A 576,716-nucleotide genomic window follows, 5' to 3' on the forward strand; every position below is an offset into this window, starting at 1 on the left:
AATATTCTTCGAGCTTCCACAGGCTGCCAGTATATGATGTTCTTGGGACACATATTTAAAAAATAAACACAAACTATTTTCCTTAGAAAGCATAATAAACTAATCTGTGCCATAATAATGAACAGGAATGCACACAGACAAATGAGGAAACATGTCTTAGTGGATTAATTAGAGTGCCAAATCTGGAGTCAGGAAGACCTAGGTTCAAATCCCGCTCTAGGAACTTGCTAGCTTTATGACTCTGTGCAAAACTTTAACTTCTCTCTGACTCAGTTTCCCCAGCTGTAAAATGGGGTTGATAATCCACAGATATTTATTAAGACCTACTATATTCCAGTAACTGTGCTAGGTGTTGAGGTTACAAATATAAAGAATGAAACACTCCCTACTCCCAATGACATTTTATTCTAATGGTGGAGAAAATAAGCAGTGATATCTACTTTGCAGGGGCAGGTAGGTGGTGCAGTGGATAGAGTGCTAGGCTTGAGGTCAGGAAGATTTTCCTGAGTTCAGATCTGACCTCTGAACCTTACTTAGGTATGTGGCCCTGGGTAAGTCACTTCACCCTGTTTGTCTCAGTTTCCCTATCTGTAAAATGACCTGGAGAAGGAAATGGCAAACCACTCTAGTATCTTTGCCAAGAAAACCCCAGATAGGCTGATAAAGAGTCAGACTTGACTAAAACGATGGAACAACAAGAAAAATCCAAAGAGATGACAGACATAGAGCATTTTAAAACCCTTGAAGTATTCTACAGATGTCTGCTTTCCTGATGAGAAACACAAGAGTTACAAAGATGCTTTTAAGGAAAGTTAACCTCCTAAGTCTGAGAAGTGGTATTCAAGCAGGGCAAGCTTCTAGCCAGAGGCACGTCTTGAATTACAACTTCAGGAAGAGGAAAGGGTCACAGGACGAGCGTGCTGAATAGGACAAGAGGCGATTGTAGATGCCGTTTTAGGTCCAGGCCCATGGATGGGCGTAAGGGGCTGGAGGTTGTCATGTGGTCGTTCTGAAACCATGAGGACAAAGCCTGCTGCTGGGATAAAATAGGGCCTGAGTGCTAGTGCATCATGGGCCTTGAAGGCTTTTCTTGTTGTTTAGTTGTGTCCAACTCTTCATGAACCCTTTTGGGGTATTTTTTTTGGCAAAGATACTGGAGTGGTTTGCCATTTGCTTCTCCAGCTCACTTTATAGATGGGGAAACAGGCAAACAGGGTTAAGTGACTTGCCCGGGGTCACACAGCTGGTAAGTATCTGAGGGCCAGAGTTGAACTCAGGAAGATGAGTGTTTCTGACTTGAGGCCTGGCACTCTCTCCACAGCGCCGCCTAGCTGCCCCACATTGGAGGCTTTAGCTCACTTCAAAGAGCAGAAAGTACCCTTTACTAGAACCCCCTTGCCTGTGTTTTTCTGACAGCTAGAATTTCTTTGATCTCCTAATGCTTGTTCACTCTTCCATTTTGTTCTGTGCTTTTGGGCTATGTCAACCAGCCTCAAGTGTTTATTTCTAATTCTCAGTGCTGGCAAATCACCCCCTCTATATACAGTGAGTTCCATTGTCCAGGAAAGCAGTTATTTAGATCTGGTGAAGTCCTAGATGGTTTTTTTTGTCCTTTGCTCAATTATTATCTTTAAAAGCAATAGAGTATTCAATTCGATGCCAGTGGTTACCCTGACTTCTGCCTCAGGGCCACCTTCCTTTTGCTCTCTCTGGGTTTGGTTAACTTTGTTCTAGTTTCATAAGGAACTGTGTCACTGTTTTATGGAATCCCCTCCAGTTCATGTTCAAGAATGTCCCTCATCCTTGTTTTCTCTGCTTTGTATGGAGAGCCCATCATGAGCCCTCTAATCTTGTCATCTTAAACCGACGCTGTTTTGATACCTGGTATTTATCACCTTGGTTAAGATGTCTTTTTACTACTCTGGATGGTTTCTGATGTTGCCTAGGAACGTTTTTTCCTTCCCACCCTCTTCTATCACTGATACCAGTAGCTTTCCTTTCTCTGAGTTTTTGCAGTTATTAGTTACATTTATGGGATGTCAGAATGATTGTGCTTAACATCTATTCAGTTAATGTCATGGCCAGGCTGGACCAAGATGTGGAGAGATAGCATCATGTAGTGGGTAGTATGTGGGGTCTGGAGTCAGAAAGACCTGGGTTTGAGTCTTATTTCACCAACCAGCTGCAAGATCCTGGGCCAATCCCTTAACATTTCTCAACCTCCTCTATAAAATGGGCATGATAACAGTAAGTAGCTCATGAAGTTGTTGGGTGATCCACTCAGACTATGTTTAAGATGCTATAGTATGATAGTATAGTTGAATGAATGAAAAGTCATTCCTTATGTGCTTATTGCTAAACATTGGGGATACAAATTTAAAACTTTCTTTAAAAATAGTCTTTGCTCTCATGGAGCTCTCTTTCTAATAGCAAGAGACAAACAATATATGATGCTATGGCATATATGAAAGGTAGATGGTAAGGTCCATGGGTCTGGATGGTACAAGGCAGATAATAATAATTATTATGATATTCTTAAGGACACCTAGGTCACACAGTGGATATAGTGCTGGGCCTAGAGTTAGGAAGACTCGTCTTCCTGAGTTCAAATCTGGTTTTAGACTAGCTGTGTGACCCTAGGCAAGTCGCTGAATCCCATTTTCCTCATAAAATCGAGTGGAGAAGGAAATGGCAAACCACTCCAGTATCTTTGCCAAGAAAACTCCAAATGAAGTCATGAAGAGTTGGACATGACAGAAACAATTGAACAACAACAACAACAAAATGATATTGTTGCTATGTGATTTGAGGAATTCCAGGAAGTTTTCCCTGACCCAATTATTTCTTCCGTCAGCCTGTTACTTACTGCTAACTAAAATCCTACTATCAGAAATTCATTCCTTTGGGCTAACTCCTCTTAAAATTTGTTCCTAGCTAAAGCCTGTTAAAATTACAAATATTCCGAGTGACATTTTGTAGCTTTGTAGATGTGCAATGTCTTGTATCTAGAATTAGAAAGTGAGGAGTAGCACATTGCACACTGGAGTAAATCCCAGCCCTTGGTTCAGGAGAGACCTGAGTTAGGAATCATACTTCACACACAAGCTATGTGCCTTGTTTAGCTTCTCTGACTCTCGCTTTCCTCATCTATACTAGAGAGATAATAATACCTACAGTGCCTGTCTCAGAGATCATTGTGAAGCTCATAAGAAATGTTCACAAAGTGTTTTATATACCTTAAGACGGGGTTCTTAACCTTTTTATGTCAGGAACTCATTTGGCAGTACAGTGAAGCCAATGAATCCATTCTCAATATACATATTTTAAAAAATCATCATTGAATGAAAACTATTGTTTAATTAGAAGTTAGTGAAGATAAAGATTTTTTTCCTATCCAAGTTCATGGAGTCATTGAAATGTATCTATGGTCCCAGTCTGTGGGATCCAGGTTGAGAACCTCTGCCTTAACATGTGATATGTGTCAGCTATTATTAGAAGAAAATTGGGTGAGATAGAATTTGGGAAACTGCCCAGAGTTTTCAATGATCCCAAGCTTCTTACTGTCTCAAAAGCTTATTGGTTTGACACTAATATTTTTCCTTGTATTGCTATATGATTGTGAAGTACAGAACACTTTTATCTCAGAAGAAATATAATGGAAAACAGCACAAAGAGCAATGAAAAGATGCATACTGGATATAAGAAGGCTGCTTACTACCAATGATGATTCAACATGAAAAATGGCAGAAAAAAACTTTATGGATGATGTTAGAAGGGAAACTGGGCCACTCACATGATTGAGGATGAGACAGCTGCCACATCAATGGACCTCCCAAGTGTCACACTGGTATGCCTGAAATACTAAAAGAACAAGAAGAGAGTTTTCATAATTTGGGGTAGATATCCTATAGAAGATTTATGGGAAAATATGGACGATAACCTCATAGGATAAGATATGTACATATGGCATAGTTATCAAGTTTAAGAACAATACTTGATGTTTATACAGTACTTTAAGGTTTTCAAAATGGTTTTCTAGGTATATATATATATCTATATATCTATATCTATATCTATATCTATCTATCTATCTATCTATCTATCTATCTATCTATCTATCTATATAGCTAAGATTAACATAGCACTGACTGTGTGTCAGGCACTATGCTAAGTGCTTTACAAATATAATCTCATTGGATCTTTGCAATAACCCTGGAAGTAGGTGCTATTGTTATGACCATTTTACAGAGGAGCAAACTGAGGCAAACTGCAGTTAAGTGACTTGCCTAGGGTCATACAGCTAGTAAGTAACTAAAGATAAATTTGAACTCAGGTCTTGAGGTCCTGTGCTCTGTCTACTGTGCCACCTAGCTGTCTTTATGTTGATTTGCATTATTATCTTATTCAAATTGCTACAACACCTCTGTGAGATAGATTCCACAGATACTGTCATCCCAGTTTATACAAATGAGGAAACAGTTTCAGAGAAGTGACTTCTCTATGGTTACAAGGCTGGTTAGCATCTGAGGCTAGGTTGAAGCCCAGGTGGCTCCTGATTCCAGCCCTAACACTTGCCACAGAATCGTTATGCTGCCTCTTCTAGATGACTCCAAGCTGGTAGAGATTTCAAACACTTTGGATGAGACGATCAGGATCCAAAAAAGCTTTCAGTGGCTTAGAATGAAGGGCCAAACCTATAACTTAATACATCAGTGGATCTGTGATCTCAGCAATAGAGATACTTTTCCTAACCGCTCAGATTGCAGCTGTCCCCTCCCGTGTAATTCTTGTCCATGTCTCTCCATGCATCCTTCAAAGATGGTTTACCCAATATACTGGAGGCTTTCCTACAGGTCTTTTTAGATTTTATGGGTTTCAGAGCACTGCCTCCACTGTTCAGCTTTTATCCCTTGTTCTCTTTACCTGACCAGTCCACCCTATTTTCCAATCTTACATTTCCTGAATGTCATCTATGCTATTTCTTACACACAAGTCGTCCCTAGTGAAAGGCTGCATTCTGTTTATGTCCACCATAAGTCTTTCAATTATTCTAGTTCTACCTTCTTCTATAGCACATTGGAGACTGAAGTGCTGGAGTTAAAATATGGTGCTTTGACTGTCAGGCTAAGGAAGATCAATCACAATACAACAGGTGGATGGTTTACTCTGCTTTTGTCTCTTTGGTGTCCTCCCAGTTCATCTTTAAATGTTCTTGGCTTAGTTAGGTCTTGAACCAGCTTTCCACTGGATCACAGAAGCTAAATTGGAAGGGACATGAGAGGCCAGCAAGGGTAACCCATATGGAGAATTCTCTGTATAGTGTTTTGGCAAAATGGTCATCTAGCCTTTATTGATGACCTGTAGAGAGTGTCTAACTACTCCTTTTCCAAGACAGTTCATTTCCACTTTGAGGTCACTCTGTAGATAGTGAGTTTTTCCTTATATCAAACTGAAATCTGCCTCTTTGTAACTTCCAACCACTGCTCTTCTAAGGCCAAGCAGAAAAAAAAAATCCATTTCCTTTTATGAATCACAGTCTTTCTTCCACAATGGCTCCCCCGAGTCGTCTGCTTTTAGCTAAATGTTTCCAATTCCTTCAATTGCTGTTCATGTGTTCTCAGTGTCCTTCACCTTTCTAGTCACTTGTCCTCTTTATTGATGCTTATTTACTACAGTTTATTTACTAAAATGTGATATTTAGAACTTAATACAATATTCCTCATGTATCTAAGTAGGGCAAAATACAACCGAATTATCACTTCCCTACTCCTGGATACTGAGGGCAACTAGGTGGTATAGTGGATGTGCTAGGCCTACAGTCAGGAAGTTCTGAGTTCAAATCCAGCCTCAGACACTAACTAGCTGTGTGATCCTGGGCAAGTCACTTAACCCTGTTTGCTTCAGTTTCCCCATCTGTAAAATGAGCTGGAGGAGGAAATGACAAACCATTCCAGTAACTTTGCCAGGAAAACCCCAAATGGGGTCAAAAAGAATTGGACTTAACTGAAATGATTAAACAATAATAACAGCAAGTCTTAGGTAGTAAAGCTTTTACTGCAACCTAAAGTTGTGTTAGCTTTTTTGGATACTCCATCGATTCCTATGTATCCTTCAAGGCTCAGGTCAAATGCGGTGGGGTATGGGCATAAGAAAACCCTGGGGTTGGAGTCAAAAGTTCTAGGTTTGAATCTTGGTTCAGCAACTTACCTTCTATGGAACCTTGGACAAGTCACCTAACATCTTTAGGCTTCTATTTCCTTATTAGTAAAATAAAAGGTTTGGATGAAATGCTCTTTATGGTCCACTCTAGCTTTAATCTTATGACTGTATAAATTTTACTTTCTCCAGGAAGCCAGTCATAAAATTCCTTACTTGCTCTGACCTCAAATACAACTTTATGCCTTTCTTTTGTTCTTATTATAGCCTATTTTACAATATTTAGTGATTCAATATTTAATGTATAGCATTTCATATTTGTGTATTTTTGGTTCTTAAGGGCAAGGACTATGACAATTACTTTTGTATCTTCCCCTGTCCCTATAATAGTGCTTTCAACACAGTATATGATTAATAAATAGTTGTTGATATAGGAATGGTTAAGCCTCTATAAATGCCATAGACCACCTGGAAAAGAGAGAGACAGGGCAACACCTAAGGAGTCTTCAAGAATGAACTCTGAAATTGGTAGGTAACAATTAATAGCCTCCTCTAACATTAGGCACAATCTCTTCCAGTTCCAAGATTTTATTATTTGTGATATGATGACTTGTTTTTTACTGGGATCTTGTTTTTTACTGGTATCTTCACCTTCCCTACCAACTCCTCATATGGCATGATCTCAACTTCGAAATGATTGAGATTGACTTTTAAGCTCTCTGGAAGTCCTCAGATGTCACCAAGTCCACTACTATTTGGCTCTTCCAGGTTTTAGGTCTTGAAGTTCATAGACCATCAAACTCAAGGAGTCCAGAAGTGGAAAGGACTTTAGAAATAATTTACCCCAACCCCCTAATCCTACTTATGAGAAAACTAAGGACCAAAAAAGTTTAAGTGGCTGGCTTTAGGTTAATTTATCAATTAATCAATGAGTATCTGTTAATTATCTGCTATAGGCTTAAGTCACTGTGCTAGTCACTGGGGATATAAAGATAAACATGAAGCAGTCGTTACCTTCAGAAAGTTTACATTCTAATTCGAAATCCAGTGTTCTCTTCATTACTGTTATATACATACGGGGCTTGTGTTTGCTGCATAGTCCAGCTTGGCCTGATGAGATTCTCTTAACAATTGCCAAGTTTCTCATAACTTCTGGGAGCTTGGTATTTTCTCAGTAAGCAAAATGACTGACAGAGTGGCTATTTATTTAGCAATTGCTCAATAAATATTCATTAAATTGAGTTGAAAATATAGCATGGCCTACCATGACTACTTCTTTTCCACCTAGGTGAGATAAGGGTGGATTAATCTTAGCTATTGTCTTTGGCCTATTCAGGAGGGCACCCTCAAGCTTGGAACATAGGGCCAGTAGTACAGACTGAGAGAGGGGGCTTCATGGTGAGGTCTAATTCTCCACAGTTCAGTTATGTTTTGACTATATCATTGGTTGATTGAAGAGCCCTCCAGATTGGGTTGAAGAGCCCCTTCTTAAATTGGTTGTTTAGCACCGGTTCATTCCAACCTAGGTAGCCAAAAGGCATTGGTGTAGCAAATCACGAACCTGAAGCCTTGTTTTAAGTGCTGAATCTGGTAGTTGGTATTCTTCTTTTGTTGAGGGCTCTGAAGGCTTGTTTTATTTCCTCCAGAAAATCTGCATGGGAGTCTAGTATGGAACCATGGCCAATCAAGTAGGGAAAAACCCACTGGCAGCTAGATCCTCCATTAGGCTTATGACAAAGCATACCTGGATGTGGTATTTTAGGAAGTTCATTGAACACAGATCTGTGTGCAGCTGGGTTTGGCCAAAGAAATTAGATACCCATACAGAGGTTCCATTAACTTTCTTGTTAGCATTGACTGGATGCTTGGTTCTTGGTGAGGCAGGATGTAAGTTCCAAGGGGTTACTTGTCATTCCTATAGCTATCCCAATGAGTTAGCATTCTCTGAAGACAGATGGTATCTGAAGACAGGATGACATTGGCCTATGCCAAAGGGAGATCCTGAGCCTAGAGAGTCTTTATATCCATGTTGGGTCCCTCCATCTTTCCTTGTGTGTCAAAGCAAAATGCCCTGACTTTAGTGGCACAAGTCTTATAGTTTTTTTGAGTTAACAGGTAGAGACTGGACACAAGTTATGGTCAGGCTGGCAAGAGCTGTCACTTGATAAACTGGTCCAATAAAGCTATTATACACCTGGAAGGGGAGCTCAACATTAGTTCAAGGATCCGAGATCAGAATCTAGATAAGCCAGCAAGGAAAGCGTCAGCAAGTATGTTCTGTGTTTCACCAGGAAACTTTCAATTTGAATCTGAACTGCTATGTTTCTGAACTCTGTAACAACAAATTATTTGAATGACCTGCCAATTAAAAAACCTTGCCAGATGCCAATTTTTAAATCTGTGGCAGATGTACATAGATTTAAAGAGCCTGTTTCCCTTGGGCCCTCTCCTTCAAATGGAATTTGTTGTTTTATCATTGTTAGGTAAAATATAGTTGCTTTTAAACAGTAGGCTTCACTTTAGCAATAATAGTTGGAAGTTAAGAATCGTGTGTGAAAGTGGAGAAACACAGTTGCTAAACTGATATGCCTAAAACACAGATCAAGTCTGGTCATTCCCTCGTCTTTAATTGCTTCCCATCCCATTGCCTCTATGATAAAATCCCAAATTTTGAGCCTGACATTTAAAGGCTTTGGCAATACGACTTCCTTTATAGTCTCTTTTCACATTTTTCTTCTTCATACACACTCTTCATCCCAGTTAAACTAGCCTGCTACAGGGTCCCTACACGTTACATTCTATCTACAGTCTTATATGTGAGCCTCATCTATGGAATGCCCCCTTTCCTTACTGATGCCTTGTAGAATCCTTAACTTTCTTCAAAGATCAGCTCAAGTGCCTTCTCTTCCATGATGAATTTCCTGATCTCCCACTCCCCAGGTATGAGTGTATTCTGCATTCTGCCTCTTTGTATATACTATATGTTGTATATCTTTGTGTGTGTATATATATAGACATACGACATATATATGCATATATTTGACAAGCTCCTCCAGGGCAAGAACTTTCATTTTCTCTCTATGCCAGGCATATGGTAGGGGTGCCTAGGTGGTACTGGGCCTACAGTTAGGGAGACCTGAGTTCAAATCCAATCTCAGACACTGACTAGCTGTGTCAACCTGGATGAGTTACTTAATCTCTATTTACCTCAGTTTCCTCATTTGTAAAATGAGAATAAGAATAGCATTTATCTCCTTTGGGTGTTGTGAGGATCAAATGAGATAATACACGTAAAATGTCTGGCACACAGTAAGCGCTATACAAATATTGGTTATGATGATGATAACGATAAAGTATTTGTTATTGAATTGAATGGATGCAGAACGATGCAGCCAAAATAAACGCTTGTAGCTATAGGAAATCCATTTGACTTATTAGTATAAAAATGTGCATTTGTCAGAAAATGAGTTGTTTCCCATTAGCTAATTTTCCTGATAACCAAAGCTTACCGCTTCAAACACCACCAATTACAAATTTTTAAACCATTTTTAATGGAAATGTTGCTATGTTCCCCACAGCTGCCAAAGTGGTATTTCTAAAGCCCAGGTCTGACCACATGGCTTTCTTGCTCAAAAAAGTTCCATTGACTCTCCATTTCCTCCAGGAGAAAAACATGCTCCTTTCTTTGCCGCATAAAGTCCTGGCTACATTCTATTTTTCCAGAGTTATTACATGTTACATTTCTTTACACAAGCTACATTCCAGCCAGACTGGACTTATTTGTTGTTTCTTACATATAACATTCCATCTCCCACTCTGTGCCTTTGGCAGGCTGACTGACCCCCAAGCCTAGAATGCACTGTTTTTACCTTTTCATGGAAAAATCTCTGCCTCACTTCAAAGCTTGGCTCAAGCAGGACCTTCTAAAATGAAGCCTTTTTATGCAGCTAGGTGGTAAAGAGGATGGAGCACTGGATCTGAGTGCAAATCTGGATTTAGAAGCATGGTAGCTGTGTGACCTCAGGCAAGTCACTTTGTCTTAGTTTCTTCAACTGTAAAACGTAGACAATAATAGCACCTTTCTGCCAGGGTTGTTGTGAGAACCAAATAATATTTGTAAAGGTCTCAGCACAGTGCCTGGCACATGGCAAGAGCTATATAAACATTAGATATAATTTTTATCTCCTCTCCACTCCCAGATGCTGGTGCCTCATCCTTCAGAAATACATTATGTTTACTTTGAATATATTTTGTATTTATTTATGCAGTGGTGGGATTTGGTCCCCATCATCCCCCCACCCCAACTTAGCTGATGTAATCCCAGAAAGCAAGAAGCATAACAGAGGTAATGAGTATTAATGTGTTAATGAAGTATCTACCTTATTACTTTATAAAGTAAGAAAAAGATTCCTTGAATTGGAAGGGGAGGATGACATTGGTTAGCTGAACATTGGCCAAACTCCTGCTAAGTTTACCAAACCCTGGAGACAAAAGAGCATTTTAAAGGCAGGAAATAGCTTTGTGTAGTGTCATCTATGATTCTTGCAGGGGGGCAAAAAGGGGATTATTCATTTTTTTCCCCACTACCACACCCCATTGGTCTTACTATTTGCCCGGTAGGAGAAGGACATCCAGCAAGAAACGGAGGCACATCCTCCTTAGGAAGATACAGACACAGAGAGGTGGTACTTCTAAGGTAGGGACCAGCTTCAGGGAACATAACCACAGGGATGGAAAAAAAAAAAGAACCAACCGTGGATGAAAGGAAAAATTAGCCTTGGCAGTTGGGAGCTGTCCAGCAGAGTCACAGATCCAAGGAGATCAGTTGAGCTACCTTCCCAGCAGAGATGCTGCATACAGGGGAAGGATGCATTGAAAATAAAAAGCACATTGAAGCTTTGCAATACTAGAGGTGTGCATTATCTTGGCCACGTGTATTTCCTACATGTGCGCCTCACTATCAGAATACATTAAATTTATGCTCACTCTTACTACTGATGGTGTGTGTAATTGTGGGAGAAGGTGACTAAAGTTTGTGGCAGGGAATGCTGTAAAACTACTATTCTTACTATTTTCTTAGCAAATGCCTTTGCTTTGAGCTAATGGCGTCTTCTGGACTATTAAAGGTCAGCTTATGAGGGCTATGCCATAGGTTACCTGGCTGTACCTCCCTTGGGGGCACCACCTGCAAAACTATTAGTGATGAGTTGGGAAGAGAGATGGGGGGGCAGCTTGCTACGTTTTTATTTGTATGTCTTGTCTGTACAGATAGTAAGCTCCTAGAGATCAGGGGCTGTTTCATTTTGTCTTTGTATTCCTGGTGCTTAGCACTGTGCCTCATGTGCAGTAGGCATGCACAGTAGGTAAATGTTTCTTTGTTTATTGGTTGCTGTATCTGTCTCCTTAAATAGAGCATGCTGATCATAATTGAATCTTTTCTTGATGACTCAGTGTCATCATTAAAATACAATTGTATGTTATACTGTGATACAGTGATTCCCTCAGATAACTACCATGATGCATGGCATCATAGATCCAGAGCTGAAAGGGACCTCAGAAGCCAGCTTGTCTAACTCTCTCATTTTACAGATAAGGAAACATAGTTACGTGATTCATCCAAGGATACATGAGAAAATAATAGAAAGGCAAGAAGGAATCACAGACAAACAGGACAACTTGGAAAGTTGTATGTTGAATTTATTATATACTTAAAAGGAAAAGCAAGCTCTACATAATAGAGATGTGCAGTTTCATATATAATCCTCTTCTGCTCTATCACATATATGGAAATATTCATTTTAATTGGTGTTTACTTTCTGAAAAAATAAATGGAAAAAATAAGACTAAGGAAGGAAATATGTATGTATATAATTTCTCTTACAGACACACACATATGTATATGTATTCATTCTTAGCCTTTCTCTTAGTTTCTGTCAAACCCTGAAAACAAATGACCAAAGAGTTGTGCAACCATGCCATACCAACTGCCTAATACACAACTCCAACTGGTTGTGCCATATGCATTCCAAACTTAATAAGTCTATGACAGAATTCATCATTCCCTACCTTAAATCTATCTCCTTCAAACTCCTCTCCTTCTCTTGAGGTGGATACCATCTTCCTTTAAGTCATCCAGATGGGCTCATCTGTGTGTCTTCCATTTCCCTCACTTTCAGTATCTAATTAGGTGCCAAATCTTGGGGATTCTGCCTCTACAACAGCTTTGACATTTCCCCCCAGCCCTACATTCAGAGCCACCATCTTACTTCAAGCTCTCTTTCCCATATTATTGAAGTAGTCTCTGAACTGATTTCCCTATTTCCAGTCTCTCCTGCTTCTTATATAGCTGCTAAAATAATTTTCCTAAAGCAAAGGTCTGATTAATGTCTCTATAATCCTCAATAATCTTTGATTTTTTGAGTGACTCTAGGATTTTAAAAAAATCCTAAGATTTGTTTTTAAAGTCTGTAACAATCTAGCTCCAGTCTAACTTTTCAGGTTTTTACATGCTATGTTCCAGAAAAATTGATCTAGTTGCTGTATCCCAGATTCAACATTCTATTTCCTGCCTTCATGTTATCTCCTACTCTCTGTTTTGTACCTGGAATGCTTTGCCCCCCTCACCTCCACCTCTTAGAATATTTCAATTCAGATCAGGTACCATGTAACTTGTAACCTTTCTTGATATCCATAGTTGGCAGTACTCTTTCTTTCCTCAAATTCTATGGCTTTTTTCCCCCTTCTGTTTACTTGTCAGAAGGTAAAATTCTTGAGGGTAGAGACAATTAAAATGTTTTTGTCTCTGTATACTTGGAGTTTGGAACAATGCCTTCCACATGGCAGGTGCTTAATAAATGGTTGTTGAATAATTAAACTGAATGCTGAAATTTTAAAGAAAGGGGGTGCTTTTCAATTTTTATTCAGGTTCTACAGGGAAGACTAACTCCAACTTTCTAGGCAGTAGGAAATGCTGCTATCCTAGGTGGATTCAACCAAATGACATACAAGGAGACAATTTATCTTTTTTTTTTTGGCAGAGGAAAGAATAATTTTTCTCATCTAAGACAATCTCATCTCAATCTAGAGGAGACCTACTTGTGATCAGAAACTTATTTATTTTCATGACTTTACGAAGAGGTCAGGTTGACTCTAGGGTAACAGAACCCAGGGCAAAATCCAACGGCTTGGTCTACAGTAGGAGAAAATTAATATTAGAAAAAAAAGACCCGCTAAATTTTGGGCTGCCTTGAGCACATAGTAAAAGACTTTATTCTTGTGTCTAAGGATGCTTTGGCAGAAGCTCTGCTCTGGGGGGGGATGTGCTGACCTTAATTAAAGACCTAGGTATTGTGAAGTAAGGAATGAATATCTTCCCCCACCTTCCTTAGACCATAATATTTTAAGAATAAAATTTTAAAAGAGCTGAACCCCCTTTTTCAGGTTACTCTCTTCCCCCTACAGCAACCTCACAAAGGTAGCAAATTTATTTTAAAAGAACAAAGGGCCTAAGGGTCTCCCCCAGAGAGTTATGCTCTAAGGTTTTTCCTCTTTTCTGTTTTATCTGAAAACTTCCTCTTCCTTTTCCCCTCAGGTGCAAAGAGCAGCTACCTCTCAGCTACTGTACCCCCGAAACCGACGAAATAGAAGTGTCCCCTGATTTTCTACCCTTGACTTGGCTTCGTTGAAAGAAGGCTGACTTAACCAGGGCGTGGAGCGGGCACTTCAGCCACAGGGTGGCGCGCGAGAATTTCCTAGGTCCAGACTGGCCACAGCTGCTTCTGCTCTCCTTTGCTCCTCTTCTTTCCCTCTCCACGACTCCCAGCAGACAAGTCCCCATCTCCCTCCTTCCACTCCCCTCCCCCCCAATCTAGCCAAGGTGGATGGTGGACTGAACAGCTCTTTCGCTCTAGAGGCTGCACTGGACAGCAGCCACGCCTGGTCCATGTGTCAGGGGGGTTGCTGCTTCCCGCGGGCGGTTCCCTAAACTCGGCTCCACCTCCTCCTGGTCTAGCCACCTCCTCCTCCTCCCCCCTCCACCTTCATCACCTCCTCCTCCGCGCTCCAAGTCTAATGCATCCCCATTGCAGCTGCGGAGCTGAGCAGCAGTGCCGGGGCGGCTGGATGCGGAGCGCGCCGGCGGTGGCAGCGGGGAGGGACATCAGCAGCACTAGCAGCGTCTTCAGCAGCTGCCGCCTCCTCCGGCCCCAGTTGGGCTCGTCCGGCCCTTTGCAAGCTTAAAAACAGAGAGAACAGGGAGGACAGGGGCACGGGAGCAGTCCGTAAAAAAAGGCGGGGGGGGGGGCGAAGGAAAGTGCGTGGCTTGTTTGTCTGTAGGAGGCGAAGTGGCATACTTGGATTAGGGCGTGGGAGAGGGGAAGGGAAAGGCAGCTGCCTTTGAACTCGCCTGGGCGCACTCCCGGACTCCTACAAACATGTACTTGCGCAGAGTTGGGACTGGTCCCCGCGGGAGCACGCGGGTTGTCGCCCCGGCTGGGGTGTGTGAAAGCGCGTGTCCAGGGATGGAGATGGAGAGATAGGATGGGCGCACAGCTCGACCCCCGCAGCCCAAGCCCAGCAACGCCCCGGTGACTTACTGAAGCCCTGTGGCTAAAGCCGCGGAGCGGGGTGGGCTGGTGGGGGTGGTGGGTACGCTGCCCAGCGGCCCTCTTGCTTTTCTGCACCTTCTCCTTGAGTCGCTCATTCTCCACTTTTCATCCACCCCACTTCCCACGAGGGGAACGTCATGTCCAAGGCTACGGGGGGCGCAGCGGCAGCGGCGGCGGCCGCAGTAGCAGCAGCAGGGGCGGAAAGTTGCTCCAGTCCGGCCGCCTCCGCCGTGGTCGAGGACCTATCCAAAGTGTCAGACGAGGAGCTGCTCCAGTGGAGCAAGGAAGAGCTGATCCGCAGCCTCCGCCGCGCAGAGGCGGAGAAGGTGAGCGCGATGCTGGACCACAGCAATCTCATCCGGGAGGTGAACCGCCGCCTCCAGCTGCACCTTGGCGAGATACGCGGCCTCAAGGTAACCGCCCAGAGCGCACGGAGAGGGTCCGGGCTAGGGACGGCACTAAGACAATACACCTCTCTCTCTCTCTCTCTCTCTCTCTCTCTCTCTCTCTCTCTCTCTCTCTCTCTCTCTCTCTCTCTCTCTCTCTCTCTCTCTCTCTCTCTCTCTCTCTCTCTCCCTCCCTCCCTCCCTCCTCCATCACCCCTTCTCCGCCTCTTTCCTTGCTCCCTTCTTTGCTTTCTCCCCTTCTCTTCCTCCTCCCTCTCTCCCTGCAATTTCTGTCTCTCTCATCTCTTTATCCCCTTTCCTCCTTTTCTCTCTTTCTGTCTCTCCATTCCCCTTCCCCTTTCTCTCTTCTGCTCTTTCTTATTCTCTCTAAGTTTCTTCCCTTTCTTAGATGAAATTATGAGAGATCGTGAACAAAACAGGAAGGTATTATCGAAAGTTTTTCGTGGTTAAAACAAATGACCTTTTTGTCACCTCTAACCACTCTCTTTTGTTAACTTTTCCTAACTTTGGTGGCATTTGGTTTTCGATCAACTTCTAAACTAGCAGGCCCTTGGAGCCCTTGTCTCGTCTGGCTTTCCTATCACTAGAGAGGGGAGTGAGGAGATGGAATGGGTGATTATTCCTGGAGCTGTGTCGAGGCTCTCCTTCTACTTGGACAGAACAGCCGGGAGATCTCAGAGCTTTCTCTGGGAGTAATGAAGGTGTGTTCCTGCAGAAGAATATTTGCACTTGAGAAAGTAAACTAGCAGCAAGGACAGTGTATGTACATGGTTGGACAGTGAGGCTGAACTGCATAAGAAAAGGAAAGCCAGAGTTGTAAAACTTAGGGAACCAGACATAACAGCAGATAACTGGCAAAAATAGCTTTGGACTGCAGGATGAGACTGGGAAACAGTTAATCTGCTCATCTGAATGCCCCATTATAAGAACACTTTCCCAACCACCTCCAGCAACTAGGCTATCTCTTCTTCCAGAGATACTTGATCAGATTAGAAATGGACTTTAGGAATCATTGCCACCTTCCCTTTCTATTCAAATGTTTTGTCTCTTGTTGAGTTTGGAAGTAAGTACTTTCTGGATTAAACTGTTGTTTATTTCCCCAGTCTACCTGATTGTCTAATCCAATCCCCAGGTGCACTGGGTGACAGCTTTCCCAAGTGTCAAATTCTGATGCCTCCATTTTGGGCAAAGACTCTTTTTGACTTGGGAGGGGAGTGCGGTGAGGGAGTAACTTTTTTTTTCCATTTTAAATAGAAAGTGCCAAATGAATGTAAAAACCTCCTTACTTGCCTAACTGAAGACTGATTGCTGGGAAGGCTCCTGGTTTAGCTAACAAATTTCCTTTCTGTATCAATTTGTGAATGGTGCCTCCATTTATTCCTTCCTCTAATTGTTCCGGCTTTGTTTATAGGAAGCCAAATAATAGATGAAATGACTTCAGGAGTAACTTGGAGTAAAATCATACACACAGATATTGTTCTCTTCTCCTTTCCCTTATTATTATACCTTCTGACTCCAAATTGCTCAGTTGAAGAAAAAATTCTAGATGAAAAAGAGTAGAAAGGATAGAGAAAGCACATCAGACATTTTCTTGACTTGAATGGTGTGTCATGTTAAAATGCTGCAGTGATATGGCAGTCATAATGGGGAGACTTGAAGTATGTCAAAGCTGTCCCTTGATCTGAAAAGGAGGTATTCCGAGACAATCCCAGAATGTGTCCTTCTCTTTGGTCCATTCATTCAAATAGATATCTACTTATTGAGCACTTGCTGTATGTAAGTGTTAGGGATACAAAAATACAAGACAATCAAAGAAGTCTGATTTGTTGCAGAGACCTAGCCAAGGGAGAAATTGGTTGATGACCACCTTCCCCCATTTAATTATCTTTTATACTTTTAGCCATAATGTAACTGAGAATTTGTCCTTTTAATGATACTTGCCCTCCTTTCCTTTAAACTAAGCATTGACATTGAAGTTCAATAACTTTCAAAAGATGCTTTCAGACTAGTTTTGAAATATCAGTATGCATTGTTAGACCTACAGTGATCCTGAATCATTTCCAGCATCCTTACTTAGGGAAACAATGATTGAAATCAGCGTTGTTTCTAATATACTTAGGGAAGCAGTAGTTAAAGTTAGCTTTACTGGAGGCAAGGTAATATTAGCCCAGTGACACCTAAGTTTATAGCCTATGAAATCTCACTAGAATAAAAATGCTGCCTCTTAGTGCTGTGCTTTCATAAGTCACAGTCTAGATAAGTAGAGGCAGAATGGTACAGTGGAAAGTGTGCTGTGGAGTCTGAGTACCTTGGTTCTAATCCCAGTCGTACTATTTACTACTTACCTTTATTATTCTGGGCAAATCATTGAACCTCTTTGGTCTTCAGATCCTCTTCTATAAAATGAGGGGATTTAACTGGACAGCTTCTAAGGGCTTTTCTATCTCTAAATCCATGAACCTATCATTGTAATAGGCAGTTAGTTATACATCGGGACAGATTTCTGCCCTTCCTACCCCACCTCAAGGTAGCATCTAGTGGGGCATAGCCATACAGATATAAGATGTGTAGCATTAGATGGGCCTTGGTTCCATGTCCTTGTTTCTTAGTAATCTAGTTAGGTCTCTCCTTGAGGGTCAGAACCAGATTTCCCCTTGAATTTGATTCCTTCTGTTATTGATACCCATGTCCTTTCTTGTTAAAAGTGATAATCTCTAACCTAAATCAAATCCAGAGTGGACATTGATTTCTGGGAAATAGTTTCAGTTTATTATATGCATTTAAAAAATGGAATGGAATGGGATCATCACAACTAAAATATTTACTAATGCTGTAAGAAATTGAATAATTTGAGAATAATGTCTTCTGCTGCTAAGATGATGATTGTTCCTTTCTAATTCTGAGGCTATAATCACCAGTTATCTCAATATCAGGAATAAGGGCATAGAAATAGTACATTCTCCCAAATCTGTTTCTTTTAATTTCTATTCTCATCACTCAGATTAATTAAGGGTCTCATTATCTCTTCAAACTGGCTTCTTCTCCTTTCTTTGCTTCCATCAAACTATTAGTCTTTCCTACATACTATTGCCAAATTAATCTTCCTAAATCATGTCTTCTCATGTTTAAGAATCTTTGTTGGCTAATTAAAGTTAGACTCCTCAGCCTGGTCTTGAAGGCTATGCAAAACATAGCTTAAGTTCACCTTTCTGGCTTTATCTCCCACTATTGACATTAACATAGATTACCTTCCAAAATTGTTATTGGATACATTGTTCTCCTGGTTCTGCTCACTTCTCTTTGTATCAGTTCATAGAAATTTTCCCAGGTTTCTCTGGAATCATCCCCTTTAGTTCCTTGTTCCTTATTTATCCTTCCTGGAACATGTCTTAGTTTTTTTCCACATCTGCCACTTTGCTGATTCTAGTCCCAACTCCTGGGAAAGCTCCTCCTCTTCCTCACTTCCTTCCTTAGGGAAACTGCCCAAATCCTTCTTTCTTGTTTAGACTTCCCTCAAGTATCGCCTCAATGTTCATGATGCTGAATGAATTGTATATCTTCTGTTGCTGTAAAATAACCAAAAAATTTTCAGAAAAAGAACCAACTGACTTGGGAATTAAAATTGATCTTTTGAAACATAAATATGTCACACAAACTTCTGATGGAATAAGTGATGGTTTTTTGGTGTTAGATGATAGGAAAGGCAAGTAGTGAATATAGAATTCAATCTGGTGTGAGGAAGAGCTAGGTATAGATTCTACCTTGGACAAATTATTAGTGTCGTGCTGAGCAAGTCATTCATCCTCTCAGTGTCTTCATCTCTAAAATGGGAATGATAATGGTATTATACTTATTGTATAGGTTCTTGATGAGGATGAAAAGAGATAATGTGAAGTACTTTGTGAATCTTAAATGACAGTTCTCATAGGAGGTAGCTCTTAAACTTTTTTCTGTCTGCTTAGACATTTGGATAGCATCTATTGTCTGGCAGCAACACTGAAGAGGCAACTAGAGCCTTTTAAAAACAAAATGCAGCCATTAAAGTAGGGCTTAAAGAAGCTTGCTTAAATGCTGGATCAACAAATCAATCAGTGAGCACTTATTAAGTTTCTGCTCTGTTCTAGGCACTGTGGTTTCTCAGATAATCTTAGTGTTAAATGTTCTAAATTGTACCTCACTCTCCAAAAAAGTGACTGACATTTTTTCCCTCAACCATAGTGTCAGTTCCATTAACTATTCAATCCAGGAGGCTACATGATAATTATAAATTACCAGCCCTGCCAAGGGCAGAGCCTGACTTAGGACAGTCCACTGGTAGTTTAGGTTTGATATTGGAACAAAATGATCATTCAGTATTTAATAAGAGGAGATTTATTTAAGTTGTCACAAGGAAAAGGATAGTTGAGAAGAAATGTCATGGAGTACCCTTTGGGTCGATTCCACAGATCAAAATTCTCTTGCCTGAGTTGCCCATTGTGATATTGAGCTATTTGGTACTCAGGTGATGAGAAAGTGATCTCAGCAGCCAGAGCCTTTAGCTCCTTGAGCCAGCCAAGTCTTCAGTATGGTCTTAACATTTTTCAGGGGAAAACCAGCTTAAATTACATAGGGGGATTGGAGTGGGGTAGATTAAGATATTACTCCTACCACAAATGGTATAGTTTTCAAGTTAAGAGTGATTTGGATGAGAGAACATGATTGGAATTTATACTAAAATGCTGGAGTTGAAGAAAATACTGAAGGTTTTTTTCTGATTAAAAATGCTTAGTTTTATTTAAAATAATTTTTCATGATATCTACAATTGCTGCTTTTCCATAAATTATCTATAACATTAGAGATTCTATTCTCTATGTATTGATGACCAATATAGAAGAGACAGTCTAAAAATGCCTTTTAAAAACTACCTGTTCTGATGAGGTATGTTTTTAGCTTGGCCATTTCAGTGTTTGAGATTGCTAGATTTGCATCAGTCTACAGGCTTGAAAAAACTAGAGTAGTCCCTGTGTTAATTAAATGTTTAATGAGTGCCTGATGTGCACTATAATCCTTTGGGGGAATATAAAGAATTCTGGGAAGTGGGGAGTATGGTACCCCTGCCTTAGTGGAGTTTACAATCTACTCGAAGAAATGACTCATGATTGGATGAAATGATGACTAAGAATTTAATAAGCAAATAAAACGTGTCATAAGATTCTCTACCATCTATAACTTAAAACTGTAGAGTTGCACTAAGAGATAAAGTAACTTGGTTTGCCATTTCCTTCTCCCCCTCATTTTACAGATGAGGAAACTGAGGCAAATGTGATTAGGTGACTTGCTCAGGGTCACACAGCCAGTAAGTGTTTGAGGCTGAATTTGAACTCAGATCTTCCTGACTGAAGTCCCCAGTGCTTAATCCACTGCGCCACCTAGATGCAAGGTCATATATTGAGTATAGGTCAAAGCAGGACTTGATTTCAGATCTTTCTGATTCTAAGGCCTTTTATTCACTACACCATGTTGTTTCTTATTCTTTTTCTTTAGGCCTTGAATATACACTACTACTATTCATCCCATGATGAAGTGAAGGTTGTAGTTTGATGGATGGTTTTGAACTAAATTTTTAGGTTGTGTGAGGGTCCATATCTAAGTCATCTTGGGTTTATGTAAATGAAAGGTAACTTCTTTTGGGTTTCCAACTGGATTATTGGATGGTGCTAGACCATACACTGTCTCTGCTTTGTTCTTGACCCACTTACCCACTGTTTAGGAGGGAGATGCAATTAGAGAGCAAGGAGGGCTCAGAGGGATTATGTGAAGGATCAAATCTCTTCTGGAGGGCATTTGGCTATTTCTGTAGTGGCTGGCATGTGAGATGAGTTGGGGGTGCTTGGCTATTCGCGAATGTGTGTGTGTATGTATTCTCAAAACTGACTGACCTAGTCTTGATATTTATGGTTTCAATTTCCATTATTCCTAATTGCCTTCTAGTCATCACAGTCATCCCACTTATCCCAGGAATTACCCCTTCCCCCTCCCCAAATTCTTGTAATTGAAATTTGCTCCCAGCAGTTTGGTACCCAAGAGATTTGCCTAGCCTGCCAGGATGGGAATTGTTTGACCCTATTAATGTAAAAATGAGAAAACCTTTGAAAACCTGATTTCATGAATGGCTCTCCCTGTCTCTTTGCAGGATATTAACCAGAAGCTTCAAGAAGACAACCAAGAGCTGAGGGATCTTTGTTGTTTCCTGGATGATGACAGGCAGAAGGGAAAAAAGGTGTCACGAGAGTGGCAGAGACTGGGCAGGTATACGGCTGGGGTGATGCACAAGGAAGTGGCCTTATATCTGCAGAAACTGAAGGAACTTGAAGTGAAGCAGGAAGAGGTTGTCAAGGAGAACATGGAACTCAAAGAGCTCTGCGTGATGCTGGATGAAGAGAAAGGTGGCTGTGCTGGCAGTCGGAGCTCCATTGACAGCCAGATCAGCCTGTGCCAGCTCACAGCCTCGACTGCCCCCTACGTGCGGGATGTGGGGGATGGCAGCAGCACCTCGAGCACGGGGAGCACCGACAGCCCTGACCACCACAAACATCATGCAAGTGGCAGCCCTGAGCATCTCCAGAAACCCAGGGCTGAAGGGAGTCCGGAACACTCAAAGCACAGGAGTGGGAGTCCAGAACACCTGCCCAAACCAAGGGTTTCTGGGAGCCCAGATCACCAGAAACAGCTCAAAGGACCCAGTCCAGAGCATCACAAAACCATAGTCAAGGGCAGCCCTGAACAGCAGAAGCACACGGGTGGTAGCCCGGAGACCCTGCCAAAGCATGTGATCAGCAGTAGCCCTGAACATTTTCAGAAGCACAGGCCTGGCGGAAGCCCAGAACACCAAAAGCACAGCGGTGGTAGCCCCGAGCACCTGCAGAAACACATCTTGAGTGGGAGCATGGAACACCTTCCAAGAGTGAGAGGGACCAGCCCGGAGCATCTCAAGCAGCATTATGGGGGCAGCCCAGAGCATCACAAGCACATGGGTGGAGGAGGAGGCAGCAGGGAAGGCACACTTCGGAGGCAGACCCCTGACGACATGTCACCTCATCACAGGAGTGTATACAGTGGAATGAATGGTGGGTCAGTACGCGCTATGGGCACCTCTTTTGCTGGAACTACAAACTAGGACCAATAAATAGCATGCCAGTTACACTTTTGAAATGAATAATCATTCTGGGAGGGGGGAAGGATGAAGGATTTATCTAGTTATGACTCTATTGAGGTAATTTTTTTTTTCATTTATAACAGCTAAGTAGTTGATTTGGGGCCAGAGCAGGGAGATGAGAAATCTCACTGTAGCGTGGGGTGTCCAGCATGGAATGTGTGGGTATTCCAACTAGTCTGGAAATTTAAGGTAAAGGCTGGGGAGTCTAAGAAACCTGTCAAACCCAGCCATGCTCTTACTTACCTGTTTTGTCTTGTTGCTGAAGGATTGCCAAAGCTTATTATTTTAATACTACTATTAAGCATATTTGTATAATGAAGTTATCTATGTGAATGTGAAAAAAGAATGAAAAAGGTATAATTTTGCTAGCAGCTAGTTTGATACTTATTTGCCTAAAAAAAAACCAGTGTGTTCCTCATTACACTGGAGGTTGTGCCATAAATCTGGGCTTTTCAATGCATTAAGTTGCTTCTAGAATACATTTTAAATCTTCCCCATCCCCCACCACAATCAGTCAATCAATTGTTCTCTGTTTAAAGGCTTTCAGAAGGTTTTTAAAGGAGTGCACACTCATTTAATTATTAAATGCAAAAGGACTTTTTTCTTCCCAAAGGGGAGGGGTTTAATTTTATCCCTTGAAATGTAGTATGGTACAGTGGAAAATCAATCGGTTTGCAATTAGAGGACCTGGTTTCAAATCCTAACTATGCCTCTCACCACAAAGTCACTGCACCATATTCAGCCTCAATTTTCTCATCTCTAAAATGAGGAGATTGGACTAGATGCCCTTGAGGTTCCCCTTCAGGTTCTACATCGATGGTCCATGATCCTTTAAAATGAACAGGCACAAACTCTGGTTTCTAGGGCATGGTACACCTTGAATTTTCAGAGGCAACAAACCAGAGCTCACTGCCGTTTCCCTCAATAAAGTAGCTTCATTTTCTGCATCTTGGTTTTGGAACCACATTGAATTTGAGAGAGAAACTAGTAATACTTAAAAAAAATCCTTTTATGCTACCTTTGGTCAAGTTAGAATGAAAGTGATTAGTAAGGAGGTTACAAGTTGGCTGGAGGTCCAACCCTTCTATCCCCAGTCGCCCTCTAAAATATTAGTGGCTATTCACTTCATTTAAATGCTGCTTCAAAGACTGCATGAGGGAGGCTCTGATCAGCGTGGAAGGAGACTGCCAATTTTAGTGGTGACACGAAGGGGTGAGTTTTCAATATTGTACTTGAGAATTTATCCGTTGGATTCCATTTCATCTTAATCCTCCTCTCCTGGTACTGAAAATTGACTCCTAAAACTCATAGCTTCTAATGCATTTCTTTCAAAAGCGTAAATAAATGGAAGGAGAAAGGGTAGCAACGTCCCAGGAAGACATTCGTTGGGCAGTTTATGTTTGGAGATGGAGGCTAAGACTGAGGCCACATCATTTGTCAGGCTGTGCCTTCAAGCCTGTCCGAATAGCAGATTGATTAAATTTCAATCACTCCTTGTTTCTCCTGGTCTTTGTGCGGGAATTTTGGGTTTCTTTTTCCCACAACAAGCCAAATAATTTTGATTTTAATGTTACTTATTGTGATGGGAAAAGTTGGCTAGGAAGTTCGACTTTAAGAAGGTATGGACAAACTGGATGAAAAATTAGTAGTACTGTATTTTTCCTTGTCTTGCTTTGCTACCTTACATGTGAAATATAAATATGAGAGAGCCTTGCTTGAAAAACAATAGCATTCCAAAAAAACCCATGCCAAAATGGATACATTTAGAGCCATTGGGTCATTTCACAACGAGGCTCCCTTATTCCAATTAAATGATGATTTTATGGTAGTCATAAAAACCCATACTATGGCCATTCCTTCAAGAACACATCTAGTGCATAAAGCAAGGTATATTTGTTTAGGAAAGAACCATTAGAACAAGACTCTGGACTCATGATTACATGGATTCAGATATATTTGGCATTTCAGATCATGTGTCCTGGGCCCCCCCTTCCCCAATAAGCAAGGATACATTTAGAACCATTGGTTCATTTTACAACAGAATTCTTCTAAATATCACATTTTATGCAGCAAAAATCTGACAATATAGCCTAACTAGCCTGTAGTGCATGTGTGTTCTGCCCTGTAACACAGCATTCCCATGTCTTCTTGCCCTGTTTGCAAATATTTCAGGTCTATTTCAAGTTTATATTTAAGCTATTGCTCATTACTGAGTTACCCTTACCAGAGAACATTCAGAGTTTAGTTTCTAGGCTCTCATTATATTCAGCATATAAGTGTTGGGGGGAGATGGGGCAGTGTTTAACTTGGCAGTCTATGCTTTTTGTTGCAATTCCACAATGTGCTGATTGCACTACACTCTGGAGAATGGAAGAGAATATCATGTTCAGAGGTTAGCTCTAGAACAGTGGCATCCAATTCAGAAAGAAACAGGGCCACTAAATCACCCATAATGAGCCCTTTGGGTCACATATTGACTTAGAAAACCACATTAACATTATATGTGTTCTACTGTGTTTTTGTTTATTTTGTTAAATATTTCCCTATTACAGTTTAATCTATTTCAACCAGCACTCAGGAGTATTGTGGGTTGTTTTTGACACCTTTTCTCTGGAATATCAAACATGGCTATTCAAACCATGATAATTTTGGACAGATATATTTTTATTATGATAATTAACTGATAACTCAGGGGAAGTGACCTTGTTTTGTGGTAGGTAGGGAGAAATGAGACTGAGATGAGAAACTTGTCCTGGACAATTTATCAAGTGGGGAATGGACAAGATGTCATTCTTTCTGGTATCTTACATAAGAAATAAGTGAACATTGGTGGAAAGGTCATGTTGGTACCTTACAAAACTAGGTTTGAGCATCTTCAAACCATGTTGAGCTTTCAGTTGGGAAATAAAGGGACAAAGCAGCTTATACGTGTGCCCGTCAAGATTTTCCCTTTGTTAAAGCAGCAGGCCTAGTCTCCAAGTGAAATGTGAAGTGGATGAGAGGGTTCTTCTCTTTTCCCCTTATACAAGTCTGTCTGGTGGTTGCTCATTTAGTCCTTGTAAAAAACAAACATTCAAAACACACCATGAAACATTTTATTTTTCAGATATTTTACTCTGCTATCTTTAGGCAAAATTACAATTTGGGAAAGGCCATTTTGAAAAAAGGAAGTTGATGCATCATTCTTGGTGTTCGTACACGAAAGCATTTTGGTTGTGGCTTACTGCATTTTGTATTTGAAAACAAAGCTATCAGCCCCACATAAGCTGTGCTTTGTTAGCATGAGCTAGGCAGACTTAGTCCCTCAGAATGGAATTTTCACTCACCTGTCTCCATGGGGAGTTGGGATTATGTTTAGGCCTTTTAAGGTTAAAGTGCTCATCCTCCTAAAGCCAGTGAACTCAGGAAGCCAGCTAGCAGATTGATGGGCCTTTGACAAGGAACTTTCCTGAATAGGGGTAAGCTCTGTAGTTCTCTTTGTTAGAGGCTGGTCATCTTGCTTACAGTGCAGGTGATTCAGGTTCTTTAGCAGCTGCTTGGTTTGGGAGAGGGCAGTCTTCCAAGTAGGGATCATTTTGCTGATCAGACTGTCCCAAAAAGGAGTTTCCCACCTGGAGATTTTGAGCACCCAGTTGCATTTGCAGGTGAAAAAGATGGCAGACTAGCTGATTTTAGGCAAATAAATTGGGATGAATGCAGAAATCCAGGGCGTATTTCTTTTCCATCTTTTAAAAGTGATTGTTTGAATCCACTTAGCCAAAAGAATTAAATATAGTTCTTTTTAGGCTTTGATTTAAAGCCTTCCGAAGTCTGCTTCTAGCCTCCCTTTCTAGCCTAATTTTTTATTACTGTCCGTCATATCCTCTATGTTCTAGCCAAACTGAATCGTTAGCTATTGCCTAAATTCAGTCTTCCATCCTCTGCCACCCTACATTCAGGTAGGCTGTTCCCCTTGCCTGGAACATATTCCCTTAGCTCTAACTGTTAAAATTCCTCTTTCCCCATCAAGGCTCAGTTTTTAAGCCTTCCCTGATCCCCATCATAGTTGAAAGTGTTCTTTACCTCCCTCAAAGTTACTCTAGATCTCTCCTTTGCCCCATCGCTCCTTAACTTGTATTATGCTTACCTGTGTACATGTTATATGCCCTGTAGTAGACTGTAAGCTCTTTGAGGGCAGGGACTCTGGAGTTTTTTTTCCACTTGTGTATCACCAGCACCTGACACATCACCTTGCACGTAGCAAGTGCTTAATAAACGTTTATTGAATTGAAATCTGTTGGTTTTAATTCACTTTCTTATGATGAAAAACTGCTTCCATTTTGATTTCATTTGTTGTAGGCTTTCCCGTTGAATTCGGAACCCTTCAAAGGTTTTGCCTTCTAGCAAATGCCTTGTCAGGGTAATAAGCTCTCTCTTCCTTAATTGTTCAGGCTGATCCTCTGCCACTTATCATGTTCAGTTTGGTTTGCTAAATGAGTGGTACTAATTAAGGGGGAGGAAGGGATGTCTGAGAAAAGAGATGGGAAGGCACAAGTCTCTCTCTCTATTCTTCTATCCCCTCCCATTTCTGAGTGAGCCATTCGAAGAAACAGGAAGTGTGGATGAACAGGTGCTGATCCCATGATGCCAGCAACGGTTCCATTTGTCATGCCCCTGCTTAAAAATCGCCAGTGGCTCACTATTGCATACTGAGTAAATTTCACACTCTTTTGCCAGGCAGTCGAGATCTCATACAATTGGGTACCATTTTGTTGCTCAATACTCACTGAGCATTATTTTTCCTGCATGCTGTTCCCCAATTAAATCAGGTTTTGCTCTACTGACATGCACTTTTCTGCCTCCATACCTTTGTCCACACTGTTGCCTGTATTTGGAATGTTCAATAGGTGCTGAAGTTCTATACATCCTTTAGATCCAAATTAAAATGCCAACTCTTTAATGAAGCCTTTCCTAATCACCTTTCACCTCTAACCTCACTTAGCAATTTGTTTTACACTTTTCTAATGTGCTGAGCTGTTACGATTTATTTTTAGTTGGCTATATGCCTGCCTTAATTCTCTCCTAGGCAGCTAGCTCCATAGGGATAGCAACCCTATCTCATTTAAGCTTTATATCTTCCACACAGTGCCTAGCATAATCCTCTGCATGCAGTAGCTGTTCAACAAATGTTTGTTGAATGTTTTAATGAACAACACTCAGTCTGCTTCCTTCTGGGAAGGTAAGTGTAGGATGAACTTCTTCCCCAACTCCCCAATTCATCATTCAGAGGTGAATGACCTTTAGTTAGGAAGACAGCTTCTGAGATAAGACTGCCTGATAAGATGCACTATTACAGATTTGGTTAAGGATATAGATTGTTAAAGTCGTTTTAAGCTATACCTGCAAAACCTTCATGCAGAGTTAAGACTTTACTCTGTGTGCTTCCATTTCTGAGCCATCTACAAAGGTGTGGCAGGGATGTGTTGGGCCCAGCTCTTAGTGGCTACTATAGGTTCCCAAAGTGGGCCATACTTCCCCTTGGGGGGTGCTGGAATGATCCGGGGGAGGCAGTAGTAGTTTGAAATGATGAAAATTTCAAAAAATCCATTAAAGGGTTAAAGAAAGTAGATTTCCAGAGCAATGCTGAATAATTTTTTTTGAAAGGAGGCTATAGGCCAAACAAGTTTGGGAACCTTAACCAATTGTTAAGTTTTCAGTAGGAGCATTTACACCTTGGAAATCAGCAAATACTAAAATCTAGGGCTTGGTTTATTGTTCTATTGTTGTTTAGACTTAGAAAAGTGATGGAGAAAATGTTAAATGTTTTCCTCCAAGACCTGGTTGTTAAAGGTTTTCCAGCACACCCCTGGGTGTGAGGAGCCTGTTGTGATGGAGAAAGCCCTGGAGTGGAAGGGCTGAGTCTAAATCCCAGCTCTCACACACTTGTATGACTGACCACCTGGGACTAATCACATTGCCTCTATGAGGCTTCATTTTCCTCATCAGAAAGCCGAGAGAGTTCAGCTAGGTCATAGGATAATGGGTGGTCTTCTAGTATAACTTCCTTATTTTATGATGAAGAAACCAAGTTCCAGATAAATGAAATGTCTCACAGGCAATAAATCACATAGATTTTGAATATAGTTTCTCCAGATTCAAATTGAGGCCTTTTTCTACCGTGTCATGTTGCATACAAGTTCCATTTCAGTTCTAACTCCCATAAAATAATTCATGTATGTTTATAAATTTTGCATTGGGAATGACAATATACGTGTTATGTAGATGAAGGCAAAATGTGCAAATTTTCCTGTGAAAATGAATGCCTTCTGATTTCTCCCCTCAAGTTGTGTTTTCCTAAGTGCTGTGCTATATTCTACTTTGCATTAGTATCCAAGTAGTGTTAGGAGATCTAGAGGAACGCCTGTATCACATGAGGGTAGACCCCTTACGGAGCATTTATGGGAGGACATAGACAAGAGTATTAGAAGATGAGAAGGTGATGCGTTACATTCTATACCACTGGAGGGAAGGGTGCATATTGATGGGATTGCAGAGCCATTGTGAATTGAAGCGTGCTGTATGGAAAATTCTCCATTTTATAGGTCGTTTTTGGATTACCCTAAGCTACCTGGTCTTCTGTTTGCTCTCTATGTTTGAGTTATTAATGAGCAAAAAGCAAAACTTCTGACTAAAATGGAAAGACCCAGTTGGCTGGAGATTTGACAACCCATATGCAGAAAAACGCTCAGTGACAGTTTTCTGCTGCAAAGGTGCCTGGGAAATAAACAAAGATGCAGTGCCTAATGAACAATTACTCTTATATATCTGTCACTTTTGTAGAAAAATGTGGTATCAGTATCTCACTGGTGTGTGAATATGAACAGTAGAAATCACTTTTCTCTTGGGGAAATATGCCAACAGTTACAATTATAGAATACCGTAGCTGATTTTAAGTAAGGTCTCCTGAGTATGTTTTTTGTTTGGTGCACCAGCTTATTTGATGGTTGAGAAACTAGGTAATGGTTTATGTTCTCCAAGCTTAGCTGAATGCATTTATGAACAGCTTGTTCAGTTTTATATGACCTCAACTTAAGACCTTTGGAAAAGTGAAGTCAATTGTTGATTTGTGTTGGTTATGTAGTCTGTGATAAATAGATGATAAGAATATTACTTGATGGATTAGATAAATGATGGGAATGTAGTTCATTGTGAGAACATTGCATGATATCTGTGATGTTGCTTCTGAAAAAAAAAATTCTAGTGAAACCAGAAGCGTTATTAACGCATTAACAAAAATGTCGTTGGCTTTAAGCCAGTATCTTTTTTTGTATCTGGAGGACAACTTCTGCCCATAAGAGCCTTGTTATTTAATGGAAATATTTTCATGTTTATTTAAAAGTGGTTGTGTCTTACACAGTTAAAATAACCAGTTGATTGGTTCAGTACAGTCAAATAGCTGTTTGGTTCAGTTAATCAGGCAAAATGTTTTACATTTAAAAAAAAGCATTTTGTAGATTATAAACTCACCTGTTTGATGATCTTTTCTCTCTTGAATGGATTGTGTTGTTGCCATGTTGACCCAGTTTAAATCAGTTAACACGGTTTTATTTTTTGGCTCATCTCCTCTTTAATTATTATGCATTTTCAAAGATAAAATAGAGAAAATAGGATAATTGAATTAGAAATGCCTTGATCTTTGAAAAAGAAATAATTTAGAACAAAGCATATAGAAAGTAGAAGTCATTTAATTTAATCAAATAATGTCCTTTTATCAATGTTAGTTATAATAATAATAATAGCTGGCATTTGAGTAGCACTTCAAGCTTGACAAAGCATTTTACAGTAATTGATGCCGGTGGATAGAGCACTAGGCTTGGAGTCCGGAAGACCTGAGTTCAAATCCAACCTCACATTCTTACTAGCTGTGTGACTCCGGGCAACTCACGTAACCTCTGTTTATCTCAGTTTCCTCATCTGGAAAATTGAGATACTAATAGCACTTACTTTCCAGAGTTGTTATAAGACCAAATGGGATAATAATGGTAAAGCACTTAGCACAGTGCCTGGCACATAGTAAATGCTATATTAATGTTAGCTATTATTATTACTATTATTATCATTACAAATGTTATCTGAGTACTTTATAACAACCCTTACATGTAGGTGCTATTAGCACCCTTTTACAGATGAGCTAATTGAGGGCAAAATAGGTTAAGTGGCTTACACGGGCCATAGAACTAAGTGTCCCAGTACAGGCCCAGAACTCAGATCCTCTGAACTGAAGTTCCAGTGCCCTAGCCATTGCATACCAAATATGCATACATGTGTGGTTCTTGCATCTAGCAGTGTGATAATTAATTTTAAATTGTACATTTTCACATGGCAACAGCATTTTATTCTAAAGTAAGGTAGCAACCAAACAGGTATGTAAACACAGTTTTGTCATTTTATTATAAAAACAGTGGCATCAGGTCTTCATTTATCTGGAATTTTTAGGTAACAAGGTTTTCATGTAAGGGAATTTCCTAGAGAAAAACTTAAAAAAAATTTAAATGATTTTCATTAACTCTTTGTTGGATTATTTTCTTTCTAAACTGTATTGGGCCCTTCTATGCGTTCTTAAACAAACTTTTAAGAAAAAGGGGAGGAACCTGTAATTTTAATGGTTCAGGGAGCTGCTTGTAAGGGGTCACCCTTTAGCAAGGTAGAGCCGCAACTATTTAGCACTTTATAGTCTTTAGAGAGTTGCTTGGGTGGTGCAGTGGATAGCTCACAGGCTTTGGAGTCAGGAGGATCTGAGTTCAAATGTGACCTCAGACACTTCCTAGCTGTGTGACCCTGGGAAAGCCACTTAACCCCATTCTTCCTCATCTGTAAAGTGAGCTGGAGAAAGAAGTGGCAAACTGCTCTAGTACCTTCACTAAGAAAACCCCCATTGGGGTCACTGAGAGTTGGATGCCAGTGAAAGGACTCAGCAACAAAAAAGGAGGGACTTAGGTGTTTTGGACATCCAGGCTGGTTTTCAATAAGGAAGGCAATTTAACCTTTTTTGATGACAGGCTTATCATGATGAAAATGTACTATTTTACATAATGGAATATTTACAGGGACTATTGAGGTGTGTGTGACTATTATTTTTCTTGCTTGAAAATTTCCTATTCTGCTTTTTGTGTTCTTGTATATGCTTTTTAATAGTTTTTTTTTTCATCTTCTCTCACTCTCAAGTTTTAGCCATCACTATGCCTTAGTTCAGGAGTACTCTCTATCACACTTGAAATTTGCTGATTCTATTATGTTGTGTGAAGGGAAGCCAGTTTGTTAGGAATGTTTAAGAGTGAACAGGCATTGAGTTGAGGACATTAGTGGCTTTCATATGAGTAAGTATATTCCTGATGCTTTTTACCAATTAAGTCAATAAGTACTTATTAAGCAAGCTCTCACTGTGCTAAGCACTGAAGATAGAAAAAAAGGCAAAAATATAGTTCCTGCTGTAAAGAAGGTCACAGTCCAATAGCAGAAACAATATGAAAAAACCCCACCTATGTACAAACAAAATACATACAGGATAAATTGGAGAAAATCCTGCAGAGAAGGCACTGAGGTTAAGGAAGGTAGGGAAAGTCTTCTTGCAGAAGTAGAGCCAGGGAGCCAGGGAAGCCAAGAGGCTGAGACGAGGATGGAGAGAATTCTAGGCACTCAGGACAGTTAGTAAAAATGGCCAGAGTTGGGAAATGGAGTGTCTTGTGTGAGTAAGAACCAAGCCATCTTCCCTTCCTTCTCCTACCCCAGCTTTTACAATCTTGCATTCAGTCCCAGCACTATTAAGACACAATTACCCTAAGTTACATCCAACGCCCTCATTTTCCTTGGCCTCATTATCTCTTCGGCATTTGAACCTATAGGCCACCTTTTTCTCTTATGGCTCATATAACTAAACTATTCTAGTTTTCCTGTTTTTCTGACCATCTCCATTTCTTCTTCATTTAGACTTCACTGTCCTTTATAGTTTGATTTCTGACTTTTTTGTTGTTGTTCATTCATTTTTCAGTTGTACCCAACTCTTCTTGACCCCCATTTGGGGTTTTCTTGGCAAAGATACTGGAGTAGTTTGCCATTTCCTTCTCCAGCTCATTTTACAAATGAGGGAACTGAGGCAAACAGGATTAAGTGACTTGCCCAGGGTCCCACAGCTATTAAGTGTCAGTGACAAGATTTGAACTCAGGAAGATGAGTCTTCTTGCCTCCAGGCCCAGCTCTCTATTCACTATACCACCTAGCTGCCCTGATTACTCAATTTGAAATTCCTCTCTCCAAGGTTACTAATGATCTCTTAATCAACAACTCCAATGACCTTTTCTCAGTTTTCAGCCATCGTGACCTCCCTGCAGCATTTATCACTATTGATTGCCCTTTCCTCATGCAAACCTTCTCAGGTCTTGGTTTTTATAACATGGCTAACTCCTGACTCTCTTCCTACTTGCCCAGCTGTTCCTTTACAATCCGCCTTGAGGGGATCATCATCTTTTTCCACACCCATGTGTGTACACTGAGATTTTGTCTGACTGTGGACAAGCCACAGAACCTTTATATGCCCCATACATTGCCCTAAGACATGTAAAAAAACACTGAGGGTTGCATATTATCTTGGTGGAAGGAGTTTCCACAAATGGCATTTGTCATGATGGCAACATAGTATCACAGATTCAGAGCTACAAGGTATTTAAGAGTTCATAAAATACAAACTTCTTATTTATAAATGAGGAAAATATAGCCCAGGGAATTTAAGTGACTTGATGAAAGACACAGAGGTAATAGTCATCAAAGATAGGGTTTCTCCATCAATCTTTACCCTCCAAATCCAATTAATTGTAACATTCCATCAATTTTATATCCACATTATTCACATCTGCCCTCCTCTCTCGGTCCCCAACCACCATCCTAGATCAGGCCCTAATCACCTGGACTATTACAATAGCCTCATAATTGATCTCTTTACTTCAAATGTCTCCTCCCATCTGTTGCCCAAAATAATATTTCTAAAGCACAGGCCTGATCATCTCACTGTCCTGCTCAACCGTCTTCAGTGGCTCTCCATTGTCTTTAGGCCAAAATACAGATCATCAGCCCAGCTCGACTTTCAGCTTTATTTCATATTATGTACTTTCTGCCAAACTGACCTGCCAGCAGCTCCCTGAACTCCCAGCTGTCACCTCTTGTGCATTTACACAAGCAAGTCTTGTTTTTGTCTTTACATTCCCACTGCCTAGCACCAGAACTTGCACATAGGCATTTCATAAACATTTGTTGAATCCAATTTAATTCAGACCTGTATTTCCAAGTGTCTGCTAGACATTTCTACCTGCATGTCTTGGTCCCCCTTTTGCTGGGTTTCTAAGACCCAATGTTATTTTTCCATGACACTGCCATTCACCTGTGCTCAAGAACTTTCTCTTTATTTCGGATCCTTCTCTCTTCCTCATCCTTTACAAATCTAATCAGTTGACAAATTCTAGAAAGTTGATCTTGTAATATCTTTCATATGCACCCCTATCTTTTTAGGAGTCTGTATAATAATAAAAGTAGAACTGCATTGGTTTTATACTCAGCGTCTCTGGGTTTGAATTTTTAGTTAGCTCTGCTATTTACTAGCAATGCTAGTCCAGGAAGGTTCACTCACTCTCTCAGAGCCTCAGTTTCTTCATCTATATAATGAGGAGTTCAGACCAGATAATCTCTACGGATCCTTTCAGCTCTAAATCCTATAGTCTTCTCTCCATTGCCATCATATGAATACAAGTTATCATTACCATGTGTCTATATTTCTTTAGGAGCTCCTAACTGATCTCTTTCCCTAATCTTTCCTCCCTCTAGTTTATTTTCTTTGCATTATCAGACTTACTTTCTTTATTCAGAGATCTAAGCATGCCAGGCTCCTTCACAACTACTCACTCCTTAGCCACTACTCCCCTATTTGTAGTGTTTCTTGGTATTAGAATGTAAGCTCCTCGAAGGTGGATACCTTCTTGCTTTTGTATTTGTATCCTGAGCACTAAGCATGGTTTTTTAAAGTACCTGGTGAACACATAATCAATGCTCCTTCCTCCCTCCCTCCTCCTCTTTTTCCTTCCTTCCTTCCTTCCTTCCTTCCTTCCTTCCTTCCTTCCTTCCTTCCTTCCTTCCTTCCTTCCTTCCTTTTTTTCCCTCCTTTTCTTTGTTTCCTTGTATACTCTCAAACACCTTGATCTACAAACTTCTTGATCTACCAGTTCGCCTTTATAGGTCTGTCCTCTCAAATGTCAGTAATTACAAGGGGTTCCAGAATGTGGACAACCACAGTGGTTTGTTTACCCAGTACTCAACTGCCTGCTCTTTCCTATTCAGAAATCATGCAGCATGTATCATTTCCTTGATTGTCTCTACAGCAGTCCTTCACAATACCCTGTAAATCTGGGCACTCATATTTAATTTAAAAAAATCATTTCAGAGAAAAAGAGACTGAGTCACAAAACAGGTAGGTACTGGCTTCCCCAACGACTAGGACAAAGCTGGGCTCAAGAACTCAAGAACTTCCAGGAAACATGATAGGACATGAAAATATTGACTTCAACTATACTTTGTTCTATATAGACAGATTGATTTTGGTATTATTTTCATAAGTCATATCCTAATATAAGGACCTAGGACATTTTTAAAAATTATGATTCTGCTTAATTTAGGACTCTTCACATAGTAGATGATGATGATGATGATGATGATGATGATGATGACGATGACTATGATAGCTAAGATTTGTATATTGCTGTAAGGTTTGCAAAATGCTTTACTCATGTTATCTCATTTTTTCAATCAGCCAGTCAGTCGACAAATACTTGTTCATGTGCCAGACACTGTGGTAGGCACTGAGTACACACAGACAGTGATGAAATTGATGTGTGTTGAATTGCTTTGTATGTTACTTGGGAGGGCCAGTTTGTATTAGATGTTGAGGTAACGTTTCCAAACTTATTGTTTCTAACTTCATTTCAGATATCCTCGTGAAGCTCAGGCTCTGTACTCACTATCCCAACTTTACACTGGCTGGATCCCCACATGGGGCTACCATCTCTTCTCTCAGGATTCTAGGGAGCAAACCTGAGATGCTGGAGGTGGCTAAGAGAATCACTTACAAACACCCATACAGTGTGTTTCCTAATGTCATTTAGCCAATTAATATCTACCCAATATCAATTAACGAATGAACAACAATTAGCTTATACAAAGTAATATTTACTGAGAAGGCATACCAAGGACTGATATACAACATCCCTCCAAAAATTGGGGTCACACTCTCTGATAAGTATATACAAGTGAGCTCAAGCTTAGGGAGCACATGTGGTGAATGGGGTTATTTAGAGCTCCTGCTGGGTGGAAATCCTCTTCTCCCTTCCAGGAATTTCCTTGAAGTGAAGCTCTTTTTGGGCTTTGAGGGTTGAGGTTGTTGTAAAGTTTTGAAGCTGCCTTTCGTCAGTGTATCTATTTGGTCCTTAGCTCTCATTAGCTACTGTTACTCTGTATATACTTTTACTGTTAACTGTTAGAGATGGGAAATCCAGATCCTCCAATCTTTCAAATTTTGCAGGGTCTTCATTTGGCTAAGGAGGTAGGGGGGAGGAGAGAGACAGACTTTCCCCTACCTCTTAGAGGGCTTCCTTGAAGTCTTTAGGCTGGCTTGATATTGGAATACTAGATTCTATGCTGGCTTGCTATTTTATTTAAACCCTGCAGGGCATGGATTGATTCTCTTCAACCTCAGTCAATAAATATTTATTAAGTGCCTACTATGTTCCACTGAATATACGGAGAAAGAAAAAAAATGCAGCTCCTACTCTCAAGGAGCTTCCTGTATAATATCATTTTATTCCATACAATGGCTGTAGCTATTTAACTCCTTCCAAGCTGATTAATAAGTTTTCCTTACTTATTTTATACTTTTGATTGATTGATTCAATTGAGTCAGTAGGGATATCACACCTATTTTATACCCTTTTAAAAACACTTTATACCTTTCATACCTATTTTATTCCTTTGATTGAGATTCTGTAACTCAATCAAAAAAGTAATTTCACCTGAAAAAAATATTGTCAATTATGTTAATTGGGGGTGGAGGTGAATGATTTCATTGAGATATCTTGCCCTTCTGTATTGGAATGGGTGGACCTTCACTCTCATATTTGTATATTTTAAAATAGGCTGATTTTTAGCATTTTATAGATCTGATTTTCAGTGTCATTAATAGACCATATGATATTTGAAGATGAAGAGAGGACAAAACTCTAGTATAATTTTAAAAAGGGCTTTGGTCAAGTTACTACATTTTTTTTAAAAGACATAAATCGTCTTCTCTTTAGAGTGCCATTCAAGTGCTTTTGGCAGAAATAACAGTCTGCTCTTTCCAGTACATTTGATACTTACCCAGCAAAGAATAATAGAAGACGTAGAGAAGGGATAATAGCAGAGGAAGAATGTACAGCTTATAATACAGTCCTTGCAGAGGCAATGGCTTGTCCTTACTAGGAGAGACTGAACACAGACACACAGAAAATGATTTTTTTCTTCATAAATCAACAAATATTTATTGAGACTGCTTGGTACTATGGGGGGAGAAACAATAAATATAAGGCACTTATACTTAAATATATTATAAACATGTTAGAAGTAAATATAACAGTATAATATAGTAAATATACATTATAAATAACATATATACTTAAATGTAATTCTGTCAAATTCTGTCATTGTTGAAACAAAGTCTAGATTTTAAGGTTGTAGGATCATAAGATTGAAATCTGGAAAGAATCTTAGGGAATGTCTAGTCCAATCCCCTCATTTTATAGCTTTGGAAACTGAGGTTCAGAGGGGAAAAGTGTCTTGCCTAAGGTCACACAGCAAATAAATAACAGAGCCAGGATTTGAACCCAAGGTCTCTGACTCCAAATCCAGCATCTACTTTTCCACTATAACTTGTTGCCTCTCGAATGAAACATTTAAAAATAAAATATACATCCTGGGCATTGTGTTTTCTCTTAAAACTCTAGTGCTTTTTAATCTCCAGTTATTTTTTTTTGGGTGGGGGGGATGGTGGGTGGGTGGGAGGTTGGTGAGGGGAGCTAAGGTATCTTAGGAACAAAATTAAGTCCAGTTTTCACATCAAAACTCATTTTCCATTTGTCGAATCTGCATGCACTTTTTGTTTTTGTTTTTAATTTTAAATAAATCTTCCTTCATGAAATAGAAAAAAATTCAGGGTCTTTGCTTGGAAGAAAAGGCGGTGTAAACAATATTCTCGGCAGTTGCATCTATGCCATCCAGCAACAGCCCCTTAATGGAAGCAACATTTCCACATTGATGGCTAAAAGGACTTTTTGTCTCAAATTTCAGCCTCTCCTTAGGGTTGTTCCTCCTTTGACTTCACCCAAGCTTTATTAATAATTATGTTCATTTTCTCATCGGAACACTTACCAGCTTCTCACTTCAAGAACCTTTCTTAGGAGAAGGCAGCAATACCTGAGCTTATATTTACTAGCTATGTGACCCTGAGCAAGTAGCTTAGCCTCTGTCTGCCTCAATTTCTTTAACTGTAAAATGGGGATCATAATAGCACCTATTCTCCAGGGTTGTTCTGAAGATCAAATGAGATGTTTGTAAAGTGCACAGTGCAGTGCCTGGCACATAGTAGGTGGTCAATACATTTTTGCTTCTTTTCCTTCCTTTCACAGTCCTTAGTGCCTTTCCTCTGAGACTATGTTTAGAGCTTGTTTATACGTAGTTGTTTGCTCACTGTGAGCTCCTTGAAAGCAGGGAGTTCTTTCTCAACCTTTCTTTGTGTCTCCTGTCCCTAGCACAGTGCTTGTCACATAGTAGGAATAAATACCACTTAATTGCTTAATTGCTTGTGTCAACGTCAAAGGAGGATTTTCCCTTTTCTTAGCATTCTTTTTATACCTGAGTCAGACAAGCTCCTATTTCTGTTGCAGCTTCTTTTTGCATAATACATTAACTGCATCCATCTTAGTCTTTCTCAAACCACCTTCCAAGGAGATGAGCTTCAAGAAGCTATTGATGCTCATGGAGTAGTTCTGCCCATTTAGATGCTTTATGAGAAACTCAAATGACTTGACTTGCACATTCTCAGTGGGGACTTGCTGAACACCAGGAAAGGTATATAGATCTTCGCCAATCTAGCTGATTGATCCCATCAAAAATTGTTGATTTCTATCATGAGCCCAACTCAAATGGCCGACAGCTGACTTTTCATTATCGACTGTTTCTCCCTTTTCCTGATCCTTCTGCTGGATCTTGTGCTTGGTTTCTGTCTTTAATATGGGTTTTCTGTCTGAGTGTTATGACCTCTTTTCCTGGTGGCCTTTCCAGCAACTCCTTCCTTCACCTCTTCCAGTTCTTTCTGAATCTCCTCCAGGACTGATACCACGGTTTGCTGCATTCCCAGTGGTAATGCAAGGCCAAGCTGTGCCGTTGTGTAGGGGAGACATTTTTATAAATATACCAGATAAAATGAGTTTGGAGACCCAAAATGATTTTTGGTTTCAGAAAATTTAATCTTTCCTTTCAGCCACATGGAGAAAATAAATTTCCTGAATTTTAAATTCAACATGAGGAACAATTATAGAAAATTTTCTTTTATCCTATGTACTCAAGGGATAAGATTTTCCTGTTATTCTGATATGATCTGGCCTATTAAGGTCACTTCAGGGGCTTGCCTCCTGGTTAGGCTTCACTAGTCATGGATTCTCACATGACTAACTGAAAAAAGTCTTAGATGGATGAAGTTGGTTCTCCTCATTTTGGTGTTCCTTCTATTTTTCTTTTTTTTTTTTAAATTAATTTATTTTGGTTTATCCATAACCACTTCCATAAGCTTTTGAGTTTTAAATTTTTCTCCCCCTCCCTCCCCAAGATGGTACACAATCTGATATAGGCTATACATATACATTCCTATTAAACATATTTTCACATTAGTGATGTTGTAAGGAAGAATTAGAACCAATAGGAGGAACCACAAGAAAGAGAAAACAAAACAAAACAAAGAAGAAAAAATAGGAATCCTTCTATTTTTCTAACAGAAAATGTTTCTCCTGTCATTGTAGAATAGCACTAAGAGTAGCACTAGGCATTCATTCATTCATTCATTCATTCATTCATTCATTTATTCATTCATGCAACAAACATTTATCAAAGACCCAATGCTTACAAGGTACTGTTACTCCACCTAGGGTATAATTAGCAAGGGAAGGAGTATAAAGACATTTAAAAATTATTTATTTTATTCTGAACTTAAGAAATAAAACAAGCATTTCCATAAGATAGTAGAATAGAAAAAAAGATGATTGTACATGAAACTGCAAATCTATTATATACAACTTGCCATTCCTTTTAAATATATAATAAAGTTAGCATGTAACTTTCCTTTTTTCTCTTTTTTTCTCCATCTTCCCAGAGATAGCTACAATTAAACACAACTATGTATATATATGTACGCATACATATATATGTATATATATATATATACACATATGTATATACATGAAAAATCATTTTATGCGTCTATTTATCAGTTCTTTCTCTGGATGCAGATAGCATCTCCCTTCACAGGTCCTTTGTATTTAATTTGGGTATTTCTAATAGTCAAAATGACTCAGTCGCTCGAAGTATAAAGATGGTTTCTACTTGACTTTTTATAAGTTTACATATTTTTAACACCAGAAAAATCTTGCTCTCATGGTAAGTGTAGGTATTTTTCTTTTTGTGTGATAAATTGCTTGTGATAAAAAGTCTCTAAAAGTAAAGACCCGGAGGAGATGATTTTCAGAAGCAGCGAGAGTACAATTAATAAATGTTGCTTAAGATGAACAAATCCTCGCTGATATTAATACCATGTGTGTTTGAAGTTAGTATTAGGGGATGGTTCAAAAATACTCTATCTGAATTATGGATTGATTTTTATTCGGGGGTGAATAACCTGCAACCTTGAGGCCACATGTGGCCTTCTGGGTCCTTGGGTACAGCCTTTTGACTGAGTCCAAGTTTTACAGAACAAATACTTTTATTAAGGGGGTTTGTTCTGTGAAGTTTGGATTCAGTCAAAGGGCTGTACTTGAGGACCTAGAGGGCCACGTGTGGACTTGAGGCCCCAGGTTCCCCATGCTTGGACTGCAGAGAGGCCTTAAGTCAAGATGATTAAAAGTCTGGAAATAATGCCATGTTGTCATTGGTTGAAGGAATAGGGGTTGTTCAGTCAGGAAGAAAGAAGATAAAGGAAGGGCAAGATAGCCACTTCCAGTATTTGAAGGGTTGCCATTTGGGAACCTTGTTCTGTTTGACTCCAGAATATAAAACTAGGAGCAACACTTCCTGCACCAAGACCCCCGATTATTCCACTTAGGTGTTCTTATGATGAGGCTGATCATGCTATGTCCAATCTTCACATTCCACACACCCATATAATCCTCTGAACTGAAATGGAGTGGAATCTGAGCAGTCTGTTGGTGTGCTCCAAGAAGCAGAAGGGGTAGAGACTAGCAGCCAGGGGACCAGGCAGATGGCTCTACCAACTGCTACCAAGGAGTTGTATTTTTTTAATAACTCAGCTTACCGGAAGCTTCACTAATTAAGCCTGTTACACTGATTTATGCTACTATAGGCAGAAGTAGAGAGTGCCTTCATTGCAATCATGATGGTGTTTTAAAAGGTTGGAATGTCTGATTTAAGAGTTTCTCGGCATTAACTACTATTTGCTTATATTTATAGACTTTCCCACAAGCATTTTGTTTTTCTTTGTTTTGTGTAAACATTTTGGGCTATTAGGATTTCCCATGCTCGTTGCTTCAGGGTCTCTGTGGTTTCCTTAGGTAGTACTTGCTGATGTGTACATTTTACCAAGCAAAAGAATGGCCATATGTCGTTAATCATATTTGCAGGTGCTGAAATATATTTGGGCCTAACTGACAAGTAAAAGAAGAGTCACCCAGCTGAATGGAAAAAAAAATGGAATGTTGACTCTTTCTTTTCAAACAAAGGCAACATGCAGGTACCTATTTCTGTGGTCTAGTGGTTTGGAGAATTCCAAAGGCCAGATACATATGGTGAGGGTGTGTTGTGCACTTGCCTGCTTTTGATTGGTAGGATGAGATTGCTTATTGCTTTGAGATCCAATGGCCAATGCCTTGGTTGCAGAGCCAGTGCAGAGCTTGGATGGATTTAGTCCCTCATTTTCCATAGGAGGACACTTTGGAAGATAGAACATTTACCATTATGATCAATTAGTGAGCTAGGAATAAACATTATCCAGGTGGTGCCTTATGAATAGCATTGCAGCGTGGTGACGACCATGAGAAGCCACTCAGAGTTCAGCTTGATTTGCTTTGGAAGTGCAGACATTTTAGAAAGGGCGTATTTTCATAATCTCTATTTCACAACACGTTATGTGTAGATTCTTTTTCAATCTCGATGACTCAGATTCTCTTTAAAAAATGTAAAACTCCAATGCTTAGCACAATGTCTGGCACACAGTAGGTGCTTTATGAATGTTTCTTGCCTATTGACTATTGACTGAAACTTTGATTGGGGACAGTTTTTTTTGCCTTTAATTTTCTTGGCTTTGTCCTGTTGTAGGAATCTGAGATTTTTTCAAAATTTTGAGTTATGTGTCTATCAGATAGTGGAACTATTCACCCTACTATTCCTCCATATTGACATCACGTGATTCTTTTCATTTGGTTTCTATTTATCTTGTACATTCTGATTACTTTATGCTGTCTCCCCCATTAAAAACTAGGATTCCTGAGGGCAGGAACAGATTGTGCTTTTTCTTTGTATTCCCAGTACTTAGTTCAGTGCTTGTTGATTGATTGACATCTTCCATGTTCTGATTAGCCAGTGTTCACAGTGTCTACACAGGCATGTGTGCCATAGTCTGTCTCTCTCACTTGCTACTCGATATGTCTCTTTCTGCTTCTCTCTTTGTTTCTCTTTTTCTTTATCTCTACCACTCTTTTTCTCTCTCAAAAATGTACTCAGTAATTTACAATCGTGTGAAAAGGCATGCCTTAAAATTTTGAGTCTATGTGGGCAGAATGACAAGACATTCCTGTAAGTTCAAATGCACATTCTGATCTTTTTGCAAGCGAGTGAATCCCTGTTGATTTGGCTTTTGGGACCTGGAAAAATTCAGAGGAAAGTTTTGATTATAATTTAAAAGCAATAAACAAATAAAATAAAACTTAACCATCCCTTAAACTAAAATTTTATCAATGTAAAAAACAACTTAGAAATGTATATTGTTATTTAAAATAGTAAACTTCTTAACGTTGTGTGGAGTTAAAATTAGTGAGATTGCTCTATTAAATTCATCATAAAAAATCTTCCTTAAATTTGTGTCTTGAAAATAGCACATGGTGTCTAGTCCTAGATCTATTACTAACTAGCTGCATGACTTTGAGTAAGTCATTTCACCTTCCTGGATCTCAATTTCCTTATTTACTAAATGAGGGAAATTAGGTAAGATTACTTGTAAATGAGGGGGTTGGTTAAGATGGTTTCTAAAATTACTTTCAGTTTTTTTTAGGCAATTGGGGTTAAGTGACTTGCCCAGGGTCACACAGCTAGTTAGTGTCAAGTGTTTAGTCTGAGGCCAGATTTGAACTCAAGTCCTCCTGACTTCAGGGTCGCCACTCTATCTACTTTGCCACCTAGCTGCCCTTATTTTCAGCTTTCTAAAAAATGAAAATGGAAAGATGGAAGAAAATAGTATTGATAAAAAATGAATAAAGTACCCTTATTTAAATAGAAATAAATACAAGAAGATTTTTGTATTAAAACATTTTAACAAACACTTTTTGTCATTTTTTAGTGTATGCTTAATTTTTTTTTCTAATGAAAGAATAATCTCATTTCAGGGGTACAGCCTACATTTCAGTGTATATTTGAATTAATATGGTATATTCCTATTCTCTTAGCAAATGTTCAATATAATAAAATAATGTTTTGGAGAAATAACTGTATTAGTCATTTACATTTCACTCTTCCAGATTTCTGGATGTATTTATTGGCTTGCTTACGCCAAATATTGCCAGTGTGGTAGTAGAGCATCCTAGTTGTCTATCTTTGATTCCTCTCTCTTGCTCTACCACCAATTGCACTTTTCTGCCATCATAAACTTCCTTGATGATGTCCTTTACTTGTATCCTTTGGAATTCTTCATTGATTATGTGTTACGTGTTGCTCATACCCACAATGTACCTTTGCATTGTCTCCTATGTGATACTCATCTTTGGTTCTTTAAAGACAGTAGTGTTCCCTGGCTTACAACCATATAGCAACACTGGGAAAATGTTAATATTGGAAAGATGGGTCTTTGCTTTCATGAAAAACTTGGGGTCAGTAAAAGAGCTTTGCACTTTCCCAAAAGCAATCCAACTCTCCTCTTTTTTTGCAGTCCTGGAGTTAGCTCATAGTCCAAGTCAAGTCAAGTCAAGAAGCATTTATTAGGTACTTACTATGTATCAGGCACAGTGCAACATGCTGGAAATACAAATATATATGTCCAGAAAGACATACCCTTCCCTTAAGGGGCTTAAATTCTAGTTGGGAAAGATAATAACATAAAAGGGAGAAGAAAATGTGTGTGTGTGTGTGTGTGTGTGTGTGTGTGTGTGTGTGTGTGTGTGTGTGTGTGTGTGTGTGTAGGTAGAAAGAGATGAACTGTACTGTTTGTTCCAGATATACATATTGTTGTACAAAATCTATCAGGAGTCCATCCAGATACATGTTGAAACCTAGGCAATAGACATTCTTTATACCCTCTTGGTCTTTCCTGTATGGAGAAACATGTTGGGTGCTCCTTCCTCCACCCAAAAGGCAAAATTTTGGAGAAGCCGAACACCAGTTACACAAAGGGAGCAGGCAGAAACAAGTTAGTTGCTCATTGCATTATTGGAGGCAATTCCTGAATGGATGAGATCACAGATCTGTTTGGGTATTTGTTGACTGTGTGTTTAGAAAATAAAAAAAAAAACCTTACTTTAGTCCTAAGAGAGCAAACCAGTTTTAATGAGCAGGTGGTAAATAAGATTTGTGTTATGTTGTTTAGTTTTTCTCTAACTTAATCTGCTTGGTCTTAACCTTTTTAGTTCCTCTTGGTCTTACCTATGTGGAAAAGCATGTTGACTGCTCCTCCCCAAAGGGGGGGAGGGAGGAGCACTTTTTTTTGTACACACTTATGTATGTATGTATACATCTTCTCTTTTTCCTGATGCCCTAATATTTCCAACTGATACTTGTACAGGTAGAACTACAGAATGCTGTATTGAGGCTCATAAATGAAAGTGAAAGAGGAGCATTTGCTGTATCAAAGCAGTTTCATTGGGCATCATTATTTGGGCTAATCAAGCAGACACACTCTCAAAGTAATGTCAAGGATAATAGAGATTTATTATAACAAATTAAAGGCTAATCAGAGTGAAGCCTGAGATAAAGAGTACAGCAAAACAAACACAAATGAGGATAACAAGGAAACAGGGTCTGGTGACATACTTTCAGTGGGTTGGTGATCTTGGGAAATAGAGAGCTGTGTTTGTTGGATTTGCTTTGTACTTACTAATCGGTCAATCATCTGGCATTTATTAAGCACTTTCTGTATGCCAGGCACTGTGCTAAGTTCTGGGAATAAAAAAAATGTAGTATTCTACTTTTCAGAGTACAGTCTACATATCAAAATGTATCCAATGTTGTTTCCTAATATGTGTTGCTTTGGCAGCTGCCTGTCATATGTTGCCCTTGTCCTGCTAATGCTTAGAATGACCTACTTCATGGCTCTCCTTCCTTCTTTCAATTTCTCAGTCTTCTGATTTTTATTGGACATCTTCTAATCTTCCCGCTCATGGGTCCCTGGACAGGGAGGTTTTTCTGTGATCAGTGTGTTCAATTTTTATGAATACAGATTTATATCCCATTTAATCCCCTTCCTTAGTTATTTTTTAAAGCAAAGGTTATGCTGATTTAATGGTTTCCTTTAGTGGGAAGTTTTACAGTGAAGGAATCATCAGTTGGAAAAATTCATCTTCTGATGAGTGTTCTTCTCTATCAGTAATGAAGATGTTACAAGGTTTTCAGGGCAGGACCATTTATTGCCCAGGAGGCAGAAAAATACCACTAAATGAAAATCAATAAAACTAATTCCGTTCAAACAATAAAGGCAGAAAAAATAACCCTGGAACAGGCTGACCCTTCTGTTGGCCCACTATAGTCAAGTTAACCTAATTTAGCTATTAGTTTGATTCACTGACGTGTTTTTCTCTTAGCAGTTTTTTAACTTTAGTTGTTTTTTTATTTTTTTACTGTACTGATGGTATAGAAAATACATCCCAATGTGTTTATGGTTTGTGGATTTTTTTTAAGTGTTTAACTTAGAGCAAAATTCAGTCTTAAGAATTTTTCTCCAACAAGGTACCTCCGTGTATATTAGGGTCATACAAGGATTACTTAATACACATGACCACGGAAATAGACTTGTTCAATGACTTTCTGATTGTCATTGTCAACTGAGGTATAAAATGGGGGTATATACTTAACAAAGGTATTTGCCATTGACTTAGAGGCTCCCCCACACAGACCAAATAGAAGAAGAATTTTCTTTAGTTGGTGAGGTTCTCCAGATGCTGGTTGTAGATGATGTCAATTGTATCAAGCTATAGATTCCTTTCTGTGAGACCCACTACCACTGAAAAGAGAAGATCTAATGATCTATAAAAGAAGAGCCAAATGTGTAAAAGCATCCTGCTGTCCAGACTATGAAATGCAATTGGAAGGGACACCCATTGAGTTTGTCTGTCAGTGTATTTGTATGGGCAGGCACAGCAGATGGACAATGAGCTGGGTCGGAATTGAGTTAGAGGAAAGGAGAAGGATAGGTAACTTTGGGGACATTGAATAGGGCTTTCAACAATTTCAAGCTGTTCCCTGTATTTTGGTGATGCTTTATGGCCACAAATCATAGTCCACCATGATTGGTATGGAGTCACAATTGTAAGTGGTCTGACACGAGATGGATAGACCCATGAGAGGCATAAGAAGGCTTCAGCATGATCAAAGATGACATGTGTGCTCTAAATGGTATAAAAGATATCCAGAAGATTTAAGATTTAAAAAGGAGGTGTGCCGGTTATGTAGCAAAAACAAGCAAAATACTACATATCTGCTGAATATTAAGAGACCTAGAGGAAGACCTTCAGCATGTTCCATAAATCCTCTATGACTAGTATTTGGGGGAGGGGCATAGATAACAACAACTACTAATATTTTACGTCATTTTAAGATTTACAAAACGCTTTAAATGTGTTAACTCTATAGGCAAGCATTCCATTGGCTGAAAAAGTATGAATAGCCCAAGATCGGCATCTTTGAAGGGAATATCTACTAATGATGTTAATGATGTAACCAAGTTCATGAAAATTAAAAAAAAGATTTTACTGTTCAGTGTCAATTGAAACAGACAGCTGTGTTTCAGAGAGGCTGGCCCCGTCCCTATTCATCAAACCCATTATCTGCTGACCCAGAGAAACACTACCAGATCCTTGAATTATACTTTCCAATTGTTCTGGCCTGGTCATGGCTCAGGCCAATTCCTTTATAATTTAGGTTCAATATTGGAGCAAAATAAGACATTTGTAGGTCATTCAGTACTTAAGAAAAGGAGGTTTATATAGTTACAGCAGGGGAAGGTTGTTAAGTAAAGGTAGGCTGGCGAACTCTTTAAGGTGATTCAGTTGAGCAAAACTCCCTTTGTGACTGACCAGCCAAGCATCTAAGAGTCCTTCCTCAAAGCTTGATTGCTTTGAATTCAGGTAGTGAGAAATTAACATCAACAGTCTAAGCCCTTAGTCCCTTTAGCCAACCAATTCTCAAGGAATGTCTCCTTACTTTTTAAGGAAAAACTAGCCCAACCTACATGGGAGAAGGGGTTAGGTTATGCTCCTACTATACCATTGTACTTCTTATTTGTAATATTAGAGGTGTCAAAGAAAAAAATGGAATCCTAGGATCACTGGAATCTAGTTCATTCTTTTGTTAAGGATATTTTCAGTTCCACACCCCAAGCACAAGTTTGGAAATCTTCCCCTGAAGTTTATCCTCTTCTGTACTTGTATTTTGGTCCCTCATTTCGTGATTGGTTTTGGGGATGCCAAGTATCCAAAAGATTAATGGTTTAAAGAAAACAGTTTTGCTTTGCAATGTGGTATACAGGAAGGATGCTGGATTGGGGTCAGGGCACCTGGCTTTGAATTCTGCCTCTCGCTACCTATGCATCCTTGGGGAAATTGCTTAGTGTTTCTGGGCCTCAGTTTCCTCATCTTCAGAGGGAGAAGTTGGACTAGACAACCTCTGAAGACCTTTTAAAATTCTAAATCTGTGATACTATGCTTGTTGTGGAACCAATGTATGATTATGTCTGATATTTTATAGAAAATCACAACTGAGGTAAGTGACTTAGGGAGGGAGCTAGGTGGCATAGTAGATAGAGAACTGAGCTTGGAATCAGTAAGACTTATCTTCCTGAGTTCAAATCTGACCTTAGACACTTACAAGCTGTGTGACCGTGGGCAAGTCACTTAACCCTGTTTGCCTAGTTCCTTATCTGCAAAATGAATTGGAGAAGGAAATAACAAATCACTCCAGTATCTTTTCCAAAAAAACCCTAAAATGGTGTCGCAAAGAAGGGACACGATTTGTTGAGATTACAGTTGGGAGAACTGGTTCGGGTGTGAAAGAATTCACTTAGACCTCTGTAGCCATTGGTGATGAGTTCAGGATGGCCCTCAAGAATGTTGGGATGCTCCTGAAATGATGAGAAATAGACATGTGGGTCCTAGTATCCTGAGAGAATTCACTTGGACAGTCTCCAAGTTAAAGAAAGGCATTTATTGGGGTGATGTACCCAAGTGGGCCTGCTCCCCCATAAGGCAGAGCTCCAATAGGCTCTACTCCATGGAGGAGGCAGAACATAGGCTGCTGGCCCTGCTCCCCTAAGGGAGCAGAATGGCCCTGCTTTCAGTAGGAGGCAAAGGTGGTTAGCCAGGTCAAAGGTATGGTTTAAATACAATTTTATGGAATAGGGGGAAGGGAACAAGAGAGTGGAAGGAGCAAGTATGGCTTCAAAATGCCTAGGATATCAGGTAGTCCAGAGAAGTGAAGAGAACAGAAAAGAGGAGGGGAAGAATTGTTCTGGAATTCAGGGTGTTTTGTGAAAGCACAGATAAGTCGATGGTAGGGGCTTCAATGCATAGTCTTCTTTGATCACTTTTCTGGCTGGTCACATTCTTCATCTTATCCCCTAGCTTGCTCCATCTGCCTCAAGCACTCTTTTCTACCTCATCAGACTCAAAAAAGGACTGACTTAAAGTGACTTGGCCTGTATTCCATTAACCCATAGTTTGCCTCATTTGGGCTTTTCATATCAGCCACTTTTGCTGCTTTTCCCATCTGTCTTTACTCTCCGTGACACTTTTTGATCAGTTTTTAAACACAATAGTTTGTAAAGCCAGGTGAAGCAACAGAGAAGTTGATTTGAGTTTCTTAGGTCTCTTTTCTTTCAGCTGTAGCTTCTCTACTGAATTATGGTTGGTAATTAAGATCATTTCCTCTCTTTAGTTCTTGCAGTGAATTCTTGGGATGGGGAGATGGTGTTATGAGGATAGTGAATTTGTTAGGAGCAATGCAGACAATGAGCTAAATTGCCTATTCATCAAAGATGCAGAATTTTAATACAATGAGGGATTTGTACTCATTGGCAAAATGGCTGACACAGTGTATCTGATGAAGCCAGCCCAGGATGAAGATGATGTTTGCATTTCTATCTAAAGCAATTTATATATAGAAGTTCATTACTTAAGTGACCACAGTAGATTCCATAAGACTAAACGACTCCATTGCCAAATGTACACAATAGTCAGGAGAGTTTTCATTAGGTTTATTCAGGCTAAGACACTGGGGATTTGGTGGCAGAAGTTTCCTAAACCGTCCTCCTTATCACTTTTTGTTTGAATCCACTAGCTCTGGTCCATCTGTAAGATGGTTTTATCTGAGCTAATGACCCTTTGGGTCTCAACAGATTAATTTCTTTTTAGTTGGTGACATTTCTGAAACTTGCTGGGATGCAAGAGCCAACCCATCAAAATTACTTTTCCCCCATTCAGGCTTCTCCTGGTTTATCCATCTGTTTATCCACACCTTCAACACCAAGTTCGTCTATCAGTTCCATCATGGGAAATGAATATGGTATACTAGGAAAAGTATTTGACTGAGAGTCAAGAAACCTGAGTTCTTGTTCTGGTTATAATGAAACAGCTGGGTGAACCTGGACAAGCTACTGAACCTTTGTAGGCCTCAATTTTCTTTTATCTGTAAAACGGCATCAGAAAAGATAATCATATGCAACAATAGTAGTAATTCTCATGACCCTTTACCCCTGTCAAAATTGGTCCATTGAGACTGGCTCACACGCGTATAGTGCTTTAAGGTTTGCAAAGCACTTTACATGCATTATCTCTTGTGCTCCATACTGCATCCTTGTCTGAGGAACTACCAGTATTATTATCCCCATTTTATAGATAGGGAAATTGAATCTCAGAGAGGTTAAGTGACTTGCCCATTGTCACACAATAAGTGTGACTAGTGTGAACCATTACTGAGTTCCTTCTAAGAAAGACAAAATTAGGCTACATGAGCATGTTTATTTCTCTCAAATCTGGTGGAATATACATATAGAGATATTCATGGGAGTTCATTGTGGAAAATAAGCCCAAAGACAAATAGACAAAGGGGGCGGTAAGTCTTCAGAGTAATTCTCTCTCACCCCTCCCTCCCTTCCTTGCTCAGGATGCCTGTGTCAGCCAAAGTTATAGTCTCTATATTTGTTAACCATAATAAAAGAAAGGAATTTCTTAATTGGATAGATTGTAAATACAATAATATAAGAAAATGTCAAGGTGTCAATTGAAATTATAGATCCAGGATGTCTATGTTTCTTTTATCATTAATGTGACTCTCTCTCTCTCTCTCTTTCTCTCTCTCTCTCTCTCTCTCTCTCTCTCTCTCTCTCTCTATATATATATATATATATATATATATATATATATATGTATACATATACACACATATATATATATATATATATTATAACATAGCATAACATGTATCCGTAAAATATGAGGATAAGAAATAGTCTCATTATTCAAGATAGTGTCCGTTCAAGGCGTCCCGCCCTGGACAGTCACAAACAGAAGAACGCTTCTGATCAGCTTCATCTGGTCTATTAGTTGCTGACACAAAAGGGGCATTCTGGGTTCACTCAGAGAGCAAAACAAAGCATAGCTGTTATGCTAGAGCGTACAAGACATTATGGTAGGTTAAGCTCAGAGTGGGCCAAAATGTCTTTCTTGGCCAATCCAGGTTTTAGGCATTTCTCAGGTCTTGGGGCCAGAGCTCAAAATGGTTCTCACTAGCTTTGTCTTGTTCTCAGTCCAGTGCTCTTTCTGCAAAGGAGAGTTAAGTAACAAAATCCAGAACATAATAACCCATTAAAAATAACTATACAGGGGGCAGTGGATAGAACACCTGCCTTGGATTTAGGAGGATCTGAGTTCAAATCTGGCCTCAGACACATAACACTAGTTGTGTGACCCTGGGCAAGTCACTTAACCCTGTTGCCTAACCAAAAAAAGAGAATAATCAGACAAAGACACAATCCCTTTCTCACAGAGTTGCTGTGAGGAAAGCATATGGCAAATTCTAAAGTGTTATTATTATCACTTTTCAGAGCAACAAAAGTGTTCCAGTGCACTGCTTAGAAAACAGTGAATGGCCTGTGGCTGATTGGTGCCACTGGTAGTTGTGGTTGTAATAGTTCAGGAAGAGAGGGTATAGACACAGTCCAAGTTGGAAGTTTACTGACTCTTCTCTTGGAAGCAGAAAGTTAATTTGCACGATATAATTTGCTGGCTGTAAATTATTTATCCCATGACTATATTGCCTGAGTCTCAAGTGACTTACATTCCCTTTCTCCCAAAAAAGTCAGTTGCTTGCGAGGATATTGATTCAGGACTGAATAGTGTTTGGAAAAATCCACAGGGATACATATAGGAAATCTATTTTTTTCCCTCTAGATCTAAATGTTGGATAGTACAGAGCGTTCCCTGCTGAGCAATTCATAGGAGGGAAACCTCTGCCTCACTGGTTTCTTGTTCACTATTATTAGCTTTGGGGGAAAAGAAAGTTCAGTCTGGGTGAATCACAGGGAAATGGAAGTATTAAATCACAGGGAAATGGAAATATTACTCCAGGCTTCATTTTATGGTGAGATTTGGGGTAGATTTGTTATTTTTGGGTTAGAATTTTAGATGAGTATTCAATCCAAAGGGAATTAATTAGTTCTTACACTTTGGATTTGTGAAAGGGCAAAGATTCATATCAAGGAAAGTGTATCCTGCAATGGACTCTGGTTTGCTGCAAGTCCAAGTCAGTGATTTGTTGAATCGTCCTGGCAGGGATATGGTCCCAACCACCTACAAGGGCATATGGTTTAAGGGCAGAGATACTGAGCAGTTTATTTGCCATTTGTAAGATTTTTAGACTTTGTCCTTTTGCATGTGGAAAAGTTGAGAAACAATTGAGGATTGACAGAGACCAGGGACTTGGATTTTGGGTTGAGGATTGGCAGAAACAATGGACTTGGTCCTGGATATAGATATCCTGGAGGGTAAAGAACCCTGAAGAGATTCTGTTTGTTTGTTGCTGGAAAAGAGAGAGCTTGGTACCTGGAATAGGAATGCTGCCAAACTCAAAGGTAGCAGTATCAAACTAAAATATAAAAGGGACTAGGGTGAGGGGACACTAATCCATGTATAAAGATCACTATAGGCTGCATATTGACTTAGTTTTAAAATGTAATGTTATCTATATTTTGTTGTATTTTAATTTATTTTGTCAAATATTTCTCATGGTTCATGAAGGACTGGAGTGTGAAGAGCCTTGTGGCTGTTTGGTGCTTGACACCTTTGTTATAAGGGAGTGGAAATGGGGAGGTTTCCCATTGTTTGTAGGGTAAGGTTCTGGTTTTCCTAGGAAGAACCTGGCATTGCGTGTAGCCAAAGACTTCAGCTGAGTCAGGTATTGGAGTCAAAGGGAGCTAAGGTCAAACATCAGAGCCAAGATGAAGGCAATGGGGACTGCACTCAAGCAGTATAGCCACAAGCCCAGCTTAGCAGAGCAATCCCAGGGAGCCCAGTGGAGTATATGTGTGTGTGTATGTATGTACATATATACATATACACACGTATACATACATGTATATAGGGGTGTGTGTGTGTGTGTGTGTGTGTGTGTGTGTGTGTGTATGTGTATACTAGAGCAGCCAAGTGGTGCAGCGAATAGAGCACTTGGCTTGGAGTTAGGAAGATTCAACTTCCTGAGTTCAAAACTGGCCTCAAACACTTAATAGCCATGTGACCCTGGGCAAGTCACTTAACCTTTTTTGCCTTGTTTTTCTCATTTGTAAAATAAATTGGAGAAGGAAATGGCAAACCTCTGCAGTATCTTTGCAAAGAAAACCCCAAATGAGGTCACAAAGACATGGACATGATTGAAAAACAACTGAACTGAATATATGTGTGTATACACACATATACACACACATACATATGTTTACATATATGTGCATATCCTTGGGATATGTATACATGTATCCATACACACATACACATACATACCTGGGGCGGACATCAAACATCACAAAGACATAACAGGCTCTACTCTGTGGGGGTCTAAGTTGCTGCTTTACATGCATTTCCGTGTATATCTGGGAGGGGGAGTTCTCATGAAATCTCTCCGTATTTGCTCACTCTCTCCATTGATGATTTATGCTTACTAGAGAACGTGCTTTATGGTTATGTGCTCTAATATTAATACTTTTTATGCACTGCCAGTAAATGCCTTTGTTCTAAGCTGGCTTGTATTCTCTGGCTGGCTATTGAAAAGTAAACACATTAGTGGAGGCTCATATAATTTTAGGACCTTGGATAGAGAGTACCTCAGACCTCGAGGAGGTTGTGATAGAATGGGGGAAGGCACCACATAAAAGGAGGCTGAAGAGGTGTGTGTGTGTGGCAGGGGAAGGTACTTGGACATGGTACAGAAGTTAGTATGGTCAAGAGAACAATTTGGTGAGGATTGGAATGCACATGATTGACTCAGCCACTTTCCCACTTCTACTTCCTGAGGCAAACCATTTATGGAAAGTTAATCATTGGGAAATTTTTTCATACACCAAGTTAGAATCTTATGCCCTTCGACATTAATCCGTTGTTCCCAGTTGGCCTACCCAAGGGCTAAGCAGAACAAATCTAATCTTTCTGTCATGCGACGATCCTTCAAACATTTGAAGAGAGCCATTATATTCCCTTCAAGTTTCCTCTTCTTTAAGCTAAAACCCCCAATTCTTTTAACTTACCTTCACGTGGCAGAAGACTTTAGTGGTGACTAGAGACCAGAAGTTTAAAGAAACTTAGCACTGGACATCTTGTAGGAAAATTTGTCCCCATCCTCTTGCGGATAATCTGTCGTTCTTTTCACAAATGTATTCTCCCTGACCCTGTCATTCTTGTTCCTATCATGTTCAATGTCCACATGATGGGGTAGATCATCTCATTCTAGTTGCAGATCTGACAAGGGAAGTGGATGACAACAACAAGGGGTATACGATGGACCCAGAGGAAAAGAAAATGACCAGATTCTCAAACTCATTGATGTCACTTGTCACACCAGTTTCCCAGTCGTACCCTTTCATTCATGGAATACTCTTTGGATCACTGGGAGAGTACTTACTACATGGGACCATTTCTGGCCTGTTTGCTACAAACTGCATTAGAAGTGGAGAGAAGATAGATAGATACATGTATACATAGATAGATAAAGCATTTATTAAGTAATTATCACATGCTAGGTACTGTGCTAAGTGCTAGGGATACAAAACCAAGAAAACAAGATGGTCCCTACTCTCAAGGAGCTTACATTCAAGTAGGGGCAGATAAACATAAGGGAGTATTGTTATCAAGGGGGTGAGGGAGGTCTGGTAGCTGGTGGGGAGGAGGAGCAGTCTAGAGAGAGAACTCTAGGGGCAGCTCGGTGGCAAAGTGGATACAGCACCAGCCCTGAAGTCAGGAGGACCTCAGTTCAAATCTGGCCTCAGACACATAACATTCTCTACTAGCTGTGTGACTCTGGGCAAGTGACTTAACCCCAATTGCCTCACTTAAAAAAAATTAAAGAGAGAGAAAGAGAGAGAGAGAGAGAGAGAGAGAGAGAGAGAGAGAGAGAGAGAGAGAGAGAGAGAGACAGCGCGCACGTGAGCTGTAGGAGTGAAGTAAGAAAAGGTATTCAACTTCCTTGTACTATTGTTATGTTTGAAGCCGATGCTTGAGTCTTCTCCTTTGTCCATCTCATCTTGATGCTTAGGAAAGCATCTGTGGGCAGTGTGAGGATATTCCCCTCTCTGCTTTGTGTAGCAATGGGGAAACAAAATGTGTTTACCCCAAAATGAGAGTATTGTTGATAGATGGGGTTAGTAACTGGAAAGGACTACAGAATATAGGGAAGAGGAAGGACCCTAAGGTAAAGTGACAGCAAGCAGGCGTAAGAGAATTCTGGAGGGCTTTGTTTTTATCTTGTATGGTAGAGATGGGACAGAAAGATGAAATTTGCCTTGTGTCAGAAACTGATGGATTGGTTGGCAAGGCTGGGAAGCTGGAGCTGCCATCGGGAGTTGAGATGGGCAGGAAGCAGCCTGGCCAACATAGTATTTGTTGGGGAGGGAGCCTTTGCCAGAGAAGCCATCAGACTCCAAACTATGGCTTGAGGAGTTTACATATGCCTTTAGGAGTAATGGTTCAAGGATTTCTGATTTGTTTTCTTCCTTTTAATAAAACTTTCTTCTGTAACAATGTGAGCTACCTGCTTGCAAGTAAGGGATTAGTCTCAGTATACTGGGAGAACCAGGCAGGCATTTCCCCAGGTTTCTTGGTTGGCTGCGATGAGCCAAGAAAAAAATCCCTGAAAGCTTACTCTGGCCATTGTGTCATGAGAATCTGTTACACAAGGATTACTCAGTAATATCACAGGATTTAGAGTTTGGTAAATTTCATTTCAGAATTTGCCAGTTGAATGACAGAAGAGTAATTTATTTATGCTTTAATTGGCATTAAGCTAATATTCCCTTTCAGAAGCATTTATTGAATAAGTACGATGTGTCTGACACTGTGCTAACTACCAGAGATAGAGGCAAAAACCAAATAGTCCTTGCCCTCAAGAACTTTATGATGGAAATAACTTGCACCTGATTATTATAAAATAAATAAAAAGTAATTGGTGGGGGGAATTACTGATGACTGGGGGAATCAGGAATATATATGTCACCTGTGGCCTCACATTTCCAAATCTGGGTTTTTATGGACTGGGTTTAATGTTGGGGGTGGCTCCTTAAAGCCTATTTCTTTGGTTCATCCTATCCCACCCTCTCCACCTCAGTTTTATTTTTTCCTGACAAACACAGAATACGTTTTACCCAGGCGGCCGGGGGTGGGTAAAAACTTCAAAAGTTTTTGCCTTCCTGAGGACCTTAGAATATTGCTTACATTTAGGTCTCTTTGTTGTTCAGTTGTTTCAGTTGTTTCTGACTTTTTGTGACCCCATTTGGGGTTTTCTTGGCAAAGATACTGAAGTGGCTACCCATTTCCTTCTCCAGCTCATTTTACAGATGAGGTAACTGAGGTAAATAGGGGTAAGTGACTTGCCCAGGGTCACACAGCTAGTAAGTGTCTGAGTCCAGATTTAAATTTGGGAAGATGAATCTTCCTGACTCCAGGCACAGTGCAGTCCACTCTACCCACTGTTCACCCAAATAAAATAAAATAAAATACAGAATATTAAAAAGGGAAATAATTATATTGAACTGAAGATGTATTTTTTTCCCCATTCAAGTTCATGGACTCTTTGAAATTTATCTACAAGTCCTAGGTTAAGAATCCTTGATACTGTCCAAGCCCTTTATTTCATAGATTAGAAAAATGAGTCCCATAAGTTTAAATGACTTGCAAAAACTCACATAAATGGTGAGGGGGCTGAGCCAAGACTAGAATTTCTGTCTTGTGATTCCTAATTTAATGCTCTTCCTCGAGCCTTGGGAGAATTAGGAGATGCAAAACCTTCTATAGGCTGTCATCTGGCAGACAGATTTGGTTTCTGTGTTTTGTTTTATGGGGCTTTGGGTGGGGGTATATGAGAATCAGACAATCAGCGAAATGTGGTCACATGTATAATGCTTTCCAACATACCTCCTCTGATGACACTTTTTAAAAGTAGAAAACAAGTAACCTGGATGAGGTTTGTTTTGAGTCCTGGGACCTAGTTGGTAGCCTCCTGTATAATAGGAAGAGTCTTGGGACTTTTTTTTTCAAGTTTCCTGCTATCATTCTTTCAGATTTACCCTTTTTGGTCCATCCCAATGTATAGAGGCAGTGTGTATTAGCCTGCTGGGCATTGGCTTTTTCTTTAGGTCCAGAGCCCTGTTTTAGACACCCTCCCTTCCTCCCCCTGAGATGTTTGGGTTAATAATTGAAAAAAGGTTTCTTTTTGGAGAGGAGCTGAAGGGTAATGAGAACCTTTGTTTAGAACAAAGACAGTTCCAGTGGCACAGCGAATAGAGTGCTGGGCTAGAGTCAGGAAGACCTGAGTTCAAAGTAGATCTCTAATACTTGCTAGCTGTGTGACCCTGGGCATGTTACCTAAACTTTGTTTGCCTCAGTTTCCTCAGCTGTAAAAAGAAGATAATAATAACAGTACCTAGCTCCTGGGGTTGTTGTGCCTGGCACATAGTAAGCACTATATAAATGTTTATTGGGTTTTTAAAATTATTTTTAGGCTTCTCCCCGGATTGTGGGAGGAGAAGGTAGGTGAGTATAGTCCAAAGTTTGGGCTACTGGATCCAGGCCAAACAAGAATAGTATTATCTTTTAAAAGATAATTTAACATACTTAAGGCACTCTCTTAAGAGAGACCAACATAATTTTAATGAAGTAATATTAAAGAATAGTTATTTCAAACACAAAGATGTATCTTGAAGTGATTCCTCCCCACCCCCTACCTCCTTTTTCAAACCAGTTACAAAAGGAGCTCTCTGAATAACTGGGAAGGAAAAAAAATAACAACAACAACAAAAGGCCAGCTGCTATTAATGAAATCTTATGGTCAAATAGTTGGTCACTATAGCACAAGGACTAAAAGAAATCTTTAGCAGTTCAGATGAAATGGCATTCTAGATGAGAAAGCTTTTGGGCAGGAATTAGTGGTCAAGCAAACTATAGTTCACCCAGCAATTACTCAACAACTCGTTATCCGGGTCCTCCCTCCTTCATTTCCTTCTTCCTTCCTCCTGGTTTCATAATTCAGTATTTATAGGAGTAAAAAGAAAGAGCCAGTGAACTTTGTGGTTCATGTTTGTTTTGTGATTTGCCTGGGCTCTCGACCTCTGTTATGTCAGCATTAGCATTGTTGTTGTTTGTCCTTTACTTTCCAAGATGACCTGTGACATTACAGAATGATGCCCTCTGTGAATTGGATGTAAGTATGGCGGAGTTGCACAAAGTCGGTCTGACCCTGTCTTCCAGAGTCGCCTTAGTCCAGTGGCAGGACACGTTAAGACGACTGCTGATGGCCCAGGATGCAGTGGATGATCTTGCTGTGTTTTGGTGTCTGACCAAGCTCTCAGCACTCCCTAGCTCCTGCTTCAGCCACCTTCATGGCTATTAGAGTAAACTGTTCTCATCTGGCCATTCACATTCCATTGGGGAAGTCTTCCTGTTTTGGGGGTGGACATCCTCCTAACTCACCTACAGGTTTGAGGCCTGTCAGTTACCCTCAGGCTGGTTTAGACTCTATGCCAAAATGGTTTATTGGGGTGTGACCACTGTGCATGTTAGGCAAGCCATCACACCAGAGGAGCTAGTCCACTCCCTGAACACTGCCCTGTCGCTCCTTCACTACCACTATATAGAAAGAATACCGCCATAGTTATGATTGGACATTATATAAGAAAAAAATTAAGATCTTGACCTCTACTACAAGTAAAATTTCAGTTAAATTTATACTTATTTAATTTATACACCTCCTCCTCCTAGTCTTACACTAAAAGCCAAAATGAAAATGGAGCCCTACCAGTCAGAGAGAAGACCTGGTGAGATTTTGTTTCCTAATCTATAAAGTGGGGATAATTGGCAGTTTTCTAAGTGGCATAGTGGATAAAATCCTGGACAGGAAGGCCTAAGTTCAGATTTGGCCTTATACTCACTATGTGACCCTGGGCAAGTCACTTAGTTTCTGACTGCCTCAGTTTCCTCATCTGCAAGTGGCAATAGTGACCTCCAAGAGTTGTTGTGAGGATCAAATAATATTTGTAAAGCACTTTGGAAACCTTAACATAAATATAAATCTAGATATTGGTATTTTTTTCCTCATAGGATTGTTGTGTGGATAAAATAATATAACATAAGTAAATCACTTTATAAATTTTAAACCATTATATAAATGTCAGCTATCATTATATAATTGAAGAATTATATTCCGTTCTAGATGATACATTATGGGAAGGACTTTGACAGAGGAAGGGATAGTCAGTGCAGTGAAGGGTCCGGGACATTTTAATATTATGTCAAAATTATCTGAGGATCAAAGCAGATGTGTGCTGTTATATTAATCGTATGTGAAAATTACAGAAAGCATCAGACTGTGCCTTAAAGTGAAGTTTGCCAACCCTTTTGTTAGTCATAATTATCTTTTTCTTAATTAGGTTTGTCTGATTATTGGTTTCTTAAAATATGTACATATTTTAAGGATCACAGAGAAGTCAATTTTTGGAAAAGCTTCATTAAATTTGGTTTTACAGACCCTGTGTTGTGCTTGCTGAAGTGTGGGGACATATGGTATCACTTCTGATATAACGTGTTGCGTAAAAAAAAAAAAAAATCCCAGCAATAATATGAAATTTTCCTTGGTAAAAATTAGTTTTTAAAATTTAAGAATGTGATTGAAAATCAAGTGCCAAATTTTTGCTCCTTTCACTATGAAAAAGGAGAGTTTAAAAATAATAGCTTGAAAATGAGAATGACAGACAACCCAGTAAAATTAGCATTATTATCGAGCATAAACAGACTTGTAAAAGAAGTAACTTAAAATAATTTTGATTAGCGATTCCTCACAGATTTTTTGAATTAATTTTTTTTTCTAGGGCAGCATGTACATTCCTGCATAATTTGAAATTGACTTTCTATGTATTTGGAGCTGCTAAGAACAGAAGCGAACAAAAAGGAAGTAACCATGGTTGACATACTTCAAGCTAAGCATGGAGATTAGGGAAGCCAGGCTACTGATGGCCATTCCAGACAGCTCAGAAAGGCCTTCTAGAGGAGCCAGAAACTGAGGAATTGAATTGAATCGAATTGAATTCAACACATTTGTTAAATGCATACTGTGTGCCAGGTACTGCTGGGAGCTGAGAGAAATGGGACATCTCTGGCCCACAAGAAGCTTACAGTTTACTGGGGGAAAACAACAGGTATATAGATAAGTAAATAAGGTAGTTACAAAATAATTCCATGTGACTTTGAGGTTGAGAAGCAGGGACAACAAAAGAAAACAAAAACTAGGAGACTCAGGAAAGGCCGATTGGAGAAGGAGGCACCTGGACCGAGCCTTGAATAACAATAACAATCCTAACAAAAATAGATTTGATTTATATAGTGCTTTACAATTGCAAAGTGCTTTATAGACGTTATCTCATTTGATTTCATTTGAAGTGAGCTAGGATTCTGGGAGGAGGTGATGAAGAGGGAGACCATTCCAGTTACTGGGAGCACTGTCTGTGGAGGAATGGGGACAGCAGATGTTATGGGGAGCCCCAAGTTAGTCTCATTGGCTAGAATGTAGAGTGTATGAGGTGGAGTCATGAATAATCAGGCTGGAAATGTGAGTTAGAGGCAGATTTTGGAGTACTTTAAACAAACAAATACAAAATTTAAACAAAATAGTTTGTATTTTATTCTCGAGGAAAGCTTAGTTGTTAGGATGACCCACAGGCTTACTCTCTCACGTCCAGATACTGTAGACTTTGGCTTCTCCTTTGCTTTTTTTTCTCCTTTCTCTGTCTTGGGAACTCAGATTGTGCTGACTCACATCGGGTAAGTCAAGGCTTGCATCATCACTGGACTCTTTGTTGCTGCCATAGCATATAGTCCAGGCCCAGGGCTCTCAAGCACTAGGCCTTTTGAACTGCCTGGGTCCACATTGTCAGTCTCAACATTCAGTTATGGAGCCCACCAGCTCACTTATAGTAATGATGACTCTGATATCCACGACCCTAACGAGCCCAGGAATGTGGTATTAATGGGAATTTGGGGGGAATGGGGATTATATTCAGTTTTGTTTGAAGTTTTTTTGTTTGTGCACATTGATTTCTTAAAAACATAGGGGCAGTTAGGTGGTGCAGTGAATAGAGCTCTGGCTTTGGAGTCAGGAGGACCTGAGTTCAAATCCATCCTCAGACACTTAACACTTACTAGCTGTGTGAGCTTGGGTAAGTAACTTAACCCCCGAACACCTCACCAAAAAAAAAAAATAGCAGAGAGATAAAATAAAAGCCTGAATAGATGAGTGTTAATATCACTGTGATGGAACGTACAACTGAATTGGAAATATTGGTACAAATAGGAAAGGATTACTAACTATCCAACTTTTCTATGTCAGGTAGTCAGTAAACATTTATTAAGCACCTACTATGTGCCAGGCACTGTGCTAAGCATTGGTGATACAAAGTAAAAGATAGCCCTTGCTCTTAAGTTCATAATCTAATAGGGGAGATAGCATGCAAATAACTATTTAAGGACAGGCTATATACAGGCTAAACTGGAAATAATCAATAGAGGAAAGGCACCAGGATGAAGAGGGATTGTGAAAGGCTTCCTGTAGAAAGAGAGGAAGTGTGAAGTATCTTTAAAGATTCACTTTTATGACCTGAGTTGTTTTTCAGTTGTGTCTGACTCTTCATGATCCCATTTGGGGTTTTCGTGGCAAATACACTTGAATGTTTTGCCATTTACTTCTCCAACTCATTTGACAAATGAGGAAGCCAAGAGAAAAAGGGATAAGTGACTTGCCCAGGGTCACACAGCTAGTAAGTGTCTGAGCCCAGATTTGAACTCAGGTCTTCCTGGCCTCAAGCTGGGCACTCTATCCAGTGCTACCTAGCTGACTTATTCTTCTCCCCGTCTCAGTGTCTCACCTATGTTAAAACTTCTCCCCATCCTGTGATTTCTTTTTCTTTTCTTGACCCCTTCTCATTTATTCTCCTACTCCTTCCTCTACTGTACCACTAATTCTACTTGGAGATGGCCCAATTCCAGGCGATAATGGACTTTAAGATATAGCCACGTCTTTGGAGCAAATGGCAGAGGTGGAGCAGAGCTAGAGGCAATTTGAGTTGAGGAGTGTGAGGAAATGTGAAGTTGGGGTGTTGGGTGAGAGAGGGTGCTATTGGGTAGTGAAATAAACTTTGGACTTGGAGTTATTAGAGACCTAGATTTGAAACCTGCACCTGATACTTAGTAGATATATGAACATGAGCAAATAATTTGAAAAGGAAGAACAGAAACAAGTGTTTCCATGGTAATTTCCAGGGTGGAACCTCAAGGGACTAGAGTTCATCTTCATACTTGGAGAAAAAAAATAAATGGCTGCAGAGGGATGTTTGAGTGATTTGGTGTGTAGTAATCAAAATTTCTTTCCTAGGGAAAATGTTTTTTGTTTCTTTGTTTTATTTGAATCAGCATGGTGATCTAGAAAGATCAGAGTCAGAGAATCCAGGATTGATTTCTGGATTTTATACTGTCTACCTTTTGACCTTGGACACTTAAACTTTCTAAGACTTATTTTTAGTCTGCAAAATTTGAAGGCTTGATTTTGAACTTTGAAGTCCTACCCAGCTCATAATTTATGAACCTTTTGTAATCTATGACCTACCACTCTGGGGTCTTGGAGGGGTATATCTTTCAAATCATATCTCTTTTTTCTTAATAAATGTGAATAAATGCAAACAATGGTAGAATCTACTATTTATTTAAAATGCTAGTATTGAGGGAGGCTATTAAATTTAATGCCCATGTGATGATGTCATTCCCCTACTCCCCTTTTATTGGATAAATAAGGTAAGTGATCAAGTTGGGGAATTTGGTGAAAAAATTTAAAAAAAGATATATGGCTACAAAATTATGAGATTATTTCTGTGACTCTTTATCAATTTTGAGGCCATTTGTAAAAGAGGAGTTGCAAAAAGTTTTTTTAACCATTGCCATTAACACTGAATAGCAGTTGCCCTCTTTGCATGGAGAACACTTTGAAGGGCAGCACTTATATGGTGGATGAGTGACATTTGTTATGTTTGTTAAATCTGTCTTCTTAACCTGTATGTTGTGTCAGGGCACTAATTATGTTGAATATATATTGCAAGTAGGCAAAGGTCCTCACATCAGTGGCATTGAAGCTTATATTTCAGGAAATGAGACCTGAAAATATGGTTAATGCTGAATTATTCAGTTATCAGTCGTGTGGTCTAAATAGCTGAACTGTCTATTTCCTCATGTAAATATGTCTGGAACATCTTTTCTAATTCAGATGTATCATAGCCTTTTCCGAAGTTGTGAGAAAAAAGTCTTTTCATGTAGGTTGGGTTGACAGAAATACTGTCTAATGAGAATGTTTGTGTGTGTGGATTCATGTGTACATATCAGCTTCGTGACCCACCAAGCTGGTTAGATTCAAGGTCACGGTATTTAGAATCATAATCTCATTGGATCAAATTTAGAAGTTATGTTGTTCAGCTGTCTCATTTTGTAGATGAGGAAATGTAAGCCCCAAAGAGATGGAGTGACTTGCCTGAGGTCCCATAGTAAGTGCTAAGATTTGTGCCTGTCTACTTATTACAAATCCAGCACCTTTTACCACTGTATCACATGGTCTTGATTTTAAAATTTCAAGATAGAGAGACAAATCTTCTAAGAACTATTGGCTCCTTAGAGGATTCTTAAAATTATAGGATCCATAAATCTTGATCTAGAAGGGACTTCAAGGGCTGTTTAATCTGATCCTCTCATTTTACAAGTGAAAACACTGAAGACCAAAGACATGACAGACAACATGGTACAGTGCAAAGAATGCTGACTTTGGAACTTGTGAACCCACATTCAAATACTGACTGCCACTTACTACTGGTGTGACCTTGATTCACTTAACCTTCAAAGCTTTAGTTTCTTCTAATATCACTTTCTATTACTTAACCTCCAAGAGGTTTGCATTAGAGGTCCACATAGGTCTTTCCAGCTCTAGATCTGGAAATGACTTCCCTAAGGGCATACGAATTATAGGTGGTAGAACCAGGATGAGAAGCCAAACCTTCCAATTTGAAATCCAATATTCTTTCACTCACACCACATGGCCCATGATGAAAGCATTCCAATTTGTAGCCATAACTTAGTTAAAAGCTGTTGCCTCCCTGGGGGAGTCCTCATTAATAGATGAATTCTATGTTTTTAGTGGCCAGCAATGGGGAATATCTCATTTAAGATACTGCTCTAAAGTTATCTATGTTATTTTCTTTTCAGAAACTATTACCTATTATTGCTAAGCAAAGAACCACATAAAATGCCAATTTTATTGATGTTTACTGGAGGAGAATCAAGGCTACACATAGAAGCTCATTAGTGGAGCATTGCTGCAAGGCCCCAGCACCCTGGTCCTGACAAAGTAGAGCGTAGAAGGGACGTAGAAGCAAAGTTAGAGAATCTTTTTCCCTCAGTCACAGGCTCATGGGATTTAGAGCAGGAAGAGGCACTAGTGATTCTTGGCCATTTTTGTGTCATGGACCCTTGTGGTAGGCTGGTAAAGTCTGTGGACCCCTTCTCAGAATAATGCTTTAAAATTCATGAAATAAAAGGCATAGAATTACAAAGGAAACGAATTACACTGAAATAGTCATAAAACTATTTTTAAAAAAAGTTAATGGATCCCAGATGAAGAATACCTGAACTACTCCAACTGCTTCATTTTACAGATGAGGAAATAGTCCCCAAGAAAACATGATCACTCAAATCACGGGTCACAAGGCTAGCATTCAATCCCCCATCCTCTCACTCCAAATGCAGATGCATAGCCTGCTCTGCAGGGTGCTGTTCTCAGTAGCCAGGAGACAGTGAAGAAGAGGTTAATGTCAACACTGAGCAGCCCTGCTTCTGAAGAAGGGATTACCCTCTGTTGCTATTTTGCTTAGCGAGTTTGGCCTTCCTTGGCTTTTAGCACAATCCATTTGTGGCTCTGTAGCAGTACTAGACACACTGACACTTCTGCAGCCTTGTCTTCCGGAATGATGCTTAGCCACTAAGAAATGATGGAGCACCACCTGCCTTCCTCGAACTGCCTGACCTGCGAAACTGCCTGCAATGAGACGAATATTGAGAGGCAAAGTTTCTTGAAAACGGTGAGCTGCATACCATCTATGCTGCTCTAGCCTGGTTTTGTTCTTTGAGAGGGATTTTTGCCTTTCTCCATATTCAGGCCCACAAGAGTGAATCGCAATTTCAAACATTTGTTGATGGTTTATTGAATTCCTGTAAATAATTGACAGCCAGCCTTTCTCTGAAGAAGGCTCCCGGTGGCTATTGTTCTCTGTCATGGGGGAGGAGCCTCACACATTATGTCCTTTCTCTTTATGCACCAAAAATGTTGACTTATTATCAGTATTTTCCACTGATCTAAATGTTCTTTTATATTTCACCCAATTTACTTTTGAAAAAAAATCTTTTTGTCACTGACCAATGAGGAGCTTAAAAATAGGAGTAAACAGTCTCATCAGGGAAATATCTGATCCCAAGAGATGGGATGGTCAGGTTGTATAGTCGAGGTATAAAAAGAGGATGGTGTGACTGTTTCACTTCTAACCTCATGATGTCATGAGATAGAAAGATGGTTGGATATAGTTAGATTGGTATTAGATAACACATTTGTTAAGCATTTACTATATGTGAGGCAGCTAGGCGGCTAGTGGATAGATTGCTGGGCCCAGAATCAGGAAGACCTGAGTTCAGGTGTGGCCTCAGACCCTTTACTAGTTGTGTGACTCTGGGCAAATCACTTAATCTCTCTTGCTTTAATCCACTGGAGAAGGAAATGATTTGCTAAGAAAACTCTATGGGCAGTATTGACATGATATGGTCCATAGGGTCACGAAGAGTTGGATACGACTGAGCAACACCAATGTGCCACACACTGGGCATACCAGAAAAACAGTTCTTGCTTGCATTCTAAGTGGAAGGTAGTGAAGAAAGAAGGCATCAGAAGATAGGGAAAAGTCTGGAGAGGTAGTAGCTGAGCCAAGTTAGGAGTGAACTTGAGCAGGCACACCGTTCTATCCTCACCCCTGCTGTATCCTCTTCCTCAGATTGATGAATTCCTCCTCCATTTGAGGAAATGCTTGGGCACTGTGTTATGTGCTGGGGGAAACATATAAAAGCAAAGAAGACAGTCCCTGCCCTCAAGGAGCTTACATTCAATGAATGAAGGAAGAAAAGAAGTGCTTACTATTTGCCAGGTACTGTAATAAAAAAGAAGTGCTAGAAAGTGGGAAGGGTACCTACCCAGGACAATAGTGGAGAGAATACAGGAAGTGGCAGGAAGTCTTGATTGCAAAGAGATAAGGCAAAGGGCTCATCAGGCAGGTTTGGGGAGATCAGGGAGAGGAGACCTAGTTTCTAACTGAGGTGAAAATGGTCAGAGAGTAGAGAATGAGGCCTTGATGGGGAGACTGCAGGAAATTAAGAGATCAAGGAAGATTTCCTGTATCTTGGGTGAAGGGAATCCCATATTAAACAGGACTTGGCCAAGAGTTGTACAGCGTGGGCAGGCGTGGATGGATTGTGATTTGTATCATTGAAGAGAGTGTGCAAATTGATGATATCACTAATCCTTTTGAGCATTTGAGTTGAGAGCCCTTAATGGTGACCTGCTATTTCTTTTGGCTTTCAGAATAGCTAAAATATCAGCAAAAACATATAGAAAAATATTTTGATTGGGAGTGGGGAAAGAGAACATAAGTTGCCATCCATTTAAAGGGACAAAAAGTTTTGTAATAGTGGAGTGATGTATGATGTATGTAGGATTAATTAGATAATGCTATTTCTTTGGACATATATATTTAAAAACTTTGCACGAATTCTTTTCAATTTCCATTCAGTCAGCTTCTGATGGTTGCTGTTGCTGGTGCCACCTGACATTCTTGTTAAATGGAAGATTAGCAAGGGTTAGAGAGCTGTTAAAAACAGATTAGCCTCAAATTGAAGCAGGGCTATAAAGAATAGTTCTGGCACCTGGGCTGAGTCCTGCAAAATATGCTTAGGGATGACATCATGAAAACCAACCTCAAATTAATTTGTACAGGTTGGGGTACAGGGAGACAGAGAGTAGATACAGAAACCCAGGAAGCTAGGGAACTCACATGGAAGAGTCAATCACTGCAGAAATCAGGATATTGGACTCAGACCTTCCAGTAGCTTAATTTGTTCACTCTTTTTTGCTGTAACCTGTGGCTGTAAGCTTGATCCTTCCATTATGGTGCCTCTTCCCAACCCTGGATACCTATCTTGGCAGTGCGGCCAGGACAGTTTTTAGCACCTTGTTCTAATCTGTCTAGATATTTTAAAATCTTAATTTTATGATGCTATCTGTTAGCTATCCATTTCATCTTTGTCATGTGTAGACTTGAGAAGCATACTTTCTCTGACTTTCCTTTTTTTTGGGGGGTGGGGAGTGGGGTAGGGGAATATTTCTAGAATCTGTTGCTCACAAGTTGAGATGGTATCTGGGATCCAATTTTCTTACCTAAGCTTTGATGGAAGGTACTCTGGTACTTTTGAAGTGCTATAGAGTGACCTGTGACACATTTATTCTGATACTCTTGCGAAGAGATTGCAGAAAGTGACAAAGCATCACAGATGTAGAGCTGGAAGGGGCTTGAGCGGCCTTCTAATCCAATGCTCTCATTCTACAGATGGGTAAATTGAGGCTCATGGAGGTGAAGGGATTTATGCAAGGTCACATAGATACAAAGCATCCCAGGTGAGATAGGACCCTGGGTCCTTTAATTCAGAATAAATGCTCCACACTGCCTTGTTTGAGCTTTTTCTTGAATTTGGAAATACTTAGATGACTTCTGGTCAACTTCAGTAGGAATATCTTTACTGGTGAGGGGAAGTGCAGATTACTAGAAAGACCACTGCATTTGGAGTCATAAGACCCAGGTTTGAAATACTGGGTTTTAACTTCCTCATTAGTAGAACACAGATATTGAACAAGATGATTTCTAAGGTCTGTTCTAGCTCCAAATCCTATTATCTGTGTAGTCTGAAAGAAGCATAGGCGCAGGGTACTTATTTAAAATATTATGCGGAGTGAATACTATGAGAATATATATACCATAATATAAACATCTACAGGCATTTTGGCAGTTCCATGGAATTATTTCCCCTCCCTTTTTCCCCTCTACCACGTACAGTGAGTTCTGAGAAATTCTGCAAGCATGGCTTGCCATTTTTGTTATGGGAATCTCAAATGATTGATTTTAAGTCCTATTTCTAATTCTCTTTCCCTCCTCCCTCCCCCACCTCCGCAATCAGGATACCTTGTCTCTATATTCTTTTCAGGCTATTCAGGACTGTGAAGCTCACCCAAAGACTGTAGCACAAGCTGAGTGTGTGTTGCCTGGCAACCCAAGGAAAAGCTTTAAGGTTTTTAGATTTTTAATAATTCAGGGTTTTACTATTCATTTGCTTTATTAAAGTGAATTTGGTATTTGTGAAAGAATAGCCCTGGAGGGAGAGGAAACTGGGCAGCGGAATTATAATCCATTCCATTTTTTTTCACTCAAGGTATATGAGAAAAGGAAGTGAAGAGATCTTTGTCTTCAAGTAAGTTTTGATTATTGCCAATGATAAATCCCCCAACATGGTTGATATGTTTGAATTAGCAGCATTTGAAGTTATAATTATGCAAAACATGGTATTGGTTCCAGCTCAATGGAAACATGTGGTGTGAATTCAAATAACGCTATCACTTTAGGGAATTCGCTATTGACACAAATCACTACCCTATACCTGTGCCTTACTCTTGTGACCCTCAGACTTTGCTCTAACCATTCAGTACAGTATCTATGGGTGGGTCAAGGGAACAAGAAATCTTTCCCTTATACTGAATTCCTCATCTCTTTAAAGATGTATTATGGACATCCACATGACATTTGAAGGTGACAGTACTTTACGAGGACAACTCATTTGATGCTCACAACAGTTTTGTCCTTCCTCCTTTTTTCAATCAGGGCATGTGATGTCGTTGATGAGGACCACTCCTAGTGTGGGTATTCTCCCAGTTGCAGATCAGCAATTACTCTGTAATTTGTAGTCTCAGAGAATTGCCTGGAGAGTGGAGGGTTGAAGAAGATCAATGAATCCAAAATGATTACTCATTTATGTCAGAGGCAGGACCAGAGCTCAGTTCTTTGGAAGTAGCTTGGGGAAGAACACTGGACTCAAAGTTAGGAAGATTTGTTTGAATCTTGCCTCAGGCACTTAATAGCTATGTAAATCATTTACTCTCTCTCAGCCTCACTTTCCTCATTTGTAAAATGGACATAATAATAAGTACCTACCATACAGGTTTACTGTGAGGAATAAATGAGATCACGTATGCTAAGTGATTTTAAACTTTGAAGAGTTACTCTTCACCCAATGGTCCCCCTTATATGGACCACACCACACTAGTTCGTATCTCCATTTCACTGGGGTTGAGAGGTGTTAAGTAAATTGCCCATGATTACATGCCTAATGGCAGGATTTGAACCTAGATATCTCTTGATTTCAAATCTACTCCTCCCTATTTCACTTGGCATCTGCAACATCAGGAAGTAATGCCCACATTGATGGAATCACATACCCGTGGAAAGTATTGAAGGATGTGTTTCTTCATTGGCTTTCATGTTGGAGAGTTAGATTCTTGAGGTTGGGGCCATATTGGTTTTGTGGTGTCTTCTCAAGTGCCTGGTTCAGTGCAATGTGCCTATTTAGTATTCTATAGAAAATTCTTGATCTGCCAGGTGGTCCTTATAAGTATGTCTTCTTAAAGGTCAGTAATTACAAGGAGTTTGAGAATATACACAGCCACAGTGGTTTGTACTCAATTGTCTGCTCTCTCCTAGTCAGAAATCACACAGCATGTGTCATTTCCCTGATTTCTCCACAATGGTCCTTCACAGTAACTTTATAAGCTGACATCCATATTTAAAAAGCATTTATAAAAAAGAGACTGAGTTACAAAGCAAAGAAGTAGCTACTGTTTTCCCCAAAGACTAGGGGAGAGCCAGGCTGAGAACTTAGAACCTCCAGGAAGCATCATGAAATAACTTGCTAAACCTGTCAAATCACATAAGAATTTAAGAGGTCTGCATTTCCTTCCTCCCCTCCTTTCTTCCCTTCCTCCCCCTTCCTTCCCTCCTTCCTTCCTTCCCTCCTTCCTGCCTTCTCTCATCCTACCTGCCAATGGGACTGAAGGAAAGGCAAATAGTTGCCTCTGATATTCTTTGTAATAAACCCCTGCAGCAGGTCTGATATTTAAGGCTCCATTAGACCACACTGAATCTCAAGAATTTAGCTCAGGTGAAGCATTTCCCTCTACTTTTATAAAAATGTTTGTGCTAGAGAATTTTCAGTCCAAAAGTTCATTGTACTTTTTTGTGGGGGGTGAAGTTAGCATCAGTGATCGATATAAGGGAGCTTCTGGTGAGGAAAATCCTCTACTGTTAGCGATTGGCAACTATTCTGCAACTTACAGTCTTTGAGAAGGGGCTTAATTGATATTTGTTTGTTAAATTCTCTTTGTGATGCCTTCTTTACAATATTGAAGTGATAGCTGAAAGAGCTTTTTTCATCCTTCAATTTTCTTAAAGCATTTCATCAGAGTCTTTCCTTGATGTGGACCCACTCATTCATGCTCACATTTCTCCACTTGCCACTAATTATGTTCACACCAGAACTCTGCTCCATTGGCTTTTCCTGAGTACTCCCTTTTCCTGTGTCAGTCAGAAATCTCATATCTGCAAAGGCTTTGTCACGAGAGCCCCCTGGATACTCATATTACTCCATGGGAATTCACCTTAACACTTTTGAGACTATTGCTTAACATTACTACAGGACTTATCATCTGGATTCTAGAATTTTTGTCCTTCAAGTTTGTATTTTTCTACAGCTTCAGACATCTCCTTATGACTATGTCTTCCCTTACCAACTGTCTCACTCTTTCCCTTTTTTGTTTCTGACCATCATCCCTGGAATAAGGGCTCATTAAGTAATGTGGGAAAAGTAAGTATCCTATGCATACAGCAGACTAATTGTATGTGTGAACCATTTCCTCTCACTTTATTTCCTTTTTCTGGTTTGCTGAGTTCAGTGGACATGGGAGATATTTCCCACAAGTTGCTTCAGAGTACTTAAAAAAATAAAATTTAAAAAAAATTTTCAATGAATTAAAAAAAAATCCGTGTTATCTTCCTCCAACTCTGTTATTATTAGAAAACAAAACAAAACAGAACAAAGTATGCATAGTCAAGCAAAACTAATTCTTGCAATGGCCATGTCCAAAAAATCTATTTCTCATTCTACCCCTTGAGATCATTATCTCTCTGTTAGGAGAAGGGTAGCCTGTTTCGTCATGGTTCTTTGGAATCATTGTTGTCCATTGTATCAATCAGAGTTCATAAGTGTTATAAAACTTCAAAGAAAAAAAGAATTCCAATAAAATTCACTAAAAAAGCTATAGGTAAGGGTCAGCAACCATTTTGTCCACAGTATTTCCAAAGTGTTCTGAATGCCACAGGACAGATTATGCCATGATAGCAACATCAACAACCGTAATAATTATAGCTGAAATTTATATCACACTTTAACGCTTGCAAGCATTGTCCAAATTTTATCTTATTTGATCCTTACAATAACTGTTCAAGGTGAGTAGTATTGTTTATCTGCCTTTTTTTTTAGATGAGAAAAGGGAGGGTCAGAAGTTTGAGTGACTTGCCCATGATCACCCAGGCAACAAATGACAGATATAAGACTTGGGATTATAGAATTAAGAAGGGCCTCCTGAGCCCATTCCTGAACAAGAATCCTCTCTACAACATCCCTGTTGATGTGACCATAAGCTTCACCTCCAGTGGCATCCTATTCCACCTTGGGATAGCTCTGATTCTTTGGACTGTTTTCTTCACACCCAGACTAAATTTTGTAACTTTCACCCATTTATCCAACTTCTTCCCTTTGGGCTAAATCTTTCCTTATTCCAAATTCAGTACTTTCCCAGTATACCACCCTGGAGAGAGAAGATAACAGGTTAAATTCACCAAATGGGAGTGGATATGTGAGGGGTGGGTAGAAGAGTTAGAAGGAAGTATTGAGAGGACAGTAGTAATATTTGTCAAAGGAGGGTATTGAAGTGAATCTATGGCTACATATCAGCCTATATCAAGAAATGCATTTAGAGAACATGCTAGGCCAGAGACAGCAGTAACAAATGAACTACTGTGCCAACAGAGAGTTTACATCTCCAAGACTAAGAGCATGTGGTCAGTACCACACCATGAAGAAAAAGGGAAATTGGATCTATAAAATATTCATAGTGACCACTGACTTTCTTCTCCCTCATTTCCTTCATTACTGTTTCTTTTCATTATTTCTTTTGAGATTTGAGACCTTTGATTCCTTCATTTTTAATATATTGTCATAGCTCATCAATGAGCAATGAATATCCCTCCAATTATTTATCTTCCTCTATTTATATAAACAATGTTTCACGATTGTATTTGTCTTTGGTATGTAGCGATATGCTGGCTCCTAGGTAGTTTATACATTCTTTAGTTATTCTGAATGGACTTTCTTTATTATTTTCTCTTAGAAGGAACTTTTCTCTCTCTATGTATATACATACACACATACATATATATACATACATATACATGTATGTGTGTATACACACATATAAACTTACAAGTCTATATGTACCTTTATATAGATATAGCATTCACAAAATCAGCATTTATATGTACATGCATACATAAATATTGATGATTTTTACCTTTTTTTATATGGTTTCTTTACTGAAGCTATTAATTATTCTGATTAGTTCCTTGGCTAATGTTCTGGGGCTATGTAAATGATCACGTCATCTGTAAATAGGAGTGATTAGACCCCTATTTGAAGATATTTATACTGTTAACTGCTTTTTTTTTGGTCTGATTGCAATTGTTACCATTTCTGGAACTATTTTAAAAGCATTTATTAAGCACCAAAACATTCCAGGCACTGAGTTAGATGCTGGGGATACAAAGAAAGAAAGAAAAGGAGGAAGAAAAAGAAAGATAAAGAATCCCAGTCCCCAAGGAGTTTATTTATTTATTTAATTTTTTTTTTAGGTAATTGGGGTTAAGTGTCTTGCCCAGAGTCACACAGCTAGTTAAGTGTCAAGTGTTTGGTCCGAGGCCGGATTTGAAGTCAGGTCCTCCTGACTTCAGGGCTGGTGCTCTATCCACTGCACCACCTAGCTGCCCCTGAGTTTTATGTTTTTTCAAGAGAGACAACATGAACTGATAAATAGAAGTATGTCTAGAATGTTTTTACACGTATGTATATACGTATACACACACACAGACACACAGACACACGCACATATATATTTGTGCCTAATAGTTGCCATCTCTAAGCTGGTAGGGGAAGGGGGAAGAAAAGATGAAAAAAAGTTAAGTGATAACTTTATTATGTATTTAAAAGGAATAGCAAGTTGTACATAATAGATTTGCAGTTTCATGTAAAATCATCTTCACCCTCCCCCTTCTACTATGTTATGGAAATGCTTGTTTTATTTCTTAAGTTCAGAATGAAATAAAATTTAAAAAAAAAGACATTTAGCATGTCACATAAAATAAATATGAAGCAGTGGAGGCAGGTGGTACACTGGTGGAATAGGGAAGATTTCATGTAGCTGGTAAGAGGTATTCCAAGCAAATAAGCCAGTTTAGACAGACCAAAAAGTACATGAAGGGGAGTAATGTTTAACATAAAACTGGAAACCTGCATTGAAGCCAGGTGGTTAATGACATTAAATGCCAGTAAAGGAGTTTGTATTTGATCCTAGAGAAAATAAGGAGCCATTGGAATTGATGGAGCAGGATAGTGACAAGGTCAAACATATACTTTAGGAATATCACTTTGTCAGCTGTGTAGAGGATGGATTAGAGAGGGAAGAGAAGGAAATCCAAGGGTCCAATCAGGGAGGCTGTTTTAATATTCAGTCAGTAACAAGTGATGAAGAAATAATGGTAGGAAGAAGGGGCATCTTTAGCTTCTCCCTTGTGCTTATTAGAAAATTTTCTGGTGTTTCACCACAAATAATACTGATTTTTGTTTTATTTATTATTGTATTTAAAATGCCCCTTTACTGAGCAATACCATTACTAGGCCTATAACCTAATGAGATCAAAGGAAGAGAAAAGAGAACCCATATGCCCAAAAAATACTAATAGTACCTCTCTCAATTGGAGCAAATAACTGGAAACAAAGAAGGTCTCAGTAAATTGGGGAATGGCTTAACAAATTGTGGTATATGAATGTAATGGAATATTATTGTACCATAAGAAAAGATAAGAGGTGGATTCAGAGAAAAATGGTAAGACTTGTATGAACTGATGCAGAGTAAAGTGAGAACCAGGAGAATTTATACAATAAATTTATACAATAGCAACAGCATTGTAAAAAAAAAAGACAAGTTTGAAAGATTTAAGAACTCAGGTCAATGCAATGACCAATGAATTGTGACTCCAAACGCCTAAAGATGAGGAATGTTAGCTACCTCCTGAGAAAAGGGTGATAGGCAAGTTACAGGATGAATCATACGTTTTTGGATGTGGTAAATCTATGGATCTATTTTGTTTGTTTATACTTATTTGTTATGAGGATTATGGCTTTTTTTTTCCTTTTGCCCTGAGGGAGGGATATTAGGAGGAACTAGGAGCCAGCAATAGTTTTGCCAACAAAACAGAAAGAAGAAAAGAAAGAAAAGGACTTGTTGAAGGATTTTAAAATGCAGAGAAGAGAATGAAGGTCAGAAGGAGATAGACAAGTAGGATAGCTTTGAAATAAACATATTGAATTTACTATATGCTATATTTTAAAAGCAAATTGTATGTGATAAGAAATTTGTAGTTTTAAATATAATCCTTTGTTCTGTTTTGCTTTGCATATGAAAATATTTTCTTTTCTGAGGTTGAAAGTAAGGATGAACAAATCAAAAAGGAAAATTTTAGTCAATGCTTACTTTAAAAATTAAGTATAAGTGTGTTATATTTTTTCAAAAGGCTTTTCTGTAGCTATTCATATAATCGTATGGCATTAATTATTAATTTTAATATGATGAATTATGATGTTTTTGTAATGGAACCATTCTGGAGAAAACTCAGCTTGTTCATATTAATGAATTTTGTCATATCTTTCTATGATCTTTTTGTAAGAATTTTATTTAAAATTCCATTTTCATTAGCAATCCTCACCAGTAGTATTTATCTATAGTTTTCTTTCTTTTCTTTGCCTTTCGCTGATAGTATTATAATCACATTTGTCTGTTAAAAGGACTCAGAGTGCTTTCTTTCTCAATTATTGAGAATATGGATAACAGGTATTAATTTAAATATTTGACAGAATTCAGCTATGTTAATTTCAACAAAAGTAGCAAGGAACAATTTGTGGGAGGGAACAATGTGGGTTCTTAAAAATGTTGCAAAATTTCCAAAAAACAAGTTAGCCTACACTTTTCCTCCTATTTAGTTCTGGGTCCAAGTCATTGTCCATCCTTGGTGACTTGGTGATTGTATGCATTATACATCTTGTCTCTCTCTCTCTCTCTCTCTCTCTCTCTCTCTCTCTCTCTCTCTGTCTCTCTCTCTCTCTCTCTCTCTTCCTCCCTTCCTCCCTCCCTCCCTCCCTCTCTCTCTCTTACCTTGTATCCATTATATAAGTGGTCTCATGTATATATGTATAATGAATATAATACATGCATAATATATGTATATAATATATGTATATTATTCAGTGCAATAAATGACACATTACAGAAATGCAAATAGATGCCATATATTGCACAGTGTAATAAGTGACATCACACTTGTGTAATATGTGACATATTGTGCAGGCATCATATATAATCTATATGTGTGATATATTACATGTGTGCAATATATTATACACATTTATACATTACATACATTATGTTCTGATAGACTAACTCTTTGCATACTCTGGGCATTTATAAGCATTTTGAGGTCTTCATTCACTTTTTTTTTCTTTTGAATTGTTAGTCTGAGTTCTTTTGATTTTTCATGGATCTCACTGAGGAGGCCTGGTAGCTTTACTCGGCTTTATACAATCAGCAGAGTGTCATCTTCAAATGGTGAAAAGCCTTGCCTTTGTGAGTAACCTAATGGACAGATTCATTTTAGGTATAAGTAAACAACAATTTGTTATTTACATGCAGTAAATGGCCTAAAGGAATATTTGAAGGATATGAAAGTTTGTTGGTGAGGCAATCCCTTTTCCAGTGCAGCTAATAGCTTTTTTCTAACTTAATCAATGGGGCCAACAAAACATCTGAAGTCATGTGGCCATGAGACTCTAGGCATATGCATCACTTCTCTGGGAACTGAAATCCTTTGCAAACTTTTTTGACGGCCTGCCAGATTTTATGCTCTACTGACCTCATCAGCTTACATAGATTTAATTATCATCTTTATGATGATATTTCCCAGATTTATATGTCCCTCTGTAGTCTGTTTCTTGAACTCTAACCCTGTATCACTGTCTACGTGACATTTCAAAATGGATGCCCTAAAAATACTTCAAACTCAAAATGCCTAAAACAGAACTCCTCTTTCACCCAAACTCACCCTTCTTTTAAGCTTCCCTATTTCTGTCATGGGTACTACCATCATTATAGTTATGCAGGTTCTCAATGTTTGTTTTCATTCTCATCTCCTCACCCTCACCTACTGTAGATATCACATGCCAAATGAGGCTCAGGCCTCATTATCTCTCATCTGGTCTATTGTAATAGCCTTCTAATGGGGCTTTCTGGCTCAAGTTTCTCCCCACTCCAATCCATTTTCCATAGCTGTCAAAGGGATTTCCTAAAGCATGTTTCTGATTATGTCGATAATCAATAAATTCTAGTGAATCCATGTTAGCACTAGGATAAAATACAACTTTCTCAGTCTGGTCATCTTGTTATATCATTGAAGGCCCATTGGAAAAAGCTTTCTATCTGAAGGAAGATGAAATCACTTGTAAAACAAAGCATGCAAAGATCTGCCTGACTACCACATAACTCACTGGATTGTGCATCTGACTGCATTTCAGGTGCACTTTGCTGGGTTTCTTGTCTCTGCTCTGGGTAGTTGCTGTTCCCCTAGAATAGGTAACAAAGTGAGAAACATCCACAGGAAACCTAAAAATCTGTATATAAAACATTCACTCCACCCCACCCCCCAACTAAATATATGGTAGGAAGTCTAAGAACTTACCATCATTTTCTTTTTGAAGCAAAGATGCATCAGTCCTAGTAAGGTTAGTTTTCACTAGAGAATCAACCTGATCTTCACCTTGAACTAATTTTACTAATGGAGCAGGAGTGTGTGTATGTGGATAGTGGTATGATAGATCTACATTTTTCTTGTGACTCTTCACAGTGAGAATTTATGGCCCTTGATCCTTGCCTAGTGAAACCAGTACTAATCTCTACATAGCCCCTTAAAGCTTGTAAACATAATTCATATTTTATCCAATTTTATCTTTACAACAATCAGGTGATTCTAATGATTCTTAACATGTATGTTCCTTATGAGTAGGCATTGTTTAGTTCTTTGTACTTATATTCCTGGTACATAGGAGGCATTAAGTAAATATTTGATTGATAGTCAAAAAATCTTGGAGTGGATAATAGTGGAGCAAATTCTTTTTATAGTACATGGTCCGGTCATAAGCATCAGCCAGTGGAGTTAAGTGACTTTTGGCAATATTAATCTTCTAGTCATTTGAGTATTATCAACCTTCTATCTTTTCAATATTTGGTTTTAAATTTCATGTCTTTACTACTAGTTGAACACTTTCAGTTGGATGGATGGTATTTTCCTAATGAAACTGATGGGATTAATTCTTTACTGAATGAAAACACTTGTAAACAATGATTAATAATTAGTAAACTGATCCCAATTCTGAAACAAAGTGTCTTAGTCTAGTAATCTAATTATAATACATATATTAGACTCTGAAAGAAAGAGAATAAGGAGTTATTTTTTCTATGGTCTTACTCCCCTAATAATTAGATATTCGAAACAGCATAAAAACAGTAAATGACTCATTCCTTTTTGCAGATAGTCTCAAAACTTCATATTCATTTTTCCTGTATTTGTGCTATAAGAAATAACCCTGTTGGACCCTAGAATGTGTGGTCATTTTTCAATGGATTTATGCGAAATGAGAGTTCAATATGGGAAATGACTTTGTGACATTATAGATTGAATAAGGATAGAGAAGCTAATGAAGATTTGGTGGGGCCATATGATGCATCTTTTGTTTTTTTTCCCTTACTAATGGGCCACTTATGGTACCTGAAATATGCAGGAAAACATCACCCAAGTGATACATCAAGCTAGTGACAGTGTGCATCTTTCAAGTCAAAAATAGCTTATAGGATCCATTATTCTCATTTTTAATATATTATGATCACTTAAAAAATGCATTAAGCCTACCATGCACAATGTCTGCTATCTTTGCCTTGCATTAAAGGGTAAATGCCAACTGAATATTGCCTTTAATAGCAAGCTGAAAATATAATTATATCTCACATTTACATAGTTCTTGAAGGTTTGCAAAGTGCTCTTCTAACAACAACCCTGCGAATTAGGTGGTTCAAGTGTTACTGACCCCATTTTATGGTTGAAGAAACTGAGACTCAGAGTGACTAAATTACTTGTCAAAGGTTGTACAGAGGGGAAGCATCAGTGCTGAGATGGAAATACAACTCTCTTACAGCTCACCATTCTTTCCACTATGCCTCCTTGCTTTTTCTCTTTCCTCCGATACTTTTGGAGTTCTTGTTCAGTTCCAGGTCTTTTAACTTTTAATGTGTTGCCTTATCTGCTGATCCAATCATTTGGAAGTTTGGATCACACAGTTTGTGTGTGGGGAGTTCTAGGTGTAGGCCAGGTTAGAAAGGGCCTTAAAAGCCAAAAAGAGGGTTTTATATTTGGTCTTCTATATGAAAGGTGCCACTGGAGTTTATTGAATAGAGAGTGACATGATGCAACCTATAGTTTAGGATGGTCACTTTGACAGCTAAGTGGAGGATTAACTAGAGAGGGGAGATACTTGAGGGAGGGAGATCGACCAGCAGACTATTGCAATAGTCCAGGGCCTGGACCAGAGTGGTGTCAGTGCCAGAGGACAGTCAGGGCCATTTATGAGAGATGCTACAGAAAGAAGGAACAATACAACATGAGGTGTGAGAGAGAATGAGGAGTTGAGGATAGAACCTAGAGACTGGGTGGCTGGGAGGATGGTGGTATCCTTGACAGGAATGAGGAAGATAGGAAGAGAGGAGGATGGGAGGAGATGGGCTGTGGAAAATGAGTTTAGTTTTATACGTGTTGAATTCAAGATGTCTGTGAGCTATCCAGTTTGAGATGTCCAATAGGAAGGTAATAAACTGATTATTATTGAGGGGAAAGGAATTAGAATTCTTGCTTAAAATTTAACTGTATGGAGATATGTTAAAGCAACAGTATATGGTTAGCCTGGAGCAGAGAAGATTAAGAATGGGGATGATAACCATATTCAAGAATTTGAAGTACTGGGCTGTGGATCAAAGACTGAACTTGTTCTCTTTGGCTGTAGAGGGCAGAACTAGGAACCACAAGTAGAAGTTGCAAAAGAGCAAATTTGGGTTTGATATATGAAAAAAAATTACTTCCTAACAATCAGAGCTATCACAAAGAAGTATAGATTGCCTTGGGTGATAGTGGCTTCTTTTACTTGAAATATTGAAGGAAAGACTGAATGATCACTTGGGTAGATTGTAGATGGGATTGTTTATCAATTATGCATTGAACTAGATGGCCACTGTGGTACCTTCCACTCTTCAATTCTGTGATTATGATTCGGTGAAGTCCATCTTAACTGTGTTGTTCAGTCATTTTTCAGTCATGTCTAACTCTTCATTATCCCCTTATAGGGTTTTCTTGGCAAAAATACTAGAGTGGTTTGCTATTTCTTTCTCCAGCTCATTTTATAGATGAGGAGCTGAGGCAAACAGGGTTAAGTGACTTGCCCAGGGTCACATAGATAGTGTCTGAGGCTAGATTTGAACTCATGAAATAAGTCTTTCTGACTCTAGGCCCAGTGGTACTCAATTCACTATATCAACTAACTGTGCCTACCTTAACTGTATATATATATGTATATATATATATATATATGTGTGTGTGTGTGTGTGTGTGTGTGTGTGTATGTAGATTTATATATGTACACACACATACACACATATATTAACTGTATATATATCTATACACACACATATACACACATATATAAACTCTCTCTATACATACACACACACACACACACACACATACATACATATATTTCAAACAACTTTTGGTTATCCTACATAGACTCTAATACATGTTTTTTACCTTGAAATCATCACAACATTTGAACTTTATCTGCCTTTACTTGCCATAAAAAATTTTCACACTTTGACAATGATATCAGTTGGCTTCATTCTGTGGGGAATGGCCGCATGAAGGAAAGCTTTTCACCTGCAAGGATGGAAGCATATTACTAACTGGGATTTCCCTGTTTCCCTTCAACATCAAAGGAAAAATAAACCAGTTTGATGGAAAAAAGTTAGCCATGTGAAGAAAAAAAATTCCTGTTACTTATGCTGTGCTGAAAAAAGTCTTAGAAATGTGTTTCAGAAAATTTTTATGATAAGTTAAAAAGTCTTATCCAGTTTCACAGTCCGTCTGTCTCTGGGCAGTAGTGTTTATGTATGTTTTTGTAGTATATCCACTTTTACGTTCAAATGTAGCTTCTTTGTTATGTCTCTTGAAAATTAGGGAAATTAGCATATATAGAAGTTTTAGCCAGATTTCTTATTTATAGCTCACATTTCCATAGTACTTGATGGTTTAACTATATTTCACCTACATTAGGTTCATTTAATCTTCCCCATGATCTAATATCAAATAATGAACATTTATTAAGCACTTGTGATGTGCCATGCACGGCATTAGGTGCTGAGGATACGTATGCTAAAAATGAAACAATCGCCACTTGTAATGAGCTTATGTTATATTATGGGAAACAATATCATGCATACAGAAGTCTCAATACAAGGTAGTTAGTTAAGGAGGGCCCTCAAGCTGCCCTCCAGAAGGAAGAGAGGGACTCAAAAGGGAGGGCATTCCAGTCGTAAGAGTTGTTCTTTTTGCTCCTCTCTGGTTGCCTTGGGTCTATTGCTGTGATGAGTCCAGAAGGTCATTCCAGAACTCCCTCTTCCCCAGGCTCAGCTGTCCACAAAACCTGGCCTGGACTCCCATGCCCAGACCTCCAGCAGCCAGCTCTCTGCCTGTCGAGGCTCACAAGATGGTAGCCTACTGTGATACTCCTTTACGTAAGAATGGCAAAGAATAGACATAACCTAGAGAGTAACTGTAGCAGAGCAGTGCATTCTCAGGTCAGATGGCAGAATCCCTGGTGGGAAGATAAAGGCTAGAGACCTCTCTCCTCACCTGAAGGCTCTTATCTCTACACTTGAATGCAGAAGAAAAATAGAGAGGCCTCGTTGTCTGATTAGGGCCTTTTGCATTCTACATTGTGGCTCAGCATCCAATCAAAATGATTCCCCGTTTTTATGTGCTAAGTGGACCATAAGCAATACCTGGGAATGTTCTCAAGTCCCTTAGGCACTGTGTTATAAGGACTGGCCTTTCATTAGCCAGCGCTAGTTTCCTGTTATAAAAACAAAAGCGTAGCACAGTTCTAGAAAAACTATCAGGAGTCCTAAGGCTCAGGATGGGCTGAGGCTGGCAGGAAAAGTGTGGGATAATGAAAATTTGTTTTTTTCTCTTTTTTAAAAATTAAATTAAATTTAATTTAATTAAAAACATTTTAATAATTAATTTTTAGTTTTCAACATTCGCTTCCATAAGATTTTGAGTTTTAAATTTTCTCTCCCTCCCTCTCCTGCCTCCCTCCCCAAGATGGCATGCAATTTGATATAGGCTCTAACTTATGCATTCATATTAAAACACATTTTCATATTAGTCATGAGGCAAAGAAGAATTAGAAGTAATGGGAGGAACCATGAGAAAGAAGAAACAGAACAAAACAATAAAAACAAAGGAGAGCAAATAGTATGCTTCCACCTGCAATCAGATTCCAAAGTTCTTTCTCTGGATGTGGATAGCATTTTTCATCATGAGTCTTTTGGAGTAGTTTTAGATCCTTGCATTGCTGAGGAGAGCTAAGTTGGTCAAAGTCACTCATCACACAATGTGGTTGTTACTGTGAAGTCTTTCCAGGTTTTTCAGAAGTCTGTTTGCTCATCATCTCTTATAGCACAATAGTATTCCATTATATTCATATACCACAACTTGTTCAGTCATTCCCCAATTTATAGACATCTCCTCAATTTTCAATTCTTTGCCACCACAGAAAGAGCTGCTATAAATATTTTTGTACATGTGGGTCCTTTTCCTGTTTTTATGATCTCTTTGGGAAACATACCTGGAAGTGGTATTGCTGGTTAAAAGGGTATGCATAGTTTTATGGCCCTTTGGGCATAGTTCCAAATTGCTCTCCAAAATGGTCGGATCAGTTCACAACTCCATCAACAATGCATTAGTGTTCCAATTTTCCCCAGATCCTCTCCAACATTTATCATTTTCCTTTTTTGTCATGTTAGCCAATCTGATAGGTGTGATGTGGTACCTCAGAGTTGTTTTGATTTGCATTTCTCTAATCAATAGTGATTTAGAGCATTTTATCATATGACTATAGATAGCTTTAATTTCTTCCTCTGAAAACTGCCTTTTCATATCCTTTGACCATTTATCAGTTGGGGAATGACTTGTATTCTTATAAATTCAACTCAGTTCTCTATATATTTTAGAAACAAGGCCTTTATCAGAGACACTGGCTGGAAAAATTGTTTCCCAGCTTTCTGCTTCCCTTCTAATCTTGGTTGCATTGGCTTTGTTGGTGCAAAACCTTTTCAATTTAATGTAATCAAAACCATCCATTTTGCATTTCATAATGTTTTCTATATCTTGTGTGGTCATAAATTCTTCCCTTCTCCATAGATGTGACAGGTAAACTGTCCTTTGCTCTCCTAGTTTGCTTATAGTATCAGTCTTTATATCTAAATCATGCACCCATTTTGACTTTATCTTGGTATAGGGTGTAAGATATTGGTCTATGCCTAGTTTCTTCTGTACTGTTTTCCAATTTTCCCAGCAGTTTTTGTTAAATAGTGGGTTCTTATCCTAAAAGCTGGAGTCTTTGGATTTATCAAATAGTAGATTGCAATAGTCATTGACTACTGTGTCTTGTGTACCAAACCTATTCCACTGATCTACAAACTATTTCTTAGTGAGTACCAAGTAGTTTTGCTGATTGCTGCTTTATAATGCAAAAATTTGGTTTTTAAAGCTGAATTTGAGTCAGATAAAAGAAAGGCAAAGAAGGGATAGAACTATGTGAGTGGATGAGACAATGATAATAGATAACTGAGAGAAGGTAGAACTGCTCAACTCTTTTTTTTTCTTCTTTGAACAATAAAGAAGGGAACAGAAATGGTTAATAGGGAGGATATCCCTAAGATAAGAGATAGGAAGAGAGTACTTAGTAGTCCTTAATTAATGACAGCTTTCTGGTTCAGACATTGTATTATTTTAGATTACTGAAAATTTAAAAAAGTATAAGGGTGGGGTTGTGTGGGGTCATGACTTACCACTTCATCTGAAACTGATCTGAGTGTTTTAGTGGATTGTAAGCTTATCATGGGTCAGCATTCCGATATGGCAGCCAGCCAGGAAAGCTGGCTTAGTTGCATGAGAGCTATGTCACCCAGGTTTAAGATATTTCATCTGTGTTCTGTCCTACCCAGACACTCTCTAGTCTAGAGCTTTGTGTTGAGTTTTTTTTTTTAAATTTGTTTTGTTTTGCTATTGCTGTTGTTCAGTTGTTTTAGTTGTGCCCAACTCTTCCTGACCACATTTGGAGTTTTCTTGGCAGAGACACTGGAGTGGTTTGCCATTTCCTTCTTCAGCTCATCTCACAGATGAGGGAACTGAGGCAAACAGGGCTAAGTGATTTGCCCAGGATCATACACCTAGTAAGTGTCTGAAGCCAGATTTGAACTCAGGAAGATGATCTTCCTGATCCAGGCCCAGCACTCTACTCACTGTCACCTGGTGGGGGCATATGGGGTGCTCAGGGAGAATTAGCACCTCTGATATGAAGGCTTGCTGGGCCCTCTTCAGGGCTGCTTATCTACCTTTGGTGTCTACCTGTGACCCAACTCACCTGTGGTTCCAAGAAACTGTAGTGTGCAGTGGCCACATACTAGTCAGAACATCTTGACAGATGGGCTAAACCAGGTAGAGGGTAACTGACAAGTCTCAAACCCATCAGTGAGGTAGGAGGATGTCTACCCTAAGCATGTGAAGACTTCCTCTGGTAGGCAGATGAGAACAATTTGTTCCAACATCCATAAAGGCAGCAGAAGCAGGCTCTATGGGGTGCTTAGAGCTTGGTTAGACATAGAAGATACTAAGGTCATCCACTTTTTTCCTATCACTGGACTTCAATGACTCCGGAAGAGAGTGAAGCTGATGACTTTGTACAACTCTGCCTCACTTAAATCCAATTCACTAACAAGTCAAGACATCACTCATCACATTGTGATGTCGTTGGTCCTTTCTGAAAAGGAAGGACAAACAATGACATTCATTTGGTCAGAACTTTGGGAATAGATTAGATCACAGAAGAAATCTATGTGAGAAGAAGAAAAGAGTAGCAAGGATGTACTGGGTTTTGGGGGGTATTACAGTCTCTATTTAGGGAATCCCCAAAAGAAAGGAAGATATGAAGTATTGAGATATTGTTTACTTCAGACTTTAATCTTATTAACCCTTTTTGTGAGAAACATTCACATTTTTTGTAATGTTAATAGAATATTTTTAAATTTTCCAATCTAGATTCTTAATGTATGTGCAAGGTATAGAAAAAGGCATGATGATTACTGATTTACTAAAGAAAAGAGGGCCTATACCTCTTTTATCCATTTTTTATAATGGAAAGCTAAGAAAAAAAAATTCAAACTTATTCTTTAGGGACTAGGGCTTTTTACAATGGCAATGTACTCACCCTAGAATTTCAACTTCATAAGATACATAAAGTACCATCAGGTACCATTAGTACCATACTAATAAGTACCACTACCTTTTCCTAACCACAGTACATATCCTTTTCCTAGCATCATGTTCATTCTATCAATGTGTTTATCTTGAGTACCCATAGAGTATGAGATGTGGCTTTAGAGAGCAAATGATCCTAACCCTCCAGGAGCTCAGTTCTGTGCATTTCTGTGCACTTTTACAATTCTTGCTTACATGTCTCATCAAAATGTATTTTAATTTGCTCCTCAGCTGTTCAAAATGCTGATTTGAGGCAATGAGGCATTTCCATATGATGCTGACACCAGCATTTGTGTATGCTTACATCATCACTGGGGAAAGGGTTACAAGTGGGTTGAATCCAGTAACTCTGCCAAGCAGACCACCCAGACTGGAAATCCACAATACCTAACCTCTATCTAGACCTCAAGAAAGCAAGATTTCCTTTGCATTTCTTGCCATTGTTTAGAAAATATACACCTTGTGCCTCTATTTTCCTCAGATTTGTTGTTATCTTCATGATGATCAAAAACTTCAAAGAACTGATGAGGTCAGTCAAACTCATTTGGTTGAAACCAGGGGAATGACAAACCCTAATTCAATCTGATGAAGTGCAAAGGAGATTGTTGACAGATGAGGGAATAGGAGATGTTTTAGGCACTATTTAGAAACTGTTTTGGTATCAACCTGAGAGAGATTCAAGTAATTTTCCTTGCAAAAGATTTTGAGATGGAAGAAGTCATTAAAAAAAATAGCCAGACAGTTGAATAAAAGCTACAACAAAGTTGACCTTGACAGAACACTATTTCAAACTTGCAATTAATGTAATGTGACATAGAATGTTAGAGTTGGAGAGAATCTTACAGCTCATCTGGTTTAAACCCTTTCATTTTACAGATTAGGAAACTGAGTTCCAAGGGAAAACATTGATCAGCTCAAGGTCAAACGCTGAATATAAACTCCTTGAGTGTAAAGACTGCTTTGTTTTTATCTTTGTAGCCATAGCTTTTATTTTTTAAATGAATGATATTTTATTTTTTTCCCAATTACATTTAAAAAGAATTTTTTACATTTGTTTTTTAAAAATTTGAGTTCCAAATTCTCTCCCTTTCTCTCCTTCCCCCTCCTTGATACGGTAAGCGATTTGATATAGATTATACATGTGTAATCATGCAAAACATTTCCATATTAGTCATGTTGTGAAAGAAAAAACAGACCAAAAAAAACCCATGAAAAAAATAAAGTGAAAAATAGTATGCCTTGATCTGCATTCAGACTCCATCAGTTCTTTCTCTGGAGGTGGAAACAATTTTTCATCATGAATCCTTTGGACTTGTCTTGGATCATTGTATTGCTGAGAGCAGCTAAGTCACTCACAGTTAACTATCATGCAATATTGCTATTACTATGTACAATGCTCTTCTTAGCCATAGTTTTTATCACAGTGTCTTGTATACCATAGGTGCTTAATTAGTGTCTGTTCAAGGAAGGAAATAAGAATTTACGAAGCATCTACTTTGTAATGGGTAAGTGCTTTAAAGATGATATTTCATTGATTCTCATAGGAACACAGGGAAAGTAGGTGCTATTATAATCCCCATTTTATAGTTAAGGAAATTGAGGCAAACAGGTTAAGTGACTTGTCCAGGGTCATGCAGGTAATAAGCATCTGAGGCTGGATTTGAACTCAGGTCTTCCTAAATCCAGGTCTGACATTCTTCCCACTTTCCTCCCTCTAGCCACCCCCTACATAATTTTGAATCAATAGTTTCCCTTGGCAATATTTATTTTAAGGGAGAACTTTTCCCATAAATCATCCCATAACACTTCCCAATGTGGAATAATTGAGAGAGGGTTGGTCCTACAATCTTAAAAATCTGGGTTCAAGTCCTGCTTTTAACTTGTACTGTCTGTATGCCTCATGGGCAAATTCCCTAAATGTATCACTCTCCCAGGCAACTTCATAAGATTTTTCAGGTCCCTGCAAATTGCTGATCTACAGCAAGGGAGGACTTTTCTGTATCAGGAATTCTCCATACCAACAAAATCAGAGATATAGAACAAAAGACATTTCTCATAATTATCACTGACAGTTAAGGTCACTAAGCCTCAACTTTGATCATACTGTGTCTTCCGCTTGGATTTCATTTTCTATCCATCTCTCCCTATAAAAACCAGTTTCATCATTTAGAGTACAACTCAAATACCACCTCCTTCAGGAAGTCTTCTGAGATTCCATGATTCCTCCAACTGGATATGATTTGTCTTTTAAATCCCTATAGCACTCTGTTAAATCTCTCTTAAGATACTCATAGTATTCTGCCCAAAATTAGCATCATTTGTATATTTGTCTTATCTCCCCCCAACCTTCCAATCCCAATTGCCTTTGAGTTCCCTGATGTCAGGGCCCACATCTTTATAGTCATAAATCATCCTCAGCATCTTGCACAACTTATATTAAGTGTTCATTAAATATTTGTTGAATGAGTATACAGTTTCATTTTCTGTTTTTAAAATAAGGACCACGTCCACATAACAAAAACAGAGGAATTTGGCTCATTTGTTATACTAGAAGACATCATATATAGATCAAGCCTTAGTCTCACTGAAATATAATTGGTGGCCTACTAAAGCTTATTTTAACACATACCTTAATTTCCTTTCTTTTTTGCATTTTTCCCCATAGAAGACAACCACATGCTGTTTTGCCTAGTACTTAAAAAAATCTTCAATCACTCCTTGTAATTAAGGCTTTCCTAGGCAGCTGAAAATAAGTGCAAGGAAAACATTAAAAGAAAGTGCAGGGAAATGGAAATTGTTAAGTTAAGTTGCTTCTATCAGGACACATTTCCACATCCATTTCATTGATCTAAAGGTCAAGGTTGCTGAGTGACTGCAGACCCTCAACACAGTTATACTCTTTAGACCAAAAGAAGAGATAATTAAATGTCCTGGGTATGGAGGTATATATCATATGGGGCCATTTGTTTAAGGGCATAGGCAGTAAGTAGGAAATCATTTTAAGATGATGAAGCATAAAAGAAAAATCACAAAGATGAGATGCTTTCCAAGTTTCCCTGACAAATACTTTATGTTTTCTAACAAATTACACCTTGGTTGGTTTAATGCAATATATAAATACTTCTTGGTTGTAGGAAAGCTAGTGAGAAGACGTGGAGTTACTGTAATATTTCCAAATATGTTTTGGGTTAATGTTGGGTAGGTTATAATATATTCTCAAAATAGCCACAAGCAGAGCATATATGGTCTCTATCTATAAAATAAATTTCCTGAAAAATGTTTTGGACTTAGATTAATGGTTTATTTATGGATGAAATTCAACCGGGAAGGGAAGTTCACATCTATTGGATATTATAGCGTTTGATTTCTGAGACTAGGGTAATGAGCATGTTTGTGCTCAGGATATTAGGATGGCATGGTCATTCATCATTAAGTAAGCATAGCATTATAACTCTCAATGGCAAACATAGAAAGTCTTATGAGCTTACAAGTAGGAGGGCCCTCATCAGAATGATTGTAGGATCATATTTATATCTAACACCTAACAGAACAAGCCTTCTCCTTTAAGTTGAGTGTATCTATTTATTCTTTTATAATTCCCTACAGAGTGATGGGTTTTTTGCTAAATCACATCTGCTATTGACATGTCATTATTAAAAGATATAGCCTTTAAGAAAGTACAATTTGTCATTCTGTGGGTCATCTCAAAACTAAATGTCATGTAGGAACAATTTCCAAATGGAGATTTTGGACAGCTTTTGGTGAAACTTAGTCTGTGGATGAAGGTTATGGAGTTTTGTGATTTTGCTGAATGAAGGCTGTTGTTAACAGAAACATTAGTCAAATTTATCATCAAGCGTGATTTTATTTCTGTCATGGACTTTTCTGATGCCTTGGTATAAAGGCCAGACCTTTCTTAGAAGAAAACAGCTATAATTTCTGTGTTTCCAAGAGACCTACTAAAAGTCCATCTGGTTTTCATTCCTTCTGTTACTCCTTGTCCATCTCTCTCCTTTCCCAGCCCCTAGTCAGACAATCTTGGGTAAAGGAACCCAATGGTGACATTTAGTTTGGCTTGGAGAAGAAAGAAGTTAATAATGGCATCCTGAGGGACTGAAAAGATGGTATGGTTGGTGGCAGTAATATAGAAGGATGGAAATGAGGAAGCATAGAAGGAAAAGAAGAACTAGAGGAGATTAAAAAAAAAACCCACAGCAAAATAGCCCAGTTTGGGACATATGCAGTTTTGTAACATGTCAAATATTGCCAGCATTGGAGCAGGTCATTAAGGGAGCTGATAAAACCTCCTTCCTCAGAGATTTAAAAAACAAAACCTCTCAACATCTGTGATACTAATACTACTACTTCAGATGGCTTAACAGTTTCCCCCCAGGAAATGGGAAAGGAGCTGGTTTGATGAAGTAAGGTCCTTTCCTATTGTATAATAACAGCTCTCATTCATAGAGTACATATATCTGAGGTTTACACAGCACTTTTCTCATAGTAGACCTGTGAAGTAGGTAGTAACAATGGTATATCACTTTCTTGGTGCTTTAAAATTTATAAATGTTAGAATTTTTATCCCCACTTAAAGAAGAGAAAACTGAGGCTAGGAGAGGTAGAGTGAGCTGCTTAAGGTTATATAATGAAGTAAAAGTGAAAGCTGGAATTTGAACCATATTTCCTGGGTCCAAATCCAGGAAGCATTCCATTACACCATATTGTATCTCACCATATGTGGGTATTGAGAAGAAGCAATCACAATGTAATGTAGTTGTCCTAAAGTGTAATAAATTTATTCTTCAAAGAGGTACTTGAAGATCATTTTTTAAAACTGTTAAAGTCTAAAAGTGCCTAATCACTAACCTTATATTAAATATAACTTTATTTATTTTTAGTTTTCAACATTCACTTCCACAATTTTTTGAGTTCCAAATTTTCACCCCATCTCACCCCTCCCTCCACCCCAAGATGGCATGCATTCTGAATATCCCTTTCCCTAGTCTGTCCTCTCTTCTCTCTCTCCCCCCTTCTCTTATCCCCTTCCCCTTCTATTTTCCTGTATGGCAGGATAGACTTCTATACCCCATCTCCTGTATTTCTTATTTCCCAGTAGCATGTGAAAACATTTTTTTTAAACATATGTTTTTAAAACTTTAGGTTTCAAATTTTCTCTCTTCCTCCCTCCTCATCCACCCTCGTTGAAAAGGCAAACAACTCAATATAGGTTATACATGTGCAGTTATGCAAAACACTTCCATAGTATACATGTTGTGAAAAACTAACTCTTTCCATTAATCCTATCCTGCCCTCCCATTTATTCTATTCTTTCTTTTGACCCTGTCCCTCCTCAGAAGTATTTCCTTCTGATTACCCCCTTTCCCAATCTGCCCTCCTCTCTATCATCCCCCTGCTCTCTTGTCCCCTTCTCTCCCTATTTTACTGTAGGGTAAGACAGATTTAAATACCCAATTGAATGTGTATGTTATTCCCTCCTTAAGCCAAATCCTATGAGAATAAGATTCATTCATTCCCTCTCACCTTCCCCTGCTTCCCCTCCACTGTAAGAGACTTTTCTTTCCTGTTATTTTTTTTGTGAGATAATTTACCCCATTCTACCTCTCCCTTTCTTCTTCTCCAAATATAATCTTCTCTCATCCCTTAATTTTATTCTCCAGATATGACCTCTTAATCTTAAACTCACCCTGTGCTCTCTCTCTCTCTCTCTCTCTCTCTCTCTCTCTCTCTCTCTCTCTATATATATATATATATATATATATACATGTATATATATATGTATATATATATACATGTATATATATATACATATATATATATATATACATGTATATATATATATGTATATATATATACATCTATACATATATATATATACATGTATATATATATGTATATATATATACATACATATATATATACATACATATATATACATGTATATATATGTATATATATACATATATATATATACATACATATATATATATATATATATATATATATATATATATATATATACATACATATAATTTTTTTCCTTCAAGTACCCTAATACTGACAAAGGTCTCATGAGTTATAAATATCATCTTTCCATGCAGGAATGTAAACAGTTCAATCTTAACAAGTCTCTTATGATTTCTCTTTCCTGTTTACCTCTTCATGTTCCACTTGAGTCCTGTATTCAGCTCTGGTCTTTTCATCAGGAATGCTTGAAAGTCCTCTACTTCACTGAATGACCATTTTCCCCCCTGAAGGATTATACTCAGTTTTGTTGGGTAGGTGATTCTTGGTTGTAATCCTATGGCATTTGCCCTCCGGAATATTATATTCCATGCCCTGAGGTCCTTTAATGTAGAAGCTGCTAAATCTTGTGTTATCCTGATTGTGTTTCCACAGTACTTGAATTGTTTCCTTCTGGCAGCTTGTAATATTTTCTCCTTGACCTGGGAACTCTGGAATTTGGCTATAATATTCCTAGGAGTTTTCCTTTGGGAATCTCTTTCAGGAGGAGATCTGTGGATCCTTTCAATTTCAATTTTGCCCTCTGGTTCTACTATATCAGGGCAGTTTTCCTTGATAATGTCTTGAAAGATGATGTCTAGGTTCTTTTTTTGACCATGGCTTTCAGATAGTCCAATAATTTTTTAAATTCTCTCTCCTGGATCTATTTTCCAGGTCAGTTGTTTTTTCCAATAAGATATTTCACATTGTTTTCTAATTTTTCATTCTTTTGGATTTGTTTTACAGTGTCTTGGTTTCTCATAAACTCACTAGCTTCCAATTTCTCTATCCTAATTTTTAAGGAAGTATTTTCTTCAGTAATGTTTTGAACTTTCTTTTCCATTTGGCCAATTTTTCTTTTTAGGGCATTTTTCTCCTCCTTGGCTTTTTGGACGTCTTTTGCCATTTGGGTTAGGCTATTTTTTAAGGTGTTATTTTCTTCAGTATTTTTTTGGGTCTCCTTTAGCAAGCTGTTGACTTGTTTTTCGTGATTTTCTTGCATCACTCTCAGTTTTTCCTCTACTTCCCTTACTTGCTTCTCAAAATCCCTTTTGAGCTCTTCCAAGGCCTGAGACTGATTCATATTTTTCTTGGAGGCTTTGGATGTAGGAGCTTTGACTTTGTTGTCTTCTTCTGGTTGTATATTTTGATCTTCTTTGTCACCAAAGTAAGATAATATAGTCTGACTCTTTTTTGTGCTGCTTGCTCATGATCCCGGCCAATTACTTGAGTTTTAAACTCTTTGTTAAAGTAAGAGTCTGCTTCCAATGTGGAGAGTGTGCTGTCCCAAGCTTCAGGGGTTTGTATAGCTATTTCCAGAGATACTTGCAGGGACCTGTAAATTTTCAGTTCTTCCAAGTTGGTGTGATAAGGGGCGAGGTGTTTATTCCTTTCCTGACCTGTGACCACAAGTACTCCTTTCTGTCCTGTAACTGTGAGGAGGGATTTCTCTCTACTGCCACTTCAAGCTCCTCCACACCAGCGCTCCTCCTCACCCCAGCACCGCCCAGAACTGCAACCCAGATCCAAACACAGGCCAAGCAAGAGATTCCTACCTCAGCACTGGCAAAATAGATCCCTGAAATCCCTCTCTGATCAGCCACTGGATTCCCCCTCAGTCTGTGGGCTGGAAGCATCTGCCCCCCCAGGGCCACGTTCTTGGGGAATGGATCCGAAACCCTGCCTTCCTCTCTCAGCACCAACAGAACCAGATTTTTCCCACTGACCTTCTAAGTTGCCTTTGGCATTAGTGGATTGAGGATTCTGGAAATCTCCACAGCTGCCTGCTATTCAGTCCTCTAAGGCCTCCTCCAGGTTTGCTGTGGCCTGCATGCCCAAGCTGTGCTGCCCTGCGCTCCCAGCCAGACGCTATACACCTTTCTGATCAATCATCCAGGTTGTCTTGGGCTGGAAATTTGTTTCATTCTGTCTTTTTGTGGGTTCTCCTGCTTCAGAATTTGTTTAGAGCCATTTTTTAATAAGTATTTGGAGGGGTTTGGGCCACTAACCCTATATTAAGAAGAGACATTTGTGAAGACTATTTTCAGCCACACTTTACCATGCAAATTCAGAAGAACCCCCATTACGGCACTATTCATTACTACATAGATTTGTGTATGATAGAGGTTAAATCACATGCCTCAAAATGGAAGAGTTACATATTATAGGTAGTTGTGCCATGGCTGCCTTAGAGTCCAGATCCTGCCTAGTAAACTGAAGGGAGGGGAAAAGTTACCTTGTATGTAAGTAGAGTAGATGATTGCCAGTGTGATGAGTTTTCCTGAGTTTTAAAATGTCCACCTGTGCCTCTATTTTGCCATCATCTTGACCATGGTGAGTGGAATGTTTCCCGTTGTGATCACTCCTTTGGACTCCTGTTAATGCAATGATGTCACCTAGAAGTGGATTAGTTTATCAGATTTCATGTGCGATATAGGAGATTGTCAGTAACCAGTGGGAATGATGAAGGTCCTGGGTATCAGGATGTGGTCTGGAGGAAGAGATACTAAGGAGGGTGGCAATGTAGGGACAAAAAAAGATAAACTTCACTTTCTTAGTCTTGCCTAGGGATGCCCTTCTCTTGGAAATAAGTATTACAAACTTATAAACTTACTGTATGCATTAAAATGGGAGTGTACTGGCCTGCTTTCTCCTATTATCTTCTCCTGCAGAACAAAATGAGACACAGATATTAGAAGCCAGCCAGCCACTTTGACCAGTTATCCTCCAAAAGGGGGGGGGGATGGTTGATTGTTTCGTGCCTGGATCATAACAGTGTCCTCTTCAGTGCTTGGATAAAAAAAGAATGATGGAAAGACTAGACCAAGGAATTCCTCCAGCAGCCATTTATTATTTTGCTTTGGGAGAACAGGTCTTTTTCTTTTTAATAGTAATTTTGAGAGGGGAGAATATAAAATAGACAGAAAAGACAAGAAGTGTATTCATCCTTCTCTTTCTACCATCTTAAAAGCCATGCTGTCCGATTGGCCCTTTAAAATACCCCTTGGGATGGAGAGAAGGGGAACACACTATAAACAAGTTAGAGACAGGACAGGTATTAAAGGATGCTCTTTTCTTGATTCTGGAAGCCACATATATCCTGATGGGGTTTTTAGGGAGAAAAGATGGAACATCTCAGTAGAATTTAAGTTACTCACTGGGGAGCAAGGAGGTATCATTGGGTAAAAGTCATGTTTTACCTGAAATGCAGAAAGTTACAGCAACTTTATCTTTACCTTTCCCTGGATCATTTCAGAAAGTGACAGGGGATATAAGTGATATTACTCAGATGACTGTTTCTAGATGTTTCAATTTCTGGAAGCCAGGAAATGTCATTTTGATGAATGTTTTTCTTTTCTAACATACCAAGGAAACAATAAACTCTGGAAGGAAAAAAAGAAAGAAAGAAAGTTGTGCCAGAGGGTAGGAGAATTGATAGGCTTAGGGTATAGGATTGTATGTATTCCAGACCCAAAATGGGCCTTCTTTCTTGGGGTGCCAGCCACGCTCTAAGTCCCATGTCAGGTAGTGATTTCGAGCAAATCTCCACTATCGCAGAGTGGCAAGGATGGATATCAGATACTCAAGTTATGTTGGGTAGAACCAAGTGAGATAATGTAGATGAAAGTACTTTTAAAAAGTTAAAGACATTCTGTAAAGTGGTGATAGAGGGCTGATCTCAGAGTCAAGTGCTCAGACGCATTCTAGTTCTGTGTCCTGGTTAAGTCATGGAACGAACCTCTCAGTGCCCCAGTTGTCTCTTAAAAGAGTAAACATTACAGACATGGTACTGATCTGCATTTATAGGGAAGGAGTTTTCATGCCAGGAGTGCCAAGCAGGGATGTATCACTGGTTTTGACTAAAAAAATAAAGCAGAGGTCATTAATATCTTGGAAACTGTAATACCTTATTGTTTGATTTACCTATTTTAGATATTTACATGAATTGAGATTAATTTTAATCTGAGATTTGAAACTTTCAAAATCCTTCCCTCCCTTATAGATATTCTAGGCTGTGGCAAAATCAGGCTGGGCGTTAAATAAAAGAGTCTCTTTTGCCCTGTCACCTTAAGAAGTATTTTCTTCATTTGATGATTCTTTTCCTCTCAAGGTCAGCATGTTTTGATAGCACCTACTAAAAAAAATAATTCTCAAATATGTCCCCGTCTAACAGAACAAAATTCTTATCTCTCTGCTAACTAGTCTCTATGACTCTACCTATACAAATCTTATAGATCTCTTAAGATCTGGCCAAAGCCTCACCTATATTCTCTATGAAATCTTACCTGATTACCTCAGCCGAAATTGACCTTACTTGCTTCTCTAGCAATTATAGTCTATACCAGAGATATCAAACATGTGGCCTACAATACTCTCAAATAGGCTTGAAGTGAATTTAAATATGATTAGGAAATATTTAACATGATAAAAATACAACCAAGCATAAACAATATTAATATATGGTTTTCTAAGTCAGTTGGTGACCTGCAGAGATCCTTATATATGTTTTAGTGACTCTTGTTTTTATCTGAGTTTGACACCGCTGTTCTATACCATACAATTTGAATATTTACTGTCTTATATTATTTATATGGATATTCCTGAAGGGCAGATCTGGCCACATCAGCTTCTCTTCAAGAAGTTTCAGTGGTGGCCTGTTGATTCTAGGATAAAATGCAAATTCTTACGTTTGGCATTTAAAGCCCTTTACAATCTGACTTCAGGTTATCTTTCAAGGCTGATAACTTATTACTTCTCCCTCACCAACCCAATTCTCTAGTCAAACTGACTGACTTGTTCTTCCGCATACATAGCAGTCTGTCTCTTGCCTCTGTGCCTATTCATGGTCGACTATCCCCTCATACCTGGAATTCAATCCTTCCTTACCTTCATCTGTTGGAGTTCCTAGATTCTTTAAATAAGGTAGATATTCAACAAGCATTCATTAAATACCTACAGTGTTCTAGGCATTATGCTAGATATTGGGGATACTAAGGAAGAGCAAAACACATGCTGTCCTCAAGGAGCTTCCATTCTATTGGGAATGACAACATGCACATATCTGGGTACATGCAAAGAATGTGTATATATATATATATATATGCATATATATATATTTTTTTTTTGGGGGGGGAGTAGGGGCTAAAGGCACTGGCAACTGTGGAGATACACAAATTCTGCATGCAAATTGTAGAGCTGAGTCTCATTGGAAGCTAGGCACTCTTAGTGGCAAAGGGGAGAAGGGAGTACATACCAGATATAAGTAATAATTATAATGATGATGATGGCTTGTATTTTTTATGATGCATTACATTTTATGCATCACTTTACAAATATTATCTCATTTTATCCTCACAACAACCTTGGGGGGTAGGTACAATTCTTAACCCCATTTTATAGATGAGGAAACTCATCAATTCAATACAATAAACATTTATTAAGCACCTACTATGTGCCAGGCACTATGCTAAGTGCTGGGGATACAAATAAGAAAAGGAAAGACAGTTCTTGCCCTCAAAGAATTTACAATTTAATGGGAGAAGATAATACGCAAAAGGAGGCAGGAAAGAAGAGAGGAAACCAGGGGTACCTGGTATCTTGCTCTGTGGAACTGACACCAGGTAGAACAGCAGATACAAAGTGGAATGAGCTAAAAGTCCAATTTCTGCCCTCTATAAAAGTAGGCTTTAGGAGGAGTTTGGCACTCCCCGTTTCAACCCTTCAATCAGAAGGGAGAGACAGGGAGGTGGTATTCAGGCTTGAGTTAGAAACACAGTGATAAAATTCAAAGAGATGAGTTTATCCTGGGAAGGGTATCTTGTTCGTAGGAGTTGAAACAAGGCACAGCAGCTGATGCAAAGTGGACATCCACAGCATATTTCAAATCTGTCTTCCAATCAATTAAGCTATTGTTTTCTGACTGCCCACTTATCCTCCTTCTTTACTCAGTGAATAGAACCCTGATGGGCACTAAGGATTCCAAGAGGCATGCGATGTTGACGTTTAAAAATAGCATTTTTAAAATTTTGAGGCTACACAAGTTATCTCGCCCTGCCCTCAGAGGGCTTGTCTTTCTAATATCTGTCTACCCAGTACGCCTTGCACATTCTGTGTACCCCATGAATGTCACCCCAGACAATGTCACCACCATCTCACAGTCTACACTCAGTGCATCTAGACTTGAGATTTTTTTTTTTTAGGCGAGGCAGTGGGGTTAAGTTAGTTGCCCAGAGTCACACAGCTAACGAGTGTTATGTGTCTGTGGCTGGATTTGAGCTGCCTCCAGGGCTGGTGCTCTACCAATGTGCCACCTAGCTGCCTCGCTCTTGAGGGTTTTGGTGAAGAAGCTGTATCTCCTGGTGTTCTTCAGGGTCTACCAATCCCTTCCTGCTACTGAACTGGTTGTTCCCTTCCAGTTTATGGTCCCTTCAGATTTCAGCTCGATATTCTTTTCAAAGTGTGCTCACTTTCAGCTTTTCACCTCTGATTCTTCTTGTAGTCGTGTTCTATTAGCGTCTTGATGCCTTCAGTGCAAACACTTTCCTTTCTGCCCATAGAAGTTCCTCTGACTATCAATGAGGCAGTCACGATTTTCCTACAATTATGGTCCTTCCATTAACTCATGGAGTCATAGAACTATTACAGAGTTGGAGCTAGAAGGGATTTTAGGGTCCATCAGGTCCAATTCTCTCATTTTACAGGTGAAGCAATTGAAAAGAGTTTCAATGACTTGCCCATAGTCACAGGAATAGTAAGTTTCTGAGGCGGGATTTGTAATCCAGATCTTAGGTTACCCTGGCTCCACATTCAGACATCTATCCACTCTGCCACGCTGACTCATGACAACTGCCATCCAGGCAAAGCTACACATGCCTTTTGTGTATCAAAGGTCACAGTTCCCACTACATATTTTTTTTAGTAGAGAGTCATCCATTTTGTACATGTTTTTAGATGCCTAGTCATCTGCAAGGATAGAAATAAGCCTGCTATAGATGTTGCACATATGATTGATTGTTTCCACTGTCAAAACAAAAGGAGAGAAAGAAAATTGTATTTGCGTATGCTTCATTTGATCAGATACAAGTGAGAGTGCCTAATGGAGTACTTCGTGCTGTTTAGAAGTGCATAGAAGGCAGAACTTGAAATCAGAATGATATAGTTTTGCCTCTGACTCTTGTTAGACCCAGAGGATACAAAGTAAAAAAAAAAAAATCCATATCCAGATGAGTCCACACAGCCTGGGGTTTGTCAGAGGCTATCTGAATTGAAGACTTTTGAATCCAACACCTCCTATCCATTATATCACACTATTGCTCTAAATACAAAAGACACACAAAAAATACAAAGTAAATTCAAGGAGGATGGGGAGAATGCTAATAACCAGGTATTCATAGCCAGCTAATGAAGAAGACCTTTTTTAGGAGGTGACACTTGAGCTGAACCTTGATGGGTGGTAGAGATTCCAAGAGTCATATGACCTTGACCTTTAAAAATAGCATTTTTTTTGTTTTGAGGCTGCATTGGGGAGTCCAAGTCAACTTGCCTTGCCCTCAGAGCCAATGCCAGGATATTTGCAGAGGGCTCCTCTTTCTAACATCTGGCCACATGGTGTACCTTGCACATTCTTGAACTGTAATAGCCCTGCCTGACCTGTCGCTATCCCTCTGGGGTTCCACCTGGGTTTGCTTTGGCTCATTGGCCTCTGCTCTGGCTCAGCATTTTACAGTTCTGAGCATTTCTGTGTGTCTCATTACAATTTAATTTACTGCAGTCAGGTGCAGGCATAACTATGTTTCTACTGTTTAGTTGCCTCATCCTTTGTAGCTTCCCTGTTCTTTAGGCTCCTGAAACATTAAAAGGCTTCCATTTACCAAGTTATGACAGGCATGCTAGGGGGTTTGAAGCTGAGATGGGTGCTTTGCTAGTTTTTTTTTGCTTCCATAAAGGAATGCAAGGGCAATAGAATTAATTATTGGCTATGTGAAATATATTAACATACATTCATTGCTGTACTTAAAGGAACACTGACAATCAGGTTACCTGCTTTATTTTTTTCCATCAATGTCACATGGCATACAGAGCTTCAAGAGCTGAAAGAGACCTCAGAAGCCATCTGATCTCTCTTTTCAATTCAAAGATGGCTAAATGGAGGCCTAGCAAGGTTGTGACTTGTCTCAGATTGAACAGCTGGTTCATATCAGTGGCTAGAGAGATTTGAACCCATTTCCTCTGGTTCTAAGACTAGTTCTTTTCTCAGTCTACCAATCAGCTCTCTGTTTGACCTTACGTGTATAAGAGGGCCATTCACTTAACTTCACAAATTCCTAAAAGACATCACTGGCCCAGACATTAAAAAATGATATTCAAATTCAATTTTAATCAGTCACAATAAACACTTACTCCCACCTTTCCTCTTCTCTGCATAGTTTTCCCATTTTCCCTCCAAGGAGGTTGAAATTTACACAAATCCCACCAAGGGTTTAACAGTCATTGTTACACAATCAGGGCTGTGTTTGCCAGTCTCTGCACAGAATGCTGCATTTATAACCTTTGCAGTCACTCTCAAAAACTCCCTAGATTTGAAATCAGAAATAAACAGCAGCAACAATAAAAATGCTGGTGCTCTAAATGCTTCAGTACATCAGAGATCCATGATTTTCATAGGAGTGAGATGCTCCTTCCTCTTCCCCTCACAAACAGACTGCAAATTCTCCATGTACTGCTGTGGTTTTCTGTATGCTGCTAAGAAATCTGAAACACAGATGATAGGTGCAATGACATCAGGCAAAACTGGATGAGGTAGGGAGGGCATTGTGGAAAAACTCAGGTCTACAGACTGGGACCCTATGGTTACTAGCATAAATGGAGAAACTCCTGAAGGCAGAGATGGGCATAAGGGAAAATGAAAATAAATGGAGGCTTGGATAGGGATGGGGAGGAAATCAATGTACAGAAGTAGTTATCAATGCAGAGAAAAACAATGACCACATTTCTTAAGCATAAGCATATGGTTGTGTCTCTTGCTGGTTTTGGGTCAGTGCAGTGGGAAGATGCTAAAGAGATGAATATATCACAAGAACATATAGTGCAGTTGGTGTTGCCATTATTAGCTTCCTATGAAGAATAAGTTGCAAGTACTCTGAAGGATTGAGGTGTCCAGTAGACTAAGACTGTTCTTTGAGGTAACCAGTTGTTTGTGCCAGTGAAAGAAATGATCTGCTGAATCGAAGATGACAACGACTTTAGAGAAGCATGTTGAAATAATTTGGCTGTCAGGGTACCCCAATAGGTTAGGGGGCAGGCTGGTGTAGCAAATTGGTGACCCCATGGGTCCTAGGAAGTGGACGCCTGATGAGAACAGAACCTTGGGAGAAAATAGTCCTATAGACTCCAGACAAACCTAGGAATTAAATTGTATGTGGAGCTAGACTGTTACTGTGATTTAGTAAGTACTAAATATGTTCTTATATTGCCATCCTTTTCTTTCTGCCAGGTAACAGTGGCAGATGTTAGGGGCCTCTGGATTTAAATGTGGCATTCTTTTTCATTGTACTCTGAACTTACTACTTTTAGCCTCCCTAATTCTTCCTCTGCCCTCCCTTCTCTCATAGGCTTTCCTGTTTGCTTTCTATTTTTGCCCCTCAATTTTCTCTGTTTGGGTTCAGGGTTTTCTGTTTCCTTTCAGACTTATGGGGCTTGCTCCCCCCCCACACCCCTTTTTGTAAGACTTCTGTCTCCAGTTTCTTCTGCTATCATTATCCTCACATCCTTTGAAACTTTCGCAACCAAATAGGAGGGTGTGTGTCCTAGAAGGTTGTTGGGGAGTGTGAGAGGTGTCGGTGGTGTCAGGTATGATTTGTGGCAAGTTCCTGTCCATCAGTGGATGGTTCTGTTTGCACTTGGCTTTTAGTACTCCCTCATTCCTTTTTCGAGGCACCCTGAAGGCTGCTATTGGCCAATTTTGTTTTTATTTGAACTCTTCCTTTACTCTATGGTTAGTCTTTCCTATTTTAACTGCTGGGTTTTTTCCCGCCTCTATTTTGTGTTTTTGTCAACAAGAATTTTTTTAAGCACATGTGTGGGTCAAGCACTGAAAAGTACTAGGGATTCAAAGAAAGGCAAAGAAGTTCTTACCTTCAAGGAACTCACAGCCTAATGGGGGGAAACAAAATTCAAACAAGTATGTACTTACAAGATATATAACAAGGTAAGTTGAGGTAAACTCAGAGGGAAGGCACTGAACTTAAGGCAGACCAACAATCTATCTGTTTGTCTCCCTCTTTTCAATTTCCAATTTTCTTTTTTTTTGTTAGTATAATTTAATGCTTTCCCCTTCATTTTAGCAACTCTTCATTTCTCCTATTTTTTTTTTTGTGTATTCATTCTTTATTGTCTTCATTGTTTTTTTCTTCTTCCTTAGAGGCCGTATATTCCAACGTCCTCTTCCCCCTCCTCTTGCTGCCTCTAACTCTTTTTCCTATGGCATCTCTTTCCTATTCCCAGTTCTCTTGGGAGGCTTCTTTCTTAAGACTATTTTTCTTTCACGTTCCAGAGAAATTTTTGGTCTTTATTACTCTTTAGAACACCCCTATCTTACCATTTTTGACCTGTGAGTTAGGGTCAGGAGCAATACTTTATGAGGTGACTGAAGTAGGAGACAGGGAAGGAAGGAGTGGTCTTTCTCTTTGGAAGCAGCCCATTTTCTTCTTCTGTGACATTTTTACAGAGCAGTCTGACACATTAACTAACAATTATCTGTGGAATGTGAATTTCATCCAGCAAAGATTTAAGAAGAGTCCTATATAATTGGCTATGTGCTTATTTGAATTGGATAGGTTGTGGTTTTCCCACTATTCAAGGTCTTCATGCAAAGATCGGATGACCATTTATTTGATATATCATAGACAGGATTCTTGGTCACGTTCGGATTCAACTAGATAGCTTCTGTGATCCCTCCTAATGCTGAGATTCTGTGAAATGTTAGCTGGTGATTGTTTTGTCTTAATTTTGTTCACAGTTACAATTTAGGTGAGTTAACCATATTTGCATGGATATCTTCTCTTCCTCACACATTTCCAATACTCCAGTTTTAAAGAAGTTCACCTTCTTTAAAGATGAAACCTTCTCCCCTTTCCCTTGTCCTGCCCAGTATGATTTCCCTTCTGCGTGGATTTTTTTTTTAGAACTATGCTAAAAATTATTCAGATTTAACTTAATGTTTTTGGGACCTAAAGGCATTTGGATAATTTATATAGGGCCCTGGACCTTAAGAGAAAGTTTATGACTGAAGATAAAGATTTGGTAGGCAATAATTAAAGCTGTGGGAATAGATAATATTTATGAGGAAGAGAGTATGGCCAGAAAAAGGAATGGAGGAGGGCAAAAAAACCTTAGAAGAATACCCTTCACTTAGGGAACAGGAGGAAAAAGAAGTGGTTGGTAAGAATAAAAGTCAGATTAATTCAGTGTCATAGTGCCAAAGGAGAGTGTTTCAAGGAGAAAAAGGGGGTCAATAGTGTCACATGCAATAGAGGTTGAAGATGAGCAGGGAAAGAAAAACATTATGCTATTTGGCAGTTAGGAGTTTATTGGTGATCTTTTGAGAGCATAGTTTCAGTCAAGTGGAAGAGGTGAAAACCCAATTGCCTGGGTGGAGACAGCTTTAGTTATATCAGAAAGAAGTTGAGTTACTAAAAGCACATGGGTATATGGATTCTAGCTTTGTTACTTATTAACTGCCTTTGTGACCTTATGAAAGTCATTTCTCATAAGAACATGGATCTAGAGCTGGATGGGACCTCAGAGGCCAGGTAGTCCAGCCTCCTTATTTTGTAGATGAGGAAACTAAGGTCCAGAGGTGATGCTTGACTTGTCCAAGGTTACATGGTTGGTAATGATGAACTCTGTTTCAGGTAACTTCTATTTTACGTACAAAGAAGTTGAAATAGATCACTGAGGTCCTATTTAACTCTGAATTATTTTGCTAAAAAGCAGAGTTAGAACTAGTAGGATTTTTACTTGGAGCAGGTGGGACGTTCTCTGGGGTTCAGCCTGAGGAGAAGGAAATTTAACTCTAAGATATCCTGAGGTTTCTACCTAGTTTAAATGCCTGGGGCACACCTGGGCTTGAAGTATGCCCAGGACAGTGCTTTTTTGGCAACCTCTAACAGTCCCTCTATGGAACAGTGGTCTGATTCTCCTGCTGTACTCCCAGATGTTAAGAAATTAATGAGAAGTACACTACATTTTTGGCAGAGAATAAAAAGAGAGTGGGAATGATAGCCCAAGAAGTTTAGTAGAATGAAAGAAAGGTTTGTTTTTGTTTTATTTCATTTTTTGGATAGGGGAAAGCTAATCCTGTTGAAAATCAGAAGGGCCAGTGAGACCCTGTCTAGGGAGGACTTTAAGATAGGAGGGAAGAGTTAATTGATTGAATGAATCCCTGAAGGGATTAGGAGAGAAGGAGATACAAAAAATGGTTGAGGAGATAACCTTTCAAAAGAGACTACACTTCCTCTGAGAGAAGAAGAAAAGATTAGAAGATTGGTGAAGATACAGGGAAAGGTATAGTGACAGGTATTGGGAAGCAGGGACAAACAAACTGTTTTATAAAAATCAAGACTCAGGAAAGGTCAATTATTCATTTATTATTCTCAGATCTGTAAGGGGTAATATACAAATATATACTCAAGAAGGCAAGTATTCCAATGTAACTTGATTATATGCTAAATTACTTAGAATCCCCCAGATAAGGGCTCTTATTGAAAAATTAAAGAAAGGAGTAAATAGAAACCTCACTAAATTTTGCATTTATTAGTTTACTGTCTCCATAGGAATCCTTCTTTAAAAAAAGCAACTTGCTGTGCAGAACTAACTACCTGCCTTCCCAAAGAGTTGATGAAATTGCCATGTTAGAAAGAGCTGATAATTGGTCTTTAAGACTGACTATGAAAATTGATAGAGAGCTGGCCTCAGACTCAGGAAGAACAATGTTCAAGCCCAACCTCAGACAAATATTGGTTGAGTAACTCTGGAAAAGTCATTTAGATTGCAAGCTCTTCCATTGGATTGTGAGCTCTTTTAGGGCAGGGACTGTCTTTTGCTTCTTTTTGTAACCCTAGAGCTTAGCACCGTGCCTGGCACATAGTGATGCTTAATAAATGTTGATTGATTGATTAATTGATTGACAACTTCTCAATACCCTAGGAAATTGTTTAGGAATGGAATTTGTAGAGCAGTCCTAATCTGAAACAGTAGAGGGAATTTTCTTATGGGGAGTTCACTATAGAGATGAAATAAAAAGATCTGATCCCCAAAAGAGTGGTCACAGTATATACATACTTAGTAATCGGTGTAAATCATACTCTGTGCCATTTGCCTGAGGAAAATTGATTATCAAATAGTTGACTGAAAATTTTTGCGTGTGCAATGGGGATGAATAACCAATCAGAATCATTCAGCAACCATCAGGGATAATATAAGCCATGTTTTGGGGGCATTTTGCAGGCTAACTTTGTCACTGTTCATTTTAAGAATCCAAAAATGGGCACACTCTCAATGTACTATTTTAGGGACTGCAAAGATACCAGTTAACTATATTTGGTTCTTTTTAGCTTGACTGGCAAGAGTTTCGATAAATACAGGGATCTGAGCCTTATGCTGAGGCTTTACAAGTGCCTGCCACTTCCATTTGGTAAGCTTCTTGTGACTTTGGAAGTTGTGAAAGGAGTGAGTTGCACTGGAGCTTCTTCCAAAAGGATTGAAAGAAGTGTCAGGAGCCAATTTCCAAGTACTTCTGGTTGAATGCCATTTATTTTGACTTGTGTGCTGGAGAGTTATAAAAATTACTAGTAGTAATCCGTGAAGAAGAGTCAGCTTGTCAAAAATGAATAAAAGAGTGTGACACATGGGGTGAATGCACATGTTAGATAAAGTCCATGAAAAACCATCTTCCAGATACTCCTATTAGACATTAATTCAGTGTGCTCTTCTCCATGGTACAATAAGAAACACATATCCCAAATGCTTAGAAACTAAGTCATCTAACTTAATTTTCAAGGAATGTGACCAGGTACATCAGGAAACATCAACTGTTTGCTTTTCTTCCCTGACTCTTGTCTCTGCCTATATTTCTTGAGACAAAAATATCAGCAACCAGGACTATGTAGAGCAGAAATAGGGAAGCATTGAGAAAGGGCAGGAAGCTGGGAGCAAGGAAGGCAGAAATATGTTGGAAAAACAGCCCAATAAACTCACATAGACACTGCTTCTTCCTACACACCCAAAAGGTCAGTTGTTTATAGAAATATAGACTCCCATCAGTAGATCCCTAACTTTTATCCAAACAATTCAGAGGCCCAAACTACACACCACATAAGCAGAAACCAGTCAGTAGACACACCCATCCAAACACAATACCAGTTTTAACTGATCTTATGATAAGGTGAACTCTACACAGCCCAGGGGTGTTTTACAATGAATACCCCATTTCTCACCTTGACACCCCAAGGCCAAAAAATTAGAAATCCCTTAGAGGGACCAGTGAGGGAGATGAGACTGGCACTAGTCTTATTTGGAGAATGACTGGAGGTGGGGAATGTGTGAGAAGTATGCTTATCCCTTTCCCCTTTCAACTTTTCTGAAAAAACAACAACAACAAAAAACTAAGTGTCTGGAAAAATACTCTATTCTCTTCTCTGGCCATGGCAACCTTCCTACCCCTCATCTCAAATTTGGGGCTGAGAGGATCACATTCTTCTGGACGTACAAAGGTTCTTTAGGGCATAGTTTTGCTTCTAGTTCTAGACCAGGGGTGGGGAACCTGGGCCCTCTAGGTCCTCAAATGCGGCACTTTGACTGAATCCAAACTTCACAGAACAAATTTGTTCTGTAAAACTTGGACTCAGTCAAAAGACCACACCCAAGGCTTTAGAAGGCCTCAGGTACTCCACCCTTGTTCTAAACTATCAGTTTGGGGGATGAATGAGCTTCTGCCAAGTTTCTCCCTTAAAAAAAGGGAAAGGGAAAACAATTATATGATTTATATATAATATGTTATATTGTATACAATATATACAAATATACTATATTTATAAATAATAACCAGTGTAAGGTAATTAGAAGTATTTATATAGGAAAACTAACCCCAGTGGATAGGGCCTGAACTCCCAAACTATTTTTTCCTACTGTTCCCCAGGCCTAGCTTGGCCCATAATATTCTAGAGAGTTGGAACATACTTCCCCCTGGTGGTCACAAAAGAGAATGGCTTCTTTTGCCTCCAAATACTACTGCATCAATCTTCTACACTGTGGATTGTGCTCATTGGTCCATTTTACCATCTGAAGCCAGTCAGGAAACTTCTGGATGATTGACGGGTTTTTGATATTCCATCCATGTTACTTTGTAATCATTTAACCATCGTACATGATTTTTTCTAAAGTAAAAGTGTGTGTATATGTATGTATGTATGCATGCATGTATATATGTAGGTAGGTATGCATGTATGTGGAGGGCATGGAGATGGAGGGTAGGGGGGTGGAAGAGATACACTGAATTAGCCTATTCAATTTGAATTTATTAGCTCAAAAATGAAATAACACCCTTGCACATACTAAATGCTTACTAAATGTTTAATTGATTTGAAAGCACATTAAAAGCAAACCTATTTGTCACTGGTTTGCAAATGGAAATAGAGACTGATATGAATGAAAAAGAAGACATGAAGAACCTTAAAGAAATAATTGCTAACATTTATAGTTTACAAATTTTAGTGTTTTTTTTTAATAACTCTTTGAGGTGGACAGAACAATTATTATCACTCCCATTTTATGGATAGGGTAAATATTCTACCCAATACTTAGCAAGTAGCAGGTCTGAAATTGGATCTTAGATGGTTTTTCTGCAAATCTAGTGCTATTTCCACTCAGCCACAGTGTCTTGTCATGAACTGCAATTCATTTAGTCACCATCCCACTAATGGGGACCCACTTAATTTCTAATTTTTTTGTTTTATGTGGCTGTCACAAAAGATACTGCTAGGAATGTTTTGGTTCATACGGCACCTTTCTTTGAAATGGTTCAGGCAACACATTCAGTTATACTATACTTACCTGAAAATGATAAATTTGCCCAAATTAGCTTGAACTTCACCAGCGTCAAGGTGGCTTACCTGTCAGCAGTAATGGTAATTTGATTTGGCTTCATTTATCATCCTAATGATCAGGAGGCAAGGACTCTGGAGTAATCTCATTATTTGGACGACTGATTCATTTGTTGCTGATGTTAATAAGCGTCTTTTTTTTGTGGGGGGTAGTGGTAATTGTGTATGGTATTCACTTTTACTCTGTGACTAAGGAGGGAGAGATAACTGCACCTCCCTGATCTAGTTCGTTTCAGTGGTTGAAAGATATATTTTTTCAATCAACAAATATTTATTGAGCACCTATTCATTTATGCCTAATTAGGGCCAACAACCATTTTTATTGTGGAGGATACAAAGGGATTGGCCACTGCTCGAGGAGGACTTGTACTGGAGGAAACAAATAGCTAAGGAATGTTGATCTCTATCTCTTCCCACTGAGTCAAGATACTAGCTTGCTGCTTAATTGGTGCACGCTTAGTTTGTCTCATGGACTGTGCTTGGCTAAGTGCCCTTTGATCATTAAGTTTCTGTTTCTCAGTATCTTTGCCCTTGAATAACTGTTCTTCTGTAGTTCTTTTGAAAATTCTGCTTGGTCTTAAAAAATCCACTCACGGTAAGTTCCACTTGGACTTATTTTGAAAATACTTTTTAAAAGAAGTTTTTGCTGTGGAATAGGAGTCCAGGACTAGAAGTCAAGAAAGCTCGACTCTTGGCCCACTTCTGTTTATTCTCTCTGTGATCCTGGGTAAGTCCCTTCTTCTTTTAAAAAAAATATGTCAAATTGAGATAATACCTGCCACATGAAATTGTTTTGAGGCTTCAGTTAGATAATCGATGCTTAGAAAGCACTTTGAAGGGACAAAAACTCTACACAAATATGTCATTAAAAAAAATTATATATGGTTCCCATACAGAAGGATGAAGCCTCTGGGGCTTATGGCCCTCAAGCCTTAAGGCTGCTAAATCAGTACATATGTTGTTTTAGGTTGATCAATAAACCAACAAACATTTTGAAGTACTTACTCTGTGTTAGACACTCTACTAAGTTCTGGAAGTACAAAGAAAAAATGAAAACTGTTCTATCCTTGAGGAGCTTTCATTCTAATGGGTGTTACAATTTATCCTGCATACATTGTATATTTCTTCTTTGCCTCCAATTTACCTTGCATATATCTTTTTTTGCATATGGTTGTTTGCATGTTGCCTCTCCCATTAGACTGTGAGCTCCTTGAGATGAGGGACCGTCTTTTGCCTTTCTCTGTATCCCCAGCACTTATCACAGTGCCCGATACAGAGTAGGCTCTTCATAAATGCTTGTTGACTTGATTTGCTGATTTGATTTTCCATGTATGAAGAGTGACCCATTTGGCCATCTGGATGTAGCACAACAAAACTGTCCTTGTGCCAATGAGCTGGCTGGCAATTTTAATCAATTATACAAATAGATTAAGACCTGACAATCTGCTTCAGTTAGGACCATATAGGCATTAACCATCATAATCTTACTTTGGGTTAAATTCATTTTTTTTTTTTTGTAATATGTGAACAATACTAGTTACTAGGCAGGGCTGAAATTTTCTTTTGAACTGAACTGAAATCTTTTTCCTCTCTTTCAACATCTACCTTTCCTTTGATGAGTGCCCTATTCCCTCAGTTCCCTGGTGACTTCATGCCACTAGGCGCTGCTGTCCTCCTCAGCTCTTCCTTCTCACCCTACCTATCCAACCTCTTGCAAATCTTGTCTTTTCTACCTTCACAGCATCTCTCATACACTCCTTTTTCTCTACTTTCACACTCACTACCCAATTTTAGACCACCAGCATTCTCTTCTTTGTATTATGGCAGTTTTCTTCAGATTGATTTTCCTGCCTGAAGCCCCTTCTTTCCAATCCATTTTTTATTAAGTTGCCAAGGTGATTTTCCTTAAGTCAGATCATATCATGACCCTACTTCATAAGATCCATTGGCTCCTTATTACCTCCAGGATCAAAAGTAAAGTACTCTGTCATTTAAAGCACTTTTGTACCCTGGTCTTTTACTGCAGTTCTAGTATTCTTACACTTTGCTCCCTGCCCGCCTCCCCATCCTATACTTCAGCTACACTAGCCTACTGCTCTATCTCCCAGCTCCATGCCTTTACATTGGCTGTTCCTCATATTTGGAATGTCCTCCTTCACTTCTGCCTCTTGGTTTCCCTAGCTTTTTCTGGTACTGGTTCAAATTTTACCTTCTGCAGGGGGCCTTTTTGGGTTAGTCTTAGCTGATAATACCTTCCTCTCTGAGATATCTTTCCATCATCGTCTTTATGCATGTGAATAAAACTATATATGGCTATGCATACGTCACACACATACACACATATATTTATAGATATATAATATACTTTATGTATGTATATTACATATGCATGTGTTGTGTATGTATATGCAGTATATGTGTTTTTATTTATACATATGTAAGTGTGCATGTATGTGTGTATATATGTATATATATATATATAATTCATGTATTCATATATATACACATACATATATACATACATGCCCCCACACACTATATTGTGTGTGTTTGTGTTTGTGTATGTGTGTATGTCTCAACCATTAGAATGTGACGTCTTTGAGGGAAGGAAAGGGATTGTTTGTTTTCGCCTTTCTTTGTGTCCCTAGCATTTAGCACAGTACCTGGCAAACAGTATGTGTTTCATATATGTTTTTTGACTCTTTGATTGACTCAGTCACTGCCTGTGCTCTAGGCTTGTCTTTGCTTTCTTCCTTTATGAAAACCTGTTTTTAGCTAGTTGTCATTTGGCTAAGATCTAATAAATAAATTCAATAAAGTTTTCTTTGCTGGCCTATTATTAATAGCTTAATTAATTCTTCCTAACAGCACTTGAATTTTGTGGAAATAATGTCATATTCTAAAGGAATGACTAACTAATAGAATTTCAAGCACCAGTGATAAGCAGAGGGGAAGGAAAAAATGGAGAGCTGGGGGCTTTTCCTATTTCCCCTCAATTAATAACTGTAGCAACCATCCATTCTTCCTATTCATCAGACCATCCATCCATTCATCCATCTCTAGAGGGGAAAGGATTGTGGGTGTCCTCAAGCAATGGATAATTTTTAAAAAAACCCAACAACTTGTTTTTGGCTTTGGAATGTGTTTTTGTGTTTGACTTTGGATATGGGTGTGTCTGATGATCTAGGAATTCACTTCAAACAAAATAATGAAGGCATATTTTAAAGACTCAAACTTAGCAGGAACTGGGAAATTAGCCAGTTTCCTCATCTTATACCTTGCTCAGCTCTTCTCTGTAACCCACTAAATGCTTGAAATAGAATTCCTCTTTTAGAGGCAGAGTTTCCTTTCTTTCACATTTCTCTCTTGTAGGTTAATTGTTTGGGTTTCAGAAGACTTCTCTTCATTTAGAGCCAATACAGGCAACAAAGAAATCTGTAATCAGATGATTTGTTGCCAGCGTTAAACTTGAAAATTAGGCAAACTAGAGTACTAGTGATCTGTCTAAAGATAGCTGAGAATTTCACGCACTTTACTGAGTGAATCTCAATACCAACAGTGTTAAGACATAATTATTGCACTGATGAATGCTCAGTGCCTCTTTCTTGTATTTCTGGGAGATCTTGTGGAAAAACCAGTTCCTGTGTTGAAAACAAGGTCTAGGTAGGGTATCATTGATAAGAGCCATCTTAGAAACAGTGACTTCAATATTGATTATCACTTTTCTGCAGATGACTCACAGACTTTCTTTTTTAACCCCGACCTCGATAATTGTCATCTGGAAATCTCTAGTGGTATGTCCACTAGCTCTTCAAACTAAATAAGCCCAAAATGCTTTCATCTTCCTTACCGACAGACTCCAATGATTCCCTATTATGTCTAGCCATCAAATTTGCAATTTTCTATTTGGTTTTTAAAACCTTTCATAAGCTGATCCCTTCCTATTTTTCCAGTCTCTTTACACTTTACTTCCCTCCACTAACTCTGCTGCTCCTCAGCACTCCACTTCTTGACTTTGGACATTTTAACCAGCTCTCCCCCATGCCAGGAACTCTCTCCCTTCTCATCTTTGGTTTTTGGCTTCCCTGGTTTCTTTCATGTCTCAGCTAAAGTCCCATCTTCTGCAAGACGTCTTTCTAGTCCTTCCTCTTATCACTTTCCCTTAGAGATTTTCACGAATTTATCTTTTTTTCTCCTTTCTTTGTATTCCCAGCTCTTTCTATAGCACTTGGCACATAGTAGGTGCTTGTTGACTTCACACTCTGCCTTTCCTGTTATGTTTCCCATTTCTACGGATGCTCCCCTTGTTCTTTCAGTCATCCATGCTCACCACCTCAGTCATTCCTGACTCAGGATCATAAATCTAGAACTGGAAGGGATTTTGGAAGCAATCTAGTACACCTCCTCATTTTGCAGATGAGTGAAATGAGGCCTAAAGAGGTTAGATCAGTTGCTCAAGGTCATTCAGACAATATAACTGAATGGGGATTCAAACTCAGGTCCTATAACTTCCAGCTTACTCTTTCTTCTGTACCATAGCATTTTCCTGAAAATACCAGTAGTTTGATAATTTCATCAAAATACTAGGTGAGTTTAATTCATGATGACTTGTACTTACTGATTTCATGTTAGCTTATAATGATCACCAATTTATATGTGCTGACAAACCATATATTTAATAATACATTCTAGAATTTTCCTGGGGAACATTTGCCCATGTCTAGACTCCTGGTACTTAGCCTTTTCTCTACAACTACTCCAAGCTCACCAGAGATAGGTCTGTATTTATATTTGATAGTTCTCTTCATACTCTGAATAGTAATTCATCATGGCCAAGAAACTTGAACTCATTTAAAATAGCAAGATGCTTTTCCTACTTCTTCATTTATATCTGACTTCAGGATCCTTTTAAGCTACTCTTTCCAGGTTGAACTTCATTCTCCTTGATAGAGGTTTTTTTCCTTCCCCAAAGACCTATGATTTTATCATGTTGGGAATTCCTGTAAAATCCCTCTACTTAATTTAGATTGCTTACTCATCTGTAATTTAATTGTCTATAGAGAGATGCCAGGAAGCACTGAGAAATTTGCTGAGTGTCAGATAGCTACAAGAATCTCAGAGGTGGGATTCCAACCCAGATCTTCCTCACTCTAAGTTCTACAATCTAGCCACTGTGCCATATTTCCTTTTTTTTTTTTTTTGATAAGTAAGTTTCGCTTACTCTGCCTTGGGTGTTACATGTTGGTATATTCTTTTAATGTGGTAGCATCTTATTAATTTTTTTGTCTTCTGTAAACATTGGGTTTAATAAGGATAAAACTTCATTTCACTGGAGAATTCTATATGTATTCACATTTTTGATAGATCTTTCATGATATTTCCAGAACTTCATTATCTAAGAATTTTCCCTTCCCCATCGAATAGTCTTGCTTTTTAAAGTCTCTGTCTATGGATTCACATCATTTTTCTTGGAGCTTTGTGAAATCGGTTTTCTTATGCCAGAATAAGAGAGGCATTTGTGGTATAGTTGCTAGAGAGATGGCCAAACTTGGGTTTCTCTATTAACTTGGGGATCAAATATAAAGTCCTTCATTTGGCATTTAAAGCTCTTTATAACTTGGTCCCTTCATAGCTTTCCAATCTTTTTACCTTTTACTCCCTTCTGCCCAATCTATAATCCAGCAGTACTGGTTTTCCCCATACAAGGCATTTGCTACCTCCATGTCTTTGTTCTTAGCTGTTCCCCCATGCTAAATATACTCTCCCTCGCCGTCTCTGACTTTTAGAATCCTTGACTTCCTTTATGAGTCAAATCAAGTGCCCCTTCCTCCAGGAGTCCTCTTTGTTTCCCTCTGCCCTCTTATGCTACCGCCATTCCCTCTAAAGTTACTTTTCGTCTATTTTGTATCTATCTTGCGTGTTCTGATTTATATATGTTATCTCTTCCTTATTTAGAATGTAAGCTTGTTGATGGAAGGGTCAGTCTTTGCTTTTTCTTTGAATCCTCAGTGCTTAGGAGAGTGCATGGCACAGAATATGAGCTTAACAAATGCTTATTGACTGATTGCTGGCACTTCTGGGTCTTCCTATTGCTCCATGAAGCATAAGATACTTCCAATTGTTTAGAAAGACCATGTACTTCCTCTATGGAATCAACCTTGTGTTTCTTATGAAATGAGGTTTTGACACATACCTGGATCACATAAGATGGAAGCACCTATGTGGAAGACACCAGGGACCTTTCGGGAGAATACAGCTTACGATGTGGATAGGAATAGCCTCTTTCCATTGGCTGCATAGTTGGAATTGGCTACATCTTTAAAACCACAAGACTAAGGCAGCCTCTCTTTTCCTGGTGGAATCTAGGAATGAAGATTTCATGCATCCAGGGATAAAGGTCTCATTCATCCACAGCATGCACATTAAGACTAAGCTAAGTAGGGAAAGGACTGCTTTCTCTTCCCCCTATGCCCTGAGAAAAAGGCTCAAGGTTTTGGTTTATTTGCTTTGTCCTTTATAATTCTAGGTGCAGGGAGTACAGATCTGAACTCAGGAGCTCACGTTAGGGGGACCTCAAAGCCCAGATTCCAGGATAAATGTTGCAACCAGCCCAGCAGGAAAGCCCTGAGAAGCCAGAGTCCTAGGATGCAAACCCAGGGGGAAGGCTTTGGACTTGGAAGTTGATGGGACAGATGTCATAAAGGAATTGAGTTAGACTGTGAACCTAATCTACCTTCCTTCCCCAGAAACCAATTGGGTATAGAGGGATTATGCTACTAGTTGTTGAGGGGAATTTTTGTTTGTTCTTGCTAATGTTTTTGAAGTAAATATTCCTTTGTAAAAGCTAATCTCACTGTTAAGTGGAACTAAGGTGCTTTGATGCCTAAAATTAGGGTAACACATTTGGTGGGGGCTTGAGCTAGTGGCAGAGGCTAGACACCCGTCAGCATCTTTAAGAGAGGGAAATGGAATATATCTGGCCATGAGGCATCAGAGGCCAGAGTAATGATGGTTACACTTACATAGGGACAGACTAATCTTCTTGCTCAGTGTTCCACATTCACGGTAGAGATGGGTAGAGAGCCTCAAACACAAAATATCAAACAAGAAGCCTGATTTCCTCCAGCTAGTTCCAGTTCTCATCAAATGCCACAGCCTCTGGCAACCTGACCAGCTCAGGTCAGTTCATTTTCTCCAAATCTTAAAAGCCACAGATTACTGACTTCCTCCCTTTCTCACTTCATCAGGGTCTTTGCTCCCAGGTACATAAGGCCTTAACATGTCTCATTTGTTCCAATGCCTGGTATTCACTCTGAGGAAGATACTCATCTACAAAAATGTTCAGCTCAGGAAGGAGTTCCATCTACTGAGGGACCAGAACACCTCAGGCATGAGGTTCTGTAGCAGTGTCCTTGTTGCAGAATTTCCCAAAGGCTGCCTTTCTCCAATAACCTTTCTGACAACAGTGAAAGGCAGTGAGGAAGTGAGATCACCAGTGTCAGAGTCATCTCTGGTGCTGGTGGAAACAGACCGCGTCTGTTTCCAAATGGGAGTGGCGGCTAATAGATAGTACAGGGTTGGCTGGGCCACATCTGTAAGATTGTCGACTGCCTATTGCTTGTCCTCTTGCTTCTCAGATGTGTCTTAGCTACAGATATCTTGACATTTGATAATGAGGATGGATGGCTCTAGCCAAGGGGATTCCAAAGTTTTTACTGTATTCTGGGCTATGTTCTTGAGCCCCAGGCTGCCTCCATACTGGAGAAACAGCTACTGACATGACTTTCAGTGTTTCAGAATTTCTTCTCTTTCTCATTCTCTTTGGTTTCCACTTGCAAACCTACCGAATTTTCCTCCATTCCCCCCTACCTCCTCAAAAACTTTTTTTCTTTATGACTTCCTTTATTTCTTCTAACTTTTCTAGAAATTCTTATGTTAAAAACAGGAGTCTAGAGAATCATTTCCATGAGAAGTTTTTTTACCTTGAATCAGAAAAAGAATCCTGAAGCCTGATTCCAACTCTCTATTCAAACAGCAGGAATAACTGCTCTAGCACACACCTTCCAGTCCTTTGTTGGAAAAACAGATCAGTGAGATATAGCAGCTTTCCTCTCCTAGTATGGATGCCCAGGTGAGCATGACTGGAAATGTCCTTGGCCAGCATCCTTTTGATCGTGCTCTCTCACAGCTTGTGCACCTGGATGTCCCTGTGTCTGCAAAACATGGGTGGAGTTGTATGTCTGGGAGGTGGGCAAAGGGGAGTTGATGTATATGGCGTCTTTATTTGGCTTTCAGCTGTAATGTCATAAGCCACATTTGGATAATTAGCCATTGATTGGAACCAACTTAATGGTAGACCCTGAGGTTCCTCAGTTAAGAAGGTGACAGTGTGAGAACAACTTCATTCACTCAGAAAGCTTGGTAGGAAAAAGAGGAAACAAATTATTGCTGTCAAGAGGATTGTAGCTTTTATTTCAAATGCCTCCTGAGAGAGATAATCAGAAACTCTAGAGAGAGATGAGTCTGTTTCCCTTGAATGCCTGCTCCCGTTCTGATGGCATGAGCTAGAAACTATAAATAGGTATGGGGTGTGGCACTGTCAGAAAGGAACTGGGAGCTCAGTCCTTGGGAACTTCTGGTGTAGCTGATCCTTCTAGCCAGGTGGTGATCCCAGAATCTAGATGAAAGGAAGAATTCCAGAGGCCCAGTAAAGGAGGCTTGTTTGCTTTCTATACTCTTATGCCAAAAGAGAATCAAGATTATTATGTGCATATTGATGTTTCTTTGCCAAATTTTAGAGAAGACAGCATGGACCCCTTTGGCAGTCTGCTGAAGCTTATAGACCCCTTCTCACAATAATGGTTTTAGATAGTTAAAATTTAATACCTTGGATTACAAAGGAAACCAATTTATTGAAATAGTTAACAAAATATTTAAAAAAAATGCACACACCCTAAATTAGGAACCCTTGTTCAAATAACTAGTGTAAATAACCTGAATGTCCCCAGTGGGACTAAATAATGTCCATGAGTGCCAGTAAATACTACCTGTAGGCCTAAAAACCTTGATTAAACATTAGCTATGGAAAAGAAGAGAGGAAGGGATTGAAAAGGCGATGAGAAAAAGGAGAAAAGAAAAAGGACATATAGATGAATGGAGATTGTAGAGTACCATCAATAATGAATTTTGGTGTCATTTGCGGCCATCTGTGCTACATATTGCTTATCCTGACGTTATTGTAATGTCTTCTATGGGGATTACAATAGTCCTTTTTTAAAACAGGGATTTATGACAAGTATAGAACACTCTTAGGTATGTGGAGTATGATATTGGTTAAACTGCTTTATGCTTCCTGGTGCCTTTTCAACTTTTGTGCTATCCTCTTTGATCTCCATATATCCCTTCCCCCACTCCCCTCCCCCCCAATCTAATGTTGCCATTGGGCATCTAGCAGTATACAGTAGGCACTCAATAAATACTTTTTGATTGATTGATAAGAGGGTTGTTTCTCTTTTTCAAAAGGAATATTAACAAAGATGTTAGTGAGCTGTTAAAGCTGTGTTAGAACCTTATTGAAGCTTTCTTCTCAGTGTATCCAAAGAATGGCAAGAGTGTAGAAAGAAAAAGGGAGAACTCAAGAGAAAATAGATTAACAAACCTGTATTTTCTGTTGGGAACAAATACACTCATATTTCTCTCTCTGAGGGGATATATATGCAACCTGTGGGAAGGGGACTCTCTGTAATCTGTACTATAAATTATTGCTAATTTATAAAAGTCTGTTTTATATTCCATATTTTATAGTAATATACAATTAATATTATACAATAATATCATATAAATAAAATTATTTTATATTTTGTGTGAATTATATACACATGCTCCTACAAGAGACCTTAATGTTTTATCTATATAGTCAATTAACCAATCAACAGTAATTTATTAAGTGCCTACCCTGTGCTTGGCACAGGGTGAGAAAATGTACGGGGTATGTAATGATGGACAACATGAATTGAGACGTATCTTCTGACCTGACTTGTGATTTTTACAATTTGTATTCAGAGGTCATGCTTTTAAAATTGAGCATTTCTTCTCTTCTGCTAAAAATAATGACAACAACAAAAAAATCCCCAAAACTTGCCAGTTCTCTGGTTCTAACTGTTCCTGGCCCAGGCCAGGAATGGGTTGCAAGCCAGCTCACTGGGCAAAACTCTTAACAACCTGCTCTGCTATTTCTAACTCTTTAAAAAGCAAGAATCAAATTTGAGTCTGCTTTGATTAAACCTGTCAAGAATGATAACTGATCCTCTGCTGAGTGCCTTTTGCACCTGTCCCGTCCCATCCTGCCATACCTAAACCATACTTTAATTATATTGATATATATGTAATATATTCACATCTTACACACATCTATATGTATATTTTGTTCTCATTTCCTCAATGAGTAATTGGCTTGTTAAACTTGGTCCAAATACCTGCTGCTAGCATCCTGACTGGTACCAGATGGAGGGAGTTTGAGGCTCCACTGTGGCTGAAGCATGCTGGTTGCCAGTTTGAACACAGGAAGGCTTTAAAAGCAGAAGATTCTCTTCGAGTTCCATAGCCCTGTGAAATTGCCTATGATTTAGCATATTAACCTCAGAGGGAGAACAAAATATGCCATAACTTTGCTCCAGTGTGGAATTTAGTAAGTTGCACCCCATCCAAGAAATTTGCTCAAGTACCATATGAGGCAGCTCCCACAGCATAGCCTGGAAAACATGATAGTGAGACCCCAGTGTAGGACAAATAGCAAGGAACTATGTGAACTTGCCAGACACATTCTAGAGCACCTTATGTTTGACAACAGAGATTCTCAAAGAGTGCACTGAATGCTGTACTGTACCTTCTTCTTATACTTTACTCCTCTCTGTGGATTCTATGATCCAGTGACACTGGCCTTCTTGCTGCTCCTTGCACTCCCCCTCCCAACTCTGGTCATCTTCTCTGGCTGTCCCCCATGCCTGGAATTCTCTCCTCCCCTACCTTCATCTTTTGGCTTCCCTGATTTCCTTAAAGTCCCAGCTAAAGTCCTTCCTTCTGTGAAAAGCTTTCCTAATTCTCCCTTAATGTTAGAGTCTTTCCTCTGAGATGATCACCAATTTATCTTCTGTATATCTTCTTTGTACGTAGTTTGCATGTTGTCTCCCCCATTAGACTCTGAGCTCTTTGAGAGCAGGTATGGGTTTTTGCCTTTCCTGGTGTCCCAGTACCCTAGAATGGGACCTGGCACATAGCAATGCTTGTTGACTTAACTATTAGATGTGTAAAAAAAAGAAACTGGAAAACCTTTCTGGGCAAAGAAACCAACCTTTATTAAGAGAAACAAAAATGATGGTCTGCAGTCTATCCGCTGTGGTCTGAGACCATGAGCTACAAGAATTCACAGTTATTTATAATTCTGTTGATCCATGTATGACTTAAGCTGGGCAACTTATGGTGCAAATGATCAGTCCTTTTACTCAGGTGGATTAGCTCATGACTATAACATGACATAAGCCTGTGGCTTAAGTAGATCATGATATCTCAATTGCAGGTTTTATATTTGCAGGTCTATCTTTTGCATCATAGGTCAGGTCCACCTTTTACTCAGTATATTTTAATATAAAGATGATTATACTTGCACTTCTGAGATTAATTGACACAGGTATTTATCAGGGACAACATCATAGTTTTAGTTACACAGGTTTTCCGGGACTATGTTCTTATTGTAAATCACTCAAATCACTTCTTATCCTATTAAAATGTTTGTAGCTGATAAATGGTTACAAAGTAATGCAAAGCAAGGTACTCAAAGCATTGATTATTTGTTTTTCCCATTACAGATGTTATGTTATTTCAGCTAAAAATTTTGTAAATAATAATATTTAATATAAAGTTTACTTACTCAGCTCATGTATGATAAACATAAAAAAGTCATTCAACAACCATTTTTCAAGTGCTTATTATAGGCTAGGCTCTCTGCTAAGCCCTGGGGATTAAAAAAAGAGGCAAAAAATATACCTTCTCTCAAAGAATTCACCTTATGCTGGAGTATACAAAATATAAATAGCTAATTTGATAACATTATCAACATAAACAAAACCTGCCTATTATATATTTCTACTAACCTCAATTCATGTCAGATCTTGAACTTGCAAAGAATAAGACAGTTGCTCTTATTGAAGGAAACCTGTGCATGCACAAAACTTTCAACTCTCCCATAGTGTTGCCAAATTAAATGTTCAGTGTGCCATGATTCCTCAGGAATACTATGAATGTAAAGAATACTATACCATGAGAAAAAATATTCAAGAACCATTGCTTAATACATCCTAATGTGAACTATAACTTCATAGTATGAGTCAACATAGGACAAACTTTAAACACACACACACACACACACACACACACACACACACACACCCTGAGCTGGTATTAAGGTTTTATTCCACAAAACAACTTTTAGAGTGAAATCTGCAGTCAGTACTGCTTTTGCCCAATTTCTTATACCTTCTCTATGTATTGTCATAAATTACTAGATCTGGAAGGGACCCTCTTCTGACACATCCTTCATTTTACAGATGAGGACATTGAGACTCATCAAAGCAAAGTGACTTTCCCTAGGTCATGTGTAAATTGGTTTAGATCCAAATTAAAACCTAGTTCTCATGACTCCACATATTAAATGATGGGAAATTCATTAAAACAAACATTATGTGTGTCCTGGGGAGGCAAGAGGCATCCTTGCCCTCATAATATTACAATGTAGTAGAGGGAAATATGTAAATATGGCAACGCAGGAGGTCCCTCCTAACTTCATTCTTTAATGTTCCTATTAGTCGATAGCTCTTGGCTTATTGGTGTTTCCTTCAGCTTAAGAGCTGCCTGTTCCTTCCCTTGATTTTTCTATGTTCCCCGATCCCAGTTAGCTCCTTGGAAGGAAGATGGCATTTTCCTCCCTTGAACATTTGCTCATCACTCAGGCTCTTGGTTAAGAAGGACTAACTTTTTGCAAAACTACAAAATTAGAGCGCCTTGTCAGCTCATCCTGGGCCTGGACAGAAATATGCAGAGAACTAGATCCCATTGCTGTCTGAGTCATTGCAGATTGGTGTAAGTGGATGGAAGTACCCCTTTGTTGGGCGTGCACTTGGACTCAGGAGAACTGGAATTGCTCGCTTGTCTCAGATACAGACTTGCTCTGTGATCCCAGGACAGTCACTTAATCCTTCAGAGTTTCACTTTTCTCATCTGTGAAATGCGAATAATAATCTGTGTACTACCTTTCTCATGGAGTTGTCATGAGGAGGGTATTCTGTGAATGTATGCTAAGAGCTCACATTTAATAATAATAGCTAACATTTATATGGTGCTTACTATGTGCCTGGCACTGTGCTAAGCACTTTGCAATTATTATCTCATTTGATCCTCACAACCACCCTGGGAGGTAGGCACTATTATTATCCTCATTTTACAGAAGAGGAAACTGAGGCACAGAGAGGTTAAATGACTTTCCCAGGGTCACCCAGATAGTAAGTGTCTGAAGCCAGAATTGAACTCAGGTCTCCCTGACTCCAGGCCCTGGTGGGGTTTTAACTCCAGTCTTCCTGACTTTAGGCCCAGAGCTCTAGCCACTGTACTGCTCAGCTGCCCCATTTATGTATCCCTCTCAGGTTTCCAAAGCAAGCACTTTGCATACACTGCCTTTCTTGATCCTCCCCTCTTTGTTTGATTCTTTATTTCCCCCACATGACACATATACAGGAAACTCAAGTACAAAGTAGAGCATGAAAAGTGCATTAGAACCACAGGAAAAATGGTTTGCTGTCTGTGGAAGGCAAGCTTGCTTCTGAAAGGAGCAATCGGAGAGGCTTCAGGAACCAAAGGATGACCTTGAGGCATTGCAAGACAGTGAATTGTCTGGCATCATTATGTTTTATATGCTCTATTTCCTAGAGCTGAGAAGGGGAAACTTTCATCATAAAGCTAGGTCTGGGTTAGTGAGAATAAGAAATCCCAGGCAGTGGTTGCATGTGTTCAAATTTGCACTATTTGAAGTTACAATTATGTAAAATGTGGTAAATAGTTCCAGCCCAATGGAAATATGCAGTGTGATGTAGATTCAGAGCTAGAAGAGACCCCAAAGGTCATCTCATTTTCCATATGAGGAAACTATAGCCCCCCAAAATAGTTAAGGGACTTGTCTAAATTCACATAATTAGCAAGTGGCAGAGGAAGGATTTTGAACCAGGTCCTCTTGATTTCAAATCCAATGTTCTTTTCCCTGAACCATGCTGATATCTGTCATTCAAAAAGATTTTCAATTTTTGAGGGTCAACACTTAAAAAAACAGACTTTTCTGCTAAAGTGCTAGTTAAACAGAAAAGTAAATTAAACAGAATACCCCATTTCCAAGGTTTTCTGATTAAATGGGATTTTATTTTGTGATAGATTTCTGATCTGGTAATGCTATCACGCTTTCTAAGAAGCATTTCACAGAATCTCAGAACTGGAAGGAATGAAGAGGATGATAGTGATGGCTTATATTTATCTAGCAATTTAATGTTTACAGAGCCCTTTCTTTATATGTCCTATCTCATCTGGTCTTCACAACAACCCAGTGAGGTAGGGGCTATTATTATTTACAAATGGAGGCACAGAGAGGTCGAGTGACGTCCAGGGTTACACTGCTATTATTATTTACAGATGAGGAAACTGAGGCACAGAGAGGTTAAGTGACTTATCCAGGGTCACACAACAATGCTATATTGCCTGCCTCGGAGTTTATATAGTCAAACTAATACCTGGAAAGAATTCCCTCTACAACGTACTTGCTTGAGGACCTCCACTGAGAGTGTACTGACTTGATCCCATCAGCTCATTCTACTTTGGGATAATTCTAGTTGTTAGGAAGCCTTTTTCTTATATCAAGGCTAACTTTGCCTCTTTGCATCTCTTCCCCACTGCTTTTAATTCTGTCCTGTGGGATCAAACCAAAGACCATTTTTGAGTGACAGCCCCTCAGGTAGTTGAAGACAATGATGCTTTCCCTCAGTCTTCTCTTCTCCAGGCTACTATCACTAGTTAGTGCTTTTCAGTGAATCCTCACATGGAAGGAGAGATGGGGAGGGCAGGGAAAAGGTCAGAAACTGAGCTATGAATTCTGAAAGTTGCAGTCCTAATTGGACCAGTGTTCTCTAGCCTCAGAACATGCATCACAAAGGCAGTAGGGGTTTCTCTCTTCCCCTTTCCATGGCTGCCTTGCCTTCTGCCTCCCTGCCACTGCCCCCCATGGCTTTGCCCTTGGCTGCCATCTGTTCCCTTCTCTTGCCTCACTCTCACTCAAAAATTCCTGACCCAGTGGGAAATCCACCCTTTTCTCAGAGCTTCTGTAGTTTCAGTCATTCCTAGGGCAGGAAGAGAGCACTGTCTGCTTTGAGGTTCCAATTCCCAGAATTCACAGGTAGGTTTTGGGTCTTTTGCACTGTCTGCAGGGGAAACCAGCCTAAACAGCTGGTTATAGCCACATGAACTCCAGGCCTTGCATACTTCTTCCTAGCAGTGTGGTTTTCCCAGAATGATCCTTTCCAGAATGATAGCCTGCTAGCTCGTGGCTGTGCTAGAAATAAATTAACTGAACTACTGATGACTTTTCATGTACCTTTTTAATAGTGGATTACAAGAAGTGGTCTGACTAAGAGTGGGGAGTCCAATTCATTGTTTCTCTCACTGGGTATCCTAGGCATAGGCATAAGTGAATTGTGAAGTCCTTTCCATTTGAACATATTCCTTCCAGCCCTTGTTTGTTGAATGAGAGCAAACCTGGAGATCACTGTGAAAGGAAAGCATTTTTCAAGAAACATATAAGGAAATGGGAATATTTAGCTTGCTTGGGTCACCCAGCTGACTTAACACTTGTGCATTTTCCCCTGAAGTTCTCATGGATTGTCTATTAGCAGCAAAAGCATAATTCTCCTCCTACATTAGCATTGTGTGTGCTTTTTACCCACCCAGCATGGGGCACAAAGGTCTGTCAGTTTGGCTGCTCTGAAGAGTCATTTCTGCTAAATGCTTTCCCACAGTAGTGGCTTTGTCAGGCTAAATGAATGTTGGATTCATATTGTGCAGAGGCATCCTGTCAGGTCCACCACCTGTCTTCATTCTCAGAAGGCTCTGCTAAGACATCTGTGGTGAGTGCATACACATGTTTATGTCAATATATAATAGACAATTGCCACCTTTCTTTTACAGGAATTAGTGGGCTACTTGTTTGGTGGTGATTTATTTTGGCAACTGAACGAGGGACAAAGTTTCAAAGGTTCTGACAGATACAGGTTTGCACTCTGAAAGAAATATCAATTTCTAAGTATTACTTATATGATTTTGCAATGCCTTAGGAAACATAGAGTACTTAAGAGAGCGTATTAAAGTAGCTAGATAGTTCTCTGTTGGTCCCACGAATGATTATAAAAGTTGATTTAAAAAAGCCTCGTATAATTGGATATATGATTACCACAATATAAATCGTGAGGGAAATGAAGAAAACCTCACATTTCTGAAGAGCGTGGTGCTGAATGAGGAGATTATACATTTGCGGAAAGCAAACATAAGTTCCAAAGAGAATTATTGTTCTAATACTTTTCATTTAAAAAACTTGCAGAGAAAAATGATGGAAATGGGAGATACTATCTGGTATGTGGTGATAGCCCTCTAATTGCTATGCATTACAACATGGGGTTGCTTGTCCATTAAAGTCAGCACCCATGAAAACTAGAAAAGACTATCAACTATAGTTACTTATGAAAGTGTAAATTGATTTTAATAGCTTAATTTTGCTTTTCTAAGATTTTACTTATTGAAATGTAATGACTACAAAGAGTTAGCTTTGGTTTTCTCATTTGAGTGCTAGGATATTATGAGACTTCCTCCAAAGTCCTGGCTGTCTTGGAAAGGAGGTTGCAGTGGATTCTTGAAAAATAAGCTAGTTATCAACAATCTAATTGGGAAAAAAATATTCTAAATCACTAATAATTAGAGAAGGTTCTACCTTATACCTATCAGACTGGCAAGGATGGCAAAAAAAAAAAGAGAATGAAAACTGTTGCACAGACAGTATTGATGAAGCTGTGAGTTGGTTCAGCCATTCTGGAAAGGAATTTGGATCTATGCCCAGAAAGTTACCAAATTGTGCATACCCTATAGTGAAGCTATACCACTATTAAGCCTATACCTTGAAGAAATAAAGAGGAAAAGGATCTATATGTGAAAAAATATTTATAATGGCTCTTTTTGTGATAGGTAAAAATTGGAAACAAAGGGACTGTGCTACTGCTAGAGAATAGCTAAACAAATTGTAATATATGAATGTAATGGAATATTATTGTGCCATAAGAAATGATGAAATAGACAATTTCAGAAGAAACTGGGAAATCCTTTATGAACTGTTGAAGATTTAAGTGAATAGAACTGGAAGAATGGCAACTAGGATGGTGAAAGATGTCAAATTCATGCCACAAGAAAAACAGTTGAAAGAAAAAGAGATGCGTACCCTACAGAAGGGCAAGACTTAGAATTATATCATAGTTGTCTTCAAGTTTTTAAAAGGCTGTTAGACAGAAGAAGAATCAGACTTGTTCATCTCAGCCCAAAAGGGCAGTACTAGGAACAATAGATAAAAGTTGTAAAGAAATGTAGCATGTGTCTGTTTTTCTCATGTATGTTTTATATATATATAAATATATATATATATGTGCCCACGTGAATTTGTCTAATTGTATTCACAGAGAGGAATGAATAGATATCTATGCAATCTTGCCCACTTCTGTCCATTGGAGATTTTGATTCTTTCCAGGAGGGGAACAAGATATTAGGGCCTCCTTTGTTCTCCATGGAAAGGGGATACCAGTCTAGAATCATATCATTCTGCTCTACCTCACACCCTAAATATTAGTAGTCTAGGGGAAACAATTTTTAGGTTCATACTGATTTTCCTGACTGTTATTCCTTAATCAAGAAAGAGTGCTTCAAACTGTATTTGAAGGTTTGACTCCCTTTCCACTAAATGATATTTACACAAAGACCATCCAGGGGAGTGAATAATGAATTTGTCCATTTGTCCAAGCCAATTACAAAAAGAAATAAGGGAATTTACATAGATTAGACTATACCAGGCAGTATACAGAGTGAATGAGCTGTTCCACTGGGAACATATTATCTTTTTTAAATTTTTAAATTTTATTAATTTATTTTGATTTATCAACAATCACTTCCATATGCTTTTGAGTTTAAAATTTTTCTCCCCCTTCCTCTGCACCACCCTCCCTAAAATGGCACCCAATCTGATATAGGCTACACATTTACATTCCTATTAAATATATTTTCACATTAGTGAAGTTGTAAGTAAAAATTAAAACCAATAGAAGGAACCATCAGAAAGAGGAAACAAAACTCAACAGAAGAGAAAAAAAAAGATAGCAATTCAACTTCTATAGTTCTTTCTTTGGATATGGATAGCATTTCCCATCACGAGGCCTCTGGAGATGTCTTAGATCCTTGTATTGCTGAGAAGGGTTAAGTTTATCAATATTAGTCATCGCACAATGTGGCTGTTATTGTGTACGATGTTCTCTTGGTTCTGCTAACTTCACTCAGCATCAGACCATACAAGTCTTTCCAGGTTTTTCTGAAGTCAGCCTGTTCATCATTTCTTATAGCACAATAGTATTCCATTACATTCATATATCACAACTTGCTCAGCCATTCCCCAATTGATGGGCATCCTCTCAATTTCCAATTCTTTGCCACCACAAAAAGAGCTGCTATGAATATTTTTGTACATGTGGGTCCTTTTCCCATTTGTATGATCTCTTTGAGATATAGCCCTAGAAGTGCTATTGCTGGGTCAAAGGGTAGGCACATTTTTATAGCCCTTTGGGTATGGGGGAACATAATATTTTAACTGAGAGATAGTATGTATCTATCTACCCAAGGAAAAATTTCCTAAAATCTCTGTTGCTATTATTTTTCCTATATCACAGCTATGTTTTATGATATCTAGGTTGACAGATATATACACTTTTCCCCCTTTTCCTTTCCTATTTAGTTTAAAATCCATTTAAATTAAAATCCATTTAAATCCATTAAATTTCTAGCAATACAAGTCAATCCATTTTACCAGTCTGTTAGGGGCACTGTATCTCTGGCAAATGACTGTCTTTCCTCTCTTTTAAGTGGAGGTCCAGATATTCAAATCCCACTCTCAGTCACATCTTTCCCATCAACTATTCAGTTCCGAAGTCTGCCTTTCTCCTCTTAAGCTTTTGCCTTTGATCAGCAGTTATAATGAAAACATGACCTACATGTCTACAGTCTTCAGTTTCTGAGTTTTCTTTCCAGTATTTCCCCAGTCTTCAGATTCTGCAATATTAACTCTTTGACCTTATTCATTATAGTTACCTTGTAATCAAGTTGGACTTTACTCTTGACCTTTAAGTTTATAGGTTAGTTAATATACATAAAGTGCTTTGCAAACCTTAAAGTGCTATATAACGGTGAGACATTACTGTTATTATTTTCTCCTTGCTCTGGTCCTTGCTTTCCCAGTGATCAAACTATCCCCTATGACCAAACATCAACTTCACATTAATGTGTTTAATCCCTTCTGATCCATACTATTGACTTGTCACAATGGATAGGTGGGATGACCCTGAATGTATGATATATACTGAAGTGGGATATAGGAAACCAACAATTTTGAGTTCCTGTGGATTACTCCACATGGATTCTAAAGTATCCATTTGACTGACAGTTATTAATTAACCAATAAGCCTTTATTACTCACCTGTATTCTATATGCCAGGCACAGTGGTCAATGAGATACAAAAACAATAAAGGTAGGCAGTTCCCTCCCTCAAGTAAGTTATATTCTGTTAAGGAAACAACACCTATGCATATAAGTAAACATAAATAAATATGTTTGTGTTTATATATATATTTCATCTTATATGTACATTTGTATATTTTATATGTATATGTATGTATATATCCTATTTTTGTTGCTCAGTCATTTCAGTCATGTCTGACTCTTCCTGATCCCATTTGGGGTTTTCTTGGCAAAGATACTGGAGTGGTTTGCCATTTCCTTCTCCAGCTCATTTTACAGATGGGGAAACAGAGACAAACAGGATTAAGTGACTTGTCGGGTCATAAGGCTAGTAAGTGTCTGAGACCAGATTTCAATTCAGGAAGATGAGTCTTCCTAACTCCAGGCCCAGCAGGTACTCTATCCACTGCACTGCCTAGCTGCCCTATATAATATGTAAAAAATCTATCTATCTATCTATCTATCTATCTATCTATCTATCTATCTATCTATCTATATCTATATATCTATACCCTCCTCCTTCTCCTCCTCTTCTTCCTCTTTTTCCCCCTCCTCCTCCTCTCTCTCTCTCACTCTCTCTATATAGATATATATACACATACATATATTATATATATTACATATCTATGTGTGTATGTATATGTGTGTGTGAGTGAGTGTATACACACACACACACGCACACATACACAAGCACACTTTATGAAACGCTTAATGAAGGAAGTACCACATTGTGTTGAACCTTAAAGGTAGCTAGGGAGTCTAAGAGATGAAAGTAAAGGAGTGCATTCTGGGCTTTGGGAACAGACTGTACAAAGTCATGGAGACAGGAGATGGAATGTCATAAATGACAACAGCACTAGGACAGTTTAGCTAAAATTGAAAGCACATGAAGGAGAGTAAAAGTAGGATGGAGTCATACTGTGAAGGGTTTCAATAGAAGAGTTTGTATTTGATCCTAGAGGAAACAGGGAGTTTTGAGGAAATGATAAGGCAAGGACTTTAATAATAGCGCTTCGCTACCTATGTGGATGACGGATTGGAGAAAGGAGAGAGTTGTGGTAGGAAGAACAATTAGAAGGCACTTGCAATGGTCCAGTAGAGGGTTAATTATGCTTGAAACAGGGTGGTGGCTGTGTGAGTGGGGAGGAGGGGATAAATGTGAGAGATGTTGGGGAAGTAGAATTGATAAAATTTGGCAACTCTTTGGTTGTTGGGTGGGGGTGGCAAGTGAGAAGAAAGTTGAATTCGTCTCTGATTAGTAACCTGGGTGATTAGTCAATAAACATTTATTAAATGCCTATCACATGCCAGGAACTGTGCTAAAAGCTGGGAATATGAAAAAAAAGTGAAAAAGAATGTCTCTGCCCTCAAGAAATTTACAGTCTAATAAAGGAAGACACACAAAAGGAAGCTGAAAAGGGGGAGGGGTAATTGGTGTGTGTGTGGGGTGGAGGGAGTGGCACTGATGACAAAGTCTAGAAGAGGGCAGCCATGTGGGAAATGAAGGAATGAATGGTCTGGGTACCCTTCTTAAATGGAGGTTCTGGGAGGAGCTCTTCAACTCCACCCTCCCAATCAGAGGGAGGGGCTCCAGGAGCAGGGGCTGTAGATAAGGTGTGAGTTCCAGAACTTAAGTGACCTTGCAGGATGATGAGGTTCCTGGGCATGAAGGTGAAGTCCAGAGGAGTGCAGCTGGGTGGGAAGACTGGCTCTCATACTTCTTAAATGGGGGCTCTGGGAGGAGCTGTCTGTCTCTACACCTTTCATTCAGAGATGGTGGTACCCTTGACAGAAATAAGAAAGTTAGGAAGAGGAAAAGGTTTTTTTTTTTTGTTTTGTTTTATTTTTTTTGGAGGGGGGAGCAAATATAGTTAGGTATTAGAAGTACTGAGTTTAAGATCCTTATGGGAAACATAATGGGAAATACACAATAAATAGGTCATTCAAAGAGCATGCGGATCTTATGGAAATTCGTTAGAATAAAGAAATAATTCAGACTGGTTATTTGTTTTCATATAGACTAAATGCTTGAGTCATTGACTGCACCAGGAACTTGGGAGTCAGCCATGTGATATGCTCTGTCCTTTCTCCAGCCCATCAGTGGTGATAAATTACCAAGCATGTCTTTAAATCAGGCCCTGGGGGCTGGATCTGATAAAAAACTTCAACTGTGAAAATATTCACTTAATAAATTTAATCAATTAGATAGTAATGAGTGGAATTTACCATATATGAAACAAATCTAGGGCAGTTCTTCCCTCCCCTGTCTGTTATGTTCCTATTGGTTAAATTTAGAAAGTAATTATTTTTTTTTTCCTACTGAAACCAGTGTGGCTTAGATAACTGTAGTCTTCTTCACAATGTGTCAGAATTTCTTGATAAGGTTATGGACATGGGAACATCTTTCTTTAATACTGTTCAATTTTCTTACTGATGATTCAATGGCTTCTTATTATGGTATTTTCTAAAATGAGGTGAAACAGTGAGTTATTAAAGAGATAATGTGGGGAACTGGGTGGGACAGTCTTTTTTTTTTTTTTTGGCCAGGCAATGGGGTTAAGTGACTTGCCCAGGGTCACACAGCTAGTAAGTGGCCGCATTTGAGTCCTCCTGAATCCAGGACCGATGCTCTATCCACTGTGCCACCTAGCTGCCCCCGGGTGGGACAGTCTTAGACCTGGGTGAATATTTTTTTTTTAATTCAGAAGACAAAGTATATTTGGATTATAAATATATATTATCATCCTGAACCACAAAATGAGTGAATTAATTAATAAAGCATTTATTAAGTGCTATGTACCAAAGACTGAAGATAAAAAGACAAAGCTAAAGACAGTCTTTGTCTTCAAGAAGGTTCTATTCTAGTAAAGGAGATAGGATATATGGAAGAATAATAGCCTGGGAAGGATATTTCACTTTGGAACTGGAATGGTGAGTGTTGCTAAGGCAGGTATAGAATGACATACCTTTTCCAGTAGCAATTAGAGTATTGATTTGATTATGAGTCTGAAACAAGAGAAGCAATTGGTAAGAGGATACATATATGGTAACAAGGTGGTTAGGGAGAAGATGGCTATGGAGGTGAAGCATGGCTAGCACTGGCTGGCCCTGGTAGCTCATTGTCTTTGTATACTTTAATTTAGTGTTAAATGCTCGACTTTATTTCATTAGGAAGTCTAGCATTCTCTTCCTTGGTTACTATTCTTCTCTTCAAAGATTATTTAAATTACTTCCTCAACTGGTCTTCATTTAAGTACCTATTGTATGCAACAACTCTATTAAGAGTTATTAGAAGAGCAAAGGTAAATGTGGAAGGGTCCTTGCCTTCTAGAAACTATCCTGCAAGATGGAGCTTTGTCTTAAATGAAGAGATTGAATTCTGGGAGACAGATTAGCAAATGGTACCTTGTGTTCTGTTAGTAGAATATTTTATTTGAGCCCTCTGAGTCACTCATTGTTCATATATATTCTGCCCAAAACAAGATCTGAACTAGATGCACCCAATTGCTTCCCAGGTCTTTCTTAGTTTCAAGGCTCTAAAATAATCCAATCCAAACTGAGAAATAATTAATAAATTCCTATTATATGCAAGGCATTATACTCTGGGGATACAAAAACAAATGTAAAAAGTCCCTTTTCTTTAGATTAGTATAGATGGTTAGATCTCTGGGAATATAAATATCACATCTGTAGATGTGTAGCACAGCTGCATACTCTGGAGTTGTTGAGGTTTAGATGCTAGGGGTGCTGGGACCCCAAAATTGCAACATGCAGGACCTGCCTGAATGAATTTGACCCCAGTCTTCTTTCAGCCAAAGATAAGCTTTATTAAAGATGAGCTGGACTCTTAAGGAATCTGAACATTTGTGACCCTCATAAGGATGAGAGGGCGTGAGAAAGTCTCAGCCTCTAAATGGGGGCCAGGATGTATCTTACATACAGCCAAGTAATTTGGGGTGCCCGGAGGAGGGGCTGGGAGGAGGATTTTGAAACTGGGGTGACTGGGGGAGGAGTTACGGGAGAATCCCTCTGGAAGTGTCTGGGAGGTTGAATGGGGTCATCCAGGGCTAGGCTTTATTAGGGTAACAAAGAACTAGAAGATAAGGTTTAGAAGATAAGGAAGCTGTTGAATGAGCTCTGGATAAGATCTGGATAAAATATATGGGAAATATAACCCAGGGCTATAGACAGTAGGGGACTAGGCTTCATTAGGGTGTCAAAGGGAGATAAGGCCTAGGCCATAAGGGAGAGCCAGTTGATAGGAATAGTAATCAGGAGACTGCTAGAGTTCCTTGACTAGGTAAAGGTTCAAAGAAAGTTTAAGGGTTTTCTGGGGCCCATAGACAAATGGGACCCACATTCTTTTTGGGGTGAAGGGCAAAGGTCTCTGCTTGGGCCCATACCCCATCAGAATCATTGTCCCAGAATACACCTGGCTGCACTTCCCCTTGAGGATACAAGAAGTATTCTTGAAAGAGTGGGGATGTCTTCTCTCTGATGTCATTGGCTCACGTCCCCATTCCAATGTGTTCTCCCCCAATATTAACCACCAATGATTATTACTCCAATTGATGTTAACCAATGAACAATTAATTACAAAAGGATGTTAACTATAAAGATAGAGTGAGAATAAAAATTACAAAGCATTCTCTCCCCACCTCACCTCAAGACAGGAGGAGGTCATACTCTCCCAATCTATAGTCCCAGTCTTCAGAAAGCATAGGCTTACACTTAAAAAGCCTATCAAAAAAAGCCTTCAAATACCATCAAATTATTATCCAAATGTGGCATAGCTAATGGGCAGATAGGTTTGAACCTTTGCTACCTTTGGTTTAGGTCAAGCTGGTCATTCTTCTATAACCTCAATTGTGTTTGGCTTCTTGCACATCCCAATGTGGATTTTGGCTTCTGAACTTCTGGTGCTTGCAATTCTGACCTTTAGAAGTTCATAAGGTCATGTGGAAGGGTCCTTGCCTTCTAGAAACCATCCTGCAAGATAGAGCTTTGTCTTAATTGAAGAGGTTGAATTCTGGGAGGCAGATTAGCAAATGGTACCTTGTGTTCTGTTAGTAGAATATTCTATTCTATCCGTCTCTCCATTTTTCTCTCTAATATTCTATACATCTCCACTATTCCTTCACCTGAAGCAGCATCAGAGAACAGAGGCCCCTATTTATAGGCCACATGTTGGCTTCAGATGAGGTGGGCCTATGACCTTGCCTCATATAGAGACTTGTAGCATGTTGGTGTCACCTGAACAGCAGCCAGGTAGGAAAAAGAAAGAGAATAAGAGCCTTGCTTTGTCTGGTTAATCCTTTTGAATGGAGTTCAATTGTAGCTCTGCAGTCAGTCAATGGTTTATCTCTTCATCACACTCGGTTAGCCTACCAGAACCACTTATGGAAAGTCTATTCATGATCATTCAATTACCTGTCATTCTGTTTTTTGGTGCTTCCATACTCTTCCACAAAGGTGGACAACAGGCTGTACACACTGAATGTATTCTAGGAATGGAGTTCTATTGCCCAGACCCACCTATGTTACCCATCTTCCTCCATTTGTCTGCTGAACTCTTTCCTATTTTAATTCAATATCATTTTCTTCCCTCTGCGTCAGAGGAAGAAATGGCACTCTTCACTGCATCACAGAATTTTATAGCCTAATAGATCCTATCTAACCTACAACCCTGATTTTAAATTTGAGGAAGTGGAGACCCAGAAAGTTTTCAGTAAGTTGTCTAAGGCCATGCAATTTGTTTCTGGCATAGTCAGGCCTAGATTCTAGGCCTCCTGACTTTCCATGCAGTGAGCTCAACTCCAACCGTGATGCCCTCTTCTTGCCAAAGCTTATTCCTCTGCCTACTGCTTCAGTGGAGCAGTAGACTCAAAGTGTTGGACTTAGAATCAGGAAGACTTGAGTTTGAATTTTGCATCAGCCACTTGTTAGCTTTTGATCCTGGACAATCCTTTTGATCTCAGTTTTCTCATCTGTAAAAGGGGATAATAATAGTACATTATCTTATGGGATTGTTTTGAGCATCAAATGAGATAATTCCTAAAGAATGTAGATTTGCTTTGCAAACCTTAAAGCACTATATAAATGGTAGCTCTTACCATCCTTTCAACCTTCTTAGGGACCTTGCTGTCTCTGTCTTCTTGCTCTTTCTCTCTCCCTCTCTCTCTCTCTTTCCCCCCATCACTTTAATTCAATAATCATTTATTAAGTGTTTATTATATGCAAAGCACTTGCTAGGTGTTGGGCAAAATGAAAACTAGGCTCTGCCCTCAAGGAGCTCATATTCTCCTGGGGAGATAAGACATTTCTACAGATAAATAAATGCAAGTCAGTTTGCAGAGTATGAGAGTACCAACACCTGGGATAAGGAGGGGAGCTAAGGAATTTAAGAGGAAAAGGTGAGGAAGGAGTTTGTTCTGGACATGAGAGACAGTCTAGGAAAAGGCAAGGCAGCAGGAGATAGGATGCTAAATTTGGGGAAGAGGAAGTAGGCCAGCTTGGCTAGAATGTAGTTTGTGTGTGAAGGGGAGTAATATGAAAGAAGTCTGAAATAGCAGAGTGGAGTAAAGCTTGTGATGGGTTTTAAATGCCAAACTAACGACTTTGTGTTTTATCTTAGAGTTGATAGGGAGCCAGACAACGATGATGGTTGAGGAGGTGAGTACCGTGATCAGACCTGTTCTTTAGTATAATTATTTGGCAGCTGAGTGGAAGTTGGATTTGAGAGAGGAGAGGCTGGAATCAGGAAGATCAGTTAAAAAGGTGTTACTTTGCTAGTTTTCTTCCACAGGTACATTGGTATTATGTGTACTTCTGTCTTCACACTGGCATATTATTATAATTTGATACTTAATACCTGTTAACTCAAAATGGCACCCTTCCCTTTTGCTGTACTTGACTGATACCAAGGGATGGAGGAGTATTGGAACATTTAGGCAACAGATGCCTTTATTGATGATTATCTTGTCACTTGAGATGAGTTACTCTTCTTTAGTAATAGAGAGCAAGTCTTTCCGTGATTAATGAAGGTTGCCAAGAGTAATAGTGTCTGGGGTGCAGATACTCAATTCCTCTGGCCTCTATTTTAGAGAGACAGTCCTGGAAGGTTAATTATCAAGACTCATATTCCCTTCAGAGCATGCCAATTTTATGTTTTTCTATCATCTTTTTTTTCTCTTTCTATACATATATACATATTACATATATCCATATATACGTATATTTGTCTATCTATATCATAATGGCACTACAACTAATGACTTATACTTATTCTCCAAAGATCCTTACAGGTAGTTAGGTTAGAGTGCTAGATCTGTAGTCAAGAAGACCTGAGTTCAAATCCAGCTTCAAGCATTTATAATCTGTGTGACCTTTAGCAAGTCATTTAACCTCTGTTTGCTCAGTTTCCAGTACTGTAAAATGGGGATAATAATAGCCCTTACCTCCTAGAGTAGTTGTAAGGACCAAATGAGATAATATCTGGAACACAGTAGGTGCTTAATAAATTCTTATTCCCTTCCTGTTCCTCATTCTCTTTCCTTTGTCTGTTATATCAGTGAATAGACAGTTCATGTACAGTATTTATAGTATGTTTCATTGGCAATCCTAAGAATACACTTTGCAAACTTGTCCCTTCCTATTGGATTTATGCTGCCTCCATTTTTTTGTCTGGCTAGAGTAAATTCCTAAAGGGCAAGGATTGTGTTGATCAACTTGGTTCTTCCTAACAATGAACACTTTACATTGCAGAAAATGCATAATTATTTTGGATGTGGGATTCTCTCCTCCTTTTGGAACAAGCCCAGAGGCCTTTTAACCTCCTGTACTACCTCATTTCTTGTTAGTCTGCTGCAGTCTCCCTCCCAGCCTGGAGAGCTGCTAAAGGTTGTTTTGGGTCATGGCAGAAGCTAGCAGTAAAGGGAGTTTTTGGGTTCCTATGTCTTTCTTTCAGAAATATCCTACCCTGATGATGATTTGAAGGCATCTGAACACAGTGCTTTTAGGAATGATTGACAAGCTTACTACCCACCTTTTAGTGGGAACTCTCATGTTATGGAAATTATTCATTATGAGGGAGGTGGGATGAACAGCAGGAGACAAGGTCTTTTATACACCTGTGATTAGTAGTTTATATACCTGGTCTCCATCTCAGCACTTCTATTTGCAGCAAACTCATGACTCACTCATCTTTACCTTCACCTGCCACCTATCCTTTCCTCATTTCTTTCTTTCTTTCTTTCTTCGCATCCTTTTGGCAGGGATAGAATCAGATGCTTAAATATTTCCAAGGTATAAATGTAGTCATGACTAATCATAATACCATAACTGGATGCTTTTTAAAAGTCTGTCTTCTATATTTTTTACTTAATTAACTGGTAGGAAATAAACCATTTAATATGAATTACATTAAAAGTAGACATTTTAAGTTTTTTATTTATATAGCCTTAGTTATTTGTGAAATATTTACCAGTGCACCACTATATTGCTGTATAAACGTTACTTGAGCTCAGTATAATAGAAGTCTCAGGGAATGAAATCATCACCAGATTGGAGGCCCAAAGACAGCAGGATGATGATGATGATGATGATGATGATGATGATGATGATGATGATAACTGGCATTTATATAGATCTTTAAAGTGTGCAAAAAATTTACATCCATTATCTCATTTGAACTTCACAATAACACTATCTAAAGGCATCTCCAACTTAACAGTTCTGAAACAGAGCTTGTTATTTTTCCTCCCAAATCTCTTACTGTCGAGGATAAGACCATCTTACTCTTCATCCAAGTTTTCAACCTTGGAGTCATCCTCAGTTCTTCTTTTTCCTTCATCTTCCATTCAAGTACTTTGCTAGATACTGCCAATTCTACCTTCTTAGCATACATCACGTTTGACCCCTTCTTTCTATTCATAGTTACCACCTTAACTGAGGCCTTTTTTACTACTTGCCTATAGCTTTGTTTGTTGTTTAGTTGTTTTCTATCATTTCTGACTCCTCATGACCCCATTTGAGCTTTTCTGGGCAAAAATACTGGAGCGGTTTGCCATTTCTTTCTTGAACTCATTTTACAGATGAGGAAACTGAGGCAAACACGGTCAAATGACTTGTCCAGAGTCACACAGCTAGTAAGTGTCTGAGGCCGGATTTGAACTCAGGTAGCCTATTGGTTTTAAGATCAACTGAAAATTCCTCTGCCTGTCATTCACAACCTGTCTCCATCTTATCTTCCTGGTCTTATTTCACATTACTGCCTCTCATACAATGTTATACCTCAACCAAACTGGCCTCTTTACTGTTCTTCATATATGGCATTCCATATGCCAGTTCCATGCATATTCACTGGCAGTCCTTTGTGCTTTTCATGTATTACCTCCTTACCTCCACCTCTTAAAATCCTTAGCTCCCTTCAAGGCACAGCTTAAGCACCATCTTCTACATGAGGCCTTTCTTGGGTAAGTCATTTTAAGTTTCCCAGACTTAGTTTCTTTGTCCAGTAAAATGAGAGGTTTGCCAGGGGACACAATTACAAAAGTGAAGACAATTTCTGCCCCTTGAGTTTGCATATGAATGGAATAGGGGAGAAGGAAGTGGTGGTCAGGGAAGGACATTTTGGTTTGGAAAGGATGATGAGTAGAGTTATAAGGGAAGAGATTCAATGAAACATCATTTTCAATAGCAACAGTGGTATGATTTGATTATGGAACAGGGAAGCACTCAAGGCAAGAGGGATCCATGATGGCAAGCTGGCTGGCAGGAAGGTAACAAGGGAGTAAAGTGAAACATGGTGAGAACCAGCTTAGATGTAGAGGCCAATGTGAGGAAGTCACCAATAAGGACAGTGGGGCCTCAAGTTTGGAGTTCTGGAGGTGAGGCCTTGTAGGCCAAGTATGGTCTCTGAAAATGTGAGGCAGTATAGCAGGACCTCAGTGCTAAGAGTTCTGGAGATAAAAGTCTTGTAGAACGGGCTTGGATTCTGACAATGTGAGGTAGTCACCAATAAGGACAGGGAAAATGGATATTATCTGTCAAGGGAGTGAAAAGTATTATAAAATCACAAGCCATTAGACTTGTCAGCGACCTTTTATGTCATCTAGTTTAAATTCTTTGTATTAGTTCATGGCTAATTACTCTAATTGTTAGGCCCCTGAATTATCAATATTTTTGTCTATGTTGTTAATATTGGTAATAATGATAATGATAACATTGATTATAGCTTATGTACTCTTAAATCACTAAATTATGTGCGTCATCTCAAGTGGTAACAGGGTGCAGAACTGGGGGCACCAGTGATGCTTAAGTTGCATAGGAAGTGTGCAGTCTCATCTCTGCACAATTTGGGCTGTTTTGACTGACATAACTGCTTAATTGAGGTATTTTGCAGAATTCACCAACAAGCATTTACTGAAACAGCTATAGATTGGCAGCCAGCCTGTGCAGGTAAATGCTTGTTTTAAGGCTTAAACAATAAGAAGCCAATTTTAAAAGCATTTTTATTAGGTACAAAAATATTTGAGTTCAAAACCAATTATGCTAATAATGTTTAATTATTTCACTTTTTAAGAACAATGACAATTCTAAAATAGTTTTACTTTATATTGGTAATGCTAACTCAATAAAGATTTTTGTTTTGGCTAAAAACCATTAATGGTAATGTTGCTGCAAACTCAATGAAAAAAAAGGTATATTTAAATTAACTTTACCTCGTTGTAACACTTGAAAAAGCTTTTGTCTGTATTTGGTCAAGTGGAATCTGGTAAATTTTCAAATGGGCTGGTTTACATGTAAGGGACATAAGGCACATATAGCATAATGAAATAATGTCATATAGCCTAACAAAATAACATTCACTGTGTGCAAACATAAAATCCAAGCTTAACATAAAATAAACTCCATTTGAATATGACTAAGGCAGATTATCACTTTTATCTAAAAAGTTTTTTTTTCTGTGATTTCCAAAGGTCACTTAAATGACTGGTAATGAACAGAAAAAGTAAAATAGACAAGCCCTAAAGAGCACAGATTTTCAGTTCCAGTCTCTGCAGTGATATGAGTTTAGAATCTATCACCAAAGCAATCCTAAATATATATTTTTTTGCAAATCAGATAGGATTGTTTTAGTGCAGTAGGTTTTATTAAAGGCTTTCTTCACATAACTGAGAATATTCAGAAACTGAGAGAGGAAATGGGACAACTGCAACACAGAAGTCATGTAGGTGCATCCTGCTTAAGGCAGAGATAGAGAGCATAACCAATCAATAAATCAGTTAGCATTTATTAAGTGCCTACTACGTGCCAGATGATTTGCTAGCCTGGGGAGAGGGTCCTTAAAGTAAAATAGTCCCTGCCATCAAGGACCTTACATTCTTTTAGGGGAGGCAACATGAACACATATAAAAGTATGTGAAGTACATTCAAAATAAATATGAGGTATTTTTTTGGGGGGAAGCTGGAGGGATCACAAAAAGTTTCACATTGAAGTTAGCTGAGTCTTGAAGGAAAACAGAATTCAAAGAGGTGGAGGTGACCTGGGGGTAAGTCATTTAGGTTCTCTTAGCCTCAAATTTTCTCATCAGTAAAATGAGGGAGTTGGACTTCTAAGATCCTTTTTTAGCTCTAAATTGATTATTCTGGGATGCTATAAGTCAGAAGAGTTCCAGGTTCAAATCCCACTCTAGTACTTGTTACCTGTATGGCTATGGACAAGTCCTCTCATCTCTCTGGCCCATTGCTTCCTTATCCATATATCTGTGCAGGGCTGAGAGGAATGCAGTAACTACCTCATATAGTTAGGAAACTCAAATGAGAGAATGCATTGAAAGCATATCAATTTTGAACTAGAGCTGGAAGGGCCATGTATTCTAATGTCTTCATTTTATAGATGTGGAAACTAAGGTCCAGAGCAAATGTGATTTTCACAAGATCATACAGATAACAAGCCTCATGGACAGGGTCTGACTCAGAGTCCTCTAATTCTAGTCCCTTCTTTCTCTTCTTAATGCAGTATCCATAACTGTTATGTTAAACAGGGGATTCTTGTTCACCTAAAAAGTTGAGGCCCATTTACTTAACTGCTGTTTGACTCAGTTTCCTCATCTGTAAGATGAGGATAGTATTAACACTTACCTCCCAGGGTTGTGAGAATCTACATAGTAAGTGCTATATAAATATTAGCTTATTGTTCCATAAAATTTCCCTTGCTATTTCTAGTTGTTTACAAAGATTTGTCATCTTTTTTTACCTCTACTAAAAGTTTGGGATTTTAATTTTAAAGGTCAGGATTGTTTTTTTTTTAAGTAACAAATGTACTGACAAAAGTTTTCCTTTTTTTATATAGAAATAACTCCAGGAGGTTGTGTGTAAGCAGAATCTCAGCAGTATAGCTGTAGAATGATTGACTTTCCTCCTGAATGGTTTCCACCCACAGAAGACTCTCTTAATATGTGCTTAAAGGATTTGTTAGACATTGAGTATTGCAATATTAACTATGTTAACTGGACCACTTGGGTGATTGGACCAGCATTTTGTGTCCAGGAATAGAAAGCAGAGAAGTGTGTGTGCTGTGTGTGTTAATGTGTGTGTGTGTGTGTGTGTGTGTGTGTGTGTGAGAGAGAGAGAGAGAGAGAGAGAGAGAGAGAGAGAGAGAGAGAGAGAGAGAGAGATTAGTAGGTTATTAGCAGATTAGAGAGGCTGTGTAGACATGGAGTAGCATAAACAAGGATCTCACAGCCAAAAGTTAAAGACCAGAAATTCACAAGAATCCAAATCTAGGGGCTAGTAAATTCCAAAGCAATAGATCCAAGACTAGGAAAAGGGATGTCCTTACAGAGGAAGGTTAGGAAAACACAGAGAGAGGAGAAATATATGTAATGCTGGTAGCTATGGATGTTGTGTGTGGGGCAATTGGTCAACCAATTCTCATCACTGTCCTTTCCTCCCCACCCCATTTACTTTTGGATCTTTAATCATCCACACTCTACTACAACAATTAACTCATCTATTTTTTAAGTTTAGGGTTAATATATATATATATATATATATATATATATATATATATATATATATATAATTACTCCTCAGGGCCATATGGTGCTCTCATCTGCTACTTTATAGAGTTTATACTAAATGAAAAGTTAAGAATATAATTAGTAGCTCAGAGCCCCTAGCTAGGAAACTTCCTAACATTTAGGTAGAAATTTGAATCTCTTTCCTAATTTGAATTGTAGCTATCTTTAGCTAACTCCTGGCCTCTTAATTATTGAAACAAAAATTCAAGTTAGCAGAAATATTAATGTAAAGAAATGAATAGAATATACTTAGTATTTCTGTTAATGGACAGGCACTGGGAGGTCAAGTTGGGAGAGAAGCAGATCATTTGTTGGAATCTCTCACATTTCTTGAAGAGGTGGATACAGTCCACCCCAGTTTGAACCTCAGTCTTCTGATGAGAGATGCCCATAGAAGCCAATGGCCCTTCTCATCTTCTCCCATCTCTACTACAGCTCAGCCCTACCTTTTTTTTCCCTCCTTTTGCCTGGGCCATCAACTTTTTTCTCGCTTAGCTCTTACTGTCCTTCTCCTTCCTCTCAGCTTCTCTTGTAGGTTGTGTGAGTTTCTTTAAGAACTCTGGGGCATGACTCAATTCTCATTTCCACTTCAAATTACTCTCGGGGCTGAGGGAAATACTTGTCCTTCTGAACTACAAATCTCTAGATGCCAGTCAATTCTCAAACCCCTATTACAAAGATGATTATTTTATGCAAAGAATCAACTTGGGACATGCTACCTGTCTACTCCTTGTCCCTTCTATGGGAAACTTCATTCAGTTAGTGTACCTAAGGAGAAAAAGGTTTTTGCTGGTATTATTAGATTTGAGGCACAGATCCCTATTGCTTTGAAGTGTTTCTGTGGGAAGAAAGAGGGGCAGAGAGAGAGAGACAAAAACTCAGGTAAGATCCTCGTGCCTAATGGAAGAATGTGGCTTTGATTGTCTTGTTGACCTAAGTCATTCCTCCACCAGTTTACACTTTATGTTTTTCAGATGCTCTTGATGATTCACCCAGATGGATTTTCCCCCCTGCATTTATGTATTTCCCATTCTTTTGAACAACTTGTGCCCTGCAACTATGCTTGGTAAACCACTTGAAGCGGGACATAACTACCGCAGGAGCATGACTAGAATTCAGTTTCAGCATCAGGCTTCCTATCTCATTAACTATTCTGAGTCACCTGAGTGGTGGCTTTGGAGACAGAGCATGTGGGTTCAAATCCTGTCGGACAGTGCTATGTGATTAAGGTCGCTCTAGGTCTAAGCTTCCTTATCTGTAAAATGAGAGAATTGAGCAAGATGATTTCTGAGGTCCCTTCCAACTCTGTCTAGAAGAGCCTATGACTTCTCCCCATGTTGAGGGTGTGGCTCTCAGGACTCATTTATTTTACACACACATAGCAAAGTGAAGTGGGAGACAAGAGACTTAAGAAGATCCTTATACCTATGAAAGAAGAGGCAATAGCACAATTTTACTATAATGAACATACTCTTTAAACTGGGGGCTACTGTTTCAGGCCAGGACCAGCCAATAATTTTTCTAGTTATTGGAATTCCCTCAAAATGGGACTTAGAGTTATTGTGACAGGAGAGCAGAGGTAAAGAAATTTATGGGTATTTTGCCATTAATTTGTATGCTTACAAATCATGCACAAAATTCTTTTGCATTGGGGGCATGAGACCATTTCTGTTAGTGGACTGTGGTTGGAATTGATGACCTGGGAATCTTACCTCCAATGTTAGGAAACAGTAAGTATTTTTCTTGGCAGAAAAGATTCTATTCTCTCTCAGGCAGGAGAAAAACATATCTAATAATAACAAAAAGAGTTTGTAATTTAAACAATTTCCCATGAAAATTAGTAACACAATGATAATGCAATCTGCTTGTTTAAAGTGGGCCAAGAACGGCTGCATTTTCATCGAGGATAATTCCATTGCAGGCACCAAAATAGGACAATACCACATAGGAATGCAGTAAATATGAAATAAGGCTATTGAAAACATATTAATACATAAAATATTTATTGTACCAATTTCCCAGTGTTTACATTTAATCATTTTTATCATGTATCAGGGGTTAGCCAATTTGGTCTGAATTCTGAAAAATGAACATGGGATGTTTTGCAAGCTTGGCTTTTTTCTGAAGTGGTATCTCAGCGGGAATTACTGAGGAAATGCTTATTTGTTGTGAGGCGGGGGCACACAGCTGTAAAATCATAATGAATGCATCTCATAGCGGCACTAAAATGATCAGGGGACATGAGCAGCAAGAAATGTAATCAATCAAATGAATTAGTGTTGGAGTGTTAAGTGGAGGAGGGGTGATTGGAAGAACTTAGAAAGAGAAATATGTAGGTCTTTGCAACTCATTCAGTTATGTTACAATCAGAACACTTCTTATTACTTTGTGTTTTTTATAGTGATCTCAGATGTTTTCTTGCTTTCCTTTTACCACCTGCCTTTTGATGTCTAAAATATGTCTATGTCTATTAGCTCTAACAGTGATTCTCAAGTTGTTGTTGTTGTCGTTTATAGCATAGTTCCTAGAGGAATTTTGGCATGCCATGGCAGATTTGGGAGAGTTAGAAGATTTGGCACATGCCCATGTTTGCAAGCAGAAGTTCCATACCCTCTGAGGGTATTCCTCACCCTTCCAGAACCACTGCTCTATAATCAAAGATTCAAGAAGAATTAAAACTTTTGAGATGGAGGGTCTATAAACAGTAAATAAGTGCTGGTTGATTTATTGACTATTTAAAGGGCAGTTATAGAGCAGGGAAGTGTGAAGTTTTTCAGTGACATTTCATTTTATCAGAGTGTGAGAGGTCTGTGGGGAGGGACAGGAGTTATGTATGTTCTTGTCTTAAGAAAATTTAGCACAGGGCTTCGTGGATGATATTTGCTCAGTGAATTAGAGGGTTTGGGGCCTCTGGGGATTTGGCCACCTGGTGGAGGTGGATAGAGATTTAGAGGAGCAAGACCACAATGGTGAGTGAATAAGCAGGAGACCTGCCTCATGAAGATTTAGGGTAAAATTAGAGCTGAAAGGAAACATGGGGGTTATTTGGTCAAGCCCCCTCATTTTATAGATGAAGGAACTGAGGCCCAGAGAGGGTGAGTCACTTATGCATACACATAGGAAGTAGAAAAGCCTAGAATTGAAGGCCTGCTCTTCTGATGCTAGACTCCACATGCTCTTCTTCTGTGCCAATTTATTAATCAAGAAATATTTATCAGGTACCTACTATGTATATCACCCTAGCTAATAGGGATTTTGTCCTGGTAAAAAGAAGACAACTGCATATATAAGAATTGCCAACACGTATTGTAGGGCTCCAGCATGTAACTGTTTATACAGTACTTTAACATTAGCAGAGTCTTTTTCTCACAGCAACCTCATGAGGCGGGTGCCTCTCTCCCTGTCATGCTCCTCACTCTACTGGTCCCAGAGAATGGATAGGGAGAAAGAAGAACAAAGGATGATCAATGGGTGGAAGTTGCAGAGAGACAGACTTAGCTCGATATTAGGAACAGCTTTCCTGTGTAGAGGTGTCTAAAAGTATAACTGGTTGCCTTAGCAGCTAGTGGATTTTTCCGTCCCTAGAGATTTTCCAACAAATGCTTGGTGGATATAACAGCTAGTGTTTATATGAGCTTTAATGTTTGCAAAGCACTTTACAATTATAATCTTATTTTATTCTCACAACAACCTTGGGAGTTAGGCACTATTGTTATTACCCCCTTTTACAGATGAAAAAACTGAGCCAAACTGAGGCTAAATGACTCTCCTAGTGTTATACAAGCTAGTAAGTGTCTGAGACTGGATTTGAACTTGGGTCTTCTTGACTTCATGTCCAGCACTCTATTTTAACTATACCACCAGGCTCCCTGCATTGTAGAGGGACTTCTTGTTCAGTCACAAGTTGGACTGGACACCCTCCAAGTTCCCTTCCAATTCTGAGTTCCCCTAATTCTGTGACCTCCTTCTTCTTCAGGCTTATTGTTCCTACCAGGCAGCATCTGGCAGACGTCTGGGAGCTGGCACCAACAAGCCACACAGCTCAGCTTTAGGTAGTGTCAAAAGGACTGGGAAATGGCAGCATCATCTCCACTCCTCCATGGTTGGAACGCTGTGGCCTGTCCTCAAGAGCACATTCAGATCCTGAACATGTTTTAGGAGTAATACACTCGTGTGGCTTTTCTTAAAGTCATTGGCAGGTTCCAGAGGCACCAAGAGAGGTTTTGGAAGCCGCTTCTGTCCAGATCACTCAAAGCTCTTTTCTGATGTTGTGTTCAAAAATGATGCCCCATTGGTTGCTTTATATACCCAGCAGAGGGTAATCCTACACAGAAACATGTTTTCAGCATAGTCTGCAGCCATGCAGACCTAGCAGCAGACAAAAGAATATGGCGGAGTGAAATCATTTGAGATTTGTTAACTGTGGTCATAATAGAACATAGGAAGAGCAATGGAGAGAAGCATAGTGAGTGTGCATATTATAAAAAAGGAATTACATAGAAAAAGCAATGAGAAGAGTGTCATCAAGGAAATGTAGATGAAAAAAGGCAGATGTACTGGCCACATTGTGAATTTGGTTAACCAATGGATAACTTGAATATTCAATGGGTAAACTTGGCCTATTGAGTGAGCCTAAGGAACACTCCCAGTATGTTGGGTGGACCCCCTCTCCCCTTCCACCCTGGCAAGCTGATGGGAGTACATGGGTAGGAATTGCAAGGATAGGCAAGCATGCATATGTTGCAACCTGCATTATTTTAGGGGACAGCCACATTGATGAGATCACATAATGGAGAAATGGAGGGGTAGGAGGGAGACATGTTTTAGTCCTTTTTGCTCCTTGGGCCTTTGAAACACCATGTCGTCTTATTAGCCAGTGACATCCATGTTTAGAGGTAGTGGATGATTTAGGGGATAAGGCCTATGGGGTTAGTGCAGTGAAAAGAAGGCAAGGATAAGACAACTGATGCTGCTCGTGTAATTGGCTGCACTGCTGGTGTAATTACTGTTCCGATGCAGCGTGAGACCAGGGGGGAAAAACAACCCAAAAAAACCTTAGCAGCCAGGCGTTGGGCACATATTAACATTTTTAAGCACGAGGAAAGCTCGGAGCACCTGTATGTCTCTGTGGGACCTCAGCTCCTAGTGCTTTTATGAATGCCCTTAGTTCTTAGAAGAAGAGAGAATATGTTGGAAATGTTCAATTCTTGCTTTCTTGCACTTATTAGAATGTAGTATACCAATCTGGGGACTGTGATAATTGCTGCAATAATCTTGGCCAGTTTGTATTTCTGGAGTCTTTAATGAGAGCAGAGGATACTGGCTTATTAGGAATGCGGGTTCTAAGTGTAGAGTGCTGTCAGTGTTGCTTGGTAGGGGGCCCCCCTGCTGATATCTGCCTTGATTAGTCTTTCTAATGTTTGTGCCTGGACGCCACCATCCTACAGAAGAAACTTAACATATATACACACAGATTTGTTTACTAGAGGTGGAGTTTTGTTTTGGATCCAGACCTTTCGGCTGTTTGGAGTTGGGAATTTACTGCTCATGGGATGCACATCTTTTGAGCTTTAGAAATAAAATGCTGGAAAGCTGGTCTGGTGTGATGTTCTGGGTCTAAATCACCAGAGAGAATCTTTTAGCATTTCTATAGTCATCAAAGAGCTGGGATAGGCTATGTTCAGTGAGTGCCCATTTGCATTCATGAAGCTGGATAAATCAAAGGTGAGACCATTGTAGGAGAAAATTAAATTAATTAGATCTGATATAATATTAGCTTAGACTCATATGCAATTGACCTACTGAAAATCAGCTGATCTTCTCCATCCTCAATTAAATTTTATAACTATATTAAAAAATTTGACACTTAAGATAAAAGTTGGAAAAATGTGAATTCTCATAAAACCTTTTTTTTTTTTTTGATTTTAGGCAATTGGGGTTAAGTGACTTGCCCAGGGTCACACAGCTAGTGCCAAGTGTTTGGTCTGAGGCTGGATTTGAACTCAGGTCCTCCTGACTTCAGGGCCAGTGCACTATCCACTGGGCCACCTAGCTGCCCCTTCATGAAACCTTTTGCCACATACCTATAGAGAATGATTTGGTACAAGTTGTGGATCTAAGAAGTATGGCTCTTAGGTCAGAACAGCCAAGGAGGTAAGCCAGGGCTGACTGCTAGAGTTCAGGCAGGGATCTCTAACTACCATTCTCTTTGAGCTGTTCTCTGGGAAGCTTCTCTTTCTCATTGCCCGCTTTGGTATAGCCTCAGTTTTTTTTTTTTTGTTTTTGGGCAATGGGGTTAAGTGACTTGCCCAGGGTTACACAGCTAGTAAGTGTTATGTGTCTGAGGTCAGATTTGAACTCAGGTCCTCATGAATCCAGGGCCAGTGCTCTATCCACTGCGCCACCTAGCTGCCCCCTCATTGCCTGCTTTGGAAGAGTGCTATTCTCAAGTATGGTTACAGTCCTTATTTTTACTGAACTTAAGGTAGACCGTGTTTTAATTTACATAATCTAAATTACACACACATATGTATTATATGTACATATGTATGTATATAAATATATGTATATTGACCACATCTGCCTGTGATGTCATTGGCGAAGGGAGTTCATGTTGATAAGTCCCCCTCTATCATTGCAGAATGGTACGTTCTCTGCAATCTGGAGTTTTAGAGACTTTTGTATGGGGCATTGAAAAGCTACATGACTTGCTCAATGGTACACATCTACTATGTGTCAGAAATACTGAAATCTCAGTCAGAAACTTGAACTCCTTAAGGCCAGCCCATATCCACTCACTGGTTCTCACTGCCTCAGTCTCCTCATCTGTAAAAGGGTGATAATAATGACACATACCTCCCAGAATTGTTTTGAGGATCAAAGGAGATATTTATGTAGTACTTTGTGAACAGTAAAACACTATCTACATGGAAGCTGTTATTGCTCACATCATCATCATCATCATCATCATCATCATCATCTCTAACAAAACTTGAGAAATTTTTAGAAGCCATTCTGAATTTTTTTCTTCTAATAAGAAGGTGAGACTTCAGCTGGAACTGTAAAGAAGCTATGGAATGTAGGAGGCAGACATGAGGAGGGAGGGAGTTCCAGGGATGGGGACAGCCAGTAGGAATCAGGAGATGGAGTGTCACATTAGGCAAATGGCAGTGAGGCCAGTGTCACTTGAGGGCAGAGTATGTGGAGGTGAATAAGATGTAGGAAGACTGTGAAAGCAGGAAGGGGTCAAACAGGAGATTTAATATTTGATCCTAGAGGTAATAAGGAGCCACTGGAATTTATTGGATTGGGGTTGACATGGTCAGACCTGTACTTTAGGAAGATTGATTTGACAGCTCAGTGGAGGCTGGCCTGGGACAGGCTGGATCCTGGAAGATGAGCTAGTAGTGAGTAGACTATTTCAAGGGTCTAGGCATAAGATGATAAAGGACTATGCCAGGATAGTGGCAGTGTCAGAGGAGAAGAGTTGGAATATAAAACAGATATTAAAAAGGTAGAAATGACAGGACTTGGCAACTGATTGGATATGGAGTGTGTGAAAGAGGAGTTGAGGATGACATCTAGGTTGTGAGCGTGGATGACTGGGAGGAGGTAGCATCCTTAATGGTAATAGGGAAGTTAGGAAGAGAAGAAGGTTTTTTAGGGAAGATGATGAGTTTACTTTGGGATCTATTGAGTTTAAGATGTCTGTGGGACATCCAGTTCAAGATAACCAATAGCCATTTGGAGATGAGACTGGAGGTCAGGAAGGAGATTAGGGCTGAACAAACCTTTGTAGAAAATGAAGTACATTATTTTTTATAAAAGTAAAAATATTGGACAAAATATTTTTAATCTTCTTTTTACTGCAACTAAGCTGTCTAGATGCTGTCTTTCAAATTACACTTTCAATATCATTTTCCAGACCTGCTTTCAATCTCACCCAGGAAATATCTCTGCCCTGTGGCCCTCTCCTCTTAATGTTGAATCCCTGGCTTGGACTGCCATTTTAGGAGGTGCCCAGGATTTGCTCATTTCACTCCCTGCCGTATTTTTAATCCCTTATAAAATAGGTACTATTATCAACTCTATTTTATAAAAGAAGAAACTGAGGCTAAGAGAAGTTGTGTCTTGTCCAGAGCCATACAAGTGGTAAATGTCTAAGGTCAAATTTTACCTCAGGTCTTCCTGATTCCAAGTCTATAACTATAACAATAATGCAAGCTAGAAGCCTCAGAAGCATGTTAGGCACTATATTAAGAAGTATAAGATGTATAAGTATTTATATTTTAAGCTCTATAACAATTTTATTAAATTATTGCAGCATCACAGATTTTCAGTCTAGTCAAAGCCACAGTCCTCTCTGGATGGGGCTCACCTTAATATGGAAGAAAAGCTCCATAAATAGGCTTATGAAAGCTTCTTCTGGGTCAAATAGCATAAGTGGAGAGAGGGCAGGGGGCAGCCTTCCCATACTCTGCCCCATGGCAGGTTGTCAGGAGGAGAAAGGCTGACAGGGATGTTCACCATAATGTAGGGTCCAGCACAGAGCAGGGGAGTCTTGACCATGAGCTTTTCTAGCTTCTTCTAACTCTAGTAGTACCATCAAGGGCCATTATTGTCATACAGTCTGCTCCTGGGGTAGCTTTCTGCTCAGGAACTAAGGTCTAGGCCTAAAGGGAAGACAAGAATAGTTTATAACACGTGTGGCCTTAAGGGACCCATAGAGTCCAATTATCCACCAGAATAAGTTTTATAGCTTCTTCCAACTCTAGTGGTACCAGCAAGGACCAGGATTCCCATGGTCTTAATGGAGGAAGAGCTAGGGATTTTCATACAAGGAGAGGCCTGGCTTGGCCAGTGACAGCCTGCCACTGGGTTAGTTAAGTCAAAGCTTTCTCCTTTGGTAGATTTTCATATAGATGACTCTCAAAATCTGGTACCTCCTAGAGTGACAGGGGCCATGGAGTTGACATAAAAATGGTTCCGTTCTCCATTGCCTGGGTCTGGTTTTCTCACATGGTGGAAGGGTTGAGAATTGACTTTCAGTATGAGAACCTTGAAACACATTTCCAGTTTGTAGGTTCTGCTGATGCCTCAATTGTTGTGGGCCTCAAAGATGTTAGCAGCTAAAGCTGCCTGTAGAAGATGACTCCAGTCACCACGAAGACTTCCTCTGATAACCTGGCAGGCTGCTCAGTCAGAACTAGTCAAATGAACTGGCCACAGGTGGCTGCTGCTTAGCCTGCTGGTCCGCAAGACCCACACACTAGGCAGGCCATGGAGGCCCTGGGGAGTAGGGGCAAGGGCCTCAAGGGAGTGGGGGGAGGGAGGGAATCAGGGCCCCGAAGGTCAGGGTGGGCCAGGCCCCAGCCCGGGAGGGGCCAAAGGTGCGTACATCTCCTGTGGTGCCTCAAAATCTTCAATATGTAAGTATATTATAAGATAATCTGAAAGCTAAGAATTAGTATGTTATTTTTTTCCTTACTGATCTGTTGAATGATATAATAAGAAAGTTATTTAAATAAGAAAATGGACTACATGGATTTTGGTTCTGCTTCCCCTGGAATTTTGATGTGATATAAGTAATAATCATAATAATAACTAATAATAAAATAACAACAGTAATAATCTGTGATCCCCTTCCCACATGATGAAATGGTACCAATGCAATGTCGTGTTCTAGAGCAATGTCTCGGCTTCAGCATCAGAGGTAGGCCACTGTGGAGAATTGATCAGAGGATATGGTTAAGAGTTGCACAGGATGAAAAAGGGTGAATGTATTGGTATGGTTGAAAGGAATACCAGATGGGGCATGTCTTAGATCATTGAGGTGTTGAAATACTGAAAAATAATAATAATAATAATAACTGACATCTAGTGCTTTAAAGTTTACAAAATATTTTACCTCCATTTTCTCATTTTAAGAAGTATCAATGACTATGATAAAACACAATTTTATCGTGGTTCATGGGAACATTTTCTTTCTCATGCAGAGGTGTCAAACTCATGGCCTGCTGGGGCAACTGGCTGGCAAAACTCTTGAGTGGGAAGCAGAATAAAATGTGAATTGGGAAATATTTGAGAATAAATAAAAATTCAGTACAACATAGATAATAATAATGTTATGGTTTTCTAAGCCAATATAAAAACCACAGTGATCCGTGTCTGTTTGAGTTAGTCACCACTGTTATAAAGTATTTAAATTTCAGTAAAACTCCATATCCATGTTATAAACTCAAATTACACTGTCTTTTCGAGTAGCATAGTGACTAGCACGTGGTAAGTGCTTAGGCTGTTTATTGATTGATTAATTGATAGCATTTCTAGAAAATAAAGATAAAACCCTTCCTGAAGAACTGCCTTTAAAAGCTAGGGGTGGGGGAAAGGGAAGGAAAGATAGCAAAAAAAAAAAGTTGCATAACTTTATTATATATTTGAAAGGGATAGTAAGTTGTATATAATAGATTTGTGGTTTCATGTGCAATCATCTTTTTAAAATTCTCCTATGTAATAGAAATGCTTGTGTTATTTCATGAATTAAAAATAAAATAAAAATTAAAAAAAAAAGCTGTGATGGTTGCTACCAGTATGGTATTAGTAAGGTTTGGCCTATGACACTTTTACTTTAAAATAGTTGTGAAATCTCAGAATTAAGTTGCCTCCGGAATGCACTTGATTTGGTGTCAGAGATTCTGTCTTTGATATCTTTTTCTTCCACATATAAGCCATGTGACTTTAGGAAAGTCCATTTCCCTCTCTAAAATTGTAATATGAGGGATAAATGTTGGAGGGGATCTGGGGAAAATTGGAACACTAATGCATTGTTGATGGAGTTGTGAACTGATCCGACCATTTTGGAGAGCAATTTGGAACTATGCCCAAAGGGCCATAAAACTATGCATACCCTTTTAACCAGCAATACCACTTCCAGGTATGTTTCCCAAAGAGATCATAAAAACAGGAAAAGGACCCACATGTACAAAAATATTTATAGCAGCTCTTTCTGTGGTGGCAAAGAATTGAAAATTGAGGAGATGTCTATAAATTGGGGAATGTGGTATATGAATATAATGGAATACTATTGTGCTATAAGAGATGATGAGCAAACAGACTTCTGAAAAACCTGGAAAGACTTCACAGTAACAACCACATTGTGCGATGACTGACTTTGACCAACTTAGCTCTCCTCAGCAATGCAAGGATCTAAAACAACTCCAAAAGACTCATGATGAAAAATGCTATCCACATCCAGAGAAGGCTAGCAGACAGATAATGTTTCATTAAGGAAGTAGAGCTTGAGTAAGGTCTTGAAGGATGAGTAGCAATTGGATAGGCGGAGGGGAAAGAGGAATCTATTATAGATAGAGTAAATATGAGTGTAGACACAATGCCAGGAATGAGTATCATATGTGTGTAGTGAGGAGATTGACCTGACCAGTGCTGAACAATTTTTCTCACCAACAGATTGATGGGGGTAGGAAGGAGTGAATTATAGTGTTGTTGAAAACAAAACAAAAAGTGTTATTGTTTGGAAGAAAGGAAATGACCAACATACTGCTTTCATATTTCAAAATGGAGCAGTCTTTGGGGAATGCAAAGAACACTTATTTGATGTCTGAGAAGTAAGGTTAATAAATGTTTTTTTTTCATTCATTTCACTAATTCATCTCCAAGAAGTGAAGGCAAGAATTGAGAACATTTATTACATAAAAAGAAGCTAGCAGAGCTGTGATATAGGCAAGGCTCAATGAATATTCAAGAGAAAACCAAAGATATTTAACTGAAATTTAAAAAAAATTAATAAAAAATATCTGGGAAGGAAAACTGAAACCTTGGATGTGTGTCATCATGGCTTTTATAAAATAAAACTTATATTCTAAGTAATTTCAAATAGATAGTCACTGACACCCCTTTTTCCCATTGGCAAATTCTTCCTAGAATGTTCATTTTGAGGAAAGAGTCAGATTAGCCATCCTTCATTCTATGAACTTTGCCATGTTGTACACATGAGCGAACTACTTTTTCAGAATGGAAGCTCTTTGAAGGTACTGAGCATCTTTTTGCTTGTATTTGTATCTCAGCACTTTGCACAGTACCTGGCACATAGTAATTTCTTGATAAACATGTGTTGACTGATCAATTTGTAATTGACTTATCTTTGCTAAAATTCAGATTATTCTGACTAAGTTTGATTCTTGTTTCTAAGGATGACCCACTATTATCTGTAATCTTATTTTGGTTCGTAACTGATACTGCTATATGATAAAGTTCATCTTTGATTCAGCACTTTTAATTAAATACAACACCTGTTATTTAGACCTGCTGGGAATGATGACAATTTTACAGAACTGACATTTCAAACAAATATCGTTTTGGGGAAAGCCTCCTTATGTACACACTGATCTTTGGCACTGAAAGTATAGTCAATCTGGAATTTTAAATTCAGGACGTATGATACGCATGAATCTTTGACTTTTGTGTGATGCAACAGTAATTTCTTCTAAGGCTGATGCATTTCTAGGAAGGTTCACAGGGATAAGTAGACTTAATTGGGAGGTAAAATAATACTCCATGATTTTATTTGCATTCAACCTAGTAGTAGAATACCAATTTCCAGATGAAATTATTAAGCAATCTACAATAACAATATGAAGAAATTTTAGTGTAGACTTGTTGGAGTAGCAAGTATGCTAAAAAATAAGACATGATTTCTCTAGAAACTGTTAACTAGTGTTTTCTCAGTGTGATATGGAAGATAAATAGATAAATAATAACATTAATACCCTATAGTTGTATAGTGTTTTACATTATCTCATATGACCCATGTAACCTACCTCTGTGAGGTAGGAAAGGAATGTATTATTACCATTATGTAGATGAGGAAAGCAAAGCTCAGTGAAATTGACTTGTTTGAGATGTTAAGGGCAGCTAGGAGGCAGAGTTCTGGGCTTGAAGTCAGGAAGAGTCCATATCCGGCCTCAGACACTTACTAGCTGTGTAACCTTGGGCAAGTCACTTAATCTCTGTCTGTCTCAGTTTCCTTATCTGTAAAATAGGGATAGCTACAGCACCTACCTTCCTGGGTTGTTGTGAGGCACAAATGAGGTAGTAATCGAAAAGTACTTAGCACAGTGCCTGTGAGTGCCACATGAATGTTAGCTATTTTTATTATGAAAGCTAGTTAAGTGGGAAAGATATAATTTAAACCCAGGCCTTCTGATTTCCAGTCCTAAAGGTCTCTTTCTAGTATACATGTTGCCTTTCCAAATGTTACTTGGAAATCTTTCTGGAGTTAGGTTCCTTTAAGATAGAGAAAATGAAGCAAACTACATATGAGATTAACAGGAAAATAAAAAGGAAAATATATAGTAGCAATTACTTAATCGTGAATGTGGTGAGGACTTTAAAGAATGTAAATCTGTAGCAGTACCTTCCTTATGTATGTGTATGTACCTATTTGGCTTAGGCCTGAGAGGAAGCTATTTGGAAAACTTTGACCTCTATTGCCAGATTGGTTCCAGAGACAAGGGCACAACCCACAGATGCAAATATTTCCAGAAGATTATATAATTCCTGTATCTCCCTCCAAGATAGCAAAATCGACTTCAGTAGCAATGAAACCAATCTCACTGCTCCATGTAGCTCAGCAAATTGTATTTCAGCATTAGCTGATTAAAGTCATGGCCTGCGTTTTAATTGATTGGGTGGTTTAGCTGCTTAAAATTCAATATTGATATTTAGAAGAAGATGCATTGGGTTTGATTAGCGGATAATTTAATTCAGCATATGTAGCCTTGGACTTTGTAATCAGAGTTGCTGATTTAATAATGGAGTGCTTCTGGTTCATGGGGGACAATAGGTACCATAAGTAACAATTTGGGATTTGTCACATTTTCTTCAGTGCAGAAAATAATCTTTCCCAAGAAGAGCAATCTCTGACAGTGTGTCTCTTACATAATGTATTGTATTTTCCCAATCAACTCTTTTGAGATAGATAAAAACATGTTCACTTACATATTTTAAAAATATGGTGTGGTAGCAATTAACACAAAGCTGGACCTCATTAACTGATCTGAATTGTGTGTGTGGGGGGGAGGTAGGTTAGAGTTAGATGCAAATCTAACTGGTGTCATACTAATTAAAGAAAATGTAATTTTACTATTTTCAGGCATAAAAATCAGTAGCCCTGAAGGTAAAAAGGCCATAGTAGCTGATGGAGTTCTATTAGACCCAATTTAGTGACTTAAAAGGAATTGTGGTGTGGTAGAAAAAAATGATGGAGAGTCAGGATGCCAGGGTTCTAATCCTATCCCATCTCCTAGTGGTGAATCATTTAAACTCTTATCTCCCTAGTTCCCTTCCCTATAAAACCGTGATGAAAATAATTGCTCCATATTCTTCACTGGTCGTTCTGAGTAAAGCTCTTTTTACACTTCAGAGGGCTATATAAATGTGAGTTATTATTGGCTGGTTGTTGTCCTTCGTGCTTGAAGAGAACCAAAATGACATCACTATGTAGGGGTGAAGTCACAGCTTGTACTGCTGTGGCTGATCAGACCAATACAAGCTTGGAATGCTCTACCACAGGTCAGGCACAAATAGTCCACATGAACAATTGGAGTGGAGATGTGTCTAAATTTGCACATTTCATGTTTTCTTTGGAACTATTGTAATTCTGCTTTGCTCTTAGAGCACACAGTGCCTTCTTTAATGCAGGCACACCATGCTGGGCGGTCCTGTGCCAGTGAAATGTGAGGTATTATTATGAATTGAAGAAAGAGCAAATTGACATGAGCACGTGACTTGCTGATAAGGAGTTTGTTCTGTTTAACAGATTAAACATTTCAGGTCCCCACCCTTAAATCTTGTTTATTTACTCTGTTACTTGTTCTGAAAGCCTCTGTTTTCCTGCAGATTATGCCAAAATAAACCCTAGTCTCTTTCAGATGACAAATTCTGATTTAGTGGAGTCCAAATTATTGAGGTTTTACTATATCCATTTGCCCTGCTTTTTTTTTTTTATTCCTATATCTTCATCCCCTCCATGTACTCTGCAACCCAGTGATATTCCCTGCACAGGACACTGCATCTCCTGATTGAGCATTTTAGTGGCTGTCCCTTTTACCTAGAACTCTTTCCCTCCCACCTCTTTCTCCTGGTTTTCTTCAAGTCCCCGCTACAGTCCTACCTTCTGCAAGAAGCCCAGTTTTCCTTCACTTTAATGGCTTTTGCATTAAATGCATTCTGAGATGATCTTTAATTTATTTTGTATTATTTGTACATGTTGTCTTTCTCATTAGACTGTAAGCTCTTTGAGAGCAGGAACTGTTTTTTGCTTGTCTAATTATCTGCAGTACTTAGTGAAGTTGTTGTTGTTTGTCCTTCAGTTTCAAAGAAACCAATGACATCATGGGGTGATGTCTTGACTTGCATAGGGAGTGGATTTAAGGGAGTCAGAGCTGCACAAAGTCAATCAGCCTCACTTTGTCTTCCTGAGTCATCAAAGTCCAGTGGCAAGACAAAAGTCATGACAACTGGCAACGGCTCAAGATGTAGTGGACTGGTGGCTTCGATGTCTAAGCTCTAAGTGTCCCATAATGCCTTCTTTAGCTGCCTTCATGGCCGTTGGAACAAACTGTTTTCATACAGGGGGAGATTTTCACATGCTTGGGGTTGACATTCTCATGGTTTAGTCCATCCGCCAAGCATGCTGCAGTTCTTGGAGCTACAGGTAAGAGTTGGGTGAAAGGTGGACACCAAACGTGGATGAGCAGTCTGAAAAAAGGCTTGGCCAACCCTTACACCAGAGGGTCTAGTCCTCGCTGAATACCACATATACCACTTAGCAAAGTACCTGGTACTTGATAGGTCCTTAATAAATGCTTGCTGACTGAGATTTGCATGTGTTTATGTAAATAATATCATCCTTGACTCTCTACCTACACACACACACACACACACACACACACACACACACACACATATATATATATATCTGATTATATGAATATTGTCTCTCTTTTTAGAATGGGGGTCTCCTGAGGAAAGGGACTATTTTTGTCTCTTGATATCCCCAGCACTTAGCACAGAGCCTGGTGCATAAATACTAATAGATGCTTGTTGATTGAGTGATCACCCAATATGGAACACTGAAAGAGTATATAACCTTCATAATCTAGCCCCTTCTAACCTTCCCAGTCTTCTTAGACCTTAATCCCTGCCAGGTAATCTTTAATCTAGTGACACTTGCCTCTTGGCTGTTCCACAAACAAGATACTACCTCTCTTAGCTCTGGGCATTTTCAGTAACTGTCCCCTATGTCTAGACCTCTCTCCTTTCTCATTCTACCTACTTACTTCCCTGGTTTCCTTTGAGTCCCAACTCAAACTTCTCTTTTCCTAACCCCTCTTAATTCTAGTGCCTTCCCTCTCTTCATTATTTCTACTTATCCTGCATATGACTTGTTTGTTTTTCTTGTTGTGTCCCCTTTTAGATTGTGAGCTGTCTGAGGGAAGGGACTGATTGCCTTTGCCTCTTTTTCTATCTCCAGTATTCTGTACATAGTAAGTGTCTAATAAATGTTTATTTCCTATTGACTATATTTTTATAGCAGTTCTGGTTTTCTTTCTCTAGGTGTCATGCTTAATGGTATTTCTAGAAAAGAAGACCTGCTATAGTATTATCGGTGAATGAGCTCCCTTCTTTCTAAGTACATCCAGTAATACAGACAGGTAGCTTAAGAATGTGCTTTTTTTTTTTTCCTGAGATTGGAAAAGCTGAATATGAATGTGGCTTCTTTTCTTGATTGGAATAGAGCAGTGGAATAAGGATGGTTTTCCTTGTCTAGCATGATAACAGCATGGGGATTCTATCATTTTCTCTTCTCTTTCCTGGTCTCAGAAAGTCAACCCATATTATAAAGAATTTTTTAAAAGGAAAAGAAAGAAGAGGAAAAAATCAGCAAAATTGACAAGTACATAGAAAAAAATCTAAAAACATATGCAGTGTTCCTCACCTGTGGACCTCCTACCCTTGCCAAAGATGAGTTAGAAAGGTGCCTTCTTATAGCTCCTTCTGTAGGGCCATACTTAGGCTGTTGTTCTTTCCAGCTACATCGTGGTAGTCCTTGTGAATATTGTTTTCTTGACTCTGCTTACTTTATGTTGCATCAGTTCAGGTAAGTCTTGCCGTGCTTTTCTATATTATATCATCTTCATTTCTTATACCACAGTTTCCTTACAGAACTCTTCAAATTTAAGTGGAATTTAACAGAGCCAACTCGGGCACCTCAAAGAGGGAAAGGTTGCAGCGGAAATGAGCTGATTAAACAGTGGATATGAGACACTTATTCCCTTGTGTTATCTAAGATGCTCTTTACACACCATCTGCCTCAGTTTTCTCAAGCATAAAATGGGAATAATAATAATAGCACCTACCTCACAGGGGTGTTATGAGAATTAAATGAGATAATATTTGCAAAGTACTTAGCACAGTACCTTGCATATAGTAGGCATTTAATAAACACTTGTTTCTTTCTCTTTTCCATTACTGTAGTGGTAGAAAATGACAGTGTAGAGAACTTGATTGGAGAAGAGTAAGAATGGCAATATAAAGAATGCTTATGGTAACTTGCTATTATTCTCTTCAGCAAAAAAAAAAAGTTTATTAATTACTTATACGAAGCACATATTATATCACTCAAGTATCAAGCCCTTTGTACAGAGCACAGTTTTCAGCATTGGGGAAGATACACATTTAGACAAATGAAGGACATTGTCCCTGCTCTCATTGAAGTCATAGGTGAATAGGGTGATAAGGAACGTAGAGTGTACAAGTAACTACTGTAACACCTCTAAACTTAAACTTGCTGTTGCATGTTAAGTCCCCCATAAGGTGGCTACCTAGAATTCAAGGTATTCTATGAGTCTGCATCTAAATTATAGCTCATGAGCCCTCCCCAGTAAACTTACCTTAAGTAGTTACCCACGAGGCACAATTAGCTCAAAATATAGGCAGTTCTGAGATTGCATTGTGAGAATAATAGCTATAAAACCTCCCTTCTTTACCCCCCCCAATACACAAATACACCTCAGAAATACACACAGAGTTTGCGGAAAGAGGGAGCAAAAACTTAGTGAGGCACACACATGAGGAGCCCACATGTGCCTAAGGCAACTCACACCTCTGGCAGTTTAGGACCCGAGTGTTCTTTCTTTCTGGTGGTATTCTCATGCTTATCCACCCTGACCATGTCATCTCTGATGGGCAGGTCACTCAGCTGGGCTTTCTGGGTCTATTCCTCTTCAGAGCTCAACTCTTGAATTTTGGTGACAATTCTGGAGGTAGTGGGAGGCTGCCTGCTCCAACTCTGTGTGTCTGCCTAATTGTTACCCTACCTGTATTTCTGTCTCTCTTTTTGCTAATGGATACTTTGTCTTTTGGTGCATGAATACCTCTGCTGTAAGATGCTTTGACTGATTTGGGGGGGGTGAGTGTGAAGCAATCTTGTGCTCCCTCTTTGATGGTTGAAGTACAAGGGTCATGTACTACATAAAACTGGTCTCTTATTCAAATGTGCCTTGATTCACCACAAGGCTAGCAGGTTTAGCTTAGAGCTCTGTACTTGGAGTCAGGAAGACATAACTATATAAGTTTTGTTGCTCTTGTAGTTAAGCTACTGGCATGGCCAAGCTTTAGGCAGGCAATGGCTTTGAATCCTGTCTCTGCTGCATTCGTGGGTCTACCTCTGCCATCATGGGCAAAGCACTTAACCTATCTCTACATACCTCAGTTTCCTAATCTGTAAAATGGAGAAAATTATATCCGTAGTACATATGTCACAAAGCTGTTGTGAAGATCAAGTGAAGTGATGTTTCCTACCTGCTCCAGAAACCTTACTGGATGTACTGTGCTATATAAATGTCAGCTATCACTTATTGTAGAGGCAGGTTTCAAGCAACTCATCCACCTTATGACCTACGTTCTATACACACTCACAGCATTAGGGCAGATGTTCTCCTCTTCCTCTCTGGTCCTGCACTGACTACTGCATCATGATGTCTACCTCTGTTTGCTGCTGCTCTGGGAGAAAGGCAGGGAAAAAGGCAGGAATCCCTTTTCATGACTAGTATCACAGTGTAGGAGGAAGATCCTTGGCAGCTTCCATTATATTGGAATTCTATCGTGTTGAGGGGAGGGGAAAGAAAAATCTCTTTGAATAGAAAGGGAAGAGGAGAGAGAAAAGCAGCTAACTGGTGTAATGGATAGAGAGCTGGGCTTGGAGTCAGGAAGAGGTGTGTTCAAATACTGCCTTTGTTTCTTGGCTGTGTGACCCTGGGTGAGTCAATTAACTCATTCCATCCTCAATTTCATCATCTTTAAAATGGGGGCAATAAGAGCGCTGACCTCACAAGGTTGTTGTGAGGGTCAAATAAGATATGACGTATAAAGCTCTGTGTAAGCCTTAAAGCTCTACATAAATGCTAGCTACTACTATTACTATGAGAAGAATAAAAAAAAAGGTCTTTTGCCACTTTGTAGGGAGGGAAAGAAGGAAGCACATTATCTCTCCAGGAAAAATTAGGGGACTAGATAGAGAATTAATTTTAAAGGCTAAGCAAAATACCTGTATGTTCTCCAGCTTCCTGATTTCCCAGTGATGGGAACTTTATGACTATTCATCCCATATCTCAGCTGCACTATAAATAAGCTTCTGCCAACTGGCCTGGGAACCTGTCCAGTGCTTATGACGTAGTTTCTGTACAGAGATGTGTTCTAATGTCCAAACACATGAACTTTCTTAGCTTGAACCTGTTTGTAAGTTGGAGACTGGTTGCCTGTTAAGATACATCTCTGATTACTATGTTCTTGTAATAGGAATTCTCAGAGGTGAGAAAAATGATAGGACTATTTTAAAAGGTAAGAAGTCTGGGTAATAGAGCTATCGAGATTGCCTGACAACAGATCATAGCGTTTAAACCTAATGGGCAGCTTCTCCAATCATAAGTGAGTTTGTAAATGTGTTTTATGTACTTCAGCTTGCAAGCCATTAAGTGACACTGCCAGCTTAATAACCATAAAAGCTATCCAGACCATAGTTGGCATTATTGACTCGGTTGCTAAAATGCTTTATTGTCTAATGGCAGCATTTGTAATGTGACTGGTGAAATATTGCTTGGAGAATAACATGGTATAGTGGTTAATGAGAAGTGACAAGCCGTTTCTTTTCTGTGGTTAACAATCACAAATAGCCCTGACAAATAATTTGGACAGTAACTTGAGTCACCCCATTAGCATGTACACTCCTTGAGGACAGTGGGTTGTTTTTTTTTTTTTAATCTTATTTCGTATCCCTAAGGCTTAGCACAGTGTTTGACTCATAGTAAATGCTCAACTAATGCTTGTTGATTGACTGACTGACTGACTGTGCCCTGGGGGAAGTTTCCTGTTTCCCCTCATCAGAATCCTTTATCTAGCAAAATATGGAAAATAGCTTCTGGAAGAACTTCGGTGAATCAGGAAGGACAAGGTATGACAGCGTAAGTGAGTTGCATCTCTAGCTGGTTATTGAGGTGGGGAACTCTGTGCCAAGCATGGTGCTCTGCATACTGAAGACACTTAGCTAGTTCAGTGATATGAATTGAGTTGAAGGACCTGATGCTCCAAAGGATAACATGGGGCTGTAGCAGTAACTGATCCTGAGGTTCAGTCATTCCTGTCTGGGGAATAATCAATTCTGTTCCCAGAGTTTATGGTTTGTTTATAACTGGTCATAACATAAAGAGAAAGTGTCCAGTAAAGCAAGAAAAATGATAAAGTCAAGATCATTTGCCCCAAGTAAAATGGTATTTTTTTTCCTCTTTTTCCCTTGTAAAATTTGTCATAAACATTCATCAGCCTTCCAGGGCAACAGATTTCTTTCATGTGCTTTTAAGGGGTGTTCATAGCCTACCCATTCACTCATTCTGTAGAGTCCAATATATCTATTGACTGTATTTCTCAGGTGAGGCATATGTACATGTATACATACATACATACAATACATATATATACACATACATACATATATATACACACACATACACATACATATATACAATGTGTATATATATACATACATATATATACATACACATACATATATACAATGTGTATATATATATATACATACATATATATACAATGTGTGTGTGTGTATATATATATGTGTGTATATATATACATATATATATACACACACATACACACACACATTGTAATGAATGGTATGCTTATGTCATAAGCAAGGCTTTTGCTCCATGACACATAGTAGGTACTTAATAAATGCTTGTCGACTTATTAACCAGGCCCAAAACAAATCACCTGGGGAATGCGTGGGAAAAGGGCTAGAGGTGAAAGAGGAAAAGAGGAGTAACAGTCCTCTAAAAATGACATGCTCAAGAAGCTATTGTTTTTAAGAACTGAGTTCTATATCTTTAGCCATCGTCTCCCACTTAGTCAACTGTTAGGTAGTCCCCTAAAACACAGGATGTGGGAAACATCCTGGATTCCTAAAATCCTAGGGATGGTTTTGTCTGTGGGTTTGATAGAGGACTCTTAAAGCTTTTAGCTAATAAAAATAAGACTTTAAGGGATAACTTTTGAGACATCCTATAAAGTCATTTTACATAGTTCAATATGAATAACAGTATGTGTACACATACTATGGATGACAGTTAAATATACACACTGCATAACTTCTTATTGTCATATGTACTTGTCATGTTATATATACATATGTGTATGTGTGTGTGTATATATATATATATATAAAATGTACATATAGATATAGATTTAGATAGATAGATAAATATCCCTTTTCTTTTCATCCCCAGTGCTTAGCTTAGTGCCTAGCACAGACTGACCACTTAACAAATGCTTGTTAACTTTTAGACACTTTTAACAGTTACAAAGAACTTTATGTCTATCATTTAATTTGATCCTTTTCATAACACTGATGAGAAATTACAGATCAATGATACTAAATGATTTGTTTAGGAATGATGTATGTATGTAAATGGTAGAGCTGAGACTTAAGCCTGGGTGTTCTGACCCAGGTCCTGTGCCCTTTATATTACGTCACATGGCTTCTTTATATATTGATATGAATAAAATATGAAGTTGTATATAAGGATAGGCACCATGTTACTCTTATAAAATATGAATTTGTACACATGATATTTTTATCCCTCTAGATAACTTCATGTTTTATTCATAGGTATGTGATATTTTACTTCCTCCACTAACCTCCTTCCTCCTCTAATGCCTCATCATGATGTGAAAGTGACCTGTGTCCCTGAAGGCTACTACAGTAGCATGTTAGCTCTTGATGGCTCTATGCCCTGAGGAGGGTTTTGGGTATTATCCTGGTAGATTGTATGCCTTTGGTCTGAGGATCAGCCCAGACACATTTGGAGAGAATGATTGCAGGCTGACTTTAGAGAGATGAATTTTTTGTCCACAGCAAATCTTGAATACAATTTATCAAGTCACAGTAAGATTGCAATCTGTATCAGTGAAGGGAATTCTCATACTAACAAAAATCATGAATCCTTGATGTAGTGATATGTCATCTATTACTTTTCTTGGTCAATGTCTGTAGATGATAGAACACACTTTTAGCTGGTGGCAGCAGTAGAATTGGGAAAGGCTGTTGGCAACATGTTCTCAGTTATAGTCAGTTAATCACATTGGCTGAATATCTGTTGATTTTTGAGCACAGACTGCTACACTGAATGCTGAGGAGCGATACAAAAGAGAGGCTATTATCCCTACTTTAAAGTACCCTAATGAAAGGAGAAAGAACATAAACATGGAACAAATGAAGAACATTTTCTTTTAATTTTTTTCTTATTGTTCTTTATCAAAATCTTAGCTTTTGCATTGTCATTATTTCCAAATATATTCTTCCCTGCATCGTTATTCAGAGAATAAGAGAATCCCCTGTCAAGAATTAGAAAATGAAAGAAAAAAGTAAAAAAAAATTCATAAAACTAAACAGCATATAAATTCAATATAACAACATATGCATTGTACCATATCCATAGTCCTCTACCTCTCCAATGAAATGAAAGAGGTCCATTTTCTCATCCGTTTTTCAAGCCCCAAGCTTGGTACTTAAAACTAGGCTATGTTGTTTCAATTTTTACCTCATTTACATTAGTGTAGTCCAGGGGTGGGGAACCTGTGGCCTTGAGGCCACATGTGGCCCTCTATGTCCTCAAGTGTGGCCCTTTGATTGAATCCACACTTCATAGAACAAATCTCCTTAATAAAAGGATTTGTTCTGTAAAACTTGGACTCGGTCAAAAGGCCGCATCCAAGGACCTAGAAGGGCCACGTGTGGAGGCAGAGAGGCCAATTAGAAGGCCATTGCAACTGTCCACATGAAAAGTGCTGAGAATCTGATCCAGCATAATAGCTGTGTGGATAGAGAGAATGGGATAGATGTGAGAAATGTTTTGGAGGTAGAATAGAGTTGAATAGAAGAGGGCAGTCTCAAGTTATCACACCGAGATTGTAAACCTGAATGACTAGGCAGTTGGTGCTATCCATATTATGAAAAGAGAGAGAGCCCAGGAGGAAGTTTTGGGAAAAGCTAATGAACTTTATGTTGGACATTGTGAGACTGATATGTCTAGGCAGATCCCACTGAGGATGATCAAGAGGCAATTAGCCCTATCAAACTTGAGCTCTGGAGAGAGACTAGGCTTGCGTATATAGATCCAGATGTTGCCTGTATTGAAATGATAGTTGTACCCAAGGGAGGCAGTGAGATCACTGGGAGAGAGAAAGCATAGAAAGAGAAGAGATGAGGATTAAATGTTGGGGTAGACTTATGGTTAGAGATCAGGACATAGATGATAATTCAGCAAATGGATCTTGGGGAAGAGCAAAGCAAGCCAGACAGGTAGGAGGAGAACCAGAAGAGAGAATTTTCACAAAAACCTTGAGAAGAAAGAGTAAGCAAGAGGAGGGTGTGATCAGCAGAGACATCAAGAAGACTCAGAAAAGGTCCCTGCTTTTGACAATTAATGGATCATCAGTGACTTTGAACATTACATGTCTCTAACACAAATTGAAGATTTTCCATGCTAGTTCAATATCAAGGTATTTTTGATTGCATACTGAAATCGGAAGCCAGAGTGGAATGAGTAGAGAAATTAGTGAGAGGAAAGAAAGTGAAGGCTGATAGTTTAGATGTCATTTCCTTTTTTTTTTTTGAGTCTTCGTTCTATCTCCCATAGTTAGCATAGAGTCCCTGCACACTGTAAATGCTTAATAAATTCTTCTTGAGCAGATGATTCATTTGTGAATTGAACCTGTGACTTCACTGGGGTGGGAATTCCTCACAAGAAAAGGCCGACCAGTGCAGATCGGATTCTTCTCTGTGCCTTAAGTTGAGGAGAGTTGCTTGGGTTGGAGGTTTCACAGGTCTAAAATGTTAAGTGAGATTCTCAGGATGGCATAGTATGTGTTAGAAGAAGGGCTTGAGCTCAGATCTCCCTGACTTTGAGGTCACCTTTCTATCCACTTTGCCAAAGCCATTTCTGTCAATGAATAGTAGCAACAACAATAATCATATATTATTGTTGACATTTGCATAGTGCTTTATGGTTCAGAAAGTGCTTTACATATGTTATCTCATACATGAGTGGCTGGGACCTAGGAACCAATAGTGAATGATTCCTTTCTTTGGGATGTAAGGTAGATACAATGCTACTGCTCCTAAGATGACCATAACTAGTGAGATGGAGTTTTATTTATTTTTAATGTGTTATTTCCTCCCAGTTTTGTTTTCCTTTTTAAAGCAAATTCTCATTTTGTTTCATTTTCTTCAGGCTGAGTAACTGTGTTAGTAATTCGGAGTATCAGCTTACTGATATGGACATACGTACGTATATGTTTACATATTTTCTTGGGATACCCTTTGAGAGCAGGTGTATGAAGTTGGGCTCTCAGTACAGTTAGAAAACCTGTATAGGAGGTTGTGGGAGGAATCTTGTGTTTGCTTTTCCTGGGCACCTTTATTAGAATATTCATCTCCAGTTTTGTCAACAGGAACAGCTTTTATAGTCTTTGTAAACTATCCAGATTGAAAAAAAAAAAGAGTCAGGAATGCTTCCAGGAAAACCAGACTGGAAATAGGGCTTTACAGGGCCACTTTCAGAAGATAACTGTTCACTACCTAGGAAATAGGCAGAGGCAGTTGGTAGTGCACAGCGTACTGAGCATTGGGACTGGAGTCAGGAAGACCTGAGTTCAAATCCGACCTCAGACACTCACTAGCTATGTGACCCTGAGCAAGCCATTTAAGTTAAGTCCCTTAGCCTCAGTTTCCTCAACTGTAAAACGGGGATAATAATAGCACCTACCTCTCAGAGTTGTGAGGATCAAATGAGGTAATATTTGTAAAATGTGCTTAGCATAGTGCCTGGCACATTATAGACACTATATAAATGTTTCTTCTTCTTCTTCTTCTTCTTCATTGTCTTCTTTGTCTTCATCATCTTCATTGTTTTCTTCATCTTCTTTTTCTCTATACAGATACTTTGGGGGCAGCTAAGTGTTGCAGTTGATAGAGCACCAGGCCTGGAGTCAGAAATATCTGAGTCCAAAACCAGCCTTAGACGCTTATTAGCTGTATGACCCTGGACAAGTCGCTTAACCCCTATTTGTCTCAGTTCCTCAGCTGTAAAATGGGGACACACTAGAGAAGAGAACGACAAACTATTGCAGTATCTTTGCCAAGAAAACCTAATGGCCAAAAGTTCATGGGGTATAGAGTTAGATAAGACTGGCTAACAATTCAAATACTTAATCCCTTCCTCCCTTCCCCCTTTGCTTCCCTTTCTCCCCTAGGTAAGAGTCAGCAGAATGTAGTGGGAAGAACCCAAGACTCTGGGTTTGATTTCTAGCTCTTCATTTCTCAGTTAGATGCTTCTGGGTAAGTCACTTCTTCCTGGGTTTTAGTCTCCCTATCTATAAATTTAGGTACCCAGACTAAAGGATTTCTTTGGTACCTATGCTAACGTGGCCTCACTGTCTCACAGGTCAAACAATCATCTTTATGTGGTGGCTTCAATTTGAAATCCTTTTTGGAGAGATTGACAGAGAAAATAAAATGCATCCCTGATTTTGTTATCCAGGAAGGCTAGTGCCCATCTTAGCTCTTTTACATTTCACAGCATTGCTTATCCATGCTCCATAACTGGTCCCAAAGCCTTGGCTCTCCCTGTTTTCTATGGCAAGTAAGTATTCATTTTGTCATGTGTCAAGTGATGTGCCATTCATTTGAGAGTGCTTTCAATGTCCACCCAGAGGACACCATTATATGCCTGTCTTCAATAACCTATGGGCGATATTTTGAAATATTCTTTGGAAATAAATCCATTCTAATGACCTTGTATTTGTTTGTATGGCTATTCTATTGAAGTGTGAATTCCAGTGATAGCCTGTCAGCAAAGTGGCAGGAAAGGCCTTGTGGCAGTGAAATATGACAAACAGCACACTTTTTGTTTATTGGTGACATTACTTTTGTCCGATAGTGAATATCTGCTCTGGTAATTTAGAATAAAATATAGTGGTATGCAGAATAAGAACAAGGCATTTGTGTACCCCAGACACTGTCTAAAAAGTATACCTCCTTTTTGTTACTGGCTATCAGAAGGAGTTTTGGGTTTGAGGGAATAATTTCTGAGACTGAAGATCATGAGGCTGTCCTGCTCAGTTCCTAACATCTAGCAGCAAACACCTGATGACATCATTAAAAAAGAAAATGAAAACATTCATAAATCATTTAGCCATTTCTCAATTGATAGATGTCTTCCTCATTTCCATTTTAAAAAATTTCTATCAGAGAAAGAGCTGCTATGAATATTTTTGTACATAAAGGACCTTTTCCTCTTTATACACTTTTGAAGTACTATTGTGTTATAAGAAATGAGGAAATAGATGATTTCAAAAAGACATGGAAAGGCATGCCGAGTGAAGTGAGCATAACAATTTATACTAAAATATTAATCTTATAAAAATACAAAATGTTGAAGGCTTTTAGAAACTGATGGAGAAGAAAGGAGAACAATTTATATGATAACAAAAACACTATAAAAACAAGTAACTTTGGAAGTGTAAGTACTGTGCTTAACAGAATGGCCATTTATGATTCCAAAGGACTGAAGATAAAACATACTAGATGTTAAAGAGAAGTGATAGATATGTGTTCCTCAGTTTCCTCATTTGTAAAATGGGGACAATAATAAAACCTATCTTCCCCTAGGGTTGTTGAGAGGATATAATGAGATAATATTTGTAAAGTGCTTTGAAATACTTAAAGTGCTTAAAATACTATATGAGTGGTAGCTATTGTTAAAGGCAGATAGATGATACAGTAGAAGGCATGCAGGACATGGAATCAAGAAGACACTAACCAGTTATATGACCTTGGGTAAATCACTTTATCGGTCTTGGCCTCAGTTTTCTCATCTGCAAAATGGGGATAATAATAAAACCTACCAGGGTTGATGTGATGATAAAATGAAGTAGTATTTATAAAGTGCTTTGCAAACCTCAAACTGTTAAATAAATAAATATGGAGGTTGTACTATTGGATACAGTATGTAATAAATAGCAGTTAGAGTCAATTCTATGTGGCACTTATTCCCAGATGTTATCTTCCATCTTTGAAATAGGATGAGATTTTTACTTTTGCATAATTTGTTTAACAGTTTGGGAGATGAGAAAATATAAATTGTTTTTCAAATGTTTTAGAGATAATACAAGAAGTACTCAACTTCATGTCATTAGCATGATGAGTATGTCCACACTTGATTTTAAGAGAGGGAGTCTGCCTTAGTGGGAAGAAAACTGGACTGTTAGGAGATACCAGTGTTCATTTCACCTCAGGTTTACTAGCTGTATGACCTTAGTCAAGTCACTTTTCTTAGCCTCACTTTTCCCATCTGTAAAGTGGAATGATAATAGCTGTTGTGAGGGGCAAATGAGGTGACATAAATGAAATGATTTGTGGATTATAAGGGACCAGATGAATGTCAGCAATTTATAGCTTGGTTCAGTGAATATGTGGAATGGACTCTGACTGCCCACTATTAGCTGGGTGACTCTAAGTAGGTAAATCACTTAAGCTCATCAGCTTCCGTGGGTTTAATTATCATCTCAATACAGATGACTCACAGATTTCTAGATGGAGCCCCCAGTATCTCACCAGACCTGCAGTCCCACTTTATTCAGAGACATGTTAAATTCAGTATGTCCCAAGCTAAAATCATTCATTATCTTTTCCCCTAAAGTTTCCCCTCTTCCCTACTCCTCTATTTCGGTAGGGAATTCTTTGAGTCTCCCAGGTTCATTCTTACCTCTGTATGCTGTCTCACCCTACACATGCAGTCACTTGCCAAATCTTGCCATTTCATTTCTACCTCCACACCAACTTTTACATCCAAACCTTTCTACCACACAGCTACCACCTTATTTCAGGCCATCTTTGTCTCATGCTTAAATGATTGCAATGATCTCTTAATTCTGGCCTAAATCCTACACACTGATACCAAAATGATTTTTCTTAAGCACTCATATGGCCATATAACTCCCCCTTCAATAAACTCTGATGGCTCCCTATTTTAACCCTGGAATAAAATGTGAATTTGTCAATTTGCCATTTAAAACTCTTTATAACCAGGCCATAATTTATCTTTCTTCATTATATATTACTCTAGGGGTGGTGAACATGTGGCCTCAAGGCCACATTTGGGTACGACCTTTTGACTGAGTCTAAGTTTTACAGAACAAATCATTTTATTAAGGGGATTTGTTCTATGAAGTCTGAATTCAGTCAAAGGATGGCACTTGAGGACCTAGAGGGCCACATGTGGTTTTGAGGCCACAGGTTCCCTGCCCCTGCATTACTTTCTTTCCTGTACTCTGTGACCCAGGCAGTGGCCTTCCCTCTTTTTCTCACGGATGACCCCCCATCTCTTGGCTCTATGTCCTTTTATTGGACATAGTTTTACCTTTACCTCTCTGAATCCCTTCCTCCTTCCATCTCTTCCAGATACACCTTATGTATCACCTTCTGCAAGAAATCTTTGCTGATTACCTCACTGCTAGTGCCCTCTTTCCTAAACAACATTTTAACTGTTTTCTATTCAGTTGTATTTACTCTCTTCATATTTTTTCTGTTTATAATAATGTGCTCATTTTCTCCTGTTAAAATATAAACTCTTTGTGAGTAGGGATTGTTTCCTTTATTATATTTGTATGTCCAGCACCATGTTTTATAAATTCTTGTTAGTCAGGATTGGTTAGTCAGTCAATAAACATGTTTTAAGCACCTACTATGTTCCAGATAACCATGCCAAGAGCTTAAGTAATTAAACTTTCTAAGCTTCAGTTTTCTTATCTATAAAATAATATGTGCTATAGCACATCCCTAACTGTGTTGATATGAGATGATATGTGTGAAGCACTTTGTACTTAAAACAGTATATAAATATCATCTATTACTAACGGGCATTTATTGAATTCCTATTATATACCAAGCCCTGTGCTAGGCTCTGTATTGTATAAGAAGACAGTCTAGATTTTGCCATCAATTAGATGGATAGATAGATAGATAGATAGATAGACAGAATAAAGCCTTTATCAAATGCTTACTATTTACCAAGCATTTATCTTCTACTTTAATTGGAGAAATGAGACTAAAAGAATCATCGAAAGGTTAGGGCTAGAAGAAGAGAGCACAGGAGTTTTCTAGTTCAATTTCCCATTTCAAAAGTGTAATGGATTAGGAGATTGAGGCTGAGAGGGTAAAGTAATGATAGAATCTGAGTCTCTGGAGTATCAGTTCAATGATCTTTCCACTGCATCCTGTAATGATTGTGCTCTAAACTATATGGAATTATCTATAAGTACAAAAGAAATTCAGAGAAGGCAGAGATCATAGAAGAAGTGGGGCTTGAGTACAGCATTGAAGGATGAGTAGGAATTGGGGAGGGGACATTCTGGGCATGGGAAACAGCATGATCAGAAGCCTGTCTTTTCAAATCAAAATAGCAGCTATTTATTAAGACCCTGCTATGTGTATGTCAACATTTCCCAAACTGTGTCTCAGGGAAGCTTGGAGGTGTATATAATATGTAATGGAGAAATCTCTGACAAAATTTCAATGCTACCAATGTTTTCTTCTCGAAACTACTAAATTATGTATGTGTAGTGCACAATGTGATTTTTCTTTTTTCCTTCCTGTATATTATCTAGTAGAATTGTATCATCTTGACAGCAATGGAGGAATGATAAAGGAGAACTGAAGTACCAGGGTTGTGGGGGAAGGGGGAGAGGCTGATAACTGTTTTCTTCTTATCCTGGGAAATGTCTGAGAAGGATGGAGAATGTAGAAAAAATATGAAAGCTTTCCCTCACCTTGACTGAGAAGCTGAAAGAAAGGGACCAAAATGTGATGGAAGAACAGCGGTAAAGAGTCAGGAAGCACTTCATGGTTCCCCACCCCGACCCGCATCACTCCACCCAATCACAGCTAGCAGAAAGTAGGTAAAAGAAACTTGGTGTATGCATACGTGAGAGGTAAAAGGGGGGGGGGGACAGTTGCAGTCTCAAGAGTCTTCAGATATTTCAAATGTGACTTAATATTTACCTTGATCTGAAGACTAAAGACTACTCATTTCAGAGTTTTTGTTTGTTTTCCCATAACTTACAATAAAACCTTTCCTTCACAATATTGTGAATAGCATGCTTGTAAGTAGAGAGTTGGGCTCACTGTAATGGTGGATAGACACTGTCCAGACTCAAGCCGGAGTGGAGAATCTGCAGCCTCAAGGCCGCATGTGGCCCTCTATGTTCTCAACTGTGTGTGGCCCTTTGACTAAATTCAAACTTCACAGAAAAAATCATCTTAATAAAAGGATTTGTTCTGTAAAACTTGGACTCAGTCAAAAGGCCCCACCCAAGGACCTAGAAGGCCACATGTGGCCTCGAGGCTACAAGTTCTCCAACCCTGAAGGGTTTCTCCAGGTGTCCTAGGTAGCATATAATTCAAGAGAAATGAAAAAAAAATTCTTCTGAAGCATATTTGGGTCCTTCATATCATGATAGCAAGTCTCTGTAAAAAAGGTTACATATCTATCAAAACTATTGCTTAGGGGTGTCAATTTATTTTTAGTATGGTAGTAGTCGTAATTAGTAATAGTAGTAGTAGTAGTAGTTGTTGTAGTAATTAGCATTTATATAGCACTTCAAGGTTTGTGAAACGCTTTACAAATATCATTTATTTGATTCTCACAACAACCTTGGGAATTAGGTGCTATTATTATCTTCATTTTGCTGAGGTGGAAACTGAGGCAGGCAGTGGTTAAGTGACTTTCTCAGAGTCACACAACAAATAATTGTGTAAGGCTGGATTTAAAACATGACCCCGCCTCCAGCACTCTTGTCTGTTGAGCCCCCTAAATGCCTTATATCAAATGAAAATTCTATTCCTTTCGTCTCCTTAGTTCTTTATTTTTCTGGACTCCTGACTTGACCTCAGGGTATTTCATAAACCTAAACTCCTAGCAAAACCTTTATGAATTTTTTTTTATAATATATTTTAAGGTCCAAAGGGTTCTGTGGCCAGAAATTGGGAAAAAGCCACAATAAGACATTGTCTTTTCTGTAGAGAATAGTGAAGACCAGGAAGATTTGTGTTGATTTAGGGCAAGTCACCTGACTTTGTTGACAGATAACAAGTATGTTTTCTCTGAAATGGTTAGCATATCTGCTTTATCCACCTTCCAGAGATGTTTTTGAGGATGAAAGCTTTTTGCATATAATGAGGGCACTATTTAAATACATTCATATTTTTCACTTGGATAGGGAGATAAACTTACACTAGGAAAAAATCCTTCTCTAGTAGTTTTCCACTAGACAGTAAAAAGTCAACTTTTTTTTTTGTGGCAACTAAACAGAACTTATAAAATGGAAAGTCTTAAAAAGTTTCTTTCATTTATATTTACCCAAATATCTTAATACTTCATGAGCTGATATTTGTGAAAATTTAGTGCAATGCTCTGCACGTAGTAGTTGCTTAATAAATGCTATTTTCTTTCTCTTCCCTTTCCTATTTATGTTGCCTATCTTAAAAAAAAAATTCCTGAATTAGAATTTTCATCTTTTTCTTATATGGATTCCTCTACTTCAAAGAGCAAAATTTAGCTATCATATAATGAACAAATAGTTCAGACTACATTATCTTAATAGATGCACATAGTATGATAGCAGAATTTTTTCTTGTTTAAAAAAATAAATCCCCATTTCTTGGAACAAAGCCAAGTCAGTTAAGGCTTTTAGGTATTAATTATTCAATCTTTTTCTTTCAAGCCAATACATTTTAAGCAAAATTTAAAATTGCCATGGTTTCCTTATCATCCATTCCAGACACTTATCTATAAAGATATTTTTACAAAATAAAATCCAGATTAATTTGGGCTTTATTTGTGTATTAAGGAATACACATACTCTGGTGTGGAACACCTGAAATCATCTATGGAGCTGGCATTATTGGATTTAACATTGCTCCAATATTATTTTCTCCAAGTGAAACATTATGTTTTTCCTTCATAAATATTAATGTACAAACTAAGGCTGTCCATTTTCACAGGGAAGGTGAAGTGAAAAATTGAGCAATTAGAGAGCCAGTCTAGATTATTTGGGCCTTAGGCCCCTTTTTTCTTAGTAAGATGGTTTATTTTAATCTGAATTACAGCTTGTAGGTGCTTCATGAATGTTTGTTACATTAAATTAAATTTTTGGATTGTTCCTTCACTGTATAATGGGATAAGTAATTTTATTGGTAAATTAATTTTTTGTAAGCAGCCTAAAGGTCATGTTTGCTTTGTTTGCATGCTCTACTTTGCCAGGCTAAGAGTTTGGTCCTTTCCTGTTCCATGTAGTGGGTGAAATCTAAAATAACTCAGGAAACAAAACGTTCAAGCTTCTGAGCATATCAATTTATTAAGCAATGCATGCCAATTGCATAAATCCAGACCAGGCCTCCTCAGCTTGGCACTGGATACTGAAATCAGCAGGAAACAAATTTTTATGCATGAGAAGAAAACAATTAACAGCATATAAACCAGGATACAAGATTAGGCAGCCTGATTTCTAATTGGAGGAAAGAATAGGGGCTTCTGAGTTGTGAGGGGGAGAGTGAATGGGTGCAATTAGGGTTACGGTTAGGGTTAGGAAAACAGGTGCCCCACTCTGCTCCTCCCCAAGTGTTTGTATTCAGTCAAAGGAACAAGGAAATAGTAACTGATTGACCAGTGTAGGCCTGCTTTCAGATAAAACATATGGGTTGCTTGAAACCTATAATTGTGAGAAAACTACTTGCATCAATTTTTTGATCTGACTGGATTTCTTATTAGCATAACCTAGGTCCTTAGGTAAGAGTCTCTAAGCAATAGGTAAGAGGTGGTCTGGCTTCCCAACCACACTGGGTAGGTTCAAACAATGCAATAAAGTTTTCTCACAATTCCCACATTTGAATAAAGTTTTTTCACCAGACAGAAATTGGACTAGACCCATAACTGAATAGAAAGGGAACTGAGCTAGCTCTAGAATTGTCACAAGACGGAGTCAGTGTGGTTCACTCATTTCCCACAATTCCCTCACTCATATGGTCCTGGGGGCAATTCCAAGGGTAAAGGAGTCATTAGCTACCTTCCGGGACAGTGTTCAGACACAGATGTAGAAGGGAAGGTGGTAGAGAGTGTGTAGCTGAGGATGTAACTGAAAACAAACTTGAGTCTATAGTCATAGTAGTAAGTCAGGTACCAGGTATCTGGTCTACTGGGCTGTGTCAGAAGTTTTGCCTCAAAGCTGGAAAGAGGCTAAGAAGGGGCAAAAGCATTGAATAATGGAATGACCACTGACTCTGGCTGGAATCAGATCACGTGAGTTGGAATCTTGGTTTCACTTCTCCTTTGCTAGGTACCTTTGTGACTTCTCTGGGTCTCAGTTTCCTCTTGTGTAGAATGGGATGAATAACATTTGTTCCATCTGCCTCATAGGATCATTTGGAGAAAAGTGCCTTTAAAAGCTTAAAATGCTATAGAAATAGGATTTTTTTTTTATTCAACCCATTTCATTCTTTGTTTTTTTATGGTATTTCTTTCCTTTCCTCTATTGGAGCTTCTGACTCCTTTATATTTGCTTGTCCTCAAATCCTTCTATCATTTAGACATGAAACTTCAAGGTCATTTTTATCTACTTCATTTTCTACTTTGAATATCTGAACCCATCATATTTTCTACTATAAATGTTCTAAAACCTACTCCATCTTCTTAATTCTTACAAAGATGTGATCAAATGAGATAATTATTGTAAAGCACATAGCACAGTACCTGGCATATAGTAAGTATGATATAAATGTTAGCTATTATTTTTATTGTTATTTGCGGGTCTTGTGCTTCAGTCTTCTCTAATCTTGACTATTATAAACTGTAGTGCCTGGATTTCCTGCAAATATCAGATAGCTAATCTCTACTGGACTCTCACCCTAGCAAAATAATCCCACCTCTATTAGTTGAACAGTCAACAAACATTATGAAGTACCTCCTACGTTCCAAACACCATGTTAAGCACTAGGGATACAAATTGGTCCTCACTGCCTGTAGGCCAAATATTTCATATTGCACTCTTCCCCACAAGCTTTTCTAGTACTCTTAAACATGTCTTGTCTTTGTCATTATCTCAAGTACCCATCAATTGTGTTCCTTCAATTTTATGGCCTCCTCAGCACCCAGTTTGATTTAACTACTTAATAGCTTACTTTAATAAAGTAATATTTATTTTGAAGGCATAACAACAACAAATATTCAAACATTCCTCCCCCCCCAAAAAAAAGAAACCTAGGGGCCATAGTTCTCCCTATTCCCCTTCAATCTGGGGGTAGGTTACAGTACACAGTTTAACTCAATTCCTATATAGCATCAGTTCCACCTAGTTCTAAGTATCAAATGTCCCTGGGCTTGTGTCCCAGCATTCTGGCTTCTGAGCCTGCTGGATTGGCAGCAACAGCCACTCTAGAATTCTGGCTCCAAAGCCCTCATAGCTAGAGCCATATTATCAGTTGCAGAGTTGGACTTGGAGAGCTTACAGAGGATTTGCTCTTACAAAGTCAGATGAACCAGTTAAAAGCCTCAGATGGGGATTGTCTTCTGTTTTTAGATGGCTAAAATGAGGAGCTCTGCCTACTTGGACTAGGGACTGAGTCCTTCTCAAAAGATGACTTCCCCCTGTAGTCTGTTATCCAATGGGGGCCAGCAAGGGAGCGAGTAAAATTCTTTAAAGAGATGAGTTTAGTGGACTGGATTTCTGTTGAGCCCTTTTCAGGGCTGCTCATCCACTTTTGATGTCCACCTTTCGCCTAGCTCTCACCTGTAGCTCCAAGAAGCAGTCACGCTCTGGTAAAACCCTCTCCCCAGACTGGCTAACCCAGGTTGAGGATAACCAACAGGCCTCAAGTCCATCAGTGAGTTAGGGGGATGTCTACGTCAAGCATGTGAAGACTTCCCCCAGTGAAAGGGGCAGATGACAGTAATTCGTTCCAATGACCATGAAAGTGGCTGAAGCAAGCTCTGTGGATCACTTAGAGCTTGATTAGACATCCAAGAAGCCAAGATCATTCGTTGTATCCCCAGCCATTGCCTGTCACCCTGATTTTTGCCTTGCCACTGCATTTTGATGTCACTGGAAGAGAGATTGAGGCTGAAGACTTAGTACAACTCTGCCTCACTTAAATTCAACCCATGTGCAAGTCAAGATATCACCCTGTGATATCATTGGTCCTCTCTGAACAAAGGACACACACCAGTAATGACCACCTTAACATTAGAAAGGAACTTTTTGGACTTGGTGGTCATGCTAGGCTCCCAGAAGCCATCTCTTCCCATTAATGAGTTGATTTACTACATTAATCCCTTCATAGAAGAAAAATGTAAGATAAATTCTGAGTTTTTAGACCCAGAAAAGTCTATGAATAGACAGACTTCTTCAAATTGTAAATATATAATCAGCTTATAATAACCAGATATGGGAAGATATATAACTTTGCAAATGTGAAAAATGTCTATGGTTTTTCTGACCACAGGCTCTGTTCCTTTTGTTATAGCCTAATGTTTGTGGTTTGAAATAAAATCTGGTAGAATATAAGCTCCTTGAGGGCAATACTTATATCCCCAGTGCCTGGCACTATGTGAGTGGCACATAGTAGACACTTAATAAATTCTTGTTGAATTGAATATAAAAATTAAGATAATACTTCACACCACATTTAAAGCTCAAATTTAATGATTTAATAAGTAATATCCCCATGGATCTGCTCAGCTGATAACTTTAGCCAAAGACGGAGGTGTGCCTTTGGGGCTGACAGCAGAAAATTGAACCATCTGCAAAAAGGAAGAGTATAGGACATTCTGCTAGGTGATCCTTTTCTTTGTTATAAAAACTTATGGAAGTTTGCTTATGTTATGGGGGAAGTGGTCTTATAATTGTTTCTTAGAAATGGACAGTATTCCATATAGCATATTCTACCAGGTACCCAAAATTGAGTAATTAAAATTATTAATTAAAAGAGTAGGGAATGAAAAAATGACTTTTTGAGTCGACTCTATCTCTGTAAGCATATCCTGAGAGTTCCCTTTTAAGACGGAATCTTCCCAAGAATTTCCAAAAAAATTAATCCATTTTTTAATTGGCAAGGCATATTGAAGCCATTTGGGACCTTGTAGACTCTTATTTTCTTTTTAAAGTAATCTAAAGGGAAGTGTTGTTTTATTTGCTGTTCTACTTATTTTATTCCCAATTCGTTCATCTCTTAAGGTAATAATGACCTGCTGTTTTTTTTCTATATCTGAATATTACAGTTTTTTTTTACCTTGGAAATGATAAAAAAGAATGTATTTTGAAGAGGCTTACAAGGTATCTTAAGTTATTTTTCTCCCTCTTTTACTTCTGGAATTATAGATTTTTCCCTAAGCAGTTATATGGATATGAACACATTCTGAAAAGAGGTGTTCAAGTGACAACTTATAGATTTTCATTTCATAGTGTGAGGAAAGTTAAATAAATATTGGTGTCCTTTATGAGGTAAATAAAAGTCACTGAATTGCTCTTTAAATGTTTAATTCATTTATAAGTTTGTCTTCTTTGGGAGGTCATGTATGCATTCCTCATTTCCTCTTTTTTTTTTAGATTTGTTTACAGATCTCTATTTCCTATTTTGATATGTATTTTAGCAAACATTCATCCTTTACTTTTAAAATTTTCAGGTTTGCTGGCTTATAATTAGTACAGTATGTTTGAGTAATTGTTGGGCTTAAAGCTCAACGTTAAAAAACTGAAGATCTTGGCAACTGGTTCAATCACTTCCTGGCAAATAGAGGCAGAAGAAGTGGAAGCAGTGTCAGATTTTATATTCTTGAGCTTAAAGATCACTTTAGATAGCACTGCAGCAATGAAATTAAAAGATGCTTCTTGGAATAAAAGCTATGGCAAATCTGGACAGCACACTAAAAAGCAGAGATATCACTTTCCAACAAAGGTCCATATAGTCAAAGCTATGGTTTTTCCAGTAGCAATGTATGGTTATGGGAGTTGGAATATAAGGAAAACTGAGTCCATAGAATCAACACTTTAGAATTGTGGTGCTGGAGAAGACTTTTGAGAGTCCCTTGGACAGCAAATCAGTTAGTACTTAAAGAAAGAAATCCAGGCCATTCACTGGAAAGTCAAATACTAAGGCTGAAGCTTAAATACTTTGGTCACATAATGAGAAGATGGGACTTGTTGGAAAAGACTGATGTTGGTAAAGATTGAAGGCAAAAGGAAAAGGGAATGACAGAGAATGAGATGGATGGATTGTGTCATGGAAACAATGAACACGAACTTGGGCAGACTTCAAGAGATAGTGGAGAATAAAAGGACCTTGCTATGGTCCATGAGGTCACAGAGAGTCGTACACAACTGAACAACAACAGAAACTTGTTTCAATCAGTTAATCAATGGATATTTGTTAAGTGCCTATTATAGCTGCCTTGGGGCAGCTAAAAAAAGTACAGTAGATAGAATGGAGTCCGGAAAATCTGAGTTCAAATCTGGCCTCAGACACTTATTAGTGTGTCTCTGGGAAAGTCACTTAACCTTGCTTGCCTCAGTTTTCATCATATATAAAATGAGCTGGAGAAAGAAATGGCAAACTACTCCATTATCTTTGCCGAGAAAACCCTGAATGGAGTTACGAAAAGTCAGTCAGGACTGAAAAAATGATTGAACAATTATATACCAAGCACTGTGAGCCTGTAGGGATATAAATACAGTGAGTGAAACATTCCTTTCTCGATTACATACACACACACACCCTAAGTAGGGTGTGTGTGTGTATGTGTGTGTGTGTGTGTGTGTGTGTGTGTGTGTGTGTGTGTGTGTGTGTGTGTGTAGAGAGGGGGGTTGAGAAGGAGAGAAAGAGAGGAGGGTTGGAGAAAGGAAAAGAGGAGAAGATGGAAAGAGAGAAGGAGGGGGGAGAAAGAGTTAATCACAAAGCAGTATAGGAAAGTTGGGAGTAGAAGTTGAGGGAGTATTGGGAAAAGTGTCATATCAAAGGTGATGCCCAAGTTGCATCTTGAAGGAAGCTAGGGAATGTCCTGTATAATTAACAACAACAACAGAAAGGCTAATTTGGATGGATCGTACAATGCAAAATAGGGAGTGATGTTTTATGAGGTTGGAAATAATACATTTTTTTCTTTTGTTAATTGGTGTTTTCAGAGAATGTTTCCCATGTATTTTAGTTTTCTTTCTGTTGTCAAACTCTTGAGTATAATTATTTAAGTTCCCTAAGATTTGTTCTTTGACCCAATCATTGTTTAACAACAACAACAATAATAATAATGATAATGATGATGATGATGATAATAATAATAATAATAATAATAATAATAATAATAATAACTAGCATTTATACAGAACCTTAAGTTTTATGAAGTGCTTTACAGGTATTATCTCATCTGACTCTAAAAACAATCCTGGGAAGTAGGTACTATTATTACCCCTATTTTATAGATGAAAAACTAAGGCAGACATCTTTGTCTTTTCTTGTGTTTATGTTTCTTGCATTGATTATTCTTTTCATTGTGTTATGAACTTACTTTTTTTCTCCTTAGTTTTCCTTTGGGATCAGGAAATTTGTTTTGCTTTTGATAATTCTCTCTTTAGATTATCCACCCTCCTTGTTCTACCCTTTTCCTTATTCCTGCCTGTTTTCCCATTGAATTTGGTGTATTTTCCTACACTTAACTCTGTATGTGAGTATATTTTTCTTTTTTTGGTACAGATAGGAATCTTCATGCCCACCCCATCACCAACTCCCCTTACATTTATAACCTTTTCTTCTCACCCACCTTAATTATGTGAAATGAGTTTGTCCCCATTCATCCTCCTTTCTATATTAGTATATTTCTTTTACCTTCCTTTTTCATTCTGCATTTAAAAGCCTCAGATAAGAACTAATACATGCCTTGGTCCTCTATTTTTTCTTATTTAATCCTCTTAATTCCCTGTGAAAATGTTATCCTGAAAAATAATATTGTGAACAAAAATGTTAAAAAATATTCTGAGGGGATATATATTTCTACTCCCCCTGTTAAAATGTTAGTGTTGCATCCTTTCAAATTGCTTAGATAAATTTACCTCTGGATTTTTCTGACTCTTAAGAAAAGCCTATTTAGTCTAGGCTTTTCATAAGGAATACTTAAAAGTCCTCTATTCCATTCAAAGTATTTTTCCCCTATAAGAATTATGCTCAGCTTTACAGGGTGTTAGCATTGGTTGTAAACCTGTGTCTTTTGCCCTTTGGAACATTATGTTCCAAGACCTCCTCTTATTTAAGGTAGAAGCTGCCAAGGCTTATGTGATCCTGACTGTAGTTCTTTTGTGCTTGAAATCTTTATTTCTGCTTGTTGATGACACTTTTTCTTTAATGTGGAACTTACATTCCTAGGATTCCTTTTCAGTGTTTCTTTCAGGAAGTGATTGTTAGGTTGTTTCTATTTCAACTTTGTCCCTTGGTTCTAATAGATCTGGGCAGTTTTCATTTATAATTTTTTGAAATATAATTACCTTAGCTCTCCTTTGCAATGGTGACCACTTAAAGCTGAAATATTTTAAGTATTCATTTTACATCCCTCATATGATGCCAAGCCATTCATGTATGCTACCACCTTCTATCATTCATTTTCTTTTCCTTATTCTCCTTCAGCTGTCCCTCCTCCTTTTCCTTTTCATCTTCCTACTACATTTAAGAGAAGTTCCAAAAAAAATCTGCTTGTTTTCTAACTGCTGTCATCCCGCATGCCAAATGACAGGCAACAGGCATTATAGTATAATCTGTGCTTCTTAAACATTCCTTGTATCCTTATTTTTGCCTTTTTCATAAAGAGGGCATGTGTTAACTAGAGGTAACCTCTGCCTGAATTTTAGGACTATCAGAGTCAGTTATATCAGAGTTGATGGATGGCAATATCTGAAGGGAAAGTGTGGAGAAGCTGGGGAGATCTGGAAAAGTCTACAGAGGCTAAGATTTGATCTAAGTCTTAAAGGAAGCCAGGAAAACTAAGAGGTTGAGGTGAGGAGGGAGAGAATTTGGCAGAGGACAGCCAGTGTAAAGGCATGATCATGGGAAATTCGAGTTGGAATGTCTTATGTGAGGAATACCAATTTGTCCAGTTTAGCTGGATCTTGGAGTATGAAGAGTGGGGTCATGTGTTAAAAGACTGGAAAGGTAGGAAAGGGCCAGATTGTAAAGAGATTAGATGCTAAACAAAAGACTTTGCATTTGATCCTAGAAATAATAGGGAGCCACTGGAGTTTATTGTATAAGGAAATCATATAGCATATATTTGCTTTGTGAAAATCATTTTGGCAGCTGAGAAGAGGGTGGATTAGGGAAGAGACATGAGGCAAAGAGACCAATTAGAAGGCTTTTTGTAGTTGTCTAAGTGTTAGTGATGAGGGGCTACGTTAGTGTGGTAGCCCCGAGGTAGAGGGAAGGGGACATATACGAAAGACATTGTGAGATTTGGTCCCAAATTGAATTTGTGGGATGAGTTTGAGTAAGATGTCATGGATGACACCTTGGTTATGAGCTTGGGTGACTGGGAGTTTGGAAGTGCCGGGAATAGTAATAGATTAGCCTCTCGATCTCTAGGGGAGTTTAATAACTTATCCAACATCATGCAGAGACTATGTGTCAGCATTAGAATTGGAACCCAGTTCTCTGACGCTATAGCCAGTGTATTTCCCATTACTGGCTCCTCTAGGGCTAAATTTTATTTAATAGTTTTTAATATTTAGCCTATTTAACTAAATAGATTAAAAACAATTTAAATAGTCACTTTTCATTGTATCAAGATCAGTTTGTTCTTCAGTAGGCCAACTATGCCCTACTTGTTTACACTATTTGCTTAGTAATCCCTTTCTACACCTCAACCTCCACAGAGCCTCAATTTCCTCATCCACAAAGGCTTCTCTACCTATATAAAAGGGTTATTGAGAGGATTTAATGATATTTTTGTGTCAGCTTGAGTATTATTCAAATAAAGGGTATTATTTTCTCATCTAGCATTTCATTGGTACTGTCATGTATTTATGATATTTTTATTTTGTATCATATTTATTTGTATTAATATCTGCTCATACTTACTAGATTGTAGATTCCTTGAGGACAGAGACCATGTCTTATTTATCTTTATTGATCTTTTAGTACCTTGTAATTTGCTTAATAATAAATGTTTGTCAATTAAAGTAGTGACAAGGGAAATTTTAGCCCCAGACTAAGGTGAATTTTATTTTTGTTGAGGGCAAATTAATAACATTTATTTGATGTGATTTAAAAATAATTTGTTACTGAAATAATATGATTGTAGTGAAAAAAAGGAGAAATAAACATCAAACATGAACATCCCAAATACATAAAAAGAGACATCATCCATCGAACTGGAAAATCAAATTGTGATAGTTTTTACCTTCTTTTTTAAAAAATACACCTATCACCGATTTCCTTCATTGTGCATTCATAGATAATATGACAAAATGCACTCACAAGTGCAACCACAAGAAGGAAATTGTTGCATTTATTTAAATGACATCTATTTTATCCTTTGACTTTGGAAAAGGATGGCTATTTCTTTGAAAATAACAACAAAGCTGATGAAGAGACAACTAATTTTAACCCCAAGATAGATTTTAAAATACATACTCATGCTTAATGATTCTTTAGAGTTTTATTTATGTTTTCATGTAGTCAGTGAATTTTTTTTCTGCTCAGTTCAGAGCTACTTAGAGGCTGAGGTAAAATTTTTAGAGGGAATAGGGAGAGGTTAGGTATCTTCAGGAGAAAATGATCAGAGATCATGTTAGCTCTTTTGCCCCTGTGGTTCAGAGATGGTGATTTGCCTTCATTTTCTGTTCACTGCTTCAAAGTGTTCCCTTAGCACAAGGCTTTTATGCTTATTTTTGTTGTGGTGGGGTAAGGAGGTCAGGAACTGGAGAACAAGTAGCATTTTGAATCTCAGCCTTCATTCACTCATTCAAAAAACAGGTATTGAAAGCCATCTAGAGCACAGCCCTGTGTAAGAAGTAACAGAAAAGGTTTTGCCTTAAAGGAGTTTGAAAAAAGCATGCAACATCCAGAGAATAATTTTAAAATTACATATAAGAAAATATACATACAATAGCATAACTTCAGATATATGTAAGTCCATTAGTGAGAAACATAGATTGCTTCTCTTTGAGGCTTGTGTCTCTTTAAAATGAAGTAGAGTAGTTGAGAAACTTAAGTTGAAAAATCTTCTAAGAAAGGACATCTGAATAATTCAGGCTGACTGACTTTGTTGGTGGTGCTCCTTGGGTAGCATCTAGACTATTGTTATGAGTTTACTATAAAATGACTGTCAACAATTTCCTTTACTGCCCTTGTAAGATAATGACTCTTCATACAGGCTTATGTGCTCTTCTGGTAATCCAATTAAAGCAATGGAATGGCAAATATGTTAGAAGTAATGTGGACCTCAGTTTTCAAAATCTTCCTGATGGAGATGAAGAAGCAGGTTGCATTACACCAGACCTGCACAACTTGTAAACTCCTTTGGGCCACAGGTAGGTTAGACTAGAGACAGACTGATGACAATGGTTGGTTGCTGAGGGTCATATGACAAATATAGGCCACCTGCAATCCTTTGGTAGTCCACAAGTGGCCTGTGGACCATATGTTGTGTAAAGATGCGTTACTCCCAAGAGGATGGCACTTTTTAAAGCAAATCTGAAGGTGAGATAATCAATTTTTGTAAACCACTTTTGTTTGGAAAATTATTCAGTTCTTCCAGCTTCCATTGATACAAGAAAATAAGCTTGCACATTACAGTACTTTTTGTCCAATCATTTTTAATTCTTTAAAACAAACAAAAAAAGTTTTTTTGCTTTGCTAATAATACTTGTTTGGTCATAATCCAGTGTGTAGTACCTTGATTGCTCTATATCACCCATTGTTGTATCTCAGTCTAGGCCTGCCCAACTGAGAAACACCTCAAGTCTTAAAATTATTCCTCCCCTTCCAATTAAATACCATTTTTTAGTGCAGATTTCTCATCTAGCAAATAATCTAAATATGTGTGTAAGTCTGGGTTCCAGCCTGGAGTATTTGCATAAAACTCTCCAGGAGAGTAGAAATCACTGTTGAGTGTGTTATGAGAGCTTTGGAGAGCAGAGGCAGAGACAGTCTTCTTTCAGGTGTGGAGAGAGGACATTGCCTGTCTCTGCTATGTCTGCTGCTTTCCAAAGTTTTTTTTTTTTAATTTCTCCAGGAACTGGTCCCAAGGAAAGATCCTGTGTCCTCTCTTATAGCAACAATAAAAAGGAATGCCTTTCCTCTCCAGATCTTTCCTGCCAATCTTGCCTGCCCCCCAGAGGAATATCTCATTTAGTCCACCAATGAGGAAAGTCTTGTGCAAATGGTCCCAGTTTAAACCGTAGATTACATTCCATAAAACTAATTCACACTATGGCATTAATGTAATGAATTAACTGTCCTAAGGAGTATTTCTTTTGTGGAGCCATTTGTTAACCCAAATTGATGTCTAAAGTATAATGCGAGTATTTGAAAATAATTTTGAGGGGTGTATATCTTGCTGGTTTCTTTGTTTACATTAGAATTGGGTTCAGCAATTTTCACTCCAGTTACGAAAATCTGCTTCAGCAAGGTAAGGAGATGACGCCATGTTTTGTCCCATTGCCCTTTCCTTTGACAACATTTCATTATCATCAAAGAAATTTACAAAGAAAAAGGACCATAGCAGATTCAGCTTTGGGTTGAGGGCAATAGAATGCTTTCTTCCTCTTCTTTCTTTGAATTCCTCCAGCCCCCTGCCCCTGTCCCTGCACTTCTTTTCTGCCCTAGGTTTGCCTTCACTAGTCTCCATTATTTGAGTTGCTGAGCCCCAACAAAACCACCTTGGTGCTTGATCTGCTATATGCAGTCTTTAAATATCTTTTCATCAATCATCTGATAATAGGCTTTCCTTTCTTTCCCATCTGGTTCATACTCTGTTGTGAATAAAATCACCAGGAGGGTTTCCAGGTAATTAATAATCAATTTATTAATTAGGCTAGCTAAGAATCAATAAATTGATGGTCAGCGGTTTCTCTCAATAACCAAAGATGAAAACACCAAGGGAGGCTCTGCAGTGTCTTAAATCAGATATATTCTCTTCTGACAAGTGATTGGTGAACATTTAATGAGGAAGTGGGCTAAAAGTCTTCAGCTCCTCCTGCTGAGAACTTGGCTTGATCAGAAGCTCTGCAACCTCAAGAGATCTGGGCTAGGGGAAGCCATTTCCACTGGGACCTCTCTGGCTAATTTTCTCCTTCATGACCTGGGTCACCCTAAATTCTAATGAAGGGAATCAAGGACAGAGTTCCTCCTCCCAGGGTAGGGTCTTGCCCAGACTGGACTTTGTTTGTACTGCAAACAGAAATTAAGTTTCCTAAGTGAAACCTAATGAGTGGCATCCTGTCCAACCTAGTTATGGAGCTTGTGCCTTGAAGGCTAGAAGATAATCTACTGTTCCACCCTTCTAAAACTGTCTGACATTTTCAAGAGTTGGGTCTTAACAGAAATAGGAGAAAAAGGATGGATCACAAATTAATAATTAGTTATTAATAGAATAGTAAAGTGTTAATTTATCTCAACTACAAACTACAAACTGTTTGTTAGGATTTATTCACAAAGGAGAAATCATGTGTAAATTAAGAAATAAAATACAAAAATAAAGAAATCAAAAGTGTATGCTAAAAATGTAAAAATAATAATAATAATGATAGTAATAGCTAGTATTTACATAAGGCATGTTACATCATTTGATCTTCACAACAATCCTGTGAGGTTGGTACTATTATTACCTCATTTTACAGATGAGGAAACTGAGGCACAGAAAGTTTAAATGACTTGCCCAGGGTCTGAAGCAAGATTTAAATTCAGGTCTTTCTGACTCCAGGTCCAGCCTTCTGTCCACTCTGCCATCTTAATGCCAATATAGGTTGAGTAGCAATCAAGTTTGTAAACATATCCTAATCTATCTAAACTTTCTGACCATCTTTCCATTTCTATGTCCAGGATATTCCTGTAGGTCTAGTGCCTAGATATTCTAACGGGCCCCGAAATAAAGTTGTTGCCCTTGTTCCCTGAAAACTTCCATTGGTTTGGGATTTGGCTATCAGAATACCCTAGACTGGCTGTCTCCAAAGTGGGGACTAGATCATATACCCCAAGGGGTGTTGTGTTCATCCAGCTGGGGGTGGGAAGATGAATTACATCCAATCCTCTCCATGAGAAACAACCGAACCTACCCTTACCCCACCAACTTCCCCACAGAGGTTCCTCCCTCCTTTGTATAAGTTTCCATCCTGCTCCTTTATGTACCAGCCCTCAGGGCAGGTCGAAATGAACTGTTTCCCAGCACAAATAAGTAGCTGTCAATGGGAAAATTTCAAACTAGATGTCCTGGGGACATCTCAAACTCTGTGTGTCCAAAACAGAACTCATTGTTTTCCCTCCCACACTCATCCTTCTTCCAAACTTCCCTTTTTCTGTGAAGGGTACTACCATCCTTATAGTCTCCTATGTTTGCACCCAAGGAGTTTATGTAACTCTCTCAGTTATATATCTGATTCCTAACTCTCACTCACCCCACATAGTCAGTTGCTAAATTTTCTTGTATTTAATCTTTGTAACATCTTTAACATATGCCTTCTCCTCTCCACACAGTCATCAATCTAGTTAAAGCCTTATCAGCTTTTGCGTAGACTATTGGTATATTCTTCTAACTGGCCTTCCAGCCTCAAGTCTCTCCCTTCTCAAAAAATGATTTTTCTCAAACTCTAGGCTGATTATGTCATTCTCTCACTCAAAAGCCTCCATTCATTCTAGGATCAAATACTATCTTATTTAAACTTTTTTTACATTGTAATATGCATAATTATTAGTATATTAGCACACATGTAATTTGAAAATAAGTAAATATTCACATATTGAAGGAGAAGTGCTCCAAAATATTTTAATGCTAGGTGTACAAGACTGGAAAGATTTGCAGACTGTTTCCTTAAATAGAACTTTGTCAATTTTATAACTCCAAATTCACATTAACCAATTAGGAAGCCTCTTAATTGCCAATGGGATCCTTTTTTCCTGTCTAATCTCCAGCCTTTGGAGGCATGATGAATTGTGAAGTGAAGTCTCCCATCTGACCATCTGACCTCAGGCTCCCAGCCTAGGAGTCATTCTACACTCCTCACTATCTCTCACCCCTCAATCTATTTCCAAGGCCTGTTGAATTTACCTGTGTAACATCTCTAGAATATACCCCATCCTCTCCTCTGACACTAGGCCCTCGTTACCTCATGTCTAGGTTATTGTGATAGTCTGATGGTGGGTCTGCCTGCCTCATTCTCTCTTTATGCCTTCATCCAAGTCATTAAAGTGATTTTCCAAAAGCAGAGTTTTACTCTGAGTTTACAGAGTTTTCCTATTGCCCCCAGAATCAAATACACCTTTCCAGTCTCCTTACACCTTATTCCCTACCACATACTCTTTTATCCAGTGACACTGGCCTCCTGGCTGCTCCGTGAACAAGATAATCTATTACGTATCTCTGGGAATTTTCGCTGCTGTCCCCCATGCCTAGAATGCTCTTTTTCCTCCACTCTGCCTACTGACCTCCCAACTAAAATCCCACCTTCTACAGGAAACCTTCCTCAACCCCTCTTAATTCTAGTGCCTTTTCTCTATTAATTATTTCTGATTTATCCTGTATATAGCTTGATTTGTATTTATGTGTTTGCACATTGTCTCCCCCTTTAGATTGTAAGCTTGAGGGCAGGAACCTCTTTTTATGTCCCAAGCACTGGGGACATAAAATAGTGCCTGGCACATAGTAGACTCTTAATAAATGTTTGTTGATTGATTGATTGGTAAAGTATTCCCATGCATGGAATAAATTATCCCTTCCTCAACCAAGAGGATTGGATGAGAAAGACATCATAATAGCTATTACAGTTTTGTCTATTATTCAAAAAAAGAAAACTTAACCCAGCACCCAATTCACCCCCAAGATTCACAAAAAACACTCCATCCTTCACAAGGACCTTAGTTATGATCTAAATCTTCCTTTTAGAGGTACCAGTATCTCTCATCATTTTCCTACTTAGCTTGAAGCATTTCAGGAGAGGACACTTTTTTTTAAGAGCAAGAATTAGGGGTCAGGAATAACTTGGCCCCTCCTCTTATCTTGGGAGATTGAATGGGCAGTGGTTATTCTCATTTTTCCATGTTGGAAACACAAAAAAGTCATAAATGAGTTGTTTAATATCTTCCAGCAAATCAGTGAAAGTTCTGAGATTATAAACAGGGTCCAGAGTTAAAATGACATCATTTTCTAGAAATGCCAGAATTGAAGGTGACTATATTAATTTTTATGTGAATGGGTTCATAAACACCATCATTCTTATGGGGAACTTTAAGAACCTTAAGTAAATCCTCCCAGGATTGCTATGAAGTAGATAGGGTTAATTTTCTAGCCTTTGTATATTATCACAAAGTCAAGTTTCTAGGAACTTGGAGAAGCTTGTACTGGGAAATTAATTTTATAGCTAATAACTATTTATTGAGTGCCCAGTGTGCATAGAAATAAACTAGGGGAATATAAAAGAGTATTTTTATTTTAATGGTAAAGTTTTAATGGTAAAAACAATCTAGTGTTTTCCCTCTGCCCTTAAGTCACATAAACATAGCCCTTCGTATTTCTTATTGCTTTTCTCCCCCTCCGCAATTATTCTGAGGTCCTGACCCTGAAATCATTTGAGAACCAACACCATGGAAAAACTGGTCATATCAAAAATTTCATGTGTATTTCCACATACAATAATCTAAACAATTAGGAGCTCCACTGGAATAACATTCTGGCCTTTCTCAAAGTCCTTTTTTCATTGCAATCCTATGAAGTAGGTAATGCCTTGTTGTTTTTGAGTTGTTTCAGTTGTGTCCAACTCTTTGTGATCCAATTTGGGGTTTTCTCATCAAAGATACTAACGTGGTTTTCCATTTTCTTCTCCAGCTCATTTTACAGATGAGGAAACTGAAGCAAACAGGGTTAAGTGACTTACCCAGGGTCACACAGCTAGTAAATCTCTAAGAATGAATTTGAACTCAGGTCTTCTCAACTCCAGGCCTGGTGCTCCATCTACTATGCCACCTCACTTTAATCCTTAAAGTATGGATTACCATTCTCATTTAATAGATGGGAAAACAGGCATCATGGTACTTGAAGTCAAGAAGCCCTAAATTCAAATCCTACCTTAGACATTCATACTAACTTTATGACTCTCTATAGTTATTCATTTAATCAGTAAGTATCACCTAAGGCAAGTGCAGTGGATAGAGCACTGGGTTTGGAATCCAGAAGATTTCTTTTGATGAGTTTGCCTAGCCTCAGACACTTAATAGCTGTGTAACCCTGGGCTGTGTGAACCTTGTTTACCTCAGTTTCCTCATCTGCAAAATGAGTTGGAGAAAGAAATGGCTAACCATTCTAGTATCTCTGGCAAGAAAACTCGAAATGGGGTCACAAAGAGTCAGACATGACTGAACGACAAGATCCTTTGCAGCTCCCAGTCTTTGCTTCCATGACTTGTTAAGCAACTGACCCAAAGTTACTTAACTAGTAGATGATAAGCTGCAATTCTAACCCAGGGCTTTTTGCTCTAAGTCCCATTCTTTAAATTTCATTACTCTACTATGAAATAATTTTTTCCAATTTAAAATCTATATTATGCCTCTATTAATACCCATACCTCTATTAATAAAATCACAGGTCTAGTCCAAAAAGGCTACTATGTCAATGGGGGCTGGGAGTGGTATGGGCAATAGTTGAAATCAAAGTCTTAGTCTAAATAGCTAAAACAAAATATACAGTTGTTTATATGTTGAATTTAATTGGTATTGACAACAAAATGTATTTGTACAAATACAAAACAAAAGTCAACAATATTGACAACAAAAACAATTGGTATTGACAACAAATCACATCATTCATGTGTTGGTTTTTCCTGGATTTTATGTGCTACCTGGATTTGATGGGGTGCTTGGGTGCTTATACTTGGACCCCAAGTGAGTGGCCCCAGTGAGGCAACCTCTGTCTCCCTGTTACAAGAACAAGCTGACCTCTGTAGAATTTCCCTTGTATGAACAGGACTATCTTGTACCAGCAGAACTACTGATGCCCACAGTTACTGTATATGATCCAGAGGTCAAGCTATAGATGGCAATTCCTGAAACTCTCTTGTTACAGATGTAACAGACAAAAATACACCCTTTAGGAACCCCCTTCCACTCTGCCACCCCCCCCATTTCCAGTAGTGAATGACATATTTGTATGTTATCACTTAATTAGCATACTTGGCACATAATCCACTACTTTTCCTATATAAGCTTTAGCATGATTCCTATCAGGTTGCAAGTTCCCTAAGGAGCTCTGCCCACCATGGTAGAAATCCTTAAGGACCTCTGCCTGCTGTGTAGTGTAACAATAAATCTTTGCCACCTTGACTTAAAGAATGCTTGAATCCGTGAATTCATTCCAGATGACCCTGTCCTATACTCCGGTTTTTGAGGGGTCTAAATTTCTCAGACTGCAACAGATTCACTTGTAAAGCTATTTTTTTCTTTTTTTTTCCACTTTGAGGAGACAAACTAGCCTTTTATGGGTCTTCCCAAAGTACCTGTAACCTAGGGAAATGAATTTTCTAGCGGAGCTTTTAAATGAAGTAGAGAAACTAGAGTATCATGCTCCTGGATGAAATTTGGTTTATTTCTGTGCACACAATAGCAGATGTCTGGAAAAGACGAAAAACATTTTGTCGGTTCTCTGTTTCTCAGTAACTGGATTGCAGTGTCAACCCTATGACTAAATTTTAGTTTGTATTTTTTAAGCTTTCTTCTGGATGGGTGGCATCATGTGATTATAGTCAATATAAAAAGATGTAATTAAGTACTGACAGAGGTGAAGAAACAATTAAACATCTGCTTAGATATTGATTAATCATGGAGTGCCTTGGACAAAGCAGTTCAAGTCTATGATCAAATCTTGAAAATCTGAGGTTTTAAAGTCAGTGGAGGGATACTGGGGAGAAAGAGAAAAGGAACCTTTCAACGTCAAATTAAATCACCAAATATTTATTGAGCGCTTACTTTGCCCCAGACACTGAGCTAGTTAAGCAACAAGAGAGACACAAACCCTCTCCTTCAGCACTTTGTAATCCTGTTAGAGTGCTGAGCCAAGAACTGATGAAACTTTAAATAACAACACAAATGGTAGAAGAGTGATTAGAATTAGGTTAATTGCCACATTCTTGGCAAAAAGGATTAGATTTCAGGTCCCCCCCCCCCACTAGGGGTTAAGTGACTTGCCTAGGGTCACACAGCTACCAGGTATCTGAGGCCAGATTTGAACTCAGATTTTCCTAATTCCAGGGCACGTGCCCTATCCACTTCACCACCTTGCTGCCCCAACGAGATGATTTCAAAAGAGATGTTTTGGGTTGAATTCACAAGAAATCACAGAATTTTGTAATTGGAAGGGATCTTAACAATGATTTTAGATCAATTCCCACCTCACTTGACCTATGGGTGGGCCTTTAGACTCTGCTTGAAGATTTTTCATGTAAAGGGAATCATAGCCTCCTGAGGCAGCTCCTTCAGCTTTTGGAGTGAACAAGAAGGCTTGGTGTAGAAGGAAACACTTAGTCTGAGCCTTGGAGAATAAATTTGAATAAGTCCTGGAGGGTGGTGGGAACCTAGGTGAAAACTGTGAGATCTAACAAAGGCAAGACATTTGGAAAATGCAAGGCATATTTGGGGACTGGGAGAGCATTTTGACTAGAGCAAATAATAACACGGATAATGGGAACCAATGGGCAATAAGATAAACATACCAGTTCACTTTTTCATGGGTACAGAAAGATGTGGGAAAAACACTTGATTAATGAGAAATTATAGCACTTGAGCATCTGTCTATCTATCTGTCTGTCTGTCTAATAGGTCATTAAGTCCCAGGTAAGAGAAGCTTGTGGTACAATACACAGAGAGCTGATCTTAGAATCAGGAAAATTGGGTTCCTGTTTTTGACACCCTTGTGTGACCAAGGGTAAGTCATTAATCCTCTGTGATGAAGGCTATTCTCTGACTGTAAGTTACAGATTGTTTGCCAGTTAGTATAGGTGAACTAGAAAATTTCCCTATTCTGATGAGATCACAGGTCTAAGACTGTCTTCCTTTTCCAAAAAAACAAACAAAAAACAAACAAAAAAAAACTCCAAAGGATAAAAAAGCAACCAACCAAACAAAAGATCCCCCAAAACCCAACCAAATAAAAATTCAGTCTCTACTAATGTAACAGTTTGTAATTAAGGGCCAAAACAAATAAGAAAATTCTGATTCCAAAGGGATATTTTCATAAGAAAAAATGTCAAATTACGTTGAGAAGTATAATCGCAAATGTGTCCAGAGCTGTGTGTTCTGAGTGGGAGGCTGACCTCTGCTTGCCTGAGGAAGGGAAAAAAAAACAATTTTGGTCCAAAGAAAAATAATCTTAGTAATACTTTTCTGAAGTAATTTCCTCTGGAATGCATAAAAGCCAGTGCACGGTAGGATCTAATTTTGAAACAATCAGAGCTCTGTCCTTGGAGGCTGAGTTTATGGGGAGAATTACTGGGAATTGAGAATTACATGACTATGGGATGGTTCCTGGTAGGTGCAGGTATTGTGTCTGCAGTGAAAACATTCCTACAGATCCTTGGAAAAGGAAGTGTTTGAATAAATGAGTAGTTCTCCTCCCTCCCAGTCCTCTCACCTCTTCTCCCCTTTACGTGAATCCTCTAGTGGTGAGGGCATATTATGTGCAGCTTTCACCTTTTCCCAAAGCTCTTCATTGACCAGACTACATTCTCACAAAGTGTTGCCACTTATAGATTTGACAGAGATCAGACAGCTTCAGTTGTCCATGGTAAAACAGTCATTGCATAGCAATAATCAAAATAATTCATAGATGATTTCAGGGATGAGGGCTAACCAAAAGGGAGAAAAAAAACCCAACCCATACACATTGCCTTAGAAAGCCACAGGAAACAGGATAAAATGTAATGTGATGCCTGAGCTTTTCAAAATGGTAGTGGATACAGCAGAAATTAGCCTACCTGACGGCCTAAGAAACAATTAGAGGTAAATTGAAATAAAGGCAAACCAAGGACAATCATTTAGGAAGGCGCCAGTCTCTGATACAATTTAAAATCCATTGAGAATTTCTGCTGACATTTTGAAGGAAGAATAACATCATTGGAATTTACTCAAAATTATGTTGATGCTAATACTGATGCTCTGTGTTTGGTAATAGCTCACATCCATGTAACACTTTTCCATAGCTTCCCTGAGAGTAGAAAGACAAGTATTATTAAGCTTATTTTACAGCTGGTCAACAGACTGAGAGGATAATAAGGAATTAAAAATAAAGTCTAATAAGGAGTCAATACTAGAGAATCTAGTGAACTTAGTGAGTTTGAATAAATGCAAAATATTTTCATGGAGGAAGGGCACTAGAAACTGAGGGGTCAGGTAATACCTCAACAGGATCTAAGACAGGGATCTAAGAAGCAGAGCTGAGGAAAGTGAATTCTAGATATGGGGAACACCTTATGGAAGAACACAGAGATGAAGGATGGATAGTAACACATGGGGAGGGGCATATAGGCCAGTTTGGCTGAAATACATGGACAAGAGTAATGAATGCCTAGAAAGGTAGGTTGATGCCAGGTTATAAAGTGTGTTAAATATAAACTGAGCAGTTTATACTTTATCCTAATGGCAAGAGTGAACCACTGGAGCTTTTTGTGAAAGGGAATGAAGTGGTAAGAGCAATAGAAGATGGAATGGAATGAGGAGAGACTGAAGCCATGAAGACTAATTACAAGGCTCTTGTAATAAGAGGTTATATACTCCTGTGCAATAGTGGCAGCTGTGTAAATGGAAAGAAGGGTATTGGTACAAAAATTTTTGTGGAAGTAATATTGCTAAGGCTTGGCAACTGACTAGACGTGAAGGAATGGTGGTCAAGGGGAATGAGAAGTTGAAGATGACTCCAAGATTGCTAACCTGGCTGACTGGAAGGTTGATGGAGCCTTGGAAAGAAAGGGAAGTTTAGGAAGAGGGGTAGACATGGTGGCAAAGATAATGAATTCTATTTTGGACATATTGAATTTCTTTCTTTCTTCTTTCCTTTTTTCTTTTTTTTTTTAAAGGCAAGGCAAGGAAACAAGCATTTATTAGATATCTATTATGTACCAGGCAAATCACTACTCAATGTTTTATAATCTAAAAGAAAAAGAACACTTAAAATATTTACAGTAAGTGTCAGGAGCAATAACTCTTAAAAAAAACAACCCTAAACCTTTCTAGGCCTCAGTTTTTTCCTTTGTAAAATGTAGGAATTAGATTAAAATGGCTGAATTGCAAGAAATGAAATTTTCAATAGCTGGCATTTAGGAAGGATTTGGGGGAAGGGAGGGATACTCCATGTTGTTTGGCTTAAAATGCTTTATAGAAAAATAAACTCAAATATCTGTGGCACATCCAGTTGGAAATGACTGGTAAACTATTGGTGATATGGAATTGTTATTCAAGAGAACAAGAGGCTAGCCTCTTATGTATAGAGATAAAACTAAACCCATGGAAACTGATGAAATCACTGAAAACGTCCCAGATAAATACCTTGATGATACAACCACAACAGTTAAAGCATTTGAAGAAGGAGCCGAGGAAAGAAAAGTCAGACAGGTAGTTGGAAAATCATGGTCAGTGTCATGAAAATCCTACAGAGAAATCAAAAAGGATGAAGACTGAGAAATGACTATTAGAGTGATTATTAAAAAAAATCATTGGTCATTTTGAAAATCACAGTAAAATATTAGCTCATACCTCAACATTTCAGTTTGATCCACTTTGTTGTATCTCTAATGTTCTTGTCTCTTTTAAATTATGGAATGGTCAAGGTTAACCATTTTGTCCCACTAGCTCTTCCACTGTTTAGCTGGTCAAGAGATGTAGAGTTACAATCTAATTCAGGAGTGGGGAACCTGTGGCCCTCTAGGTCCTCAAGTATGGCCTTTTGAAGGAATCTGGATTCAGAATCATAACTTCCTCATTCTGTGGAAGCCAGAAGAACTGAGGGATGCTGGTGAGAGCAGATCCTTCCATTGTTATGTTTGATCATCAAGGACTGATTCTCTCCATGTGACATCATATTAAATTAAAAATAGTTTGCTTCTTTGTTTTTTCTTTAAAGAGAATAGTGGTATATTAAAAATTTTTCTTCATTTGCTTCTGTGGATGTGATAGAAAGGCAATTGAGCTTCTGCCTACACAAAGAATTTATAAATAAAAGTGATAATTATTTACATAGTACATTTTAGATTTGGCTATTAAGTCATTTTAATATTCCAACTTTACATAACTTAAGGGGTATCAGCATATACTTCCCAAATATCCTAGCATCCTACAATAAAAAAAATTTTTTTTCTTTTTCTCCTTCTTAAGTTGAAGAACAATGTAATGAATCAGACTCTTCAGCTTTTTTGTTTGCTAAAAATGGTCATATGAAAAATATATAGAAATCTGCGCTTGAGGAACTGTGTTATCCTTGACTTTCACCGTATTTGAGATTTATTTGTTCACAGATGGCACTCAGCAGTGATGGATCATATTGTTCCTATTTGGACCCTGAAATTGGTTTCAACATAGTTTGGAATGGTGACAATTTGATCTTTTTTTGATGGAAGCTAGGGCAGCTAGGTGGAACTGTGAATAGAGCAGATTAGAATCTGGAAGACTCATGAATTCAAATTTGGCCTCAGACACTAGCTTTGTGACCCTGGGCAAGTCACTTAACCCCATTTGCCTCAGTTTCCTCCCCTGTAAAATGAGCTGGAGGAGGAAATTGCAAACCACTTCAATATCTTTGCCAAGAAAATCCTAAATAGGGTAAAAGTCAGCCACGACTGAACAACAGCAACAAAATGGAAACATTGATATTTTCAAATGATTGGTACTTCCCTCTTCCTGATTTTATGCCCTTTTAAGAGAGCATGGTTTGACTTCTTAAAAAAAGTATTGGGAATAAATTAAACATCAGCATAAATAATATACTTCCTTGATATCATTTAATTAGTTTCAACACATAAAGGATCGTAGTGTTTTTTAGAAGGTTTTCTCTCTAAGTCCCATCAGGATTCTATTCATTCTCATTTTGCTTTTCTTCTTATGTGGTTATGGTACATACTCCAATCTCCTTGTTCTGTATTTTTGGTTTCACTTATTTTTTGTATGGTTTCATAAAGGTTTTTCCGCAAGTTCTTTGTATTTCGGAAAACTGTCAATCTTAATTGCTTTGTAAAGCAATTCCTTTCCATTATTGCATCATTTTGAAATGGAATCATTCCCCTATTTTTGGATATTCAGGTAGGGTTTGAATTTGTGAGTAAATGATCCAGAAAATGAGAGAGATTTATCCATCCTCTGGGCCTTTTACAACATACCTTGGACTCACCTTGAAACCCAGCTATCACTAAAGGAGGGTCATCTTTAGGGTAGGCAATGGTTAATTCACAGATCCATTGGGTAAATTGTATCATACCCCGCAAAAATGAAAAAAAAAGTGTCAAACCCTTCTGGCTCTTTTGATTTTGTAGTCCTGGGATTACATACGTAGATCTATTTTTCTGTTGTTTTTATGTCTCTCCCTCTGTTTGTCTCCCTCTGTCTTTTTATCCCTGTTTCTGTCTCTCTTTGTATTTGTCTCTGTCTGTGTCTGTCAGTCTGTCTGTCTCTTTCTCTCTCTCTCCCTCTTTCCTTTCCTGCCTCCCCCATTAGAATATACATTCCTTGTGAGTAAGTATCATCTCACTTATTACACTTCTATCGACAGCACCTCTTCCAGTGCCTGCCACTGAGTAAAGGCTTGATATGTGCTTGTCGACTGATTGATCTGCGGGCTGTGAGCAGGGTGAGAGTTGGTGGGTGATGGGGTTGGGAGATTTTATTTCTTCCATAATCAGTGTATAAATGTATCATACCATAAGGCTGTTTCTCTTTCCTTTAGCCATTTTGCATAAGTTGGTCATGCAGCTTGTGTTTTCAGAGACTGTTTTAAAATATGTCTGCTACAATTTATTGCAGACTCAGAAAGCACAGGGTTAGGAGATGAGTATGAGCTAATAAGCACTGTCTGTCTACAAGATGTTTACATGTGAAAAGGCTGGCTGGAGTCCAGGAATCTGGGATCTAACCACCTCCAAATTGGACTAATTCTTCAAAAACATTATACAACGGTCTAAATTTATTTGTACTATCAGCAGTTGTGTTGTTTTCCTAGGGAGAAACAGACCCTTTGGGGGATTTGTTTATTTGGTTTTAGGCAGACTGAAGTCACTACCTCTTCTGAATAAATCAAGTCAAAAATATCCTGACAGTGCACAAAACAAGACCTGTATGTATAATGTGAGTTCTTTCTTTTTGATTTTAGAATCAACCTTGTCCTATGTTAGGCAGCTGGAGGCAAGAGTAAGACAGCTGGAGGAGGAGAATCGAATGCTGCCCCAGGTGGGTGACTTACAGAAGCTCATAGTTAGATAGTATCATTTGAGTTAGAGCATTTCATTTTAAACCTCAATTACATTTTCCCCTTTTAAAAGCTAGAAGTCATTTTGCAAATTGTTTTTCAATACAGAATATATTAGATCATGGATATTACCATTCATAGTGGTCATTCTATTATTACCCAACCTCTTATGTGTCTTATGGGACAGATGAGAAGAATTGAGTTTTCTTAAATGAAGAGTAAAAGAATATGAAAAGATGAAAGAAAGAACGGAGGAGAAATTGAAAATAAATAGGAAATATGGAAATTTTAACATTATTTCACATACCCATATATAAACCAACAGTATTCACTGTATATAGAGTGAGGTTATTCAAATGAAAAATCTGCTGATTTTTATTGTAAGCTAGACAAAATTTCAGGTAGTTCAGAGGTTTGTAGATTAATTATAGTAGTGTTTAATGAAATGTGTTAGTGATATCATTGAACCTTTATTGCATCAGAGGAGTAGCTATAATCGCTTTGGGGCTTCAGATTTCATCCCAAGAAAGTAAAGCACTGCTTATTTTAGTATATTCAAGTCCATGTTAAATTTCTGTCAATTTTATGTTTTAAGTGTCAGTAACTTGATAGGAATGTTCTTGGTTTCTGTTAGGGGGTGGTATGTGAAAATGTTGGGTTGGTATTTGGTTGAAGACCAAAAATAGGCAAAATGTCTTTGCATTCCTGCAGCAAGAAATTTATACCAATTAAAAAAAAAGTTTTCTTAGGCAAGTAGCAGATAATTATTCTTCATATTCTGGTGATAAATAATAGTCCAAATAAAGATTGTTTATAGCATAGAATTGGTTATAATCAAAAAAAGCTTTTACTATTGATACAAAAGATCTCTTGAAAAACACATTTTTAAGTCTTTTTATGCTAGTCAGTTTTTAACTATTTTTTTCCCATTCTCATCATGTACATAAGATTATTTCCCCTTCTTTTCTGCCAGTCAGCCATCTGGATGCTGATAATGAAACAAAATGAAATGATTCCTCACTTTCCTCTACTTTTATGTCAAATCTCATTTGTACCAAGAAATTTTTTCAAAATATATTTTTCTTTCCTTTCTGCTATTCCTTTCTGTGCTCTTCCCCCCTTCCCCACCCCTTACATTTCTCCTTTCATCCAGACTTCATTGTGTGACAATGTTGTGGCTATCCAAGAATAATATATATATATATATATATATATATATATATATATATATATATATGTATATATATATATATATATATATATATATATATATATATTTTTCCCTTGTGTAAAAGGTGTCTCAATTATGGTTTAGTATATGTGTTCACGGTCCTATTTTCATACTTTTTTTCAGATTAATGGAGAAGTGAAAGGAGTGAAACCTAAATTTTTATAATGTGAAATGAGGCTCACATTAACAATTAAAATATCTCTCTTTTCATTTAGGAATAGTGGAGGAAGGCTTTAAACCATAGTTACCATATTCATTCTAAGAAATAATTAAATGAAAGTGAGCAAAATGTGTACTAAATATCCTAAATAAAAATCAATTGACTTCATCTGTACCCAAAGTGTTCATGAGGGTGTTGGGTGTGTGTGTGTGTGTGTGTGTGTGTGTGTGTGTGTGTGTGTGTGTATCAGTCCTTCATCTTTTCCAAGTATTTTTTACATTAGGAAAGGAACTATAATATGATTACCTCAAAGAGTTAGATAGCTCCAATCACTTGCTTTTGAAATGCATTTCCATCTTATGAGAGAAGGGTATAAAGTACTGATTTTATCTCAAAATATTATGATAGAGGATCTGCTCTTAACAGATGTCACTGTAAAGGAAACTCCCAAAGCTTGAACATATGGTGACAGATGTGTATTCTATCCAGGAAATTTGTAGATCTGGTACAATCCAAAATTTGTAGAGCTCAGTTGGGTCATTCTTAATTGAGGATACCATATTTATTTATAATTAGATTAGATTAGATAAAGCATTTATTAAGCTCTTACTCTGTTTTAGCAATTCTACTAAACTCTGGGAATATAAATAAAGCAAAAAGAGTCCCTGCCCTTGAGGAGCTTACATTCTAATGGGGAAGACAATATATAAAAGGGAGCTAAAAAGAGGGATGGGGAAGAAATAAGGTGCCATTTGAGGGGCACTTGGTAAAATCAGTTAGTGCCAATGCGTCTCATAGCACGAATCTATTTGTTTCTATCAGACTGAGTGAGAGTCATCTTGGTAACACAAGAAGGCTGAAGCTCTTATCCTATACATCTCATAAAAAATTTTCCATATTTCCGTAATATGGATATATTTCCATAATGCTGTTTCAACCTAAACCTACTTCGCCTTTGGGGTAGAGGAGTCAGAAAAAAAAGAGATGAAAAGATAAATATCCTAGATCATGGTGCATTATCTTAGAGTAGGTATCATATAAAGGGAATCTTATGTAACTGTGAAAATAAAACTTGGATTGTGATTACACACACAAAAAATGTCATTTTATTGTTTTCCAAGAGGAAAGGAAAAAAAATCTTGTTTTAAATACACATTAAATATTATCAGGTACGTGGAACAATGATTGTAAACAACAGGGGATGCAGTAGCACCCTGAATTGTCCCCAGGAAGATATTCTTTCCTGCATCCTTAGCCTATTTGCAAGGTAAATTCCATGGGTCAAGCTAGCATTTTTGCATAATTCAGTCTTAACACTTGATTTTTCAAGTATAAAAACTTACAATGTCTTGATTAAGATGTCTTTTTTTTCTCCCCAAGTTCATAAGTTTTTATTTATCTTTTAAATAACCACAAAAAGCATGAGATTGTAGTTGAAAATTGGTAACACGAGCATCTTTCTTGATTGTGTTCTGATTATTTGTCAGTTTTTCAGCTCAATTAAGGAACGCAACTTCCTAAAGGAACAGAACTATCACTGGAGTTTTTAATAGTTTGTTATTTATATTTATATTATTTATATTAATAGTTTATTATTTTTAGTGATACATAGCTGTGAGATAAAAAGTATTATGCATATTATACTAAAGCAGTTTCCCCCCCCAATAAGTTCACGCTTAAATAGGCATTAGGGAAAGGGTGGACATATTTACATATTATAATATCTAAATATGAGGTGATATTAAGGCCTGCCTTTTATACTCCTATGAACTCTTCCATATTCCAGAACGAAAGTAATCTTTCTTGGTGGCTCCAGGAAGATACTGGAGAAAAGGAAGTGAGCTAAGAGGCAGCTAGATGGCGCAGTGGATAGAGCACCGGCCCTGAAGTCAGGAGGACCTGAGTTCAAATCCGACCTCAGATCAAGCGCTTGGCACTTACTGGTTGTGTGACCCTGGGCAAGTCACTTAACCCCAACTGCCTAAAAAGAACAAAAAAGAACAAAAAAGAAAAGGATTTGAGCTGTGAGTTGGTTGTGTCTGGTAGTGATGAGAAGGGCCTAAATGGAAGTTAGGAAAGTCGGTCAATAAACATTTATGAAGTGCCTGCTATGTACCAGGCACTGTGCTAAGTTGGAGGATACAAAGAAATGTAAAGGACATTCCTTGCCCTTGAGGAACTCACAATCTAATGGGGGAAATAATATGCAAATAATAATGTACAAATAGGCATTTACTGGATACATTGGAAATTATCAACAAAGGGAAAGAACTGGAATTAAGAGGGATGAAGTGAGGCTTCCTGTGGAAGGTGGGATGTAGCTGGAACTGGAAGGAAGCCAGGAAAGCCAGGAAGTGGAGACAAGGAGGGAGAACACTGCGGCACTGGGGACAGCCAGTGAAAATGTCCGCAGCTGGGAGTGTCTTGTCTGAGGAACAGCAAGGAGGCAAGTGTTACTAGATAATAAGAAAATGGGGAAAAGTGTGTGGAGGCAGTTTATGAAGGACTTTGGAACTGTGATTTATTGAATAGGGACAGACCTTCACTTTAGGAAGATTACTTTGACAGCTGAAAGGAGAATAGACTAGAATGTGGACAGACTTGTGGCAGGAGTACCAACCAACAGGCTATTGTAGTAGTTGGGACATGAAGTGGTGACGTGCAGTATTTGGTTGATTGTCAAGCGCGGGCTAACCCTTTACTCCTCATTTTCAAAACTTAAACTTTAGCCTTAGGACATAATTACATGGACTATTCAGCCACAATTTCAACCTGGCTTATAGTATTTAACATTACAAGTATACTCTGATATTTTTGATTTAGGCAAAGACAAATATTTGGGGGGATAGCAAAGAATTCACCTAATTAAGAGTCAGGAGACTTCCAGTCCTGTGTATACCTCAATTTCTAACCAGCTGTGGGACCTTGGGAAAGTCCCTTGTTTGTCTAGGCCTCAATTTCTTCATCTATACCATAAAATGATTTGAATAAATGATTACTAAGGTCTCTTTCAGTTTAAACATCTATAAATGTGGAAGTTTTGTTATTTTCAAAGAATATAGTTGTAGGTACATATACAAAGTAGCATGGGGAATCTTTATTTTATAAAGAATCCATTGTTAAAGATGCTTTTTAAGGACCAGCCCGAAGACATGAATACTCATAAAGCATATGTAGTTATGAAAATGATCAAGCCTACCATGTTTTCTTTTAAAGTATTCTCTCATATTTACTCTATACTACACATAGAATAGGTACTCATTGCACACCTGATTTATGGACCCCCTGAAAGACTATTGCCTCTCTAAGTAAGCGCAACACAGAAGTTATATTTTTGAAATGAACTTTTGAATCCATTGAAACAGATTATCCTGTTAATTAAGGGAAAGAGGCATATATAGTCCTAAAGAGAATAATATAGCATTCGCTTACAGTTGTTAGGGAATTTCTTTCCTAGTGTCTTGTTTTTATTTATGCAGTCTATGACTCTGTGACCACAGATTCAGGTTCACAGTTAACCTTAACAATATTGATGAATAGTAAGAGAAATATTGAATGAGGATATCATATGTGGACTGGACTGAGGATGGTCAAGGCAGATAGCAGTCTAGGAAATAATGGGTAAGGGATCACACAAAGAAAAACCATTTTATAAGTGTGTATATATATGTGTATATATATATACATATAAACACACATATATACACATGTATACATATACATACTATGTGTGTGTGTGTATATATATATATATACATATATATATATATATAAACACATATAAACACAGTTTTGATTATAGAAAATTGTTCTGTTGATGATTTGTAGCCCTTTATTTATGGTAAGTCAAGCCAGTGTTGTATAGTGAAAAAGAGCATGGGATTTATGTTCAAAAGACTTGGTTTGGAATGCAGGCTCTGCAGCTTACTATCAGTGCAGCCCTGAATAAGTCTCTTAACCTCTAGATGCCTCAGTTTCTTACTCCATAAAAAGGGAGGGGTGTGGACTAGATGGGGGCCCTTTCAAATCTGTGATCGTGTGACTTAGGTTACCTAACCTCTCTAGGTCTACATTTCTTCTTCTGTGAAAAGGGAGTATTGAATTCACTGATCTTCAGCCACCCTTCCGCATTCTGATCCTTTGACCCCTAAGTTACATTCAATCCAGTGGGCATACTTTTCAGATACTGAAAAGCACAGAGTTTCAAACTTTGCCAGATGCTAACAAATGTCTTGGCTTGATCCTAATTGTGTTTATATGACCAATACTGAAAATTTGTTTTAAACAGGATTATGTAGCTGTTTAAAGCTAATTTTGTTCATGAATGAATGAAAAAGTACGCACATGTTTAAATTTTCACTGGGATCCACCCTTAACCAACACTTTCATCTGTAATTATACTATATTGCTTAAAATAACAAATCAATATCCTTGCAGTGAAATTATAATGGGAACTTTGATTCATGGTTTTTTTTAATAGTTATCTTACCTGCAGATTGAGATTCCCTCTTTATGTTAAAAAAATCTCGTTCCTATTCTCATTTCCACTGCTGATGGATGTTGAAGTTAGTAGCACCCCAAAGGCATTCTGACTGGAGAAGTGAAGTATACAATTGTCTGCAGCTCCAAAGTCTATTAAACACACTTGTTAATGTTTTATTGGAAAATACGTTCTTTTCCATCAAACGTTCTGCTCTTTTAGTGACCTTGGCATCTGCATGGGTAACATAATTTGCCATCATTCTCTCTCTGTGGCCATCCCCCCAAAATTGTCTACCTCTAGAGACCCTTCTCAAGAACAAACATTCTTAAGCCAGTTTCCAGGATTCCTAAGGATATTCTGAATTTTTTCCCATCATGAATACGTACATGTGCTATAAGTTCAATTGACATATATGAAAGGCTTAGCCTTCAGAGCACCACTGGGTGCCCTCTTTCAGAAAGTAGTTCTATTTTTATAATGCTTTTGCACATATGTAAAAGTCTAATTTTAGGTCTGGAAATGAAATGTCTCCCTTTCATATAATTTGGTTACAATGGAGCTTTACAATACTGCCTTTCAGTACAATGGGAAAGTGATGGAAACTGCTACCAGAACAGTTTCTAAACAAAGGAAAAGACCTGTCACTGTTGCCAGAAGTGTAGATGAGAGCACACAAGAGCTAAGGGAATTGAGCTTTCCACTTCCATGGCAACGCAGCAGAAGTCCAGCATCCCGGCTCTGACGTGCCTAATGTACTTATGCAGAGGTTATCTAATGTGCTGCTGAGAGGCATAGAAGAAGAGTATTACCTGGCATTTAGATGTTACTCATGTCCTTCTAATTTGTTCCTTTGAATTTCCTAAGGTTTTGAGTATTTTTCTTTAAGCTCTATTGTGCCTTTAATCCTTTTTCCCCTTTTCTGTTTAGAAAATATTTTCATCTCCTAGAGGAACATATTTAGCTGTCTTCTTGAGGTTGATATTACTCAGAAAAATTAGTAAGTGGTGCCCAGAGAACAACCACAAAATGGCTTTTGTGGAAGCTAACAGCAAGATGGTGTTGTTCTGGTACCATTTGCATGGAAATTACTATTCATCTACTACTCTGCAAAATTAGTTTTCCATGAATAGGAACCCTAATTATGTTGAAGAAACTGGGTCTGATATGGAGGCTTCCAATGGCAAAAATATTCTTAATTTATTAGGCCGTAGCTATTGCTGGTGCCGTATTGGGGGTAATGATCTCATCCAGTTTAACATTGCTAGTTGACTTCCATTTTCTCTTAATTTATCTGCTTGAGATAACATAGGATCATATATTTAGATCAGAAGAAAACCTTTGAGTTCATCTAATCCTCATTTTATAAGTAACGAAGCTGAAGCCTAGAGAGGATAAGTCTTGCCCAAGGTCACACAGAACACTATTTTAATTCATATCTTAATAGTGGTTTAATGAGAGCTGGTGTGAACTACACAAGCGACACAAGTTGTAGAAGTATGATTCGACTTCAGTAGAAGCATGATTTCATCCATCTGAATATTTTCCTGCACCAATGAAGACTGAAAATCCTCTATGCTTTAGCAGATGGTTTCAAGAGATGTTGTGGCCAAAAATAATTCATCATCTGGTGAACCATTTTTTGCAGATGGACTTCTCTGGGCTTAGTGTGAATGGTCCTTATCGGCACGTCTATGATTATGTTGAGACTTCTGAGATTTCCCAACCTGATAGGAATTTTGGAGTTTGTATTCTGTTGGCAGAACTTAGTGTTTAGCACAGTGCCTGGCACATAATGGCTGCTTAATAGATACTTGCTGACTGACTCTGTGGCTGGAATAGCCAACAAGAATCCAGGGTCATCTAATGCTTATGATGATGAGGTTGTGTATTCTTCTGTGGTATATTGGTTTTGGTGGCTTCTACAAGTGGAGAAAGAATTCATACCAATCAAGTCACAACTCCATCAAAGTGACATAATAAATCCTCCACCAACGTATACTGCAGTGCCTCCACGTGGCATTAAGTGACCCTGGATTCTTGGTTATGGTAAGAGAATGCAGTCTCTAGAAGTTCCTTTGAAGCTAGAAGTTCTTAAAATCTTAAAGTCTTAAGAATGGTTTATAGAGGATCACGCTAACTTATGAAAACTTCTGAGTTAAAAACAAACAAACAAATATCCAGGAAGTCCCAAAAATCAGTGCAATTAGAAGCTGCACTAAGATTTTTGGGACACCCTGTATATCAGCAGAACACGTGGACTGTCCCTTTCTTTGTTTCTCATTCTTGTCATGAAGTTTATCCACTTCCTTAGCCAGTCACACATTCTGGATTATATTTACACCACTTCCTAAATACACCAAGATTAGAGGATAGATCATTGGCCTTGGGAACAGGAAGATCTGGGGGTGAGTCCTGCCTCTGAAACATGCTGGCTGTGTGACCCTGGCCAAAACACTTGACTTTGCAGTACTCTAGGCAGTTCACTAAGAGTATAAGTTGCAGAGAAGGTGCTGACCTGAATTGTCAGGGGACGTCCCTTACTAGGAACTCTTTCCATCCCAATGAAATCGTAAGGCCAGTCTCTATCTTCTTCCTTCTTACATGCAAGACATCCTTGATAACATTCCATTGTCTACTCACTTCCATCGTGTGTCTTTTTATTGTAACTTCCCAGATCAAAGTTTCCCTCCCAGGTTACCACCAGGTTACCACTTGTAAGGTTTTTGAGGGCAGTGAATGTCTTTGCTTTTCCATTTGTATCTACAGTACTTAACATAATGCTTCACATATAGTAAACACAATAAATACTTTAAAAATCATTCATATATCCATTGTAGATTCTATTACTTATAATTTTGTTTTTTCTGAGTTTTCACATTCCATGAGACATAGTCATAAGACATTACTGTGATGATATTGGTATTTTTGAAATGGACTTTAATGACAGTGAGTAATTTGGGATTATTGAAATTACTGTGTAATTTTCCAAATATATTTTGTCTCAGTCATATCTTCCTAGCTAATTCAGGTTAATTTGTTGATTGTCCATCTGCAGTGCCTGGCTAACTCAGAGGCTCCTCATCCAGTAGAATGCCACATTCTGCACTATGGATATTTAGGCTAATCTCTTTGGCCTTGTAATAGATTTTAATGATGGGGGGGCATATGTACCATGGCACAATGCCATGCTATCTAGAGATATACTACTACTACTACCTAGTACTTTATACATGCACATATTAATAACAATAATAATTACCTAGCACTTATACAGTACATTAAGTTTTCCAAGCACTTCACAAATATGTTCTCATTTCCTCTTCATAAGAACACTTGGAGGTATGTGCTATTATTATTCCCATTTTAAAGATGAGGAAACTGAGGCAGACAGAGGTCAAATGATTTGCCTAGGGTTATACATCTAGTTATTGCCTGAAACAGCATTTGAACTTGGATTTCCCTAACTCCTGGTCCAGCACTCTGTCCACATCATCACCTAGTTTCCTAGTTTAATAAGTGATGAAAGAGATAGTATAATAGCTTGAGGGGATGGGTATGACCTAATAGAGTTTTTTTCCCCTTAGGAGGAGGAGACTGGCCATGTTTGAAGGCAGTCGAGATGAAACTGATAGATTGGGAGAGACTGAAATTTAGAGAGAGAAGGATGGCAGTTGAGGGGGAAATCTGTTGGAAGTGATGGGAAGGGATGGAATCAAAGAGGAGTTTGGTTTGGCAAAGAGAAGAAACATTAAAAGGGGTTAGAGACTGAAGGAAAGAAGCAGAGTAGAAGATGGGATTAAGGGGTTTTGATATGAAGAGATAGGGAGAAGAGGCAGTTAATGACAGATTTCCTCAGTAATGATTAGAAATAAAAAATAAATTAAAGGACATATAATAGAATCCTGGAATAATGAAAAAAAATACTCTGTCAAGGAGACATTTTGAGAAGTAAATATTGATCTAGGATGATTTGTAGACCAAAGGAAACTTGACTTCAAAAATGCCTATGAATAATTTTTGTATTCCTTTGAGGGTGAACTCATTTGAGACTTTGTGGCTGGGGCAGCTGGGTGACACAGTGTGCCAGGATAGAGTGTTAGGTCTGGAGTCAGGAAGACTCTTCTTCCTGAGTTTAAATCCAGTCTTAGACACTTACTAGCTGTGTGAACCTAGGCAAGTCACTTAATGGCAAACCAATATCTTTGCCAAGAAAACCCCAAATGGGGTCATGAAGAGTCAGATGTGATTGAAACAACTGAGCAGCAGATTGAGGCTAAAAGTGTTTATAATATTAAGAATACTTCAGTATCATAAAGATCTATAATTTTGTTGGCTTTATTACTCCCTCCACCAACACAAATCCCAACCCTTCTCTTCCTTAGTAGATGATCTTCAAGAATAGCCTGGGTGGAAAAATTCATCCATTTGTATCCAAACTGGGGATAGACTTTTCTAAGCTTAGGTAGACTAGTCCTCAGACAGCAGACATACAGTCTGTCACCAAGCTCATATTGAAAGCTTTTCCATCTTGTCAGAACTTTCCAAAACTTGTATCCCATTGGCATACCCTTTGAGAATCTTTTCTCCATAGTGAATTATCAAAGAAGCAGAGGTAGGACTTTAGAGAAAAATTATGAGAATGAGGGAGAAAAAGAGAAACATGGGTAGGAAATATTTGATATTTAACATTGTAGAATAATGGAAATCACAAAGGGCTCAATTATTAGTCTTATTGGCTGAATAAGACTTACTCATCTTACATGTCCTTGTCTGCACTCTGCTACATTAATATGATGAATAATTGAATTAAATGTAAAATCACATCATTAGGACATTTTATGACTTGAGGTAGCCACAAAAAATAGTAGAATGGTGTTGGCCCAACATAACTGCCTATTCCATTATTCTTCTGCCCCTTTCTTTGGCAAAATTTGCACAATGAAAACTAGGAGCCCGATTAGCAGCAATTCATACTGACAGCACTGCCAGGCAGAAATCAAGAGTGAAACTTGGGAATTAACTTGGGAATATCTTAAGAATTTAATTTTGCATCTTAGAAAATAGTAACTGTGTGAGACTTAAGAATACAATACAATTATCAACCGTGATTCCCAAAGACCACTAATGGAGAATGCTATCGACCTCTTGACAGAGAGGTAATAGACTAATGACTAAATGCACATTTTGTTTTGCTTGACTCTGCATTTTGTTGCAAGTTATACGTCTCTATATTTTCCATTTGGAGAGGTAGAAAGAAAAAATGTTTGATAACTGAATATGTATATGCACATATATATATGTAACAGGTTTTTGTTATTCTTTAGAAAAGTAGTAACTATTTTTAGAGAATCAAACTGAGCTTTATAGAAACAAAATTGTTGAAGATTACAGTTCAGAAACAAATAGCAAGAACAGTGTGGTGTAGTTGAAAGAGCACTGAGTATGAAGGTAAATGACTTGGTTTAGAATTTCAGCTCTGCTATGTATTATTGTTTATGTGATCTTATGGAAGTCATATAGATCTCTCTAAGCCTTGGCTTCCTCATTGATAAAATCAAAGAGTTGGTCTAAGTGATCTGTAATGATCTTTTCAGCTTTAAAGAAAGAGAGAGAGAAAGGGAGAGAAAGAGAGAGGGGGATGAGAGGGAGAGAGAGGGAGGAAAAGGGGGAGAGACACATTAGAACTACTATTGCAAATTGATGGGGTGTATTTTCTTCCCAAATAAAGCCACACAGTCACGTTGATAAAATGTATCTTTCCCTTTGTTTCCAGGGTAATGGGAGCGTGGCTAATCTAAAATGATGGGAAAAATCACAAAGTATTTTAGTTTGGAATATGTTTTTGTGGCTGCATCCTAAATATGTAACTTGGGAATTCACTTTCATGCAAACAAATAAGCCATATTGCGAAAGTTTGACTTAGAAGGACATGGAAAAATTTCCCAGCTTCCTTCCTTCCTTTCATCACCTCCCAGATGTATATATACCAAGTACCAGAATGAACAACCTTGCTTTCTCTCTATTTCAAATACTGCCATCTTTGTGCCTCAGATTTTTCTTAGAATTAGGATGTTTGGTTTGTTTTAAGTTTAAAGCTTTTTTGATTGAAAGGCCATCTAGTTAGTCTAGTCTTTCCTATACTGAAATTTGTGAATGTTTCAATGGACTTGTGTTATTGGCAACATGAATATTTTTCCAGTTGTGAAGCTCACAGTTCATGCTCACTCATCGCATGTAGTTCTTTTTTATGGCCCCCCCCTCCATAAATTGCCCACTCAACCAACATGTCAGAATAAACCAAATGGTCCACTCAACCAACATGTCAGAATAAATGTTAAAAATGATTATTTCAGAGAAATCACTTTGAAAACTGTGCAATGACCTATAAATGTGAGTTATTATTAATAAATACATCTAATAAGCAGAGCTTTAACTTTAGTTCTGCCACTTTATTACCTGTGTAAAACTGAGTAAATCACTTAACTTCTTGGGGCCTCAGTTTCCTTAGCTTCCAAATGAGATGGTTGCATTAAATGATTTCTGAGGTCCCTTACAACTCACAGTCTGTGATTTTATCAATCTAGGTGGAAATGTTAATGGTTTGTTGAAATGCTCAATTGCTACCATGCCTCTGAATAATTGAAAATTGGTTCTATCAACCAAATGTAAAGTAGGAAAAAACGACTACCTAGTAGCAACGACATTTACAACCTAATATCTTCTCACAAATTAATATGGGCTAAATACAAGGGGCAATTTAAGCCAATATATGTATGCCTGTGTAATTTGAAGTTTTCTCATATGTAAAAGGAAAGAGCTAAAATTGTTAACTGAATCATACAATGGAGTTGATTAAAAATCGGAAGCAATACCAACAGTGACCTTTGGGCTTGAATGATACAGGCTATATTAATAATCAAGTGATCAAGTGAGGCAGAAATGAAGCCTAATGAAGATGTCAAATTTCCATAAAGGAACTTTTTTGAAGACCCTGTGAAATATAAAGTGGAAGTGAGATGAGACAATGTAGAGAAAATCCAGATATCGAAATCTTAGTTAATTAACCTTTAAATACTTCTGACTTATATCCAAAGTCGTGATTTTGTCTCGCAATAAATATGTGCAGTTTTCTGGGTTTCATTCTTAAGATCATAGGTTCATGCGATCACACATTTAGCATTAGGTAACTCTCCCTTCCCCTCTCTCTCACCCCCTAAAGAGAAAGTAACCCATTAAAAAAGAGAGGCTTAAGGCAGATCAGAAATAATTCATTTGAGAAAGTACTGTGGAACATTAAAAGGGTAATAAAAGATATATACACACGTGTGTGTGTGTGTGTATGTCAAATATATTTGTGATGCATAAAAACAGTGTTCAAGGGAGAAAACCAATCCATTTCTAAAACATAGCTGACTCAAGTCAATTCACCACAAATAGTTGCTTCTCTGTGTGTATATGTGTTATAGAGTTATTTAAGTATTCTATTTCCTCTTCTGTTACTCTGGGTAGTTTACATTTTTTGTAAATATTCATCCATTTTACTTAGATTGTTAGTTATGTTGGCATGTAATTGGGCTAAATAACACCTCCTAATTGCTTTAATTTCATCTTCATTGGTGGTGCATCTCTTTTTTATATTTGATACTAGTAATTTGGTTTTCTTCTTTCATATTAACCAATGGTTTATGTATTTCATTGGTTTGTAACAGCTTTTTAATTTGACTTTCTGCTTCCAGTCTATCCCCGCACTCCATTCCATCCTCAACACCATAGCCAAAGTGATTTTTCTGAAAGTATAGGCCTGACCATTCCTCACTATTGCCTCCAGAATTTTTAACTTTTAATAACTAACAAGTGCATTGAGTCTTTTGGGATATTTAATTCTCCACTACCTGCCCATTCCTAAGTTTTCCCTTTCACATTATTCTCCTGCATCTGTATTGGCCTACTTTTTGTTCCTGCATAGGCACTTACTTGCTTCATAAAGAATGGGTATGCTAGATAGAGTTAGCTCTAACCAGCTAAGAGATTGTTAAATTTTTATGCATTTGCACCTCAGAAACTGGCAATTATCACAAAACAGGGCTTGATTGTTTAGACTTAGGAAAGTTTTAGTAAAGCAAATTAAATTTAATGTTTGTGCATACATTTTGAATTTTCTTGGAGGGCCAGGTTGTTAGCCATTTACCAGCATACTCCTGTATTACTCTATAAACATTACTTGACCTCAGGGAATGAAGTCATCATCAGACCATGGGTCTGATGACTATAGGCTAATAACAACAGCAATGACATTTTTCAGCACTTTAAGTCTTTCAAAGTTCTTTACATCCATTATCTCATTGAGCCTCATAACACAAGTCCGTGCCAAGGATGTTCTCTCTCTTTACCTCTATATTTTAGAATCCTTGGCATCCTTCAAGACTCAGCTGAAGCCCCACCTTCTGAAGAAGGGCCTTTCCCAATTTCTTCAGCAGCTAATACCTTTCTCTTTAAAGATACCATATATATATATATATATATATATATATATATATATATATATATATATATATATATATATATATATATATATAGTATTTTTATATAATGTATCTATGGAGGTACTTATTGTCACATCCATCAGAACGTAAGGGCCTCAAAGGCAGTAACTGTTTTACTTTTTTCCTAGTATCCTCAGCAATTAGCCCAGGGTATGGCAAATGGTAATCATTTAATAAATGTTGTTAGTTTATTGATAGAAAGTACAATTCTCATTGGAGTTTTTAAAAGTAGCATGATATATATTGATAGTGTAGAATTATCTTTGACATTACTCGATGATAGGAATAAGGCATTTGAATATGAAATAAGTATTATTCTCAATATGCTTCTTGCTTCTGCTAATATTTTAACTACAGTAACACTATTGGGAAGGAGAAATAAGGTGAAAATAAAGAAATAATAAAAGAAAGGAAAATGTAACTATCGCAGTATGGCAAGTAATTGTGGGTTGAAGCTTTTGAAAATTGACAGATAACTAAGACTCATCCTCATGGCCTGTAAGTTCCAGAGGAAAGTGGAGTTGTTTTAATAACCAGATATATATCTGTTGTCCTCAAGACACAAGGAAGGTGTGCCCTGATAGGTTAAGGAGGAAATTTATGGTTATATTTTTTTATTTAAACATTTTCATGTGCTAGGAATTTCAGTGTCTCTAACAGTAGAACTATGACAAAAGGAAAATATAAAATACATCATGAATGTTGCAAATTTTGATCACAAGTAAATCATGTAGGAATGATTGGTCTTCATAATTTTTAGTAGTTAACATTTATTAAGTTCCAAAAGCTGAACTGAAACTTCAAAAGTCTTTATGAATGAAGGCTTTAGACACAGATGATGTAGAAACCTTGAACTGGATCTTTCCTCTTTGATTTGGGGTATGTTCTTCATTACTCTTTGTCATGCCCCTGGTCTGAGTTGAGGTTTGATAAGTGTTAGTATTAACCATCATCATTCTTCTTTCAAGGACACGTTTCTTGTCATAGTTGCTACAAATAACTTAGAGATAAGTGCCTGTGGTAAGATATGCTTCTTTTAAAAGGCAACCATTGGCCTATTTTAACACATGATCTGCCTTTCAATTCAATGCAGTAAATAAATAGTAACAATGCTTTTTTAAAGGCCCTTCTTTAGGCTGTAGGTATAAAAAGAGGACAGGGCACTCAGAGTGTTCACACTTCAGTGGAAGGGGCCGGAATTGAAGAGGAGTAGAATTAGAACTATCCAAAAGTGAAATGGCCTGCCATTACAGGCCTTTAAGCAAAGGCTGGATGGCCACTTGTTGGGTCTTCATATATTCATTCATTCATTCATTCATCCATCATTCATTCATTCAAGAAACACCTACTCTGTGCAAAGCATTGTGTTACCAGTGGGGATACAGAGACAAAAATGATACCATGTCTGTGTTTAAGGAGATTACATTATATAGGAAGAAAAGCATATCATGTCATCATGATGATGATCATCGTCAAATCATCATAGCTAGCATTTAAATAGCACTTTAAGATTTACAAAGCATTGTATAAAGTTATCTCATTTAATCCTCACAATATCTGTGCAAGGTTGGTACTATTGTTATCCTCATTTTACAGATGATGAAACTGAATCTGAGTGACTTTTAAGAAACTTGCCCAAGTTCCCGCAGCTAGTAAATGTCTGAGGCAGGATCTAAACTCAGGTCTTCTTGACTCCAAGTTTAGTACTCTTACCTACTGCAACAACCAGCTGCCATTCTGTATACAAATAAGTCAATAAAAATGTTCATGTGAAATTAAAAAAAAGGAATTTAAGGAAGAAGGCACTAATAATTTGGGGGATCAGTGGTGGCACCAGAATAGAGATTTGAGTGGAGCTAAGATTCCAAGAGGCACAGGTCAGGAAAGAGCATATTTTTGGCATGGAGGACAGCCTTTGCAAAGGGGCAGAAGTAGGAGATTGAATATCACACATGGGGAATAGTAATTTTGCCAACAAGTCTGACTAAATTGTACAGTGTGAGAGGGAGAGTAGTAATGTGATCTTGGTTTGGACACACAGGCTGGAGTCTGACTGTTATAAGCTTTAAATGCCAGAAAGTGGAGTTTGTACTTTATCTTAGGGGCAATAGCGAACCACTGAAACTTCTTAAATAAAAGAATGCTGTGGTCAGTTTTGTGTGCTAGGCATATTAGTTTGACAACTATATGGAGCAGAGAGGGAGTCCAATTAGGAGCTTCTGACAATGGTCCTGATAAGAGACAATGAGGGCTTAAGTGGAATGATCGTCTTATGAGTGGAGAGTCTGGGGCAGATATAAGAGATATGGAGGTAAAGTCTACAAAATTATCAATTTATAGGAGAAGTGAGGGAGAATAAAGATTCCCATATGACCTTGTGGTTATGAACCTGAATGACTAGAAAGATGGTGGTAGCATTGAGAGAAACAGCAACATAAGGAAGAGGAGGGATAGGTTTACGGAATGTGAAGAAGATAAAGGAATCTAAGACACTTGAAAAGGCAGGCCTGAAATAGGACTGAGAGGGAATCCAAAGTTATCCAGAGGGTGCTAGTGGCCTGAGGAGAGCTGGATTCTGTACATCATCATCTAAACTTCATGAAATTTATTATATCTATCAGAGATGAGAAATAAAATTTGGCATCATTGCCTTTCAGACTACAGGATGATTATTATTTGCTATACCAAAGCTAAAATTAAGCAGTAGTTATTTCATTCCTTAGGTCAAATCATTTTTAAAACCTTTATTTCCTATTCCCCCCTCCCCCATGAAACTCAAAGACAATTATCAACATCATGTTGTATGTTGTATTAGGAATTCCTGTTGACATATATGTTGGATGACATGGGTTCTGAGGCACTTTCCAACTTGTAGAGTCTATGATCTGAAACTACCAAACAATACATAGAAGCAAGCAAGTACGGCACAAAAGATAGAATGAGAAGGGATGAAGTGTGTTGTATAGAAAGGTCACTTTCTTTGGGGGACAATCAGGGAAGAAGTCATGAATGAGCTGGAAGCTGAGCTATGTTTTGATGGAAGAGAAAGATAAAGGTATAGGTGAGGAGTGAATGTATTCCAGTCCTGATGAGATGTTGACCTATGTGAATAAATGGAGATGGGAGAGGGCAAGATCACACAATAGCTAATAGGACACTTTCATTGGAATATAGAAAACATGAAAGAGAGTAGTGGAAAGGTAAGAAACAGGATGGAGTTAGATTGTAGAGAGAGATAAATGCCATTTAAGGGTTTGCATTTCATCCTATAGGTAGTAGAGGAAGCCATTGAAGGTTCTTGAGTAGAGGAGTACTATGTCTAGACTAATAGTTATTAGGAACATTATTTTGGCAGCTATGTGAAGGATGGATTGGAGAAGGGAGAAACTGGTGTCAGGGAAACTAGTAAGGAAGTTAACACAATAGTCCAGGTGACTGCTAACAAAAGTCTATGCTAGGATGTTAGCCATTCAAGATGAGAAAAAGGTAGAGATAGAAGATGTCATGGAGGTAGAATCAATAGGACTTGATGTCTGATTTGATGATGCAAGGTTGTGAAGGAGGGAGAAAATATTAACCATTAATATTTCAAGTTTGGATGACTGAGGGAGTAGCTGACGGGAATATCCTCAGAGTTAGAAGGAAAGACAGGCTTAAGCGGGAAGATGATGATTTCTGCTTGAGATAACCAAGGCTGAGAATGGAGAGAAGGATGAGATGAGGGTTGAGATAGAAGGTTATGGGGTGCCCACACTTAGGCAGGAAGAGGAAGAAGAGGTGGCAGGTAGAAGGAGAAACAGGAGGGAGTGACTTCACAGAAACAAATTGGAGAGATAGTTTCCAGAAGGAAATGGTGAGCCATATTCTACAATAGCTACAGAAAGATCAAGAGGATAAGAACTGAGAAATGGTCATTGGATTTATCAGTTGAGGCATCACCTGTGAATACAGTTTTAGTAGTTAGTGCTGGGGAGAGATTGCCCTCTACTAATGAAGCGATTACTTTATCCTGCCAGTGTCTGTCTATATCACTGCCTTACTTTATTTCTGGTTAAAAATTGTAGCTCATGGAACAATTGCTGTCATTGATTCCTCTCAGTCACAGACATAGAGAAATTTTACTGTGCTTCTGACATCTAGGAAGTGGGTTAGAGGGAGGGCAACTGAATGTGTGTAATCTCTAAATGAGAACTCACTTAAATTATATGAACTACACAGTCAAGAAAGACCATTGTAACTACTACAAGATCACACCCAACAGCACTGGAAACATTTCCTCTATTAAGCGTTCAGGCATTTTATATATATATGTATATATGTATATGTATATATATATATATATATATATATATATATATATATATATATATATGTATATATGTATATATATGTATGTGTGTGTGTGTATATATATGTATATATATATACTGTTCTTCATAGTTAAGACAGGCAACCTGGATAAAGCATTGATTTATATCTTATTGGACCATAAATTTACAAGCCGTCCAACAGCTCCATTTTATAGATAGAAGAAAATGAGGCTCAGAGAAGCTAAATAACCTTTCAAGGCTTACACACTAGTGAATTTCTAAGACGGAATTTGAACTCAGATCATCCTGACTGCAAATTCAGCACTCAATCCACTATCCTACCCCTTAGAGGACCTGCTTGGGTTTAAATCCTGGTCCTGGGGTTTATGACCTTGGGTGATGCCCTTCATTTCTCTGGGTTTTAGTTTCCTCATATATAAAATTAAGAAGTTGGACTAAATGGTCTTTGGGATCCCTTTTAGCTCCAAGTCCATTATTCACAACACTATGACATTCTATGGGATGCTATAATGGTTTTCTAATCACTGTAGCCTTCATTGGTCTTATAAGCAATGCAGTGTGCTCAAATCTGATATCAGATTGTTTCTTCATTTTTCTATTTGCTGGCTTCTGTGGCTTTGATTTGTATTTAAATCACATTGTTCATGTTCCTTATTTTGTCAAGAGGCAACTAGCCTACCCTTGTTTGATACTCTTCTTGCCGTCACTGTTTGTTGCTTCATTTCACTGTAGATTAGTCCTTGAATCCCCAAGACAGACATTGAAGGCTGTGGGGAAAAAAAGCTAGTTGTTGTTTATCTTCAGATGAACTCTTTTATGAACATCACCAAGATGTGATGAGACTGCACAAAGAAATAGCGTTTTACTCTCTATCTAAACTAGGCATTGGAACAATGGACCAGACAAGAAAAGCTGTCATCAGAATCTACACACACGCTGCTAAGGAAAGTAAATTGAGGAGGGACTGGAGACACTGAAGAGTAGAACAGTGACATTCTGGTGGTGCAGGCAAGCTTTATGTGATGAGTAAGCAAAAGAGGAGGGGCCCACAGAAATAGCTGTGACTGCACAGGAAGTATGTCCAAGAATTCATGGCCTAAAAAAGATACGGACAAGAGATGAAAGCCAGGGAAGGTAACTAAGGCTGGGGAGAAAAAAGACAGGGTTATATAATAGCATCAGGAAAGTGAGAATCTAGCATGCACTGAAGCTTGAACTAAATGTTAGAGCTAACCGAAAGGGTTTTGTTGTTCTTATTATTTTTGAAGCTGATGTTGGGAGCAAGAGGAAGATCAAGAAAAAGACAGAAATCCTATTGAAGGAAAGGAGAAAATGACAACTGATGGCAAACAGTAGGACTCCTATTGCTTCTCCTTCTCCTACCAAGGGAAACTACTTTCAGATTAGGAAGAGTAAAACAGAAAATAACAAGAAATGGAAAACCAATGTCCAATTGTCTGAGTAGTGTCATTTTTTTTTTTTTTTGGGTCTGGAAAAGGTATTTTAATTGGACATTCTCACTATCTCTTTAATTCCATAGAACAAAACCTCTTTCCCTCCCTAATGTCTTCCCCTGTTAGAATGTATGCTCCTTAAGGTCAGCGACTTTTTTATTATATATTTTTTGTTCTCAACACTTAGTACAATGCCTGGCACATATTAAGTACTTAACAAATGTATCCTTCCTTCCTTCGTTCCTTTGTTCCTTCTTTCCTTAGTAGATGGCGGAAGAACACATGAACGAATTCATTGGGGTCAAATCATTTTGCCTGAGTGAGCTACGTACAAAGGCAGCCCAAAATTTATAGATGTGATAGCTAAGGCAATCAATCAAACAACACGTATTTATTAAGTATCTGCTATGTACCAGTCACCATACCAACTGCTGACATACAAATAAAAAAGTGAGTAAGTCCCTGCTTAAGGAGCCTAATTCTACCCAGGGAATAAAGCCTGGTCACAAATAACTAAATACTAGGTATATACAAAATGTTTAGTGATTTAGAGGGTAACACTAGCAACTGGGAAAATCTAGCAGCCCTTGTGAAAGTTGTGGCACTGGAACTAAGCCTTAAAGGGAGCTAGGGATTCCAAGGGATGGAGCTTAGAATTGAGGGCATCCCAGCAAAGACAGGAGATGGAATGTATTGTATAAGAACCATCACATAGGCGATTTTGACTACAGCATAAGAGTTCATGTGGGAGTGTAAATGTGTAATCAGTCTGGAGGGACAGGGTGAAGCCAAATTGTGAAGGGCTGAAAATTGCCAAGCACAAGTTTGTACATTATCCAGAAAGCAATGAAGAACTTCATAAACTTCTTAAGCAGGGGAATGACATGATCAGACCTGGGCTTTCAGATTATTGGTTTGGTAGTATGGAGTTTGGATTGCGGAGGGGGAAAATGGAGGCAAGGAGGCCTTTTGAAATGGTAATGTAAAAGTGTACCATCACTAGCCAACAGGATCCTGATGAGAGATGTCAAGAGTCTGCATGTAAGAAAACATCTGGATTTTTCTTTAAAAAGTGAAGAAGATGATTTAGGTTGATTCCAGACAAAATTTTAGGATGGATTATTAAAATAGTTTGTGAACACTTAGGGAAGAAGTGATCACTAAGAGTGAGTATGTTACATTAAAAGCAAGTTGTGCCATATTAAATGTGTTAAATTAATTTTCTTTTTTGAAAGAACTAATAAGCTAGTAGATCAGAGGAATGGTATGGACATCATATGTATTGATGTTAGTGAGGCATTTGATAGTCTCATGATGGGCTTAAGGAAAAGATGAAGAGCTATGGACTGGGTAACAGTATCGTTAGGTGATTCAAAACTATCACTTTGCAAACACAAACACAGATACAAAGAATTCTGATGTAAGGAGCAATGTCAGCTTGGAGAGCCAGATGGCTCTTTGATGTTTAGTATTTTTATTAATTATTGTGTAAGGCACAAACAGTTTATTAAATTCATAGATGATGTGAATCTGGGAGGGATGAAAACCGTACTGTGCATTGCCCTAGTCAGACCATATCTGGAATATTTTGTTTAGTACTGGGCATCATATTTTAGAAGAGACATTGATAAACTAGAAAGTATCCAGATGAAGACAGTCAATATGATGAAGGGTCTTGAGTTTATATGGTATGAGGTTAAGTTGAGGCAACATATACCATCAATAAGCATTTATTAAGCGCCTTTTATGTCTTTTGATAAGAGAAGAATCATAATTATGAGGGAGGATGTGATACCTGTTTTTAAGTATTTGAAAGTTTGAGGTGTCAGTGAATGGGTAATCCAGATAGACATGTTGATGTAGGCAGACGTTTGGAAATGTGGATCTGGAAATTGGTAGAGGGATCAAGACTGAGACAGAGATTCATAGAAGTAATAATTGAAGCAGTAGGAGTATAGGAATAGAGTCTATGCAAGAGCAAAAGTCTTGCATTGTAGAAAAAGTAAGAACTTCATCTGTCAGGCATACAATTGCTGGAGTACCCAGTGGGAAGGAAAATTGTATTTTCTCTGAAGCATGCCTTTGTGCTGAGTGCTCATTTCCCTTGGGGAGTGATTGACTGTATAACTTTTGTGTTTGGGCTATTCTTGCATGTCATAGAGAGAATGCCAGGGAGATGGCAAACAGCAAGTCTTTGGTACAATGTGGCTGCCTTGAAAAGAACATGGACTCCTGAAATGCTGCAAGCCACTCCAATCCACACTAGAAATACTTCCCAAGAGGGTTTATAAAATAGGGAATGAAAGCATTTCTGAAATTGGCAAAAATTTAAAAAAAAGATAAATGAAATCCCTCTTTTTCCCCTTAGTGAGACTATTTTCTGAAAAGGATAAGAATATAGTTTGCAATTAAGTAAATTACTTATGAAATGTCAATTCTGCCCATTAGTATTTCATTTTTATTTGACTCTTGTCAAATGGGTTACTCTAGATCCACAAGTCTAAATTGTGTGAGGGTCTATTTGCAGAAGGGAAAATGCTTACATCACTATTTGGCTGCTTCATAGTCCATTCCCTATCTGTGGAGTACTTTGAGAAAAACAGAGGTACGTTTACACTCCTCTAGTATATTTCCTGGAGATGTAGGACCAGCTTGAAAATAATGTGTAACTGGGGCTAAATGACAACACAGGAGCCAAAGTAGGAGGAGAACAGCAGGGTTTAGTGTGAGCCAAATGCATTTTTAATGCTTTGGATGTTGACTGATAGAAACCTTATCATTACCAAACATTTTATATAGCACTTAATGCTTCCAAAGTGCTTATTTACATTTTTCATTAGTCATCCTCCTTCACTAACACCACATAAGAAAGTTGATAGGCTCATTGTTAGGAGCTGAAGACAAGTCATTTTCTGACAGCTGGGTAGCAAAGTTTGAACACAGCTGGTCAATTTCTGATTTATTTTTTTCACCATCTTGACTAGCAAAGTATTCTTTAAAGATAACAGCTAGCATTCAGATTGAGGTTTGCAAAGCATTTTTCAAATATTATTTCATTTTATTTTTACAACAACCCTGGGAAGTAGGTGCTGTTATAATCATCTTTATTTTATAATTGAGGAAACTGAGGCAGACATGTTAAATGATTTGTTCAGGGTCATACAGCTGGTTAGTGTCTGGGACCAAATTTGACCCCTGGCTCTCTGTCCACTGTACCACTCACCAGAGATAATGACTCTAGCAGATCCCAGTGCATCCTTTAGTTAGCTTATTATGTTTCATACTTCCTTGTTGGCTTAAAGAAAAGACTCTTTTTTTTTTACTCTTTAAATTTAGAGCACTGATATTTAAGCTGCTTAGATGTTATCACAACAGTGCCTAGTATGTAGTAGGTGCTTAATAAATACTAGGTTGATTGTTTAATCACAATCAAATTTCAGGTTAATTGAAGGTTGATTGTTTGCTGAATATGTATTTTTTCCAGTCCCTTTTGCTTTAGAGAGGCGATATAGTATAGAATGTTGAACTTAGAGTTGGGAAATTTGAGGCTGAATCTTGCTTCAGGTATATCTTAGCTGTGTGACCCAGGACAAGTCACTTGAGGAAAACTCAATTTCCTCAGAGGTAAGATGGAGATAATAATATTTTTATTATCTACCCCTCTAAGTTGTGAAGCAATTGGTCTGTATACTTTAAATGCTGTGTAAATGTGAGTTCTTATTGCTATATTCCCCTTGCTTCCAGAGGTTGAACGTTTTAATCTTCAAAATGGTTCTTTTGACCAGTCAGTTGGCAGGGGAAATAAAAGAAGTTATTTCCCAACCAGACTAGTTCATTGCTATTGCAATGAATAGGAATAGGGTAAAACTATTGGTTTTTGTCATTACCGATGCTATCTCTCATCCCCACAAGTGATGCTCCAGGGGTCTGGTTGGCTAGGTGATTTCTGAGATCTCTTCTAACTTCAAGATTCTATCATCTAATATCAGAAGTCCACCTTTCTTTTTGTAATGAAAAGGCCTGACATGAAATCTTGCACTCCTGTGGCACCAAGACATCTTGCCTGACTGTAAATGATCAGGTGACTATCACTGCTTGGCTAGGAAGAACCAAATTGTTGTATACCATAGAGGGGGTCTGCATTTGTTTCCCTGGACCCTTGCAAAGTTATCTTCTTTCCTTAGCAAGTTTGGTTTTGTTTAGGTAAATGTGATTTTACTTCTAAAGGAGTAAGTATGATTTTTGAACTTGCTTTGCAGGCAAATTATCTTTTGAAACCTCTCTGGTAATTTCTAGGAGTGATTAAATTCTCATTGAATAATCAGTTTACCTGAGCACCTGTATACTTTGAAATCGAAATAGGATAATTTTGTCTTCTAACTTAAGGGCTCCCTTGAGGGTCTTGTAGAAGTCATGCACATGACTTCTGTCAAACCCTTTTTCATTCGTCTTTTAAGTTACTTGCCATAATAGTAGCTAGCATTTATACAATGCTATAATGTTTTGCAGCACACTTCCCCTATATTATCTTATTTGGTCCTCATAACAATCCCATTGGATAGGTGCTATTATTACTTCCATTTTTCAAATGAGTTGAGGCTGGGATAAGTTAAATGACTGGCCTACGGCCACACAACCAGTAAGTTTCTGAGGCAGGATTCAAACTCAGGTTTTCTTGACTCCAACTCTATTGCTCTATGCCATCTAGATACTTTAACCTGATGGTATAAAGTCTCTTTCTCAAGTCTTGACTGTTTAGACTAACTCTGACCATAAAGACAATCATTGTTTCCACCTTCATTATTGTTATCACTGTTAATAATCCAAGCCCCCTAGAATGAATTCTGTATTTATCTATCACTTCCTTTGTCTTGTGGTTTAAATATCTCCTATAAGTGTAATGTTGATGTTAATGGAAGAAGAGGAATTTCTGTTAGATTGATTTCATAGACTTACAGTTTGTCATTTAGCAGTGCTTGTGTGCAAGATGGAAGCCAGTGGGGAAGCTGAACCTATGCCAAATTAACTTTTTCTGCCACATCACGTGAGCCAATAAAAATTGTTACCCAGCTGTTTTGTATCCACATCAAGGACCAAACTAGACATGAATGACTTAAGCTGCTTAATGAAGTATTTTGATGAGGTGCACCACAAATTTCCTTTAGGATAGAATGTGGTTTACTTAGAACCCAGCTGTGTCTTTAGTTTGTGGGGAATACCTTGCCTGGAAGTTATCATCTGAGGTCGTCTAGAGATCAAATGACATCAAATGCCCTACTATGCTGAAAAGTTGCTGAGAGCTTAGTGCTGTACACATTGCAGATTTTAACATATTTGTTGGATGATAATTGAATGAATAAATGAAATGGAAACTAAGCCCTTGGCCAGTGATTCTGAAATGGCTTGAAATTTCTACACTTGTGGGCAGGGCAGGGAGCAGAAGATGGGAGAACAGCAATTGGTGGATTGCCATCTACGGAAAATTTCTGGGGTCCTTTTGTCCAGCCTGTTTGGGAAAGACCATCCACTCTTGTCCCTTCCAGCTCTGGGGTCTTATGAAAGATGGTATGTGAGAGAACACAGTGATTCTTTTATTTTCTGCATACGGGATATTCAGATGGCTCTAAGTTTTAGCTAAATCCCTGTAGGAAGCAAGTCTCCTATGCTATCAGGAGCTGACAATGCCAGTGTCAGGACCACAATGTGTTCACCAAGTTAACTGAGTTTCTGTTCCCATAACTTTGGATCTGCCTACATCTTCTATCGTTCTTGGGAGTAATTTGAGTTGTGTGAGAGGTATGAAATAGAACCACTTCCAAGTTTTATCTTAGTTTCCTAATAAACAGACTCAGATTGGCATCAGCCATTTTTTTCTGCTGCTATATTATGCTGGCAACTAATTTCCCTGCTCTTAGGTCTCTTTTGACACAGGCACTTTACAGGCTTAACACCTAGATTTTTTTTTTATATTTCTCTCTCATTAAACAACTTTGTAAATATTTAGTGTTTGTGTTAGGCATATGGAAGAAATAATTCAGAAGTATCATACTCCTTTTCTCTAGAGGCCAGTGTCACCAGACACTTTTTTTGCTTCTAGTGTTTACATTTGGATAATAAATTCCCTTGAAATAAGATAGACATAAACACGTTACCCATATTTCTACCTTTTTTTTGTTCAATATGTGATTTCACAAGGTATTTCTTATTGTTCTTATTATCAATTTTTCTTATTCTTGCTATAAAGGGGCAAACTATATTTCATATCTTAGCCTTTATAAATCATACATTTCATTCACTTGGCTTTTCTGTGATTTGGTTCCTATTCTACTTTTTATAAAAATTCTTACCTTTAGATATCATTTATCTATTCTTTTCTATTGGCTTTATCCATCTCTTCCAAGTTTCAACTTGTGTAATAAATACTGTACAGTCCTCTCCACTCCCATCTTCTTTTTTAGGCAATTAGAAGAAAATTATTTTACTTTATTAAATATTTTCATTATGGAAATATAGATATTTGCATATAATGTAAAGGCATTAAACCTCTAAATAGACTCTCTTATTCCTTGCCACACCAAGAAGACCATTTTAAGAAGGTTGGTCAGAAAAAAAATGCTTCAGCATTATAAAATCTCCGTCGTCTCCTAGCTGCTACTATGAAGACAAAAACCCCATGAAGCGTATCAGTCTCCCACTCATTTGAATTCCACATACTGGGGTAATTATGCAGAATGGCTGACAATGGTCAGAATTCATAGTGGTAAATTCATGATCTCTAGAAAACTTCATTATTCTTAGCACCTTTAATATAAGGTATTCACTAGAAGTCACTAAATACTTGATTTGTAAATTCCCAAATGTAGCGACCTTTTTTCTGCTTCTGTTCCTGTGTACGGACTGCCTCCCATCCCTTAAATGCATTCCATCCTCATCTCGGCCTCTTAGAAGCCTTAGGTCACTTCAAGAAAGAAAGGAAAGAAACAAGAATTTATTAAGTGCCAGCTTAATAACTTTATTAATGTGCTATTTATTCCTATTTATATTAAGTCACTAGTCACAGTGGTAAGTGCTTCCTGAGTTATATCTTATTTGATTGTCATAATGACCCTGGGAGATAGGTGCTATTATTACCATCCCCATTTTACAGTTCAGGAAACTGAGGCATACAGCGGTTAAGTGACTTGTGCAATGTCACACAACCTATATTTTGAGGCCAGATTTGAACTTAGGTCTTCCTGACTGCAGTACAGGCCCAGTTCTGTTCATAATACCTCCCTGGCTTCCTTCAGGGCTCATCTTGTATTCATCTACTACTGGAAACCTTGCCTGTGCTTTCTTCTTAAATGATTATGCATGTTATGTTCCTTAGTAGAATGTAAGTTTCTTGAAGGTAGGGGCTATTTTTCTTTCATTTTTGTATATTCAGTACCTAGCAAAGTATCTTGAATATAGTGGGTGCTTTATGAATGCTGCTTGGCTTGTTAATAACCCATGAACATATCTCCAGTAAGGAAAGCTGTTGCTGTTCAAAGTATTGCATTCCTTGTTGAAAGATAGCATCTTACTGCCTGGGTTTCCATGTGTGTGTGTGTGTGTGTGTGTGTGTGTGTGTGGTCTCAATATAGCAAGCATAGCCAAGTATTTCAAGAAGACTTTCAGGGTAGAGGTGGGAGGGAGTGTTTGGGTTTTTTAACTGATGATTAACTGATGAGGTGATTGAATCTGATTCAGAACCATGGAAAAGAAAAAAAAATATCCCTGGCACATAGTAGGTACTATGTAAATGCTATTATTCCTATTCTGTTTATTCTCCTAGGGTTTTATCAATTCTAGAGAAGTACTTTCATGGCTTTAGTATATGTAAAGTGTATTGAACCACTCAATTTTAGGTGTTCCATTTTCTTCTGGTTTAGAGAATTGACCATAGTTTCTGAGTTTTCCTTGTCAAATACTTAAACTTCATATTAAAAATTCTTTATATAGATCACAGATATTACTCAGGAAAATATAATTATTTGAATATCTCTATACATAAAAGAAGCAGCAAGATAAGAAGCAAAGAGTCTATCATTTATTCTTCTTCTTCTTCTCCTGAATATCATCTCTCTTCCTGTGTGAAATCTTGTCATGTCAAATGTTTCAGTTTTCCAAACATGTATTTCTCTTCTATGAATAATGAACAGTTAAATCTAGATTAGTAGGTCAAAATATTTTTCTTGAAAGTCCAAATACAATGTATATCCTGGGTCTTGTAATGGCCATTAAGTGGGTAGAACAGTTTATTTTTTCATTACGCACTTAGTGGAATACACATTTGTAAAGCTAGGAAAATTTTCAAATTCTCCACCAGATTTTGAATAGATTTATTTTAATTTGGTAAACATGGATTTTCTTATTACAAATCACGAATATCTTCAATTTCTTTAAACAAATATCCAGTAATCTTTTGATCAAGATCTTATGCAAGTGGGGTTTTGTAACCTCCAAAAATAAAGACTGAGATGAAAATGAAACAATGCTTTTGGGGAAAAATAGCTAAAATATCTATTTTTTACCAATAATCTAAAAGATAATACTTATTCTTGGCCTCCAATGAAGAAAAAAAATTGCTAATTCCCTGTACTGCTTCATCCTAGGCATATAATACATCATGAAATTGAACAGACCGCACCTCACTTTTGACCAAGTTTCAGGACTTATAAAAAATTAAGCATCCTTAAGTGACAGGAAACCACTTCAGTGGATCGATGTTCCAGTTTCCAAAGTTGGCCTCATGTAATTGAAGATGGACTTGGGTTTCTGAATTTTTGCTCCAAGTGCATTAGTGTTTTGATTTTGTTTCTAAGTGGCAAATAGGTGTATGATTAGGTCCTTTATGCTATTCTAACCAATTACAAATAGTCTATTCTGTACAGCAAGTAGGAAGCTCAATATAGTGGTCTTTCCTTTTAGGAAAACTTATGGATAGTTTGAGAGAAAAATTTATTGAAAAAAAATAACCTGGCTACTAATGATGAACTCTTTGGCTGTGATAATTTGAGAAATGAAAAAATATAAAATGGTTTACAGTCTTCTGCATTTGCAGCACTGGTGGCAGAATAGCAGAAAAGGGACAGAGAGTATAAAGAATGCCTTCATTTTTAGAGTGTATATAAATCTTAACTGAACTGTTGGCACTGTACTTGTGAGGTTCTTGTTCAGTGACAAACTAATGGCCATTCTATTCACATGGGGTCCAAGAACTTGTCTTAAACAATTGATAATTGTCTTTCAATACAATTATTTTATGCATTTCAAAACATTATTTGGAGGAGTCCATAGACTTTACCCTACTGTCCAAGGAGTCCCTATCCCTAACACAAAAAAGGTTAGAATCTCTATAGTTTTGTGGAGTTGTTCAGTCACATTCACTTCTTCATGACCCCCCGGACCATAGCATGCCAGGCCCTTCTGTCCTCTATTATTTCCCTAAGTCTATCCAAGTTCATGTTCATTCCTTCCATATTCATTATTTCCATGATAATGTCTCTCCATCTCATCCTCTGCCATCCCCTTTTTCTTTTGCCTTTAATCTTTCCTAGCATCAATCTTTTCCAATGAGTCCTATCTTCTCATTATGTGGCCAAAGTATTTAAGAATCTCTATGCTAGAGAAACTGACTTGTTGGTACCATATATGTGAGGTTGCTGCTCGGGGATAACCTTGTGGGAATGCTACTAGATGAACTAGATAATACAGTTTTGACATTTGACTCTGTAAGTGAAACCAGAAGAGAAAAGAAGTTGCAAATAAACAGAAGAATGACTCTCAGGTTCTCCACGGAGAGCCTTTGCCAAAGGCTGGTTTAAAGAAGGAGACACTTGGGGATGATGTAGATGTGTTCTGAGGTATAGGCGAGAAGGAGCTCAGTATAGAAGGCTTCTATTTTCTCAGTAAAAGAGGTCAGGTTCTCTGCTGAGTGGGAGGACAGAAAAGAATAAGCATTTATATAGCACCTACTGTGTGCCACAGACACTGTGCTAAACACTTTTACAGATATTATCTCATTTGTTGCTCACAACAACCCTGTGAGGTAGCTGCTATTATTATCCCCATTTTACAGTTGAGGAAACTGAAGCAGCAGAAATTTAGTGACTTGCCCAGGGTCACACAGTAAGTTTCTAAGGCCAAATTTGAACTCCTGACTTCAGGCTCAATTCTTTAACTACTGTGCCACCAGCAAGGGGACAACGTGTTGGCTATTGGAGAGAATGGGTTGGGATCCTTCTGATGTTTACTAGCTGTTTAAAATCAAGGACACATTCTTGAGAGAGATGCTTTATGGCCTTGGATCCTGCCCTTAATCTTGGTCTGAAAGTCTTACAATGAATGTCCTTAATTACAAGGAGAATTGGATGACTAGATTAACAAAAATCAATATTCCTTACCAGGATTCCTTACAACACATTCAAAGTTGACAGTGTAATTTTTATGATGACAGCATATATGAAACCCATCATGGGCTCATAGATGTAGAGATGAAAGGGACCTTACACCATCTAGTTTAACCCCCTGTTTTTCTCTCAGATGAAAAAAATTGACACCCAGAGAGATTAAGAAGTTTTATCCAAGACCACAGAGGTAGAAGTAAATGCAGGAACTAAAATTCAAGTTCATGGCCTTTGACTAAAATTTAGTCTCCTTTCCTCAGTATTACATGGCTTTAGTAGTCTTTGAAATAGTAACAAAACTTTTCTTTTTACATTTAAACAAAGCCAGCTTGTTCTAGTAATATAATCTATATTTTTAAAATGGCAGTAGAAATTTTTTTCACTTAAAATTGTCATTTAAATATCTTTTAATGGTAAACAAAATCTAATTCTTTTGAACTTCCATATCTCCAACCTGCATTTGTAGAAAAGTGATAGCCAGAATCTGTAATGATTTTAATTTATAGGGCTGTAAAACATTCTTTATTGGCAGTTAGGATACAAGTTCTGAAACATTTAGTATACTAATTAAAATACTTAAAATGACCAGGGACAACAATGAATAAAACATAGGCTAAAAACAACTTAATGCTGACAGTCTTCAAAGATTTATGTTGCCACTCTTCTATAACAAACATTTAAGTGCCTACTGTGGGCAAGCCGTTGCCTTCTCTCCACTCTTATGTCTTATTATATTGCAGTAATTTCATTAGATCATCAATTTAGAACTGGAAGGAATTGTAGGTATTCTCGATCAAGTTCAGTCTTCTCATATTACAGACGAAAACTGAGACAAAGAAGTTAAATGCTGTGCTTAATGTCATACAGGTAGTAGGCGACAGAGTCAGGATTTGAACTGAGGTCCAAATTTACACATTTCACTTGGTGAATAAATGATTGCTTCTTATTTTAAAACTTAACTTCTTAGTTGTTTTAATACTAAAGGAGAAATCATAAGAGATAGAGACCAAAAACCTACCAAGTTATGATTTTCACAGCTGGAAATCTTCCACAGCTAATGTGGAAGACTTAGATGTGCCCATAAGCTTTATTTTTTTCTTCTTCTGATGATGTAAGATGATATGTTTTGATGATATAAATAACCATGGGTCATCTGACAACTTGATGACCATTTACAACAATGACTGGAATGGCCACACTGGCTGGAAATGGAAAGTAGATCAATGGCAAATATAGCTAGAGTGAAAAAAATATAATTCTATCTTCCTGTATCAGTCTAATATACATGTCTTCTTTTTTTACTTATTGGGTAGTTTGTGCTAATTCATATATATATATGTATGTATATATATATACATACATATATATATATATATATATATACATATACACACACACATATATTATGGGCTTAGTAGTCACTACTGTTTAGTATGAATACCTCAGAACACTTAACAACATCCTTTCTACTCCCCTGTTCATCTTTATGACTTTACCCATAGAAGTTACAGAGTGATGGGTGCTATTCATGGACAAGAAAATACTTTTAAGGAAATTAAAGCAACGAGAAGCAGAATAATGTTTTCAATTTTTCTAAGTGCTTTTTTTTGGTTTTGTTTTATTTTTGAGGCAATCAGGGTTAAGTGACTTGCCTGGGGTCACATAACTAGTAAGCCTCTGAGGTTAAGTGAGAATTCAGGTCTTCAAAGCTATCCAACTTTGCCTCCTAGATGACCTTCAAAGTGCTTTTGAAAAACATTGCCAGGTCATATTTCAAAACTGATTGTCTAAATGGTCTTGATTGTTCACAACCTGTGTGTATGTTTTGTCGCCATGATTCCCCTAGCTTAAGGATCTATGTGTTTCCTGCTCTCTACTTTTTGGGACCTAATGCCCCCACTGGAGAGCAAGATGAAGGAAATCTTGTGTAAATTAGTCCATTTGGCTGTTTATTATGGATACTGGGCGCCGGATAATAGTAGAGAAGAAACATGGAACTCTAGGCCAAGAGTTATATTTTTGGATTTTCTTTGCAATTCAGTTAAACATGATCCCTCCAGCACCAAGTCCATCCAGCAAAATGGAAATCTGACTGATGCATAGACATTTTGTATGTCTTTTATATGGAGTAGAAATTTGAAAATGTAATGGCATCTCCATACATAATCATGCCACTAGATAAGTGAAGGAAATAAGAAAGTGTATAAATTTTAATTACATTGATATGGACACTAAAAATATCACTGAAAACTTCATATGGTCATTACAAAAGTCATTCTTCTATTTAAAGCCTAGCAAATCATTAAAACTTCTGAAATTAAGTAAATTTAATTATTTTGAAAGTATTTATAGGGGCAGCTAGGTGGTGCAGTGGATAGAGCACTGGCCCTGAAGTCAGGAGGACCTTAGTCCAAATCCGGCCTCAGACCAGACACTTGACACTTACTAGCTGTGTGACCCTGGGCAAGTCACTTAACCCCAATTGCCTAAAAAAAAAGTTAAAAAAGTTAAAATAAATTATTTATAGAAATTTGCTACCTATAACATGCACACCTGATAATATATTCATTTTATGAATTGGCTTCAAACACTTTTTTTGTGTTTTTTTTTTTGTTTACTTATTTATTTGTTTTATATGATCTGTTAAAACTTGGGACGCAGTGTATTTCTGAGTGATTGTACCATATTGTTCCAAATATAAGGAAACCCAGAATAGAAGGCAACCTCCAACTAGAAACAGCTCAAATATGGAAAAAAGCTGGGGGTCGAGAGCCCGGCGGGTCTGGCTGTGGTGGCAGGGGTGCCGAGGAATAGGAAGATGCCTGCCCACTTTCCCGGTGAGTGAAGAGGGTTTATTGGCTGCAGTTGCTTTTGCTTAATTAGATTGCTACTGCTACTGCTACTGCTGCCATTGCTAGAGGCAGAGTTATGTTGTGGGGGGGGGGTGGAGAGAAATTCCATGCAAATAGAGTGGATGGTATTGGATCCAGCTCATGGGTGGAGGGGGACAGAGGAGACACAGACATTTCCCTTCTTGAGAGATGCTACCCTTTATGGATTTTTTTAGGGTTTGAAGATGAAAGTTGATAATATCAGTTGCTCAAGAAAATCACCATTCTGAAATTTACTCTAAAAGTAGTTAAATGTACATGAATATGGATTTCTATATCTTTGCAGACAGCTCTTAATGATTTCCATATTTTCCCCAGACTATCCCATATTAATAGTTCTATAGAGACAGTAAATTCCTCAGTTGTTACATATATCATGAAGACATGCAGAACTAGAGTTATGAATAGGCAGTTCAATTTTGATCGAGACCTTTGCTTGATTATAGAAGAGTTGCCTTTTCTTCTTTTTGTGGGGCTGTTAGTTTGCACACTAGAACTTAACATTGATATGTACACACACATAGAAACATAAATATATTAGATCTTGTTACAACAAATTTTAAGGTACTATCAAATACTTTCTTTTTAGGAGTGATATTTCACTGTTTTAAAATATGTCATTGATTGAGGCTCCGAAATGTAATAATACAAAGATTTTCTTGTAACAGGATTGGACTTAGACATTTCTTCAAATATCAGTCTGCATCTACCAAGATGTAGATTTGATATCTTTTAATAGCAGATTAGTAGGAGCTAAAATAAAATGCTGTTTGCATGTACAATAACTAGAGAATTACTTATTCTAGCAGGCAGCTAGATATCTCAGTGGATAGAGCTTTGGGTCCTAGAGTCAGGAAGACCTAAGTTTTAATCTGGCCTCAGATGCTCACTAGCTGTGTGACCCTGGGCAAGTCACTTAACCTCTGTTCGCCTTAATCCAACGGAAAAGGAAATGGCAAAGCTTTCTAGTATCTTTGCCAAGAAAACCGTATATGAGGTGACGAAAAGTGACCAACAAAGTCCAGATGTGATAAACAACAACAAAAAAGAAGTTTACAACTTCTTTAATCACTTCATTATTTTGGACACCTCCCAGGAAGTCAGAAAATATGAAAACTGATTCTTGAATTTGGTAATTGTTCATTGGAGAGGCCAGGAATCTTGAGATAAATTTGGAATTTTTAGTCATCCCTGAACTATTTTTTCCCTATAATAAATCCTAAGAAATGACTTCTCTCTTAACTTTATTTTAAAAAGAAAGAAGAAGAAAAACAAGATAAACAGATATAACCAGTCCTGGAACTTTTATTTTTCAAAATGTTCAAGCTTTTAGAGAGTTTTGGATGCGGTCTGTGTAGTCTAATAGAAGGGCTGAACTTAAGAGTCAGAAAATTGGAATTCGTGTAACATTGAATGGGTCACTTAATCTCTCTGGTCTTAGTTTCCTCTTCCCTTACATAAGAGGATTGGACTAGATGGTATCTTGAAGGTACCTTCAGATGAAATATTTGTAAAGAGCTCAGCACAGTGCCAGGCACATAGTAGGTACTATATGAATTCTTATTCTCTTCCCCTTCCCTTCCAGTCTAAAGTCTATTAATTCCTTACTGAATTTTCATATCTCCTTAACCCCCACTCATTTAGAAGACCAAGGATCCATGCCCCTTTAGAGAGCCTACCAAAACTAACATGCTCTATGATTATTATTAATTTTTTAAAAAAATTTGACACCAGGTCTTCTTATCTCACCCAAGCTGGAAGTGTAGTGGCCACTTACGGGCCTGATGATTGGCATGGAAGCTTTGACTTGCTCTCCTTCTGATATGGGCCAATTTATCCCTGCTTCAGCATCCTGGTGCCTCTGTCCAAGGAGCTCTCTACATTGGTGCCAGATTAAGTGTAAACAGCTAAGCAGTTTTAACCATATTCCAAGGATTCAGGAGGCTCAGTATCCCCAGTTGCAATTTCCCAGTAGTAGGAATTATAGGAATGCACCAGCACCTTTTGATCTATAGAGTAGGATCAGATAGAATAAGGAAAAGGTATATAATCCCAAAATTGCTGGGTATAAGAGGCATAGTGCTATATGGGTGCTAGATTGTTGGATGTTGTTTCATTCTCAATAATACATACAGGCTATAGCAGTCTTAGAAAAAAAGGTTAGGAATGAATTCTTTACCATATATGAAGTGAGTCAAGTTCAAGTAAGCTGGACCCTCAGGGTGTCCTGGACTTTGAGAAAGGAAACAGAAAGTGCTGTCAAGGGTACAACTTTCGTTTTGACCTTTTGATACAGATCAAAAGCCAACTTCATTTCATGCCCTCTATGGCCAAGTTCTTGGGCACTTCAGTCAGCAACATACACAACAGACCAGACTCCCTGGGGGGGACATTCAACACAGGGATACACATACATAATCCTGACTGAAATAGATACCCAGGGCCAGCTGACCATCACAGCACTGGGCTAGACTGTGCCCAGGTTACCTCCCTCCTTCTTGCAAGCACTGCATGGTTTCGTACACAGTATGATCAGGGTTTGTTTTCAGACACATGGTGAAAGTTCAGTTTCCCTCTATTCAACATAGCTACAGACCTTAAATAACTCCCAAACGGCAGAAGCTGGTGTACTCTTCAGGGAAATTAACAGTAGCGGCTACATGTTCATGCCTATTGCTCAGCTATACTATCTTCCTTGCTCTGCTAACAAATCCTCTGAACAGTCCATAAGATTTGGGGCAGCTAGGTGGTACAGTGGATAGAGCACCAGCCCTGAAGTCAGGAGGACCTGAGTTCAAATTTGGCCTCAGAGACTTGACACTTACTAGCTGTGTGACTCTAGGCAAGTCACTTAACCCCATTGCCTAGTCCCCTCCACTCCCCCCACCCCCGCTCCAAAACCAAACCAAACCAAAACAAAAAAATACAGTCCATAAGGTTGGGTCACAGGTCTTGTGGGGAAGGAGAGCATCCTTTTGATAAGGGGTTCTTAATAATTTTTTGTGTAATGGAGTCTTTTAATAGTCTGGTGAAGCTTGTGGATCTCTTCTTGGAGTAATGTTCAAAATGTACAAGATAAAATACATAAGATTACAAGGGAAATCGATTATATTGAAATACAGTTATAAAAATAGTAAAAAAAAATTAACAAGTTCATAGATGGCAGATTTAGAATTCCCTGCTTTAGAGGGGGTAGTACCATGGAACCAGGGTTGGAATTCTGCCATGACAATGGGGGTAACATACCTAGATGCCTTTTCAGTTTTAGAATCAATTGTCCTCTTCAGGAAATGAAGGCATCCACAAAGAAAGGCAGAAGAATCTTAGAGTCTTTAAAAAAATGTGTGGTTAAATCTCAACTGTAATTGGAGATTATTACAATTTTTTATGTGTGGGTGGGTGTGGAGGGACCCTGGCTCAAATTTCACATATACTAGATAATATCTAGTACCATGTAACTTTGGTAGGATAGCTTTTTAAAATGATCAGTCCTATGTCTCAGATACTGATTGTCTGTGCTAAAGGGGCATACAAGAAGAACCAGAAATGAAAACATTATTCTTTCATAGCAGTCTCTCTTTTAATGTGAAGAGTTAGAGCAGGGATTCTTAACTTGGGTTTGATGAACTTAAATGGGGAAAAATACATCTTTAATTTTCAGTATGATTGGTTTCCTTTTCAATCATATTTTATGCATTTAAAAACTTTATTTTAAGAAAGGGTCCATAGGTTTTACTGGACTGCAAGGGGGTACATCTCATTCTCTCTCTCTCTCTCTCTCTCTCTCTCTCTCTCTCTCTCTCTCTCTCTCTCTCTCTCTCAGGCACACACACACACACACACACACACACACACACTTTAAGAAGCCATGTTTTCGGGGAACACTAGGGGAGAAAGGCTAATGGGGCTCCAAAATTTGGGGTGGAAGCAGCAAGAAATGGAAATGCCTTTGATTGATTTTAGATGCCAAAGGAAGAGATGGGGGAGTAGGGTGGGTGGGAGTGGGAATCTAGATGTAGAGTATAGACAAAACGTAATGTGTAGATAAAACATGGCATAAAGTATAGAAATTCAAATGTAAATAAATTGAAATTGTCACCATATGTTCCAAGAACATATATAAAGCCCTTACGTAAATTGTCCTGTTGTACAACTGCTCCCTCCCTTCATTCCAGAACATGTCTGTGCATAAAATTCATGCTGGTGCTAGTATCTCTTCAGGCTATGGGCATTTTATTGCACTTACCAAAACAGCCATCTGCTGTGTGGTTTGAGGAGAAGAGTTTTGGATCTGGTATCAGAGAACACATAGTCATGTCACTTAATTTCTTTGGGTCTTGGTTTCTTCATCCCTAAAATAGGGGAGGGGGTTGGACAGCTCACTTGATAGTCTCTGTCCACCTCTAAATCTATGATCTTTTAAGGTAGGGGTTCTTAACCTTTGTGTGTGTGTGTTATGGACTCCTTTTGAGAGTTTGGTGGAGCCTATGGACTCCTCCGAATGATGTTTTAAAATGCATAAAATAAAATGCAGAAGATTACAAAGGAAACTAATTATATTGAAATATGGCTATCACAACTGGACAACAGCAACAAAAGCCAAAGAAGTGCACCAACTCCAGGCTCCAGTTGGTACTTACAAGGGAGCTGGCATCACAGAACCAATTTTAAAGGAAGAGCTAGTTATTAGTCTTATCCTGGGACTTGGAAGAATCATGTGCTCATTGATCGACTAAAATAAAAATGAGCCTGAGTCTTTCCCTGGGGAGTGATGGCCTCTATAAAAGAGAATGGAAAAAATTTCCAGCAGACACTAATTCCAGAGGTGGCAGGCCATTGCTTCTCTTCTCCCTCTCTTTGTCTTGTTACTTCTCTGTAAAATGAGGGGAATGGAATTCAGAGGTGTCAGATTCGTGGCCCATAGGCTGCTAGCCGTGGCAAAACTCCCAGGTGCACCTGAATCTGATCAAAATATAATTGGGAAATGTTTAACAACATAAATAAATATATACCATAGATAATGTTATTTTGAGATTTTCTAAGTCACTGCATGGCTGGCAGGGATCTTTTTCTATTTGAATTTGATACCTCTGGACTAAATGTCTCTTATGAGCTTTCTTAGCTCTAAATACAATGATCCCATGAGCCTTTCTTCCAGTGCTCCCTATTAAAAGTACAGGTTTCTAGAAAAATGATTCCTTGCTATCTGGCAGAGTCAGATTCTGGCCATCATGGGGAAAACAAATAGAGTCCCTACCTTCAGTTATTCAGCCGCAAGATAAAGAGCCCCAAACCCAAACACATGTTAGGGAACTCCTTTGTCTTGGTTTCTTTTCTTTTTAAGGCAAGAAGAGGAGACAGGTTTTTTTCTCAAAGAAAATAGTGTGATGCTTAGTTAAATCTGAGAGGGGGAAAATGTACCATTAAAGTTTTTTTTTTTCCCTCCAAGTAATGCTTTGTAACAGACCCAGTTCTTTCAATACAAAAAATATGGTGTGTAATGCATTTTTCTGAAATGTGTATAATATGGCATTTGACTCGCTGACTTAGCAGTTTTAGCTGAGCTGTGGAGCAACTTATGAATTCCCTGTTTTAGAGTCACTTCAGTTTAAAAAAAAATCCTTGAAATGTTCTTAATGGTCATTCCTTGGGGGAGCAACTGTACTCTTTGATAAATCAGAAATGGCATTTGGAAGTGTACAAAAATGAGTCGTTGGCTTAGTATTCTTTTTGGCCATGCAAGAAACAAGTATATTTTAATGAGAAGAATTAATATAATTTAGAAACAAGCTAGAGCTGTGGGTTTTATTTTAATCTTTCTCAAATAAAAAAAAACTTATCCTTGTTTGCCAGGAAAACTGAATATGACAATGACATCTGCTTAATTAGTTATAAACGACTTTTGTTTAATAACAAAGTTGTTGATTTTTTACTAAGGGTCCTTTTAGGTTGCCATCAGGGGCTGATGGGAATAACACTTCACCCACCTCTCCAGCTAGCTTCAGCGGACATACCACACCTTCTCAGCAACCTGAACCAGTGGTACATACTCTTAAGGTAAACAACAGAACACAACCATGCATCTAGAAATTCAGTTGTGTTTGACTTCTTCCCCACAGTGTGATTTTCTCTCATAGTCTTGCTGTATCCATAGGTGTTTTTCCCTGATATTTTTATTTTTTTCCGTTCAAACATTTTAATTTTTGAAATTATTTTTTCAAAGATGAGTGTTTTTCTGAATAAGAGGTTTTGGCTTTGGAGAATTGATGTGTAATCTCCGTTGTTACATCTCTGTTACAAGTAATACTATCCATATCTACATGCATCAAAGTCAGTCTGATGTGCATATACATACGTATGTGTAAAATATTGTTATTTATATGTGCAATGTATGTAGCATGAATGTCTTCAGATATCAAACTTTAAGGTTTATTAAAATGTGATAAGGCACATTTTCTTTCGTTGATGGTCTTTAATCACTTATTCCCCATTCCTGCCCCATATGATAAAGGATTTTTTTTTAAAAAGTCATAACCAAACAAAGGAAAACAAAACAAAAGCCCTATCCAAGTGGTGATACCACATCCATAAATGGTTTATTTGGAATTTATTTGGAAATAAATGTTTCCAATCTTATTTAGAATTTATTTGGAATTCCTTAAAACAACAAATTACATATAACAATATGCAATAAGATTTCATAAGTTTGAAGTTAAGAATATATGAAAATTTGGATGTTAACCTTTGTTTTATTTGGAGAAGGAGGGGGAATGTTGCAGTTGCTGAGCAAATTAATAGTGTGACTATCGCTTTTGATATAATGTTTATACAAACGTATTGTTTTAAGAGACTGGTAGAATTCAGTTTAGGAAATATTTATTAAATACTTGCTTTGTGCAAGGCACTGTTCCAAGTGCCAGGGATACAGAATCCAAAAATCCCCTGAAAATGGATTCTGCAGCATAGAATAGCATGTATTTATGGTACAGTCAATGAAATTGCAGGCTTAGAAAAGGCCAGTAGTGGATGGCTGATGTTCTGATATAACAATTACAGAATCATTCTTACCTGTTAATCGAGAGACGTGTAGTAGGTAACACTTGTCTTGTTTCTTTTATTATACTTCAACATTTCAAGAATCTCAGATTCCCTTGGCATAGTACTCTCTCCAGATACAGATTGGAAGCCTTCTATAATAGAGAGCTTCAATGGCTCAAAAATTTAGATGATGGCAGCTCTCGTGGTGATGAGCCTCTGTGAATTTAGCTTGTTCACAGACACACTTCTTCTCTGGACCCATACTCAGAGGCTTTCAAGCTTGATAAGGCTTTTTAGACCTTCCTCTCTGCTGGCATAACTCTTAAGAGGCTAGGATTACTTTTATGCTTGGGTGAGGCACCAGGACAGAATTTTATTGGGGGTTCATTTGTGGTATGCACTTGAAAGTAATAAAACATCATCACAATTACATAATTAGTCAGAATTAGTGAATTTGTTTTCTAATGATAGGTGTTATACAAAAACCCTTAAGATTTCTTGATACTTTGCTTGAAATGTTAGCAACCTTAAAGGTACCAACTGAATAGGATTAAAGTATATCCCCCAACTACTTTATGGTTTCTTATTCTGACTTTTCTGTTGACTCACAGTGTGGCCTACAGCAAATCAATCTTTCTCTCTGTTTTACTTTCCTGAGACATGGAAAAGGAAGAATCAGCCTTTCATTTGCTTTAAGGGTTTTGCAAAGAGTAAAAGATTTATTATTTTTTGAACAGGTGAAGATTTTCCTAAAATCTTCCACATCATTATAGTTGTTCTCATCAGAATTAAAGTCTATCATAATGGAATAGAGAAGCATCACCCATGGCATGGATACTGCAGAGCAGTGAATGATTCCCCCCAGAACTTATATTTGGTTTTAGACTACATTGTATAATTTATTTTTGGCAAAGGTTTGCCTTCCTAATTAAGTTTTCCTTGAAATAATATTAAATTCCTAAAGTGCATACCTGCTAATACCAGAATTATGCTGGGTTATATGCAGAGTTTGTTCTTCGTACCATAGATAATTCCCAAAATGGATAGAACTACATATGGGTAATTAAGAGGATTCTGATTTTCTTTGAGATGGCTCAAGAGATCTTTCTGAAGGCAGAGATAGAATTACAATATACTGTGGGGAAGTAGAGCCTTGGCATCAAAGACATTGTCCTAGGTAGTAAGATTCTAGATTACAGAGAAGGTTGCTGATCAACTTTATTGGAGGGAGTTTCTACAACATGACTTCTCCCTGATGCTACACAGATCCAGAATCATTCCTTCCCTACCTCCCCAACCCACACCAAAAACTCACCTGTCTTTATGATTGGTATATATTTGTTCACTAACTGTCTGACAGACACCATGCTAAGTGCATTACCATTTGGATGCAAATGTGAAGGTTGTATTTTGCTAATAGTTTATTAAATAAAAGCTATCTGAAATACATTTTGGAAATACAAAATATCCATAGAGTTTAAACTTTGAAGGGTTGTGTTCACATATCTTTAAAAAAAGCAATGGGTTTTTCCTTCTTCCTTTCAAGGTATTTCAGAGTCATTTAGGACTGTTGTATTTTCAAATGTCCAAGATCACAATGTTTTATACTGTAAATTTTAACGAGTTTCCTAATTCTACTATGATTGGAAACTGTTGGTATATACTAATTTAGGGGTAAGGAAAGAAAAAAAAAGGGCCTCTTTAATTTTCCTTATAATTTGTACACTAATCACCATATAAAATTTTACCCCGAGAGAGTAATTTAAGGAAACATTGAGTATATTATATAATTATATGTTATAATTAGCTAGAGTACTTATGTCTAAGTTATTGGTTGGTACCTACACTGAACAATGAATTGTTTTTATTGAATAACTGAAGGGTCATGAATATGGAGTTTATTTTCTTCTTTTGCAAGAAGTGTGTTGGGAAACAGAAATGTGTGTCAGCATATTCTAAAGAAAATATTTTTTATTAAGTATTTCAATAATTAGGAATATACCTTCATTGAGATACGTAAATATGAAAAAAAGTTGCCATTTGGCAATTTTTGCTTTTAGAAGTCATCGCACTAGAGTTGATCTGTCAAGAGTTTTTCTTTTTCCTTCTCAGCAAAAATAATTAGAATTAGGGCTCTAGTTCCTCATCTTCCTCCATATCCCTAAGGGTATTTTTTCTGATTGACTTCAAAGGTATCTCTGTGCCTGAATGAGCATGATGGTGAGGGTGTGGAGCTGAATGAGAAATTAGCCCCCTCATAATGATGCTATAGTCATTTCTTGCTTATTAAATGCATGATAGCTATTAATCAGAGCTTCAGTTCATTTAGTAGAAATTAACTGATTTGAAGTACACTTCTCTGGGGTGTATTACAAATCAAATAGGTAGGAGAAGAGTCTCATACACTGTGCCCTTCAAGCTTTCTATGAATATTCACTGAGCAAGATAATAATTTTATATAAAGGTAAAAAAAATATGAACAACTCTTATCCAATATGAAGACCGGTGTCAGATTTTCATTTATTTCTTTGATTTTTTTCTGCATTAAAGAATCAGATACATATAGAGAAAGTGGTTTATGTTTCTGAATTCCCATGATATAGTGGTATGATTGGATTGATCATTATGGGGCTAAAGTTGTATAAATATCAATGCAATGTCAGACTTTGCACAAATGGACTACTTCATGCCTGGTTCATTTATTTCAGCTTTCCTGTTAGTCATTGTAGATTACATGGTTGTAGATTTGGCTATGGGAATCAGTATCAGTTTTGGAGATAGTAGACCTGAATGCACTGGCAATACTATTGTCCAGCACTGGAATCATATAGTTTTAGGAAAATATTTTCTCTGTGTTTTATAAACTCCATGAAGCATGAGCTGATGTTCTAGGAGAAAAATCACACCCACCCACCCAAACTCAACATTAATGGAGACTAACATGTATCTTATTAGAGCTCATAAGTATACCTTCCTGGGTTGTGACAATGCCAAGGTCCCTAGTGGTCATAGACTCCCATCTACTTTAGCCAATCCTTACATTGCCTGTGTCCATGTAACATACAAATCAAACAGTCATGGGATAAGATTAGTTATGTTGATCATTATGACAATGAGACATACAACAATATATACTTGCAAATGGTTAATGCTATCAGGTTGTCTTTTTGATCAAGGTAATGATCCAGTTTAGTTATTTTGAACATTAATGGAACAGAGTTTCTATGTGTCATCCAAAAAAATTGCAGAGATGAACTTATGAGTAATTGAGTTAGAAAAATTGCACAGATATGTACTCAGAGTATGTGAGTTTCAGAGCCTTTGATTTAGGCTATTTTACTATGAATACTACATATATATATATGTATATGTATATGTATATATATGTATATGTATATATATATGTATATGTATATATATATGTATATGTATATATATATGTATATGTATGTGTGTGTATATGTGTATGTATATATATATATATATATATATATATATATATATATATATATATATGTATATATATGACCAGTGGATTTCCTCAATGTTTTTACTTATATGTAACAAACTAATTCTTTTTTCAGATGAAATTTATTTTTCTTTCTCAACAAATCCAGGTCTTGGATGTTCAGGAAAATATAGATCGTCAACAGGGTAAAGAGTATGACCATGACCTTAGTGAGACAAAAAAAGCTATAGTCAGAGAAATGTGCAATGTAAGTTTTATATGCTTAATTATGTATTCTGTATTGAAGCCTCATCATAACTAAGCTATTGCTCCACGAATACCTATTTTTTAAAAAATGCTGACAGAATGCCTTTTCAAATTTTATATGAAAGTAAAACCAGTTACCCTCTGTTTCATCTGCCATTTGAATCTGGAGCATTTGTGAAAATAGTAATCCTATCATAAAACATTTAGGTCAGAAATGATTTGCAAGGTCTGTATGCTAGAGCCATTTATGAAATTTTCTCAGTATCTCTTCAATTGATTATCAAAAGTGGTAATATGCCATGGGGTAATAATCATTTTATTTCTCTTGAGCAAAATTTTTAATAGTGTTTGTTTTGTGATTTTTGGCAGTTCCTTGTTTAGTGATGAACATATGATTTTTTTTAAGCTGATATTTTTCTGATGCACTCCTGTTTAATGTTGTACTATGAAAATTATCATTATCTTTATAAATATTATTTTCTAAGTCCCTCATATGAAAGATACTGTGCTTCTATTCAAAGTCTTTGTATTTACTCTGCAGGAGTTGACACACTAACTCATCACTACTATGACTCTATGTGTAGATGTAAAGGTAATTAAATATATGTAAGTAATTATGTAAACTAAACAAAAAAGGAAAACACAGTAAGGATCTGTCTTACTTTCAAGATGCATTTTATATGTATTCATTGATGTAGTAGGGATTTTTTTTTTTATCTCAAGCCATAGCTTAATGCTCAGTCATTTTAGGTAAGAAACATACCATAATTCTAAGCAGGAATAAGTAGATAAAGGAATTTATGAAAGTGGTACAGGGAATTTGATAGAAGATTATTTATGTTAGAAGAAAATGTGGTAGTTTTTAAATGAAGTATTGGTTTAAACTTTCTGGAGAATGTTTTTCCCTTCACATCTTTTCATTCCTTTTGACTTTAAAACTGCTAGGAGTATCATGCAAACACTAAATTTATTGTGGTCAGATTTTGCCAGCCCACCTGTAATCCATGTGTCCTTGGTCCTTGTTATATGGTAAATAAAAAGAATGTGTGGCAATTCCACTGAATTTAATGGGAGTTTTATATTTTCTGGGGTAGAGAATAGGAAATTACTCTCTAATTCTCCTGTGAACTGTGGTCTTTGGCTGGCTATTGTGTTTGCTCTTTTTTTTTCCAGTGCTTTCCAAGCCATTTACTTGCATTTCCTATCTTTGTTTTGTTATTGTGTTAAAGAAATATGGTCATATCTTCCCTTGCTTTGCCTTCCCTTCCATTCCCTTCCCTTCCCTTCCCTTCCCCGAGACTTTATCTGCTTATCTCTCCAAGGCTGGAGGTGCAGCAGCTACTCGTTGGCCCCAGTCCCACTACTGATCAGCACACAGACTTTGATTTGCTCCATTTGTGATCTGGGCAGGCTCACCCTTCTTTATGTATCCTGATGATTTTCCATTCTTGGGGGCTCATCATATTGGTGCCACACTTAGAGTGGATAGCTGGTCTGCTTTAGTGCTACTGTAGCTCAGAATTCCTGACCTCAAGGAATCCACTAGATGCAACCTCTTGGCAGCAGACATTACGGACATGTACCAGCAATCTTAGCCATATATTTTATATATTTTCCTAGATACTCTACAGTTGCCTTTTCTAAATCTTTTTAAGCGACCCTTCTCTTTTTTTTCAATTTAACAAGCATTCTTACCTAGTAATGATGATGCTTGACTTTGGTAAATTAGTCAGAAATTAATAACAATAATAATAGACTATTAAAGCTGAAAGGGGCTTGAGAGATTTAGCCTAATTTTCTCATTTAATAAGTGAAGAATTTGACACCCACAGAGGTGTAGTGACTTGCTTAAGGTTCATGCAAGCTAGTGGCAGAGCCAGGACTAAGACCGTGGTCTCTTTCCTTGTGCTGTGCTCTTTTCATCATCCCAGTGCTGTAAGTCTTGGGATTTTAGTTTCTCTTCCTAGAGAATGCAAAATAGTATCTTTCATAGAGGGCAACTCTCTACTATAGCTGCTGCTACCATTTCTATCTAGAAAGATGCATCATGATGAAAAACTTATTAACCTTAAATTTAAGGGTTTGCGATATTCACCATATTTCCTGATATAGTCAGTTAAATTCTGAGCTAGGTTAAATCAAGAGTTTGTTGTCTTACCTTTTGATAACTTTTAAATGTTTTAAAAACCAGTTTATTAGTTTCCACCTTAACATGAAAGACATATGCAAAGTGACAGTTTCTTCTTCCTATTTATGATATATTCTTTTCTATACTAATCCACTGTTGTCACTTATTTTTTTTTCCTTTCAGCTTTTTTCTTTGTTTTTATGTCCCGATTTTGATGAGGGAGGCCCAGAATTCACCCTGACAGCTTTTGAAACTAGATCACATTTATAGGTCAGATTGACAAAGAAGAATTGATTAAAACCAAAGTAAAATAGGCACCACTGGATTTAATTGTATGAATGCTTAGCAAACTTAAAGAGGCCCAGGGAACAGATTGAGGACTCAACATTCAATACAGTGACATTGTTCTTTGGTTTCATAATGACCTTCAGATTTATATTTTATCTGGTTTACGTCAGGGGTGGGGAACCTGCGGCCTTGAGGCCACATGTGGCTTTCTAGATCCTGGGAGGTGGCCTTTTGACTGAGTCCAAGTTTTACAGAACAAATCTTTTTATTGAGGGGATTTGTTTTGTGAAGATTGGACTCAGTCAAAGAGCTGTACTTAAGGACCTAGAGGGCCACATGTGGCCTTGAGGCCACAGGGTCTCCACTCCTGGTCTAGGTGATAGCATCAGTTTTAGTGGTCCAAATCACCTAGTCTTTGTACATCTTCATCTTCCTGTCTGTAAAATGGCAAAAATAATATTCATAATCTTTATTCATTGACTAATCACTATATGATAATATTAAACCTTTCCTGAAGAACACTACATGAATAAAGGTATCACTATTTAAGAAATAGAAAACCAATTTTTAGTGGTAACCTTAGAGCTTCAGAAATGTTAGGTAGGCCTTATCAGGTTGCTAACTCCATGTTAGTAGGATATGTCCAGTGGATACCCTCAGTGACAATCTCAAAGAATTGAATATCTACAGTTGCATTGTTCTGTGAACCCCAAACCTGTAGACTATAGCCTCTGCTCATCTTGGATTCCTCCTTCTAATCATCTTAGCTTATTATTTTTTGGCCCTTGGTTCTAATGTAAAAGACATATTTTACTCAGTCCTAGCATCTGGGAGTCTCCTTAAACCACACAGTGCTGACCAAATTAGGGCCATCAGTTTGTAACTTTAGAATAGGTAATATCTCCAGCATGTGTAGGGAAGAACTTAGGGATGGACATTGCATTTTAGGTTGGAAGACCTCATATAACTACCCTCATGACTCTCAGCAGGATCACATAGAATCTATTCTAAAAGATGAGAATCTTTCCTTTGATAAAAAATGAAGAGAAAGAGACTGTGGTCTCTTAGAGTCATTTGTTATGGTGACTATCTTTGTTTTCAAATTGGGTATCAAGGAAAATATCTAATCCACTAAGGTAGCAGACTGAATTGATCACTCCTCTATTTAATTTCTCTTTAAATGTTTGAAAACAAAATTATAATACTCTTCTGCCAAATGCTTTAGTATGTCTAAAGAACCATCATATTTACTGAAAAATGGAAGTTAATATTTGCCTTGGTTCTGTCAGCATTATTGAATTACTTAGACCCATCTGAAAGCAAATTAATTAATAACTTGTTTTCTGTTTCTTTCTAGAATAATTCAATTAAGAATTAAGCCATTAGAATATTATCCTCATACTGAAACTCTCTTGGAGACAAAAAAAGTTCTTGATGTTACATACATACTTACATACATACACATACACACACACAAACACACATATAATATATATACTCTCAATGATGGAAAATTATTAATATTGAGGGCTGAATTAGTATTACCTGTCTATATTTCAGCTTTTCAAAATTCCAGCTTTTGCAGTTGTCTCATTGTCTCATTAAAAGCCTTCTCTGTCTCTCTATTTCTCTTTCTCTCTCTCTCTGTCTCTCTGTGTCTGTCTTTCATCCACCATTGTATTTTCTTTTCAAGGCTATCATGAGTTTACTCCTACCTTTGCCTTTTGAGTTCTTTTGGTTTTGCCAATCTGAGTGATCTTTGTTTTAACTACTAAGATTTACAAAAACAGGAGACATTAACTCTGGGTTGGAGTGGGGAAGAGGCAGTGTGATGGAAGGAGGGAGTGAAGCCAACCTCATTAACAAAATATTCAAGCCAACATAATGTTATGAAGTGAGAATTTAGCTGAGTCTTGAACCAAAACACCCATCCCTTTTTTTAAAAAACAAATTGACTGCTTTGATTTCCTTTATTAGAAATAACATATTTCATTGATACAGTAATGTTATGGTAGTTTTGAAAGAAGTTGTCACATCAGCCTTTAATTTTGACTCATTTGTTAGTAAAGCATATGGTCTCATCTGCAAAAATATCTTGGTTCAGTCATTTAAATGCTTCTCAGGACATTTCATTTTGTATCCACTCAAAAGCATTATTTTTTTTTTCAAAGCACATTTTATCCTCAGTCCTTCAACATGAATGTCTAGCGTTTACCTTGAATCATTACAACAGAGTACTGGACTCTCGTGAATGATTACCACTAACATCATTGTTCTTTTACTTCTTTTAGGTTGTGTGGCGGAAACTTGGAGATGCTGCAGGTTCTTGTCCTGGAATTAGGCAACATCTGTCCGGGAATCAGTATAAAGGACCAATGTGAGAATAACTCCCGAATACAAGATTAGCACTGGTGGTGGGAAAGAAAAGAAGGCATGATTTCCACACACCTGGACTCATGGGGGTTAATGATAGGGTGGTGGTGGACCACATCTATGTCTTCTTTGAACACTTCAGTACAGGTCCCATATGCTACTGGCAATTTTGTGTTTCTTGCTTCACTATATTCAAGTGCAGTCTCTGAATCATGACATCACTAATTTGTTATCCTACACATTCTTCAAGATCTTAGGACAATTGGAGTTTTTCATGAATGGAAGATGTTCTGGTAGCACTCTAGTGATTTTGACTGGTGTGACGTAATAGTCGCTTCCTACCATGTTCTGTAGGAGCTAAGAAATGTTGCCTTCCAACTCCCAAAGTTTGGAAACTAGGCCCCATGTCACTTGTACTTGAGTATATAAAATGCTAGTTACTGGTATTTAATTTGAAAGAAATGGCTGGATTTTCACTCCCTGAAGCATTCGATATTTGTATCGAGGTGCTAAAATTATCTCATGAATTCACTTTTCCAACTAGTAGCATAGCAAAATCCCTGACAGAACTTGTCTCAAAACCTGGTTTCTGGCCAACTGGGCAGGTAAGCGCCTTTCCCCCTCCATTTTGATAATACAACTTGGAGGTGACCAGTCTCCTGGCCCACTCCCCCATCAGCATTAATACTAAAAATTTGCAACTTCAACAATCATGAGCTTACTTTAAGGGTTTCCTGCTGTGAGAACATGTTGATTTGTTTTTTGACAATTTTGTTTCTAGACAAGCAGTTATATTTAACAAACTCTAAGTAGACTTTAAAAGATTGCACTGCATTTTTGAAAAAAGCTTTCCTTGCCTACTGCAGCTTTCTTTAAAAGAATGGTTTGATGATACTCAACGCATGTCTTTGACTATTTTGAAGCTTAAAACTCTTGTGCAGATTGCTTGAAGGTTGACCAAGAGACATGCTAGCTATGCTTAGTTTATTTCATTTATTATTTTTTTGGGGGGAGGGGGGAAATATGTATAACATTAGACTGTGTGTAATGGAAATGCTATGATAGGTATTTTGTGTTTATCCAAATGCAACGAGTTTCTTGTATGAATATGCAAGAGGCCTGTGACAGAATGCTATTGCTTACGCTTTTAGTGTAGCTTAGGATAACAGAGATAGGAATGCAACAATTGCTGGTTTTCAGGTTTGTTCTCAATTACTAAGGGTTTGCTTCACAGCAAATATTTTCTCTTTTTTGTGGGCTTGTTACATGTTGTATTAATTAACCATTTGGTAGTACAATGTAAGAAATTGATGTACACTTAAAAAAATTATGGTACTGTGATATAGAACCAGCCTGCTGTTGTCTGAAAATCCTTGTGAATTAATTTGCCACAGACTTTTATCTCCAGTTATCTTTATTTGGTTAGATTTTAAACCAATATTCCTTTTGAGATGTTATGTTTTAAAATTGTTATTCTCTGTTAAAAAAAGAAACCTGCTTGCTATATTTACATTTTCACAAAGTTTTCATCTATACACTTAAATTGTTGTATTCCTATACAATAGAAAACATTTAAAACAAGTTTTTGTGCCTGCAGTAGACCCTGCAGTAGCTATTCAAGGGACACTAGTCTTTTGACAAAACACTTGTGTAAATTTTATACTGTATTAAAACTATTTTTTTAAAGTTCTGCTTAAAATTGAGTATCAAGTATATGTGTTCATCTTAGCAATGGTAATAAATTATTTAATCTCATAGTGTTTTTTTTTTCAAAATGTTTTTCCATAACTGGTACATATCTGTTAAAAGCCATTAAAATTATGCATCTTTGCATGCCACATAGATGGATCCTCCATAAATGTTTGATGATGAAGGCAGCTATGATACTACAGAAGAATAGTCCTTTTTATATAATCCCTTCAGGAGTTTACTATTTGCTTGTTCCTGAATTCACAGAATTACCCACTGTAATACTGAATATTATTCAATTCATTTCACTAACCACTTATTTTCTGCTATGGGCAAGACTCTGTGCTAGGCACTAGAGATAAAAAGATGAAACCAAAATGGTCCCTACTCTCAAAGAATATATATTAGATGTTCGAAAACATTTTTTGAAACACTCTATTTCTATCTTAGAATTTGCACTCATCTTTGGAGCCTTCTAATAGCAAATGCAATAATACTAACTCCCATTTATATAGAGACACTTTGTTTACAAATCACTTTAAAATGTTATTTCATTTGAGCTAACCTCTACAGTTCATTCTTCTGTCGAACCACTATGGTGGCCATTCAATAGAATATCTACACATATAAGTAAATCCGCACCCCACGAAGATAAAGAAATGTGAAAGAAACAGACAACGTGATCCTCCTTCAATATTACAAATTAATGAGAAATATAGGACATATGGATCCAAAAATCATAAAAATGAGTACAATATTTAGAATTATCTACTGTTTCCTCAATGTGGGTATTCCTTCCATCTATGAAGATAATGATGAACATGTACCATTTTATACTGCTGTCTTCCACGTAACTATTATTCAAGCTTTGTTCCATAGATTTATCCAGTCTGCTGTAGATCTTCATTTTTTTTTCTTTAAGACACCAAGATATGATTCAGTTGTGCATCTGTTGACCCACATTTTCACCGTAAAGATGGCTTATCTTACATTCTTCAGTTCGAAATGGCCAAGTTCTACTTCTACAGTAATGGTGGTGGAGTATCAGAAAAGGCGCCAAAGCATCACATAATTTTTAGACTATCATTTTAATTTAACTCTCAGTACTATCAATATAATAGCATCTCTTTCCAGTAATTAATAAATCAATATATTGCCAGAGGAAAGAAACACTAGCCATATTGACATACTTAATATAAAAGAAAACAGAAAACTCATAGAAGTCATGTCCAAAAGGATAATTTGGAGACTTTCCTTAGAAAACCAAGTGGAGAAGTGGACAGATTTGTTTCTTATTAATTCTGGCTACCTAATTGAGCCATGATTTCATGGGGCACTTGGTCATCTTATCCTTCAGTTCTGACAGCTGAAGCAAACAAAGACTGAAGATAATTTTGGCACACCTGCCAAAAGCTCTTGTGATACACAAAGTAGAAAAGAGATATGAAGAATCCTACGAAGAAATAGAAAACATTCACATAAGCACACAGTTGTATTACATTGGATAATTCTGTCTCCATTTGCTAAAGAAATCTTTCGAATCATAGAATCTCAGAGTTGGAAGAGATTCCCAGAAGTCATCTAGTTCAGCTTTTACCTGGACATTGAGCTCCTCCAAATCCCCCTCCACCCTGCCCCCAAAAGAACATCATCTCTTCCCTGGTCCATTGCAATAATCTGCTACTTAGTGTTCCTTTCTTAAAACACTCCCATCTCCAGACTATACTATACACAGCTGCCTGTCCTAAAGCACAGATGTAAGCACAGCACTCCCTTGTTCAATAAGTGGCTCCCTGTTGTTTCTAGTATCCAGTACAAACGATTTGATATGTAAATCCTCTTCCAATCTGGCTGCTCCCCTTGATACATAGTTTGATATAGGCACACTGGCCTTCAAATTAAGTCAGTAAGCATTTATTAAGCACATACTATAAGCCGTGAACTGTGCTAAATGCTGAGAAGACAAATATGAACAGAAAGGGAGACAATCCTTGCCCTCAAGGAACTTAGATTCTAAAAGGGGGAAATAAGACATAAAAAAGAAATTGGGGTAAGGGGAAGATACAGGGGCTTCTTGGTGTTACTAACGAAGCACTCTTTTACCTGTTTCCGTCCCTTTGCATTGGCTGTCTCATGACCCTGGAGTGCACTTTCTCTTCATTTCTACATCTTAGAACCCTTAGTTTACTTTAGTACTAAATTCAAGAGTCATCTTCTTCATGAAGTCTTTACTGATCTTTCTAGCCGGTAGTGCTTTTCTATACTCCCCCAAATTATTTTGTATTTATTTGTGTGGTATATACACAGTGCCTCTCCTGATCAAATGAAATTTCTGAGGGCAGGGGCTGTGTCATTTTGGTCTTTATATACTCTCTTGGCACGGTGCCTATCACATAGAAGAAAACAATAAATGCATGTTGATTAATTGATTGATTATCTAGTCTCTATGTAAAGATCTCTATTATCTGAAATAACTCATTCCATTTTTCACATAGCTCTTATCAGGAAGCTTTTTAATTTAAATCAAAATGAAGCCAGCTTTTCTTCAATTTCCACCAATTACTCCTTCTACAATTTCTATCCAATACCCCTTGCAAATGCCAGTCTTTCATGCATTTGAAGATAGATGTCATGCCGTTTTGTGAGCCTTATCTTTTCTAAGTTCTAAAATGTATAGATATTTCAATAGAGTCTAATATGGGAGTCCCCAGTGCTCTCACCATCCCCATCATCATGCTCTAGAAGCCCTCATTTGTTTGTGTCCTTCCTACAAAGTGGCGTCCAATACTGAACATGATCAACCAGATGTACACTGACCAGGGCAAAATATAGGAATGTTCTTAACTCCTGCCTTCTGGATAGTCCACTATTTCTAGAAGCTATGATTTCATGGATCTGAATATGTCCTCAATCAAAGCAGGTTGGAAACATTCTAAGATTTTTTGTAGCTAGTCTTTGAGGAAAGATATGCCTGAAAAATATTCATCAATCTGTAGGAACCAGGTGACTTGCACTTCACCTGTAGAGGCAGTCATTCAATCAGTCAATAAACATTAAGTGCCTACTGTATACTGTAGGGTAGAGCACCAGGCCTGGAGTCAGGAAGATCTGAGTTCAAATCTGGCCTCAGACACTAATTAGCTGTGTGATCCTGAACATGTCACTTAACTCCTATTTGCCTCAATTTCTCATCTGTAAAATGAGGACACACTAGAGAGGGAAATGGCAAACTGCTCCAGTATTTTTGCCCAGAAAACCCCATGGACAATGTTCATGGGATCATGAAGAGCCAGACACAACTGAACAACCACAACAGCACGTACTCTGCACTATGTTAAGTGCTATGCATAGCCTTCAAACTCCAGGGAACCTCGGCCCCACACTGAGGCATTAGATCAGGCCTTCAGTGAAAGATGGAATTTTTCAATTAATGCAAGTTAAGATGGTGTTCCATGATTCAGAAAGTATGCTATTCTATGATTTGCAGCTGTATAAAGTCATTAAAGGAATGTAGGAGTTTAAAATATGAGCATAAGGGAACAGCTTAGGATAATTGAAAGCACTAAAGAATTTCCAAAATGTAATACAGACTATTCTCTTCCTTGCATTCAATTCTGAGTCAAGCCATCAACTATTTGCCAGTCATCAATCCTCCATCCTTTAATTGTGCAGTTGATTACCTTCCCTGGGCCTAGTTGGGCCTACCTTGACACAACATCACACTGGTCTCCTGATGCACTCCAATCTAACGAGCATTTGTTAAGCATTGTGCTGGATGCTGGGGATAAAGTCAAAAATGAAAATCAGCCCCTCCCTTTTTTTTTTTTACATTAGGTCTTACAATCCATTGGGGAAGTAAGGTGAGTTCACCATATAAAATTTCAAGCCCATTTTAAGAGATGAGAAAGATTATTACCAATGGAAGGGATGCATTAATGCACTCAATGGAACTGCGAATTGCTCCAGCTATTCTGGAAAATAATTTGGAACTATGCCTCCAAAGTCACTTAACTGGGTATCTCCTTTGACCCAGACCAAAAAGATCAAAGAGGAAAAGGACCGATATCTACAAAAATATTGACAGTCTCACTCTAGGCTAAAACATGTAGACAGATAAGTTGATACAAGATAATTTGAGGACAGGTAGTACAGTGCATAGCTCACGAGACCTAGAGTTAGGAAGACCTATGTTCAAATACAGCCTGAGACACATAATAGCTGTAGCAAGTCCTGAGCAAGTCATCTAACCCTGTTTGCCTCAGTTTCCTCATCTGTAAAAATGAGCTAGAGAAGGAAATGGCAAACCACTCTAGTATCTTTGTCAAGATCCCAAATGGGGTCATGAAGAGTTGGACATGACTGAAAAATAGGTGAAGAAAAACAGGCGTGATAGGTTTAAACTGTCTCTACGAAAAATGTCACATTTTACATCAGTTATTCTTGACACCATCCTCCTGGTTCCCTCCTTTGTAACCTCAAAGTTATCTCTGACTCCTCTTTCCTTCATTTCCTTATCCAATCAGTTGATGAATCTCATCAATTCTCCTTCCACAATGTCTGTTGTATCTGTCCCCCATTCACGTAACCATTATCGTAATTCAGGACTTTTCACTTCTCACCAGGACTATTAAAATAGCATTCTACCTGTCTTCCTGCTTCCACTCTCTCCTATATTTAACTCATCCTCCACCCAGCTTTTTGTGTTGTAGCAAAGAACTAGAGGGAGGGGCACCCAATAATTGGGGAATGGTTGAATGACGGATGATATGTGAATATAACGGAAGGTCTTAAGAAATGATGAAAGGACCATTTCAGAGAAACCTGGGAAATTTTTTTTTTACCAACTCTGTTACAACTCTGATCAATACAAGGACCATTCATAATTCCAGAGGACCAATGAAAAAGCACTTTATGCTCTTCTAGATAAAGAGGTGATGGACTCAACATACAAAATAAAATCTGTATTTTTAGACATCATCAATGCTACGATTCATTTTTTTTCTTGACTTCATACTTATTAAAAGTTTGGCTTTTCTTTTTCCAAAAGGAGGTTAGAGGGAGAGAAAATGAAAATTGCTAATTGAAAAGTAAAATTAGGGGCAGCTAAGTGGCACAGTGGATAGAGCTCCAGCCTTGGAGTTAGGAGGACCTGAGTTCAAATTCAGCCTCAGAGACATAACACTTACTAGCTGTGTGATCCTGGGCAAGTCACTTAACCCCAACTGCCAAAAAAAAAAGCAAAAAAAAAAGAGAAATAAAATTAAAATAAAAAAAAATTCAGAGGATAAAGAAAGGTACAAGAGATTTCATGCAAGCTAAATTTTAAAGAACCATACAGGAGAGGACCCAATCTAGGCTCACATGAGGAACAGTTGAAGGAACTCAAGATAACCTGAAAAGGAAGGAATATTTAAAAGGAAGCCAGTGCTTACTTTGCTCCATTCACTTATTTATTCATTCATCACACCTTGCTCGTCTTGCACTTAAAAAAAGGGTCCTGATTTCTCACGATAATAATAATGTTAACTCACTTCTTCCCTTTTAATGAAATTCGTGAATTTCCCTTTTACTCACATTTCCTAGAATTTTGAAGCCCTAGGTGCAATTATACCTATACTTAAACTTAGAAACAGCCATTTTTTTCTCAACCCACTCTTTTTTGCTTCCTTGATCCAGTAGTGAATATATACTGAATATGACATCATATTAATTACTGTGAAAATAAATTCATATCTCAAGCAGGAAAATTGTTTTCTAGTTGCAGAATGAAGGTGATGACGAAGCTGACCTTTCCAGCAAAGTGGCTGGCCTTGTCTAAGTACAAGCCACATTTCACACATTTCAGATATACTGAGAGGGTAAGATGGGGGAAGAACACAACACGCGAACCATTAACCATATCATATGTATAAGAGTTGTGATTTTCTCACCTTTTACATTTGCACTTATGGATAAATGCCCCATTTGAAGAATGGAATGAATGAAACAAAATTTAGTTTATTTAGTAGTTAGCTCATGTATGTTCAGAATTACATTGAGCCTGTGGATGGGAAATGTGTTAATGTATGAAATTCTTGGTTCTGGCACTGGTTTCAGTGACTTTATTTGGTCAAACGTCTCTCACATATACCTCATGTCAAGGTCATTTCTAATATATTAGAATTACCACCACACTCATTCCCACTTCCTCACAAAAACCTTTGTGTTCTATCTCCCCACACTACCTCCATTTTTGTTCCAAGTCTACAACATAAAGTCTTAGCTCTACTTCTCTGGATTACTGAAAGGTTAAGTGACCTTGACAGAGTTGTACAACCAACAAATGTCAGGGGTAGGATTGCAACCTAGGTCTTCCTGAGTACACCATATATGTATGAGGAATCTGTGAGAGGTGGGATTGATAGATTTATTCCCATCCATCTTCCCTACTCCCACAGTACAGTACTCCTTTTAAATGTACAGCAGAAGCCTAATTCTTTTATCTCAAGCAAGATTATTTTAGCTCCCAAAGGAGAAGATGGTACAAGTCAGAATCATGCCTTTCTCATGCCTGATGAACAGTTTTTCCTTCTCCAGACTACAACCCCAAACGAGTATATAAATCAAGGAGCATGTATTCAGATCACACAAGGAAATGAAAGTGATTTTTAAAAGAAGGTATACAGTAAAGATGGGTTAAATTTGGCAGTTGAAATTCTAAGCAGGCTAATCACAGAGAACTAGCCTGCACTCATTTCTGTCTTTCTATCTATCTATCTATCCACCTATCTCAATACATATATATATATATATATATATATATATATATATATATATATATATATATATATATATATATATATATGTCCCACATATATGACGTATATACACACACATACATATACAAAATAGTAAATATGTTTTCTATATATATGCAGGTATATGCCTATACACATGTGTGTGTATATATATATATATATATATATATATATATATATATATATATATATGTATATATAGTTCCCTTAAGTTAATGTAAGAAACTTGCCATAACAAATTAACAACAAATGAGTTAATTTCACCACCAATTCCCACCCCCTCTGCCTTTTGACTTATCTACTGAAAAATCTCTTAGCCCCTGCAATGGCAGGAAAAGTTAATGACTTCATATAATCAGTCCCCTTATATCTACATGACTAGAGTGAAGTAAATGTAGATCCATATCTTTATTTTGTACAGTTTTCTAAGGGCTGCCTTAACACTACATAAAGGGAATTGGTATTTTCAGGTTCTTGACATAGTGTAGCTTTGTAGGGTTTTTGTTTGTTTGTGGTCTAGATTTGTGATTTCATGAGTATAGAGAACTCCCATTATGGAAAATTCTGATGGACATCAATTCTGATGTACAAATTCACAAGTATAGCAGGGAAATCATTGGAGTTTTAGTCAGAAGACCTGTTACCTTAGACAAATCACTTAATTTCTTTGGGACTCAGGTTTTTTTCCATCTATAAAATGAGGAGATTGGACTGCATGACATTTTACGTCTCTTCCGCCCCTAAATTCATGATCCTGTGACAGCAATTTATTGTCTTAAAGAGGTGCCTGGGAATGGAACTTGGAGCCACTTGCCCATGGTCACACAGATAGCATATATCAGAGGTAGAACATGAAACCAGGCCTTCTGATTCTAAGACTAGCCCTTTGCCCATTACTGAACTCTCTTTCTCAAGCCTTGTAGATTAAATGTCTCTTAAGAGTTGGAAAGTTTCTTTTAGATCATTCATCCAATCCTTACTGAGGTTATAAGGTCTATTTTTACAACATCTATGACAAGTGGTCGCCGTCATCCACATGAAGAAATGAAAGGAATTCACTACCTCCTTAGCCCATACCACTTTTGAATAGCTTGAACCAGGGGTGGGGAACCTACAGCATCGAGGCTACATTTGGCCCTCTAGGTCCTTAAGTGCAGCCCTTTGACGAATCTAAACTTCACAGAACCAATTATTTGGATTCAAACCAAAAGTTCCCACCCCTAAAATTTAGAACCATAAGAATTTTTTTTTTATGTTTTGAGCTTTCTTTTTCTTCCTTCCTTCCTTCCTTCCTTCCTTCCTTCCTTCCTTAGGTCAAGCTATTGTGTGTACTTGCACAATTTTCAAATAGTTTTCTTCAAAAACAATTGACTATTCTTATTTTGACAATCTGGACTGTATCTTCCCAGTTAATCTAAATTAGTAACGCTTTAGCTTATTAGATGGGGGAAAGTCTGCATTCATTTTCCCACATACAATCCTTTAAGTTTGCCTTAAATATTAAGAGATGATGTGAAGGAGATGAGATAAATCTTAACCTGAGGAACCCAGGGCTTGCCCATTCACATGATGGAAGATAGCCACAAACCATTTAAGCTCTCTCAGATCTTTCTTTTTCTGACCTTAAGTAGCAGATATTATTAGCTATCCTGATCTTAAGTGGAGATATTAATGCTTTGCTTCCTTCCTGCCTCCCTAAGATCCTGTGAGGCTTGAGGAAATCATGTCTTAAGAGTTTTGGGCTTCTGGGAAGAAAGGTGTTATATCAGTTTTTAGCCACAGTGTTCCTAGTATATCGAATTTTTAAAAAATGAAGTTTTAGAAATCTAAGTTTTGTTGAGTGTGACAATCTCTCTGGTTCTCGAAAATAAATGAAGCCAAAGGAGAGAAAAAAAAATGAAGTATTCTCATCTGTTGTTATCTTCTCTCTACCCACAAAATACCATTTTATTAATTTTAGGTCAGAAAAAAATCTTAACCATGTTAATATTGCCAAATACCAGGCACCAAGGAATATTTTAAGACATTTCTGTTCCAATAGCTTAAACATCATCTGGTGTATTTATGGTGTTAGTTGAAAGGTGAGGTTAAGAAGCTCAAGAGTCATAGAATTAAATGAAGCCCTTCAAAATGTCTAAATGAGAAAAAAAGAAATCATCTGGCAGTGCTGGCCCAGGGTTATTTATCATAGCAGCCATCAATTCCAGAATAAAAAGTGTATTATAGAAGAAGAAGAAGAAAAAACCTATTTCCATGGTAACATTTTCTAATCTCCATCTAATGAAATAAACCCAGGAAGGAGAGAGAGGGAGGGGGAATATGAGAGAGAGAGAGAGAGAGAGAGAGAGTCCCTAAAATACAGCACACATGAGAATTATAGATATACATATGTAAAAAAAGAGAACAAGGACGAATTCAATAATTGCTGATAAGTTAGCATTAATGTAGTGCTTTAAGGTTTGCAAAGTGCTTTTCACATTTGATCCTTACCACAAACCAGTTAGTTAGGTGCTATTATTCTCTCTCTGCTTTATAGAAGAGGAAATGGGCTGAGAAAGGTAGATTTTGAACTCAGCTCTTTCTAACTCGAAGTTGTGTAGGGTTCTAGTTAGTAAGTAAAGCTGTCTCATGGCAGTCAAAATGAAATTATAAATATTCCTCTTGTAAAAATTAGTTAATTAATTAAATTTAATTGAATTAATTAAAAATGGTACTCTTCCTTAATGCTCTTTGTTATCAGCTCATTGTGGCATGGAGGTGACCTTGACTTCCCAAAGGCTATAAAGGCAAAGTACAAGCCCTATGATACTGAAAGCCTTCCAATATGGCTCCAGAAATGATGTGAATGAATGTCTTTTGTCTGAGGAAATACCTAGCTAAGTTGAGAGGGGTTCACCACCAAGTTGACATAGAATCATGAATGTTTTTGGCCAAAGCAATTCCCCAGAAGAGTCAATATGGTACAGTAGGTAGAGTGCTAGTTAAGAAGGCCTAGGTTCAAGCCCTGCCCCTGTCACATTTTGCTGTGTCCCTGAGCAATTCTTTTAACCTCTTAGTGCCTTAGGACACTCTATAAGTTTTGGAGAAGGTGCTGAGTTGCATGTATAGAGGGATTTTCTCATCCAATGAAATCACAAGTCCTGTCCTTTACTGTTTCCCAATCTTGTCTGTAGGCATGCTAAAACCATGGCCAAAGGATCTCAAGAGAGCTGGCATCCCAACACATTTGGGCATGCAGAATCCTCAACAGCAGGTAAAACATCAATGGTCGTCCCAAATCCCCCTGGTCTACCTACCAATTTGGAGGCCCCACATTCATGAAATCATGTATCCTTGAAATGTGGAAATATGACCATCTATTTCTGCCTCCACAAACACCAATGGAAATTAAATAGAGCCTGCAAACATATTTCTTATATGCAATTGGTAACACATGTCTACTTCGATTTTTGACAGAAAGACTGCAATCCAGAGTGAAAGATCAATGGCCATCTGCTGGGATTCTTGTTAATTACCTCTTCTTACAGAGGCTCAAGGGACTGTTCAGACTGAAGGAACAATTAACAGTTTATTCTGGCAGTTATTTGAGACAAAGTAAATAGTAGCTGGCCTTCCAACTACCTCACAGTGTCCTTTGTGAAATGGACTTGTGAGGTAGATTTCAAAGAACAGCACTAGTAATGTGGGGCATATTCTTTGAAGAAAGAAAATGGAAATTAATAGTATATATATATATATTTTTTTTTCCTTAAGAAACTTTATTTCTTAGAATGATATCCTTTAGAGCAGAGAGAGGATACTATATTTTTTCAAATGTCAATCCTCTTACCCAAACTGCACTTCCTCTCACCCTTACCTATTCATGTCCCTCACTTTCCTCAAAACTTTCAGTAAGGCTCATCTCATTCAAGATGGTTCCCTTGATTACTCCTTACCAAGTGATCATTCATTTACCCTCCATCCCCTTAGTGCTTAATGTACAAAGTCTTCATAGAATGAGGATGAATAATAACAACTAGCATTTATATAGTGTGGGTTTTTTTTTTTTATTTTTAGGCAACTGGGGTTAAGTGACTTGCCCAGGGTCACACAGCTAGTAAGTGTCCAGTGTTTGGTCCAAGGCCAGATTTGGATTCAGGTCCTCCTTACTCTAAGGCCAGTGCTCTATCTACTGCACCACCTAGCTATCCCCTATATAGTGTTTTAAGATTTGCAAAGTGTATTACATGTTATCTCATTTGATTCTCAGGATAAGCCTGGGAGGGACATGTTATTATCATCCTTGTTTATAGATGAGAAGACTGAGGCTGAGAGAAATTAAATGACTTGCCGAGAGGTTGTGATTTATTTCTATTAATGAGAGAAATGCAAAGTAAAAGCATTCCAAGATTCCCATACCCACCAGATTAGATTGGCAAAGATGACAAAAAAGGAAAATGATAAATATTTGAGAGGCTGTGGGAAAACAGGCACATTGATGAACTGTTGGGGGACTGGTCAGTGAGTATAACCACTCTGGGAAACAATTTGATATTATGCATAAAAAAATCACTAAATAATATATGTCATTTGACTCAGCTCTACCATTGCTAGGTCTAAACCCAAAAGAGATCAAAGAAAGAGGAAAAGGTCCTTTATATGCAAAAATATTTATAGTAGCTCTTTTTGTGGCAGAAAAAAAAATTGAATCTAAAGGGATGTCATTTGAGGCATAGCTGAACAACTCATGTATATGAATTTGATGGAATACCATTGTGATGTAAGAAATGAAGAAGTAGATGATTTCAAAGAGACATGGAAAAACTTACATGAATTGATGCAGAGTGAATAAGCAGAACAAGAAGCACAATTTATACTACAAAATCAATATGGCAAAAATGACAATTTTGAGGACTTTAATAATCTGATGAAAAATGAAATGAACACTAGAATAATTGATATAACAATAATACTGTAAAAACAAACTTTGAAAGCTCTAGGAATTATGATAAATATGATGTTGTTGTTGTTTAGCTGTTTCACTTGTGCCTGACTCTTCATGACCCCATTTGGAGATTTTTTGGCAGAGATACTGGAGTGGTTTGTCATTTCTTTTCCAGTTCACTTTACAGATGAGGAAACTGAAGTAAACAGGGTGAAGTGACTTGTCCAGGGTCACACAGTTAGTAAGTGTCTAAAGCCAGGTTTGAACTCAGGAAGATGAGTTTTCCTGACACTAGGCCCAGCATTCTATCCACTGTACCATCTAGCTGCCAGATCAATACAATAACCATTCATTATTCTAGACTCTAGAATAATTTAGAACAGTGGTATCAAACTCAAATAGAAATAGGGGCCACTAATTTGTACATAAAGATCCTTGCCGATTGCATATTGACAGTTTTAGGGTACAATATCCATGTTTTACTATATTTCAATTTATTTTATAAACTATTTCACAATTACACTCCAGTGTGGTTCAGGCTGCACTCTGGAGGGCTGTGGGTTGCATTCAGCCTGAGGGCAGTGTTTGACATCTCTGATCCAGACAATCAATGATGAAATGTGCTCTTCTTTAGAGAGCAGTCATGGATTTAGGGTGCAGAATGAGACAAATAATGGGCATATTTTATAAAGGTTTGTGGTTTAAAAACAAAACATAACTAAAACTAAAACCTTCCCCACCCTAACTTTCTAATTGGTCTCTCCCCTCCTCCAGTCTTTTCCCACTCCAAGCCATTTTCCACTCAGCTGTCAAAGTCATTTTCCTAAAGTGTAAGTCAGTTACTCCACTACTCAGTAAACTCCAGTGGTTCCTTATTACCTCAAAGATAAGACATAAATTGCTTTGGCATTTCAAGCACTTCACAACCTCTCCCCTTCCTACCTTTCCAGGCTTCTTACACTAAGCTGCCTTTACTCTACCATCCAGTAACACTGGCCTTCTTGTGGTTTTTTGAATGTGACATTCTGTCTCTTAAACTCCATGACTTTTCACTGGCTGCTCCCCATGCCTGGAATGATATTTTTCTTCACTTCCTCTTTCTGGCTTCATTTAAGACTATTCAAATTCTACCTTCTGCAAGAAACTTTTCCTCTTCCCCAACTCACAGTGCTTTTCCTCCAAGGTTATTTCCCATTTACACTGTATACGTGTTGTACATACCTAATTGTGTGTTCGTTGTCCTCCCTTGTTAGAAATTGAGCTCCTTGCAGGCAGGGATCTTGTTTTTGCCTTTCTTTGTATCCCCAATCCTTATCTCAGTGCTTGCCATATTGTAAGTGCTTGATAAATTCCAGGTGTCTGATCGACTGATTGATAATGGTTAAGTGATATTAACCAATGGGTTAATTAACTGATATATGTTCTTTTGCTTCATAATCTCCATTCTTATTTTCTTCATGATCCAAAGCCCTGGAAAAGAAGAAATAAAGGAAATAATCACACCACTGGTCTAAAGGCAGAATCCTGATTAAAAAAGTGGTGTATTTACTACTTTACCTTGATCACTTGTCTGTTCCACAGCTGACTCTACTAGAGGAAAATACAGAACGTTCCTTAGTGTCTTGTGGCCTAATTCTTCTTCAGTTAGTAGTGTCAGAGTCATTGATTTAGTTGTTTGTCCTGACTCCCCTAAAATGTTTCCTGCTTCTTAATAGGGAAAGAGAAAAGGATCCCTGCCTTTCTCCAGATTTTCTCTTCAGAACACCACGGAAGCTTAGTTATTGCCAAATTTTAAACTGTTGATGAAATAGTTAGTCATAGATTGCAAATTTCTTGAGAGCAAGGATTGTTGTACTCATTTTTCATTCCTTGCAGCACTAAAAATAATGCCTTATGCATAGTAGATGCTCAATAAATATTAGTTAATAAGACAGGGTAGGGACTAGGCGCGTGATTTTATTGATACAGAGAACTACTAAATGAAGAAATGCCCTCTACCAATTCAGGTCAGCACAGTCTCAAGTAATCAGTCTAATGTAATCAACAATTTAAAGTCTTAGAGAGTTGCCTAGAGCACCCAAGTCTTCCTGCCTTCAAAGCCAATTCTCTAGACAACATGTCAACAGGAATTCTCTAAGTATGAGATGAATGATTTAATAAATAATGTCGCTAAAAATCCAATTTTAAAGACACTTTTAAGTGTGGGTACTTCTTGGTGCCTTAACATCTGCATAAAAAATAATTTTGAGGTGATGAGGCATTGGTACAGGGGCACACAGGAAGCCATATTTAGCTGTGTAATTGCCATCTCTCCATTCCAAGTATTAAATATTCTCCACGCTGGTGACAGCATCCAGGTCCAATTGTAGAATTTTAACAGGACACTTAGAAGCCTTGATTAGCATGCAATGAGCCTTTTTCAAGGAAAATTAACTTCTGAGAGACACTGCCAGTGTGACACTCCCAGTTGCAGTCTCTCTTGTTACTCTTCTTTTGTGCATTTGTTAAATCTATCCTTTTGTATCTAGAGATCTGAGACCCCTGTCCTCATATCTTCTTCCCCTTTGACAAAAAGGAATGAATGGGGAAGATGTGGAAGCAACACTGATGAACTGCCTGCCTGGTCTCCTTGACTTTGCTTTATTTGTTTGCACTTTTAATATGGCAAGCACTGAGATAAGGATTGGGGATACAAAGAAAGGCAAAAACAAGATCCCTGCTTGCGAGGAGCTCAATTTCTAACAAGGGAGGACAACGAACAAATAATTAGGTATGTACAACACATATACAGTGTAAATGGGAAATAACCTTGGAGGAAAAGCACTGTGAGTTGGGGAAGAGGAAAAGTTTCTTGCAGAAGGTAGAATTTGAATAGTCTTAAATGAAGCCAGAAAGAGGAAGTGAAGAAAAATATCATTCCAGGCATGGGGAGCCGCCAGTGAAAAGTCGTGGAGTTTAAGAGACAGAATGTCACATTCAAAAAACCACAAGAAGGCCAGTGTTACTGGATGGTAGAGTAAAGGCAGCTTAGTGTAAGAAGCCTGGAAAGGTAGGAAGGGGAGAGGTTGTGAAGTGCTTTGACCAGTTCTATATTTCCCAGGTAAGCCAGACTTAATGACCAATTTACCTTGCTTACATTTACCACCACAGAATAGTAGAAATGAGGGACTCAAACAAATTAGACATTGGCTAATCTGTGGTTTAGTTTGGAGAATAATAATGCTTCAGTATTGTACTAGTTTGGTTTCAAAATTTGAGCATTGGTTCTTGCCCACAAAGATTTTTTTCTTCCCTCAAGGTTTGTGTGTGTGTGTGTGTGTGTGTGTGTGTGTGTGTGTGTGTGTGTTCATGGTTCAGTAAAATTATTAGTATTTGAATTGGCTTCAGTTCTTGGTTCATGGTTCAATTTAGCTGAAATCCCTGAATTGTATAACAAATAGCAGTCTCTGTAATGTTGACCAAAGGCAGCATCTGTGTCAAGACTTCCCTTCTCTCTGGCCTGCACCTGGAGCTTGCAGCTCCACAGAGGCTTGAGTGCACATGCTTTTCTCAGGTTTGGGAGCTGATACCTTTTTAAGCTGGCCTGGAGCCAAGTGGCTTGGTAGTCCATTCACAGATGGCTCCCTTTCTCCCACCCACTCATCATATTCCCACTCGGCAAAAAATCATTTTGTGATTTTGTGTATGTTGTGGGTATGTGTGTGTGAATAGCTGCTTGAGCTGCCCTTTCCCAAGGGCAAAGATCTTCCATTCTTAATGAATCCAGTCCTCTCTGTGGTTATGTGATGCAAACAGAGGTGAGATGGTTTCATTTTCTTTGGAGTTTGACTACAATTGCCATTGTTTCTAGAACTGGAAGGCTGAATCCCCTCGAGAAGAAATAAAGGGCATAGCTATGGCAAGTGGCTGCAGAAGACTTCAGAATGTCACTCTCAAAGCAAGGTAAGAAGGAGAAGAAACTCAGTATGTTGTCATGGAACTGGACGCTGGTATTTGTCCTTTAAACTCTGTCAGGTGTTTTTGTTGGCAGGGGATATAGGCACCAAGCAGTGAAGTGAGAGGCCACTGGGAAGCTAAGTTAATGAAGTTCATATATACAAAGAGCCAGCATTCAATATCACCAGACAGGAAGAGCCAAGCTTCCTTGATAATTCCTTTGACCTCTACGCATGTGATTTGCATAAGGAACAATGGTTTTTTCCTATGGAATATGATAGCCCAAAGCTTGAGGTTAAAGTCAGAATGCAGAGAACAAAAGGAGACAGAGCTAGGTTTCTTTTTCTTTTTATTTATGTTATTATTTTTGTTTTAATAACTTTTTTTTGGACACTATGTCTCCCTAATTCCTCCAAAGCCGGAAATGCAGTGGGTACCCATGGACCCAACCCCATTATTTATCAATATGAGAGCTTTAACTTCTCTATTTTTCACCCCTCCTTACATAGTCTGGCTCTGGGTTCCTGGGGGCTCAGCATATGGAACTGGACTTAGTGTAGACTCCTGATTGACTTAGCCTATGATAGCTTCAAACTCTTAAGCTCAAGCGGTCCTAGCCTTAGCCTCTCCAGTAGCAGGGATTATAAGTGTGCATCACCATGCCCAGCCTGCATTTTGAGGGTTTTTTTGGTCAATCAGTGCTCATTTATTAAATGCCTACTATGTGCTAGACCCAGTACATGCATTGGGGCTGCAAAGAAAAATGAAAAAAAAATAAACTCCTACCCTCAAAGTGCTTACATTCTATCAGGGAGAAAACATACACACGATAAAGCATATGAGAATATGCATAGTAAATAAATGCAAGGTAATTAGGAGAAGAAATATTAGAGCTCTGTGATAATTAATGAAGTTCATATATAAATCATTTTAAAGTAACCATATCTTCCATAGTACTTGGGCTTATAACAATATCAAGAATAGTGGTTAGGTAAAACCATCTGATAACAGTGATTGTGTCTGACATAGCACGCCGCATTCCTCACAAGTAGTCTGCCAGTTCTCGACTCTGAGGAAGCATCTTCCAACATTAACCATCTGAAACCAGTACTGATCACTGGATTTGACCTGAGTTCCATTAGTATTAAGTCTTCATTTGTATTATTTTAGGTATTTGTATTTTGTCACTTTGGTACTGATTTCTTTCCTCTGTGTCACTTCATACAAATGAAAATTATGAAAATAAGAAACTATGTTCATGTGAAAAAGACCAGGATTTCATTTTTGTTTTTGGTTGTTTGCTATTTTTTTCCTTAATGGAATGGTTTATTTGATTCAGGTGGTCCTGGAAGCTGACTAGCAACTTTACATGCAGGAGGCTAAAGGCTTATTGGAGAAACTAGACCCAGAAAATTTAGTACAACAAGAATATTTCTTAACCTCTAAGGGGAAATATTAGCTCAATGCCCTCATATTCAAGAACTTTAGTGAGGGCTCTGGTAAAGTGTCTCCTTACATTGGCAATGTAAATTATGCAACCTCAATGGATTCCCAGGAAGTATCAGTGATCATTTAATCCATTTTTTAGACTGTCTGCATAACCATATAACCTTGGCTACTACATTGAAACAGCCCGGATCAAGACTTGATCTAAATTCGGAAGCATTGGCTACTGAAGGATTTCTTCCAAGTCCTTTGTGCCTGAAAGGTTATGGGGCTTTCTGGAAAAATTTTTCAATCAATCGAATATGTATTGAGTGTTTATTTTATGAGGGCATTGTGTTGGTTCCTGAGGGAAGATCAGTACACACATATATATATATACACACACACACACACACACACATATGTATATACCACAACTCCTATACTCCTATCTTAGGGGAGCTCACAGTCTTATTAGGGAGACTAGAAAAATACATTGAAAGTAAAGCAACCATATGAGACAATGGTGCACAAGATGTCAAAGCGTGGCAGTGAATAAGTAATTGGGATATGAGTAGGACAGATAAAAAATGAATTCAGAAGAGGGTGGTCTGGGAAGACTTCATGAAGGAAGAGAGATTTGAATTGGATCTTAAAGAATGGATAAGATACAGTTAAATGGAGGCAGGAAAGCATTTCAGGTGAAGAAAATACCATGAAAGTTGTCCTTTCCAGTGACTGATAGACAGTCCTAGAAAAAATTAGAGCAATGAAGTATTCTTGTGTTTACCACATATATTCAAGCTCCTCTTTCTACATGCTTTAAATCCATGATTTAAGTAAAAATAGTGTTGAATTAGGAGAGTCAGAAGATCTGGGCTCAAATCCTGTCTTTGGCACTATTCCAGTGTTAACCCTTGGCAAATTGCTTCATTTCTGTGGACTTCAGTTTCATCATTTGTGAAAAACTGGACTAAATGATTTTTGAGGTCTAGTCTGGCATCAGGCTGTAAGCTACTGTTACAATGACACCTCAGTAAATGGGAAGGACTTTTAGAATTTCTCTTTTGCTGGTTTAATTAGTATCACTAAACATGTTAACTTTGGTAAGAATAGCCATAACAGAGGGCCTCCAAGAAGAAAGTTCTAGTGGATAAGGAAAAAAAAAGCCTTATTTTTATTTCAAGTTAGCAAATTAATTTCACCTACCTGATCCCTTTCTTTTTCTCCCTTTTTCCAGTTGTCAAGACTTACATATTTCTGGCTAGAATTGATTAACAGTCCTTTATCCTTGAAAGGCAGCTTGTCCTTCTGGATAGGGGGAGAATTTAAGAGTCTGTAAGACAAGAGTTCAAATCCTGACTCTGACAGATATTAGCTATATGACACTGAGCAATCGCTTAACCGATATAAAAGATTATAAGTTAAAGACAGTTATCAATCTATAAGGAATTGCTGATTTCCATTTGTAGGGGGGAGTTTCCAGGGTGGGAGTTCCTTATACTGATAAAATCGCAAATCTGGACAAAAAATGAGAGAAAAGAAGGAAGGAAGGGAGGAAGGAAGGAAAGAAAGAAAACCCAACCCTTCCAAATTGTTGACCATGGGGTTGTACTCCTGGTGTTACCTTAACCTGATAGAATATGGTACGTGTCTTGGATACGTTTCTCAGAAACTGTCAATGTCTTGGATAGAAGCCTTAGTCACAGTAACCCTACTTTTGGCTGTTGATTTGACCTTTATTTTTTCCTCTAGGTAGGAATGCTATGGAAGTAAAACACTCAATATTCAGGGCGCCCTGAGGGGAAGGAGCTGATGATAATATTTGCCCCAGGGTTTTGTTCTGCCTCTACATGACCACTTCAGCCAAATCAGAGTAGGATAGTCTTATGAAAATTGCAGTTTTGGGGATCTTTGCTAAGGGATTTTGATGTCCAGAGCCTGCACTACACTAATAATTACTAAGTTCCACAAACTGAGACTTCATTCTGCTAATACTGCTGCTGATGCTCCATCAACCTAATCCATGAAGAGAATTGAATCTGGAGAGGAACATGAGCGGTCTGCAGAGAAGCTAATGTTTTCCTACAAAGGAGGGTCATGAATTTTTTTGGGGGAGGCCAACCCTAAAGGGGTTCCATATGACTCTTCATTAGTTTTTGGTCCCCTAGTCTAACTCAGAGCAAAAGCAATTGCAGTAGCATGATTAGGTCCTGGAGGATCTTGCCCTGTGAATAATAGCGGAAGAATGGTTTTGCACAGCCCTTAGCCTTGAGGGAAGCCGTTTCCAGCAGTTGGCCTCAGCATGTTATAATTCTGAACAACTTTCCAGCTGGTACTTTATTCTGAATGAACAAGGAACACAGCCGTGAGCTTGTGGTGGTAGGGAGTTGGAGAGGCATTTCTGAGAAAGCCTGTTTGCAAGTATTCACCTCCAAGCTGAACAGCCCAGCTCTTCAGTATCTTAAGGGAATCACTGAAGAAATTACAGGTATTCAAATTACAGAGAGCATAACTGGGGGCTGGAACACTTAAGACAACATGAAGTCACAGAAACTAGGATACTCTTACACACAAGTAGAGGAGGCAGCCACCTAGACCATGCTTAAAGGCACCCCACCCTCCAAATATCTCCTCCATTGTTCCCAGACTCCCATGATGCTAATCCATTTTTGATTACATGTCATAGTGGCTAAAGTGCTAGACAAGGAGTCAGGAAGCCTGAGTTCAAATATTGTATTTATTAGTCATGTATGACCTTTGGCAAGTCAAACTCTCTCAGCCTCAATTTCTTAATTTACAAAATGGAGATTATAATAATAGCACCTATGTCACAGGGTTGTTGTAGGATCAAATCAAATAATATCTGCAAAGCACTTTGTAAACTTTAAAGCACTATATAAATGTTATTTATTGTTATTATTATTATTACTATTATCATATCATTGAAGACCTCTGTTAAAATGCAAGTTTTGCTAGGTATATTAAAGAAGGGACAGACAATATTAACAAAAATAATAGTAAAATCTATATATTGCTTTAAGGTTTATAAAGTGCTCTACATATATCATCTAATTTGATTGTCACATTAACTCTGTGAATGGATGATATTATCCCTATTTTACAAAAGAGGAAACTGAGGCTGAGAGATGTTAAGGAGTTTGCCCAGGGCTACATGTCTAGTAAGTATCTAAGGCAGATTTCCAACTCAGGACTTCCTGCCTCCAAGTCCAGTGTTCTTTCCACTTATATCAGCTAGCTGAATACTAGCAGTCAGCATGGAGTAATGGATGGGGAGCTGGCTTTGGAGTCAGTGACACTGGGTTCAAATCTTGCTTCTTACACATTCTAGTGGTGTGATAATGGGCAAATCACTTAACCCCTTGGTATTTACAGGTAATTTTCTAAGATTATCATTATAGATAAGTTGCTATCTTTACTGGTGTAGACAGTTTCCATTCTGGGAGTTCACCGAAGTAATAAAATCACAGGTCTAGATTCAGTAAACAAATATCACCAAATGAATTATTATTATAATAATTCATATAGAGACTAATGAAATCACAGGTTTAAGTTCAGTAACTATATGACATTATTGGATCATCATTATACTAATTCATATAGTGCATGAAGGTTTATAAAATACTTTCCTCACAACCACCTTATGAGTTAGGTAGGAAAAAATGTTTACTCTCCTAATTTTACAGATAAAGAAACTGAGGCTCAGAAAGGCTAACACATCTAGTAAGTGTCAAAGCCAGGATTTGTGTATTAATTCTCTTGACTCCAAATTCAACACTTAAACTACTAAAACTACTAAACACTACTAAACAACACTGAAACTACTAAAATCCCTGCTAAATGATATTGCTAGTCTGGATTAATAGATTAGTTGAGAATGATACAACAGATAGGTACATGTCAATAGGGGGAGAGAGGCAATCTGGCCCATGGGATATACTGTCTTGATGGGGGTAAACTTGATTAGCTCACGAAAGTTAAAAGCTGCTTAGGGGGTGTCATGAGGACACTGGAGACACAGAATGGAGAGGCTAAACACAAAATGACAGTACTGGGACTTGTTCCCTACCATTTTCTTGAATCCATAAAAGATATTTCTGAAGAATGGCCAACTTGTCGCATAACTATGTTTGATTTGAATATTTTAATGTCACCGTTAGGTTGGCTCTAACTTACATTAAAAGCAAAGGCAAGTGTTGTGGGTTCTACTTCTGTCTTGTTCACCCCACCCTCCACCTTCCCCTTCCTTCCCCACTCCACCATGCCTCGACTAAGTTTCAACACTCAAACAGGTCTTAATCAACTTTATTGATTGATTGAATAAATCTAGTGTGGTCTTCCCTCTGGCTGATACAGTCCCTACAGCAAAAGAGGGTTTTCAAGATGTTGACTGGAATAAAGTAAAGGGGATAAAGAAGAAATGGGGCAGTCACCACCTCAGGTCTCCATCCACTCTCAACCCTCATCCTGGTGCTTATTACCAAAAATTAATTTCATGCAGAACTGCCACTGCCCAGCGTAAGGAGCATTCTCAAACAAACAAACAAACAAACAAAAAAAACCACATTACTGAAGACATGAATTGCCTAATGGCACAAAAGAAGGAAAGCAGTCAGAGGTGACCCACTCTGGTGCCCAAGCAGTCAATATAAGCATTGCTGTTATTTGTCCTTTGTTCTTTAAGAGGACCATGACATCAGGGAAGTGATGCCATGACATGCGAGTGAATATGGTATAAGTGAGGGAGGGCTGTGCAAAGTCAGCAGCCTTACTTTCTCCTCTGGAGTCATCTGGGTCCAGTGGCCGTATATGGATCAGAACAACTGGAGATGGTCCAGGATGCAGTGGGGAATAAGGGTAATGTAAGGAAATCATTATCTCTCCTGAATTTTAGTCCAAACTGAATCCCAGGTTCTGCTCTTATACTATGAGTTCCAGGATCCAAGTATCTCTAGAGTTTTAGTATGAGCACCTAGTGACTGACTATACCAGAAGTCAGAGTTGAATGTTCTGGGAAAAATCTTGTTACACACTCCTTTACCTGCTGGGGCTAGGCACAAGATATAGTTGTGGGAAATGAAAAAAAAATCCTCAGACTGGGCATATCTTAGAACTTTTGGGTCCAGATCAAATTTCTGCCAGGGGGATATGTAGGGTAGGGGAGTAATGGGCTTTCCATGCTTGCTTTTTACCATTTTAATTTACTTTGTGTTCTTGTTCTTGCTGAGTTTTTTGTTTGGTCTACTAATTTACATTATGTTAAGAGTAAGAAACACTATATGCAACATTCGAGCAAGTGTGTCTGCTTTCTTGAAGAAACATCTCCATTATGGCAAGACTTCATGGCTTAGTTTTGTCAATGAAACACATCTAGTTCCAAAAAAGGTGGCAGGCAATGTTACCATTGGGTGGGTCCTGGGAGCCAAATTCAAATCAGCAGAAAGACATATCCACAGAAAATTAGTTGACACTACTTTGTAAATACAAGCAAAACTGAGACAATATGATGTTGTGGACTTTGTTAACTCTGATAAATACAGATAACAACCTGGATGGGGCCAATCAAACGGCCAGAGTGAACATTAGGACTTTCCAACAATGGCTGTCAGTCTCACCTGGTAATTGAATCTCTCTCTCTCTCTCTCTCTCTCTCTCTCTCTCTCTCTCTCTCTCTCTCTCTCTCTCTCTCTCTCTCTCTCTCTCTCTTTCTCTTTCTCCCTCCCTCTCTCTCCTTCCTCCTCCCTCCCTCCCTATGTACCTATCTATCCACTTACTTACTTACTACCTATCTTATTTATATTAGCAAAAGCCTTCTGGCCATAATGCATTAACCAAAGAAATGACTATCAGGGAATCAGGAACTATGACAGGCCAATGAGAGAGCTTCCATTCAACTCAAAAAGCATTTATTAAGTACCAGCTGTGTACTAGGCACTATGCTAAACACTGGGGATACACAGAAAAGCAAAAAAAAATATATTCCCTACCCTCTAAGAACTCACAATCTAAAGGGGGTGGGAGGAGTAATATGCAAACAATTAAGTTCATAGAAGATACATACAGTATAAGTTGAGGATAATCACAAAAGGAAGGCACTAATGCTAGGAGAAGAAGAGGTTGTATGGACTGAGAAAGACATCTTGCAGAAGGAGGGATTTTATCTAAGCCTTGAAGGAAGCCAAGAAATTGAAGAGGGAGACATTCCAGAAATGGGGGACAACATCAAGTCAAAAAGCATTTATTAAGTGCTTGTTATATGTCATACATTGGACTAAGTGCTGGATAGCCAATAGAAACGCCCAGAATCAGAAGATAGAGTGTCCTGTGAGAGTAACAATGAGGCAAAGAGTGTTACTGGATAGCAGATTATGTGGAAGAGAATACGGTATGAGAAAATTGTAAATGTAGGAGGGGTCCAGGTTATGAAATGCTTTAAAATCTAAACAGAAGATTTTATATTTAATCCACATAGCGTTGGAGGTAATAGATAGCTACTGAGGTTTACTGAATAGGTGGATGATGTGGTCAGACCTGCACTTTAGGAAGGTCACTTTGATAGCTGACTGGAGGATATATGAGAGGAAAACCCCAAGTTCCTTTCCATTTCTTAAAGCTTATGATTATAGGTTGATGTTTTGGCTTTTTTAGCTCAGGTACGTAGAGGACGGTGAACGTATGGTAGGCAGAGCTAATGCTAATTATATGGTTCCCAAAGATCTACTGGGGATTAACCCAAAGGAAAACAAACTGTGTCATTTTGACCTAAAATTTGTCAACCATATCCTATCTATAATTTGGGAGGCTAATCCTTAGAGAAGGTAGCACTAACTCCGTAATAGGAGTAATAAACAGACTGTTTTAGGAAATTATCAAAGATATCATCAGAAAAAAATATAGCTCCTCGCCTCTATGCCTTAGAAAAAAAACCTCCTCCGCTTTTCCTCAGTTATTAGGAGCATGGATTAACTGGCAAGAAGATGAATGAGCATGCCTTCTGTAGAAGCTGTTGCCAAGTACATAATAGCCTGATACAGCAGCTTTGGGATAAGCAAACACTTACTGTGGGGTAAATATTTCACAACGCGTGAAGACACTGATGGGAATGACAATGTATTTTGCAATAGCAATTATTGCAGAAAAAACATTGGATTGGAAAGCATCATGTTTCAAACATCTCCAATGTCCTGAGGTAGCTGTCTTTCTCATAGCCACCAGTGATATTACTGAGAAAGGATTGGTTACCTGCCCCACCCCCAAACTGCCTTAGGGTGTTAAAATCTGAGCTTGTGCAAGGAAATAGAAGATTTTTGTTTCAAAAGTGTGAGTGAGAGAGGCAATAATTTTAGCTTGGAAATTTTCTTCTCTGATTATGCTACTTGGCATCTATTTCTACATTCCACAGAGTTTTACCATGTGACTGAGACTGGGATTGAAGTCTGATTGCTAGTCAATAGGTTGGTTCTTTATGCTAAGGAGGGGGTGGGGCTGTAGATCCCCTTGTATTCAGGAAGACATGATCTGGCATGATAACATAACCCACAGAACTTTGAGGTACAGTATTGAAATTTTTTTTCCTGAATTTTGGGAACTAAACCTTTCATTTGTGTTGAAATCCGTAAGCTTTAAGTCAGTCCAAAGCAGAGATTTTGCATGGCTCTGAATCCTGACATATCATACTTTTGAAGAATCAAAATGACAAGCCAAAAAGCAAAGGAAACTGTCTAGAAGGGGAGTACAGGCTAAGACCCAGCTGAACTCTCCCAATATTCCCCTCCAAACAACCTTAAAATAACACCACAAATCAAATTTTGGGGTAGCAAAGTCAACAAAAGGTCAGAGGGAGACATTTGTAAGACAACTTAGGAGGTTCACAGGAGAAGTCTGTACGCTGGGGTGGACACAGGCCCAGAGTGCTGTAAAAACACAGTATTTGGAGGTGGCTGTGACCAGCAGCAGTAGCTTTGGGAGCTCTCAGCCAAGAAATGGTAAGGGGGGCTTAGATGACTGGTCAGAAGGAAATTACAGCGGACCCTTTGCTGCACGTGCAGAGGACATTGACTGGCAGCTAACATTGCCCCTAAGCAGTTCTAGGTCACAGTTCTAGGGCCAAGAGGAGCACTAGTAATTGTGGCTTAAGAGGAGCAGGGGCTTTTCCTGGGTAAAGACCAGATCACAGACTAGGAGAGAAGTGACCACACCTCACCCAGGATCACACCACCTTGGAAGCAATGAAAAATTTGCAGACACTGGGAGCTGGCTCTGAAAGAGCAGCACAAAAAGTCTGAAGATTGGCATAGTGCCTCTCCACCCCAAGGTGAGCAGAGCCCAACTTTAACATAACATTCAACGTGAAGAAGTAGGTTGAGAAAATGAACAAACAACAACAAAAAGAACTTGATCATAAAAGAACCAAAAAAACTACCATAGTGGCAAGGAAGGCCAAGATATAAACTTAGAAGACAGCAATGTGAAGACAGCTACAAGCAAAACCTGAAAGTAAAACATGATAATTGGACTTGAGCACAATAAGAATTGCTAGAAGAGTTAAAGAAAGAAGTAAGAATGGTAGAGGGAAATATTGGGGAAAGAAATGAGAGTGACACAAGAAAATTATGAAAACAGAATTAACAGCTTAGCAAAAGAGGCACAAAAATACTGAAGAAAATAGTGCCTTAAAAAGCAGAACTGGCCTAATGGTTAAAAAAAAAAGGCACAAAAATTCACTGAAGAAAAGAACTCCTTAAAAAGCAGAACTGGCCAAATGGAAAAAGAAGTACAAAAGCTCACTGAAGAAAATAATTTCTTAAAAATTAGAATTGGGCAAGTGAAAGCTAATGACTGCATGAGACTTCAAGAAACAATAAAACAAAGTAAAAATGAATTAAAAATAAAAGAACGTGAAATATCTCATTTGAAAAACAATGGGCTTAGAAAATAGATTGAAGAGAGATAACTTAAGAATTAATACACTACCTGATAATTATGATCAGAAAAAGTCTAGACATAATATTTCAACAAATTATAAAGAAAACTGCCCCAATATCTTAGACCAAGAGGGTAAAATAGAAGTAGAAAGAATCTACTGATCTCCTCATAAAAGAGATACCAAAATGAAACTCCCAGCAATATTATAGCTAAATTCCAGAGCTTCCAGGTGAAGGAAAACATACTGAAAGCAGTCAGAAATAATTCCATTGTCATGGAACCATAGTCAGGGTCACACAAGATTTAGTAGCTTCCACTTTTAAAGGAATGGAGGGCTTAGAATATGATATTCTGGAAGACAAAAAAGTTAGAATTACAACTAAAAATAACCTACCCAGAAAAAACTGAGTATAATCCTTCGGGGGAATAATGAAATATAAAACTTCCAGGCATTCCAGATGAATAGACCAGAGCAGAAAAGAAAATGTGACATTCAAATCTAAGACTCAAGAGAAGCATAAAATGCTAAACATGAAAGAGTAATCATAAGGAATTCAAAAAAGTTAAATTGTTTACATTCTGGTATGGAAAGATGATGCATGTACTCTAAGAACTTTATCATTAGGATGGTTAAAAGGATTCTACATAGAAAGAGGGCACACGTGCCGATCAATCATATTGGGATGATCTCAACAAAATGTAGGGTTGAGAAAGAGAGATGAACTGAAAGAAGGGGAAAGGGACAGGTAAAATGGGGAACATTCTTTCACATAAAAGAGGCACACAAGGAAGAGCTTTTATAGTAAAGGGGAAAATGGGGTGTGGCAAGCAATGCTTGAACCTCACTCTAAATGTAATTTGTTCAAAGAGGGAAGAATATACACACCCACACACTCAGTTGGGTATAGAAAACTATCTTATTCAGTAGAAAAATGGAGAGGAAGGGGATAAGAGATATGGGGGAGATAATAAAAGGAACACTGGATTAAGGTAGTTAGTGATCAGAAATAGAACAGACTTTTGAGGAGGGTCAGAAAAAAAAGAGAGAGAAGGATAAATAGAGGAAAAAGGAGGAGGGAAATATACAATTAGTAATCATAGCTGTGAGTGGGAATGAGATGAGCTAACTCATAAAACAGAAGTGTATAGAAAAAATGGATTAGAAACCGAAATCCAGCAATATGCTGTATATAAGAGACACACTTGAAACAGAAAGATGCACTCAGAGTTAAAATAAAGGGCTGGAGCAGAATCTATTGTGCTTCAGCTGATTATACAGAAAAAAAGAAAAGGCAGGAGCAGCAATCATGATCTCAGACAAAATAAAAGCAAAAAATAAACCTAATTAAAGAGATAATCAGGCAAACTACATTTTGTTAAAAGTTATCATAGACAATGAAGTAATATCAAACATTTTCCCAGCTAATTTCTTTGAAAAAGGCCTCATTTCTCAGATGCATAGGAAACTGAATCAAATTTATAACAGCCATTCCCCTATTGATAAATGGTCAAAGATATTAACGTACAGTTTACAGAAGAAGAACTCAAAACTATCTATGGTCCCATAAAATGCTCTAAATCATTATTGATTAGAGAAAGGCAAATTAAAACAACTTTGAGGTACAACCTCACACTGATCAAAAATGACATGCTGGAGAGGATAAGGGAAAATAGATACATTAATGAATTGTTGGTAGAGCAGTGAACTGGTCCAGCCATTCTGAAGAACAATCAGGAACTATACTCAAAGGGCTATAAAACTGTGCATACCCTCAATTCCTGCCCTCATAGTAGGAAACTTCAACATAGTTTGAGATGTTCCATCAAGTACCATAACTTCTAAGTTTCTCTGTGTACTCGATTCTCATGCCCTACTTTTTCTTCCACACTACTACAGATACATGCAGATATTGATCTTCATCCTGCCATTACCCATGAATGTTTCACTTGCATGTTCATAAACTCAGAAACTTCTTTATCTTATCATTTTTTCATTCCATCTTTCCCTGTTCTATATGACTTTAATCCTGGTCTTCATCTTAACTCTGATCTGGAATTCACATCCACCTCTCAGACTACCCAACACTCACACACTGGATCCATTCTCCTCCCTTCACTGTCTCTACCCTTGGTGAAGCAATTCAGTGCTACGCTATCCTTCTTGCTCAAATGCTTTGCCCCTTCTTGTCTTTATACCAATCAAACCTTGCCAAATACTATCATTTGACAGCTTTTACCATCTGCCTCATTTGTTCCTATTCATGTGGGGCTGAAGGAAGCTTGAGGAAATCATGAAACCATACTGATTTGGGTTGCTATGAATTTATGCTACCTAATCTCCTGTGGGCCATCACTATAGTAATGTAATAATTCTATCCTTTCCCTAATCAAAATGCTATCCTTCTTTCCACAATGGCTATTTCAAACTGTCTCTCCTTTAGCCTCCCACAGCACAACCCTGTCACCCCACCTTCTCCATGAGGACCTCACCTCATGCTTGACTGAAATTTTTTAAAATTAATTATATTTTGTTAGCTATTTCCCAATTACATGTAAGCATTTTTAAACAATCTTTTTTTTTTTTAAATTTTGAGTCCAAAATTCTCTTCCTACTTCTACTGCTCCTCCTTCTTTGAGAAGGCAAGAAATTTGATTTCAATTATACTTGTGAGGTCACACAAAACATATATCCACATTAGCCATGTTGGAAAAAAACTCCAAAATAAAATAATAAAAATAAAATAGTAAAAAGAAGCATGCTTCAATCTGCATTCAGAGTACAATCAGTTCTCTGGAGGTGGATAGCATTTTTCATCATGGGTCCTTTGGAATTCTCTTGGGTGACTGATTTGATCAGAGTAGCTAAGTCTTTCACAGTTGATCATATTTACAATATTGCTGTTACTGTGTAAAGTGTCCTCTTGGTTCTGCTCATTTCACTTTGCATGAGTCTATATAAGTCTTCCCAGGTTTTTTTGAAACCATCGTGCTCTTCATTTCTTTTAGCCCAATAGTACAATAGTATTCTATCATAATCATAAACCACAACTTATTCAGCCTTTGCCCGATTGATGGACATCCTTTCAATTTCTAATTTTTTACCACTATAAAAAGAGTACTATAAATAATTTTTATACAAATAGGTCCCTTTGTCTTTTCTTTGATCTATATGGAATACAGACCCAATACTGGTATTGCTGAGTTAAAGGGTATATACAGATTTATAGCCTTTTGGGCATAATTCTGAATTGTTCTCCAGTTGTACTAGTCCATGACATCACCAATAGTTCATTAGTGTCCCAATTTTCCCACATCACCCCCATCATTTGTCATTTTCCTTTTCTTTGACTGAAAAATTTGAGGCCATTTGCACACTCTTTTCCCAATCTCTTCATTTTACATTACTCAGATGTCTTTCCTCACTATCTCTTCCTTTACTTCACTCTCAGATGAAAATGTAGTTCCTTTCCTTGCCAAAGCCAACCCCTCTACATGTACTCTTGATCCATCCTTTCTTGTCTTTTTCAACAGATTGTCCCTGCTGTCAGCCTACCCTCTCTCTTATCTCCAATATCTCCCAGTCTACTGTCTTTTTCCCTAGTGCTGCTGGTAATAATGATTGCCATACCTTCCCCATCCTTAAAGAGTTCCCATTTGATCTAACTTACCCAACTAGCTATCATCCTGTATCTCTCTTTCCCTTCTTTAACTACACTCTTTGAGGAAGCCATTTATGCTATGTGGCTCTACTTCCTCTCCTTTCATTCTCTTCTAAACCGTCTGCCATCTGGTGTCTGACCTCATCATTCAACAGAACGCTCTCCCCAAAGTCGACAGTTATCTTTTCATTGCCAAATCTAATGTTAATCCATTCTGACTTCTTTGCAACATTTGAGATCATTGACTAGATTCTTCTCCCTCTTTAGGTTTTCATGACACTGCTATCTCCAGATTCTTTATTTGTCTGACAGCTCAAGTTTCTTTTGCTGGTTCTTTACTGATGTTATATCCTCTAACTGTGAGCTTTCCTGAAAACTCTTTCTTGCATTTTTTCTTTATACTATCTCACTTGGGGATCTCACCAGCTCCCATGGGTTTAATTGTCATCTTTATGCAGATGATTCCCAGATCTCCATATCAAATCTCAGTCTATTTCCTGAGTGACAGTCCCATATTACCAGTTGTTTTTTAGAAGTCTCCAGTCATCTCAAAATCAGTATATCCAAGGCAGAACTCATTACTTCTTCCCCACCCCAAAGCTTTCCTTCTTTTGAATTATCCTGTTACTGTCAAATATGAGTCTCCTAGTAACCCAGGCTCACAACCTTTGTATCATATTTGACTCTTTCCTATCAATCACCTCAATATTCAGTCTATTTATAAATCTTGTCATTTCTACTTTTATGATGTGTTACAGCTAAGTACCCTTCTCTCCACTCACACAGCCCTCTCTTCTTCCCTACCAGACCAGTTCAGAACCTTATTAAATCTCACTTGGACTATTGAATAGCCTCCCAATTGGTTTTCCTGAACCGAGTCTCTCCACTCCAAATCATGTTCCACTCAGCTGTCGATGCAATTTTAAAAGCATAGATCTGACCATACTACCCCACTGCTCAATGAGCTTCAATTGTTCCCTATTACCTCCTGGATCAGATATGAAATCCTGTCATTCTTTGGCATTTTGGCTCTACTTCCAGCCTAGTAGCCATAGCCATCATTTAGGAGGACAAACCCATATAGAGAAGGGATTAGCCATTTCCACCAACTGTCAACCATTTGTTATCAGGGTAGGCAAGCCAGCTTGCCTGAAAAAACAAGGTACCTTTAGGGTGAGGTAGGAGGAGACATGTGCCAGGAAAATTAACCACTGGTACCATCTCAACTACTACCTACCATCAGACCTCATTGAATATAGCCCTGAATCCAAGGGCTCCAGAAATAGAAATATCCCCTAGCCTACTGGCCCTGCTTCAAACCCATCCCTAATCATCTTTGAAATCAACCTCTGTGGATATGTGACCTGGCAAATACTTTTAACAGCCACAGCTACTAAAGATAAAAAAAAGTTCTTACCAACAAAGTCCAAATCACTGTCAAATGGTTTAACATCAGAAATGAATATAATTTTTATCAGTAGAAAATCATGAAAGAGTATCATCTGCTTCACTATTGTACTCTAAGGACCACTGGAACTTTCCTTTTGACTTGCAGCTAAATCCTCTTATAACTGTCTCACCCCTTCCCCTTCCCCTTTCTTTTCCTTTTTCCTTTTTCCTCTTCTCTTTCCTTTCCTTCCCTTCCCTTCCCTTCCTTTCCCTTTCTCTTTCCCTTTCTTTTCCTCTTTCATCCCCTCCCCTCCCCTCCCTTCCCCTCCTCTCCTTTCCTTTTTTTTCTTCTTCCATTAATTTAAAGCCCTTAATATCCTGGTCCCTTTTTGCCTTTTCACTTTTTTTATCCTCCATGTCCTATATGATCCAGCTACACTAGCTAACTTGTTGGCGTTTGCACATAATATTTCATCTCCCATGAATTTGTATTGCCCATCTCTAGTAACTAGAGTGCTCTTCCTTCTCCCTCTTCCTTCAAGACTCAGTTAAAATCTTACCATTGTCAAGTACCCTTTCCTACTCCTACCAGCTACTAATGCCTTCCCCTCTGAGATTACCTTCAATCTATTCTGTATATATCTGGCATATATCTAGTTATCTACATTTGGTCTGCCCTATTATAATGTAAGCTCCTTGAGAGCAGGGACAATGATTTTCCTTTCTTTCTATGCCCAGCACTTAGCACAATGCCTGGAACATACCAAGTGCTAATTAAGTCCTGGTGACTGATTGACTGATTGACATTATTTACTATTATGAAAATAAAGGAGGTGATTGAGAGATTGCAAATAGCCACAGACACACAAGCTTAATTTTTCATGTTTATAAAATCTTTATGTAATCATTTTATACATGTTTGAGGGCATCTTTGCTAAAGATATGAAAAAGGAGTAGACAAGCTTTCACAAAGTATGCTACAGTTGGCCACATATATTAAGATTACACAAAATTTCTTGATAGAAAAAGATAGTCTTATTTCATAATTCATTGATTATTAATATAGGAAAATCTAAACCAAAGTGACATATACTCATCAAGGTGTTTGTTACTGAAATGGAGAATGTCCAGTTCAGAATCTATATTGGTGATAGATTCTCTGCAAATGGTCCCTCTAGACACAACTTTTCCCAAATTACACTCTGTTGATTATAACTAGCCCTATAAAATGACCAAACTTCCTAAATATTATCTGTAATCCCTCAAAATAAGTTGTCTTCAGTATCCACAGAGGAAAAATTGGATGAATAAAGAATATTTGTTGTCCAGCTTATGATATGAGGCTGGTTTATCAATACGGATAGCACTTCCTTGACATTGCAAAGGTTATTGGGACACTATTGATGAATGCTCACTGGTTGAGTGAAAGTCTCCCAGCATTTCTCTTCTCAGCTTCTAGGAAATTTGCCCTAACCCTTTAATGGATGAGAATAGACTTTTACAAAGTAGCTCTTCCCCTCCAAAAAGAGTGGGGGAAGTGAAGAGGAAAAGCAGAGAAGTCCTAGGGATCTGAAGTCAGGAGAGTGCTCAGGATGCAAAGTGCAGAAGATCCAGAGAGGGGAAAGCACCACAAAGTCATCAGCACTAGGACTCCTGGAGCTCTCCAGGCAGTGACTCTTCATTTCCCTTCTCCCCTTGGGATCCTTTCACTGGCCTCTCCAGAATTTCCCTTAGCCATGGCAGAATCAATTTCTTACATGTTTGTTGATCGTTCTTTGTTTATCTCTTAAAATGGCAATTGTGATAAATGCTTTTAACCATACACATTTACTATTCTGGGTGTATTTAGTGGGAATGCTGCTGGGAGGAGGAGATTAAGAAGCTATATCCCAGTAGGGGAAGAATGATATAAAGTTCGAAGCTGTGATATTTTTGCAAGTAATCGGCTGGCTGGGGGCTCAGTGCTGAAAAAGAGATTTATTGACTCATTTTTACAACTTACTGGGGCAGAGAGAAAAATATTTCTATTGGAATCCTTCTAGGGAAGGGATTCTTAACCTTTGTTTTGGCGTCAGCCCCTAGAACAGTCAGGCGAAGACTATGTACCCCTTCTCAGAAAAAAAAATTAAATGCTTAAGATAAAACATTTAGGATTACAAAGGAAACTACTTACATTGAAATGCAGTTCTATCTGTCTATCTGTCTGTCTGTCTGACTGACTGTCTGTCTATCTAAAAGGTTCACAGATCCCAGGTTAAGAATTCTCGTCTAGGTAGGTGATGAAGGAGTAAGCAGTGGCTAGGGAGCTGTAACTGTCTTGGCTGGTATTGAAATGGAGTCTCTACTATTTTTTCCCAGCTTAGTTCAAGAAGAAAGACCTTCTCAGGGGAGGAGTGGAAAGATAGGCTAGTAAGATAGTCAAACCCAGGGGGACCCTCCAAAAATAGGGATGCAAATAAGAGTGAGTGTCAACCCTACTTACCAGTAGAGTGTCACACAATTGTTAGAAATATTTCTTGTTCAGGCAGTGCCAATGGATCAGGAACTGGGCCCAAAGTTGAATAGGAGGAAAAGAATAATAGGCCAGGGTACATTGAGCAAATTGCATAGTGCTTTGTATGGCCCCAAAGCTTCCTCCTAAAACAACACCCCATTTTTAAAGCAACAATAAATAGGCTTTTGGTGCTGCTCTGTGGCTGTCATTCATGAAATATCATATACTCTGAGGAATCAGAATTGCCCAAAGGGCCACACAGAAACATATGTTGGACATAAATAGGCTGCAGCATGATGAGTTATGAACTGGAAATAGCATAAAAGATATCCTCAAAGACTTGTAGCCGAAACCTTCCATATATATTTTCTCTCCTATTAAAATATGAGCTCCTTGAGAGCAGGGAGTGTACTGTTTTCCTATTTGTATCCTCAAAAGAGTGCTTTGGATGTAGTAAGTACTTAATGAATGCATTATTCATTCATTCATTCATTCATTTATTTATGTATGACCTAGAAAAGGAGGGGGGCCAGTCAAATAAAGACAATGAGTAATAATTACACATGGATACTTTGGTGCTTGGTGCATTGGTATTCAAATAATGTCAAGTTGTCAAGATAAAGTTCCAAAGGATGTTGGGTGGCCCTCTTATAGAATGGCTTAGTGAAGGTTATGGACCAGAGCTACATAGGATGAGGAGGAATAGAAAGATTGAAATACATAATATTGGTTAGAATATCCACATTGATGAAATCCACAGATTACCAAAATATTGAAATATTGAATAAATATAAACTACTGTTCTAGGTGTTGGGTTCTAAAGGATGGGGTAATATTTAACTGGGTAGATAGGGCATTTGATGGAGGGGAAACTGTTAGCTAATGTTTGGGTAAAGGAAAGTTCACAGTATTTAAAAGGGGTAGTGAGTAAGACAGTTTGGAGCACAGGATTCTCATACAAGACACAATTGAAATCATGGAAATGGATGAGCTCTGAATGAGAAAGTATGTGACAATAATAGCAGAAAACTTGAGGAATACCTGTATTTAAAGGCAGGAGGAAAAGGAATATAAGATACAGAGAAGGAAGAGTTAGGTAATAAGATCACCAGGATAGTGTATAGCAGTGGCAAAAGAGATATAAGGCAGGAGGGGGTAAATGACATGTCAGTACTGTAGGATTTAAGAAGAATAAGGAAAGAAAAGGTCACTGGATGTAATGATTAAGAGGTTATTGGTGACCTTTGAGAGTAGAGATTTAGTATAATTGTAAAGCAAAAGGTGCATTATCCACATTCGGGGGAAAGTGAGTAGTGAATAGTTGAGGGCAATGAGCAAAACCCACACTAGTATAAGAAGCTTAGAAGTAAAAAGGAAGGAGGGTTGTAAGATTAGATTTAGAGAGGATTGCAGTACAGGTTTGAATGAAGGGTTTGTTTGCTTTTTTGGTAGAAAAGGGGATTCCAATCCATGTTTGAAGGCAGAATGGAAATAGCCAGTGAAGTGGAAGAGATTTATTTTTGAATTTGGATGCTTGGAATGAAGGATTAGGAAAGGAAGGATGCGGAAGAATGAGTTTAGTCTTGGATGTCAGAAAAAAAGAAAGATTGAGTGGAGATACATTTTCATAGGTAAAGAAGAGGAAAGTCTATCAGTCAATTAGCTATCATTTATTAAGCTACAATTATGTGTCATGCACAGTGATAATCACTGGCATGAGAAATTTCAAAAACCAAGAAGCTGATGCCTTTTGTCTAGAGCAGTTGTCTCTATTGCAGGGACCATATATCTGAGGAGGAGAGAGCAGGCATGGCATGGTCCCAAGGGGGATATGCCATGATACCATGGGGTGTGCGTTTGTGTGTGTATGTGTGTGTGTGTGTGTGAGAGAGAGAGAGAGAGACGACAGAGAGACAGAGATACAGAAAGAGATCAATCAATCCCACTCTGCCCATGATAGTCAATTATTGGGCTTGCCAGATGCAGTGACATCTAACTTTCATTCACTCTTGATGCCACAATATTTTCTTACTCTGCTCCTTGCCTCCATTGTGCAAGTTCCCAACCTTCCTGCTTTTAACAGCATTTAGTAGGTAGTTTCTGCACTAACTTAACTGTTACCTGGCATCCACAGCAGCAGTTTCTTATCGTCTATTGGGAAAATTTTTCTACTAACTGATGTGTGCTATCAAAAAACCTGGAGACAACTGGCCTAAAGTATCAGAGTGTGGAGAGACTGGGGAACTGCTCTTTTCTTTTTTTTAAAATTAATTTATTTGATTTATCAACAATGACTTCCATAAGCTTTTGAGTTTTAAATTTGTCTTCCCCTCTCTTCCCACCTCCCTCCCCAAGACAGCACATAATCTGATATATGCTCTCTCTCTCTCTCTCTCTCTCTCTCTCTCTCTCTCTCTCTCTATATATATATTATATATATATATATATATATATGCATATATATATATACATATATATATACATATATATATACACACACACACACACACACACACATATATATACACATACACACACACACACATTCCTATTATATTTTCACATTAGTGATGTTGTAAGGAAGAATTACAACCAACAGGAGGAACCACAAGAAAGAGAAAACAAAACAGCAGAAAAAAATAGCAAATACTAATGCTTCCAACTGCATTCAAACCCCATAGTTCTTTCTTTGGATGTGGATAGCATTTTCCATCATGAGACCTTTGGAGATGTCTTAGATCATTGCATTGCTGAGAAGGGCTAAGTCTATCAACGTTAGTCATTGCACAACATGGCTGTTATTGTGTTCTCCTGGTTCTGCTCACTTCACTCAGCATCAGACCATATGAGTCTTTCCAGGTTTTTTTGAAGTCTATCTGCTCATTTCTTACAGCATAATAGTATTCCATTACATTTATATACCACAACTTGTTCAGTCATTCTCCAATTGATGGGCATTTTCTCAATTTCCAATTCTTTGCCACCACAAAAAAAAGCTGCTATAAATATTTATGCACATGTGGGTCCTTTTCCCATTTGTATGATCTCTTTGGGATACAGCCCTAGAAGTGCTGTTGCTGGGTCAAAGGGTATGCACATTTTATAGCCCTTTGGGCATAGTTTCAAATTGCTCTCCAAAATGGTTGGATCATTTCACAACTCCACCAACAATGCATTCATGTTCCAATTTTCCCGCATCTTCTCCAACATTTATCATTTTCCTGTTTTGTCATGTTGGCCAATCTGATAGGTGTGATGTGGTACCTCAGAGTTGTTTTGATTTGCATTTCTCTAATCAATAGTGATTTAGAGCATTTTTTTCATATGACTATAGATGGCTTTAATTTCTTCATCTGAAAAGTGCCTACTCATATCCTTTAACCATTTATCAATTGGGGAATGGCTTGTGTTCTTATAAATTTGTCTTAATTCTCTATATATTTTAGAAATGAGGCCTTTATCAGAAAGACTGGTTGTAAAAATTCTTTCCCAATTTTCTACCTTCCTTCTAATCTTAGTTGCATTGGCTTTGTTTGTGCAAAAACTTTTCAATTTAATGTAATCAAAAATGATCCATTTTGCTTTTCATAACGTTCTCTATCTCCTGTTTGGTCATGAATTCTTCTGTTCTCCATAGATCTGATAGGTAAACTATTCCTTGTTCTCCCAGTTTACTTAGGGTATCAGCCTTTATATCTAAGTCCTGAACCCATTTTGACTTTATTTTGGTATATGGTATGAGATTTGGGTCTATGCCTAGTTTCTGCCATACTCTTTTCCAGTTTTCCCAGCAGTTTTTTTTCAAAGAGTGAGTTCTTATCCCAGAAGCTGGGGTCTTTGGGTTTATCAAATAATAGATTACTTTAGTCCTTGACTACTGTGTCTTGCATACCTAACCTATTCCATTGATTCACCACTCTATTTCTATACCACTACCAAGGAGTTTTGATGATTGCTGCTTTTTATACAATTTAAGATCTGGAATGGCTAGGCCACCTTCCCTTGCATTTCTTTTCATTAGGGAACTGCTCTTTTCAAAAACCACTGGAAGATCCCCATGGTCTATGGAACACAATAAAATAAATTGCTCATCCTGGTATTCATGATAATATTCCAGCCTTCGTTTCCAGCCTTATTTCATATGACTCCCTTTCACATACTCTATATTACAATCACACTAGATTGCTCTTTCCCTTATCCTTCTGCTGACATCTCGTCTCCCTGATTTTGCTCACATTGTCCACAATACCAAATAGATTTTCTGCAATGAAACTTTTCCTCCATCTCTGCCTGTTGAATTGCCTCCCCCACCTTTTTTTTTTAAAACAAAGCCCAACTCAGGAATTCTCTTCTCCATGAAGACTTTCATGATAATCCCTGTTGCAGAGATCTCTGTTCTTAAATTTCTCTTAGTATTTTGCCTGAATTTCTCTTTTGCATTTATCACATCCACTTTGATGTCATAGTAATTTCTGCATATGTGTTTTTCCCAATATGATTATTCCCATTTTTGTCATTTTTTAAAAGCAATTTTCAGGGTATGAGATGAAATTTCAGGGTTGTTTTAATTTATACTTATAAGCTGTTAGTGATTTGGATCATGTTATCAAAAGGTCATTTCTATCTTGAAATTCTTTTTAAAAGTGTTGATCGTTTAAAAGTGTAGATTGCTTATCTATTGTGGGAATGGCTATTGGTGTTAAATATATTTATCATATACACACACATATGTATAATATGATATTAGACTTTTGGTAATATTTGATGCAAATTATAAACAACAAGAATTTAATGCAAATATTTTCCAACTTTACACTTTCTCTTCATATTCCATTTTATTGTTTTTATTCACATAACAGTTTTTAAATTTTATGTTATTCAATTTGACTATTTTGTCTTTTATGATCTCTTTTATCCATTGTTTGGTTAAGAATTCTCCTCCTATATTTGGCCATTTATTTAAAACTAAATTGGGGCCAACTAGGTGGCACAGTGCATAGAGTTCCAGCCTTGGAGTCAGGAGGACTGGAGTTCAAATCTGGCTTCAGACACTTGACACTTAGCTAGCTGTGTGACCCTGGGCAAGTTACTTAACCTTGATAGCCTCACTGAAAAGCAAAAAAAATAAAAAAAACACAGAAAAAACTAAATTAGTGCAACAGAATTTGAGTACAATGGATATGACAGACCCTTGGAGTTTGTTGTTATGGAGTCTATATTGGCAGGATATTTAGGATTGTCAGTGTCACACAGATTGGTTGGGTTTAGTAGATAGAGTAATTCATTATTACAAGGAATACAAACCATCTATTTTTCCCAAAGGAGGTTTAAAATTCATTCACTTCTGATTCCATGTCTGGGATCCTTATCCAAGTCCAACTGTCTTCCTTTGCAAAGGAGAAGTTAAGCTGTGTTACCTACTCTTACCTCCTGGTAATTGTTAGTCACTCTCTTCACTCAAAAGTCAGTGAGCAGACCCTCTTAGCATTTTTCATGATTTACCCTGCCATGTGGCACAGGGACCCAGTAATGGCTTCCTACACTCCTGATAGACCCTTGTAAATGTCTGATGTTGAAAATATTGGAGTCTGAAAGAAAACTGATAAGGCCGCAGAAGGCAAAAGTAGGAAGACTTTTGTTGAACCACCAGTGCTTCTATATTTCTTCTTCATTAGGATCACAGGGTATTTTAGAGGTGATCTAGTTCAACCTTGTCATTTCATAGAAAAGGAAGCTAAGGAATTATCCAAGGTCATAGAGGCAATAAATAGCAGAGCTTGGACTTAGACTCAGGGTTAGGGTAAATTCTAAGTGCACTTTGCTCTAGTTAGACCATATCTGGAATACTGTATTCGGTTTCAGATGCCACGTATTTTTTGGAAAGGATATTGATAAGCATCCAAAATGGTGATTGACCTCAAGGTCATGCAATATGAACATTGTCTGAAGGAACTTGGTACATTTATCCTGGATAAGAGAGGACTTGGGACAGGGCTGTGGGAGACACAGAAGCTATTTTCAAGTGTTTGAAGGCCTTTCAATTAGAGGAGCAAATGGGCTTGTTCTTCTACGAGGGGTGGGGAATCTGAAGCCTTGAAGCTACATGTGGTTCTAGGTCCTCAAGTGTGGCCCTTTGACTTAATCTAACCTTCACAGAACAAATCCCCTTAATAAAAGGATTTGTTCTATAAAACTTGTACTCCGTCAAAAGGCCACACCCAAGGACCTGGAAGGCCACATGTGGCCTTGAGGCTGCTGGTCCATCCCCCTCCTCATCCCCGTAAAGGTAGAACTAGCAATAAGGGATAAAAATAACAGAGAAGTACATTTCAGCTTGATGCAAAGAAAAACTTCCTAATAATTAGACCTACTACAAAGCAAAATGAATATAGTGAACTCTTTTAGAACCTTCTTCCTTTCTACATATCAAGGCCTCTTACAACTTACTCCTCTCTACGTCTTGTATGATCTAATTGCTCTAGCCTCACACTCCAATTCCTGACACAATGCATTTTTGCTTATTGTCCCCATCCCTTGAATATGATCTCTCTTTTCACCTTCACTTTTTGGCTTTCCCAACTTTTTCAGGTCTCAGCTATAAACCCTGTCTTCCTTAATCTTAGTGCCTTCTCTTAGAGATTATCTCCAGTTTGTCATGGAAATATCTTGTACATAGTTGTTTGCATGTTGTCCCCCCATTAAACTATGAGATCATTAAAACAGGGACTCCTTTTGTTTGTTTATTTTTACCTTTCTTTGCATCCTCAGCAATTAACAGTACTTGGCATACAGCTGGAAATTAATAAAATGCTTGTTGATTTGATTTGACTTGCAGAATCTGGAGTAAACAAGGAGAATCTAATGTAACCTGTGAGAAAACCTATCGCTGATTCCCAATTGGCAAATCTTCTAAGTTAGAGCTTCATCCTTCATTCAACAAACACCTCTGTCAGAGGCTTTCTCAAGAGATGGATATATTTGAGGGGATTCTAGCTCTCAAAGCTAGGAGCCGGCAGACCTTGTAAGATCTGTCTTCTCTTTAGCTCTCACCAACTTCACCTTCACAGATACAGAGACTGATTAATCAGTCTCCACCAAGGAGAGTCTCATACTAATGGACTTTGAGGATGGGCTCATATTAATCTATGGGTCTGGCTGTCATAGTCTCATAGTCACATAGAGTGTGGTGCATTCTGCAGTTCTCCACATTACTTATGAATTACCATTACAGCTCCATGAAAGTTGTTGGCTGAAACCATCATCTCTGCAGTTCTTAGCAGCAACCAACAGACACATTTCAGAGAAAAGCTCTTTATTCCCATCCCTGGACTCTGTATTTCATGGGGCTGAGTGGGAGGCAGGGGCAGGAGAAAACAGAGGTTATTTCAGAGTTTGCACTGTCTTCTCTATCTTTAAAAGTAACAAGAGATTTAAGTTCTTTCCACATTATAGTTCAAAACATAATGCCAGGCTAGAGTGTCTCCTTTCTCCATTTTGAAATGTTCCTTTGTGTTCCCACTGACCTCTTTCCTCACACCAAAGTTCATGCAGAAGTCAGGAATACATGCCCCCATTCTTCTCATCTCAGCTAGTTTTTGTCATTGGACTGGGTGGAGTTATTTTTTTAATGTTATCCTACCCTCCCCACCAAGCTCCTGGGCTGTTTGATTTCCACTTATGCTAGAATTTCCTTCAGGTTCAGTCTTGAAAAAATATCATAATTTCTTTCCATTTATCTCTCAAGAAATTCTGAGAGCAACTGGGAGGGTTCATTAAATTACCCAGATCTACTTCCTGCCTCTGGTAGTAGGAGAGCCAAGTACTCCATGACTTTTCAATGTACTGGGTGTATGGAGAAAGGGAAAAAATAAATCCCTGTTATATAAAAATATGCACTTAAATCTTATGATAACCTCCCAGGAGTTACCTATGTCCAAATTCCTTAACTAGATTCAATTTCATTAAGTAATTTGAGATTAATAAGTGGGCCATTGTATGGGGCAAGGGGAAGTTTGCATTATCTTGGAATTTTCCTTTGCAATGGTGTTTATTATGACAAGTTTGACATGTATATCTATTTCAGGTGTCAGCAACCTCCTTAGCTGAATGTGAAAGAAATTAGAATGAAATTTCTCTGTTTGCTAAATGTGGATAATGACATCTGGTCTATCTACTTCACATGTTTTATGAAGGTCAAATGAGAGAATAGATACAAAATGCTTGCAAAATTAATAGTGCTATTCAGATGCAAAGCATTTGCATTTTAAAAAATGGATTAGGAATAAAATGAAGGTGGAACCAAAGGAATGAGAGAGAGGTGAAAAGACAGGTACTTATTATGAAGGTGAGAAAACAACCTCTCCAATTCTATTGGTTGCCACTTCTTGGTCTATTTTTCTTCATTCACCAAGTGTTTCTTTGGTCTTTTTTTCTTCCCAAAGTTTCTTTAGATTGTGAAATAATTGAAGGCAGAGCCTATGTGGTCTCTGAATATTCTTAGGAGTGGAGAGAAAAAGAGTGCATATGAACACATTGTGATTAATGATAACAATGACAATCACAAATTTCTTGCCAATGACAGCTTTAGACTCCAATTTTTCAAAAATGAACTTCTGCCAAAAGATTTCTTTTAGAAATGAGTATGTATGTGGGATTTAATTATATAGATGACTTAATTCTAAAGAGGAATTTTTGCCTCAGAGATGCAGTGTGGTATAGGAGGAATCATCTTGCCCATGGAACCAGAAGATCCAAGTTCAAATTCAGGTTGTGTGTGCTGGTTATACATCCGTTGATGATTAATGTGCGCAAGTCATGACCTCCCCAAATTTCAGTGTGTTCATCTGTAAAATAGAGTGCTACTTATCTAACAGATTGTTATTATAGGGTAGATATGTGGAGATTTGAGTTACTATTTTTATCAAGTAGGAGCCCTAAGTCACATAGTTATTAAGTGTACAACTTGCTCCCAAAACTTATATCAACTTCAAAATTACAGGATGAAGAAGGAAAGGGTTAGATAATAGTTCCTGTGAAAAATGTATTGGTTTTAACAAATTATTCAATCATTAAACATTTATTAAGCACCTATTTTGTGTCAACAAACATTGTGCTAAGGGCTAGGCTCTGTGCTAAGTGCTGGATCTTAATTTTAGTGGAATACAAGTTCAGTATGAACTACCAGTGTAACATGGCATCCAAAAAAGCTAATCTTATTTGAGGCTAAATTTAGAGAGGCATAGTGTCCAGAATGAAGGTGATGACAGTTTTCTCATCCTTTCCACTAGTCAGATCTCCTTTGAAACACTGGATTCAGTCCTGAAGTCACACCATACCAAGGACTTTGATAAGCTTGAAAGCATTTAAAGTGAGGTGAGTGGATGGTAAGGGGACTGGAGAATACACCCTAAGAAGATCAGTTGAATGGACTGGTGATATTTCTAATCAGGAGAAAAAATTTGGAGAATATATGATAGGTATCTCTCAGTATTTGAAGGAACTATCTTGTGGAAGATAAGATTAAAACTTTTACTCCTTGGCCCCAGAACTACAATGGATAGGAATTGCAGAGAAACATATTGATTAGGCTCAATGAAAAGGAAAAAAAAATTCTTAACAATTAGAACCATTATTGTAATGGATGTTTTCAAACAGTTTGAGTGGTCGCTTACTTGAGGATATTATAGAGAGGATTCTTTTTAAAGATTTTTATTGCTATCTTTTGTTTTTAATGTCATCTACCCTCCCCATGCTTTTCCCTCTCCTCTCCCAGAGAGCAATCTCTTATAACAAGAGATCAAAAAAATTAAAAAAAAAGAGCAAAGAGAGAAAAATCAGCAAAACTGATAAATACATAAAAATACTAACATTTTGTACAATGTTCCAAACCCATGGACCATCTCTGTAAAGGAGTTGAGGTAGGGGCCTTCTCATATCCCTTCTTTGGGATTAAGCTACTTCTTTATATTTTCATACCATTCTCCTTCAATTATTTTTCCTAAGTCTGCTACGCCACTTTCCATGCACTTGTCATGTGTATCTTCCTATGCTTCTCTGTATTCATCATAGCCATCTCTTCTTACACAACAGTAATATTCTATTACATTCAGGCACCACAAGTTATTTAGCCATTGCTCAAACAATGGACATCTATTTCATTTTCAATTCTTTGCTACCACAAAAATCATGCTATAAATATTTTGGAATATATAGAACTTTTCTGTTTGTCAGTGACTTCCCTGGGCTATATACCTACCACTATGGAAGACTCAACTAGCAAGTCTGCCAGTGGAATTCCAATGACTCTGATGGATCTCCTGCTTGCCTGGGAACTCCCCTCTCAGAACACTTATACTTAAGATCAAGAAAGAAAAAATGCAAAAGATGGAGAGGCACCATGTGCTCATGGTCATATATTACCCAGATGGGAGATAAGGCAGCTGCCCTTCTTCTCACCTCCAAGCAGCTCACAGAAGTTATAACTACCTTGCTGCCAGAAAGAAAATTCTTTGTAAAGCAGACAGAGGGAGGAGACAAAAAGACCCAAAGAAGGTTGTATCATTCCTTTGGTATGCCCACCCATTTCCAGCTCAGCAACTCATGTGTTACTAGTCATTCTGTCCTTTCAGCCAATAGAAGACTCTGTCAATGACATAGTACAGGCTGTGAGCCAACTATATAAGCTTATTGAGCCTCTATACATGGTTGGATTTGAAGCAAGCAGTGAATACGTGGCTTTGCTTTAAGAACTGAAGCTACACGTGAAATATCAGTGCCTGCTTCTAAGACGTCCCTGCTCCCATTGCCCATGTTCTCATTACTATGATGTCCATGTTTTTCCATTCTTTTGATAAAAAAAATTGCCAAATCTAATGATTGACTTTTTCCTCAGTCCTTATTCTTCTTTGTATCTCTGCAGTGTTTGACCTTATTGACCACCCTTTCCTACTACATGCTTTTCTTTACTGGGTTTTCATGACATTGCTCTTTCTTGCCTCTCCTCTTACCTGTTTGACTACTCCTTCTCAATCTTTTTTAATGGATTATCATAAATGTCATTCCTCCTAACTGGAGGTATAATCAAGGCTCAGAGGAGGGGTCTTCTTCTCTCTATACAGCCTGTCTTGATGATCTGATCAGGCCAGATGGACTCAATTATCATCTCTGTACAGATGACTCCCTGATCTATGTATCTAGATCTTATTTCTCCTGTGGACTTCAGTCCCACATCATCAACTGCTTGTTAGACATTTTGAATTGAATGTCCAGTAAGCCTTTCAATATCATGTTCCAAACAAAAACTAATTGTATTTTTCTCCCAAATTCTCTCCTTTCTATTGAGGATTCAGAGAACTTCCAGTTACCCAGGTTTGCAACTTCATTATCATTCTCATTGTCTCATTCTCACTTACCTTATGTATCTAGTCAGTTGCCAAATCTTATCCGTTTTTACCTCAATAATATCCCTTTCATCTGTATCCTTCTCCCTTTTTGCACAGCTGCCAACCTAGTTCAGGGCCTTATCATCTCTCACCTGGACCACAGTAAAATATGTCTAATTGTTCTCCTCTTCTCAAGTTACCTCCTATGCCAGTCCGTCCTCTACATAGCCACCAAAGTAGTTTTTCTAAAGTACATCTCCAAACAATGACTCCTCTATATTGACTCCCTCTTCTGAATAACAATAGTGAATAGTACTTTTCTCATTCTTCCTTCATATTATAGATTATTGTATTCCAAGGGGAGGGAAAGGGACGAAACTCTAGCCTGTTTAAGTAAATGAATGTCAGCCAAGAGATTCTGAGTTATATTTAGATGTGTATATACACACATATGCATCTGTGTATATGTATACATATATAAAATGTACATTTATACACACACATACATGTTCATAGCTTAGAAATTGAACCTGAGATTTCACTAGTAAAGGGTCCTTCTGGGTGAAGAAACCCCTTCTACCAGTGTAGGTCAGCACCATCCCTCTAACTTATTACCTAGGATTGTTTAGCCAGTATGGGTCAGGGGCAGGACTTGAGCCTAGATCTTGACTCCTTATCTACTATGCCATGCTGCCTCATATGTGATGTGTGGTGGTGGTTTTCCTTCATTCTTGAAGAGGACCATGCCATCAAGAAGATGATGACATGACTTACAGTTGAAATGGATTTAAGTGAGGGAAGACTGTTCAAAGTTACCAGCCTTACTTTTTCCTCCAGAGCCATCTGGGTCCAGTGGCCAGATATAGATCACGACAACTGGAGATGGCCCAGGATACAAGGGGAGACCTTGGCCTTTTTAAGCTAAGGTCTTTCCGAGTTAGCTCCTATCAAGGTGGTGCAATGGATAGCGCATCAGGCCTGGATTTAGGAAGACTCATCTTCCTGAGTTCAAATCTGGCCTCACACACCTACTAGCTATATGACTTTGGGCAAGTCACTAACCCTGTTTGCTTCAATTTCCTCATCTATAAAATGAGCTGGGAAAGGAAACGACAAATCACTCATATGTATATATTTAAATTAGATGCATATGGTATGTGTATATTTATATATGTACATATGTACATACATGCACATGCTTTTATGTCTGCAAAATTTTATATACACATTTATGTGATAAAGGGAGTTTCCCCATCCAAGGAGCTTTCTATATTAGCGTCAAGTACTTTCATACTATGATGGGGGAAAAGGTTTGTTTATTAGTTTACTAGGTTTTTTTTTTGTGTGAAGTCTATTGTAACCTCTCTTAACTTTTTTGTTTCTTAAAAGTTCTATTCTTTTCTTTCTACCTGTGCTATTCCTGAATTCTGTTACAGTTCTGTTATATTACATAAGCCTCCCACTGTAAAATAATACCGTATTCAAGGTCCTTCCTAAGACAGTTAAGGAGATGCTCTGGGCAGACCATCCACTCTGAGATAAAAAGCTGTCTCCCAAGTTTGCTAAGTGTGTGCCAAGGACAGAATAGCTAAAGAGACCTATCAGAAGTTCAAAAAGGCTTTCCATCATCCCAGTCACCTGTGTGCTAGACAATCAACGACTCTCTAACATTTGGGCCTAGATTTAAAAAAAAAAGATTGCTGATAACCATATTAAAAGTGAACCTTTTTCTTTATGTAAGCAAGGATAACTCAGCCTCAGACTATACTGCCTGTGCTCCACAGATATGAAAACTTATTTGAATAGAGACATAAAGGCTCATTATGGAAGAACATAATAGGTAGTATTTTCTAACACATTTCTCCAGCATTTTGGGACATCGTTCTTTAGTTCTTTGTTCTCTAGTAGACCGTGCTTAGAGGCATGGGTTGTATATTGGGTTCTGCTTTTATTTTAGTGGCATGATGCTAATATCATAGAACCATTCATTTAGAGAGCATTTGCTATTAAATAATAGGAAGTGTGTGGGAGATACTGATCACCTCACTTGCCTCTGAAATTAACCCATCAGATCCATGATACATGTATTATAGTTATTTGTGTTTGTGATATATGTCTTGAAAAAAAGGTATCTAAGCTTATTCAAGTTCTTTGATTCCTTTTTCAGCTATTATCTCTTCTGAACCAATGCAATCTGGCTACTGTACTCACCACTAACTTTTTTTTTTTTGTCATCTGCTGGCCTTTCTCTTTGCATGTTGTCTGTGGCTTCCACAAAACTCTCCCAAATTCCCACTTAATTTCTTATGCTGACCCACAATATGTCAAAACTGCAGTGGGCAAAATTGTGATGTGAAAGGCATAACTGTATTTTTTAAATTCTTTTTTTAAAATTTGTGTTCTCCTTGACCCTTTGGTAGCCTCTGTAACTGATAGCTTTCCTCTCCTTTTGGGTTTTGAGCATTCTTATTTTCTGGGTTCATTTCCTATCTCCCTAAGCTCCCTATATCAAGATCATTGTCCCGTCCCTGATCCCCATTTTTAGTAGTGGCCAAGGTGCTGCCATTGGCCTTCTTCTCATCTCTTTCTATATTCTTTCCTTTGGTGACCTTATACATATCCATGGCTTCAATGAACATGTCTATGCAAATGACCTATCTATTTAGCTAGCCTTGATATCTCCCATGAATTTTATTCCAACATCATCAACTTCTTGTTCAACATCTCTACCTTAACGTGTTGCTGGCATCTCAGACTCAAGATATCCCAAATTGGATTCATCACATTTGACACTCAATCTGCCTTTCTCAAAATCTGATAGCAATACCATACTCCTAGTAACCCAGGCTCTGGACCTCAATCATATAAGATTCTATCTTCTCCCTCTAATCCAAATAGTTGCCAAGTTCTATTGATTCTGCTGTAGCAATAGCTCTTGTAAACATTTTCTTTTATTCCACAGACCCTAGCATGATGCCTAGATTGTGGTGGGTACTTAGACTGATTGAACCATTCACTATTTTCCATTCACAATTGCTACCACCTTAGTTTAGGCCCTTATCACCTTAGTCAACCAATCAATCAACCATTATTTATTAAGCACTTATTATGTCCATTATTCCCAATTTTCCAGCATATAGCTTGTTTAAATCCAATGATTTGCATTAGATTCTGAATTCTTTGACAGCAGGGACTGTCATTTACCTTTCTTTGTAGGCTCAGTCCTTAACACAGTGCCTGGCACACAGTTGGCATTTGATTTTTATTAAAAAATTATTTATTGATTGCCTATGTTCCAGATGCTATGTTAACCACTAGAGATACAAAGAACATGAGGGGAAAAAAACCTGTTCCTGCCCTCACAGGGTTAACATTGTAATGAGAGAGACAACATGCCAAAAAAAGAAAGGAAAGAAAAAGGTGCATACAAGATACATAGAGAACAAATAGAAGGTGACCTTACAGGGTAATAAACCTCTTAACCTGTTCAATTTGTAATGCAGCACTAATATCCCTTGCCTCCATTTTTTCTTCTTTAAAATTCAAACTTCATAAAAATGCTAAAATAATCTTTCTCATGAACATATCAGGCCATGTCACTCCCTGAAACTTTTCCTATTAATTATGGGATAAAGTACTTTTGTCGTTGTTCAGTCGTTCAGTTGTGTCTAGCTCTTTGTGACACCATGGACCATAGCATACCAGACCTTTCTATCTTCCACTGTCTCTCAAAGTCTGTCCAAGTTCATGTTAATTGTTTCCATGACACTTTCTATCCATCTCATTTTCTCCTATCCCCTTTTCCTGTTGTCTTCAATCTTTCCCAACATCAGGGACTTTTCCAGTGACTCCCATCTTCTCATCATGTGGCCAAAGAATTTAAGCTTCAGCTTCAGTATTTGACCTTCTGGTGAATAGCCTGAATTAATTTCTGTAAGTATCAACTGATTTGATCTTGCTGTATAAGAGACTCTCAAAAGTCTTCTCCAGCACCACAATTTGAAAGCCTTGATTCTGCAATGTTCAGCTTTCTTTATAGTCCAACTCTCACAGCTATATGTCGCTAGTGAAAAAGATATAGACTGTATGGACCTTTGTCAGCAAGGTGATGTCTCTGCTTTTTAGTATGCTTTCCAGATTTGCTATAGTTTTCTTTCCAAGGAGCAAGTGTCTTTTAATTTAATGGCTTCAGTCACCATCTGTCATGATCTTAGAGCTCAAGATCATAAAATCTGACACTGCTTCCCTTTCTTCTTCCTCTATTTGACAGGAAGTGATGGGACCAGTTGACAAGATTTTAGGGGTTTTTTTTGATGTTAAGCTTAAAGCTAGGTTTTACACTCTCTTCTTTCACCCTCATCAAGAGGCTTCTTAATTCCTCTTCCCTTTCCTCCATCAGAGTGGTATTGTCTGTGTAGCTGAGATTATTGCTATTTATCCCAATATGCTCCTTAATAATTTAAGTGCTCCCCACACTTGCAGTTATATCTCTAGTATTATTACCTACAACTTCCCTCAGTAGGATCTATATTCTAGGCAAACTAATGAGAGAATCATAGAATCAAAAACCTTTAGATCAAAATAGAACTTGGGGATCTAGTTTACTGTTAGTGGTGACAGTGTGGGGGAAGCCAATGAACTCCTTCTCAGAATCATGTTTTTAAATGAATAAGATAAAATACCAAGAATTAGAAAGAAAACCAATTGAATTAAAATGCAGTTATCAAAATTCAAAACAAACCAAAACAAAACAATGGATTACACATTGAGAACCTCTGATTGTTCAATGGTCTCATTTTATAGATGATGAAATAAAAAGCCAAATGGTACATAGCTATCTGGAGGAAGAGCTAAGATTAAAACAATAGGTCTCTCCTGTCTCAGCCTAGTGTCTGTCAAATAATATTCTATGATTATTCACCCACACTCAGAGCTGCAACTCACATATGGTTTCAGGAAGAGCTCAGACAAATGAAACATAGGCTAGGGGCTAGCTTCTGGTGTCACTTTTCATGCAATTATTTCAGTTTTGTCACTTGAGTTGCAATAAAACTATGTGCTAATTTACTTCGGTCCCTGGCTCCTGTCTCGTATAGGCAGCTTTGTAATTCTTACCAGCGTTTATTCTCTGTGTGACGAATGCCATCGATCATTAAAAATGACAGCCATAATTTTGCCACTGAAGAAGATGATCTTTTAAACCTGTCAGCAAAACAAAAGGATTTTAAGAGATGCTGATGAAATCTTGTTTAAAAAAAAATCTCAGGCTGCATTTTGTTTTAACTTATTGTTGAACGGCTAAGTTTCTAAGGTCAGAGCATAGGTGGAAGTGGAAAGTCCTTCTAGGCTCCATCATTAGCTCAATAAATGACCTGGGGACAAACCAATTAGTGGAGGCTAAGTGCATGAGAAATGAAGGACAGGAGAGAAGGAAAGCCTGCACAGTGTCAAGAGTGAAAAGAAGATAGCAGGAAAGGCACCAGGAGAAGCAAAGGGAGACCTGTACCCAGGAGAAGCAAGAAATTGGTCTTGGTGGTCATTTCTGAAAGGAGACCAATCCATTTATCTCAGATACTAAGAACTGTTGACATTAGTAGGGGCCAAAGTCATCCTAATGAAGTCTTGCTTTTCTTCTTTTCTTTTCTTTGATTAAATCCTCCAAGACAGTATGATTGCTGACACAACAGGATGTCGATCTACACAGCTCTGTGTTAAAAAAAAAATAGAATCTTGTCCATTAAAAAAAAAATAAAATGAACTTCAGTCTTGTGCCCTCTTCTCACTAGAGACAGAAAACTAATTAAATGAAGTAGGCAAATGCTCAGGGTACCAAGACTAATGAGCAGGCCTGCTTTCTGCAAGTAGAAGGCAGTGATCCTGCAAACAGTTGTCATTAGAGAAGAGCTGATACTGAGAGGTGGAGGATGGGGGTGAATTTGCCCAAGGTCAGCTGTATCTGAGGGAGAGGTCTCTGCTAAAACTCATGCTTGAAAGTATCTGGGTGACCTCTTTTAGATCAGCTGAAGCAAAGGCCCATTATAGGACCTATAAAATCAGTGCATAAATCACCAACTCTGGCTTTGTCTGTCTGTGCAAAGTCCAAATTTTGTGACTTTTTTTTTAAAAGAAAACTCCTCCCAAATAATTTGTTGCAAATGTCATGCAAGCAGATGACTCACCTTTGTTTAGCTGAACCCTGACTTGGTGTAAACCCTTCATGGTTTTATTCCCTGCCTTACTCTTTTTTTTTTTTGCTTCTCTTGATCTGGAATCCTGGGTACTAAGGCAACCTGGGGGAATGGAACAAACCTTTGACTTGGAGTCAGAAGCCTGGGTTTGGATCTCGGTTTCACCACTTGGTAGGAGGAATAATCATGAACAAATGTATTAAACTTTCAGAGGATCAGTTTCTTCATCTGGAAAATGGGGGTAAGATTTGCACCTCTTATCTCTAAGGATGGCTTCAAAGAAAGTGCAATGGATAGTGCAAGACTTGGAGTCAGGATGGCTCACTTTTGAAGCCCATTTCAGATGCTTACTAGCTATGTGACCCTGGGCAGCTCATTTAACATCTTTTAGACTCAGACCTGTAAAATGCAGATAATAATAGTACTTATTGCACAGGGTTACCATAAAGATCAGGTGAGATTAGGTAATGTTGCAAGCCTTAAAATGAGCAATTATAGGTTTATCTCTCCACTGGGCCCTTATCTGTTTTGAGCCTTTTCATGATGTCAAAGACTTTGGGGTTGAAGGTGGCAGAAGGAGAAAGTATAGTTCCCTGGATCATTGCAAGGACTTGGCATTTAGCACAAATACCTCCTACTTTGAAAAACAAAACAAAACAAAACACTTTTTAAAATATCACCTACATTTCCCAATATATTCCCCCTCAGAATGATTTCTTATAATAAAGTAGAAAGAAATGGAAAAAAAAATCAGCAAAACTAACCAACATATTGAAATATCCTGATGTTATACATAATGCCTCATATCCATGTTCTGATCCCCACTTTTGCAAAGAAGTAAGAGAATACCTTCCACTTTTATGAGCTATATTCCTTGGCTGCCAAATATTATGCCACTTTTAGAATGATCACCAGAAACACCTAACTGGAAACCATATAGGTAGGATTTCTTTTCTAATTATAGAGGGCCATGTGATGACATCAACTACTCTTCTCTCTCTGTGCCAGTTATTCCTGACACTTTAATAAGTAGAGGTGCCAGAGATGCGACCTTTCCTGCTCTAAATAAACCCTGTGATGTCAGAGCAACTTGATGGACTATCCCAGTATCTAAGGAGACAGCATTTTCTGCAGGTACAATATAATAAAGCATACCTTTATTGTGAACAGAATGCTGATAATTATTGTTATCCTATTTCCATAAATTTCTCCTTGGAGATGAGTTTGGGAGGATCTATTTTCCACTGTACCTTGCGTTGGAAGACAATGCTCTTCACCATATAAATGTGGCTGAAAAAACTGATGTGTACTGAACAGTCCCTTGTACTCTTTTCAAATTCAATTCATTTAAATTCAACAAACATTTATTACGCAAATGTCAGAGCTGTCCTTTGATTTGCAGTGTTTATGGGATTGGTGACTAGATTTCTCACACTGATAGACAACTCAGAGCCCAGGCTCTGAAAAGAACTTTCCCATAGCCACTATTTCTGATCCTTCCATAGAGTTTTCTGCCCTCCCAACATCCCTGTTGCACACAGTTGTAACTGGGATTGATTTTAGGGTTGTTTCTTTGGTGTGTCCTCTGGCCACTTTAAGTTCCATGTAAGCTTCTCATGTGTCAACTGCTGTCTTAGTCAGCCCACCAATCATCTAGGGGGAAGAATACCAGGCTTGGAGTCAGATGACCTAGATTCATATCCTATCCAAGCTCTGCCACCTGTTTAACCTTGGACAAATCACTCAATCTCTCTGTGCTTCAGTGTCTTCATTTGCAAAATATAGGCTTTAGGGTCAATGACCTCTGAGATCCCTTTTAGTTCTATATATTTATGTAATCTTATGATCTTTTATGAGAATATGGTCCACCCTATGGAACTGAGTAGAAGAAACTAAAATTGTACAAATGAATAAACACGAAAGCATGAGGAGGGAGTAATGATTTCTTTGGTAGGACTAGCTCTCAGCAAGATTAAGAAGTTGGAAAAGTTTACTTAGATATTTTCATCTTCCCTTTCATAATCTTTCTCTTTTATTATTGCTTCCCATTTTTCTAGGTTCCTAGTACCTGAACTGTAACCTAACCATCTAATATCCTCCAATGTAGCCAGGGATTCTTAACTGGGAATCCATTTTAAAATGTTTTGATAACTATTTTTAATATAATTGATTTTATTTATAATCCATGTTTTTATTTATGCATTATATTCTGTGAAAGAATATATAGGCTTCATAAGACTGTCTGTAATGGGGTTCAAGATACACACAAAATTAGGATGTCATATACAACATTATCTCCCCCTCAGGTCTTCACTCTCAAGTAAATGTCATACTCTGTACCTGTCTCTTCTTTGATTATCTGTAGAATGTTGGACTTGGAGTCAGGAAGATCTGAGTTCAAATATTGCCTTAGATACTTATTAGCTATGTGCTCCTGGGCAAGTCACTTAGCCTTTTTCTGCCTCAGTTTCCTCTTCTGTAAAATGAGAATAATAATAGCATCTATGTTACCAAGTTGTAAAGATTAAATGAAGTAGTATTTGTAAATTGTTTTGTAAATCTCAAAACTCTCTATATGTCCTATATCTTCAATATCTCTGTCATCTTTCCTTTGTCTATTTCTCACAAAATCTTACTCTTTGATGGCTATCAGGTTGAAAAAAAATCTAAAAACTGATTTTTACTAAAGTGATTATTTATATCCCAATAGATGAAAGCAACACTACCTTTTCCCACCCTCTATTCTCCCAAAGAAAGCAACCTGAAGAATAGAATTTCAGGCACTGAAGCAAGCTAGTTGTTTTTAAGAGGTGGAGAGTCATGAATGGGGGCTGGGAACAACACACTTCTCATCATACCTCATTTGTCTCAGCATACCTCAAATCACTCTCAAAAAACTGTTGTCGACTGGACCTATTCATAAAACCATCACTGAATCATTTTGTGGAGGCTTGGAAGATATTCTCGTTAGTGTCAGGTCTCACCTGCCACTTAGCTTTCTAGTCAAAGGTGAAGAAGAAAAAGGATCAAGAAGTTTGAGCCTGCACTCCCAAAGGCCGATGCTGATGCCAGTGAATTTGCCACCTGAAGCCCCGCTTTCTATTCTTTACTCTAACATTTTACCCTCTCCAAGACTTCTCTTTGCCAACGACCCCACTATGTTTCTGTCCTCAATGGAATGATGGACTCAGGGTGCAGGATGAGACATATTATTTGGACATGGCCAATGCAGGACTTTCTTTTATTTGACTATGCATATTTGTTACAAGGTCTTTGTTCTTCCTTTTCTTTCCTTTTCTAATTTTCTTTTCTTTTTAAGAAAAATTTAATGGGGAAGTGGTTGAGAGAGAAGACATATTTTTTAAAATTAAAAAAATGAAATGAAATTAAAAAATAAAAACAAAAAGAAATGAATGTGATACAAGTGCTAGGTTAAAAGCATCAGAGCAGGAGCATCTATGTTTGCTTTACTCTTTGGTCACTTCGCTGGAAGCATGATCTTATTAATATGGGTACTTTTATAGCTTTAGACCACAACCTATCTATGCTTTCTCAACCTTTGAGATTCTTATCTGCAATCTCATGTAAATTGTCTAGAGAGCCAGATGTGGGGGCTCATGATGATAATCCCTGCTACTGGGGCAGCTGATGCTGATAGATTCCTTGAACTTAGGAGTTTTGAGCTCCAGTAAGACTAACACCATTAGGGTGTCCACATTAAGTGTGGAACTAACACGGTGAGCCACCAGGAGTAGGGGCCCACCAGACTCTCTCTCTCTCTCTCTCTCTCTCTCTGTGTGTGTGTGTGTGTGTGTGTGTGTGTGTGTGTGTGTGTGGCAAACCATCCAGTTTGGAAGTGGAAGAGTTTAAACTTCTGTTCTGATCAGTAGTGGGATTGGGCCACTATGTTGTTTCTGTACTTCTAGTCTAGGTGAGATGATGATAATGATGATGATGATAATTATAATAGCAACAGCATTTATATATTGTTTTAAGGTTTGTAAAGTGCCATACAAATATTAGCTCATTTTATCCTCACAACTGCCTTGTGAGGTAGATAGACCCAGTTTCCAATAAAGAAACAACTTAATAAATGAAGGAATTTTCCAGAGGGGTCTGCGCAATACAACAGACATTTTCCTCTGCTATGGGTCTTTCACATTTCATGGGTAACAATAGAATTTTCAGACTGTTTATCTGATAGCTGTCTAGCTATATGATTGGTTTACCCCCTTTTTTGGCCATACATTGCCCATAAAGAATATTTACACCACCACTCACAAGTCACTGTTGGTAATATTCTGCAGTCTATTTGTGCCCCCAATATGTCTCACCATTGACCTTTGGATCACCCACAACTTTAATTCTTCGGTAATTGTTGTGTTCCATAATCTTCAGCTATGTAGCAGAGGCTGCTAAAACTCAGAAATTTTGTTTCAAGTGACCTTTAAATGATGTTTCTATTCATTAATTTTTCAGCATCCTGTTTGGAAAAAAAGCTCTATTTAGTTTGTTTGAGAACTTTTTTGTCACTACAGCAAAGGACAAGTCCCTTGGAAATAACCATATTGCCACTATGATAAATTGTGTAAGACTGAAGTACTCAACACAATTAGTGTTCACTAGTCCTCAATATCAAAGGTCACAGAAAAAATATTGAATTCATATTATTAAAAATGTAGGCTGACATACTTATTGACTGTGGTAGAACACATTTTCAGACACTGGAAAAGAGAAGCAAAATAATAAAACTTATGAATCAGAATAGTCGTTGAGATGGAAGCATAATTAGTCTAATTATTCTTTACAGTTGAATACTTTTGGGTTGAAAGAGGAAAGGGGAGAAGAAGAAGAAATCTTACTACATTGCTAAATCGAGGGCTTTCTGAAATGCGGTCTTAGGTTTCATCATACATCACCTATGATTACAATCATAGAGTCTCAGAATTTGGGTTCTTGAGAGGATCTCAGTGGTCATCCAGTCCAATCTATACACAAAATCTCCATTATCACAAATCCGATTGGTAGAAAAAAGAAAGATTGAGCTTAGTCCAAAGAAGATATAATGATGAAACAATCTCATCAGTTTTTAATTCACCGAGGTATGTTCTTAAAGACAATTAAAAAGAAAAAAAAGTGAAGGTTATTATCCATGAAAGACTAAAGGCATTTCTGGTGAGTTTCTGGGATACACACTGTAGCAGGATAAAATATTGAGTGTCTCCACTTGTCTCCTTGACTCCTTTACTTGATGCCCCCTTGTCATCAAATGTGTCTAAAATTAAACCTACCATCCTCTCAGTCCTTCAAGTTCAAAATCCCCAAATCATCTTTGACTTTCTCTTCTCCCTAATCTTTCATATTCAGTTAGATGCCAATTTTTACTGGCTTTATCTATGCAGTATCTTTTGTATCTGTCCTTTTTCCTGCTCTGCCACAGGCACCACCATGGTTCAAGCCTTCTTTACCCCTGGCCTGGTCTATCGTAACAGTCTCTTATTTAGTCCCTGCCTCCATCCCCTTTTCTAATTCATTCTCACAGAGCTGTCATAATAATATTCCTCAGACACAAGCATGAGCTTGTCACAGAAATCTTCAGTGGCTCTGTATTTTTCCCTAGGGTAAAATCCAAACTCTTTATCTAGGCACTTCAGGCTTTCCAGAATCTGGTTCTGACTTACCTTTCCAGCCTAATTTTATTTACCTCTCTTCCTGTATCTGTGTTCCAGACAAAGGAGACTTCTAGCTCTTTGTCAAATGTTGAGGATGCTGGCAGAGGGGCATTAGGCTTGTGCCAAATGCTAAAGGAGCATGTAGTTACTTGCATCTGCCAGCTCTTCCCTGGGCCTCTCTAAACAGCATCTGGATACACACTCGGCATTGGCCTAAAGGTGTAATTAGGGAAACTAGCTTCTGGGTATGTAAAAGGAGTCTTAGCATGTGGATTGAAGATAGGGGGATTAGACTTGGGATTCAATTCAGGGAACCATGGTAAGTTTATGAGAAGAAAGAATGAGGAGAGAATGTGAAATAGGAGAAGAGAGTCTGTGTACAAGAGAAAGAAGACAGGTATGAATGAATTGATACTGGTTAAAGTTGGAGTCCACAGTCTATGGAGTTGGAGTGAGGATTTGGTAGGGTGTTTTGCTAAGTTCTGGGTTCTATTTGCAGTCCCATAATGCAAGAATAATTTTGGGGAACTGTGGTAAGAAGCCTAGTAAGATTTTGTATTGTCCAGCTCAGAGGTATCAAACATGGACCACTTCCTATAACCTGAACCAGATGAAAATGTAAGTGGGAAGTATTTAACAAAATAAATTAAAACACAATGCAATATAGAGGGTATTAATATGTGATTTTTCTAAGTTAATATGTGATGGGCAGGGATTCTTATGTGTGATTTAGTGGTCTCATTTCTATTTGAGTTTGATACCAGTGGTCTAGAATACCTGAATGAAATACTCCAAACTCCCTTAGTCTCTTCCAGGGGTAGGGAGGAGAGTGTTAAGGGGTCCACAAATTGGATTAAAACTTTTATTCAGAATATTTTGCTTCCTCCTCCTACACCTCCTCCCTTTTTTTTTTTAACCAGACTTATAATTTTATTGGGGTAAAGTAGTGGTCACCATTGTCAGGAGATGGGGACGTGGAATGATCAGAGGGAGCAATAGCTTGATTCCAAGAGATGTCTGATCAACAAATTGATAGGCAAGAAGACAGGTCACATCCCAATATCTCCTTTGCAATCCCAATAGGGCTTGTGTCCACTATCCCATCTGCTCTCTCTTGGATCTCCTCCTATCTGCCTGACTACTTATTCTCAGTCTCCTTCACTGGAGGGTCTTTATCCATATTGTGGGCATTTCCCAAATCTCTGTTCTGGGCTCTCTTCTTGCTGTAACTTTTTTTGACTTCATCACTTTTCATGCGTTTAGTTTTCATCTCTATACAGATGACTCCCAGGTCTATGTATCCAATCCTGATTTTTTCTACTGAGTCCTAGCCCATATCACTAATTTCCTATTGGACAGTTTAAATACCATCTCTCTTATAGGCATCTCCAATTCAACGTGTCCAAAAGATCTCATTTGTATTTCTTTCAAACACCTCTCTTCATAACCCCTCCTGTTTTTGTGGAGGGCACTACCATTTTTCTAGTCACCCAGGCTCACAAAGCTTAGTGTTAGAATTCATTCCTCACTTTCTTCCATCCCATATATCCAAGCAGTTACAAAATCTTATTTATAGCTCCATGATATCTCTTCCGTCTGTCCCTTTCTCTCTACTTACACTACAACCACCCTAGTTCAGCCTATCATCACCTCTCAGACTACTGCAATGGGACTCCTTGTTGGTCTTCCTTGCTCAAGTCATTTCTTTCCTCAACCCATCCTTCACACAGCCACCAAAGTGATTTTTTGTAGAATGTAGGTCTCACTATACAATTCCCTCAAGAAACTTCATAGGCTTTCTGACTCTAAATCAGATATTATTTCACCTTTCATATTTTTAAATTTCTGTTTTTATTAACATACATAATTATTAGTATATGTATATACTTTGTTAAGAAATAAACATAAAAAAAGGTGAGGAAGCTTGGGGTCTGAGAGGTTAGGTTAATTGTTCAGGATCAGATAGCTAGGAGGTAGCTCAGATGGTATTCAAATCTCTATCCAAGTTTAGCTCTTTATCTCTTAAGCCTTGTTGTACTAACAGTATTATCAATACCTCAAAAGGAGATCTGGGTGGTACCCCACCTTCATATTTTCTCCCTTTCCTTCACCAGGATGGCAGCATTCTGCATGTCACACAACACCAGAGAAAAGGCCTTAATTTCAACATCACAGTCATACAATATCAGTATCACAGCTTTCATGCAGGAGAGAAACCCAGTGAAGGAATGAATGAACAAAAACCCTCAGCCACAACCTTTGCCTTTACTGAAAATCAAAATCTCGTACCCAATAAAAACTCTATGTATGTATAAAATGAGGCAACATTCCTTGTCGAGTCTGGAGAGGTTTTTTCCTCTCTTCTTCCCAGAGAAAAGCAAGAGAGGATGGACTGAAGAGAAGGGATTATATCAGACATTGAATATTCTGGCAAAGGAGGTATAACTTTGATCTGAGGGTACACACCAGTTAGTTACTCACTGGGTTAACATAAGAAGCATAGGAATGTACTTTTGACATTCATATTAAGGTTGTGGGAAAAACTAGACCCTAGGTGTATGGTAGAAAGTTTAGTGCAGGGGTTCTTAATATTTATTGTTATCAAGGACCACTTTTTGCAGTCTAGTGAAACCTATGGATCTCTTCTCAGAATAATATCATTTTATTTATGTATTTATTTTCTTTTTTTTCTTTTTTCTTTTTTAAATTTTATTAATTTATTTTGATTTATCAACAATCACTTCCATATGCTTTTGAGTTGAAAATTTTTCTCCCCCTTCCTCCCCCTCCCAAGATGGCGCACAATCTGATATAGGCTTTACATTTACATACCCATTAAACATATTTTCACATTAGTGAAGTTGTAAGTAAAAATTAAAACAAATAGGAGGAACCATCAGAAAGATGAAACAAAACTCAACAGAAGGTAAAAATAAGTGATAGTGATTTGACTTCCATAGTTCTTTCATTGGATTTGGACAGCATTTTCCATCCCGAGGCCTCTGGAGATGTCTTAGATCCTCATAATGCTGAGAAGGGTTCAGTTTAACAATCTTAGTCATGCATAAACGTGGCTGTTTTGTGTACAAAGTCCTCTTGGTTCTGTCACTTCACTCAGCATCAGACCATATAAGTCTTTCCAGGTTTTTCTGAAGTCAGCCTGTTCATCATTTCTTATAGCACAATAATATTCCATTACATTCATATACCACAATTTGCTCAGCCATTCCCCAATTGATGGGCATCCTCTCAATTTCCAATTCTTTGCCACCACAAAAAGAGCTGCTATGAATATTTTGTACTGTGGGTCCTTTTCCCATTTGTTTGATCTCTTTGGGATATAGCCCTAGAAGTGCTATTGCTGGATCAAAGGGTATGCACATTTTTGTAGCCCTTTGGGCATAGTTCCAAATTGTTCTCCAAAATGGTTGGATCATTTCACAACTCCACCAACAATGTATTAGTGTTCCAATTTTCCCACATCTTCTCCAACATTTATCATTTTCCTGTTTTGTCATGTTGGCCAATCTGATAGGTGTGATGTGGTACCTCAGAGTTGTTTTGATTTGCATTTCTCTAATCAATAACGATTTAGAGCATTTTTTCATATGACTATAGATGGCTTTAATTTCTTCATCTGAGAACTGTCTGTTCATATCCTTTGACCATTTATCAATTGGGGAATGGCTTGTGTTCTTATAAATTTGTCTTAATTCTCTATATATTTTAGAAATGAGGCCTTTATCAGAGAGACTGGTTGTAAAAATTCTTTCCCAATTTTCTACCTTCCTTCTAATCTTAGTTGCATTGGCTTTGTTTGTGCAAAAACTTTTCAATTTAATGTAATCAAAATTATCCATTTTGCTTTTCATAATGTTCTCTATCTCCTGTTTGGTCATGAATTCTTCTGTTCTCCATAGATCTGATAGGTAAACTATTCCTTGTTCTCCCAGTTTACTTATGGTATCAGCCTTTATATCTAAGTCTGAACCCATTTTGACTTTATTTTGGTATATGGTGTGAGATTTGGGTCTATGCCTAGTTTCTGCCATACTCTTTTCCAGTTTTCCCAGCAGTTTTTTTCAAAGAGTGGGTTCTTATCCCAGAAGCTGGGGTCTTTGGGTTTATCAAATAATAGATTACTATAGTCATTGACTACTGTGTCTTGCATATTTAACCTATTCCACTGATCCACCTCCCTATTTCTTAGCCAGTACCAAGCAGTTTTGATGATTGCTGCTTTATAATACAATTTAAGATCTGGAATTGCTAGGCCACCTTCCCCTGCATTTCTTTTCATTAGTTCCTTTGATATTCTGGACCTTTTGTTTTTCCAAATGAATCTTGTTATTATTTTTTCTAACTCTATAAAATAATTTTTGGTAGTTTGATTGGTATGGCACTGAATAAGTAAATTAGCTTAGGTAGGATTGTCATTTTTATTATATTAGCTCGGCCTACCCATGAGCAACTGATGTTTTTCCAATTATTTAGATCTGATTTTATTTGTGTGAAAAGTGTTTTGTAATTGTGTTCATAGAGTTCCTGGGTTTGTTTCAGGAGGTAGACTCCTAAATATTTTATAATGTCTACAGTAAGTTTAAATGGGATTTCTCTTTCTATCTCTTGCTGTTGGGCTTTGTTGGTAATATATAGAAATGCTGATGATTTATGTGGGTTTATTTTATAGCCTGCAACTTTGCTAAAGTTGTTTATTATTTCAAGTAGTTTTTTACTTGATTCTCTAGGATTCTCTAAGTATATCATCATGTCATCTGCAAAGAGTGATAGCTTTGTTTCTTCTTTGCCTATTCTAATGCCTTCAATTTCTTTTTCTTCTCTTATTGCTAAAGCTAAGGTTTCCAGTACAATATTGAATAACAGTGGTGATAATGGACATCCTTGTTTCACCCCCGATCTTATTGGAAATGCTTCTAGCCTGTCCCCATTACATATAATGCTTGCTGAAGGTTTTAGATATGCTATTTATTATTTTAAGGAAGACTCCATTTATACCTATGCTTTCTAGTGTTTTTAATAGGAATGGGTGTTGTATTTTATCAAAAGCTTTTTCTGCATCTATTGAGATGATCATGTGGTTTCTGTTGGTTTTGTTGTTGATATGCTCAATGATGCTGATAGTTTTCCTAATATTGAACCAACCCTGCATTCCTGGTATAAATCCTACCTGGTCATAGTGTATTATTCTTGTGATAAGTTGCTGCAATCTACTTGCTAGTATTTTGTTTAAAATTTTTGCATCTATATTCATTAGAGAAATTGGTCTATAATTTTCTTTCTCTATTTTGACTCTTCCTGGTTTAGGTATCAACACCATATTTGTATCATAAAAAGAATTTGGTAAGACTCCTTCTTCACCTATTTTCCCAAATAGTCTATATAGTATTGGAATTAATTGTTCTTTAAATGTTTGATAGAATTCATTTGTAAATCCATCTGGCCCTGGAGATTTTTTCCTAGGGAGTTCATCAATGGCTTGTTCAATTTCTTTTTCTGAGATGGGGTTATTTAAGTATTTTACTTCCTCTTTGGTTAATCTGGGCAATTTATATTTTTGTAAATATGTATCCATTTCACTAAGATTGTCAAATTTGTTGGCATATAGTTGGGCAAAATAATTCCTAATTATTGTTTTAATTTCCTCTTCCTTGGTGGTAGCTTGCCCTTTTCATTCTTGATACTAGTAATTTGGTTTTCTTTCTTTTTTTTTAAATTAAATTAACCAAAGGCTTATCTATTTTATTGGTTTTTTCATAAAACCAGCTCTTAGTTTTATTTATTAGTTCAATAGTTTTCTTAATTTCAATTTTATTAATTTTTCCTTTGGTTTTCAATATTTCTAATTTGGTGTTTAGTTGAGGATTTTTAATTTGTTCTTTTTCTAGTTTTTTTAGTTGTATGCCCAATTCATTAATCTCCTCTTTTTCTATTTTATTTATGTAAGCATTTAGAGATATAAAACTTCCCCTAAGAACTGCTTTCTGCATCCCATAGGTTTTGGTATGTTGTCTCATTATTGTCATTCTCTTGAATGAAATTATTGATTGTTTCTATGATTTGTTGTTTGACCCAATCATTTTTTAGGATTAGATTATTTAGTTTCCAATTATTTTTTAGTCTATCTTTCCATGGCCCTTTATTACATATAATTTTTATTGCATCATGATCTGAAAAGGATGCATTTAATATTTCTGCCTTTCTGCATTGGATTGTGAGGTTTTTATGCCCTAGTACATGGTCAATTTTTGTGTATGTGCCATGTACTGCTGAGAAAAAAGTATATTCCTTTCTATCCCCATTCAGTTTTCTCCAGAGGTCTATCATACCTAACTTTTCTAATGTTCTATTCACCTCCTTAACTTCTTTCTTTTTATTTTGTGGTTAGACTTATCTAGTGCTGAGAGGGGAGGTTCAGGTCCCCCACTAGTATAGTTTTGCTGTCTATTTCTTCCTGTAACTCCCTGAACTTCTCCTGTAAGAATTTGGATGCTATACCATTTGGTGCATATATGTTTAGTAATGATATTACTTCATTGTCTATGGTGCCTTTTAGCAGGATGTAGTTTCCTTCCTTATCTCTTTTGATTAGATCTATTTTTGCTTTTGCTTTGTCTGAGATCAGGATTGCTACCCCTGCTTTTTTCACTTCAGCTGACGCATAATATATTCTGCTCCAGCCTTTTACCTTTACCCTGTATGTGTCACTCTTTTTCAAATGTGTTTCCTGTAAACAACATATTGTAGGATTATGGTTTTTAATCCATTCTGCAATCCGTTTCCGTTTTATGGGAGAGTTCATCCCATTCACATTCACAGTTATGATTACTATCTGTGTCTTTTTCTCCATTTCCCCCCATTTATGCTTTTCTTTCTCCTTTTTCCTTTCCCCACTTCACTAGTGTTTTGCTTTTGACCACCACCTCCTTCAGTCCCTCCCTTTTATTATCCCTTTCCCTTTTCTTCCCCTTTAGTCTTACTGCTTCTTCCCTCCCTTTTTCCCCCCTCCCTTTTCTTTCCCCTTTTCCCTCCTACTGCCTATAGGGCAAGTTAGATTTCTATACCTAACTGATTATATTATGCCCTTCTTGAGCCAATCTGATGAGAGTAAGGTTCAAACAATGCTCCCCTCCCTTCTTTCCCTCTGCTGTAATAGGATTTTGTGTCTTTTCCTGTAATGTAATTTACCCTTGTCTGCCTCCTCCTTTCTCAGTACATTTTCTAAGATCAGATTGATCCACTTATTTGGATCCATTTAACCCACTTGATTAGATTTTTTTTTATCATTACATCAAAGTCAACTAATATCCACCCTCTTTATGTATACTCCTTTAACAAGGTGTAATAACAATACAGTTCTCAAGGGTTGCAAGTCTCATATTCCCTTGTAGGGGTTTAAACAGCCCCCCTTATTAACAACATATTGTATCCTTCTGTCCCATTTACCTTTTTAAGTCCTTCTTGAGTCCTGTACTTGAAGATCAAATTTTTTGTTGAGCTCTGGTCTTTTTATCAGGAAAGTTTGGAAGTCTCCTATTTTTGAATATCCACCTCCTCCCTTGAAAAATGATGCTCATTTTTGCTGGGTAATTGATCCTTGGCTGCATTCCAAGCTCCTTTGCCTTATGGAATATCATGTTCCATGCCCTGCGGTCTTTTAATGTAGAAGCTGCAAGGTCCTGTGTAATCCTGACTGTGGTTCCATGATATTTAAATTGTTTCTTTCTGGCTGCTTGCAGCACCTTCTCTTTCATCTGGTAATTTTGGAATTTTGCTATTATATTGTCAATTTGGGATCTTTTTCAGGTGGTGATCAGTGGATTCTTTCTATGGTTATTTTCCCTTCTGGTTCTAGGACTTCAGGGCAGTTTTCCTTTATGATTTCCTGAAAGACACTGTCCAGGCTCTTTTTTTCATCATGATTTTCAGGTAGTCCAATAATTTTTAAATTGTCTCTCCTGAGTCGATTTTCCAGGTCTGTTGTTTTACTGATGAGGTATTTTACATTTTCATCTATTTTTTCATTTTTTTGTTTCTGTTTGACTGATTCTTGCTCTCTCATAGAGACATTAGTTTCCATTTGTCCAATTCTAGTTTTTAACAGATTGTTTTCTTCTGTTAGTTTTTGTACTTCCTTCTTCAATTGGCCAATTGTGTTTTTTAGGGACTTGTTTTCTTCAGTGTACTCTTCTGTTAGTTTTTGTCCTTCCTTCTTCAAGTGGGCAATTGTGTTTTTTAGGGACTTGATTTCTTCAGTGTGTTTTTTTTCCAATTGGCCAATTGTAGTTTTGAAGGACTCTTCTACCTCTCTCATTTGAGTATTAAGAGCCTTCTTGAGCTCTTCTAAGGAAGCTTTTTGGGCTTCAGACCAGCTCATATTCCCTTTTGTTGTTGCAGATGTGGGTTTGTTGATAATGTTGTCCTCTTCAGAATTTCTGTCTTGATCTTCACTCTTCTCATAATAAGAATCTATGGTACGTTTCTTTTTACTCATGGTGTTTTTTTGTTCCCTGGCCTTTAAAGAGATTGAGCTCTCCTGCTGGGGAACAGAGGGTACTGACCCAAGCTTCTTGTGTTGGGAGCCTTGGTCTTGGTCACTGGCTTTGAGTGCTGGGGTCTCTTATGCTGATAATGGGAGGCTGTAGGTCTCTGGCAGCTTACCTCATGTTGGGCTGGAATCAGCAAGGCTGAAACTTTCAGGCAAGTGAGAGTGAGATCGACTACCTTTTCACTCTGCCTTCTTGGCTCCCAGAAGCAATAATATCATTTTAAAAATCATAATTGAAGGAAATGCTAAATTTCAGTTACAAATGAATGAAAATAAATATGTAATTTTCCCATCCAAGTTTATAGACACCCTGAAATCTGTCCATAAACAATGGACCTCAGGTTAAAACCTTCAGATTGGTGTGTATATTGATAGGTGAATTAGTACTGGGAATTTAGTTCAGGGAGCCAATGTGTGGTCCCTAGAAAAAAGTAGCACGTGGACTAAGAAGGAAGAATCTATGTATGGTAGAGATTGTATCAAAGAGACTCAGTGCATGTTAAGGGTGGGATATGTAAACTGATGGAGTTACAAGCAGACCCAGAGCACAGGGTATGAGTGACAAGCACATTATGGGTTATATAGGATAAAGAACATTCATTCTGGAGTCAGAGGACCCAGGTTCAAATTATGCCTTGAATTCTTACTGCTTTTGTGGCCTTATTGCCTATATAAGCCTCCTCATCTGTAAAAATGAAAGGGTTGGGCTATGAAGGCTTTGAGGTCCCTTCTGTCTCCATATCTGTGATCCTATGACCGAGTGGCATGTCCATAAGACAAACTTAATATGCCATTTCCTATTTCTTTGTATTTGCACAAATCACTCCCTCCCAGCATTCTTGGAATGCATTCATCTTCTCATCTTTCCTTCTCATCCGTTATTCAAATCCTTTGTTTTCTTTAAGATACAGCTTAAGCAGCACCTTATCACCCCTGTCATTGCCTTTTCTGATCCTCCCAGCTGTTGGTATTCTCTTCCTCATCAAATAGTGCTCAGACCCTTTAATCCCACCTTTGCTCTCATCATACCTAATTGGCATCATATTCATCCTCGTACAGGTCACATCACCCTTTGTGGAATGCGTGCTCCTTAAAGGTGGGAATTGTTTAATTTTTTTCCTAGATCCTTACCAACCTGTTACATTGTACGCTGTAGGCATTTAATCAATGTATATTGAACAAAAATGGCTACTAGCCTTTGCTTTTCAAATATAGTATACAGTTCTAACAACTGGTCACTGATGATGCTTTGTAGTGGTCCCTCATCAAATAAGGTGAAAACTCAATCAGTGGAGTCCAGGGTCTCAGGGGCAGAGTCCAAGTTTCAATGGAAAGGAAAAGCAACCAAACTGCAATTTGTACTCTGTCAATCCTCTTTAACCCTCCCCCACAACTGCCCCTTAGACTCTAGACTCTTATGGCCGAGCTTTTGCTTTTACTTGCCCAGCACCAGTCTGTCATTTCCAAACTATGCTGCTACATAGGTATTTCTCCACTCCCCCCCTTTGAACTCTCCTTTATGTGATAATTTTTATCTATATATTTATATTACATTAAATGGAAATTCATTGAGGGCAGGGGCTGTATTTATATCTCTAGAACTTAGCATAGTGCCTGGCATTTAGTAAGCACCTAATAAGCTAATACATTCTTTTTGATTCATTCACTCACTCACTCACTCACTCATTCATCTGTGCCAAGTCTCTAAAAGACAAAAGCAAAGAAAAGATTCTGAAGGAACATGGGATATAGTGCTATATGCTTAAGCATGGCTGTAATTGAACTCATTCTCATTCTTTCCCTACCTCTCTCTTCACTCTCTTTCTCTCTCTTCTGCCATTCCTTCTCATTTCTCCCCCACCCCCCAGCCACCTGCTCAATTCACCTGCTTTCCAAGCAAAAACATGAGCAAGGATAAAGAGCTTAACAACAAAATGACATAACACCAGGGAAATACTGACAACCTCCAAAGATTTTCTCTGAGTAGGTAAATAACTTAAAACTAAATAAATCATTATTATCAAATAAATAATGATTTATTCATTTTCTATTAAACCAATAATTAAGTGAATATGGAAGGGTTTTGAAAGTGAGAGGTATGAAATTAAACTGTGAAGTACAAGGCTGTTATTAAGGCCCTATAGCTGAAGTTAAGTGTTGATGAATGAATGAAAAAAAATATTTATCAGGCACTGACTATGTGCTAGGTATTATGCTAAGCACTGGGGATACAAATACAAAAGCAATACAACCCCTGTTCCGAAGCTTATACTATCGTTTCTATAGGCTTTCCTGACCCTGCTCTCGGTTCTCCTACTACTTGCCTGATCTCTCCTCAGTTTCTTTTTGTCCAGTTAGCCATGAATGGGTTTCCCCCAGGGCTCTGTCCAGGTCCTCTTTTCCCTAAATAGTGTTTCACTTAATGATTTCATCAGTTTCCATGGATTCAATTATCATCTATATACAAATGATTCTAAGATCTATTAGTCCAGCCCTAACCTCTCTCTTGATTGCCAGGCTCACATCTCCACCTGCCTATTGGACTTTTGAAACTGGATATCCCACAACAATCTTAAACAGAACATATTCAAAACTGGACTAATTATGTTTCACTCCAAACCCTTTCCTTTTCCTAAGCCTTCTATTACTTTCAAAGTTACCACCTTCCAGTCACCCAGGTTCTAAACCTAGGTGTTTACCTTGACTCTCCATTCTCTCTCACCACCCACTTCCAATCAGTAGCCAAGTTTTGTTGATCCTACCATCATAATATTTTTCAAATATGTCCCTTTCTTTCCTCTGACACTGTCATTACCTGGTGCAGACTCTCATCACCTCATACCTAGACTGTTGAAATAGCCTGCTTGTTGGTCTCCCTATCCTAAGTCCCTCCCTACTCCTTTCTAACTTCCACTCATTTGTCAAATTGTCTTCCTAAAGAGCAGACCATGTCGCCATGTCACCTTTCCCTCATTCCCATTCAATAGATTCCAGTGGCTCCCTTTTATCTCTAAGTTACATAGAATCCTATATTATGTGCATATACAGGATTCTGTATTATATATGATAATATAATATGTGATATTTTGTATTAGATGCAATCTTATGTGTATTATAACATATAATAAATAATATAAAATCTGGTATTTGGTTTTTAAAGCCTTTTGTAACCTGCCCCTTTCCTTCCTTTCCAATCTTTTTGTCCTCTATTCCCACCACATACTCTGCAATCCATTGACTGTGGCCTCCTTGCTATTGCTTTTACAGTACATTCCATCTCCAAGGCTCCTGGCTTTTTATTTGTCTGTTCTCAATGTCTATAACTCTCTCTTACCTCATCTCTGTTGCCTGTTTCCCCTGGCTTCAAGTTCTACCATCTGTAAGAAGCCCTTCCCAATCCTCCTGAATGTTAATGCCCTCCCTCTGAAATTATCTCCTATTTATCCTGTACATATCTTGTTTGTACATATCTTCTTTGCATATTTCCTTTGTCATTAGTCTGTGAGTTTCTTAAGCTAAGGGACTGTCTTTTGCCTTTCTTCGTATCCCTAGGACTTAGCACAGTGTCTCTCATATAGTACGTATTTAATAAATGTTTACTGACTGACAGACTGTTTTAATTTGACAGAGAGAGGAAGGTTGGATAGTATAGAAGGTACAATGGCAAAGTAGCAGGCAAGAAGGCCAGGGAGAAAAGTGAAGCATGGTAGGGGCCCACCTGAAATAATGGACCAGGTGAAGCATTCATTCTTCAGGAGGGTAGGGGCCCCCAGGGTAGAATATAAACTTGTATGAGTCCATCAAATTCTTGAGATGATGGAAGTCTGCACTATGTTGTAAGACTCCTTTCTTTCAAGTAAACAAATGGTCTGAGGAGTAGGGCTAATATTGAGAAACAAAAATATGATCACATTTGTGGTCATTTAAGAAAATATAATTCAAGGAAATGGAGATACATTTTTCCCCATAGAAGCTGGACTATCCAGAGAGCAATAGCAGCAGATTTATCAGCTCAGTGTGTATCAGACAGAATAGGGAGCTCATTTTGAGCTAAGGTATCCTTCAACCTAGGAGATGACTGGGCTGAATCATAAGCAGCCACAGAAGTGACCAAAGCTCCTGAGAAGTAAACAGATTACATATATTTGCAATGTGACAAGGGCGCTCATTTATCAGACGAGGCAGACCCAGTGTAAGCCAAATTCCTTGACACTTTAGGAGGGAGTGACTAATACTGGGGCAAATGAGTTGGGGAGGGGTGATTTGGTAGCTTAGAGAAAGCACATGGGGCAATTTCAGGTAAGGGAGAATGACCCATCCTTCAGAGAGTCCTTTCAGATCTTGAGCCCCATGCCCCTACAGAACCCCAAGACAAGGCAGGAAGATGCTGGTAGTCACAGAAAAAAAAATCTCTACTCCTCAAGAAACTTCCTAGAGGTTTCTGCAGAGGGGGAAATATATTTCTGAATCACCACTGATACACAGATAATAATATCCATGGTGTAGTGGATAGAGTACTTGTCCTGGGCTCAAATCCTGCTTCAGGCACTTGCTAGTTGTGTGACCCTGGTTAAGTCATATAACTTTTCTAGAACTGTTGGTCATGGACAAAATGAGGGGTTAAGCTTGATGACCTCTAAAGTCCTTTGCATCTTAATCTATGATCTTAATGAAAGCATGCATCCTAAATGTTGCCCTTTGCAGCATGTGGCTGATGGTGGAATTATTGTTGGTATGTGAGAATAATTTTCCTATTTGCTCACTCTGACAGATTTCTTTGCTGCCTTCCAAAGAGAGAGAATGGATGTACCTCATCTTATATTCTTAAAAACAAAAAAACAAAAAAAAATTACGCTCTTTGAAATAGAAAAAAAAGAATTGAAACCTGTGATATTCTGGAAAAAGAAAGCCCTTGAGCTTCCTGTGCATAATTCACATGTTTTCCCAGGTAGCAGGTATTGTGGGTTCTGTGTTCATTTTTAAAATGGTAACTTTTTGCTGCCTTTGTTTTTTAGCCTTGGGCCCAATCAATAAAACTGCCTACATGCCTTTGTTCTCTTAAGACAGAAAATCATTGAAAACTATTCCATGGCTGCATCACATTGAGAAATCTATTCACTTTTTTTGTTTTTTCCTAGCCAGGGTGAGGTGTGGCATTGGTGGGAGGAGCAAGTAAAGTAGAAGAAACTATTTTACAATAACTTTCCTCCCTAAATGAGGGAACTCATTAATTTTGATAATCTGCTTTAATAAATAATTTTAAAAAAATTTTTTTGGCTAGGCAATGGGGTTAAATGACTTGCCCGGGGTCACACAGTTAGTAAGTATTATGCTTGTGGCCGGATTTGAACTCAGGTCTTCCCGACTCTAGGGCTGGTATGTTATTCACTGCACCACCTAGCTGCCCCAACTAATGTGAACTTCTTGAGAGCAAGGACTGTTTGTGTGTGTGTGTGTGTGTGTGTGTGTGTGTGTCCTTCCTTTGTATCCACAGTGCTTACTTAGCACAGTACCTGGCACATAGTAGGACAGAAGAATTAGGTGGCAGCAATTTACAACTTAGAAAAATATGCCCACATCAGACAGCAATATCTTTGGTCCTTCCTTGCTTTGTGCATGCCAGTGACAGTGCTATATTGGCTGTCACATTTCAGCACCATTTCAACCCTTTTCTTTGTTAGCATTGCTAAATATAGCCCTCATTCCACAGGAAGGACATTATTTATATTTAAAATGTATCTTTCAAAATAACTGCTTGAGGATTAAAGAGATGTTCAAATTATCTAAGACAGAATAACAACACCATGCATTTGGATAACACTTTATACTTCTCAGAGGGTTTTCACATATAATATTTCAGTTGAGCTTTGATGTTATTGTATCTGGGGCTCTCTACCACATCCCTGAAGTGATGGGATGGAGTTTTGGAAAAATTGCCTTCTCAGATAAATAGCCAGGACTATTTCTGGAATGATATCATAGACATATCTTTCTTTTAAAAGATCCTCCCTACTCCTCAGTAGGATGATTGGATTTGGAGAAGACAGGATGTATACTAACCACAAGATACTAGTGGGAGCAAAAGATAGGCTCATCACAGTCCTTCTGCTGTTATCCATCCCATTCCATGCACTTGGCAGGTGGACACACTGGCAGGGCATACAGAAAAATGTTAATGAAAGAGGAGACCATCAGAATATTCACATCCTGTAGTGACATCATTGTCTTGCCCTGGAAAGCTCCCTCAGATCTGATCTACCTTCTCCAACCCCCATTTGCCAGCAGGCAAACAGTATTGTAGACAGTCACACAACTACCAAGAGTGATAACCATCCATACTTCACTGAAATGGCCCAGGGAAACGTCATTGTCAGAACGGTGACATGATGTGGTTTACTTGTTCCTTGTGGCTCCACTGGGTTAAAATAGAGTGCTAGTGATGTTCCTCTCTTTTAAAATCCTTCCTCTTCCTCCCCTTGAGAAGGAAATGGTCATCATAACTCCCTATTATATGCCACATTGGCAGATGACAAGACGCTTGGAAAGAGAGCTCACCCACTGAGATGAAAAAGTCGGGATCAAAAAAGACCTCACTGGTTTAGACCAATAGACAATACTGAAGAAGAGGAGATTTAATATGGATAAGTACAAAGTTCTACAATGATATTTCAGGGGCTTGATAACAACAAGAAAAAGCTAATACAACCTTGGGCTGAAATAATAAAAGCACATTGATCAAAATAAGGAGGGATGTTAATCTCTCAGTCCTTTGCCTTGATTAGATTATATAACATAAATGCATGGATATTTGGAATATTAAAATGACTATTTACCTGTTATGCATTTACAACTCCTCCCAAACCTAGCACATTAAAAATCCCCTGGAGGCAAGTAGGGGGCAGAGCCAAGATGGTGAAGTGAAAGCAGTGGCTTGCTTCAGCTCTCCCCCAAACCCCTCCAAATACTCATAAAAAATGGCTCTAAACAAATTCTAAAGAAGCAGAACCCACAAAAAGACAGAGTGAAACAAATTTCAAGCCCAAAACAACCTGGATGATTGATCAGAAAGGTATATCGCGCTGGGCTATGAGAAGAGTGGAGCGCGGCGTGGGCGCAAAGGCCACAGCAAACCTGGAGCAGGCCTCAGAGAACTGAATTGCTGGCAGCTGGGGAGGTTTCCAGACTCCTCAATCCACAAATGCCAAAGACAACTTAGAAAGTCAGTGGGAAAAGTCTGTTTCTGCAGTGCTGAGAGAGGAATGCAGGGTCTCAGTTCCATTCCCCAAGAGTGTGGCCCTGAGAGGGGGGCAGTGGCCTTCTGAGCTTCTGGCCCATAGACTGTGGGGGAATCCAGTGGCTGATCAGGGAGGGATTGCAGGGATCTCTTTGCCAGTGCTGAGGCGAGAATCTCTTGCTTTGCCCGTGTTTGGATCTGGGCCACAGTTCTGGGCTATGGTGCTGGGGTGAGGAGGAGCGATGGTGTGGTGGAGCTTGTAGTGGCTGTGTAGAGAAACCCCTTCTCACAGTTACAGGACAGAAAGGGGTACTTGTGGTCACAGGCCAGGAAAGGAGTCAACACCCCATCCCTTATCAGACCACCTTAGAGGAACTGAAAATTTACAGGTCCCTACAAGTATCTCTGAAAACAGCTGTACAAATACCCAAAGCTTGGGACAGTACATTCTCCACATTGGAAGCAGACTCTTACCTTAACAGAGTTTGAAACTCAAGTAATTGGCCGGGATCATGAGCAAGCAGCATAAAAAGAGTCAGAGTATATTATCTTACTTTGGTGAAAAAGAAGATCAAAATTTACAACCAGAAGAAGACAATGAAGTCAAAGCTCCTACATCCAAAAACTCCAAGAAAAATATGAATCAGTCCCAGGCCTTGGAAGAGCTCAAAACAGATTTTGAGAAGCAAGTAAGGAAAGTAGAGGAAAAACTGGGAAGAGAAATGAGAGTGATGCAAGAAAATCATGAAAGACAAGTCAATAGCTTGCTAAAGGAGACCCAAAAAAGTACTGAAGAAAATAACACCTTAAAAAATAGCCTAACCCAAATGGCAAAAGAGGTCCAAAAAAGCCAATGAGGAGAAAAATGCCCTAAAAAGAAAAATTGGCCAAATGGAAAAGGAAGTCCAAAAGATTACTGAAGAAAATACTTCCTTAAAAATTAGAATAGAGCAATTGGAAGCTAGCAACTTTATGAGAAATCAAGACACTGTAAAACAAATCCAAAAGAATGAAAATTAGAAAACAATGTGAAATATCTCATTGGAAAAACAACTGACCTGGAAAATAGGTCCAGGAGAGAGAATTTAAAAATTATTGAACTATCTGAAAGCCAGGATCAAAAACAGAGCCTTAGACATCATCTTTCAAGAAATTATCAAGGAAAACTGTCCTGATATATTAGCACCAGAGGGCAAAATCAAAATTGAAAGAATCCACAGATCTCCTCCTGAAAGAAATCCCCAAGGGAAAACTCCTAGGAATATTGTAGGCAAATTCCAGAGTTCCCAGGTGAAGGAGAAAATATTACAAGCTGCCAGAAGGAAACAATTCAAGTACTGTGGAAACACAATCAGGATAACACAAGATTTAGCAGCTTGTAGCATGGAATATATAATATTCAGGAGGGCAAAGGAGATAGGATTACAACCAAGAATCACCTACCCTGCAAAATTGAGTATAATACTTCAGGGGGAAAAATGGTCATTCAGTGAAGTAGAGGACTTTCAAGCATTCTTGATGAAAAGACCAGAGCTGAATAGAAAATTTGACTTTCAAATACAAGACTCAAGTGGAACATGAAGAAGTAAACAGGAAAGAGAAATCATAAGAGACTTAGTAAGGTTCAACTGTTTACATTCCTGCAGGGAAGGATTGTATTTATAACTTATGAGGCTTTTGTCAGTATTAGGGTAGTTGGAGGAAAAAAATTATATCTATCTATCTATCTATCTATCTATCTATCTATATCTATATCTATATCTATATCTATATCTATATCTATATACATCTATCTATCTATCTATCTATCTATCTATCTATCTATCTATGGAGAGAGAGAGAGAGCAAGCGAGCACAGGGTGAGTTGAAGATTAAGGGGTCATATCTGGAGAATAAAATTAAGGGATGAGAGAGGATTATACTCAGAGAAGAAGAAAGGGGGAGGTAGAATGGGGTAAATTATCTCACAAAAAAAACCCAAAAGTCTCTTACAGTGAAGGGGAAACGGGGGAAGATAAGAGGGAACAAATGAATCTTCTCATAGGATTTGCCTTACAGAGGGAATAACATACACATTCAATTGGGTATGGAAACCTGTCTTACCCTACAGGAAAATAGGGGTGAAGGGGACAAGAGAGCAGGGGGATGATAGGGAGGAAGACAGATTGGGAAAGGGGGTAATCAGAAGGAAATACTTCTGAGGAGGGACAGGGTCAAAAGAAAGAATAGAATAAATGGGAGGGAAGGATAGGATTAAGAGAAATAGAGTTAGTTTTTCACAACATGTCTACTGTGGAAGTGTTTTGTATAACTGCACATGTATAACCTATATTGAGTTGCTTGCCTTTTCAGTGAGGGTGGGTGGGGAGGAAGGAAGGGAGAAAATTTGAAACCTAAAGTTTTAAAAACATATATTTAAAAAAAATGTTTTCACATGCCACTGGGAAATAAGAAATACAGGAAATGGGGTACAGAAGTCTTTCCTGCCCTACAGGAAAACAGAAGGGGAAGGGGATAAGAGAAGGTGGGGAGAGATAGAAGAGAGGACAGACTAGGGGAAGGGATATTCAGAATGCATGCCATCTTGGGATGGGGGGGAGGGGTGAGATGGGGTGAAAATTTGGAACTTGAAATCTTGTGGAAGTAAATATTGAAAACTAAAAATAAATAAATTTATATTAAAAAAAAAGAAAGGCCCAAAGAAGACAGATGATTTGAAACTCGAAATAAAAAAAAAAGTTTAAAAAAAATTTTACATGAAATTGGGAAATATTCAGTGAAATAAGAAATAAAAAAATGTCAAAAAAAAAGAAACTGCAAGTAACCACAACAGTCAATTGGTCCAGTCCCCTGCCTGTAAGCAAGCATTTTAAAGACGACACCGGTACGCTTTGGAGATGCAGAGTGGCATAAATGATATACGAATCTCCCTTGCAAAAAAAAAAAATCCCCTTGACATTGTATTATATTTCAATCTCAGATAAACATGATAAACTCCATTTCTCAGTCTTCTATTTTATTTCTCCAGTTCTTCTGTCAGGATCCTGCACACTATCGTGTTCCAGTGCTATTTATATACATTGTACAAATTTACTTCCAATTATAGTTTGTACCAGTTTGAATGGACTTAAGAATTTCTTAGTTTCTTTTAAATTCTTTACCACTCTCTTGGGCCCTATGCTACTCCTGATCTCCTCTATTTCTATTTCTTTTGGATCTTGGGAACATTTAACACCAGAATTTCCCTCCTCTTTGCACTTTCTCTTCTTTAATTTTTGCATATGTTTCTTCTTTTTCACTTTCATCTCATTCTCTGTGGTCCCCAAGAAGACCATTTACCTTGAAGGAAGACTATACTGTCTCTTTTCCTTAGGGAAAAAAATCTACCTGCACCTGTTACTCTGTCCTAGTTCCTTTTTTTTTTTTTTAAATTTGCCTTGTTTCCCCCCCCCCCCATCTGAAATCTGTCTTCTTTATTTCCTTCCATTTTTTTCCTGAAGGCTCTATTTTACTGCTTTTCCTACAAGCCCAGGTAGGTTCTTCATATTTTGGGGGGCAGACATTTAAGCTCCTGTTGTTTCATTTCCCCTTCTACTCTGGGTCCTTTAAGCCAACCCAGCTGCACCTTTTACTGTGACTTGATCTTGGGCAGTTGATATAAATATGTCCTTCAGAACAGAGATTAGACAGAAGGTCCTTTTCTGCCCTTGTCCTTTAAATCTGAAACTCCCAACTACACTATGCTGAGATAGTTTTTCACATCACATCTGTGATATTTCTTTGGCCTTTCTTCCATATCTCTTAAATAAACAGCAACTGACAGGTGTTTAACCTCATTCTCCTCTGGACACTGGTGTGTATTTCACACATATTCTTCAATCCAAACCCCAAACCAGTCTGCCCCTTTTACTAAAGTTGTTAATAACTCAAAATATCTGTTAAATTGTAAGGAGATCAGAGAGTTCAGACTGACCTTTGCTTCTCAGAGAGGTTAGGGGAAAGGATAGGACAAATCCACATTTCTTAATTGTTTTTATACCCTTTTCTAACTACCCCAGCCCTAATAATTTTCTAGAACAGAAAAATATGATGGGGCATGTTAAAATAGTTTTTGTACTGCAATTTCATTTGGGTCCTTTTCTATATAAGGAAGGAGATCACTGGAAATATTTGCCTAGCCAGAAGATATGATAGGAAATATGAACTAAACTGGATTTCTGACCATGTTAGAGAAGAGTCAAATTAAAGTGGTCAGAGGATATGGAAGAGGAAAGAATAGTTTAAATAGGAGACATGATCCTAGTTTGGGCACCTTTTACCTTTAGTGAGTAGTCTGGATGAGGGAAAATAGTTTCATAGCCATTAGCTGAAATAGCTTCATGGTCATTGATTGAGTCAACTGACTGAGGAGTTTTGTAACTTTCTTTTTTTTCCTGAAGGAGAAAGGCTTACTAATCAAACCATCCCTCCCCTGACTCCACCATCTGATGGAAGACAGACAGCAGCAGGTGACTCTGAAGGCAATACTTTAGCTAAAGATTATACCTGAGGTCAGAGTCAGTGTCAGAGTGAATAAGCATTTATTAAGTGCCCACTATTTGTCTGGCAGTGTGCTAAGCATCAAGGACACCATGAAAGGGATCAGACTCTCCCTGCCCTCAAGAAGATCCATGTAATGGTGGAGACAACACATAAAAACTAAGCTGAAAAGAAAACAGGAGGGCAGGGGAGGTTCCCTGGATGCAACTGGAAAATGATCTGAAAAAAATGCGAGTTTCAGAGTTGACTTCATCTTGCAGAATGATGTTTCTCGAGATGATAAAGTCCAGGAAAGGAGCTGCATGAAAAATGATGAAGAAGATTGATGAAGTGCTCTCCTTAAATGGTGGAGGACCAGAGCTGAGCTCCCTGATGTCCACCTCTCACCCTCTCCAACCAGAGGAAAGACTTCAAGGATCTCCTGCTGAGCAGCAATGAGTTTAAGAGTTGATTTCATCTTGCAGAATGATGAGTTTCTGGACATTATGAAGTCTAGGGAAGCATATGGGTGAGAAATGGTTAGATGAAAGGCTAGAGCAGAATGAAACAACTTTATCCCTCTTCTCCAGAAAAAAGCTTTACTAACCACAGCGTCCCTAGTGGATGGTGGATAGGGTAATAGTAATAATAATAATGATAATAATAATTATATAGAATTTAAAATTTTGCATATTTCTTTTTAGATATCCTATTTGATTCTCACAATAATTGTATGAGGTAGGCACTATTAATTATTATCCCCATTTTCCATATGAGGAAAATGAGACCAAGAGGGATTAAATGATTTTTCCAGAGTTAATGCAGCTAGTCTGGGGCAGAATTTGAACTCCTGACTCCATCTCAGGAGCTCTATCTACAATACCACCTAGATATCCTGAGGATAGCTGGAGAGCTGAAGACCATGTGATGTCCAATGAGGACCGACATGATGGTCTGGAAAGAGGAACAGATAGCAGAGGTTGGCACAGAGCAGGTTCAGGAGAGAATAGTATGGTAACATTACCAGAAACGTGAGTGGCCCCTCCACATGTGCCTTGGACATACATGATCCTTGTGAGTGTTCCCTCTATGTAACTTCATTGGGCTCATATATTTCCCACGTGTGAATGCCCTATACGTGGTTCCTATGCAGTGTGAAAATGAGGAGGGCATGCATTCCAGAAAGGGAGGGGGACTACCTGTGCAAAGATATGGAGGTAGGAGATGAAATGTTATTTAAGGGAAACAGCTAGTGGGCCAGTTTTACTATAATGTGTGAAGTGCCAAGTTAAAAGACATAGGCAACATGTGCAGACATGATATGATGCCCATTCTGTAATACAGGTGTAGGCAGTACTATGCATCTTCCAGGTAAACCAATTAGTAACAGAGAATGAAGAACAAAAGAAGATTAAGCCCTGTTTTGCATATCTGTAATCCAGCCCTAACATGCTTCTGGGGTTGAGTGAGCCTGTAATAGATGCATCTTGTTTGCATTATAGTTGAACAAAACCTTTAACTTGTAAACTTACCTTGGCTTGAAGTTATCTGAGGATCCTGACCTACCTTTCCATTGTATAAATTCAGTGGGTTCTTAAGCTACCTCTAAGTCAGACGGCCCATCCAGTTTGTGCATGACTCTGCAGAGGCAACCCTTGCAAGTAAAATCTGTTAATCTGTATTTGTTTATAGAAAATGGATTGAGGAAGTTAGATTGTCTGGGTCTTGGACAAGTCAAAGCAGGAAAGACTGGAAAGATGATTAGTTTAAAGTTTATGCTATTCACTGCATGTTTTATCATACCATTTAATTCCATGTAAACTCATTTATCAAATGCTTATAATGTCCTATGTGTATAGCACTTGGGGACATACCTTAGTTCACAGGGTTGGGTCACTCAAGGAACAGCTACCCAAGCTAAAGTTATGTTATGAGTCTACTACCCAAGGCGCCAGGTACTCCATGGGTCTATACTCCTTCACCATAGCTCATGAGCCCACATTAATGTGTTCACCTTTGTTGTTGTTATGGTTCATGTATTTACCTTTAATAACTGGCCAGAGGACACAGATAGTCTAAAACAAAGGCATTTAAAGAAATGACATGGGATAAACAGCATTAACAAAACCCCATAAGCCTGGGAAAAACTCTCAAATAAAGATATGGCCTCAGGTAGAGAGTGTACACACACACACACACACACACACACAGAACACAATTGGAGAAATACACTTGTGGGATGGATATATGTGTGGCAAACACACACACACATACACATACATACAAGAAAATGTGTGGCTAGGGTACAGGTTGCAGGGCTGATTGATCTCACTGTGTTGCTATTGCTGACACTGGTCACATAGTTTTCTTTGGTTATTGCTTTGCTGGATGGTGCTGCATGCTTTGCTGCTGGCTTCCTTGGAATGCTTCCCTCTTGGATAATGCCAGACATTGCTTTACTGGTCTCGTACTTTGGCTGAAATCCTTAGGTAGAGTGCTGCCATGCTCTTTTCATCCAGCTCTTAGAAAAGAAAAACAGTAAAATGTTTTCCCTAGAATCTTCAGAAACATCCTTTGTTTTGTTTCCTCATAGCCTGGGATCTGAGGTCTTCCCTCTCCCGGGAAAGGAGATTTTCAGCCCCTGGTGCCAAGTTCCTTACACCAAAGAACAGGGTCATTCCAGCTAGCTAGTGCCCTTAGGCTTTATCATTTATTATGACTGCTCTTTCTAGAGAGGGTCTTGGTGACCTAGGTCAGAGAGCTAGTCTATGGCAAATATTCAAAGAAATCTTTATAATTTTTTCATCTTCTGGAAAGCTAGGCCAGGCCATAAACAAAAGAATAGTTATTTGCCTAATAATTGCCAAATAGCTCTGGGGAGTTGGGGTTTCACAGTTTTTAAATCACAAGTCTCTTTTTTGTTCATGGAGATAAGTAGGTAGAGAAAAGCTAAGTTAGTAAGCCGAGGCAAGAGGGTAAGGCCATTATCTCTGTTACATGCTAAAGAGGACATCTGGCTCCTTCATATACAAATGAGGCTGTTTGTAGTCTGAGACAAGATGTGTTCCACACCTGTCATATATATATATATATATATATATAGACACACACACACATTTCACACAATGCATATATGCATATGTATGTACATATAGATATAATATATACTACATATATACATATATATATATATAAGATATATAAATACTATATCGATGTATGAATTCACACATGTACAGGTATGGGGAAAGTACAAAAAAAGGGTGTGAATGTGTATAGTTGAATATATGTAGTAGATAAAGGAAATGTAATATTGGGATGTTTTTACTACAGCACCTAAATTTAATTTAGAATATCTCTTTTGGACATTAAATGTATTTTGTGTACTGGAAAAATATATTTTAAGCCCATGAATGATTCAATTAATCAATAAGCTTTTATTAAGTGTTATCTGCCAGGTATTTTGTTAGGTGTCAGGGATATGGAAAAACAGCAACAACAAAAAAGCTAAACAGTCCATGCTGTCAAAGATTTTAGATTCTATTGGAGGTAAACCATATGTGCACATATAAGTATATACCATATACTGAGATATGTTACTGTTTGTCCTTTGTCCTTAGGGAGGACCAAAATGACATCATGATGATGAGGTCAATGTAGAGTGTCTCTAGCTGTAAACATACATACTGAAAGCTTTCCCATATTCATATGTAGACACACATATACATAGACACACACACACACACACTCACACACATATATATATATATATACATACATAAAGACACAGGCACACACACATATGTATATATATGTGTGTGTGTGTGTGTAAACGTTATTTGGGGCACTAGAAGTTGGAGTATTAGGAAAGACCTCATGTAAAGTGTAGTATTTGAATTGAGCTTTGAAGAGATTTTAAAAGGAAGTGAAAATAGGGAATCTAAGTGTCTGTAGGACAGAAGGAATGCATTCCAGGCATGGAGGGCACCTAGTACAATGGTATGAAATGAATTACCTTAAATGATAAGGAATATTGGAAGAGAGATGAGATAAAACTTGTTAAAATTGTATTTTTCCTATATAATTTATTAAAACTGTAAGAAAGAAATTGATGAATCATGATGCTATTTTGCATAATACATGATTCCACCTGCTACTAATAAAGGTCATGAATTGTCATTGGGGAAAGTGGGCTTACAACTCAGCCAGGTGAAGATGATATATGTACACAAATAACTATAATACAAATCAGACTATGACTAAGTACATAGGAGAGATTGAATAGGATGGCATTAGGGATTTTAAAAGGGCAGGATTACTTTTTTTTTTTTTGCTGGGAGATAAGAGACAGTATCATGAGGAGTTCTATGTGAGCTGGGCCTTAAAGAAGAAGGAAGATGTTAATTGGTTGGAGCTGGGGAGTCAAGGAGTGAGTTAAAAGCCTGGAGTACAACATATGAAAATGTGGAAAGGGGAAAGGACATGAATAAGGGCAAGAAAGCAGTTCAGTTTAACTGAAGCAAAGATTATGTTAAAGGTGGTACCTTGAGATGGGGTCATAGAAGGAGAAGAAGTAGAGACAATGACTAAGGATAGCTTTTTCTAGGAATTTGAGAAAAGAGGAAATTATGATATCTTGAAGAGAAGATAGCATCTAGGTGAAGTTTTTCTAGAATGGGGGAGAATTGGGCGTGCAGGGAAAGAACCAGTAAGTAGATAGTGAAAGATTGAATATTAGAGAGACAAAGCAGGTATGATTGATGAGGCAATTTAATATGAGATAGGAGGGCTTAGAGTAAAGGCAAAAGGGGATCCTCCATATCCAATCACATCTCTTCTCTGTTCCTTTTCACTCCTCTCACAGCCTCTACCTTAGTTCCATCACTCAACACATTTCACATGGTTTATTGCAAACACCTACTCATTGGACTCTGTGCTTCCAGTCTCTCCACTTTCCAATATGTCCTCTATATTGCTGCCAACATAATCTTCCTAAGGTGCAGGGGATGTGTGTGTGTGTGTGTGTGTGTGTGTGTGTGTGTGTGTGTGTGTGTGTGTTTTAAGTTTCCAGTACCTAGGCATAGTTCCTAGAATGTAGTAGGTGTTGTAATATTTTTTAAAAATTGGATTGAATTGATAATCTAATTTTCTATCTTAACAGGGCTATAATTAATAATTCAGGAGAATACAGGAGACAAAATACACCTAGATTTGAGCAAAGTATTTAAGAAATTTCTCATGCTTTTGTGGTAGATGATAGTTCAGTTTGGTGCCCAGGAATTGATTGAACGATTGGATCCAGAGTCATCATTTATGAGTCAATATTGATTCTGAGGGAGGTCTATAGTGGAATGCTATAGAGATCTATCCTTGACCTTGTACCATTCAAGGCTTTCTCTGTTACTCTCCATGAAGGAATAGATGATAAGACTGTAAAATTTGCAAATGACACACACCTGGAAATTATAATTGCTAGTTTGAATGAGAATTAATATCCCAAAAGAGCTCAACAGACCATAAGGGTGGGTTGAAAATGTTCCAATAAAATCCAATAGGGATAAAAGTTTATACCTATGCTTGGTCAGAAATCCACTTCAGAAATACAAGTTGGAGAAGGCATGTCCAAACAACATATGTAATGAAACTAATCTAGCAGGACTAATGGATTTCAAGTCCACGCGAGTGAATAGCAGCATGGAAGCAAAAAAAAAAAGTGAATTCAAATTTGGGCTATGTTGAAAGGCATAGTGTTCAGAACACAGGAAATGAGGAGGTTCCCAATGTGCCTTGCTTAATCAAAGAACGTGGATAATATTGTGCTTAATTCTAACTTGAAAATGCTCAGAAGAGTGATCAAAATGATAAGTTGTCTCAAGACTATGCCAAACCAGCAACAGGGGATGGTTAATCTAGAGAGAAAAGGACTTGGGAGTGCTGCATGTTAATTGTCTTCAACTATTTGAAGAGTTGTCATGGAGAAGGATTAGGCTTGTTTGTGCTCCAACACAAGTGTGTATTAAAGGAAGGACTTGAATATAGGTCACCATGACTCAAAGGCCAGCTCTCTAACTACGATATCACAATGTTTTTCTCTGCTTTAAATATGTTGAGTGTAAGTTATCACTTGGAGAACTGATTTGAGACACCTAGTACTTTGTTAGAACTGGGGAATTATAGATATAAAATTTGGGAATCATTTTCATCATTTGGTGAGGATATGGGAGTGTCTGAGAGAGCTTACGATGGTTTTGAAAATACCATCTGGGGATGTAAATAGCGCCTGTACACTTTTTCATAGTAATTATTTTTATAGTAACCTCTTCAATAAATTATCATACATTTTACATTGTAGATTCCACATAAGAGTATAAGCTTCTTGTGGGTAGGTACTGTTTTATTAATCACATTCATGCTTACTAGCTATGCAGCCATGGATGAGATGCTTAACCTCTGTGAGCCCCAGTTTCTTATGTATAAAATGAAGATAATAATAGCTGCAGGATCTACCTCCTTGCAAGACTCACATGAGATAATATATGTAAAGTTCTTTGCAAACATTAAAGTGTTATATAAAAGACAAATATTATTAAGATCTTACCTACTCTGCCACTGCAGGAGCATAAATTTAGAGTTATAAGGAACTTTTGAAGTACTTCTTTTCCAACTCCCTCGTTTTATAGATAAGAAAAATACAATTCCAAAGTTAAGTGATTTGCCCAAGATCACACAAGTAGGAAATCATACAGCTGGGATTTGAACCCAGGACTTCTGACTCCAAATCTGGTATTCTAGTATTTTATTGTTATTATTTGTGTCACTAAACACTTAGCACATAATAGATTCGTAATGTGTATTTATTGAATGAATATACATGAATTAAGTGCCTTGGACATCTAAATTTCTTTCCAGGTGCCCAGTTACTGTTAGTACTCAAGTTATAATAGAGATCAGCCAAAATTTATGTCAATCAGTAAATTAAGAACACCTAAGTTGTGTTTGTAACATCTCTACAAAAAGAGAAAATTGAAATGACGCCTGTTCAAATGAACACAATGATACAGATCAGTATTGCCATTCCATTGCACATAAACACAGAAGCCTATTGCAGGTTCTGGTTTGATGGTTTCCTGTGACTCTCCAGTGTTTCTGAATATTAAGTGGAAAATAAAAATCACACCTTTAATCTCTGGAACTGCAGTTTGTGGCTGAAATGAAAGGCAGCACAATAGCTCATGACTGAATTTTGATGGGCAAAGTAGTTTCTGTTTAATGCCCCCTGTCTGGCCAGACATAACAATGACCTTGCTCCTTTCTCTGCTTCTGATGGGAATGAGTAGGGCCCAGCTCTAGGACTATCATTGGAAAACTCATTTGCATCCCTCACAGGCTAGGTAGGAATCTGTTTCCTGTGATGTGACATAGGTCTAGGCGGGAAGCTGTTCTCTGTTTTTTAACATGGTCCCAGAGGTCCATGACATCTCCTCTGCCTGTCTCACCAGTCCTCTGCACCATGCACCATCTCCCATGACAAGAAATGCTATGACTTCCTTGGGGGTGAGGATTAATAACTCAGCTTGCAAGCCTTCCACTGAGAGGAGAATGCCTGGTCCCTCTCTCATTTGTCTATTTCCCTCTCTAGACACAATTTTCTGAAGCTCACATTTCCTTTCCTTATATCCTTAAAAAGTAACCAGTATGCTTGAAATAGGAAACATCAGTAGTGCCATACCAACCAGGGCACGCATAGTTGGGTCCTAGAAAATACCAGAACCTGGGTTCAAATCCCAGCTCTGATAGCTGCATGACTTTGGGGAAATCTAACTCCTTTTAGTCAGTATCTGTTGCTGTTGTTTATCCTTTGCTCTCAAAGAGGACCATGACATCTGGAAGGTAATTATCATGACCTACAAATGAATTGGATTTAACTGAGTCAGGGCTGTGCAAAGTTTAATAACTTTAATAACAGTCTCTCCTCTGGAGCCATCTGGATCTAGTAGCAAGATATAGATCAGGATGACTGGAATGCCTGCAATACTCCTGTTTACTCTTGCAGGTTTTCTTTGTTATAAATTTGGAATAACTTTAGTAAAGATGAATGGACCTCCAAAGCCTCCCAGTGTTCATTACATAGTCATTGACTTGGTTTTATTCCTTTGCTTAGTCATTTCTTTTCTCACAGGGCTCCTATATGACATAGACAGTAATATGACACAGATGAAAATAAAAATGGTCCATTCAAACTTCATAAAGTAATGGTGCCAGTCTCTTCACCTCAGACCAACATTTGCAGTTAAGGTCAGTGTTTTCCATCTTCTCTTTCTCTCTCTCTCTCTCTTTCTCTCTCTCTCTCTCTCTCTCTCTCTCTCTCTCTCTCTCTCTCTCTCTCTCTCTCTCTCTGTGTATGTGTGTATGTAGGTGTGTGTGCATCAGTTGACTATCTTACATACTCTCTCAGTGAAGGAAATGGAATTTTATTTGTTTTAATAGAATAAGGAGAATTTTTAAAAAGGCAACAACAGCCTGGCCACTATGGGAAAAAAACACACACACAAACATATTAGACATTTTCAAAGCCCCAGAGCTTGGTTTAGAAGGACCTGAAGGAACCTCAGCTGGCTGTCAATGCCCTACTACTTCACCCTTCACCTTTCTTCCGCAACAACTTTCTGGGCTTCTGAATTTCCTCTTCTCATTGAGTGTGGTTGAGTACAGTGGAGATTTATAACAGATTATAACTATAACAGAAGAAAATGTTTGCCTTTTAACCTTCACTGAAATCTCCCACCCTGCATAGCTGTTACTTTAAAGTCAAAAGTATATTTACCTTAAGCCTTTTGCTTAGAACAACTAGTACAAAACTATTCAGATGAAAAATTTGTTTCCCCTGTTGTATATGTCTACTTATTTCAGGTGAAGTTAACTATCTCCTTTCTCCTAATTCCTGATGTTTTTGTTGAAAACATCCTTCTTTTTTCCAGAGCCGAAGTGTGTGTGTGTGTGTGTGTGTGGGGGCTTCCTGGGTTGCCTTCCCATCTTTTTAGCTCATCGTAGGTGAATTAAGGATGAGATGTACATTGAACCATTTAAAGAGGTCCCTATGCCCACATTCCAATTGGGAAGCAGAATAAGGGGCTTATAATAGACTGAAAACATTGATTACATTGATGGAGTCTGTTCTTGGCCTTATTTTTTTCCTCTGTCTCTATGCTTTCTCCCTTGGTGATCTCGTTAATTCCCAGGGCTTCAACTCAAGTTAAGTAGTTATTAGGTGCTCTGCTTTTGACAGAGAGGGAGGGAGGGAGGAGGAAATAGATAGATAGATAGAGAGAGAGAGAGAGAGAGAGAGAGAGAGAGAGAGAAGAGAGAGAGAGAGAGAGAGAGAGAGAGAGAGAGAGAGAGAGAGAGAGAGTGTACTCTAGCAGACATTGGGATACTTGAGATTTTTCTCACTACTGTTCTCTTCCAGGCTTGTGATCTGTTTTGTCAATTCAATTGTTTCATCTTTCTGTCCAGGTAGTCTTTAACTTACTCTGATGATGAAAAAAAGACTTTTTTCTCTTTTGATTAATTTTCAGGTAAATTTTCTTCACCATAGTTTTCCCCTCCCCTGATTATATCTTCTTAAAATGTTGCACTATGTCCTCCCCTTTCCTCTTCCCTATTCTGCTCCTTTTCATTATAGTACCATCCAGAATCCCGTTCTAATAATGGACCTTGGATCTTGGACCTTGGACCAATCACAGTAGTATCTAGGAGGCAAAATTTCCCTCCTTGTGTTACAGCTTCTAGTTTCTCTTGCTTGACAAAATTTCAATCATTTGTTCCTCTAAATCACTATTGTTTAGAGGGATGCAAATGAAAACAACTCTGAGAGATTAGCTAATGTGACAGAAAAGGAAAATGATAAATATTGGAGAAAATGTGGAAAATTGGAACACTAATGTGTTGGTGAAGTTGTGAACAGATCTAACCTTTTTGGAGAACGATTTGGAACTATGCTTAAAAGGGTATAAAACTATGCATACCTTTTGATCCAGCAATACCATTACTAGCTCTGTATACCAAAGAGATCATAAAAAAAGGGAAAAAGACCCACAGGTAAAAATATTTACAGCAGCTCTTTTTGTGATAGCAAAGAACCAGAAATTGATGGAATGCCCATCAACTGGGGGATGGTTGAACAAGTTGTGGTATATGAATATAATGAAATACTATTGTTCTATAAGAAATGATGAACAGACGAACTTCAGAAAAACCTGGAAAGACTTACGTGAACTGATGCTATGTGAAGAGAGTAGAACCAGGAGAACATTGTACACAGTAGCAGCAATATAGTGTGATGATCAACTGTGATAGACTTAGCTCTTCTTAGCAATACAATGATCTAAGACAATTCCAAAAGACCTGTGATAGAAAATGTTATCCACATTCAGAGAACTATGGAGTCTGAATGCAGATCAAAGCATACTATTTTTACTTTTTTGTTTTTTTCTTCCTTGTATTTTTTTAGCTTTTGTTCTGATTCTTCTTTCGTAACATGATTAATGTGGAAATATGTTTAACATGATTGTACATATATGACCTATATCAGATTGCTTCATGTCATGGGGAGGGAGAAGGGGAGAGAGAGAGGGAGATAGAAAAATTTGGAACTCAAAATCTTACAAAAATGAATGTCAAAAACTATCTTTACATGTAACTGGAAAAAATAAAATACTATTAAGTGCAAAAAAATTCAGGCACTTGTGCATAGACATTTGCATGAACTTATTATTGGTTTATTGGTATTATTAGGTTTTGTCTCCTTTTGGGTGTTTCAATTGTTATTTTTCATTTTATCATTTCTCAGTGATTTGACAACGTCATTGCCATTTTCTTTCCTTTGTCTCAACAAGAACCTTATAGCTACACTCTGTCTTTTTTCCTTGTTTATTAACCTCTTATTGTTCCACCAGATTGTTTTACTTACCTTTTCTCACTTACCTTGCCTTGCCAACAACCTTTTCCTTTTCCTCTTCCTTCTCTTTAGGTCTTTATTCTTTAATCTTGTTTATTGAGCATGCCAGATTGAGCCCTTCCTTATTTATCTCAAAGTGTTCTCCTTCAGGTTATCTTCAAGTTTCACCTACATTTCTCTTCTTAACCCTCCCAATTGCCTTCAGACTTTCGTCTTATTCAGCATGAGTATTTCTCTACCCTTCTCCTGAAACCTTCTCACAAGAAGACATAGAATTTATTCAACTACCAACCATATATGCATTACTCCTAAAGGTACACGTTCAACCTCTACCCTAAGTTCAAATCTTTTGTTTCTAATTGACTGATGGACATCTTCTCCTGAATGTCCCATATTATAGCACTCACCATACCCAAAACAAAATTTATTCCCCTACAATAACTCTTCTGATGTCACATTTTTTGTCAAGGCTATCATCATCCTTCCTATCGTTTTGCTTTATAACCTAGGAGTCATCCTCAGTTTCCTACTCTTACTCACTCCCTGATTTCAAATGTAATCAGTTGAAATTTTTTTGTCAATTCTACCTTTGCAGCATTTCCCATACTCATCCACTTCTCTCTAATCAGATGGCTATTACTACAGTTCAGGCTTTTATCTCTTTTTCTGGTTTATTACAGTATCCTCCCAATGGTCTCCCTGCATCCAGCTTCTCCCCTCTTCAATTTATTCTCAATACAGCTGACAGACTGATATTCCTAAAGCACAAAACTATGTCACTCCCCTGCTTATGAAGCTTCAATGGTTCCCTATTGTCTCTAGTAAGAAAGACAAACTTTCCCTAGTCTGACTTGAAAACCTTTATAATCAGATTTCAACCTATCTTTCCAGAATGATTACACATGATTGCTCACTCTCTACATTCTAGCCAAACTGGTCTACTTGCCCTTCCTCATACCTGAGATTTCATCTTTCACCTCACCAGGCTGAACTCCTGATTCTCTGTAGGACTTTTCTATAATGTCATAGAAACATTTTTACCCTGGAAACTCACTCCACTCTTGGACTACCTCTCACCTTGGATGTACCCTTTGCCTCCCTGAATTCTCCCTCTGATTGGCTGATTCCCTCTAGAACTTCCAGTTTAAGGAGGAGCTCAGGCGAAACATGTCATTATTCGTCTGCAGGATGTACTTTTGACTCTAGATTGTCTCTGCAGTTCTGCTGACCTCAGGAGTGAGCCACAGCTAGCTCAGTACTTCAGTAAGATCTGGTTATTAAATTTTCAGTGGGAGCATTTACATCTTGGATATCATCAAATTCTACAAACCAGGGCTTAAGTTGTTGTTTTATTTTCTAAATTTAAGAAAGTAATGGGGAAATTCCTAATAATGCAAATTAAGGATAAATAAGTCTAACATACATTTTTTTCCTGATCTGGTTGATAAATATTTACTAACACACCTTTGCCCAACTTGGTTTTCTTCATTTCTCCCCTGGCCTCCCTCCCCATCTTTTCAGCTTCCTTTTATGTCTTATCCCCCAAAATGATAAGCTCCTTGCAGCATTCTTAGTACTTAGCATAATGCCTGGCACATAATAGGCATTTGATGAATACATATTGACTGACTGAAATCTCTGTGCCTTTTTACAAGTATAGAACATGCTCACTCCTGGAATGCTCTGCCTCTCAGAACCCTGCACTTAAGGAGCAGCTTAAGTACCACTAGTACCTCCTCTGGGGTTGCTTAGTATTTGTTTTGTGTATTTATTGTATTGACTTATTTGTATAGATGTTGTTTCCCCTAGTAGAATGTGTACTCTTTTGAAGGAAGTACCTTTTATTATTTTTCCTATGAATAAATAGCAATAATAGCTAACACTCATATAGGGCCTACTGTGTATCAGTCACTGTGCTGAGCTTCGTAATTATTGTCTCATTTGATCCTCACAACAACCTTGGGAGGTAGGTGTTCTTATTGTTCCCATTTTTACAGATGAAGAAGCTGAGACAAACAGGTTAAGTGACTTGCCCAAGGTTCCACAGCTAATAAGTATCTAAGGCCAGATTTGATCTCAATTCTTCCAGAGTCCAGACCTGGTGCTCTATCCACTGAGCTACTTAGGTGCTCAACAACCATAAGTGCTCAACAATTGCTTGTTCAATTTAATTAAATGCACATATGGCCTCAAATTGGTTTAAATGTCAGTTGTCTAATGGTCAGCATTATCATCATCATCATCATCATTATTTGGATTTGCAATTACTTGAATGGTTGGAACCACAATAGTAATTAATGGTTGAATGTGAACTTGGTTGGAGGCCTCAAGTAGAATGCCACAGGGATTTTTGTTGGTTCTTGTGATATTTGATATTTTTATCACTGATTTATATAAAGATATAAATGATATCATAGTCTCCAAAAAGACCTTGGTAGACTAGAAATTTGGATCAAATATAATAATATTATGTTGCTGTTAAGTTGTTTTTCAGTTGTGTATGACTCTTTATGACCCTATTTGGTGTTTGCTTGGCAAGGATACTGGAGTGGATTTCCATTTCCTTCTCCAGCCCATTCTATAGATGAGGAACTGAGGCAAACAAGGTTAAGTGACTTGCCCAGGGTCACATAGCTAGTAAGCATCTGAGGCTGGATTTGAACTCCTTCCATTCTGACTTCAGAGCAGGCACTCTATCCACTGTGCTGCCTAGCTTCCCCCAAAACATCACATTTCATAGAAATAAACATATTCTTATGCCAGAACTGAATTCATTTGATCCTGCTATCTCATCCAGACTTAAAAATTTCAGTGTTCTCCATACCACTGTCCTTCTTCCAGCCCAGGCCATTATGGAGGGGAGAAATCACTGTAGAGGAGGTTTCACCTTCCCCAATGCCACAAATATCAAATGTTGAACAATTGTCAGTGATCAGTAGATAACCCCAAGAACTCTGGGAGTGGTTGGCAGCACCCTCCAAGTTATTAGTCGAGCACTTATAGCCATCATCCTGGGAAGTGGCCCTTCAAAGAGATGAGGCTTAGCAATTGTTACTAAGGTGCTGCCATCACTTCTGAATACCTGCAAAAGAAAGTTCTTGCCACCAAAGTCCTTGGTTCTGTCAGATTTTTCAACATCAGAATCTCATCTGATGGAAATCACATTAAAATGATGTATTGCATTATAATTTGCTACTGAACCTTCAGTACCATGAACATTTTCATCCCCATCTTACTTGCAACTGAAACCTCCTAATGTGTTGTCTTCTCCATTAATATGTGGGCTCCTTGAAAGGAGGGACCATATTTTTTTTATTTCCAAATGTTTCTATTTGTATCTTCATGGCTTAGCACAGAACAGATAATGATTATTTAATAAACGGTTTTTCATTCATTTATTCATTTGTTCATTTTTCATTCTACCTCTTACAGTCAAGATCCAAGGAGCCACTGTCTATTCTTGTTGCCTCTCTCCATTTTTTAAAATCACCTTTATTTCTCAGCACCAACTATTTTGGCTTATGACCCACCCACTCAATTTCAATTATTTTCTTCAGGGTCACAATCCTTGATACTAGATTCAGTGGCCTTTTCTCAGACCTCAGTCTATTCAATTTCTCTACTGCTGTTGACCACCCCATCCCCCTTTCACTTCCACAACACTGCTCCCTCTTGGATACTTAAGGATCTAGCTTGGGACATCTTTTCTCTTCTCTCCATATACTTTCTCACTTGGGCATCTCATCAGTTCCCATACATTCAATTATCATCTCCCTGATGATGATTCCCACATGCAAAAATCAACCCTATTTTTTCTCCTGAAACTCTATTCTGCTAGTTAGAACCCTCTACTAGGATGTCCCTTAGACTTCTCAAGCTCATCATGTCCAAAACAAAATTACTTTTACCTCTCCCCCCAAAAAACTGATTCCTCCTTAAAATTTACTATTTCTGCTGCAGACACTACCAACCATCTTATCACTATGGTTCTTCACGTTTGAGTCATTCTTGTCTCTTCTCTCACCTACATATCCTAGCAGTTGCCAATTTTTGCTATTTCTGACTTCATAACATTTTTCCAAATCACTCTTCTCTCTATTTACACAGACAATTCCCTAGTTTAAGATCTCATCTCCTCTAAAATGAATTATTGACACTCCTAATGGATCTCCTTGATTCCATTGTTTTTTCTCCCATCCAAACCACATCCCATGTAGCTGCAAAACTAATATTCCTAGAACAGAGAATTCTGCAGTTACAACATCTTCACTGTCTCCCTATTGCCTTTATAATAAAATAAAAAATCATCAGTCTGACTTCTAAAGTCCTCCACAAGTTGGGTCCCACATATCTACCTTTCAAGTTTTATTTTATATCACCCCTCCTCTATTATATTCAAACTTGCTTGTTAACTATTCACAATATTCCATCTTCAGCCTTCTGGCCATTGTATAGGTTGTTCTAGTATTTACTGAATCAATGCCCAATCGGCTGTAGGTCAATTTGAGCCACACTTGTTTAGCACACACTGTGTCAGAGGAGGAGGAATGGCAAAAGAAAGTAAAAGAGGTGGGGTGATGAGGGATTCTGAAGTGATTGCTTTCTGTCGCTTCTGCTGGAAAATAAAGTCAAAGGATCTGTTGGAGTTTTCAGGGCTCCTCTGGGCTTTTCTCCAACAAAACAAGTTGTCTGCTGAGGCTAGGGTCGCTGAAGTGCAAATCTACCACATGGTCATAGGGTGGGAAGCTGGTATGCAAGGAGCAAGAGAGGAAAGCATATTGGTGCTTTGGGTGGTCCCTAAAATCTACCCTGTGCCCAAATTGCACCCTAATCTGCCCATCCTTTCCTGCTTATTTCAGTAGTGTAAGGGTGCAGGTCTGTGTGGTGCCAAGGGTCCTTAAGGTGTGCCTCCTTATTCCCACCATCAGTAGGAGCCCCAGGAAGACGACTATCAGCCTTAGAAAGAGCAATGACAGCCCATTTCTCCACTCCTCAAGCCCAAGCTGAGAGAAAAGGTTCCACCCCTTTCTGCTGCTCACATTTCGGAGCTGCTGTGCCAGTTTGTGTAGTCTGGCTACCACTTCCTTCACTTGCTCAGTTTTGTTTCTCTGGATACAACAGGTGTTGGTTGATTTTATTTTCTTGATAGGATGCTGAATGCTACTAGTCTGTGAATGTTTTCTTCTCCCTTGTATCCACACAGCATCTGAATTTATTTTCTTCCAAAGGTTCTTGGCTCAGCCCTGTAACCCTAAAAAGTGGCTGAGGCAGGATCTGAACTTGTACTGGGTGAGGAGTAATTCTGTTTTTAGGGGGTTTAATGATTTGACCATGGGCAAAGAAGTAACACAGAAGATAGAGTGCTGGGCCTGGATTCAGGAAGACTCATTTTCCTGAGTTCAAATCTAGCCTCCGATACTTAAGAGCTATATGATCCTGGGCAAGTCTTTTCATCCTGTTTGCCTCAGTTACTCACCTGTAAAATGAACTGGAGAAGGAAATGGCAAAACCATTCCAGTACCTTTGCCAAGAAAACCCCAAATGGGGACTTGAAGAGTTACACATGACTGAAAAATGACTCAACAATAATGACTGGACCATGTCCCTTGTGTTCCTACAACAAGATTCCTAATTGTCTTCAACACCTTAATCTTGTTTGCCATCAGGGAGGTAGAGGAGGGAGTGGGTAGTGGTGGCACCCGAGCCTGTCCTGAATGCTTCCTGGCATGTCCTGACATCCCCAGGGCTCTTTCTCAGGGATGTGGTTGAGCTTGATCCTCAGGCCCCTCTCATGGCAACCTTTTACTATTCCTTTCTGGTCTCAGATAGCAGAGACCTCTTGCCCTTTTGTCATTAACTTTAGAAGCCCAATTCCTAGAGCTATTGTCATTGTACCCAGGCTGTCCTGTTCCTTCTCCTTTACCCTCAGGTTCCCCACTCCCTGCATCCTAGAGGGACTTGAGGGGACTCAGGGTTTGCTTGGTTCAACTCAGAACTGTCTGGCCTATTCTACCCAGCGGGAGCCCTAATGAGAAGCATATTCATCAGGGCCCAGTGATTGCTCAGTTATAGTGGGTTTACCCAGTAGCAGATGATGAGAAGCTCAACTCTATGGGGCTAAGTTTGGTCCCTTTTAGGGTGGAGGGTGTATGCAGATTTAGGAGAAGGGGTTGAGACTCCTTATCGTCTTAGCATCCCCATACCCAGGATGGTCGGGGTGGTACCCTCTAGGCTGGGATTCCACTGGCAATAGTAGAAGCTGCAGCATTTCCTCACTCAAGCAGTGGCCTACTGAGGCTAGTGCCTCTCTCTTTGTCTCCAGGACTGCTCCTTGGGAGTTCTCTGTTCAGAGGGGGCCCAAACTCTGGGCCCTAGGCATCCAGCTCACGCCTGTCTTCTCACTCTTCTCCTTTCACAAGCACCTTCTGCCAGCTCAGGTAAACCATAACTGCTGCCCTAGGGTTATGTCTCGGGCATGGCTAGATGCACACCTTGGAAAAGCAATTAGGGCAGGCAGGTAGCCAGGCATAGCAGCAGCAGCAACATCCAGGGGTGGGGACTATGGGAAACAGAAGATAACTGCCCCCTGCAAGTACTTCCACCATCCACTGCCTCCAGTGCCTCACAGGTACCCCATCTTCTGCGTGAATTGTGCCGGTTTCAACTGAGTGGATAACTTGATTCCTGAATACCCAAGAGGCACTGGGGAGTAAGGAAGATAGAAGGGGGAGAGCCAGGCATAGGTCAGTTTAAGCAGCATGTATTTAACATGTACTTAAAGTCTTAGAGAAGGAGGATGATGAAGAGATGGTGAAAAAGGCAGGATAGGGAGGGACATCATGAAGGGGGTATAGTCTTTCCTTTCTGGGTTGAGGCTTATGTAGATTTTTCTCTCCAGAAACAGGTCGTCTGCTGGCGATGGGGTTGCTGATTAGTCAATCAGTCAGCCCTACTGTGGCTGGTGGGTGCTGACATGCCAGATGTATGGGAGGAGAAGGGAGAAGGGAAGAAGGGCAGATTTTCACCTCTTGGGATGAAGCCCCTTTTGGGGTTGCCAAGCCGGGCACACTTTTGTCCTCATCTCTGCCTCTTAGAATATTTTCCTTCAAAGCATGGTTTCCCACCCCACCCCTCCTTTCCCCCACTCTCTGTCTACTGATCTTTATTGATATCTGGCTCAATCTCTCTCTTTGTATCTCTATATATTGTGCCCCTTTCCTTTTCCCAGTAAAATATAAATTCATTTTGAGAGCTAGAATTTTTTTAGGGGGAGAGGAACTTCATATTCCCAATGTTAATTTGAATTGAATTAAATTTAACTTAAAAAATCAGTATTGCAAGTGCAAGATGGGAGATATGGCAGACAGAAGTTTATTTGAAAAAAGATCTGGGGTTTCAGTCAAATCGAAGCTTATTATGACTTGTCAATGTGGTATGTCAGCTAAGAAGCTAATGCAACCTTAAGCTCCATTGAACTTCATTGAGAGCCAGAACATCCAGGCCTAGGGAGGTGTTGAGAGCATTTTTTTTTTTTGGCTAGGCAATGGGGTTAAGTGACTTGTCCAGGGTCACACAGCTAGTAAGTGTTATGTATCTGGTCCTTCTGAATCCAGGGCCGATACTCTATCCACTGGGCCACCTAGCTGCCCCCGTGATGAGAACATTCTTGCTTGCCCTGGTCAGGCCACATCTGGGATATGGTACTCAGTTCCTGGATTCAAATTTTAGCAAGAGCACTGACAAGATCCAGAGGAGAAAAATCACTGTGGTGAAGGACACTGAAATCCAGATGAAGAAAGATGAACTGTTTAGACCAGAGAAAAGACCTCTTGATGGAGGTCCGTGACAGCTATCTTCCACTATTTGAAGAAGTATCACACAGAAGCCGGTTTAGGTTTGTTCCACTTGGCACCACAGGGAAGAATTAGGAACAATCTATGGAAGTTAAAGAAAGGCTGATTTTGACTTCAAGTAAAAATAAACTTCCTAACTATTAGAGCTATATAAGATGATAATACTCAGATAGATGACATCATATAATTTTTTTATGGTTTGCAAGGAGTTTTCTACATGTGATCTCATTTTTCCTCCCAACCACCCTGTAAAATAGGTACTATTATCCACATTTTAAAAATGAGGAAATAGAGGCTGCATGTGGTTAAGTGATTTATTTAGTGTCACACGTTAGTAAATGTCCGAGGCTTGATTTGAACTCAGATCTTTATTCCAGGTAGCATGAGTGTTCCTTGGAACCTACTTGTCCACAACCATGGAGCTTCTACCCTGACCATCATTAACACTTCCTCTTCCCAATGGGAACCTTGTACTCTGCCTCTGACCTCTGATAGGTGAGCTCTTGCCTTATGAAGCCAGGATCTTCCTGGTCACCAGTCCTAAATCTTGTGGACTTCAGTAGCTCCCTCTCCACCTTCCTTTCTAACTCTCCTTTGTGTATTATATTATATCCCTCCATTACAACATAAATTGCTTGAAGGCAAGGACTGTCTTGTTTAATTTTATTGTATCCCCAGTGTTTAGTTATACTGGTGGGGTATTCAGGGAGGACTAGCACCTTTGGTATGAGGGACTGCTGAGCCATTTTCAGGGCTGCTCATCTACCTTTGGCATCCACCTCTCATTCTCATTCACCTATGGCTCCAAGAAGCTGTAGCACATTCAGCAGCCACACCCTGGTAAAACAGGCTAGGCAAACTGGCTGAACCAGGTAACTGACAGGCTTCAAACCATTGGTGAGTTAAAGGGATGTCTACCCCAAGCATGTGAAGACTTCCCCCAGTAGAATGGGTGGATGAGAACAATTTGCTCCAATGGGCATGAAGGCAGCTGAAACAAATATTGTGGAGCACTTAGAGCTTGGTCAGATGTCTAAGATGCCAAGGTCATCCACTGCATCTCAGGCCATTGCCAGCCATCTTGACTTTTGTCCTGCCCCTGGACCTTGATGGGAAGAGAGAGTAAGGCAGATGACTTTATGCAATTCTGCCTCACTTAAATCCAATTCACTCAAATCAAAACATTACCTTGTGATGTCATTGGTCTTCTCTGAAAATGAAGGATGAACAACACCAGTACCTGGCATATAGTAACACTTAATAAATATTCTATCTAGTGCAGGGGTTTTTAAAGTGGTGTCCAGGGCTTCCACAAACTTAGATGGGGAAATGTACCCAGATCTATTTCTCTTCATTTATTATTTCAGTCTGTAATGAGATAGTATTTCTATTATATGGTGTATCTGCAGCACCATTTTCCGTCTTTTGAGTCTGACGTGCTTGTAAACATATAGTCATTTTATATGTTTTCCTCTCACTTCATATATGGAATCAACAAGTTTTCCTAATTCTACCTCTCTCCTCTGCACCCTGCTGTCTACTCCTACTGCCATTGTTGCAGTACAGGTCTTCATTAACACCTGCCTGGAATGTTGCAAAACATGCTGATGGGTCCTCCCATCTAGATTCAATTCATCCTTCATATCATTGGCAGAATAAGCATTTTTATGCACAGATTTGATAGCATTCTTCTTTTATTCTCAGAACCTTCAGTGACTATATCTTACCCACCCTTTGTTTCTAGCCTTATGTATACTGTAAACTCTAGTCCAAGTATATAACCCTTTCTGTGCTCCTGAATATGCTTTGTCTTCTTCCACTTCTTAACCCTTGCCCACACTGTTTCCTCTGCCTTTTATGTTCCTTCTCAGTCTTCCTCTGCTTATATTCTAATTATTACTTAAAACTGAACTCAGATGCCACCTCCTCCATTAAGCCTTCCCTTAGTTGTCCCTATGGGTAATGACCCTTGTATCTCAGATACTTTGCTTTGCAGGTCACTAATGATCTTTTATTTTAATTTTGTGCTTTATAATACTCTATGTCTGTTTTAGTTCTCCTCCCCAATAGAGTATGAGCTTCATGAGAGCAGAGTCTATGTCTGACTTAAACTTTGAATTTTTCACAGTGCCCAGAACAATGTTGTGAATGTACATTCAGTTATTAAGTGTCTACTATGTTTAGATCTCTCTGCTAAGTACCAATATGGATACAGAATGTAGATAAGACATGCTACCTCTCCTGATATAATTTTTAGTCTAGAACTTAAGGCAGCTACATGGGACACTAGATCCAATACTGACCTCAAATCTAACCTCAGACTCTGAAGAAATTTTTTAACCTATGTTGCCTCAGTTTCCTCATCTGTACAATGTGAACAATAATAGCACCTACCTCCCAGGGTCGTCAAAGGGATCAAATGCCACAATATTAATAGAGCATTTTGCAAACCTTAAAGCACTATGTTGTTATTGTTCAGCTGATTTCAGTTGTGTATGATACTTCATTGACCTCATTGGGGATTTTGTTGGCAAAGATGCTGGAGTGGTTTGCCATTCTTCTCCATATCATTTTACAGATGGGGAAACTGAGGCAAACAGGGTTACGTAACTAGCTGGAGGTCACACAGCTAGTATGGCCAGATTTGAACACAGGAAGTTGAGCTTTCTTGACTTCAGGCCTGGCAATCTATCCACTGTGCCAGCGAGCTGCAAAGTACTATGTACATGGTAGCTATTTACTCAAATACTCTGAATCTACATTTAGTGAGAGTTTTATGTCTCAGTATTAGCTCTGTTACCTGCGTGGAGTATGTCTTTAGGTCTCTGTGTTAAGTTACATATAGTGACATCATCATCATTTTCATCATCAATAACAATAGGGTGATTGAAAGTATGTGGTAAGTTAGGTACTGTGCTAGGCAGGAACCAGGAGTTCTTTACATATTTTGTGTTAGGGCAGTCTGTTTTTCCTGTGTCAGTCTACTGAAGCTTATGAAACACTTCTCAGAATAATATATTTAGATGCAAAACATAAATCACATAGGGTTATAAACAAACAATACAACAAATACTTATTAATTACCTATTATAAGCCACACACTATGCTAACTGCCGGGCGCATACAAATAAGAAAAAGACGGTTCCTGCCCTCAAAGAGCTTACAATCTAGTGATGGAAGACAACATAAAAAAGGAAGCTGGAAAAGGCTGGGGAGAGGGAGCAGGCATACATGAGCCTGGTGGAGTTGAATCCAAGTAGTAACAGCTGGTGGGAAATGAAGAGCTGGCTGGGCTTCTGAGATCTTTTTAAATGGGAGCTTTGGGAAGAATTTTTTTGCTCTTCCCTCCAGCCCTCCAATCAGTGGGGCAGAGCCAACTGAAGTTCCTTATGAGGTGTAAATACTAAAGCCGATGAAACAGTGGTAATGGTTTTCCTGGTGATGAGTTTTTTTTTTTTTCCTGGAGGGGAGGGGTGGCAAACATAATGATGGTGGTTGGAATTAAACCAAACAATGCAGCTAATGGGAAATGAAGAACCAATTATGTTGGAATACAGTTATCAAAATGTTAAAACAAAAGAAAACAAATTCACAAATCTCAGGTTAGGAACCCTTGCATTAAATAGAAATAATTATACTTATCACTAAAATTATGTAGATCTATAAGAAACTCCCTATATCCATTCTAAAAGCCAAATTGTCTGTTTTATAAATGACTAGTGAGTGGGCATGCAAAGGCAGGATCCCTTACCCTTTAGACTATTTCTTCTTTGACTCAATTACTTGCTGCCCATGTGAGGGGAGGAGTGGTAAATGAGGTATCATATTAAGATCTTAAGGAACATAAGATTATAGCTACAGAGTTTCCCAAAACTCAGAGAGAACCTCAGAATCCCATTGCAGTGACACACCTAAAAAGGAATACAATTTATAACATCTTTGGTAATGATCCTCCAGCTTCTGTTTCAAGACAAAGTCATTTCTTCTTGGGATAACTATCATTGGTAGGAAGATTTTCTTTTTATTAAGCTGGAGGTTATCTCTTACAAGTTCCACCTAATGTTCCCAGTTCTTCCCATTGGAGTCAATCAAATCACACATCTAACTAGGCCCTTTTTCACATGACAGGCGCTTCAGATAATTGAAGGTAATTGTCAAGTGCCCCCAAGCTAAATATCCCTAGTTCTTTCAGTGATCCTCATATAGTATGATTTGTAGTCCTTTCACTGCACTGGACATAAGCCATTGAGCATCTTGTCAATGGCCTACTTTGTATGTGGCATTTAGAAATGTATATTGTATATGCCATATGTGGTCTAACCTGGGCAGGGTATAGAAAGATTCTCACTGAATTATAGAATTTGATATTTGGAGAGGCACTTAATGACTGTAACGCAGGAGCTTCTGGGCTCTAGCCTCTAGCAGGCTCACACTTGATCTAGGCAGACAGGAAGACAGCAGTGGAGACATGACAAACAAGGGGCTAATTTACTTTATTCTTCTCAATCACTCTTCTCGAGGGGGCCAAGGAGAATAATAGTAGGAGCACCAGCTCCTACAGCATCCCGGTAAGCCTTGGTGGTGGTGGCAGTTCAAGGCAAGTACAGCTTTACTCCTTTCACATTCCACAAATCCACACTTACTGACCAGCGCTTGCTTGATTTATAGAAGAATATACAAAGAAGGCATTTTGCCAGCAGTAGGCTCACAAGTTTACATTAACTTTAGCAATATCATGGTGACTTAGCATAGAACAGGCGAAGTATGTTGTTTACAAATTAAACTCAAATGTTCTTGGTTACATAAGGATGCGCAAGCTCAGTGAGATTGTTTACAGGCTAAGCTCCTGGGAACTAGTAGATTGTTTATGACCACGGATCCTGGGAACTAGTATCTTAGAAAAAAAAAACCAAATCCACCTTATGTACAGTAACCAAATAACCCAATTCACACCTAAAGATTTTCCCTGTGCAGCACAGCTTGACAATTAATCATCTGGCTTTTGCTTCCTCTATATGTCATACGCCTCCATTTAAATCAGCCTAAGATCACATATTTCTTTTAGTGTGGGTGGAGGAAGTAGTGCTGTCGTTTTATATTGTTATGCAACTGGACATTCACTCAGATTTCCACATTGTCTTTCTCACATGAATTGTTGTCTAGTCACACCTCTTCATTACTATATTTTTACCCCTTGTGGTTAAAACTCCTTGAGAAGGTTGTCAATAGATGCCTCTATTTTCTCTCCTCTGGCTTTCTTCTTAACTCCTTACAATCCAGCTTCTGACTTCACAGTTTCACCTAAACTGATCTCTCCAAAGTTATCCAATGATCTCTTAATTGCTAGGTCTAATGACTGGCCTTCTCTCTTAATTGCCAAATCCAATGACCTTTTCTCAACCCTCATTCTCTTTGCCCTTTGTGCTGCTTTTGACACTAATGATTACCCTGTCTTTCTTGATACTTTCTTCTCTCTAGGTTTTTGGGATACCATTCTCTTTTATTTCTCCTACTTATCCATCTACTCTTTCTCATTCTCCTTTCCTGCTTCCTTATCTAGATCATACCCTCTAATCATAGGTGTCCCACAGGCTTCTGTCCTGTGCCCTTTTTTCTTCTTCTCCTATACTACTTCACTTAGTGATCTCATCAGCTCCACTGGATTTAATTACCATCTCTGTGCTGATAAGTCTTAAATCGATCCTACCCTAACCTCTCTGCTGACCTCTAATCTCACATCTCCAACTGCCTTTCAGGCATCTTGAACTGGCTGTCTAGTAGACATCTTAAACTCAAAGTGTTCAAAACAGAACTCATTTTTCTCTCTAGATACTCCCCCACTTCCTAATTTCCCTATTACTGTAGAGGGCAACATCATTCTCCCATTCTCTCAGCCTCTCAACCTGGGAGTCATCCTGGATTCCTCACTATCTCTCACCCCCCTCAGCCAACCTGTTGCTGAGGTCTTCATAACACCTTCACTTTCACTTTTCCAATATCTTCCAGATTTGTCCCCTTCTCTCCTATGACACTGCCAGGGTGAGGGCTCATCATCTCATGCCTGGGCTTTTGCAATAATCTCTTGGTAGGGCTGCCTACCTTGTCTTTCCTCATTCCAATCCATCCTCCTTTAAGCTACCAAAGTGATTTTCCTAAAGTGGAGGTCCAGTCATGTCATTCCTCTACTCCATAAACTATGGTGGCTTTCTATTGCCTCCAGAATCAAATACAAATTTTTTTGTTTGGCATTCAAAGCCCTTTATAATCTAACCTCCTCCCCCCTTTTCCAGTCTTCCTGTATCTTACTCCTTGCTATGTACTCTTCAATACAGTGACACTGGCTTCCTGGCAATCCTATGAACAAGACACTGCATCTCTAGGCTCTTGGCATTTTTTTTCTGGCTGGTCCTATGCCTGGGATGCTTCCCCTATTCATCTCCCCAACCTGGCTTTCCTAACTTACATTAAGTTCTAACTAAAATCCCACCTTCTATACTTAGCCTTTCCCAAGATTACTTAATTATAGCACTTTCCCTCTCTTATTGTTATTTCCTATTTATTCTGTAGATAGCTTATTTGTACACATTTATTTGCTTGCTTCCCCAATAAATTGTGAATTCTTTGAGGGCATGAACTATCTTTTGCCTCTTTTTGTCTCCTCAGCACTTAGCACAGTGCCTGGCCCATAGTAGGTGCTTAATAAATGTTTATTGACTGATTTACTGACTTCTGCATCACACTTTTGGTACCCAGTGGTAGTACTTTACATCTTCCTCCACTGTCCATCCCTTGCTTCTTCTGTGAGTTTATAGTTTTCCTTCACCCACTTGCTTTTTCTGCTCCATTACGAAAGCTCACCTGATACCCCATAGATCAAAGTATTTTTCTTCACATAAGGAATTAGAGGAAAGAGAAGAGCAGGACAGAACACTTTCCATTTTTTTGAAACCAGGACCAAAAGCCACAGGACTTGTGCAAGTAATCCAAAGGGATAGAAAGGCAGGTGTACCTGCCTTTGACTCTAAACCAGAAATAGAGGATTAAATAATTGGACTGAACAAGTGAGAAGGGAGTGAAAAAGAGGAGTCAGAAGTCAAGTCAAGAAGTCAAGAAGTCAACAAACATTTACTAAGCACCTACTATGTGCTGGGCATAGTACTATGTGCTGGGGACACAAAGAAAGGCAAAAACAGTTCCTTGCTCTCAAGGAGCTCACAATATAATGGGGGAGGGGGGGAGGAACAGCTAATTGTCTTCAAAGAGACTTTCCAATGCCATATGGAGATGAATCTCCTAACTCTAGTTTTTACAATTGAGGGGAAAGGAGCCAATCTGACTGCTCAGTGTGTATTCCTACCAACCACCCACTGGAAACAGTAGCAGCAGCAGTGACATTCTCAAAGTTAGAGCCAAGCATACTGAGGTTAGAGAGACGACTTCAAGTCTGTCTTGCCTCTTAAGCTTCAAAAGCTTGTAAAATTATCTTCCTCTATGATGAGGCACAGTGCTGCCTTCCCTTTATCCTGTTAAGAGTCACCTGTTTATGTGGTATATGATTTTAGTTTGTCAGAGAAACACCAGCTAGGCTGCCAACAGCCAAGCAAACAAAGCAAGCATACAATGCACAAACAAAATCGGGGGTAGAAAATGTGCTGCTATTCTGTATTTCTACTGCTGCCAGCCAAATAAATTGTAGCATCTATATTTCAGGAAACAAAGGATACCTGACAGCTACAGGGCACCTTCTCTGCAGTAACCTATCAAACTGTCATGGACCCAACTCAATTTTATGATCAAGGAAGCAGTGAGGAACCCAAAGAACCCAGGGAGTTGGCCAGGGGTGGGAACTTGTGACCTTGAGGCCACATGTGACCCTCTAGGTCCTCAAGTGAACCCCGTTGACTGAATCCAAACTTCACAAAACAAATCCTCTTAATAAAAGGATTTGTTCTGTAAAGCTTGGACTTAGTCAAAAGGCTGCACCCGAGGACCTAGAAGGCTGCAGGTTCCCCACCCTTGGCTATATTTACCTGAAAGTCTTATTTGCTAACTTTTATAAGAGAATCTCCACAGCCTCACAAAAGGGAATGGACAATGCATCTTACCCATAGACTTTCTGAGCTATAGGTAAGACAAATTAGATCAAGATTTCTCAATTCTCCTATTGGGTCAGCTCCTTTAGCTGGACATACCTATATATCCCTCCACCAATGTACAAACCAATACTTTATTCATGGCATGGAGATGATGCTGGGTTCTCAAAGACTATGGCAGAACAGCACATTGTCTGATGTGTCCTGCCAAGCTAAAAAAGCTGAGAACATGGGCTAGCAATGGACTTTTGTATGAGAAGCTGAGCCTTGCCCTGGCTGAATTCATAAAGCCTTATCAGCAGAAGGTTGGCTACCAGGTGATTTTTTTTTTCATAACAACCTAAGAAGCTTCTGTACTAAAGCAAGGAGGGACTGCAACCTGTATCTGAGGAGGGAGTATCCACACCAATGAAATCTCAATTCTTTTAACTTATTGAGGAACTGAATTATTTGCATGACTTTCATCAAAACTATATTGGCCAACCCTTTGCCCCCTGGACCTTCCGTTAACATAGTTATGAAAGGCTAATATTTAGAACTCCAGTTCTTAGCATAGTGCTTGGCACCTAGTAGATGGCATTGGAATTCTGTAGCATAAAGCCCTATTTTCATACATGTGGATGTTTATGTAGAAACACATTAGCATACCAAAGCAGGAATGGTGTCACTGAGCAGTAGGTACTCAGCAAGATTTTTTGAATAAAACTGAATATTGCATATTAGATATGAACAGCCAAAGGCTTGACTATAATTATTTCAATTAAGTGGCAAACTACAATCATCCTATCATTTAGCAGCTCAAGACTATTCCAAAAACTGATCAAGATTATTAAAAGAGCATAATTAAACAGAAGTCAGCACTAGATACTGAATGAATTCTTCCTAGATGGGATTCTCCTGCTATTACCATGGGATTTTGATTTTGGTCTATTAAGGTATGATGTCTCAATTTTACATTGACTATTGTGGAGTCCTTTATACCAGATATTGGACATCTTAGCCTTTAAGAGCCTTTCCAGCCCTCAATTTGTGATCTTTCTATCCTATGATAAAAGAAGATGATACTAATTTTCCATGGGTCATAATGTGAAGATGGTCCACAGCAGTGGAGTTATATGACTTTTGAATAGAGTCCTTTGGCCTCCATTTACTCACCTCAGAAATGGGAATATTCATACCTGTATAATTCTTTCAGATACTAAGGTTATGATTATAATTTTAGCATCTATTGATTTCTGTAATGTTCCCCCTGCTCTCTAGAAGAAGAGACGGAGCATTAAAGAGGTCATAGGCTGAAAAAGTACTTTGCCTAGAGTAGTTCTATTCTGGAGTATCTAGAGAGTATGTTAATGCTCCCAAAATAATTTCAATTAATAGATAAAAAGTTTTTGTCTTTCCATGATCTGAAATAGTAAACTTTGGAAAATTTTTTTAATTGGGGATTAAATAATAAAAGAACACTATGTAATATAAAATCACTATCTCTAAGATATGAAATTTGTCCAGAAGATAGATAGTTGTCTTTCTCAATAGTTGCAACACAGTGATAAGGTTTTGGATTTTATTACCTGGTATTTAGGATGAAATAATTGGTGATAGCTGCATGTAGTTCACTGAGTAGGAAACTAATCATGCCTCTTTACTCTCTCCTTTTAAAAGAAACTCCTCTTTTAACTTGGCTTACTTTTAAAAGAGTGCTTATTGCTCTCTATGGTGCTCTCCACCCCAGGACAAAGACCTAGATTTTTGCCTTGATTCAGCCACTGGTCTGATTAGCTTCCTATTGTATGCACACAGGTCCTGAGAGGGTGGCATGATTACACCCCTTTGGATATTGGGCAAGGCTCAGAAGCCATATTTAGCCAAATTTAGACTGCCTATAAGAGACAAAGGCAAAACTAGCACAGGGAATATGGCATAAATTAAACAAGTGACTTTAGAAAGTACGTGTAGCAATCCAGCCTTTGTGAGAAGTGTGGGAGTGTGTTAAATAATTTAAGGACTTTTATTTGGTCCACATCCTTTACCAGTATCTATTTACTTGGTCATTTAATTCACTTAAAGTGCTTATTAAATTGTGCTGTTAGCAAAGCACTGTGGAAAACACAAAGATGGATGTAATCCATTCTCAGGCTTCAAGGAACTAACATTTTAGGATGGGAGAATAAGACAAATTCACAAAGAAGTGTAATAAAAGATAGGATGTGATAAGTGACTACAGAGAGCTTCCAACTATAAATTTAAGGGGAGTAAGAAATCGTTTCTAATTGGAGTAAGGTGGTCAGAGAAGGCGTCATGGAGAAAGTGGGACTGAACTAGGCCTTGACACTTACCAGCTGTATAACCCTGGGCAAGTCACTTACCCCATTGCCTCCAGAAAAATAAATAAAAGATAGGAAGGTTTTAAACAGGCAGGTAGGTGATTTATGTTCACCTGCTTCCACAAAGATTTTGAACAACACTTTTTATTTTGTACCTGGTACCTCTGAAATTCCTCCTACCTTCACACATATTTCTGTTGTTGTTAGCCCTGGCTTGAAGACAGTTACATCATTTATATCACAATTCTAGGACATTATTTGCAACTTCCTGAAACAGCATTTTTAAAAAAATCAGTTTTCATTGACAACTTTTGTTTTTGTATCACCTACATTTCCCAGCATGATTCTGGGAAAGCAATTTAATCTCAGTTTCCTAATCTGTGAAGTGGGGATTTTTATTATTATAATCACAACATTTACCCATAATTAGCAAAAAGTCCATTAAATACCCAATTTTTAAAATCTTTCTCATTAGAAAGACTTAAGCTATATTCCTGTACCCTGTGCTTGTGAAGCTGATTAAAAAAATCAAGTATAGAGCTTTACATTTATTTTACTGTTTCTCTGTGGCCTTTTCCTGCCCTCATCTCTGAGCAGTTGATCTTGCCTCTCTGCAACTGACCCCATAATCAGCCATGTCAGTGATTCATTATACATCTTCACTAGGAGGTATCTTATCTGGCACTATTTCTTTCTAACACTCCAATTACAGTAACTCTAGGAAACCTGGACACCTTTTTGTTTTCTGGATATATCTTACACTTTTTGTCCTCCACGTTCTGTTCTGCCATGAATGGGATAGCTCAAGCTAACCATTATGTTTGGAATGCTATCATCTCTACCCTACCTTCTTTACCAATTCTCTGTGTGGAAATCCTATGAAGATAAAGATATTAGACGGAAGATGGTGGGGTAGAGAGAGCACTCAGTTGAGCCCTCCCAACATTCCCCTCCAAACAATTTTAAAATAACACCTCAAAAAAATTTTTGGCATGGCAGAGACAACAAAGGTCAGAGATGTTTTTCCATCCCAAGACGACTTAGGAGGCTGGAAAGAGAGATCTGTGACATGAAGATAGAGGCTGACCTAAAGCCCATGTGGAAGAAACACCAGTGGTGAGTAAAGGTAGTGACAAGAGAAGCAGCACCAACCTTGTGAACTCTCAAACCAGAGATGGTCAGGGGACATGGCAACTGGTAAGAGTGAGATTACAGAGGCCTTCTGTACTAGCATTGGACTCAGAACCAGATACTGTTTGGCAACTCCATTGCCTATATTCACTTTTGGGTCATAGTTCAAGGGTAGAGAGGGGGGTGGTTTTAGTCAAGTGGGAGCAGGAACGCTAAGTAGCAGTGTTGCTTTTGGTCCCTAGGGATAAAGGGTATTGAGGAGCAATATTATTCGCAAGGGCCCTTCCTGGGTAAGGACCAAAGTGCAACAGGAAAGCAGTGACCACTCTTCACCAAGGATCATATTACTTTGGAAGCACTAAATACTTCAAAACACCCAGAACTTGCTCTGAAAACAACAATGTGAAAAAGCTCAAAACTTGAGACAGTATCCCTCTCCTGCCATATGTCAGGAACAGAGCCCAACTTAAATATGAAGTTCAAAACCAAGAAATAGGGTAGAAAAATGAACAAACAACAAAAAAAGAAGCTGACCATAAAAAGATATTTTGGTGACAGGGAAAATCAAGACACAAACTCAGAAGAAGACAATGAAATTAAAACAACTACATGCAAAGCCTCAGAGGAAAAAAAAATGTGAATCTGACACAAGTGCAACAGGAATTCCTGGAAGAGTTAAAAAAAAGATTTTCAAAATTAAATAAGGTTTGTAAAGGAAAAATTAGGTGGAGAAATGAAAGCAAAGGAAGGAAATTATGAAAAGACAATTAACAGCTTTGTAAAAGAGGCACAAAAATGCTGAAGAAAATGCCATCTTAAAAAAACAGAATTGACCAAATGGAAAAAGAGGTACAAAAGTTCACTAAGGCAAATAATTCCTCAAAAGCTTGAATTGGGTACGTAGAAGCTAATAACCTCATGAAAAGCAAGAAACAAGGTTGTCTGTCCTTCATTTCTGAAGAGGACCAATGACATCATGGGGTGATTTCTTGACTTGTGTGTGAACTGGATTTAAGTGAGGCAGAGTTGTGCAAAGTCATCAGCTTCACCTGCTCTTCCAGAGTCATCAAAATCCAGTAAGAGGATAAAAGTCAAGATGAATGGTGATGGCTTAGGATGTAGTGAGTGACCTCAAGACCTTTAATATCTGACCAAGCTCTGAGTGCTCCACAGTATTTGCATCAGCTGCCTTCATAGCCATTGAAACAATTTGTTCTCATCCACCCATTACACAGGGGGAGGTTTTCACTTGTTTGAGTTACACGTTTCCCCTAACTTATTGATGGGTCTGAGGTCTGTCAGTTACCCTCAACCTGGTTTGGCCTGTCTACTGGGATGGTTTCCCAGAGTGTTGCTGCTATGCATAGATGGCTTTTTGAAGTCACAGGTGAGAGTTGGGTCAAGGTAGACATCAAAGGTATACTAGCAGCACTGAGAAGAGTTCATCAAGACCTCATACCAGAGGTGCTAGTCCCACCTGAAAACCATATACAATAGTAAAACAAAATTGAAAAAATAGAAGCAAATGTGAAACAGCTCATCTGAAAAAAAAAACACAACTGACCTGGAAAATAGATTGAGAGGTAATTTAAAAATTATTGGATTATCTGAAAGCCATTATCAAAGAAGAAGTCTAGACATCATATTTCAAGAAAATATCAAGGAAAACTGCCTTGACATCCTAGAACCAGAGGGTAAAATAGAAATTGATAGAAACCATTGATCACCACCTCAAAGATATCTCAAGACAAAAACTCTTAGGAATATTGTAGCCAAATTCCAGAGATCCTAGGTCAAAGCATTCAGAAGGAAAACATTAAAAAACCATGGAGCCACAATCATGATCACAAAAGATTTAGCAGCTACCAAGTAAAAGGAGCAGAGGGCTTGGAATATGATATTCTAGAAGGTAAAAGAGCTGGGATTACAACCAAGAACAACCTACCCAGCAAAACTGAGTATTATCCTTCAAGGGAAAAAAATTGACATTTCATGAAACAGAGGACTTTCAAGAATTCATGATGAAAAGACCAGAGTTGAATAGAACTTTTGACTTTCAAATACAAAATTCAAGTGTAGCATCGAAAGGTAAAAGTGAAAGAGAAATCATAAGGGACTCAATAAGGTTAAACTCTTTACCTGTCTAAATGGGAAGATGATACATGTATCTTCTAAGAACTTTATCATTGTTAGGACAGTTAAAAGGATTCTGCATAGAAAGAAGACATGGGTGAGAGTTGATTATGGTGGGATGATTAAAAGAAGTGAATAGGCAAGAAAGAAATGTCCTGGTAGAAGGGAGAAGGGAGGAAAAAAATGGGAAAAAGTATGTGACATAAAAGAGGTGAGCAAGAAAGAGCTTTTAAAGTGCAGGGGAAAATCGTAGGGGTGGAGCAACATTTAAACATTATTCACCTCTAAATTGGTTTAGAGAGGGAAAATACCCACACACAATCAAGGGAAGTAGTAGGGAAAAAAGAAAAAAAAAGAGAGGTGGTAGAGGGGAAGGCAGATAAAAAAGCAGTGGTCAGAAGCAAAACCCACTTTAGAGAAGGGAGAAGATAGAAAGAGAGAGAAGGATAAACAGAAAAAAAATAAGATGGAGTAAAATATACATTTAGTAATCATAAATGTGAATGTAAATGGAATGAATACACCCATAAAACAGAAGCAGATAACGGAATGGCTTAGAAACCAGAATCCAATAATTCATTGTTTACAAAAAACATACCTGAAACAGAGAGACACACTAGAGTTCAAATAAGGAGCTGGAGCAGAATCTATTATGCTTCAGCTGAACTAAAAAAAAAGTCTTGGGGTAGCAATCATGATCTCAAAGCAAAAGCAAAAATAATTAAAAGGGATAAACAAGAAAACCACAGTTTACTAAAAGGCATCATAGACAGTGAAGTAATATTAATACTAAACATATATGTATCAAGTGTCATAGCATCTAAATTCTTAAAAGAAAAATTAAATGTTATGGGACAAAATAGTAAAAGTATACTTGTACAAACATCAACTTTCACTTCTCAGATCTAGAGAAATCTAATAACAAAATAAGTAAGAAAAAAGTCAAGGATATGAATTGAATCTTAGAAAAGTTGGATATGATAGACATTTGGAAAAAAATTGAATGGGAATAAAAAGGAGCATACCTTTTTCTCAGCTGTACATGGCACCTTGATAAAAAATTTCCTGTATTATGGCATAAAACTCAGAAGCAAAAGCAAAAATATATAATGTATCATTTTCATACCATAATGCAATTAAAATTGCATTTAATAAAGGGCCAAAGTAATTGGATTAAAAGGAATTGGAAACTAAATAATCTGATCCTTACAAATGAATGGGTCAAAGAGTAAATCACAGAAACAATCAACAGTTTAATTAATTAATAGCTTAATTAATTTAATAAGTTAATTAATAGTTTAATTAAAGAGAATGACTACAATAAGACAACATCCCAAATTTTGGGGATGCAGTTAAAGCAGTACTTAGAGGAAAATTTATATCTTCAAACACATTGAGCAGTAAGAGAAAGAGCAGATCAATGAATTTGCCATGCAACTAAAAAATTAAAAAAGAACAAAATAAAATTTCCCAATTAAACATCAAAATGGAAATCCCAAAAATTACAGGAAAGATTAATAAGCTTGAAAGTAAACAAACATTAAAGTAGTAATAAAACTAGGAGCTGTTTTTATGAAAAAAAATGAAACAGATAAACCATTTGCTAATCTGATTAAAAAAAGAAAGAAGAAAACTAAATTACTGGTTTCAAAAATGAAAAGGATGGGGGCAGCTAGGTGGCGCAGTGGATAAAACACTGGCCTTGAAGTCAGGAGGACCTGAGTTCAAATCTGACCTCAGAGCAAACACTTGACACTTACTAGCTGTGTGACCCTGGGCAAGTCACTTAACCCCAATTGCCTAAAGATAAAAATTAAAAAAAGAATTTAATAAAAAAAAATGCACCACCAATGAAGATGAAATTAAAGCAATTATTAGGAGTTATTTTGCCTAATGGTATGCCAGTAAAACTGACTATTAAGTGAAATTGATGAATATTTATAAAAATATATACTTCCCAGAGTAACAGAAAAGGAACAAGCCATCAATCAGCTCTCTAAGAAAAAAATCCCCAGGACCAGATGGATTCACAAGTAAATTTTGCCAAACATGTAAGGAATCCCAGTTTCAAAGTATCTGAAAGAAATTGTAAAGAAGGAATCCTACCAAATTCCATTTTGACACAAATAGGGTTTTGATTGCTAAACCAGGGAGAACAAAAATAGAGAAAGAAAATTATAGACCAATTTCCTTAATGAATATTGAAGAAAATTTTTAAAAATAAAATACCAATAAGGAAATTATAACAATACATTGTAGACATCATACAGTATGACCAGGTGGGATTTATACCAGGAAGGCAGGACTTGTTCAATATTAGGAAAACTATTAATGTAGTTGATCACATCAATAACAAAAAATAACAAAAATCATAAGATTAACTCGACAGACAGAGAAAAAGCCTTTGACAAAATACTACTATCTACTATGCCACCTAGGTGCCTTATAATAAATGTTCAATAATCTTGTTTATCATTTTATTTAAAATGTCTGCTTTGTTGTAAAATAGTCTGGTTCCTTAAAAAAAATTTAGATGGTTGAGTCTAATTAAGTTAATCACCCAATGAATCTCTGAGTGGGTTAATTAAAAACAGCTGGGGCAGGTGCGTGCCTTCATGTTTCCACTGGAAGGTCCAATGAAGTCAGAATGTCGTGTCCCCCCCCCCCCCCCCCCCCGCCCAAGCATACTATTGTATAGAAACCAGAAGTTCTGAAAGACATAATGATGTAAAACAGGTGAATTGAAATGCCCTGATAGAGGTGGAAAAAAAACAAAGCTACATTACTGTGGTATTTAAACACTAGTACTTTGAGAATAGGCTGTTTTGACCTGGAACTAAAACACTGGAAAGTAGAGTCTTGTGGGGAGGAGCACTAAAAAAACACTGAGATTTTCCTTTTGTTTTTTTCCTTTGCTTTTTGAAGTAGTGAATACTATTAAAGTTTAAACTATGTGTCTTAATTTGTCAAAAAATAATATATAAATACAGGCAAGTTTGATGTGGGTATGCTGGTAAATGTTTAACAACCAACTCTTTGGGGTAAAAAAAAATGAAAGTTTGACTCACTTTCAAGTTAAATCAAAATTATTAACATTTTCTTTAGTCTAATCCATGATTTATAATTGGCAATTTCTAAGTTGTAAAAGCTTGCATTGGGGCTATATTAAATTGGTATAAGCTAGTTCCATCACAACCCTTGGATTTTTTTCTCCCTAAAAGCTCTTGTGTCTCTATGGTCATACCTTTTCAGATTTAGGGTTCCTTTTGATGATATGATGGACCTGACAGGTGAATATTAGAATTCAGAGGCTAGTCAGACTCTTAGGTATGGGACAGGCAATAAAAAAAGTCCCCAAAATCAGGTAGTAAGAGTAAGTCTGGGCAGGCAGTCATTATTAGGGAGTTTGGAAACATTTGACAAACAGATGTTTTCAACAGGTTGTGGGAGCAAAGTATTGTGAAGTTCAGCAGCAGGCAGAAGGTGGCAGTCCAGGAAGCGAGGTGGTCTGCAGCAGCATTTGTAAGTGGTAAAGCTGTTACCTTGGTAACTTGGGTTTAAGGACAAGACATCATCCATTGGAAGGATTTAGGGAGCAAAACATGACCCTCGGTCTTGAAGAAACTAGGAACAAGCTAGAAACCATGGCAAAATATAGAGTGCAGAGAGACAAGAGAAGGGTGTAGGTCTTAGAACTCAGGTATTTGCTCACAAGGAAAGGGTCCAGTTTAGGGTTAGAAGAGGGCTAACAGCAACATTGACTTGATATGAAGCCACGAGTCACGGGATCTAATTAGTTTCCTTGGCTGAGAGTTCGCTGGTTTAGGCCCAGAGGATAGGTTGGGACTGAGCCTGAAGGTAGGGGTTAAAATGATCCCAGCCATGGCGATTGGATGGATTTGGGGAAAGGCATGGCATCTGCCCCAGCTGTTTTTAACTAACTCCCTCAGAGATTCATTGGGTGATTAACTCAATTAGATTCAACCACCTCACTTTTTTTTTTTAAGGAACCAGACTATTTTACAACAAAGCTGACATCTTAAAGGGGAAAGAGTCTGAATTGTCAATAAGACTGCTTTCCTACCTGGAGAGTCAGTGTTAGCATTTGGTAGCACCCCCTGGAGATACCATAGCTAGGTGGTACAGTGGATAGAGCACTGGCCTACAGTCAGAACGACCTGAGTTCAGATTTGACCTCAGACATTTCCTTAACTCTGTGACCCTGGATAGATCACAACCTCTATTTGCCTCAGTCTCCTTATTTGTAAATAACACCTACTTCCCAGGGTTATTGTGAGGATCAAATGAGATAATAATTATAAAGCACTTAGCAAAGTGCCCATCATATAGTAAGTCTATATACATGTTAGTTATTATTATTGTCATAAAGATAATATCTTTATTTAGGAATGAAATAGTATCTTTTAGATATGCCTTAATGCCTTGAATCATTATAGGACTATTTTTAGGAACTGACTGTCTTTGGAGCTCTGTATAACTGACTTACAGGAATTTCACTTGATTCTGTGCCTTACCCTGGACTCTACATAGCTGGTTTTAGTTGGACCTCCTTTAATTATCGCAAATTTTCAGTCTGGATCTGTGTGCAGCCGTGCTGTGAGAGGACATAGCTACTCTTTGCCAGGAGCCACACGCTTCCAGGAGGGTAATTATTTCAGGATCCTTCTTTCAGCTCTGTCTCAGAATCAATGCTGGTGATTTTTTATTTTTTAGTAGAGAAAGAGCCATGAGCTATGTAAGCATCAAGTTTGGAAAAGCCTCTCTTTGGTTGGCACAAGTTCATAAAGCAGAGATTTAAAAGATCTGTGGCCTAGCTACCCAGTTGGATGGCCAGGCTACTGAATTAGTACAACAATACATATGTTTGGGACGAACTTGCAGACGGACAATGAGTTGGGCCCAGAATTGAATGAATAGGAGAAAGGGAGTAGGCTAGATTGCATTTCTCTAAATGTGGAGTGTGTGCAGTGTTTTTGAGCTTCTGCCTAGGGGGAGTAAAAACAAACCTATGTTTTAAGCAGATATGGTGATGTTATGCTTGTAGTCTCTGATATTAGATGATGTTGGGGCTGGTGGATTGCTTGAACTCAGGAGTTCCAAGATGCAGTAAGGTTTTAAAGCCAATTGGGTGCCTGAATTAAGTTTAACATCAATACGATGTTCTTAAGGAGCTGGGGGACATTATGCTGCCAAAGCAGGGACAAACCAGCCCAGGTCAGAAACAGAACAGGTCAAAGTTTCCATACTGATCCGCAGTGAGATCTGGCTCCATGACTGGCTATTTCACTTCCAGCTGGGGTGAGATAAGGAGACACGGTCTTAAAAAATAACCCCCAAGACCTGTATTAAACCAAAATAAACAAAATACATTAAACAACCATGTTTTCTCGGTGATAATTGTGAATCTTGGAAATCCATCACCTCTAAAGATGCAATTTGGCATGTGATCCTAAGGACAATGGAGATTCACACTGTGTACATTTAGGTTTTAGTCTCTTTTTTAGTGATGATTTATGTGTAAGAGGTAATGCAAAAGGTAACACAGGAAATGTATGATTGATAAAACAGGTAGAATGGTCATGCAATGAGAATGAAAGGGAAGGTAGCCAGCTGACCCACAAAATAAAACCCACAAAATAAGACCCAACAAACCCTTACAGAAAAGTTTGGAGAAATTATCTCTTGAAAATTTGTGAGAGAAATGGACAAAAAAACTGAACAAAATGAGCATCTCAGAATTTCCAGAGTTTGAAAGGGCCTTTATATCCATCTAGTGCAAAAGTGGATTACAAAGGCACACCTACTACATCGTATTGACAAGTACTCGTGCAGCCCCAGCTTGAAGATTTCCAAGGAAAGGGAACCCACCTCACCTTAGAACTGGATATTCCAGGGGCAGCTAGGTGGCACAGTGGGTGGAACACCAGCCCTGGAGTCAGGAGAACCTGAGTTCAAATCTGGCTTCAGACACACAACACTTACTAGCTGTGTGACCCTGGGCAAGTCATTTAACCCCATTGCCTAACTAAAAAAAAAAAAAACAGAAAAAGAAAAAAAACCTGGACATTCTACTTTGGGATAGCTGTAATTGGTAGGAGAAGGCATGTGTAGGTTTACATTAGCACCAATAGGGCAACCAGTGGATGAAATGACAGATTTTAAGTTTTGAAATAAGGGAATAATCTGATTCATGCTAAGGATATCTGGCAGTTGTTTTTCATGCCTATGACCTCTGCAGCACTTTTATCAGTAACCCAGTACATTGGAGACTGGGTCAAATACTTTGAATGAATGAATGAAAAAAAATGCATTATTTATTATGTGTCATGAGTTAAGCTGATTGGGTATATTTTGTTTGTCATAGTTGGAGGCAACCTCACTAGAAATTCTTCTCTAATAAAACCCTATTAAATGTAAAAATGTAGTTTAAAATTTAAATTTTACATTAAATAAAATTAACTGAATTAAAATTAAATTTAAAATATAGTTTAAAATACTTGGAGACTAGTCTATGAGACTTCTGTTGGGATACATACTATGGGATTGTAGAGGTAAGACCAATTTATTAGAAAGTAGCATTAAAAAATGTACTCCTTTGATGTATGAGGTTGAGCTATCTTATACTGAATTCTCTTTTAGTGAGATTCCAGTATACTAGGACAACAATGTTCTTCAAAAGTTGTCAGTCAATATTCATTGAGTGCAAATTGTATGCATGGTCCTTTACAAAGCTTCTCAAGTGGCACAAAGAAAATAGCAAACTGTGATCTGCAACCTCAAGGGGTTTTTGCCAATGTGTTTAAAGATGAAAGGGACATTTTAGTTTAATAGCATATACCTGCTCCAACCACAGTGTAAAACTTGAGAACAGTTGTCTCAATTGTTTTGGGCTTGATGCTAGCAAGGAGGAGGTTGTAGTATGCTGCAAATTATAGTAAGAATCTCTGGCAAACATCCTCCATTTTGTGAGGTGTTTGTCACCAGAAGAATCAGATAAGAGTATGTAGATAAATAAATTGAAATACCTCTAGGCCTTTGCAAAATGAATTCAAAGCCCAACTTGAAAGTAGTTCAGTAGCATTGTAAATGATGCAGGTACTTTTAATTTTTAAAATGAAAGAGTAATCAGAACATTAAAAACAAATGGAGGAGAAAAAGCAGAGGAAACTTCCTAGATTCTTTCCAGCAAGCTTACAAAATCTGGTGTCACTCATTTCTCTTTTAAACTGCCTTCTAAAATGAAGCGAGCACAACTGGCACCTGCTGCCTTCACAGTTTATTTTTGTAATAAACTTTACTGGTAGATTTTTAAATATTGGACATCTGGGTTAGATTTTGCTTTCTACAGGTGGCCACTTTTTGTCTTAATTCCCATCTGCCTGCAGAAATTAGCTCTGTGGAGATGAACAGTTAGATTTTTCTAGGGCTATCTATCCAGTGGCTCAAACTAGGCACTGTCTAGATTGTCTCAAATGTTTAGGAGGCATGGTAATAAGTACAGACTAGGTATTGGGTATTGATAGCCATTTGCTTTCATTTGCAGGCATTTTTTATTCTGGTGTTGTTTAGTAGACTGAAGGGAGTGAATAGCTAGGAAAAGAATGAAGATGAAGGACAGGAAAAGATACTGATGATAAGGATGACCCAGGGTTGGATATGGCATAAGATGGCAGAAGGTGTAAAGGTTGAGTAATTCTATAATTTTAGAGAAGGCAATGTTGAAATGACTTGATATGAGACAAAGAATAAGTAGGGAGACAAATAAAGACAGAAGGAGAGTGATGAACTTGGAGAACAAGGTGATGGTAGGTATTATGGACTCAGAGATCATGCTGTACAGGGTAGGTTCATTGGGAGACACAAAAAAGGGAAAAAAAAGTTATGATCAGATGGAGAATGCTCTTAGTTTGAGATCTTAGATGTATTATCCTTCCAGTTTGTTTTCCAGTGAAAATATGTTGGTTAAATATTTGACAGTAACAGGGAATGGACTAAAACCAGACCCTTTTTTTATGCTTGACTTGCTTGACTGATATAATATGTCCCATAGCTTTGCGTGGTTTTAACTATCATTTAGGGAGTTTCAAAATGGGACTTTGAAAAGTGTTGTAAAGCATGCTTAAGGACAGGAAGTGTGGATAAATGTGAAATTTTAAATTGTTCAGTGGAAGTTGTTAGCTCAATTACCTTTCAATATGCACTTACCGAAAAGGTTTGGTACATGACTTCAATCTGCCAATTTTTGTAAAAAATCTCTAACTGTGTTGCTGGGAGGACTTTAGGATAGCACTAGTTCTCTGGTACGATTTAGAGCTCCTAGATTCTGATTTCAAATATATTGGGAAGGATCAAGATTTAGGAAGAATAAAATAATAATAGCATTTATGTAGCACCTTAATGTTTACAATGTTCTTTACATATGTTTTCTCATTTGATCCTCTTAAGAGCCCTGTGAGGTAGGTGCCATATTGTTCCCATTTTACAGGTGAGAAAACTAGTAAGGCTGAGAGAGGTTCAATGATTTGCCCAGCATTACAAAGCTGGTGGCTAGGGCTGGATTTGAACTCAGATCTGCCTGATGCCAGGTCCAGCACTTAAACTTTTATCTTATAAGCTACTAAAATAAATTGGGCATGAGAGCTCTCATGAGTGTCAGAAGAATATGTATAGAGTTCTGATGATGGGGAAAAGGACAAGAGCTAGAGAAGTTTTGGGTAGCACAGGCAGCCCTACTTCAGTTGGCTTAGGGTTGTTACTGATGCTACTCATAATGATAGGTGGGTAAGTTTTATTTCTCATTAATTACTAGAATGTACCTATTAGATAACAAACTCCATGTGAGCAGATACTGGAGTTTGTTTAATTTTTATGTCTCCCCTAGCACTCAATCCATGCAGGTGCTTAACGTTAATCATATGGCAGAGACATTTGTTCATTTCAAAAAATATTTATTGACTGCATACTGATCTGTAAATGTTTTAATATGGCACAAGAGGGGATTCTCCTATGAAAATAAATGTTTTCATGTCAATTGTAGGTACAAAGAAAGCTGCATGGAAAGAAGTTGAATTAAGTTCCCCTGGATCTCTTTTATTTAGATATAAAGTTTTTTAGAATGACTACAAAGGCAGTTTCATTGGTTAGAATGAGTCTTTGGAAGCAGCTTGCCTTGATTCTTTTTTTTTTTTTTGATCTTTTAAATAACTGGCAAAATCATGGGGCGGTGCTCAGAGCTTCCTGTCTCTTTCTTCCTTGTCTCTTTCCATACCCCACTCTACCCAAATCTCAGCAGAGTTGTAACTGTTAATGGCCTTATGGGGATCAGTGCTACAGGTGTCCTAAATATCTGCTCAACTGATCTCAACCTTCAGACATGAAGTAATGGCATGATGCTATCGAGTCCAATGCTACTTGGTTAATCACTTTTAATATGCATCTGAGCATATTGTAATGACTTGTGAGCTCCAATGGAGAACCTGGTGAAAATGAATTAAAAATAGCACTTGGGTAATTATTCAGCTTACACTGGGTTGTGAATATTATCCCAGGATGCGTTGACAGCATGCTGCCCTGGAACCCTTCCAAGAAAGACATTTCTCTGTACCGTCTGCTGTCAGAGCTTCCTAGGAAAAGTACACACTGCCGATTAGGGCAACATTATGGTGATGATATACAAAGCTCAGAGTTGGTGAGACTTTGAGATAATGCAACAGAAATAAATACACAAAATGTATTTGATGCAAAAAAGGAGATATGCATTCACTGAAATATATGTGACTTTGCTTGCTGATTAATTTTTTTTTCCCCCGTAGGTCCTTGGAGCCAAAAAAAAATTAGAAAACTTTATGTCCACATTATGGATGAATATGAGTGTCAAGTGATTTTTATAACTGTTTTCTATTTCATATGGTCAGTGAAGCATTCTAACTTTGAGGAGAAGGACCTGATTTGGGTATCCTGCTCACATGGAACAGTCACTCTGATTTTTCTGATCAGAAAGTTGGAGGCTGTGGACAGCTCTGGATTTTCTTTAGCTCAGTGGGATACTCTCATTGAATAAATGTTCAGTACTGAAAGCATTCAAATATATGTTGATCTGAAATGAACCCAATACTCATTATTCTAGGATTCATTCACTGCTCTTCTGAGTGGCTTAGGTGATTTTTTTCCCCTTGACTTTCACTCAAGACAATCTTGTCAGATATAGTTGTTGTGTGTGGGATTTATCCAGATAATGCATCTAATTTTCCCAGTCTGTGCATCTAGATAAAAGTGGAATCAAGGAATTAATGTTTTTACTTAAAGGGTACAGGTGTCCCATTTCTGGGAGCAACGTTCACCCTTTTTCTCAACCCTTGCCTGAGAGAGAGGAATGTCAGCCATATACTTCATCTTGTCTTTAGCTCTGTAATTAACTTTGAAATCTTGCCATGAATGCCAGCAAGTAAGAACTGAAGTGGATTTACTGGACTCATTTCTTTCTGTTATACTACAGGCCTTTCATTGGCATTATCATATGAGCACAACTGGAGAAAGGACATTCTGAAGGTTAAACAAAGATAAGAATGACACCCTCCCTGCCTGTGGCATATTTTTACCACAGAGAGGAAAGAAAATCATTTCAGACTAAGTGGATTCAAAGTGTAGGGCTGTTTTTACTCCTTAATAAATTTCCTCATTGAAATGCCTATCATGGTACATTCCACAAGTACTTAGAAAATGTAACATTTTAGAAGGAACTTGAGGAGCCTCTCAGAGAATTTTCAGCACCAGTCAGCACTTTACATTTCTGATGTCCTGAGCAGCTCCAGGGTGAGCTGATTGGTTGCTGATGAGGTAATTTGCCTGAACTCAATAAAAGGTCCATTTTATCACCAGTCTGGTTCTGAGTAAGAGACTGGTAATTTTAACCATGGGGGGGGTGGGGGCGGAAGGAAGCCTCCTTTCTGTCTGCAGTTGAAAGAGGGAAAGAAAACCCTGGGGTTTCAACTTACACATATGTTGGACTGAGTAAGCAAAACTTTAGAATTAACTTCCAAGGCAAGGAAAAGAGCATTAAAACACCATTACAAGTTGATTATTGCAACAAATATATTTGCCCACTTCCTGGTGAATGTTTAATAGAGCAACTCCCCTCTTTTAGCATAGTTTTGGTAGTGATCCAAAGATTGTTGGGTACCTACTTGTATGTTATCACATTTCCCCTCATTCCTTGCCTTCTTCTGTGACAAATTTTGTAGTTTTCTACTTGGTGATAATAAATTTTGGAGACTAGTTTCAAAACAATTCATTTTCATCATCTGATGGGGGAAAATCAATCTTGTGGATACTCACAAATACTCCTGGACAAACATTATAATTTGTATTTTATTGACTCAGTCTATCCATAAGCTATAAATATTTCTCCAATTTCTTAGATGTCTTTTTTGAAAAGTTTTTTTATAAATGTTTTTATATGGTCCCCAAGTTTGTCTTGACAGATAGACTCCCAAGTATCTTATATTGTGTACCATTATGTTAAAAGGAATTTCTCTTTCTCTCTCTTCTTGCTGGATTTTGTTGATAATATGTGGAAATGCTGATGATTTATGTCAGTTTATTTTATATCCTAGAACTTTACTGAAGTTGTTAATTCTTTCAACTAATTTTTAGTTGATCTTCTAGGATTCCCTAAGTATATCATCTTATCATCTGTAAAGATATTAAATGGAAGTATGTATAAGAATAATTTTACATATACCTATACATACATATACACACATAGGTATATAGGGTAGGACAGAGGGCAGAAAAAAAGGAAAAAAGAAGAAATGTACATGATAACTTTATGATGTGTTTAAAAGGAAGAGCAAATTGTACATAACAGATTTGCAGTATTTATGCAATTATTTTTTTTAATTACACTGTTATGGAAATGCTTGTATTCCATAAATTAAAAATGAAATACACCAACCTTAAATAGAAAAAAAGAGAAAGATTTCACTGATTCCCGTGCTTTCTAGTGTTTTTAATAGGTATGGGTGTTGTATTTTGCAGAAGACTTTTATTGAATCTAATGATATAATCATATGATTTTTGTTGTTATTGTTATTGATATGATCAATTATGCTGATAATTTTCCTAATATTCAACCAGCTATGATCTTTGTGATATATTACTATAATTTCTTTGCTAGTATTTTATTTAAAAATTTAACTTCAATATTCAGGAAGGAAATTGGCCTACCATTTTTTTCTGTTTTTTTTTCTCTCCCTGGTTTAAATATCAAAACCATTTTTGTGACATAAAAGGAACTTGGGCTCTTTTACCCAGTTAAAAAGTTTGTATAGTATTAGGATTAATTCCTTATATGTGTAGTAGAATTTACTTATGACTCCATCTGGCCCCAGGGTATTTTTCTTAGGGATCTCATTGATGGCTTGTTCAATTTATTTTTCTAAGACAGAGTTATTTAACTATTCTATTCCTCATCTGTTAATCTGGGCAGTTTATATTTTTTGTAAATATTCATCTATTTCACTTAGATTATTAGTTTTACTGGTATACATTTAGGCAAAATAATTCCTAATAATTGCTTTAATTTCGTGTTCATTGGTGGTGCAGTCACCCTTTTTTTAATTTTTCACACTAGTAATTTGGTTTTCTTTTTTTAAAATTAGCTAATGTTTTATATATTTTAGTTTTTTTTAATCCAGCCAGATCCTAGTTTTATTTAATAGTTTTTTTTACCTTTCAATTTTATTAATCTCTCCTTTGATTTTCAGGATTTCCATTTTGGTGTTTAATTGGGGATTTTCATCTTGTTCTTTTTTCTAGGTTTTTTTTAAATTTTAGTTTCATGCCCAATTCATTGATCCATTCTTTTTCTCTTTTATTGCTGTGCACATTTATGAGATATACCTTTTCCATCAAGTACTACTTTACCTGAATCCCACAAATTTTAGATTGTTGTCCAATTGTTCATTCTCTTTATTTGTTGTTTCTATAATTTGTTCCTTGACTCATTCATTTTTAATTATTAGATTATCTAGTTTCCAATTAGCTTTTAACCTATGCTTCCATGGCTTTTTATTAAATGTAATTTTTATTGTGTTATAGTCCAAAAATGATTAATTTATTATTTTTGCTTTTCTGAATTTGATTGTGAGGTTTTTGGGTGGTTTTTTTTTGCCCTAATATAGGGTCAATTTTTGTTAAAGTGCCATGTACAGCTGAGAAGAAGGTATATATTCTTTTTATTCTTGTTTAGTGTTTTCCAGAAGTGTATCATATGTAACTTTTCTAAGGTTCTTTTTCTCTCCTTGACTTATTTTTTTTTTAAATTTATTTTATGGTTAGATTTCTCTACCTCTGAGAGGCAAAAGGTAAGGTTCCCCCACTAGTATAGTTTTACTTCTATTTCATCCCATAATTAATTTAATTTTTGTGTTAAGATTTTGGATACTATACTATTTGGTGTATATATGTTTAGTAGTGATTTTATTTCGTTATCTATGGTGCCTTTTATAAAATGTGGTTTTCCTATTTATCCCTTTAAATTAAGACAATTTTGCTTTTGCTTTGTCTGAGATCATGATTTCTACTCCTGCCTTCTCTTCCCCCTCCTCCAAACGGAAGCTCAATAAATTTTGCTCTAGTCCCTTGTTTGAACTCTGGCATGTCTCTCTGTTTCAAACGTTCTATAGTATAGTACAGAACATTAATTAATCCTATTCACATTCACAGTTATATTGCTAATTGTCGATTTCCTTTCATCCTATTTTTTTCTGTTTATCCTTCTCTCTTGCTTCTTGTCTTGTCCTTCCTCTAAAGTCTATTTTGCTTCTGACCACTGCCTTCTTTTAACTGCCTTTCCCCCCACCCTTTCTTTCTCCTTTCCCATTTCCCTTCTGCTCCCCTGATGGGAAGATAGATTTCCATTAGCAATTGAGTATCCATTCATACTTTCCCTTTTTGAACCAATTTAGATATTAGAGAGCTCAAGAATTGCCTGTACTCTACCCCCATCATTTCTTTCTCTACTGTAAAAGGTCTTCCTTGCTAATGTGTTTTATGTGATATGATTTTTCCTATTTTTCCTTTCCCTTCCCTCTTCTCCCAGTATGTCCTTCTTTCTCCTCTATTTTTTACACCATCCCAATATAATCAACTCACTAATTCACCCTCTTTTTTTGTAGTTACCTTCTGACTGCCCTAATAATGATAAAGTTATTAGAAGATCCATGTATCATCTTCCCATATAAAAAAGTATACTAATTAGCTTTATTGAGACCCTTATGATTACCTTTTTATACTTCTCTTAAGTCTGGTGTTTGAATGTCAAATTTTATATTTAGCTCTGATCTTTTCATCAGGAGCGCTTAAGAGTCCACTATTTTATTAAATATCCATTTTTTTTCTTTCCTTGAAAGATAATACTCAGTTTTCTTGGGTAGATTATTCTTGGTTGTAATTCCTGCTCTTTTGCTTTCCATAATATCATATTCCAAGCCCTCTAATCCTATATAATGGTAGCTACCAAATCTTGTGGAATCCTGACTATGACTCCATGATTTTTGCATGGTTCCTTTTTTGCTGCTTAATTATTTTCTCTTTGGCCTGGGATACAGGTAGGGAACCTACTGCCTTGAGGCAACATGTAGACCTCTAGGTCCTCAAGTGTGGCCCTTTGACTAAATCCAAACTTCACAGAACAAATCCCCTTAATAAAAGGATTTATTCTATAAAACTTGGAGTCAATCAAAAGGCTGCATCTAAGGATCTAGAAGGTCACTTGTGGGCTCCAGGCTGCAGGTTACCCACCCCTAGCCTAGGAGCTCAGGAGTTTGGTTATATTCCTGGAAGTTTTCATTTGGGATTTCTTTCAGGTGGTGATCAGTGGATTCTTTCAATTTCTATTTTACCCTCTGATTCTAAGATATTGGGGGCAGTTTTCCTTGATAATTTCTGAAACTATGATTTCTCAGCTCTTTTTTCCTTCATAGCTTCAGATAGCTCAATAATTCTTAAATTATCTTTCCTCAATCTCTATGTTTTCTAGGTCTATTGTTATTCCAATGGGATATATCACATTTTCTTCTAATTTTTTAATTCTTTTTAAAAATTTTGTTTTATTACTTATTGATGCTTATGGACTTGACCAGTTCTAATTTCTAAAAAATATTTTCTTTAGTGAACTTTTGTATTTTTTCCCCACTTAGACAATTTTGCTTTTTAATGAGTTATTTTCATCTTTTTCTGTTTTGCTGATTCTACTATTTAAGATCTGTCTTTCCAATCTCCTGTATTGTTTTGATCTAGAAGAAATGTTTCGCTCTGACTTTTTGTTGTTTCTGCCACTCCAGAATTTGATTTGAGGCATTGTTTTAAAGTTCTTTGGAAGGGAATGCTGGGAGAGCTCAGATGAGTGTTTCTCTACTCACAGCCTTGGTTTGATACCTGGAAGTCCATTTCCATCTTTTTTGACAAGTTTATTGACATTTCATGGTGGGTATTATGGTACAAATTCATGTTTCCTTATTCTATTTCCATTTGGGAATTATAGGAATTCTGAAACAATTTTGCTCCTCAGTGTATCCACATGTTCATCTGAATTTGTCACATTATTAATGGGTGCAAAACTTGTAGTCCAACTTATAATTAAAAAGCCCCTCAAACATTTTTGGAGTAGGATTTTTTATATTGACGGAGTCCAAATCTTATAGGCTTACTTGGATTTCTGACAAATTTTGATATAGCCATGAATGAAAAAATGAGTTTTATCACTAAAAATTACCTTCTTCCAATCTTAACCACTCCTATATTTGCACTGTTTTGACCATAAAAATTAATAGTTGCTTTTCACTGGTTGTCCAAGGGCCACATGCATGTGATAACTCTAGAGTATTGCCCAAACCAGATTATATCTGGTCCCTATTTGATTTTAATATGCTGATGTCTGTCTGTCTGTCTGCCTGTCTAAATATCTATCTATCTATCTATCTATCTATCTATCTATCTATCTATCTATCTATCTATTTATCTATACCCATGTGATTTTCTGTCAACATACAGCCCATGGGAATCTTCATATATAGGTTGGTGGCTCCTTCTTCTATTTAACCTTGATACCACTGCTATAAAGGAATCAATAATGAATTATTCAGCTGACAATTATGCTAAAGTCCTTTGCTTATTGTATGGGAATTGATACATTGTTCTAAAGCAGTAATTTATCAGTTAATGGTGTAGTTTTCCTGTTTTTGACCACATGTTCCCTTATACTTTGAAATAATTGGTCTTGTTTCCTTGTGGGCTTGAGTGATCTTTGAAATATTCAATTTACCTATGCCAATAACCTCTGTAATATCTCTAACAGTCATTGAAATGTGCTCTTTAAGGGCTACAACTTTTATATATTTCCTTGGTGTTCTATCTGTTCTTAAAATCCATAGGATTAAATACACAATGAAAGAGAGTAATGAGAAAAGCATATATGGCATAAATTCCAACAGTCAACTGACAGAGAACTAACTAAAAATGGGGTAATTAGTTCAGTATGTTTTTATCTAGTCAGTCTTTCCGAATCAGCTTAATGTCAATAGAAAAATATATGCATGCTCATTGCTATCACCAAGTGAAACTATCAAAAGTATACTTGTCCCAAATAATTTTTCCACTACTATAAATGATTGTTGATTCTCTCCATAATTTTATATTGATCATTATAACTGATTTTCTGGATCTTTATACTGGTAATTTTTAGCTATCTTTGAGTGTTGTTGTCTTGTTTCTATTCTATTTGTAATTACTGTTCTTTGTGTGCTTTTTGTCTTATGTGAATCACATTTTAAAATAAAGCTTCTCCTTGCTGCTTAAATCTGTCTCATTTTTTTCCTCTGGAAAAATCACTATACATCCTTCTTTATGCTTCCAGACTTTTCTTTGGATACTTCTAAACCATATGATACTGGGCACTAGCTAACCTAACTTCTCTCTTGTGGCTTTGTTGAGTTAGGAGAGTGCTCACTGACAGCTCATGATAGGACTATTCTTAGTGCCATAAATTCAAGTAATCCCTGTTTGCCTACTTCCTTTCATCTTGGTTTAGAGCTAATGATTTGTTCTTGGCTTCTAACAAAACTCAGATCATTTGATCTCTTTTTGCTTTCCTGACTCTGAAACAAAGTTCTTCATTAAAGTTCAAATATTCTCTGAGGATTGTTTGTTTGCTTCATAAGTGCCGCAAAAGATGGCTAAGTAATTAAAATCTTTGAGACATGTGTTCAGGCTCTGTCGTCTTGCATATTCTAGTCGTCTTGGGTATAAAACTTCATTTTCGCCTCTGTCCCAACCTGACCATCTCTAACTATTACAGATATTTCTTTTGTCCTGTTAGTTCTCTATAAAAGGGGTTCTTAACTTTTTCTTGTCCCATAGACCCATTAGAATGTAAGTTCCTGGAGGGCGGAGACTATCTTGAATGCTTGTATTAATCCGCCCCCCAGCTGTTTACACAATGATTGGCACATAAGAACTTATTAAAGTATCTATCATCTCTCTGTCTCTTCTCTTTAACTATCTCTCTCTCTTATCTACCTTCCTTTTATAAATCTCTCTTTTATCTCTGTCATCTTTATCTCTACCTAATTATCTATTTTATACTGTTCCTCACTTATATCATAGAATGTTAGAACCTTAAGGAACCTCAAAGGCCGTATAGTCTGATTTAGGTTAAACATCAATCTTTGTACCTCTTCCTCACCAAAGCCATAGTTCAATTCTTAGTACTTCTAGCCCCCACACCACTCTTCATTCCTTTTCTTCCATTAAGACTCTTCTTACTCTCCCTGTGAGATGCCCACAGGTACTGACATGTAACACTGATGAAAGCAATCCCCACATACAATGGGAAAACTCTTCTTGAGGAAAAAAGGCTGTGTTTCAGTCATAATTGAAGAGAGGAGAAAACCAGAGGCTGGGTTGGGTTAGTTTTCCAGCAATTCTAAAATCTGAGGAGGCTTAGATGGAGGCAGTTGCTGATGTGTGTAATCAGTTTAAAATGGGAAATCTGCATGGATTAATTCGGTTTATATTTACAAATGAAGGAAAGAAATGAGTATTTGTTAAACACCTGCTATGTGTCAGTCACTGTGCTAGCTACTCACAACAAGCAAATAGAGGTAAAGTGATTTATCACATAGCTAGTAGGTATCTGAGGCTAGACTTGCCTAGCATCACACAGTAAGTATCTGAGGTCAGATTAAACTCAATTCTTGCTGACCCCAAGGCCAATGTTCTATCCTACAGCTACCTAGCTGCTGGGGGAACTGATGAAATGTCAGTTTATCTGATATGGTCTTTTTCTATGAGACTTTATTCTTTTGTCTGCATGTAGTCAGTGACCCATACAGATGTGATACTATATGGTTGCACCCTGCACCTCAATTACTTTCTTTACAATTCCCACTCCTATTTCTCAGTCCTTTCAGAAATTTTATCCCAATTCCCCACTACTCTAGCTTAAGCCTGCCAAAGACTTATGGAAACTATGTTCACAGGTTTTAGTTGGGGGTGGGGGGGTGGGAGGGGTGGAGGGTGGTGGGGGTGGTGGGTGTGGTGGTGGGGTGGGAAAAAGCTGTTCCTATTGCTTGGAAGAGTGGGAAGAATTCTTGCTGGGGTAGCAATAAGAAGAAAGATATGTTCCTGGTGTCCTTTTCAAAAGATCATGGATTTAGAATTTGGAAAGGTCCAACTGCTGTATTTTATAGTTGAGAGAACTGAAGCTTAATGAAGTTACTTACCCAAAGTCACCCGGGTAGCAGGTTGCGGAGTAGGGCTGCAAATTCAGATAAAGTAGCTCCAAGTTCAGTGCTGTTACAATTGCACTGGGCCTCTGAACATATTTCCCCATTGAAATATTGATAAAAATGGTATTTAGCTTCCACTGTATTATAATACTGTACTTCTGTTATGTTATTGTTTAAAATGTGTGCTGGTCTGAAAACCTAACTACTATTTTATAACTTTGGCACTATGGGAAAATACAGAAACCTAACTACTATTTTATAACTTTGGCACTATGGGAAAATACATTCTAAGATCTAAACAACTGAGTTTATAAAGTTTTGGAAATCAATCTGCTTACAATTATAGAAGGATGCTTGTAATTTCTTTCTATAACCTTTATTAGCAGACATTCACAGTGTACACCACCCTGGTACACTTCAATTTTCACTTTGTAAGTTGTGTAAAACTTTAAAAAAATTATTCATTTAATTTATTTATTTTTAGTTTTCAACATTCACTTCCACAAGATTTTGAGTTCCAAATTTTCTCCTTGTCTCACCTCTACCCCAACCCTAAGATGGTGTGCATTCCAAATACCCCTTCCCCTAATCTGCCCTCCCTTCTATCACCCCTCCCCTTCTCTTATCCCTTTCCCCTTCTCTTTTCCTGTAGGGCAGGATAAATTTCAGTACCTCATTGCCTGTATATCTTATTTCCTAGTTGCATGTAAAAACAATTTTTAACATTTGTTTTTAAAACTTTGGATGCCAAATTCTCTCCCTTCTTCTCTCACCACCCACCTTCATTGAGATGCCAAGCAACTCGATACAGACTATACATGTGTAGTCATGCATAACACTTTCATAGTAGTCATGTTGTGAAAAATTGTAGTTCCTTTCATTCTATCCTGCTTCCCATTTATTCTCTTCTCTCTTTTGACTCTGTCCTTCCTCAAAGTGTTTGCTTCTGATTACCCACTCTCCCAATCTGCCCTCCCTTCTGTCACCTCCCTGCTCTCTTATCCCCTTACCCTCTATTTTCCTGTATGATAAGATAGATTTCCATACCCAGTTGAGTGTGTATGTTATTCCCTCCTTAAGCCAAATCCTGTGAGAATAAGATTCACTCATTCCCTCTCATCTTCCCGCACATCCCCTCCACTGTAAAAGCTTTTTCTTGCCTGCTTTATGTGAGATAATTTACCCCATTCTATCTCTCCCTTTCATCTTCTCCCAAGTATAATCCTCTCACCCCTTAATTTTATTTTTTAGATATCACCCCTTCATCTTCAACTCAACCCATGCCTTCTATCTATCTATCTATCTATCTATCTATCTATCTATCTATCTATCTATCTATCTATCTATCATCTATCTATCTATCTATCTATCTATCTATCTATCTATCTATCTCTTTATCTATCTATATATCCACATATTTTCCCCTCCAACTACCCTAACACTGACAAAGGTCTCATGAGGTACAAATATCATCTTTCCATGTAGGAATGTAAACAGTTCAACTTTAATAAGTTCCTTATGATTTCTCTTTCCTGTTTACCTTTTCACGCTTCTCTTGAATCTTGTGTTTGAAAGTCAGATTCTCTATTCAGCTCTGGCCTTTTCATCAAGAATGCTTGAAAGTCTTCTATTTCACTGAAGGTCAATTTTTTCCCCTAAAGGATTTTAATCAGTTTTGATGAGTAGGTGATTCTTTGTTGTAATCCTATCTCCTTTGCCCTCTGTAATATCATATTCTAAGCCCTATGGTTCCTTAACATAGAAGCTGCTAAATCTTGTGTTACACTGATTTTTTTCCACAATACTTGAATTATTTCTTTCTGGCTGCTTGCAATATTTTCTCCTTGACCTGGGAACTCCGGAATTCAGCTATAATATTTCTAGGAGTTTTCCTTTTGGGTTATCTTTCAGGAGGTGATTGGTGGATTCCTTAAATTTCTTTTTTTACCCCCTGGTTCTAGAATATCAGGGCAGTTTTCCTGATAATTTCTTGAAAGATGATGTGTAGGCTTTTTTTTTTTATCCTGGCTTTCAGGTAGTCCAATAATTTTTGAGTGATCTCTTCTAGATCTATTTTCCAGGTCAGTTGTTTTTCCAGTGAGATATTTCATATCGTCTTCTATTTTTTCATTCTTTTGGTTTTGTTTTACAATTTCTTGATTTCTTATAAAGTTATTGGCTTCCATTTACTCCATTCTAATTTTTAAGGAAGTATTTTCTTCAGTGAGCTTTTGGACTTCCTTTTCCATTTGGCCAATTTTGCTTTTGAAGGCATTCTTCTCATCATTGGCTTTTTGGACCTCTTTTGCCATTTGGGTTAGGCTATTTTTTAAGGTGTTATTTTCTTCAGTATTTTTTTGGGGTCTCCTTCAGCAAGCTGTTGACTTGTTTTTCATAATTTTCTTGCATCACTCTCATTCTTCTTCCCAGTTTTTCCTCTACTTCTCTGACTTTCTTCTCACAATCCTTTTTGAGCTCTTTCATGGCCTGGGACTGGTTCATATTTTCTTGGAGGCTTTGGATGTAGTAGCTTTGACTTTGTTGTCTTCTGGTTGTATGTTTTGATCCTCTTTGTCACCAAAGTAATATTCCATGGTCTGACAATTTTTGTTCTGTTTGCTCATGCTTCCAGCAAATTACTTGAGTTTTAAACTCTTTGTTAAGGTAGGGGTCTGCTTCCAGTGTGGAGAATGTACTGTCCCAAGCTTCAAGGGTTTTGTGTAGCTGTTTTCAGAAATAATTTTAGGAACCTATAAATTTCACTTCTTCCAAGGTGGTATGATTAAAAGTGGGGTGTTTATTCCTTTCCTGACATGAGCTCCAGTCTCTGAGTGACCACAAACACCTTTTTCTGCCTTGGAACTGTGAAGAGGGTTCCCTTTCCACCGCCACCACAAGCTCCACCATGCCAGTTGCTCCTCCTAGCCCCCAGAGTGCCACTCAGGGCTGTGACTCAGATCCAAGCATGGGCAAAGCAAGAGGTTGTGCCAGGACTAGGGCCAACCAAGCTCCTCTCTCACTGAGATCTGACAGACCTTTCCTATTGACCTAAGTTGCTTTGGCATTTGTGGGTTGAGAAGTCTAGAAACTTCTACAGCTTCCCTTGACTCAGTCCCCTGAGGCCTTCTCCAGATTTGCTGAGGCCTGGTCTTTGTAATTGCGCTCCTCTCTAAACCCAGCACAACAGACCTTTCCAATCAATCATCCAGATTGTCTTATGCTGGAAATTTGTTTCGTTCTGTCTTTTTGTGAGGTCTGCTGCTCTAGAATTTTAGAGCCATTTTTTTCACAGGTATCTGGAGGGGTTTGGGGGGGAGAGCTCAAGCAAGTCACTGCTTTTATTCCACTATCTTGGCTCTGCCTCCCAAAGTTGTTTGCATGTGTATTTCTCTACTCATCAGTGATTTAGAGCATTTTTTCATGTTACTGTTAATAACTTTGATTTCTTTTTCTGAAAACTGCTTGTTTATAACATTTTGGCCCTTTATTAACTGGGGAATGGCTCTTGTTTTTATAAATTTGGCTCTATTTCCTATATATTTGAGAAATAAGGCCTTTATCAGAGAACCTGGTTTCAAAAAGTTTCTTCAGCTTCCTGTTTTCCTTTTAATTTTGGCTGCATTAGTTTTGTTTGTGCAAAAGCTTTTTAATTTCATATAATTAAAATGCTCTATTTTACTTCCAGTAGTCCCCTCTGTCTCTTGTTTGGACATAAACTCTTCCCTTATCCATAGATGTGACAGGCACAATTTCCCACCTTTCCCTAATTTACTTATGATATTACTTTTATGTCTGTATTACTTTTTATGTCCATTTATCCATTCATCCATTTTGACCTTATCTTGGTATACACTATGAGATGGTGATCTATGCTTAATTTTGCCAAACTACTTTCCAGTTTTTCCAGAATTTTTTTTTTGTCAAATGTTGAGCTCTTACTCCCAAAGCTTGGATCTTTGGGTTTACCAAACACTAGATTACCATGATCATTTACTACCGTGCATTATATACCTAATCTATTCCACTAATCCACCACTTTGTTTCTTAAGCAGAACCAGATTCTTTTGATGATTACTGTTTTGAAACCTGGAACTGGTAGCCCACCTTCCTTAATATTTTTCTAATCATTCTCTCAATATTCTTGACCTTTTATTCTTCCAGATGAATTTTGTTATTTTTCTAGCTCTATAAATAATTCTTTGGTAGCTTAGCAGGACACTGAATATGTAAATTAGCTTAGGTGAAATTGTCATTTTTAGTATGTTGACTTGGCCTACCCATGAGCATTTAGTATCTCTGTAATTATTTAGATCTGTTTTCATTTGTTTGAAAAGTGTTTCTTAATTTTGTTCATGTGGTCCCTGTGTTTGCCTTAGCAGGTAGACTCCCAAATATCTTATATTGTCTGCAGTTATTTTGAATGCATTTTCTCTTTCTATCTCTTGCTGCTGAGTTTTTTTCTTAAGTGAATATCAGATCATGAAGCTCTCCTACTCAATTAAATCCATCATTTTCTTATTATATCTAAAAAAATACAAAAAATTCTGTTTAGATTTTTAAACCCTTCACAACTGAGCCCCAGTCTATCCTTCCAGTTTCACTAGATGTTACTCCTCCAACTCTCTCCACTCTACATGCATTGGTCTTTTCTTTATTCCTTATACATGATTTTCTATCTCCCATTGGTAACTTTGCCCTTATTGTCTCCCATGCCTGGAATGCACTCATTCCCTCCTTTCCTCTATCTCACAGAGTCCCTCTTTCCCTTAAATATGTGGAGCAGGTGCCACTATCATTTTCTGATCTCACAAAATGACAGTGCTCTCATTCCCAAACTACTTTATATTTGATTGTTTTGCATGTATCATTTTATATTTATGATGAATACATACACACATACACATTGTGTATGTGTCTATATATCTATATCTATATCTATCTATATCTATCTATCTATCTATCTGTCTATCTATCTATCTATCCATCTATCTATCTACACACACACACACACACAAGCTTATTCCTGATAGGAATTATTTCATTTTTTGTGCTTGTATTCCTGGTATCTAATAAAATGCTTGGTACAGAGTAGGCACTTAATAAATTATTGTTGATCTAATTGATTGACTAGCTGATTTATTAAACAATTCATCCAGTCTCAACCTCTGCTGGCTCCCCTTTCCACCCTGCCAAGTGTATGGCCTCAATAATCATGATGATTTTAAAGGTCATGGAGAAAGACTAAAGTGTGTCTTTTTTTTTTTTTTAATGTGATGAATAAAGGATCCTCTAGAAGCAATTTAAATGTACTTGCAACCCAATGATTTTTTTTTTGGTTTTCTTGGCTACTGTTTGCTAAATTATTCTTTCTGGAAAAATTAAGTGTCTCAACATCTATTTAGCCCTCTACATATGTCATCTTGCCATCTCTTTGCCATGACTGCCTTCTTCTTTCCCTATGGATCAGCACAATCCACACTGTACTTGGGCTTCCAGAATCTATGCCACTAGTCCTTGGTGGAGTTATGAACTCATCTTTGGAGCTCCAGGCCTAGGGCTCAGCGTTTTGATTGACTAATTTTGTGAGGGCAAACTAGCCCACTGTGCTCACTATATAAGCAGACCACCTCCAGACCTTGTACCAAGTTTCACTTTTGCAGCTTTTCTAAGCCATCAGATTTTTCACCCAGGCTATCTTTATATATGTCTGCCACCTGTCTAATATCCCCTTCACTCAGAGTAGCCAAATGAATTCAAATCAATACTATCATTGCTTCTGGAAACAGCAAGTTTGTTTACTTATATATCAACTTGTCATCTCTCTGACTTTACAGACTAAAACTCCCTTACTTGGCCACCACTCCAATTCAGGTGTTGTCTTCTCCTTTTATATTGTACATTATACTATGGCTTGTGTATGACATATTCAAGGAAGACTAATATTTCTGGTGTGGGGGCTTGCTGACCCCTTTTCGTGGCTGCTTATCTACCTTTGGTGTCTACCTGGCACACAATTCCTACCCTTAGCTCTAAGAAGCTCTAGTATATGCAGTGGCCACACCCCAATAAACCATCTTAGCAGATGGGTTAAATAAGGTTGAGGGTCTTGACAGGCCTTAAACCTGTCCATAAGTTAGGGGGGGTATCTACCTCAAACATGTGAAGACTTTCTCTGGTGGAATGGGCAAATGAGAACAATTTGTCGTAATGGCTATGAAGGTGGCCCAACCAGGCACTGTGGAGTGCTTAGAGCTTGGTCAGATGTTGAAGATGCCAAGGTTATCTACTACATCTCAGACTATTGCCAGTCATCCTGACTTTTGTCTTGCCATTTGATTTCAATGACTCTGAAAGAGAGAGTAAATCTGATAACTTTGTACAACTCTATCTCACTTAAATTCAATTCATGCATAAGTCAAAACATCAATCCATGATGTTATTGCTCCTCTTTGAGAGAAAAAAGCAAACAACAACAATGTATGAGGGCAAAAAGACTTCTCTTCCCCTTCATAATAGCACAGTGTGCAGCACATAAAAAAGTGGCTAAATATCTGTACTTCTTAGTGAAAATTAATTCATCCATTCACTCATTTAAAAGGAATATCTGATTCACATAAATGTGACATCAATGAGATTTAATAGACCTGGATTTGGATCCTACCTGGCAGGGACTAACTATGTGAAACAGGTACTAGCTGTGTGACTTGACCAAATCATTTAAAATTTCTAAGCATCAGTTTTCTTCCCCATTTCATGGGGTTAATAATGGCTTTTGCTGGTTGGCAGCTAGGTGGCATAGTGGATAGATCACTGGTCCTGAAGTCAGGAGGACCTGAGTTCAAATTTGGCCTCAGGCACATAACACTTAGTAGCTGTGTGACTCTGGGCAAGTCACTTAATCCCCAAGTGCCTCGTCCCTACCAAAAAAAAAAAAGCTTCTACCTCACAGGATTATTTTCAGAATCAAATGATAAAATGTATGCAAAGTATTTTACAAATATTAAAATGCCATCTAGCTGTGACTGATCATCGAGATGATGATGACGACGATGGTGATGAAAATAATGGCAATGACAATGATGACTACAACTGTGCTTACTTTTTACCTAAATACTAAGTGAATAATGTAGAAGTATGAGACATCTTAAAGGCACAACCTCAGATTACCAATAAATTTCTCAGTATATATTTAATTGAATTTAATGAAAGCATACAAATGCAAATTTTCAGGAGACACTGACCTTGTGCTAGTTTCTTTCATTCATTCTTAACAGATGAATTTTATTTGCTGGTTCAGTAGTTCTAAGTCAAAAACCATTGATACTGTTCTTTGGGGCCTTCTGTGCTTATAAAGGCAGTGTTTTAAAAATGGGAATCTATTTTGCTAATGAGTAACTAAGTAATTGTATCCAGTGATTAGAGAAAGAAATATTACCTTGGAGTTCTGAAAGTCTTTACTGCTACTCAGTAGAACTGCTACTGCTGTAACTTTCTTCAGTTATTGAGCAACAATGAGGCATGATTCTCAGCTCTAGTCCAGAGGGAAGAAAAAAGTCTTTTTTGCACTGAGAAATTTGAAGGATGCTTGTGTTTTGAAGAGAATCAGTTGTATGCCATTGGAGAGTAATCTTGAAATATTGAGACTACAAAGACACAACATAGAAACTTTCAGATGATATTCTCAATTTACATTTAATTTATGAATGTATGTACATTTATGGTCTGCAGTCCAAGTTATAAACCCATTTTAACCTTACTTCCCTTTTATGTTCCTTATATGTTATTGGCCAGACTTGCCAATGACAACAGATTGATAACTTGGAATTGGATACTCAACTGAAGCACAGAATTGGCAGTCATGTGTAGAAGTTGCAAAGAGGCAAATTTAGGCTTGATGCTAAGGAAAATCCCACTCTAAGATCATTAGAACTATCCCCAAATGGAATGTGCTGCCATTGGAACAAATAGATTCCCTCTCACCAGAAGTCTTCAAGCAAAAGCTGTATGACTACTTGTCAGGTATAACCTAGTGTTATGATTTTTCTTTTAGGGTATGGGTTTACCTGGCTGGTTCCTGATACCTCTTTCCATTCTAAAATTCGGCAATCCTAGGATTAAGTAACCTGTCCAACATCAACAGAAAGTCTGAACTCTTAGTGAAGTTATGTATAGTCCTTCTACTGAGAATGTCTTCCTCTGTTTTTTTTCTAACCCTTCTCTATTCATTCCCACAAATAACCTGTGGACCTAAAATATGGTTTTGAAAGGTATGAAACTCACGAGGCTTAGTCTCAGAAAATGAAGGTGACAATGATTGAATGCTGAAACTCTGATCCCCTCATGGTGTAGATGAATCCTTATGACAGCTGTCTTCACTTAATTGTTTGCCTAGACCAAGATATAAAGAAGTGTCTCCCCAAATTTCAAATATAGAAAAAAATCAACACAATGCCATGATGGTGACCTGAAAATGAAGATAGAATTCATTTTTGATTTTTTAAATTCATAATATCAAAAAAGTTTATTTATAAAATTAGAAGGCTAGATGGGATGCAAGACTTCCATGGGTTGAGTTCCCTCTCTGCTGCTTTAGGATCAGAAATTTGGAGCTGAAAGAGACCGCAGAATACAACCCAATTAATTGTATAGTTGAAGAAACAGACACAGAGAGTTTAAGGGCCTTACTCTAGGACAAACAGGTAATAAGCAGTTGAATTCAGATTTGACTGAAGGTCTTATGGCTCCAAAATACAGTGCTCATTCTGCTGTACTATATTGGCTCTTAACTCAAGAGAAAGTCACTTAAATTATCTAAACCTCAGTTTCCTTGGAGGTAAAATACCAATACTATATACCTCATGGTGTTATTAGAGTCTTAGATGAAATAATATATGCTGAAAAAATCTCCTTACTGCTGAGCAAGGAGAGAACAAGAAAGAGATAGAGAGAGAGAGAGAGAAGAGAGAGAGAGAGAGAGAGAGAGAGAGAGAGAGAGAGAGAGAGAGAGAGAGAGAGGAGAGGAGAGGAGAGGGAGAGGGAGAGAGAGGGAGAGGGAGAGGGAGAGGGAGAGGAGAGGGAGAGGGAGAGGGAGAGAGAGAGAGGGAGAGAGGGAGAGGGAGAGAGGGAGAGAGGAAGAAGGAGGAGGAGGAGAAGGAGGTTTATGGTCATTTTTAAACTGCTTACTCAAGATAAGTTTAGTTTAGAATAGAAAAAAAATTAAATTAAAGCTTCAGTGTCTTGGCCACATAATTCAAAACGTAGTGATATATGATTCATGGCATCGTTTGTTTCCAGCCTCCTTGATGTTAAACTTGGAGACCTGATTGACCTTGCCAGAGAACTCGTAGAATGGCTGCTCTGTAATTTTGCCTCATTAATTAGCAACCTTTCCAAGTCAATAGTGACTTTGGTTTTTGTTGATTGAATTAGTGGCAATAGAGGCTGTTGAGCTCCATGAGTACAGGAATTTGAGGTATTAGCATTAGTTGAATATTTATCACTGATAATTTTAGTAATTGCTGATGATCTACTTAACAAAATTTTGCATTGTATAATGAATTCATTCTATTTAGCCTGAAATAGTATACACACACACACACACAAGCACACACACACACACATATATACACATATACGTATACACACACACAAAGGTTGTTGCACTGGGAATTTATATCAGATAATACCTGGTAGAGGTGTCTAATAGATTTCTTCAGTATTTTCCTTTAAGAGGAGAATTGGTTTATCTTTTCTCTAATACTAAGTTGATTAATTCAAAAGTCACCCCAGCAAATAATTTTTTTAACCACAAAAGAACAGGAACTATAAATATGCAGAAAAGAAGTAATGCATATTTATATGCATTGTGTCAGCTTCATATGGGACTGATTTTAAATTAATTATATGCCCTATCATTGAGTTCTGAAAGATCTACACTTTGTCTCTGAGATTAAAATAATAATAAAACAGCAACAACAATATGGAATTCCCTGTGTGGCTCTCTTGGATGGCATTTCTATCCCCATTCGTTACTCAATTTTCTGTTGAAACACATCGAATCTAAGTTATTCAATTTACTTTTTATTTCTGTTGAATAGTAAATTATTCTAATGACATTTGCTATTCTTTTCATTTACTATTGAGGAATGATTAACTATAAGTGCAAAGGCATCTTCATTTGCAAAAGCCAACTTTTATAAAGTATTGTACTTATTTTTTTTGATTTCCAGTTATTGTATGATACTCTTTTATAAAACAGAGTACCTTAACTCTCTAGATAATGATATGTAATTTGTTTTTAAAAAATAATTTTTGGTTCAAGTTCTTCAAGTCCCTAACAAAAGTATAATTTATTTTCTAATACCCTACCTAATTTTCATATTTGTCTTCAGTTTTAAAATCGCGCATTCCTGTTTCATGCCTCCTTGCTATTCCTTGAACAAGACTTTCTGTTGCCTGACTCCAGGTATTTTTCACTGACTGTCCCCCATCCCTGGAATTCTCTCTTTCCCCATGTCTCTCTCACTTTGTTTCCCTGGATTCCTTCAGACTCCAGCTAAAATCTCATTGTGAAAAGAAGCCTTTTCCAATCCTCTTAATGGTAGTGCGTTCCTTCTATGATTATATACAATTTAATCTTCTATCATTTGTACCCAGTGATTTACAAGTTGTCTTCATGATACCATTATATTATGAGTTCCTTGAGGGTAAGGACTATTTTGGTTTTTATTTTTTGGCTTTTCTTTTATTCCCTAGCACATAGTACAGTTTCTGGCACATAGTAGGCACTTCATAAATGCTTATTGACTTGAAAATAAAGCAGGCCCTCATCACCCCCTTCCATAGACTGTTCTAATAGCCTGCTAATTGGAGCTCCCTTCTTCCGTTCGTCTTTTTCCAATCCAAACTCCACAGAGTTACTGAAATAACCATCATAAAATTCAAGTCTGACTATATCACCCTTTTGTATAAGAGCTTTCAATGGCTCATTATTGCTTCCAGGATAAGATGCAAGTTCCTTAGGCTGACGTTACTTTGTGTTTCAGCCAATCCAGTCTATTTGGCATGTCCTGAACTCCCTCCTTTTGTGATTTTGTATCCCCCATCCCTAGAATGTGTTCCTTCCTCATTTCCATCTCTTTGAATACTTAACATTCTTTAAGGTTTACTTCACGAGTTGTCTTCTGGGGAAGCCTTTCCTGGACTTCTTAGTTGTCAGTGGGCTCCCTCCTTCTCAAATTGATCATGTGTATACTTATCTGTTTATATATTGTATTACTTTAATGGAATGTAAGCTTCACAAAGGCTAGTATTATGTTTTGTTTTGTCTTTGAATGATAGGTACCTATCACCTTGTCTTGCATGTAGTATATGCTTAATAAATATGTGTTAGATTGGACTGATATGGAATGGATATTCAAACCACTCCGTGCACTTGCAGGAATTGAGCAAAACACCCAGTGAATGACTAGTTCTTAATCAATTAAAAATAATGGATTATATTACTGAATTCAATCTTTTTCCTTCCCCATCTGGAACCCACCCAAAATCAACTGTGACTTGAAGGAGAAATGAGATAGAAGTATTTCATGTTCCAATGAAATAGCTCAAGAATTAAAGATGTATTATTGTTACATGATTACTGTTATAATAACATTACTATTATAATAACATTACAGCTTTTCCAAATGGCTCCTAGTCCTTTCAGCAATTCCAACAACACTGGCCTCCTACCTGTTTGACAAATAAGATACTCCATCTCTTTGCTCTGAACATTTTCTCTGGCTGTCCCCTATATCTAGAAAGTTCCCCCTTCTCTGCTCTGACTATTGACCTCCCTAGCTTTCTACAATCCCACCATCTACAGGAAGCCTTCCCTAACCTCTGTTAAATACAGTGCTTTCCTTTTTTAAACTATTTTCTATTTATTCTATACATAGCTTGCTTTGTATATATTTGTTTACAAGTGTCCCCCATTAGATTATAACCTTCTTGAGGGCAGGGACTGTCTTTTGCTTCTTTTTGTATCACCAGAACTACGCATAGTGTTGGGCACATAGTAAGCACTTAATAAATGTCAATTGATTGTTCTGGGGGCAAAAGCTCTATTTATTAGGTTATCACAGTTTTCTCATTTAAGTCCTGGTAACACTGAGTAATGAATCCATATACTGAGTTAGGAAGACTCATCTTCTCAAGTTCAAATCCAGGTTCAGACACTTACTAGCTGTATGACCCTGAGCAAGTCACTTAACCCTATTTTCCTCAGTTCCTCATCTGTCAAATGAGCTAGAGAAGGAATTGGCAAACCACCCAATTTTTTTGGAAGACCCTACATCCTCAAATGGGGTCATGAAAAATCAGATACAACCAAAAAACTACTGAAAACAACAACAACAAAAATAATGAATATGACAAATATAGAGAAGTATGGAACTAATTGATGCAGGGACTTATCTTTCTTCACCTCTGTCTTTAAGAATTCTTAACTTCCTCTAAAGTTCTGTTTTGGTTCCATATCCTTCATAAGGCATTTTCTGGTTCCCCTCAGTCATTAGTACTTCCTCCCTCTTCAAATTATCATGTACTTTCTTGTCTTGGTACATACTATGTTCCCCAATCAAATGTAAGGTACTTGTGGGTGGGAATGATTTTTCAATTTTTTTTCTTTGCTTTTCTTGCTCTGATCACAGGGCCTTTCACATAAAAGATGCATAGTATTTCAATTTAATACAAATAGATGATACAAATTTGAGTTGTCATATATACTGAAATAACAATATAGGAATAAGAAGGCACCTTCAGAATATTAAGGAAGTCAGGAATAATTTACTATAACAATTTGTCTTTCAAGAAAATGTCCTGCTATATTTAAGGAAGGTGACATTTTAAAAAATTTGATTCTAGTGTCTTTTCCTATAACTAAGTATTGTTTCATTTGGGATGAAACAGTCATTTTGTGTGAGTTGTTTGAAAGCTTCATGAATAAATGGTTGCATTTAACCTTGAGTGTGATTCTATCAGGGATGCTCACTAGGACAGGCAATTGATTTAGAAGGACTAACTAATAATTTGCTCTGGTAGAACCTGATTCATTGAATGAGTACATTATTAACAATGCTGACTGATGCTGCAGAGTATTGCCCTGGGTTTGTAGCCTCTGTCCAACATTTCAGCAGCAGTGGAAGGTTTTGCTGCCCAGCTCTTGAAATCCAATTGTCCGCTTGCCAGTAGTGACTACATTTTGGATTTGATAATGACACAGTGGAAGGGGGGGAAAGTAGGAATTTACATTTTTGATCTCTAAGATTAGTATAGAACCTGGCTTATAGTAAGTGCACTCTCTTTCTCTTTCTATGTCTCTATATGTTTGTCTCTTTCTCCTCCTTTCACTAGGGTGCTCCAACTCTACGTTACTTGCTTCACTCCAGGGGTGGGGATGGAGGTAGGAAGGGTCCTTACTGGGATCTTTGATTTCATTAGCCCTCTCAGCACACTTTCTCACCTGTTTACTTCACACCACCATATGAGTATCCTTACTCTCTCCTTTCCACCTACACACTGTTGTCTGCTATCAAAGGATTACTCTACCCTAAGGTCAACTCAATGATTGGTGAGTCCCTGCCTGGAACCTCTATATCTTGAGAAGACCTAGGCTCTCTGCTCATTCTCCAACAACCCACTCTCTGACTGACTCTAGCTTTTTCACTGACTGCCTGAATTCCATGGGATGATGATAAACTGCCTGAAATAATTACTCAAAGGTTAGCATACTTTCATCTTATCATAACTTCCCCATCTCAGTGATTTTTAAACCCTGGTTATCATTGTACACGCTCTGTTCCCTATAACCCCCTCTACTTTCCACTTCTTTATTCCCATACTCCTTAATCCAACCCTTGTTCCAACATCCTACTCAAGATCTACCTGCCCCTTCCACTAGAATTCCTGATTACAATAATTTCATCCTTTTTTGGGGGGAGCAATCAGGGTTAAGTTACTTGCCCAGGGTCACAAAGCTAGTAAGTGCCTGGGGCCAGAATTGAACTCAGGTCTTCTTGACTGCACGGCTGGTGTTATATCCACTCTTCCACCTAGCTGCCCCAACATTTTCATCTTAAATGATTTTCCTATTAGCTAGGAGAAGATTTGGCTTCTTCCTGATGTTATTAATTTCCTGGCCACATTTTCCAGCACTGGTTGCACTTCCACTCATACCCTTTGACTCACTAGTCATGGTAGAGGAGTCAATACTCATTGTTCCCCATTGCCACTTTGAGACACTTGATTTACCACCACTGATCACTAACTCTTCCTCTTTTAAGGTTCAATCCATATTCAATCTATATCACTCAATCAAAATTCAGGTAGCTGTTATCTTCCAACTTTCAGGACACTCTCATTCAGTCAGTCAACCAACATTTATTGAGTGCCTACTATGTGCCAGGATATATCCAAATTGCTGAGAATACAAAGAAAGGCAAAAAATGACCCCTGATTTCAAGGAATTCATAATCTAACGAGTATGTATAAACAAGATATATACAACATAAATTGGGAGCAATCTCAGAGGAGGGCACTAGTATTAAAGAAACTTGGAAATGCTTCTGGCAGGAGGTGGGACTCTAACTGAGCTTTTCTTTCTTTAGTGAGTTTAATGCCTGGCTCATAATCTTTCCTCCCCAATTCCTGCCCTCATACTAAAGGACTTCGACATACAGATTGATGCTCCCTCAATCACCCAAATTTTCTAGTTCCTCAATTTACTCATTTCCTATGATCTACTCTTCCACTCTATCTCAGATATGGTTATACCCTTAGTCTTGCCATTATCTATAAATATTCCACTTCCATCTTTATGAATTCCAAAATTGTTTTATAATAGTGACTACTCTGTCCCCTACTGCCTGAAGAACAGGTCTGCCCAATTTTACTTCTCCCTTAGGGTTCTTCTGTTCTCTTAAGGGGATTGGAGAATGTCTGGTTTCTACAACTAACTTAATCCAGTACTGATTGTTTCCCCCATTTTAGGGGTCCACAATATTCCAACTCCATTTAACTACTAAACAGTCAGATAAGATTTTACTAAGGAATGATATTTACTTAAAGCGTACAATTAGAACAAACTTACAGATGTTTCTTTCTTACTTCAACACCTGGGGGGTATGATCTCCCTCCATTCCCTGAGCCTCTGGGGAGTAGAGGGGTATTTAGGGTCACAGCTCACTTCAATTCTTATATAACACTAGTCTCACCAAATTCCAAGTCCAAAGTACCCCTAAGCTTGCATCCCATAATTATGTCTTCTCAGGGTTTCCCTGTTGGGTTGAAAACAACATCTGGTCTGGGACTCTGCCTCTTTCAGGTAGATTTAAAAGCTTGGACAAATTCTGCCTACTCAGCTTGCCTTCTTATCCATGTGGTAGGCTAATTCAGAATGTCTTCTTTCAAAAGCTGGTCTCTGGCATCTCCCACCTGGGTGTTTCCATTCTAGGTGATCTTGGCATCAATAGAGCCCCATCAAACCTTTATTTGATACTAATCTTTTGTCATCCCACTTTTCCATCTGCCTTACAAGCCCTAACCCTGTTCTTTGTTCTCACTATTTCCTCTGATCCCTCTGCATTTTTAGCCATCACTCTTGCACTGGCTACATTTGCCTCCTTTCTCCATCTTAAGGCCTTGATGAACTAGTTCTACACTACATTATCCTCTTCTTTGCCCTCTCATCCTATTGCAAATCTTGACCTACCACCACCCAGCTTTGCATTATTCTCATCATCCACTGCCTTTGCTCCCATTTATGCTACTGTAGGAAGCTAGAGAAAATCACAAAACTGCTGACTTGTTCCAAATTATGTTACATAACCAGGCCTTCCCTGTACTTAGATGATTCTTTCACAGTTTCCTAATTCCATTCACCATCCCACTTACCACAATGACTTTTCCAAACCTTTTCATCCTTCCTCAAACCTCCCATAGCTCCCTTTCTTCTACCTTCTAACCTGAGAACCTTGCTTCACAGTTTACTGAAAAAAGTGTCTCTTTTCTGAAAGCTTTCTCTTCTCCCCTCTTCATCTTCTCATGACATTCAGATGATGTCTGCCATTTATTTCTTCTTTGACTTCTGTCTCACATGAAGAGGTGGCCCATTTCTTTGTCGTGGCAAACCCCTCTATATATACAAGTGATTCCATTCCATTCCATTCCATTTCTGCAGCAGATTCCTTCTCTATAACCCCCCCTCCCCCTTAATATTCTTTCTGGCCTACCAACAGGTCTATGTCTTCACATCCTCAAAAAAACTCACATGATCCATCTATACCCACTAGCTTCCACCTTATTTTTCTACTCCATTTAGTGGATAAATTCCTAGAGAAGACTATCTAAAATTGGTGCCTCCACTTCCTTTATTCTCACTCTCTTCTTAGCTCTTTGTATTCTGGTTTCTGGCATCATCATTAGATTTAAACTCTTCTCTCCAAAGTTAAAAACGATCACTTAATTGCCAAATCTAATGACCATTTCTCAACACATCCTTTCTGACCTCTAAGTAGCCCATGACACTGTTGATTATCCTCTTATCTTTATGTTTTAGAAACACCATTTTCTCTCCATTCTCCTTCTATCTGTCAGACCTCTGATGATCAATCTTTGTGAAATCTTCATCCAAGTCATTCCTACTAATCATAGCTGTCTTCCAAGACTCTGACCTGGACCCTTATATTATTCTTCTTGGTTATCTCATTATTTCTCATGAATTCAAATATGATATCTATGTAGATGATTCTAATATCAATTTATCCAGCCCTGACTTATTTTCTATTATCTAGTTTTGCGACTGCCACTGTTTATTGAGCATCTTGAATTGGATGGCTGGCGGACATTTTAAACTTAACATGTACAAAAATTTGACTGATTATCTAGTCTCTGAAAGCCCCTCTTTTTTCTAAGTTCTCCATTACTTTTGAGAATATTACTATCCTCCCAGTCTTTCAGGCTCACAACCTATGTTTAATCAATGACTCTTAACTTTCTCAAGCATGGCCCCTGCCCAAATGCAATTTGTTGCCAAGTCTTGTTAATTCTATCCCAGAAACATCTTTTCTATATGTCCTCTTTTCTCCTCTGACACTGCCTTCACCTTGGCACAGGTCTTTATCACCTCATACCTGGACCATTGCAATATCCTGCTGGTTAGTCTTTCTATCTCAAATTTCTGCCTACTCTGGGCGGGCCATTCTTTTTTTTTTTTCCTATGATCAAAGTGACCTTTCTAAAGTGCATGTCTGCACTCTCCTCATTAAACCTACTCATTAAATCACACTCATTAAACTACAGTGGCTCCTTATGACCTCTGGGATGAAATATAAAAGCCTTCATTTTTTTTAAGTCCTTTATAACCTGGCCTTTACTTACCATTTTAGTCTTCTTGTACATTACTTCCCTTCACATACTCTGTGATTACATGACACTGGCCTCTTTACTTTTCCTTGCATAATACATTTTATCTCCCAACTCTGTGGATTTTTATTAGATTTCTCTCATGCTTGGAATTCTTTCCCTCCTTCTTTCCACTGCCTGGTTTCCCTGGATTTTCTCAGTACCTCCTAATGCAAGTGCCTTTTCTATGAGTTTATCTCCAATTTATCTTGCCTATATCATGCTTAACTCTTTTCAGATATTTTCCCCCAGTAAATTGTGAGCTCCTTAAAGGCAGGGACTGTTTTTGCCTTCCTTCCTATCTCTAGTTTTTAGCTGATTGACTGGTATATAGTACACACAAGCATTGATAGTTGACTTGACTTGGCATGATCTTGACTACTGGCATAATAGAAGGAAAAGAATACCAGTGTTCAAATCTACCTTTCATACTTACTATTTATATCAGTTTGGGAGGTTACTTGTCTTCCCTGGCTAAACAAAATTTTTAGTTTATAAAATGAGATTTTGGGTACTAGATGGCCTCTGAGTTTTCATCTTGCTTTAAATTTATGAATCAATATTAGACATATTACAATCATACATTTTATTTGTTAATTCTAGTAAACTTTAAAATTTCTGTAAGCTTATATATTGGAACATCCCACATATATATGTATGTATGTATGTATGTGTATATATATGCACACGAATATATGTATATATATGTATATATACACACACATGCAATTGTTTATTTGTATATATTTTGGGGAAAGCAGTATTAAAATATTTTTTCTATATTCACCCACCTTTCCAAAGTTACATATAAGTTATGAGGGCTCCATATGTTACTCAGTTCTGTTTTTTCCCCCTCTAATCTTTGGTGACTTCCATTTGTTTTTCATCATCTGTTAAATGTCCTATGTAAACTATAGAGAATTCAGGGTAGATGAGTTTTTGCTCATCTTGCTCAATTTTTTTTTTAACAGAATCATTTTGTTCAATTGAATTTTTATGGAATCACAGAGTCAGAGTGGAAGGGACTTCAGAAGCCATCTACTCTGACCCTTACTTGAAAAAACTACAGACTTCCTCTCTACAAACTATTCAATGAACTGTCATCTAGGTTTTGCTTTGAAGATCTTAAATCAGAAGCTCACTGCTTCTGGTCTTAGTCAAATCTACTTTAGCAAAGTTCTAATTGCTAATTTGGTTGCTACTCTTTCTTTGTGGCCTCCTCCATTTATTCTATGACAAAGATTATCTTTTACAAGGTCATTTATGCACAATTGAGCATGACCACCCACTGTAAAACCAAATGCGTCCATACATATGTCTAGAAATGCATAATAGTACCAGGAAATCTCTTTTCTTTATTCATTCTTTGGATTAGGCAAATTATAGATAATCCATTTCCTAGCTCTTAAATATTGTGGAATAGAGTTTTACAAATGTCCAAAATTCTTGAAAGCATTGTGAGGATTTGGATTAAATATAAGTAGAACTGCTTGACATGTAGATGATGTAGGTGACTCACCCACTGTTGCATTGGTGGCATTTCAGTTAAGCTATGAAAAATCAAATGTTCCATAATCTCTATGACCATACATTGCCTGCTGCCTGAAATGCCAGCTTTCATAGCTTCTTCCTTATATTTAAGATGTTGGATCCTCGTTTGCAATGTAAATAGCTTTGGGGACATCACACTTTTGTCTGTGAGTCAGTTGAAAACAGTATGTTAGAATGTAAAATAGCATTTCCTCCTGGAATTAGGAAGGGCCTGAATTTGAATCTCACTTCTGACATCTGTTGTTTGCTTATGATCAAGTAACTTTTCTGCTTTAAGTCCCGTTTTGTCATCTCTAAAATGAGACTAATTGTCTGTAGTACATACCTACTTTTCAGGATTGCTTTTTAAGGATCCAATGAGATAATGGATGCAAAGTGCTTTGAAGTCTTTAAAATGTTATGTAAATTCCAACTGTTATTAATGGCACTTCAGTATGAATTATGACATTGGTCAAGGTCCTGATGTACTTGTGTACATGTGTGAGGGCATGAAGGCCTTGGGTTTCTGAGCATGGTGGAGGAGGGAACAGGGTATCACCTAAGAAAGAAAAAGACACAGAACAGGGAAGTACTGAATCTAAGAAAAAACTTACCTATTTATTAGTCTAATATCTGATTAGGCTTGTATAAAAGAGCTTTGATAATAATAATAGCTAGTAGCATTTAGATAATTCTTTAAGTTTTACAAAATACTTTATAAATAATATTGCATTTGATCCTTACAAAAGCCATTGGAGGTAAATGTTACTATTATCAATGTCTTATAGAAAAAAAACAAACAAAAAAACTGAGGCAGGCAGAGATTAAATGACTTGCCTAGGGTCACACAGCTAGTAAAAATTTGAGGCTGAATTTGATCTCAAATTTTCCTTACTCCATGTCCACTATGTCACCTAGCTGCCCCAATCTTACTTGCAATGGCCTTAAGGCAAAGAGAATCAGATAATGACTTGTTTTAGCACCCGATCTATCCTTAGTTGAATGGCTGAGAGTAATAGTATCTCCATGCACTCAATTATTTCCTTTTTAAAGTCAAGGCTTTTTTTTTTTTTTGATTGAAACTAAGTTCAAAATATGAACCAGACCTCATTTTGTTGTTTTATGATCTAGAAGAAAACAATTCTATTTGAAAAGCTTTTTAACACTAATTCTAATGATCTATTTTCATCTTTCTCTGGATTTATATTTCATTTAATGACAATAAAAAACTAGATGTAGATGGTTGGAAGGAAGAAATTTGGTATCCTTCAAGGCTCTTTCTTGAGAATTCTCTTTTCACTCTATACTGTCTCACCTGGTGATGTTATCATCTCACATTGGTTCAATTAATATCTCTATGCAGAGAATTTCTAGATTTATATATCTAGCACTAGCCTTACTCCTTAACTGCAGTACCACTTCATCAGCTGCTTTTTGGACATCTCACACTGGATGGCCTATAGGTATCTCAAACTCAGTATGTCCAAATCAAGACTCATTGTCTTTCCTCTTCCCCTTTTCCCCAAATCAATCCCTTTTCAAAACTTCTCTATTCCTATCAAGAACGGTACCATTCTTCTAGTCACATAATCTGATCACCTCCTTGTCACCCTTGACTTCTCACTCTTAATCACCCATTCATCCTATCCACTGACAAAAATCTGGCACAGCTATACCCTGGTACAGGCCCTTATCACCTCATACTTGGATTATTGCAATAGATTTCTGGTTGATCTTTCTACCTTGGTTTTTTTTTTTTTCACCCCAGTATGTCATCCACTTAGTTATCAGATCTTCCTAAAGTGCCAGTCTGGCCATGCCACCTCTCCCCTCCACCCCATTCAATGAACTTCAGTGCCTCCTTATTACCTACAGGATAAAATATAAATCCCTCTGTCTGGCTTTTAAAAATAATCATAACATTGCCCCTTGCTGCCTTTCCAGTCTTACACTTGGACTTTTGCCCTTGTACTCTACAACCTAACAAAACTAATATACTTGCAGGTACTCAAACATAACATTCCACACCCTGTCCTTGTGCTTTTCCATTCTTCATTTCTGGAATGGTTTGCTCCTTCACTTCTGTATCTTTCTTTCCTTGACTTTCTTCGAAATTCAGCTCCAATCCCACCTTTTTCAAAAGGTCTTTTCGAATCTCCTCAGATTCAAAGGTTTTCCCCCCTTAGACCATGTTCCATCTTCTCTGTATATAATTTGTACATGCTTAGTTATTCAAATCTGTCATTAGACTATAAGGTCCTTGAGGGCAAGAACTACCTTTTGCCTTTCTTTGTATCCTCATTACTTTGTACAGTGCCTGACATATAGTAAATACTTCATAAATGTTTGTTGCCTGGCTGATTGGACACTACGGAACCTAGGACAGTATTAGTTTTTGGACAGCAATAGATATCATCCTAGACATGTATAAGTAGTAGATGGATGGCTGATGCACTACACTGGTACACACAAAATATTGAAAGAACTAAAGCAAAACCTCAAGGGATTTGAATAAATCCTCTGTGGAGCAGTCAGCATGAATCTTACATAGGAAGAAGTCATAGAAAGGCTGCAATCTGTATTACTAGAAATCACTTATTCATTGATCTATTGAAACAGCAAATAATTATATTCAAATAATGCTGCCTTAATTTTTATCCTTTTCTTTTGAGGGGTAAGTTCAGAAGGTTGGGAAGATCAGGTTAAAAACTGATCCTGGTATTTACACTATCACTAAAATTTGCTCCCTTCCAGAAAACCACAAGTAACAAAATTTGTGTACTTTACAATAGAATGAAGAGAAATTATCATACATGGGAGAACATACTAAGATACAATCTAGTTTTCTAAATACTTATGTTAAAGGAATAGGAGAAAGAATCTGCAGAAAATCAATGTCACTTTCTTCTTAGTGCTCTAGGTTACTGGCTAAGAATATAAATTGTGGAGAAGGTATTGACCTGCATTGGTAAAGGGAATTTCCTTATCTGGGAGTTCTCAGTACCAATGAAATCATAGGTTCACTCCCAATCCTTTTTCCTATGAAACTTATACATCAGGGGAATGTCAGAGATACAGTCTGGGTCAGTTATTCTTGGCTGTAAATCTAGATCCTTGTTTCCTATATGGAGGTGGCTGATACATTTGTGTAATCCTGTCTGTGGCTCCTCAGTACTTGAATTCTTTCTTTTAGGCTGCTTGCAGTATTTTTTCTTTAACCTGGAAATGCAGGGTTTTGGCTATAATGTTCCTGGGAGTTTTCATTTTTGTTTCTCTCTGAGGAGGTGACCAGTAGATTCTATTTCAACTCAGCCCCCTGATTCTCTGAGATCTGGATAGTTATCTTTTATAGTTTCTTAAAATATGTTGTCTAGCAATTCTAAAGGACTCATGATGAAAAATGTTAGCCACCTCCAGAAAAAGATCTGATGGAATCTGAATGCAAATTGAAACATTCTATCTTGAGCTTCCTGTATTTTTCTTCCTTTTGGGTCTGTCTTTTTCCACAACATGACTAACATGGTAATATGTCTTCCATTATTGAACATGTATAACATATATCAAACTGCTTAGTGTGTCAGGGAAGAGACAGATGAAGGAGGGAGAGATAAAACTTAGTACTCAAAACTTTTTTTTAAATCAATGTTAATTTTTTTTACATGTAACTGTAGAAAAAAAATAATCTTTAGAAAAAAGACCATGCACCATTTTTCCCCTTTTAAAAAAATGAGATATGTTGTCTAGGGTTTTTTTTTAATCACAACTTTCAGGTAATCCAAAGATTCTTAAATTTTGTCTCCTCAATCTGTTTTCCAAGTCAGTTGTTTTTATTATGAGATACCTTTCATTTTCTTTCATTTTTTTCAATCTTTTGACTTTGTTTTAATATTTCTTGTTGTTTCATGAAGTCACTAGCTCCTATTTGTTCCATCCTAATTTTTAAGAAGTTTGTTGCTTGGGCAAGATTTTGTGCCTCTTGTGTCAAGCCATTAATTTCCTTTCAAATTCTTTCTTCTGTAACTCTTACTCCTTTCTAATTTTTTTTCTCTAGAGCTTTAATTTAATTTCTAAAAAACATTTAAAATTCTTGTTTTTGACTTGTATCACCTCTTTCAAGAATTCTAGTTGAATTCATGGTCAAGCTGTGTTTTTCTTAGAGGCTTGACTTCTTTGTAGATGTTTTGAAGTCATTCTCCTTTTCAGGGTTTGTGTTTTGAGTGTCATTGTTAGTCACCATAATAGTTTTTAATGGTGGGATTTTTTTTTGGTTTTGTTTACATTCTTTTATTCTTCCAGCCTTCAGACTTAGGGAAAGGCTCTGTCTTCTACTACTGGAAAGGAAGGGAGGGAATGTTTGGGCTATTCCTGCTACTACTTTCTTGGGATATTGAGTGTGGTGTTATTCCTAAATCTCAGAGATAGCTCAGTCTGGGGATCTCTAAACTTAAAGTACTCCAAAAGGGGTGTGACCCTGGGCAAAGCCTGATTATTCTTCCTGCTTACTTTCAGCTTTGCAAACTCATTCCCCCCCCCCATTTAAACTGGTTTAGGCTCGTTTAAAGGTTTTTTTTTCCCCCAGTTTAAACTTATTTTAGGTGGTTTAAACTGGTTGTTTCCAGTTCAAACTGGTTTAAACTTTTTTTTTCTGGTTTAAACAGGTTTTGGGCAGTTCAAACTGGTTTTAGCTGGTTTTAAATGGAGTTTTCCATTTGAAACTTTTTTTTCCAGTTTAGCTGGTTTTAACAGTTTTTAGTGTGTGTGTGTGTGTGTGTGTGTGTGTGTGTGTGTGATTGAAACAGGTTTGGAACAGTTTAAACTTTTTTTTTTGTTTTAACTGGTTTTGGCAGGTTTTAACTGTTTTTTCCCAGTTGAAACCAGTTTTAGGCAGTTTGAAATGGCTTGAACTTGTTTTTGTCAGTTTTTAATGATTGTGGGAGATATGAACTGGTTTTGGGTGCTTTGAACTGGTTTTCGGTAATTTGAAGTAGTTTAAACTGTTTTTTCCCCAGTTTTTACTGATTTTGGACAGTTTAAACTGGATTAAACTAGTTTTCCCTCCCTAGTTTTTGGCAGTTTGAACTGGTTTGAACTGGTTTTTACCCTGGTTTCAACTAGTTCTAGCTAGTTTTTTTTTTCTGATTTTATGTAGTTTTGGCCAGTTAAGATTTTTTTTTTCTGGTTTAAACTGTTTTTTGCTGGTGTAAACCAGTTCAGATTGTTTTTCTCCAGTTTAAACTGGTTTAAACTCATTTTAGGCAGTTTATAGTTGTTCAGACTTTTTTTTTCTGGTTTAAATAGTTTTGGATGGTTTGACTTGTGAAAATATGAAAAGATGTAGACAAGACAATAATATGATTAGATGGGACTGGAATTGGTTAGACTTAAAAAAAAGTAAGCATTAATGGTTCAATACTAATTTGTCAGGAGATTTCCAGTGGGGTGCTAAGGAATCTTTTTTTGTCTTGTGCTGTTTAACATTTTATCAACAACTTGTTGAAAAGAATAAATGATATAATTATCAGATTTTCATATGATTCAAAGCTGGGAGGGTTAACTAACTATAAGTCTTGATGAAATTTAATACAGATAAATGTAAAGTCTCACAAATGGCTAAAAAAAGAACTTCATAGATTCAATATGGAACAGGGATAGTTAGCGGTTCTGGAAAAAAAATAATATCACTTAGTGTTAGTAGACCACAAGCTCCGTATAAGCCATCAGTGTAATATGGCAGCCAAACAAGCTAATGTGATTTTCATCTGCATTAAGAGAGGGATAACTTCCAGGAATGTGGAGGTGACAGTCTTGCTTTACTCTGACCTTATAGACCACTTCTGGAAAATTCTCTTTAGTTCAAGGCACCATAGTTTAGGGACACCGATATGTTGAAGAAAAGTCCAGGATTTGGCTGCCAGGGTTGTGAAATGTTGTGCCCATGCCATATGATGATTAGTTGAAAGTTTGGATGCCACAGGATGTGGTAGCTTCCTCCTCATGATAGGTCTTCAAGGAGAGGCTGGCTGTCTGATAACTTGATGAGTATACTGTAATGAACATTCTTTATTAGAATAGGTTGGACTAGTGTGAAAATGTGGTACTTTCCAAGTCCAAAATCCTTTGACAATGCTTATGAAACTGCATATCTACAGCAGTGGTTTTCAAACTTTTTGGTCACTTTATACCTTAAAAATTATTGAGCACCCACCAAACAGCTTTTATTCATTTGAATTACATCTATTGATATTTACAATATTAGAAATTAAATTTTTTTAGTATTACAATGAACATAATTGTTATTTCACAGACCCCTGAAAGGGCTGTAAAGATTTCTAAGGGTCTCTGGATAATACTTGGAGAATCACTGATCTAGGGAATATGACAATTTTTTTTTTCCATTGTGGATGGTTAGACCAATTTCTTTCTAATGAATATGGGTTTCATTGAGAGTTTTGTACTATCTGTCATCTCATTTAATTTAGTTTAACATTATCTGCAAATAGGAGATTTTGGGGAACCTGGACTTCTGTAGGGAATCTTAGACTTTGCAAAGGACATCCTTTGTGGCACTGACAAGTACTGCATGTCAGGATATGCCTCCTTAAAACATGTTGCTAATCAGACAGGATCAAACTCAGTCTCTTGATATGCAGTTTTATCACAAGGAATCAAAATAAAGTGTAGAAATTATTTAAATGTTCATTTTATAATTTCTACATAGACTTCGTAATACAAAAGGAGCACACCATTGTCTACCTCAGAATTTTAATAAATTCTGAAATGATGCTTTACAATATCACAAATGGCATAAATGACTTATAATCCACACTTGCATTTGCCTAAAAGGAAAAACTTAGCAGGAGTTTAAAGAAAAAACCATCTGCTTTATGTCAGTCCCAGAGTGACCTGCTTATTCAGCTATCCACATACCCACCTGTTCCACTAATGAGCTTAGTTTTTTTTTCCATATTCCCTCCTTGCTCCTTCTAAGCTTGACAGAGCTTTATGAAGCCAAGAGGTTATTGTCCAATAAAGATTTACTTAGCATAAACAAAATAGTTCTTTAATTAACTTCACCGTGAAGCATATTTCACAGAATATCTTCCTCCTTTTCCATTATGATCATGACCTTCATTACCTTCAAAGCTTTGACTGATTCCCTTTGACTCCCATAAGATTCAGGTTACTCTCAATCATTACTTACCAATCCACCCTTGCTTACCACTTTCCCTATACTTTTATTGAGGGGTAGCCTTGGAGTTCAAAAGGTCTAAGCAAAATGTAACTGTTCAACCCCTTTACAGTGAGATACAGCAAGGACCTGTAGCCTAAATTCAAATTTGGAGTATCCTATTCAGACATTTACAAAGAAGCCCATTCCCTTTATATAGCCACAGAGAAAAAAAAAAGATATTTAATTGCAGACTTTTCAATTCAATATGTCTTTATTAAAAACCAACCACGTGGGAGGCAGAGCTAAGATGGCAGAGTAAAAGCAGTGACTTGCTTGAGCTGTCCCCCAAACCTCTCCAAATACCTGTAAAAGGACTCTAAACAACTTCTGGAGCAGCAGAACCCACAAAAAGACAGAGTGAAACAAATTTCCAGACCAACACAACCTGGATGGTTGATGAGAGAATTCTATTGCACCAGGCTGGGAGAGTTCAGTAAGGGGCCCAGCAAACATGGAGTAGGCCTTAGGAAACTGAATCACTGGCAGCTGTGGCACTTTCCAGACTTCACAACCCACAAACACCACAGACACCTTAGAAAGTCAGTAGGAAAGGTTTGTCAGACCTGGGTGAGAGAGGAGGGCAGTCTGGCCCCAGCCCTGCCAGAGCCCCGGGTTGGTGGAAGCTTTTTCCAGAGCTACTTCCAGAGCTCTCAGCCCACATAAGATGAGGGGAGCCAGTGGTTGATCAGAAGGGGATTGCAGGGATCTCTTTGCTGTTGCTGAGGCAGGATTCTCTTGCTTTGCATGTACTTGGATCTGGGTCGCAACCCTGGGTGGTGGTCCAGGGGCAAGAAGTTTCACTGGTGTGGTGGAGCTTGTGGCAGTGGTGAGGATAAAATCCTCCTCACAGATCGAAGGCAGAAAAGAATGCTTGTGGTCACTCATAGACCAGAGCACAGACCAGGAAAAGAGGAAACACCTCTTCCTTAATCATACCACCTTGGAAGAAATGAAAATTTACAGGTCCCTAGAAGTATCTCTGAAAACAGCTACACAAAACCTTTGAAGCTTGGGACAGTACACCCTCCATACTGAAAGCATAGCCCTACCTTGACAATTGTCTGGAAACATGAACAAACAGTGGAAAAAACTCAGACCATAGAATATTACTTTGGTGACAAAGAATATCAAAACATACAACCAGGAGAAGACCACAAAATCAAATCTCCCACATCCAAAGCCTCCAAGAAAAAATATGAATTGGTCTCAGGCCATGGAAGAGCTCAAAAGAGATTTTGAAAAGCAAGTAAGAGAAAAAGAGGAAAAATTGGGAAGAGAAATGAGAGTGATGCAAGAAAATCATTAAAAAATGAGTCAACAGCTTGCTAAAGGAGACCCAAAAAATATTGATGAAAATTACACCTTAAAAAATAGACTAACCCAAATGGCAAAAGAGGTCCGAAAAGCCAATGAGGAGAAGAATGCCTTCAAAAGCAGAATTGGCCAAATGGAAAAGGAGGTCCAAAAGCTCACTGAAGAAAATATTTTCTTAGTAATTAGAATGGAGCAAATGGAAGCTAAAGACTTTATGGGAAATCAAGAAATTATAAATTAAAACTAAAAGAATAAAAAAAAGAAGAAGACAATGTGAAAAATCTCACTGGAAAAACAACTGACTTGGAAAATAGATCCAGGAGAGATCACTTAAAAATTATGGGACTATCTGAAAGCCATGATCAAAAAAAGAGCCAGGCATCATCTTTCAAGAAATTATCAAGGAAAACTAGCCTGATATTCTAGAACCAGAAGGTAAAATAGAAATTGAAAGAATCTACCAATCACCTCCTGAAAGAGATCCTCAAAGAAAACCTCCTAGGAATATTGTAGCCAAATTTCAGAGTTCCCAGGTCAAGGAGAAAATATTGTAAGCAGCCAGAAAGAAACAATTCAAGTATTTTAGAAACCAATCAGGATAATACAGGATTTAACAACTTCTACATTAAGGGACTAGAGGGCTTGGGATATAATATTCCAGAGGTCAAAAGAGCTAGGATTAAAACCAAGAATCACTTATCCAGCAAAACTGAGTATTATCCTTCAGGGGGAAAAATAGGAATTCAGTGAAATAGAGGACTTTCAAGCATTCTTGATGAATAGATCAGAGCTGAATAGAAAACTTGACTTTCAAATATAAGACTCAAGAGAAGCATGAAAAGATAAACAGGAAAGAGAAATCATAATGGACTTATTAAAGTTAAACTGTTTATATTCCTACATGGAAAAATGATATTTGTAACTCATGAGACCTTTGTCAGTATTAGGGTAGTTGGAAGGAAAAAAAATATGGATAGATAGATAGATAGATAGATAGATAGATAGATAGATAGATGGCACAGGGTGAGTTGAATATGAAGTGATGATATCTAAAAATAAAATTAAGGGATGAGAAAGGATTGTACTGGGAGAAGGAGGATGAGAGAGGTAGAATGGGGTAAATTATCTCACACATAGGTCCCCAGAAGTATCTCTGAAAACAGCTAGAGGCAAGAAAAAGCTTTTACAGTGAAGGGAAAGTGGGGGAAGGTGAAAGGGAATGAGTAAATCTCATTCTCATTGGATTTAGCTTAAGGAGGAAATAACAAACACACTCAATTGGATAGGGAAATCTATCTTACCCTACAGGAAAATAAGGGGGAAGGGGGTAAGAGAGTGGGGAGATGACAGAAGGGAGGGCAGATTTTGGGAAGGGGTAATCAGAAGCAAACACTTTTGAGGAGCACAGGGTCCAAGGAGAGAAGAGAATAAATGAGGAGTGGGATAGGATGGAGGGAAATATATTTAGTCTTTCACAGCATTACTATTATGGAAGTGTTTTGCGTGACTACACATGTAAACCTATATCAGATTGCTTGCCTTTTCAATGAGGGTGGGTGGTGAGAGAGGAAGGGAGAGAATTTGGAACTCAAAGTTTTAAAAATGAATGTTAAAAATTGTTTTTACTTGCAACTGGGAAATAAGATATACAGGCAATGAGGTGTAGAAATCTATCCTGCCATATAAGAAATAGAAAGGGAAGGGGATAAAAAGAGGGGTAATAGAAGGGAGGGCAGATTGGGGGAAAGGGCATTCAGAATGCAGGCTTTCTTAGGATGGGGGAGGGGAGAGATGGGGAGAAATGGAACTAAAAATCTTATGAAAATGAATGTTGAAAACTAAAAATTAATTAATTAAAAGTTTAAAAAAGAAAGAGATCCAACCATGTTTAAGGTGGGTTTTGGACATTTTGGACTCTTCCTGTGAGTACAATAGTATAAGAAAAATACCTGTTGAGTAAATTCCCTTTACCAAAGTGGATTCACAACTTCTTTGCATCTTCTAGTCTTAGAGAGTTGCTTAAGATACTAAAAAGCTTAGTGATTTTCCCAGGGTCACAAAGCTAGCACATATCAACAGTAGGCTTGAACCCAGGTATTACTAACTATGACACATGTCTTCTAACCCCTACGCCACAGCAGCAATTGAACTGAAGATCTAAAGGGGAAGAAAACCCAACAACAACCAATTATCGCTACTCTCAAGAGATAAAGAATTTTGTGTCCTTCTTCCACGCAATGTAGGAACTGGTTGGCACAGGAAAGGGGCATACCTCACACTCTTGCTCTAGAGATTGAGAAAAAAAATTTTTAATTTGGCACTTAAATGCCCTGTACCTTCATTTCCTCACCTATATAGTGCATTTGAGAATACCTGCTTTCAAAAACCCAGAATGCAAGGGTTTTTAGCCTGGGGTCTTTTGTTGTTAAAGATATTGATAACTGAATCTCAATATAATTACTTTCCTTTGTAATATCCTTTATTTTATTTTATGCATTTAAAAACAGTATGCTGAGGAGGCCATAAGCTTTGTCAGGTGCTAAGAGGGCCAACAACACACACACACACACACACACACACACACACACACACACACACACACAGAGGCACAAGGTGAAGAGCCCTGAGCATAGTGGAAGGAACTCTGGACCAGGATTGAGGAGCCCTAATTTAAGTCATGTCTCTGATCAGCTGCATAATCATGCATAAGTCAAGTCATTTAATGTCTCTGAACCTCAGTTTCCTCATTTGGATAATACTATTATTTCCCTGGGATCTGTGAGGAAAGCATATTATAAACTGTAAAGTTCCATAAAAGTTTAATTTATCATCATTAAATATTACTTCCTTTACCCTGTCTATCTGAGAGTTAATGTAGAAATTAAATACCAGACAAGGAAAACATTTTGGGCATGAGAAAGGGATTATGATTACTGGGAAAGGGGAACAAAATGAAATGAAGAGACCCTCTCTAGCTCTTTGTTTGCTGTCCTTGTCCTTCAATTTCCTCTCTTAGATTGTAAGCCCCTTGAAATAAAGTGCTATCTCTCAACTTATTTCTGTCCTTATCGCTTCCCTTACACATAGCAGGTGCTTAATAAATGTTTATTGGATGGAATTAATGAGTTCATTGAAGCCCAACTCTAAGACTACACTTTGAGAGGAAAAACAGATAATTCATCATGTGATCTTTAAGTTACAGAGACCTAGGTCATGCCTACATGATACTGAACAAGAAGATGAAGCGCAGGCTTGATTTAATCTTTCAGGTGCTTCCAGGTATTCATAATGTATACAAAACATTTAGATACTAGTTAAATTTTCTATTTCTCATTCAGATATTGGATATTTCAGAGACACAGCTGGTGATGGAACAAGAAAATTCATGTGGATTGAAATCAGAGTTAGATATGATCTCAGCCCAGTATGCTTACAAATCTTTGCTCTTATTTATGACCTTATAGTAAGTGGGGGAATTTATAGTTGTAACAGTAGGGGCAAATATAAAGACAGTAGGGTTGTAGATGGCAATGAAAGAAATAGTCTTTGATTCTATTAGAAAGGATTAGACGGAAGCTTTCTTGAATGGGATAATGTAAGAACCTTTCCAAGTTGTTGCAGTGCTTGCTGTGTGTGTGTGTGTATGTTTTATTCCTTCTCCTAGGGTAACCTTGTTAGCAGGAGGAATTACTTTTTCCATGGTGTGAACTTTCTAGAGGTTTTCTATCATAGCAATTACCAGAAAAGAAACACTTAAAATCCTAGGAAAATCTCTTGTTGATTACCATGGAATTATAGAATCATGGGATAGGGAGACCTTTTAAGAGGTCATTTAGTCAGTTGCCCTGGAGAAGTTGGACTGTGCCTATAGTATCCCCTCAATAAAAGCATTTCTTCTATGAAGTTTGGATTCAGTTAAAGGGCAACACTTGAGGACCTAGAGAGCCACATGTGGACTCAAGGTCACAGGTTCCCCCCTCCTGGCCTATACCATTCTATTGCCCAGAGGAGAGACACCTTGAGTCAACTAATCATGAATCTTCAGCGAAGGGGACAGTGTTCTCAGACGTGCAGAGAGGAGGAGGTCATAGTATTCCTGATGAAGGTAAAGCTTTAGGGGTGATTCACCCCTCTTCTGACTTGCATATCTATAACCTTGTGTTAACTTAGAGGATAGCATAATTGTGATATAATATGGCACCAATCTGATTAATTCAGGTATTTAATTAACAATACTAATTCACCTTATAAATTAATTATCTGGACTATAAAGACTTTTCATTTGCCACATATTTATATGATGATGATGATGATGATGATGATAACAACAATAATAATAGCATTTATTTAGCAATTTAAGGTTTGCAAAGTGCTTTTACAAATATTATCTCATTTGATCCTTCCAACGATGGTAGGAGGTAGGCACTATTATTATTCCCATTTTGCAGATGAGGAAATTGAGACAGACAGATGTTAAATGAATTGCTTAGGATCATAGATTTCTCAGGCCAGGTTTCAGCTTAGATTTTCCTGACTCCAGGTTCAGTTCTCTATCCATTGTGCCACATAGATGCCAAATAGGAGGTACAATAGTACACAATCAATAACTCATATTTATTTTAAACCTACTCTGTGTATATATGTATGCATGTGTGTGTGTGTGTGTGTGTGTGTGTGTGTGTGTGTATACGTGTGTGCACCCATGTGCATCCATATGCTTACTGCTATGGTAATACAAAGAAGTATAAGACATGGTTCTTGCCTTCAAGGATCTTCCAACCTTACTAAAGAAGGCAGTTAGGTGGCACAGTGGGTAGTGTACTGGACCTGGAGTCAGTAAATGAGTTCAAATCCAACCTCAGACACTACTGTGGACAAATCATTTAGCCTTTCCCTGCCTCAGTTTCCTCATGTGTAAAATGAGGGTAATAGCACCTATCAAAATAAGATAACACTTGTTAAAGTATTTTGCACACTTTAAAATGCTGTATAAATGCTAGCTATTATTAAGGAGTTGTACCTTTGAGAGGGACAAAAGAGTTCCTACTGTGTTGCCTTACACAGAGTTAAAGTTGCACACAAATATACCAGGGATCTGTAATTTAAAATTTTTGGTATTTCCTTCCAGCCTTATCCAAGATATCAACTCATCTTGGGTGTAAATACAAAACATCTGACTCCTCAGACATCATGCTGGACTCTCCTTGTGTTACTGCATCAAGATATATAAGATTATATTATGATGTGGAAGAGAGATAAATGGTACATGACTCATGAACTCCAAAACACTGTAGAGTCCACTTAATTGGGCTAGTGCAGAGACTGACTTCACTGGTAACCACTTGGAAAGTATTGATTATAGCATGAAACCTTTTAGGTCACTGTGTTCAAACCCTATGTATTAAGTACTGTTTTCCTTCAAGCAACTGATTTCATGTCCTATTAGCAGGCTTCTTATTTTTACCCTTTCACCAATCTCTCTCTCTCTCTCTCTCTCTCTGTCTCTCTCTCTCTCTCTCTCTCTGTCTCTCTGTCTGTGTCTCTGTCTGTCTGTCTTTCTAGAATTTTTACTAGCCAATATTTTAAGATGGCCTAACTTAATCCTGTTGAAGCTCTTCACAATCTGATTTCATCCTGTCTTTTAAGGTTGACTATACATTACTCCTCCTACGTTGTGCACCAGCCAAATGATCTACTTGTTCTCCATACATGGTATTCCATCTCCTACCACTATGCCTTTATATTCCATGCTTAGAATATTCTCCCTTCTCGCTGCCACTTCTTAGAAACCCGTACAAGTTTCAGTTTCTCCAGCTGTTAGTTCCTCCTATCCCTATTGCTGTATTTATTTTGTATGTATTCTGTATTTGCTTCTCCATTAATGTTTTTCCCCTATTTGGATGCAAGTTTCTTGAAGGCATGAACTGTCTCATTTGCCTTCAGTACTTAGCACAATACCTGACAAATAATAGATACTTAATAAATGCTTGTTGGCTGATTGTTACTTTTTCACCTTAAATTAGGTCAAATTAACAGCTATTTATTAAATACCTAAAATGTTTAAGGTACTATGCTCAGCTGTCAGGTAAGTACAGAAAAGTACAGAACTCCTCTGATGAAGTTTATTAATTAGCTGAAACAATGGAGAGTGGGACTCTTGACATACCCAATAAGGCTAGACTGGTGCAATGTGATGATATTGGGGAAATTTAATGAAATGAATGGCATAAAAGATCCATTTTTTCAAATTTTAAAATAATTTTACACACACACACATATGTGTGTGTGTGTGTATATATATATACATATATATATATACATATATATGTATGTATATCTATCTATCTATCTATCTATCTATCTATCTATCTATCTATCTATCTATATATATATATATATACATATTTTAGGCAAGTGGGGTTAATTGACTTGCCCAGGGTCATACAGCTAGTAAGTGTAGTAAGTGTCAAGTGTGTGATCTGAAGCCGAATTTGAACTCAGGTACTCCTGACTTCAGGGCTGGTGCTCTATCTACTGTGCCAGCTTTCTGTCCCATATGTTATTTTTTTAACAAGTGTTCAGGGAATTTTCAGGAGGAACTGGGACTAAGAATTTTGTCACTACAGGGTAAAGGATTCAGAGCACAGCAGTTGCCTGATCCCTCATTTTCTGGACTAGTGAAAATGAGTAGGGGACAGAAAAGGTAGATGGTGTAATGGAAGAGAAAATGGCCAGGAATTTTGGCAGAAGGGTTGGGTGGCAAATGGATTTCAGTTTAGGCATTAGTCATCAAGGCTTGATTTCATCATCCCTTCCCTATAGTTTTCTCTACTCGTCCCAGACCGTGGTTAATGTAAGCAGGCAGGTGACTAGGAGGCTGAGAAATTGGCATCCCTGAGATCAATAGCTGAGTTTGATTTGTTGTTGTTGTTATTATTAATTAGATATAAGGGGGGAGATATTAGACACAAGGAAATGAATTAACAGAAAGGATAGTGGGCTAGTCACAGGTGGAAAGAAAGAAATTACAGAGAGAAAACCTGAGTATGGCATGGGTACCCAGAGCTTGCTAAAAGACCAAGAAAAAGGCTCCCATTGTGGTAGGTAGATTTTCTGTAGAGGTTTTCAGGGAAGATAATGACAATTTCATAAAGAATTAGGAGGTGCAGCTGGGTGATGAGCTGTACCTTTGGGAAGAGCAGCCAAGTCATAGAGAGCCCCAATCCTTTGAAGTATTAAAATATATAAACTACCTGGACATCCATTGTTTCAAGTGAAACCTCCTTGCAGTAAGGCATCATCATTCAGCAGGTAAAATTCTGGTCTCAGAGCCTGAAAGATGTGGGTTCAAGTCCTACTTCTGACTCCAATTGACTGGGTGACTGTGGGCAAGACATTAGACCTCTTAGCCCTCCAGACAACTCTCTAAAGATTAGAAATTGTGTAGTGCATACTGATCTGCATTAGTAAAGGGAGTTTCCTTACTGGGAATTGCCTTTACTAATGAAATCACAGGTCTGGTGAAAAAAATCCTCTTAGAGATATATAAGAAAGGTGATATTATCTCCATTTTACAGATGAAGAAATTGAGTATCAGAAGCCTTAACCTGCTCAAGAGGTAATATGAATTTGTTCATAGGACACTGGACTTAGAGTCAGGAAAACTTGGGTTCAAATCCTAACTCAAGTACTGACTAGCTATGTGACCATGGCAAGCCCCTTACCTTACTGTGCTTCAGTTCCCTCTTCTGTAAAACAAGGTGGTCCGACTTGATGGCCTTTAAGGTTTCTTCTAGCTCTAAATCTCTGATCCTATGAATATACTGGTGTCAAGGATTAAGTGTTTAGATTGAAACTCAAGACCTCTGACTCTGGATCCAGTGTCCAGCCCCCCCCCCCCGTGATTTTTTTGTGTGTGGGAGACACTGAAAAGAATGGTTATTTCTACATTCTTCTTCCCCTAGCCTGCCATGGAGCTTGCAGTTTCACTTTTTTAGTGAAAGGACATGGTCTTTTAGAAAGAATTTGTCCCATTTCTCCCTCTTCTTTTTCTCTACCACCAGCCCTAGGCTTCACTATTGAGAGTATTGAAGTAATGCTGAATCAGTGATTTGATTGTTTCCAGTCTTGCTTGTAAATCGGTTTGAGAAAGTCTCTATTTGGGGGAGACATTACCCAATCTGCAGCTTTTGTATTACCTGTTATCCATCATGTATCAGGTCACCCCCTACTTGTAGCAGGTCATCTCCTACCTATTAACCCTCATTATAGTGCTAAGATGCAATAGTTCATCCCTTTTTGCTTACATGGACCTATTTGAATTGTCTTTATCTCACTACAAAAGTTGTCAGTAAAAGGTGGCTTCATCTTGAATCCCTTCTCGATCTCTAGTGATCAGCCCATTAATATATTGTTACATTGATGTATTTTAATAAAATTTTAATTCTTTTTCCTTAGTTTTGGTTTATTAATCAAGGTGAAAGCCCAAACAAAGAAATTTACTTTTAATAGAGCCTTCCCTCTCAGATTGTCTCCTATTTACATTGTATTTACATTACTACCTACTGCTGTACCCTAAGGATCCCGGGACTTTTCTAACTCACTTGTAGCTGAAACCTCCCATATGTGTTGTCTTTCCCATTAGAACAAGCATTTCTTAAAAGTAAAGACTGTGTAACTCTTCTTTTATATCCTCAGTGTTTAGCACAGTGCTTTATTCATAGTAAATGCTTAACAAATGCTTCATTCATGCCTTCATTAGTATATCTTGTATGTATATAGTTTGCTTGTAGTCTCTTACCTTAGGCTCTGAGTCATTAAACAGGTCATAAAAAAACCACTTTCGTTGTATTCTCAGCATTAGTAAAGAATGTGGCACATAAAAAGTACTTAAATGCTTATTTGCTGACTGCCTTCCTGCCTATACATATTAACAGGTCATTTTTCCTTTGTTTGGGTTCTCATATGGGTGACTGTGTATTTGTTTTTTAGCTCTTTCAATGAAAGCAAACACCATACTTAAGTTCTTCAGCAGAATCAACTATACCATGCAAATTGATAAGAGACCAACCTTTAAAGATGGGATCTCCTTAAGTATTATCTTGTATGCCAGCATAGTGGAATTGGGGCAGGGGAACAAGAGGATTGACCAACAGAGATCTTGAGGTCAGGGTCAAAAAATAGCAATAAGGAATCAATTAAGAGTGAATCAATAAACCATTTATTCCAGCAGTCCAGGGTAGATAGCAAGATGAAAAGCATATACAATGAGCCTAGGATCAGTTTTCAAAGGAAGAAATCAAAGCTATTAATACTCATATAAAATGCTCTAAATAATTAATAATTATATAAATGCAAATTAAAACAATATTGAGATACCACCTCACTCAAATTCATCAGATAGGCTAAGATAACAGAAAGGGAAAATGGCAAATGCTGGTGGGGATGTGTGAAAATAGATACAATAATGCTGTTGGAGGAACCATGAACTAGTCTAACTATTCTGGAGAACAATTTGTAACAATGCTCAAAGGGCTATAAAACTAGCTATACTCTTTGGCCAAGCAATACTGCTACTGGGTCTGTACCCCAGGAAGATCAAAGGAAAAAGCAAAGGATCCATATATACAAAAATATTTGTAGCAGCTTTTTTTTCTTTTTGTGGTAGCAGAGAATTGGAAACTGATGAGATGAGCATCAACTGAGGAATGACTAAACAAGTTATGGTATATGAATATGATGGAATACTATTGTACTATAGCACAAGAAATGATGGAGTGGATGGTTTCAGAAAAACCCAGAAAACTTATATGAACTGATGCAAAGTGAAGTGAGCAGAACCAGGAGAAGAGTATACATAGTAATAGAAATATTGCAAAGATAAACAACTGTGAAAGACTTAGTAACTTGGATCAATACAATGATTTGTCAGTACTTCAAAGGACTAATTATGAAAAATGTTATCCATTTCCAGAAAGAAAATTGATGGACTCAGAATGCAGATTAAAGCATATTTTTTCTTTTTTTAATTTTCTTGTCTCCCTCCCTAACCCACCTTCCACCCTGACCATAGCTAATGTGGAAATGTTTTGCATGATTTCATACTTATAATGAATATCATATTTCTTACCATCTCAATAGGTAGGTAAGGGAAGAGAGGAGAGAATCTGTAACTGAAAGTAAGAATAATTTTTTTTAAATGAGTCTGTATAAAAGATTTCTTGTATACAATTTTAATTGTATATGTTATTCAACATATTATTGTGTGAAATGAAGAAAAGATGTCTGTTTTCAAAACATGTGGTTATAGAAAAATAGCATATATGTTGAAGAAAAATGTATATTATTAGTTATAGAAGATAGACAATGGAGTTTTTATCTTAGTATACTTAGCCTCATAAAATCAAAGAAACCTGCCTGCCAGGCCAGACAGCAAGGAGAACTTTCTTAGGACTCTGGAATCCTCCACCTTCAGCAGTTAATTCTTTTTGTACTGATAAGAGGAGAAAATGAGACACTGAAGGACACTGGCTACTGTAGCTGGTCTTATAGGGGTCATTTATAGAAATATGGCTGATACAGAACAAGATAGAGTTGGCATGCTTTGCAACAAGGGCTGTTTTTAAGGTAGGGTGTTCATGTATTTTGCAAATATGTCAGAGAAGTTCACAGTGCAGTAACAGGGAGTTTGGTAAGGGATATTAAAGCAAGAATAGAAAGAAAACTCACTAGAAGTTGCCAATCTCAAGAAATTTACTGAAGTCAGTCTGTGTGGCCATCTGGGAAAGGTAATTTTGTTTACTTCTTCCACACTTATATGTGGTCTTTAGGTGTAGGGTGGCAGGACATGATTTATGGTTGGTCACCCAGCTATAGGAGCCAACCCAGCATAGAGCCCTCCTTCAGCACAGGTACAAGTTAGGGCAGTGATATAGAACTAGGGTCTGGTTTTTAATTTTCTGTGTTAGTGAAGAGGATGATGAGGTTCAGGAGTTAGGTCATCCAGAAAGAATTCAACAGGCAAATATTCTTCTAGTCAAGAGAACTTTATTGACGCAAAAGCACCAGGCTAACCCTGGGAGTAGATACTAGCAGTTTGTAGAAGACAGGGGTTTGTTTTATGCACAAATGTTTAACCACAGGGAAAGAGGGAGGCAGGAAAGGGAAGCAGGTGTGCTGAAAACAGTTCAAGGATGTGATCACAGAACAAGGAACTTAGCTTGCTCCAGTTTGGGGTGGTGGTGTAAGCACATACACAGCTGGGCTAAGGAAGCAAGGTTTTTGTTATCTGACAGAGCTTCCTGTTACAGATGAGGCAGATTTAGATGAGGCCCTTATAGCTGCTGGGCAAAAGTCAGCCTTATTGTTCCCCCCTCTATTGGTAAGGGAAATTGTTTGGGAAGATGGGATGCGGTCTCTTCTTTGGTAACTACTTCTTGCTGGCAAGGGGTATAGAGCTTTCCCTGCCTGAGTGGGGGTGGAGAGGAGAGTAAAATGAAGGGTCCAGGGATCCAGTGTCCAGGAGATGAGGAGAGTGTGTAACAGATATCCTTGTTGCATGACCATCTGCAGTTGGACAGCCAATAGTCTAGGAGACACAAATCTGACAAGCAAGTTCAATATGAAGGGAACAAATATAAGACATATTGAAAGTGATGTCAGAATAGAGGAAAAGAAGGAAATAAATCAAGAGCATCATGATGCCATTATTTACTTTTGACCAACAGGATTATCTGATCTTATTATTTCCTCAAAAGTTTCTACTCTGATTCCAATTCTTTTAGCAGGATCAGATGCTATTGAGGATCCAATTCTATATATGTAAATATAAGTAACGACACTTTTGCAAGTAGAAGCTTTCCACCCTTGAGTTCAATAATTATGCAAATGAATTTGCTTAGAAAAGGCTGACTTTATTCCAATTATCATGAAAGACTTGGGAGGATACATAATTAATTCCAAAAGTGCATATCAATAAACTGTTATAATAAGACATGTTTGTACCACAGAACACAGTATAAAGAGGTATTATTTCCACAACAGTAACAAACTTTGAAATTAACTTTTCCAATAATGTGAAAATAATCCATGTTACCCCCTCTAAGAAAATTTAATTGCACTGAAGTTCTCTTCCCTAAACCAAACTGAAGACACTTCTGATTTAGTTTTAGTTATTAATAGAATAACAGCTAGATCCCTCAATCAGTTGTACCAATACCCAATTATTCTTAAATCATTTTGAAATATTTAAGGACCTTATTCCATATAGACATATATGTAGTAACAGGAGATGATGCCACATACCCATTTGCTAAGTTTTTTAGGATATAGAAAGGAATGTAATCTGAGGCTGAATAGCTCAGATCTTAAACACACATTTTAGTATAGTAGCTTGGATGTATCCCAGCCTTAGCCTATGGGATAATGATTCAACATTGTGTTTGTACCTTTGTTTCACAAAATTCTTTTCCTTTTGTCTAATTATTCCCATATCATTCAGAAAGAATATTTTATTCCAGGGATTTAATCTTTCACATGACTTTACTGGAATACTAATTTACTCAATTGCTTGGGATATGGAATGACTACACATTCAGATTGAAAACAGCAAAATTTTACATACTTGCATTGTGCTTTTTACTAACCACTTGCTCTGATTATAGAAATTTGCCATTAAAAAAAGAAAAGAAAAGAAAAGAAAGCATGGAAATGATTATACTAAGTATGACATAATAAAACATCACAGTTTTCCAACCACGCAGTATCAATCCCACCTCATAGCCAGACTCAGGAATAGTCAGGTAGGAAACATTCCCTTTCAAAGGAACACAATGGGAAATTGACCCAGGAGATTGAGGCTAAGATTGTCCCCCCAGTTTTTAACAGCTGCAGACCTCTACCTCTATCACATTCTCTCTGAGTAGCTTGTGGCATTTCTGTCAAATGATGGATTATTGATCATTGATTATTGATGGATTATTATGATCCATAAGACAACTCAAAACACAATCCATTATGGTCCCAAGAGCTTTTACCTCAGATGGCAAGTTTCACTAATCAAAAATTTACCAGGACTCACATCTCAAATTTAAATGCGTCTTGTGCAAAAGCCAATCATTACAGATCACTTCTATACACTTGCAAATTATCAGCAAATCAGATTCATTGCTTAGGAACTCCATAATCCAAATAAACTCTTTGGTAAGTTTACAAATAAGGAGGATCAACAGGGACCCAAGAGAAGGGGCTTCCTATCCACCCAATCTACCTTTAGAGCTGCTGTGGGTTATGCTTTTTGACTAGCCCTGAGGACTGCTCTGAATGGGCAGAACCAATCTTGGTAAGGTTTCACCTCATCTCCTCTTTTACACACACAGTAATCAATTACCTGCTTTAGGTTTTAGCATTAAAACAATAACCAACAATCTTACAATTTTCATAATTATAGCCAAATTGTTTAGCTGTAACACAAATAATAAACTTCAGATGACATCAATTGCATTTCTAGATCATATAAAAATTATTGAAAGAAGGATGGTCTTACCAAATGCAGAGGCTGGTTGGCTTCTTTATCTTGACCTATCCCCATGGCTGTGTAGGCTGTGCACAGCTGCTTCTGCTGAACCTGGATGATACTTCCGTGCTTTCTGGGTGGGATACAGGGTGCACTTGGGCCTAGGGCCATTATCAGTAGGGCCCACAGGTAGCTTCTGCCCTTCTCCCCTTCCTTTTGCTAGGTGGAGGAGGGTGAATTTGCAGGTGTGTATGTGGGGGGGAAGGGCAAAATTTTCCTCTCCTGGTCTGATCTGGGGTGAGAGGGGTTAACAGAAAAAATATGGGACTGTTTACAATCTCTGAACTAAGATGCCATCTTGATTCAGAAGGAGGGAGGGGGAAAGGGAGTGACAGGATTGTAAGGAGTTGTTTGAAAACTCCTTAATGACCAATCTCAAAACTTCCAGAATTTGCTAAGATGTTTTAACCATCCTAACCTTTTCACTTCTACATCCACCCCTTAAAATTTAGAGTGAGGCATTGAACCTTTCAGACCTACATTCCCCAAACGAGTGCCCTTTCTTATGGTACCTGCAGCATGAACCATTGGCTATTTCTCTGAAAGAACCCATTTAAGGCAAATTCAAAGACATAACAAATCTAGGAATGAAATGTGGAGCTAAGTTCCTTGTCAACATCAAATTATTATTGCAACAAATTAGCTTGCAAATGGAAAATTAGTAGGCTTTTAAAAATTTACTCAGTATCTTTTCTTCCCTTTATCTTCAAATATATCACTGGAAATTAGGAAAAATGATTACATTCTGGAATCTTACATAGATAATGAATGTGGTAGTTCACAAACCTCCAAATTAACATGTAAAATATCCTTAGATGAAGCAGACTTGAAAATCACTCCCCTATTTTGTGCAAGGATTCCCATTTGCTCAGTAGGAATCCCATAACACAGAAAACTTTGCACAGGTGGATAAGAATTTATGACTAGATGGTTCCAAAAATCCTTGTCTTTGTTAACAACTTCATAATTTGACAGTACAATTCTTAATCTAAAACCACCCAGATTATAAGAGAAATTGCTTTTGTAACAACATAGGTGATACAATTGTTACAAATTACACAATATAAGAAAATTTAGAAATATAGCTATACCACAAGTAATTATCATATATTTAAAACTTGAAACAAAACTAATTAATTACCAATCAGGTGACCTTAATTTAGTTGGATGAGTAAATCAGATCTGGATTCATAATCACAAATGGTAATATTTTAATTTCTAAAGCCCAATAATCTTAGCACTTTAAAAGAAAAGATTATTATCCATAATTTCAAATTTTTTTAAGACACATGGTAACGATTCTTAGCTCCAAATAACGTTTTACTTCCTTAAAGAGCCAGAATTCCCTGTCCTTTTTTACCTTTGAGACTTATCAGATAAAGAGCTGACCTAAGCATTCCAACTCTCCAATACCATCCTCCTAGGAATTGCATATCCCTTTTGTAAGAAGATGCCTAATAGGGAAAGAAATGTGAACAGAGTACATAGGTAATGACAGGGAGAGGGAGAAGTCCAAAAGCTTGGAGAGGCTTGTTTAAAAATCCCCTTCACAAATCACTTTTCTTGGTCCTCTAGATTATATTGAGGACAGGCTATGTCGCAAAAAAAAAAAAAAGAGACACTTTCTCTTAAGGTCTCCCTTCTCAAATTTCTCCCAATGTGTGTGTGGGGATGAGAATCCCCCAACCTGTCCCATATCCAATATCCTGCAGCCACTCACCTCTTCTGGAAGAAGGCGAGAACAAGAGAGAAGAGATGGCTAAATGAGAGGCATCCTGCTCAAGAAGCCAAGAACCATCTCGACTGACTGCCTAGAAGTCAGAGAGAACCATAGCACCTCTCTGAGTAATTTAGGAACCAGAAAGATCCAGTCACAGGGCATAGACAAAGGAAAAGGGAGAGGGAGGGAGAGAGAGAGAGAGAGAGAGAGAGAGAGAGAGAGAGAGAGAGAGAGAGAGAGAGAGAGAGAGAGAGAGAGAGATTGAGAGAGAGAGAGAGAGAGAGAGAGAGAGAGAGAGAGAGAGAGAGAGAATGACTCTAACCTGTTGGCTAGGAGAAGGTCTGACCCTCTGATGGCTCCTGGGTTTTGGCATCAAAATGAAGAGGATGATGAGGTTCAGGAGATGGGTCATCTGGAAAGAATTCAAGAGACATATATTCTCATAGTTAAGAGAGCTTTATTGATGCAAAAGCAGTAGGACATCCCAGGGAGGTGGATACTAGCAGTTTGCAGGAAGACAAGGGTTTATTTTATGCACAATTTGGGGGCACTCAGCCAAGAGTGGAGTATGCTTCTACCTGAATATTAACCACAGGGAAAGAAGGAGGCTGGAAAGAGAAGCAGGCATGCTGAAAACAGCTCAAGGATGTGATTGCAGAACAGGGAACTTAGCTTGCTCCAGTATGGGAGTGCTAATCAGGCATAGAGAGTATGGGCTAAGGAAACATGTTTTTTGTTGTCTGAGTTTCCTGTTGCTGGGCAGATTTAGATGAGGCCCTCATAGTTGCTGGACAAAAGTCAGCCTCATAATTAATATTATGGAGGATTGGATGAGGATTGTTTTTGCATAGTAAATTAAGTGCCTGTCAAGATGCACTACAGTATTAGTATGGGGAAAAATCCACTTCCAGCAGTTTTCTGGGCTCAGTTTTAGTGAGTAGTTATTGGCATCATTACTTAGTAGGAGACTTTTCATCAACTGAGTTGATATATCTCTGGTTCCTAATTTAATGTGTGCATGTATTTTGCTGTTAGCAAGCTGGATATTATTATTGGTTAGTCTTGGTTGGAAAAAAAAAGCAGAAAGAAGCATGAAATACAAAATTGTGAACTCCAGCAAGAGTGATATTTAGGGAAGAAAACAATCCCATGTGAAAGAATTGTATGAACCAGAAACATTTTCTGATTTATCTTCCATGAGAAAGTCTTGTCATAGGTGTGTTGAAATTATATCTTGCTTTGGTTTCCCCTGACCATGCCATAGTATAATAAGCTAAGTATGAATAACCAGTGTAAGATAACAGTAATAGGAAATCAGTGTAAAAGAGAACATAGAAGTCAATTGCAAACATCCTGAGACTAGGTATTAAATTAGGAGAAGCCAGTTGGGCTTCAATGTTATGGCTCCTTTGTCTGATTAACTGCCCTTGATCTATAAGCTATAGAGAAGCTCTAGAGATGGGCAATAGAACCAAAAAATATTCTCTAAATTAGGAAACCCTAATGGGACACTGATAGTTTTGAGGTGATGTTGATAGGTTAATGGACCAAGCCTAGGGTGGTCTGACAGGAGTCATTTTGTATTTCACTACCAAAATTCTATAAAAATGGGACCCCAAAACCCTGCCCTCTGTACTCCTGTATTTGTATTTCCAAATATATTTCTTTGTATAATGAAGGTTCATACTTCCCAAGTGCTCCAAATTCCAATCTGGAATTATGTAAGTGGCTCTCTGTACCTCTAGCCCTGCCTTTATCTTCTCAAAACTGCTTACCTCCTTCCACTACCCAGTTCCTGGCCCTGTGTCATCTGCCTCTATACTCTAGACCTTATTAAAGTGAGATTGATATACTACTCCCTTTTGCTACCAGTGTGATCTTTCTCAGTAACCATCCAAAGAACAGAGTGTGTATACCTTTACCCATTGGGGATGGTTCCCCTCCTTTAGCTCATGAACCTGGTCCAAAGCCTGAGCCGATGGTGGATGATAGGACAATAAAACATGTGCCTCTTCCTAGGAGGGACCCATTCATTGTTGGTTTGTAATAGAACACTAGGTCTAATCAATTACATTTGCTCTACACCACATATTATCTGAAGTCTGACTTGAAAAGTGATTTTTAACCCTTCAGGAAAGGATTACTATTCTTTAGAAATAGCTTACAACAGCAACTGGCCCACAACAATTCTCACTGTCCTTTAGAGTATTAGGCTGCATCCAACCTGTAACCACAAGTGATTTAAATACAGCAATAACATGGGAGATAATCTTTTAATTTAACTCAGTTCAAGAAATACTTTTTAAGCACTTATTATGTGCAAACCAGCACCAAGTTGGTGTGGGAGAAATAAACAAACAAAAAAATATTTTAGATCAAAGCTTGCTGATTTTTCTGTGTCATAGACTCCTTTGTCAGCTGGTGAAACCTTCAGAACCCTTTTCAGAATAATGTTTATAAAGGTACAAAATAGAATACATAGGATCACAAGGGAAATCAATTATATGGAAATATAGTTACCCAATTAATAAAAAATAAATGAACAAACAAGTTATGGACCCCATATTATCCAGATTAATGACCCTTGCTCTAGGTGGTTCTTATTTAACTCTTCATCTGATTTCTCTAAGAAAATGCCATTAAAAATTAGTCTGTATTCATGGTAATGGTAAATTACATCAGGTTGTTATTATTACAGAGGCATGAGATTTTGGTGGGTGGAGACAAGATGGCAGAGTAGAGAAAGTAGAGATGGCACAGTAAGCTCAGCTTAGCATTCTCAACATTTTCCTCTAAAAACTTTAAAATAAAATTCCAGAGTAGCAGAGACAATAAAAGGCCAGAGTGAGACATTCTTCTAGGCCAAGACAATATTGGATGTTAGGAAGATCTGTGACATAGGAAAGGAGGCTGGCCCCAAGCCAAGTAGATGAAACACCAATGGTGGGACTAGGTGGTGAAGACAGAAACAGCAGCAGCTTTAGGAAGTCTCAAGCCAGAGATGGTAAGAGGACCTGGCAACTGATCAGATTAGGGTAACCCTAATCCTGTGCTAGCACTGAACACAAGACTAGAATTGGAAACTCAATTGCCTGTAGTCACTTCTGGGTCATAGCTCAAGGTGAAAGAAGCATATTCAGTCAAGAGGGGGTGGAAGTCCCAAGGAGCAGTCTCACTTCTTCTCCCAAGGGATCAGGAACCTTGAGCAAGAGTATTGTTTCAGGTCCAAAGTGAGGAAGGGCCCAGAGGACCAATATTAACTGCTGTCACAAGAGATCAGAGGCTCTTCATGGGTAGGGTCCAGAGTGAAGACAGAGAGATCAGTGACCACACTTCTCCTCAGATCACACCACCTTGGAAGCATCATAAACTTCCAAACCCATAGTATTAGCTTTGAAAATAGCAGTGCAAAAAAGCTTGAATCTTGAGACAGAGCTCCTTCCAACATCCTATGTTGGGAACAGAGCCAAACATTAAAATAAAGTTCAAAATCAAAAATTAGGGTGAAAAAATGAACAAACAACAAAAAAAGTAACTGACCATAAAAAGTTACTGTGTTGACAAGGAAGATTAAAGCACAAACTCAGAAGAAGACAATGAAGTCAAAAGGACTACAACCAAAGCCTCAAAAAAAATATGAATTGGACACAAACCCAAAAAGAGTTTCTCGAAAAGAATAAAAATTAGTTTCAAACTCAAATAATAATAGTAGAGGAAAAATTAGGTAAAGAAATGAAAACAAAGGAAGAAAATTATGAAAAGGCAATTGACAGCTTGGTAAAAGAGGCACAAAAAGTATTGGAGAAAATAACACATTAAAAAAAGAATTGGCCAAATGGAAAAATAAGTTCAAAATCCTCTGATGAAAATAACTCCTTAAAAATTAGATTTGGTCAAGTGGAAGCTAATGATTCAATGAAGAATCAATAAACAAAGCCCCCCAAATGAAAAGAAAATAGAAGAAAGTATGAAATATCTCACTGGAAAAAATATGATCTGGAAAACAGATCAAGGAAAGATAATTTAAGAATTATTGGATTACCTGAAAGCAGTGATCAAAGAAAGAGCCTATACAATATATTTCAAGAAATTATCAAGGAAAACTGACATAATATCCTAGAACCAAAGGGTAAGATAGAAATTGAAAGAATCCATTGATGACTCTCTGAAAGAAATCCCAAAATGAAAACTTCCAGGATATCATAGCCAATTCCAGAGCTCCCAGGTCAAAGAGGAAATCCTTCAAGCAGCAAGAAAGAAACCATGCAGATAGCATGAAACCATAGTCAGGATTACAGAAGATTTAGCAGCTACCACATTAAAAGAGACAAGAACTTGAAGTATGATATTTCAGAAGGCAAAAATTTGGAATTACAGCCAAGAATAACCAACCTAGCAAAACTTAGCATATTCCTTCAAGGGAAAATAGGATATTTAATGAAATAGAGTACTTTCAAGTCTTCCTGATGAAAAGGCTAGAACTTAATAGAAAATTTGACTTTCAAATAGAAGACTCAAAAGAAACACAAAAAGGTAAAAGTGAAAGAGAAATCATAAGGGACTCAAAATTATGGGAAATCTATATGGAAACATGATACATATATAGTCTAAAAACTTTATCATTATTGGAGCAATTAGAAGAGATTTACATAGAAATTATGAGGAGTGAGTTGATTATGTTGGGCTAATATAAAACAAATGGAAAGGATAGAAAAAAGGAAGCCCTGAAAGAAAAGCAAAGAGACAGGAATAATGGTAAAAAAAAATATTTCACATAAAATAAGTATTCAAGGAAGAGTTTTTGCAGTGGAGGGGGAAATGGCGGTGTGGGTGCAGACAATGCTCAAACCTTACTCATATCTAAGTTGGTTCAAAAAGGGAAAATATATACTTCCATACTAAATTGGCAATAAAAATATATCTTACCTAACAGGGAAGTAGGAGGGGTAGGGTGTAAGAGAAAGAGGAAGTTATAAAAGGGAGGGTAGATAAAAAAAAGGCAGTGATCAGAAGCAAAACAGACTTTAGAAGAGGGACACCCTAAAAAGCAAGAGAGAAGGATAAACAGAAGAAGATAGGATGGAGGGAAATTCACAACTGCTAATCACAACTGAATGAGAATGAGATGAACTCACCCATAAAATAGAAGTGAATAATAAATGGATTAGAAATCAGAATCCTTTGCTATGTTTTCTTCAATATTTTTTGTGCCTCTTTTACAAAGCTGTCAATTACCTTTTCATAATTTTCTTTCTTTGCTTCATTTCTTTACCTAAATTTTCCTTTACTATTCTTATTTGAGTTTGAAAATCTTTTTTGAGGAATTTTTGTTGGGTTTGTGTCCAATTCATTTTTTTTTTCTTTGAGGCCTTGGTTGCAGCTCTTTTGACTTCATTGTCTTCTTCTGAGTTTGTGTCTTAATCTTCTTTGTCAATACAGGTCAATTCCTTTTTTGTTGTTTGTCCATTTCTTCACCATAACTCTTGATTTTGAACTTTATTTTAATGTTTGGCTCTGTTCCCAACACAGGATGTTGGAAGAGGCTCTGTCTCAAAATTTAAGCCTTTTTGCACTGCTCTTTTCAAAGCTAATTCTATAGATTTGGAAGTTTATCCAACTCAACACCTGGAACTGAGAGACACACAAAGAGTTAAAATAAGGAGCTGGAGCAGAACCTATCATGATTCAGCTGAAGTTAAACAAAAAGGCAGGGGTAGCAATCATGATCTCAGACAAGCAAAAGCAAAAATAGAGCTAAATAAAAGGGATAAGGAGGTAAACAAGATTTGGCTGAAAAGAATCATAGACAATGAAATAATATCAATACTAAACATATATACATCAAATGGCAGAGAATGCAAATTCTTAAAGGAAAAGTTAAATGAATTACAAGAAGAAATAAATAGGGGCAGCTAGGTGGTGCAGTGGATAGAGCACCAGCCTTGGAGTCAGGACGACCTGAGTTCAAATCTCAGACCAGACACTTGACACTAGCTGTGTGACCCTGGGCAAGTCACTTAACCCCAACTGCCTTGCCAAAAAAAGAAAAAAAGAAGAAACAAATAATAAAACTATACCTTTACTTTCCCCTTTCAGTGCTACATAAATCTAAACATGAATAAGAAAGAAGTCAAGAAGATAAATAGAATCTTTGGAAAGTTAGATATGATAGACCTCTAGAGAAAACTGAATGGTAATAGAAAGGAGTATGCCTCAGCTATCATTTCCCAATGAAAGAACCCTCCCTTCTAACAAATAAATACTGTTAAGTAAAATAAATCAACCGTGGGTCACATCTGAAAATGAATTTCACTTTTCACATTCACCTCACATTTCATTTCCATTGTCATCTTTTCTAGGTTTGCTAAAAAATTGTATTTCATTTTTGGGCTCTTTGTGATTTCACTGGTACCAGAAGGAGCTAACCAGGGAGAAAAGGCATGCCAGAAAGAGGAAAGGAAACTCCAAGGGGAATGGAGAAGGTAACTTGGCTGCCCACATTCAAGGAACTTTTCTTTAGAGTACTAGGTAGGGAGAAGCTCTGATCTCTTCTGAGGCCTCTAGGAATCCTATGACACAAAGCTGAACTGTGATGTAGAGCATGGGTCTCTGGAAGAAGTAGTCCTAAGCCATAGTTAAACACCTGGGAAGAGGAATGGGAAGACAGAAAACAATTCAATTGTCATAGCAGTGTAGTGAGAAGGAAGGGATCATTAAGTTCAGGGAGTTCTAGGAATGACCAGTGTGATTCTAGCATACTTGAAATAATCTTTAGAAAAATTGCTTAATCAGAACTCAAGCCTCTGGCCATCAAGCAGAACAGTCCGATCAATTGATGTTTTGCTGCATTCATTCTGACTCTTTATTTGTGATATTATGATTCAAGATGATCACATGTAATTGATGATAATAATACTAACTAGTTAATAATATATAGTATTTTAAAGTTTGCAAAGTCCTATACAAATATTATATATCCTCACTGTAAAAAAAAATCTGATTTCAATTTAGAAAAAATGCTGGCTATTTAGTATGCAAAGATGAACTGATACAGTTCCTGTTATCCAGAAACTTACAAAATAACTGCTTGGAATAATGATGATAATCATAGCTAGATTTATATGGTATTTTAAGATTTGTAAGATATTTTGCATATGTTATTTCATTTGATCCTCATAAGACCCCTGTGAATTAGGTTCTATTTTTATCCCCATTTTACAGATGAAGAAACTGAGATTTGCTAGAGGTTTATTGACTTGTCCAGTTTCAGGTTGCTAGTAAATATCTGAGGCAGGATTTGAACTTAGATCTTCCTCGCTCACAGGTTCAGTGCTCTATCCATTCTATTGTGTGAGAATAACACAACAGAAAGATGAAAACAAAATGCTGTTGGAAAGCTGGAGGAGATATGACTTTCAGCCAGGAGGATCAGAGAAGGAATGATTCATGGAAAATTTGGCATCTGACATGGGGATAGGAAAGGAGTGAATTCTGGAAGAACTTGTGTGAATATACAGAATAGTGACAGACAAGACTAGGTGTATCATAGATTTAGAGTTAGAAGGGAGCAGAGGTCATCTAATCCAACCCTGTCATTTTAAAGAACATGAGGCCTAGAGAGGTTGGATTTTTTGCCAAGACTCACAACTAGTGAGTGGCAAGCTAAGACTCAAACCCAGGGCCTCAGGCACCAGGAACATGTTAGCACCTTGCCTCCATAACTAGCAGTGAAGTTCAACAGTACTATTGTATGGGAAAGGAAAGAAATATAAAATAAAGCTGGGAAGGTGGATCGGGATTGGGTTGTAGAGGGGCTTAAATGTTTCTTTTTAGTTGAGAAGTGATACAGAACTACAGAAAGTATTTTTTTTTTTTAGTATGGGAGTGATAACTCACATTAGAAAGGTTATGTTGGCAGTTCTGCTAATGATTATTTAGAAAGGGGAGAGATCACAAGTAGAGAGACTAGTCAAGAAGCTATTGCTGTCATTCAGGCAAGAGATGAACTAGGATGACAGGCGGTGGAAAGGAGGACAGAAATATAATGAGATGTGAAAATAGAATCAGCAAGATTTGGCAACCATAACTAGACGTGGGAGGGGAGGCAGTGATTTTAATCTTTTCTATTGCCAAAATTTGTGAAAATGGTCAGTGGGATTGATTTCTATTTTTTTCCCCTTTCCTTTGCCAATACTTAAGTGCTACAAGGGCCAGGATTGCTCAGAGCCTACACAATTTCTGTATTACTGTATAATTGATTATTGCCCCTTCCTGAGAAGGGTCTCCTGGCTCATGTAGAGTAGTGAGGAGAATATACAGTGAATAAATGTGTTGTTTTGTTCTTTCTTTTTTTACCTCTTGAAACAGTCTTGACTTTATTTGTCTAGAAACCTTCAGTTTAGGCCCATAGAGAGCTTGGTCAAAAGGAAAGGGAATCTGAGCAGTGTGTATACAGCATTATGGAGAATTCTCTTATGCCCAAACTTCCAAAAACTCTGACAGTTGCTAGGAAAGACTATTTTTGAGTGATATTATATAAAGGCAAAACCATTCAGTAATTGTATTTACCATTGTGAATACTTTTCCAGTTCTCCTTTTCTCTGAGATATTCATTTTTTTTTTTTACAAGCCTAAGGTAATAGATTTTTGGACCCTTTGTTTGCAAGAAAGAATCTTCAAATAGGTTCCTAGGATAGATGCCTGGTAGCATCACTGCATTTTTTCATGATTCTGAACATATATTGATTCTAAACTCAGATAGGATTGTAGGTACACTTCAAGTTTGAAATAGGTCAGCATGTTGTAATAGAGCCAGAGTTTGAGGTTTTTGTTGTCTTGATCAACTAGGAACAAAGGAGAGTTTGGGGAGTTCTGACAAACAGATGGAATCTCTGATGGTATCTGTCTTTGACCTCTGTGCAGAAAGCAGTTCTTTGTTTTTGCCAAATTAGAGTGACTATATATCAAGGAAGCCAAATATATGTGAATTTCCCCTCCATGATATTGTAGGACAAGGGCATGTCAAATGCTGGATTATAGAAAAGATTACAGATCTAGAAGGCGAGCTAGTCCAAACATCTCATTTTTCAGAGAAGGAAATGAGGCCCAGATCAGAGAGTAACTTTGCCAGATAGGTAATAAGGGCAAAGGCAGGACTCAAATCCAGGTCCTCTGATGTCAGCGTCATCTCTCTTTGCATGTTAAAACACTACCTCCTAATTCTTGATTTCAATGTTAAGTTCAGACATTTTACCCATTAAGTCGTTGTTGTGGTGCAGTCTTTCAATTGTGTCTGACTCTTTGTGACCCCCTGTGGGTTTTTTGGCAAATATTTTGGAATGGTTTGACATTTCCTTCTCTGGCCCATAATTTAAGGTAAGGAACTGAGGCAAACAGAGTTAAGTGATTTGCCCAGCACCATACAGCTAGTAAGCATCTGAGACTAGATTTGAACTCAGGAAGATGAATCTTCTTCACTTTGGGCCTGGTCCTCTATCCACTGTATCATCTAGCACCTCCTTTACTCATTAAACTTCTTTGCCATGCTGTTAACTAGTGAATGAGCTGGCACTGAAAGATGCAGGCAGTAGAGGTGACAAGAAAGTGAGGCCTGGGGCCTGCATCATCCACAAACTGAATTACCATGATAATCACCAAAATAGAAAGAAATAACAATATCTTCTTGACATTAATAATGAATACATGAAATTAATTTAATGCCTTATCTTCTGAAAGTATAAGCGAGTTAAGAGACATAAATTCATGGATAACAGCTTCATAAAATGCTTTTAAAAGGAAATGACAAATGCCTGGGAGTGTGAATTTTGCAAAGCCTGCCAATTTTTCCTTTTGTAGTATCTCTCATATAATATCTCCCTTCTCACCTCTGATATTGCCACCGCTCTAGTGCAGGCTTTTATCACCCCATACCTGGACTATTGTAACAGCTTACTGGTGGGTCTGCCTGACTCAAGTCTCTACCATTCTCCATTTAGTCACTAAAGTAATTTCCCAAAAGGATCAGTCTGACCATGCCACCCCTCTACTCAATAAATTTCAGTGGCTTCCTATCATCTCCAAGATTAAATATAAAAGTCTTTGTGGCAGTCAAGGCCTTTATAGCTTGGTCCCATTCTACCTTGCCAGTCTTCTTACATATTACTCCCTCCCCCCAAATCCACATAGACTCTGTGTTCCAATAACATTGGCCTTGTTTTTCCTCCATCTCTTGACTCTGGACATTTTCACTGGCTGCCCCCCATGCCTGAAATGCCATCCCTCTACATCTCTACTTCCTGGCTTCCTTTGAAAGCTCAGATAAAACCCAATCTTCTACAGGAACCCTTACCTAATCCTTCTTACTTCTAGTTCCTTCCCTGTGTTGATTATTAACCTATATGTTATAGCTTATTTGTACATAGTTGTCTGCATGTTGTCTCTCCCATTTTGAGAGCATAGACTGTCTTTTGCCTTTCTTTGTAGCACAATGCCTCACACATTGTAGGGTTTTAATAAATGTTTGTTGACTAATCAATGGACTTCCTTTGAAAGGGAACTGGATTTCAAGTCAGAAGATATTGGTTCAATTTCAAGCTCTCTCATTAGCCATCTAACCATAACCAATCATTTACTCTCCCTGAGCCTCAGTTTTCTCAGCTGTAACATGAAGATAATAATCCTTGTACTAATTACACTTTAACAGTTATTACTTGTCTGCATGGCAGAGTCTCAACAAAGATTTGTATAGTTGAGTGAGTAATTACTAGGCTTTTTGATGAAATGTTGCTTGGTTAGCACTGCATACTGATGGTGGAAGCAAAACACTATACGGCTGGATGGATCCTTAATTCGACTGAGATATATTTATGTTCTAAATGTTTACCTACATTACATATCTAATGCATTAGATTCTCATTGTTTCTGTTAACCCAGATCGACAGCACTGACCATTTATCTGTTTCTTGTAGTTTATTTGCTGATACTCTTCATCTACACACTTCTGTTTCTTTTTGTACATTTTTTTTTATAAAAGGCTACTACCCCAGAATCAATCCCTTGTTCCCTGACTGTACTTAATCAGTATTTCTTCACTAGTGAGTCATTCTGAATTTGTTAACCATGAATAGTGTTGTTTGTAAATTTCTGTCTCTGTCTCTCTCTCCCCAACTATCTATATCATTATAACTTCCCAATGATTCAATTCTGACACATCCAATAGAATACGCCTTTTTAATAAAACACACGTAGCCCAACAAAACAAGTCTGGGTGTGGCAGTAAGCAAAGTAAAGAGCGAAAGGTATAGTTTAAAGAACCAAAGACCTTAAAAGCAAAGGATAGTTTTGGTTTATCATAGATACTCCCCCAGAATCCTTTGTTCCCTAACTTCCCACTATCCTACACCTGTGAATCCTCATCTTTATATAATACCATGTAAAGCACTCTGCAAACTCTAAAGCACTATATGCATGTTAGTTTTTATTATAAATATTAATTTCTTTATTGCTGCTCCAGAAAGGCAGACAATCATGAACTTCAGATGATTTCTTCCAAGAATTTCTGTTCAGCTGGGCCCTTGCTGCTGTTCAACAATTCTACTCTTCCTTTATTGTTTCATTTTATTCACCACTGTGACTATTCCAAAGCTTTTCTTTCCTTCCACGCTGACCACCAAAGTCAATACAGCAAATTATTTAATCAACACTCACCATTGTCATCTTCCTTAGCCTCCTTCCTCCATTCTTGTAACATTCTCAACATCATCATTTTCCCTTGCTTTCTTCCTCTAACCACAGAACCACAGAAACAGAGCTGGCACTATTACTAAACAAGCTTAATCTTTGTATTGGTGCCATTAATTACATTCCCTCCTATCTCCTCTAGGATTGTGCTCTAGTAGTCAGTCTTTTTTTTTTTTTAATGCATTGTCAGTGACTCCATTTCCACTGATTCCTTGCCATCATGATACAAATATATGCAAGTGTCCTGAAATGGGAAAAAAAACTCCTACCATTGTCCTTTGTAAGCCATCCAGCCTCCTCACTCCATGACTTAAAATCAAATGTCTTTATTTTATGCTTTCACTTTTTTTGCTATCATTCTCTCCTTATCTCTTTGCGATGGGCCTTCCAAACCTGCTACTTTACTGAAACTGGGTATTTTATGAGGTCACTTATAAAATATGATGTCAGAATAGTATGGTAGATAGGGCATTAGAATTGGATTCAGGGAGACCTGGGTTCAAATTGCACCATTATACACTTATTAGTGGGAACCGAGGCAAGTCATTTAAACTCCCTGTACTTCAGTTCCCTCATATGTAAAATTATGCAGTTGGTCTCTAGGGTACCTTTTAGTTATGTCTGTGACCTGATGATTTTTAAATAACAAATATAATGACCTCACTTTCTAGTCATCATTTTTCTTGATATTTATGAAGCCCTTAACACTGGATCTTATTTGATACTCTGTCTTTGGAATACTGTTATTGAATATTCTCTCTTCTTTTACTTTCAGAGACAATGCATTCTCCTGGTTCCTCTCCTTCTTCTTGGATTACTCTTCCTCTGTCTTCTTTGTTGACTTCTCATATTCTCTGTCCCTTTAAGTTGTCTAAACATCTGTCTTTGGATTTCTACCCTATTTCCCTTAATAATTATATTTTCCCATGGCTTTAGTTATCATCCCTATGAAGCAACTCCTAAATTATGTCTCTAGCAGTGACCAATATTCTGAGTTCCAGATAACACATCCTTAGTTGTCAATACTCTTCTTGGACATCTCTCTGTTTCCTCAGATTCTATGTAAGAAATCTGAATTCATTGTCTTTCCCACTAAGCCCATTCCTTTCAATTTCATTGTTTTGGTCTATGGCACCATTATCATTATCAATAAGTTTTGGGTATATTGTCCCACCTCATATTCCATCAGTTATCTGTCCTCTCACATCTCTTCCAATAAATGGTGTTTTCCCTTTTGTTACCTTTGCCAATCTCATGGGTATGAGGTGGAACCTCAGAGTTGCCTTAATTTCACTGCATTTCTTTTATTATTACTAATTTGGAACACTTTTCTCATATGACTACTGATAGCTTGGATGATATAGAATGTGAGAACAGCTGATTTGTTTCCTTTAAGTATTTACCTATTGGGAAATGGCTCTTGTTCTTAAATATTTGAATCATTTTTTTTTCATAATAGTGTGTATTTCAGACCCTTATCAAAGAAACTTCCTCCAGAATTTTCCCCAGGTAATTGCTTTACTTCTATTTTTAATTGCAGTGATTTTGTTTGTGCAGAGACTTTTCAATTTTAATAGATTATGCATCCATTTTATCTTCTGCAATTCTCTCTATCCTTTATTTGTACATGGATTCTTTTTTTTTTGAAAACAATGTGTAGTATTATAGGTTTCCTGAAATGGAAATTTATTGTTTTTCTTATTTTTTATTTTTTAATATAAATTTATTTATTTTTAGTTTTCAACATTCACTTCCACAAATTTTTGAGTTTGAAATTTTCACCCCATTTCACCTCTCCCCCCACCCCAAGATGGCATGCATTCTGAGTATTCCTTCCCCTAGTCTGTCCTCTCTTCTATCTCTCCCCTCTTCTCTTATCCCCTTCCCCTTCTATTTTCCTGTAGGGCAGGATAGACTTCTATACCCCATTTCCTGTATTTCTTATTTCCCAGTAGCATGTGAAAACATTTTTTTAAAACATATGTTTAAAAAACATATGCGGTCCTTTAATGTACAAGCTGCTAAATCTTGTGTTATCCTGATTGTGTTTCCACAGTACTTGAATTGTTTCCTTCTGGCAGCTTGTAATATTTTCTCCTTGAGCTGGGAACTCTGGAATTTGGCTATAACATTCCTAGAAGTTTTCCTTTGGGGATCTCTTTCAGGAGGAGATCTGTGGATTCTTTCAGTTTCTCTTTTGCCCTCTGGTTCTGCTATATCAGGTCAGTTTTCCTTGATAATTTCTTGAAAGATGATGTCTAGGCTCTTTTTTTTTTTTATCATGGCTTTCAGATAGGCCAATAATTTTTAAATTCTCTCTCCTGGATCTATTTTCCAGGTCGGTTGTTTTTTTCCAATGAGATATTTCACATTGTTTTCTAATTTTTCATTCTTTTGGATTTGTTTTACAGTGTCTTGATTTCTCATAAAGTCACTAGCTTCTAATTGCTCTATTCTAATTTTAAAAGAAGTATTTTCTTCAGTAATCTTTTGGACTTCCTTTTTCCATTTGACCAAATTTTCTTTTTAGGGCATTTTTCTCCTCATTGGATTTTTGGACCTCTTTTGCCATTTGGGTTAGGCTATTTTTTAGGTATTATTTTCTTCAGTATTTTTTGGGGTCTCCTTTAGCAAGCTGTTGACTTGTCTTTCATGATTTTCTTGCATCACTCTAATTTCTCTTTCCATTTTTCCTCTACTTCCCTTACTTGCTTCTCAAAATTCCTTTTGAGGTCTTCCAAGGCCTGGGACTGATTCATATTTTTCTTGGAGGCTTTGGATGTAGGAGCTTTGACTTTGTTGTCTTCTTCTGGTTGTATGTTTTGATCTTCTTTGTCACCGGAGTAAGATAATATAGTCTGACTCTTTTTGCGCTGCTTGCTCACGATCCCGGCCAATTACTTGAGGTTTAAACTCTTTGTTAAGGTAAGAGTCTGCTTCCAATGTGGAGAATATACTGTCCCAAGCTTCAGCTGTGCCACCCTCAAGGCCACACTCTTAAGAATGGAACTGAGACCGTGTGTTCCTCTCTCAGCACCTCAGAAACAGACTTTTCCCACTGACCTTTTAAGTTGTCTTTGGCATTCATGAGAGTCTGGAAACCTCCACAGCTGCCTGCAATTCAGTCCTCTGAGGCCTGCTCCAGGTTTGCTGCAGCCTACGCGCCCATGCCGCACTGGGCTCAGCTCCCAGACCCGCGCAATACACCTTTCTGATAAACCATCCAGGTTGTCTTGGGCTGGAAATTTGTTTCACTCTGTCTTTTTGTGGGTTCTGCTGCTTCAGAATTTGTTTAGAGCCATTTTTTATGAGTATTTGAAGGGGTTTGGGGGGAGCTCAAGCAAGTCACTGCTTTCACTCTGCCATCTTGGCTCTGCCCCCTACATGAATTCTTTTAAAGTTACTTTTATGTATATGTCATGCATCCATTTGGAGATTACTGTAGGTTTTTTTTAAAATCTAAACCTAGTTTCTGCAAGATTGATTTCCAGCTTTCCTAGAATTTTTTGTTGCATGTCTTTGGATTTATCAAACTTGATGCTACTATGTTCTTTTGCTTTTGTATGTTTGTATTGAATCTGTACTATGAACTGACTTCTCTATATTTTAACCAGTACCAAAAGCCTTTTGCAGATTACCTTTTGTAGTACAATTAGAGATATGGTACAGCTAGGTTCCTTTCCTTGAAAAGTTCCCTTCCTATTGTTTCTATTTAAATTCTTGACCTTTAGTTTTCTGAGATGAATTTTTATGTTTTTTTTTTCCTGGCTCTATAACACAGTCCTTTGGTAGTTTGGTATGGCACCAAGTAAGTATATATACACTGAATAAGCAAAATAATTCACATAATATTTTCATTTTTATTATATTGATATGATACAAACATGAATGATTATTATATCTCCAGCCATTTAGGACTGTTTTTACTTCTTGAAAAACTGTTTTGTAGTTGTATTCATATAGCTCCTATGTATTTTTTTGTAAATAGAATACCAAATCTTTTATACATCTTATAGTTATATTGAATGGTATATTTTTAACTCTTCATGATGGGTTTTATTGGTAATATTTAAAAAACCTGATGATTTATATGTTTGTTGTATATTCTATCAGTTAATTAATTAGTTTATTAATTTTTGTCAGTTTCTGAAGTTATTGTTTAAATTTTTTTAGTTGATTTTCTTTTTTAGTATAATGAGAGAAAGTAAAGAGGAGTTAAGAAGCCTTTTGATGAGGGTAAAAGAGGTGAGTGTAAAAGCTGGCTAGATGCTTAACATTAAAAAAAAAACAACACTAAGATCTTGGCAATGGGTCCCATCACTTTCTGGCAAATAAAGGGAAAAGAAATGGAAGCAGTATGGGATTGTATATTCTTGGGCTCAAAGATTACTGCAGATGGTGATTTTAGCCACGAAATTAAAATATTGTTGCTCCTTAGAAGGAAAGCTATGGCCAATCTGGACAGCGCACTAAAAAGCAGAGGTCATCTTGCTGACAAAGGTCCATATAGTCAGAGCTATGGTTTTTCCAGTAGCAATTTGTGACTGTGAGATTTGGACTATAAGGGAAGCTGAGTGCTACAGAAGCAGTGCTTTCAAATTGTGTTGTTGGAGATTTTTGAGAGTCCCTTGCATAGCAAGGAGATTAATCAGTCGATACTTAAAGAAAGTAATTCAGGCTATTCACTGTAATGTCAAATACTGAAGCTGAAGATTAAATAATTTGGCCACATGGGGAGAAGATGAGACTTATTGGAAAAGGACTTGATGTTGGGAAAGATTAAAGGCAAAAGGAGAAGTGGATGGCAGAGGATGAGGTGGATACTGTCATGGAAACAATGAACATGAACTTGGACATACTTTAAGAGATAGTGGAAGGAAGAAGGGCCTGGTCCATAGGGTCACAAAGAATCAGACATGACTGAATGACTAAACATCACCACCACCAACAACCACTAGGTCCCCTTCCTTGGCAATTCTCCTTCCCCCCAAAAAACTTTAATTCTTGACCTTTAGTTCTTCCAGATGAATTTTGATTCCGCCCTCCCCCCCCACCGGCTCTATAACATAATTTTTTGTTGTTTCATTTGGTCCTGAATAATTAAACTAAATACAGTAAACCAGGGATCTCTCTATAGACCGTCATGCCACCTGCCAAAAAAATTCTATGTTTTTTCACTCAATGTATTTTTCTTGTATTATTACTACAGTTAAGATTTCTAGCATTATATTAGATGGTGACAATAGAAGTACTTGCTTTTATCCTGATCTTATTGAACCCCCCCATTATTATATATACATACATATATATGTATATATATATACATATACATATATATACGTATATGTATATATATACATATATATGTGTATATATATATATACATATATATATACATATATACATATATATACATATATATATACATATATATATACACATATATATATATATATATATATATATATATATATATATGTAATTCTGGCCCTTGGTTTCATATGGTTATTATTTACCATATTAAAGAATGATTCATTAATCCTAACTTATAATATCACATCATTCTACAGAACGATGTCATCACAACTTTCTACAGAAGCATAACCTATACAAATCAATATCTAGAATGAGATATAACAGAACCTAGAAACTACCTCATCCAGCAAACAAAGGTTTGATCATAAAGGTGACAGTAAATAAAAACTAAGTCACAAAATGTTATGGAGGATAATGGAAGACTCTTTGCCTCACCAAAACAATGAAGAAAAGTGGAAGGGAAAATAAGCCTACAGAAAGCTTGGGATGAACTCCCACTAAGCTAGAACTATCCATAGATTAAACTCCTTCAGTCGGTCAGAAACAAGCTTTTATTAAGAATCTACTGTCTGCTAGCAACTGTGCTAAGTGCTGGGTATGCAGAAAATGTTAAAACTACAAAAGGAGAACACAAAAAATAGAAACTGAAGTAGATCTTTCACTGTTTTTGTAGATTACTAGCTTTATCATTGATGGCAGCAAAACCATCTTTGTAAACAAAATGATAAACAATATTAGCAATAAAAGTTATTACAAAAGGCATCAGTTACTATTGGACCATGTGTCTACTTTCTCATCTCTGTAAAATCTTTATGAGAATAATCTATTGTAAATATATTGAAAGGTGTACTTGATGTACAATATGAGAAGGGAGCAGAAAAGCTTTTATAAAACATTTTAACAGTAGAAAATCTCTTTAGTCGCACAACTGAATGAAAGATATAAAATATGAGATCCTCCAATATTTCTTTTTAAAAAAATCAACAAAACCTAACTTTATTTACTTTAGCCAAATGCAGTCCCATAAACTCTCATCCAACAAAGTATTGCCTGTGCTGGTAAGATTTTGCAGGATTTCTTGATAGGCACAATCACCATTTTTTTTCAAAGACCATCTGACTGTCAATCAACAAAGGTGTTCTCTATTGTCCTGAAAGAAATCTCGAACAGAACCCAAATGCTAGAGGGATTTCTCATATATAGGAAAAACTTTCAGATATTATCTTTTGTGGATGGCATACTGGTAGTACAAAATGCCTGAATAAATACTAAAAAAGGGCACATTGGGCTCCATGACCATTCAGAAGAAATCAGCCTTATATGAATCATGCAAATATTCTTCCAGCCAAAAGATCAGGCATCTTCTATCAGTTAACAGCAACATTATGCATTGCTTAATCTGTGCACTATAGTATAATATCCACTTTATTCTCCTTTCCTTTTTTTTTTTTTAATGTGGTTGCTAGGCAGCACAGTGGATAGAGGGTGGGGCCTGGAGTTAGGAAGACCTGAGTTAAATTCTGGCCTCAGACATTTACTAGCCATGAGACCCTGGACAACTCAGTTATCCTTTATCTGCCTCAGTTTCCTTAAATGTAAAATGGGAGTAATAATACCTGTTTCACAGAGCTGTAAGGATCAAATAACATGATAATTGTACAGCACGTAGCACAATATCTAGCACACAGTAGGTACTATATAAATGCTATTACTACTCCTAATTGTACATAATGCAGTATGTGTAGGTACTTAATAAATGCTTATTTGCTTTTACCTTTTCCCCTTTTCACTCCCAATGTCAAATTGTAAAGCTATTTGTTCTGATAAGGACTGAAGAACTAAAGAAACTTAACATTATATGATCCTTTCCCTGGTTTCCACATTCCCAACTCTTTTACAAATGTATCCTTCCTCTTTGAATTTCTCATTTGTCATTTTAACCTCTTTCATGAACTTAATGATTTTATAACTTACGTCAGAGTTTTTTGTGTACTTGTTTCCTCCCACTCCTGAACTATAAGCTACTTGAAGGCAGGGAGTATGTCACTTTAATTTTGTATCACAGTATCAGACTTAGAACTAGACAAGATCTTTAAAATCATCTAATTCATCAGTTCTCAAACTTTTTGGCCTCAGGAACCCTTTATGCTCTTAAAAATTATCGAAGACCCCAGAGAGCTTTTGTTTCTATGGGTTAGAGTTATTGATATTTGCCATGTTAGAAATTAAAGCAAATTTTAAAATATGTATTTATTAATTTAAAAATAATACTACTAATGAACTAATCACACACTAGCATAACATATTTTTATGAATATAACTATATTTTCCAAAATAAAAGCAATAAGAGGAATAGTATTGTTTTACATATTTTTGCAAATTTCTTTAAGGTTTAGCTTAATAGAAAATAGCTGGATTTTCATATCTGCTTCTACATTCAGTCTTTGCTTTTATGTTGTTTTGGTTGAAATATATGAGGTCTCTTTTTTATACATATATGTACCTAGAAAAGGGGGAAGTACTTTAATAGGCAAATATATTTGTATTGAGATCTTTGTATTAAGAATGGTCTATTGCTAGGCCCTACCTGGCTCAAGTAACTCCACATTTAATTCCTGATTGACCTGCCTATGTACCAGGTCCTATGTGTCTATGTACCTCATAACTGATTTAATCATCTACATTTAGGGTTTGGAATGAGAAGTGAGCAAACGGTCAGTCTAGCAAACTTCATCTAATCTAGCTACGCAAAGATAGCAAGCTTTCTTAGTCACAGCGACATTGTGGTCAACGAAGAGGGGGTTGCAGTTAGGATCACCCACTGATTGACTACCCTAAGATCCCTCTCCTATCCAGTCCCTATGAATCTGCCCAACAACAATGAGATTTAAGAGATCTGGGCTCTCCATCAGGTATGCATCCTGTTATATGGCCAACTCATGGTTCTTTACGGAGTGTACGGCGTAAGGGTAAGGTGCCACGTGTCTGTGAGTAATAAAATGCTTGACTCATGATCTTTTGAGCATTGAGATTCCTTTGTGGTGCCTCACCCATCATCTCCACACAGAATGCTATGAAAGTAGTTTTAACCTCATTGACTGCCTGAAATGGTGTTGAGGATCCCCAAGTATCTACAGATGACATTTTAGGGATGGTGACCTAATTCAACCCCCTAATTTTACAAGTGAAATAACTGAAGCCAAAGAGGTTTTTGGCTTGACCAATATCATATGGATAGAAGAACTGGAATTCAAACTCAAAACCTTTGAAACCAAATCTAGTGTTCTTTCTACTGTCTATTGCTAGCTACTTGATGCTTCTGTCAGTACCTCACAGGGAAAGAGGAGTGTATCTGGAGTCAGAACACAAGTGTTTGAATGCTTGTTCTTTCACTTTCTTTTGTGACCCTAAACAAGTAGCAACCTCTATAAAATAAAAGGGTTAATCGATGTGACTTTCAGTGTTCTTTTTAACCCTAAATATATGATCCAATGATCCATTTGGGAGCCTAATGCTTTTTGAATTATGAGACTGGTTAATTCTGTTAATGTATCCCCATCTAGTCATGTTGCAAAAACTACCACTGGTCACAATGAGGCCCTGGACCAGGGATTGTCTATGTAAATCAGTACAAATCAACTTATATAATTCCTAGAATAATGATTTAAAATGTGTCCTACACATGGCACCTCAGTCACTTTCACATGACTGCTATTGTATATATTTACTTAAATTTGTCCAGATGCTACTTCAAAGCATTTTCTAGTAGATTGCTTCCTTTATGTCTAAAGAGTGAAAAGCAAATGTAGTAGCTTATAGACAAGTACCCAGTTCTGGTCTTAACTGAAAATTCTTGCTCAAAATGCCCCCTGGTCAAAGTAGACATTTAATGAAAAGTCTTGTTTCCATTTTCTAGGCTCTTCCTGCATTAGGTGCTATTCTTGCTAACACTTTGCAGTTTGTAACAGACCTCTTTTTCTGTAAGTGGAGGCTCTCTAGCTTTGAAACTAAATCTTGTCCCAGCCCTGTGGCAGTTATATAATTACCAGGTAACAAATGCTTTCCATGTTGTGATTGAATGGTTTTTTTAAGACCCAGGGTTTATGAAAGGTAATACACACACACACGCACGCACACACACACACACACACACACACACACACACACACACACACCCTTTTTTTCCAGAGTGATCAGAGATATCTCCCCTTAAGACATATTCCAAGGTAAAAATGTTCCATGAAGTACCCATCCCCCTTTTAACCCATACTTATGAATCTCTGGCTTTTCCCTGTCCAATTAAAAGCAAGAAATAAAAATACCCATAAACACTTGCTTATGGAAGTAGGGCTCTATGCTGTATCACTGATCTTGGCATTTGCACTTAAATTGCCATGGCAACCTTATCCAGGGGGTAACCTTGTCTCAAGGATCTATAATGGAATTAGGGACCTTGCTTTGTGTCTAAAAGATGAAATTAAGCTAGCTAATCTCCTATGATCAAGAACAAATTTAGTTTTCCATTCCCCTACTTGAAGGCCAGATTTTTTTTCCTTGATAAATCTGGCTTTGTTATGAATCCTGCCCCTTCTCTCTACATCACTTTGTGTATTTTTTGTTGCTATTATTGCTTTTTTTTTTTTTGGAGGGGTAAATCTAGTGTTCCCTGATCCATGAACATCTTGGTCACATTATTAGGCTTATTATTCTTAGTGGGTCATAGCAGTTGTAATAAGTCTTCGTCTCTGTCAAAAACTAAATTCTTTTTGTATGCCTTTAGGTAGAATTTTTTTTTTCTTTTTAAAATTTTTAGGTTGCAGAGCTCAATGCTGTCATACTTGTCTGGAAATCTATTTATTAGGGAATATTGTAGACATGGCACTGGACTTAAAAAGTAAATACCAGCAGAAGTAATGCTTACCTGCAAAGAAACTGGTGAGCAGATGAAGTTTTTTTTTTTTTCCCATACTCCTGTCTCCCATTTTTCTATTTTCAGTGATGCCTTTTTTTCTACTCTATACTCTTTCATATTCCGAGTGTTTTATGGGCACTATCTTCCCTTTCCTCTTTCAAACATTTTGTCAGGAAATATTCCAGCCCTAATATTTACTGCCTGTGTGATCTTGGACAAGTCTCTTACTTAAATTCCATTCCATTTAATCATCACATGTAAAGCACCTAGTATATATGCAAGCCATTGTAATAGGTACTAGGGATGCAAGGACAGATAAAGCATCCCCTGACTCCAAGGAGTTTACATTCTCCTTGGAGGATATAGCATGTCTAGATAAGTACTTACATAAAGTCTCTGGACCTCAATTTACTTACTTATAAAATAAAAGGGGTAGGATTAAATGACCTTTAAGGCTTAATCTATGATTCTTATACCATTAACTTTGTAATTCAGGTATTCTTAACCTCTCTCTCTCTCTCTCTCTCTCTCTCTCTCTCTCTCTCTCTCTCTCTCTCTCTCTCTCTCTCTTTGATGGATCCCTTTGTCAGTCTGGTAAATCCTATGGATCCTTTCTCAGAATAATGTTTTTAAATGAAAAAATAAAATGTATAGAATAACAAAGGAAACCAATTATATTGAAATAAAGATCTGATTTTTTTTCCTATCCAAGTTCATGGACCTCCTAAAATCTGCCTAAGAACCCCTTGGGGGGGGTCAATTACCATAAATTAAGAAACTGTCATAGTATGAATTTTATGTTGGTCTAATTACTTCTCTCGAGGGCTTTTACTTAGTAAAAGTAACAAAAGTCTCTCGAGTCTCCTATGAAAGAAATTTTAGGTAAAAGGCAACAGATGGGGCATGTAATTGAATCCCACCTCATAGGCAGCTTTCTACTTTGCCTTTGTGTGAAGCAGATGCCATATGGGGGCATAGCTTATCTGGATTAGAATTCAAGACTGACAAAACTAGAAAGGGCCATAGGGATAATCTCCTCCTATTTCCCCATCCCCCATCCCCCCCTACCAAGGTAAGGATCTTATCTCTTACTTTACTAAAAAATTAGGGCCATTCAAAATGAGTTCTCTCTTCTCCCATTCATTTAATCTCAAAACCACTTTACATCATTTCTCACTCTCTCTTCCTTTCCCTAATCTTCATTAAAGAAGTGGCTTTCCTGGCCAAGGCCAACCTAGCTACATGTGCACTTGATTGAATCCCTGCTGCTCTTGCTTAAAACACACTTAAGGTTTACAAAACACGGTTTCATATTACCCTTTGTGAGGTAGTGCCATTTTATAGATAGGGATACCAAAGATGAGAAAGATTCTGTCATATATCTAATATGTCTCATTAGTTAGAAAACTGATAAAAGGCTCTTATACTGAGGATGATGGTGGACCAATTTTTTATTTATCTTAACATTCATTTAAAATTTTTGAGTTCCAAATTTTCTGTCTTCAATTCCTCCCCCACCCATTGAGAAGGCAAGCAGTATGGTATAAATTACACATGTAAAATCATGTAAAACATGACTTCATATTAGCCATTTTGCAAAAAAGCAAGAAAAATAAAGTAAAAAATGATGCTTCAAATTGCACTTAGTTTATTAGTTCTCTCTATTGAGGTAGATAGCATTTTTCATCATATTATTGCTGTTACTCCTTGTGTCCATGTCTTTGTGACCCCATATGAGGTTTTCTTGGCCAAGATACTGGAGTGGTTTGCTAATTCTTGTACAATTCACTCTGTGGACCAATTCTTGAAATCCGTTGAGACTAGAACAAGAGGAAATGGGTTTGAGTTTCATCATGAATGTTTAGATAAGGTATTAAGAAATTCTTTCATTAGATTTATTATACACTGAAATGAGTTTTAGGGAAAAAAAACTATGAAAACTTTGTTTCAAGATCTTTTCAGATCACTTAGATTCTCAGTTCTCTAAGTCAGTCTTGTATAAGGGAGAAGGAATTGTCTAAGTTACTGTACAAAAATCCTGTTGCTCTGAGACTCCAGGATTATCTCTCATTCCATGTTAAAAAAAAAAAAAAGGAAATCAATCAACCAACGAATCTTTAATAAAGAAAGGCATACCTGCTATGAGATTATATTCACAAAAGCTAAACAGCCATTGCCCTTTAGGAACTTACATTCCAAGGGGGCATGAAGGTACATGTATGTATGTACATACGCATATATACATATACACATACATACATATATACATATATCTATATCTAAGGTGGGAATTGAACATACATCTTCCTGACTTTGAGGTTGGCTCTGTAGCTACCAAACCAAGCTGTTGAAACATTGTGAGCTGAATTCTCATTCTGGACCTCTCTAGAAAGGGCATTGGCTTTTGTTCTATGAGATGATGGCCAGGGGTCCAAGCTCTCCAGCTTGGCTTTGGACTGGCCAAATGGAAATGATCTGAGGCAGCAACAATAGCAGTAGAAGTATGACAAATGTAGCCAGAATCAACCTGGTATAAAAATTATCTCCTCACATACCACTTTAGCAATGTTTTCCCTGCAATGATCTCTGGACATTAATGAAGAGAGGAATAGTCTTCTTTTTCCAGAACTGTGTATTATTAACATGATAATGTTATGTGTTCCATGTGGTCCATGCTGAACCCATTATAAAATCTGGGCCTTCACAACAGATTTATTTTTCCTCGCTCTGGCCATGAACAGATGAGGGGTGGGACCTGGGGAAGGAAGGACACCAGGGTATTATGAATTCTAAGGAGCTGCCAAGTACATCTCCTTTCTGAAGTTTGACCTCAGACATTGGTGCTATTTTCCTGGGTTCACTGACTTTCCAGTGACCTGGACAAATGTTTTGAAAAATAATATGTGAGAGTATTCTCACTGATCAGGGGGCTATCTGGTCCTACATTCTTTTTTGGGGAGAGGAGGGAAAGAGAGGAAAGCATATTTTCAAAAGAAATTTGGTGAATTAGCAGAGCATACATGCTCTTTTCTAAATATTCTAAGAGAACTAACTGTTTTCTGAGACTGCTCTTTGTTAGTTCCCTCTCAAAGCTTATTCCTGTTCTTAATGTTAATTGCATTGTCATTTCTGTTTTGGTGATGCCCTCACTATGCATTAGAAAATATTATCTTTAGAGCATCAGTCCTGGATTCAGGAGGACCTGCATTCAAATCTGGGCTCAGACACATAACACTTACTAGCTGTGTGACCCTGGGCAAGCCACTTAGCCCCATTGCCTAGCAAAAACAAAAACAAAAAAAAGAAAATATTATCTTCATGTCTGAATGCTATTTCCATACATGTCAACTGGATGTTGGGATTCTTGGTAGCTAGTAGAGATATATACACAATAGAATCTAAGAGCTGGGTGGCACTAACTCTTACTAGCCAATTGTTAAACTTTTAGTGTGAACATTTAAAAAATGTTCATTTGATTAAGTTGTGATATTTTGAAACTGAATACTTTTGTGTTTATCTTTAGTTCAGGTTAGGTAGAAGAAGACACATATTCTATTTTGAAACCTTTCATAATATTTCAGCTCTTTTCCTTCTAATAGAACACTTCCTAAGAGAAAGAATTTGTTATATTAAACTTCCTATTAAAATTGTGTCCTTCAGAATTCTTAAATGGGACAGCTTTTCCTAGGCAGATTTAACTTAATTTTACATTGGGGAATAGAAAGTGGAGAATTTTGATGTACAAGGTGGGACCGGAGGAACAAAGAATAGGTGAAAGAAAAGTATAGCAATAAATATCTACTAGATTAAAAGATATGTACTGATTTAGGGTAAAGAATTGTAACATGCATGGAAAGCAAACAAAACAAAACAAAGCATGATCAATTACTATTACCAGGGAAAAAAAGAGCAGCCCCTTAATCTCCATGTTTCAAACTAAAAGTCTGGTATCGCAGGCTCATTTTCCCCTTTGTGAGATCTGCAGTGATTTTAGGTAAAAACCAGTCTAATATTTTTAATTTTTTTGGCTCTATGTGGGTGCATTATTGAGCATGATTGCATGTTTCTAGTAAATATCTTCTCATCGGCCCTTTCCCTGCAACTCAGTCATTCCCCATTGCTTCTGTTTACAGCTTTCCTAATGTAGGATATGAGGAAAGAGAAGAAATGCCAACAAGTCTAAATACTGAAAGGTCATGGTGGTCACACTTGCTAGTTTCCTTTTCAGCACGCATTAGACATTACAACCTTAGCGGGATCTCTTTCTGCTTTTAGATATTAAACTGATATTTTGCCATTTTCTCTTCAGGAGGCAATTTTAAAGAATATAAAAGGGTGCAGGAAACATGGAAATGGAAAGTGTGCAGCACCTGAGGGAATTTTCAAGCCATAGGTAGTGAGGAAGGGGAGGAATAGAACCTGAGTGAGAACTCTGCTTTGTTTGCGAGTAGTTTCTGTCTTGTTGTTGTGTTTAAAATATCCACACGTCAGTACAAAACCAACTTAAATTCTGTAGGTGGTTTTTGATTTTGCTGAAGTTTGGCTCTGGGGACTGATGAATCTCTTTGCACAGCTGTTGTTGGTGCCTATCTGTCCTACCTGCCTCCTTCCTCTGACTTCCCATCCTGCAGTGCACTGCTGCTAACATTCCTGTTGTATCTGGCAGAGGAAATACTGTGCTGACATTCTGAGCGAGAGGGATGTTATTCTTACAGACTCATAGAAATCTGGATTTGTGGAGAATAGGGTGAGCATAAGAACTACAGCATAATGAGGACACTAAAGTAGACACTGATGAGTTCCTCTCCAAACGTCCAATGGAAGAAGTGCTCATACCAATCAGTCATCATGCTCTCTTCATACATAGATCAGCACATGATTCCCAGATCATCTCTCCACCTTCCTGCCCCCATATTGCTTTTCAGTTCCCTTTTAAGTGTTGTCTTCTCCTACTAGAATGCAAGCTTCTTGAGGGTAGGGATTGTCTATCTTTTCCCTTGTGTTTATATTCCCGGCACACAGCATAATACCTGGCAGTTAGGTGGCACAGCGCATAGGGTGCTTGGCCTAGAGTCAGAAAGACATGAGTTGTGTGATCATAGGCAAGTCAATTAATATCTCTTTGCCTTAGTTTCCTCAACTCTAAAATAGGAATAATAACAGCAACTACCTTGCTGGATTGTTGTGAGAAACAAATGAGATGATGCTTATAAAGCACGTATCATGGTGCCTGACACATAGTAGGCACTATATAAATACTTATTCCCCTTTTCTTTATCATCATCATCATCATCATCATCATCATCAAGCTAGAGGTGTAGTAGTCATTCTTTTAGGGCTTTTTCTGCCCTACAGCAAACCCTTATGAACTGAAATATTGAATACTGCTTCTAGCTCATTTCTTGATCCTTCTTAGATTATAAATAGGGCTTCCCTAATGGGTATACAGATAGGACAGCTAGGTGGAGCCATGAATAGAATGCTGCGCCTGAAGTCAAGAAGACCTGAGTTCAAACCTGGCCTCAGATACTAGCTGTGTGACCCTGGGTAAGTTGTTAAACCCTGTTTGCCTTAGTTTCCTCATCTGTAAAATGGGCTGGAGAAGGAAATGGCAAACTATTCTAGTATCTTTGCCAAGAAAATGGGGTCAAATGGGGCCAACAAAGAATAAGACATAACTGAAATGAGTGAAAAACAAAACAAAACAAAACAACAACAACAAAAACAACAAAAACCAAATCTACCAGATTAGAGTGTTGCTTATTAGTGTGACTTGATGGCATCCAGGAAGGCTTCCTTTCCCTATAACAGAACTCATGCCAAGTGTAAAGGCACCTGCAATTCTACCATTAGGAATTACAGCATAGTTCCTGGCTTGATAAATTCTGTTTTCATTCATTCCTTTGGAATTAGCTGTGATCTTTTTCTTATTGTCCACTTTTAACATATGAAATCTCAGACTCCTAAAGTTTTAGAGTTGGTAGTGACCTCAGTGGCCACCTAATTCAATTAGTTCATAAAAAGGAAGTCCCTCTATATTCATCCAACAGTGGGTCAGCCCCAGATTTTGCCTGAAGATGTCCAGTGAGGAAGGATCCTCTGCTTCTTGAGGCAGCCCATCCAACTTTTGGATTGCTGTAATTGTTGGGAAGATTTGAAATCTTATTTTGTTTTTCTTCAACTTTCATCTATTACTCTTAGTTCTGCCTTCTAGGGCCACATACAACAAATATAATCTTTTAATGAACAGCCTTCCAAAAACATAATCAATCAAAAACATTTAAGTGCATACTATGTGCTTTATGCTAAGTGCCAGGGATACAAAAAGAGGCAAAAGACAATCCTTACCCTCAAGGAACTTATAATCTAATGGGAAAGTGATATACAAATACATACAAAGTAAACAATATACAGAATAAATAGGAAATAAACAAAAGAAGGAAGGCGCTATAATCAAGATGGGTTAAGGAAGACTTCCTTTAGAAGGCAGAATGTTAGTTGAGACTTAAAGAAATCTATAGAGGTCAGTAGTCAAATTAGAGGGGAAAGAGTGTTCCAGGCACAAGGGACAGTTGGAGAAAATGCACAAAGCTAAGAAATGGGGTCTTGTTTGTGGAACAGCCAAGAGGCCAGTGTCACTGAAATGAAGAGTACATTTTTGTGAGTAAGGTATAAGAAGACTAGAAAGGTAGGAGGGGGCTAGGTTATGATCATGTCCTTCTTTAACCTTCTTTCCTCCAGGTATATACCCCCAACCCCTTCTATTGATCCCTGTATGACATAAACTCAATGACCCTCAACAACTGGATTGAGCCACTCCTTTGGTTACTATCCAGGTTATCAATCTTTTCTAAAATGAGTGTCCAGATTTGAATACAATACTGCAGATGTCATCTTCTTGTATAGAGTACAGAGGGATCATCACCTCTATCTTCCTGGCATTTATGCTTCCTAGTGCTGCCCAAGTTTGCATTAGGTTTTTCGGCAGCTCTGTCCCTTTTGACTCTTATTAAGTTTGTAAACCACTAAAACCCCATCCATCTTTTTTGGATAAACAACTGTCTAGCCTTGTTCCCAGTACTTTATTTATATTCGTCCATATTAAATTCCATCTTAGAGGTGGTCTAGGGTGCTAATATGCACTCTTTCTAACCCCTCATTTATTTTACTCTGTTCTTTTAAAACTGTTATTTTACCAATGAAATCATAAATCCAGTTCATGTCACTGTCTTTTCAATCTAAAGTTTATTCTTCTTGGTAGAGAAAACAGAACAAAATAAGAATTAAACAGCTGTCTTCTCTTGTCAATCATCTTTGTCCTTTCTATCCTTAGCAGGATATTCTTATCCTTTTTGATCTTCCTCTTTCCCTTAATATAATGAAAAACAGGCCAAAACAAACAAAACAAACAAAGACCCTCTTCTCTCATCTTTAGCTTTTTTCTCTAGCCTCATCTCATTCTGAAATTTTGCACTCCTGATACCATTTTTACAGGATTTTTCCATGATCTTATATTCATATCTACTAATCTTCAATGTTCTACAAGGCTCTTTCCTGGGCCCCCTTCTCTTCTTCTTCTTCCTCTACACTATTTCACTTAGTGACCTCATCAGCTCCCATAGATCTAGTGATCTTATCTATGCTGATGTTTCTAACATGTACTTCTCTTGTCCCAATCTCTCCGCTGACCTCCAGTCTCAAATCTGCAATTGCCTTTCAGTTATCTTGAACTGGATGTCCACTAGACATCTTAAACTCAGCATGACCAAAACTGAACCCAATATCTTTCCCCTTAATAACAGTAATAACTAATATTTGTATAGGGCTTACTATGTGCCAAGTGCTTTATAATTATTATCTCATTTGAGACTTAGAACAATTCTGGGAGGTAACTACTATTATTGTTCCCATTTTATAGATGATGGAAGTGAGACAATAGAGATTAAGTGACTGGCCTAAGGACACACAGGTAGTAAGTGTCTGAAGCTGGATTTGAAATCAGGTCTTTCTGACTCCAGGACCAATACTGTATCCACTGTTCCACCTAGCTGCCTCATAACTTTCACTCCTTCCAAACTTCACTATTAGTGTTGAGGTCATCAACATATTCTCAGTACTCCAGGCTGATAATCTAGGTGTGATCCTTGACTTCCTCACTCTTTCTCACTCTCCTCCCTGCCCATCTGTTGCCAAAGCTTGTAGTTTTTAGCTTTGCAACATTTCTCAAATATGCTTCCTTTCCTCTAGTACTGCCACTAACATGCCACAGGCCCTCATCATCTGGACTATTGTAATAGCCTGCTGATGGGTCTGCGTGCCACTAGTCTTTCTTCACTCCAGTCCATCCTCTACTCAGCTACCAATGTGATTTTCATAAAGCACAGGTCCTACCACATTATGCCTTTACTTAATAAATGTTCCCTATCACCTCCAAGATCAAATAAAAAAAAGTCATCTGTTTGACATTTAAATTCCTTCATAACCTACCCATCTCTACTTTTCCAGCCTTTTTATGCCTTATACAACAACATCCCCTACACCTTACACATAACTCTTCCCAGGATCTCTTCGACCTAGTGACAATGGCTTCCTTGTTGTTCCGCAAACAAGACATTCCATCACTCAGCTCTGGATATTTTCTCTGGCTGTCCTCATACCTAAAATGGCTCTCTTTTTGCATCTCTACACTTTGGTTTTCCTGACCTCCTTCAAGTCCCAACTAAAACCCCACCTTCTACTGGGTGCTTTTCCTAATCCTTTTTACTTCTAGTACCTTCTCTCTGTTCATTATTTCCTATTTAACCTTTATATAGACTGTTTGTACATATTCATGTATTTGCTGTTTTCCTTATTAGATTGTTAGCTCTTTGAAGGCAGGGATTGTCTTTTGATTTTCTTTGTATCCTCAGCACTTAGCACAGTGCCTGGCACGTAGTCAGTGCTTAATAAATACTTATTTTCTGACTGGCTTTTATATTCACTCTCTCTTACCTGACCTTGCTTCATCTTTTGTACATAATATTTTATATCTTAAGTTGATTGGTAAGTTCTTTGTCTATAGACACTGATTTCTTTACTCTTCTTTTTCTTCCTTATTTAATTTTTTCCTTCTGTGTCCCTAGAATTTCATTCTTGACCCTACTCTCTATCTCTTGTTTATTCATAAACTGTTTGCCTATCCATCAGTCTGATTAACATGTTCCATGTTCTTCAATTTTTCTTGTAATATCTCTCTTTATATGTAGGTCATGTATCCATTTTGGTCTTATCTTGACAAATGGTGTCAGATACTTGTCTATGCCAAATTTCTGCCAGAGTGCTTTCCAGTTTTTCCAACAATTTTTACCAAATAATGAATTCTTATCCCCAAAACTTAAGTCTTTACTTGTTAAACATAAGGTTACTGTATTTATAAGCTGCTGTAAATCATATGTCTACTTTGTTTCACTAAGTTAACTTTCTATTTCTTAGCCAGTACCAGATAGTTTTGATAATTATGGCCTTATAATATAGTTTAAGATCTGATATAACTAAATCTCCTTCCTTCACATTTTTTTCTTCTTTATTAGTTCCCTTGATAGTCTTGACTTTTTGTTTATCTAAATGAATGTTATTCCTTTTTTTCTAATTCAATAAAATATTTTTGGTAATTTAATTGGGTTGGCATTGAATATATAAATTTGTTTAGGTAAAATTGTAATTTTTATTATATTGGCACTGCCTACTCACAAGCAATTAATATTTCTCCAATTATTCAAATATGATTTATTGGTATAAAGAATTTTTTTAATATAGAATTTGTTTCATATTGTTCAGCCCACAGGAGACAATCAATCCTTTTGAATCCTTAGAAATTTTTTTCTTCTGCTCTATCACTAACTCTAGGATATTGTGATCATTTCCCCCCTAGGTTTCCAGCTCTTATCTCTTATACTGTAGTAACTATTTTCTCTTTGTGGGTTAGAATTAGATCCAGAGTAAAAATTTCCATTGTGTTCTCCTCCTCTTCTTCCTACTCCTCTTCATCCTTCTTCTTCCTGCTCTTGCTCCTTCTTCTCCTCCTTCTCCTTCTTCCTTTTTCTCCTCCTCCTCATCACTAACACTTTATAATTTGTAAAGCACTTTACAAATATTATGTTATTTTATCCTCACAGCAATCTGCTGCCAACCTGGGAGGTAGTAATTATGACTATTCCCGTTTTACAAATGATGAAACTAATACAGACAGAAATCATGACTTGTCTAAGGTCAAACATTTAGTAAGTGAGGCCATATTTGAATTTAGGTACTTTTGCCTATAAATTCAACAGAGTATCCACCAAAGTACTAACTTTTGAAAGAAAAAAATGATCATGAAAGCAAGGAGAAGCTATTTGCAGATATATTTTTGTCAGAGTGAGTGCTCCAATTTATATATGCATAATCAAAGTCTTATCATGCACCTATTACAACTTTGTGACCTATTCCCTGGCATCCACATTTGTATACTTCTTCTTTCTCAGTGCCTGAGTCTTCCTTGACCTGGAACAGTTTACTCTTCCCACAATCATGGAATCTTTTCAAAAGGCTCCCGTTGCTGAATTCATTCTTTGGAGTCTTCATTTTGTGGAGAGGTATATTCTGGCCTGCCTCTTTTGACCCTGTTCATGACTTTTTCTGGACTTTAAAACCATTTCCTACTCTCCTTTTCAGTACCCTTTTGTGTGTTGCTTTAGCTCATTCAAATATATGCTCTTTTTTTTTCTTTTTCCTTGAATTTTTATCCCGCACACAGCACAGTGTCTGGTACCTGGTAAATGCTTCTTTCTTCCATCCCTTCTTCTGTTCCTCCATCCCTCCCTTCCTTCCTCTCTTTTTTTCCCCCTTTTTACCTCCATCTATGGGTTTTCTCTCCAGGTGGATAATATTATACTTAGATAACAAAAATCACTTCTGTTTATTCTTTCATTAGCCTTCACTCAAATGCCTTTCTCCGTACTTCCCCTCTCTGGTTCTTGGATTTCCTTGAATGAGTATATATTCTCCCCTGCCCCACCCCAGCCAAATTCATTCATTTTTCTCTGTCTTTTATGAATAAGGTAAAACCATTAAGAACTGTATTTTAGTAATCTCTCATTCCATCAAGTCTTAGTGATACCTATGAAGCCAAATTTGTCATCCTCTTCACATTTTCACTTATGGCCAGCCATGTGTATATGTCTGAGCCCTGGACCAGCATTGGGAATGGAGAAAAGACAATTCTCTCATTGTCAATTCAATCGAACAGATATGTATTAAACATACAATATGTGCAAAACACTGTGCTAGGTGATGAATGTGTAAAGATCGAAAACATTATACATGATGTCAAAGAGCTTACAACATAGTAGAGGAAGGGTAGGCAAGATATATCATATACTCAGACAACTATAAGATCAGAAATGATGGAAACAAAGAAAAAAATCACTCCAAGAAAGGTTTCTTCTATTTTGTCTGTCTACCATCAATGCCTTTCATTTTTAAATCACATTCATTTTTGAATATATCCACTCCCTCCTCTTCCAACTGCCTACCTAGAAAGCCTTCTGCTCTATGGCAATTTGATATGAAATAGAACATGTTCAACTGTGAGGATGAGGGAAGGATACATGAAGAAGATGCCCCTGAGCTGAGCCTGAACCTTAAAGAAAGATTAGGTTTCTCCAAGGCAGAGATAAGGGGTGAGGGAGACTACTCACTTTGATAGCAAATATATTCAAAATGAGAAGGAAGAGCTTGAACATAGACATGTAGACAGGAGGTCCATTTACTCACTGGGAAATCTAAGTGTCTTTCTATTTTTCTAAAACAAAATGCAACGGGCAAGAAAGAAGGGAGAAAACTGCTCATTGTAGCTCTACAAAGTGATGTACCATGGACAGCAGTTACTATATAGGAAGAAAAATAGCAGGAGGGCTATGGGAGCTCCCAAGCCAAAAAAAAATGCCTCAAATATCTCCATAAAAATTCATAAGCTATGTGTAACAAACCAGATGAATTAGATACCATAATATAAGAAGGCAAAACAATCTCAGATATCACTTAAACATGGTGAGATGAAACCCATAAATGGAATATGATTCTTGAAGTATATACTATATTCAAAAGAAATAGAAAAGGTGGAATATATTGAGGGCTCACTAATACTACATGTCAAGATGTTGTTGTTCAGTTGTTTCTGCCATGTCTCACTCTGTGACCCTATTAGGGGTTTTCTTGGCAGGATACTGGAGTGTTTTGCCATTTCCTTCGCTAGCTCATTTATAGATGAGGAACTGAGGCAAATTGGGTTAAGTGACTTGCCCAGGGTTACACAGCTAGTAAGTTTCTGAAGTCAGATTTGAACACAGGAAGATGAGTCTTCCTGGCTCATTCTATCCTGACACACTTTATCCACTGAACCACCTAGCTGCCCTTTAGAAGAAATATTTATGAGAAAATTTAGAAACAATTTAGGCGTAAAATATGGTGAAGAACAAAATAGTGTAAATAAAAGAGTCATAAAGAGAAACAACATTGCCACCAGAATATACTGCAGATCCCCTGGACAGAAAGAAGTAATAAGAGCTTTGAGAAACATGACAAGTCTGACCCAATTCCATGATATAGTAGTGATAGGGGATATCAGGTATTTGGACACTCACTGGAGCTCTCTTCCCCAAGCAGAGCAGCTAATACTTTTTTGCTTCACCTTCATAGTAATTTTATCTTCCACAAGATGGAAGCACCAAAAAGGGGAAATTATAAGGAAAATGGCTGGGGTGGAAATGATGGGAATCATGGGGAACAGTGACTATTTCATCTTTTAATTTATGATGGAGGGGAGGCTAATTGTATCTTTTATTTATAGAAAGCAGGGTTTGGATCATTTCATGATAGAATAGCAGGTATTTGGAACTATTATTATATAAGGTAAGACAACTCAGCAGCATTTGGAAGCTCTCAAAAATGAAATTCTGAAAAAAGAAACAATTCTGTTGAAGGATGAAAGAGGAAGTTATCTCAAGATACCCATTTGGATGCACAGAGAGCTAATGATTCGACTTAGATTTAAAAATGGCATCTAAAATGATGAAATTGAGGGCATGTAATAGAGGAGTAAAGTGTAGCATGGCCTTATTGGAAGAGTTTCAGGAACACTGAAGTTTAGAATGTGATGAGGCTGGCAAAAAAAAATTGCTAAGGGCAACAACAAAGGTTTTTCTGTAGCTACAATGGGGAAGAATGATGATCAAAGAAGAGACAGGCAAGATTGCTCAATGTCTATCAGATGATGATAACAAAGAAAAAGAAAGCCGAGTTGCTCAAATCTGTACTTTCTTTATATTATTTTCTGCCAAAGGCTATAAACTTTGGATTGGAAAGAAAAGAAAAAAGTGCCAATACAAGTATAAAGCAATGATAAGTAAGGAGATATTAAAAGAGCATCAAGGTGCCCTGTATGAGGGCAAGCTACAGAGTCCAGTGGAACTACATATTCCAATACTGAAAGAACTGAGGGATATAATTGCTGAGCCACAATCCATTATCTTGTATATTTCCCATTTTTGTTCATATATACAGTAGGACTGAAGGACAAATGTTCTAGTTTTGAAAAAAAAAAGTCTATAAGTTTTTTGACCAGTCAGCTTAATTTAATTTTCTTGGAGAAATTCTTAACTTATTATTAAAGGGATGATTAGTGATCCTATAGCAGAAAAAGTGATCCCAATGTGCCAGCATAGATTCACAAAGTGCATGGCATACCATACTAACCTTATATTTTATATACTGGTTTGTTAGGTAGGTGAAGGGACTGCTATAAATACAGCTTACCTATGTTTTAGGCAGACATTTGATAGTTTCTTTTGCTATTTTTACATAATAGATACAGTCCATATGATAGTATGAGTTGGTAGATTTAGAGGTAGTAGAGCAGATACTGTGGATATACTCAACTCTTTTTTTCCTTAGACCCATTGGCCAGAGACAAAGAATAGATATAGAAAAGTTAAAGGTCAATATAGAAAGAAGTCTTCAGTGGAGTTCCCCAGGAATCTCTTCTGGTTAACATTTTTTTAAAAATCATGATTTGGATAAAGGTAAAGGTGGAAGGCCCATTCAATGTGAGATGACACAAGACTTGAAGAGTAGTTGGCATACTGTAGGACAGACTCCAGACTGAATTAGCCCTTGACAAGATAGAACATTGGACTATACCAACCAAGTTGAAACTTCATAGGAATAAATGTATAATCTTACACTTGGTTTCAAATGATCAAATTCATAAGTACAAGATAGAGTCATAGCTGGACAGAATTTCACCTAAACAAAATCTGAGAGTTTTAGTGGAATAAAAAACTCATGCCAAGTTTATTGTTATATGGCAGCTGAAAAAGTTAATGTAATATTTTTTGTATTAAGTTATATTGTTCAGGGTTTAGGGTCTTGATAATCTTGTAATTTGCCTTGGTTTGCAGTTTGTCACATCAGGTTTTCAGTTCTGTCTCCTGCGTTTAAGAGGGTGACTGAGAAGCTGGAAACCCTCCAGAGCGGTACACATAGGAGGTAAAAGACCTTGAGTTCATGTTATATGAGAATTATTGGAAAAAAGGGGACGTGGTTTTCCTGGGGAAGAGAAAACATGGGGAAGCATGATAACTATCCTCAGGTATTCTAAGAACTTCTGTGTGGAAAAAGGTCCAAACTTGTTTTCTTGTGTTCAAAGTGTTGTAGTCATTGTCATTGTCCTTGTTCTTCTTTGTTTTTAAAGAGTTGATGTCTTGACTTATTTGTGAATTGGATTTAAGTGAAGCAGAGTTGCACAAGGTCATCAGCCTTACTCTCTTTTCCTGAATCAGTGAAGTCCACCAGCAAGACAAAAGTCGAGATGACTGGTGATGATCATAGCATTTCTGATGTCGGACCAAGCTCTAAGTAATCTACAGTACCTTTTTCAGCTGCCTTCATGGCCACTGGAACAAATTGTTGAACTAGTTGTGATCATGTATGGACCCTGGAACCTCCTCCTATCCCCAAACTTTCCTTGAACTTTCTCACATGGCTAAGTCTTGGTGTTCACCTAAGCCTATAATCTTCTCAACTGGCCTTTCATTGTGTCCTATGCCCAAACCTCTAATTCTCAGTTACCTCTAACCTAGCCCATCCTTTCATTGTCTGGATGGCCCCAGGTCACTTCTCACCCTTAATTCCTACTAGACCTTGTGGCCCAGGTCCCTTCTGGGTACCTCCCAGTCACTCTAGCCTACCGTCCTCTCCCATCCAGATCTTCCGACAGATATTTTTCATATAAAAAGAGTTAATCTTGTCCACCAAGAGGCAGATTATTAAAATCTCTCCCACCCTGACTGGTGTTCTAATAAACCTTGCCTTTGGCTGAAAGAAGGCTTGGGCTGAATTTATTCAAGGCAGGACCTGTGTTATGTACCCTTGAGTTTTGGATTCCCAGCACTCCTAGACCTCAACAGCTGCAATGGGTAGAAGTTGCAAAATAGTAGACTTAGGCTTGAAGTCAGGAAATGTGTTGTAACAATTACAACTCTCCCATAGTAGAATGGGCTACTTCAGAAGTAATAGGTTCTCATTCTCTCAAATTCTTTAAGCAAGCTAAGGCTAGAGGACCACTGGTCAGGGATAACATAAAGGGGATCCTTATTCAGGTATCAGTTGAACTAGGTGGCCTCTGACATCCACTACAACTCTGAAATTCTGTAAATGTTTCTGAACAGAGGAGTGCCATGGTCAGACCTCTACCTTGGAAAGATTATTAGGGTAGCTGTGTGAATGAGAGGTGGAGAATGATATGAGACAAAGTAAGTATAGGGAAACCAATGAGGAAGATATATTAATATCCCAGGTGAGAGAACAGCATTATCCATGTGTGTGAGTGTGTGTGTGGTGTTGTGTGTGTGTGTGCGTGCGCGTGCATGCGTATCTTCTTCAAGATATGAATAAATTAGCTAAAATGTTATTAATTTATTTTTCTACGTGTCATGACCTAAATGTTGTGTTAAATTTATTTTAATTTTTGTTTTTCATGTTTGAAGCAAGGACTTCTTGAGCTCCCTGTGCAATGTTATGTGAATTAGTACACAAATTGTTTTGTTGAGCAAGGAAGCCTGTACCATAAATTTAATGGGATTGTAGTACCGATGAGAGATTAAACACAATGTGGTCTGAGTTCATTCCCAGTCTGTGTATTAGATGAGCACCTAGATGATTGATGCTTTCAATTTCCCCTCCCCCAAGTGAGCTAAGCATGCCTGTTCACTTCAAGACAGAGTCTATGATAGTAATGGTAAGGCACATTTCTACTGAACTTTAAATTGACTATGGGCTTTCTTTACAACATCCTTGTGTGGTTAGTAATACAGTATTATCATCTTTATTTTCATAGATGAGGGAATTGAGTTTTAGGGAGTTTAAGCAACTGGTTTAAAGTTACAAAGTAAGCAACTGGAGAAGGCAATTCTTGAGACTCCAAGTCTAGTGTTTCATCCACTTTACCTTGCATTGCGTAAAGGGAGGATGGGGTTGTACAGTGGACTTCTTTGCATAATAATTTAAATCCATAAAACACAATACACAGATAACAAAGGAATAATAGTAGTAGTATCTAACATTTATATGCCAGTTTAACATTTACATTGTACATATGTTATCTCATTTGACTCTTACAGTGACCCTGGGAGGAAGGTGCTATTATTATTCCCATTTTACAAATGAGGAAACTGAGGCTAGGAGAGGTACAGTGTCTTACCCAGAGTCACCCAGCTGGTATGTGTCTCAGGCAGGGTTGAATTCAGATGTTTCTGTCTCTAATTCCAGTGCTCTATACACTGAGTCACCTAGCTGCCAATTATATTGAAATAAGCCAAATGAAATCAATTCTATTGAAATAAAGGTGTAATTTTTTTTCTCATCAACTTTCACAAATTTCTTGAAATCAATCCACATACCACCTGAACCCCTGTTTAAGAACTCCTGCTCTAAAAAGGGTATTATTTGGTTGCTTCTTGCTTTTCTTGTGTGATACCTAAGAAGCTATCAGCTAAAAGGTGGGCAGGCAAGGTGCTGACAAGCTCAATTTTCTACCCATAAATAAAAAAAAGTATTTTATTTATTTCTGAGCTGTCCTGCATTCCAGAGGGAGTGAATCTAAAAACTAGTGATCTAGGGGCAGCTAGGTGGTGCAGTGGAGAGAGCACTGGCTTTGTAGTCAGGAAGACCTGAGTTCAAATCTGGCCTCAGACACATAACACTCACTAGCTGTGTGACTCTGGACAAGTAATTTCACCCCAATCACCTCACCAAAAAATAAATAATAAATGAATAAAAACTAGTGGTTTAATGGAGTCTCAGCCTTCCTATTGCAACTGGATGTGAGCAATCACTAGGAAATGCTTGTTCTCCTCTGGATAGCAATACCTCTTTTAAACAGATGTGAATAAGCCTTGAAAGCAGTCATCAATCATTCAATGAATATTTATTAAGCATCTACATTGTGCCAGGCACTATGCTAAGCACCAGGGTTACAAAAAGAGGCAAAAAACAGTCTGTGTCCTTAAGGATCTCAACAATCCAATAGATCTTAACTAGAATGGGGAAAAAATGAAATCCTAGCAGTATTTTTTTTTCATATCTCCCTATCCATACCCTTTTCATTTCAGTCTAGTTTGGCCCCATGCATAGCAATACATTTTTCACTTCTGTGTCTTTGTAGGGTTGTCCTTCATGTCCAGAATTCTTTCCGTCCTTACCGTTGTTCCTTGAAACTATTGGTGTCCTTCAAGACAGTGAAACTGCTGCCTCCATGAAGCCCTTCCTGACTTTCACCCCATTCTCTCCAGTTGCTAATAGTCTCTCCCTCTTAAAATTGTTTTTAATTGTTTCTATTCCTTATTTCTGTCCATGTTTTATCTCTTCTCTGGCCTTCTACCCAGAATAAAATATAAAGTTCTTGAGTACAGACACAGTTTTGTTTTTGTCTTTGAATCCTGGGCACCTAAGACAGTGTCATGCACACAAAGGATATTTAATAAATCTCTCTAAATTGAATGGAAAAAAAATTGTTAACTAAATTATGGGAGATGTCTGTTTTAGCTAGCCTGCTTCCCATTTCTTTACCTATTTTCTTATTCCAGAATGCCCTTTGAAGTAATTGACTGATTTGGATGACATTTGGAACACTACTAAAGTGTTTAGAGAATTGCCCATTTCTACCTTTGTATTTCCCAGCTGTGGTTTACTTCAATTCAATTCAATTGATCAAACCCTTCTGAAAGTTCCCTAGTGTGGAGAGGGCACTGCAGGAGGTAGGGAGTGATCTCTGCTCTCACAGAGCATAAGAGGCTAGCGGTTCCAACCTCCACTTTTTTTTCCTCTTGTGCCCAGGCAGCCAAGCACTTTTGTAGCAAACCAAGAGGATTTTGTTTGTTGTATATTGCATAATCTCAGATGGGTTCTTGTTGCCGCCCAGCAACATCATCAACTCCCTCTAACATTCCACACTATATGTATTCCACGTGTTCTCACTCAACAGGTAAACTTATCTTGTGGGGGTTTTTTTGTATGTGTGCTGGGAATATAGATAAATGGAATTTTGGGTTTGGAAGGAACCTCAAAGACTATTTATTTTAAGTCATACCTGAATGTAAACATCCTTTGCAATAGAGATTCTTAACCTTTTTGGTTTCATGGATCCCTTGGCAGTCTGGTGAAGTTTGTGGACCTCTTCTCAGTATGTTTTAAAATGCATAAAATAAAACAAGAGAAATCAATTATACTGAAATAGAGTTATTAAAATATTTTTTTAAGTTCATGGACCCGAGGCTGAGAACCCTTGCTTTATAACTTCCCCCCAACTGCCACAAATTACAATCCAGTTTTGCTTAATGTTTCTAATGAAACTCATCACCTCCTTCCTCAATGGATTGCTGACAGGATATGGGCCCAATCCAAGACCTTTGCCCCTCACCCCAAAGGAATTTGCTCCCTATTTGTTTGGGGGGAAGAATAATGGGGTTCAGGCTTTGGAAGCCTCCTCCTTTAGATCTCCTTGAATTTTCCTACTTCCTGTCAAGGAAGTCTCTAGTGTTCCCCTGAGGCTACAATCCACTCAACTGGGCTTTCATTGTGTTTATGCCCAGTGAATCTCCCAATTCTGTTACCCTTAATCTAGCCCAGCCCTCCATTGTCTGTTACAGGATGGCCCTTGATCCTATCTAGACCCCATTTCAGGCTGCATTCTTCCTCCAGTTAGCCCAGTTTACTGGCCACCCCCAATGAGATCCTCCCTAGACCTCTCCTCATAGTCATCTCAAATTACTTGGCCTATCCTAGATCACACCCACAGTCTTTCTGTATAAGAGGTCCAAGTTGTCTTGATTAAGGTGCTGAGATTCTTAAAATCTAGCCAATGGCTTAGATTCACTATCTAGCTTGCTTGTCAATAGGAGTGTCACAAATGTTCAGATTCCTTAAGAGTCTGGCAAATATGGCAAATCTTTAATAAATCTTGTCTTTGGCTGAAAGAAGACTTGAGTCGAATTCATTCGAGTATGACCCGGATGTCACTATTTTGGGGCCCTAGCACCCCTAAACCTCAACATTGCCACCTACGAGCAGTTAAGATAGAGATGTTGAGGTTTAGAGGTTTAGGGGTGCTGGGACCCAAAATCATGATATGTGGGTCCTGCTCCAACGAATTCTACCCAAGGCTCCTTTCAGCCAAAGATAAAGATCCGCCATATTGGCCAGACTTTTAAGGAATCTGAACATTTGTGAACTATTAGTTGGATTATAAGAATCTTAGCCCTTGGCTAGACTCTTAAAGAATCTTAGCATTTTAATGGAGACAAGATGGACCTTATATGCAGAAAGACTGTGGGAGGGATCTAGGAGTGGCCAAGTAGTTTGGGGTGACTGGAGGAGGTGTCTGAGAGAAGGGATACCTTGGTGGGAGTAGCCAGTAAACTGGGGTGACGAGAGGAGGGGTCTAGGGAGACTCTTGATGGGAGTAGCCAGTAAGCTGGAGTGAACAGAACAGCCAAGGGACTTGGACTTCTTGGCCAAGGGAGAATGGAGTCTAGATAGGATAAAGGGTGGGAAGTGGCCAGGGGCAACCTGGAGGTAATAGAAAAGAATTGGGAGATTGGGCATAGCCACAATGAAAGGCCAGTTAAGTGGATTACAGCCTCAGGCAAACACTAGAGATTTGGGAAAGTCCAAGGATTTTCCTTTTTAGGGTCCAGATCCCAAAGACATAGTCTTTTCCTTTTAGGGGTTCAGATCCCATCCTCATCAGAGAGATAGACCTGGAGTCAGGAAATCCTGAGTTCAAATCTGGACTTAGACACTAGCTTGTGTGACCCTGTACAAATCACTTAACCTCTGTCTGTCTCAGTTTTTTTTGTAAAATGGGGATGATAATAGCACCTACCTCTTACGCTTTTTCCCCTACCTCCTTCAATTTGGATAGCTCAAATCTTAGGGAAATTATTCTTAAAAGAGCTAAAAACTGCTTCTCTAATCACCATCTTTGTCTTTATTCTGCTGGATGCTACCTTGTTAATATCTTTCTTAAAATGTAGTATCCAGAATGGAAGACAATATTGCACAAATGATTTGATCAGGGGAGCATAGTGGGACTGTATTCCATGTTCTAGAGGAACAGTCTTTCTCTCCTATTAGATGTATCAGAATTTGTTTCTACTATATTTAACATTTTTTTGCCAGAGACCTAAAGGCACAAAAGACATGTTTTCAAATTTGCAGACGTCCCAAATTTAGTAGAGATAATTAACACACCCTCTGGCCACTTCCTCCACAGCTCACAGAAGCCCTCACCAAAGATGATGCCCTGGATGAAACTCTTCAATGGAGTTCTCCTGATTAATGATGGTCTCTCCCAGATTATCTTTTGAGGAAGGCCCTGGTCATGCTCCATTCACTTCTTCTCCTTTTTGACTACCTCATTCATAGCCTCCTTGTCAATTGCCCAAGCATATCCCTTCTAACCTCCCCCCAATAACCATAGGTCTCAAGTTCTGAAACATGAAGGGTACTGAAATACTAGCTTTTCTACAAATTTAGAAGAGGGCAAGCACAATAATATTCATAATTATTGACTGAAATGCTTCCCTCTGAAGCATTTAACAGCTTCCTCTCAGAGATAAGCCTGATTCTACCTTTTTTAAAAAGAAGGCATCATATATTCATTAACAAAATATGAAAACACTAGTGATCGCTCTAAATATAGGCCAAGTATGTATTTACATATTTTATACAAAGAATTCATAGATGAAAAAGTTTAAAGCAAACCCTATAAATTCTTATAAGAAAACAATATATTGGCTAAGAAACAAAATGTATAAACCCAAAAGTCCCAGGAATATAAAGACCAATTTGTTATTGATTTGGTAATCATTGACAAAGCCGCTTGAATATGCTATAACATTTAAACTGCCTTTGACAACTGCAAAGGTTTTGATTCAGTTTGCAATCATCACATATTCCTCCACTACAAATATTTAAAGCTAACTGAAATAGTGTAAGAATGCTAGCATATCTGATGGCCACTTGGAAAATATTTCTCTATTTAAGACATGCTACCAAGCAAAAAATGGCAAGAACAATTGATGTAAAAGACTATTTTCCCAGGGGACATTTTAAGCCCATTATGGTTTTGCCTCACCTTAAATACTTCATCATCTCAGTTAGATGGGACTAAATATGCCTTCCAAATTAATGGATGAATTGAACCAAAATATCTTATTATTCATTCGATGTATGTGGAACATATCAAGTTAAAGGGCTCCACAAACACACACAACACACACACACACACACACACAGACATGCACACACACATTAAACAGTTTCTATATCTCTCGAAAATCTTTCTCTAGTGATAAAAAATGTTATTTGGAGTAAATAAGTGCAAAATTCTTAACAATCACCAAAGAAAGAAAGACTGAAGGTTCATAGCTTGCATCCAGAGGTAACATTGAACCAATGGATCATAGGGATGCCACCAAATACTTGGTCTCCTTCAGGCATAACACAAGCATGACTTGTGTGACCCAAAGCCACCAGCACTACAACCTCCTTGCCATCTCTATGCCATACATGAACCTCTGGGCCCTTTAGCTTTCCACCTCTGGGTGGAACTTTTCCAGTTCTTTGAACACTAATCAAATCAATAATACTATTCCTGGAAAGAAAATATCAATCAATTGCCCTATGTCTATTTACCATTTTTGTAACTTCTCTGACCAAAACTCACCTCCCTGGCTTCCACTTACCTACATATGCTGTCTGCAGTGGATAGAGCCCCAGGCCTGAAGTCAGGTAGACCTGACTTCAAATGTCACCTCATACACTTATTGGATGTATGACCCTGGGCCAATCACTTAACCTATCTTCCTCAGTTTTTTTAAACTGACCAAAGAGGATAATAATAGCACCTACTTCCCAGGGTTGTTATGAAGATCAAACAAAATAACATTTGTTAAGTGCCTGGCACATAGTAAGCGCTTAATCAATGCTTTCCTACCCTGTTTCCATATAATGAGGCTAATCTAATTCATTGCAAGACTTTTCTTCTTTGATCCTGGGAGCTTGACCGTATCACTGTTGTGATGTCTTCCCAAATCTTTGTCATCTGACAGCACAGGTCTTCAGGCTAATGCTTCTGCAATCAACCTCAACTCTTCTTGTCAAGCATATTGATGCCAACTGAGGTGAAAACCTTCAGAGGGGAGAGGGGAGAAGGGTGCAGTGCTGGTTGAGGATGAAGGCAACACTGAGGATGCAGTCAGATGAAAGTGAAGGCATAGGTCAGGTCAGCGGTGGGGAACCTGTGGCCTTCTAGGTCCTTGGGTGCAGCCTTTTGACCGAGTCCAAGTTTTACAGAACAAATCCTTTTATTAAGGGGATTTGTTCTGTCAAGTTTGGATTTGGTGAAAGAGGCACACTTGAGCACATAGAGAGTGGCCTCAAAGCTGAAGGTTCCCCTCCCCTGAGTTAGGTCGTTTAGCTATACCTGCCTGTAAACTTGACCTTAACCTGGTTCAGGCTCCTTCTCCTTCTTTCACAGTCTATGCTTACTGCTTAAAAGATGTTTTCACTTCTTCTTTCCTTGGTTCCACTTATTCCCCATTGTACAGTCAAGGGAAGCTACCCAGGATGACTGAGTCAGAGGCCCAAAGAACTGAATGATAAAGTGGGTTGAAGTCGGGGGGAGAGGTGGAGAGAGAGTCATGAATAAAAGTCTGTCTCAGGCTCCTCTCTCTGTTGTGTGAGTTAGGACAAGTCAGTTATATGCAGTGTGCCACTGTTTTCTTACCTATTAAGTGGAGAGATTCATATTTGGGGCTTTTATTTGAACACAAAAGGTTGAGATTTTACTCAATAACCCACCAAAGCTGAACTCTCTAGAGGAAGGGTTACTTATTCCTTACGGATAACAATAGCTCACATTTATATATTATTTTAAGGCTCATCCAGCGCTTCCCTCATGACAACCCTGGGGGATATGATAAAGGCAGTTGTCAGCTCTACTGATGTTCTTGTTTGAGTCTTAGGAGCAGTGGTAAAGTGATATGCATACATAAATGCAAACCTGAATAATACCTGGCCAGAGGGAGCAGCCAAAGAGATTAGGATGATGCCTCTCCTACTAAGAGAAGACAACTGTCTGGAATGATGGATAGTTTTTGAGAGAACTGGGGTTGGACAGAGGTTCTTGGGGAAAAAAAACAACATGAATTTTGAAGTCAGATGTTAGGGGTTCAAATTCCCTCTGTGCTACTTATTATCTATGTGACCTTGGGTAATTTGCTTAATTTTTCTGGGCCTTACCCTCCTCACGTATAAAATGAGAGAGGTGAACAATATGACCTCTAAAGGTCCTTTCTACCATAATAAATAATTTTATGATTCATGAGAATACATTTCCTTAAAAGAAAATAATGTGATGCATGGCCATTATCAGGGATTGTTGCACCTATGGCAAAGACCAAAGGTTGATCTTAATTTGAGTGAGGTGAGATGGGAGTGTAGTTGAGAGGAAAGCTCCTTCAGCTCTTACTGAGATTGGGGTTGAGTTGAGATATAATCAAATAATGCCCAATTCCCACAAGTTCATAGTCTAAGTTACAAAGTACGCTTTATCCACATTCTTCATTTTAATGGATAAAACACCATTAGCAACACAGTAAGATATAGACCCCACGTGTCCTGACTATACTCTCTTAGACAAGTTATTGAAACAAGGACTTCTGAGATATGGGTAAGACTCCCTTGAGAACAAGACATCTTCTTAAGCCTAGATCCTAGTCTCATGCCTTTGGATAAGCAGGAGAAAAGAGGATTAGTATTTCCTAGAGGGTTCAATAACCTGAAACTCATCCTTACCAAAGAAGGAAGCTCATCACGCTTCTGAAGGGGCATTGGCCTGGGACTGCAGGTAGAGTAGGGAGAGGAGATAGTCTGTACTCCAGCTGCCAATATCTACACTGCCCTGGTCCCATAGCTTAGACAATCAGACAGATGGTGGCCACTAATGCCAATGAGGTACAAGGAGAGAACAGATCTCTGAAACTGAAGGACTCTTGCTATTTTTTTAAAATATATTTTTGTGGGTATCTTTTTTTTTTCAGTATCTTTCCTTCTGCCCCCTCACAAAGAGCCATTTCATATAAAAAATTTTTGAAGAAAAAAAGATAATAAAAAAGAAAAATCAACAAAACTGATCAGTACATCAAAAAAAAATGTTTAAAATGTATGTCTAATTCACCACAACAGTGAACCTCTCTCTTCTATAAAGAAGAGAGTAGGGGTGAATTCTTCTGTCTCTTCTTTGGAGCCTTGCTTTGTTTGGTTGTGATTTTGTAACATTCACTTTCGCTCCTTTTGTGGTTGATCTTTCTGTTTACATTGTTGTAGTCATTGTGTACATTGTTTTCCTGGCTGTCCTTCACTCTGAATTGGATCATGTAAATCTTCCCATGCTTCTTTGTATTCATCGCATTAATCATTTCTTACATCAAAGCAATTATATCTTTCTATTATAGTTTGTTCAGTCATTCCCCAACCAATGGCCATGTGTACATTGTTTCCAATTCTTTGCTGTCACAAAAAAAAGTATTGTTATAAATATTTTGGTTATATGGGGCCTTTCCCCCCCAATAATCTCCTTTGGATATAAGTTTAATAATGGAATCTCTGGGTCAAGGGGCATGGGCATTTTAATCACTTTATTTGTACAATTCCAAATTGCTTTCTACTATGGTGATACTGTTTCACAGTTCCACCAATAACGCATTAGTGTGCCTATCTTCTCAAAATCCCCACAGCATTGTCTATTCCCATTTTTCTTCATTTTCGCCAGTTTGTAGGGTATAAAGTAAAAACCTCAGGGTTTTAGCGATTCACAGCTCAAAGCCTATGCCACTCAGTTTGTCGTGTTGTTCAGTCCTTTCAGTTGTGTCCAACTCTTCATGATCCTGTATGTTTTTTTTTCTTTTGCTCTTTTCCTTTTTTGGGCAAAGGTATTGATGATTTGCCATTTCCCTCTGTAGTGGTTTAAGGCAAACAGAGGTTAAATGACTTTCCCACAGTCACACAGCCAGTGAGTGTCTGAGTTGGGATTTAAATTCAGGTCTTCCTGACTCCAGGCCCAGCACTCTGTTCTCTGAGCTACCTACCTGTCTCCTTTATACTAGCCAGAATCTGGCTAAGCTTAACTGCTGATGTAAACTATGAGAACTCAGAGAGACTCTATGGAAGGTACCAGGGTGGAACTTTAGTAGAGGATATTTATAAAAAAGAAAAATTTTTAAAAATGTACCTCAGTGCCCCTATGCACCTCACATTGATCTTCCCTATGAGGCTGCTTCTATTTCCTGTGCTTAGTCTCTCAAATGTTGTCAACTGCCATTCTACTTGGATGTAAGAACAGCTGTATTTCCACTCACTAACTTTATAAAGACTGCATTTCCAGTTGTGATTTGTTTTTAATCTGGATCTGTTTTTGATTTGCATTTTGCTGGAGACACCTAGGGTTAAAAACACATTCGAAATGAAAAAAGCCATTTCTCCTTCAGCCCATGAGTGCTTTGGAAAGCTATAGGAAACCAGTGGTGGAAAAATCGACTTCAGCCAGATGGTACAAGCAAGAAAATTACTTTCTATTATGGCTCCCATTCATACAATTAAAAATGAAAACAAAAACAACATTCCCTGACTGTAGGAATCACTAATCTGACAAACTATTTTGCTTATATAAGTTTTAAAAGTTTTACTTGGAATATCATTTATGCTTGCAGGCATAAAGTTACTATGAGACCAAGTGGAAACCAAACAAAAGGCATCAGACTCTAAGTCAGGGGTTTTTGCTATTGTTTGCTTCACAGACACCTTTGACAGAATGATAAAGCCTATTAACCACGTCTCAGAATAACATTTTGATGCATCAAATAAAATACATATGTATACAAAAACAATTACAACGTTAACAAAATATATAAAAAGATTCATAGACAGCAAGTTAAGAATTCTTGCTAATGCTGAAAGATACCCACTTTTATGTAGAAGTTGCATTCTCAAATCTTTAAAAGTCTACTGCTCTTCTCTATAGTCTAAAACTGTAAGCTAATAAACCTCCACATATTTCTAAATTGAGCATAAATGGATACCTATTTGTACATATTTCAGTATATCCATTTACCTGACTCATTAAAGGGTGGGCAGATCCATTCTGAGAGCACAAGTTTGAAGACTTATTTTCTAAGAAATACTTATGGTCTTGTCTTCAATGTCTAAAACCTCTCAATCTTAACTATGCTTGAAAAGATTTTCAATAGAATATAGGATGAATATGTAAACAGTATGAGTTGGGAATCTGGGTTTGTTCTGTATCACCTTTGCTACTCAATTATGTGGAAGGGAAGGTAATGAATTTCTTAATGTGGCTGCTCAGATGTGAAATTCAAACTTCTGTAAATTTACAGATGGGCTCTTAAAAATATGCTTTTCCTTTCCAGGATAACTCAGATATATTACATGTTGTTCCAGAAAAAAATAATAAAGCAATGGTACAATGTTATCTTATAACATCAGCCCTAACACAGGGCTATGAATTTGTAGACTACTTTGTCGCAGTTGAGTAAATGATATGGAACCATCACATGGAGCTGCACTATTATGGTAGATAGTAATACAGAAGGAGAAAATTATAAAATAGGATGAGCTTAAGTTCATCTCCAGAGCATTTAATTGATTTTGACTCCAAACTAGACTCAGTTTTAAATTGGTTCCACTTGAATAGTAGAAAAATATGAACATACCCACTGCTATTTCTCCTGAATGCTCTTTGCTTTGGTATTAGCTGAAAAGTATGCCATGTAAGCTGAAAGGAAAATAAATCTGCCCACTCCTCCATCATTCGCTTTTGCATCATCTGCAAAGGGTAAGGTACTTAGATCTTTTCTGTAGAGCAAGGTTAGCGCAGCTGAAAAATGAATCATCCAGCCAGTAGTGATCTAAGATAGAAAATAATGCTATAATATGTTGCAGAGGGAGTTTTATATACCAGAAGTCCTTTTCCCTTTTTGAAGACTGCATTTCAGAAAGAGGCTTTGATGTAGATTCAAAAATAAGATAAAAACAAGATTTTGTGACCTGCAAAATATTGCTTAATAATCATGATCCTTGCAAGCATTTCAACAATGATGCATTGGATGCTAGGGAGCAACAGAGACCCAAAGAAATACAGGAAGAGTTATGGGAATTGCATTTTCCATATTTGTTAACATATTTCCTTTCCTACTACACAATTTATTCAAGGTTCCATCTGATTCCACTGTAGTCCTGAGTCTCTGGGCTAGTATTGATTCAGATAATGAATGGTTTCAAGAGAATAAGGCTTACTGGAAAACTTTCACTGAATAAGAACATAGAATTGTATGGACATCACCATCCTTTATATTTTTTATTTTTGGTTGCTTTCCGTGGGTGAAATGGCCAGCTTGAGGCCAGCAGGTCTTTTTGCAAAGGCTCACTTTACTAATAACTTGTTTAAAAATATAGACGACGTGTTTGAATGACATGAAGCTGAGGGATAGCTATACTTTAGAAAACAGTATCAGGATTCAAAAAGATATCATCAAGTAATAACCTTGAGCCCAACCTTAAAAGATAAATTTGATAGGGTTAATCATAAAGTTACACTAGGATTTAAAAACAACAACAACAACAACAACAACAACAACAACAAAAGAATTTTGGTAGTGTGAAATTGGAGATTTTGTATATCTTAAGCTATATGGTAGTTAATTTCCAGGAAGATATTGGTCTTCTAGCAGCCAAATAAAACCTAAGGTGATCTTATGTAAGTCTCAAAGCCTAGGTTTAAGGAAGTGACAGTCTCACTGTATTCTGCTCTAGAGTACTCATTTGAGCACTCTATTCAGTTTTGGGTGCTGCATTTGAAGATAGGTAACATCTCTATAGCTATATCTATCGATCATCAATCAATCCATCTATCAATTAATCAATCTATCCACCTGTCTATTTTCAAGTACTTGAGGGTTGTCATACAGAAGTATTTCCCTTGGAGGGCAAAGCTAAGAATGTAAGGAAGTTTCAAATAGGTAGATTTAGCCAAAATTTCTACAAACATTTTCGTAATAGTTATAGCCAAGCAAATATCTAATGGGATGCCTTGGGGGTAGTGTTATTTCTCACCATTGAAGGACTTCAGGCAAAAGCTGGATTTCTACTTATTATTGCTGTTTAGTCATTCAGTCATGTGACCCCATAGGTCATTGTCCATGGGGTTTTCTTGGCAAAGATACTGGAGTGTTTTGCCATTTCCTTCTGTAATGGATTGAAGCAAACAAAGGTTAAGTGATTTGCCTAAGGTCATACAGCTAGTATCTGAGGTTGGATTTGAACTCAGGTCATTCTACTCCTGGCCCAGAGCTCTGTCCATTAAACCACCTAGCTGCCTCCTAGGCAAACTGAGATTAAGTGATTTGCCCATGAGATTAAGTGATTTGCCCATGATCTCACAGCTAGTAAGTGTCTATGGCTGGATTTGAACTCAGGTCTTCCTGACTTTAGGCCCATTGCTCTATCCATTACTTATTAGCAGGATTCTTTTATAAAGACTTACTTATGTATTTTGGGTTTTACACTACAAACATTTACAAATTATTCCTACCTACTCTGTGTGACATCTCTTGCAACAGAGTAAAACAATTAAGTAAAACTAATAATTCAGTAACCTCATCTGAAAATGCATGTAACATCACATATCTGTTGCTTCCTCTAACTCTCTATTTTTGCTTTTTTAAATGAACAAATCTACTTTCTCTCTCTCCCCCTCCCTCTACCTCATGGGAAAAAAAAAGACAAGAAGCATGAACTCCTTGTAACAAATATTAGTAGTCCAGCAAAATGTATTCCCTCACTGGCTACATATAAATAGATGCATATATTGCATACATACACACACATGTGTGTGTGTATATATATATACATATACATATATATATATAGAGAGAGATATATAGATGTCCATATATATCTATATATATGTATTTATGTATGTCTATCTATCTATCTATCTAAATTATATGTATGTATTATATATCTCCTTTCATATCCTAAATTTATTACCTTTGTCAGAAGTTCGATAATCTGTTTCTTCATCAATTCTATGGAATCATGGATGGTCACTTTGAACATAGCTCTTTGGGCTTTGAAAGATTTTTTTTCATTTGTTTTGTTTATGCATTGCTGTTATTCCATAAATTGTTCTAGTTTTGCTCATGTCATTCTTTATCATTTTGTAAGTCTTCAAAATTATTCATTTTTAATGAATGTAATCAATTATAATATGAATGTTAGAGTATAATTGTTTTGTTCTTAGTTTACTCTGATTGGTTCAAAACCCTTTGAAATTTTCTGTTTCCTCATTTCTCACAGCACTCTATTCTTTTCATATGCCACAAGTTGTTGAGCTGTTTATATCCTTTTCCCATTTCTTTAATATTTTGGGAGTAAAGACATAGCATTGGTATATTTGGGTGAAAAAGCATGTCCTGTTTAGTGACTTTTTGTGAATAAATCTTAAACTGCTTTCCAAAATGGAAATTTGAGGAATTCTTTTATTAGGTAATCCCTGAACTTCTTTATGACTGATATTTTGTTACTCTACATAGCTGTTGATATGTTGTGATTTGGGAAGAGGGTTTTCATGAACCACTAGCCCCATGCTTCCTCACATACATTATAGGGAAACATTAAAAGCTAGTGTAAATTGAACTACTAAGCTTTGTGGCTAGGAAAGCCCCTATTAGGCCAACATATATGATATTTTTGCTACATATACGTTTGAAATTATTATTAAGTTGCTCTTGTTCAATCTTTTTCATTCATTTCTGACTTTGTGACCCCAGTTGAGATTTTTTTTTTTTTTGGCAAAGATGCTGGGGTGGTTTGCCATTTTCTTCTCCAGATCATTTTACAGATGAGGAAACTGAGACAAACAAGTTTAAGTGACTTGCCCAGGGTCACATAGCTAGTAAGTGTCTAAGACTGGATTTGAACTCAGGAAGATGAATCTTCCTGACTCCAGACCTGGCACTCTATCCATTGTCCTACTTATCTGTCAGTTTCATGACAGCGTGCTAGCACAGGTTCTGATAACAGATGGGACTCTTGTGATTTCCCAGTCACCAATGCAGTGAAGCAGGACTCTATGCTTGCTCCCTGCTTTTTAGCATGATGTTTTCAGTAATGCTGTCAGGCACCTTCAATGAGGACAAAAACAGCGTGAAGGTCAGCCACCACATTGATGGTAAAATATTTAACTTGAAAAGGGTACAAGCCAAGACTAAAGTTCTGGGAGAGTTAGTGCATGATGTTTCGTTTGCAAATAATTGTGTATTCAATGCAGCCTCTAAGACTAAGATGCAACAAAGTATGGATTGAATCTCTGCTGCTTGTACTAATTTTGATCTAACAATTAACACTAAGAAAACACAGGTTCTGCACCAGCCAGCACCATATGATCCATATGTGGAATCGTCAGTTACAGGAAATGGAGAAATTTTGAATGTTGTAGAAATGTTAAGTTGAGTTGGCAATACACTTTCCAGGAATGTACACATAGATGATAAGGTTGACACACACATTGCCAGAGACAGCTCAGTGTTTGGGAGGCTCTGAAGAAAAGTGTGGGAGAGAAGAGGTATTAGACTGCCTACCAGACTGAAGGTCTACAGAGCCACTGTGCTGACCTCATTATTATATGCCTGTGAAACCTGAACAGTATATCAGCATCATGACAGGAAACTGAATTTTTTCCACTTGAATTGTCTTAGGAAGATTCTGAAGATCTCTGGGCAAGATGAGGTACTGGACACTGAGGTCCTTTCTTGATCTGAACTTCCAAGCATTCAAACTCTATTGCAGAGAGCACAACTCTGATGGGTTAGCCATGTTGTTAGAATATCAAACATATATTTGCTTAAAAGACTATTTTGCAGAGGACTCACACAAAGCAAATGTTCTCATGGAGGTCAGCAGAAGTGATAAAAGTACACTTTTGAGGTCTCTCTTAAGAACTTTGGACCTGATTGTGAGACATGGGAGACACACAGCTGTGCTCCATCAACAAAGCAGAATTGCAATAACTCCAAAGAAATGTGAGATGCACAAATTAAGAGATATCTCCCCTCCAAATGTTCATATGGACTATTGGTGCCCGACCCGTGGTAGTGTTCTGAGCTCATCTTGGTCTGATTAGCCAAAATTGGACACACTGAACCTTGCCCTGAACACAGTGAGGTAATTTTGGTCCTCTTCAAGAATGAAGGATAACAACCTAAACTAACCTAACCTAATTATTAAGCACTACAGATTCATTATATAGGAATAATTTTCAAAAGTTGTGCATGCCTATTACTGAATGAATACATCTCTTAGCATAGATCTTAAGACACTCAAAAGCACTTACTGTACTTAATAAATGTTTTTCATTCATTCGTTTTCCTCCCTCCCTCCCTCCTCCTTCCTTCCTTCCTTCCTTCCTTCCTCCCTCCCTCCTCCTTTTTCCTTCCTTCCTTCCTTCCTTCCTTCCTTCCTTCCTTCCTTCCTTCCTTCCTTCCTTCCTTCATTCCTTCCTCCTTTCCTTCTTCCTTTTTTCCTTCCTTCCTCCTTCCATCCTACCATTGTGCTAGCTTCTAGGAATACACATATATAAGTGATACAGTCCCTGCCACAAGGAACTTGCACTCTAATAAAGAAGCCACTTATAAACATATCTATCTATCTATCTATCTATCTATCTATCTATCTATCTATCTATCTATATGCATATATATACATATATATGTGCAGAACATATATAAAAGATGCAAGGGAATTTGGGAGAAGATACTAACAACTCAATAGATCAGAAAAAGAAAGGTAGCAGAAAGAGCTTATATTAGATCCTTTAGGAAATTAGAAATTTTTCCTCTTAGGAAATTTGGAAAGAATTTCCTCTTTAATACTGCTTGTTAGTTGTCCTTAGCATCACTTTTGGAAAAATTTTGAGGTGAGTGATTCTTAGACACTCAAATTTTAGCACATTTAATAATATTTGAATGTTGACACACACACATGTATGTATGTATATGTGTATATATATACATATATATGATATACATACACATTCCCCATAATTCACACAATTTTTTTTAATATATTCTAATGTATTTATCAGGTAATACTATTCAATATGTTATGTGTTTAGGGTTTCATCTACCAATTGAACTGTAAGTTCCTTGAGAGCTTATGGCCTATCTAAATTTTATATTTCCTCCAGTACATAAGACAGTACTCTCCATACAGTAGAAGAATAAAACATGTTCCATAATAGGCCACACTATTGGTAGAATTATTCATATAGTACCATGCTCTAATATATAACTTCACAAAAGAAATATCTTCAAAAACAGACAGACATAAATTGTTAGATGGATCTTATTTTTATATGGACTCTTTATTTCTGGACTCTTTATTATTATGGACTCTATTTTTATAAAACTAACAAAAAGATTTAGTGAAAATGTGACTCATTGTCTCTTTGGAATAAAGAGAAGTATAAAAGGGGTGTTGTCCCCCGAATTTCACAAGGAATAATGATGGGTGAAACAGCATGCTTTGAAACATATTGAGTGCCAGGTGGTGGTATCAGGTTGTCGACACTGGAAATGCCATTTTTACAAGTTGTCTGGCTTGCAATGCTATTTTTAAATCACGTTGAAACATCAATCTGTAATTCTTGGCCTTCTTGGAAGGAAAGTACTATAACTTGGAAATTACCCATGGTGTTGGTTGGGGCTACATATGTTTAAAAATAAATTTAATTGCCCAATAAGAAATATTGTAAAATATTACTTGCATTTGGTTCACTCTGCTGTAGTTTATTAACAGGAGTTTTAATTAACTCCATTGACAATGTTATTTTTCTCCAGCAGCAGCTGACTAGAAAACTAGGGCAAATTCCAGAGATAATTGTGTTAAATCTCATTAGGGAAAAAGTGAAAATTATACTCCTGATTCTGCACTCCTCTGATCTATATTCACTGAAAATATTCCTGAGATTGGTTTTCCCAGTTCTAGGTAACCCACATTCATATTTTAAGAATAATGCATTCAAAAATGCTTTCACTTTTTAGGAGTAGCTGCCAGACAAATCTTTGGCAAAGTGTTTGAGAGAAATTATTACAAGAGAATTGTGACTTCTAGGATTTCAGGGCCCCATTATATTCAGCAGAGCTGTAGCTAGCACATGATAAATGGTACCTTGCCCCAGGGCACAAAAATGGGGACTTGAACTTCCTCAGATTGGGTGGAGACAGTATCCAGTTGTCACTGCCAAGAAGGTCTTGTCATTATGGCACCCCCTCTCCAGGGCCTCTTTTCTCCAAACCAGGAGTGGGGAACCTGTGGTCTCAAGGTTACATGTGGCCCTTGAGGTCCTCAAGCATGGCCCTTTAACTGAGTCCAAGTTTTACAAAACAGATCCTTTTATTAATGGGATTTTTTCCGTGAAGTTGGATTCAGTCGAAGGGCCACACTTGAGGACCTAGAGGGCCATATGTGACCTTGAGGCCGCAGGCTCGCCACTGTCACCTGCTTCATACCCTTATAGAGTCAGGATGAGGATGTAGCAACTCTCATCTTGGTATAACTCCACCAATAGTCAGATTGCCCTTTATGTCATAACTATTGTTCCTCCCTTGTCCTCTCCAGACACACTTACTTCTTAGTTTTGACCTATATTTATTAACCTACAAGTGGGTGTTGCTGGTATCCTCCATGGCATATATACCTAACTATACTGATGAGATGTCACTATATAATATTGACAAAAATTTGAGCTTTTTTTAATTTTATTTTAATTGGGTTAGAAAAAAGTAACTAGACAGAAGTTCAATAAAAAATATTTGGAAAGGCTTTTTAGAAACATACAAATCCATTTGAAATATCTGGATTCTCATCAAAATTGCAAACGAAGTTTCTAATCTATAGCACAGATACTCCAGAAATGTGTCAAAACATCTACCTATTTTATTGCTGACATACCCTTTTACAATTTCATTACAAAGTTTTTCTTACCTTTTTTCTTCCTCTTATTATTTTTAGACAGTTCTGCAATTCTAGATTTGGGTCAAGGATTGAAATTGAAATACTAAATTCTGCTGAGAAACAAGGTTTAGTATTTTCTTTCCAATATATTCTGGGTTTTACACAGTGTTCCTTTCCTGGACATGATAATGATTAAAGTGAATTCTCTAATTACCTCTGTCTACAAATCCATATGATGTATTTATCAGTCCCAGAAATGGAATCAAACCTATTTGACTATCTTCTTTTTTTCAATAAAAAAAAAAGATTTCTTACAAAGCAGTGTGTTTCATTTCTTTCACATTTCAAGGGAAAGACTACATTAAAAATGTAGTAAGCGCATTTTTAATGAATTGCAATTGAGTTTTATTAAAAAATTAGCATTCATTTAGCTCTTTTATACTTCTCTTGGGGGGGTGAGAATTTCACATTTATTATTTTATTTTTATCATGAAAATCCAGTGAGGTAGATAGGAATATTAAATAATCCCCATTTTATGTATTAGAACGTGGAGGTACAGGCAATTTCAATGAACTGGTGCTATTTAGGCTAAAGAGGAAAAGACTTAGTGGGCAGGAGAGCTCTCTTTAAGCATTTTAAGGGATGTCATGTGGATGAGGGACTAACTCTGTTCTGCTGGGCTTTGTAGAGTACAACTAGGACCAATGAGTAAAAGCCAGAAAGAAGAAAATTGCTGCTGCTTGATGTGGGAGGGAAAACATTCTAGCAATGAGAGCTTTTACAAAGCAAAAGGGGTAGCCTTAAGCGATATTCAGTGCCTGTTTATTGGAGATCTTCACATAAAAGTTGGATGACCACTCATTAGGTATTTCGGGAAGATTCTTTTTTTGGGGAGTGAGAAGGAGGACTTTGGGTTGGACTAAATGGCTCTTGAGTTGCCTTCAAACTTTGAAATTCTCTGAGAATTATCTCTGGTCACAAGGTCACTTACTGGTCAAATGAAAGTAAAATTGCGCAAATAGAGATCAAAGCTAGCTAAGTGAGAGAGCTGAAGCAATTGGCATGATAACCAATTCAACAGACTGCTATTTAAAGACAAAGAGGCACTTTTATCCAAAATCATCACGAAATCTCACTGCTTTATTTATAGTGTTCCATTCTCCAATTTGTTACATAGGAAAGTATAAAGAGAGAGGAATAGGAAGTATGTCTTCCCTTTTGGAGTGCACACTTTTCAATATTTTTCACATGGTTCTGTAACACATGCTTTAGAAAGACTTTCTCAAACCCTATTCACATTAGCAGATCATGTTCCCAGGACAAGGTTGCTAGGGCTCCTCAGGCCTCTAGGGATGCCTCTGCTGTATTGAGTGTATCTTTTCTAGTACTATGGATAATGGGCCCCCACTAGTGTGAATCCTCCATGATTATTAGTTGATAACAATTAGTCAACCATTCCCAGTTAAGTTCTAAAAAGTGGTATTTACAGTGGAGATTCAGTAAGAACAATTTGTATAAAACAACTTCTTTCAAAAACTCTGGGACACAATTTCCAACAAGCACATGCAGAATGCAGGGGAAAGTGGTTTCAACCTTAAAGAGCACATATGGCAAAGGAGTATTTCATAGCCCCAGGAGCCCTTTGCTGTAATCTTCAAGATGTCAAGGTAAACTTCTATAATGACTAATGACTTTCCCCCCTACAGCCTAATGCCTATTACTGATCAATTCAATAGAAATGTACTCTCACCTGACAAAGGTGTCAAGATGGAGCATCTTATCCCTTATTTTAATTAGGGGGGAGAAGTAATTAACTAAGATGTCCCCTTCTATCCTCACAGTTCATAATGTAAACTGTGAATGGCTTTTTAGAGTGGCTATGTTTTAAAACATAAGGAATATCTTGGTCTTTTTGACTCTTACCCATTAGGGATGTTTTCATATTGTCCTTATTTCAGAGAACATATTTATTTCAATTAACAATACTTTATTTGGCTAACTTTCCAGATAGTTTGCCCCATATATTGGGGCAGATAGTCTATTCTGTTCCTCTGATCCATAAACTGTGTAGTTCCATCACTGGTTAAATTTATAACCAGAAACTTTAAATCCTATTTGTGTATTCACAAGTAAATACCTGTACTGAGATATCTTCAATAGTTTCCAAACCAAATTTAAGTCAGAAGGTGTAAGTAACCCATATATAAATCCTGGGCTGGTCCTGAGTAAATCTATGAATAAGTAAAGCCTCTTTTTCTTGTCCCTTCAGTTCCCTTCCTACTTCTCCCAAGGTGTCCAGTATTCACTAGATTGTGAACTCCTTGATTAGGAGGCCCTTTTCTCATCATTTTTTAGTATCCCTAGTACTGAGCTTATAGGACCTGGGACATGGCAATCAATCCTTCAGTTATGATTTATTAAGAACCTACTGTGTGCCAGACACTGTGCCAAGTGCTTAGGATATGAAGAAAGATTAAAAAAAAGAGTCACTGCTCCTAAGGATTGTATACAAGGCAAGAAAAAATGCAAACAACTATGTACAGAGAAGCTATAGACAAGGTAAATTGGATATAATCAATAGAGGGAAGGGACTATGATTAACTGTAATCAGGAAAGGCTTCTTATTGAAGCTATGACTTTAGCTAAGACTTGAAGGAAGCTGGGAGTGTTAGGAAGTAGAGATACAGAGAGAGAGAGAGAGAGAGAGACAGAGAGAGACAGAGGGAGGGATAATATGAATTGCAGGCAAGGGCAAGTAGGGTAGCCACTGAAAATTCCTGGAGTTGGAGATGGAGTTTCTTGTTTTAGGAACAGGAAGGAGGGTTACTTGGCAGGGGATTAAGGAGTAAGAAGATCAGAAAAGTACAAAGGGGCCAGATTATGGGGTACTTTAAAAGTAAAAAAGAGGGTTTTTTAAAATATTTGACCTTGGAAGTAATAGGGAGTCATTGGAGTTTGTTGGTAATGACAGGTCAGACTTTTACTTTAGAAAGATCAAGCTGATGGCTGAATAGAGGACAGACTGGAATGGGGAGAACAACCCAAAGGTTATTGCAGTAGTCCAAGCTTGAGATGATGAGGGCCTATACTATGGTGGTATGGTGGCAGTGTCAGAAGAGAAAAGAGTATATATGTTGTAAGGGGAGAGATGCTGAAAAAGTAGCAATTACAGGATTTAATGACTGTTTGGGTGTGGAGAGTAAAAAGGATTAAGAAGTCAAGGATGGTATCTAAGTTGTGAACCTTAGTAAGTATTTGTTGACTGATGGACTGCTCTCTTGCTATCTTCAGGCTGTCCAGAGTTACCTAATAAGTTGCCCAATTGCCTCAAACTGTAAAAATTGACTATTGCCCACCCTAGAAAAACTTAGGTATTTATATGTCCTAATTTTGGAATTTTGCTCTCTGCTGAATCAATATGGATGTTGGTAAGCAAATCGAATAAGTAATATAATCCGCTTATCCCTCATATATTTTACTCTATTAATTAACTAGCTTACACACCTTTTCAGAACCATACATATTAGGTTTTACTTCGCAGTTCTGATATGGGAGTAAAACACTTTTCCTATGGACATTTCTGTCCCTCCCCTCATTTTACCTTATTCTGTAGTGCATCATCCTCTACTTCATTTTTGTGAACCTGTGCTTTCCCCATGCCTGACCTGGCAGCGGGCTACCAGTCTGTCAGGGTCCCATCACTGTGATGCCTTTCTTCCAGGATTCATCTTTCTGCTCCTGGCCCTCAGGCCATATAGAGGTATAGACCAGAGCTCCAGGAGATAGACCATTACATCTTCCAGGTATGACTTTACCCATGTTCAGAATATCCTGTGACCCTACCATTAACTTTCTTCTCACAGATAAATTCATCCAAGGTATAAGAACTCTGAGTTTTACCTTTTGTCTTTAAGCAGTTATAATGCACATGTCTTAATACCCTTTAAGAAGTCATATTAAGTGTGATGCATGTGGTCATTGACCATTGACTTTTAATATCCTTTAAATTATGCAACAAAGATAACAAATAAATGATAAATGTAGCAAGTGAAGCAAAAGAAAGATTAATTTATTATTCCCATGATTAAAAAAAACACCTTAAAGACAAAACAAACTTCTGCAATTCTTCTAGTCAGAAAATTTTCATGTTGTTGTTTTTGTTGAGTTATTTTAGTCCTGTCCAACTCTTCATGACACCATTTACAGTTTTCTTGGCAAGACTTGGTGCTGGGCAGAATCCATCATGCTTCAGGTGAACTAAAAAGGCAGGGGTATCAATCATAATCTCAGACAAAGCAAATGCAAAACTAGATCTAATTAAAAGGGATATGCATTAAAACTGTATCTTGCTAGAAGGAACAATTGACAATGGAGTAATATTGGTATTAAATATATATGCACCAAATGACATAGAATCCAAAATCTTTTTTTTTTTTTAAAGTTAAGTGAATCATAGGAAGAAATGGAAAGTAAAGCTATAGGAGTGGGGGAACCCCAACTTTTCCTTCTCTGAGACAAATAAATCTAACCATAAAATAAATAAGAAAGAAGCCAAAGAGATGAATAGACTCTTAGAAAAATTAGATTTGAGTAGATTTCTGGAAAAAAATATGGGGATAGAAAGGAATAAACCTTTTTCTCAACTGTACACGGTACCTTCACAAAAACTGACCATGAAGTAGGGCATTAAAACCTCATGATCAAGTGCAGAAAAACATAAATATTCAATGTACCTTTTAAAACCATAATGCAATAAAATTACATTTAATAAAGGCTTGTGGAAGTATAGATTAACAATTAATTTGAAATGAAATAATCTAATCCTAAAGAATGAAGGGGGGGGGCTCCAGGAACCAAGATGGTGGAGTAAGCAGTAAGTCTCCCTCACTGTCCCTTATTGACCTTGGAAAACCTAGAAAATACCACTGCAGGAAAAACCCTGGAACAGTGGAGCCAGCAGAAAGACAAGGTACAACAGCTTTTTAGCTCCTGAGGCTAGAGGGATTAATGGGAAAGGGCCCTCTTGCTGTGGCTGAAAGGGACCAGTACAGGATGGGAAGCATCCCTGCAAGCCAGCAGCAAGCGCTACCTCAGCAAACTAGTGAGAGATCCCGAGCCTGGGGGGGGGTGGAGTAGGCAAGGGCCAACACTATGACCCCTCTTTCCCCTCACCCCCTGTGTGCCTTCTCATTACAGGGGAACTGGTAGGCACCAGTGCAGAGAACCACCAATTGTGCCATAGACAGGAATCCAACAGCGGCTGAGCCTACTAGTGCTCTAGTGCAGCCCCAGGAGAGGAGGTGCCCCTAGTGGACAGACCACCCCACTCCACAAGCTTCACTATAACCCCATGGAAACACAGAAAAACCCCACCTGGCCTCAGCACACACCAGCCACCACCACCAGCTCTGGCTGAGCACCAGGTAAGCTACAGCCTCTATAGTCTCCAGCTGCCAGAACCTGAGGCCTCAGCACACAAAGCCAGGAACCAGGTCCCTACCTCCCAGCACAAGAAGTGTGGGACAGCGATCCCTTGTGCCTCAGAAGCAGAGATCAACTTTAAAAGCCAGGAAAAAGGCAAAAACCATGTACAAAAGCAACATAGAGAAACAAAAACCATAGATTCTTATTATGGGGACAGGGAAGATCAAAACACAAATTCAGAAGAGGACGGCATTGTCGAGTTACCCACAATTCAAATATTGTGGAAGCATAGTCGGGATTACAGAGAATCTTGCAGCTTCTACACTAAAAGATGGGAAGGCTTGGAATATGATATTCCATAAGGCAAAGGAGCTTGCATTACAACTAAGGATCAACTACCCAGCAAAATTAAGCATCCTCTTTGAGGCAAGGAGATGGACATTCAGTGAAATAAGGGGCTCCCAGGCCTCCCTGATGAAAAGACCAGAGCTCAACAGAAAATTTAATCTTCAAATATAAGACTCAAGGGAGGCATAAAAAGGTAAAAAGGAAAGAAAAAGAAAACATTATTCAATAAGGGCAAACTGTTTACATCCCTATGTGGGAAGATGATACTTGTAACTCTTGAGAACTATATCTTTACTATAATATTTAAAAGGGATATACATATTCAGAGAGTGTGGGTATAAATTGACCTTGATGTGATGATAAAAAATAAAACTAATTAAGGGGTGAAAAGGGATTGTAATGGGAGAAGAGAAAAGGAGGTGGCAGAAAATGGTAAATTATATCACAATAAGAGGCACAAAAACATTACAGCAGAGGGACAGAAGAGAGGGAGATAAGCATTGTTTGAACTTTATTCTCCTCAGATTTGGCTTATGGAAGAAACAACATACTCAGGTATAGAAATCCAACTTGCCCTATAGGCAGTAGGAGGGGAAAGGGGAAAGAAAAGGGAGGGGGTAGTTAGAAGGGAGAGAAGAAGTAGTAAGGGAAAAGGGAAAGAAAAGGGAGGGGGCTTATAGAAGGGAGGGAAGATTGAGGGAGGCGATGATCAAAAGCAAAACTCTTTTGAGGAGGGAGAAGGAGAAAGGAGAAAGAAAAGCATAAATGGGGGGATAGGATGGAGAGAAAGATAGCAATCATAAGTGGGAATGTGGATGAGACGAACTCTCCCATAAAACGGAAGCAGATAGCAGAATGGATTAAAAGCCATAATCCTAAAATATGTTGTTTACAGGGAATGCACTTGAAATAGAGGGATACACACAGGGTAAAGGTAAAAAGCTGGAGTAGAATATATTATGCTTCAGCTGAAGCAAAAAAACAACAAAAAAAGCAGGGCCCCTGAGATAGAGTCAGAACTGGTGCTAAAGCATGGATGGACCTGAGTCAAGTCAGCAAATGTTTATTAAACACTTCCTATGGGCTAGGCCCTGTGCTAAGCACTGGGGATACAAAGGATGAAATAATGAACAAGCCAAAAACCAATAATATCAACAACCAAAAACAAACAAACAAACAAAAAACCAAACAGCCCCTGCTCTCAAGGAGCTCACAGTCTAATGAAGGAGACAATGTGTAAACAACTATGTCTAAGGAATATAAAATAGGATAAATAGGATGCAATCTCAGAAGGAAGGCATTAAGATTGAGGAAGACTAGGAAAGGCCTTTTGGAGAGGGTAGGACTTTAGCTGAATATTGAAGCTTTCTTCAAGCCTTTCTTCCATTGCTTCCAGGGAAACCAGGAGACAGATAAGAAGGGAAAGAGTGCCAAGCACGGGGAGCAGTCAGGGAAAATGAGCAGAACTGGGAGATGGAGGCTCACATGAGGAACAACAGGGAGGAAAATATCATCATTGGATTGCAAATACGTGGGGGCGAGGGAGGAAGATTTAAGAGGTCTGGAAGGTAGGAAAGGGCCAGGTTATAAAGGGCTTTAAAAGCCCCCAAAAGAGGATTTCTGGATGTAAGAAAGGGCCGCTGGAGCTGGCTGGATAGGTCCATACCTAACTTGAGTAAAGGAGGTTTGGGAAGCAAATAGGGAGCCATGCAATCCTTTACACAGCCTGAGGTTGATTGTGTGTGTGTGTGTGTGTGTGTGTGTGTGTGTGTGTGTGCGCGCATATTAGAGTTGTGGGGGACCCTCAGGAGACTCACTCTTTCTCCTGGGCTGTTTGATGGAGCAGCATGAAATCATATAAATATAATAGTCAGTTTCTTCTCACTATGGAGAGCTCTTTTACAGTAAGATCTGTATTTTTTTCTTTTTTTAATCCTCTCCTGGAAGAATACTGAGCCAAATTTCCCTAAACCAACAATCAGAGTGTTAAAAAAAATTCTCTCCCCCTATATGGAGGGAATGATCAAGGTGAAACTATGGGAAAAGGCCATGATGATCTTAACTTTCCATAATGAATTTGAGCATGTTTGGAAATGAACTTACCTCCTCCAACCCAATATAAAGACTCATTTGTCAAAAAGAAAAAAAAATATATATACTCCTACTTGAACCAAGGAGATATCTTGTGAAATCAGAGAGGGCAATTCACAGCAGAACTTAGGAGGATAGTATTAAACAAGGCTGCATTTATGTGACACCAAACTAAGCTTAATCTAAAATTCAGGTGATCATCTGGATGACATCATACCATATAGGCAATTTGTCTGATTAATTTTCTAAATTGATTTGATATTCTGGTAATAATAATAATTTCCATGTCATTTTAAGTCTTGCAAAGTGCTTTGTATGTACTATTTTAATTTATTTTTTGGAATTAATGGGGTTAAGTGACTTGCCCAGGGTCACACATCTAGAAAGTATCTGAGGCTGGATTTGAACTCAGGTCCTCCTAACTCCAGGGCTGGTGCTGTATCCACTGTACCACCTAGCTGCCCCAGTGCTATTCTATTTTATAACTCGGTGAACTAAATATTACAGGCATCATTATTTCCCATTTTAAAGATGAGGAAACATGTTTGTGGAATTTTAGTGGCTCATTCAGTCTAATAATTATCTGAAGTAGGATTGAAAGCCAGGTCTTCCTAACTCTAGGACTACTGTGCTGTCTGCTATACTTTGGTCCCTTCCTTTTGATTTCATATTAACATAATTTCAATAATTTATTTTTTTAAAGTCAGTCAAACCAGTTATGTGGTGCCCTAAACATCAGATAACTAGTTGATTTAACAAACTTTCCTATTAAACTGGCGCTTTTAGTAGTGTGTGGAGCAAAATCCATAAAGAATGCAAACCTCTTCTTTTCTCTAGTTAAAATATCAGCACAGCAGGTGCCTGCTGTGCCTGCAAGCATGCTACTGTGGCTAGTTACATTCTGCAGAAATCTGAGATGTGAGTAAATATGTTTGTGGGTGGGAGGTAGTTCAAAGAGATGGGGAGAGTGAGAGGCCGAACCAGAGGAGTTAGGGTGTCCTGCACTTATCCTCAAAGGGAATTTTTATTAATTCCAGAGAAGTCCTAGGTGTCTACCAATGACCTGAGGCAACAAATGTAATCCTTATATGAAAATGGGATATAGGAGAACCTGGAAAGAATATTGATTAAGGGTTAAGAGGCAAGATAGAGGAAAAAAAAAAGCTATCTGGGGAGAGACCAGTCTTCAAATCCTTCTTCTTCTCCAAGGTATCAAGATTTGACTAGTCAAATTAAACTAAATAAATACTTAGAAGAAAATAAGGCTAATTAAGACTCTATATGCTATTAACGTGTGTATGCCTTTTAAAATATCTTCATTTAATTTATACTAAATCTTTTAGTACACTGTACTATTTGAAATATTGTGCCTTAAAAAAGCAAAGAAGATAAGCTATAGTGTTTTAAAGATAATTATACCCAAAATGCAATCTTTTGGTAAGCAGTGGGGAAAAAACCCCAAAAACCTAGAAATGAAATTGAGTAGTGAGGAAACATAGGCTCAAAATAGGCCCCTTCTAGTACTGTGATTTGTTTGGCATCTCAGTTAAGTGATGTGATCATAGTATTTTAAGCTGGATGCAAAATTAGAAATTTTCTGTGACTGAAGAAATGGGGGCTTGTGAATTAAACATTTTCTCACTTAAAGTCCTATGGATAATGAAAACAACAGCTTTAAAAATGTCAGAGTCTGTGAACTTCACATATGTTTTCAGGAAGAGCTGCCAAGAAAGGAAAAGAGAAATCCTTCATTGGGGGCAGGGAGCTTTTTGAAAACAGAATCTCGTGCCGAAGAGTATTTGGTGAAATGTCTAATTCAAAATGCCATACCAGAAAGAAGAAAAAAAAAATAGTTCATATTAACAAATGTCAAGTCAGTTTCTATGGGGAGAAGCATAAATCTTTCTTAGTAGAAGGCAATTCTTGTCAGTAGGAATTTGGGGGTCTAGCACAAATACCACAAATTATGAACGAGGCAAATGGCAGGAAGAATACCCTTGATGGGAAAGGCGAGATAGTAGGTAAAGACCCTGGAACATTTGCTTAAAGGTACTTCTGGGGAGGCCACTGTATGAGGTCACCCCAACTAATTTGTAGCATACTATTTTAACTAATTAGTCATTTTCTCTAGACCATAGTATCATTTATGATCATAGATCTGGTTTGCTAGAAACCATAAGCAATTAAATATAACATCCTTACTAAATTCTCTTCTTTCTGTTGGCAAAGAACTGCAAGTAATGTAAGGTTCAATTAAGTTTGGTGGCCAATCTCCCCATCCTAATCGTACAGCCCTGGGGTGTAGCAAAATGTTTGAAGCCACAATCAAAGGCTTCAGGTACTCATTGTGGAATCAAGGCTACTTCTCAAGCCCCCTCCTTGTAAATGGAGCTTGCATGGCATCAGAGTCATTACAACAAACACAAGCCTTGCTTTCTAAGTATTTACAATATCAACTGAGTTCACGTGCCACAGATCAGGTATATGAAAGGAAATCTGCCAAGACAGGAGTCTTCCTTTGGCTTTGTGGCTCCACAGTACAAATTAATGCTACAATGACATATGAGATCATTAGAGAGCATATAATGATTTGTGTGGTATACTCTACTAATGAAACTTACAGAAAAAGTAGCAGAAACACATCCTAGTTTTCTTCTACTTACATTGCAATTTATCTCTGCCATAGATCTGGGAATTGAAACCTGAATTATTTCTAGATTTTGGATTAAAATGGATATGGGATTTTATTTATCTTAGGATAGTTCAAAAATGGTGTGGAAATGCATAATGTCTTAGTATGGAACTCTTTAGTTGAAATTATCCAGGTTCCAAATTTGTCTTTTCAATATGAAGTTAGGAAAGACTGAAGGAAAATTAAAGAAATGATCTGTCAATTCGCTCAAAAAACTAATTAAGTAAAAATAAATAAATAAATGATAGGAAATAAAATAAAGACCAGATTAGATGAATAGTCAGTTTCAGGAAAAAAATGGTCCAGGAGTCTGTGTGTAAACAAAGACTGAGTTCGTCTATGTCACCTTGCCTAACATGACCTGGGCATGGTTGTATCGTAAATAAAGTTTGCTTTTTGGTGACCTTATGAATACTTGGTGTCATTATTTCCCATTGCCTAATCACCTCTACATCCCAGATCTTTTCTTTCCACCAACTCTATGTGTTTGTAACTCTCATTTTATTAATTCCACATCCCTTTTATCATCAACACTTAATATTTTATATACCATCTTTTCAAGGTCAAACCATGCTTTAAAAATCAATCCATTAAATTTAATAATCATTTATTAAGATACATTGTGCTAGGCACTGTGGGGAGATAAACACATCACCTAAAACATAAACACTTCTGTCTTGAAGCTTATGGTCTGCCAGGGGAAATTATGAAGACATAGATATTGATATAGTGTGGACTTTGATGGAGAAAGGTCCAGTCCAGGGGTGGGGAACCTGTGGCCTTCTAGGTCCTCAAGTGCAGCCCTTTGACTGAATCCAAACTTCACAGAACAAATTCTCTTAATAAAAGGATTGGTTCTGTAAAACTTGGACTCAGTCAAAAGGCTACACCCAAAGGCCTAGAAGGCCACATAGGGTCTAGAGGCCACAGGTTCTCTATGCCTGCAGGATCCAGTTTCTCCAACATCTTCCCAATCTATCTTGCCCTGAAACAATTTTCTCTCTTTCTCCCTCTCTTTTTTTGTTTCCCTATTTTTCTATGTTTATTTCCTGTCTCTCATTCTTTGTTTCACTTCTCATTTTCCCTCATTATTCCTCTTTTTCCTATCCTCTCTCCCTTTCTCATTTCTATCCACTAAAATATAATCAGTTGAGTACATTTATCCAATAATTATAAAAAGTTATGGTATTTAGAGTTCCTCAGTTATTATCGCCAAAGTTCTCCAGTCTCTCAAATGAACAACTGAAGCATAGAATTCTGAGAGAAGCTTCACTTTGAGAAATTATGTTGTCTCTGAAGAGGTCAAAAGTAAAAAATAAATTAAAAAAAACTCCAAATGCTAGACTTACACTGAGAAAGCAGCTATAGCCATCCAATATAAAATTCTCTGTCTAATGGTTAAAGACCTTCAAAACATACACCTCTTTACGTTTCCCATCTTCTTAAATACTGTTTCATGTTCTGTAATCTTGTGACTCTGGCCCCCTCTCTATTCCTTGTACTCGCCACTCCAGGAATTTTCACTAACTATCCACCATGCATGGAATATTCTCCTTGATCCTCTCTGCTTCCTGGCCTCCCTTACTTTTTTCAAGTCTCAGCTAAAATCCCACCTTTTATAGGAAGCTTTTCCCTGATTCCTTTTAATTTTAATGCTTTCCCTCTATAATTTCCAAGACATCCTGTATGTAGTATGTTTATGCATAGTCACTTGCATGTTGTCTCCCCCATGTGGGCTCCTGAAGAGGAGGGGGACTTCTTTGTATCCCCGTCACTTAGCACAGCACCTGGCACATAGTGAGTGCTTGACAAATTTGAATTATTAACCAAAGGGATTTCACAAACTAAATTACAAGACCTGAATAAAACATTATTAATTCCCTCATCAGATCTCCTTGCCCTGGATCCTTTGTGCCCGTGATCATGGAGTTTTCAGGTCTACTTTAGATCTATCAGTGTTATCTGCCATCGGCGGCCTTTCTAGAAAAGTCACTCTGAATTCTCTAGACTAGTCTATAGTTTCTAATAGCCCTAGGAATCAAAGAACCTTTACAACTGGTTCCCCACTGCCTGGCATCTACACAGGCTAGTTGCAATTGAGGCAGGTGAGTAGAGCAGTGCAGAGAGTGCTGGACTTGGAGTAAGGAAGGCATGAGTTAAAATCCTGCCTTAGACACTTACTAGCTGTGTGGCACTGGGCAAATCACTTGATCTCTCAATCTCTCAAAGTTTCTTCATCTATAAAATAGGGATAGCAGCAGCATGTATCTTACAGCGTTGTTGTGAGGTTTAAACAAGATAATATTTATAAAGCGCTCTGTAAACCTTAAGCACTACATAATTCTAGCTATTAGTATTGTTATCATCATCATTATTATTGTTAGTAGTAGTATCTATAACTCACTTTGATATTCCTAACAAGCTGGTATAGTACCCCTGGAAGAGAGCATGACCACTTTCATATATTATATTTTCCCTCATCTTCCTGCCAATTGTTAAGCCTCTTGTCTTCTGAGGATATGGCTTCTTCCTCCATTTGGGCATGCTGCTAAATGTTGGGTAATGGGTAGGGGAAGCTGATCAATTTTTAACAACCAGAGTAACTCATCAATTCCATTCAGCAAAGATTTATTCAGCTTCCACAATGTACTAGGAGCTCAGAATACAAAAACAAAATGAAAAATAGTCCCAGTCCTCAAGGAGCTCACATTTTTTTTTTCCTGGAAGAATACAGTGTTTTAAAATAAGTAAATACAAGAGCGTTTGAGCAGGGAAAGTTATAATAATTGAGGAGAAAAGGAAAAGTTTTGCCTAAGAGGTAGCATCTGAAGTGACCCCTGAAGGAAAATACAAAGTGAAAAAGAAATGCATTCCAGGGAGACAACCTCTGCATAAACATGAAAGGTGCATGATGGAATGATGAATTTGGGGAAAAGCCAGAAGTCCACTTTGGCTGGGATATAGTGTATGAAGGTGAGTTGTGTGAAATGTCTGGAAAAGTGTCCAATAGCCTGATTATGAAGGGTTAAATGACAAGCTACAAAGTTTCTAAAACAAAGGAAAATCTGAAGAAAAACATTCCCTATGAAGGTACTCGGAGTACAGCATAATATTGTTAGAGGGAAGTCCGGAGGAGTTAGGAGAAACACTGTCTATGATTAGCTTTGGATTGCAATGCCTTTGCAAGTTTCTAATGAAGGGTTAATACTGAAAGTATTTTCATCTAGAAGAGGTATTGAAGAGTAACACTTCAGTGAAAACGCATTATGCTGAATGCTATCAGTCATAACCGCGCCATAATGGCCTTATATGAATTGTCTTGATTTTTTAGTATTCTTTGCACTTGCCTGAACTTAGTTCAGATCTGTGCCCATTATATTGCAATCTCTCTTCAGGGGACACAGTGTTTGAAATGCCGTTATAGGAATAAAACAGTTGTGTTTGGTTTTCACTCATTTCCAGATGCCATGAAACATTAACTCTTTTTGTGTCTAAGGAACAATTCCTCTTGGGAGGTGATTAAATCAAATCCCTGGGCCAGCCAGCCCCCCAACATTACTGCCTTACATCTACTTAAATGATACCCTTGTGTCATCTCAAAAGATGCAACATTTATTTTGGTTTATTTAAGATACGGACCCTTCGTTCTTATAAAAGGATTAGATAAGGCTTGGAGAGGAAGACTCTACATTAAAACAAACACTTAAAGATAGAACTATACAGAGGCCATCTTAGGAATGAAGAAGGAGTAGAAGCCTTCAGTCACCAGAAATGGGCAGATTAAAACACTTGGGCAATAAATTTGGCTTTAAATTTTGTGGCTAAGACCAAAAGGTAAGCGCAAGCAGCTACATGATACAGTACATAGAGCACTGGGCTTAGAGTCTGTAAAGCCTGATTTCTAATCCTGCATCATATACCTACAAGTTACATGACCCTGAGTAAATCATTTAGCCTTTTTTTTGCCTCAGTTTCTTCATTGGTAAAATGAGGACAATAATAGCAACTACCTCCTAGGACTGTTGTGAGGATCAAATGAGATAATAATTGTAAGGTACCTGGCACATAGTAAGCACTATATAAAAGTTCTCATCATTAGTAATAGTAATATGATCCTGGAAAAGTCATTTCATTTCTCTCAGATTCAGTTTCCTCAACTGTAAAATAAAAAAGATTGGGCTTTGAAATAATCAGATTGATTCTGTCTTTTTAAAAATTTATCCTATTTATAGTTAATTTATTTTGTCCTGTAACTGCCCAAGTCATGATTCTTTGTCTCTGAACTTAGTTCAGAAATTCGATTGGCCTATAAAGAATTAAGTTTAGACATACATTTCTCTTGTTAATCATTGTTCTACTCTTGTGTCAACGAAATGTGTTACCCTTGAAGGGGGCTGGTAGACACTGGTGAGTCTGGTCTAATCTCTTTATACCACTGAGCTATCCCTCAAGGATGTCTGGTTTTTTATCCAAAGGAATCTCGAACTTTTCAAGTGGACTCAAACAATGAACAATTCTTATTCACAGGAGGAAACAAGTGAGTTATTGCTAGCCCCTTATTCCCAATTTCCAATCAATCATGTTACTCCCATCCCAGGATGCTATCTACTCTGTAACCAATTGTATTGTTTTCCCATCTACCCAAATCTATTCTTTGTTCTCTTGTGCTTCTCAAAGCTATATGAAGGCTAGTAAGTCCTACCTCATGGTCTTTGTCCATTGAGAGAGAACATTGACCCAGTTTTTGGCCACCTCTAACCTAACTAACAAATTGACCATGCTTAGATCACTGTCTCTCAGTTTACCTTAATTTTCAAATGTAACAGCTTGATGTCCTCTATGGCCCTTTTTAGCTCTAAACATGTGATCCTATGAATAGATGGGGAGGAGATCATATATTTTTCATTATCTTATATTGGAAAATCTACAAAACCATCTGTAGGGTAAACATTTTTTTTTCCCTCTAGAAGTAACTTAAGTAAGATTTTTTTTACCATTTTTATACAGGACACTGGATGACATACTAGGCAATATCTAAGTTTTACAAAAAAGATTAAGAGTGCTATTCAGCTTAATAGTTCATGAATTGTCTTTCAGAGATATGGCATTAAACTGTAACTGACTGAAGGCAAGTTTCTGATGGCTTCAGGTAATAACATATGACAACTGATGATGACTGGGTAGTTGCCTTGAAAAAAGATAGAAGAGCCCCTTAGGGAGTGATCCTAGTGGTCCCCAAATCCATTCCACCCCCATGGTACTCTTCCCCCATAGTAGTGGTGAAAAAAATGTTACTGCAAGCTTCCCTGAGCCCTGACTAGGTTAACAAAAAAGAATTTGCCTGCTTCCCTTAGTTCTTGCCTAAATTTCTCATATAGTGAGTCAATCAATTAACATCTATTGAGTATCTACTATGTGCCAGGCTCTGTGTTAAATGCTGAGGACAGAGAAGGACGCAAGAAATCCCTGTCCTAAAGGAGCTCACAATATGATGGGATAATAAGCAAATAAACGAACACGCTATATACACAATATGTAGAAAATAACTTAGAAAGGGAAGGCACTAAAATCAAAAGGCATGAGGAAAAGTTTCATGTAGAAGAAACTCAGAGAAATGAGGAGGTAGAGATGTGGAGGGATACCATTCCAAACATGGGGGACAGTCACAGAAAATGGTTGGAGTTGAGATGATAGTCTTGTTTATGGAATAGCAAAAAGTCCAGTATCACTGGATAGAAGAGACTGTTGGTATGAGAGGAAATGGATACTGGAAGAATACTGGAAAGGTGGAGAAGGACTAGGTTATGAAGGGATTAAATCACCTGAGAGATTTTGTATTGGATTCTGATCCTGGATGTGATAGGGAGCCACTGAAGTTGATTAAGTACAGTGTTGACATTGTTGATCTTACCTATGCTTTAGGAAAATCTCTTTGGTGACTAAATCTGGACTAGATTAGAGCAGTGAGAGATTTGCAGCAAGTAGACCAACCACAAGTTATTGCAATAGTCTAGGTATGAGGTGATGGTAGCAGTATCAGAGAACAGAAGGAGGTATATTGAAAAAGTAAAATCAATAGACCTTAGCAATAGATTGGATATATGGTATGAGAGTGAGGAGTTGAGTAGATTGTGAGCCTGGGGGACTGGGAGAATGATGACGCCCTTGAGAGTAATAGGCACATTTGGAAGAGGGAAGCCTTTTCTTTTTATTTTTTTGAGAAGAATGAATTCATTTATGTTGGAAAAACTTCATGGCCCTCTTGTAAAAAAGAAGAGTATCCAGGACAATATACTGTGGGACATCCAGGGTTAGTGGATGTGATCTGGATGAGGAGCTTGCAAAGGAGACTGAGAAATGAGTGGTTATATAGATAGAACCAGGAGAGAGTGGTGTCCTCAAAACCTAGACAGAAGAGAGTAGCAAGAAGCAGATGACTAATAGTTTCAAAGCTTACAGAGTGGTCAAGAGGAATGAGGATTGAGAAAGGCCATTGGATTTGGTAATTTGGAGATCAGTGTAACTTTGGAGAGAGCAGTTTTGGTGGAATGATGAAGTGAAGAGCTGATTGCAGGGGTTAAGAAGAGAGTGATGGGAGAAGAAGCAAAGGCACTTATTGTAAATGTTCTTCTCAAGGAGTTTAGCCACAAAAGGTGATGGTTGTTATCCGTTGTTCTCAAAGAGGACCAAAATGACATCACTATGTTAGAGTCAAGTCACAGTGTGTCTGACTGTTGCTGATCAGAACAATACAAGCTTGGAATGCTATACACAGGTTAGGCACAAATAGTCCATGTGAACATTTGGGGTAGATCCTCTAAATCTGTGCATCTGAAGTTTCTTTTGAGTTACTTCAATTTTGCTTTGCTTATAGAACCTTCTCTGATGAGGGGCATGCCATGCTGGATGGTCCTGTTCATTGTCTCCCATGTCACGCAATCAATTCCAAAGGTCTTAGGAGAGACCTTGAGAATGTCCTTGTGTTACTTTTTCTGACCACCATTCTGACCACTGAGCACTTGCCCTGTGTGAGTGTTCCATAAAATAGTCTTTTTGGTAAGCATACATTTGGCACTTGAATAACATGGCCAGCCCATCAGAGTTGTGCTCTCTGAAGCGAGTTTGAATGCTTGGCAGTTTAGTTCAAGACAGAACCTCAGTGTCTGGTATCTTATCCTGCCAGTTGATCTTCAGAATCTTCCTAAGACAATTCAAAAGCAATTCAGTTTCCTGGCATGGCACTGGTATACTGTCCAGGTTTCACAAGCATCCAACAATGAGGTCAGCAAAATTGCTCTGTAGACCTTCAGTTTGGTAGTCAATCTATAATACCTCTTCTCTCCCACACTTTCGTTCAGAGCCTCCCAAACACTAAACTAGCTCTGGTAATGTGTGTGTCAGCCTCATTCTCAATGGGTACATCCCTGGAAAGCATACTGGCATGGTAAGTGAACTTATCCACAGTATTCAGAACTTCTCCATTTGCCATAATCAGTGGTTCCACATATAGATGGTGTGGTGCTGGATGATGGAGTACCTGTGTTTTCTTGTTAATTGTTAGACCAATATTAGCACAAGCAGCAGAGAATCAATCCATACTTGGTTGTGTCTCAGCTTCAGAGGCTGCATTGAGTGTACAATCATCTGCAAACAAAAAAAAAAAAACATGTACCAACACTTCCTCCACTTTAGTCTTGGCTTTTAGCCTTTTCAGATTGAAGAATTTAGCATCAGTGCAATAGCTGACCTTGATGCCACATTTGTCTTCATTGAAGGTATTTGACGACATGGTTGAAAACATCACGCTAAAAAGCATGGGAGCAAGCACACAGCCTTATTTCACTCCACTGGTGAATGGAAAGTAGAGAGCATCATCCACTATCCAGAACCTGGGAAAGCATGCTGTCATGAAATTGACATACAATGCTGGTGAACTTCTCCAGGCAACTGAATTTTGACATAATTTTCCATAAGCTCTCTTGGCTGACAATATCAAAAGCCTTGGTCAGATCTATAAACATTCTGTACAGACCTCTGTTTTGCTCCTGGCATTTCTCCTGGAGTTGTTGGGCAGCAAACACCATATTGACCATTCCTTGGCCCTTTGGAAGCCACACTGGCTCTCAGGTATATGACCATCTTCCAAGTGAAGGATCAGCCTATTAAGGAGGACTCTGGCAAGAATCTTGCCAGTAATGAATAAGAGAGAGCACCCCCTGTGATTGCCACAGGACAATTTATTTCCTTTACTTTTATAAAGAAGTGCAATGGAGGCATTCTTGACCTCCTGGGGGATAACCTCCTCTTGCCATATAACCTGGAAAATTTCAGTCAGCTTTTGTATGAGCAATGGACCACCCCTCCCATCTTGTAAATCTCAGTTGGAATAAAATCAGTACCAGGTGCTTTGCCACATGAAAGGAGCCTAATGGCATTCAAAACTTCTTCTTCAGTTGGAACTTTAGCTAGGGAGAGATTGACTTCAACCTGAGGTAAATGGTTAATGGTTTCAGCATTGATTGATCATGATCTGTTGAGAACACTGTGTAAGTGTTCAGCCCACCTCTCTAGGATCATATCCTTATCACTAATCAATGAGACTCCATCAACACTGAATAGTTGAGATGCACCATAGGTCTTTGGGCCATCAATAGTCTTCAGGACATCATAAAAGCACTTTGGATTGTTACTATTAGCATAAAACTGAATTTCAACCACCTTCTTATTCCTGCATCTCTCTAAGCTTTGTTTGTACTTTACTTTTGATGGAACTAAATGCTGCCTTCTTAGAGATGGGTGAACTATCCTGTTGGTAAACCCTATGGCATTCTCATTGTTCATTTATTAGCTTCTGAATTTCCCCATCATTTACATCAAACCAGTCTTGATGTTTGCAAGCATTCTGACTCAGATGAGCAAATGCAGTGCTATACACCAAAACTCTGGGAGCTGCCCACTCTTTTTCTGCTACACTATTGCCAGCTATGTGTTGTCTCAACTTTCCCTCCAAGTTAGCAACAAACTATTCCCACTCAGAAAAGTGCTCTAATCCGTTGACATTAATTCTTCTGGTAGTCATTTTGCCTTGGGGCTTCCACTTTTGTTGAATGTGAATATACAGCTTGGAGAGGATGAGGTTAGGGTCAGTCCAACACTCTGTACCACACATTGCCTTCTTCATTCTCACATCCTGTCTATCTCTTCTCCTTACAATCACATAGTCTATTAAATGACAGTGTTTCCTGTGAGGGTGCTTCCATGAAGTTTTATTGCATTTAGGTAAATGGAAGACAGTGTTGGTGATGAGAAAGTCATGAGATGCACAAGTCTTCAGTAGTAAGTGACCATCACTGTTGCTTTTTCCAACTCCATTCCTCCCAAGGATTCCATGCCAAGTCTGGTAGTCTGAGCCTCCTCTAGCATGAAAATCACCCAAAATTTTAAGCTTTGGCATGTTGATGATAAGGGTCTCCAGGTCTTCAAAAATTTTTTTCTTTGACCTAATCAGGTTTTGTCATGATGACAGTATAGGCACTGATGGTGGTGGTGTGGTGTGATATTTTCCTGCAAGTGAAAATTGCTTGTCATGAGCCTATCATCCACTCCTTTTGGTAGGCACATAAGCTTGCTGACTAGATTAGTTTTGGTTGCAAAACCTACACCAGCCTCATGCTTCCCTTCACTGGGGCCACTCCAGCTCTGACTTCAGTAAGCTGGTCTTCATTTGCCAGCTTTGTTTCACTCATGGTTGTTATTTAGATATGATATGTGTTGAGTATGTAGGTGCAAAATGAAGCACGCATCATTAGACATAGATAATGTATTGATTTTTTCTTAAACTTTATCATAAGGGAGAATTTTATTAGGAGAAGGTAAGTATTGAAAAATGAAAGCAATATTCAAAAAAGCATCAATGAATATTTTTTTAAGGGAAAAAGTGATCATTATGTTGTAAGCAAAAGGAAAATTAAAGAAAGGTATGTAGCTTAGGATGGATAGGATGATGATGAATGTAATGAAAAGGCTAAACTACTCAACTCTCATTGTGCTTCTGCCTTTGTCTCCCAAAGAGTATCAGTTTTAGTTTAGAAAGGAAAAATATGAAATAGTTTAACAGGGAGTTGAAGTCATGCATAATTCAGAAAATGGGAGGAGAGCACCTAGCAACCTTAAAGAGTTATAAGGCAGGGTAGTGTCAACCCTGAAAACAAATGACCCAAGAGTCACAGAGGTTATGCAACCACTGTTAACTCTGAAAACACCAAAGAACTCACACAGATTATCATAACCACAGTTAACTGAAAAAACAAAACAAAACAAAACAAAATAAAACCAAAGAGATAATAGTCATCATAAGCAAAAAGCTTTCTTTATTCTGCTGAAGCAGGGAAACTAGACACATGTCCCTGGTCTCCCTCTAGTAGGAGACACTCTTTAGTGTGGGCAAATCTCAATACATACAGTGTTAGCTACACAGTGAGCTGTGGCCATGAAAATGAGGGGTAACAGCAGTAATGAGACACGTTTGATTAAGGTAGGACTTCATGACTGGAACATGTATACTGCAGGTTCTTATCCAAGCTCAGACATTACCCAGAGCTGGTAGGAAACGATTTGGGATTTTACTGTGGCTGAGACTATTTAGAGGGTGAACACAAAAGATTATTGTTATATCAAGCACAGGACACAGCTTGCTTGCTGGGCCTTAGCTATGGAAAACAGTGTGTCTCCTAATAGTGAAAAGAGAGGAATAAAAAGAGAGAGGGGTGGTCTCGGCATGGGGATTCTGACAGGAGTCATTAACCCCAGACCAGCTACATCACAGGTTGCAGAAAGAATTGGCAGATTTAATCACCAGGGGTTGTTATCTTGATAAAGCATGGCTTCCTTCAGAACAGGCCATACCATACTAACCTTATTTCCTTTTTTGACATGGAAGCTAGATTGGCAGACAAGGGGAATATGGTAGAAGTAGTATGTTCAGGTCACATAAACCATATGATATATATATATATTTTCATGTCATACTTATGGACAAGATGGTGAGATGAACTAGATGGTTATACAGTTAAGCAGATTTGAAACTGATCAAATGACTGTACCTAAAGAATAATGATTAATGGCTTGATATTTGGAAGGTGCTTTCTAGTGGAAAGCCCCAGAGATCTGCCATTTCTTTTACGCTTTCCAGCACTTTTATCAGTGACTTAGAGGATTATCAGTACATTAACCAGATTTTCAGATTGTAATGACAAGTTTGATAATAAAATCAGCATCCAAGGAACTTCAATAGGCTAGACTGATGGGCTTTATTAAATATAACTCAAAAGGAAAAAAAAATTCTATATAATTTTTTTGTTCTGTTTACATCTGGGTTCAAAGAATCAATTGCATGTGTATGGAATGGAAGAGATATGGCTAGATAAGAGTTCCAGGTGAAAAATGGTAAGAGATAGGTTTTTAGAGAACCATAAATTCCATATGAATAAATAGCATGACATGGAAGACCAAAAGGCTGATGTTAACCCAGTCTACATTTAGAAAGTACCACAAATGATAGAGGTGATCTTTTGGCTATATCTGTCTTGATCAGACCACATTCCTCTGCATATGTACTGCCTTCAATTCTAGATGCTATCCTTTAGAAAAGGAATAGCCAAGCTGGACCACTAATCTAGAGGAGGGCACCCATGAAAGTAAGAGGTCTGAAGAGCATGACTTATGAAAATATCTGGGGTATATAGAAGATTTGCGGTTGTTGTTGAGAGTTCAGCTGGATCGTCTCTAACACACCATCTTGGCTCCGTGTTTTTTTCCTTTTTTGTTGTTACTGTTCAGTCATTTTCAGTCATCTCTGACTCTTTGTGATCCCATTTGGAGTTTTCTTGGAAAAGATACTGGAATGATTCACCATTTGCTTCTCCAGCTCATTTTACAGATTAAGAAACTGAGGCAAACAAGGTCACAAGTTAGTGTCTGAGGCCAGATTTGAACTCAGGATCCTCCTGGCTTCAGGCCCAACACTCTATCTACCACAACACCTAGATGCCCCAGCTTATAGTCTAGCAGGGGAGTTATTACATTATTTCTTATAAAAGCAATGTTATGACCCATTTATTTTTGTTGTTTGCAATTGTTTTTAAAACTCTCTATTTGTACAAAATGTAGATAAAGTTGCTGGGCCTTAAGTCTAACAGTATTCTAACATCAATATTTCTGAAACTTCTTTAGTAATATTGGTACTGTTTTCATATCACCCATGAATATTCCCTGAGATCAGAAAGAAAATACTGTCCCTTGAATGGCCTGTATTGACAAGACTTAATTTAACAATAATGCCATTTGACTATTGACATTGGTTATTGTTAATTCATTTGGAGAGGATTAGAAAACTGGAGCTTCTTTTACACCATTTTCAAGCATGAGTCTGCGTGTATAGACTATTATTAAAGAGAAACCTAGAACACTGTAAACTAAGGTCATCCTGCAAGGGCAAGATTCCTCATTGAATTCTAGTTAGCCTAAGAATTCTGGTCAGATGCCAACTCAGGTAATTGATTTTTGCTCTCCTAACTTTCTGTTTCGATTTTGAATACATATGCTTAGTTTCCTCTCTTCTGCAGGCACTTGCATGAGCTACTTAATGTTGGCTGTGCTTCACTCTGAATTTCCCTGCCTGTGGCTGATATATAAAGTGATCCTTATGGACAAGAAACTAAAATGTTATGCTATGTTCTCCTAAGCCAATATTTCTAGGGAAGATGTCAGCATTGCAGAATTAAATTGGTACCATGATTTCAATTTGCTAGAGGTAGGTACTAAAGAGTATCATTTTTAATGTTTGCTCTCTTGATTTAATAGGAGCGGTTGTGTAACTTATTTCCCATCCCTGGGCAATGTCAAGAAAAGAATGGGATGGGGAGAGGAGACTCTCCCAGATTCCCCAATGTCTTAGTATCATTGGATCTGTTGAAATATATTAGGGTAGGTTATATCAATTCAATTCAACAATCATTCTTTAAAGTTCCTATTATGTGTCAAATACTATTCTAGGCACTTGGGATACACAGACAAAAAAGCAAATTAAAAACAACAACAACAATAAACTCAGGATATCTCTTTCCAAGTTGGGAAAGCTCTTGCCTCTGGAAATAGTTTCTGGGATTCTTTTCTTTGTTCTTGCCTTGTCATTAAATAGATCTCTCCCTTTACTGCTTTGATGGTAGGGGAAATTTTTTTTCCCTTTAGGTCTCAGGGTGTCCATACTTATTTATATGTTAATATGTTCAGTGTTAGGAACAATATCTGATTATTTCAGAGCAAAAGTATATTAACAATCAACTATACTTTTTAATTTTTGTTTATATACTTATTTTGGCAATACAAAAATATCTTGGGGTTAAGCGACTTGCCCAGGGTCACATGGCTATTAAGTGTCTGAGGTCGGATTTAAATTCAAGTCCGTCCTGACTCCAGGACCAGTGCTTTATCCATTGTGCCACCTAGCTGCCCCTAACTACACATATTTTAAAAGTTATGTTGTTTCTGGAACTCATACCTAATGTTCTGTTGTTACTGGGAGGAGCCAACTAGCAGATATAATGGGCAAAATGGGCTGGTTTGTACTTTGTCACAATTTTATTCAGTTGTCATAAGGTGAGAGCTCTAGGGATGAATTGATAAACTTTGTCTGAGGCTAGGAGCATGGACTCTAGGCACCCTAGGAAAGGGTTTCTCTTATCCCAGAAAGTTTCTGCTGGTTGTCTAGGGGTCACAGGTTAAGTGTCTGTCTTTCTGTCATGGAACGGTCAGTACCTCCTAACTTTGGAAGTATTGTCCCCAGTGAATGGTTAGAACTAAATTGAGAAGGTAGATGTCTTTTCAGAATAATCATGCCATCTTAATCCCTAAATGACTTCTCTGGAAGAGCCAGAGGTGTTGCCTAACCCTTGGGAGAAGTGAGGGACAGCCTTGTGAGTGAAGGAGAATGTGTGACTTTACTTGAACAGAAGTAGTGAATGGGGTATCAAGATCAGTCTTTTGGAGCCTTTCTTCTTTTAATTCTCTCTTCTTTCTGACAAATGAAGGAGGCAATAGAATCCTTACATTTCTCTGAATTTTCCTCTGTCTTTCTAGTCAACTACGATGCAGAAGCAATCTGAACTATTTCTTACCCTTGGTTCCTCATCTGTCAAAAATGGAGCACTAGGAGAACATGACAGTCTCATCTCCCATAAATAAAAGAGGTGGTTAAAAAGTTACACTTTTATCTATTCCTCAACTGATAAAAGGTCAAAGGATATAAATAGGCAAATTTCAGAAAAAGTAACCATAGCTATCTATAGTCATATGAAAAAATGCTCTAAATTACCATTGATTAGAGAAATGCAAATGAAAACAACTCGGAGCTACTACCACATACCTATAAGATTGGCTAATATAACATAAAAGGAAAATGATAAATTTTGGAGGGGCTGTGGGAAAATTAAAACACTAATGCACTGCTGGTGAAGTTGTATACTGATTCAAAAACTCTGGAGAGCAGTTTGGAACAATGCCCTAACGTCTATAAACCCATGCAAAGCCTTTAATCCAGCAAACCACTACTAGGTCTATATTTAAAGAGATAAAAAACAATACATATACATATACATATATATATATATATATATATATATATGCACACACATATATATAATATATATATACATATATATAAATACATATATAAATATATATATGTATATACACACACACATACACACAAAACATTTACAGCAGCTTTTTTGTGGTAGTAAAGAACTGGAAATTGAGGGGATGTCTATCAGTTAGGAAATGGCTAAAACAGTTGTTATACATGATTGTGATGGAATCCTGTTGTGCTACAAGAAATGATGAGAAGGAATGCTCTCAGAAAAATCGAAGGACTTACATGAACTGATGCAGAGTCAAATGAACAGAATCAAGAGACCATTGTACATGGTAATAGCAATATTATATGATGATCTACTGTGACTAACTTAGCCATTTCAGCAATGCAATGATCTAAGATAATTCTGAAGGACTTACAATGAAAGGTGTTGTTCATCTCCAAAGAAAGAACTGATGAAGCCTGAATGTAGATTGAAGATACTTTTTCTTTACTTTATAGTTGGAGATTTTTTTTTGTCTGTGTTTTCTTTCACAGAATGACATACATGGAAATGTGTTTTGCATGACTGCATATGCATAACCTATGTCAAATTGCTTGCCTTCTCAATGAGGAGGAGTAGTGAGAGGGAAAATTTGGAACTTAAAATTTGAAAAAGGAATGTAAAATGGTTTTTATGTGTAATTGGGAGAAATAAAATATTAAACTTAAAAGAAAAGAAAGTTACTCTTCTGCTGAGCTGAAGAATGAGAAATTTGTTTCTTGTTTATTACCTCTTTTCTTGCTTTCTTGCTCTACTGGGAGTGAGAAAGTCCATGTGGCCTAACATTAGGTAGGTCTCATTGCACAGACATTTATGTATTCATTAATTCTTTCCAATATGTGTTTAGGATAGTTAGTAAGTATTTGAATTTTATTATGTTGGTGTCATTTTCAGATTTTTCATTCCAATTCAATTCATAAACATTTAGTAATGTCTCCTATGTGCGAGATACTGTGCTAAGTGCTGAGAATACAAAAAAGAGTCAAAAGATAGTCCCTGCCCCTCAAGAGGGTTACTTGGGAGGACAACATGCAAACAAATATATACAAAGCAAGCTATAAACAGGTTCAATAGGAAATAAATAACACAGGGAAGGCACTGGAATTAAAAGGAGTTGGGTAAGTTTTCCTGTAGAAGGTAGGATTTTATTTGAGATTTAATGAAAGCCAGGGCGGTCAGTAGTTAGAGTGGAGGAGGGAGAGCATTCCAGGCATGGCAAACAGCCAGAGAGAATGGTTGGACCCAAGAGATTGTGCGTCTTGGTTGTGTTACTGAATCAGAGTATATATAGGTGAGTAAGGCTGAGAAGACTTGAAAGGTAGGAGGGGATTAGGTTATAAAGGGCTTTAAATGTGAAACAGACCATTTTGTTGTTCCTGGAGGCAACAGGAAGCCACTGGAGTTTACTGAGTAGAGGACTTGACATGATCAGACTTGTGTTTCAGGAAAATAATTTTAGTGGCTGACTGGAGAATGGTCACATGGTTATTTTAAGCTAATAAATCTGTCTGATAGTCCATGTGCTGGGTAGGTGTATCAGATTGGCACACTTGTTACTGAGCTAAGAATTCCTCTACCAGTATATATGTTTTCACAGTATTCATTAAGTCTCTCTCTCTGTCTGTCTGTCTGTCTGTCTCTCTCTTTGCTTTATTGGGTTCAACTTCTAGGCACTTTACCTACATCCAAGAATTTAGATTACAGGAATCATTCCCCAACAGATTAGTCATATAGCAGGCACTATAATAATTGATGGAAGTCAGAGGTTAGTCTTTTTTAGGACTCTTCGTAACAGATTTATTTTAATCCATTTTTCATCTTCATCAGGATTTTCTACTTAAAAGAACACTGGATTTGGAGTCAGGAAACTTGGTTTTGAATTTCAGCTTTGCCATTGACTGGTTATATAAATGTAAGTCATTTTAACTCATACTCAATTTATCTATAAAAAAGAAATAACATTGCTTGAAAGACCTTCCTTACATGATCACTCTTGTGAAGAAAGCACTTAGTAAGTCTTTAGACATTATCAAAATATAAACCATTGCTCTTATCAATATTGTGTTTTTGCTCAGTTCTTGAGCTTGAATTTTCAAGGCTATGGGAGCTTGAGTAACTTGTTCAATATTGGAAATTGAATCTACTGTTTCAGCCATAGTACTGTTAGATTGGAGACCATCTTACTCTTGGTCTTTTGCTTCCATGTCCAAATCTTCATATAGTTTTGTATCGATTGGATTGCCCCTTCTTGCATTGAACCTCACTGCCTGCTTTTTTGTCCTATTCCCCAGCTCGATTTAGGGTTGGTAAATATGTATCTATACATTTTAACTGTCAGGAAATCCATATTATTGACTTTCTGGTTAGCAGGTGTAGTGAGGAGGAATGTGATTTACAAAGGTTATTTTGTCAGGCTATTGTTTAATACTGAATCCACACAGGAACCCTGGAAAGACTGCAGAGCGAGGACCCCAACATACCATACAATATAGCAAAGAGTCTCCACCATTCCCAGCCCCCCAAAAGTAGAAAACAGAAATGACAAGAAGAGCAGAAGTAAAAGAACCTGACACAAGGTAATTTTTACAGAAAAAAAGACCGAAGATCATATCATCAGCCCATCATTCCTAGGGATCCCATTTTGCCCTTTCCTCAGAGTCTAGTAAGTGGAATCCTAAGCTAATTTCTGGCTGCTGCTTCTCCTCCTCCTCCTCCTCCTCCTCTTCCTTCTTCTTCTTCTTCTTCTTCTTCTTTTTCTTCTTCTCCTCCTTCTTCTCCTTCTTCTTCTTCTCCTTCTTCTTCTTCTTCTTCTTCTTCTTCTTCTTCTCCTCCTTCTTCTCCTTCTTCTTCTTCTCCTTCTTCTTCTTCTCCTTCTTCTTCTTCTCCTTCTTCTTCTTCTTCTTCTTCTTCTTCTTCTTCTCCTCCTTCTTCTCCTTCTTCTTCTTCTCCTTCTTCTTCTTCTCCTTCTTCTCCTTCTTCTTCTTCTTCTTCTTCTTCTTCTTCTTCTTCTTCTTCTTCTTCTTCTTCTTCTTCTTCTTCTTCTTCTTCTTCTTCTTCTTCTTCTTCCCTAACTCTTGAAACCAAAGATAATAATATCATCGATCCAGAGCCAGAAGGGATCTTAGAGGTCACCTAGTCCAATACCCATTTACATATGACAGACCTGTCTTTATTTTGGATATGCTTCCAACCCATCCTTTTCATATAAGTTAAAACAGACAAATGATCAAACATCTTCATGACCAAGATCTCACTTTATGGACAAAAAGGTATTGTATTTTTGGGAGGAGACTGAAGTCAATCCAAATTGATATCCTTCACTTGAAGTAAAAGATTAAATCAACTGGATCGAGTAAATATGGAATGACTTAGACACATCTGATGGTCAATGCTAACAAACAAAACCCTTAGACCCAAACCATGAAGTTTTTGGTTAAATCTGGTTCTGCTATCAGATAAGGATGATAGAGGAATATGCTTTAATGCCTGAGGGTAGGGTAACCATTTCAATTTATTCCTGTAGTTTCTTTCCTCCCCTACGGTTTTATAATAAAATGGGAATAACATTTTATAAACTCATAAAATTATTTTGACACAAAAGTTTATCAAATAGTTTGAAACTTCCCCTTAATTTCCAAAAGTTTAAAAAATTCCTGTGTAATGCTTTGGTTGAATGCTACTGCTGAGGCTGTGACCGTCAGATTGCTGTGTGAATAAGTTTTTCTAGACTTAATTTCCCCAGTTGATTTAATCTTTAACTTTGAGGTCCCTTCCAGCTCTGCATATGTAAAATGGGGATAATAATAGCATGAACCCCTCAAGTTTGTTGTGAGGATCAAAGGAGAAATTATTTGTAAAGCACTTAGCACAGTGCCTGGCGTGTAGTAGGTGCTATATGAATACTATTATTATCTGATGATGATGGCAATGATGGTGGTGCTGGTGATGGTGGTGGTGTTCAAATTCCATTGTCTGAAAGCAGATATTGGAGTAGAGAGGGAAGTGGTGAAATAACCACTGAACTAATTGACAAGGCTGGGGGAATGTTGTTGAGGGTTGTAGAGGTCACCAGGACCTAGATTGGATGATAAAATTTGCTAGACTGAATCTGAAAGGAGTGGTTGACAACACTTCTGGGCTCAGTGAGTTGAGAGTTTTGAGAAAAGGTGTCTCTAGTAGCAGAAAGGAAGGCCTGGGAAGTAGTATCATGTAGGATGCAGGAGGGCTTGTAAGTCAGAAATTGGAATGAACACGAGTGGAAGAGTTGTAAAATAAAGGGACATTTATCAATATTGCTATCAGTATTATCATATCCATTTTGTAGATGAGGAAAAATCTCAGAGAGATTAATTGGCTTCCCCACAGTGACATAGCTAGTTCTAAAAATTAGAACCCAGATCTTTCTGGTGTTATACCCAGCACACTGTCTACTATTCCATGATGCCACTCACATAGCATCACTGGGTCCTGGATTTAGATCTGAGTAAGTACTTAAAGATAATTTAATATCTATCTATATCTATATCTATATCTATATCTATATCTATATCTATATCTATATCTATATCTATATCTATATCTATATCTATATCTATATCTATCTACATCTACATCTACATCTACATCTACATCTACATCTACATCTACATCTACATCTACATCTACATCTATATCTATATCTATATCTATATCTATATCTATCTATATCTATATCTATATCTATATCTATATCTATATCTATATCTATATCTATATCTATATCTATATCTATATCTATATCTATCTATATCTATATCTATATCTATATCTATATCTATATCTATATCTATATCTATATCTATATCATCTGTATCTGTATCTATATATAGAAACTGGGTCCCAGAGCTTCCCAAAGTCACATAGATATAATCTATATGAGCCAGTATTTAAACCCAGATTCTTTAAATCTTCAAAGGCTACAAATAATCTTTTATCTTGCCTTAGGTCACTTTCTTTTTCAATTTTCTAATGTTTTAATTAAGTAGTCTGCTCATTTTGTTTTGCAACTCTGCAAACTTCTATAGCATTTCTACTCTTAATGAAATAGGACATTGGAAATGTAAGGAGGCTGCAGACTATAAGTCATGTGACAGTAAATAAGTGAGGCTGTTTTATGATGATTTCCCAAGATTGTTAATAAAATACCTTTTAGAGGTAACTAAAAAATTCCCCCTCCCCATCTTGATTTGGATTATAACTGTTTAAATTATTCCCTACATAAACTCTTGAATAGGAAGTTGGGGTAGGTAGGGATTTGCATATTTGCTTTGTTTATCCTCTAGGAAGAATTAATTGGAGAAAAGCTTTAAAAATGGATCAGAATGCAGTGAGTTAATAAAATAGCAAATCTTAAACTGCAAAGACTATGAATATTCATGCTTAGTTTAAACACTTCCATTCCAAGATGGATCTTGCATGAAGGGCTTGAATTCTGTTGATTTTATTTAAAACCCAAACATGATCATCACAAAGATATAAAAAAGGTACAAAGATATTAGAGTCTCACTAAGTATCTTTTGTTTACAAGATAAAGTTTGAATGTGGGTGGCATAAATTCCCAGGCAGAAAGTACATTGTCATTTTAATGGTCTTACCACACAGTTTGGAGCTGGGGTTTCTTCTGATCATCTCTGGCCAGATTTTTCAGTTTTGAAGTAGTGAGGCAGTATGGTACTATGGTTAGAAGTGCTCTCAAGGGTTAGGAAGACCTGGGTTCAGATCTTGCCTCTGATTCATACTAGGCAAATTAGTTAATGTCTCAATGCCTTAGCAATTCTTTAAGTCTAAAAATTATTGTTGATTTGCCTTAATAAGAGAGAGCTTTGCTTCCTGGGAGGCTTTTCCCCAATGAAATCAGAGGTCAATTAAAAACAAAACAAAACAAAAACAAATACAAACAGGCTAGAAAGCTGCTGGTAGTAGCTATTGGATACTTCTTTAGCAACAGTTCCCGGCTCTTAATAAATGCTATTTGACTTGATTTGCCTTGGTTTCCTTATGTTTAGGTGTGATTTCTAAGACCGAGAATTTCAGAACTGGAAGGGACTGTGGAGTCAGAGGATTGTAATTAAAAGGATTATGTACTGAGCAGATTCAATTTAGGTTAGGATCTCAAAATATAATGACATGTATTCAGGATAAACTTAACAAATAATCACATTTATTTACAATGATTAATAATGATTAAAAACCACACAAGCAGTAAAGGTAAGAATAACCTTCAATGCAATAAGTAATAATCAACATAAAGGAAAGTAGGAATAAGAAAAGAAAGGATACACACTTACTGATCAGGTGAGCTCAAATACCAGTCAATTATGACTGGGGAGACTGGAGAACTGCCAAAAGATCTGGTTAGGGAGGCAACGGGGAGTGTCCTACCCCGGGACACAATGAAGAAGGCTGTGCTCAAGAGTCAGCATCCCTATCTCTGCTTCAAAGTCCTCCAACATCTCCTTTTCCAATGACCCTTTTTATATCCATGTAAACAAGGGAAAAACAATTTTGATATTTTGTTTTGTAGACATCTCTTTGGTAAGTACTCAGATTCAGGATACATACACATTCTAACAATGGTTGGAGCTTGATCAGAGCTCCAACTACCTGTTTATTGTGTAATTGTCCAAGAAGTGATCAATTCCTTGGACAATTACACACTTTTCTCAAGAAAAATGTTCTTTGAGATAGATTGTTTTCCCAGGTAACATTGTTTAGTTGTTACTTAATGTTCCAGTCTCCTTGATCCTGGCCACACTTTGATGACTCCATTTTGTCTTTATATCAGGTCATGAGGCAGTTACACCGTTAAGACGGTTACACAGGGGGCTGGGGAGGATCTATCCTCAGTTTCCTTTATAAGGACCTAGGTTCAAATCTTGAAGCTGGTGCTTTTCAACCTGAGTGACCTTGGGCTGTTACTTAATCTACCTGACTCTGTTTCCTCTTCTGTAAAAATGAAAGGCTTGGCCTAGATGGCCTCTGATGCTTTTTTTCCAGTTCTCTATCAAAAATCCTAACATACATGTAGTCCATACTATACCTGATAAAGGATCATATCACTCACACATTGGTCATATGGGATTGACAATTTTGATCAGTAATAACATTCAATTTTAATTCCTTCTGCGTCCAGATTCAATTTTAAAATTTCACTTCATTTGAGTTGTCTGAAGAGAAGTGTGACATTAAGACTTTTTTTTTTTGCATTCTCCCTCTTCCTCCATTACTTTTCCCTTCCCCCAATACACTTTTAAATTAGGATCTAAATGAGTGTCAAATATATAACTTCCAATCCAAAGCATTTAATTTTGCACTCAATCATCATACACATTATTTAATTATTTCTGAATTTAATCTTGGCTGAATTGAAGTGTGACTCTGACTCTTCTTTGAAGTTGTAATTCTTTTGCTGTTTGGCACCTGATTCCATTTTTTACCACTAATGGTAAATTAGCAGAATGGTGACTTCTGCAGTCAAAGGACCTGGATTTACAAAACAGCTCTGTTACAGAATGCTTGTGTGAACTGTGATTAAGTCACTTTACCTCTGGGCCTCAGTTTACTCCTGTGTAAAATAGGGGGAGGAGTTCAGGGGTTCACTGGTAAACGTTTAACAGCTAGTTCTCAAAAAAAAAAGAAAACCTACTTAGAACATATTTTTAAGCTTAATATGCATTATTCACATTTCAACATTATTTTCTTAAATTTATACAATCAACAAAAAATGAATGAATCCCTAATTTGTAGCAGTTTCCAGTTTCTGAATTGTAAGTGTACACCCTTAAAATTTAACAATTGGCTCTTGAGAGACAATTTGAGCTGGCTCCAGCACCTCCCTGGTAGGGTTGGACTAGACAACATGCATGGCAAAGTGAAGAGAGCCTCTGGAATCAGATGACCTTAATTCATAACCTTGCCCTAACATATACTACCAGAGTTTACTTCTTGGAACTCCATTCTCTCATTTGCAAAAGTGAAAAGGTTGGACGAGGCCCCAGAGGTCCCTTCGATGTTGAAATCTGTCATCCTAGGCTTCTTTAAATTTGTTATCCTATAATTCCAGACCTCTCATTAAATGCTGTCCTTACAAACAAGGTCCTATTGTGTCTTCTGCCCCTTCTTCAGTACCCTGCTAAGCAAATTAGCAAACATCTCTTAGGAGGGTAAGAGCCTGCCCTCTACCCAAGTAAGAGCACTAAAATCCCCAAGTGAAGCATTCTGTGACTGTTTTCCAAAGAATAATAACTCACAAAGGTGTAACACTTTATAGTTATAAAGCACTTTAGATATACTCATGTGATCCTCACAAAAGCCCTGTAAGGGAGGTAGAGAATCTATCATGATTCCCATTTTACAGAGGACAAAACTCCTATTGAGAAGTTGGGCAATTTTCAGAGTATCCTTTCCATAAAGTGGTGGATGAAGGGATTAAAGCCAGATTTTCTGACTCAAAATTCAGTTCTTTTCTCACTGTGTCATGCTGCTTTGGAATACTGAAAAAAGGGAAAGAATAATGAAATACTTGCACTATCATCTTTTATTATGTTGCTATAATTTAATATAGTATTTTATGGTTGGTTGTTTCATGTGCTCAAAGGCTCTGCCATTCATTAATAGATCTTAACCGTTTTTGTAAAGCTATGCTATAAATAACTTATTAAAAGAGTACCATATAAAGACATTTTCATTGCATTCCTTTTGATCTGAACATCAGTTGATGTCTTTAAAGAGGCTCTGTGAGTCAAAGAGTTGTAGAACAGCTGATTAGCTATGCACTGAAAGTAATCCCTAATGTGCAAAGTCAGCCACTTGTACAGAATCAGTCTGAATGACCCTAATCTTTAAAACCTTGCCTGCAAGAGATCTTGGTTGGAAATGCCCTTGCAAATGTACACGTACACATGGGGCAAAAGCTGAAGTAGCACAAAACTCATCTTTTTATGACACATATGCCAATCAGCATACTTTTGTCATTGTATGAAAGTTGTTTGCTCCTGTCTATAAAAGCCCCATGAAGTTTGAAATCTGAGCTGACCACTCTCTAATCACTTACTACCTTGGCATGCTAATAAATATTTTTGCCTTTCTTTTTCTGAGTTTGCCTCATCTATGAGAGGAAGGTGTGAAACAACATTTCTTTTAACACTAGATCATGTCCAGAGTGAAATAAAATCAAAGTAGTCATCAAATTTGCTAGATTTAGGAGCAGTTGGATAAGTCACAAATTATGAAGCTATGTGTTTTATATAATATACAATGTTATGTTATATATTATTTATATCATATCATATATAATATGAAATTATACATAAACAGTATAATTCCAAGTCTCCTGAGTTGGTAATTTTTTTTTGGCAGAATGCTTTTTCAATCTATTATGCTTGACTAAAATTAAAATGCATGAATTTTCCTTTTATTTTTTAACTAATACTACTCTTCTAAATAAGCAAAGTGAAATCCTCTAAGGTAGTATTTTAGTCTGGTGACATATGGGGAAAAATACTAATAAGTAAAAATACTCTACCTTCTATTTTATCAACTTTCTCTCTCTCCCCTCTATATGTCATGTAGCTCTACAAAGCTGTTTATAAAGAAGTTTAATTGGGGCAGCTAGGTTATGCAGTGGATAGAGCACCAGCCCTGGATTCAGGAGGACCTGAGTTCAAATCCAGCCTCAGACACATAACACTCATTAGCTGTGTGACTGTAGGCAAGTCACTTAACCCCAATTGCCTCACACAAAAAAAGAAGTTTAATTTTGGTAATTTTAGAAGCCACAGAATCTCTTTAATTTTGAGAGAAATTATATACCCTGTAAATATTGATCTTCTGTGGTTTAGAAGAATGCATTTTGGAGGCTTCAGTCTCCCATAGTGTCTAAATGGAATGATAGTTGTTGAGATAGGTAGAAGAAATTGCTCGTGATGGCACTGCTTTTTTGCCTAGTAATCAGTCACCTGATATATTTGGGGAGTCAGACAAAGGCTGAAACTCTGAGAAGGGTTCACATGATCTTTTACAAGGACTAATTACACGTACAGTAGCATCTGTTTTAGCTTCTGTTCAAGTGCTGATAATATCTCAAAGTAGGCCAACAGTAGCTTTTGATTAGCCTCATCACAGAGAAAAGGTGGTCTGAGAGCAGATGGGTTATGTCAGTGATTGGACTTTTGAGGCAACTGAAGAGTTCTCAGGAGAATTCTGAGATTCCAGAAGCCATCCATTGACTGTGATATGAGATTTATGGATCTTGGGAAGTGGTATTTTAAAAATTTGAAAGGCTGGAATTCTGTGATTCAACTCACACAAGCTCTTTCTAATTAAGAAAGATAAGCAAGCCAGTCCTTCTCAAATATAAGCCTGTGAGAATGTTTGGCTTTTGTCTAGAGGGGTATGAATACTTGAAGAGTTAATCATGCAATGCTATTTTCATACAGATGGGAATGGGGAGTGAAAAATTCAGTATTAGATGTTCAATGTTACTCTTTATACCATTAATTAATTCTGACCATGAAAAAGACAGAATAGCAGATGTAGCTATGATTTGTTTGTCCTGTAGTTGTGTGAGAGGAATTAACCACTGAACAAGATTTGAAAGTGATAGCAGAGGTCGAGATGATGAAAACACTTTCTGGATGGATTCTGTAAAACAAGTTTGGAAGGAACATAGCTTTGTCATTTATAAGACACTTTCTTTCTAAGAGAAGATCCAAGATTCTAGACAAGGGGTCATTTTGCCCAACTCATACCACAATGAAAATTCCCTCAACAATGTCTCTAGTAAGAGAACATTCATCTTTTACTTGAGGATATGGACTTTTGTCAGTCCTCATCATCTTTGACCTCTTTGCAGCTTTTGATACTTCTGACCATACATTTCTAGATACTTTCTCCTCCTTGGGTTTCGGGGACACTTTCCTGTGCTAGTTCTCTTCTTTGTGTAATTATTCCTTCTTAGGCTATTTTGCTGTATTATTACCTATTCCCATCCCTTTTTTTTGTGGGTATGCCCTAACATTATCCTATGATCTCTTCTCTTATTTCTCTACTCACTTTTTATAATCATGTTAAATCATGCTGGTTCCATTGTCTTCCTTAATGCTGATTACTACTGGATGGGGTGTCGGATTGGAGTAATGAAAATTTGAGTTCAAGTCCTTCCTCAGACCCTTAGGAGCTCTATGACTGTCAGCAAATTGCTTTACCTCTCTTACTCTGAGTTTCTTTATCTAAAAAATGAGGATAATGACAGCATCTATTTCACAAGTTTGTTATGAGAGTCAAATGAGATAATGCGTACAAACAGCTTTGCATACCTCAAAGTTCTACATAAATATTATTATTATATTTATATGTCTAATCCTCATCTCTCTCTCTTGAAGGACAATTCCATGTTACCAACTGCTTGCTGGATATCTCCAGGTGTAGGTTCCACAGAAATCTCAAATTCAGCATGTCCAAAACAGATCTCACTATCTTTTCTCCAATTTTACTCCTTTTCCTAACTTTCCCATTTTTACCAGCTGCACTGGCATTCTTCCAGGTAGCTTAGCTAATTTGTTTTATGTTTTTTGTCTTGTTCTTTGCTAAAAGGAGTGGTTCCCTGGAAAATGTTTTTGATGAAAAAATAAACGCTAGCAACATTTTTAAGAAGCTTGATATGACACTTTATTGACATACTTATTAGTGTGTTAATGCGGTCATACTTTCAGAAATACAATAAGGGACTCTATCTTTCTTTAACATTCCACCCATTCTCCTTCTATCTCTACTCATTTAAACTTTCTCTCTTGTAGATTTTTTTCCTTCCAGTTGATTAAAGCCTGCTAACTTCGAAACTTATCTTTTTACACTATGATTCCTCACCTCCCTTTACCTTTGTTACTGTTTTGAAGTTCATCCCACTTTATTTCCCAATCATATTCTATTCTAATATTCCACTGAATCTCTCCTGTACAGATTTCCTTATACAATACCAATTAACTTTTGCTTTTACTTCTTAAGTTGCATATTCTATTTCAACTTAGGAGAGCTAGCTACTAATTTACATAACAATTAAATTCTGTTAAATCATTTCAAATTAGCTTCAGTTCTGTTTATTCTCTAATAGGTGAAATCACATTTTACTAGACTAATAACATCTATCAGCCTCCAGGAAGGGGAGATGGGTGTGTATTTTGTGGGCTTAATCTTAATTCTAGCTGCAAACCTCCCAAAATCCACTGAGATGTTTCAGCAATTATAAAAATTGTTAAGGCATTTTTTGGAAATTTTCAGTAGAGATATTTTTATTTATAATTTTAGTCTCTAGCTTATAATACTATAAATTTATACATACCAGTAAAAATATTTTGTTCCTTTTCTTGTCTGTCTTTATCTCTTCAATCTCCAACTTAGCCAGGGTTGTGAAGGCAGAGAGAAAGAATGAATTCATGCAGTTTTCCTCCTTATTTCCCACTGAAAACCTAATCAAAGAGTCAGTGAGAATAAGTCCTTGCTTAATACTACAGATAGCTGAGAGAGCTGTTTAAGGTATGAGACTTCATGAATCTTCCTCACTCTTTGAAGCTCCCTTTCTGTGCTGTTTTACAACAGTTCTTATGGGTGATGACGTGTTCTCCTTTAAAGTTTTCCAAGGTAAATAAAACCTTGCACATGCTAGAGGGTTTCTGAAATGACAACCCCAATCAAAATCCAGCTCACTGCCTGCCAAATATACTAGTTTCTCTTACTAACCTAGGGCCATCCTTCATGAATGAGGCTATAACTAATGCCCATGTTCACCAAGATATCTGAGAGTCTACTGGCTAGTCACAGACCAGGTATATTGGGAGAGTTGAGAAGAAAGACAGGAAGAAAAAGAAAAAAAGAAAGGAAAAAAATATAAAGCTCTATTGAAGGACCACCATCCTACTTTCAATCAATTTTTTAGTTTTTTAGCAGCTGCTTATGAAGCCAGTGAGTAATCAAGTTAAGGGAATTACCTATTTGTTGATTAGGATAGCCTAGGAAAATTCTAACCCTACCGGAGTCTTTTCCTGGGACAAAGCCAAGCATAGCCTCTTAATTTTCTGGATGTGTGTGTCAGACCTGAACCCAAGGGGATTCACCAGATTCTCACTGGATTCAGTGTGATCCCAGGTTAGTAAGCCCCACCCATGCTCAATGCTAGAATCACAGAGACTTTGCTCATCTTCCATTAAGAACCTTCGGAGACCACTAGGAAATCCCACTTGTGAGACCATGTTGTTGTTCCCAAGAACAAACCCAAAAAATTTGAAATAGTTAAAAAAATAATTTGGTCATTTGATAGAAGAAAGTGAGCTGGAAAAGAAGTATGACTCCCTCTCCCAGGGTCTGGAAGGTTTTATAGGATTTTGACAAAGGTATCCACACATGAATCATATGATGAGGGTATTGCAAACAAGTCACACATTAATCATATGAAGGGAATTCAAAACATAAGCTTGAATGGCCCCAAAACAGTTTATGGATATGGAGACCTAAAACAAGAATGCTTTGGGTGGATATAGGACCTAGGGGTATCCCAAATTCTTTGTAGCCAACTCCAGTGTTCTTAGAGAATTACTGAGATTAGGATGACACTGTGGGTGCAAACAGTTTCTAAACACATAAAATTAAATTCAACAATATTAATAAATGATAAATAAATTCACATCAGGGGAGATATATGTATATCTGTATGTGGGGGAGTGGGGAGAGTGGAGGGAGGCTGACAAGAAGATAGACCAGGGATTAATTTACCTGGGTATAGCTGCTAGTTTGCTCTACAGTAGCTTTTTATTTAAAATAATTAATCTTTCTAATCAGGTGCTAAATTCACATGTTTCCATGTGACAGAAGAACTGCTAATAGTGCCAGTGCCCTGGTCATCCCACCCTAGTTTCAGCTCTGCATCTATATTTAGCAAAGCCATGTTATTGCTATTTTTTACTAGCCTAACTTATTTAGGCTGTGTGTTTCTTGCTCAATGTTGAATATTAGTTTGCCTAGGTCTGGGCTGATGTACCTGCAGAAATGTTGCTGGGATTCAGATGGAAATACTACAAGGCATGACTCAGCACAAAAGAAAGGTTTCTCTTTGCTGTCCTGAGGACTACCTAGGAGTATGGCATGTTGTTACACTCTCCCATGTAAGAAGTTTTTCATGTTTCATTACCTTCTTCTCTGGAAGAGAGTAATTGGCCATGGGTATGTTTGGGGTTGTGCATAGGGAGACATGAACAGGTGGTTAAGAAGCGTGAGAGACCAAAGCATAAGAAAGTCAGAGCCAATTACCTCAGATTACCTACGTTTGTTTTAGTTTGAACATTGTGCCAGAGTGGGGATGCGGGAGGGAACAATCAGTAGAGTAAGAAGTAATATTCCCAACGTCAAAGTCGGGCATTCGTCAATAATCAAACTCTTTATCCTGCAGCTAAGTAGGAAAATGATGTCAAGAATTGACTGATATGAGCTCAGAATTCAAGCAGTATGCACATAGAGCAGAGTAAGAAAAACAACATGGAGGGAGGGATGAGCTGCTTTGATAATGATGCTTTTCTTCAAGTACAGGATAAACTCAAGAAGCACTGTTTACTTTTTGCTTCAGTTTACCCAACTAGAAGTCAGCACTGAGCCCCTATCCACGATGGAATGCTGCCTCCTTTTCTGAATTTATTGTTGTATCACCTGTTTCATCAGGCCCTCCTTTAGAGACTGCAAACACTACCTTTTAGAGCTAAATAGGGTATTATATAAAGGACAGTTTTTAACTACCCGTTTGGAGAGACTAGTGAGAGTAATGGTTTGAGAGAAGGTGAAGAGACTGTTTTATGGTCATTGTTGGAGAGGAGCTAGAGAAGACAGAATTAAAGAAGATGGTTATGTCTTTCTTGATGGAACTATTTTAACCTTTATTTCACAAAAAAGGATAGAGTTCTTGAGAACAAATAAACTCTATTTTATCAGATAAATAATATTTAATAAATCAGATGCAACTGAAATGATTAATGAGAAAGAGATAGAAATTGTATTAGTTAATAATAGTATATTATATTTCTTATAACCAGATTTTGGGATGATGTGAATGAATGTGGTAATGTGTCAAGTTGTAGGCTGAGTGAATGCAGTTGACCCGTAACCCAGTTATACTGTATTTTGTTATTTTTATTTTTATTTTTCTTTGCTTTTTGGTGAGACGATCGGGGTTAAGTGACTTGCCCCAAGGTCACACAGCCAGTAAGTGTTAAGTGTCTGAGGCTGGATTTGAATTCAGGCCCTTCTGACTCCAAGGCCAGAGCTCTATTCACTGCGCCACCACCCAGCTGCCCCCTACGCTGTATTTTAATGGGCTATGTTCGTGGGATCTTGGTACCGTAGAATTGGTTCTCTGCAGAAGTAAGTAAACATACTTGAGTATTGTAGGCAACGTTTACTCAGCACACACTCAATAAGCAAGTAGACGTTCAATAACAACTAAAAATCAATGTATAATAAATTCTAAAGCATCTACCAGTTTGCTGGAAGTGCCACAGGCCTGCCACTCTCAAGACCTCGGAAATACACCAACTCAAGGATTGACCTAGATCCAAGAGTTCTGGGACATCATCCACTAGCATATTTACAGTTCGAGTTTGTTTAGTTCTCCAGTGGCACTCCCCTTCAAGCACACCAATGAGTGACCATTCCAATGCCCAACTCATTAGACAAAGAGGCAGAAACTCTGGATGAACTCTGGACGTGGGACTTGGGACATCTGGAGCTGACTTAAGACTTTGGATCCAGTCTGAAAGGGCAATCAGGTTGGCTTCAGGATCTTGGCTTATTCAGTGGCATGAAAGATAATCGTGGTTATCTCATCCCTGGTAACTGCCTGCAACCTCTTCTATCATGGTACTGTGTGAGCAGACTCAGCTGCCATCCCTGGCAAGGAGGAACCCAAGAATTCCTGGGTTCTGACATTGCTGATCCTGGTAACCCTCCTACTCTAATCCTGAACTTGACTGCAGCATCCTCTGCAGCAATTGTATCTGTCTCCTCACTTCTTATTGCTACCTCAAATCAAATAATAATTAATAATAATAAAAACATGTGTATTGTGTTTACTTCATCCCAGGACCATACTAAGCCTTTTACAATTATTATCTCATCTGACCCGCACAACAGCCCTGGGAGTTGGGTGCTACTATGTTCCCCATTTTACAGCTAAGGAAACTGAGGCAAACCAAGATTAAGTGACTTGCCCAGGATCATACAGCTAGTAAGTATCTGAGGCTAGATTTGCGCTCAGGTCTTCCTGATTTCCAGAACAGTGTTTTATCCACTGAACCGCTTAGCTGGCCACAAATCCCAGTCAATCTGGAACTCAGACAAAGTGAGAGAAGCTCTACACAGACACATCTTCTAATTGGTGAAAGCAATCTTCTTTCTGCTTTTAGCTGTATCTGAGGCACAAAAGCACTACATGACTTGCTATGTATACTGAATGAGTATCATAGTTGAAACTGGAATTCAGTTCTTTTGGCACTATTTTTATTCTCTCAATCTGGTGTAGTGAAAAAAAAAACTCTTACAGGATATGAAATCTCAGGATATTATTTAAAAATCTGACACTTTTACTTACCACCTGTGTGAACTTGGACAAGTCACTTAAGTTCAGTGACCTGTGGTTTCCTTATATATAAAATGGAGGTGGTAGGGTGGCTGTTGTGGTTGCTGTTGTCTGTCCTTCATTTTTGAAGAGGACCAGTGACATCAAGGGATGATGACTTGCACGTGAATTGGATTTAAGTGAGGCAGAGTTGCTCAAAGTCATGAACCTCACTCTGTCTTCCTAAGTCATCAAAGTCCAATGGCAGGACAAAAGTCAAGATGACTGGTGATGTCCCAAGATGCAGTGGATGACCTTGGTGTCTTCTATGTCTTACCAAGCTCCACAGAGCCTGCTTCACATACGAAATGTATATGGTTCCCAGTCAACCCTTAAGGAATTCATACAGAATTCCAGAGTCAAAAAAGCAGTAGGGAGAATCTAGGGCATTGGGAATGTTGCTTTATTATTCCTGCTACTTGCCCATATTCATCAGTTAACCAGCCTTTGTGAAATGAGGCTAAAATAATGAGGGGTGGCTCTAATGACATCTAAGAACGTTTGTGGGCCTAGAACTATTATCCTATCATCCCAGGCATGCAAAACATTGACTAGTTTTTAAATACACTTCCAATTTAATACATCTTTTCTGAAGCCAGAAGGATTTCATTTCCTGTATGTCTCAAACACAGGATAGTTTATTTTTTAATCATGCTAACGCTTGTTCCCTTCAGTAGTTTAGACTTCTCATTTATTTCAGTCTCCCACACTCTGATGGAGCTGAAAGATAATTCTGAATAGCTACAAGAATTTTATGCTCTTTCAAAGTATTAAATAAAGACTCAAATGAACTTAACCCAAAACACACTTGAAGTTTGAGATGATATGGAAATCACTCCTCTGTTTTATTTGGATAGTTGGATTTAGAATTAGAAGGGAGCCTTGGAGCAGAAACATAACAAAGGTAAATGTAGGACATATATATCTAACACAAATTTACTATCCTAAGCTATTAGGATAAGAATCATATTGAATATCTTGTCTCAAATGCAGAATTAATTACTTACAATGATGCTTTTAGAGATCAGCTAATCCAATTATGAGGCAGCTAGGTGCCTTTTCTGGAGTCAGGAAGACTCATCTTCCTGAATTAAAATCTGGTCTCAGATACTAACTAGCTGTGTGACCCTGGGTAAGTCACTTAACTATGTTTGCTTCTGTTTCCTCACCTTTAAAATGAACTGGAGAAGGAAATGGCAAACAACTCCAGTATCTTTGCCAAGAAAACCCCAAATGGGGTCACAAAGAGTCAGATGTGACTGAAAAATGACTGAATAACAACATACCCAATCATATCATTTAATGCATGAGGAAATTGAGGGCCAGAAATATTAAGGGTCTGGCCAAATGGACACATACCTAGGGACTGTCAGAATTTCTAAACAGAATTCTCTTATCTCTTAGCCCAGCACTCTTTACAGCATACCATAATACCTCGCAGGGGTATGCTGGAGCTAGCTCATACTGTTTCAAGAAAGCTGGTTGTTAAATTTTCAGTGTGAATATTTCTACATTGGAAACTAGAAAATGCTACAAATTAGGGCTTGAATTATTTTCATTGATTGTCTAGTCTTAAGAATATGTTGGAGAAAATGTTAATAATGCATATTAGACGTGAAAGTGAATTGTAATAAAAGTGGTCAAAGAGGAGTTAAAAGTCAAGGTAACTGAGCTTCAGACCAGAGTCAGGAAACAAACAAACAAATAAACAAACAAACAAACAAACAACAACAAGAAGACTGTACAGCAGGATGCAGAAAGATCTTGAAAGCTGAGTTATTGTGCATTCCTTTTGAAAGAAAACAGACAATAGGAACTGGAGGGACTGGGGTGGAGCTTTGTGGCTTACTGAGTAGGATATGCCAATCTACTGTATTATGACTAGCAAACTGTCTTATCTTTCATACTGTCCTTCCTAGATCCCCCCTCAGCTCCTTTGAGATTCATCACATCCAGATTTATCACCATCCATATTCTGTGTATAGTCATCTCCTGTTTCTTTGTCTGACCTGCCTTCCAAAGGAAAACAAAAACAAAAACAAAAAACTGGTTAAATCTTCCTCTTTTCTAAAAGAGTTCTGAATCTGGTTCCCAGGCCAGTTCTCCAAGCTATCCCTTGTCCTTATACTTGGGGACTTGAATATATATATTTACATATGTTTTTAAATTTTCATTTTTGGTATTTTGACCTTGTCAAAAATTAACATTAGTATTTCCCTGTACAAAGGAAAGATTGCCCATCCTCAGTCATGCTGGACTATGCTTGCCCCTCTCATCGCACTAGGCATGGTGGTATTGCTAAGGTGGTTCTCTTCCTACTCTTTGCAAAGGTTAGCCAGATGTCAGGTTGTTTCCAGTCACATCACCTAATAAATTAGTTCACAAAAAATCTTTTCAAATTGATATAATGGAAAATATCTATTTTAATTTTTGTTTATACTTCTATCTTTTGTTTTGGTTAAGAATTCACTCCCTAGTCATAACTACGAAAAGTACCTTATCTGTTTCTCTTCTGATATTTTTATGGGGTGATATTTAATACTCAGGTTCTATATGCCTTTTTGTTTATTGTGGTATATAGTCTAGGATATTCTAAACATAATTTCTGTTTAACTGCTTTCCACTCTTTCCCCAGCAATTCCTGTCAAATAAGAGGTTTTACCTCAAGCATAAAAATACTTCTAGAAATCATTTAGGGGTCTTTTTTGCGTCAATAAGAAAACCATCCTCCTTCAGACATCAACTGTTAAGTTTTCCTACATTGGCTTGAATTGTATCATTGGACAAAACTCTATTACTTAGATCTATAATCATGGAAGGATGGCCTGGCCTTTCTCACAGAGCACAGAATATAGAGGACTTGGGAATTAGAGGGAACAGACTTCAGTAGATGCTTACAGTACTTGTACTCCTTCACAGGATCATAGGATAAGAAATTTAAAGCTGAAAATGAACTTACATCTTACATATGAGGCAACTTATAATAAGAGAATTACAGTGACTTCCTCAAGGTCATAGTTAGTGCAGAGGTATGTGAATTATGATTGTAAATAAATAATTTTCATATGACTTCACTTTGTGTGTTCCTACTGACACTAGACTAATTCAGGATGTTTAAATTTTCCCAGATCAAACTATCTTGATCTAGGTTTCCTCTTCTGTAAGTTTTCAAGCTAATATGAAGAAGAGAGTACTGAAGATTAGGAAAACATAATTTTTGCTGATGAAACCCACTTTTTCCATTCAAAGCTATATGAAAACACTTTTTAGAAGAAATTCAGGTGAGCAGGTAAAATCAGGTAGTTCTCATTAGGCTGCAAAACATCTTCTCAACCAAATGTTTGGGGATTTTTTTTTAAACTTCCAGTATAGGGGCAGGTAGGTGGCCCAGTGGATAGAGCACCAGCCATGAATTCAGGAGGACCTCAGTTCAAATCTCCTCTGAGACCAGACAGTTGATACTTACTAGCTGTGAGATCTGGACAAGTCACTTAATCCCAATTGTCTTGCAAAAACAAAACACAACACAAACAAACAAAAAACAACAAAACTTCTAGTATGGCTGGATGTCTTCCCCCATAAGAAGAATGATATACTCTGATAAAACTATCAATACAAAAATAAGAAGAATTGTTCCAAAATTATGAGAATCCTAAAATGGAGATGGAACACTGCAATATGACCTTTTGCTATGCCATCATGAAAGGTGATATCTAAGAGAGGGTGATAAACATGTTTTAGTGGCTTGAGAATTAGCCTAGGTTAAACACCACTGAAGACCATTGAGCATTAATCAAGGATAGACTTCAAAAAATTACTTAGTCACAAAAGATATGATCAACACTCGTAATAAAAGTGTAGCTTGATTATGAAGAATTAAAGAATATGTGTCAAAATCTTGTGAACTCAATGTCAGATCCTGTAAAAAACAAGTGATTGAAGCTAAATGAGAATATAAGTTAGGAATTTAAAAAAAAATAAAAACTTTAAGATTTACTGTCTGAACCAACGAAGTACATCATTTTACTTTGTTCCAGATAATTCACAAACCACTAAAAGCGTTTGACATAGGGTTTGAACCCAGGTATTCTTACCATGAGCACTTATACTATGATTTTTTACCATATCTGCTATCACCTGCCCTCCAAGATCAGATTCCGTCATTATATTTTTTCAGTTGTAATTAAAAAGATTATTCTACTCCCTTCCCTTTTTTTGGTAGAAACTCTATGATGATGCTTTAAAGATTTAGTTGTATATAATTGTGATTTGTCCTTCATTCTGGAACAGGACCATGACATCAGTAAGATGATGTCAAGACTTGCAAATGAATTAGATTTAAGTGAGGGAGGGCTGTGCAAAGTCACCTCTGTGACTGTGCAGCCTCACTTTATCCTCCAGCCCCATCCATCAGGATGACTAGAGATGGCCCAGTGGGAGACCTTGGCCTTCTTAAGCTATGGTCTTTCTGAGTTCTCACTTTGACTGAGGCAAGGCCTATTCAGTGATTCAGACTGTTTAAGAAGTGAGCCTGGGGATGGTTTCTTTAGTTTAAAAAAAAAATCACACTGGGAGGGGAAGACCCTCAGGGTTTCTGGCCAAAAGAGAAACAATTACTATTTACATTCATTCTGAACCATCAGGGCCCAAAAAGTAACCACTGAGTGGTGCTTGGGCAGGGATCTATTGTCCCATTAATTAGAGCCAGAATGAATTGGGTTTAAGGCATGGTCTTTAGGAAAGAAATCCAGTAAACCCCAAAGAATCAAGGTAGGTTTCAGCCATAAAAAAAAACAAAACACCTTCCTTTGGGTAGAGAACACTCAGCTAAGGGCATGATGAGGAGAGGAGAGGAGAGGGAAGGGGAGGGTCAAGCAAAAAAAGGAGAGGGGAGGGAAGGAAGCTGCATTGCTCAACTGGAACTGGACCGTGGCATCCCTATTGGGTAGCTCTGACTGCTCACAGGTTGTAGTTTGTCCTTCGTTCTTGAAGAGGACCATGTCATAAGGAAGATTATGCTATGACTGGCAAATGAATCAGATTTAAGTGAGGGAGGTCTGTGCAAAGTCACCAGCCTCACTTTCTCCTCCAGAGCCATCTAATTAAATATGAAATGTTATTGTCTTTGCAAGCAGAATTCACATTATTTCTAGTAATATTTCTGGCCTAATTTTTTTTATGATTGTTAGAAAAATTAGAAATAGAATTCTGTCATTTAAACATTCATATAAAAAGAAACCATTTAAGATGACCATTAAGCCATTTGTTTTTTCTTTAAATGCTTATAAATGAGTTCCTATTTAGCAGACATTTGGGGAATTGTCCACACATCCCAGGCCGTCACTAGTAATCCTGACTTTTGTCTTGCCACTGGATTTCAATGACTCAGGAAGAGTGAACCTGATGACTGTCTAATTCTGCCTCACTTAAATCCAATTTATGCACAAATTTAGATATCACCCATGATGTCATTGGCCCTCTTCAAAAATGAAGGATGAACCCCCCCCCAGTTCCCCACACTCCCCCTGGCCGCCATGTTTTTCAACAGGGCCTGGCTTTGGCTTCCCCCATAAGGAAATGGCCAGGGAGCACCAAGGAGCCCTAGGGCCATCGCTACTACGGAGCCCGAGCTAATGAAGCTGGAAGGAGGCCATGGCATCCAGCAGTAACTGGCTGTCCAGGGTGAATGTCGTGCTGGTGATGGCCTATGGGAGCTTGGTATTTGTGCTGCTGTTCATTTTTGTAAAGAGGAAGATCATGCGTTTTGCTATGAAGTCTCGAAGAGGCCCTCACGTTCCACTGGGGCACAATGCTCCCAAGGATCTGAAGGAAGAGATAGACATCCGACTATCCAAGGTCCAGGATGTAAAATATGAACCCCAGCTTTTGAAGAGGATGATGCCAGACTTTTGCAGCTGGAGACACCAGGAAATCAACATTGCTACAGCTACCTGTACAGGATGAAAGCTTTGGATGCCATTTGTGCCTCTGAGATCCCGTTTCATTCAGAAGGCCGGCATCCTCGTTCCCTAATGGGCAAGAACTTCCACTCCTATCCGCTGGAGTTTCGAAACACAAGTACCCCCTTCAAGGGTGTCCGCAAAGCTCTCATTGATACCCTGCTAGAGGGCTATGAAACAGCTTGATATGGAACTGGTGTCTTTGGCCAGACTGAATATCTACACGACCAAGAAGCACTGAGTGAACTGGCTGCCGCTGTCAAAGCCCGTGGTAGGAGCTACCAGCGGCAGCACCAGTCAGCAGCTAAGGATCTAATGCAGTCTCCTGAAGTTTCCTCCCCAACAACCATTCAGGTCACCTATCTGCCCTCCAGCCAGAAGAGTAGAAGAGCCAAGCACTTCCTAGAGCTGAAGAGTTTTAAAGATAACTACAACACACCAGAGAGCACCCTCTGACTGAATTTGGGGATAGCCATAGCCAACATGGCTCCAATAGGAGAATCTAATCTGTACCCAGGGATTTCTCCAGGGCAGGAGACACAGCAGCACTGGACAGCATTGAGAGCATCATGCCCAGAATTCTTGAAATGGGTGTCTGGAGATCCTTCCTTAGCTTATCCCTCCGGTCCTTTTTTATGGAGTTGAATGCACATATTTTTCCTCTCTCCATGTCATTTCCTCCTTACCCTAACTTGTTTTCGATCATGGTTATTTTTTGCCCTCTCCCAAAGTCAGTTTTATCCTAAATAGATTAGTGGGAGTGGGGGAGGGGACACTTATCTCACCCACTCGGATGGGGACTCTAGCCCACAGACATGTCATTTAAAGTTGTGGAGTGAAAAAGGCAGAAGAGAACTAGGGTGTTGTACTTCAACCGAGCCTCGTTGAGATTTTTGTTGTGTTTTGTGCACTGCCTTGCCCTTCTCTTCACATACTATATAGAACAAGATGTGACTGAGGGAAACTCTCAGGGATATAGGCACTAATTCCGTATTCTCCCAATAAGTCACTGCACTGGTCTGACTTTATAAACCGGTCATTTAATAAAAACAGCTGTAAAAATAAAAAAAAAGGATGAACAACAGCCTCTCAATGTAGTGCCAGATCCCCTTTGTTCTGCTGCCTAGGAACAATAGAACTTGCCACCTAGTTAGTTAGAAAAATTATTTAAAATGGGAAGTTGCCAGATAAGTAAAGGGGAGCTCCTCTCCACCCAGCCTTGCTCCTAACCCACCCAACAGCCTTCCCGGCAGTGGGCCCATACAAGTGTTCGAGCATCTTTGTCTCCCTGATCTGGGGTAATGTTTACTTTGTTCTCCTGCTCCCGCTGATCACCCACTTAATACCCCTTGTCTCAGATTGAGTTTTTTATGCTTTTCATGGGAACACACACACACACACACACACACACACACACACACACACACACAATCCTACTTATGGCTTCAGTCTTTAGAGTACTTGGGCTTTGGGCTAGGAAATGCTGATTGCAGAGGGGGGGAAATGCATGAACAGGTTAGTCAGATATTGGGAAAGGGGAATGGCCTGAAGATTTCAGCCAGCTAAAGAACTTGCTGATAAGTACATGGGAGAGAGCTCTGGAGAGGCTGGTAGAAAAGCTTTGCAGTTGATTACAATTTGAGTGGGAAATATGTGCTATTGGCACTTTTCCCCAGTATGAATTCTGTGGACAGTGCTAATTGACCAGACTTTCCACCATGCTGTTCTGTGCTCACTTCATTTCTGCCCTGGTCCTGAACAAGTTTATTCACACTATTTATCCTTATCTTCTCCTAGGTTAGCTATGTTAATGAGAAAATAGACCTCCATTGTCATTTCACACAGTGAAGGCTTTGTTTTCCCCAGCAAGATCTTTTATGACCTTTCTTGTGTCTTTTCTTATGGAACAAAAGGGGACATTAGGGAAATGCTAGAACTTATAGTTTTCTTATCACCTGTGGCCCAATAGGCATGTGCTGTTTGGGTCAAGCACAATAACAAGGCACCACAATCTACACAAATGAGCATAAGAACAGCACACTGAGTCCCAACCTTCTTGAAAGTGAAAAATAATATTGTTGTGCTTTATACATCCCCATATCTGCTCCTCTAACAGACAAAACAAAAACAAACCCAAGCCGCCAAAACATTTTATATTCAATTCTATATAAAAGGACAAAATGAAGTTTATTCTGGGTTTTTGTTTTGCTTTTTAGCCCTTCATTATATCATAGAGATCATTAGAGATAGGTTCATAACATCGTGGATTTAGAGGGAAGGAAACTTAAGTCATCTAGAACAACTCTCCTCGTTTTACAAATGAGCCTGATGCCCAAGAGTAAGGAAGTGATTGGCCTACACTCATGTAGATAGTTAGCAACAAAACCTTTTACTGAGGCCCTCTGATACCCAATCCAACATTCTTTTCACTGACGTTGCCTTCCATACTTTAGGAAGGCAGTGAGCAGAGTTATAAAAGCACAATTATTTTGGGAGTGTTTCATGGGTTTTTGTAGGAACACTTTCAGGGAAAGATTACAAACAGTTTGAGCATAGGAACTGTGTATTCTTTTTAGTACCTAGTTTAGGGGCAGCTGGATAGCACAGTGGATAAAGTGTTAGACCTAGAATTATGAAGACCTGAGTTCCAATATGGCCTCAGACATTGGATAGCTATTTGACCATGGTCAAGTCACTTAGCCTCTGGCTCCATTTCCTTAACTATAAAATGGAGATGAAAACAGCACCCATATCACAGAGTTGTGAGGAATAAATAAGATAATATTCATAAAAAAATTTAATATAGTCTCCTGCACATATGTAAATGTTTATTTCCTCTTTCTTGGTCTAGTATAGGGCCTTGAAGAGAGTAGGTATTCAATAAACATTTGTTGAATTGAATTTTTTTTTAAATAAGAGTTTTCTCTTAATAATAAACTTTTTGTTGCTAGATGGGTCTCACAAATTGTTTTTATCTAATGAGGTCAAATGTAAAGGGCATTAACTAACTCTCCAAGAAGCACTCTATGGGAAGCTAAAGTAGAAAGAAATGATGTTTGACTAAAGAAAGGGTGCTCTACTAAATACTGTGGGAAAGACCTACACAAGGGCATGTCTATTGCATTGTACCAAAAGTGATTTCTAAATTGTTACCTAGATTCTTAACTTTTATAACCGTACTTCTGAGCTGCTTAATTGGTAATCACAGTCTACATTGTCAAGAGCACAAACTCTTGGTGCTAACTTCTTTTAGACTATGGAAAGAATTTTGAATCTTTAGTCAGAGGACCTGGGTTCAAATCCCACCTCTGGCACTTATCTATGTAACTCTGGCAAACCACTGCATTTCTCTGGGCCTCAGTTTTCTGATCTGTAAAATTAAGGGTTTGGACTAGGATGTCTTTGATTCTTTCTAGCTCCAGAACTTTGATCCTGTGATTAGGATTTGGATGCTTGCTTGATATTCTTCTCTTCCACTCAGTTCAGTAAAAACAAGTGACATCATGGAATTTTGTGACTGCCTATACTCTTGGAATAGTAACATTTTGGGAAGCAGCAGCTCAGGAAGAATTTTTGAACACTATTTTCTGGACTATGTATAAAACCTCTTCCTCAAGATGGTTCCCATTTGCTTCTTTGTATCTCTTAAGTGACGTGTTATAAATAGTAGTTTTAGGTCTTAGAAAAGATTTCATGATCTTTGTATGCACATAGCTCTGTTTTCCTTCAAGACTCAGCTCAAGTGCTACTTTCTACATGAGGCCTCTCCTGGCCATCTTATCCCTAGCTGCTAGTGCATTCCCTCCTTAAACTAATAATAATTATATGCGCCAGGCACTACGCTAAGCACTTTACAAATATTATCTCATTTGATCCTCACAAAAACCATGGGAGGCAGATAGCATGGAGGTAGGGGCTGTTTTTAAGGCCATTTTATAGTTAAGGAAACTGAAATGAATGGAGGCTAAGTGATTTGCCCAAGGTCATACAGCTAGTAAGTATCTGAGGCTAGATATGAACTCAGGTCCTTTGGACTCCAGAACTGGCACTCAATCTACTGTACCAACACAATTTTCATTTTATATTCATGTATTTATATTACATTCTCTCTCTCTCACTCTCTCAGCTCTCTGTACACACGCACATGCACACCCACCCACCCACACACACCCCTATAGATAGATAAAACAGCATCCTTAGTATATATGTATATACTTAACTATGTACATGTTTTCTTCCTCATTAGTTTACATGTTCTTTGAAGGCAGAGATTAGCTTTAGCTTTTATTTTATCTCCAGCACCTAGCACAGTGTCTGGAATATAGCAGATATTTAATAAATTGAATGCTTGTTGGTTGATTCATTGATGTCTCCTTCCATTAACCACCAATAATATTATTTACAGGTATAATTGATTCCAAACTGCTGCTGACCCAGAATTTTTTTTCCAATTGAGTTTCAAAAATACTCATAGTAATGCCCTGAACCCTTACTTATTGAATCTTCTCTCTTTGAAACACCCAGAATTTACCACGTGACCTCATGTAATAAGAACAAGGACAATTCACTTAAAATAGAAGGTATGGAGATTTCAAGGAAAGATCAGATGACAAACTTCATAAACCACATCCAGTGCAATTATCTTCCCAAGCCATAGCTTTATAAGCATTCCTTTCTGTGACCCCAGCTCCCAGCTTTCAATTAACTAGGGCTACGAGTGCTGCACCTCTGCTTGAATGCTCTACATTAGAAATACTCTCAGTACATGGGGTTTGGGGAGAATATGGTAGAACTTGCCACGGATGATCCCTAAAGGTGCTATGTGCTAATTTCTGGCTGGACAGTATCTCTTGACACTGGACAGATGCATCCTTAAGGGTCCTATACAAGTGGGAGGTTTCAAATATCACACTACTGCATCGTATCCTTAGTGCTGGTGGGAATGAAAGAAACCCCAATAAACTTGTGCTACTGTATCAGCCATTGAATCTACTATTGATAAACATGAGAATATGTCAATAACTACAACATTCAGCAGGGAAGATGGGTTGTATAGGGCCTTTTGCTACAGCAATCATTCTTACCTCTTCTGAAGAATTGTTTTCTTTCCACTCTATAGTTTAACCTTGATGCTTCTTTCTCCTTTGTCAACTCATAGAAATTCACACCATTCCAGCTGGCCAATTCCATAGGATGGAATTGTTGCTACATCCAATGGATTTACTAATGGTAGCTATAAAAAGACAAGAGTTCAAGGAAACCTAGGGGACCTCATCTATTTGTGTGTGCCTATTACATCAGCAATTAAGAGAAACTTAATTTTGGAATAAATCATGATTTTTCTGAAGTTGAAATGAAGGAAGGTAACTGCTACCAGAATACTTTCTGCTGAAGTGTTTTTGCTGAGACTAGAACACAATATTCTGCTTTTGACCATGGCACCAAGCCACTGGATCATTTTTATTCAGTGAGGACAAATGCAATGAGGCAGCACTAAACCTCAGATCAAAGAAACAATAAATCACAAGCTATTGCAGGCCACCCACAACAATGATGGATGCAACCACTGTCTCCCAATGGCATTGTCTGAATGGGAGAGCCACTTGTGTATACTTATTCCTATACTCTACTCCACTTTGTGGTTGCTGGTAATATTATAAAAAGCTAAGTGGCACCCAAGGAGATAGTAGAAGCCACTTTAACTGTGATATAAAGTAAAGGGAAGATTCGCTTGAGCAGGCCAAATGCTAAGGATGTGAATTAGTCTAATCTTCCATTGCTGGCCATTTTGTTGATAATTGGAATTTGCAAGATGTTTCGGCTGGTAAGGCTTGTGGTCATTCCATATGGCATCAATTGATGAGTTCCAGCTTAAATTTCCTCCCAATCTTTCACTATTTCTTAATGTGACCATTTTTTCCCCAAAGTTCAGAGCTTATATTTCTTATATTAAGAAATGAATTTCATATCTTCAGGAATTCCAAAGCTTTATTAGTCACCTGAGTATAATATTAGCATAGTAAAGCTCAGACAAACTATGGTCTCCTTTCATTTGATGTCATGTACCATATATTTTAATAGACTATATGTCTATTAGATTGAGATGATTTCTTAATTGGCCTCTTTCAGCTTCTAAGAGGCTAGTGCCAATTAAAGTGGCTTCTACTCTGTTCATTATGGATAAGTTGGTTACATCTGGTGACATGTCTGTGACTTTTAATGAAAAATTCTCCATTCTAGAATCAGCTTTTGTCTAATCAAGTAGGAAACAAAATTGTCTTCAAAAACTGAATTATAGCACTTTGTAAAATCATGAAATAAATGGAGACAATAAAGCCTAAAAAAAAGACTACAAAAATATGTTGATTCTTCATTTAAATTTACACTGACCTGATTTGTCCTTCAGCACCTTACTTATATCCAGTCAGTCAATAAATATGTATTGAGTGCCTACTATGGGCCAGTCCCTGTGCTGAGTTCTGGGAATATAAAAAAAAAAAGAGACAAAAGATAGTTCCTACTCTCAAAGAGCTCGTAGTTTAATGGGGTAGACAATATACAAACAACTATAAACAAACAAGACATATACATCAACCAATGAAGCAATCTGAAATGTAAAACAGTGTAAAATATGTTTTATGGAAAGCACACTTTTTTAAAAAGAAAAAAAATGTTTTCTGGGGTAGGTTGCAACTCTAGCAGGATAGGAATGGATTAGTATCATAGCATGATAGACCTGGAAGGGACTTTAGTGCTTGTCTAGTTCAGATCTATCACTTTGTAGATCAGAGAACTAAGCCCTAAAGAGGTAGAGGAGCTTGTCCAAGGTCATATTAATGAGAGCCAGGACTAGAACTGCAGTCACATAGAATCATAGTTCTAGAGCTGGAAGAAACCTCAGAGGCCATCTAGTTTAACCCCCTCACTCTATAGAGGAGGATCCTGGGGCCTAGTGAGCTTAAATTAATTGTCTAAAATCATGGAGGTAGCAAGTAGAAGAAAGGTTCTAATTCCAGTTCTCTGACTCCAGAGTCAGTATTGTCTCTACTGCCCTGTTCCTTATGTTCTTTCTGCAACACAGTTCTGTTTTGGCCCTGTGTCCCATGTTTGAATCTACCTTTGCCCCTACCTTCTCCTCTCCGGTTACCAAGTCCTGTTTCTGCTAGAGCTCTGCCAAGCTGTTTCCTCTTTCCCCATTACTATTACCCTAGTGCACATCCCCTTTAAAGTGTGACTGAACCATTACAATGGCCTTCTACCAGGCCTTCCCTCCTTTCTGCTTCTAATAGTCCTTGATATTAATGTTTCTTAAACTCTGCTGCAAGGAATTCTGAAATACTTCGAAGTTTCCTTTTTTTTAAATGAATTATAGTATTTGTTAATAGTCATTAACATAATAATTTTAGAGGATTTTACTTTTAGGGCTCTGCCAGTTTTATTTAAATTGAAGGGTTCTATCACAGCAAAATAATTTGAGAACTTTACTTTATTCTCCAAATAATCTTGCTTGTATGTATAATTATCCATGACCACCTTATATGGATATCTGTCCGATGAAATCCTCATCTCCACCCTAGCTTACTCCCTGCTAATATCCCAACCAGCAACAGAGTACCAAGCAGAACAGGCAATGGGGAACCTTCCTACTTCCTCAGGACATGTCCTACCTGGATAGAAAATAAGCATCAACTTCAATCACAACCTAGGGCTCATTACTCACTTCAAACATTTTTCCCCAACATGGCCACTCATACTACTTCGAACATGGAGGAACAAAATACAATTCTTTCAGTAAGATTGAGAACCACCAGTCCTTACTACTTACCCTACACTATGCCCCCTACTTCCTACAGCCTAACCATCTGCCCTCTTGTTGACTTGTCCAGGCTTTGTTTGTCAGTATAGGACACTGATTATTTCATAGTCCAGCTGAGGACCACTAAACCTGTCTCTTTATCTTATATTGCTTATTCCTATAGTAGTTAAATTAAATATGAGTTCTTAGAGAGAAAGGACTATCTGGCTTTTCTTTTTGTACCTAGAAGAGTGTATAAAATATAGTAAACTTATAAATGCTTTTCTATTCATTTGTATTACTTTTCTGCTCAATTTTTTTCAGTGACTACCTATTGCTTGTTTAGTAAAACTCAAGTCCCTTTGTTCTCTTTTAAAAATCCTCCATAATTTGGCAAAACTTGCATTATTTAACCTTATTTCCCTCCATGCTCTCTATGTCCTGGTCAAATTAGACTATTTTCCCCAAACTTGCTCCAGTCTTTCTTCCTTCCTTTTTTTTGTTTATATTGTTTTCCATGACAGGAATGTTATCCTTCTCCATTTTCAATTACTATATCCCTTTACATCCCTTAAAATCCAACTTAATGCTTTCTTCTCCAGGAAGGCTACACTGAGTCACTCTCTTTCAAAGTAAGAATTTGTACCTCACACAGCACTTTGTTTTATGTATCACAAGCATACTGGACATGTACAATTCTTTGTGAAATTCCATTAGTTTGTAAGCTCTTGCAAGGACAAGGACAGACCATTCTTAGTTTTTTAAAAAATTTTATTTTATTAAACAGCATATCTGTCTTAGTCATATGATTTAAAAACTCAAATGGTGTATATTTTAGACCCCATGCACTTACCACATTATTCTTCAACAAATTCTCCTTATTCATTCCCAATAACAGTAAAATCAATAACAGTCCTATCTTATTAAGATGGTGCATTGAAATACTGTTTTTGTTCTTTAGTAGCAAGATGATGCACTGTAATTTCCCCATTCTTTGGTGACTGTATGGTTCAGTGCTTGAGTTTTACTTCAGAGCAATACCACTGCACAACAATTAATGAGATAGAAAAAATGAGGCATATTACAGCCTAAATGTGTATTTTTAAAAATTGATCTGTCTTCTAGCACTCGCTCTTTTGAGCAAATTATTATTTTTTAAATATATTTTAATTATTTTAAAAAATTAAATAGAATTAAATTATATTTTAAATATATTTTCATTGTTTCATTAGCTATTTCCAAATTACATGTAAACAATTTTAACATTCATTTTTTAAAAAAATTGAATTCCAAATTCTCTCCTTTTCTCCTGTCCCCTTCCCATTCCTTGAGAAGGCAAGCAATTAATATTGATTATACATGTGAAGCCATGCAAAACATATTTCCATATTAGTCATTTTTCAAAAGAAAACACATATACACAAAAAGAAAAATAAAGTGAAAATGTATGCTTCAATGTACACTCATAGTTGAATATGTGGATGAATGTGAATAGATACACTATCAAATAATTTTTGATCTCTGTAGTTATTTTGAATGGAATTTGTTTTTCCAGGTGTTCCTTCCATGTTTTATTACTTATATATAGGAGTTCTAATGATTTATATGTCTTTGTTTTGTATCAGGAAGTGGCAAAGTGGAGTATAATAGAGATCGAAAAAGAGCTCTTGGGGCAGCTATGTGGCATAGTGGATAGAGTACTGATCTTGAGTTCAAAGCTGGCCTCAGACACTTGACACTTACTAGCTGTGACCCTGGGCAGGTCATTTAACCCCATTACCTAACTAGGAAAGAAAATTTTTAAAAAAAGAGAAGGAGTTCTCCTCTCTTATTACTGCAAATAACTTGTTTTGTTTGGGAATTTATTGTTTTTGAATGATTGATAGAATTTACTCAGAAAACATATATTCTAAGCTTTTTAATCTCTCCCATTGTTTAACCCAGTGTTCTGAACAAAGCATTTACTTATCAAGTCTAAATCTTTGTAAAAATTAGAATTGAAATAATAGGGAGAAAGAAGATAAGAGGAATAAGATTTGTGAAGCAATTATTAAATAAATAGTTATTATATATAACCACAGCAAATATTTAATATAACATGATATTCTAATGAAGTACTATTTAATTAAAGCACTATGCACAGAATCTTCAGAAAACTGGAAGGATGCTGAAGTACAGAAAATTCAAAAATGAAAATCAGGAGACTTAATCAGGAAATGTGATTCTGGTTCTAGCCCTAGGTACCCTCATGGCATTGGCCAATCTACCTCACTTCTCTAAGACTCAGGTTTCTTATCCATAAAATGGGGGAGCAAGATTAGATGACCTCAGAGTTCTAGACACCTTGTTAGAGTCATCAGATTACAAAAAAGATCTAGAAATGCCATAGTATTGGGCTAACTCTAATAGATGAAATGCAAAAGGATAAATGCGAAGTCTTACAATAGTGTTCTTTTTTTTTTAAACACAAGTTAGTAAGTACAGGACGGGGAATATATAGTTACAGAAAAGGGTTAAAAAAGATCTGTGGGGAGGGACTATGGTGACAGGGAAGATCAAAACACAAACAGAAGAGGACAATAATATCAAAACAAAGAAAAATGTGAATTGATCTCAGGCCCCAAAAGAACTCCTGGAAGAACTCAAAAAGGATTAAAAAAAAACTTGCAGAAAGAAATGAGAGTGATATAAGAGAATCACGATAAAAAGTCAATAGCTTCGTATAGTGGCAACTTGACTCTATGTACCTGCCTTTCTCTTTCACTAGGTTGATTCTTATTTGGATACAAATAGAAACCAAGTCACCTTTATTATACCATTCATAATGATAGTGGGTAAGGCCTGGTCCCAGCCCATGGGTGGCAAGTAGTTTTGATAAGGTAGCAAATATGGAGACTGTCTGGTAATTGCACCAAAATTAAGTGGGTACCCACCAGTGACCTCATCTCCTCTATGATTATAGGATGGGGATAACAAGAAGAAAAGAATTAATGGTGGGCCAAATGCTGTTTCCTCATTGTTTGTAAGTGGTCCTGGTACCGCTATTCTCCTCTTGTTCTTGGGGAAGTCTAGCTACAAGGGAAAGAACCTGTAGAGGAAAGACATGTCAGGGTATAGGACCTTACGGGTGTCATTATTTATAACAATTATTGGTTTTCCTTCCTTCTATCCCACTTCATTTTGGTATAGTCCTGGGGAACCTCTGAGGAGCCTTTGCTCTGAGTTTCCTATCAAATGATAAAAGGCCTGGACAAATTATTCGTGGCCCATTGATTTGGCAAATGTGGTTTCCTCTCAATTTTTCCCTGACTGGGGCAAAACTCTGCTTGCTTCACACTAGTTATTGCTTTAATTTGATATTTTTGAAGGAAATATTGTAGCCTAGTTTGAGTATAACACAGAATACATGGAATAGTAATAGTTGATCAGCCTAGAATACTGCCAAATTAGGAAAGAGTTTGAATGTTAGGCAAAGAAGTTTATATGTAACTCTGAAGGGAGCAGTGAGTGATTACATTTGGATGGTTGAGTGTGACCCATTCATATATTCAAAAACAATATTTTTGCTTATTGATATATTAACAATACACACTATCTTCTCTTTTAGTCTAATGTTGGACAGATCTATTCCAATTGTTTAACATTAGCTCTAACTTGAGCAACACTTCTAGAAGCATATAAATAGCAGTCCCTTCCCTTTTTCTTTGTTAGGTGACTTTATGTTAATTAAATATCTGTTCCCCTAAACTAGCAATAACCAGTCCTACATTGAGTGTTAGCATTTAAACCTCTGCTTTAGCTATCCTAGAATACTCATTATAAGACTGCATGACATGTTTTTCTGTAACACACAGTGGGTATATTTCCCTTATGATACGGATCTTGCTTTGTATTACCTTGTTCAATTGTTTCATAAATAAAAACAATGTGCCCATAGCAGAGGCTTGATCTGCTGAAAGTTGACAATTTGAATTATTTAGGGATGATTTGAATCATGGGATAATTTCCTGCTTGAATATTTCACTGCAAAATAAAAGCAGACAGAATTACAGGCTGCTTTTTTTTTCAGTCTGAAACAAATCTAGACTCCCACTTCTTCCGGCTTCTCTTGGGAATGCGAGGGGAATAAGCAGGGTTGATTGCTTAGGGCTGTAGCTAGGGTCTGCACTTGGCCAGTTTTATTATTTTCCATGTTTCACTGCGAGCTCCCAATGTATTTCCATTCTCCATCATTTAGGACCATCTGTCAGATATTGCTTTCCAAAAGATCAGCAAGACTGATCATGTAGGAAAGATAAATCAATAATAGAGAGAACTTTATTTGACCAACATACATAATTTACTGGCATTTCAGAAACAAGATGCCCCATCTCCCCTCTCTGTATAAAGCTTAGTCATATAAAATTTCTCCAAAATGAAAAGTCAGAATAATAAATGGAAAAACAAAAACTTCCTGGAGGAAAAGCCTATTCAAAAGTAGAAAACAGTCAAATTAATGTAAAAACCTTCAAAATTTCCTGAATCAGACTAGTCAACAATTTGCACTAATAATGCCAGAGCTTTCCTTTTCTTACCTCAGATGGCCTTGTCATTGTTGATAGAATTTGGGTTGTTGTTGTTGCTTTTTGCTTTCATTCAGACTCATCATTTCCTCAGTGAAGGTGACTCCCAGTGTGGGAACTTCCTCCAATAAGACAGGTAGACAACTTGACTGTTACTTATAGTATTAGAGTTGATAGTTGCTTTTTTCAGTGTTTCTCGATCCATTTTTCATCCTATTTTACATTCTGTAGAGTGTGCATACAGAAGGATGTCTACAGTAGAGATGGCAGAAGAGGCAAAATTCAGGGTTTTCATTAAATAATAACAACAACAGCAATAACAACTGACATTTATGTAGCATTTGAGGGATTACAAAGCTGTTTACATACATTATCTTGTTTAAAAATGTGTATGTGATGCCAACTCAGTGAGTTGCAAAGTGAAAAATACACCCACTCCCTTTCCATTTTCATGATGTCAAATGAATAGTTGACTCATTGTTTTTCTTTTTGATAGAACTTACCTTTCTTTGCTGTCAAATAGACAAAAATCCTGTGCGTACTGTGTTTTTATGAGTATAGTATCATTCAAAACATGTTGTGGTGCAAAGAATACGATGTTTAGAGTCAAGTGACCAGGAAAGCAACAGCAGACTGAGTCTAAGGACCTTAGGTGGAATCCTGGCTCTGCTATCTAATACCTCTTTGGCCTTAATTAAATCATTTCATCTCTCTCAGCCTCTGTATTCTCCTTTGCAAAATGGATCAGATGACTTCTAAAGTCCTTTCCAACATCAAATCTATGATCTTGTTATATACAACTTTTATGACATTGAGAAAGGCTCTTAACCCCTATGGGCTTTATGTATAAAATGGGAGGGGACTCTACCCACCCCTCTATATCTGTAGGCTCTCCACAATCTGGCTAGAAGCTACCTACTTAGCCTCTTACTATTTCATGATTAATATGATCTAGTGAAACTAAGCTACTTGCCACTCACCATTATTGTTCTGCTCTTTCCTATTTCTATACCTTCATTCAAAATGTTCCTCATCCCTAGAATAATAACAAGTATTCTTATAATAATCATATGTAATGAGAAAGAACTCAGTGTGTAGTGATGTCTCCTGAGTTGTGGTTGTTCACATGTGACCTTAAGGAGAAAGAATAGACATCCCTACCCTCTTCTTCCCCTACTCTTTTCCAAGGAAAACTGATCTTTGTTAGGATGGGAAGCAGGAAATTGAAGCTGGAGGCCTCTCTGCTTTCCTTAAATGGGGTACCAGGCTAGAATTTTATCTATCTTCTTGCTTAAATATTATTTGTCTAGGGAGCATGCTCAGGTTCAATTTAATTCCTGATCACTGTGCCATTATCATTGATGGAAAGAGGGAACCCAAGCTCTATATCCAAGGCTTGACTTCCTTTCCACCAAAAACTTATTCTACAATGAATACACGTATTGAATAGCAAAGAAAACTTATTTATCAAAATTGTAGCAAACAGAAATCAGAGAATACACACCCACACATGCGTGTATGTATTTGTATGTATGTATGTATACACATATACACATACATACATACATACTTTCATATACATATGAATATATACCAGACATTACAGAGGTGTGGAGGGAAGGTACGATCACTCAGCTCAACCAAGAAAATTATAGATTTCACCCAATGGACAAGTTCCCCAAAGTCTCTAAGGTAGCAGTCTGGGGACAGGTACATTATGGAGTCTGCTAGCTCCTCTCATTTCCTCCCAGAGTCTTTTCCTCCAGTACTCTGAAGTGGAGTTGGACTCTCCCATTTTCCTTCTTGAAGCTAGAAGCCAGAAGGACCAAAGCAACTAGAAACTCAAAAAAGATGTGAAACTTGAAAAGTCCTAAAGAGAACTGAAGAAGAAGGCTGGAGCTTTCCCATTCTCTCCAACTCTACCCGCCTCTCATGTAGGACAGGGTCTTCATTTCCACTAATTAGGAGAGAGTCTCATACCAATGGATTTGGGGACAGAGGTTGCTGCTACTACTGCTGGGGATACTTCTACTAGTACTGAATACAATAGTAGTAACAACAATTAACATTTATATAGCACTTTGAGCCTTCTAAAGGATTTTAAATATATCTCATTTCGTCCTCATTATAACCCTGAGAGGTAGTTGCTATTATTATCTCCATTTTATAGATGAGGAAAGTGAGGTAGGCAGAGGCTAAGTGACTTGCCCAGGGTTATACAACTAATAACTGTTTGAAACTAGAATTGAAGTTAGGTTTTCAGGTCTAGTACTCTATTCACCGTTCCACCTAACTTCTGCCAGAATAGATTTCATTCTACCTCTTCCTCATTTGTTAGGGTCCTTCTTTCCTCTTTAAAAGCCAACCAAAGTATCATTTTCTTAACAACCATGTTCTTCCTTCTCAGGTCACATTTCCATGAGATTTAAGGTTTAAAAAGTGCATTGCATGCACTATCTCACTTGCTCCTCACAACACCTTTATAAGGTAGGTGCTATTATTATCTACATTTTATAGATGAGACTGAGGCTTAGACAAGTTAAGTGAATTGCCCATGAACATACAGCTCATTAATATCTGAAGTAGGATTCAAATCCAATTCTTCCTGATTCCAAGTCACAACTATGCTTTACGGGCTTTCAGTAATGATCACCTGACTCTGCTGACTGAGTCAATTTAGAAAATGAAAGCATTACTTGAATGAACTGGATAAATGATGCTTCAAGTACAAATTTCTAGTGGGTAGGTTCTGCCTCCTTGTGGCAGAGGTGCATGTGTAGCTCAATGAAACTATGACAGACAGATCATAGTGAAGAGTTCTGTTAAAAAGTGATCCACTGGAGAAGGAAATAGCAAACCACTACAGTATTTTTCCAGGAAAATCCCTTAGATAGTATTAAAACGACAAGAGAGATGACATTGGAAGATGAGCCTCTTAAATTGGAAGGTGTCTAATACATACTACCATGGGCAACAATCCCTTAGAAGAAATGGAACAACACTTATAGATAAGAAAAGGCTGAGAAAAATAGTACTAGGGTATGATCTCAAAAATGACACAACGATATCTGCTCAAATCCAAGGCAAACCATACATCATCACAGTAATACAAATTTATGTTTCAACTGCTGATGCTGAAGAGGCCCAAGTTGTTCAGTTCCATGAATACCTAGAGCAAATTCTAGTAATAATACCAAACAAAGATGCCATGTTCATCATAGCGGATTAGAATGCTGAAGTAGGAAAACCAAGGATAACTGGAATAACAGGCAAGCTTGGCCTTGGAGTACAAAATGAAGTAGAGCAGAGACAAATAGAATTTTGTCAAGATAACTCACTGGTCATAGAAAACACTCTTTTACAACAACCCAAAAAGCATCTCCACACATGGGCTTCACCAGATAGTCAATACAGAAATCAGATTGATTATGCACTTTGCAAACAAAGATGGAGAAGCTCTATACAGTAAATTAAAATAAGACTTGGAGCTGACTATGGATCAGCTCATGAACTTCTTACTCCAAAATTCAGACTTATATTGAAGAAAGTAGGGAAAACCACTAGACTACATAGCTATGATTTAAATAACATCTCTTATGAATATGAAATGGAGGTGATGGATAGATTTAAGGGATTAGATCTGATAGACAGAGTACCTGAAGAACTATCAAAAGAGGTTCTCAATATTGTACAGGAGGAAGCAAAAACAACAACAATAACAACAAAACCTTTTCAAACAAAGAACGAAAAAGCAAAATGACTCTCTGATGAGGCTTTACAAATAGCTGGGGAAAAGGAAAGTGCAAGGTAAAAGAGAAAAGGAAAGATATACCCAAATGAATGCAGAATCCTTGAGAATGGCAAAGAGTGATAAGAAGGTTTTTTAAATGAGCAATGTGAAGGAATGGAAAAGACAAGAGATCTGATCAAGAAAATTAGAGCTATCAAGGAATGGTTCCTGCAAAAATGGCAAAATAAAAGAAAAATGGTAGGGACTTAACAGGAGTAGAAGAGGTTACAGTGAAGTAACAAGAATACATAAAATAATTTCATGAAAGAAAGATCTTAACATCACTGATAACCATGATGGTGTGGTTACTGATCTACAGCCAGACATCCAGGAGAATGAAGTCAATTGGGCCTTAGAAAGTATTGTTAGCTATAAGGAAAATGGAGGTGTGGAATTCCAGTTAAGCTATTTAAAATCCTAAAGGATGATATTGATAAAGTTCTGCATCTAATATGCCAGCAAATTTGGAAAACTCAACATTGGCCACTGGATTGGAAAAGATTAGTTTACATACTAATCCTAAAGAAGGGAAATATCAAGGAATGTTTAAATTACTGAATGTTCAAATCATTTCACAGACCAGAAAAGATACCCTTAAGATTCTGTAAGCTAAGCTCCTACATCCAAAGCTTCCTAGAAAAATATGAATCAGTCCCAGGCCTTGGAAGAGCTCAAAAAGGATTTTGAAAACCAAGTAAAAGAGGTAGAGAAAAAACTGGGAAGAGAAATGAGAGTGATGCAAGAAAATCATGAAAAGCTAGTCAACAGCTTGCTAAAGGAGACCCAAAAATACTGAAGAAAATAGCACCTTAAAAATAGTCTAACCCAAATGGTAAAATAGGTCCAAAAATCCAATGAGGAGAAGAATGCCTTAAAAAGCAGAATTGTCCAAATGAGAAAGGAAGTCCAACAACTCACCAAAGAAAATACTTTCTTAAAAATTAGAATGGAGCAATTGGAAGCTAGTGACTTTATGACAAATCAAGATATTGTAAAACAAAACCAAAAGAATGAAGAAGTAGAAGACAATGTGAAATATCTCATTGGAAAAACAACTGACCTGGAAAATAGATCCAGGAGAGAGAATTTAAAAATTATTGGACTCCCTGAAAGCCATGATCAAAAAAAGAGCCTAGACATCATCTTTCAATAAATTATCAAGGAGTACTGCCCTGATATTTTAGAACCACAGGGTAAGATAGAAATGGAAAGAATCCACCTATCACCTCCTGAAAGAGATCCTCAAAGGAAAACTCCTAGGAATATTGTAGCCAAATCCCAGAGTTCCCAAGTCAAGGAGAAAATATTGCAAGCAGTCAGAAAGAAACAATTAAAGTATTGTGGAAACACAATCAGCATAACACAGAATTTAGCAGCTTCTAAATTAAGGGACTGGAGGGCTTGCAATATGATATTCTGGAGGGCAAAGGAGCTAGTATTACAGCCAAGAATCACTTACCCAGCAAAACTGAGTATAATCCTTCAGGGAAAAATGGAAATTCAGTGAAATAGAGGACTTTCAAGCATCCTTGATGAAAAGACCAGAGCTGAATAGAATATTTGACTTTCAAATACAAGACTCAAGAGAAGCATGAAAAGGTAAACAGGAAAGAGAAATCATAAGGTACTTATTAAGGTTGAACTGTTTATATTCCTACATGGAAAGATGATATTTGTAGCTCATTAGACCTTTCTCAGTATGAGGGTAGTTGGAGGGAAAAATTATGTGTATGTGTATAGATAGATAGATAGATAGATAGATAGATAGATAGAGAGAGAGAGAGAGAGAGAGAGAGAGAGAGAGAGAGAGAGAGAGAGAGAGATAGAGGACACAGAGTGAGTTGAAGATGAAGGGATGATATCTGAAGAATAAAATTAAAGGCTGAGAAAGGATTATACTGGGAGAAGGAGAAAGAGAGAGGTAGAATGGGGTAAATTATCTCACATAAAACAGATAAGAAAAGGCTTTTACAGTGGAGGGGAAGTGGGGGAAGGTGAAAGAGAATGAGTGAATCTTACTGTCATCAGATTTGGCTTAAGAAGGGTATAACATACACATTCAATTGGGTATGGAAAACTATTTTGCCCTACAGGAAAATAAGGGGGAAGGGTATAAGAGAGCCAGGTGATGATAGAGGGGATGGTAGATTGAGGGAGAGGATAATCAGAAGCAAACACTTCTGAGGAGGGGCATGGTAAAAAGAGAGAGTGGAATAAATGGGAGGTGGGATAGGACAAAGGGAAATATGGTTCATTTTCCACAGCATGATTACTTTGGAAGTGTTTTGTATGACTACATAAGTATAACCTGTATCGAGTTGCTTGCCTTTTCAATTAGGGTGAGTGGGGAGGGAGAAAAGGAGAAAATTTGGAACCCAGAGTTTTAAAAACGAATGTTAAAAAATTGTTTTTGTATGCAACTCGGAAATAAGATATACAGGCAATGGGTTATAGAAATCTATTCTGCCCTACAGGAAAATAGAAGAGGAAGGGGATAATAAGAGAAGGGGAGAGATAGAAGGGAGGGCAGATTAAGGGAAAGGGTATTCAGAATGCATGCTGTCTTGGGGTTGGAGGAGGGATGAGATGGGGAGAAAATTTGGAACTCAAAATCTTGTGGAAATGAATGTTGAAAACTAAAAATAAATAAATTAATGAATCTTGAAAAGTTTCTGTGAGCTAGGCCGCATTAATATCTGAACCAAGAATTACCAGAAGAGCAGACTGGTTTTCGTAGAGGCACTTTGCCTCTACCAAATTGCCAACATGTGATGGATTATGTGCTTCACAAAAGTACACTAAAGCCTTTGTCTGTGTGGATCACCAGATAGTGTGGCAAGGTGACAAGTCCTCAAAGAGACGAGAATACCAGATCATCTTACTTGTCTCTTGAGGAATCTGCATGTGGGCCAAGAAAAAACAGTTAGAAGTGAACATGGAATAGATGATTGCCTTAACACTAAAACAAGAGTACAATAGCTGTATATTGTCACTTTATTTATTTAACACATATAGAATACATCATGTGAAATTCCAGGCTGGACAAATAGAAATCTGGAATTAACATTGCTGGTTAGGGTAGCTAAATTTGTGGTAGTTTGAGGATGCAAAAGAGATCACTTCATTCAGAACTGTCTTCTTGATTGGTATAATTTAAATGTTCACCTTTGGCATTCTTACTATGAAGAAGTGAATGGTTCTGTTGAAATACAAGTTATTTTTTGAAATGATTATCATAGTAATTGAGTTTTTCCTTATATCACTTTATCACCCCTAAGAAATATAGGAGGAATTAGGCTATCAAATTATCTCCTGCTACTTAGGTTTTAAAAGGATATTTAGTAAAACATTAAGGAAATTTTCCCCTGTCCTGGCACATTATGATTGTGGTATAGTGGGAGGGAAATGACTTGAACAGTGAGCAGAGGGCATTGGGTATCTGAGAAACATAGGGATTGAGGAGTATAATTCCATGGAAAAGAAACTTCACATACTTGATAGTTCTATCTAGAGTTGGACCTCCTCAGGCCCTGTTTCTCTCAAACATATTTAAACACTCTTCAGTAGACAGTACTAACATGATCTCACAGTATTAAGAGAGACAAAGCATGCTAGCTAGGTAAAAGATTATTCAAAATACATTTTTCCCTGGTTAAATTACAAAGGGAGAATTATATTAAGTTCTTAGTGACACATTTTAGAAAACATACTAGTAACCTGGATAGTACCCAAAGGAGGGCAACCAACATGGTGAAAAGCTTCAATATTATTATTTTTCTGAAATTTTGTTGAAGTATGTTTCACCTATAGAAGGGATGACTTAGGGGGAGCATGACAGCTATCTTTAAAGAACTATAATGTGGAAAAGGGATAAGAATTTTTCCTTTGATCTAGGAAAATGAATCACAGAATGATAAGGACAATGTAAATGAAAGAAACAGAAAGAAAACAATTGAAATTGAATGCTGTGAAATAATAATGGCCAGACTTGGCTCCAAAAAAGAGATAGAAGAGACAGGAAAATGCATCTCCTTCCTGTTTCTTCACAAAGTTGGAGAACAATGATTATGCAACATTACATATATTTTCAGTCTTTTTCAATGTTGTGCTGAACTATTTTTACTTCTTTTTTTTTATAATGGATTATTCTCTTGAAGTGGCACAGGGATGTAAAAACAAGTTATAAATAAAAGTTTCTTTTTTAAAGGAATTGTTCTGCTTCATCCCAGGTGAAGAGCAATGGTGGAAGTTGCAAAGATGTAATTGTACTTTTGATGGAAGGGAAAACTTCCTAATAATTAGAACCATCCAACGTGGAATTGGGTTGCTTTTGGAATCAATGGATAAACCTCACTGGAGGTGTTCGAGCAATGGCTAGAAGTTCATTTGTCAGTGATGTTGAACAGAGACCTCATTAGGGTTGAACTAGATGACTGCTTTGATCCTTTATATCTCAGAAATCCTGTGGATGTAAGTGGACAAACACATTTGTTGAATGTCTTGGCTATATCAAAGTCACCTGCATTCAGTTAGCTGAAAGTATGTCTCCAAGCTTAATGAGACTGATCTCATTCACCTTTTTTTACTGCATAGAAACGCAAGCTGACTGAGAGAATTAAAAATTTCATTTCACTCAAATTGAGATGTTTTAAAATTAACTTTTTCCAATCCCCAAGTGCTAGAAGAACACTGGATTTCTACATCTGCCCTAATATGTTCAGCTCTTCATGTATTTGACTCCCACATCTATATATCTTCCTCTAATCTTCTTCCTTAGCCCTAACACCATATTAACACGCTCCCCCAATTGAATATAAAATCCTTGAGATGAGGGATTTCATTTCTGTCCTTGTGTCCTTAGTGTCTCATACAATTCCTTGAACATAATAGGCATTTAACAAATGTTTGTTGAACTGAATTGCATTAACTGGCTTTGTAACAAGTCTGGGATAGCAAGAAAATGCAGTATATAATAACAAAGCCTTTTCAGCTACAGAAGGCTAGAATTAACATGTTAGTGTTTCTTTGTTACTGATAGAAGAACTTGGAGGGGAAGCTCTTGGGTTTGATTTTTCTTTCTCGAATATATGCACCATACAAATTGTGCTTCTGTCGACTTTAACGCAAATGTCCTTCAGGGATGTATAATTAATGGTCAAAGACCAGCCTGAAAAAATTGTGCCTGTAAATTTCAACTGCTCTGGGAACCAAAAGCTGATGATTTCATCCCTTGGGAGTAGATCAGTCTTCATTCTCCCCTGACTTGTGTTCTCTGCTTTTCAGAAAAGACTCTTGATCACATTAATTATTTGTGAATCCCTGATTTTTCTGTGACCAAATGCTCCAGTCTTGCTAGATCTTTGTCAGATGTGTCATAGTTGAGTGAACAATTTCTGGCTTCCTGTACTTCCCTTTGGGCCAGAGCTGTCAACATTCATGTTCATCAAGAAAACCTTTAACTTCAGAAAACAAATCAGCAGCTTTGGGGTCATAGCTTCACATGTGATGCTTGTTGAAATGGAGAGAAGCCAGAAAGCATAGGTTTATTTTTGGCTCACCCTTCTCAAATTTGGGCAGCTTTCTCTGTGAATTTGCATGTCCTCATTTATCCTTGACCTTGGAGATACCCTTGATGAACTATCTCCTATCTTTCTTCCCCTACTATGTGAGTAACTGCCATTCCCCAAGTTTTGTTGATTGTTTTGTCCTCTTGTGCTATATTTATTTTTCATTATTTGGCGGATATCACACCATTGCTTTCCCTACGGTCATCAATTTTTACTTTTTCCCCAACTCCCCCTACACATACCTCTTAGCACCAAATAAATAATAGGTGATCCCAAAAAATCTGTGCCGTTTTAAGTGTTAAATTTCAAAGTAACATGAAAATTTTATATATCTCAATCCTATTTCAGGAAAGGAATACTTTGCAAACCTTTAAAATCTTACAAAAGTCCATTATTAGCAATCTCAACCAGAATCCTGAAGCTGGGGGTAGGAGGATCTTGCAAGGGACCTGAAATTTAGAATACATAGACAATACTTCAAGTCTACCATCAGCTAGAAACAATTGAGCTTAGCACATAGTTATCAAGTTTATTAATTTGTAAGTCATTCAGTTAATAATCATTTATCAAGTACCTACTATGTATCAGGAACTATTGCTACACATACAAAGAATGATATATTTTTTCTCTAAAGGAACTTATAATGCAGGATCCAATAATAAAGTATATTTGGAATTAATACAAGGAGTATAAACACAACCAGATATAACATGGCTGGATACAAAGTAAGCAAGAAAGCATTAGGAACTGAGGGAACAGAAGGCAGACAGTAAAAAGCTTCATGTTTAGTGCTTAAGCCATATCTTAAAGGAAGAGGGAGTTTATATGAAGTGATAGTGAAGAGGGAGTGCATCCTGGACAAGTGGATAGTCAGTTTAAAGGCACAGAGATGGAAGATGGACGCAAGAGGCAAAGACAAAAATGTATTACTACTGTGCTCAATGAGCTTACGTTCTATTGGGAGTGACAGGATGGACATTAATAGAGATTGGAGACATAGACTCTCTCCCTTTTCCCATATATATATGTATGCATGTATGTATATATGTATGTATGTACGTATGTATGCATATATGTACATATACATATATGTATATATGTACATATACATATATGTATATATGTATCTATACATATATACACATATGTATGTGCATATGCTTGTGTGTGTGTATACATACATATATATATATACATATAATATGTATATACTAGTTAAAATAGGAAACAATGAGAACTTTCCTCCTCTCAGCCAGATAGCAAGACTCCAAGCAAACTCCTTTCCATCCCAGTTCCTATTAATCCCTCCCTTCTCCCAAAATGACTTAATCTTTTTTTAAATACAAATTTATTTAGTTTTAGTTTTTAACATTCACTTCCACAAGTTTTTGAGTTTCAGATTTTTGCCCCATATCCCCTCTCCCCTCACCCCAAGATGGCATGCATTCTGAATAACCCTTCCCCTAGTCTGTCCTCTTTTCTATCTCTCCCCCATTCTCTTATCCCCTTCCCCTTCTATTTTCCTGTAGGGCAGGATAGACTTCTATACCCCATCTCCTGTATTTCTTATTTCCCAGTAGCATGTGAAAACATTTTTTAAAAATATATATTTTTAAAACTTTAGGTTTCAAATTTTTCTCTTCCCCTCTCCCCACCCACCCTCATTGAAAAGGCAAACAACTCAATTTAGGTTATACGTGTGCAGTTATACAAAACACTTCCATAATAGACCTGTTGTGAAAAACTAACTCTATTTCCCATAATCCTATCCTGCCCTCCCATTTATTCTATTCTTTCTTTTGACCCTGTCCCTCCTCAGAAGTATTTCTTCTGATTACCCCTTTCCCAATCTGCCCTCCTCTCTATCATCCCCCTGCTCTCTTGTCCCCTTCTCCCCTATTTTCCTGTAGGGTAAGACAGATTTCCATACCCAATTGAATGTGTATGTTATTCCCTCCTTAAGCCAAATCCTATGAGAATAAGATTCACTCATTCCCTCTCACCTTCCCCTGTTTCCCTCCACTGTAAGAACTTCTCTGTTTTTTTTTGAGATAATTTACCCCATTCTACCTCTCCCTTTCTTCTTCTCCAGTATATCCTCTCTCATCCCTTAATTTTATTCTCCAGATATGACCCCTTAATCTTCAACTCACCCTGTGCCCTATCTATCTATCTATATCTACATACATATAATTTTTTCCTCCAACTACCCTAATACTGACAAAGGTCTCATGAGTTATAAATATCATCTTTCCATGCAGGAATGTAAACAGTTCAATCTTAATAAGTCTCTTATGATTTCTCTTTCCTGTTTACCTCTTCATGTTCCACTTGAGTCCTGTATTTGAAAGTCAAATTTTCTATTCAGCTCTGGTCTTTTCATCAGGAATGCTTGAAAGTCCTCTATTTCACTGAATGACCATTTTTTCCCCTGAAGGATTATACTCAGTTTTGCTGGGTAGGTGATTCTTGGTTGTAATCCTATCTCCTTTGCCCTCTGGAATATTATATTCCATGCCCTGCTCCTTTAATGTAGAAGCTGCTAAATCTTGTATTATCCTGATGGTGTTTTCACAGTACTTGAATTGTTTCCTTCTGGCAGCTTGTAATATTTTCTCCTTGATCTGGGAACTCTGGAATTTGGCTATTTTATTCCTAGGAGTTTTCCTTTGGGGATCTCTTTCAGGAGGAGATCTGTGGATTCTTTCAATTTCTATTTTGCCCTCTGGTTCTAATATATCAGGGCAGTTTTCCTTGATAATTTCTTGAAAGATGATGTCTAGGCTCTTTTTTTGATCATGGCTTTCAGATAGTCCAATAATTTTAAAATTCTCTCTCCTGGATCTATTTTCCAGGTCAGTTGTTTTTCCAATGAGATATTTCACATTGTTTTCTAATTTTTCATTCTTTTGGATTTGTTTTACAGTGTCTTGATTTCTCATAAAGTCACTAGCTTCCAATTGCTCTATTCTAATTTTTAAGGAAGTATTTTCTTCAGTAATCTTTTGGACTTCCTTTTCCATTTGGCCAATTTTTCTTTTTAGGGCATTTTTCTCCTCATTGGCTTTTTGGACCTCTTTTGCCATTTGGGTTAGGCTATTTTTTAAGGTGTTATTTTCTTCAGTATTTTTTGGGTCTCCTTTAGCAAGCTGTTGACTTGTTTTTCATGATTTTCTTTCATCACTCTCATTTTTCTTCCCAGTTTTTCCTCTACTTCCCTTACTTGCTTCTCAAAATCCCCTTTGAGCTCTTCCAAGGCCTGGGACTGATTCATATTTTTCTTGGAGGCTTTGGATGTAGGAGCTTTGACTTTGTTGTCTTCTTCTGGTTGTATATTTTGATCTTCTTTTCACCAAAGTAAGATAATATAGTCTGACTCTTTTTGCTGCTTGCTCATGATCCCGCCAATTACTTGAGCTTTAAACTCTTTGTTAAGGTAAGAGTCTGCTTCCAATGTGGAGAGTATACTGTCCCAAGCTTCAGGGGTTTGTGTAGCTGTTTTCAGAGATACTTGTAGGGACCTGTAAATTTTCAGTTCTTCCAAGGTGGTATGATAAGGGGCAGGTGTTTACTCCTTTCCTGGCCTGTGACCACAAGTACTCCTTTCTGTCCTGTAACTGTGAGGAGGGCCTCTCACAGCCACTACAAGCTCCACCACAGCCATCCTCCTCTCACCCAGCACTGCTGCCCAGAACTGTGACCCAGATCCAACACGGGCAAAGCAAGAGATTCCTGCCTCAGCACTGGCAAAGAGATCCCTGCAATCCTCTCTGATCAGCCACTGGATTCCCCCTCAGTCTGTGGGCTGGAAGCTCGGGAAGCAGCTGCCCCCCCAGGCCACTCTTGGGGAATGGAGCTGAAACCCCACCTTCTCTCTCAGCATGACAGAAACAGACTTTTCCCACTGACCTTCTAAGTTGTCTTTGGCATTTGTGGATTGAGGAGTCTGGAAACCTCCACAGCTGCCTGCGATTCAGTCCTCTGAGGCCTGCTCCAGTGTCCACACGCACTGTGCTGCTCCAGCCCAGGTGATATACCTTTCTGATCAATCTTCCAGGTTGTCTTGGGCTGGAAATTTGTTTCACTCTGTCTTTTTGTGGGTTCTGCTGCTTTAGAATTTGTTTAGAGCCACTTTTTATCAGTATTTGGAGGAGTTTGGGGGAGAGCTCAAGCAAGTCACTGCTTTCACTCTGCCATCTTGGCTCTGCTCCTCAACAGACTTAATCTTTTAAAGCTGAATTGTGTATACTTTTTATGCCCCTTGCCCCATTCGCCAAAATTGCTCCTTGTGGTTTTTATTCTTAACTACCTTTCTTGTAAAATTGCTGTGATGAGAAATCTAATGACGTGTGTAAAATCTCTTAGTAAAGGAAAATTGTATAAATAAGAGATTCAATTATTTGTTTCAGAAAAAGGACAGATGTACATAATCACACTAGCCTGGCCATAGAGTTTGCTCCTGGAATCTAGACAAGCATAATAGCCAACCTTTAAATAGTGTGGTCAACCTCACAGTGAATGTTGAGTGTCCCCATGTGGAAGAGAAGGCTCAGAACTAAGGACTAACTTGCTGGTACGTTTGGCAACTTCACTGCTTCATTCAAATATTAATTTAGCTAGCATGATTTATAAATTCTACTTGCTGATGTTTAGAAACCTGCATGTTATTTACAAATATTAACCATTTCAGTTAATAGGCTTGGTTCTTTTTCAGTCAGATATTTTCTCTAGGTCAGTCTTGGAAATCCTAAGAAATAATTGTTACATATTGAATCCTTGAGATTTATGGGCCTTTTCACTTGCTCTGGAACTATACTTCTCATTTGGAGGTGGGATCCTTAAGAATAGGGACTGATGTGCTTTTCAGTTTGCATCCCCAGCACTGATGCTGGACATATAATAAGCATTTCATTCATTCATTCATTCATTCATTCATTCATTCATTCACTCATTCTCTTAGCATTGTGGTGAGCTACTTCTCATCTCCAGGTCTTTGGTTCTGCTTTCATAAACTTCCTCCTTCACAGCTTTTAAAAAAAAAGTCACGGCAACAACTTAGCCAGTTACATGAAAGTGGAATGGAATCTAATTAGATGAGCTAATTGTCTACTCAAGTGCAGGCATCTTTTAGCTATATCTGACTATGTATTGAGCTAAAAGATCTTGGATTATGGAGAAAAGCATGCCGTGGTCAATAACATTCTCTATCCTTTCTGACTTTATGGTTGCTGGCCCTTCATTCTTTTCAAAGTACTTTCCTATGATTCTGGAAGAACAAGTCATATCTTCTACCTCCTTTTTTTTTTCAGCCAAAGAAAAGGTTTATTAGAACATTGTCATCATATTGGGCAGACTCTTAAGGACTCTGAACAGGGGTAAGCAGTGGCTAGATTATAAGAATCTAAGGAGGGGCGGAGCTAAGATGGGAGAGTGAAAGCAGTGACTTGCTTGAGCTCTCCCCCAAACCCCTCCAAATACTCATAAAAAATGGCTCTAAACAAATTCTGAAGCAGGAGAACCCACAAAAAGATAGAGTGAAACAAATTTCCAGCCCAAGACAACCTGGAAGATTGATCAGAAAGGTATATCACTCTGGGCTGGAAGTGCAGCACAGTGCGGTGTGGACACTGGAGCAGGCCTCAGAGGACTGAATCGCAGGCAGCTGTGGAGGTTTCCAGACTTCTCAATCCACAAATGCCAAAGACCACTTAGAAGGTCAGTGGGAAGAGTCTGTTTCTGTCCATGCTGAGAGAGAAAGGTGGGGTTTCAGCTCCATTCCCCAAGAGTGTGGCCTTGGGGGGGTGCAGCTGTTTCCCTAGCTTCCAGCCCATACACTGAGGGGGAATCCAGTGGCTGATCAGAGAAGGATTGCAGGGATCTCTTTGCCAGTGCTGAGGCAGGAATCTCTTGCTTTGCCCGTGCTTGGATCTGGGTCACAGTTCTGGGCAGCAGTGCTGGGATGATGAGGAGTGATGGTGTGGTGGAGCTTGTAGTGGCTGTCTAGAGGTGGCCCTCCTCACAGTTACAGGACAGAAAGGAGTACTTGTGGTCACAGGCCAGGAAAGGAGTAAACACCTTGCCCCTTATCATACCACCTTGCAAGAACTGAAAATTCACAGGTCCCTACGAGTATCTCTGAAAACAGCTACACAAACCCCTGAAGCTTGAGACAGTATACTCTCCACGTTGGAAGCAGGCTGTTACCTTAACAAAGAGTTTAAAACTCAAGTAATTGACCAGGATCATGAGCAAGCAGCCAAAAAGAGTCAGACTACATTATCTTACTTTGGTGACAAAGAAGATCAAAACATACAACCAGAAGAAGACAACAAAGTCAAAGCTCCTACATCCAAAGCCTCCAAGAAAAATATGAATCAATCCCAGGCCTTGGAAGAGCTCAAAACAGATTTTGAGAAGCAAGTAATAGAAGTAGAGGAAAAACTGGGAAGAGAAATGAGAGTGATTCAAGAAAATCATGAAAAACAAGTCAACAGCTGGCTAAAGGAGAACCCAAAAAATACTGAAGAAAATAACACCTTAAAAAATAGCCTAACCCAAATGGCAAAAGAGGTCCAAAAAGCCAATGAGGAGAAAAATGCCCTAAAAAGAAAAATTGGCAAAATGGAAAAGAAAGTCCAAAAGATTACTGAAGAAAATACTTCCTTAAAAATTAGAATAGAGCAATTGGAAGCTAGTGACTTTATGAGAAATCAAGACACTATAAAAGAAATCCAAAAGAATGAAAAATTAGAAAACAATGTGAAATATCTCATTGGAAAAACAAGTGACCTGGAAAATAGATCCAGGACAGAGAATTTAAAAATTATTGGACTATCTGAAAGCCATGATCTAAAAAAGAGCCTAGATATTATCTTTCAAGACATTGTCAAGGAAACCTATCCTGATATATTAGAACCCGAGGGCAAAATCGAAATTGAAAGAATCCACAGATCTCCTTCTGAAAGAGATCCCCAAAGGAAAACTCCTAGGAATATAATAGCCAAATTCTAGAGTTCCCAGATGAAGGAGAAAATATTACAAGCTGCCAGAGGGAAACAATTCAAGTACTGTGGAAACACAATCAGGATAACACAAGATTTAGCAGCATCTACATTAAAGGACTGCAGGGCATGGAATATAATATTCCAGAGAGCAAAGGAGATAGGATTACAACCAAGAATCACCTACCCAACAAAAACTGAGTATAATTCTTCAGGGGAAAAAATGGTCATTCAGTGAAATAGAGGGCTTTCAAGCATTCCTGATGAAAAGACCAGAGCTGAATAGAAAATTTGACTTTCAAATACAAGACTCAAGTGGAACATGAAGAGGTAAACAGGAAAGAGAAATCATAAGAGACTTATTAAGATTGAACTGTTTACATTCCTGCATGGAAATATGATATTTATAACTCATGAGACCTTTGTCAGTATTAGGGTAGTTGGAGGAAAATAATTACATGTATGTAGATATAGAAAGATAGATAGAGGGCACAGGGTGAGTTGAAGATTAAGGGGTTAGATTTGGAGAATAAAATTAAGGGATGAGGGAGGATGATACTTGGAGAAGAAGAAAGGGAGAGGTAGAATGGGGTAAATTATCTCAGAAAAATAAAAACAGAAAAGAATAGGAAATGGGGTATAGAAGTCTATCCTGCCCTACAGAAATATAGAAGGACAAGGGGATAAGAGAAGGTGGGGGGGAAGAAATAGAGGAGAGGACAGAATAGGGGGAAAGGATATTTAGAAAGCATGCCATCTTGGGGTTGGGGGAGGGGTGAGATGGGGTGAAAATTTGGAATTCAAAAACTTGTGGAAGTGAATGTTGCAAACTAAAATCAATAAATTTATATCAAAAAAAAGAATCTAAGCAGTGGTTAGATTTTAAGAATCTAAGCAGTGGCTAGATTTTAGGACTCTGATGATCTTAATGGAAGCAAAATGGACCTTATATACAGAAAACCTGTGGGAGAGATCTAGGAGTGGCTAAGTAGTCTATGAGGTAATGGAGCCTAGATGGGACCAAGGGTGGGAAGTGGCCTGGGGCCATAGGAATGCAAGATAATGGAGGGGAGATTGGGTGTAGCCACAATGAAAGGCCAGTTGGTGGGATTATAGCCTCAGGCTAATGACAGAGATTTGGCCAAGTGAGAAAGTCCAGGGTTTTTCCTTTCTGGGGCCCAGATCCCAACCTCATCATTCCCTCCTCAAAAAAATGGGACATAAATTCTTTTGGAGTAAGGGGCAAAAGTCTGGGCTCCTGAAACTGCTTCCTGCTGGCAAGGGGCATAGCGCTGTCCCTGCTTTGAGGGGGTCCCAAAGAGGAGGTTGACTGGAACCAAACACAGGCTGCATCCAGGGAATGAAGTGGGGACATTGGCTGGTACTTGCTGTTTGCTACCAACTGTAGGTGAATGGCCTATAGCCTGGAAGACATAATTCTGACAGAAAAACCTGCAGGGCCCAGATATAAAGCAGGGGCTAGATTTGGGGCCCAACTTTGAGAGGATAAAACATCCTTAGCTCTGTTTGGATTCAGATAATTCAGTTTTCCAGCCATGCAGTATCAAATCCACCTCATAGCCGGGCTCAGGAATAGCCAGGTGGTAGTATTCCCTTTCAAAGGAATATAATGGGGAAACTAAGCCAGGAACATCCTATCTTAGACTAAGGCAAAAATTGTCCTCTCAGCTTTTCCCAATGCTGACTTCCCACTAGTACCACCTTCTCTGAGTAGCTTGTGGCATTTCTCTCAGATGGTGGATTATTGATTATCAATGGAGTATGACCCATCAGACAACTCAAAATAAAATCCTTTGAGCTTTTACCTCAAACAACAAGTTTTACTAATCACAGCTTAGGAAAAGCTTTTCCAGGATTTACAACTCAAACTTAAATTTGTCCTTGTGTAAAAAGCCAATCATTAGAGATTTCTATACACTTGCAAATTCTCAGCAAGCCATACATAACCCCAGCAATGTTTTTGGCTAGTTTACACATTAAAACAATAATCAACAATAGCTAAATTATTTTAGGGGTAAGCAAATTATGAAAAATTGCTTGACATAACTGATACAGATAAGTTCACCAATTTGAAATTTGAAACAAACCTGTTACCAATCAGGTGACTTCAGTTTTGTCAAATGCACTTCCAAGTTACTTCACATGGAGAATCAACATCTCCTCATTAACAATTAAAACTACAAATTTAAAAGAGCATGCTTACCCAAGTTTGGAGGCTACCTTCATTACCTTGAGCAGGATGTGCTGAATGTGGGTGATGCTTCCAGGCAAAGGTTGCCCTAGGGTCCAAGGCCTTTGCCAGGGGGTCCCATGACAGGGCTGCTGCCCCTCCTTCTCCTTCCTTTCCCAGATGGGGGAGGGCGAAATCAATGGTGAAGGGTAAAGGGTGAAACTCTTAGGAGAAGAGGGGTTAACAGATGCCCTCTTGACTCAAGGGAAGGGAATGACCAGGTTGTACAGGTGTTTCAAAATCTTTAATGATCAATCACAAACCTCCAAAATCTGCCAAGATATTTTTAGCTATTCTAACTTTCCCTGTAACCTCCATGAAGGAGGATTCAGAGGTCCGGAGGGAAGGGAGTAAGTAAGCCTCAGGGAACCAAAAAGCAACTGCGGTTTTCCCCAATTCCCTAGCTCTGAGGGAATTAACAGAATTCAGCCTACACTTCCAGATAGGGTGTCTGTCCTTGTCCTCTATGCTGCAGAAAGTGTACCCAGGTTCATAGCCTTCAACTGACCCAGTGGACCAAGAGCCTGAGAGCGTCAGTCTGAGTGTGAGACAGCCTCATAACTGTCTGCCAGAAAAATGCCTCCAAGCCTTGGTGCAGGGGAGAGGGACCCCAACTGCAAGGCAAGAAATGAGGTGAGGGGGGAGGCCTACGTACCTTCCAGTCTTGGCTGGAGAAGAACTTGGGGTTAGGCAGTTTCCCTATACAGTTTAGGGGCTAGGGGTGCTGGGACCCCAAAATCACAACACACTGGTCCTGTCTAAAAGAATTCAACCTAAGCCTTCTTTCAGCTAAAGACAAGGTTTAATAGAACATCCATCGTACTGGGCAGATTCTTAGGGAGTCTGAAGTGGCTAGATTATAAGAATCTAAGCAGTGGCTAGATTTTAGGAATCTGAGCCTCCATTTTTTTTGTGTTATGGATCCTAACATTGGCCTGTGTCCAGAAAAGAATTGTATTTTTGAGGAGCTGGTAGCCCCCTGTGACAAAAGACTTTGCCACTTTCCTCCTTGGCTCTGAGAGAGGACACAAAACAAATTTTGAGATACTGCCCTGTGAGGATATCACAGAATACCTGGACTAAGCTCTGGCTGGGCTCCCAGACTGAAAAGTAGGAGGTGGTGGTGGTGGTTACATGTTGTGAGAAGCTCCTTTTGTCAAATTGATTTCCTTTTTACAGTTACTGAACAAAAGAGCTGAGTCTCTGTCAGCATTTAGAAAGAAATTAATGATGTATATGAATAACATTCCATGGTATACTGTATTGAGTAGTGACCATCTATTAATTAAATGTGTCTTTGTCAACTATTTTTGGAAAACTAATATTCATTCTTTTTATGAATGGCAGGTTTGTTTATTTGAGAAAGTAAGCTCTTTGAGAACAGGCATCCCTATGTGTGTGTGTGTGTGTGTGTGTGTGTGTGTGTGTGCGCGCGCGCGAGCGCATGCGTGCGCACAAACATTTATATTCCCAGCAAAGTGCCTTGCACAAAGAAGGCATTTGATGTTTATTAAATTGAATTAAATTGCAACTACTCTTGCACAGATTAAACTGAAGAGGGCCAATCTTTTTAATCAGTGCCAACTTTACTGTAGGCACAGCTGCCTGTGTGGTTTGGTTTCAGGGACAATAAAAAGGTTCTCACATCCTAAAACATTGAAAATCTTGGTTCAGATCTGTGATTTTTGTCTTTATGGGAGTTCTTTCCTCCAGTGCAATTGGCAACCCCACTGTGACATGTAATGCTTGTGTGATACCCAGGTAGGTTGTGTGTCCAAGTGGGTTTATCTAGATGGGGCTCTCAGGGAGGTATAAATAGATATCTCTCTAGTCTTTTCCACCCACCTTTCTCCAAAGGAAACTGATTTATATTAGGTAGGGAATAGGAGTTTGAGGCTAGGAGGCTGTCAACTCTGATATCTTTAAAGAGGGTATAACTGGCTAGAATTATATCTCTTTATTCCCTAAATATTGTTAGTCTAGGGCAGGGGTGGGGAACCTGTGGCCTTGAGACTACATGTGGCCTTTAGCTCCTCAAGTGTGGCCCTTTGCCTGAATCCAAACTTCACAGAACAAGTCCCCTTAATAAAATGATTTGTTCTATAAAACTTGGACTCAGTCAAAAAGTCACACCCAAGGACCTAGAAGGCCACAGGTTCTCTACCCCAATCTAGCGGAAACAATTTTTAGGTTCAATCTGTGCTGTTAGTCATTATCCCTGAATGGAGGAGTGCCCTAACCTATAGCTAAACATTTAATTCCCTTCATACTGGCTAACAGCTACCTAGACACCATCACACATAGCAAATAATGAATAAAGCCATTTATCCAAACTGATAGCAAGTAGAAATGAAAAAAAGTTATACATGTGAACACATACTCAACTACACAGAATGTGAATGAACTCTGCCCCATTGGGAATGAGATATCTCAGTTCAACTAAGAGAGTCCCTGAGCTCATTCAACTGGAAATTCCCCGATGCCCAAGGATGTTAGCCTGAAATAGCAACATGGTCCTCTATATGTCAACTTCTTCCTGGAGTCTTTCTCTTCCTTCAGGGCTGTCTTTCTGAAGAGATCCTTAAACTATTTGTATCCTCTCTAGAGGCCCAGAGAATAAGATCTCACCTCCCTCAAGCTCTCTGAAACTCTGCTCCTATGCCTGAGTAATGGTTCTCTATGCTAATGAGGAGAGTCATATGCAAATGACAGGCTTGAGCTCAAGGTTACAGTTGGTACATATTCTTTAATAGCTGCTGTGGCAAACAAAAGTTATCACCCTGAAGATTAGCTGATAATGAATCTCTCTGAATTTAACTAGGCTGGCCATAAGATCAGATAAGGAAATTAAAGACAAGAAAAAATAAAGTGATTTGTGTAAGGCCACAAAGGTAAGAAGTAGCAGACCAGGGATTTGAACCTAGGTTATTTGATTAAAAATCTCATGCTTTTTCCATTGTTCCATGTTATTTCCTGGACTCCCTCCCCATATCCCAATGTTTATGAGGCCTAAACTTTAAGTCTTGCCAATTTGGTAGAACCTGTAAGAGCTTGTACTCTACTAGCTCACTAGCATTTTGAAACTTTTGAAAACTCAAGGTCAACTCCATGCCCCAGGAAAACATCAGAATGGAGCTTTAGTCAGTCAAGGAACAAACATTTTATTAACCATTGACTATGTACCAGGCAGTGTAATAAATGACGGTAGTGCTAGGAAAGGCAAAAACCTGGTCACTGCCCTTAAGAAGTTCACATTTTAATGGGAGGGACAACATGCAAACAACTCTGTACAGCCAGTGTAAAGGTAGGTAATCTCAGGGGGAAGGCACTAAGGGAGGGGAAAGAATTGTTGTAGAAAGCCTGAGGTTCTTTGTTATAAATCTCACAGTTAGAGATCCATTCCTTTGGCTCCAGGCTTATATGCTATTAAAATGTAATACCTCTGGCATAGGCAGTACATAAGTCATAATAGATATTTTGTACCTTCCTGAGAATAAATTTGCAAGTTCCTTTGCTGAGAAAAGTTTGTTGTGGTGGTGCTAGTGGTTCTTTTTAAATACAGAGGAGAATGGTGATACTTGGAGAAGTGTATACGCCTATGAACGAGGATTAGGAACTTAAGGTTAGAAGTCAAATTTAATATATTACACAAATTTCCTTTGGCCCAAGGTGTGACATTCCTTTTACCCAGGACAAGATCTTACATCATGACTTCCGTTGGCATTCCCAACATCTGCTATGGCAATCTAGAGACAAGGCTTAAATTGTCCTTTTTTTTTTTAAATGAGGAATGACATGGGTAAAGTCACGCTGACTTGATAATAGCATGAATAGAGGTCCAGTGGTAAGAATGAGAGCAGCAAAAAGGTTAACTTTATCAGAAGCGTGTAGACATGCCTTGGGGCCCCATTAAAAAAGCCTTGAAAGCTCTTCCTATGTTAGAGGAATTTGGACTTGATGAAGTAATCTACCAGAGGTGGGGAACCTGTGGCCTCGAGGCCACATATGGCCTTCTAGATCCTTGAGTGCGGCCTTTCTATTTTACAGAACAAATCTCATTATTAAGGTAATTGTGCTGTGAAGTTTGGATTTGGTCAAAGGGCTGCACTTGAAGACCTAGAAGGCTGCATATGGCCTTAAGGTTGCAGGTTCCCCACCCAAAATCAGTTGCTAGTGGCCTGGAATAGGAAGCTCATTCTTTCACAGCTGAATCACTACCCCAGTAATAGAGATGGAGAGAAAAGAGGCAAACTTAAGACATTTTGAAGGAAAGAATAAAGAATTTGGTGAAAGATAGGATATAAGTGTAGCATAGGTTGACTCTAGGTTGACTTCCTTAAAGGCCAGGTCTGTTACATTTTACTTCTTCCACAGTGTTCTCTAGTATCCCAAGGAGACTGGGTATCTCTCTTCTTTTCCATTGGCTTCAGCTCATACTGATTGTATTCCCTCACTTAGGGGGCCCAATGACCAGCATACCTGTTCTATATTAAAACCTGGAATCAGATTAGCTTTTAGAAGGGGATATTAGCAAAAGCAAACATGCCAACATTTTCCCTTATGTTGCCTGGTCTCTGAGGAGGGAAAGGAGGTCAGATTTACAGTTTAGCTCAGTTCCTAGATAGCATTAGTCCAACCAAGTTCAAGTCCAAAGCTCCACTGGGATAGAGTTCTGGACTTTTCCAACTCAGAGCTTCCCTGATGGGCTGGTTACAACACTTAAGCTTGGATTCCTTGACTCAGTGGTTCATATTCTGCTCATTCACTAATATGGAAAAGCACAAATGAAAGGGCCAAAGCCGTGTTTTTTTTTTTCAAAGCTACATGGCCCAAGGGAGGGGATGGAAGAAGTAACAGTCCCATTGGTTGTACTCCTTACCAGATGGTGTGAATTGCTGTGATTGAAGGAGTCCTTTACCTTCCTATGCAAATGTAGGCAGAAAAGCTCCAACCATGCTCAATCAGACTGTCTTAAAGATGCAGACAGTACTGACTATTCAGATAATGGAAAAAGATTGCTTCTAATCACATATTAGTGTAACTCAGAATGGCCAGGCATATGCTAGTCCTCCAGTCTCCCAGAAGCATATCTTCAGCTTCTTCCACATGGGGGCCATCATCTAAGGTAATTTGAGCAGACCTTTATTACAAATGAATTGAAAGAAAAATAAAAGGATTGAAGCTATCAATTTTCTTAGATTTGGAGTTTAGAAAAAATGATAGAAACATTAAAAAAAATGAGACAGTTGAAAAGTTCAACTGGTTTGGAAAAAAAAAATGATTGTACTTTGGGGCATGTTTCACCTAAGGATTTGGCAAAGCAGCCAAAACAAGATATCATTGAACAGGCATTTATTGAGCCCTCACTGTATACCAGGTACTGTGCTAGACAGGGGGTCAAAGAATGAAACAATCCTTGCTTTTAAGAAGCTTATGTTTTAAAGGGGCAGACAACAAATACGAATTATATATGAATAGACAATGATTATAAAGAGAATAAAAATAGTATCTCAATAAAATTTAGTTAAGAAGAGAAAGCACTGGAAATTATGGGCACTGTGTCTTGAAGAAAGAGGCTGTCTATAAGGCAGAGGTGAGAAGGCAGTTGAATCAAGGTATGAAAGATGGCTGGTACATAAGGAGTATCTTTTGGGTAGAACATATCAAATGCCAATTTGGTTGAATCACAGAGTTCTTAAAGGAAGAGTGATATGCATTGAGGCTGGAAATATAGGTTGAGGTCAGGTTGGGAAAGGCTTTAAATGCTAAACAGGATTTTTTATTTATCTTAGTTCAACAGGAATTCACTATAGTTAATGGAGTAGGGGAGAGACATGGTTATATTTGTCCCTAAGGGAAATCACTTTGGCAGCAGTGAGTAGGATAGATTATGGTGGCATGAGTCTAAGGCAGGGAGTTCAGTTAGGAATGGCTACACTAATCTAGGTAAGAAGTCATGAAGGCCCTAAACTACAGTGGTGAATATATGAATAGAGAGACTTGGTTGGATTTGAGAAATACTGTGGAGATAGAAATGGCAAGATTTGCAATTGTATGGATATGTGAGTGAAAGAATGCAGAGTTAAGGGTAATGCTGGAGTTTATAAACCCTGTGAGATTGGAAGGACAGTGGTGTGTTTCACAGAAATTAGGACACTTGGACAAGAATTTTGGGGAAAAGATGATGAGTTCAGTTTTGGATATGTTTGAGTTTGAGATGTCTCTATTTGAAATCCAGTTTAAAATTTCATATAGGAAATTGGTGAGATCCTGTAAGCAATGAGAAATATAGGTCTGTAGCTTTATCAGAGATGTGGATTTGGGAAGCCACGAGATCTAAAAAGAATTCTTATTGTGGACTAAAGGGCTGCTGAAGTACATTGTAACTCTGAGATTCTGAGATTATGCAATATAAGAAGTTCATAACACTGTGATAGCCACTGGGGACATACAAAGATACATACAGCATGTTACCTTTTTATTTATCAAATAACAAGCATTTGAAATTAATCCGTCCCTCCTACTCCTATTCCCCTATATTGAATATTTTTTTTACAAGTTAATAACAAAGCCATAGATATAGATAGAGATAGAGATATGCACACATATACACAATCCGGCAAAACAAATTCTCACATTAGCCACATCCAAAAATGTACATATCTTTCTGTATTCTAAATTCATCACCTCTCTTTCAGAAGCTGTATCATGCTTCATTTTTATTCTTTTGAAACCATGTTTATCATTACATTGATAAGAGTTTTAAGGTCTTTTGAAGGTTTTTTTTCCTCTATAATCTTATTAGAATTCTTCTAATTCTGCTCATTTTGTTCAGTATCAGTTTATAAAGATCTCCCCAGTTTCCTCTGAAATCACTTATTTTGTCATTTCTTATGGAACAATAATATTCCATTATTTTAATTTATCAAAATTTATTTAGCCATTCTACAATAGAAAGATATTACTTTAGTTCCTGATTTTGATTGCCATGAAAAGAGCTGTTGTAAAGATTTTAATACATGGAGACCTTTTCTTCTTTCTTTGATTTTTTTTTTTTTTTGGTTATTGCCATAGTGAGAGTATATGGCTGGGTCAAAGGGCATGCATATTTTAGCAATTTTTGTGGGGGTTAGTATGTTTTGTATCTATTCTCTTTAGAAGCACAAAGAAATATAAATAAATTAAATATAAGATGGTAGAAGAGTGGGCATGAGCAGTTGGAGAGATTAAGTAAGGCTTCATGTAGAAGGTGATACTTAAGCTGTGTCTTGGAAAAAGAAAGGTTCTATGAGATGGAGATGAGGAGGAAGTGACTTCTAGATATGGGAGACAGACCATGTGAAGCCAGGAAAATAGGGAATAGACTGCTGTATGTGAGAAATAGAGAGAAGGAAATTTGGTCAGATCATAAAACATAGAAGGATGAAAAATATGTAATAAGGCTAGAAAAATAGATTGAAGCCAGTTTGAGAAGGGTTTTAAAAGGTAAACTAAGGAGTCTGTATTTTACCTAAGATGCAACGGGGAGCCACTGGCATTTAATAAATCAAGTAATGCCAGGGCAGCAATGGGTAGGATAGACTGTGGTGGTGTAAACCTTGATGAAGACAGACCAATTAGGAGACTGTTTGCAGTAATCTGGTTGAGAGGTGCTGAGGGCGTGAACTAAGGTAGTAGCTGTGTGAGTGGAGAGGAGGAGTCTTATTTGAGAGATGTTGTAGCGGAGGTAGAAATAGCATGATTTGGCCAATGACTGGATATGTGAGGAGACGAATAGTGAGGAGTCAAGAGTAAGGCAAAGGTTATGAACCTTCTATTGTATTTATAATGCAGTTAAATACCTAAATTTTCTTCTTAATAACTGTTATCTATCTTTCTCTCCCATCACACACTGCTAAAATTCAGTTTTTTAACTTAAGTTAAGGGATTTACATTTATCCTTATTGCTTTTGAGCTTATTAAATTTGGCCCAGCGTTCTAACCTACTGAGAACATTTGGAATCCTAATTTTGTCATGTGGTATTTTATTCTATTCCTCATGGCTTTGTGTCATCTGTGAACTTGCTAAACATGCCAAGCTTGTCTCTCCAAACTTAGCTAGTCTGGCCCTCAGATGCCAGATATTCAATTCATTGATGGGCCCATATTTAAATAAAAAACACAAACCTGGCAGAGATAGCTGACAAAATAGATGACACTATTCCAAAGCATTTTAACAGATTAATGCATTAGGCTTAATCTAATAAAGATTAAATTGAGTTGAAGTCTCCCATTTTGGTTCAACAGATTAACTATACAATTACAAGATGGGTTAAGACATTTTTAGAAAATAGTTGTTCTGAAAAGCGAAATTTCTTTTCTTCAAGCTTAATATGTCATCAATGTGATGTGACAGCCAAAAAATCAAACATCTTCTAAGGTTGCTTTGAGAGATATATAGCTTAGAGGCATGGGGAGGTAATAGTCTATATGTACTCCACCCTTATGAGATGTCATCTACAATACTGAGACCGTCTCATATGAAGAACAGTTAAAAGAACTGAGCATCTTTAGCCTGCAGAACAGAAGAGTAAGGGAGACATGCCATCTGTCTTCAAATATTTGAGGGACTCATGTAGAGGAGAGATAGGACTTTTTTCTGTTTTGCCTTATAAGGCAGAGTAATGGCTGGAAGTTACAAATAAGCAAATTTAAGCTTGATCTAAAGAAAAAACTTCCTAATAATTACAGCGATCCTAAAGGGAAATGAACTACCTGAAGAGGTGATGGGTCCCATCTCCTTGGATGTCTTCAGGCAGAGGCTAGATAATAATATATTGATTATTTTATATTTGGATTCCTTTTGTTTATGGTTTAGACTGCTGATCTCTCTTTCAATTTTCAAATTTTCTGACATTCTTTGAATCTTTTCTAGCCTTTTTAGCCATACCAGAGCTTTTGTTTCCTTGGCATAGCCTTAGAGAACATAGGACCACCCACCTACCCACTCACAGATATCAGATACAGATACTTCTCTCACTTTATCTAAGTAGACCATTCCTCAGACCTCTGTGTGAAAGGATGACTTTGCCCCAATATACTGGGAATGGAGGGAGGGAAGCAGGAACGTGACCATCCCTCCATGGAGTGAGCGGGGATACTACTGAGGACATGTGGGGGTCTGGTAGAGAAAAGTGAAAGCAGGAGGAGGAAAATAAAGGGCTGGGGCCAGCCACATGGAGGCCTGGACAGAACCAAGAGGAAGAATGTGGAGGAGGCAGGGCAGACCCATGGGAGCCAGATGCAGACACAGATAGGAGAGAACTTGCCAGACACAGGGCCAGTGGGGCCAGACACAAGTGGTTTCCTTTTTCTGCACTGGACATCTCAAGCCAAGCTCCAATGCAGCAGCATCCGTTCTTTTTCTCTCACTTGGAGGTATTTTGTTTTAGAGTTGAGTTCTTGTAGTCTTTTTTTTTTTTTGGTGGTAAGGGGGTGAGAGGCCAGAGGAGCTGAAGAGAGACAGAGAGAGAGAGAGAGAGAGAGAGAGAGAGAGAGAGAGAGAGAGAGAGAGAGAGAGGAGAGAGAGAGAGAGAGAGAGAGAACGAGCATAGGACTGCATAGTAAAATTAACATCGGTGATTTTTTGGAATGCAAATTTCTTTCAGAATTCTTTATGTAAAGTCAAATTTGTATCATGTGAATTTATATAAAGCATAAACTGTCTGTAGTGCTTATTGGATGTTTTCCAAAGAGTAGGCAATTACTAATTTTTGAATGAATGAATTATTAATGAATATGCTTAATACAATATGACATTATACTAAGGAACAATATGATATCAATGTTTTCTAATAGTATGAGAGAAAATCAGAAGTCAGAACTAAAATAGTAGGAAATTTGTTATTTTGTTATAATAGTAATAGGTATAAAATGTATGTGCAGTATTTTTGCCCATCTAGATTATGTGTGTACTCATAGATCTGTCTAGATGTGACTTGCAGGAAGGTAACTCTAAGAGTCTCCTTTCTCTAACCTTCTCCAAGGGAGATTTCTATTCCTGCCAGGGGAAGAGCAGGATGTTGGTGCCAAAGGCTGGCTACTCTCCTCAAAGAGAGGGTATTATTAGTCTGGAGGAAATACATTTTAGATTCAAACTGAGCTTCTGATTGCTATCTCCTGATGGGGACGGGATGCCCTAAACTACACACACACACACACACACACACACACACACACACAAACACACATATCTAAAGCTTGATTTCCTTATCACAAAATACATGAATATATGTAACAAAGAGCAAATAAACTCATCTATGCAAGCTAATGGGAAACTTAAAGAACAGAAGCTATACTGATGAGAATATATACCAGATGATACACAAAGTAAATCAGTTCTTCCATTGGGAGCAAGAAATCTCAGCTCAATTCAGAGAGAAAAAGTCTCAGACCTCATTCAAGAGGGAAATTTCCCAGTCTTTAGTAAGTCTTTCCAGTAAGCTGGGGATGGGAACAGAAACAAAGTGCCATCTCCTTTACATGCTGGTTTCTTCCCAGAGTCTTTGTCACCTATCAAGGACCTGAAGAGAATCTGTGGTCATATATCTTTTTTCCAGGCTAGAGGCCAGAACACTCTTCTTATGTCTCAAATTGTTGCTAACTCTGTCCCTCATATAGTTGTGGAGTATTGAATGAATAATCAATCTCCATCAATGAACAGAGACCCATACAAATAAGCTTTGAGGTGCTGGTTGCACAGGTAACACATAATCCTTTTAAGTTTACAAATTTTATATATATATATATATATATATATATATATATATATATATATATATGTATATATATGTGTATATATATGTATATATATGTGTATATATATATACACACACACACATACACATATGTACACACATGCATATGCATCTATCTACTTCTACACACATTTATATCTATATCATCTATGTCTGTATCTTTTATATTCAATTCAGTCCCCATAATAACCCAGTGAAGCAGGTGATACATCCATTTTGCAGATGAGATAAGTAAGGCTAAAAATGGTTAAATGACTTGCCCAGGGTCATACAGCTAACAAGGGTCTGTGGAAGAACTAAAAAACTGGTCTTTTTAACTCCAAATCCTGTGCTCTTTTGATACCCATCATTGACTGTATGTAACAGAATTAAGAAGCCTGACAGACATTTTCAAGAATGAGTATAAATTCTCCAAATAAGTTGATTGCCCTTGCTAGAGCAGGAATGTAAAAAGATAATAACATCATATTTTTTTTAACTATGGTTTGACTGCCTTCACTAATAAGATAAAAAAAAAACCCAAATGCTTATTATGACAAGTGTCCTCTAAAAATTTACTTTTAAGTCAAAATCACTTTTATGTAAATGCATGAAGGAAAGGTACTCTTCCCTCCATGTATTCTGCCTTCAAGCCAATCTGACCTATTTTTGCCACCTAAATTATACATTGCTCTCTTCTGCGTCCTTCACTTTACTCATGCTATTAGCTGGCACTATAATGTTTTCTCTCCTTCCTTCTCCTGTTAAAGCACTACCTTTGGTTTTAAAATCAATATGAATGCTACCTCTTCTAGTAAACTTCCCTGATCACAACTGTGGGTAATGCACTCCCGCTAAGGTCTCATAGAGTACTTGTGTATAGTGTATACTTGATATCTGTATCCAAGAATCATAAGGTTTGGAGCCAAAAGAGAGGTTTTGTGTTATCTTGTACAGCCCCTTTTTTTAAACAGATGAGGAAACTAAGATCCAGAAAAGTTAGGTAACTTGTCCAAAGTCATCCAGGTGGTGAGTGGAAGAAATGCTATTTGAATCTAAGTTCTCAAATTCAGGGGACTAAATGCTCTAAAAGTCCCAATTTAAACCTATGGTCCTAAGGAAATAAAATAACAGTCCTAAGAATTCAAAGTAATGCATTACCCATATAGTGATCACGATATTATAAATTCATTTAGGATGGGGCTAACCATATTTTATCCTGAATTTAGATGCAAAAGGGTTTGGAATCTAAAACAGTTTATCATGAGGTTTGATAAAGTGCTGATGAATATAAATCCCCTAATGCTTAGCTACTTGAGCTAGAAGAGAACTTTGGTTTCTCTCATTTCCTGAAGAGGAGGAGAAGAAGCCTGGAAGTAGGCTACTATGTTAGAAAGATAGGCAGGGCTGGGCTGGGCTGGGCTTTGGAGAAAGCTAATCACTTCTGCAGGATTCTACAGCCCATGGCTACCCAGATACCTTTGTTGTATGAATGGAGAGTTTAGCATTGCCCTTGAGAAGAATAGAAGAGGTCTAGTGGTTTTACAACACAGATACAGTTAAGTCATTCCATCTGCTTTGTGGCATCTAACCATGTTTGGGGTGTATGGGATTTTCAAGGAGGACTAGAACTTCTAGTGTGAGGACTTGCTGAGTGCCTTTCGGCAAGTATCCTTTGGTGTCACCCATCTTTGGTGTCTACCTTCACACAACTCTCACTTGTGGCTCCAAGAAGCTGTAGCATGCACAGTGGTCACACCTCAGTAAATCATCTTGTCAGACAGGCTAAACCAGTTGCAGGTAACCAATAGGCCTCAAACCCATCAGTGAGTTAGGGAAATTTCTACTTCAAGCATGTGAAGACTTCCCTCTTTGGAATGGGTGGATAAGAACAATTTGTTCCAATGGTCATGAAGGTGGCAGAAGTAGGCAATATGGAACACTTAGAGCTTGGTCAGACATCGAAGATGCCAAGGTCATTCATGACATCCTGGGCCATCACCAATCGTCCTGACTTTTGTCTTGCCACTGAACTTCAATGACTCTGGAAAAGAGAGTGAGGCTGATGACTTTGCACAATTCTGTCTTACTTAAATCAAATTCACATGGAAGTCACGACATTATCTGTGATGTCATTGGTCCTCTTTGAAAATAAAGGTCAAACAGCAACAACAACCACCCAGCATCTGTCATGACTGCTCATGCAGCCCTATATTCTGGGCTGATGCTCTTGCTAAGACCAAGAATGAGATTCTAGAGTCTAAGGCAAAGACTTAGGAAACATATGTGAAAGCTGCACAAAGTAGGTGCCCATTCCTGTTTCTGAATTGTATAGACTCCTATTTTCTCAACCTTTTCTTGCTTTTATTCTCATATCCCCAACCCTTATCTCTTAAGCTATCTCTTAAAAGTTTGTGTTGCTTTCTTTTTCACCAAAGGGTTTTTTTTTGAAGAAACTTGTTTCTCTAAGATATTATTTGCTGAAATATTGGCTTCTGTGTGTTCTTGAGGGGATTAAATGAAGGTTGAGGATGCAGGGAAGGATGAAAAATGGTGAATAATACCATAGGAAAGAGAATTAGGAGATCTTATAATCTGATGGATTGCTGATTACACTGTCAAGAGAGAGAAGAGCTTGAATGATTTCCTTCTGGCTATCACAGCTACAAGAGTCACTTTAAAGAAAACCAGGCTTCAATGTGTTTATGTGGCCACTGTCAAAATACAGTAACCCAGAAACCAAAATATATCAATAAATGAATACCTATATTGATAAAGGAAATTTCCTCACCTGGGAGGTCTTTATACCAATAGAATCACAGGTTCTAATCATATAATACTTTTGAATTACACATGTGCACACAAATTTGAAATGGTTCACAATTTATCTTCCTCTATGAGGCAGGTCTGATTATAATAATTTGAAATATTTCTATATTAATTTAAGGTTTACAAAAAGATCTCTTGTAAAGTGATTTAGGCTAACTGAATGTATAGCTTAACTTTTAAAATGGGCAATATGAAAGTCAGACACAAGGGAGGCAGGGGAAGAAGACTTATTTCTCTTCAGAAGCATGAGTTGACTCCATTTCTTTGTAGGGTAATTAGATGTGAGCTTTTTATGTTCCCCAAAGATTATAATTGTCCCTTGATTTGAGTCAACCTCAATACTGTGAAACTATTTTATTCTTTACACAAGAACAATTTTCATAGACCTGGCCTCGCCTGAAGTAGGTGTCTACATCAGTGCTTCTGTGGCTTATGATATATGTCTCCTGATGCCAGTGCTAATTTTTAGGCTTTCCTCTTTAGCTGAAGGTTTATACAACTATGTAGTCATCAGTTGTAGTCACTTCATTACTTGTGAAGAGACTGCTACTTGGAATAGATGCTGATATTCTCAGAACTATACCTAGCAATTTTTGTACCTGGGACAAGCAGCATAGAACCTGCCCTGGACAATCAATAGGAAATGTATATTCAAATCAAGTTTGTTATTTGAAAATAATATAAAAAAGCAATTGATAGATTCAACTGCATAGGTAGGGGATTACATTATTATGGTGTTTACAAATGGGTGTGCTGTATAATCTGTTCTTCTAGCTTCCTATTTAATTGTTTTTACTAATTGCTATAGGTACCAAGTCCTGATTTGTAACTTTTTATGCTGCTGAGGAAATAAATATTTTAAATTTTGCTTTGTAGTGAATGCTTGATTATTTTTAACCCTAGTTATGACTGGAACATATTGGAATACAGTAAAACTAGACTTCTATCTATACTGTGGGGATTGATTCAACAAGAAAACAGCATTCTCTCTCTCCCCTTTACCCCATGCAAAAAAAAAAATCAGTCAAGCAACACTGACAGGTCTGTTATGGAGTCAGTTACATGATTTGGTGACTCAGGTCTTATCTCCTCGTCTAGCATTCACCAGGATAATGGAAACTCCTTAGCTGTGATTAACACGTGTGTCAGTAGCTCTCAAGGTACACCATGAGATTGGGATCTTGTGGAATTTCTTACTTTTCTGACTCACTGACCCCCTCCTACCCCAGATAGTTGGGAAACTTCCTTTCTGTCAACAGTGTGTTATCACTAGATGTCCTTGAAAGCACAAATGTTCACATAGATCAAAGAATGAACAGGTTTATTTAAAGGTCAAAGAAGACAAACAAGGCTCAGTTAGGCTACATGCAAAATAGCAGTATCCACTAATGACCAGCTCTCCCAAGTCGCTTGCATATCTTTGGACAAGTATGAACTATTTTTTAATTAATGATAATTATTGTTAATAACAGTAGTACCAGCATTATCAGCAGCAGCAGTGGTAATTCAGCTATTCAACAAATCTTTACTAAACATCTGCTATGTGCAAGGCATTGTCTTAGATGCTGAGGAGTCAAAGATATTAGCTTTCAAGCTAATAATCTAATAAGGGGAAAAATGTGTCATTGGGGAAAGTTACTTGGAGGAAATGGCATCCTCCCTAGGTAGGTCTTTAAAGAAGGAAGACACTTCAACAACTACACATGTTGGACAAGGGGTGGAGTTCATTGAAAACTTGAGGTGCAGCATGAGCAAAGAGATGACATTGGAAGAAGAAAAAAGGAGGTGGTGGGAATGGTGAGTAGTCCAGGTTGGTCGTAACATAAAGTATGTGAAGGAGAAGAGTGTGAGATAAGTTTGGACAATGAGACTTGGAGACAGATTGTTGAAGGCACTGAATGCCAGACTAGACTTTGTATTTTATTCAGCGGAGAATGGGAGCCACTACAAATATTCTGAGTGGAGGAGTGACATGATCATAATGATTTGTTAGAAATATGATTTAAGTAGCATTGGCGAGGGACCAATTATAAACTATTGCAATAGTTGAATAAGAAGAAATAATGGCTTGAAATAGGGTGGTTGAATGGGGATGGAGAGAAGGGGCCAGATAAAAGAGATATTATAGATGTAGAGAAGATAAGACTTGTTATATGCTTGGATGTATAGAATAAAGAAGGTTAAAAGACAGAAAGATACACAAAACATAGAGAAGATAGGATGAGGGACAGGTTTGGGGGGAAAGTTGAATTTAATTTTAGAAACTTTGAGTTTCATGTGCTGATGTGACATCCAATCAGTAAACAGACATTCATTAAGTGCCTCCTATTTAGCAGACATCATCCTAGATATTGGGAAAGAGAGACAAATATGGAACAGTCCTTCCCCTCAAGGAGCTTACATGCCCTATATGGAGACAATGTGTGTACTATAGCTTAAACAATAGTCATTTTCTGCTGCTCTTGCCACACCTGCTTTGTGGCTGCTTCTTTCAATGGCCACAGTAGGGATGCAGTCTTTAGATGGAAGTCTGGGGAAGTGAATAGGACAGAGTGGAATGGTTCGGTTGACATGTTAAGTTAGCTGATGGTGGGGGTATGTGCAGACTCCTACTTTTACTATTCCCAGCTTGAGGCTTCTCTTCCTTGCTCTTTTGCCCTAGTTTTTCCTTTGCTTTTCAGTGACTGGCTGTGGGGACATGTGTTAGGCTGGCCCTTTTAGAGGGGCAGGAAAGTTATTTGGATTCCTTGATACCTGAAGCATAAAAAGGCTCAATGTAAGGGAGAATTTATTGGAGTTAGCATTTTTTATCTGGGCTCCTATTGCCTCAGGGGAATGCTTTCCTGACCTAGTGTGGCTGGTTGCCATGGTGATTATGGAGGTGGAGGAGAGTAGCAATTTATATCCTTTTCAACTTTTGAAGTCATATTCTTTTAATTTCTTGTGATGAGTAAAGTTGCTTTTTATTGCATTTTAAGATCTAAAAGTGACTCATTGCACTTTAATGCCTTAGCCTGAATCAGTAGACTGGACTAGGTTACTACTGGTATAGAATAGACATATATAAGTATAAAGAAAATATATGCAAAATAAATTTTAAAAATAATTTGGGAATGGAGGAAATGAACAGCTAGGAGATCAATAGTCTCATGTAGAAGTTAGTGTGTGAGCTGAGCTTTGAAGAGGTAAGGGGTAGGGGCAGTGGGGAGTACATTCCAAAGAAGTGAGATAGCCAGTGCATACACATGGAGATAAGAGGTGTAATAGAGAGAGAGAAAAAAAAAAGACAGGGAGAGGGAGAAGGAAAAAGAGAGGGGGGGAGAGAGAGGGGGGGAGAGAGAGAGAGAAAGGGAGGAAGAAAGAAGAGAAGAATAGAGGAAGGGAGAAGAGAAGAGAGACTGTAAGAACATTTATTAAGAACTTGCTAGGCACTGTGATAAGCATTAGAGATACAACTAAAAGCAAACAAGAGAGTCCCTGTGCTCTAACATCTCATAATAAAGTGAGGGTGAGACTGTCTATAAAGGGGGCCTGAAAAATGTGTAAGAGTGTACTGGCAAGGAAAAGGAGAAGTGGAGAGAGTGCATGCAGCCAGGAATTGAATGAACATGTCTGGAGATCCTCATAAAACGGTGATTAGAATTGGGATTTACCAATCAGGTAGCCTGAATTGTAACCCAGAAACTTGGCATATCCTAAAGAACTCAACAGTTAAACTATACTAGAGTGGAGTATCATTACAGACAAACTATTATCCATAACCATACAGGCATGATATTTAGCCATAAACATTTAAAAAAATTGTATGGAAATTATGATGCTAAATACCTATATTTTTAAATTATATTTTTTATTTAATTCATTAAATATTTCCCAATTATATGTACTTTGAAAAATTAGTTTATTTTTGGTTTTCAGCATTCACTTCCACAAGATTTGAGTTCCAAATTTTCTCCCCAACTCTCTCCTCCCCCACCCCAAGAAGGCATGCATTCTGAATACCCCTTCCCCCAATCAGCCCTCCCTTCTATCACCCTCCCCTTATTCTTTTCCCCTTATATTTGCCTATAGGAAAGGAATAGATTTTTATACCCCATTGCCTGTGTATCTTATTTCCCAGTTGCTGATAAAAACAATTTTTAACATTCATTTTTAAAACCTTGAGTTCCAAATTCTCTCCTTCCCTCCCTCCCCACCAACCCTCATTGAGGAGGCAAGCAATTCAATACAGGCTATACATGAGCAGTCATGCAAAACACTTCCGTAATAGTCATGTTGTAAAAGACTAACTACATTCTCCTCCATCCTATCCCAGCCCTCTTTTATTTTATTCTCTCCTTTCACCTTGCCTCTCCTCAAAAGTGTTTGATTCTGACTACCCCCTCCCTCAGTCTACCCTCCCTTCTATCATCACCCTCTTCTTTTATCCTCTTCCCCCATATTCCTATAAGGTAAGATAGATTTCCATTCCCAGTTGAGTATGTTATTCCCTCCTTAAGACAAATCTGATGAGAGTAAGATTCACTTATTCCTTCTCACCTCCCCATTTTCCCCTCTTCCATAAAAGCCTTTTCTTGCCTCTTTTATGTGAGATAATTTACCCCATTCTGCCTCTCCCTTTCTCCTTCTCCCAGTACAAATCTCTCTCACCCCTTAATTTTATTTTTAGATATCATCCCTTCATATTCAAGTCACCCTGTGCCCTCTTTGTGTCTCTGTCTCTGTGTGTGTGTGTGTGTGTGTGTGTGTGTGTGTGTGTGTATTCCCTCCAACTATTCTAATACTGATAAAGGTTTCATGAGTTACAAATATCAGCTTTCCATGTAGGAATATAAACCGTTCAACTTTAATAAGTCCCTTATGATATCTCTTTCCTGTTTATCTTTTCATGTTTCTTTTGATTCTTGTATTTGAAAGTCAAATTTTCTCTTAAGTTCTGTTTTTTCATCAAGAATGCTTGAAAGTCCTCTATTTAATTAAATATCAATTTTTTCCCTTGAAGGATTATGCTCAGTTTTTCTGGGTAGGTGATTCTTGGTTTTAGTCCTAGCTCCTTTGCCCTCCAGAATATCATATTCCAAGGCCTTCAATCCCTTAATGTAGAAGTTGCTAAATCTTGTGTTATTCTGAATGTGTTTCCACAATACTTGAATTGTTTCTTTCTGGCTGCTTGCAATATTTTCTCCTTGGCTTGGGAACTTTCAAATTTCGCTACAATATTCATAAGAGTTTTCCTTTTGGGATCTCTTTCAGGAGGTGGTCAGTGGATTCTTTCAATTTCTATTGTACTTCTGATACTAGAATGTCAGGGCAGTTTTCCTTGATAATTTCTTGAAAGACGATGTCTAGGCTTTTTTTTTTGATCATGGCTTTCAGGTAGTCCAATAATTTTTAAATTATCTTTCTTGCATCTATTTTCCAGGTTAATTGTTTTTCCAATGAGATATTTCACATTACCTTCTCTTTTTTTTTATTCTTTTTTTTATGATTTCTTCATTTCTTATAGAGTCATTAGCTTCCATTTGCTCCATTCTAATTTTTAAGGAATTATTTTCCTCAGTGACCTTTCTACCTCCTTTTCCATTTGGCCAATTCCGCTTTTTAAGACATTCTTCTTCTCATTGGCTTTTTGGACCGCTTCTGCCATTTGGGTTGGGCTATTTTTAAGTTGTTGTTTTCTTCAGTGTTTTTGGGGGATCTTGTGGAGCAAGCTGTTGACTAGTTTTTCATGATTTTCTTGCATCACTCTCATTTCTCTTCCTATTTTTCCCTCTACTTCTCTTACTTGCTTTTCAAAATCCTTTTTGAGCTCTTCCATGGACTAAGACCAATTCATGTTTTACTTGGAAGCTTTGGATGTAAGAGCCTTGATTTCCTTGTCTTTTTCTGGTTGTATGCTTTGATCTTCTTTGTCACCAAAGTAAGATTCTGTAACCTGAGTTTTTGCCACACTATTTACTCATGTTCCCAGACAATTACTTGACGTTTTAACCCTTTGTTAAGATAGAACTCTGTTTTCAGTGTGGAGGGTGTAATGTACCAAGCCCTAGGGGTTTTGTGCAACTCTTTCCAGAGATACTTCTAGGGATCTATAAATTTTCAGTTCTTCTAAGGTGATATAATCAAAGGAGAGGTGTTTACTCCTTTCCTGGCCTGTTCTCTGGTCTTTGAGTGACCACAAGCACTCTTTTCTCCCTTGGAACTCTGAGGAGAATCCCCTTTCCACAGCTGTCACAAGCTATGCCACACTAGCTCTCTTTCTCACCCCAGGACTGCCACGCAGGACTGTGACCCAGATCCAAGCCAGAGCAAAGCAAGAGAATCCTGCCTCAGCACCAGCAAAGAGATCCCTGCGATACTCCTCTGATCAGCCACTAGACCCCCCCCCCCCCCACTATCTGTTGGCTTAGAGCTCTGGAAGTAGCCACTGCCTCAGCCACCTCCTTGGGGCTAAGGCCAAAACACACTCCTCTCTCACCCAGGCTCAACAGACATTTTTTATTGACCTTCTGAGTTGTGTTTGGCATTTGTGGGTTTTGAGAAGTCTGGAAACTACCACATCTGCCAGTGATTCAGTCCCCTGAGGCCTGCTCTGGTTTTGCTGGGGCCCTGTCCTTGCCTGTGTAACCCATGCTGAACTGTGCTCTTCTCCCAGCCTTGTGCAACAGACCTTTCCTAGAAACCATCCAGGCTATCTTGGGGTAGAAATTTGTTTCACTCTGTCTTTTTGTGAATTCTGCTGCTCTAGAATTTGTTTAGAGTAATTTTTTACAGGTATGTGGAGGGATTTGGGGGAGAGCTCAAGCAAGGCACTGTTTTCACTCTGCCTTCTTGGCTCTGCTGCTATGTGTAAATTTTTTAAACAATCATTATAACAAAATCATCATAATAAAAAATTTTGAGTTCTAAATTCTCTTCCTCTTTTTCCCTCCTAGAGAAAGCAAGCAATTGTGAAGTCATTCAAAACACATTTCCATATTACCCATTTTGCAAAAGAAAACAGAGACAAAAAATAAAAGAAATAAAGTAAAAAGAAAACATTGTGCTTCATTTGGTATTCAGAGATCATCAATTCTCTGCCTAGAGGAGGTTTTTAATTTTTCATCATAGTTTCTTTGGAATTGTCTCAGATCATTGTCTTGATCAGAGTAGCTAAGTCTTTCACAGTTGATCATTGTCACAATATTGCTGTACTAAGTACAATGTTCTTCTAGTCCTGCTCACTTCACTTTGCAAGAGTTCATGTAAGTCTTCCCATGTTTTTCTGAAACCATCCGGTTCATATTTTCTTATAGAACGATAGTATTCCATCAAAACAATATACCACAACTTGTTCAGTCATCCACCAGTTGATGAGCTTTCCCTCAGTTTATAATTCTTTTCCACCACAAAGAGCTGTTATAAATATTTCTGTACAAATAGACACTTTTCCCTTTTCTTTGATCTCCATGGGTAGTGATATTGCTAGATCAAAGAGTATGCACCATTTTATAGCTGTTTGGGAATAGTTCCAAAATGTTTTTCAGAATGGTTGGACCAATTCACAACTCCACAAATAGTGCACTTATGTCCCAACATCCTTATCCCCTCTATTATTTGTCATTTTGCTTTTCTGTCATATTAACCAATTTGATAGGTATAAGAAATATCTCAGAGGTACTTTAATTTGCATTTCTCTAACTCAGAGGTGGGAACCTGCAGCCTTGAGGCCACATATGGGCATCTAGGTCCTTGGATGAGGCCCTTTGACTGAGTAGAAATTTTACAGAACAAATCCTTTTATTAAGGGGATTTGTTCTGTGAAGTTTGGATTCAGCCAAAGGGCCACACTTGAAGACCTAGAGGACCACATGTGGCCTCAAAGTGATTCCACACTCCTGCTCTAACCAGCAGTGACTTAGAACATTTTTTTATGTCACT

The 576,716-nt window shown here is 37.9% G+C and overlaps 1 protein-coding gene and 3 pseudogenes across 6 annotated transcripts; 3 read left to right on the forward strand and 1 right to left on the reverse strand.

Annotated features, from left to right (window-relative positions):
* Nucleotides 1–13,821: 13,821 nt before the first annotated feature.
* On the forward strand, nucleotides 13,822–248,522 carry CCDC85A (coiled-coil domain containing 85A). Of its 6 annotated transcripts, XM_020996288.2 has the most exons (7): nucleotides 13,822–15,175; nucleotides 21,343–22,276; nucleotides 197,607–197,683; nucleotides 231,037–231,171; nucleotides 237,163–237,282; nucleotides 241,881–241,979; nucleotides 246,686–248,522. In XM_020996288.2, exons 1-7 carry the CDS (start codon nucleotides 14,900–14,902, stop codon nucleotides 246,773–246,775), a joined length of 1,731 nt encoding a protein of 576 aa, XP_020851947.1. In that variant the 5' UTR covers nucleotides 13,822–14,899; the 3' UTR covers nucleotides 246,776–248,522. The 6 variants fall into 6 exon arrangements, with proteins under 6 accessions (XP_020851947.1, XP_020851949.1, XP_020851950.1 ...); XM_020996290.2 differs by lacking the exon at nucleotides 241,881–241,979 and having other exon boundaries at nucleotides 13,823–15,175; XM_020996291.2 differs by lacking the exon at nucleotides 231,037–231,171 and having other exon boundaries at nucleotides 13,823–15,175.
* On the reverse strand, nucleotides 38,266–38,824 carry LOC144455408 (calcyclin-binding protein pseudogene; annotated as a pseudogene).
* Nucleotides 248,523–523,918: 275,396 nt separating the features above from the next.
* Nucleotides 523,919–524,774, forward strand: LOC110215099 (protein C1orf43 homolog pseudogene; annotated as a pseudogene).
* A 42,674-nt stretch (nucleotides 524,775–567,448) lies between these two features.
* Nucleotides 567,449–567,566, forward strand: LOC144456083 (U6atac minor spliceosomal RNA; annotated as a pseudogene).
* Nucleotides 567,567–576,716: the final 9,150 nt, after the last annotated feature.

The sequence above is a fragment of the Phascolarctos cinereus genome, unplaced genomic scaffold, assembly GCF_003287225.1.
Source record: "Phascolarctos cinereus isolate Bilbo 61053 unplaced genomic scaffold, phaCin_HiC Scaffold_2;HRSCAF=192, whole genome shotgun sequence".
Classification (NCBI taxonomy): Eukaryota; Metazoa; Chordata; class Mammalia; order Diprotodontia; family Phascolarctidae; genus Phascolarctos; species Phascolarctos cinereus.

Excerpts from the sequence above, each read along its gene's own strand:
- CCDC85A (XM_020996288.2), top strand. The coding sequence starts at position 14,900 with ATGTCCAAGGCTACGGGGGGCGCAGCGGCAGCGGCGGCGGCCGCAGTA. Across the intron at positions 15,176-21,342 it reads GCGAGATACGCGGCCTCAAG|GATATTAACCAGAAGCTTCA; the intron begins GTAACCGCCCAG and ends GTCTCTTTGCAG. Across the intron at positions 241,980-246,685 it reads TAGTCAGAGAAATGTGCAAT|GTTGTGTGGCGGAAACTTGG; the intron begins GTAAGTTTTATA and ends TACTTCTTTTAG.